This window comes from Bos taurus, chromosome X, assembly GCF_002263795.3.
Source record: "Bos taurus isolate L1 Dominette 01449 registration number 42190680 breed Hereford chromosome X, ARS-UCD2.0, whole genome shotgun sequence".
Classification (NCBI taxonomy): Eukaryota; Metazoa; Chordata; class Mammalia; order Artiodactyla; family Bovidae; genus Bos; species Bos taurus.
In genome coordinates, this window is record NC_037357.1 from 6,801,418 (window position 1) to 7,378,133 (window position 576,716).

At 38.2% G+C, this 576,716-nt stretch overlaps 1 non-coding gene across 1 annotated transcript; it reads right to left on the reverse strand.

Annotated features, from left to right (window-relative positions):
* Window positions 1-137,965: 137,965 nt before the first annotated feature.
* Window positions 137,966-138,024, reverse strand: MIR2285BJ-1 (microRNA mir-2285bj-1). The gene has a single exon (NR_162286.1). It is a non-coding gene; the product is annotated as a microRNA mir-2285bj-1 (primary transcript).
* Between the last annotated feature and the right edge of the window lie 438,692 nt (window positions 138,025-576,716).

Genomic DNA, 576,716 nt, shown 5'->3' on the forward strand with positions numbered 1-576,716 from the left:
TTTATATAAATGGAATCATACACTATTGGTCTTTTGTGACTCACTTCTTTCACATAGCAAATTGTTTTCAAGGTTGAGCCACATTGTAACATACATCAGCTCTTCATTTGTATTGCCAAATAATCGGCTATATCGTATTTTAGGTGTCTCACATTTTGGATATTATGAATAATAATAATACTGTAAATATTTGCACACAAGGTTTTGTATGTACATGTTTTCATATACCAAGGAGTTAAATTGCTAGATTATACAGCTACACCATTTACAGAGAGTGAGTAATGCATGCTCAGTCACATCAGGCACTTTGCGATCTCATGGACTAGAGCCTGCCAGGCCCCTCTGTCCATGGAATTTTCCAGACAAGAATACTGGGATGGGTTGCCATTACTTCGTCCAGGGGCTTTTCCCAACCTAGAAATCAAACCTGCATCTCATGCAAATTCTTTACTACTGAGCCACTGGGGAAAGCACCATTTTACAGTCCAACTAACAATTAGTGCATATTCCAATTTCTTCACATTCCAACTAACCTTTATTAGTGTCTATTTTATTACAGCCATCCTGCATGCATGCTGAGTCACTTCAGTCATGTCCGAATCTTTTTGACCCTTTGGATTGTAGCCCGCCAGGCTCCTCTGTCCATGGGATTCTCCAGTCAAGAATACTGGAGTGGGTTGCCATGCCCTCCTCCAGAGATCTTCCCAACTCAGGGATCAAACCTGTGTCTCCTGCGGCTCACACACTGCAGGCAGATTCTTTACTGCTGAGCCACCAGGGAAGCCCTACCATCATACTAGTGAATGTGAATTGATATCTCATTGTGGTTTTGATTTGCATTTCTATAATAATTAGTGATATTCAGAATCTTTTCATGCTCTTATTGGCCGTTTATTTGTCTTTGGAGAAATGTTTATCAGATAATTTGCCCTTTAAAAAGTAGGCCATTTATCATTTCATTATTGAGTTCTAAGCATTTTGTATATATTCTGGGTAGAAATCCTTATTGAGATATAGTATTTGAAGATATTTTTTTCCTATTCTGTGACTTGTGTTTTCATGTTCTTGATAATATTATTTACAGCAAACTTGTTTTTCACTTCTTATAGTCTAATTTATTTGTTTGTGGCCTGTGCTTTTTGTGTCATGTCTTATAAATTATTGAAGTGAAGTGAAGTGAAAGTTGCTCAGTTGTGTCCGACTCTTTGGGATTCCATGGCCTATATAGTCCATGGAATTCTCTAGGCCAGAATACTGGAATGGGTAGCCTATCCCTTCTCCAGTGGATCTTCCCAACCCAGAAATCAAACCGGGTGGGTCTCCTGCATTGCAGCCGGATTCTTTACCAACTGAACTATGAGGGAAGCCCGTAGCTTCCTTTTGCCTAACCCCAAATCATTACAATTTACTCCCATATTTTCTTTTACAAGTTTTATTGTTTTAGCACTCATGTCTAATTCTAAAATCCACTTTGAGTTAATTTTTTTGCAGTGTGAGGAGATCTACCCACTGGTGAGGGGACTTCCCTGAGTTCAAGAACTCTTTTAATGTTCCCTCCTTGTGGCAAATGTTCCATCCCCATTCTGCTCTTTTTCTTTTGTCCTACCCAGTGACATAGAGGTTCTCTTGCTATTTTGGAAGTCTGAGGTTATATGCCAACAATCAGTAAGATGTTCTGTGAAAACTGTTCCACCTTTTGATGTATTTATGGAAGGCGGTGAGCTCCACCTCCTACTCCTCCTCCATCTTCTTGACCCTCTCTCAAAAAGACTCAGTCTTGAAGACTTCCCTGATGGTCCAGTGGTTAAGATTCTGCACTACCAATGCAGGGGGTATAGGTTCAATCTCTAGTCTGGGAACTAAGATCCCACATGCCATGTCAAAAGTATGGCCAAAAAGACTCAGAGTCTGAATATGCTAAGCAACTGTGAGTCTCCAAGAGGATGATATGGTATGCATCCTGTGTCAATTGTGTTTGTTCAGTTAACCATTATTTTCATTTTTATGGTTTGTGTTTCATTTTCTTTTTTCACTGAACATTTCTCAAGACTTACGTTGCTGAGAATACCCTTTGGAAAACACTAATTTCATGTATTTCTTTTTAAGCAAGAAATTTACCTGGCTCTGTGCAATGCCTGATTTGACAGTTTAATCTGGGAACTATGGCATTTTCAAAGATTACATGATTGCCTAATTCTATATATCCAGAGTATATATAAACATCTGGGGAAGCTCAGGATGTTGATAAAATACTAGCTGCCAAACAGGGTTTATGGAGAAACTTCAAAGCCCCAATTTGGATTTCCAAATGTCAGATATAAGGAAACACCATGATAATGAGCCCCAGACCCTGTTGTTGGGTAAAGGGACCTATAGAAATTTTCAGCTAATGTACAGGCCAGGTCATTCTGAAGACTAACATATTACAGAAGAGTTTATCTCCATATGGACACCACAGTAGTATCCTTCCCTAAACTTATTTTAAGAACCCAAGAAACTACATAGTTTCAAATCCTTACTCTGCCCTTTCCAGATGCTGGGACCATTGGCCAATGCTTTATCCTTCTTACTTGAACCTCAATTTGCTCATCTATAAAATGGGGATAATAATAGTTATTAGGATTTCTTAGATGTTCAAAGATAGTCTAGGAAATTTCAAATACTTGGTACATAGCATAGGTACCACATGTTACCCCAGCATTTCAGCCCCTTTAAATGTATTTAATGATGTTTTATACTAAACATTTATCTTGGCAATATGCATGTAACAAATTCTTAGCAACTAATAAGGTTTAGAGCTTATCAAGGATTAATAAGTATTCTTTTAATTGAAGGGAAAGATACAAATGGAAAGAAATTATTGTTTAATATCAACAGTATGCCAGAAGTTCTAAGTAAATTATTTTTCTGGAGTTAAGTCATCACAACATTTCTGTCAGCACTATTATCCCTATTTAATAAATGATAAATAAAAGGTTCAAAAAATTGACTTAATACTTGTTACTCAGCTACTAGGAAATAAATCCAAGATATAAGTCTGTCTGATACAGTATCTTAACATTCCTTCTCATATTCCAGACTGTTATTTAACAAATTTGGAGACTTTCCCTAAACCCAGATTATACTTTTTTTGGATAGGGTATTATTCATGTAATGCTGTTATTAAAAATGCAAAACTCTAATAGCATGTTGCACATATTGCTATGGAATCCTTGGATATTCTTCATAAACAATCAATACAATATTTCTAAATATGTTAATACCATGGAAAATAAGATTTCTAAAAATAGAATGGGATAATGCAAATACATGGAATCTTACGGATATACTAAATGAAATATACTTTAACACAAATTTAGAATATTAAATACCACAGTAAATGGAAAAGTATGAAAAGATACAGCCTGGATTTGCCTTCTTCTAGGTAAAAAAAAAAAAAAAATTGAAAACTTTCAATTGGGAAAAAGATTAAGATGACACAGTTAAGGTCACGGGGCTCACCTCTCCCAACAAACACATCAAAATGCATCTAAATGTGGAACAATTCTCAATGAAAACTACCTGGAAACTGGCAGAAGGACTCCTGTGTATGCAAGAAAATAAGAAAGATACACGTGTACTCAGGGAGCAAGGTAAGAAAAGTGATGAGGATGGGATGTATGTCCCTGGGAGGGAATTCAGAAAAAGGGAAAATATGTGGGTGGATACCTGTCCTGGGAAGTGAATGCTTACAGCCATGGATTTGATGCCCCAGTGCTGGGCTCCAAGATGGGAGGGACCAGCCGCCCCACTGTCGCTGGTAACAGGAGGGTGCCAGGAGGCCTGTACTTGGCTCCAGATGAGGGCACACACATCAGATTGCCCCTGAGGAAAGGAGGAGAGAGGTCTACACTAGCAGCCACCAGGTTTTCCTTGACCAGTGGTCAAGGTATGTGCCCCAGATTGATCTGAGCAATCATCACAGCCTTGCTCATGCCTTATTATAGTGCATCACTGGATCAGCTGTGACCATGAGTTGAAAGAAGACTCAGCCCAGGAAGAAGAGGTAACCTGGTCACAGGGCTGAACCTGGCTGGGACGACAACTGCCATCATTGGTACTCACTCAGGCAGTGCATTAGAAGTAGCCCCGATCCCTGATAGCCAATGCTCCATCACAGCTCACCTCCCAATACATGCCAAGCATCCACACAGGCCTCATCATTTTTACAGTATGGCAACATAGTAGGGTGGCAGAGCCTGGAGGTCGAGATTGGCTATGAGGGACAAAGGGGACTTGTACCCATGACTGCTTCTGAATGGAAATAATAATAATAGTAGTACCTACCTATCAGGAGTACATGTGTGCTCAGTTGCTCCAGTAATGTCCAACTCTTTGTGAGCCCATGGCCCCCTGCCAGGGGCCCCTGTCCATGGCATTTCCAGGCAAGAATAAGGGAGTGGGTTACCATGCCCTCCTCCAGGGGACCTCCCCAACCCAGGGATCGAACCCACATCTCTTATGTCTCCTGCATTGGCAGGTGGGTTCTTTACCACTAGTGCCACTTGGGAAACCATGCTTCTGAGTGGAGCAAGGGAAAAACATTCTGGTGTCTGCATAGGCAGCACATAAGAGGCAGCTTGGACCTCTGTTGCTGACATAGGCTGAGAGCCCACACGGGCCCCACTTGTTCAGCACTCCATGCACTGGGGAAGCCTCCTGGTTCAGGGAAACGGGAAAACGCACTTCAAGGAAACAGAGCCTGCTTGTCCCTGATGCTCAGGGTTTCTGGTCCAGCAACTTAAGATCAGGCCCCATCCCTCCTAGGGTTGTGACAGCCACTGGGAAGGGCAGTTCATCTTCTCACAAGGCTCTAGTTCCACACCCTGGGGAAAGACATGATTTGCACTTCCATCAAATCCAGCTCACCCACCAAAGGCAGGAGACACACACAGTCTGTATAGGGACACTCGTTCATAAGAACACCTGTTCAAGACCACAGTAGGTAACAGTTCACCTAAACTCACAGGGGCAGAGAAAGTTAAGCAACACAAAAAGACAGGAAATACTTTCAATTGAAAGAGCAAGAGAAAACTACTGAAAAAAAATAAAAAACAGAAATAAATGATTGACCAGATAAAGAATTTAGAGCATTTGTTTTAAGAATGTTAAGTGAATTAGGGAAAAGATTATATGAACACAGTGAGAATTTTTACAAAGAATTGAAAAAGATTCAATCAGAAATGAGCAATAGCTGAAAATTAAAACAAAACTCATGTTAGAATTTATGAATAGCATACTAAGTTACACGGAAGAATACAAAAGTGTTATGGAAGATAGAATTATGGAAATCACACATTTAGAATAGCAAAAAGAAAAGCACATTTTGAAAAATGAAAGTAGTATAAGATCTCTGGAATAATAGTAAACAAACATTTGTATTATAGGGGGCCTAGAAGGAGAAGAGAGAGACTGGAGGATCAAAAAAAGTATTTGAATAAATTTTGACTGAAAACTTCCCAAATCTGAAGAAGAAAACATGTATCTAGCCACAAGAGGTACATGGAGTCCCAAACAAGATGAACCCAAATATACCCACACTAAGACTTACATACTGTAATTGAAATGGCAAAAGTCAAAGAGAGATTCTAAAGGCAGTAAGACTCATATACAAGGGAATCATAAGGCCATCAGCTGATTTCTCTGTAGTAACTTTGCAGGCCAGAAGAAAGCAGAATGACATATCCAAAGTCCCAAAAGGGAAAAGGATAGCCTAACACCATGATTACCATTTAGAATAGGAGAAGTAAAGAATTTCTCAGACAAGCAAAAACAGAAAGAATTCATCAGTACTATATTGATTCTTAAGGAAATGTTAAATATGGTCTTCTCTAAGTGTAAAAGAAGTAAGAAGCTATATTGTTGTTCAGTTGCTGAGTTGTGTCCAACTCTTTGTGACCCCAGACACTGCAGCACACCAGGCTTCACTATCTCCTGGTGTTTGCTCAGATTCATGTCCACTGAGTTGATGATGCCACCCAACCATCTCATCCTTTGCCACCCCCTTCTCCTTTTGCCTTAAACAACCTCAGCTATGCAGGTGAAACACCCTAATGGAAGAAAATGAAAAGGAACTAAAGAGCCTTTTGATGAGGGTAAAAGAGAAGGGTGAAAGCTGGCTTAAAACCCAACATTCAAAAACAAGATCATGGCATCTGGTCTCATCATCTCATGACAAATAGAAGGGGAAAGAGTGGAAACAGTAGCAGATTTTCTTTTTTTTTTTTTTTGACTTCAAAATCACTGCAGACGGTAACTGCAGCCTTGAAATTAAAAGATGCTTGCTCCTTGAAAGGAAACCTATGACAGACCTAGACAGCATTTTAAAAAGCAGAGACATCACTTTGCTGACAAAGCTCTGTATACTCAAAGCTACGGTTTTTCAAGTAGTCATGTATGAATGTGAGAGTTGGACCATAAAGAAGGCTGAGCACCAAAGAATTCATGCTTTTGAACTGTGGTGCTGGAGAAGACTCTTGAGAGTCCCTTGGACTGCAAGGAGATCCAACCAGTCAGTCCTGAAGGAGAGCAACCCTAAATATTCATTGAAAAGACTGATGCTGAAGCTGAAACTCCAGTACTTTGGCCACCTGATGCAAAGAGCCAACTCACTGAAAAAGACCCTGATGGTGGGGAAGACTGAGGGCAGGAGAAGAAGGGGATGACAGAAGATGAGATGATTAGATAGCATCACCAACTCAATGGACATGAATTTGAGCAATCTCTAGAAGATTGTGGAGGACAGAGGAGGCTGGCATGCTGCAGTCCATAGGGTTGCAAAGAGTTGGACATGACTTAGTGACAGAACAACAAAGGTATAAACTTTCTGAATGAAAGGCCTATACTGTGAAAATTTGAAAACATTGATGAAGGATATTGAAGATGATGCAAAAAATAAAAGATATTATGTGGTCTTGGATTATAAGAATTAGTATTTTTTTAAAAAGCCATGCTACTGAAAGCAATCTACAGATTTAATGCAATATTTATCAAAAATATTCATGACATTTTTCACAGGAGTTGAACAAATTAGCCTAAAATTCATATGTAACCACAAAAGACCCCAAATCTCCAAAGTAATCTTCAGAAAAAAGCACAAAACTGGAGGTATCACTCCCCCCAGATTTCAGACTATATATACTACAAAGCTACAGTAATCAAAACAACATGATACTGGTTGGTGAACACATGGAAGTTTGGGGAGAGTGGCATAATTGCAAAGAGCATGGAAGCTTCATGTCCCATCCCACATACTTTTTTCTCTGCATCTCTTCCATCTGACTGTCTCTGAGTTATCCTTGGGCAATAAACCTGTAATCTACTTTGGGAGGTGAGAGAAGATAGTGGAGTAAAAGAACTTGGGTTCACCTCCTCTCATGAAAGCACCAAAATCACAACTAACTGCTCAACAACCATTGACAGAAAAGACTAGAACCTACCAAAAAAGATACCCTACAATCAAGGACAAAGAAGCCCCAGTGATATGATAGGAAGGGCACATTCATGATACAGTCAAATCTGTCAAGCTATGAACTGGAAAATAATTATATTGCAGATGTTTTCCCAGAATAGTGAAAGTTCTGAGCCCCACATCAGGCTTCCCAGTCTGGGGTTTGGCATCAAGAGGAGCCACCAGAGCATATGGTTTTGAGGGCCAGCAGGGCTTGATCACAAATACACCACAGTAATGGGGACACAGAAACTCCACTTGTAGAGTGCTCACACAAGGTCTTGTGTGCACCAGGACCCAGGTGAAAAAGCAATGAATTCATAAGGAGCCTGGGCCAGACTTATCCGATAGTCTTGGTGAGTCTCCTGAGAAGGGGGGCGGCATTACTGGTGAGCACTCACTGACATGAGCTCTCCTCATGGCCATTTTGACAGCAAGTCCTGGCCCCTACCAACAGCCTATAAGCTCCAGTGTAAGGACACCTCAGGCCAATTAACCAACAGGGTGGGAATATAGCCTCACCCATCAGCACCTAGGCTTTCAATAGAAACAAACCAGTTCTTCTCCACAACAATGCCCGACTACATGTTGCACAATCAATGCTTCAAAATAAATTGGCCTTTGCAGTTTTGCCTCATATGCTATATTCACCTGACCTCTTGCCAACTCACAACCACTTCTTCAAGCATCTCAATTTTTTGCAGGAAAAATGCTTCCACAACCAGCAGAAGGCAGAAAACGGTTTCCAAGAGTTCACTGAATCCCAGAGCATGGATTTTTAAGCTACAGGAATAAACAAACTTATTTCTTGTTGGCAAAAATGTGTTGATTGTAATGGTTCCTATTTTGATTAATAAAAATGTGTTTGAGCCTGGTTATAATGATTTAAAATTCACAGTCTGAAACTACAGTTACATATTGCACCTAGAATAAAGACTTTCTAACAACGTTCTCAAGAAATGACAGTCATTTCAGTTATTTCAAGATACGTGAACTAAATGATAAATATAAAATGCATCAAATCAGCACTAAACCAGTGTTGTGTGCAGTAAACTTGTTCACAATTAAAATGCATAGCAGCCAATCTTTTGAAAATGCTTGCTTTCAGAACATTAATTAATCAGTCACTAAACTTCATGATATTTCCCATGAAAACACTCAATTTAAAAAACAAAATATTCACATTTCTTTCCTATAGATGAAAAGCATGGGTTTTAGTTATGAATTAATTAACCTAGTAGCAAATTTCTTACAACAGAAAATGTCTCTGATGTGGTAACTTTTCTTTCTACAATTTTGGCAGGCAACATGTTATATATTTTCTTTAAAATATGAAATACAATGAGAAGATATTTTATGGACAATCCATAACCTCTGCATACTGCAGTTTGGTTCCTTTTTCTGATTATGATAGATCATTGCTTTTTAAAATCATGGGAAAGATACACCAAGTCTCTTTCCAAATTAGTACATGGAGTATCTCTGCATTCAGTTTTGCAATGTTTCAAGAATACTCCTTGCTATTTTAAAAAGTAAAATCAGCAGATTTGAGGTAACAGATGTCAGAAATTATCAAGGCCATTACAGGCTAATTATTTACCAAAACATCATCTTAAAGGCAAAGTATTCAGAAATAATTATGGCTTTCTATATTACTCATTGCAGCCATTAGAAATTTCTTTGGAGCCCAAGGACTAAAGTTTTTTTTTTTTTTTTTTTTCCCTAATCCCTCCTCCTGCCCTACTTAGCGCTGAGTCAGACAGTGAGACACCCTGCTTTCAGCAGCATAGATGAACACTTAGAAAATTCTGTTCACTTATTATATCTAATATCCCTTATTTTACTGATAACTGTTGAACAATCTATGCAAGTATTATGATAAAAACCAATATACACCAAAATTTCATTAGTTTCTCCCTCAAAATTTAGAAAACTTCTGTATTTCACATTTTCCCTAAACACATATGTAATCCTGTTAGGTGTATATGATCATTATTACAATTTAAATTTACTGACTTCAAGATTCTAATGGTTAAAAATTAATAGTCTCTATTTTTTAGGCACCATGGCCTAGAGGCAAAAGGTCAGACCTATATGGAAGAAACAGCAAGCTCTTACCTTATGGCCAAAAAGGTATCTCAATTCCAAGAGTTATGGTCTATTTTATACCATCATACATATATTCCATCTCCAGTGCAGATTCATTTGATTGACCACCTGGAGTTCCATGCTGAAAAATAATATTCAGCTGTGTCACTGTTCATTAGGAAAGGCTATCATGATTAATTTGTATCTGATATGGATACAGGAGGGGGTAGCAAACTTTCTTGTGCAGGTAATTTACCATCCCTGCAATAGTAAACATGTTCCCACTTGACAGTTCCCTTGTCACAGAATGAAGGGAGCCATTAGTGTAAACAAGGGAATAGTCAAGAGGGGAGGGCAAAAAGAAGAAAAAAATTTAGGAAAAACAAAAATTATGTTTTGTCATTCAGAGAAAAAAAAAATGCTTAGCTGTTGAATGTATAGTGTATGCTTTTCAACCAGTTGATTTTCAGCTAGGGTAATTGTGTGTGTGTGTGTGTGTATATATAAATTACACCTATATGTGTGTGTATGTATATGTATACATATACATACACACACACACACATATATACACACATATATAAAAGTAACCAGTCAGTAACTTCTTTAAAATATTTCACATTACTTATATGCAATGTCACATAGACTTCATAGACTGGGACCTGGGGACTGGAGTCGACAAGAAGAGAGACGCAGGGGACCCAAGTCTCTAGTGAAACAAGGGTACTTTATTTGCAGAAATGCATGCTTATATATCTTCAATAAAATGATTAATCAGCCATTAAAAAGAATGAAATTCCACCAGTTGCAACAAAATGGATAGTCCTTTAAGTAAAAGATCACTGAAGAGAGTCACTAAAGGGAATCCAAGCGGGTGCTCTTTCCCATGATCTCAGTCCTGAGAACTGCATGCAGCTCTGCTCGTTCCTGTTTTCCAGGAACTGATAAGGAACAGAGAGTCTGTAAGAAATGGCACACAAAGGAAGAAAACATATTGGATCCCTTAAAGTTGAATGTCCCCTGACAATGCAGTATTGCCCATATTAAAAAACATATCTGGTACTGTTTTAAAAATTAGAAATATATACTAGACTGCTGTGAGCTCTGAGCATACTGGTTTATTTCTACAGAAAGCAGAGCTTGGTTTGTGGTTAACAACCTGTCTCCCTAAGGTAAAAATTCACACTAGAGATTATCCAAATTGATTGGCCACAGTTTAGTGAACATATGTCCTCCTGAAAAGCTGCTTTTTCTCCTTCCCTAACATATCCAAAGGAGCACAAAAATAGATGGCAGGAGAAGGGATATACAACAGATTTTATTATCACTGGTCAGACAGTAACAGCTGTCACATGAAGCTAGGCTTGCCAAACAGAAAAAAGAAAAAAAATATATATATATATATTTCCCCCCCTGTGACTACAGATGATACATGATTTCTCTATGAAAACCAAACTTTTGTTTATTTTAGATATAGTTCTATAAAGTCCACATAATCACCTTTTCTTTCTATTCTGCATTTTATTGCTAGTCCTTAGCCAGCAGAATAAGGCAAGAAAAATAAAATAGTAAGGATTGATAAAAGAAATAAGTAAAACTATCATTATTTGCAATTGATAATGTCTTATATAGGAACTATAAAAGAATCTAGAGATAAAATACTAGAATTAATGTTTATCAACATTGCTTGATTTAAAATCAATATCTAAAATCAATTGCTTTCTATATCCTAGCAAATCTCACTGGAAAATGAGATTTCTTTTTGTTTATTTGCCTTGTTTATTTTATTTTATTTTTTACTTTACAATATTGTATTGGTTTTGTCATACATCAACATGAATCCGCCACAGGTGTACACCCAGAGGGATGGTATGGGGAGGGAGGTGGGAGGGGGGGGTCAGGATTGGGAACACGTGTACACCTGTGGTGGAAAATGAAATTTTTAAGAGATATATATTTTGATGCTGCAGTAAATTTCAATACCTATGAGTAAACCTCCTAAGAGCTATATAAAGCTTTTATGGATAAAATTAGAAAAAAAAAATTGAGAAATATTAAGATATGACTAAATAGATCATTATGCTATATTTGTTAAATATATAGCAAAGTTAAATAATAGCAAAACAGTGTTGATGCCAATCTCAATCAAAATCCCAAGAGAATATTTTGTGGGCTTCACAAATATTTTTGCAAATTCATGTGGATATGCAGTGTGTTTTAAAAAAATATGTATTAGTTGAAGAGAAACAACTAGCTTGATAATTTTTTTAAAATTATAAAATTAGAATAATTAGCTCGGTTTGGTTGTAATAGACTGAGGTGTCCACCACGATCTCTCCATTCATATACTGAAGCCTAGTGCCCAATATGATTGTAAAAGACAGTGGGACCTTTGGGAGTTGACTAGATCATGACAATAGAGCCCTCATAAAAGGAATTATTGCCTTTGTAAAAGACTCCAGAGAGCTCCCTTCCCCCTTCTGTTATATAAGAACACAGAGAGAAGACGGCTGGCTGTCTATGAACAAGGAAGCAAGCTCTCATCAGACAAATTTTCTGGCACCATGTTTCCAGAACTATGAGTAATAAACATTGTTTGTTTATAAGCCATCCAGTCTATGGTATTTTGTTATAGCAGCCCATTGGATTAAGACAGTGTTATTAGCATAAGCAGTAAGTGAAAGAAAAATGAAAGTCACTCAACCATGTCAGACTCTTTGGGACTCCATGGACTGTAGCCTGCCAGGCTCCTTTGTCCATGGAATTCTTCAGGCAAGAATACTGGAATGGGAACCTTTCCCTTCTCCAGGGGATCTTCCCAACACAGGGATTGAACCCAGGTCTCCCACATTGGAGTCAGGTTCTTTACCATCTGAGCCACCAGGGCAGCCCAAAAATACTGGAGTAAGTGGCCTATCCCTTCTCCAGGGGATCTTCCCGATCCAGGAATCAACCAGGGTCTCCTGCATTGCAGGCAGATTCTTCACCAGCTCAGCTACCAGGGAAGCCGGCATAAGTGGTAAAGGCATTGCAAGTTAAGAGGGAAAGAATTGGGTGAAATTAGCAAGATGGTGGAAGAGGAGATCGTCTGTCTACATCCTCTCACAGAAAAAAATACTTGACAGTCACCCATGGACAAAAGTGCCTATGTAGGAGCTTTGTGATCCAGGTTAGAGGTTACAGAACCAGTAGAATCCAAGACTGAGGAAGGCTGCTTTGAGAAGGCAGACTTGTGCAACAACGGTATGTTCACCAACCATGTTTCCAGCTGCAGATCAAAAGCAACCCCATCCCTTCTGTAGACTGAGATCTAGTATGACTTGTCCAGCATCCTGCCACCAGCCCCTTTCACCAAGGGATGTAGGAGGAACCAGGCCCTGGTAAAAAGCCTGACAACCTTGGATTCAAACGTGATCCCAGAAACATTCCCATAGCCTGGCTCCAGCTCTATTCTACTGCTGTCCCTGAGGCAGTCTTTCCCACCAGACTTAGGGACTTGACCGAAGCCACACCCATAGGCACCCCCAGTAACAACACTGCAGAACTCAAACCGACTGTGGCCCCTACTCCATCCCATGACCTGGTGCCAGCCTTGTTCTACCATGGTTCAGAGGCAGTAATGCCTCTCAACCAAGGACCAAGCAGAAGTCATGCTGAAAACCTAGCTGATAGCTGTCCCTGGTAACAGACCATTAACAACAGGAACAAAAACAACAAAATAGGTATAAATTTAACTTAAGCAGTGAAATGTATGTACACTGAAAAGGGTAAAACATAGATGAAAGAAAGAAGATACAAGTGGGTCGAAAAAATATCTCATGTTCATGAATTAGAATTAATATTGCTAAGATTCCATACCACCCAAAGAAATGTACACATTCTTATGCAATCCCTGTCAAAATCACAAAACAGCATTTTTTATACAAATGGGGAAAAAAAAATCCTAAGATTCAAAAGACCCCAAATAGTCAAAGCAATCTTGATCAAGAAGAGCAAGACAGGAGGCATCATACTTCCTGATTTTAAAATTTAATGCTGAAGTAACCAAAAACGATATATAAATATATTTCTTCAAAGTCACTCAGTCATGTCTGACTCTTTGCAACCCCATGGACTATAAAGTCCATGGAATTCTCCAGGCCAGAATACTGGAGTGAGTAGCCTATCCCTTCTCCAGTGGATCTTCCTGACCAGGAATCAAACCAGGGTCTCCCACATTGCAGGCAGATTCTTTACCAACTGAGCTATCAGGGAAGCCAATTTGGATACACACACACACACACACACACACACACACACATCAGAGGAACATTAGAGCCCAGAAATAAACTCACTCATTTGTGGTCAACTGATCTTGACTAGATGATGGGGCAAGAATACACAATTGTATTCTTAGGAAAAGAATAGTCTTTTCAATAAATAGTGCTGGGAAAACAGGATAACCACATGCAGAATTGTGAAAATGGACAACTATCTCACATCACACACAAAAATCAACTCAAACAGATTAAAGATTTACGCTTAAGTCCTGAAAACATAAAATTAATAAAAGAAAACATAGGAAAAGCTTCTTGAAATTGGCAAAAATTCTCTTGAACATGACACAGGCAACAAAAGCAAAAATAGACAAGTGGGATTTCATAAAGCTAAAAAGCTTCTATACACTAAAGGAAACAATCAACAGAGTGAAAAAATCTTCTAAAGTAAGCAAAATCAAAGTACAAATGACATATTAAGAAATGGGAAATGGATTGATATAAAATGCTCAATTAAAACCACAAAAAAAAAAGAAAAAGTGTAAGACAAAAATAAGGACAAACCACAAGGTCAACAAATATACGAAAATAAAATTCTGGTAGATATTAACCCCAATACAGAAATAATCACTTTTAACATCAATTAGAGGTTAAACCACTTTCATCAAAGAGACCATTAAAGTGGATAAAAAATAAGACACAATTATATGATGTCTACAAGAAAACAACGTTAAATATAAAGACACATACAGAGTAAGATTAAATAAGTATACACCCTGATGTCCCTTCATTGATCACTGCCTTGTCGTGGTGAAGGGACTTGTGTAACTCAATGAAGCTATGAGCCATGCTGTGCAGGGCCACCCAAGATGTACAGGCCATAGTGGAGAGTTCTGAAAAAAAAACTTAATACACTGGAAAAGGGAATGGCAAACCATCTCAGTATATTTGCCGTGAGAATCATATGAACTGTATAAAAAGGCAAAAAGATATGACACTGAAAGATGAGTCCCCAAAGTTGGAAGGTGTGCAAAATGCCACTGGGGAAGAGCAGAGGGCAGTTGCTAATAGCTTCCAAAAGAATGAAGTGGCTGGACCAAAGTGGAAACAATGATCAGCTGTGGACATGTCTGGTTATGGAAGTAAAATCCAAAGCTGTAAAGAACAGTATTGCATAGGAACCTGGAATGTTAGGTCCATGAATCAAGGTAAATTGGAGGTGGTCAAGCAGGAGATAGCAAGAGTAAACATCATCTTAGGAATCAGCAAGCTAAAATAGATGGGAATGGGTGAATTTAATTCAGATGACCATTATATCTACTACAGTGGGCAAGAATCCCTTAGAAGAAATGGAGTAACCCTCATAATCAACAAGAGTCTGAAATGCAGTACCTGGATGCAACCTCAGAAAGGATAGAATGATCTCAGTTGATTTCCAAGGCAAACCATTCAACGTCACAGTAATTCAAGTCTGTAGTCCAACTACTGATGGCAAAGAAGCTGAGGTTGATCAGTTCCATGAAGACCCAGAAGACCTCCTAGGACTAACACCAAAAAATATGTCCTGTTCATCATAGGCGGTTGGAATGCAAATGTAGGAGGTCAAGTAACAGGCAAGTTTGGCCTTGGAGTACAAAATGAAGCAAGGCAAAGGTTAACAGAATTCTGCCAAGAGAACACACTGGTTATAGCAAACACCCTTTTCCAAAAACACAAGATATAACTTTACACATGGATATCACCAAATAGTCAACACTAAAATCAGATTGATTACATTATTTGTAGCCGAAGATGGAGAAGCTCTATATAGTCAGTAAAAATAAGACCTGGTGCTGATTGTGGCTCAGATCACCACGTTTTCAGAGCAAAATTCAGGCTTAAACTAAAGAAAGTGGGAAAAAACACTAGGCCAGCCAGGTATGACTTAAATCAGATCCCCTACAAATATACCATGGAGGTGATGAATAGATTCAAGGGATTAGATATAGCAAACAAAGTTACTGAAGAACTATTGACAGAGGTCCGTTATATTGTATAGGAGACAGTAAACAATCCCCCCATCCCAAGAAAAGCAAAGCAAAAAGGCAAAGTGGTTGTCTGAGGAGGCTTTACAAATAGCTGAAGAAAGAAGAGAAGGAAAAAGCAAGAGAGAAAGGGAAAGGTACACCCAACTACATGCAGAGTTCTAGAGAATAGCAAGGATAAACAAGAAGGCCTTCTTCAATGAACAATGCAAAGAAATAGAGGAAAACAACAGAAGGGGAAATAGTAGAGATCTCTTCGATAAAATTGGAAATATTAAAGGAACATTTCATCCAAAGATGGGCACAATAAAGGACAGAAATGGTAGCAGAAGAGATCAAGAAGCGATGGCAAGAATACACATAAGTACTGTACAAAAAAGATCTTAATGACCTGGATAACCACAATGGTGTGGTCACTCACCCACAGCCAGACATTATGGAGTGTGAAGTCAAGTGGACCTTAGAATGCACTGCTGTCAATAAAGCTAGCAGAGGTGAAGGAATCCCAGAGAGCTATTTAAAATCTTAAAAGATGATGCTATCAAAGTGCTACACTCAATACGTCAGAAAATCTAGAAAGCCCAGCAGTGGCCACAGAACTGAAAGAGGTCAATCCTTATCCCAGTTCACAAGAAGGGCAGTACTAAAGGATGTTCAAATCACTGGGCAATTGCATGCATCTCCCATGCTAGTAAGATTATATTTAAAAATCGTGCATGTTAAGCTTTAGCATTGCATGAACCAAGAATTTCCAGTTGTCCAAGCTGGGTTCAGAAAAGGGAGAGGAACCAGAGATCAAATTGGGAACATTCACTGCATCATACAGAAAACAAGGGAATTCCAGAAAAACATCTACTTCTGTTTCATTTCCTTCCATCAGGAACCTTCTACAAGCCTCTGATCCTTATCCATCAGAGGGCATACAGAAGGAAAACCATAATCAGAGAAAACTACCAAACTGATCACATGGATCACAGCCTTGTGAATGAAACTATGAGCCATGCCATATAGGGCCACCCAAGGTCATGGTGGAGAGTTCTGACAAAACATGGTCCACTGCAGAAGGCAATGGCAAACCACTTCAGCAATCTTGCTTTGAGAATCCCATGAATAGTATGAAAAGGCAAAAAGATACGACAGTGAAAGATGCACTCCCCAGGTCGGTAGGTGCCCCATTTGCTAGTGGAAAGACTGACAAAATAGCGTAAGAAGATGCTGACCCAAAGTGGAAACAACACCCAGTTGTGGATGTGACTGGTGATGGATGTAAAGTCTGATGCTGTAAAGAACAATATTGCATTGGAAGCTGGAATGTTAAGTCCATGAATCAAGGTACATTGGAAGTCGTCAAAGCTAGGGGAGTTGATGGAATTCTAGCTAAGCTATTTCAAAATCTAAAAGATGATGCTGTGAAAGTGCTGACCTAAATATGCCAGCAAATTTGGAAAACTCAGCAGTAGCCACAGGACTGGAAAAGGTCAGTTTTCATGCCAATCCAAAAGAAAGCCAATGCCAAAGAATGTTCAAACTATTGTACAATTGCACTCATCTCACACACTAGCAAAGTAATGCTCAAAATTCTCCAAGCTAGGCTTCAATAGCACTTGAACCGAGAACTTTCAGATGCACAAACTGGATTTTGAAAAGGCAGAGGAACCAGAGATCAAATTGCCAACATCCATTGGATCATAGAAAAAGCAAGAAAATTCCAGAGAAACATCATTCTGCTTCATTGACTATGCTAAAGCCTTATGTGGATCACAACAAATTATGGAAAATTCTTCAAGATATGAGAATAACAGACCACCTTACCTGCCTCCTGAGAAACCTGTATGCAGGTCAAGAGTCAACCATTAGAACCAGACATGAAACAACAGAGTGGCTCAAAATTGGGAAGGGAGTACTATAGATAGTCACAGGGCTGCATATTTTCACCCTTCTTATTTAAATTATATGCAGAGAAAATTATGTGAAATGCCAAACCAGATGAAACACAAGCTGGAATCAAGATTCCCAGGAGAAATATCAAATAACCTCAGATATGCAGATGATACCACCCTTATGGCAGAAAGTGAAGAGTAGCTAAAGAGCCTCTTGGAAAGAGGAGAGTGAAAAAGCTGGCTTAAAACTCAACATTACAAAAACAAAGATCATGTCATCTGGTCCCATCACTTCATGGCAAGTAGATGGGGAAACAATGGAAACAGTGACAGACTTTATTTTCCTGGGCTCCAAAATCACCACAGATAGTGACTGTGGCCATGAAATTAAAAGACGCTTGCTCCTTAGAAGGAAAGCTATGACCAACCTAGACAGCATATTAAAAAGCAGAGACTTGACTTTTTTGACAAAGTCCATATAGTCAAAGCTATGGTTTTTTCCCAGCAATCATGTATGAATGTGAGAGTTAGACCATAAAGAAGGCTGAGCACCAAAAAATTGATGCTTTTGAACTGTGGTGTTGGAGAAGACTCCTGAGAGTCCCTTGGACTGCAAGGAGATCCAACCAATCAATCCTAAAGGAAATCAGTCCTGAATATTCATTGGAAGGACTGATGCTGAAGCTAAAGCTCCAGTACTTTGACCACCTGATGCAAGGAAGTGACTCATTGGAGAAGACCCTGATGCTGGGAAAGATTGAAGGCAGAAGAAGGGAATGACATAGGATGAGATATTTGGATGGGATCACCGACTTTATGGACATGAGTTTGAGCAAGCTCCAGTGGATGGTGAAAGCCAAGTAAGCCTGGCATGCTGCAGTCCATGGGATCATGAAGAGTCGGACACAACTTAGTGACTGAACAGCAACAAAAATACTATGATGACACTAGTCAAAAGAACGTGGCATCAATTCACTAAGATGTTGTATATAACCATTAACATATATGCAATTAAAAGCAGAGAATCTAAATATAGGAGGCATACACTGATGGAACTACAAGGAGAAACAAATAAATCTACTATTTTATTTGGAGACTTCAGCATTCTTCTATTAGAAATGGAGAGATCCAGTGGGAATAAAATCTGTAAGGTCATAGTTGAACTGAACAGCACCATCATCCAATTGGATTTAACTGATATCTGTAGACTAATTCATGTAACATCAACAGCTTGTTATTCTCAAGGTCAATGAAAGACTAACCAAGATATAACACTTTCTGGGCCATAAAACACACCTTAACAGATTTAAAAGTATAGAAATCCTGCAATTTTTGTTTTCAGAACACAATGGTGAGAAACCTTTTCTTTCCCACTAAGATTAGGAAAAAGGCAAGGAGGTTTCCGCTCACCACTTCTTTTCACATCATACTGGAATCTCAGCTAATAAGAAGAAACAAAAGGTACAAAATTTGGGAAATTAGAAATAACACTCTCTTTAAAAGGTAATATTGTTTATGTAGCAAAAATTCTGAAACTAATAAGCAATTATAGCAAGGTGTTACAGAATATGTTATTATATAAAAGCCAATCACTTTCTGTTATTGTCTTAATGTTGGTGTTCTCCCAAAACTCACAAATTCAAATTCTAACCCCTAAACCTAGACAGCGTGTTAAAAAGCAGAGACATCACTTTGCCGGCAAAGTTCTCTATAGTCAAAACTATGGTTTTTCCAGTAGTCATATACGGCTGTGACAGTTGGACCATAAAGAAGGCTGATCACCAAAGAACTGATGCTTTTGAATTGTGGTGCTAGATAAGATTCTTGGAAGTCCCTTGGACTGCAAGGAGATTGAGCCAGTCAATCATAAAGGAAATCAACCCTGAATATTCATTGGAAGGACTGATGCTGAAGCTGAACCTCCAATACTTTGGTTATCTGATGTAAAGAGCTGACTCACTGGAAAAGACGCTGATGCTCGGTGGGAGAGATGGAAGGCAAAAGGAGAAGGGGACAGCAGAGGATGAGATGGTTAGTTAGCATCACAAACTCAATGGACATGAATCTGAGCAAACTCTTAGAGGTAGTGGAGGACAGGTGAGCCTGGCATGCTGCAGTCCATGGGGTCACAAAGAGTCAGACACAACTTAGTGACTGAACAACAACAACAAGGTAATGGTATTAGGAGGTGGGGCATTTTGGAGGTGATCAGGTCATAAGAACAGAGCTCTCACAATGGGATTGGTTCCTTAGAAATGAGGCTCCAGAGAGCTTGCTTGTCTATTCTGCCATGTAAGACTACAACAAAAAAGTTTCAACCCAGAAGAGAGCCCTCACCTGACCATGCTGGCACCCTGATCTTGGACTTTCAGTATTCTGAACCATGCAAAATGAATTTCTGTTTTTCATAAGCCACTGAGTCTATGGTATCTTGCTATAGCAGTTCTACAACCTAACCTAACCCTAACCCTAAGACACTTTCCTATATACCAGCAATGAACAAATGGAATTTTAAATTACAAACATAATACCACTTACATTATTACCAAAAAATTAAAATAGTTTGGTGTACAACTAATAAAATGTGTACAAGAGCTATATGGTGAAAACAACAGAACACTTATGAATGAAATCAAAGAGAAAAATAAATGGAGAGATATTCCATGTTCATGGATAGAAAGACTCAAAATTGTAAAGATGTCAGTTCTTCCCAACTTAATCTATACATTCAATGCAATCCCAACACAATTTCAAGCAAGTATTTTGTGGATATTGACAAATGGATTCTAAAATTTATATGGAAAGGCAAAAGGTCCAGAATAATCAACATAATATTGAAAGAGAATATTGAAAGTTGACACTACCCAACATCAAGACTTAGTATAAACACTACAATATTCAATACAGTATAGTACTGGTGAGAGAATAGACAAATAGAACAGTGTAACAGAACAGAGAGCCCAAATAGACACCCATAAGTATAGTCAACTTGGATTTTCCCTGGTGGCTCAGACAGTAGAGAAACTACCTGCAATGAGGGAGACCCAGGATCAACCCCTGGGTCTGAAAGATCCCCTGGAGAAGGGGATGGCTACCCATTCCAGCATTCTTGTTTGGAGAATTCCATGGACAGAGGAACCTGGTGGGCTACAGTCCATGGGATTGCAAAGAGTCAGATAAGACTGAGCAACTAATGCTTTGACTTTTCCCATAGTCAAATGATCATTGACAAAGGATCAAAAGCAATACAGTACAGCTTTTTTTTTTGATAAAAGTTGCTGAAAAAACTGAATATCCATATGCAAAAAAAGAAAAGGATCTGGACAAAGACCTTAAAATTTTTATGAAAAATGAACTCAAAATGGATTATATACCTAAATATAAACCTTAAATTATTAAATTCCTAGAAAATAAATCAAGATGACCTTGTTTTTTAAACAACTCTTTAGTATAACCCCCAAAAATCTATAAAACAATAAATAATTAAGCTTCACTTAATTAAAATTAAAAATCTATGCCCTGCAAAAGACAGTGTCAGGAGAATGAAAGTCAAGAGATTGGAGAAAATTTTTGCAAAGACATAGCTGATAAAGAACTGCTATCCAAAATATACAATCTTGAAAACTCAACAATAATCACAACAATAAGAAAGCTATGGTACATAAACACAATGGAGTATTACTCAGCCATTAAAAAGAATTCATTTGAATCAGTTCTAAGGAGATGGATGAAACTGGAGCCTATTATACAGAGTGAAGTAAGCCAGAAAGAAAAACACCAATACAGTATACTAACACATATATATGGAATTTAGAAAGATGGTAACAATAACCCTGTATACGAGACAGCAAAAGAGACACTGATGTATAGAACAGTCTTATGGACTCTGTGGGAGAGGGAGAGGGTGGGAAGATTTGGGACAATGGCATTGAAACATGTATACTATCATGTATGAAACGAGTTGCCAGTCCAGGTTCGATGCACGATACTGGATGCTTGGGGCTGGTGCACTGGGATGACCCAGAGGGATGGTATGGGGAGGGAGGAGGGAGGAGGGTTCAGGATGGGGAACATGTATACCTGTGGCGGATTCATTTCGATATTTGGCAAAACCAATACAATATTGTAAAGTTTAAAAATAAAGTAAAATTTAAAAATAAATAAATAAAATAATACCTGTGGTGGATTCATTTTGATATTTGGCAAAACTAATACAATTATGTAAAGTTTAAAAATAAAATAAAATTAGAGAAAAAAATAAAATAAAATAAAATAAAAATAAATAAATAAAATAAAAAGAAAGAAAATGAGCAACCTGATTAAATAATGGGCCAAAGGCCTTGACAGACACCTCACCAAATAAGATATATGGATGATGACCATATGAAAAGATGCTCCACATCATATAATGGAAATGCAAATTAAAAACAATAATGACATGCCATTACATGCCTATCAGAAGGTCTAAAATGCCAGAAAAGTGACAACAGAAAATGTTCAAGAAGCTTAGGAGTAACAGGAACTCTCATACATTGCTAATTGAACTTTAAACTGGTACACACTTTGGAAGGCAGTTTGATAGTTTCTCACACAGGTAAACATAGTCTTATCACATGATCTAGCAATCATTCTGGTATTTAACCAAAGCAACAGAAAAAATGTCAACACACCTGGATATTTATAGGAGGTTTATTCATAGTTGCCAAAACTTGGAAGCAGCCTACATTTAGTGGATAAATAAATGTGATATATCTAGACAATGTAATATTATCCAGCACTAAAAATACATTATCTATTCAGCCTTGAGAAGACATGGAGGAAACTTAAATGTGTATTACTAAGAGGAAGAAGTCAATCTGAAAAAGTTATATACTGTAGGATTCCAACTATTTGACATTATAAGAAAAAGCAAAACTGTAGTAAAAAGATCAGTGATCTAAGGGGTTAAAAGGGAGGGAAGGATGAACAGTCAGGAGAGCAGAGGATTTTTAGGGCAAAGAAAGTCTTCTGTTAGATACTCTAATGGATAATAAAGGCCACTGTTCAAAATCTATAGAATATACTACACTAAGAGTAGACCCTAATGTAAATTATGGACCCTGGGTGATATGATGTATCAATGTATGTTCATCAGTCCTAACAAATGTGCCACTTTGGTAGGCATATTGATATTGAGACAGTTTATGAATATATGGGGGAAGGGTATATGTGGGAAATCTCTATACCTTCTACTCCAATTTGTTGTGAATCTTAAACTGCTCTAAAAAATTCTGCTGCATTCACTAATAGACAAACAAATACAATTTTTTTTCATTAAACTTTTTTTAATGGGTCTCAAATTCTGTGACAGATTTTTGGTCAAGTTGTTTTCATTAAAAAGTACTGATTTTAAAAACTAATAACTTAAACTGCCACACACAAAACATATGGTCCACAAAAACATTCTCCTTTCCTTCTGAAGGTTTTACGATGCATTGTTATCATTAACCAGTCTTTTACTAGTAAACTTAAATTGCCACTTGAGACAAACAGTTCTGAGACCGTTCTTCCACCACTGATTAAGACTGGGGTGGCAGGTATTGGGGATAATATTCATTTAGCCTTCTGAGCTTTCTGGGCATTTTTAAAGCAATTTTTGCTATGGAGGAGGTCCTAACTCTGATAATACTGATGTGAGACTCTTTGAAGAAACTGATACATGTAAATATGACCAGAGCAGGAAAAAAAAAAAAATCTTTCCCTAGAATATCATATAACCACACAGAGTTTTAATCTCTACCCCATCTTTCCTTTCTGTACCATATCTGGGCAAGCTGGTTAAAAAACCAAACCAAAAACATGGTGGCTCCCTTCTTCTGTGCCAGTAGGATATTCAAACCACACAAACCTCTGTCCATGTTCAGGAACCCACACAAAAGCCCAATTCCTCTAACCACAATAAAACCCCAAGCCAGATTACATTTTCTGCCTGTCAAGCAATGCATAGTTCTTCTTGGGAGCATAACATATTTACTATGTTCTCCCCAGAAAGCTTCATGTGAGAAATAACTTTTCATATCCTCTAAGTATATTTGTGGCATCATCAGTCTTGGCATTTAAACAAATTTGGGGGTTAGAGATCTGACATCATTCTGTGGTGACAATAATATGGATGAAGGAAATTTTATCTTTAGTATTTAAGAAATAAAGAAGGAATGATAGAATATCACCATACTGCAACTCATAATGAATGGGACTTATCACTGTTCTAATAACAACTAAAAATATAAATTATTTGCCTTCTGGTGGCAAACACACAAACATCTCTTAAAATAACCTTCCAAAATATTAACCTGAATCTGATAGTTTTGAGACTTAGTACAATTTATATGAAATACAGAACTGATTAAAACCTAAATGTTGCCATGGTGATGCAATTAACAAAATTCAGAATGTGAAAATTCTATAGGGCAAAAAAAAAAAATGCTTTCTTAAATAATTTTAAAGGAAATTGGAAGAATTGTTAGGAAAAAAAATCTGAAATCCCCTTTGGGTTCCTCTAAATCCACAATGAAATCGCCAAAAGTTTTCTTTTATTCAGTAGAATTTGAATGGCACAGAATAACCATGACTTTGATGGAAATGAGTGATTTATATGCCTTTGATGACAGTGTTAATCAAAATCAAGTGGAAAGATTGACCTACATGTTCATACCACAGCCTAGTTTTATGGGTTGGTTTACTTGCTTATTGTACTGGCCAAAAATATCCCTAATTGCTGTCACATCATGAAAAATATTTTCAGGATTAGGAAAAAATGGCTTTTCCTCATGAGATAACAAATTGGAGAATGCTATTCTGCCACAGATAGTCTCCGCTTTCCACTTCATTAGCCATGAAGGGCAACACTCTGCACTGAAATGGGAGATTCATTAGAATGGATAGTAATCTGTGAATCCATAATGCCTCTATAGAAAATGTATCCATACCCCAAATTAAACTGAGTATGCTCTTACTACATCTTGCAGCAGTATTTTGAGATATAAGGAGCATTTTAAATAAATTGTAAACTGTCTGTAATTCAGGATCTGTTATTTGAGACCTCCTTTAAAGAGATGGGATTGATTTGGTACATTTCAGTCCCATTGAAGTAAATTAAAACTATATCTGTGATAAAAGAAAAATGTAACACAGCCCTAAATGAAGTCTCGATTCATTACTGATATGACCAATTCACCAATCAGAATATAATGTTCTGATTTTAATCTTGTAACTAAGCTTCATACATTGTTCTTTCCTACACCCCTCCTTTTTTTATACATCAAATAATGGCATTCTCAGTACATGTATGTAAATATGTTACATTGAAGTATATAGAGGATAAGCTAAAATAACCCCTCCAATTTTTTTCTGAGCAACTTCTGTAGGTATTCCATTTTTAATTCCCTTTACCACAATACTATTTGAAAGCAACAATTCAAAGATAGCCACATCAAACTAAAATTGATCAGAGGTTTTTATGACATGGTAAGTTCTTCCATGATAAGGCCTGAATTCACACCAGGAAGAAGATCAGACATGCTTTATGCCAAGAACATAGAATAAAGATGACCAGGGCAAAAACCTAGATGTGTTTTGCCTAAGAGAAGTTGTCTCAATTACAGAAAAAAAGAACAATGAAGAACTGTGCAGAGTTACTCTGCACATTCAATCATAGCTACTTCAATTCCCTCAGATTATTTGATAATGGAATGAACTTCCATCACAAGTCCTTTGGAGTAAAATTTGAGATAAAGATTAAAATAGCATTATACAAGCATTATAATAAATTTTTAAATATTCATTGTCTAAAAAGGAAGAACCTGTACAAGCCTCGTTAACTAATAAAGGATGGAGACAAACAATTCTGGATCATAAAACAAGGCAAATGAAATAGTCTTTGACAAATAAAATGAATTTTTTAATAAAAATGCAATTTAAAAAAAGAAGCATGCTTTGGACAATATCAGTTTCTTTCCATCAATAAAACATCAGAAAAAATGAACTCCATGCACACCATGTGGTAAAATATGACATTATCTTATTAAAGGCTAATACAAAGGTTATAAAATATGCCTGCATAAACCTCAAGGGAGATAAGACACCAATAATGCTATAGCAGAATTTGAAACAATATTGAAATCATTGAGTAGTATCAATATGATGGAAAAAATAACAAGTGAGGTGGAGGACAAATATGAGTCTCTCTCAGAACTCAAAGGAAAAGGAATGAAAATGTTAACAAAAAGAACAGTAAATATAGAAGACGGGGAAAGAAGCTACAACTTACAGAAAAATATTATGAGGAAAAAAACCATAGCAAATAAAAATGACAAATGTTAAATGATACTTGATCAAGAAATATCTGCCTCTATAAATTGATATGTGATGTGCACCTGTCATTATGCTAGAAAATTTTAGATGAAGAAAAAATATATAAATACTCAGGTAAGGGAAGAGTGAAGTTACTTATAATGAAGGAAGTCAGGTTGATCTCAAACAGTTTTGCAGATTTTAAATGTAACAATAGAATGAAATGAGAGGCAGAATTTTGATGTTTATATCAAAAACTTATTTATAAGTTTATACCTCCTCTGAGGTATAAAACTGTTTATACCTCATCAACTGAGTAAACTTTTGGTATTTTTGGTAAACTTTCTACTTTTATACGTGAAACATATTCTCCAACTTACTCTTCTCTGAAAAAAAAGATATACCATAGAGAGCAAGATATATATAAAATAAAGCATTTGACAAAATTCAATATCCCTTTATGATAAAAAGCTCTCAACAAAATTGGGTATAGAAGGATATATCTCAACATAATAAAGGCCATATATGACAAACCCACAGCTAACATCATACTCAATGGTGAAATCCCTCTAAGGTCAGAAACAAGACAAAGGTGCTTACTTTCACCATTCTTACCCAACATTGTACCAAAAGTGCAAGCCAGAGCAATTAGGAAAGAAAAGTAAATAAAAGTCATCAAAATTGGGAAGGAAGAAATAAACTTGGCTCTGCTCATGACATCATCTTTTATATAGAACATCTAAAATATTCCACCAAAAAATCCTCAGACCTAATGAACTAATTCAGTAAGGTGGCAGGATTCAAAATTAAAACAACACACACATACACACATACACACACACGTATAGATGGCCAAAAAGTTTGTTTAGCTTTTTCTATAAGATGTCATGGAAAACCCTGAATGAACTTTTTGGCCAAGCTGATATATACACATATACACACAATGAATCATTATTCAGCAGTAAAAGAAAATGAAATCCTGTTTTGTGACAAACATAGATAGACCTAGAGAGCATTATGGTATGTAATATAAATCAGATTGAAAAAATAAATATATATGTTTTTACTTATATGTGGAATCTAAAAACATCTAATTACTGGAAACAATGTAGAATAGTGGTTGCTAGGCCCTTAGGAGTGGCAGAATAAGGAGATTTTGGTCAAAGGGTAAAAAATTTGAATTATAAAATAAGTAACTTCCAGAGATTTAATGTACAGCATGGTGACTGTAGTTAATAATGTACTGTATACTTGAAAGTTTCTATGAGAAGAGCTCTTTGATGTTCTCATCATAACAAAACAATACACAATAATTCTGTGAGGTGAAAGATGTGTTACTTAATCTTATTGTGGTAAACATTTTGTAATACATACATGTTTCAAATAATCACAATATACAGCTTAAACTTATATCATACAATGTTATATGTTAATTATATGTCAATAAGGCTGGGAACAAAAAAGAATCATGAAAATTCTGGAAATAAACAAAAATGCAAACCTGAAAAACTGTGTAAAACCAATAGCTGTAAGCAAGATTAGTAAATTAAATTTTCATGACCAAAATTCTTTTTGTTTTTCTAATTTTATTTTATTTTTAAACTTTACATAATTGTATTAGTTTTGCCAAATATCAAAATGAATCCGCCACAGGTATACATGTGTTCCCCATCCTGAACCCTCCTCCCTCCTCCCTCCCCATACCATCCCTCTGGGTCGTCCCAGTGCACTAGCCCCAAGCATCCAGTATCTTAAGAGAGGCTGAAAAACTAATATAGCAATAATAGATTAAAAGTGGGAAAAGAAGAAAAATATCAATAAAAGCTAATTTTTTTTTATCCTATGAAATAGGAATACATAGATACTGTTTAATTTTTGACATTGATAGGTAAGGTTTTGAAAACTTACTTGGACTTAAATTTCTCTTAAAAGAACAAACAGAATAATTGAATTCAAACACTCTATGCTCAGTTAAAAGTGAAAATGCTAGTTGCTCAGCCATGTCCAACTCTCTGTGACCCCATGGACTGTAACCCACCAGGCTTCTTTGTCTATGGAATCTTCCAGGCAAGAATACTGGAGTGGGGTAGCCATACCCTTCTCCAGGATATCTTCCTGACTCAGGGATCGAACCTGTGTCTCCTGCATTGCAGGCAGATTCTTTACCATCAGAGCCACCAGGTAAGCCCTTTGCTCAATTAAAGCAGAATATAAGTCTTTTACATAATTAAGCTTACAATTAGAGAAACAACAATTCCTTTGTCAGCATGGTAACAAAGAAAACAGAATTGTAGAAAATATGTTTAACTAAATTCAAAAACAAAAAGTTTTAAAAGCAAACTTGAAAATATAATTTGTGACAGTGATTGTAGATAGTTGAGCCTCCCTATTAAAATATAGAGACTCAAATAGGTATTAAAAAATTGTACTGCACAAGAACAAAACCTAAAACAAAGTGCCTCAAAATGCTTAAAATTCACAACTAAAAAAGACATCATAATATTAATGTCATAGAAAGTAGGGTTTATTATAAGAAGCATTAAATAAGACAAAGGGTCATTGTTTATTAATGAAGGATCAAAATACATGTATTAAAACACTATTTAAAAAATCTAAAGATGAAGTGGCAAAACAATAGAGGATGATTTAAATACATACTTTAAAATTAAAATATGACATTAAGAATTAAAATATAGAGGTATTGAAAAATATAATTATTTACACTGTACATGTAAAATTTTGACTAAGGGAATAAATATTCTTTTCAAGTACGTAATGGACATTCATGTATTTATCATAAATTTCAGAGACCAGAAGTTATACAACCTCCAGCTATCTACAAGCATCACTATAAAATGTGAATCCATGTCTAAAACACCAACAACTCATTCAATAAAATGTGTGATTTTTTGATCAATGGGTAAGTAAAAATTTCAATTACCAATTCACTGAATAATAATGGGGAGACTTCTTTCTCTTTCCCTTCCTTCCTTTCCCTTCACTCCCCTCTATTCTTTTCTGTTCCCTTCCTTTCTCTACACTTCTCTTTCTTTCCATTAACAATTCAGATTTAAAGCTACTACATGGGCAGAGCAGGATAGGCATAGATGTTGGTAGTTTGCGTAATGGGGTACATGGTAGACCAGTGCTGGGCATCAGATCATGAATTAAATGAACAGGATACCCCTATTGAGGAGTGACTTAGCATTGAGTGATAGTCCAAGTGAGATGAGATGGGCCATGGAGAGTTAGAGTCTAAGAATGGTGAGGAGGGTTTCCATGAGGTGGAGCAGCCAGATGTACAGTGCTAGAACCAGAAACAGTTAAGGATGCTATTCATACATAGGGCTGGCAATGTGTAGCACATGAGACTGGCAGGATGAGAGTGCCCCAGTATGGGTTACGGGGACCACACAGGATAAGAATGTCCATGGCCAGTTGGGGGAGGAGCAGCACAGGAGGGAGTGTTTTAATTTGAGACATCAGAGCCAGGGCACTGTGAGGAAAAATGAAAGTGTAGGATCTGCCTGTCTTGAGGAGACAACTACAACAGGGTGAGCATGATATTTGGATAGGGTAAACAAAAGGGGAAGAAAAGAGAGACTGGTTACTACAAGTAACAAATCAAATAAGTAAATATTTTAAGGATAATAAAAGCCAAGCTTCTCACCACTGGAGGAAATACTGAAAAATATGGGGAGTCAGAGAATTTCGATGAACTGTCTGATGTTGGATTGGAATTGGTGATGTGCGTGCATGCTCAGTTGTGTCTGACCATTTGTGGCCCTGTGGACTGTACCCCACCAGGCTCCTGTGTCCATAGAATTTTCCAGGCAAAAGTACAGGAGTGGGCTGCCATTTTCTTCTCCATGGAATTGGTGGTACATATGGACAACTATATATATATATGTGTGTGTGTGTATATATATATATATATTATATATACATTATATATGTGTGTATATATACACATTATATATGTATATATAATATATGTATGCATTATATATATATAATGTATATATACATTATATATAATATATATTATATTATATATAATATATATATACATTATATATACATTAATTATATGTTGTGTTTGTGTGTATATATATATATATGTGTGTGTGTGTGTATGTATTACATGTGTGTATATCCATATATTCCACAGTTCTGAATACTAAGAGAGCCAGGGGACAGCAACACCTAATAACAGTGAGCACACTTCATTCCCAGATCTTCCATGTAGTATCTTTTACTAAAAGAATTAAACATTTAAAGCAATTATACTTCAATTAAAAAAATTAAAAAGAAAGAATTTAAGGCTTCTTAGAGGAACAGCTGGTTCATTGGCTACAGAAGGTACAAATGTACCTGGAACATCTTCTTGCACCAGAAACAAAAGAAGTGCTCACAGAATAATGAAATTATACCAAAAAGACATAGAAATTAGATTGAATAAGTCCCCACTGGCCAAACTGAAGGCAATTTGAATATTGAAGTAAATAAGAGTAGTAATGGAATAAAATAGGAAACCATGTTTTCATTTAAATGTAAATGAATAAGTTGAAATTTGCTGATAAGCAGGTTATGTACATAATTTCAAAGTACCTCCCCATAAAATGACTATTAATTCCAGTGAGATAAATAATAATTTTAGAGTAGAACATCTTGGCAGATATCATCTTAATCAAATGATCAAAATGCACATTCAGTTCAGTTTAGTCGCTCAGTCGTGTCCAACTCTTTGTGACCCCATGAATCACAGCACGCCAGGCCTCCCTGCCCATCACCAACTCCCGGAGTTCACTCAAACTCATGTCCATCAAGTCGGTGATGCCATCCAGCCATCTCATCCTCTGTCGTCCCCTTCTCCTCCTCCCCCAAATCCCTCCTAGCATCAGGGTCTTTTCCAATGAGTAACTCTTCGCATGAGGTGGCCCAAGTACTGGAGTTTCAGCTTCAGCATCAGTCCTTCCAATGAACACCCAGGACTCCTTTAGGATGAACTGGTTGGATCTCCTTGCAGTCCAAGGGACTCTCAAGAGTCTTCTCCAACATCACAGTTCAAAAGCATCAATTCTTCGGCACTCAGCTTTCTTCACAGTCCAAATCTCACATCCATACATGACAACTGGAAAAACCATAGCCTTGACTAGACACACCTTTGTTGGCAAAGTAATATCTCTGCTTTTCAATATACTATCTAGGTTGGTCATAACTTTCCTTCCAAGGAGTAAGCGTCTTTTAATTTCATGGCTGTAATCACTATCTGCAGTGATCGTGGAGCCCCCCAAAAATAAAGTCTGACACTGTTTCCACTGTTTCCCCGTCTATTTCCCATGAAGTGATGGGACCAGATGCCATGATCTTAGTTTTCTGAATATTGAGCTTTAAGCCAACTTTTTCACTCTTCTCTTTCACTTTCATCAAGAGGCTTTTTAGTTCCTCTTCACTTTCTGCCATAAGGTTATTGATATTTCTTGCAGCAGTCTTTATTCCAGCTTGTGCTTCTTCCAGCCCAGCGTTTCTCATGATGTACTCTGCATATAAGTTAAATAAGCAGGGTGACAATATACAGCCTTGACATACTCGTTTTCCTATTTGGAACCAGTCTGTTGTTCACATTAGTAATGGAACAAATTAAAAGTATTCATCACCACATAGGATGTAGTCAGAAGGACTCAACATTACTTCTGAGGTATTCCTGCCAAGGATGGATATGCTGCATTGAGCCATTAAGAATGCTAGTGAAGCCCCAGTTAGGGGAGGGCATCCTACAAATAAATGGCCTGTGATATTCTTATGTTAAGGTCATTCATTCTGTCAGCCATAGAGATGTACCTTTCAGATCTCCCATGAAGTGGGCACCAGGCAAAAGATGTTCTATTAGCTGGCAATTTCCAATATATGCCAAAGTTTTGAGCTGAAGCTACGTACATGAAGCAGTATCCAGCCATTGACTGAGCAAAGAGGTGAAGAAAGGGTTTAAATTTTGGCCAGTACATGACTGTTGTATGGAGAATAAATGGATCTCATCATTGGGCTGGCAACACTCTGTCAGAAATACAACAAATATGAGACTCTTCCTACCCTATTCTTCCTTTCCTTTCTCTTTTTCATTGGTGTTAGATCTGAATTGTGGTAGGGAAACTTCCCCTTAATTCTCCTGATCTTTCTCCACTATTTTTTTACAGTATTTACCTCCTCTCCCCATAAATATGTTGCACTTCCAACTTAATATTGATGCCTGCTTCCCAGAAGATTTAATAATTATGTGCCAAAAGTGATCCAGAACACCAAGCCATTGAGTGGGAACTGGGGAATTTTGAGGCGCTGCTTGGATGGCAGGACCACATTCTGAATGGTATGTAGGCATGAATGTTATGAACAATTGTACATGAATAAATTAGACAATCTAGATGAAATGCACAAATTTCAAAATACAAACTACTAACTAACTCCAGAAAGAAAATACAAAGATATCACCAGAAATAAAACCATAGGCCAATATCCCTTATCAATAGATGAAATGAGCCTCAAACAAAAATAATACCAAATTATGATGATCAAGTGGAATTTATCATCCCAGAAATGCAGACTGATTCAACATATGAAAAATCAAAGAATGTAATACACATTAATCGAATGAAGGGAAAAGACCACATGCCCATCTTAATTGATACAGGAAGAGTAGTTGACAAAATTTAACATTATTTCATGATAAAACACTGAGTAAACTAGGAAAAGAAGGGAACTTTCTTAAATGAGAAAGGACATTTATGAAAAATCCCCAGGTAACATCATGCTCAGAACAACTTGTCTTGTTCTTGCTTACTTTCACTATTGCTATTTAAAACAGTACTAAAAATTCTAGCCAGAGCAATTAGGTGAGAAAAAGAAAAAAAAATCATTCATATTGGAAAGGAAGAAGTAAAACTATGTTTGTAGATAACAGCACTCTCTCCATAGGAAATCTTAAATAATGCACAAAAACCTGTTAGAGCTACTACTAATCAAATTCAGCAAAGTTCTCAGGTACAAGATAAATGTGAGAATCAGTTGTATTTCCATACTCTACCAATGTACAGTATCCAAAACAGAAATTAAGAAAACAATTCAAATCATAATGTGATCATAGAGAATAAAGTATTTAGTAATAAATTTAGCCAAGGATATGCAGACCTATACACCAAAAATTCCAAAACGTTGCTGAAGGAAAACAAATAGACCTAAATAAACAGAAAGAAATTCAGTTAATGGATTGGAAGATTTAATAGTGTCAAGATGGCAATGATCCCCAAAACAATATACAGATAATGATGTTGGTTACTTGACTCACACCATACACAAAAATTAATTCAAAATGGAACAAAGACTTAAAGATAATAGGTGAAATTATAAAACCTTAAGAAGAAAACATAGGATTAAACTTTATTTACATATATTTGAGAATGGATTTTTAAGTATCCTACAAATTATGGTTAACAAAAGAAAAAAGTTGGACTTAAACAAAATTGTAAAATGTTTGGTGTCAAAGGATATCATCAATAAATTGAAAATAAAACCTATATAATAAGAAAAATATTTTCAAATTATATGTCAGAAGGATTTACTATCCAGAATATTATAAAGAACTCCAACAGCACCATAGCAAAAAAGCACACAATCTGACTAAAAATAGGCAAAAAACTATTATTTCTCCAAAAAAAATATACAAATGATCAGCAAACACATGAAAAGATGCTCAACATTAGTAGCTATTGGGGAAATGCAAATCAAAACCACAATTAAATCCTATTTTCCATCCAGTAGGTTGTCTGCAGTAATTTAAAAAATGAAAAATAGCAAGTATTGGTGAGGATATAGAAAAATTGGAACAGTAATACATTCCCCATGATGCTATATTGTGGAAAAAAGTTGGATTTTTCCTCAAAATGTTAAGTATATATATAACATATAACATAGCAATTTCAATCCTGTGTATACACAGAATACTTGAAAGCAGATATTCAAACAAATACTTATACACAAATGTTAATAACAGTACTATTCACAATAGCTAAAAGGCAGAAATAACTCAAATGTTTATCAACTGATGAATGAATAAATGTGATACATACATAAATGGAATACTTTTCAACCACAAAAAGGACTAAAGTACAGATATGTGCCTATAGTATGGATGAGCCTGGAAAGCATTTTGCTAAGTGAAATAAGCTAGACAAAAAATGCCACTTACTGTATGATTCAATTTATATAAACTATCCAGGTAAGCAAATCCCTAAAAACAGAAAGCAGATCAGTGGTTTCCAGAACTTTGAGACTGAGAACAATGGGGAGTGACTGTTTGATGGGTTTAGGGGTTCCTTTGGGATAATGAAAACATTTTGCAACTAGAAATTTGTAATGATTGCACAATAGTATAAATGTACTAGATGTCATTAACTATAAATTTTATGTTATGTGTATTTTTACCATAATTTTTTAATAGCTTGATTCTATCTCACTTGTCCATTGAGAATTGGCAGCAGAGCTCTGTCATCATGGTTACTCTGAGACTCAAGCTGACAAAAACCTTATCTCAATATATGCTTCTAGAATAATCATAGCATGGAAAAGTAAACATTGTTTTATCTCAAGGAAAACAAAATAGAATTTGCAACCACTGATAAAACTTGAAATTTTAGGAGAAAATTATAATGTAGGGAAATTCAATCTTCCATGCCAAAGCCTTTGACTGTGTGGATCACAATAAACTGGAAAATTCTGAAAGAGATGGGAATACCAGACCACCTGACCTGCCTCTTGAAAAATCTGTATGCAAGTCAGGAAACGACAGTTAGAACTGGACATGGAACAACAGACTGGTTCCAAATAGGGAAAGGAGTATGTCAAGGCTGTGTATTGTCACCCTGCTTATTTAACTTCCATGCAGAGTACATCATGAGAAATGCTGGGCTGGAAGAAGCACAAGCTGGAATCAAGATTGCTGGGAGAAGTATCAATAACCTCTGATATGCGGATGACACCACCCTTATGGCAGAAAGTGAAGAAGAACAAAAGAGCATCTTGATGAAAGTGAAAGAGGAGAGTGAAAAAGTTGGCTTAAAGCTCAACATTTAGAAAACAAAGATCATGGCATCCGGTCCCATCACTTCACGTGAAATAGATGGGGAAACAGTGGAAGCAGTGACAGACTTTATTTTTTAGGGCTCCACAATCACTGCAGATAGTGATTGCAGACATGAAGTAAAAAGTTGCTTACTCCTTGGAAGAAAAGTTATGACCAACCTAGACAGCATATTAAAAAACAGAGACATTACTTTACCAACAAAGATCCATCGAGTCAAGGCTATGGTTTTTCCAGTAGTCATGTATGGATGTGAGAGTTGGACCATAAAGAAGGCTGATCAGCAAAGAATTGATGCTTTTAAATTGTGGTTCTGGAGAAGACTCTTGAGAGTACCCTGGACTGCAAGGAGATCCAACCAGTCCATCCTAAAGGAAATCAGTCCTGAATGTTCATTGGAAGGACTGATGTTGAAGCTGAAACTCCAATACTTTGGCCATCTGATGCAAAGAGCTGACTCATTTGAAAAGACACTGATGCTGGGAAAGTTTGAAGGTGGGAGGAGAAGGGGATGACAGAGGATGAGATAGTTGGATGGCATCACTGACTCAATGGACATGAGTGTGAGTAAACTCCAGGAGTTGGTGATGGACAGGGAGGCCTGGCATACTGCAGTCCATGGGGTTGCAAAGAGTCGGACACAACTGAGTAACTGAACTGAACTGAACTGATTATGAGCTTGACATGTTCCCAATGTAAGTTTCATGGTAATTTTAACTAATGTTATTTTTCTTATGTTATATAATGAAATGTGTCAACATTTGAAAAATCTACATAGGTCAATTCACCAATATTTTATAAATGATGTCATAACATCATGCCTGAGTAAATGACCTACTCAAAGGATAAAATAGGTTATCAGATTTTCACTTCAAAGACCTTGGACACCTAAAAAAGAAAGAAAGTGAAAGTTGCTCAGTCCTGTCTGACTCTTGCTACCCCCTACAGTCCATGGAATTTCCCAGGCCAGAATACTGGAGTAGGTAGCTATTCCCTTCTCCATGGGAACTTCCCAACCTAGGGATCAAACTCAAGTCTCCTGCATTGCAGGCAGATTCTTTACCAGCTGAGCCACCAGGGGAGCTGGGCACATAGAGATTAGGGACAAAAACCAGTGAACAGTGACTCAAAAGACAGCCACCACCTATTTCCAATATTGTGCTAGAAATCAGTTCTTTGGTGGAAAAGGAGCCTCTATCTGTAGAATGTTCCTATTTCTATTGTGTAAATACAGCTACTATGGCCAATTTCAAGCTATCAGTGTGACATCACTGAAAATTGGGAAGAAGTACTAAAAGTTGGCTCTTCTATGAGCACACAGTGTTACATTGGACAGCCTTACAAACTATGACATATCTTTCAACTTTTCTATCCTTTTTATTTCAGTAAAATCCTAGTTAAGTGTTTCTCTAACCATGCTTTTAATCCTTGGATCACCAGCATCTAACTGCAATTTTGTTAAAATGTAGAAGTCTGCGTACCATTCCATATTTATAGAGTGTACTTTAGAATTCATACTTTTAACATCTTCCAGGTATTTCTGATGTACACTAAAGTTTGCCATTCACTGTCTCAGATGCCCAGTTCCATTTAATTTCTATGAAAGTATATAGAACTGTGAACTGAAACAGCAACAGCCTAAGATTCAATCCTCCCAAACAGTATACATATCAGTTACTACTATGTTTCCAAAATGTCTATCTACATCAAAATTTAATGAAAACATGCAACTATCTATATAATCTCTGATTCAGACTTAGAATCAATCTCCCTGCATTAGTTTGCTAAGACTGGGTGTCTGAAAGAACAGAAATTTATTTTCTGACAGTCCAAGATTGATATATCATCAGTGTGGTTTAATCCTGAGGCCTCTCTTCTTGATTTGTAGATGGCTGTCTTTTCTCTTTGTTTTCATATGGTCTTCCCTTTGAGCATGTGTATGTTCTAATCTCCTCATAAGGAGACCAATTATATTGGATTAGGGCCCACCCAAATAACCTTATTTAACCTTAATTACTTCTTTAACAGCACTGTCTCTAAATACAGTCACATTCTAAAGTACTGGGGGATTAGAACTTCTCCTATAAATTGGTGGAGAAACACAGTTCATCTCATAAAATTCCTAAATAAGCTAAAAGTAAGAAACATATATAGGAATTTATACTGAGACATTAAATGTGACACATAGATACAAACCTTGGCATATTTAAGCATCTTAGCTTTAATATATCTGTCATCAACAAATGTTAGCATCCCTGTCACATTGAGCCATCAGCCTGCAGAATGTGTCTGGCCTGAATCTAAACACACAAATGTTTAGATTTCATGGAACAATTCATCTACTTATGAAGATGAAGGCTAATTCATAAACATCTTGTGGAGAACTGAAGGCAAGATGATATTTATTTTTTAGCTGATCAACTTTTTTGCATCATGACTTGGGCGAAAATCTGTCTTTGAAGCAGAATTGCAAACCTGTTCTTTCTCTTATGATACTAACTATAATAAGTACAAGTTGTACTCTGAATTTATAAGAAATTTTCCAAGAAAGGGATGATGCTGAAAGCTTTTAATTTTTTTCACATATCTTTGCAATGTATTCTTCAATTCTATCTGGTTATTCTATTTAAACCTTAGCATCTCCTGTTTGACTTCATAACATATATAAATTTCTGAATTATAATAATCACTTGAAAATATGATTCCAAATAATCTTCAAGTATGTTTTACCATTCATTTATATCTTCATTCAACATTAAACAAATATTTTATGTGCATCTGTCCTACATTTTGCATTTCCCTGGTGGCTCAGTGGTAAAGAATCTGCCTGCCAATGCAGGAGACGTGGGTTTGATCCCTAGGCTGGGAAAATCCTCTGGAGAAGGAAATGGCCACCCACTCCAGTATTCTTCCCTGGGAAATCCCATGGACAGAGGAGCCTGGTGGGCTACAGTCCATGGGGTAGCAAAAGAGTGAGACACCATTTAGCGACTAAACAACAACAAATGTTATATTTTCATTCTAAGATCTACAGGGTACAGATGTGAATAAGTGATGATCTTGTCCTCATGAAGCTCACAGTTTAATGAGACCCAAATAATGAAACATGTGCTATTATAAACATAGGATCACGATGTTATAGCAGAAGGGAGGAAAAATTGATTCACTTTGCCTGAAGGAATTGGGGAAAGTTTCACAGAGGGTATTATGATTTATCTACATCTTAAGGATGTATAAGAGGGGAGAAAATTCACTCCAATGAGGGCAAGTGGTTGTAAAACTCTTTGTTACTAGGGAAAATGCAAATGACTTTGTAAATTAATTGTGAATGATGGAGCGCAACATTGTAGACTAGATTCACGTCATTCAGTTGTATACTATCCTGAGGTGTTTAAATTTTATTCTAGCATCAAGGCAAGATTTTAGCTGTGATGTGACATGATTAGGTTTGTGTTCTAGATCACAAAACTGAGCCCCTGATTTTCCCCAACTCCAAATTTGTTTCTTACAGTCTTTCCCTATCTCAGTTAATTCCATCCTTCCAGATATACAAGGCTAGAATCCTTGAAGTTATGTTTGTATCACTTTTAATCTCATGCCCCACAATGAGAAATCTTCTAAGGAAACCTTCTAAGTTTTACGTTAAAAGTATATCCATAAGCTGAACACTTTTTACTCTCTTTCACTGCTACCAAGTCACCATCATGTATTGCCTGGGTTATTAAAATCACCTATTAACTTGTGCCCTGCTTCTACTTTATCCCACTGTTTAACAACCAGATTTGTTCTCAGTATAGAAGCCAGAGAAACTGGGTTAAAATATTTAGATCATGTTACTCTTTTGCTCAAATTTAACCACTGACTTCTACAGGGGAGCAAATTTGCCACCCTGAGATGTATCTCTTTGGCATAATGATTAATTTATGCTGATAAATTTCAAGGCCCAAACAACTAAGAAAGAACTTTCCCCACTAACTGCCTAAATGAATGTAGATAGAAGACCTGTTCCAGGAAGTGTTATCACCATAGATGAACTATGATGAACATACTATGAACTAGGTGTGGTGGATAGGTTCCTAGCAAAGTCTGTTTGTTAAAATTCCTCTCTCTGTCCCATTTTCTCTGCAGGCCCAGAAAACCTTTGTTTACCAAACATTTGCAAACATTTTACCAAACATTTTTCACAAATATTTTACCAAACATTTTTCTAACTCCATGTGAATTCTCTTCTTCCCCTCTGAAGTGCTAAATACCATTCCCAACATCCTCTTTTGTCTTTGGATCAAGATGGTGTTTAAGGTGAGGATTCCAGCCATTTGAGTGAATGTTTTCCTGGGTCTCTCCCATGTATCCGTGCTATTAATCTTTTGTGTGATTTTCTCCTGTTAACTTGTCTTATGTCAATTCAATTCCTAGACCAGCTATAAGAATCTAGAAGGGTAGAGGAAAATTTCTTGCTCCCTGAAACGTGCCATCTCACTTGTAGTAAAAGTCAAAGTCCTTTCAATGAACTGAAAATTTCTAAACAATCTGAGTCTCTTTTAGTTTTTTTAACCTCACTGGTAACTCTCCCTTCCTCCCCTATTTTCTCTTTCCCATATACATTGGCCTCCTTGCTGTTCCTAGAAAATGCCACACACATTCCCACTTTAGGGCCTTTGCAGTCGCTGTTTCTTCTCCCTGGAATGCTTGTCCCATTGAGTTTTCTCATTGGGTTTTCTCATTGAGTTGTCTCATGAGTCCTACCTGAGTTTTTCCATCACATCCTTTGTTGAAAAATGACGTCAGTAATATAAGCCCTAACTGTCTATTTGAAATTTCACTCCATCCTTCAATACTATTGTTCTTTCTTCCATCTTGAATATTTCTTCCCATGGCACTTATCACCTAATGGTATACTATATCATTTACTTGTTTATATCATTTATTATTTGTGTATTCCCAGTAGAGTATGATCTCCATGAGGTCAAAGATTTCTTTGTTTACTTTTACCTTTGCATGTAATTCCTAAAATGGCGCCTGGAATAGGAAGAGCTTAATAAATATTTTTAGAAAGTTAAGTGAAATTCTAGAGAACAGTGTGAATTAAGAAGAGTCAGTGAGAAAAATTTTTGTAGTCCACAATGTTTACCTTAATAACTATTTATTGTGCTAAACATCTACCATATATTTCACATTTTTCTAGTCTCTTTGAAGAGTAGGGATATTTGAGAAATCTCTGTATTAGATGAAATCTTAAGTTAGTTTCTGCCAAACAGCATGCCTATTACTTGCTCTTTCTTCTTGTCAGGATGTCTTACTTCCTATCATTGCAGTCACCATTTTCAAATCTAATCACATTCAATTTAACTTCTAGTTTTATCACTTTTGTTTCTTTTCTGTATACTCACTTCTGTTAGCCAATTCCCATTTTGGATTATACATTTTTATAACATGTTACATGGGTTTATCATTGGGAGAGGGAGGTATAGCACAACCACACATTTTGCTCTCTGTGCATGAAATGCATGACCAGATATATAGAGACAAATCAACAAAAAACTTAGATATGGCATGATTAATAACTGATCATAATGTGCATCTTATTTACATACTGATCTGTGGAATTACTTTCACTTTGTGGAATGAAGAGCTAGCAATGACGTTTATACTTTATGCAATTACTCATAGTTAATATAACATGGTAACAAATTCAAATTGTGTCATTTGGAGCTGGTGGTATTTAAACCATGAGTAACCAAAATACAAGCATATCAGATCTTTGCAAAGCAAGAGCTGTCCTTGTGTGTATATGTATTTGCATACACATGTGTTTGTGACTATATGTCTCTATTGTGTATTCCATAAAAGTACTATAGACGTACATGTGAAATATTATACCATTTTAATTGTTTTAAAGTTTATAAAAAGATCATTGTGCTGTATTAAGTTCTGTGAGATTTTTTCTGTTTACTTATGTCATATAACTGTATGAAATACACGAATCTGTTTCCAAGTTCTCTTTCCTAGTCTACTTTTTTTATCTATACCAAATATCACAGTTTTTTCAGGAATTTATATATCTAAATATTTTTATTTCAAACTTTTCAATTACATTATTAAAATTCCTATATTCCTTTATGAAGTCAATATTGAGTCTGTCCTATGGGCCAACTCTTTTTTTTCTAAGCACTGAGAATGCAGTTAATATATAAGCAAACTGTTTTTATGGAGCTTACAAATTTCACACATTCTTAATCACAATAGTTTCATATTAAGTTATGATATCTAATAAGGCAAGTGTCCTTTCCTTGTTTCCTTGACTCATTATTCTTACTTAGAAGTTTTAGAATTATTGAATTCTAAGGATGGACAGGGAAGCCTGGCATGCTGCAGTCCATGGGGTCACAAAGAGTCGGACATGAATGAGCGACTGAACTGAAGGAAAAAATATGGCTTATTTGACTTTGATGCAGAGTACATCATGTGAAATGCCTTCCTGGATGAATCACAAGTTGGAATCAAGATTGCTGGGAGAAATATGAACAGCCTCATATATGCAGATGATACTACCCTAATGGCAGGAAGCAAAGTGGAACTAAAGAGCCTCTTGATGAAAGTGAAAGAGATGGGTGAAAAAGCTGACTTAAAACTCAACATGCAAAAAACAAAGATCATAGCATCCAGTCCCATCACTTCATGGCATATAGATGGGGAAAAAAATGGAAACAGTGGCAGATTTTATTTCCTTGGGCTCTAAAATCACTACAGATGGTGACTGCATCCATGAAATTAAAAGACATTTTCTCATTGGAAGAAAAACTATGACAAACTTAGAGAGCATATTAAAAACAGAGATATCACTTTGCTGATAAAGGTCTGTCCATATAATCAAAGCTATGGTTTTTCCAGTAGTCATGTATGGATGTGAGTGTTGGACCATAAAGAAAGCTGAGCACCAAAGAACTGATGTGAAGAGCCAACTCATTGGTAAAGACCCTGATTCTGGGATAGATTGAGGGCTAGAGGAAAAGATAGTGACAGAGGATGAAATGGTTGGATGGTATCACCGACTCAATGAACATATGTTTGGGCAAACTCTGGGAGATACTGAAGGACAGGGAAGCCATGCAGTGCTGTAGTCCACTGAGTCACAAAGAGTCAGACACGACTTAGCAACTGAACAAGAAGAAGGAACAAAGCCTGTTGGTATTTTCATTCAAATGAACTGAATATGTAGCTCACTTTTAGGGAAATATGATGTTTACTATGGCGGTGGTAGTTTAGTGACTAAGTTGTATCTAACTCTTGTGACCCCATGGTCCAGTCTTTGTGATTTCCCAGGCAAGAATACTGAGTAGGTTGCTATTTCCTTCTCCAGGGAATCTTCCCCACCCAGGGATGAAACCCACAATTCCTGAATTGCAGGTGGTCTCCTGCATGGCAAGCAGATTCTTTAATGCTGAGCCAGCAGGTAAGCCCATGTTTACTATACTAATGCTTTTTCTATGCAAGCATAGTATATCTTTGTACTAACATTTGGATTTCTAAATCTATTCTTAAGACTATTTGATAATGTTTCCTTTAGAAATCATAAACACTCTTTTGCTGGATTTTTTTCCAGGTACTCTACATTCTGTGGCATTATTATAAAAGGTATTTTATTATTAATTACATTTTCTATGTGTTTTAAAATATATTTGAGTAATGTATATATTCTAGTAAAATTACCATATTTTTCAAATATATTATCAAAGTTATTCATAATAAATCATTGATTCCTTAAATAGGGTTATTTTAGTACAATGTTTTGTTGTTAATATCATCTAACTACAATATCTCAATTATTTGGGGCTACTATTGCCACCATTTTCTGTATTTAAGCATTATTTTGGTTTGAGATATATTATAGATTGCTAGATTAAATAGCACATGGAAATTAACTGAAAAAAACTGTAGTATTATGTCTTTGTGCTCTGTTTGCTTAGTCTTTAAATGTCTTCCTAAATGTGGTATCCTCCTACTAACATTAATTGATATACATTTAGGACATCTACATTATTATATTTAGCACAAGGTTATCTAATAGGAATGGATACATTTATTTTTAAAAAATCTTATTGACAATTTCAAAAGTTTTAGATGACTTATAAGAGCTGATTAGATCTTCATTATTTTTTATCATAATTGACTGATGGAAAGGTTTTATTAGCCATAGGAAAATTGTCATTTTTCTGTATTTCAGTTATGTTTGCATTATTAGTATTATCTTTAGCCTGAATATTTTATTTCATAATTCATTAACTGCATTGCACTGAAGACAAATGGGAGAGTATCATTGTCAACTCTCTGCACTATAAAGAAGGATGAAATGTGTTCCAGGCCAAGGGAATATCTGCAAAGTCCCTAAGTTGGAAAAGCATAAAGTTTGTTTTATGAAATAAGCAGAAATCAATGGGAAGAGAGTCAGGAGAAAGTGTTATCAGGAAAGGTGTTAAGAGCAAGTTTTTTCTCCTAATAGGAATATATTTATCCGCAGCGATCTCATATTAGTGTTTGGCAAAAACTCTAAAAGAGAGAATATTTTGATCTACAGCCTTACGAATTGTCCCCTTAATAATGCCAAGTATATCCCATTCTTTTGGAAAATTTGGAAACAAGGTACACAAATCTTATCTAGCTTAATACTCAGCATTCAGAAAACTAAGATCATAGCATCGCTTATTATCAAATAGATGGGGAAACAATGGAAACAGTGACAGACTTTATTTTGGGGGTTCCAAAATCACTGCAGATGCTGCTGGCAGCCATGAAATTAAAAGAAGCTTGCTCCTTGGAAGAAAAGCTATGACCAATCCAGACAGCATATTAAAAAGCAGAGACATTACTTTACCAACAAAGGTCCATCTAGTCAAAGCTATGGTTTTTCCAGTAGTCATGTATGGATGTGAGAGTTGGACTATAAAGAAAGCTGAGCAGTGAAGAATTGATGCTTTTGAACTGTGGTGTTGGAGAAGACTCTTGAGAGTCCCTTGGACAGCAAGGAGATCCAACCAGCCCATCCTAAAGGAAATCAGTCCTGAATATTCATTGGAAGGACTGATGTTGAAGCTGAAACTCCAATACTTTGGCCACCTGATGTGAAGAACTGACTCATTGGAAAAGACCCTGATGCTGGGAAAGATTGAGGGCAGGAGGAGAAGGGGGTGACAGAGGATGAGATGGTTGTATGGTATCACTGACAAGATGGACATGAGTTTGAGTAGGCTTCAGGAGTTGGTGATGGACAGGGAAGCCTGGTGCAATCCATGGGGTCACAAATAGTCAGACACGACTGAGCAACTGAACTGATCAACTTCTGTAACACAGAATATAAAATTTCTTCTCGTTCCTTTATTCCTTGAGATGCAAGTTAGCATATTAAATGGATATAATAATGCCTAGTCTGTAGAACCAAACAAGGGGAAGTAATTAGTCAAAGTAAATTTTCCTGCAGCAATCGTTACATGATAAGGAACCTAAAATGATCCACCAGAAATTTAAGTCTCCTCCATTCAAAACTTTTCTCAACAATGAAATCTGAAAAGAATGATTTTGGCATGAGCAATTTCTGGCAGTAGTTAATGTAGATTGAAGTAGAAGAAATAGAAAACATGAAACTTGAATGAAATATAGGTATAATCATCCAGGAAGGAAATGGCAACCCACTCCAGTGTTCTTGCCTGGAGAATCCCAGGGATGGGGGAGCCTGGTGGGCTGCCGTCTCTGGGGTCGCACAAAGTCAGACACGACTGAAGTGACGCAGCAGCAGCAGCATTAGGCTTGAAGCTATAAAGAAATAGCAAAAAATCAGATTTCTGACAGAATGGTAAACTACCATCAATTGTTGTTGTCTTCATACCAAGAAATAAACATAGAAACTCCAAAACCAACCAACAAACACCACCTCAGAATACCAGAGGTTGTTTAATAAATCTGTTAAATTAATACCACCTGTGACAAATCTGTAGCATGATAGAAGTTAACTGTGTTCTAAGCTGGGGAGAGGTAGCAGGGTGAGAAGTAGTTTATAATAGTTGAGGCTGGATTCGTGGTAAAAGATAGTTTTGTTTAGTTTTGCTTTTTAATGTCTGTCCTCTTTTTCTCTCCCACATATCCTTAGGCAAATAATTAGATGCCTTGTCATCATTCCAAGGATAAAATTAGTCTATAGGGAGGCAATACTTTCAATATGGTGGTTTAAAAGCTTGACAAATTCTCCCCACAAAAAAAAAAAAAATCAATTCAACTGGATAAAATCATGGGAAACAATCACTGCTGAGCTCTGTAAGTCATCAACAAAAACATAAAACAAATTAAGAAGTGTTGTTGTTTAGTCACTCAGTTGTGTCTGACTCTTTGTGACCTCATGAACTGAGGCCACTAGGCTCCACTATCCATGGGATTTCCCAGGCACAAAGACTGGAGTGGGTTGCCATTTCCTTCTCCAGGGGATCTTCCCAACCCAGGAATCAAATCCGGGTCTCCTGCATTGGCAGGCAGATTCTTTACCACTGAGCCACCTGAGAAGCCCATTGAGAAGTGTTTATGCAAGAAAAAATAACAAATCTTGGATAAGAATAGTGAATGGGAATATGTAGCATTCTTGCTCAGACATCCTCCTATATTCATCCCATAATTTAGTTGGCTCAATAGTTATACCAAAGCTCTCTGAGAGCAAACTTGCTAGGTTTCATGACTTACTGTGAATTTTCATCAGAAAAAAAAAAAATGCCAGAACACAGTGACATGACATATTCAAAAGAGCTAAAGGAATAAAATCATCAACCAAAATGTCTATACAGCAATATACTAAAAGGATTATACATCCTGAATGCATGGGAGTTTATTATAAGAATGGTGGGTTGGTTTAACACTCAAATATAAATCAAAATAATTCAACATATGAATAAACAAAAACCCTATATGAACATTCTCAACATATGCAGAAAAGATATTGACAGAATATAATGGCCATTCCAGATAAAAACTTAAAGCAAATTAGGAATAGAAGGGAACTTTCTCAACCTGATAAAGGCCCTGTAATGAAAACCTTTCATTTAATATCATATTTAATGGTGAAAATTAGAAAGTTTTCCCCTGAGTTCAGGAATAATACAAGGACACCTGCTCTCAACACTTCTATTTCACATTGTACTGGAGGTTCTAGACAGTGCAATTAAGCATAAAAAAGAAATGTCATACACTTGGAAAAGAAAATAAAACTGTCTTTATTTCTAGGTGACATGGTCAGTTATGTAAAAAATCAATAGAATTTACAGAAAAGCTATTGGATCTTAGCAAGGATGAAGGATAAAAGGTCATATACAAAAATTATTTGTTTTTTGTACACTAGCAAAGAACAAGTGGCTACTAAAATTTAAAACATACCATTTACAACTGTATAAAAGTAAATATTTAGTGATGAGTCTGATAAAAGACGTGAAATACATGTATACTAAAATGTGAAAAACATTGTTGAGATAAAGAAAGCTTAAATAAATGGAGATATACACCTTGTTTATGGTTTGGAAAACTTAATATTGTTAAGATGTTAATTCTCTCCCATCTATCTATCTATTCATTATAATTCCACACAAACTATCAACAGGATTTAATTGTAAAATAATGAAGAGCTGATTTTAAAATGTATACAGAAATGCAAGAAACTAGAATAGTGAAAAAAGAGTCGTGAAAAAGAAAAGTTTGAGAAATAACGTTATATCATTTAAAGATTTACTATGAAGTTATAGTTACCAATGTAGTATGATAGTTAATTAAATATCAACAAAAGGACCAGTGGAAGAGAGTATAGAGACAGACATACATATACTGTGGGCTTCCCCTTGTTAGTCAGCTGGTAAAGAATCCGCCTGCAATGCAGGGGACCTGGGTCTGACTCCTGGGTTGGGAAGATTTCCTGGAAAAGGGAAAGTCTACCCACTCCAGTATTCTGGCCGGGAGAATTCCATAGATGGTATAGTCCATGGGGTCGCAAAGAGTCGGGCACGACTGAGTGACTTTCACTTCACTTCATATATACTGAATTAATTTTTGACAAAGATACATAGACAATTCAGTGGAAATACTCATTTCAACAAATACTGCTAGAACACCTGAATAACAATATACAAAAACAAATTTCTATATATAACCCATATCATATACAAAAATTAACTAAGTGAATTATAGACCTAAATAAAACATTTAAATTATAATGTTTTTAGAAAAATTATAGAAGAAAATTTTAGTGGTTCTCAGGTAAAGATTTCTTAAACATGATATCTAAAGCACAAATTATCTAAGAAAAATAAAAAATTGTTCATTAAAATTTAGAAGTCTTATTCTGGAAAATATACCTATAACTCTGCATATAAGTTAAATAAGCAGGGTGACAATATACAGCCTTGACATACTCCTTTTCCTATTTGGAACCAGTCTGTTGGTCCATGTCCAGTCCTAACTGTTGCTTCCTGACCTGCATATAGGTTTCTCAAGAGGCAGGTCAGGTGGTCTGGTATTCCTATCTCAGTAAGAATTTTCCACAGTTGATTGTGATCCACACAGTCAAAGGCTTTGGCATAGTCAATAAGGCAGAAATAAATGTTTTTCTGGAACTCTCTTGCTTTTTCGATGATCCAGCAGATGTTGGCAATTTGATCTCTTGTTCCTCTGTCTTTTCTAAAACCAGCTTGAACATCTGGAAGTTCACGCTTCATGTATTGCTGAAGCCTGGCTTGGAGAATTTTGAGCATTACTTTACTAGCATGTGAGATGAGTGCAATTGTTCGGTAGTTTGAGCATTCTTTGGCATTGCCTTTCTTTGGGATTGGAATGAAAACTGACCTTTTCCAGTCCTGTGGCCACTGCTGAGTTTTCCAAATTCATTGGCATATTGAGTGAAGCACTTGCACAGCATCATCTTCCAGGATTTGAAATAGCTCAACTGGAATTCCATCACCTCCACTAGCTTTGTTTGTAGTGATGCTTTCTAAGGCCCATTTGACTTCACATTCCAGGATGTCTGGCTCTAGGTCACTGATCACACCATCATGATTATCTTGGTCGTGAAGATCTTTTTTGTACAGTTCTGTGTATTCTTGCCACCTCTTCTTAATACCTTCTGCTTCTGTTAGGTCCATACCATTTCTGTCCTTTATCGAGCCCAGCTTTGCATGACATGTTCCCTTGGTATCTCTAATTTTCTTGAAGAGATCTCTAGTCTTTCCCATTCTGTTGTTTTCCTCTATTTCTTTGCATTGATCGCTGAGGAAAGCTTTCTCATCTCTCCTTGCTATTCTTTGGAAGTCTTCATTCAGATGCTTATATTTCCTTTTCTCCTGTGCTTTTCACTTCTCTTCCTTTCACAGCTATTTGTAAGGCCTCCCCAGACCGCCATTTTGCTTTTTTGCATTTCTTTTCCATGGGGATGGTCTTGATCCCTGTCTCCTATACAATGTCACAAACCTCCATCCATAGTTCATCAGGCACTCTATCTATCAGATCTAGTCCCTTAAATCTATTTCTCACTTCCATTGTATAATCATAAGGAATTTTATTTAGGTCATACATGAATGGCTAGTGGTTTTCCCTACGTTCTTCAATTTAAGTCTGAATTTGGCAATACGGAGTTCATGATCTGAACCACAGTCAGCTCCCGGTCTTGTTTTTGCTGACTGTATAGAGTTTCTCTATCTTTGGATGCAAAGAATATAATCAATCTGATTTTGGTTTTGACCATCTGGTGATGTCCATGTGTGGAGTCTTCAGAAAACCACAACTCAGTAAATAAAAGGACAAAAGATTAGAACAGAATCTTTTGAAAAGAAGATATCTGGATGACAAATAAGCATATGAAATGTCACTAGTCATTTGGAAATGCAAACTAAAACTACAGTGAGATAGCTGTAAACACCTATTAAAATGGCTAAAATTGAAAAGACTGATAATACCCACTGTTAAGCAGGATCCCAACTAAACAGAGTTCTCATATACTGTTCATGAGAAAGTAAACAACAACCACCTTGGAAACCACATACAGGGTTTCTTGGACAGAGTAACAAGGAAACTTACAATACCATATGTAAAATAGATAGCCAAGGGGAATTTGCTGTATGACTCAGGGAACTCAAACAGGGGCTCTGTAACAACCTAGAGGGGTGGGATAGGAGGGAAGTTCAAGAGGGAGGGGACATATGTATACCTACAGCTGATTCATATTGATGTTTGGCAGAAACCAACAAAATTCTGTAAAGCAATTATCCCTCAATTTAAAAAATAAATAAATTAAAACAAAACAAAAAGTTAAACATATATCTATCCTCTTATCAAAGCATTCTACTCCAAGGCATTTACATAAGGCATATATTCCAAATGAAGCATGTGTCCATACAAACATGTTCAAATGTCCATAGCAGTTTTATTTATAATAATCAAGTGCAAAACAATGCACATGTTCATGAATGGATAAAAATGAAAAAATGGGTATATGGATAAACATATAATGGAATATATCATATAAAGGAATAATACTCCACAATAAAGAAGAATGAACTAGTGATACATGAATCACAAATGAATTACACTAAAGAAGCCAGACCAAAAATGGTATAAAATATATGATTTCATTTATATAAAATTCTATAAACTAACCTATAGTGACAGAAAGCATATCAGTGTTAGTCTGAGAAGGTCAGAAATGAGAAGGGGAAGGAGACAGGAAAACCACTTCAGCATTCTTGCATGGAGAGTTGCATGGACAAGGAGCCTGGTGGGCTACAGTCAATAGGGTCACAGTTGGACAGGACTGAAGTGATTTAGTATGCACACATGCAGGAGATAGGAGTTACAAAAGGATTTAAAGAAACTTTCAGGGTTCACATATGGGTTGACTATCATGACTGTGGTGAAATAAAAAGGGAAGTTCATACAGATGATAGATAATAGATGGATACATAGACTCATTTTAAACATGTGCAGTTGACTGTGTGCCCATTATAATTCAATAATGTTATAAAAATGTCATGAGAAAATAACACAAACTATATTCAAAGGTGACATCCAGATGTATTCAAGTTCCAATTGAGAAAAGTATAAAATGGTCTGAAACACTTTAGAAATATATATATTTTGTCTTTAAGATTAACTTCTTTAACAAGATACAAAACTGAGATATCATAAAGCAAAATTATAATCTAACTGACCATAAAAAAATTGTTTTTAATTTTAGTAAGGAACTTGTCAGAGGAAATTAATAGGTGAAAAAAATGAGGAAATTCAACAATAGAAGGATAGTGAGAAAACCCCCCAAAACTTGGAGAGTAAAAAATAAAACACTTAGAAATAACATGTGGGTCAAAGAAGGAATCTCAAGACAAATTTTAAGATATTTTGAACTAAATGACCAGTTTTCGTTCCAATCCCAAAGAAGGCAATGCCAAAGAATGTTCAAACTACCACACAATTATTCTCATTTAACATGCTAGTAAGGTAATGTTCAATACCTTCAAGCTAGGCGTCAACACTATGTGAACTAAGAAATTTCAGATGTACAAGCTGGATTTAGAAAAGGCAGAGGAACCCAAGATCAAATTGCCCACATATGTTGATCATAGAAAAAGCAAGGGGATGCCAAAAAAACATCTGCTTCATTGACTATGCAAAAGTCTTTGATTGTATATATCACAATAATCTGTAGAAAATTCTTAAAGAAACAGGAATACCAGACCACCTTACCTGTCCCCTGAGAAACCTGTATGTAGGTCAAGAAGCAACAGTTAGAACCTTACATGGAACAACAGACTGGTTCAAAATTGGGAAAGTCTGTATATTGTCACCCTGCTTATTTAACTTCTATGCAGATTACATCATGTGAAATGCCAGGCTGGATCAATTACAGGCTGGAATCAAGATTGCTGGGAAAAATATCAATAACCTCAGATATGCAGATGATACTACTCTAATGGCATAAAATGAAGAGGAACTAAAGAGCCTCTTGAGGGTGAGAGAAGAAAGTGAAAAAACTGACTTAAAACTCAGCATTCAAAAGCCATGATCATGGCAACTGGTTCCATCAATCATAGAAAACAGATGGGGAAAAGTTAGGAACAGTACCAGATTTTGTTTTCTTGGGCTCCAACATCACTGCACACAGTGACTGCAGCCATGAAATTAAAAGATGCTTGCTCCTTGGAAGGAAAGTTATGACAAAGGTTTATGACAGCATATTAAAAAGCAGAGACATCACATTGCCAACAAAGGTCTGTGTAGTCAAAGTTATGGTTTTTCCAGTAGTCATGTGTGGATGCAGATTTGGACAATAAAGAAGGCTGAGGGCCAAAGAATTGATGCCTTTGAATTGTGGTGCTAGAGAAGACGCTTGAGAGTCCCTTGGACTGCAAAGAGATCAAGCTAGTCAATCCTAAAGATCGCCCTGAATATTATGTGCAGCAAAAGCAGTAGTTTTGGGGAAACTTTTAACATGAAATGCATCTGTTAGAAAAGAATAAAGACTGAAAATCAATCATCTAAACTTCTACTTTAGGATAACTAAAAACAAGCAAACCAAATTAAATCCAGCTTCTAGCTAATGCAATAAAAAGGAAAGGAAATTAGATGTTCTAATTATTAAGGAAGAAATAAAGGTTATTTTTTGTTTTTTGTTTTTACAGATGACATGATATTTTAAGAGAAAACACAAAAAACCTACTAGAACTAACAACAACCTTATACAGGTTCCTGGAGAAGGCAATGGCAACCCACTCCAGTATTCTTACCTGGAGAATCCCATGGATGGAGGAGCCTGGTAGGCTGCAGTCCATGGGGTCACGAAGAGTTGGACACGACTGAGCGACTTCACTTTCACTTTTATGCGTTGGAGAAGGAAATGGCAACCTACTCCTGTGTTCTTGCCTGGAGAATCCCAGGGACAGCGGAGCCTGGTGGGCTGCCGCCTATGGGGTCACACAGAGTCGGACATGACTGAAGCAACTTAGCAGCAGCAGCAGCATACAGTTTCCATGACACAAGTTAATATAAAATAGCCAATTGCTTTCCTTTATGCTAGCAATGAACAAGTGGAATTTGAAACTTAAAAATAATACCATTTATGTTAGTATCCAGAAATTTAAATACTTAAGTATAAGTCTAAAAATATATAAGACCTATATAAGGAAAACTATAAAACTCTAATGAAAGGAATCAAAGAACTATAAAAACAGAGAAATATTCTATGTGCATGGATAAGAAGCCTCATTATCATCAGGATATCAGTTCTTCCCACCTTTATCTTTAGATTCAATGCAATCTCAATGAAAATAAGAGCGAATTGTCATTTTGGATATTGACAAACAGACTCTAAAATTTATGTGTAGTGGCAAAAGACCCAGAATAGACAATATAATACTGAAGAAGAAAAACAGTTTGAAGAATAACACTACCTGACTTCAAGGCTTACTATAAAGCTACAGTAATCAAAACATTATGGCAGACTCACAGATACAGAAAACAAACTTGAGGTTACCACCGAGTAGAGGGAATGGGAAAGGGACAAATCATGGGTATAGGATTAACAGATACACACTATTATACATAAAATGTATACACAACAAAGTATTACTGTTTATTACAGGGAATTATACCCAATATCTTGTAATAACCTGTAACAGAGTATACATTACAAAAATAGTGAAACAATATGCTATATACTTGAAATAAACACAATATCATAAATTAACTATATTTCAGTTTAAAAAAGATAATGTGTTATTAGTGAAAGAATAGACATATAGATCAATGAAGAGAACTCAAAAATAGACTCATAAATATGCTCAATTGATCTCAAGAAAGGAGTAAAGGCATTGCACTGGAGAAAAGATAGTCTTTTCAATAAGTGAGGCTGAAATAACTAGACAGCCATATGCAAAAAAAGGAATTTAGGCATAGATTTTACATTTTTTGCAAATATTAACTCAAAATGGATAACAGACCTAAATATAAAGTACAAAAATATAAAATTTCTAGAATATAACATAGGATAAATTCTAGATGACCTGAGATTTGATGATGACTCTAATATACAACACCAAGTTATACTCTATGAAAGAAAGAAAGAGCCAGTGTATTGAAATTTAATAATTCTGTTCTGCAAAAGACACTGTCCAGAGAACAAGAAATTAGTTCACAGACTGGGAGAAAATATTTGCAAAGATACATTGACAATGGACCCATCCATAACACAGAAAGAACTTAACAGTAAGAAAACAACCTGATTGGGGGCAGTCCTAAGATGGCGGAGGAATAGGACAGGGAGACCACTTTCTCCCACACAAATTCATCAAAAGACCATTTGAATGCTGAGCAACTTCCACAAAACAACTTATGAATGCTGGCAGAGGACACCAGGCACCGAGAAAGGCAGCCCATTCTCTTCAAAAGGAGGTAGGACAAAATATAAAAGACAAAAAGAGAGACAAAAGAGTTAGGGATGGAGACCCATCCAGGGAGGCAGTTGTGAAGGAGAGGTTTCCAAATACCAGGAAACACTCTCACTGGCGGGTCTGTGGGGAGTTTTAGAATCTCAGAGGGCAACATAAGTGGGAGGGAAAAAAAAAAAAAACCCACAGAATACATGCCTAACTGCAACTCCCTGTGGAGAAGTAGCCCAGACACTCACGTCTGCCACAGCAAGTGGGGGCTTACAGGGAGGCACGGGTTGCATGTTTAGGGTAAGGACCAGGCCTGAGTGCCCTGAGGAAAATCTGAGGGAGCTAATGTGAGATAGAAACCCAAACTGTAGGATAGCCAGAGAGAGGGGAAAAAAGAGAGAGAGAGAGAGAACATTTCTGCAAAAAGCTCTAACCTAAGGCATGGCCATTGGAGAAGGAAATGGCAACCCACTCCAGTGTTCTTGCCTGGAGAATCCCAGGGACAGGGGAGCCTGGTGGGCTGCCATCTATGGGGTCGCACAGAGTGGGACACAACTGAAGTGACTTAGCAGCAGCAGCAAGGCATAGCCAGGCCTGCTCACAGAACAAAGGATTGAGCTAATACCAGAGGAGAGCTAGCTGGCTGCGGACTGGCCCATCCCCTCATGGGAGGCAGAGAGGCAGGCGGACAACAGCCACAGCCGAAAGGCAAGGGGCAATCTCGGCCCCAGAGATGGCATCCTCCACCAAACTGTGAGCAGGCTCCCCAGTTGCTAACCAAGTCTTCCTGGGACCCTGGATGGTTGACATCTGCCAAGAGGGTCACAGCCAGAGATCAACTCTCCAGAGGAGACACACAGCACATCTGAGATGGCGCTCTTGCTGTGCACCCAGGAAAATGAGCAGCTGGGACCTGGGAGGTGATAAGATGCACAGACCACCTGGGACAGTGCACTTGCCAAGCACCTGGTTGCCTGAGCTGCTCAGATCTGGGAAGGGCACAAAACGCATGCCCAATCGACTCTGTCCCTTTGTGGAATACCCAAGAACCTGAACCTGAGCAGCTTAGACCTGGGAAGTGCACAAAACCCAGGGGCCATTTTGGACAGTTCCCCTGCAGAGCAACCTGGAGCCTGAGCAGTGTAGACTGGGAAAGCACACGCACTGTGAGCTGGGGCAAACCCATTGTGGTCCATACACTACGAGCACTCCCCACATATACATGCCAGTGATATTTGTTTGCAAGGTTCCTCCCTCCCCACAGCACAACTGAACAAGTGAGCCTAAATAAGTGACCACTTTTGCCCCCTTGTTTCAGGGCAGAAATTAGACACTGAAGACACTTGCAAACAGCAGAAGCCAAAAAACAAAGAACAGGGAACCACTCTGGGGGTGACAGCTGCAACAGATTAAAACCCTGTAGTTACCATTGACTAATCATTGAAAGGGGCCTATAGACCTTGAGAAGAAGTATAAGCTAGAACAAGGAACTATCTGAAACTGAACTGACCACACACTGCCCTCAACAGCTCCAGAGAAATTCCTAGATATATTTTACTATTATAATTTTTTTTTTATTTTTAAGTTCTTTATTACTCCTTTAATTTTCATTTTTATAACCTACTCAGTTCAGTTGCTCAGTTGTATCTGACTCTTTGTGATCCTATGGATCACAGCACACCAGGGCTCCCTGTCCATCACCAACTCCCAGGGTTTACCCAAACTCATGTCCAGTGACTCAGTGATGCCATCAAACCATCTCATCCTCTGTCTTTCCCTTCTCCCTCTGCCCTCAATCTTTCCCAGCATCAGGGTCTTTTCAAATGAGTCAGCTCTCTGCATCAGGTGGCCAAAGTATTGGAGTTTCAGCTTCAACAGCAGTCCTTCCAATGAACACTCAGGACTGATCTCCTTTAGGAAAGACTGGTTGGAACTCCTTGCAGTCCAAGGGACTCTCAAGGGTTTTCTCTAACACCACAGTTCAGAAGCATTAATTCTTTGGCACTCCATCTTACAAAAAAAAAAAAAAAAGACCCTATTTTTAAAGCAAATTTCACATATATTTTTTAATAATTTGGGGGATTTTATTTTGCATTTTTAATATTGTATTTTTGAGAGTCTAACCTCTACTCTAGAATTTTAATCTTTGCTTTTTGGTATTTGTTGTCAATTTTGTACATTTAAGAATCTAATTTTCAGTACCCATTTTTACTTAGGGGTGTGATTACTGGCTTGATTGCCTTCTCCCATTTTGACTCTCCTTTTTCTCCCCCAGGCCACCTCTATCTCCTCCCTCCCCCTTCTCTTCCCTACTTAACTCTATGAATCTTTGGGCTGTGAAGAACACTTAGGGAACTGATTACTAGCTAGATTGGTCTCTCTCCTTTTGACTTCACTCTTTTTTTTTTTTTACTTTTCTCTTCTCTTCCTGGTCATCTCTATCTCCTTCCTTCCTCTTCTCTTTGCTATGTAAGTCCATGAATCTCTGTGGGTGTTCCAGACTGTGGAGAACACATAGAAAATTAATTACTGGCTAGATTGCTCTCTCCCCTTTTCATCCCCCCTCTTCTCCTCCTGGGCATCTCTGTCTCTCTCCTTCCTTTTCTCTTCTCCATGTAACTCTGTGAACCTCTCTGGGTGTCCCTCATTGTGGATAATCTTCACCATTAACCTAGATGTTTTATCATCAGTGCTTTATGGATGGAGAGGTCTAGAAGTTACTGTAAGAATAAGACTGAAAGTCAGAGGCAGGATGCTTAAATCCAAAGCTTGAGAACACCAGAAAACTCCTGACTCCAGGGAACATTAATCGACAAGAGCTCATCCAAAAGCCTCCATACCTACACTGAAACCAAGCTCCACCCAAGAGCCAACAAGTTTCAGAGCAATATATACCATGCTAATTCTCCAGAAACACAGGAAAATAACCCTGAGCATTAATACACAAGCGGACAAAAGTCACACCAAACCCATAGACACCTCAAAACTCACTACTGGACACTTCATTGGACTCCAGAGACAAGAGATCCAGCTCCACCAACCAGAACACTGACACAAGCTTCCCTAACCAGGAAATCTTGACAAGCCACTCATACAAACCCACCCACAGGGAGGAACTTCCACAATAAAGAGGAACCTCCACAATAAAGAGGAAGCGCAAATTTCCAGCATACAGAAACTCCACCCCAAACAAAGGAATCTAAACAAAATGAAGAGGAAGATAAATATTCAGCAGGTAAAGGAACATGATAATGCCCACCAAACCAAACAAAAGAGGAGGGGATAGGGAGTCTACCTGAAAAAGAATTCAGAATAATGATAGTAAAGATGATCTAAAACCTTGAAAACAAAATGGAATTACAGATAAATAGACTGGAGACAAGGATTGAGAGGATGCAAGAAATGTTTAACAAGGTCCTAGAAGAAATAAAAAAGAGCCAATCAATTATGAATAAGGCAATAACTGAGATCAAAAGCACTCTGGAGGGAACCAACAGTAGAATAACTGAGGCAGAAGACAGGATAAGTGAGGTGGAAAATAGAAAGGTGGAAATAAATGAAGCAGAGAGGAAAAAAGAAACAAAAGAAATGAGGAAAACCTCAGAGACCTCTGGGACAATGTTAAATGCCCCAACATTCAAATCACAGGAATCCCAGAAGAAGACAAAAAGAAAGACCATGAAAAAATACTTGAGGAGATAATAGTTGAAAACGTCCCTAAAATGGGGAAGGAAATAGCCATCCAAGTCCAAAAAAACCAGAGAGTCCCAAACAGGATAAACCCAAGGCAAAACACCCCAAGACACATATTAATCAAATTAACAAAGATCAAACACAAACAGCAAATATTAAAAACAGCAAGGTAAAAGCAACAAATAACACACAAGGGGATTCTCATAAGGATAACAGTTGATCTTTCAATAGAAACTCTTCAGGACAGAAAGGAATGGCTGCTGCTGCTGCTAAGTCGCTTCAGTTGTGTCCGACTCTGTGCGACCCCATAGACGGCAGCCCACCAGGATTCTCTGTCCATGGGATTCTCCAGGCAAGAACACTGGAGTGGGTTGCCATTTCCTCCTCCAATTCATGAAAGTGAAAAGTGAAAGTGAAGTTGCTCAGTCATGTCCGACTCTTAGCGAACCCATGGACTGCAGTCTACCAGGCTCCTCCATCCATGGGATTTTCCAGGCCTGGATTTTCCAGAGTACTGGAGTGGGGTGCCATTGCCTTCTCCAAAAGGAATGGCAGGACCTATTCAAGTGATGAAAGAGAAAAACCTACAACCCAGATTACTATACACAGCAAGGATCTCATTCAAATATGAAGGAGAAATCAAAAGCTTTATAGACAAGCAAAAGCTGACAGAATTCAGTACCACCAAACCAGCTCTTCAACAGATACTAAAGGAACTTCTCTAGACAGGAAACACAGAAAAGGTTGACAAACTTGAACCCAAAACAACAAAGTAAATGGAAATGGGATAATACTTATCAATAATTACCTTAAATGTAAATGGGTTGAATGCCCCAATCAAAAGACAAAGACTGGCTGAATGGATACAAAAACAAGACCCCTATATATGCTGTCTACAAGAGACCCAGCTCAAAACAAGGAACACAAACAGATTATAAGTGAAAAGCTGGAAAAAGATATTTCATGCAAACGGAGACCAAAAGAAAGCACGAGTAGCAGTACTCATATCAGATAAAACAGACTTTGAAATAAAGTCACGAAAAGAGACAAAGAAGGACACTACATAATGATCAAAGGATCAATCCAAGAGAAGATATAACAATTGTAAATATATATGCACCCAACAAGGAGCACCACAATATGTAAGGCAAATGCTAACAAGTATGAAATGGGAAATTAGCAGTAACACAATAATAGTGGGAGACTTTAATACTCCACTCACAGCTATGGATAGATCAACTAAACATAAAATTAGCAAGGAAGCACAAATTTTAAATGATGCAATGGACCAGTTAGACCTAATTGATATGTATAGACATTTCACCACAAAACAATGAATTTCACCTATTTCCCAAGTGCGCACGGAATCTTCTCCAGAATAGATCACATCCTGGGCCATAAATCTAGCCTTGGTAAATTCAAAAAATTGAAATCATTTCAAGCATCTTTCTGATCACAATGCGGTAAGGTTAGAAGTCAACTACAGAAAAAAAAAAAAAAACTATTAAAAATACAAACATATGGAGACTAAACCACACGCTTATGAATAACCAACAAATCACAGAAGAAATAAAAAAGAAATCAAAATATGCATAGAAATAAATGACAATGAAAACACGACAACCCAAAACATATGGGATTCAGTAAAAGCAGTGCTAAGGGGAAGGTTCACAGCAATACAAGCTTACCCCAAGAAACAAGAGAAAAATCGAATAAATAACTTAACTCTACACCTAAAGCAACTAAGAAAAAAAAAGAAGAAGAAGAAATGAAGAAGCCCAGGGTGAGTAGAAGGAAAGAAATCATAAAAATTAGGCCAGAAATAAATGAAAAAGAAACAAAGGAGACTATAGGAACAATCAACAAAACTAAAAGCTGGTTTTTGAGAAGATAAATAAAATGGACAAACCATTAGTAAGACTTATCAAGAAAAAAGGGAGAAGAATCAAATCAACAGAATTAGAAATGAAAAAGGAGAAATCACAACAGACAACACAGAAATACAAAGGATCATAAGAGACTACTATCAGCAACTATATGCCAATAAAACAGACAACTTGAAAGAAATGGACAAATTCTTAGAAAAGTATACTTTCTAAAACTGAACCAGAAAGAAATAGAAAATCTTAAGAGATCCATTACAAGCATGGAACTTGAAACTGTAATCAGAAATCTCCAAACAAATAAAATCACAGGACCAGATGGCTAAATTCACCAAAAATTTAGAGAAGAGCTAACACCTATCCTACTCAAACTCTTCCAGAAAATTGCAGAGGAAGGTAAGTTGCCAAACTCATTCTATGAGGCCACCATCACCCAAATACCAAAACCAGACAAAGATGCCACATAGAAAGAAACAACAGGCCAATAACACTGATGAACATAGATGCAAAAATCCTCAACGAAATTCTACCAAACAGAATCCAACAACATATTAAAAAGATCATACATCATGACTAAGTGGGCTTTATGCCAGGGATGCAAGGATTCTTCAATATTTGCAAATCAAGCAAAGTGATACACAACAGTAACAAATTGAAAGATAAAAACCATATGATTATCTCAAAAGATACAGAGAAAGCCTTTGACAAAATTCAACATCCATTTATGATAAAAAAAAAAAACCTCCAGAAAGCAGGCATAGAAGGAACATAGCTCAACATAATAAAAGCCATATATGATAAACCCAGAGCAAACATTATCCTCAATGGTGAAAAATTGAATACATTTCCCCTAAAGTCAGGAACAGGATAAGGGTGCCCACTCTCACCACTACTATTCAACATAGTTTTGTAAGTTTTAGCCATAGCAGTCAGAGAAGAAAAAGGAATAAAAGGAATCCAGATTGGAAAAGAAGAAGTAAAACTCTCACTGTTTGCAGGTGACATGATCCTCTACATAGAAAACCCTAAAGACACCACCAGGTAATTACTAATGCTAATCAATGAATACAGTAAAGTTGCAAGATATAAAATTAACACATAGAAATCCCTTGCATTCCTATACAGTAACAATGAGAAAACAGAAAGAGAAATTAAGGAAACAATTCCATTTGTCATTGCAATGAAAAGAATAAAATACCTAAGAATGTATCTACCTAAAGAAACTAAAGACCTATATATAGAAAACTATAAAACACTTATGAAAGAAATCAAAGAGGACACTAATAGATGGATAAATATACCGTGTTCATGGATTGGAAGAATCAATATAGTGAAAATGAGTATACTACCCAAAGCAATCTATAGATTCAATGCAATCCCTATCAAGCTACCAATGGTATTTTTCACAGAGCTAGAACAAATAATTTCACAATTTGTATGGAAATACAAAAAACCTCGAATAGCCAAAGCTATCTTGAGAAAGAAGAATGGAACTGGAGGAATCAACCTGCCTGACTTCAGGCTCTATTACAAAGCCACAGTCATCAAGACTGTATGGTACGCACAAAGACAGAAATATAGATCAATGGAACAAAACAGAAAGCCCAGAGATAAATCCACGCACCTGTGGACACCTTATCTTTGACAAAGGAGGCAAAAATATACAATGGAGGAGAAAAGACAATCTCTTTAACAAGTGGTTCTGGGAAAACTGGTCAACCACTTGTAAAAAGAATGAAACTAGAACATTTTCTAACACCATACACAAAAATAAACTCAAAATGGATTAAAGATATAAAAGTAAGACCAGAAATTATAAAACTCCTAAAGGAAAACATAGGCAAAACACTCTCTGACATAAATCACAGCAGGATCCTCTATGACCCACCTCCCAGAATAATGGAAATAAAAGCAAAAATAAACAAATGGGACCTAATTAAACTTAAAAGCTTTTGCACAACAAAGGAAACTATAAGCAAGGTCTAAAGACAACCTTCAGAATGGGAGAAAATAATAGCAAACAAAGCAACTGACAAATAATTAATCTCCAAAATATATAAGCAGCTCCTGTAGTTCAATTCCAGAAAAATAAAGGACCCAATCAATAAATGGGCCAAAGAACTAAACAGACATTTCTCCAAAGAATACATATACAGATGGCTAACAAACACATAAAAAGGTGCTCAACATTACTCATTGTCAGAGAAATGCAAATCAAAACCACAACAAGGTACCATCTCACGCCTGTCAGGATGGCTGCTGTCCAAAGTCTACAAACAATAAAAGCTGGATAGGGTGTGCAGAAAAGGGAACCCTCTTACACTGTTGATGGGAATGCAAACTAGTACAGCCACTATGGAGAACAGTGTGAAGATTCCTTACAAAACTGGAAATAGTACTGCCATACGACCCAGAAATCCCACTGCTGGGCGTATACATCAAGGAAACCAGAATTGAAAGAGACACGTGTAACCCAATCTTCATCACAACACTGTTTACAATAGCCAGGACATTGAAGCAACCTAGATGACCATTGGCAGATGAATGGATAAGAAAGCTTTGGTACATATACACAATGGAATATTACTCAGCTATTAAAAAACAATGCATTTGAATCAGTTCTGATGAGTTTGATGAAACTGGAGCCTATTACACAGAGTGAAGTAAGCCAGAAAGAAAAACACCAATACAGTATACTAATGCATTTATATAGAATTTAGAAAGATGGTAATGATGACCCTATATGTGAGACAGTAAAAGAGACACAGATGTAAAGAACAGACTTTTGGACTCTGTGGTAGAAGGCAAGGGTGGGTTGATTTAAGAGAATAGCATCGAACCATGTATATTACAATATGTGAAGTAGATCTCCAGTCCAGGTTTGATGCATGAGACACGTTTTCAGGGCCGGAGCACTGGGATGACCCTGAGGGACGTGGAACACATGTACACCCATGGCTGATCCATGTCAATGTATGGCGAAAACCATTACAATATTTTAAAGTAATTAGTCTCCAATTAAAATAAATTAATTAATTTTTTAATAAAACAACCTAATTAATAAATGGGCCAGAACTTAATAGATATTTCATCAAAGAAGACATACAGATGGCCAATAAGCATATGAAAAGGTGCTTCAGAGGATATCATCAAGAAAAATGCAAATTAAAATAACAGTGAGCTACCATACCTATTAGAATGACTAAAGTCCAGAGTATTGTTTTTTGTTTTGTTTTTTTTAAATTGTGAAACACTAGGAACTCTCATTCATTTCTGGTGAGATTGTGAAATGGCACAGCCACTTTGGAAGTGTTTGGTTTTTTTTAATAAAACTAAACACACTCTTACTGTACCATCTAGCAATCATGCTCCTTCATATCTACCCAAAGGAGTTAAAAACTTATGTCCACAAAAGATCTGCAAGTGATTATCTATAGCAGCTTTTTTCATAATTGCCAAAACTTGGAATATTGTTAAGTGCTAAAAAGAAATGATCTATCAAGACATGAAAAAATGTAGAGGAACTTTAAATACACATTACTAAGTGAAAGAAGCCAAGTCTTAAAAGGCTACATACTGTATAATTCATTTTGGAAAAGTCAAAACTATGGAGACAATAGAAAGATCTATGGTTGCTCCAGTACTTTGGCCACCTGATGCAAAGAGCCAACTCATTGGGAAAGACCTTGATGCTGGGAAAGATTGAAGGCACAAGGAGAAGAGAATGACAGAGGGTGAGATGGTTGGATGGCATCACTGACTGGATGGACTTGAGTTTGAACAATCTCCAGGAGATGGTGAAGACAGGGAAGCATGCTGTCTGCATGCAATCTATGGGGCTGCAAAGAGTTGGACATGACTGAACAACAAGAAATGGTTGTCAAAGACTACCTGGGAGTAAGGGATGAATAGGTGAAGCACAAAGGATTCTTAGGGCAGTGAAACTACTCTGGATGATACTATATGGTGGATACATGCCATTATACACTTATCTGAGCCCATATAATACACAATACCAAGAATAAGCCCTAACATGAACTATTGACTTTGAGTGACAGTGATTTGTCAACGTACATTCATCAGTTGTAACAAATGTACCATTCCTGTGGGGAATGTTCATAATAGGAAAAGGTATGCATTTGTGGTAGCAGGGGGTATATGGAAAATCTCGGTATCCTATGCTCAGTACTACTGTGAGCCAAAACAGCTCTAAAAATAACTTCTATTAAAAAATTGGGAAGATAACTTTTTGATGGTAAAAGCTTACAAGGTATTATTATGTGTCTGATATATACAATCACAGAGAAGGCAATGGCACCCCACTCCAGTACTCTTGCCTGGAGAGTCCCATGGATGGAGGAGCCTGGTGGGCTGCAGTCCATGGGGTCGCTAGGAGTCGGACATGACTGAACGACTTTGCTTTCACTTTTTACTTTCATGCATTGGAGAAGGAAATGGCAACCCACTCCAGTGTTCTTGCCTGGAGAATCCCAGGGATGGGGGAGCCTGGTGGCTGCCGTCTATGGGGTCACACAGAGTCGGACACGACTGAAGTAACTTAGCATAGCATAGCATAGCATATACAATCAACTACTGTAAATCAATAATAAATATTTATATTATACAACAAATAACTTGGGAAAAAATATACATAAGCTAGTCATAAAAGCTTCCCTGCAGCTTCAGACAGTAAAGAATCTGCCTGCAGTGTGGGAGACCCAGGTTTGATCCCTGGGTTGGGAAGATCCTCTGGAGAAGGGAATGGCAACTCTCCCCAGTAGTCTCACCTGGAGAATTCCATGGACAGAGGAGCCTGGCAGGCTATAGTCCATGGAGTCTCAGAGTTGGACACAACTGAGCGATTAACAGTTTCACAATGAATGGTTAACAGACATGTAAAAGTTGATTTCAACTCCATTTTTCAGCAGACAATTACAAATTAAAATAGCAATGTACACTGGTTTAAAATGCTACAATAGTAATGGATGAGTGCCAGAAAGTTTGAGTAAACCAAATATTAGCAAATGAAAAAAAATATTTAACCTCATACCCAACTTGAGGGACATAGACTGATACCAATATTCTGCTGAGTAAATTGAATTAGTCAACATAAGCATACACAAAGTTTATCAATGAATCCCACTCTCAGATTAATATCCAAGACTAATCTATGCACTTACTCATAAAAGATCTCATGTAAAGATACACATCACTGCACTCCTTGTGGAAGTGCAATAATTTGCAACTTAGGTTTCCATTATTTGGGGAAGTAAGTAAAATTTAGTGCATACATACTTTAGAATAGTACTGCACATCAATCAATAATGACGACCTGAAGGTCAAATAGCAACATAATTGATCTTCAAAGTATATGTTGGTATCTGGCAATATGAAACACTCAAGAAGTGGCCATTGAACTGAATGTTTTCAGATTCATTTGTTGTGCTTATTTGTTGGTATGTTGGTATGTTGGTATGACATTGTTGGTATGTTGGTATGTTGTGCTTATTTGTTGGTATGTCATCTGTTGGTATGACATTAAAAAAATGAATCAGTATTTGTACATAAAACAACAGCAATAATCTGTTCATATTTATACAACACTAATATATCTGGTTTAAAGATGAGTAACGCAAAAAAAAAAAAAGCTACCACATAGTGTGGTATTTTGGGTGTTTTTTTTTTTTTTTTGGTTCTACATGATTCACCTAAACTAAATGATGGCTGTGAACAGAGCCCAGATTTTCTGACTATCAATGCCTGCTGAAAAATGTGTCAGATCAGTATATACTCTAATAGTGATTCCAACACTACAAAGTTAAAGAACTCCTTTTTTAAACCACTATTTATCTTCCTGAAATATGAGCATAACTGGTAATACATGAGAAAAGTGATCCACAGATAGTGATAAACTCTTCCTGATCTAGCAGAAGAGTTTTATACCTGGCTCAGGGCTTTGCAACTTAGAGGCTGCATGCTGTCCAGCTTTTAGGTTCTGTGAACCAACCATAAATATATGAGTTTTCTATTCCACTTGCATAACTGCCAAATTGTATCAACAACTTTCAAGTATAATTGCTATGATCTGTTAATGACCACAGACATCTGATTACACAGAACAAAAAGATTTAAATTTTTGTCATCTTATACTAATATTGGCTTCCCAGGTGGCTCAGTGTTAAAGAATCTGCCTGCCAATGCAGGTGACACAGTAGACCTGGGTTTGATCCCTGGGTCAGGAAGATTCCCTGGAGTAGGAAATGGCAAACCACTCTAGTAATCTTGACTGGAAAATTCCATAGACAGAAGAACCTGGAAGGCTACAATCCATGGGGTTACAAAGAGTTGGACACAACTGAGCATACACACACTATGCTAATATTAATAGTAAAGTGATGTTATACATATTTGTTTAAATGTTTTTTAACTTTTTATTTTGTACTGGGTGTCAAGAAGATCCCCTGGAGGAGGAAATGGCAACCCACTCCAGTATTCTTGCCTAAAGAATCCTATTGACAGAGGAGCCTGGTGGGCTACAGTTCAGAGGGTCACGGAGTCAGACACGACTGAACTGACTTAGCATGCATGCATGCATAGCTGATTAACAATGTTGTTATAGTTTCAGGTGAACAGCAAAGGGACTCAGAAATACATATACATATATCCATTTTCCCCCAAACTCCCCTCCCATCGAGGCTGCCACATAACATTGAGCAGAGTTCCATGTGCTAAACAGAGGCTGACTTATGACAGGAATCCATACCTAAAAGCTTCTTTATCTTCATAACAAGCCAATTATGAAGAAATTAAAAGATACTTGCTCCTTGGAAGAAAAGTTATGACAAAGCTATGCCATGCCATGCTTTGCTAAGTCACTTCAGTCATGTCCCAGTCTATGTGACCCTATGGATTGTAGCCTGCCAGGTTCCTCTGTCCATGGGATTCTCCAGGCAAGAATACTGGAGTGGATTACCATTCTCTTCTCCAGGGAATATTCCTGACCCAGGGATCAAACCTGCGCCTCTTACATCTAACCTCCATTGGCAAGTGAGTTCTTTACCACTAGCACCACCTGACAAACCTAGACAGCATATTAAAAAGCAAAGACATCACGTTGCCAAGAAAGGTCCATAAAGTCAAAGCTATGGTTTTTCCAGTAGTCATGTATGGATGTGAGAGTTGGACTGTAAAGAAGGCAGAGTGCCAAAGAATTGATGCTTCTGAACTGTAGTGCTGGAGAAGACTCTTGAGAGGCCCTTGGACAACAAGGAGATCAAACCAGTCAATCCTAAAGGAAATCAACCCTGAATACTCATTGGAAGGACCGATGCTGAAGCTGAAACTGAAGCTGAAGCTCCAATAGTTTGGCTACCTGATGTGAAGAGCCGACTCATTGGAAAAGACCCTGATACTGGGAAAGATTGTGGGCAGGAGGAGAAGGGGACAACAGAGGATAAGATGGTTGGATGGCATCACCGATTCAATGAATGGACATGAGTTTGAGCAAACTTCAGAAGATAGTGAAGGACAGGGAAGCCTGTATAAAATATCGTCTGGGAATTCCCTGGTGGTGTAATAGATAAGAATCTGCCTGCCAGTGCAGGAGAAATGACTTCAATCCCTGGTCCAGGAAGATTCTACATGCTGCAGAGCAACTAAGTCTGTGGGTCACAACTACTGAGCTCACACTCTAGGGTCTCTGAACTGCAGCTACTGACCCCACGTGGTACAACTACTAAAGTCCATATAGTTGGAGCCTGTGCTCCACAACAAGAGAAGCCAGTACAATGAGAAGCCCATGCATCACAATGAAGAGTAGCCCCCACCCGCTGCAACTAGAGAAGGCCCACATGCAGCAACGAAGACCCAGTACAACCATAAATAAATAAATAATACTAAAAAAAAAAAAAAATCATGTAACCATGCTTTCTATCTGAATTTTGAGTGTGAAGAAAGAGTAAAAGTAGAATTGGTCCTATATGTTTAAATCAGCTTCTGGTTTTCTTAGTCCTGCAAAATGCTTCAATATGGACAAATTTTCAATCTCATTCTGAGTTTTTCCTAAATCTGTTGCATGCTTATGGAACTCAATCTGTTCTTTAAAAAAAAAAAAAATTATTATGGTGTGATTGACATACACAAATGTGTACATATTTAATGTATACAACTTGATGCATTTGGAGATAAATATACATCCATGATGGAGAAGGCAATGGCACCCCATTCCAGCATTCTTGCCTGGAGAATCCCAGGAACAGTGGAGCCTGGTGGGCTGCCATCTATGGGGTTGCACAAAGTCAGACACAACTGAAGCAACTTAGCAGCAGCATACATCCATGAAATTCTCACCAGTCTATACTATAAGGATATATATCACCTTCAGATATATATATATATATATATATATATATATATATCACCTCCCACCCTCTTTATTATATTTTGTAGTAAGAACACAATGTATTAATAAGACCTACTCTCTTAGCAAAAGTTTAAATATACAATATAGTCTAAGAATTATATTGTATAGTATATCTCTCAGACTTGTTAATCTTATATAAAAGAAGTTTTGTACCCTGTGACTAATACACCTGTATATCTTTCTCCCACCATAACCTGACAACCACCATCTTACTCTCTGCTTCAGTGAGTATGGCTATTTTAGATTCTTCATATAAGTGGTATCATATAGTATTGTAATTCTGTGTCTGGCTTATTTCACTTATTATAATGGTCTCCAGGTTCATCCATGTTTTCACAAATGGCAGGATTTCCTTCTTTTATATGTTCCTATACACAGAAATCAGAGAAGGCAATGGCAACCCACTCCAGTACTCTTGCCTGGAGAATCCCATGGACGGAGGAGCCTGGTAGGCTACAGTCCATGGGGTCTCTAAGAGTTGGACATGACTGGGCGACTTCACTTTCACTTTTCACTTTCATGCATTGGAGAAGGAAATGACAACCCACTCCAGTATTCTTGCCTGGAGAATCCCAGGAACAGAGGAGCCTGTTGGGCTGCCGTTTATGGGGTCGCACAGAGTCAGACACGACTGACATGACTTAGCAGCAGCAGCAGCATACACAGAAACGATATTGGTGGATCACGTGGTAGTTTGTTTCTTAAGGAACTTTCATATCTTTTTCCATAGCATCTGTACCATTTTGCATTCCCACCAATAGGGTACAAGTGTTCCCTTATCTCTGCATCCTTACCAACAATTTTATCTTTTATTCTGTTGATAAGATTTTATCTTCTGCTTAGCCATGCTAATTGATAAGAGATGATATCACTGTGGTTTTGATTTTCAGTTCCCTGATGATTACTGATATTGCCTATCTTTTCATATACCTGTTGGCCATTTGGGTGTCTTCTTTGGAGAAATATGTATTCAGTTTCTTTGCCTATATTTTATCAGGTTATTATTGTTATTGATTTAAATGATTTCCTTATATATCTTATATATTAACCCTTTTTCTGATATGTGGTTTGTAAATATGTTCTCCCATTCTGTAGGCCTGCCTTTATTTTTTTTTCTGTGCAGAAGCTCTTCAGTTCAAGGTAGTTCCACTTTCCTTTTCCTCTTGTTGCTGTGTTTTTAGTGTCATATCCAAGAAATTATTGGCAAGACCAATGTCGAGAATCTTTTCCCCTGTTTTCTTCTAGAAGTTTTACAGTTTCAGGTCTTATGTTTAAATTTTTAATCTATATTGATTTATTTTCAATGTACGGTATAAAATAAATGCCAATTCCACTCTTTTGCATGTGATTATCCAGCTTTCCCAACATAATTTGTTGAAAAGACTATCTTTTCCCCATGGTATATACTTGGCCCTTTTCAAAGACCAGTTCACTCTACATAGGTAGGTTTATATCGGGGCTCTAGATTCAGTTAAATTGGTCTTGATGCCTATTTTTATGTTAGTACCACATTGCTTGAGGGAAGGAAATTGCAACCCACTCCAGTATTCTTGCCTGGAAAATCCCATGGACAGAGCAGCCTGACAGACTAGAGTTCATGGGGTCACAAAGAGTTGGGCATGACTAAGCAACTTCACTTCACTTCACCACATTGTTTTGATCACTGTAGATTTGTAATATATTTTAAAAGCAAGGTGTGTGGTGACTCCAACTTTGTTTTCTTGCTCAAAATTGCTTTGACTGTTTAAAGTCTTTTGTGATTCCATATGAATTTTAGAATTTTTTTTCTATTTCTATAAGAAGTGCCATTGGAATTTTGATGGGGATTGAACTTAATATTTATATCACTTTGGGTAGTATGACTTTTAACAATATTAATTTTTCCAGTTCATGGACATGAGGTGTCTTTCCATCTCTTTGTGTCTGCTTTCATTTCTTTCATTTGTGTTTTATAGTGTCAGTGTACAAGTCTTTCACTTCCTTGGTTAAATTTACTCCTAAGTATTTTATTCCTTTTTATGCTACTATAGATTTGATTGTTTTCTTAATTTTGTTTTCAGATAGTTTATTGCTGGTGTATAGAAATACAAATGATTTTTTATGTGTTGATTTTGTATCCTGCAACTTTACTGAATCAATTTATTAATCATATGTCTGTGCAAACACATGAAGTCTTTAGGATTTTCTACATAAAAGATCATGTCATTGACAGAGATAATGTTACTTGTTCCTTTCAATCTAGAACATCAATCTGTCCTTCTTATCTTCTGAATAATGTTGTTTTATTAGGTCATAGCTAAATATTTATCTGTTCCTATAAAGCTAATTTAATCCTCACAGCAACCCTAGGAGGGAAGTTCATTATCTCCACTTTACACTTGAAAAAGCTGAAGAATAGGAAAAATAACTTTCACAATGCATACAGTGAGTAATCGAAAATTCAGATTCAAATATAATCAATTGCCTCCAGAACCTGCTAAGTCAATGCACAATCAGGTATTATTATAAATTATAATTTCTACATTATAAACTTATCTTAATTAAAACATTTTGGTATTTGTACAGGACTTATCAAATTTATCAATCAAACAAAAAAGAAATCAGTAATAGACATTTATTTGTCAAAATACATGAAAGTTGAATTTGTAATAAATGTGACTTTAAATCAATACAGTGGTTCTGGGAAAACTATCCATATGGGACAAATTATGTTTATTTCTAAGACCAAGTATTCAAAACTTAAAATACAGATAGGTTAAAGTATTCAAAAACTTAAACTACAAATAGGTTAAAGACTCAAATATTTAAAATTTCATAAAATGAGTTAAATGCATATGACAGGTTTATCTCCTTTAATTACAGAAAGTATTCCTAAATAAGATGAGTCAGACTGATGAATCTAATTATATTAAATTTAAGACCTTATTTTTAACAAAAAAATAACAATAAGTTTAAAAAGACAAGTGATGGACCTGAAGAAAGTATTTGAGACATGCATAATGAACAAAAAAATTCTTATCAAGAAAAACTTACAAACTACCAACTGAGGAGACATGCAAATAACACAGGTAGTGGATATTTATAGAGGATGAAAACTGTCATAAAAGAATGCTCAGCTTTATCAGTAATCAGGGAAATGAAATTTCCAGGTCAAGAGATATAATTTTTAATCCATCAATTGGCAAAAGATAATATAATTTGATCATCTAAAACATTTAGCAAAAGTAGAAGAAACAGATTATGATATCTGACCCATTTCTAAAACCTGTCTAGGGAATTCCCTGGTGGTCCAGTGGTTGGAACTCCATACTTGCATTGTTGAGGGCTCTGGTTTGATTTCTGGTCAGGGAACTAGATTGCCACATGCTGCAAGGTGCAGTCAGAAGGAAAAAAAAAAAAAACTGTCTATACTATATCTTTAAAATTTTCCAAATTTGTTCACTTCTCTTCATTGGAGAAGGCAATGGCACCCCACTCCAGTACTCTTGCCTGGAAAATCCCATGGACAGAGGAGCCTGGTAGGCTGCAGACCATGGGGTAGCAAAGAGTCGGACACGACTGAGTGACTTCACTTTCACTTTTCCCTTTCATGCACTGGAGAAGGAAATGGCAACCCACTCCAGTGTTCTTGCTTGGAGAATCCCAGGGACGGGGGAGCCTGGTGGGCTGCCGTCTATGGGGTCGCACAGAGTCGGACACGACTGAAGCGACTTAGCAGCAGCAGCAGCAGCAGCAGCAGCAGCAGCAGCAGCAGGCTAAATTATCAACATATCTCACCAGGGTGTGCGCTACATAAAATCCTACAGACAAGTATCCTATTTGTTTCTCTTATATCTCAACAAGTCATTCACTATTTAGGATCCAAAGTAATCATTTTTAAAAACACATCAACATCACTCCCCTTCCTTAAAATCTTTGAATGACTTCATTTTATTTAGGGAAAAAAAAGTCAAACCCTTTCATCTGGTTTTCATGGTCCTATGGAATCTATAGCCTGTCTCCTTTCTCAACTTCATCTAATACTACTCTTATCGTTGCAGATTATGTCTCAAAAACACTGGATTATCTCTTTCTAGAACAAGCCAAGCTTGTCTCAATCTCAGGGTCTATGTATCTTCTGTTTCCTTTGTCAAGAATGATATCTTTTTTGTTCTTATTTGGTATCTGGCTCAAATGTCATTTCCTAAACTAGGTCTTCTCTAAATACTTTGTATAATATTAATCCCCATCACTGCTATCCATATTATATCACTATTTATTACTACTTAATGTAATACTAATTATATATTGATTTGCTTATTATATACTTTACCTATTAAAATAAAAATTTAATCATAAACATATTTCAGTCTTCTCTTTAGCAAACCTAGTACTTGAAATATCATAAAATTGAATATTTTTTCAAATGAATAAACTGTTGATGGGAACAGAATTTGATACATCCCCTTTAAAGACAAATTTTCCATGGGAATATGCATATTCTATCATGTAGAAATTCTGTTTCTCAGTATCTACCCAAGACAAGCATAAGTACAAAGAATATAGGTTCAAAATGCTTATTTCACCAATGTTCACAACAGTGAAGTATTTAAGGAAAATTTGAATTTTACTCAGGCAAAAAATAGCTAAAAAATATAACATGTGCAATAAATTTGTCTCAACTCTAGCCATTCCAGGCTCTTTTGTTGACTATAATGGCTACTCCATTTCTTCTAAGGGATTCTTGCCCACAATAGTAGATATAATGGTCATCTGAGTTAAATTCATCCATTCCAGTCCATTTTAGTTCACTGATTCCTAAAATGTCAATGTTCAGTCTTGCCATCTCCTGTTTGATCACTACCAATTTACCTTGATTCATGGACCTAACATTCCAGGTTCCTATGCAATATTGTTCTTTACAGCATCAGATATTACTCCATCACCAGTCACATCCACAGCTGGGTGATGTATTTGCTTTGGCTCCATCTCTTCATTCTTTCTGGAATTACTATGAACAAAGTTAGTGGAGGTAATGGAATTCCAATTGAGCTTTTTCAAATCCTAAAAGATGATGCTGTGAAATTGCTGCACTCAATATGCCAGCAAATTTGGAAAACTCAGCAGTGGTCACAGGACTGGGAAAGGTCAGTTTCAGCCAATCCCAAAGACAGGCAATGCCAAAGAATGCTCAAACTACCACACAGTGGCACTCATCTCACATGCTTGCAAAGTAATGCTCAAAATCTTCCAAGCCAGGCTTCAACATACATGAACCATGAACTTCCAGATGTTCAAGCTGGATTTAGAAAAGGCAGAGGAACCAGAGATTAATTTGCCAACATTTGTTGGATCATGGAAAAAGCAAGAGAGTTCCAGAAAAACATCTGTTTCTGCTTTATTGACTACGCCAAAGCCTTAGACTGTGTGGATCACAACAAACTGTGGAAAATTCTGAAAGATCTGGGAATACCAGACCACCTTACCTGCTTCCTGAGAAATCTGTATACAGGTCAAGAAGCAACAGTTAGAAATGGATGTGGACCAACAGACTGGTTCCAAATCAGGAAGGGAGTATGTCAAGGCTGTATATTGTCACCCTGCTTATTTAACTTATATGCAGAGTACATCATGAGAAATGGCGGACTGGATGAAACATAAGCTGGAATCAAGATTGCCGGGAGAAATAGCAATAACCTCAGATATGCAGATGACACCACCCTTAGGGCAGAAGGTAAAGAACTAAAGAGCCTCTTGATGAAACTGAAAGAAGAGAGTGAAAAAGTTGGCTTAAAACTCAACATTCAGAAAACGAAGATCATGGCATGTGGTCCCATCACTTCATGGGAAATAGATGGGAAAACAGTGGAAACAGTGAGAGACTTTATTTTTGGGGACTCCAGAATCACTGCAAATGGTGACTGTAGCCATGAAATTAAAAGATTCTTGCCCCTTGGAAGAAAAGCTATGACCAACCTAGACAGCATATTGAAAAACAGAAACATTACTTTACCAGCAAAGGTCCATCTAGTCAAAGTTATGGTTTTTCCAGTGGTCATGTATGGATGTGCGAGTTGGACTATAAAGAAAGCTGAGTGCTGAAGAATTGATGCTTTTGAACTGTGGTGTTGGAGAAGACTCTTGAGAGTCCCTTGGACTGCAAGGAGATCCAACCAGTCAATCCCAAAGTCAGTCAGTCCTGAATATTCATTGGAAGGACTGATCCTGAAGTTGAAACTCCAATACTTTGGCCACCTGATGCGAAGAACTCACTCATTGGAAAAAATACTGATGCTGGGGAAGATTGAAGGCAGGAGGAGAAGGGGATGACAGAGGATGAGATGGTTGGATGGCATCACCGACTCAATGGATATGAGTTTGAGTAAGCTTTGGGAGTTGGTGATGGACAGGGAAGCCTGGTGTGCTGTAGTCCATGGGCTCACAAAGAGTCAGACATGACTGAGTGACTGAACTGAACTAGCCTTTCCACTCTCATTCTAGTCAATAGAAAGGAGTATGGAACTGAGGAAGGATCTGTCCCCTCCCTTAAATGATACTTATTGAAAATCACATGTGGCACTTTTGTTTACATCCTATTGGCCAGAAGTTAATCATATGACCATACTTGACAGCAAGGGAGTCTGAAATGTGTCATCATTTTTCAGATGGACAATGCCCAGCTAATGACCAAAATTTGTCTTGTTAAGGGAAAAAGGGTGGTATGTTTGGGACAACAATTGACCATCTCTACCACATAACCATTTTAAAATAAGCCTGTGTATTGTGGTTTTCTATGCAACATAAGAAATTTGGGGCCTGGGGAAGAGGTGAGTACACAGGCTTATCGTATTTGAAAGCAAATGAAGAGTTCACTGAAGAACATCCATGATAAAGGGTGGTTTCAGGAGTGTGGGGGTGTGCAGCCTATATCATACAGTATCATGACATCAGAAGGACTCCCTAATTAGTTTAATGCTCTCATGTCACCATCATGAAACTCCTAACTTTTTAATAAAGGGCTATGCATTGTACTGGTACCCACAAATTAAGTAGCTGATCTTGTCCATGACACATATTTGCTCCTTAGAGTTTAGCTGGTATGGATGTGATTCAGAACTTGAATTTACTTCAGTTATTCACTTCACTTAGATTATAGAAATATCTTTTGTATAAAAATAATGTGAGTTAAGGGCCAAATATACTGAAGTAAAGAAACTTCAAATGACAGCATGAAGTTAATAACTGAAGCAGTACAAGCCCTGAGGGGATTTTGTAAGGGAGCAAAGAGCAAATACACAATGCCAGTAGAGTGAAAACAAATACATGACAGTGCTTAATGGACTTCTACCAAAACATCTTCCCTAAGAATAAAGCTGAAATTGCCTGTCTTAAAGCAGGCAATTACTCAAACGTAGAACCACAACTCTTCCCAGCCAGGAAATGAGTTTCCAAGTTTTCTTGCAAAAGAAACTTTGTAATATTTGTTTTTGTCAGATCTCTCACCCAAATCCTTTGCTTCCTTCTCTTTTATTTTGATGATCTTGTCATCAGGCTCTCCCTCCCTCCCATGCTGCATCTTAATTGAGCAGAGATGGCAGAGAAGACTATATACTTTGTAACTATACCTTTCACTTGATTGATGTTTCAGTTGCAAGTGATTGAGTGGATTTATTTCTTCTTCCTTACCTTTCATTACCTAATTTCTAGTTTTTGATTCTCTTGGGAAGAACCATACTTTATGAACTAGATTTGGGATTTAATCCAGAGTGACCTCAGAATTTTAAAACTAGAAGTTTACCTTTTAGTTAAAGATTGGGTAACTTTGATTAACTTGAATACTCTGAGTATCTAAAAATAGTTACTAGTTATAAACCTTTCTTTAAAAATTAGAAATGAAATTTTCAATAGATATATATGCTTATTTATAAGGAAATGACAGCCCACTCCAGTATTCTTGCCTGGAGAATTTCATGGACAAAAGGGCCTGGCAGGCTACAGTCCATGGGATCACAAAGAGTTGGACACAACTGAGCGACTAACACATATACGCTTATACAAACATTACTATTACAATAAACTAAACAATAATAAACGCATATTGAGGTAGACCTTGAGCTAAGTGTTCCTAAAACCCTAGGGTAAGTATTAGTACCATCCTTAATTTTCATATTAAGTAACTGAGACTCATGTAAAGATATCACATAGCATGCTTAAAACCATAATAAATTCCAAAATTCAAAAGAGAAATTCAGATACATACTTTTAAATACATAAAGGGAGAGGCTGTATCATTTCACCTTCAAATAGCGTATAGAATATTTTCTCCTCACATGACAGGTGCTCAAGTAATATATGTTGAATTGGGATCATACTGTACAAAAACTCTGGAGAAACCATTCACATTTTGCCAAGAGACGTGCAACGCAACAGCTATATGGAACACTGAATTTTAGGAGTAAGTCATAGAAGAAGGCCACCTGACACCTAAGAATATCAACCCACACTGTGGGTTAAGTAAATAAAAAATAAAGTTCTATTGTGTCTAAGGAAACACTGAGATTTATTTATCACAGCACCTATTTGTATGTTATCTATTATAGAATAATATATTTAATTTTTTATTCAATTGAGAGTAAACTCTGAGACTCAATACAGCTATAGTCAAAAGAAAACCAAGTATGTTATCTATTATAGAATAATATATTTAATTTTATTCAATTGAGAGTAAACTCTGAGACTCAGTAAAGCTATAGTCAAAAGAAAACCAAGTATGTTATCTATTATAGAATAATATATTTAATTTTATTCAATTGAGAGTAAACTCTGAGACTCAGTAAAGCTATAGTCAAAAGAAAACCAAAAGCCATAAATTAATTTATTAGAAGAAACATTGAAAATAGATGAGAGACTTCCCTGGTGGACCAGTGGTAAAGAATCTGTCTTGTAATGCGGGGGATATGGGTTGGATCCCTGGTTGGGGAACTAGGACCCCACATACCATGGAGCAACTAAACCTGCACACCATAAACACTGAGCTACCCCTGAAGCCAATGCACTCTGGAGCCCAGGATCCACAACTACTGAGCCCACATGACACAACCAGAAAACCCATGGGCCACATGGAAAAAATCCAACATGACACAATTATGACCTGACACCACCAAATTCTTTAAAAATATATTAAAAAAAAAGAAAATTGAAGAAATGACAAAAGCATCCATTTAAAGTAGGTAGAAACAGAACAACAAAATAAACCATTACAAATTGAAACAATAATAAAATGGAATAAGATGAAATAACAACCAAGATGCACAGTATTCATAAAGTACACCTCAGTGGCATTAAGTACATTCACATTGTTGTACAATCATCACCACCACCTTCCCAGGCTGAAATTTTGTACCCCTTCAACAACAACTCCGTATTGCCTCCTCCCCTAGGCCCTGACAACCACTATTCTTTGTCTATGAATAATACTGTTATGAACACAACTGTAAAACTGTGTTCCTACTTTCAGTTCTTTGGAATATATATCCAATAGTGGAACTACTGGGTGGTATGATAATTCTATGTAGCATAATTTGCTTTTAAAAGCCCAGTAAACAGTTAAAGCTCTAAGAAAAGTAGATAGAGGATAAAATTAATATAAGGGAGGAGAAGGGAAATATAATTATGTATATAGAGTATATTAAAATATTATATGAAATTTATACCAATATATTTGAGTTTAAAATTTTAAAGAAGTATATATAGAGATATAAAGGTACATACACACACAAGAAGACAGAAAATAGACCATAGAAGTAATTGAGTTGATGATTAGCCAGTAAAAATATAACAGTTTCAGACTTTCTTACAGGTGAATATTATTAAAACACTATGGAACATAAAGTTATCTGTATTTCAACATTCTGCTGATTATATAACAACAAGTATAGCCACCACCTCATACTCTAAATTGATAAAATCCTAATAACCAAATACAGTTCAAGCACATTTATATTCTACATATATTTTTCTTGACTCATTGTATAGGCTAAACTTTGTAAATATTAGAAAGACATAAAATAATTATTTATAATCAATATGACTGTTTCTTTAGAGCATTCAAGTAAACAAACTGAAAAAAAAATTAGACCTACAAGGAAATCAAGCAGTTATCCAAATAAAAATCTACATGTAAAAATTAATAATATTGCTTTATAATGTCAGTAACCATTTTGAAAATGTCATGAAAATGATCCCATTTCCAATTCTAACAAATACATAAAATATATTAGGAATTTTAACTTATACCAAAATAAATGAAAACAAGTACATGATTCGGGTTAAGAAGACACAATATTGTACACAGCTTATACAGTGTATATGAAAGATAATTTAAATGAAAATAGCTAAGAAGGAGGAAGGGAATTAAGAAGAAAGAAATTACCTGTGAAAGCAGACTGCTGCTGCTGCTAAGTCGCTTCAGTCGTGTCCGACTCTGTGCAACCTTATAGATGGCAGCCCACGAGGCTCCCCCGTCCCTGGGATTCTCCAGGCAGGAACACTGGAGTGGGTTGCCATTTCCTTCTCCAATGCATGAAAGTGAAAAGTGAAAGTGAAGTCGCTCAGTCATGTCCGACTCTTAGCGACCCCATGGACTGCAGCCTACCAAGCTCTTCTGTCCATGGGATTCTCCAGGCAAGAGTACTGGAGTGGGGTGCCATTGCCTTCTCCGGTGAAAACAGACTGCGTCAAGTTGTTAAAAAGAGTGATATAATAATGACTTAGATAATAGACCACAGTAAGAGATTCCATAAACAGATCAACATACGTCTGGAAAGTGAGTATACTGTAAAGGTACAAAGGAACTTGTCAATAACTATTGCTGGGGCTACTGCTATAAATTTATAGGGGGAAAAACAAATACACATATGCATTTCAAATGAACAGAACACCTAGACTTGAAATAATAAGTTAGAGATTGAAAAAATACAGAAACAACATTGATTTTAAAGTTTGTGAACAGGTTAGGGAAGGACTTCTTGAGATACAAAAGCAAAGAAACACAAATGAATCTTCTGACAGCTGTAGGAACTGCAGACATATTTATTCTCTCCTGGCTGGCATGGAAGCCATAACACAGCCTCTCTCCTGGCTGGCACAGTGGCAATAACAAAACCTCTCTCCTGGCTGCCACAACAGGTATAACATAACCATAACACAGCCATAACATAGCCATAACTTAACTTCATATAACATAGTTAATAAAGCAGAAATAGATGTTTTTCTGCAACTCTCTTCTGACAGTTCTTTCTATATGCAATTGTGGGGACAGAGCAAATGAGCCAAGGTGGCGTGTTCAGGCTCTCTCGCCGCATGTTTTGTAAATAATGACTATGTAACAGCTGAGATCATTTATAGCACTGCACATGTGCATCACAAGGAACTCGCTTGGACAGGGGCTACTGTGTGCACTACGCCTGTATGAGCTACACCATGAAAGCCCTGGTTGCTGTTTCATTGGGGCTACAGCTCCTCAAGTCTTCTTCCAGCCTCTTAGCTTATGCCTTGTGCACCCTGGGTTTGGCAAACAGTGTGAACAGTGATACAATTGGCATCATGAACAGGATCAGTGATACAGAAAGCAAAAATATTATTGTTCTAAAAAATCCATATGGAAAAATGAATGACAAATTCAGAGAAAATATTTGCAGATGTGTTTTATATAATAATAATGAATATCTTACAAATAAAGAAAACAGAGATAAACAACTACAGATTAGAGAAGAATCAGTATGAATGTTCAAGTCACAAGCATAAAAATGGTGGTGAAACAAATATGATTAATAATAATTCTCATATGATGAAAGCACAAAATAACATTGAGAAGAGTGTACTCTGGAATGGTAGCATGAGGTTTTGTTTTTGTTTTTGTTTTTTTACTCTATGGCTTAAAACTCAACATTCAAAAAACGAAGATCATGGCATCTGGTCCCATCATTTCACGGCAAATAGAAGGGGAAAAAAGTGGAAGCAGTAACAGATTTTCTTTTCTTGGGCTCCCAAATCACTCTGGACAGTGACTACAACCACAAAATTAAAAGATTTTGTTCCTTGGTAGGAAAACTATGAGAAATCTAGACAGCATCTTAAAAAACAGAGATATCATTTTGCCAACAAAGGTCAGTATAGTCAAAGCTATGGTTTATCCAGTAGTCATGTACAGATGTGAGAGTTGGACCATAAAGAAGGCTGAGCATCAAAGAATTGATGCTTTTGAATTGTGATATTGGAAATGACTCGAGAGTCCTTTGGACTTCAAAAAGATCTAACCAGTCAATCCTAAAGAAAATCAGCCCTGAATATTCATTGGAAGGACTGAATTGTTAAAAATTTCCTAAATTTGATTTTAAATGTACATATCCAAGAAGATCAACAAATTATAAGCAGAATAAAAACAAAGGCATCCACCCTCATAAGTCATTATCAAGATATGTAAAGACAAAGAGAAAATCTTGGCATTTTTTTTACTGAAGTATAGTGGATTTACAATAATATGTTTGTTTCAGATATACAGCATAGTGATTCAATATTTTTTACAGTTTGTATTCTTTTAAAAGTTATTAAAAGATAATGGCTGTAATTCCCTGTGCTTACACCCCTCCCTTCATGCTTCTCCTCATTGGTAACAGCTAGTTTGTTTTCTGCATCTATGAGTTTCTTTCTTTTTTGCTATTTACATTTATTTGTACTCTTTAAATTTGTACTTTTTAAATTTAAAAGAAGGAAATGGCAACCCACGCCAGATTCTTGCCTGGAGAATCCCATGGACAGAGGAACCTGGTGAGCCACAGTCCACAGGATCGCAAAGAGTCGGACACGACTGAAGCAACTTAGCACAAGCACACACGTACTCTTTTTCAGATTCCAAGTCTAAGGGATATAGACTAATTGTGCTGTCATTTTCCTTGATGTACAGAATGAATTCCTTAATAAAAGATGCAATTAGAAAGGAAAAATTCAATACCTGAAATATAAAACATCCTATAAGGGAAAAATAGCAGACTAATTGATATAGAAGAATATATACATCATCTGGAGATAGAATAATGGAAATCACCCAGTAGGTGGCAAAATAAATACAAATTTAAAATATTAAAACATTTAAAGAGATTTTAAGAACATTCAGTTGAGTTCAGTTCAGTTGCTCAGTCGTGTCCAACTCTTTGCGACCCCAAGAACTGCAGCACACCAGGCCCCCCTGTCTATCACCAACTCCTGGAGTCCACCCAAACCTATGTCCATTAAGTTGGTGATGCCATCCAACCATCTCCTTGCAGTCCAAGGGATTCTCAAGAGTCTTCTCCAACACCACAGTCCAAAAGCATCAATTCTTTAGCGTTCAGCTTTTTTATAGTCCAACTCTCACATCCATACATGACTATTGGAAAAACCATAGCCTTGACGAGACAGACCTTTGTTGACAAAGTAAAGTCTCTGCTTTTTAATATGGTGTCCAGGTTGGTCATAACTTTCTTTCCAAGGAGTAAGTGTCTTTTAATTTCATGGCTGCAATCACCATCTGCAGTGGTTTTGGAGCCCAGAAAAATAAAGTCTGACACTGTTTCCACTGTTTCCCCATCTATTTCCCAAGAAGTGATGGGAGAAGATGCCATGATCTTCATTTTCTGAATGTTGAGCTTTAAGCCAACTTTTTCACTCTCCTCTTTCACTTTCATCAAGAGGCTCTTTAGTTCTTCTTCACTTTCTGCCATAAGGGTGGTGTCATCTGCATATCTGAGGTTATTGATATTTCTCCTGGCAATCTTGATTCCAGCTTGTGCTTCTTCCAGACCAGCATTTCTCATGATGTACTCTGCATATAAGTTAAATAAGCAGGGTGACAATATACAGCCTTGACCTACTCCTTTTCCTATTTGGAACCAGTCTGTTGTTTCATGTCCAGTTGTAACTGTTGCTTCCTGACCTGCATACAGGTTTCTCAAGAGGCAGGTCAGGTCATCTGGTATCCTCATCTCTTCCAGAATTTTCCACAGTTTATTGTGATCCACACAGTCAAAGGCTTTGGCATAGTCAATAAAGCAGAAATAGATGTTTTTCTGGAACTCTCTTGCTTTTTCGATGGTCCAGTGGATGTTGGCAGTTTGATCTCTGGTTCCTCTGCCTTTTCTAAAACCAGCTTGAACATCTGGAAGTTCACAGTTCACATATTTCTGAAGCCTGGCTTGGAGATTTTGAGCATTACTTTACTAGCATGTGAGATAAGAACATTAAGAATACCAACTTTCATATTATAAAGCTACCGGAAGTAAATGAGAGAGAAGTGATTAAAAATGTATTTGAGGAAGTTGTAGCTACAAAGTACCCAAACCTGAAGAAAGAAACAGAAGCATGGAGTATTGAAAACAGGATGAACGTATACAGACCCAAACCAAAACACATAATGAAAATGGAAAAATTTAAAGAGAGAATTTAGAAGGCATCAGGAGAAATACCAAGAGTTATACACAAGGAAATCTCCATAAGACTATCAGTTGACTTTTTGGCAGAAACTTTTTAGGCCAGAAGGGAGTGGCATGATATATTCAAAGCACTAAAAGGGAAATACCAACAATCTAGGATACTTTACCCAGAAATATCATTTAGAATAGAAACAGAATAACTTCTCAGAGAAACAAAACCTTAAAGATGGTAATAATAACCCTGTGTACAAGACAGCAAAAGAGACACTGATGTATAGATTAGTCTTATGGACTCTGTGGGAGAGGGAGAGGGTGGGGAGATTTGGGAGAATGGCACTGAAACATGTAAAATATCATGTACAAAACGAGTCACCAGTCCAGGTTCGATGCACGATACTGGATGCTTGGGGCTGGTGCACTGGGACGACCCAGAGGGATGGTATGGGGAAGGAGGAGGGAGGAGGGTTCAGGATGGGGAACACATGTATACCTGTGGCGGATTCATTTCGATATTTGGCAAAACTAATACAATATTGTAAAGTTTAAAAATAAAATACAATTAAAAAAAAAAAGAATTCATGAATACTAAGCCTACGCTGAAAGAAATGTTAAAGAGAGTCTTCTATAAATGTAAAAGAAGTGAGAATCTTTAGGAAAGGGAAAATTCAACTTGGAAAACCAAACGTATAGTAAGGATTAAGGATCAACCACTTCAGTCAATACAAAGATTAAAAGACAAAAAATAAATAAACTGTAAAAGTAAATAAAACTACAATAAACAGTTAAGGAGTAAGCTTGAAATGTAAAATATGACATCAAAAACACAAAATGTGGGAGAAAAGAGTTAAAAATGTGATCATTTAGAATGTATTTGAACTTAAATCACTACTAGTTTAAAACAAGTTGAAGTAATTTTGGTTCAACATATATGAACCCATGGTAAACACACAACAAAAACCTCCAATAGAAACACAAAAGCTCAAAAGAAACAAACATAAGCATACTATAAATCATCCAACCACAAAAGTAAAAAACAAATGTAGAAACAAGCAGAGAAGAACTACAGAAATAATCAGAAAACAAATCATAAAATGGCAATAAGTACATGAAATTGAAAGTCACTCAGTGATGTCCAACTCTTTGCAACCCCATGGACTATACAGTCCATGGAATTCTCCAGGCCAGAATACTGGAGTGGGTAACCTTTCCCTTCTCCAGAGGATCTTCCCAACCCAGGAATCGAACCCAGGTCTCCCACATTCCAGGTGTATTCTTTACCAGCTGAGCCACAAGGGAATCCCAAGAATACTGGAGTGCATACCTATCAATTATTTTAAATGCCAATGAACTAAATGCTCCAATCAAAAGACATATTGACTGGATTTAAAAAAAAAAAAAGATCCACCTATCTGCTGTGTACAAGAGGCTCATTTCAGACCTAAAGACACACACAGACTGAAAGTGAGGGTATGGAAAGAATATTTCCTGTAAATGGAAGCTACAAGAAAGCAGAAGTAGCAGTACTCAGACAAAATAGACTTTAAATGAAAGAGAAAATCTTGGAAGCAGCAGGGGGTAAAATGACACTTTACCTACTAAGAAAACATAAAATATTAATAGCCAACTTTTCATTTTAAAAATATGGGGGCTAGAAGTCAGTGAGATTACATTCAATGTACTAAGAGAAAAATAAACTCTCAACCAAGAACCATATATCTAGCAAAACCATCTTTCAAAAATTAAGAGGAGGTAAAGTTGATCCTGCTGCTGCTAAGTCGCTTCAGTCGTGTCTGACTCTGTGCGACCCCATAGACGGCAGCCCACCAGGGTCCCCGTCCCTGGGATTCTCCAGGCAAGAACACTGGAGTGGGTTGCCATTTCCTTCTCCAATGCATGAAAGTGAAAAGTGAAAGTGAAGTCGCTCAGTCGTGTCCGACTCTTAGCGACCTCATGGACTGCAGCCTACCAGGCTCCTCCGTCCATGGGATTTTCCAGGCAAGAGTACTGGAGTGGGGTGCCATTGCCTTCTCTAGATAAACAAAAATTGACAGTTTTATGTTTGTTTTTTTGCTGGAAAACCCACTTCAGGCTGAAAGAAACATTAGACAGTAATTCAAATCCATTGAAAAAAACTGAGTGTCATTACAGGTCATTATTTAGGGAAAAATAAGACAATAAAATTATATATATCCTTCTTCTTCCTTCTCTCAACCAATTTAAACTTTAACTGTATAAAACAATTGTATACAATTGCATTACTGAGTACATAATTTATGTGAATATAATATCTTTGATAATAAAAACATAAAAGAGACAGGTAATTATGAACAAAGTTATACTGGACTAAGGAAATGACAACACATGGTGATATGAATCAACAGAGAAAAATAAAACAGAATTTAAACATTCTTTACAATTGCACATGGAACGTTCTCCAGGATAGACAACACATTAGGCCAAAAACAGGTCAAATAATTTGTGATTACTGAAATCAATGAAAGTATCTTTTCCAATCATAGTGGAATGAAACTAGAAATCAATAGCACAAGGCATATTAGTCAGGACTCCCATAATAATACTATATACTAACAGCAAAAATTCATTTTATCACAGTTCTGGTGGCTGGAATTTTGGGATCACAGTGCTAGCCTTGAAGATTCTGGTCAGTAGCCACTTCCTGACTCACAGATGGACTCTTTCTAGATGAGTCCTCACAAGACACACACAGAGAAAAAGCTCTCTGCTGTCTCTCTCTGCTGCTGCTGCTGCTGCTAAGTCACTTCAGTCGTGTCTGACTCTGTGCGACCCCATAGCCGGCAGCCTACCAGGCTCCCCTGTCCCTGGGATTCTCCAGGCAAGAACACTGGAATGGGTTGCGATTTCCTTCTCCAATGCGTGAAAGTGAAGTCGCTCAGTCGTGTCCGACTCTTCACGACCCTATGGACTGCAGCCTACCAGGCTTCTCCGTCCATGGGATTTTCCAGGCAAGAGTACTGGAATGGGCTGGCATCGCTTTCTCCGCTGACTCTCTCTAGAAGGGCATTAATCCCACCATGAATAACCTACTCTCGTTACTTTATATCTAATGATTTCCTCATCTCCAAATACAAACACATTGGTGGTTAGGAATTCAGATACAAATTTGGGGGAGACACTATTTAGTTTATAGTATTCCAACCCTGGCCCACAAAATTCATGACCTTCTTGCATGCAAAATGTCTTCATTCTGTGATATTCTGATTTAAAATAAAAACTATATTTTTGGTCTTCATCCCTGTTTCAGGCACAGAGATTCTAAAATCCTTGCAATTTCTTAAGTGATTAGAACCATATAGATATCTTTTGTTACATTAATTAGGTGGCTTTTAGACCCCACCTAAGGATGGGGGTGGTGTCATCTGCATATCTGAGGTTATTGATATTTCTCCCAGCAATCTTGATTCCAGCTTGTGCTTCATCCAGCCCAGTGTTTTTCATGATGTACTCTGCATATAAGTTAAATAAGCACAGAGAGAAGATGTACTCTGCATATAAGTTAAATAAGAGGAGAGTGAAAAAGTTGGCTTAAAGCTCAACATTCAGAAAACTAAAATCATGGCATCTGGTCCCATCATTTCATGGGAAATAGATGGATAAACAGTGGAAACAGTGACTGACTTTATTTTCTCAGGCTCCAAAATCACTGCAGATGGTGACTGCAGCCATGAAATTAAAAGACACTTACTCCTTGGAAGGAAGTTATGACCAACCTAGATAGCATATTCAAAAACAGAGACATTACTTTGCCAACAAAGGTCCGTCTAGTCAAGGCTATGGTTTTTCCAGTGGTCATGTATGGATGTGAGAGTTGGACTGTGAAGAAGGCTAAGCGCCAAAGAATTGATGCTTTTGAATTGTGGTGTTGGAGAAGACTCTTGAGAGTCCCTTGGACTGCAAGGAGATCCAACCAGTCAATCCTAAAGGAAATCAGTCCTGAATGTTCATTGCAATGACTGATGTTGAAGCTGAAATTCTAATACTTTGGCCACCTGATGTGAAGAACTGACTTACTGGAAAAGACCCTGATGCTGGGAAAGATTGAAGACAGGAGGAGAAGGGGATGACAGAGGATGAGATGGTTGGATGGCATCACCTACTCAATGGACATGAGTTTCAATAAACCCCGGGAGTTGGTGATGGACAGTGAGGCCTGGCATGCTGCAGTCCATGGGATCACAAAGAGTCAGACATGACCACGCGACTGAACTGAACCGAAGAATGGGGAATGGTTGCCAGGAGAACCAACTATGTGATTAGAAGGTTAGAATTTTCAGTCCCACCCCTGATTTTCCAGGAGGGGAGAAGGCCTTGAGGTTGAATCATTTGTTATTGGCCAATGATTTAGTCAGTCATGACTATGTAATGAACCCTCCTTAAAAACATAAAAAGACAGAATTTTGGCCCTGTTCAGAGAGCTTCTATGTGAGGGAATCAGAATGCTTCTGCATACCACACTGTCAGACCCCAAACTTCATAAGGACAGAGCTTTTCTGTTTAGGACCTCACCCTATTTAGCTGGTCATCTGGCTATTGATTCATGTCATTTAATATGTTTTTCAGTTGCTCAGTCACATCTGACTTTTTGCAACCCCATGAACTGCAGCACACCAGTCTTCCCTGTCCTTCACTCTCCCCAAGAGTTTACTCAAACTCATGTGCATTGAGTCGATGACACCATCCAACCATCTCATCCTCTGTCATCTCCTCCGCCTGCCTTCAATCTTTCCCAGCATCAGGGTCTTTCCCAATGAGTCAGCTCTTCACATCAGGTGGCCAAAGTATTGGAACTTCAGCATCAGTCTTTCTAATGAATATTCAGGGTTGCTTTGATACATTTTTATAATAAATTGGCAGTCTGGTGAGTAAATAGGTTTTGCTGAATTCCGTGAGACATTCTAGCAAATTAATTGAACTAAAAAAACGGGTTGTGTAGCTGTTTGGTTAGAAGTACAAATACCAACCTGGGCTGGTGACTGGCTTGTACAGTGGAGTGTGGTCTTGGGACTTAAGTCCTTTATCTGTAGAATCTGGTTCTATCTCTGCACAGATAGGGCTAAAATTGACTTGATTTCTTAGACATCATTTTGCCATCTGAGAATTATTTGCTTGTGTGGGGAAACTTCCACACAGACACATTGAAATGAAGCCTTGGAACACTTTTCTTATTCCATCTCAATAGCCAAAAAATAAATAGATAAACTCTTATAGCCAAAAACCAAACAAACAAAAAACTCTTAAATTGTTCCAGTATCAACTCAAAAGTCTAAAATCAATCTATCATGTAACTATCATCAAACCAGATATGCATGAAACTTCAGGTATGATTTATACTGCAGCAATATTCCTATGCAGGTATGAACCTGTGAAATGAGACAGATTATGTGCTTCCAAAATACAATGGAAGAATAGGCATATGATAAACATTCTTATCTCAGACAGAATTTGGAAGAAAGAAAGGTGTGATGGATTTCAAGCAAGTTCAAAACCTAGCAAAGTAAATTCCATTATATTGTAAGGTTCAAGAATAATCCTCTTTAGCTTGATCTTCCAACTTCTAAGTCCAGTGGGGTGGCAGCATCACTTGCACAACTCTGAAAAGGGATCTTGCACTCTAAAGTGCTTCCAGATTAGAGTCTTGTTGGGTAGTCCTGCCATCAAAGCTTCACTGGTGGTCCTGCCTTCCTGACTCTGCCTTACAGTCTCACTCCCAAGACTCAAGCCAGAGGCCATTATTCTGGCCTGTTCAAACTGAAGCAATGGTACTGATGATCCTTGAATCATCCATAGGATTATTCTTCTATCTTCTTAAGAATTAGTACATGTACACAGCTGAATAGTTCTATTGTTCCATCCTATCCAATCCAAGAAGACTGACACTTTGCTTCAATTCATTCTATCTCCATCCCCTTCAGTTCAAAAGGTCAGTGGTTCTGTTCAGATGATTTCTTAAGTTCTTTATTCAGCAATAGTCCAGTCTAACCCTTGGTGTTCTCTCCAGAATATGATTTCTCATTTTTTACAGTATGAAGAGGCAGAAAAATTTTCCAGATCTTCAAGTTCTGCTTACGTTTTTCTTACCAATTCCTTTCTCAATTCACCTTTCTCCTTTTGCATTTTACTATAAACATTCAAGAGGAATCAAATATATCCTCAGATAAATATCCAATTTCAATGCTTGCAAATTCTGTCTTCCACAAACACTTGAACACAATTAAGCCAAATTGTTTGCCATTTTATAACAAGGATCACCTTTCTTCCAAATGCCAATAACACGGTCCTCATTTCCATCTAATACCTTACAAGAATCACCCTTAATGTCCATATTTCTAGCACAGACTTCAAAACTCTTCCATCCTCTACCCATTACCCAGTCCAAAACTGCCTCCATGTGTTTAAGTATATTATGGCACCACTCCACTCTTGGTATCAAAATCTGTGTTAGTTTGGTTGACTGCCACAACAAATTCTATAGACAGAGTGGCTTTAAAAAGCAAAATTTATTTTATAACAGTTCTGAAGGGTGCATATACAAGATCAGACTGCCAGCAAAGTCAAGTTCTAATGAGAGTACTCATTCTGGGTTTTACCAGAATGGCCACCTACTCTTTTTGTCCTTACATGACAGAGAGAAAGAGAGCAAGCTTCCTGTTACCTCTTATGAGGGCACTGATCCCATAATAAGGGTCTCACCCTCATGAACTAATCTAAACCTAATTACCTTCCAAGGTCCCATGTCTAAATACCAGCACATTGAGGGCAAGGGTTTCAACATATGAATTGGTGGTGGTGGCGGGGGTGGGGGGGATGGATTAAGTCCAAAGGGCAAAAAAGACTGGAAAATCTGCAATTATGTGGAAATTATAAAGTATGCTCTTGAAATTCCAGTAGCTCAATAAGAAGTCAAAAGGGAAATTAGAAAGTATTTTGGGGAAAGTGAAAATGAAAGCAAAGCATTCCGAAACTTGCTAGTTGCAGTGAAAGCAGTGCTAAGAATACTTAGACATGTAAGTGTGTACATTTAAAAAGAAGAAAGATCTCAATTCAACAAGTAAATTTACAACTCAACAAAGTAGAAAAAGAAGAAACTAAACCAAAGCTAGCAGGAGGTAAATAATGTTAGAGGAGAGACCAATGAATAGAGAATAGAAAAAACTATAGACAAAAATCAGCAAAAATAAGAGTTGGTTTTTTGAAAAGGTGAAAAAAATTGACAAAACTTAGATAGATTAATATATATATTATATATAATATATATATATTATTATATTATATATATATATATAATCTATATATATAAAACTGGTCTCTACAATTTTTCAGTCTCTACGATTTTCATATATATATATTTTATATCAAAACCAGACAAAGAGACTATAAAAAAGTGAAGTTACACTCTAGTAGCCCTGATGCATTCTGAAGCAGAAATCTTCAACAAAACACTAGCAAACTAAGTTGTACGGCACATTAAACAGATTATGTACCATGATCAAATGGGATTTGTTTTGAAATACAAGGATGGTTTAATATATGAAAATCAATATAATATACTACATTAAGAAAATAAAGGCCAAAACAAAATGATAGTGTCAATTGGGGAAGAAAAAATATTTTAAATAATTCAAAACATTTTAATAGTAAAAACACTGAGCAAATCAGAAAAAGGAAAAAGAAAAAAGAAAAAGGCATAAACTACTTTAGCATAATAAAGGGCATTTATGAAAAGTCCATAGCACACTTTATACTCAATTAGTTCAGTTCAGTCGCTCAGACTCTTTATGACCCCATGGACTGCAGGTCAGACTTCCCTGTCCAAAACCAACTCCCGAAGCTTACTCAAATTCATGTCCATTGATTCGGTGATGCTATCCAACCATCTCATCCTCTTTCGTCCCCTTTTCCTCCTACCTTCAATTTTTCCCAGAATCAGGGTCTTTTCAAGTGCGTCAGTTCTTCACATTAGGTGGCCAAAGTATTGGAGTTTCAGCTTCAGGATCAGTCATTCCAATGAATATTAAGGACTGATTTCCTTTAGGAAGGACTGGTTGGATCTCCTTGTAGTCCAAAGGACTCTCAAGAGTCTTCTCCAACACCACAGTTCAAAAGTGTCAATTCTTCAGCACTCAGCTTTCTTTATAGTCCAGCTCTCACATACATACATGACTACTGGAAAAACCAAAGCTTTGACTAGACAGACCTTTGTTGACAAAGCAATGTCTCTGCTTTTGAATATGCTATCTAGGTTTGTCATAACTTTCCTTCCAAGGAGCAAGCATCTTAATTTCATGACTGCAGTCACCACCTACAGTGATTTTGGACACCAAGAAAATTAACTCTCTCACTGTTTCCATTGTTTCCCCATCTATTTGCCAAGAAGTGATGGGACAGGATGCCATGATCTTAGTTTTCTAAGATCATGTTGAGCTTTAAGACAACTTTTTCACTCTCCTCTTTCAAAAGGTTTCATCAAGAGGCTCTTTAGTTCTTCTTTGCTTTCTGCCATAAGGGTGGTGCCATCTGCATATCTGAGGTTTTATATTTCTCCCAGCAATCTTGCTTCCAGCTTGTGCTTCTTCCGGCCCAGTGTTTCACATGATGTACTCTGCATATAAGTTAAATAAGCACGGTGACAATATACAGCCTTGATGTAGTCCTTTCCCTATTTGGAACCAGTCTGTTGTTCCAAGTCCAGTTAAAACTGTTGCTTCTTGATCTGCATACAGATTTCTCAGGAGGAAGGTGAGGTGGTCTGATATTCCCATCTCTTTGAGAATTTTCCAGTTTGTTGTGATCTACACAGTCAAAGTCTTTGGCATAGTCAATAAAGCAGAAGTAGATGTTTCTGGAACTCTTTGGCTTTTTCAGTGATCCAACAGATGTTGGCAATTTGATTTCTGGTTCCTCTGCCTTTTGTAAATCCAGGTTGAAGATCTGGAAGTTCATGCTTCACGTACTGTTGAAGCCTGGCTTGGAGAATTTTGAGCATGACTTTGCTAGAGTGTGAGATGAGTGCCATTGTGTGGCAGTTTGATCATTCTTTTACATTGCTTTTCTTTGGGATTGGAAGGAAAATTGACCTTTTCCAGTACTGTGGCCACTGCTGAGTTTTCCAAATTTGCTGACATATTGAGTGCAGCACTTTCATAGCATCATCTTTGAGGATTTGAAATAGCTCAACTGGAATTCCCTCAACTCCACTAGCTTTGTTCGTACTGATGTTTCCCAAGGTCCATTTGACTTTACATTCCAGGATGTCTGGTTCTAGGTGAGTGATCAAACCATCATGATTATCTGGGTCATGAAGATCTTTTCTGTATAGTTCTGTGTATTCTTGCCACCTCTTCTTAATATCTTTTGCTTCTGTTAGGTCCATACCATTTCTGTCCTTTACTGTGCCCATCTTTGTATGAAATATTCCCTTGGTATCTCTAATTTTCTTGAAGAGATCTCTGGTCTTTCCCATTCTCTTGTTTTCCACTATTCCTTTGCATTGATCAATGAGGAAGGCTTTCTTATCTCTCCTTGCCATTCTTTGGAACTCTGCATTCAAATGGGTAGATCTTTCCTTTTCTCCTTTGCCTTTCACTTCTTTTCTTTTCACAGCTATATGTAAGGCCTCCTCAGACAGCCATTTTGCCTTTTTGCATTTCTTTTCCTTGAGGATGGTCTTGATCCCTGTCTTCTGTACAATGTCATGAACCTCCATCCATAGTTCTTCAGGCATTCTGTCTATCAGATCTAATCCCTTGAATCTATTTGTCACTTCCACTGTATAGTTAAGTAACTTGATTTAGGTCATAACTAAATGGTCTAGTGGTTTTCCCTACTTTCTTCAATTTAAGTCTTAATTTGACAATAAGGAATTCATGATCTGAGCCACAGTCAGCTCCCAGTCTTGTTTTTGCTGACTGTATTGAGCTTCTGATTCTTCGGCTGCAAAGAATATAATCAATCTGATATCAGTATTGACCAACTGGTGATGTCTATGTATAGATTCTCTTGTGTTGTTGGAAGAGGGTGTTTTCTATGACTAGTGCATTCTCTTGGAAAATCTCTGTTAGTCTTTGACCTGCTTCATTCTGTATTCCAAGGTGAAATTTGCCTGTTACTCCAGGTATTTCTTGACTTTGTACTTTTGCTTTCCAGTTCCCTGTGATGAAAAGGACATCTTTTTTGGGTGGTAGTTCTAGAAGGTCTTGTAGGTCATCATAGAACCATTCAACTTCAGCTTTTTCAGCATTACTCGTTAGGGCATAGGCTTGGGTTACTGTGATATTGAATGGTTTGCCTTGGAAATGAACAAAGATCATTCTATAGTTTCTGAGATTGCATCCAAGTATTGAATTTCAGACTCTTGTTGACTATGATGGCTACTCCATTTCTTCTAAGGGCCCACAGTAGTAGATATACTGGTTATCTGAGTTAAATTCACCCATTCCAGTCCATTTTATTACGCTGATTCCTAAAATGTCAACGTTCACTCTTGCCCTCTCCTGTTTGACCACTTCCAATTTGCCTTGATTCATAGACCTAACATTCCAGGTTCCTATGCAATATTGCTCTTTACAGCACCAGACTTTACTTCCATCACCAGTCACATCCAAAACTGGGTGTTTTTGTTTTTGTTTTTGTTTTTTGCTTTGGTTCCATCTCTTCATTCTTTCTGGAGTTATTTTTCCACTGATCTCCAGTAGCATGTTTGGTACCTACTGACCTGGGGAGTTCATCTTTCAGTGTCCTATCTTTTTGCCTTTTCATACTGTCCATGGGGTTCTCAAGGCAAGAATCCTGAAGTGGTTTACCATTCTCTTCTCCAGTGGACCACGTTTTGTCAGAACTCTCCACCATGATCCGTCCATTTTGGGTGGCCCTACACAGCATGGCACATAGTTTCACTGAGTTAGACAAGGCTGTGATCCATGTGATCAGATTGGTTAGTTTTCTGTGATTATGGTTTTCAGTCTCTCTGCCCTTGATAGAGAAGGATAAGAGGCTTATGGAGACTTCCTGATGGGAGAGACTGACTGAGGGGGAAACTGGGTCTTGTTCTGATGGGCAGGGCCAAGCTCAGTAAATCTTTAACTTAATTTTCTGTTGAAGGGTGGGGCTGTGCTCCCTCCCTCTTATTTGACCTGAGGCCAAACTATGGTGGAGGTAATGAAGATAATGGCGGCCTCCTTCAAAAGGTCCCATGCCTGCACTGCTCCACACAGTGCCCCCAACCCTGCAGCAGGCCACCACCAACGCACACCTCTGCCAGGGACTCCTGGACACTCACCGGCAAGTCTGGGTCAGTCTCTTTTGGGGTCACTGCTCCTTTCTCCTGGGTCCTGGTACACACAGGTTTTGTTTGTGCCCTCCAAGAGTCTGTTTCCCAGTCCTGCATAAATTCTGGCAGCTCTATAGTGGGATTAATGGCAACCTCCTCCAAGAGGGCTTATGCCATGTGCAGGTCTACTGCACCCAGAGCCCCTGCAGCAGTCCACTGCTGACCCATACCTTTGCAGGGGACACTCAAGTACAATTCTGTCTCAGTCTCTTTGGGATCTCTGGGTCCTGGTGCACACAAGGTTTGTTTGATTCCTCTGAGCGTCTATGGCGGGTATGGGGTTTCATTCTAAACGTGATTTCACCCCTCCTACCATCTTGCTGGGGCTTTTCCTTTGCCCTTAGACATGGAGTATCTCCTCAATGTCACCCCAGTGCTGCACAGACTCAATGGTGAAAGACTAAATACTTTTCCTCTAAGACCAGGAACAAAGCAATCATGCCACTTCTATTCATGATGCTATTGGATAGTATTTCCAATAGCAAACAGGTAAGACCAACCCAAATGTCCATTAATAGATAATGGAAAAGCAAACATTGTTTACATATGCTGTAAAATATCATGTAGCTTTAGAAATGAAGGATATCCTGCTACATGCAATAACATGGATAAAGCTGAAGGGAATTTTGGTAAGTGAAATAGGCTGGTCACAAAATGAAAATACTATATAATTTTATTCATATGAGGTATCTAATATAGTTAAATTAATAGAATCAAATAGTCAAATAATTATTCCCAGGAGCTGGATAAATGGTGAAAAAAGGAAATGCTGTTTAATGCAGATAAATTTTAGATTTGAAAATATATCTTCTTTATAAATATTATCAGTTCTTTCTTATCCTTTCCTATGATTTTCATGCATGTTTATCTTCAGATTTTATACTGTTCCTCTTTGACAATGACTGCATTTACCCTCATGGTTAACTATGTGAACTTTTTCCTAAGCTCTGCCTTCATGTTTTCCAAAACCACTGTGGTGTTATCCAAAGAGATCAGGGCTAACTTTGTTCTCTAGGCTGATTAATGACAAGTGCTAATGATACTAATGACTCAATTCTGTCATCACTTTGGTTTTTGAGTATACATAGCTTGAGGCAGCATCAAAAGGCAGGGAAGAACACAGGAAACAGACAGGCAAGTACAAAATGAGATTGATTTTTCCTTTATATCCAGATTCCACCTGGTCTTAAGTCAACTATGTCAATTCTTTTTAGATGCTTGAGCATCATTTGGAACAAAACATTGTTGGCATCTATGCTACCTATCCATGCTGGAATTCTTCCCCTAAGTCAGAATATTCAGGATATGTGCTGGTGGGGACAGCTTCCAAGACGGCTCAGTGGTAAAGAATCAGCCTGCCAATTCAGGAGACAGGGGTTAAATCCCTGGGTCAGAATATCCCCCAGAAGAGGACATTGCAACCCATTCCAGTATTTTGCTTGGCAAATCCCACGGGCAGAGGAGCCAGGGGTCCATGGAGTCGCAAAAAGTCAGACACATCTTAGCGGCTAAGATGTGTGAGGACAGACACTGAGAGTGACGCTTATCTTCTTTATGGATAGATGGTCCCTCACATAAAACTGCATCCCTAAGAGATTTCCACTTATTTATCTTCTTTTTTAGAATTTAATTTTCAGAACATTATCTATTACATCAGAATTGGGAATTAGTCTCATTTATAGCTCAAAAAATGAGTGAGAAGAATGTCTTATAACAAGGTATTTATATTAAAAATTGCTTACAACCCCTAGAGAGTTTCCATATTTATTACATTCTTCCAAAATAAGTAATTTTTGCAAATAATTGGTAAATGCTGGCACAGTGGTAAAGAATCTGCCTGCCAATGCTGTAAATGTGGGTTCAATCTCTGGGTCAGGAAGATTCCCTGGAGGAGGGCATGGCAACCCACTCCAGTATTCTTAACTGGAAAATTCCATGGACAGGGGAGCCTGGAGCACTAAAGTCCATGAGGTTGCAAAGATTTTGTCACAACTGAGTGACTGAGAACAATACACATCAAGAGAAGAGGCATATATAAGCTACTGAAATTTGGGGAGCAGGGTATTTTTATTTTCCTGACAAAGAAGCCTAACTATCTAAATCCAAGTCACCACTACTCTTTAGCAATGTAAGAGTCACATACCCCTCACAGAAGAGCAAACCCAACAGACATGGGAGCCTCAAGCTGTGCTTATCCAATCACCAATATAATAGAATACAGACATCACTACCATAGCACCTATCAACAATCATCTTGAGGGAAAAAGTCAGTAATATTCCTGCTTTTGAAGCGGCTTTGGAAACTCTAAAATCTTTATGAGTACAGATGCTTATGGCAACAGAGATGTACCAAACAAATCTGTTAGACTATATGCACAAACTGCTTTGGAAAAGCTTTGTTGTCCTGATTATTATTTAAGCAGTCTACATCTGTACTCCAAGCAATATCTAACTGAGATTTCACCTTGTATGTGAAAGCTCTAGCTGCAAAATGCCACAAAAATCTCTTGCTTTTTCTGTGTACTTACTTTCTCCCTAATAAGTGATAACCAATTGGGACATCCCTACAAACTGCTTTCATTTATTCTTCACCATTATGATGTGTATAAGTCTTGTTTCTTTAATCACATTGCAAGCTGGAAATCTGTTATATGAATTTTCCAAGTTCTGTTATATCCAACACAGAATCAAGAAATTAGTAGCAGTTTACAGGCCTTCAAAAAAATTCTCCCAATTTATTTTTTAAACTGACTCTCGAAACTGAGACAATACAACCTTCAGGAATAGTGAAAACTCCCCTAAGTGACTAATGTGTTACAATGGTGGGAGTTAGGCCCTAGAGGAAATAAATGAGGCTGATCATAATTGCCTAGAGCAGCTATTCTGGAACTTGGCTACCTACACATAACAGAGAGGGAGCTTTAAAAAGTACTGAGGACTGGCTCCCTCCCCCAGAGATACTGGATTAATTTGCTTTATATGCATGTTGAGCATTGGAATTTTTTAAAATGCTCTGTGTGGTTCCAATGTGTAGTCGAGGTTGAGACGCATCAGTCTACAGTTATATAGACTTTCACTTGCTCTTGAATATTCAATGTTTTTGTAACTGGAATTTTTCTCCTATGACCAAAACTCTAGTTTAGGGGAAATATTTTTTTGTAAGTATGTATTTTCTTTGATTAAAAAATGAAATTCCAATATAAGCAGACCGTGAGAACCTATCTTTCATGAGGAAAATAATGAAGATTTATAATCACCTAAAACTATGTTACAAACTGCATTTAACATTATGTAATACATGTTCTCAGAAACAACGTTTTTGTGGAGGACATCTAAATGAAAAATTCCTATTTAAGACATGATCACTACTTTTCTGAAAAATACAATATTAGCATCCTAATGATATAATAAACCACCCCAATGTTGTTTGTTTTTTTTTTTACCCAAAATAACCTAGCCTTGAAAGTTATAGAAAAATGTATCCTGCTATTTAAGTCACTGATTTCTTTCTACAATCCAAATTGCTTTTAGTCATCTACCCAACTGAAAGCAATGACTTTTCTTCTATTACCTTGCTACTATGTTGCTACAGGGAAACATGTTTCAAAAATTTTCCTTTGGTTTTCTCCTTTGAACATCTAATTAACTTCAGCAGAAAAATATCTCAATTTTCCAAAGGATCTCTTTCAATAAATTCGGATTTTCCAACAAACTGGGATTTATTTTGAAGTGAATTATTAAAGATTTTCACAGAGAGAACATTCCTTCTGTCTTTTTTTCAGTAATCTCTGCCTGGTAAGACTTCATACTGGAAAAGCGAAAGCTTAACTAATGATTTTATAATGTGAATTTAATAATTTTGATTTTATTTAATAATTTGAATATTAAATCTGGGTGATATTTTCACCAATATTGTTTACCTACAGGAAGTGGTAAAATTGATAATCAGCTAGAATAGCAGGTTAGAGTAGCAAGAACCATATACTCTAGTAGTGTGATAGGACTGGTTGAGCACAAACTGTAACATCTTTTTGAGTTTATTTATTCAAAGAAAGTTTTAGAGTTGTTTACTAATAGTCTTTCAGATAAAAACTACGAGAACTTAAAGTACTTAACACAAAATATCTGTTGCCTTGCTTGTAAAATGATGATGATAAACCCTACCTCACTTATTATAGACAAGATTAAATGAAATTTGTGAAATGGCTTCCAGCACACTGCTTGCTACATAGTTGATTCTTATTAAATATCAAAAAGGCAGGCATAAAACCTGATCCCCTTCCTTCAAAACTGAAGAAAATTTTTCTTAGAGAGATAAACTCACCCATTTCAAGTTTTGCACTTACTAAAGGGGTGGGCTTAGAACTGGAGGCCAATCAGTCAATAAATAATGAATGAGTTAAACTATTTACTTTCTTATATGAAAAACTTCATCCATGAAATTTATTTCCAAATTTAGATGAAATGCTCATTATTCACATTTGTGCCAGGACTGCCATGAATGTCCATTTACATTTTTACCTGTTCATAAGTAGGGTAAAATTTAAACAACAACAACAAAAGTTACTGCAAGTTTTGTCCCATTGCTTTCCTGTGGAAGCCTGCTTAATATTTTAACCTAAGTTTTACAAAGATATTCCACCCATAATTCATCCTTTCAAGCATAGTAAAAGAATTTAAGATTTTTCAAAATATATGTTTAATGCAAATAAATGACTCTTTCCTTCCATTTTCTCACATGAGCATTCCAGGTACACAAACATGAGACTGCGTGGAAGGGCCATACTGTTTAATTAACATTTCATTTTTCCTTTCTTTTGATTTATTTGTATTGCTTTAATATTCAAATAATTTCTGTATTCTTTGCTCTTAAAAACTGTTTTATTTCCATGATTATTAAATGAATTAAAAGAACAAAAAAGGAAGTCTTGTATGCTCACTATTCAATACTGAAATAAATGTAGAAAAAAAAATCAATAAGACATCTGGTTTCAATTTTGATATATAAGGAACTTGGAAGTAGCCCAATTCTTCCTAACAAGTAAAAAGCTGAACAAATTGAAAAATCAACAACTCCTCTTAGATCTATAAGTGAAGTAAGGGCACAGAACAAATCATGGCACCCAAAATTCGAGAGACAACAGGAAAATCCAGAGAATCACACTTGCCAGTGCAAAACCCACAAGCAGAGGTCCCTGTGGGAACAAGTGCTGGGATAGGAGAACATGAACTATAATTGAAAAATTGCTGGAGGCCCCGTGTAGGCAAGTCTGAGGGAAAAAAAACTCTAAGAAAATCCAGTCATTGGAGGAGGAGCACACTTTTATGAGTTTTACCTCTAGGAGCTTAATCAGGTTCTTGTAGCAAATATCAGTGAAAAATCCCCTCAGATTTCTGTCAGGAAAGGGGGGAAAGGAACCATAGCTATGAAGAAATAATATCTGAGCTTGAGGATATCTTGATAAAAAATTCCAAAACTGAAAAGGGGGAAAAAGACTGAAATAAACAGAACAGAATATCTAATAATATGGGGACACCTAATAAAGATCACCTACGAGGAGCTTGTGGAGGGCACGGGCGGCCTGGAGGAGGACACGGCCCTTCCCGAAGGTCTGCAGGGCTGTCGTGGGGGGCCCGCTGCAGGAGAGCCCAGCCTACCGCCTCCATCTGGAGAGCAGCCTCTGGGACCCCCAGGAAGCAAATTAAAGCACATGTAACCCGAAGCAATGGCACCCCACTCAAGTACTCTTGCCTGGAAAATCTCACGGATGGGGGAGCCTGGTGGACTGCAGTCCATGGGGTCGCGTAGAGTCGGACACGACTGAGCGACTTTACTTTCAGTTTTCACTTTCACACATTGGAGAAGGAAATGGCAACCCACTCCAGTGTTCTTGCCTGGAGAATCCCAGAGACGGGGGAGCCTGGTGGGCTGCCATCTATGGGGTCGCATAGAGTCGGACACAACTGAAGCGACTTAGCAGCACCAATAAAGCTGTAACCTACATGTAATGGAAATACCTGAAGAAGAAGAGAGAAAAGAACAGAAGATATATTTGAAACAATTATGAATGACAATTTCCTGAATTTAATGTCAGATATCAAATCAAAGTACCAGGAAACTCAAAAAACATCAAGAAGGAAAAAATGTTTACAAAACTACCCCAAGGCATATTCAAACTTCAGAAATTCAAAGAAAAAGAAAAAAATTCCAAAAGACGCCACATGGGGGGAAAAGCTATAAAGGAGCAAAGGTAACAATTATATCTGACTTGTACTCAGAAATCATGCAAGTAAGAAGAGACTGGAGTAAAATAGTGAAAGTGTTGAGAGAAGAAAAACAACACTGACCTAGAATTCTGTACTGCATGAAATTATCCTTCAAAAGCCAAAGAGAAATCAAGACATTCTCAAACAAACAAAAATTGAGGGAATTTGTTGCCAGTACACCTGCCTTGCAAGAAACGTTCAAAAAAATTTTAGAGAAAACAAAATGATATAGGTCTGAAACTTGGGCATTAATTAAGAAAAGCATCAGAGAAGGAAATTATTTAAAGTAAAATGAAAACTTTTTTTTCATTCATAATTGATTTGATAGATTACAGTTTGTTCAAAATAATAGCAAAAATGTATTTATGTGTGCTTATGGTATATGCTTATACACTATATATGAAATGATTGACAGTAATGATACAAGGCATGGAAAGGGAAATTTAGGATTATTTTGTTACTCTAAGGTAATCACATTACTTCACTCTGAACATCAAGACTCTAAATATACACATAGGAAATAGAGTGTTAGAGATGATAAAGAAAAAACAAGATCCAACTATGTAATGTCTACAGGAAACTTTAAATATAAAAACACATACAGATTGATAGCAAATGGATGATGAGTATGCTAAGATTAATCCAAAGAAAGTAGAAGTGGCTCTATTAATTTCAGACAGCACAAGTTATTAGGGATAAAGAGGGACATTACATAATGATAAATAAGTCATTTCTCTGAGAAGACATAACAATCCTTTAACATGTATGTGTGTAATAGTAGATATCAAAATACTTGAGGCAAAAATTTATAGAACTGGGAGAAATAAATAAATTCTCTATTATAGTTGGAAACTGTACATCCCTCTATCAGAAATGGAAAGATGAAGCAGACAGAATATTAGTAAAAACATTCAGTTCAGTTCTGCTCAGTCGCTCAGTCGTGTCTGACTCTGCGACCCCATGAATTGCAGCACGCCAGGCCTCTGTGTCCATCACCAACTCCCGGAGTTCACTCAGACTCACGTCCATTGATTTAGTGATGCCATCCAGCCATCTCATCCTCTGTCGTCCCCTTCTCCTCTTGCCCCCAATCCCTCCCAGCATCATAGTCTTTTCCAATTAGTCAACTCTTCGCATGAGGTGGCCAAAGTCCTGGAGTTTCAGTTTCAACATCGTTCCTTCCAAAGAAATCCCAGGGCTGATCTCCTTCAGAATGGACTGGTTGGGTCTCCTTGCAGTCCAAGGGACTCTCAAGAGTCTTCTCCAACACCACAGTTCAAAAGCATCAATTCTCTGGCGCTCAGCTTTCTTCACAGTCCAACTCTCACTCATGACTACTGGAAAAACCATAGCCTTGACTAGATGGACCTTTGTTGGCAAAGTAATGTTTCTGCTTTTAAATATGCTGTCTAGGTTGGTCATAACTTTCCTTCCAAGGAGTAAGCGTCTTTTAATTTCATGGCTGCAATCACCATCGGCAGTGACTTTGGAGCCCAAAAAAATAAAGTCTGACACTGTTTACACTGTTTCCCCATTTATTTCCCATGAAGTGATGGGACCAGATGCCATGATCTTAGTTTTCTGAATGTTGAGTAAGAACATAGTTGAATTCAAAAACATCATCAATCAACTGGATATAATTGGCATCTACAGAGTACATTAATAATAGCAGAATACATATTTTTCTCAACTCATAGGAATATTTACCATGATATGGCACATTCTGGGCTGTTAAATATACCTCAGACTATTTAAAAGAATAGAAGTCATACAATGTCTTCTCTCAGACCAATGATTAAGGAAATCAATAATAGAAAGATGGTTGGGAAAGCCCAAAATACTTGGAGCTTAAATCACTTCTACATAACACAAGAGTCACAAAAGATATTTTAAGAAAGCTGTCTCTCACACTGCTCAGCTGGACTCACCCTGGCACTCCTTCTGATTGTGAATAATTATAAATACAGCAGATACAAAAAAAAAAGAAAAGTAAAATAGTTTGAAGCAATTGAAAATGGAAACAATTTATCTGAATTTGTGAGATACAGTGAAAGTAGTGCTTACAGGGGGAGATATATAGCATTGAGTGAATATATTAGACAAAAAGAAAGATCTAAAATCAATTATCTAAGCGTCCACCTTAGAAACTAAAAAGAGAAGAGCAAATTACATATAAAGGAAAATTATGAACAAGTCTATGCCCACAAATTTGGTAACCTAGATGAAATGGACTTATTTCCTCAAAGACACAATCTGCCACAATTCATACAAAAAGAAATAGACAATCTGAACAGATCTATATTAAATAAACTGAATCAATAATTACTTTCCCGAACAGAAAGGAATAGGACAATGTAGGTTCACTGGTGAATTCTATCAAAACCTTCAGAGAAGAAATTATACCAATTCCATACAACATTTTCCAGAAGATGGAAGGCAGCAGGGAATAATTCCTAACTCATTCTATGAGGCCAAGATTAGCCCAAAACCAAAATCAGAAAAAGACATAAGAAATCTATAGACCAGGATCTCTCAAGAACAGAGGTGAAAAGTCATTTAAAAACTAGCACATCATATCTAACAATGTATTAAAAAATTGTATTTGAAGACCAAGTGAGACTTATCTCAGGCATGCAAGGTTGATTCAACATTTGAAAGCAATTAATATAAATTAATGAAAATGCAAAAAGATAGGACACTGAAAGATGAACTCCCCAGATCGATAGGTACCCAATATGCTACCGGAGAAGATTGAAGAAATAGCTCCAGAAAAGAATGAAGAGGCTGAGCCAAAGCAAAAACAATGTCCAGTTGTGGATGTCACTGGTGATGGAAGTAAAGTCTGATGCTGTAAAGAACAATATCTCATAGGAACCTGGAATGTTAGGTCCATAAATCAAGGTAAATTGGAAGTGGTTAAACAGGAGATAGCAAGAGTGAACACTGACATTTTAGGAATCAGTGAAATAAAATGGACCAGAATGGGCAAATTTAATTCAGATGACCATTATATCAACTACTGTGTGCAAGAATCCCTTAGAAGAAATGGAGCAGCCCTCATAGTCAAGAAAACAGTCTGAAATGCAGTTCCTGGATGCAGTCTCAAAAACGACAGAATGATCTCTGTTCATTTGCAAGGCAAACCTTTCAATGTCACAGTAATCCAAGTCCATGCCCCATTGAATAATACTGAAGAAGCTGAAGTTGAGTGGTTCTATGAAGAGGTACAAGAACTTCTGGAACTAACATCCCCAAAAGATGTCCTTTTCATTATAGGGGACTGAAATACAAAAGTAGGAAGCCAAGAGATATCTGGAGTAACAGGCAAGTTTGGGCTTGGAGTACAAAATGAAGCAGGGCAAAGGCTAACAGAGTTTTGTCAAGAGAATGCACTGGTCATAGCAAACACCCTCTTCCAACAACACAAGAGACAACTCTACACATGAACATCACCAGATGGTCAATACTGAAATCAGACTGATTATATTCTTTGCAGCCAAAGATGGAGAAGCTCTATACAGTCAGCAAAAACAAGACTGGGAGCTGACTGTGGCTCTCAGATCATGAACTACTTACTGAAAAATTAAGACTTCAACTGAGGAAAGTAAAAAGAAAACCATTAGACCATTCAGGTATGACCTAAATCAAATCCCTTACGATTATACAATGGAAGTGAAAAATAGATTGGAGGGATTAGATCTGATAGACAGAGTGCCTGAAGAACTATGGATGGAGGTTTGTGACATTGTACAGGAGGCAGGGATCAAGACCATCCCCAAGAAAAACAAATGCAAAAAGAAAAAATGGTTGTATAAGGAGGCCTTACAAATAGAAAAGAAGTGAAAAGGACAGTTGAAAAGGAGAGATACACCTATTTGAATGCAGAGTTCCAAAGAATAGCAAGGAGAGAAAAGAAAGCCTTCCTCAGCGATCAATGCAAAGAAATAGAGGAAAACAATAGAATGGGAAAGACTAGAGATCTCTTCAAGAAAATTAGAGATACCAAGGGAACATTTCATGAAAATATGGGCACAGGAAAGGACAGAAATGGTATGGACATATCGGACTAAGAAGATATTAAGAAGAGGTGGCAAGAACACACAGAAGAAGTATAAAAAAAGATCTTCATGACCCATATAATCACGATGGTGTGATCACTCACCTAAAACCAGACATCCTGGAGTGCAAAGTCAAGTGGGCCTTAGGAAGCATCACTATGAACAAAGCTAGGGGAGTTGATGGAATTCCAGTTGAGCTATTTCAAATCCTAAAAGATGATGCTGTGAAAGTGCTGCACTCATGCCAGCAAATTTGGAAAACACAGGAGTGACTGGAAAAAGTCAGTTTTCATTCCAATCCCAAAGAGAAGCAATGCCAAAGAATCTTGAAACTATTGCACAGTTGCACTCATCTCACACACTAGCAAATAAGGCTCAAAAATTTCCAAACTTCAACAGTACATGAACAGTAAACTTCCAGATGTTCAAGCTGGATTTAGAAAAGGCAGAGGAACCAGAGATCAAATTGCCAACATCCATTGGATCATTGAGAAAGAAAGAGAGTTTCAGAAAAGCATCTACTTCTGCTTTATTGACTATGCTAAAGCCTTCTGTGGATCACAACAAACTATGGAAAATTCTTCAAGAGATGTGAATACCAGACCACCTTACCTGCCTCCTGAGAAATCTGTGAGCAGGTCAAGAAGCAATACTTAGAAGCAGACATAGAACAATGGACAGGTTCCAAATTGGGACAGGAGTACGTCAAGACCGTATATCGTCACCCTGCTTAGTTAACTTCTATGCTGAGTACATCATGTGAAATGCCAGACTGTATGAGGCACAAACTAGAATCAAGATTGCCAGGAGAAATATCAATAAATTCAGATATGCAAGTGACACCACCATTATGGCAGAAAGTGAAGAGAAACTAAAGAGCCTCTTGATAAAAGTGAAAGAGGAGAGTGAAAAACTTGGCTTAAAACTCAACATTCAAAAAACGAAGATCATTGTACCTTGTCCCATCACTTCATGGCAAATAGATGGGGAAACAATGGAAACAGTGACAGACTATTTTTTGGGCTCCAAAATCACTCCAGATAGTGACCTCAGCCATGAAATTAAATGACACTTGCTCCTTGGAAGAAAAGTTATGACCAACCTAGACAGAATATTAGAAAGCAGAGACATTACTTTACTGACCATATAGTCAAAGCTATGTTTTCCCAGAAGTCATGTATGGATGTGAGAGTTGGACCATAAAGTAAGCTGAGCATTGAAGAATTGATGCTTTTGAACTGTGGTGTTGGAGAAGACTCAAGTGTCTCTTGGACTGCAAGGAGATAAACCAGTCAATCCTAAAGGAAATCAGTCTGAATATTCATTGGAAGCACGGATGGTGAAGCTGAAACTCCAATACTTTGGCCACCTGATGTGTAGAACTGAGTCATTAGAACACACCCTGAGTCTGGGAAAGATTGAAGGCAGGAGGAGAGAGGATGACAGAGAATGAAATGTTTGGATGGCATCACCAACTCAATGGACATGAATTTGAGCAAGCTCCGGGAGTTTGGTGATGGACAGGGAAGCCTGGTGTGCATGGAGTCACAAAGAGTTGGACACAATTGAGTGACTGAACTGAAGTGAATATAAATACATCATATTAACATTCTAATGAAAAGTTACATGCTTATATCAATAGATGCAGAAAAACATTTGATAAAATCTAATATCCACTCATGATAAAAATAATCTCAGTAAACTATAAATAGAGGGGAATCTCCTTACATTGATTTTTAAAAATCTACAAAAATTCTATAGCTGATAACATACTTGACAGTGTGAAACTTGAATCTTTCTAAGATCAGAAAGAAGGCAAAAAAAAAAAAAAAGAAACAAGGTAAGTATGTCCCCTCTCACCTCTTGTTTTCAACATCATACTAGAAGGCTAGCTAATCCAATGAGAAAAGGAAATAAAAAACATACACATTTGGAAGAAAGAAATAAAACTTTAGATGACATCACTGTTCATGCAGAAGGCAAAAAAAAAAAAAAAATCCTGGAACTAATAAACAATATAGCAAAGTTGCAGGATACAAAATTCAATTGTTTCCTTAAATATCAGCAATGATGGAATTTGAAATTAAAACACAATACCATTGACATTAACCTCCCCTCCAAAGTGAAATACCTAAGTATGAAACTAATGAAAGAATGTACAAGATATATATGAGAAAAACTATAAAACTGATGAAACAAATTGAAGAACTAATATGGAGATATTCCATGTTCATGGATAAAGGATCAGTAGTGTCAAAATGTCAGTTTTTTTTCCAACTTTACCTATTGATTCAATACAATTCCAATAAAGATATTGACAAGTTATTTTATGGATATTGACAAACTGATTCTTAAGTTGATATAGAGAGGCAAAAGACTCAGAACCGTCACCACAATATTGAAGGATAAATGGATCACAGACATAAATGTAACAACACATAAATATAGAAGGCCTCAAAAAATAAAACATAGGGAGAATTTTAGATGCTGAGGTTTGACATAACTTTCTGATACAATACCAAATGTATGATCTTTGAAAGAAATATTCCACAGGCTGTACTTAATTAAAAGTAAATGTTTTTTAGGTTCCTTTCATGTTTTGGCTGTTGTAAACAGTGCTGCAATGAACACTGGGGTGTATGCATCCTTTTGAACCAAGTTTTTCTCCAGATACATGTCCAGGAGTGGGATTTCTGGATATATGGTAGCTCTATTTTTAGTTTTTTAAAGGACTTCCATAAGTAAATCAAAGGATAAGTGGATAAAGAAGATGTTGTACATATATACAAGGAATAATATTCATCTATTTAACAGAAGTAAATAATGCCACTAGCAGCAACATGGATGGACATGGAGATTATCATACTAAGTGAAGTAGGCCAAAAAGATAAAGACAAATATCATATTATATCACTTATATGCAGAATATTAAAAAAAGATGCAAATGAACTTATTTACAAAACAGAAAAAGACTCACACACTTCAAGAATGAACTTATGGTTACCAGGGGGGAGAGTGGAGGAGGGATAGATCGGAAGTTTGGGATCGACATGTACACACTGCTATATATAAAATAAATGACCAACAAGGCCCCACTGTATACTACAGGGAACTCTGCTCAATATTCTGTAATAATCTAAAAAGGAAAATAATTTGAAAAAAGCAGATACATGCATAACTGAATCACTTTGCTATACACCTGAAATTAACACATTAATAATTAACTATACTCTAATATAATTTTTAAATAAGTGACTTGTACACAGTATTAACACAAAATACATATACCAAGAAAAATTATGAAACAACGTTTTTGAAGGAAAATATCCAAAAGACACAAAAGAAGATTTGAACAATTTATTTATTTATTTATTTTTATTTTAAATTTATTTATTTTAATTGGAGGCTAATTACTTTACAATATTGCATTGGTTTTGCCATACATCAACATGAATCTGCCACGGGTGTACACGTGCTCCCCATCCTGATTCCCCCTCCAACCTCCCTCCCCATACCATCCCTCTGGGTCATCCCAGTGCACCAGCCCTGAGCATCCTGTATCCTGCATCGAACCTGGACTGGCAATTCATTTCTTATGATATTATACATGTTTCAATGCCATTCTCCCAAATCATCCCACCAATTTAGATATATGATGTTTGTCACTGTTTGAATGATTCTCAAGAAACCTTGAATAGCTATTGCATATAATTGGTTGGGAATAAAATTTATTTTATCTTTTGGATTAGTCTACCAGAAACCATTATTTTTATCCCAATATAGCTATGATATTGTTTATTCATAGTTTTAAGTATATTTATGGAAAAGTTATAATAGTGGTTTTTTCAATATTTTCTTAAATATCATGGAACCATTATGCTCATTTATTTGCAAAATTAAGATCGATTTACACTTTTTAATCCTGCTTTTTTCTTAAAAGTTTATTTTGAGTGTGATTAAAAAACATTAAATACTCTTTGAAAATATTCACTGTATAAAACAGTCTTTGAAAATATTTACCAGGTTAAATATCAGCTTTTGAAATAGAGCTACCATAGGACTTCCCTGGTGGCTCAGATGGTAAAGCATCTGCCTATAATGCAGGAGACTTTGGTTCAATCCCTGGATCGGGAAGATCTCCTGGAGGAGGAAATGGCAACCTACTCCAGTATTCTTGCCTGGAAAATCCCATGGATGGAGGATCCTGGTAGGCTACAGTACATGGGGTTGCAAAGAGTCAGACATGACTGAGTGACTTAATTTTAAATATCAGCAGCCTATAAGGGTACCACAATGCACTTAACCATCTTTCTTTCTCATATAGCATTTTTTCCTCAACCAGGCCATAACTCCTACCAAGGCATTTCTATTGTCATAATCACTTTGAAAAAAGTAGTAGTATTAGTTGCTCAGTCATGTTCAACTCTTTGCAACCCCATGGACTATAGCCTGCCATGCTCCCCTGTCCATGGGATTCTCCAGGCAAGAATACTGGAGTGAGTTGCCATTCCCTTCTCCAGGGGATCTTCCCAACCCAGGTATCAAACCCAAGACTCCTGCACTGCAGGCAGATTCTTTACCTTCTGAGACACAAAGGAAGAACCCTAGTGACCTCTACTGTCGCCATATATAATAGTATCTTATCGTTAAGTCACTCAGTTGTGTCTGACTCTTTGCAGTCACATGGACTGCAGCACGCCAGGCTTCCCTGTCCTTCACTATTTCCCAGAGTTTCTCAAACTCATGTCCATTGAGTCAGTGACACCATCCAGTCACCTCATCCTGTCATCCCCTTCTCCTGCTGCCTTCTATCTTTCCCAGCATCAGGGTCTTTTCCAATGAGTCAGCTCTTTGCATCAGGTGGCTAAAGTATTGGACAAAGTATTGAGCAAAGTGGGCTTCCCTGATAGCTCAGCTGGTAGAGTCCACCTGCAATGCAGGAGACCCTGACAATTCCTGAGTCAGGAAGATCCACTGAAGAAGGGATAGGCTACTCACTCCAGTATTCTTGGGCTTCCCTTGTGGCTCAGCTGGTAAAGAATCTGCCTGCAATGCAAGAGACCTGTGTTCAATTCCTGGGTTGGGAAGATCCCCTGGAGAAGGGAAAGGCTACCCACTCCAGTATTCTGGCCTTGAGAATTCCATGGACTGCATAGTCCATGGGGTTGCAAAGAATCAGACACAACCGAGTGACTTTCACTTTCACTTTTTTCATTGGCCAAAGTGCTTCAGCTTCAGCATCAGTCCTTCCAATGAATACTCAGGGTTGATCTCCTTTAGGATTGACTGGTTTGATCTCCTTGCAGTTGGAGGGACTCTCAAGAGTCTTCTCCAACACTGCTTCAACTTTGTCAACCTAAAAACACCATTCTGTGAAGTTGCCAACTTGCTTCCTAACATCTATTTGCAAAATACATCTGGAATCTCTTCACTTCCATTAGTCTACATTACTGCCCTGTTCTAAGGCATTAATTTTCATCTAGACAACTGTAATAAGTTTTCAAAATAATTATTCTGCTTCTTATTTTGTTCCCTGCAAACTATTCTCCAAAAAGTAGCCAAAGTGAGCTTTTAAAATGTAATCAGTTTGCTATATTCTCTTCAAGTTCTTTCAATAGCTTCTCAACACATTTAGAATAAAGTTCACATTCCTTAGAGGTGTTGCAAGGTCCAATGTAAATCTTCCTCTCTTTTTAGTTGATTGCATAGAACCAGGTGTCTTTCTGTTGTTCATAAATTTTAAGTCTTTTTCTGTCTTGGACTTTTATTTCAACATAGAAACTCTTCCCTCAGATCTCAATTTAAATGCCATCACCTAACCATATAAAGTAGTCCCTAGTTTCTCTTCATCAACTCATGTTTTCTTCTTTATAGGACTTATCAGGACTTGGTTTGCTTTTCTCTTTTTTGTGTGTTTTTTCTTTTGTTTATTGTCTCCCTCCAATAAAATGCAAACTCTTTGAAAGATATGATTTTGTGTGTCTCATTTCTTCTGTATACGCTGGGTTTCAGACAGTATCTGGCATGTTGTAGCTACTGAACAAATAATTGTGACTGAATTTATGAATGAGTAAATTAATGATGTTTTGGTATTCTGAATTATCTTCAATTTTTATCATTGTGCTACCATTAACTTTTTATATATAAATATTTCCTATTTTTAAATGGTATACAATTTACGTGTCAAAAGGTATATGGATCTGAGAGCTAAAAACTGATTTCCAGAAATGTTGTAATGATTTTTACTTTTATAAGCAGTATATGAGAGTGTTCATTTCCACTAATAGTATTACCAATTTTTAATCCATTATCATTTCAGAAGCAAAATGTTGTACATTTGGTGATTTACTTTGCAGTTATTTGATTATTGAAAAGATTGAACAAGCACATTTATACTTTATAAACTTTTAATATAATTCAGTAAATTAGTTGGTTATATCCTTTGCTCATTTAATTTTACTTAGGTATACAAACAATTGGTTCAAGATAAATAAAGGAGTATGACAGGGCTGCTTACTGTTACCCTATTTGTTTAACCTGTACATTGAGCACATCATGAGAAATGCTGAGCTGGATGAGTTAGAAGCTAGAATCAAGATAGGCAGGAAAACATCAACAACCTCAGATACGTGGATGATATCATTCTAATGGCAGAAAAGGAAGAGGAACTAAAGAGCCTCTTGATGAGGGTGAAGGAGGCAAGTGAACAAGTCAGCTTAAGATTAAATATTAAAAAAAAAAAAAAAAACTAAGATCATGGGATCTAGCCCCATTACTACAATTTCACTGTGAGTCCTTGGGAAAGTTATTTGACTTCTCTGTGTCTTAGTTTACTCATATATAAAATGGTGACAGTAACAGTAGCTACCCCTAATGGGCTGTCATGAGAATTAAATGCGTCACTATGGATTTAAAAAAAAAATAAAAAGAAACTTACAACAGTTAAAAAAAATACTAGCCTTTGACCTATATCATATATGGTAAACAAAAATCAACTAAAATGGATTAAAGACTTAAGCATAAAACCTGAAAGTATAAAATTTGCAGAAGAAAGCATAGGGAAAAGCCTCTCTGGCATTGCCCTTTGGCTCCCAAAATAAAGTCAGCCACTGTTTCCACTCTTTCACCATCTATTTCCCATAAAGTGATGGGACCAGATGCCATGATCTTCATTTTCTGAATGTTGAGCTTTAAGCCAACTTTTTCACTCTCCTCTTTCACTTTCGTCAAGAGGCTTTTTAGTTCCTCTTCACTTTCTGCCATAAGGGTGGTGTCATCTGCATATCTGAGGTTATTGATATTTCTCCTGGCAATCTTGATTCCAACTTGTGCTTCTTCCAGCCCAGCGTTTCTCATGATGTACTCTGCATATAAGCTAAATAAGCAGGGTGACAATATACAGCCTTGACATACTCCTTTTCCTATTTGGAATCAGTCTGTTGTTCCATGTCCAGTTCTAACTGTTGCTTCCTGATGTGCATACAGATTTCTCAAGAGGCACGTCAGGTGGTCTGGTATTGCCATCTCTTTCAGAATTTTCCAGTTTATTGTGATCCACACAGTCAAAGGCTTTGGCATAGTCAATAAAGCAGAAATAGATGTTTTTCTGGAACTCTCCTGCTTTTTCGATGATCCAACGGATGTTGGCAGTTTGATCTCTGGTTCCTCTGCCTTTTCTAAAACCAGCTTGAACATCTGGAAGTTCATGGTTCACATTTTCCTGAAGCCTGGCTTGGAGAATTTTGAGCATTACTTTACTAGCGTGTGAGATGAGTGCAATTGTGGGTAGTTTGAGCATTCTTTGCCATTGCCTTTCTTACAGACTGGAATGAAAACTGACCTTTTCCAGTCCTGTGGCCACTGCTGAGTTTTCCAAATTTGCTGGCATATTGAGTGCATCACTTTCACAGCATCATCTTTTGTATATTGGTACAGTAATTATGGAAAACAATTATAGAAGTGAGTGAAATATTTAAAAATAGAACTACTATATGGAAAACAATTATAGAGGTTAGTCAAATATTTAAAAATAGAACTACCATATCGTCCAGCAATCTCACTTTTGGAAATATATCCAAAGAAACGAAATTACTGTCTCAAAGAGATGTGCTTATTCCCATGTTTAGTACAGCACTATTCAGAATAGCGAAGATATGGAAACAACCAAAATGTCTATGGACAGATGAATGGATAAAGAAAATGTGACGTATGTACACACAATTGAATATTATTCAGACTTTAAAAGAAGGAAAAAATCCTGGGATTTGTGACCTAGGGGACATTATACTAAGTATAATAAGCCAGTCAGAGAGGAACAAATACTGTATGATATTATTTACATGCAGGCTACTGATATAAGATGGTGGACTAAGCACACATCTCTTATATTTTTCTGAAGACTCATTGAAATTAGAGGGGGAAAAAGATTGTTAATGAAAACATGTGGGGGATCTCTTATTATTTTTAGATATCATTAGACAGAAGATCTTAATGAATTTCAAAAAATTTAAAATATAAATCACTTAGATCATATCAAAAAGAGTGTCCAACCTAAAAACTGACAAAAGACAAAAGTAGAGGTGGGTTTGTTTATTCCTTGGAGGCAAAACCACAAAGATGGTCCAAAATTAAATACAGTATTTTGAAAATTAAGAAAGATTAGCTAGAGGCCACAAGTAATGGTAAATTATTAAAGTTTTATCTACAGAAAATCAGTGAGAATTAACTTATGCCACAATTTCCTTTGTATGCTATATATAAACTCTCAGAATATAACTGGAGATTTTATCTATAAATAACTTTTACCTTTGGAAAACTAAAGCTCCTAGCACTGGTGTAGACAACTCATATAAAACAACCTTCCTGTCCTTGCCTTAGTGTTTGAGATATTAAATCTGTGTGTTCTGCCTGCTAGATTCATATACACACACACGGTAAAATAAATCCTGTCAGTTGACATGATCTGCTGATATTCAAAGAGCTTGGCATTAGCTCTCCCATTGGAGAAAACTGTTAGACAAAAGCAGACTCCATACATGCAAAGGAAACCTACTCAGTTACTTATATAAGAAAACCTGTTCCCTTATTCCTAAATATGAATTGGCAACAAAGAAATACTATATGATTTAAAAAAATCCAGTGGAACGAAAGAGAGCCAAAGCAAACAAGTGAAATTACTGACCATAGGGAAAATGAAAATATGTGAAGTTGCCCCAAACATACACACACAATTATAAATACTGTAAAAGTTTCAAGAAGATATTGCACACATAACACAGTGTGTTAAAGAAGAATCAGTGAATAACTCAGAATACTTTGAAATTAAGTACATTAAAAAAAAGGGGGTATGAAAGATGGAGTCAAGGGTGTTTCTCAGAATAAAAATGAAAGTATGCAAAGAGATAGAGCATATGAGAGTAGAGATAATATATACTTAGAATAAAGTCAGGAGGTTCAATATCTAGTAAGGGTGTCATAGAAGGATAATAAAAAAGAAGAAATAACAAATAATTAAAGAAAAATGAACAGATTTGAAGGTAGACATGTGCCTTCAAATTGGAGAGATCCACTGAATGCAAAGAAGTATGGATGAAATAAAAGCATACATAAACACAATATTGTTTCTGTTTTTTTACAGTGAATACAGTAGACTAAGTGCAAAGAAATGATCCTAAAAATTTCTTAAGGAGAAAAAAATATTCTGCTGCAAAGAAACAATTAGATCATCATATAATTCCTCAGCAGTGGCCACAGGACTGGAAAAGGTCCGTTTTCATTCCAATCCCAAAGAAAGGCAATGCCAAAGAATGCTCAAACTACCACACAATTGCACTCATCTCACACGCTAGTAAAGTAATGCTCAAAATTCTCCAAGCCAGGCTTCAGGAATATGTGAACCGTGAACTTCCTGATGTTCAAGCTGGTTTTAGAAAAGGCAGAGGAACCAGAGATCAAATTGCCAACATCTGCTGGATCATGGAAAAAGCAAGAGAGTTCCAGAAAAACATCTATTTCTGCTTTATTGACTATGCCAAAGCCTTTGACTGTGTGCATCACAATAAACTGTGGAAAATTCTGAAAGAGATGGGAATACCAGACCAACGCCTCTTGAGAAATTTGTATGCAGGTCAGGAAGCAACAGTTAGAACTGGACATGGAACAACAGACTCAATCCAAATAGGAAAAGGAGTATGTCAAGGCTGTATATTGTCACCCTGTTTATTTAACTTATATGCAGAGTACATCATGAGAAACGCTGGGCTGGAAGAAACACAAGCTGGAATCAAGATTGCCGGGAGAAATATCAATAACTTCAGATATGCAGATGACACCACCCTTATGGCACAAAGTGAAGAGGAACTAAAAAGCCTCTTGATGAAAGTGAAAGTGGAGAGTGAAAAAGTTGGCTTAAAGCTCAACATTCAGAAAACAAAGATCATGGCATCCGGTCCCACCACTTCATGGGAAATAGACGGGGAAAGAGTGGAAACAGTGTCAGACTTTATTTTTCTGGGCTCCAAAATCAGTACAGATGATGACTGCAGCCATGAAATTAAAAGACGCTTACTCCTTGGAAGGAAAGTTATGACCAACCTAAATAGCATATTCAAGAGCAGAGACATTACTTTGCCAACAAAGTTTCGACTAGTCAAGGCTATGGTTTTTCCTGTGGTCATGTATGGATGTGAGAGTTGGACTGTGAAGAAGGCTGAGCACCGAAGAATTGATGCTTTTGAACTGTGGTGTTGGAGAAGACTCTTGAGAGTCCCTTGGACTGCAAGGAGATCCAACCAGTCCGTTCTGAAGGAGATCAGCCCTGGGATTTCTTTGGAAGGAATGATGCTAAAGCTGAAACTCCAGTACTTTGGCTACCTCATGGGAAGAGTTGTCTCATTGGAAAAGACTCTGACACTGGGAGGGATTGGGGGCAGGAGGAGAAGGGGAAGACAGAGGATGAGATGGCTGGATGGCATCACTGACTTGATGGACGTGAGTCTCAGTGAACTCCGGGAGTTGGTGATGGACAGGGAGGCCTGGCGTGCTGCGATTCATGGGGTCGCAAGGAGTCGGACACAACTGAGTGACTGATCTGATCTGATCTGATGATTCCTCTGTGTAAAAACGGATTGCAGCAGATATTATAGCATGTTTTCAACATCTTTAGCAATGCTATACTGAATCATAAATTAACCATGAGAAATGAAGTCATTTTCAGACATTCAACTTCTCATAAAGTTTACTATTCACTTACCATGTATAAAATAACTGTGAATGTACTTTTGTAATAACAGTACAAATAATCTTAAAAAAAGAGAAATAGTGGTAATATTCCAAACTGGAAAATGAGATAATTAAAAAATACAGTTTTCAATAGAATCATAGGCACGAAATATGTAGGACTAAATAAAGTGAAAGACATGCAAGACTTCTATACTGAAAATTCAGAGCAAATTTTAGGAGATCTGATATAAATTAAGGGTAGATCATGCTCATGGATTAGAAGATTTAATATTTTTTTAAGCTGTCATTCTTCACAAATCAATCCATAGAAGCAAATTAAGAAGTGCATCATAATACCCACACAATTTATTTTAAAAATAAATTGATTTCAAAATGCATTTGAGATCAAACCAGTCAATCCTAAAGGAAATCAACTCTGAATATTCATGGAAAGGACTGATGCTGAAGCTGAAACTCCTATACTTTGGCCACTTGATGCAAGGAGCCAAGTCATTGGAAAAGACCCTGATGCTGGGAAAGATAGAAGGCAGGAGGAGAAGGGGGCAGCAGAGAATGAGATGATTAGATAGCATCACCAACTCAATGGACATGAATTTGCACAAACTCCAGGAGATAGTAGTGAAGAACAGGGAAGCCTGGTGTGCTGCATTCCATGGGGGTTGCAAAGAGTCAGATACGACTTTGCAACTGAACAAAATGTGTTTGAAAATGCAAAAAGCATAGAATTCCCAAAACTCTTAGCAAAGTATATGGTTGGATTACTTAAACTTGGAACTTCAAAACTTACAAAATTACAGTAATCAAAATAGAGTGATATTGGTATAAAGATAGACACCTTGATTGATAGAACAATTTATGGTAGTAGAATACTGTATATGTGAAACATTGAACTCTTTCTCACACTATATATAAATTTTAAATAAAAGTGGTTTATAAATCTGATTATTTTTATAAATCTAAATGGGTTTCCCTGGTGTCTCAGATGGTAAAGAATCTACCTGCAATGCAGGAGACCCAGGTTCAATCCCAGGGTTGGGAAGATCCCAACCTGGAGAAAGAAATGGCAATCCACTCTAAAATATTCTTGCTTGGAGAATTCCATGTACAGAGGAGCCTGATGGGCTACAGTTCATGGGGTCGCAAAGAGTTGGACATGACTGAGAGACTAACATTTTCATAAATCTAAATAGGGCTTCCCAGGTGGAGCAGTGGTAAAGAATCTGCCTGTCAGTGCAGGAGACACAAAGAGACGTAGGTTTGATCCGTGGGTCGGGAAGATCCCCTGGAGTATGATATGGCAACCCACTGCAATATTCTTGCCTGGAAAATTCCATGGACAGTGGAACCTGGTGGGCTACAGTCCACAAGGTTCAAAGAGTTGGACATGACTAAGTGTACATTCACACATATAAATCTAAACACAACATCTAAAACTAGAAAACTTTTAGGAGATAATATAGAGTATCTTTACCGCCTTGGGGTTAATAAAAAGGACTAACCGAAAAATCTATAATAAATTACATTTCAACAAAAATTTTGCTTATAATAATGTAAATGTATAGTCATGATAGTTATAAAATATTTATCTCACAAAGGACTTTATTCAGAATATATAAAAAGTTCTATATTAAATAATATAAAAAGCAATAAGTGAACAATAGTCTTGAAGAGACATTTCACCAAAGATATTGTGAAAGCACAATAAGTGTAGAGATACCTAAGGATTAATAATAAGCATGTTTTATGTGCTTCTTTGACATTCTTCTTTTTAGACATTCTTCTATATTTTATGAAGTGTCCAAATAATTTTCTGTTTTTAAAAGTTGGCATTTGTGTCTTATATGAAGTGAGTTTCTTATATCTTCTGAGTGTAAATCTTTTATCAGATGTTTTGAAAATATTTTCTCCCCATGGCTTATATTTTCATTTCTTTAACATCTTGCAAAGCACAGCAGTTTATAGTTTTGATGAATTCCAATTTATAATTATTTTCTTTTGAAATTGCTTTCTGTGCCTTCTCAGAAATATTTACTTAATCTCAACTAAGGAAGATTTTCTCCCATTTTTTTTTTTCAAGAAGCCTTAAAATTTTTGCTTTCACATGATCTTTTTATGTTAACCTTTGTGTATTTGTGTATGTATGAGGTAACGGTCAAGGTTCATGATTATTCAAGTGAATGTTCGAATATTCCAGCACCATTTGTTGAAGACTTCCCCTTACCTCACTGAATTTCCTTTGTTGCAAATCACTTGGCCGTACAGTGTGCAGGTCTATTTTGGAACTCTATTTTTTTTCCATCCAGCTATATATCTGGTCTTATATCAATACCGTGCTGCCTCAATTAATTTACTTTACTTTGGGAAGCAGTTAGGGGGAGTCCTCTAGTTTTAGTTGTCAGAATCATTTTTACTGTTTTGTTGACTTCTCTACATTTTTTTTTTATTCTAGTTGCCAATTTCTACCAAAATCTTTCTGTAGTAATATCAGGAAGATGGCAGAATAGGAAGTCCTTGGCATTATTTCCCTTCACAGAAAGCCTAGCATCTATCCACAGATAAGAACACCTTTGTGAAAACCCCAGAATCCATGGGTGAAGGTGAATCATCCCCTTGTGCCACATGAGAAAAAAAAAAAGGCAACAGCAACCAAAGAAACCCAGAAAAGCTGCATTAGAAGATAAGAGGAGCAGTTTCACTTTGACCATGTAACCCCTTCCCCAGGCCAACACAGAGCCACAGAGAGACACTTCCCTTCGGTCTATGGTTTTACCAGTGGCGAAAAGAGAACCTGAGGCACACATCCAGCTTCTCCAACTATTTGGGGCACCTCCTGGGAGACCACTTTGGTTTCACAGCACAGGGTAATCAGTAGGACTAGATGGCCAGGGGTCAAGTAGAAATAAAGAAAGGGACAGGGCTCAAGCAACCAGTGCAGGGATCTTGGCAGACCAGGTTCCTGATGGTAGCCACACAAGACCAGAGAGCTCAGCTCACTCACAGTGTTAAGCCAATGGTTCCATATGGCTAGGAAGCACAGTGATCATTAGTTCTTCCTGGCTTTGGTACCCAGCAGTCTGGCCCAGCCAGAGAGCCCATAATAATATGGCCCAGCTTGACTAAGCAAACACCACTGCCTAATGTGAGTGTAGCCTCTGGCCCCTCCTGACCAGGTAGGCCAGCCAACAATCTAGCCGAACTGTGCTGCATAGCCAGTGGCTTGCCGAATCACGAAGCCCAGTCTGCAGTCCCACTCAGCTGTGGAAAACAGCCTATGGCAGCACCCAATCATGAGACCCAGACTGAGGCATCATCCAGCCATGGAACTTGAGATCCCCTCCAGTGGTGTGGCCAACCCTGAAGAACAGCCACAATGCAGTCCAACCAGTGGGACTACCTGGCCAGGGAGCACATCCTGAAGCCCTGACCAATTGTGGAGAACAATCATTGGCACCACCCAGCCAAAGAGCCCAGCCAGTGACCCCTCCTAACCTCAGAACATGAGCTTCTCCTGATAGTACCAGGAAACAAGCTGCTCCTGCCTACAGATGCTACCACGTGACTCACCCATCCAGAGTTAGCCATGCTCACAGGTGACGGTGTTTCCTTGCTGAAGTGAGTCTGGAAAAGCTGGAAGAGGCAACTGCTTCCTCAAATGCTCAGGCTTTTCTAATAAAACAAGGATGTGACTATTAGTGTTATCTGGATAGGGAAGTAGCTGAGGACATCTGGCAGAGAAAATTGTGAGGTCATTTTTTACAATGCCAAATTGATTCCAGTAGGCTTCTCTCGTAGCTCAGTTGGTAAAGAATTTGCCTGCAATGCAGGAGATTTGGGTTCAATTCCTGGATCGGGAAGATCCTCTGGAGAAGCAAATGGCAACTCACTCCAGTATTCTTGCCTGGGAAATCCCATGAACAGAGGATCCTGGGGGGCTACAGTCCATGGGGTTGCAAAGAGTCAGACATGACTTAGAGACTAAACCACCCTACAGATATTTATATGGAAATGTTCAGCAGGCAATGGGAAAAGAGAGCTAATGGCACAAGAGAGATTTTAAGCCTGGAGACAAAATTTGAGATCCAAAACTATTAATACTTAAAGATGGATTCACTCTGGAGAGTTGAAACTATGTGAAGGATTGTGAATGCCAAGGGAGAAATTTTAGAATGAGTAAAAACAGAAAAATTTGAAGCAAACAAATATTAGAAAGAAGGATTTGCAGACTTGCAGTTCCAAAAGTTGATTAGAAGAACTATTTAACATGGGTATCAGTTAAGTCCAAGGGATTTTACAGAACTACTAAAGAGATTTTATTTTCATCAAAATAAGAAGTATCTTTCAAAATATTTTGTTTTAAACTCTTAGATTTATATAATTGTTTCAACTTTCAACCAATTATATACTTAATCTCATATGAAATTAACCTCACCGTTATTCCATTCTGATTCCTTCTCAGCAAACCTGTTGGTACTCCACAATCCACTGTTCTTTTTCCTTTGACCCAATTATTTGTCCAATAACTGTCTCATGACTTTCTGCTGTCTACTATTGATCCTAATTGATTCCTCTTTTCTCTTTTTAGCTGTCTCTAGGCTATGTCAGAATTCATTATACATTTATAACCTTATTTGAGATTTTAGGAAAGTATCATCCTACTTATTCAACCATATCTCCTATTGTTTCTCAATCTGAATATTTTGTTTCTAGCAAGGCAATTTGCCACTACTGGCTTAACAGTATCTTGTGCAAATTGGAGAAGCTTTTCTTTTATTCATTATTGTTCCCTCTGCTGAGAACACACTATTCTTTTTTTCTTCATTTTTAAATCCACCCTACAATTATGGTTTAAGTCCAACCACATTTATGAAGCATTTTCCTTACTACATTAGCCCATCCTGATGTTGTTCAGTCACCCAGTCATGTCTTATTCTGCAAACCCATGGACTGTAGCATACCAGGGCTCTCTGTCCTTCACCATCTCCCAGTGTTTGCCCAAGTTCATGTCCATTGAATCAGTGATGCCATCTAGCCATCTTATCCTCCGATGGACTCTTCTCCTTCTTTCCTCAATCCTTCCCAGCATCAGGGACTTATTTTCAATGAGGCAGCTGTTCTGATCCTGATCTTACCTTTTCTTAATTTGTTGCTTTAGCAACCAGTTTTCACAAATTAATCATGTATTGTCTCATTTTCTATGTAATCATTCTATGTGTTCATTGTCTGAACAAGTTAAGCAAATTTTTGTAATTTGCTTAACCCATCGTGAAGTAATAAACACATTTGTTGTTAAACATTTTTTAAGAAAAAGGTAATAAATGTATTTAGATTTTTAAAGTAGAAATTATTTCCATCATTTTAAAACATTTTTTTCCAATTTTTTTAGCTTGATAGATTCTTGTTCTTCCTTTATTCAATGGTAAAACTCCCTTCTCAATGAAGTATTTCTAGATCACCCAAGTACACATTGATCTTTCTTTGAGAAGTGAAAGTGTTAGTCGTTCAGTCACGTCTGACTCTTTGTAATCCCATGGACTGTAGCCCGCTTCTGCCCATGGAATTTGCCATGCAAGAGTACTGTAGTGGGTGATGATCAATAATTAGAATGTATTTTCCAGGGTGCATTCTAGTTGTTTTACATTCATCATGCTTGCATCATGCTGACAGTCTAATTAATAAGATAATCCTTGCCCTCACTTTGCTCACAATCTAGTTCAGGAATTAAACAGATCCATCAGTTTTAATTACAGCTTCATATGTGTGTTTTGGAGGTTGGGAGGCAGAGCTGAATGGATATGCTATGACTGAACTGTACGTAAATAAGTGATTTTCAAACTGCCAAGTGAAACACTAGTATTCTAGCATGAAAGTGTTTGATATTAATCCTCTCTGGAAATTAGGAAGCAGGAAAATCAACTTGATGGAAGAAGCATATTTATTACATCTTGACCTTCATTTGGAGCCTGTAATATGCTTTTTGGTTGAAATAAAGCTCTTGAAAAAGAATCAAGCTATGTTATTTAATATCACTGTTAAGTCCTTGAAGTAGCTTCATACAAGTTGATGTACTTGATTGAAATCTGTTTTAGTTTTTTTTTTTAATTACAGAATGAGATGATTTGTGAGAGAAAGAAGAGAAAAACACAGTCATCAATAATGTGGCACCCTCAGGCACAATGAAGACATTTTAGGTTTTGAAATGGTATTTTTAACCAACTAAGACAAACTGTCATCAGTAACTATGGAATTTAATTTGCAAATAGCTCAAGTTGTCTCTTTGACAGTTGCTTGTGCATGAGCATATAGTCAATCCATGTGCCCTCTCCTTCTCTGGCATAAAAAGGCTGTGAGATGACATGTTATAGGTGACTCTCACTAAAAAAATCATCCTCTCTTTGAAATCGTTTTCATGTTTCTGTGACGTCTTTTGGGAAGCCTATGATGTGGGGATAGGATGAGCTTATATATCCATACATAGAGAATATACCTCTTGTATCATCCTTGTGTATTTGTCATTCTTTAATTCATCCAATGTCCCAACATTCATCCATTCATTTTTCATTCAATCATTGTTAGCAACTTCTACATATCGGAAATCATTTTAGGCATGGATAATGCAAAACTGAATTAGACATGTTCCAAACTCTCAAGAAAATGACTCTTTGGAAGAGGAATGTTATATATGCAACCTTAAAATTATAATAATTTCTCGGCTTATGAGTACAAACTAAGGCCAACAAAATGAATGCAATGTGTTATCTTACTAACTCATCCTTCTTTAATTTTGGGACAAATCACTCTAAAATTCATTCTGTTCTCTAGTATCTCAGAAAAATCCATGGGAGGGACTATTTGTATATCCAAGTCAGTCCCGGCCAATGCTTGTGTTCTTGCCAACAATATATCCTAAATTATAAATCCCACTACTCCTCAGGCTTTTCTAGACCTCATAATTTGCCCTAAACTATGATCAGAGTTTTAGTTCATTGATTCCTAAAATGTCAATGTTCACTCACCATCTTCTGATTGACTGGGATAACCATGATGGTGTCGTCACTCACCTAGAGCCAGTTAACCTGGAATGTGAAGTCAAGTGGGCCTTAGGAAGCATCACTACAAACAAAGCTAGGAGAGGTGATGGAATTCCAGCTGTGCTATTTAAAACCTCAAAAGATGATGCTGCACTCATCATCTTTTAAAGTGCTGCACTCAATATGTCACCAAATTTGGAAAATTCAGCAGTGGTCACAGGACAGGAAAAGGTCAGTATTCATTCCAATCCCAAAGAAAGGCAACGCCAAAGAATGTTCAAATTACTGTACAATTACACACATTTTACATGCAAGCAAGATTATGCTCAGAATCCTGCAAGCTAGGCTTCAGCAGTACATGAACTGAGAACTTCCAGATCACAACCTGGATTTAGAAAAGGCAGAGGAACCAGAGACAACACTGTCAATATCTGTTGGACTATAGAGAAAGCAAGATAATTCCAGAAAAATATCTACTTCTGCTTCATTGACTACTCTGAAGCCTTTGACTGTGTGGATCATGACGAACCGTGGAAAATTCTTCAAGAGATGGGAACACCAGACTACCTTACCTGCCTCCTGAGAAAATTGTATGCGGGTCAGGAAGCAACAGTTAGAACTGGACATGGAACAATGGACTGGTTCCAAATTGGGAAAGGAATACATCAGGGCTGTATATTGTCACCCTGCTTATTTAACTTATATGCAGGGTACATCATGCAAAATGCCAGGCTGGATGAAGCACAAGCTGGAATCAAGATTGCTGGAAGAAATATCAATAACCTCAGATATGCAGATGACACCACTGTTATGGCAGAAAGTGAAGGGGAACTAAAGAGCCTCTTAATGAAGGTGGCAGAAGAGAGTAAAAAAGCTAACTTAAAACTCAATAATTAAACAGATAAATATACTATTTAACTCCACATACATGACAACCATATCCCCATTCTAGTCAATCCAGGGCATCTTCCATAAATATAACCATATAAGCATAATAATGTATTAAAATTGCTTGATAGAAATAAAAAGAAAAAAAATTGCTTGATAGAGAACAAAATGGAATGGAGATGATATAAATTCTATGGTATGTAATGAAATATAACAGAATGTCAACATAGAGGAACTGATCTGGAAGATGCATGTTGAATGACTTCAGTAGAACATGAACAGAAGTGAAAGACAGCATGTTACAGGTAGATGAAGCAATATGAGCAAAGGCATAAGTTATTGAAAAAGTATGTTTATGTTCAGTCATCTGTGAGATGTTCATTATAGACAGAGCAAAAGAGAGGATGACAAGACTTTAGATGTGTTGAGTTTGAGATAACTGTGGAGCATCTGGAAGCAGAAAAGGAATAGGCAGCTGAAGCTTAGGATATATGCCTTGGCTGGATATAAAGATTATTAGTCATAAGCATTTTGGCAATTGACAGCATGGGACTGAATACTCAGGAAGAACATTTGGATAAATAAAAAAGTGTGGTAATGATGAAACCCTGCCAAAATTTAACATTTCAGGAGAAATGTGTTAGTGCCAATTTGATTGCAAAGACAGGGTCCCTCTCAAAGTTAACAAGAAGGGGAGAGGTTTTTGTTATAAGGATACAGAGATAATGCAGAACTAAGGACTAAAAAGAGGCTTCCCAGGTAGCTCAGTGGTAAAGAATCCACCTGCCAATACAAGAGATGCAGGAGATGTGGGTTCAACCCTTGGGCCAGGAAGATGCCCTGGAGAAGGAAAAGGAAACCTGCTCTAGTATTCTTGCCTGGGAAATCCCATGAACAAAGGAGCCTACTGGGCTACAGTCCATGGGGTCACAGAGTCAGACACAACTAAACGACTGAGCACACAGACAAAAATTTAGCCAAACATCATAAGGGATGATAACTGAAAAGCTATTAGGAACTACGGTTTCTTTTATCTGCTCTCCCAGGATTCATTCATATCTCCTGAATTTTCTGCTTTCACACATACATGGAATATATACAGTACCCAAATACTGAATTTAGATCACTTCCAAATTCGAGTATCCAACAAAAACTCAAGTTTCAACTTAAAGCAATGCCTCATTGGCTTGTTTCAGATCAAACTTCCTGCTGTGACTGATAGATGAAACACACATACACATATATTTACATATAGAAATATTTGTTTGAAAACAATGGAGAGATACCAAGGCCATGATCACTTGCATAACTAAGCTTCTAGAGAACAAGAAAGTCCACAGAGGAGAATCCAACATGTCCATATGCTTTTCTACTGATTTGCTGATTTGAAAGTGGCAGCTAATCAACTGAGAAGCTGATCAGACATTTCAGGTATGTTTTGGGGTTGCAGGGCAAGCATTGGAGTCCAGGGATCACCAAAGAGGAAGAACAATAGAAAACACTTCAGGCTTTCAAATGAGACCCTGATAAATGCACATTACATTAAAGGATAATCTACAACAAAGGCTAATGTTCACAAAGACTAGAAGCTAAGTTTTAATTACCCCCATCCCTGATTGGATTAAGCTGATTTACCCTCAAATGCCTGTGAGAAGCAAGTGTAAGTCATTTCTTGTGCAAGATAATATCAAGTAGAATCCCAAAGGATGTTTACAAACAAGTATATACAGTGTCTAATTATCTGTCAAAATAAAAAGTTCTAAAATTTATAATAAAATGAGCAAATACAATAGAAAACAATAGAAACAGACTGACAGATGATCCAGATATGATATTGAAACTATCACGAAAAGGCTTTAAATTATGTTTCCAGACACTGTGGCCTATAGAATAAATCTAGTCTGCTGTCTGATTTAGTAAATACATTTTATTGGAAAATATCTGTGCTCATTGGTTTGCATAGTGTCTATAGTCATTTTCATGCTAAAATGGCACAGCTAAGTAACTGCAACAGAGATCGTATGCCCATCGAAGTTGAAAAGATTTAATATACAGCCCTCTAAAATAAAAGTTTGCCAATCACTGTTTTAAATTTTTGATTAAAATATCCAAGAAATTAAGTATAAAGACTGAAAGTTGGCAATGTAAATTGATACAGCCACTATGAACAGTATGGAGACTCCTTGAAAAACTAGGAATACAACTACCATGTGACCCAGAAATCCCAATACTGAACATATGCCCTAAGAAAACCATAATCGAAAAAGACAAATGTACCCCAATGATCATTGCAACATTATTTACAATAGCTAAGACATGGAAGCAACCTAGCTGTCCATCAGCAGATGAAAGGATAAAGAAGCTGTGGTTCATATATACAATAGAATATTACTCAGCCATAAAAAGAACACATTTGATTCAGTTTAGTTAGGTGGATGAACCTAGAGCCTGTTATACAGAGGGAAGTAAGTCAGAAAAACAAATATCGTATACTAATGCATATATATATACGGTGAAGGCAATGGTACCCCACTCCAGTACTCTTGCCTGGAAAATCCCATGGATGGAGGACCCTGGTGGGCTGCAGTCCATGGGGTCGCTAAGAGTCAGACACGACTGAGCGATCTCACTTTAACTTTTCACTTTCATGCATTGGAGAAGGAAATGGCGACCCACTCCAGTGTTCTTGCCTGGAGAATCCCAGGGACAGGGGAGCCTGGTGGGCTGCCGTCTATGGGGTCGCACAGAGTTGGACACGACTGAAGCGACTTAGCAGTAGCAGCAGCAGCAGCAATGCATATATATGGAATCTAGAAAAATGGTACTGATGAACCTATTGGCAGGGCAGGAATAGAGACACAGACACAGAGAACAGACTTTGGACACAGCAGGGGAAGGAGAGGGTGAGATGAATTGAGGGAATAGCACTGACATATATGTGTAAAATAGATAGCTAGTGGGAAGGAGCTCAACATGGTGCTCTGTTATGACCTAGAGGGGTGGAATGGGGTGGAGGATTGGGGGAAGGTTCAGGAGGGAGGGAACATATGTGTGCTTGTGGTTGATTTACATTGTTGTATGGCAGAGGCCAACACAATACTGTAAAGCAATTATCCTCCAATTAAAAATCTTAAAAAAAACGACTGAAATTATTTGCAGTTCTCTGCAAACATGAAAAATACAGGAATAGGAAATTCAAAACTGAAAAAAATACAATAAAATTAAATATCAATGAATAGGTTTAATAGATTCAACACAACTGAAGATATAATTAGATTAACTTGAAGATAGCACATAAGACAATATATAGACTGAGACATGGAGAACAAAAGCATGGAGAAAAGCTTGAAATACAATGAAAAAGAGTGAAAAAAATCAATCATTTATATTGCTTACATCAGATAAAGATTAAAGAGAGATGAAGCACAAGCAGTAGTTGAAGAAATAACAACTAAAAAATTTCTCAGTTAGTAGTGACTTGTGGATGTACATCAGTGAGAGTAGTCAGGGGAGCTGACATTCCCCCACCAGGCTGAGTAGGCTGTGTGTTCACTGCTGTTTCCTTCTATATAGTAAATGTAGTTTGCTTGCATCTTTAATACAAAACATTTAAAAATGAGAGTATAGATTTTTTAAAATATCCCAAGTATATAGATAGCTTTGGGTTCATTTCTAATTTTATTGCATCATGATCTACAAATGTGTCCTGCCTGACTTCTGCTTTGAGCAAAAAAGTTGCACATCTTGTGGCTAGATTACATGCAAAAGTTTCAGCAGTGTATCAAAGGTATGAATAGAATATTCGATTTTCCTTTGAGCATACAGTTTATATAAATATAAAAAAATATTTTTTAGTTACAGTATTCAAAGAACTCTATATATTGGCTTACAATTCAAATGTGGATTTGTCTATTTTTCATTTCTATTGTTTTTTGCTTTCTATACTAAAAAGGTTTGTTAAACGATATATAGAGATCACAATTATACAGGCCTGGTGTAGCATTTATCAATATGAAGAAGGTCTCTTTCCTCCTTAAATATATTTTAAATTCCAGTTTGCTTCATATTAACATGGTGACAACTGATTTTATTGTTACTATTTTCTTGGCATGTGTGTACTTATTTCTGAATTGTCAGTTATTTTCATATTTTTGTATTTAGTTGTGTTTCTTTCCATCACCACGTAGATGTACTTTTGGAAGTAAAGTCTGTGCCCAAGTCTTTTAAAAGGATAATAATATAGATGGTGAATAGATATACAGATGTATAGATGGGAGAATAGATACATTTATTTTTGTATTTGCTTACTGGTTTTCTTTTTCCCTTCTCCTATATTTTGTTATATTGATTGTGATTTCACTGTTCCTTTTCTTTTCTAAATATGTAAATATATATTGCTTTATGTGAAATATTTAGGCTTTCCTTCAAAGAAACTAAGATCTCCAGGGGATCTTCCCAACCCAGGGATCAAACCCAGATCTCCCACATTGCAGGCAGATTCTTTACCAGCCGAGCCACCAGGGAAGCCCAAGAATACTGGAGTGGGTAGCCTATCCATTCTCCAGCAGACCTTTCTGACCCAGGAATTGAACCAGGGTCTCCTGCATTGCAGGCGGATTCTTTACCGCTGAGCCACTGGGGAAGCCCCATATATATTGGTTTATATGAAATAAATATTTAGGCTTTCTTTCAAATAAACTAAAAGTTACCAAAAAATTGAAATAAAGTAAAATGAAAACATCAAAATAAATAATAAAATATTAAAAATAGTTTTAAAATTATAACTGAATGCTCAACACAAATATTAATCATAGATGTTATTTTCAAATTGACTAAAGAAACTAACTTCCAATCCAGAATTCTACACCTGAGGAAAATATCCTTTGCGAATGAAGACAATTAATTTTCAGACTAATAAAACCAAGAGAACACATCAGCAGACCTGGACTAAAGGAAATGTTAAAGTGAGCTCTTCAAGCAGAAAAAAAATATTATTCCGAAGTGTGGAAAAACAAGAAGTAATAAAAAGCAAAGATAAGAGTAAATATGTGGGCAAATATAAATAGATACTGATTATAAGATATATATTATGTTATATATGGCATGTATGATATATATGTTATATGTGGCATATACACAGCATATATAATATATATGCATTAAAGTACACCAAATAGCACATGAGGAAAACTAATTTATAATGCTCTAAGATCCTTTCATTATCTCAAAAATAGTAAATATACTAACATATTATACTAAAGTAAGCTAAGGATGCATACTGTAATCTCCTGGGTACCATTAAAAGAATAGGAAAAGAATGTATAAGCTGTACTCTAATAAAAGAGTAAAATGAAACAATGAAATGATTAATTCAAAATGCTTATTTTTACCATTAGAAAATCAACAGTAATAAGATAAATGAATCCAAATATACTAGTACTTACATTAAATTTAAGTGAATTATATACTCCAATTAAAATACAAATATTATCAATTCTTATTAAAATACTGAGAAGAAACTATGGACACTTTATCAGTCTCACAATAACATTGTTTTGTATGGACACTTTATCAGTCTCACAATAACATTGTTTTGTGTCTCTCTGGTTTCAAATATTATCTGTGTTGAAACACTCTCCACTTATATATTTTGGATGAAATATCAAACTTTTCAACAGAGGATCTGGCTTATTGCACAGGATTCAGATCATGTAATTTCAAACTACAACTAGTTTCTCTCCATACAAAATCCTTGAACAACAGGAATTGAGAGGTTCTGTGCAGAAAAATTGTTCTCCTTTTACCCTTCCATACAATAAGCTACACTTTCTCCTTGAAGCACTTCTAGAAATGTCCTGCATAAGTGAACAATCTTGGAAACAATTTTCTGTGCCTCTTGATGGTTTGTTTAGAATTAATGAGCAGCATTATAACACATTAAATAGCATTGCTTTACATTTTTACTTGTCTTGGTTTCCCATTTTTCCTTAAAAATCATTGTTCTAAATTAAACCCAAAATTGGTAAATGCAAATGAAAGAGACAAATTCCTGGGAAAACACCATTTAAAGAAACCAACAGAAGAATAAATAAATGTTCTGAATATACAACTAAAATAAAGAAATTTAATCCAGATTTTAAAACCTTCTTATGAAAACAACTCTAGGCTCACAGGAATTATAAAGTTAATGTTACACAAACTGTTAGAAGAGAAAAAAAGGGATTACTACTCACTTCATTTTAGGAGACCAGTTTAACTTTGTTATAGAATACGAAAAAGATATCACAGGTAAATAAAATTACAAGCCTACCTTTTTTATTTGTGTGTGTGCAAAACTCAAAATATTATCAAACTGAATCTAGGGATATATAGAAAGTGTAATATGTCATCTATTTGCATCTATTACAAAAATATAAAGTTGAGTTAACATCCAAAATGAATCAAATATTCATTTGGCTATTGTAACCAGTACTGCAACAAACACTGGGATGTGTATATCTTTTCAAACCATGTTTTTCTCTGGATATATGCCCAGGAGTGGGATTGCTGGATCATATGATAGCTCTATTTTTAGTTTATTAAGAGTTTATTTTAAGGAAACTCCATACTGTTTTCGATAGTGGCTGGATCAATTTACATTCTCACCAACAAATGAATGAATAAAGAAGATGTGGTACATATATACAATGGAATATTACTCAGCCATTAAAAAGAACGAAATAATGCTGTTTGCAGCAATATGGATGGACCTAGATATTATCATACTAAACAAAGTCAGAGAAAGACAAATATCATATTATATCTCTTATATGTGGAATCTTTAAAAATGATACAAATGAACCTATTTATAAAACAGAAACAGACTCACAGACATTGAAAATGAACTTATGGTTACCAGAGGGAAGGGTAGGGTAAAGGAATATATTGGGAGTTTGGGATGGATATGTACACACTGCTATATTTAAAACAGACAGTCAACAAGGTCCTACTGCAAAAAAATTTAAAAAAATAAATTTTAAAAAAGAATCAGTCACTTCTCACACAAACAGAAATCAAAAATGTATCTCAAAAGATGCATTTAAAAAGTAATTGATAAAATTCAATGTTTAGTAATGTCCATTAGCAAAGTGAAATAGTAAGGAACTGTATTAATCTGATAAGAATATTACAGAAACTTACACTAACATTATACTTAATTTTGAAATGTCCAAAGCTCTCCTGTTGAGATCAGCAATGATGCAAGAAAACCAGATATAAATACCTCCATTCAAAATTGTACTAAAGTTCTTAGCCAATGCAGTAAGGCATTGAGAAACAAAAGCTGTAGAGACCAAAATAGGAAGAAATAAAACTACCATTACTTGCAGAAAACATGAGTACATACACAAAAGAATCCAAAGAAATTTACAAGTAAGTACCAGATTTAATCAGTGAATTTGGCAATATCTTTAAGATACATTTTCAATACAAGAAAAACCTACTGGTTTTTATATAACAGCAACAGGTAATGAGAAAACAACAATTTTAAAACAATACCATTTATGATAATATCAAGGAACCAAATAACTAAGAATAAGTCCAATAAAAATGATAAAGACCTCTGCACAGAAAACTCTAAAACATCATTGAGGAAAAAACTTAAAAACAATAAGTGGAGCAACAAATTGTATTCATGAATTTGAATATACTCTATATTGTAAAGATATTAATTCTTCCAAAATTCATATACAGATTCAATGCTTTCTTTATAAAAACTACAGTAGAATTCTGGTGGAATTTGACACTCTCATTCTAAATTATTTATGGAAATGCAAAGTGTATAGGCAAGAAAATCATAAAAAAGAATAAAGATGATAGAATCAAATTACAAAATATTAAGGCTTATTATAAGCTTATCGGAGAAGGCAAAGGCACCCCACTCCAGTACTCTTGCCTGGAAAATTCCATGGACGGAGGAGCCTGGTAGGCTGCAGTCCATAAGGTCGCTAAGAGTCGGACACGACTAAGCGACTTCACTTTCAGTTTTCACTTTCATACATTGGAGAGGGAAATGGCAACCCACTCCAGTATTCTTGCCTGGAGAATCCCAGGGACGGGGGAGCCTGGTGGGCTGCCGTCTATGGGGTCGCACAGAGTTGGACACGACTGAAGTGACTTAGCAGCAGTAGCAGCATAAGCTTATAGTCTCTTAGACACTGTGGTGTAAGCACCAATGACAAATGGAACAGAAGGGAAATCCAGAAATAATCTTTCACTCATCAGGGTACATGTTTAGTGACAAAAGTGACATAAGAGACCATGGGGAAATGATGGTCTTTGGAATAAATGGTGTGAGATTATTAGATAGCCATGTGAAAAAAATTAAATGACTCTTAGTTCATATTACATGTAAAAGTCAACCCCAGGTTGATTGAAGATTATTTTACTAAGGTAAAATAATTGAATTTTTGGAAGTTGTCATAGGAGAATATCTTCATGATTTGGGAACAAGAAAGGGCTCATAAAGAGGACATTAATTGTCTCTAAAAATTAAAATTTGATTAACTGAACTACATTAAAATTGAAGACTCACATTAATTAAAATGTACAGTAAAGAAAGGGAAAAGTCAAACCACACAAAGGGAGAAGACAGTTGTAATATGTATAATCAACAAAGAACTCATACCTAGAATATTAAAAGAATTCCATAAGTCTTTATGAAATAAAAGATAAGTCAATAGAAAAATGAGAAAAAAAAATTTGTACAAAATGATGGACAAATGAAAAGATTAATTTATTTGTAATCAGAGAAATTTAAAACCATAATGATCAATACCATTAGGCTTACAGAGGAAAGGATAAAATGAAACCATCTGGCAATATAAAGTGTTAGTAATGGTACAGACAAACTAAAAATTCAGCTATAATGAATGCTGATGGGACTGCATCTACTCTGGAAAACTCTTTATCAACATCTCTTAAACCTGAACATATAGATAGCCCCATAATTATACTCCTAAATATGTATAAAATTAAATTGTGTATGTATGTGTACAAATAGATATGTACCTGAATGTCCAGAGAAGCAGTCTTCATTATAGCTCCAAACTGGGAGCAATACAAAAGTCAACAGCAGAATGGATACATTTTGGCATATTTATCATAGAGTAGAACAACTATGTATCAACGAAAATTAAAGAAGTTCAGTTACAGAACAACATAATATTAAGTGAAACAGGGCAAACACCAAACAGGTATTTATTTAGTTATAGAAAATTCGAAAATAAACAAAACCAATCTGTAATGTTAGAAACTGAAATGGCACTTATCTTTGGAGGAGGGGCAATGAACTCTGACTGGCAGTGGGTAAAAAGACACCTTTTGGGTTGTTGCTAATGTTTCATTACATGAATGTAAAAATTCATCAAGTAAACACTGAGGGAGTGCACACTATTCTTCACACATGTAACTATGATTTGAAAAGCTATTCATTCTCAAGAAAAGAGGTTTTAATTGGCTTACATTTACCCATATGGGCTTCCCTGGTAGCTCAGATGGTAAAGGATCTGCCTGTAATGCAGGGAATGCTGGTTTGATTCCTGGGTCAGGAAGATCCACTGGAGAAGGAATAGGCTACCCACTCCAGTATTCTTGAGCTTCCCTGGTGGCTCAGCTGGTAAAGAATCTGCCTGCAACGTTGGAGACCTGGGATCGATCCCTGAGTTGGGAAGATCACCTGGAGAAGGGAAAGGCTACCCATTCCACTATTCTGGCCTGGAGAATTCGATGGACTGTATAGTCCAAGGGATGGCAAAGAGTCAGACATGACTGAGCAAGTTTCACTTTCAACCCTGATTCAGTCAGCTGAGGTCACTGTGTTGGAATCACATAACCTGTACCTCATTTATCAGGGGCTGTGGGATGACACACTTTAACAAGGGGGTGTAGATGGGGATCTGAATGAGGGGAAATGGCTTGGGTCTGTCTTACAGGTAACCCAAGAAGGACCAGCTACAAATAAGCACCAAAAACAAAAACCTGAAAAATATATTGAGGAGTTATAATAATATCAGCAGAAATAGGATGGAAAAAAAATTATTTGAAAATACAAATGGTACCTCATAGTGGTCTTGATTTGCATTTCTCTGATAATGAGTGATGTTGAGCATCTTTTCATGTGTTTGTTAGCCATCTGTATGTCTTCTTTGGAGAAATGTCTATTTAGTTTTTTGGCCCATTTTTTGATTGGGTCATTTATTTTTCTGGAATTGAGCTGAAGGAGTTGCTTGTATATTTTTGAGATTAGTTGTTTGTCAGTTGCTTCATTTGCTATTATTTTCTCCCATTCTGAAGGCTGTCTTTTCACCTGGCTAATAGTTTCCTTTGATGTGCAGAAGCTTTTAAGGTTAATTAGGTCCCATTTGTTTATTTTTGCTTTTTTTTAAATTTTATTTTATTTTTAAACTTTACATAATTGTATTAGTTTTGCCAAATATCAAAATGAATCCGCCACAGGTATACATGTGTTCCCCATCGTGAACCCTCCTCCCTCCTCCCTCCCCATACCATCCCTCTGGGTCTTCCCAGTGCACTAGCCCCAAGTATCCAGTATTGTGTATTGAACCTGGACTGGCAACTTGTTTCTTACATGATATTTTACATGTTTCAATGTCATTCTCCCAAATCTTCCCACCCTCTCCCTCTCCCACAGAGCTCATAAGACTGTTCTATACATCAGTGTCTCTTTTGCTGTCTCGTACACTGGGTTATTGTTACCATCTTTCTAAATTCCATATATTTGCATTAGTATACTGTATTTATGTTTTTCCTTCTGGCTTCTGGGAGGTGGGTCATAGAGGATCCTGCTGTGATGTATGTCAGAGAGTGTTTTGCCTATGTTCTGTTCTAGGAGTTTTATAGTTTCTGGTCTTATGTTTAGATCTTTAATCCATTTTGAGTTTATTTTTGTGTATGGTGTTAGAAAGTGTTCTAGTTTCATTCTTTTACAAGTGGTTGACCAGTTTTCCCAGCACCACTTGTTAAAGAGATTGTCTTTAATCCATTGTATATTCTTGCCTCCTTTGTCAAAGATAAGGTGTCCATATGTGCGTGGATTTATCTCTGGGCTTTCTATTTTGTTCCATTGATCTATATTTCTGTCTTTGTGCCAGTACCATACTGTCTTGATAACTGTGGCTTTGTAGTAGAGCCTGAAGTCAGGTAGGTTGATTCCTCCAGTTCCACTGTGAGGTACCATTTCACACCAGTCAGAATGGCTGCAATCCAAAAGTCTACAAGCAATAAATGCTGGAGAGGGTGTGGAGAAAAGGGAACCCTCTTACACTGTTGGTGGGAATGCAAACTAGTACAGCCACTATGGAGAACAGTGTGGAGATTCCTTAAAAAACTGGAAATAGAACTGCCTTATGATCCAGCAATCCCACTGCTGGGCATACACACTGAGGAAACCAGAAGGGAAAGAGACACGTGTACCCCAATGTTCATCGCAGCACTGTTTATAATAGCCAGGACATGGAAGCAACCTAGATGTCCATCAGCAGATGAATGGATAAGAAAGCAGTGGTACATATACACAATGGAGTATTACTCAGCCATTAAAAAGAATACATTTGAATCAGTTCTAATGAAGTGGATGAAACTGGAGCCTATTATACAGAGTGAAGTAAGCCAGAAGGAAAAACACCAATACAGTATACTAATGCATATATATGGAATTTAGAAAGATGATAACAATAACCCTGTGTACGAGACAGCAAAAGTGACGCTGATGTATGGAACAGTCTATGGAATCTGTGGGAGAGGGAGAGGGTGGGAAGATTTGGGAGAATGGCATTGAAACATGTAAAATATCATGTATGAAAAGAGATGCCAGTCCAGGTTCAATGCACGATACTGGATGCTTGGGGCTAGTGCACTGGGACGACCCAGAGGGATGGTATGGGGAGGGAGGAGGGAGGAGGGTTCAGGATGGGGAACACATGTATACCTGTGGCGGATTCATTTTGATATTTGGCAAAACTAATACAATTATGTAAAGTTTAAAAATAAAATAAAATTTAAAAAAAAGAAAATACAAATGGATAGTGTTTCAAAAATAAGAATGTACTGAATAGAGTGCCACGAGATCAAATAAAGTAATTGAAAGGAATAAGTCAAATACAGGTCACCGTGACCTTTATTGAAGAAGGAAATGGGAACCCATTGACCTTCGTGATGAAAGTTTCAGTGGTGTCAGAGGGGCAAAAGCCTGATTGCAAGCAAAAGCCTGATTGTGGTAAGGTGAAAAATAAATGAGAGCCCTTGAGAATCTCATAAAGGCTATGGACTTCCTTGCCAGAAAGATGCACATGCACACATACTCATAAAAATTTTTCCCTTGTTCCAATGGGTCCATGTACCTTTTCTAACCATTTATCCATCCCACTTGCAGAAAGCATATTGTACAGTATTATAATGAGGATCTTGTTTATGAAGAAGTGAAACAGCAGTAACCAGTGCAGGAAAAAATATTGGTAAAGGTTTGAGGTTTTAATGTGCTTTGTTTTAATGAGAGACTTTGAGCACAGTTATAAATTTTCAAGAGAGAGTAAACAAAAAAGAAGAGGTTGTAAACACACAAAGCAGAGAAAATAACTAAAGGATCAAGGTTACTATCATGGAGAAGATAGGAAGTGATAAAAATAAGACCAAAGGAAGAGGCAATAAACAGAAAGATCAGCTCTTCTTCTTAGACTGGAAGAAATGATTAGATGGCAAGTATGGATATAAATAAATTTCTAGGATATGGGAGCAGGAAATTATTTAACTTCATTGTGATTTGCTTCAGGTTTTTTTTTTTTTTAATGAAGAAAGAAAAGGTATCATGTATAGAATGGTGGACAAGAAGATAGCAATTGAAGAGATTTAAGACTCCAATTATTTCAATGGTATTTGAACCAAATATTTTCACTGAGCAAATGATTTGAGAACCACATTTCAGGCAAAACTAAAACATACTCCTTGCCTTGGAAGAACTCACTGTATAAATTAATAATAGAACACAATTCCTTACATGATATAGTGGCTAACTATAACACCAAGAGGTGAAGGATTGTAAAGCTTGACCTCAGCTCAATAGAAAGGAGTATCTATCATAAAAAAGGGAATAACACATATCTGCCAACTCTTTCACATGAGCAGCAATTTGTTGCCTGCAGAGTCCTAAAAACACATGCTAACTTATAATCTAATGAGGTGATTAGTTCAAGTATTATCTCAATGTTATTTCAATTTTAGTCACTTTGAAATAACTTCCATAATTGTATATCTTTTGTAAAGTAGGATTCCCTGCTTTGTCCTAAATGTACCTCTTTCCAATCAAAAGAACCCTCTAGTTCTAGTACTCTTTGTCTTGATTCTACAGATTTTAAACCAACATCTGAATCATACTCAGCCTTTACAAACTGAAGAATTTTCACTTGCTGTCCTGTATATAATCCTTACAGTCCTTTTTATGGATGATTTATATAATAATAATTTTGTGATTCTAAAAACAAGTAAGTACTAAATCAGATGCATGTGAGATAATGCATGGGCAGAATTTAGCACTTAATAAACATAGGCCATTCTAATTATAAATTTTATTAAAAACTTTTGCTTCTTTGCTATTGTTTTTCTTTCCAGTGCTCCTTCCTCTTTATTTCATTTCAGTCGCTCAGTTGTGTCCAACTCTTTGCTACCCTGTGGACTGCAGCAAGCCAGGTTTCCAAGTCCATCACCAACTCCCAGAGCTTGCTTAAACTCGTATCCATAGAGTCAGTGATGCCATCCAACCATTTCATCCTCTGTCGTCCCCTTCTCCTCCTGCCCTCCACCTTTCAGGGTCTTTTCTTTTTTTATATATATTTTATTTTATTTTTTAACTTTACAATATTGTATTGGTTTTGCCATATATCAACATGAATCCACCACAGGTCTTTTCTAATGAGTCAGTTCTTTGCATCAAGTGGCCAAAGTATTGGAGCTTCAGCATCAATCCTTCCAATGAATATTCAGGTCTGATTTCCTTAGGATTGACGGTTTGATTTCCTTGCAGTCCAAGGGACTCTCAAGAGTCTTCTCCAACACTTCTTCAGTGCCCAGCTTTCTTTACAGTCCAACTCTCACATCCATACATGACTACTGGAAAAATCATAGCTTTGACTAGATGGACATTTGTTAGCAAAGTAATGTCTCTGCTTTTTTAGTATGCTGTCTAGGTTGGTCATAGCTTTTCTTCCAAGGAGCAAGTGTGTTTTAATTTCATGGCTGCAGTCACCATCTGTAGTGATTTTGGAGCCCATGAAAATAAAGCCTGTCACTGTTTCCATTGTTTCCCCATCTATTTGCCATGAAGTGATGAGACTGGTTGCCATGATATTATTTTTTTCTTTGAATTCCTTTGCTGTAGGTATTCTAGCAGATTTCTCTAACCAGTGCTTTAGTTGTCCACCTTTCCATGATTGCATTCAGGGTTTAAAGATATCCTGTACTAGAGTAGGATGCTTCCAAATAACCCCCAAAATAAACCACATGCTTTCAAAATACAGTTATTCTATCTAGTAAGAGTGTCATCCTAAAACTGGAATGGGGTATCACAGTACAAAAAAAAAAAAGGGTTCAAATCTTGAGTCTGGTGTCCTAGATTCTAATTCCTAATCTAATATTAATGCTTTGTGTACTTGGGCAAGTCACCTAATCAATTCAAGTTGGTTTCATCAATAACAATATACACTTAAGAAATTGAAAGGATTTACAATGTGTCAAGATAGTCTCCAAAATTGAGCACCAAAGTCTTAGACATGGAAAACTGAATAAAATCCTCCAAATAAGAGTTAAGAGTCACCTGGGTTCTAATTTAAGTTCTACCATTAATTATCTGGATTTTTGAGAAATCAAAAGCTCTTTGGGTCACAATTTTATCATGCATATAATATGGAAATTGGAAGAAAACATGTGAAAAGTTAAAGGAATCAACAGGAGGAAACCTCAGAAGACAAGTATGGGGTTGGCCAAAAAGTTCATTCAGGGTTGTCATAACATCTGATGTAAATACCTGAACAAACTTTTTGGCCAATCCAAGAGATAAACGGAAGCAGCCCACTGCCCAAGACTCACTGATACTATGAAGTTCTCAAGAGATGGATGGCAGTTTAACAAATTGGCATCATTATTTTATACAGCACTGGTAAAAGCACTGTTAAAAGAACCAGATGTTTATATAAGCCTGAGCATGTTCAGTGCATTATCTTTCTAGAGACATTATTAAGGGAGTGAAAATCTAATCAGAAGCCTTTTGGAGAATGTGTGGTTAGTTGAATGATTTCAATATTTGGTGGCATTGAAGTAAAACAGACTGATGAGCTCTGTCCACAAAATACAAATGCTTACTACGGTTAATATCTTTCATTAAGTCTTTCTTTGACCTAAGAACAAAGGTTTCTATAAAGTGACTTCATTTTAGTCTCTGGTCCATAATGTGTTTTTTAATAGTCATATCTCTCAGAGAGCAATCTGATTTCAAATTTTTGTAAAGCCCCACACTAATTTTACCCTTTATTACAAGGATATGAAAAACATGTCCTCACAGAATTGCTGTAATTTTCATGTAAGATAATGGACTTTGTAGCACTTAATCTTGTTTAAGGCAATTGTTATAATAATGTTATGTATTTTGTTATTTGTACAGAAGGAAAAAAGCAAAATAGGAGATAATATTCTTTCCCTAAAAGAGCTTAATAGTTTGGAAAAAGATAGATTTTCATGCATAAATTAACATATTAACAATTACTGATAATATTTACTGAGTTCTCAGCACTTTCCAGACACTGTGCTAAGTACTTTATATTTCATCTTCAACAACTGTCTGAGAAAGGTACTTTTATTATTCTTATTTTACAGAAGAAAAATAAACCTAAATAGGTTAAGTAATCTTCATAAGGTCACAAGGCTAGTTAAATGATAGAGCAAAGATTTTAACCTAAATAATCTGATTCTAGGAAAGAGTCAAAGCTTGTATTTGGGGGTCAGGGAAAATTTCTGTTTAACATAAAATAGTGGTATTAAATTATTGGCCTGTTAACTATTGTGAAGAAGAAAATGACAACCCTAGATTTTGCCCTGCAAGGTTGTAAAGTCATTGGTATTTGCATTTTTTAAACACAAAATGGTAAAGCTATTTCTAACAAAAATGTTTTTTAAAAGAAAGAAGTTACAACTTTAATTTCAGGACAGATTCTAGTTAGTTTGCTCTATGACAGTTATGCTATTTTTACCTTTCAAAACTTACTAACTTTAAGTTACTGATTACAAGGAACAAAATACTTGCTGATAGCTTCAGACAAGTGCCCACATGTGTCCTAAATGTTTACACTTAATGAATTTGGAAACTGTCATCTGTCTTCATATGACTAAAATGTGTTTTCCTTGTGATAATGTTACTTGTTATAGCTAAATAATATTTGAATAATTTAAATTACTTTTTTCCAATCAAATTTTCAGAGGGACCACTGCCAGGAAGATTTTTTTTTTTAAACCGGTGAATGTTATGAGGGAAACATATTATATTCCTTCATCCTTGGGCCACCTTAGAAGAATAACCATAAACTCTGTAACCAAGAGGATAGAAATTGCAATAGATTTATTCCTGTTTCAGTCTCTATTCAACTATAAAATCTGTTTTAGGGCAGAGCCATTTCAGGTCTATTTTTCTGCTTCCTGAAACATCTAATGGAGCACTAGGTGCAGGAGAAGAAGTGGAGAGCAACAGAGAATGAGGTGGTTGGATGGCATCATTGACTCAATGGACATGAGTTTGAGCAAACTCCAGGAGATAATGAAGGACAGGGAAGCCTGGTGTGATGCAGTCATAGGGTTGCAAAAGTTGGACAAGACTGAGTGACTGAACAACAAGAAGGTGCATAGTAACAATTCAATACATATATACTGCATATAAGAACGGAGATAGAATAGTGGGGTTTTTGTAATTACTTTACCTGTTGGTCTCCCCACTTGCAAAGAGAAAAATTAACTTCTCTGTCATTGCTATTTTGTTGTATATTTTATACATGTGAAAATGAACTGAGGTACAATCAACACCCATCTAGTCAAGGCTATTGTTTTTCCAGTGGTCATGTATGGATGTGAAAGTTGGACTGTGAAGAAAGCTGAGCACCGAAGAATGGATGCTTTTGAACTGTGGTGTTGGAGAAGACTCTTGAGAGTCCCTTGGACTGCAAGGAGATCCAACCAGTCCATTCTGAAGGAGATCAGCCCTGGGATTTCTTTGGAAAGAATGATGCTAAAGCTGAAACTCCAGTACTTTGGCCACCTCATGTGAAGAGTTGACTCATTGGAAAAGACTCTGATGCTGGGAGGGATTGGGGGCAGGAGGAGAAGGGGATGACAGAGGATGAGATGGCTGGATGGCATCACCGACTCAATAGACGTGAATCTGAGTGAACTCCAGGAGTTGGTGATGGACAGTGAGGCCTGGGGTGCTGTGATTCATGGGGTCACAAAGAGACGGACACAACTGAGTGACTGAACTGAACTGAACTGGACTGAAGCTCTAGAAAGTCCCTTTCTATGTCCCCCTCTCTCTTGCTACACATCTCATGCCTCCACATGCCCACTGGACCTTCAATGCAGAATCCTTCTTATAATCTTTTTTCTTAATTCCCAGTGTTGTAGTGATATTGGAAATATTTCAAATTCCATGAATATACCAGTGGAGATTTTGGTTCAAGTCTTGGTCTTTATCCATTTCCTAGATCCACAGCTTCTTATATTCCCAAGTAGAATGTCAACCATAAGCTTCTTAGTATCTTTTCAAGTGCGAGGGGCCCCACTTCAGCTCTTGGCTATAGGCAGTATGACTGGCTGTGGTATCCATTTCTAATCTGTAGGATTTAATGTTTCATCATCCTGCAGGAGCCCAGCTCTCACAGGTCTGTGGAGTAACCTCACTCTACTTTGTGTTTCTATTCCATTTCTGCTCATGAGGATATTTATTTTACTGTCAAGCACAATTATGTTTTTCATTTCTGTCTGCATGTTATCTTTGCTATTTGATGAAGGAAGACTGTATCACAGAATAAACTTGTGGAGCTTTTTAAAGCAGATGTTCTTTATTTACTCTTCAACCTGTTTCTAGCTGATTTCCATCCCCATCATTTCACTGGAAATGCCCTTATCAAGGTAGCTGAAGGCTTTTATGCTGAACAAAGCAATAAACAACATTCTGTCTTCATAACCTCTCAGCAACAATCAGAAAAATTTGCCATTCTTTCCTTCTTATAAAGAATGGTAAAATTTGTTATAAGGAAGGACCAAATGGTAGTTTTCACCTTATATATGTCTGATTTTCTACCATCTCACTAGCTACACTTCTGTTTGGCTCCTCCTTCTCTGCTAGACTTCTGTCATGTCAGTTCCTTAAGACATATTCTGGGTTTTCTTCTCTTTCCTATCTACATTCTCTTTAAATGTTTTGAATAATTTACATAGTATAAATTACTAATTATATGGAAATTAGTTCATAAATATGTATCTCCAAGCCTATATATTTCTCCTGGGTTCAAGATGGATACATAGAATACCTTATTTTAATATCTATGTCTCACAGATATCTCAAAGAGGATGTTAACACTAAACTTTTGATATCCCCCCAAACTTGTTCCTTTCCCAGACTTATTTGTCTCAGAAAAATCAGTGTTCAATTACTTACTTAAATCAGAAAATTTGGAGTCATCTTTGTTTCTATCCTTTTTATCATAATCCACACACATACATACAGATACATGTACATACATATAAACTACCAGAAAATCCTGGTAATACAACCTCCAAAATATTTCTGAATCTATCTACTTTTCTCCATACCCACTTTCAGACTTTAGTACAGGCTCATCTCTTGTCTGGGTTGCCATGATAGTCAAATGAGTCTCCCATTTCTATTCCCACCAGCCCAGAACAATCCATTTGTATACTTTGTGTACAAAGTAGCCATGGTGATCTTTTTTAATGTAGCAATATAAATCTTCAATGGCTTTGAAATTCACTAAGAATAAAACGTAAACTCCTTACCATGACCTACAAACATTGAATGATTTTGCCCCTAAGTCTCCAGTTTTACTTAGCACCACTCCCTCCCTCATTCATTATGTCCTGCATACAATGGCCTTCTTTAAATTCCTAAGAGAAAAATTCCTCAGGGCTTTGGCCCTTGCTCTGTATCTTCCTTCAGGGTTTTTTTTTTTTTTTTTTTTTTAAACAAGTTATTTACAGGACTGCTTCTTCTTGTCATTGTGGTCTCAATTCATATGTCATGTCTACACAGAGCCCCTTCACAACCTTTGGAAATAATGCCCCTACATCATTCTCTGATAAAAGTCTCTGTTTACTCCCTAGCACTTATTAAAGGTTGCTATTATGGAGTTTGGATATTTATTTATTTAGAGAATATTACAAGCTTTCCTTAATTTCTATTGAACCCATATTGATCACTAGCACTAAAAATCTAACAACCCCTCTAGTTTGAAAGCAAAACAGTTAGGTTAGTGATCTGCTACATATCACTCAGATGGAAAAAGATAAGCCTATGGGCAAATACAAGCCCATGTTCATATTCTAAGAAAAGAACTATTCTCTTTCCCAGGAAGTCTTTCCTGACAAATCTCCCAGGAAAATGGGAGTATCTCCTTACACTCAGGCCAAAAGACCATCCTCTTTACATTCCTTTTATCAAGGACTATGTTCTACAGAGAAGACTCTTCTCATTAAAAATTTTCAAGCCACTGAACATTAGTGTCTTCATTAACAAATGTAGCATGCATAGCTAGATTAACCATTACTCACTAAGTTTGTTTGGGAAAAATGCCCTTTGGACTCAAGACTATGCTTATATAACTGCTATTTACACACCCCTCAACTGACATGTCTAAGAACCAAGCTCAAGTGTCTTTTGTCCCTCTAGTATAGATCCTAATGAAAGCTTAATGGTACTTAACCTACTCAATGACTTCCCAGTGTTTTGAGTAGTGTGATTCAAGTACCTGGCACACAGGGCTTAAAAGTCAGTTAGTATCAGCTTGTGAGTTGTGCAAGAGATACAGAACAAAGGTATACATATGGACACTTTGACTTTAATTGTGCTTTGAATAACATTTCAATGACAATTAAATGTTGCAGCTGTTTGTAATCAACTTAGTACTGAGATCTCTTGAGAATGTAGGCTATGTAACTGCTGCTGAATTTTATATTCAGGCTGGTCTAAATCAGATTGGGTTCTTTTAAAATGAATATGTTCTCTAAAGGTAAAATATGAATAAAAAGGTTTACTCAAACACAAGCAATCTTGTGATTTGGGAACAACGTTATTCCTTCTCCCTCATCTTTCTGTTTGAATAAACAAGCTACTTAAGACAAGATTCCATGTAGCTAAAAACGATATTACTAAAGTGCTATCTGTAGTATGCTCAGTTTCTCAATTGAAGAGATGACTTAACTGAGTCAAATATGTTTTCTCAACTGATCTTTCCTATCATGAAAAGCTAGCATTTGCCAAATACACTGGGGGAAAAGAGACTGGGATAAACAAAAATCTATAAATGAAAGCTGTGACTCAGCCTATATGTGACTAAGGCCTCCCCAGCTCACTGAAAGAAAGAATACTGTGCTCACTCAATAGAAGCTTCCAAAGCATGTATGGTCTGAAGGCAAATATTTAAATTTTCTGAAAATGTCAGATATGGCATCTGTATAATTTACTGGTACTTGGAGTCTCAGCAAAAATGGAGTACATAAACCCCTATTCTGTCTGGTAGTGAGCCTCTGCAGAAGTTATAAATAAGATTTACATTTCAGTATAACTCTACCTTTTTAATGGACACTCAATTCTTCCCTTTGGTACATAGTAGCTCATATCTGATGGGCTTCCCAGGTGGCTCAGTGGCAAAGAATCTGCCTGCCAAGCAGGAGATGCAGTTGATCCCTGGGTTGGGAAGATCCCCTGGAAAAGGAAATGACAACCCACTCCATTATTCTTGCCTGGGAAACCCCATGAACAGAGGAGCCTGGTGGGCTACAGTCCATGACCAGAGAGTCAGACGCGACTTAGTAACTAAAAACAGTTACAACAACAAAGTTCATGTCTCTCTAGGATTTCTCATTCCAGTCTTCAAAAACTTCTCTCAGTTCCTTGTGTTTTTTATCTTTCATGTTGTCTATAAAAGTGTTCCTTTTCTATGCCACATTCACTATCAGCTAGAGGGCTTCTGAGGAAAATTTGTTGTTTATTTACATTTTCTGTTCTTTAAGCCAAAAGAATGAATAAAGACAACAATTCTAGATCCCTACAGACTAGTCAAAGATGTGTAACTAAATCATTAGATGATGTCAATTCTATTCATAGGAAAGTGTTTATTGAGCCTTTACTAATTTCATGTAAAAGTATATATAAAAATGAAGCATTTAGGTTCTTGTGATTCTATAAATTTTTCTCATATGTAATCAAAAGTGGAACAACAGGAGATGTAATATAGATTTTTAATGATAAAATATGATTTTCAGACCACGTAATCAGAGAAGTGTTAATAAGGGGTAAGGCATTTGACCCAGATTTTGAAGGATGAACAGTATTTCAGTGTCTGGAGACTGTAGGTAGAAGATATCCAAGGTGAGACAAAGGATATAAAAGATAGAAATGCATAAAGCTTTAAGTCTTAGGAAATGATGAACAGTTCAATTTGACTGGAGCATACTGTAGTTATATGAGGAATGATGGGCAAAAAGGATCTGGAACACCAGGATAAAGAGTTAAGACATTATTTATGTAATATTATTGAGGAAAAGGCTTAATACAGCTTCAGGATTGTGCTAAGTTATTATTACATTACCTTTTAAAGCAATAAAACAATTTTGGAGCAAATATTGTTATTACTCTAAGGGAATGAAACATACCACCTCAAAATCTCTATTTGCATGTGGATTATTTGGAGCTGAAAGCAATCAAGGGCCCAAAGAGTCAGGTATAAAGTTCTACCTTTCCCCTAAGTGCCTAGAAGAATTTAGATAGAGGGCCTGTTCCTAGAATAGAACTATCACTAGAGATATCCACCAAGTATATGTGCTAGGTGTGGTGGGCAGCAATAGGACCTAGAGATCAGAGTCCACTTCTCTTCAGGCCTAGCAAACATTTGTTTACCAGAAATTTGCTTTTCCATCTCCATGTGAATTGCCTTCCTCCTTTTTGAGGTCCCAAACCCCAAACCACCCCTAATCCTCTTTCGTCCTTTAGTGTTTAGATGAAGATGGTATTTTAAAAGTGAGGGTTTCAGACATGTGGATGAGTTATCAGTTTTCCTGGGTCTCTCTCATCTATCCATGCTATTAGCCTTTTCTGTGATTTTTCTCTGTTAACTGTCTTATGTCAATTTAATTATTAGATGAGCCAGAAGAATCTAGAAGAGTAGAGGAAAATTTCTTCCTCCCCAGGATTACCATTTAGAATATATTATGGTAATACATATAATAATACATATATAAATATTACCATTTAGTAATGAAAGCTAAGAGAGGCAAAGTAGCTTCTACAGCATTACATATCTATGGGAGGCAAAAACTGAACTCAAATCAGGTCTATTTGACTCCAAAGCTGGAGTTCTTTATGATGATACTCTAAAACTTCAGAAGATTAGTGCACCCTTATCACAAACATAAGACTAAAGTGAAGAAAATAAAATAAATTTATTTTGGAAAGTATTATGGTTGACTCTTGAACAATTTGGGGGTTAAGGGGTGCCAACTTACTGTGCAAATACTGGTGAGTAACATTATACATGGCTGGCACTCTGTATCCACAATTCTGCATCTGCCCAATTCAACAAAGTGAATTGTATAGTACAATTTATGCTGTTTATTTATTGAAAAGAATTGCATATAAATATAAGCACATAGTTCTAGAGGCTAAAAAAGGAGTAACATGAGAGTGAGAATCTCCTTAAGGCACAGTCTTTTTTTTTTTTTTAAGGCACAGTTTTATTGAAACCTTAGAAATTAATGAACTTTTCCTCTAAGGAAACCACACCCCCTCTACTTCTCAGAGACTGAAGGTCCTGAAGAGATCCTTTCCTGGCTCTGGCTCAGGGAGGAGAAGAGTGATCATCCAGAGAAACAAAAAATCTCCATAACAAAGACCTGCTTTCCTAAGGAAAAGATTTTCTCACCAAAGGGCAATGTAGGAGAAAGCAATACCACTGAAAAAACACTTGGTGAAGAGATAACTGCTCAATAAAATACTGAGAATGAATCAAAAGAGAAGGCTGTCCTTCTGCAACACTTGACCACTACACCAACAAGGCTTAGAGGAAAATTTGTAGCATTAAAAGAATATATTAGAAAATAAAAATATCTCAACTGAAAAGCCCAACATCCCACCTTAGAAAACTAGAGAACAAAAGCAATTTAAACCCAAAGAAAGTAGGAAAACAAAATTATAAAAATTAGAGCAGCAATAAAATTAAATTGAAAATAGGAAAACAATAAAAAAGAATGAAACCAAACTCAGGTTTTTTAAATCAATAAAGTTGATAAAATTCTAGCCAAGCTAATTAAGAATAAAAAGGAATAGATATAGTTACAACTTTAAAAAAGGTTATCACCATTGATCCCATGGACATTAAAAGGATAATAAAAAAATACTATGAATAACTCCATGATCATAAATTTGATCATTTAGATGAAATGGATGAATTCTTTAAAAGATACAAAGTATCACCTAAACACCAACAGTCAATTAATCTACAATGAAGGAGATAAAAATATACAATAGAGAAAAGACATCTCTTCAATAATTGGTGCTGGGAAAGCTGAACAGCTACATGTAAATCAATGAAATTAGAATACTCCCTCACATCATTTATAAAAAATAAACTAAAAATGGTTTCAATACCTAAGTATAAGACATGACAACATAAAATTCTTAGACGAGAACACAAACTAATCATTCTCTGATATAAATTTTAGCAAGATTTTCTTAGGTCGGTATCCCAAGGCAAAAAAGTAAAAGCAAAAATAAACAAATGGGACTAATCAAAATTAAAAGTGTTTTACACAGCAAACAAAACTATCAACAAAACAAAAAGACAACCTATGGAATGGAAGAAAATAATAGCAAATGATGCGACTGCCAAGCTGTTAATATATATAAGCAGCTCATATAACTCAATGTCAAAAAAACAACCCAATCCAAAAATGAGTACAAGACTAATATAGACATTTCTTCAAAGAAGACATACAGATGGCCAAAAGGCACATGAAAAGATGTTCAATATTGCTACCTATTAGAGAAATGTAAATCAAAACCACCATAAGGGATCACTTCACACCAGTCAGAATGACCATCATCAAAAAGTATACAAATAATAAATGCTGGAGAGGATGTAGAGAAAAGAGAACCTTCCTACATTGTAGGTGGGAATGTCAATTGGTATAACCATTATGTAGAATAGCATGGAGGCGTCTTAAAAAAACTAAAAATAGAGTTACCATATGATCCAACAATCCTATTCTTGGGTATATATCCAGAAAAGATGAAAACTCTTAATTTGAAACAATACATGCACCTCAATGTTCATAGCAGCACTCTTTACAATAACAAAAAATGGAAGCAACCTAAATGTCAATCAACAGAAGAATGGATAAAGAAGATGTGGCTAAATGGATAAAGGAGATATATATACATAGAGAGAAAGATATAGATATAGATATATAGATATAGATATCTATAATGGAGTACTACTCAGCCATAAAAAAGACTGGAAATATTGCCTTTTGTAGCAACATTTATGGATTTAGAAAATCTTACACTTTAGTGAAGTAAGTCAGAGTAAGACAAATTATATGACAGCATTTATATGTGGAATCTAAAAAACAATACAAATTAATCTATATATGAAACACAAATGGATTCACACACATAGAAACCAAACTTCAGTTACAAAAGGCCAGTATTACTTTAATACCAAAACCAGACTAAACACATTATAAGAAAGGAAAATCATAGGCTAGCATCTGCTATGATCAGAGTTACAAAACTCAACAAAATATTAGCCAATCAAATCCAATAATGAATAAAGATAATTTATATATCATGAACAAGTAGAATGTATTTCAGGCAAGACTAAAAGAAAGTGTACATAAACACTATATACAAGCAGTATATTTTAGTTGGTAAAGTTATTTCCCATGGGAGTACAGGTTAACAATTATGATGAAAGTGTTAATCACTCAGCCGAGTCCAACTCTTTCCGACCCCATGGACTGTAGCCTGCCAGGCTCCCCTGTCCAGGAATTTTCCAGGCAAGAATACTGGAGTGGGTTACCATTCCCTTCTCCAGGGGATCTTCCCAACCCAGGGATTGAACCCAGGTCTCCTGCATTGCACACAGATTCTTTACCGTCTGAGCCACCAGGGAAGCCCAACAATTCTGATAGTAATATTCACATACTGTAATCAATTCAGTAAGTAGATGATGAATGGTACAAACTAAATTTCTCATTGTTGCAGTGGGAAGCTACAGATAAGCAATGGGAGACTAGTATGATCTATGTGACAATGAATTAGAGCTGGTGCTATAAGTATAAACTTGTGCTTAGCTTACTTAGTATAACTATAGATGGATGATATGAATAAATATTTGTGTTAGTATACATACATATATTTTCTAATTTTGTCCACTAAGAGGGCCTAGTAGCAAGGAGCATACTTAGCATCCAGATCTTGGCTCCAATTAAAGGAAGCAGGGGTTCTTGAAGAGATGGCAGATTCCAGGACTAGGACAGTGAATATAACAGATGAGGGTGGTAAAATGTGCCTAAAAGTAAGGACATGGCTAAAATAAATACACATATACATATGAGACTGTACCCAAAAGGACATACACAAGAGCCAATGGAAAGACCTCCATATGGCCAAAACAGGAAAAATTTGCCTAATAAAATAAGGCAGTATTATAATATAACCCGGAGAAGGCGATCACACCCCACCCCAGTACTCTTGCCTGGAAAATCCCATGGATGGAGGAGCCTGGTAGGCTGCAGTCCATGGGGTTGCTAAGAGTCAGACATGACTGAGCAACTTCACTTTCACTTTTCACTTTCATGCATTGGAGAAGGAAATGGCAACCCACTCCAGTATTCTTGACTGGAGAATCCCGGGGACAGGGGAGCCTGGTGCATTGCCGTGTATGGGGCAGCACAGAGTCGGACACGACTGAAGCGACTTAGGAGCAGCAGCAGCATAATATAACCCAAAGTACTTATGAAACAAATATCCACAAGTCTATATCATTATAAATATGGAGCAAATACATTATCACTTATTATTAGAGAAATGCAAATCAAAAGCACAATGATGTACCACCTCGTGTCTATCAGAATGGCCATCATTATAAAGTCTATAAACAAGTACTGAAGGAGGGTGTGGAGGAAAGGGAACCATCCTATACTGTTGGTGGAAATGTAAATTTGTTCAGCCACTATGGAGAACAGTATGGAGGTTCTTCCAAAACTAAAAGGAGTTTTGCCATATGATCTAGAGGGCCTTCCCAAGCAGCTCAGCTGGTAAACAATCCACCTGCAGTGCAGGAGACCCCCGTTTGATTCCCAGCTTGGAAAGTTCCCTTGGAGAAGGGGTAGGCTACCAACTCCAGTATTCTTGGGCTTCCCTGGTGACTCATACAGTAAAGAATCTGCCTGCCACGTGGGAAACCTGGGTTCGATCCCTGGATTGGGAAGATCCCCTGGAGGAAGGCATGGTAACCCACTCCAGTATTCTTGCCTGGAGAATCCACATGGACAGAGGAACCTGGTGGGCTACAGTCCATAGGGTCACAAAGAGTCAGACATGACTGAGCAAGTAAGCACAGCACAGCACATAATCTAGCAATCCCACTTCTGGACATATATCCAGAGAAAAGTACAATTCAAAAAGATACATTCACCACAGTATTCATAGCAGCACTATTTACAAAGCCAAGACATGGAAACAACCCAAATATTCATCAAAAGAGAAATGGATAAAGAAGATGTGGTATATTTATACAATAGAATATTACTCAGCCATAAAAAAGAATGAAATAATGCCATTTGCAGCAACAGGGATGGACCTAGAAATTATTATGCTAAGTGAAATTAGTCAGAAAGAGAAAGACAAATACCATATGATATAACTTATATGTGGAATCCAAAATACAACAAAAATGAGTATATGTATATGTGTATATATGTATGTATGTATGTATGTATATATATGAAACAGACCCACAGACACAGAGAACAGAATGGTGGTTGTTAAGTAGGGTGGGGTTTGGGGGAGGGGTGGACTGGGAGTTTGGGATTAACAAATGCAAACTATTATATACAGGCTGGATAAACAACAAAGCCCTACTATGTAGCACAGGGAACTATATTCAGTATCCTGTGATAAACCAGAATGGAAAAGAATATGAAAAAGAATTTGTATATGCATAATTGAATCACTTTGCTATTAGCATAAATTACACATTATAAATCAACTACATCAATACTTCAATAAAATTTAAAATGTAATAAATAAATAAAGGGAAAAAACAGATATATCACATGTGCAGAAGTCATCCTAGTAATTTATGCAGATAGCTTAGCTGGTAAAGAATCTGCCTGCAGTGTGGGAGACCAGGGTTGAATCCCTGGGTTGGAAAGATCCCCTGGAGAAGGGAAAGGCTACCCACTCCAGTATTCTGGCCTGGAGAATTCCATGGACTGTATAGTCCACGGGGTCGCAAAGAGTCAGACACAACTGAGTGACCATCAGTTTCACTTTTCACTTTTGCCTTTAAGGAACTGAAACGCAACTCCCTACTCCCTAAATGTAATCTATGCATAAAGACAGCCTTCCAAACAATATAGCATGGAAAAGGAGAAAAAAAAGAGTAACTTTATAGTAGACAAAACTGATAAGCACTACCTTAGTCAGGTGATCAAGTTCAATATCAGTAGTCACAGATCATGCTGATAGTATCTTCTATTGATATGATGCTATAAGAAGGCACTTTTACTTTTGTGTTCTTCTTCCCCAAATACTGTTACCCCGATCTAAGCAGAGGGAAAACATCAGAAAATCTCAACCGAGGGACAAACTATAAAACATTTGACCAGTACTCTTCAAAACTGTCAAGATCATCAAAAAGAAGCAAAGTATGAGAAACTGTCACAGTCTACAGGAGCTTCAGTGGCATGATGACCAAATGTACTGTATTATCATGGATGGGATCCTGAAATAGAAAAATTGACATTAAGTAAAAAAATTAATGATATTTGAGTAAAATGTGGCCAGTTTTTGATAATAGTGTTCCAATATTGTTTATTAATTTTAAGAAATTGATCATATGTGAGACATTAATAATTAGGGAAACTGGAAGTGCAGATAATGTGCATTCTAAGTATTATTTTCAATTTTTTCTCTAAGTTGAAAACTCTTATAAAATTAAATATATATATATATATATAAATATATATATATATATATATATATATATATATATATATATATATATATATATATAAATGTGTGACAACACATTCTGATAGTGATGCTGTGGGGTAATAAAGACTCATACCTATGCCTCCACATTCTATCTACCAAAAACATATATGTGTTTATCATTAAAACTATCAATCCCAGTTCTAGGACTTCACCTAGGACACTTGGACTGTTTCCATATCTTGGCTATTGTGAATAATGATGCACTGAACATGGGGGTACATATATATTTTCAAATTAGCGCTTTTGTTTTCTTCAGGTAATTACCCAGAAGTGGAACTGTTGGATCATACGGTAGTTCTATTTTTAATTTTTGAGGACCTCCTATACTATTTTCCACTGTGGCCACACCGATTTACAATTTCACAACAGTGCATGAGGGTTTTCTTTTCTTCATATCCTAGTCAACACTTGTTATTTCTTGTCTTTATTATTATAGCCATTCTAACAGGTGTGAAGTGATATGCCATAGTGTTTTGGCTTGCATTTCTTGATTAGTAATGTTGAACATCTTTTCGTGTATCTGTTGGCTATCTCTGTGTCTTTGGGCAAATGTCTATTCAGATCTACTGCTCATTTTCTTAATCAGGATGATTGTCTTTTTGCTCTTAAGTTGTATGAGTTTTTTAATACATTTTGAATATTAACCCCTTACCAGATACACAATTTACAAATATTTTCTCATTCAATAGGTAGCCTTTTCATTTTATAAATGATTTCCTTTGTTGTACATATGCTCTGTAGTTTGATGTAGTCCTGTTTGTTCATTTTTGCTTTTGTTGCCTTTGTTTTTAATGTTAAATCAAAAAAATAATCATTACCAAGACTGATGTCAAGGAGCTTGAGGCTTATGTTTTCTCCTAGAAGTTTTATGGTATCAGGTCTTACATTCAAGTCTTCAAACTGTTTTGAGTTACTTTTTGTGTATGGCATAAAGTAATGGTCCAGTTTCGTTATTTTGCATATGACTGTGCAGTTTTTCCAACACAATTTATTGAAGAAGCTCTCTTTTCCCATTGTATATTCTTTGTTCCTTCGTCATAAATTAATTGACCATATATGAGTGGATTTAGGGATTACCTATTCTGTTCCATTGATCTATATATCTTCTTTTTTAGTTTCAGTTCCGTACTGAAGTAGTATAGCTACTTTGAGTAGTATAGCTCCATAATATACTTTAAAGTCAGGAATAGTAATACCTGCAGCTTTGTTCTTCTTTCTCAAGATGTCTTTGGCTATTTGGGGACGTTTATGATTCCATAAAAAAAAATCTTAAAATTGTTCTATTTATGTGGAAAATGCCAATGGGATTTTGATAAGGATTGTATTGAATCTGTATAACGCTTTGGGGAGTGTGGATTTTTTTTTTTTTTTGACAGTGCCATAATCTTTTTATAATGTAATCTCACAAGTCACATCCCACCATTTCTGCCCTATTCTAAATACCTGCCTGCCAGTCTTTAGCTGGATGTTATGTAGCTACTAAGTAAAAAGTAAAAGTAAAAATTCACTCAGTCATGTTCGACTCTTTGCGACCCCGTGGACTATAGCCTATCAGGCTCCTCCGTCCATGGAATTCTCCAGGTAAGGATACTGGAGTGGGTTGCTATTTCCTTCTCCAGGGGAGACGTTACTGCTGCTGCTAAGTCACTTCAGTCATGTCCAACTCTGTGCAACCCCATAGACGGGAGCCCACCAGGCTCCCCTGTCCCTGGGATTCTACAGGCAAGAACACTGGAGTGGGTTGCCAATTCCTTCTCCAATGCATGAAAGTGAAAAGTTAAAGTGAAGTCGCTCAGTTGTGTCTGACTCTTAGCGACCCCATGGACTGCAGCCTACTAGGCTCCTCCATCCATGGGATTTTCCAGGCAAGAGTACTGGAGTGGGGTGCCATTGCCTTCTCCAGAGTGTGGACTTTTTAACATTAATTTTTCTAATCTGTGAGCACAGAATATCTCTCCATTTATTTGTGTATTCTTCAATTTCTTTCTTCGACGACTTGGCGGTTTTCAGAATATGGTCTTTCACTTTCTTGGTTAAGTTTAACCCTAGATATTTTATTCATTTTGATGCAATTCTAAATAGGATTATATTCTTAATTTCCTTTCTAATACTTCATTGCTCATGTATAGAAATACAACAGATTTCTGTATATTGATTTTGAAACCTACAAATTTACTGAACTCATTTATTAGTTTGAAAAGTTTTGGTGGACTTTTTGTTGACTCTTTTCTTATGCATTGGCATCTCTCCAAATGTAGCCTCCTTAGTTAAGAAATCATTTCTTATATACAATTTATATTTTCGATCACATTTATTACACTGTTGTGGACATAACATATATATAGCAGAAGACTAAAAATATGTAAACAACTATAGTTTCAACTTAGACCTTTTGATAGCCCTACTCCTGGATTTTGCTTAGTCCTTCCACCATTTTTAAAGCAGATCAGAGAGGGACATGAGTTCCTATATAGGGATTGTTTGATTCCCAAGGGAGTTCATAGAGAAGAAAGAACTTCACAGCTACCCCTGTATTTTCTAACAGTGAATGAATTATCTGAGACAGATATTTCATGGGACAGCTTTCCCTAGTCCATGGGAGGATAAAGACCTTTTTGTTAATGTTATCCTAAGAATAATAAAATTAGGAAAGGAAGCCACCTTTCAAAAATTCAAAATTTCATTCCAATTTGGATTACTCACTATTTTGAATTATCCACATCACCACCCGCTCCCCATCACTATTCAAGAGTATCAAAGCATAGCTATACCTTAAGTGCCAAGCACTCATTCCAGGTTGTGGACTAGAGACAGCAAGTGCTCTTATCAGAAGAGGACATTTTTGAACTACTGCTTTTCTCCAGCCTCCCAGGTTTAATTCCAACCTAACAGCTGCACTGAAGTCCATAAAATATTTACATTGTTTCTTAGTAAATTATATACATTATTTACTATATCATCTATTAAATATTTACCACCTTTCCAAGTATGCCATGTACTGCACTCCACTGATCTTGTTTCTCTTAGCACTAAAACAGAAAGGGCCTAGCCCTGTGCAAGCCTGGAGAAAGTGACTGTGATAGAGAATGCTGAGGAGGGAAAAATGTAGAGAGAAGCAGAAGGCAGCTATTTGTAAAAGGGCTCTGTGTTATATAGTCACTATCTTCTCAATTTTCTCTTCCTCTAGCTGAGATAATAATTTCTCTCACTTAGAGAAGATGCTTATTTTTCTAATAAGTTATACATATATAATTTATAAAAATATAAACAATTTATATATTGTATATATAACAATTTATATTATATATATATAATCTGGGGGAAAAACGGAAACAGTGTCAGACTTTATTTTTGACTTTATTTTCTTGGGCTCCAAAATCACCAAGGACAGTGACTGCAGCCATGAAATTAAAAGATGCTTGCTCCTTGGAAGAAAAGCTATGACAAACCTAGGTAGTGTATTAAAAAGGCATAAACATCACTTTGTCGACAAAGGTCCATCTAGTCAAAGCTATGGTTTTTCCAGTAGTCATGTACGGATGTGAGAACGGGACCATAAGAAGGATAAGTGCCGAAGAATTGATGGTTTCAAACTATGGTGCTGGAGAAGACTCTTGAGAGTCCCTTTTGACAGCAAGGAGGTCAAATCAGTCAATCCTAAGGAAATCCACCCTGAATATTTATTGGAAGGACTGATGCTGAAGCTCCAACACTTTGGCCACCTGATGTGAAGAGCTGACTCACTGGAAAAGACCCAGATGCTCAGAAAGATTGAAGGCAGGTGGAGAAGGGGACGACAGAGAATGAGATGGTTGGATTGCATCACCAACTCAATGGACACGAGTTTGAGAAAACTCTGGGAAATGGTGATGGAGAGGGAAGCCCAGCATGCTGCAGTCCATGTGGTCACAAAGAGTTGGACATGACTTAGCGACTGAACAACAATATATAAAATCTAATTGAAACTATTCTGGAAATAGGCTATATTATCCTCAGGAGTCATGCTGTAGTGGACAGATATGTAAAATTTCTGTTAGCAAGACTTATGTTGATATCAGGAGTCAAGTCACCAGCCCACTATATTCAGAATTCTTCCCTACTAGAAATAGTGACATGTATTCAACTCTCCCTAAGCAATGTGATGCTTCACTCTCGTGGAATAAGGAGATCTATTAAGAGATGTGTTGTCAATAGGAGATATAGATATATCTTGTCATCAGCAAAAGATGCCAAACTATGAAACAATTTCATGCTCTGAGAAATATTTTTTTTAAAAAAAGAACAAATTGCTTCCTACCTGAAAACTTTAACTTGCTCATTGTTCTTTAAATTGTTTATTGTCCCCAAAGTAAGCATCTTAGAAATTGCTAATTATCTACCAATTAATTATGCACTCTCCTATCCATTGAAATTAACATAATCTTCATTTTCAGTGGGACACACTGACATCCAACTAAAAGACTATATCTTCCAGCCTTTCTTGCACTTGAGAGTGGCATGTGATTAAGTTCTCAGCAACGACGGGTAAATGGAAACGTGACATGGAACTTTCAAATGTCTCTCTGTAAGTGATAGAACACATGGTTCTCTTTCTTTCTTCCTCCATCCTATTGCTTTAAATCTGTGACAGTGAAGTCATGTCTGACTCTTGTGACCCCATGGACTGTAGCCTACCAGGTTCCTCCATCCATGGGATTTTCCAGGCAAGAATACTGGAGTGGGTTGACATGTACTTCTCCAGGAGATCTTCCCAACCCAGGGATTGAAGCCAGGTCTCCTGCATTGTAGGCAGATGCCTTACCGTCTGAGCCACCAAGGAAGTCCAGATTATGACTAAAGAATAAGTAGCCCTCTTGAACCATAATGATGAAGGACATACCATAGGAACCAAACACCAAATAGCTAGACAAGTCTGGGTCTTTGAAAACCATGGAACTGCTATAACAGCCCTTAACTACCAAACTCAGCACTTTTATTCCATGATAAATAACTGAACTGTGTCATGGTTAAGCCACTCTGTTTTAGGTTTCAACTATATGTTGCCAGATTTAATGTATATTAACACAGCTAGGTTCATGCGCTATTCTCACAACCATTCCAACCTACAGGCATTGCATACATTTATGTATGTCTGTTTGCTATCAAAACTTTCTGCGAGCAATTACTTACATCTTAGTGGTACAAATGTAGCACTGTGGATTACTTCAGTCATAGTTAACTGTCCTCTCTGAATGAATTATCTTTGTTACTCCTCATCATAAGTCAGAGGATAGCCTTCTACAGTAAATATGAACATCCTAAATTGTTTTCCCTACAACTAAATTGGACTGGCTTAAAATGAGTTAGTGCTAATATGCTAAAACATATTATTGATGTCTACATCCTTGGAGCTGTCAAGGCTTTGCTAGTTAATTTTCATTTCTTGGATTGAGTAGTTATTTGCAATTGCTGTGTAGATATAAATGCATCAACATATCTGACTTATACACAAAGTCTCATTTGTTTCACATATAAAATTGTTTGAAAATTTCCTTAAACTACACTTCAGGTCAACAAACATTTTTTGAATGCTCATCATAAAAGGCAAACTAATCTGAGATTCAACAAGTCCAAAGCTCATAGATATCATTTCAAAAGGGAGAGGAGGAGTGCAGACTGTTTTGGGTGAAGCATTTGAAATAAAATTTTCCTTAAATGAATGGGTGCTATAATTGCATTCTTGCCTTAAATGTAGTAATCTATGGCATCAATGCTTCATTTTTAAAATCTAGATTTTCCATTTTGCTTTGCTGACACACATTGAATCACCTCATATTGCAGCTGGGATTTCCTGAAATCTCTACTCTCTAACATTAATCTCCAAAGTGCATTGCAGGTGTTCTTATAGAAAGGATATTCCTTTAAATTGTCTTGAATAGATCATAAAAGCTTTTGATTGAAACTGATCGTTTTATAAACCCTTTATAAGACTTTATTTCTACACCAGCAACTTCTCCAGAAAAAATTAGGTGAATGGCAATGACCTTGACTATTTCAATATTTAAGGTGAAAAGGTCTATTTTATATCATAAATAATCTAGATGATTGCCTGAATTCTCCTCTTTATAAGGCTAGACAAAGCAAAAGTTTTCTTAAGGCTATATTCCCAAATGGTACTGTTCTGTAGTTAAACCAAATGCTGGAATATGAAACAAAAGGATAGGCAAGAATATTAGCAATGGATGGCATTGTTTTTAGGGTTTTAGGTTCAAGGGAATCTTATCTGGTTTTGTTTAGCCTAATTTCTCCCTTTAGACTGAGTAAGTCAGCTCTGTGCTCCCTTCATGTTTGGTCTTTGTGTTTTTGCTTAAGCCGCTTTTGTGATCTGCTAATATACAGGTTTGATAGTACCCCATAGACTTCTTGAGAATGGGGATGAGGAACCAAAACATTGGATGATGATGGTAGGGATTACAAATCCACCTTATATATGTAAGCACTGTTCTATTCTAGAACCCTTAATTGCATAAGATAATAAGCTAATTATTAAGAATAAGCAATTTTGAACCAACTCTAACACCCAATCCAGTATGAACTATATAGATGATTTGTTCTATTCCCAGCCTGAACTCTATTTTTGTTAGTTTTTAAAAAATGAAGTTTGAAACTGTGAATTGCTTTATTTTAAACCCAATGGAACTGTTTAAATTAGAGCAAAAGCCTATATATTATTGATGTTCCCTGAACCAAAATAAGACTGAACTATCTATGGATTCCCTAAAGTAAGCTGCCATTTCATGTGATTCAAGTTGCTAATTGTGAGAGGATTTAGGGAATTATTCAGATTTCAAGAGGTATTTATCAAAAAGAGTCTCAAAAATTTAACGTCTAAAATGCACCTGAATGGTCATACTCAAGATGAATAACCTGTTTCTTTTTATATCCCGAGTTGTTGTGACTCTGTAGTTCCCCTTCTCTGCACCAGTGTACTTTCAATTGAATCTATTTACAGTGTTTTGGAGAGGATCAGAACAGAGAGAGTAAAGGTCCAAGGTTTTAATGAAGATCTTGTTCAGATTGACCTTTTACTGATATTTTTCATGCTTGAGATTAAAAAGGAGAAAAAGCAAAGGACAACTCTTTCATAACACTATTTTCCTTCAATTCCATCCCATTTAGAAATCTTCTCAGTTCACTAAATTTAGGCAATTTTAAATCTATTTCCTAAATTGGCATTTAGGAATTAAGTATTTATATGCAAAAGAATTTTTAAAAAGAGAACAGGAACAAAATTAAATAAAATCCAAGCTTGTCAGTTCATTCAATAGGAACAAACTGATTTGGGGAAAAATGAAATCAAATGATATTTAAAAGTATAGGAACTAGTCAATTTCACCAAAGAAATAAACCATCTCTGAGATTTAACCAATTCTACAGGCTTCCTTGGGGGCTAAGTTCTTTGTGCACATCAATGAAAGAATCAGTATTTGAGACACACAGTAAATTTTTGGCAGACATTCAAAAAGGCACCAAATGGTCTCTGTTTTTACTGTGATCAACTGTGAGGTGAAAACTTACCACTTACACCACTTCTACTGTAACCTAATTCATTTTCTTTGAACACAGTACAGAAAAAGTCTTAGTGGCCTATGGCCCATGGAATTTTTCTTAAAATAAAGCCAACAATGTGAAGTTTCTATGGTTGGAACATCTTCTCAGTCTGAAAGTATACTTGATATTTCAACTGTAGTTTGAAATTTAATGTATCTGTAATTTAAAATTTAGTATATCTGGTCTGTAGAAGAATGTCAACCTAATTTAAGTCCCAGTTCTGCCACTAATGAGCTATGTGGCCTTGGTCAAGTAATTTCTCCTTTATGGCCCTTATTTTTATCACCCATAAAGGAAAAAAAATTAAACTGGTTCCAAATGTCCCTTCCATCTTTAAGGGTCTACAAAGACAAATAATTTTTCACTGTATAAAATCTGGTAGGATTTAGATTTGGATTTAAAATGTCTGCCCCTCCTTCTCCCAACTAATTTTTTACTATGAACCACAATTTTGCAAAAGGACTTAGCTACCGAACCATAAAGAAGGGTTCGGTAAAACCATAAAGTTTTACATACCCAAGGAGTAGGCACCTGCCTTCATAGGTCAAGATGCTCTAAGGCCCTCTACAGTGCAATGATCCTACAAAACATCATATACCTGCATTTCTTTGTCATATGCTACTTTTGCTTTGCTGCTGCTAAGTCACTTCAGTCATGTCCGACTCTGTGTGACCCCGTAGACGGCAGGCCACCAGGCTCCCCCGTCCCTGGGATTCTCCAGGCAAGAACACTGGAATGGATTGCTATTTCCTTCTCCAGTGCATGAAAGTGAAAAGTGAAAGTGAAGTCGCTCAGTCGTGTCCGACCCTCAGCGACCACATGGACTGAAGCCTTCCAGGCTCCTCTGTCCATGGGATTTTCCAGGCAGTACTGGAATGCAACCTAATTCAAAGGGATAGAGCTGTAAAGTATGAGATCATTTATTGAAAACAAGCATAGTTTCAATTAGGGCTTGCACCCATGATAAAGGATAATACTTGGTTATTACACAAAATTATGGACTCCATGACAGAACAATTGTCATAAAAGAGGTTAAAAGTCTGCTTGTGAAGGTCAGTGTGGTCATTGGACTAGCAGATATTGTGTATACTTCTAGACAAGGGAAGTCTCTGCAAACTACATTTGATATCAGACAATGGAGGAATTCCAACAATGTGGGGAAAAACAGGTGAGAGTGTTTAGGTCGATCAAATATTCATAATTGATAAAATGCAATACAAAATCACTGGAGCACCAAAATCTTGATGAAAAGTGTCATTATTCCTTAATCCAAGATTTTTAGTTCATTTTATATATATATATACATATGTGTGTGTGTGTGTGTGTGTGTATGTGTAGAGAGAGAGAGAGAGTGAGAGAGATTCAATGTTGGCTTCAGTTTTTATAGATATTTATGAGATAATAGAACTCAATTAATAGAAATCTATGTAATACATCCCTCATTACCATTGTACCTCTATTCTGTCTAAAATAGGTAAGTTGATATCAAAAAAAAGTCTCAGTTCAAATACATTTTTAGATTATGTAGTTCCCTTGTAGGGAAGTTGTTGGAGTCTTTAATTTCTTACTAACATTCTATTATTAGGACCATATTCTTACTAATACTTATTAGTCCTCTTCTTATTAGCACTAATGTGCCTCATTTCTTACTAAGACTCTATTGTTTTCCCAGTATAACATAAAGGTATTGATATTTCCTTGTTCCTATGTTCCCTAAGTGTTTGGTGGGCTAGGTTCCCCGACTAGGTAAGACCAAGAATTGATTTCAACTGACGGACACTAACAGAAATTTTTAATTTTCATGAGAAGCCAAAGTTAGGCAAATATACGCCAACTGTTCTATAGTTTCGCAAATAGAAAAACAATCGACCAAATTAAAGTGTGCACAGTGCTATGAGTTCAACATAAACCCACTCAGTGATCTAAAATATGGTTTTTCCAATTCATCCTCATTTCCTGTTGGTTTCAGTGCCAGATGTTTTAGAATTTCAAGCATCTTTACATCATCCAAATAGCTGCATAAGTAATTAAGGCGTGTGTGTGTGTATGTGCACACACACATATGTGTGTGTGTATGTGCACACACACACGCATATGCATCTTGAAAGGATTCTTCTCTTTCATTTCCTACATTTAAGTCTGAGAATATAGAATTTGAAAGCAATAGAAAGGAGTTTTGTTTGAATTCAGGTAAAGCTGGGTTTGAATTTACCTGTCAATACTCATCTGTGTGAACTCAATTAGATTACCAAATGTGGTGCCTCAGTTTTTTCATCTATAAAAGGGGGATAATAATTGTCCTAACTTCATAGGGTTGAATGAGAATGAAAATAAATGTAAAGCATGTAGCACAGTGCTTTCAATAAAAGAAAGAAAATAATAAATAGTAATTATGATATCAAAGACCTTCGAAGTTTTGGAAGGTTTTTGGAGAGATTCCACAAATAAGCAGAAAATACAAAAAATTTCATTTTCTTTATGGATTCATTTTCTACTGAAATTTATATTACCAGAACATATTGACTGGGAAAGCTAATGTACTACTTATAAACATGATCTATGCAATCACACAGTTTGGAGTTGAAATCCTGGCTCTTTCAGCTGATAAACTTGGACAAGTTATCTAATATCCCTGAGCTCTCAGATTTTTGCCTAAAACAAAGTGGTTATAATAGCTCCTACCTCACTGGGTTATGAGCACTAAATGAGTGTTAAATTCATATTAAGCCATTCAGAACAGTGCATGATGTATACAATAGATAGCAGCTGTCATTATTGTCTGGAGAAGGCAATGGCACCCCACTCCAGTACTCTTGCCGGGAAAATCCCATGGATGGAGGAGCCTGGTAGGCTGCAGTCCATGGGGTTGCTCAAGAGTCGGACACGACTGAGTGACTTCACTTTCACTTTTCACTTTCCTGCACTGGGGAAGGAAATGGCAACCCACTCCAGCGTTCTTGCCTGGAGAATCCCAGGGACAGGGGAGCCTGGTGGGCTGCCATCTATGGGGTTGCACAGAGTCGGACATGACTGAATTGACTTAGCAGTCGTTATTGTCACGGTGTTGCTCAACAGATTACATAATAGCAATGGTAGAAGAAACTTAAGAGATCATGTGATCCATGATTTGGAAACTATCCTTTTACAAATCTGAAGTAGTCCCCCAAAAGGGAAGTGACCAGACCAAGGTCAATCATTTAATTAATGGCAAAACTGTGTGTCAAATCTAGGTCCCTTGCCCCCTCATTAGTACTATTTCTACTCTACTGGAGATGCTTGTAGAAATAGTAATATGAGAAAGATTTCCCAAGCAGCCTTCATGGGTTGCCATGCTCCTACTACTTCGGAATTTTTAAAATGTTATATCATCTTTATTATTTACTGTCTCTAGAGGTGAAATTATGCCATGTTTTTCATCCTAACTGTCAGCTAAATACTCCAATTTTCCAGGTGGATACTCCGGTCAGAGGCCATTTCTAAAGCTTTCAACCTCACAATTGTGATCATTGGTTTTATCCTCCCCACCCCCCTATCCCTTGCTGTAACATCAACAACAAACAATTGTGTTTTGGGATACAGCCTTAGATTTAACATGCATTTATTATCAGTTCTCATATAACCATTTTTTGGTTTCCCTCACCCTCTATCTCTTTCTCTTTAGCTCCTTTCATTTTGTAGAGTTCAAAATAAGATCTATGGCCTTAAAAGTCATCTTCATTAATTCTATAAAGAGCAGGCTTCAGAAACTATTTGACCAGATTCGCCAAACTGCACCTTCAATTGTTTGGTTTTAGATTGAAAAAAATCAGATTCAATAGACACAAAGATAAAACAGAACTTAAATGGTGAGAAAAAAAGTAAAGTTTCTCCTAGAATCTTAGAGTTGGAAGAATTCTTAGAAGTCATTAGATCTACTTCTTACTCAGTAAATAATATTTTCCCCCTTCCCATGTAACAGTCATTGAACTTCATATGTTAAGAATCATAGGAGCAGAAATTGGTCAAGATGGTGGAGTGGGAAGATATGGAAATTGCCTCCTGTCACAAATGTATAAAAAATATATGTACAAGTGGAACAATTTTCACTCAAAACTAACTGGAAACTGGCAGAATGAACACTGTACAACAAGGATTGTAAGAAAGATCCACACATAATCCAGTAGGAAGGAAGGAAAAGTGATCTGAGTGAAGTGAGGGAAACAATTGCTGGAACCTGCAAAGTAGTGTATCAAAGTTCAAAGATGGCTCAGATATCTGTCTGCTACTGAAATGAGCTGAGAGTCCACATGGTATTGCCTTGCTTCAGCATTCCCCTTTTCTGGAGCAAGGATCCTTGTGTGGAGAGAGGGGAAAACACACACTTAAAGGGAAGAGAGCTAGCTTGAGTCTGACCCTCAGGGCTTCTGTTCCAGCAACTGGGGATCAGACCCAGCCCCTAATTGGGTGGTGACAACCACTGAACAGAGAGGCAGTCCCACCTCAAACACAGCAACAGCTCTTTCCCTTCATCTCTAGCGATATCCCCTGTCATGGTGATACCTGCAAGCAGACCCTGAGAAAAGATATGACTTGCATCAACATCAAATATAATCTCCCACTAAAGGCATTGGAAACACAGTCTACATAGAGAAGTACCAACATGACAGAAACCCTTCAAGACCACAATAGGTAACTGTTTCACCTAAATTCATAGAAGCAGAGAAAGCTAAGCAAATGAAAGGCAGAAGAATTGGCCTCAAAATAGCAAGAGAAAAAAAAACTTGAAAAAATAAATAATGAAAAATAATTTATCAGACTAAGTATTCAAAGCATTAGTAATAAGAATGTTAACTGAACTGGGGAAAAGAAGAGATGAACACAAGGAGAATTTTTATAAGAAACTAGAAAATAAAAAAGATCCAATCAGAAATTAATAATTCAGGAGTGAAAAAAACACACTCATAGTAATGACTACAAGACTAAACGGTACAGAAGACCACATAAGTGATCTTGGAGACCACATAAGTGATTGAAATCATTCAATCAGAAGAGCAAAAAGAAAAACAAGTTTAAGAAATGAGAACAGTTTATGAGATCTCTGGAACAACAATAAGCATAACAACATTTACATTATATGGGTCTCAGAAGGAGAAACAGAGAAGAGATTGAAAATGTATTTGAGGAAATGATAAATGAAAACTTCCCAAACTTGAAAAAGGAAACACATATCCAGGTACAAAAAGCATGTGTATGCATGCTAGTTCACTTCAGTCGGGTCCAACTCTTTGTGATCCTATGGACTATAGCCCACCAGTCTTCTCTGTCCATGGGATTCTCCAGGCACGAATACTGGAGTGGGTTGCCATGCCCTCCTTCAGGGGATCTTCCCAACCCAGGGATGAAACCTGCATCTCTTACATCTCCTGCATTGACAGGCAGGTTCTTTACTACTAGTGCCACCTGGGAAGCCCACACAAAGCATAGAGGGTCCCAAACAAGATGAACACAAACACACCCACACAAAAATATATCATAATGAAAACGGCTAAATTTAAAGTGGAATTGTAAAGGCAGCAAGAGAAAAACAGAGTCACAGATAAGGGAACCCCCATAAGGTTATTAGATGATTTTTCTGCAGAAGTCAGAAGGGACTGGCATGTTATATTCAAAGTGCTGAAAGAGAAAAATGTGCTAGGACACTCTACTAATAAAGACTATCATTTAGAGTCAAAGAACAGATAAATAACTTTTCAGAGAAGCAAAAACTAAGAGTTGATCAATACTAAATCTACTGTAAAGGAAATGTTAAAGAATCTCCTCTAACTGGAAAAGAAGTAAGAAGTAGAAATGGGGAAAATCCTGCTAGAAAAGACAAATGTAATAGTAAAGACTGAGGATCCACCCTAATAAAGCTTCACAAAAATTAAAAGACAAATTGAAAAAGAAACTATAAATAAAATGGTTAAGAGATAAACACAAAGATGTAACATACGACATCAAAAACACAAAATATGGAAGAGGGGAGTAAAAAATGAAATTTTAGAATGCTTCTGGCTTTAAGTGGCTATCAGTTTAAAACGAGTACATATAATTGTGCGTCAACAAATGAACATTATGGTAAACACAAATAAAAAGCCTAAAATAAATACACAAAAGCTGAAAAAGAAAGGAACACAAGCATAATACCAAAGAAAACCAACAAACCACGAGAGGAAAGAACAAAGAAGAATTAAACAGAAGAAATACAAAGAATACAGAAAAGAAGCAATAAAATGGCGATATGTGTATGCCTATCAATAATTACTTTAAATGTCAATGGACTAAATTCTTCAATCAAAAGACATATGATGGCTGATTGGATAGAAAACCAAGATCCACCTACAAGAGACTCACTTCAGAGTGAAGACACACACAGACTGAAAGTAAGGGGATGAAAAAGATATTTCATATAAATGGAAACAATAAGAAAGCAGGAGTAGCAATACTCATATGAAACAAAATAGACTTTAAAATAAAGATAACAAAAGACAAAGATAGGCACTATATAATGATAAAGAGATCAATACCAGAAGAGGATATTATACCTGTTTATACATTACAACTGGGGGATTTTTGCAGAAACTAGTATCTGTGGCCAGCAATTTGTTATGTAAGTGAATATTGAAACATCTCCAGTCAATAATGAGCAGGTAACAAAAGACAGATTAATATGTTTCCAGTTAATAAGTTGTTAATATACATGTACCCAATATAGGAGAAGCTAAAATATGAAACAAATACTAACAGACATAAAGGGAGAAATGCAGAATAATACAATAACAATAGGGGCTTTTAACCCTCCACTACATGAAAGGACAGAACATCCAGACAGAAAATCAACAAGGCAGCAGTGGTCTTAAATGACACAATAGACCAGTTGCACCTTAGAGGTATATACAGATCACGACATCCAAAAACAACAGAACACACATTCTTTCCAAGTGCACACAGGAGAGCTCTCCAGGATACATCAAGTACTAGGCCACAAAACAAGCCTCAACAAATTTAAGAGGGGAGAAATTACACCAAGCATTTTTCTGACCACAACAGTACTGGCACAAAAACAGAAATAGAGACGGATGAAACAAGATAGAGAACCCAGAGATAAACCCACACACCTATGGGTACTTTATTTTTGACAAAGGAGGCAAAATATACAATTGGGCAAAGACAGTCTCTTCAATAAGTGGCTCTGGGAAAACTGGACAGCTACATGCAAAAGAATGAAATTAGATCACTACCTAATGCCATACACAAAGATAAACTCAAAATGGATTTAAGACCTAAATGTAAGACCAGAAACTAATAAGCTCTTAGAGAAGAACATAGGCAGAACACTTGATGACATAAATCAAAGCAAGATCTTCCATGACCCACCTCCTAGAGTAATGGAAGTAAAAACAAAAATAAACAAGTGGGACCTAATTAAACTTAAAACCTTTTGCACAGCAAAGGAAACTGCAAACAAGGTGAAAAGACAACCCTCAGAATGGGAGAAAATAACAGCAAAGGAAACAACTGATAAAGAATTAATTTTCAAAATATACAAGCAGCTCATACAACTCAATACCAGAAAAGCAAACAACTCAATCAAAAAGTGGGAAAGGGACCTGAAGAGACATTTCTCCAAAGAAGACATACAGATGGCTAATAAGCCCATGAAAAGATGCTCAACATCACTCATTATTAGAGAAATGCAAATCAAAACTACAGTGAGATACCACCTCACACTGGTCAGAATGGCCACCATCAAAAAGTCTACAAACAACAAATGCTGGAGAGGGCATGGAGAAAAGAGAATGCTCTTGCATTACTGGTGGGGATGTAAACTGATACAGCCACTATGGAAGACAGTATGAAGACTCCTTAAAAAGCTAGGAATAAAATGACCATTTGACCCAGCAATCCCACTCCTAGGCATATATCCTGAGGAAATCAAAATGAAAAAAGACACATGTACACCAATGTTCATTGCAACACTATTTACAATAGTGAGAACATGGAAGCAACTTAGATGTCCATCGACAGATGAATGGATAAAGAAGCTGTGGTACATATATACAATGGAATACTACTCAGCCATAAAAAGAACACATGAATCTGTTCTAATGAGGTGGACAAAACTAGAGCCTATTATACAGAGTGAAGTAAGTCAGAAAGAGAAATATAAATATGGCACATATATATGGAATCTGAAGAGATGGCATTGATGAATTTACTTTCAGGGCAGCAATGGAGAAACAGACATAGAGAACAGACCTATGGACATGGTGGGAGGAGAGGAGGGATAAGGGGAGATGTATGGAGAGAGTAACATAGAAATTTACAATACCATATGCAAAATAGATAGCCAATGGGAATTTGCTGTATGACCCAGGGAACTCAAACAGGGGCTCTGTGACAGGCTGAAGGGTAGGATGGGAGGGAGATGGAAGGGAGGTCCGGAAGGGAGAGGACATGGGTGTACCTATGGGTGATTCTTGTTAATGTATGACATAAAACCACAAAATTCTGTAAAGCAATTATCCTTCAATTTAATTTTTTTAAGTACTTAAAAAAAATAAAGAAAAATGGGAATAGCACAAACACGTGGATACTAACCAATGTGCTATTGAAAAACTGAGTCAATAATGAAATCAAAGAGGAAATCAGGAAATACCACCAGGCAAAGGAAAATGGAAACCTAAGTTTGTAACAATACGGCCTTCCTCAAGAAACAAGAAAAATCTCAAATGGACAACCAAACCTACCACCTAAAAGAATTATGAAAAGAAGACCAGGAAAAGCCCAAAGTCAGCAGAAGGAAGGAAATAACAACAATCAGAGAGGAAATAAATAAAAGAGATAAAAAACAGTAGGAAAGATCAATGAAACCAAGAGTTGTTTTTCTGAAAAGATAAACAAAATTGATAAACCTTTAGCCAGGTTTTTTATCAAGAAGAAAACAGAGAGAACCCAAATAAGCAAAATAAGAAATGAAAAAAAGAGAAATAACAACCAATACCACAGAGATACAAAAAAATCATTACAGAAAACTATGAATAGCATTATGTCAACAAATTGGACAACCTAGAAGAAACAAATTCTAGAAACATACAACCTGCCAAGACTGAATAAAGAAGAAACAATTTAATAGACATATCAGTAGAAGTGAAATTGAACTTGTAATAAAATAAAACTCCAAGCAATTAAAAGTCCAGGACTAGATGCCTTCACAGAAAAATTCTACAAAACACATACAGAAGAATACATAAATGTCTCAAACTATTTTTAAAAATTGAAGAGAATGGAGTACTCCAAAATTCATTCAACAAGCTTACCATTAACCTGAAAACAAAACCAAAGATAATATAAAAAAAGTGAGAAAATTATAGGCCAATATTTTTGATGAAGATAGGTATAGGAATTCTCAACAAAATACTAGGAAAGTGAATCTAACAATATGTAAAAAAGATCATACATCACAATGAATTTGGATTTATTCCAGAGTCACAAGTATGATTCAACATTCCAAATCAATCAATGTGATACACTGCATTAACCATGGGAACAATATAATTCACATGATCATCTCAATAGATGCAGAAAAAGCACTTGACAAATTTAACATCCATTCATGATGAAAACTCTCATCAAAGCGGGTATAGAGAGAACAAATCTCAACACAATAAAAGTTGTTTACAACAAATCCACAGTCAGCATCATATTCAACTGTGAAAAGCTGAAAGCCTTTTCTCTAAATTTAGGAAGAAGACAAGGATGTTCCCCTCGCCCCTCCCCCACTTGCCACTCCTATTTAACACAGTATTGGAAGTCCTAATACAAATAAGAAAAATAAGTGAAAGGTATACAAATTTGAAGGAAAGAGGTAAAACTGTCACTATTTGCAGATGACATGATACTTTAAATAGAAAATCCTGAATTCTCCATCCAAAAACCATTAGAACTAATGAATGAATTCAGCACATTCTCAGGACACAAAACTAATATATAGAAATCTCTTGCTTTTCTACACACTAATAATGAACTATCAGAAAGAGAAATCAAAAATATCCTGCTTAAAGTATTAATAGCATCAAAAAGAATAAAATACCTAGGTATAAACTTAACCAAGGAAGAAAAGAACTGTCTTTGGAAAACTAAAACTTTAATGAAGTTAACTGAACATGATTCAGAGAAATGGAAAGGTATCCCATGCTTTGGAATTGGAAGAATTCGTATTGTTAAAATCGCCATATAAAATTGCCATACTACCCAAAGCAATCTACAGATTTAATGCAATCCCTATCAAAATACACATGACATTTTTCACATAAGTAAAACAAATAACCCTAAAATTCACATGGAACCACAAAAGACTCCAAATTGCCAAAGCAATCTAGAGAAAAAGAAGAAAGCTGAAAGTATAAAACTCTCAGATTTCATACTACTCTGTGAAGTTACAGTAATGAAAACAGAATATTACTGGTACAAAAACAGACACAAGTATCAATGGCATAGAATAGAGAGCCCAGGAATAAACCCATGAACCTATGGGTATCTGCAACAAAGTAGGCAAGAATATACAATGGAATAAAGATAGTCTCTTCAAGTGATGCTAGGAAAACGGACAGTCACATATAAAACCGTGAAATTAGAGCATTCTCTCATACCATATACAGAAATAAAGTGAAAATCATTTACAGAACCTAAATGTAAAATGTGGAAACATAAAAGTCTTTTAAGAGAACACAGAACACTCTTTGATATAAATTGTAGGAACATTTTTCTTGGATCAGTTCCCCAAGGCAAAAGAAATAAAAGCAATCATGGACAAATGGGACTCAATCAGTTTTATAAAAGATTTGCAGAGCAAAAGAAACCATCAGCAAAACAAAAAGACAACCTACAGAATGACAGAAAATATTTGCAAATGATTTGACAAACATTTTGTCAAATATTTTGATAAAACAAAACAATATCAAAACTAACCCTATCAAAAAATGGACAGAAGACCAGAATAGAAATTTTTCCAATAAAAAGACATACAGGTGAATAATAGCAACATGAAAAAAATCTCAGCATCACTAATTATTAGAGAAGTGCAAATAAAAACCAAAATGAGATGTCACCTTACATTGGTCAGAATGGCTATCATCAAAAAGTCTACAAATAACAAACAAATGGCAAGGCTGTTGAACAAAGGGCAACTTTTACACTGTTGTTGAGAATGGAAAGCAGTATGGAGGGTCCTCAAAAAACTAGAAATAGAACTACTCTTTAATACATCAATTACAGTACTGGATATTTATCTGGAAAAGCAAAAATATAATATCAAAAAGATACATGTGCCCCATTGTTCATAGCAGCACTATTTACAACAGCTAACATATGAAAGCAATCTAAGTGCCTATCAACACAAAAATGGATAAAGAAGAAGTGTCACTCACACTCACACACTCACCACACAGACACACACACCCCTCACAGGAAAATAACTCAGCCATAAAAACAAAATTCTTGGCATTTGCATAAATATGGATGAACCTAGAGAATATTATGCATAGTGAAATATTTGACAGAGAAAGACAAATACGATGTATCACTTATATGAGGAATATAAAAAATATACCTTAAAAAATACTACCAATGAATGTATGTAGCAAAACAGATACAGACTTCCAGATATAGAAAACAAACTAGTGGTTACCAGTGGGTAGAGAAAAGGGGAAACAGGAAAGATAGGGTTATTGGGTTGAGAGATACCAACTACTACACATAAAATAGATAAGCAACAAGAATATATTATATAGCACAAGGGATTGTAATTATTATGCCATTATAATGTCATAACTTTTAATGGACTATCATCTGTGGGAAAAAAAACACTAAATAATTATGATGTACACCTGAATCTAATATATATTTATTTACAATATATATTATAAATATTGTAAATCAACTATACTTCAAAAATTAATTAATTAATTAACTCTAGAGACTTCCCTAATAGATATCATGGCTTCTTTGCAGCAAATTAGACATATATTATAAGGAAATGTAATATATGACAGATTCAGCACTGAGATATGTGAGCAAAAGATGAACTATTCAATAGTTGGTGCTCTGGAAGTTGGTATCCATATTTTTTTTAAAAAATGATAATGGATTCCTATTTCACATTTCACACAAAAAACTGTTCTAAATTGATTTAAAAATTAAGTATAAAAGTAAAAATCTTTTACATGGCAAAATACAAAAATATCTTTACAATTGCAGAATAGGAAAGGATTTCATTAACAAAAGCAACAGCAAAAACTAAACAAAAGATTTGGGGGATCTGACTCCATTAACACTAATGTCTGGAACACTGACAACACCAAATGCTGGTGAGGATGTGGAGCAACAGGAACTCTCATTTCTCACATTTTTGAATGGCTCTCACTTTTGAAAAAAAAAAAGCTCACCTTATATTCCCATAAAGTGAAAGCCACTCAGTCATGTCCAACCCTTTGCAACCCCATGGACTATACAGTCCATGGAACTCTCCAGGCCAGAATATTGGAATGGGTAGCCTTGCCCTTCTCCAGGGGATGTTCCCAACCTAAGGATCAAACCCAGGTCTCCAGCTTTACCAGCTAAGCCACAAGGGAAGCCCAAGAATACTGGAGTACGTAGCCTATCCCTTCTCCAGTGGATCTTCCCAACCCAGGAATCAAACAGGGTCTTCTGCATTGCAGGTGGATTGTTTACCAACTGAGCTATGAGGGAAGCCCTTTGGAAAAGGCAAAACTATGAAGACAGTAAAAGGATAGGTGGTTACCAAGGGTAGAAGGAGAGGAGAAATGAGTGGATGGAGAACAGAAGATTTTTCAGGGCAGTGTAATGAAACCATAATGATGGATACATGTCATTATACATTTCTCCAAACCCACAGTATATAGTGAACTGTAATGTAAACATAGACTTTAGAGGATTATGTGTCTGTGTAGAATAATCAGCTATAACAAATGTACCCCGCTGGTGGTGGACATTAATAATGAGGGAGGTTATACATGTATGGGGACAGGAAGTATACAGGAAATTTTTTTGCCTTCTCGATTTTGCTGTGAATCTAAAACTGCTCTAAAAAAGTAACATCTTAATACAAAAAATTAAACAGTGAAATTTAAAAAGAATCCTAGCAGTAAGGATTTTAGCAATTATGTTGATCATTTGCTAGATAAGAAGATAGAGGGCAAGAGGAAAAAGTTCACTCCTCTATCCTTCCAGGAAATTCCTCTAGATTAAAAAAACAGGCAAAACACTGATCTTCAATTGAATTTTTCTTTGAGGATTTAAGAAGCATAATAAATGGTTTGGGTTTCCTGCATTTCATGAATTGATTGTCTTTCTGCAACATCTACTAAGACTATTAAGCTCTAGGACAAGATGGTAACAGAGTAGGGGTGAATTCAGATGTTGATAAGATGGAAGGGAAGGAAAAGGAGGAATATTTAAAGGCATAAACTTTGAAAATTTTCCAAAGGAAAACAACAATTAGGATAAATGTTTTGTTCCAATCACTTCTCTTGGTTAGCTATTACTTCATAGCAGTTCTATCCTGGAACTTGCTGTGATTATAAAAAATGTTTTATCTCTGTGTTATCCAATATGGTAGTCATTAGCTATGTGTGGTTTATTAACACCTGAAATATGGCTAGTTTGATAGAAGAACTGAATTGCTAACTTTAATTAATTTAAATAGTCACATGTGGCTACTGGCTACCATGTTGGAAAGAACAGCTCTGGAGCCTAACAGTAACAATTTTTTCATTCAGCTGGATAGTCCTCCCTGTTTTATTTCAAGAAATAAATATTTCTTCTCCTGAAGAAGAAATATATCTTTTACTGACACATTTTATGATGTGGAGAAAAAATTCCAAATGCTATCTCTGAGTTACCAAAATATCTTAAACAAGATATTTTCCTCTCTGACAATAGTTCACCTATTCTCATGCCTACAATATAAATTGTAGTATAAGTTGCATGATAGTATGATGTAAATTCATGTCTAAATGCAAGACTTACGTTAAGCTTACTGTGCCTTTTCTTGCAATATTTCTTTCCTGTGGTACAGACTCTATCTGATCTATCTCATGGAACTGTTGTGAACATCTACAGAGATAACTGATATACAATATTTTATATAAAGTGCTGTGAAAAGGTAAAGAGGGATTATCCACATTTGATAGATGAGGAAACCAAAGCCCAGTAGGTGAAATAAAAGGCCAGACTGATCTAGAAGTGGCAAAGCCTGAATGAGAACACAGTTCTCCTGAAGTGTTTCTTCTAAGGGAGGATTTACAACTTATGATTTCATGTCTTGCAATAAACAGTGGTGCAGTACATCCCATCCCTGTGCCAGAGCCAAGAGCAGAGTGGGGAGAAAGGATGATGCTTACAAGTTATCAAAATAACATAGTTCAAATGATTATTGTAATTTTTAGTTGCTGGTTTGGGTCTCACAGAATTATAGTTCAATTAGAGAATTTCATTGCCTACTAATATAAATTGTTCTAATGCCACTTTGAAACTTTTTCTATAACCAAATTCCTGATGCTGTTTTATGTCAGATAAATACTTGTGTTGCCCCATCATATTTGTGTCTAAAATCTGGTGTCAAAAGTTACCCAGAATATCACAGATCCCATACCCCATTGTTAAAGTGGTTGAGCAAATTCTTCAGTTCAGTTCACTTGCTCAGTCATGTCTGACTCTTTGTGACCCCATGGACTGCAGTATGCCAGGCTTCCCTGTCCATCACCAATTCACAGAGCTTGCTCAAATTCATGTCCACAGACTCGGTGATGCCATCCAACCATCTTATCCTCTGTCTTCCCCTTCTCCTCTTGCATTCAATCTTTCCCAGCATCAGGGTCTTTTCCAATGAGTCAGTTCTTTGCATCAGGTGGCCAAAATATTACAGCTTCAGCATCAGTCTTTCCAAGGAATATTCAGGACTGATTTCCTTTAGGATTGACTGGTTTGATCTCTTTGCAGTCCAAGGCACTCTCAAGAGTCTTCTCCAACACCACAGTTCAAAAGCATCAATTCTTTGGTGCTCAGCTTTCTTTACAGTCCAACTCTCACATGCATACATGACTACTGAAAAAACCATAGCTTTGACTATATGAACCTTTGTCAGAACAAATTCTTAAACAGGTGTCTTTTTTCAGGATTGTGTCTTTTCTGCTCAGATACAATTCAAGCCAAATGAATGCATACTTCTATGAGTAAACAATGGGGAAGCACATCTTGGAATTAATCCATTATGCACACATGGCCTTGCTGTCAACCAAAGTTCCCTTCCCTCCTCATCCCCACCACCATTTTAAAAACCAAGTTGAAACTCTGCAAAACTCCCAGATGTAGCTCTTGGGTATTTTCTTTAGTCCATAAACTTGGTTAAGTGGTCTGGAACAAACAAATTCAGTCCAAGTGGAAAATTTTAGGGAGTCTCTTCAATGAGTCTTGATTTATCGCATACTGCTTTGCTCTAGCAAGATGGCAAGAACTACCTTAGGCTTTAAAAGATTTTTTGCCTTCTATTGCTGAAGGATCGTGAGCAGATAATTGTGCTATTTTGAGGGAAAATTGTTGACAACAGAGTAAGTCCTCAAACATTCCCTTTCCTAACTGGTCCCATTTGTCTTCACTAGGATGCATTTTTGTACCTTTTAACACACCTTAATTTGTTGTTTATTAAAAAAAAACAAAAACAAAAAACTATATTCTGTGGGCTTGCCATGCCATTGTGTAATTGACTTTCTCTGTCATCAGCCAGGCAATATATTTTATTGCAGTATTTCTGAAAAGGATGTTTTGTTGGACATTCACATCAAAATCACCTGAGGAAGGGAATTTGTGAAATGCAGATTCTTGAACCATACCCCAGATCATTATGCACAATACAGTTTAAGAGCCATTGCTTTAGTGAAAGCCTGTTCTTCACAGAGCAATCTTCTAGATCTTGAGCAAATGAAAAGAACAATAGAAAAGCATAATTCCTTAGATACCTGAGAAGTAATAGTCACATGACCATGACTTAAAACCACCAATTTTCAAATTGAAACTAATTTACAGCAGAAACCAAATAACCAGAAGAAAGTGAGAGAAATTGTAGCAGAGAAAATCATTTTTATCTAAAACAAGTGTATAATATCTCTATACAGTTAAGCCAATTTATTGCTATCCAAATGATCATAAAAATTTCAGACCCAGAGTACTATGCTGAAATAGAAGGCAAATCTTCATGGTTGTACAGCATTACTAATTTCATAAATTAAAGAAAATATTACCAGGTACCAACTATGCAAAAAGTACCAAGTTTGCCACTGTGGTTCTAGACTGAGTCCTAAGAAGGTGTCAATGAGAAAAGGTTTATGTTTTATGCTTAATATTTACCTGAAAATAGAGTACCATCAACCTAAACATTTGCCTATTAACTCTGTTTTTCAGGAACTGTTATTCCAATAGGGCCAGGACAGGCAAGATTAATATATTAGTGCGTGTTTCTGTGTGTCTCTGTGTGTGTATCCATGCATGTTAATATATGGTTAATATATGCCTGAATCTTAATAAGATACTAAATGCATTCTTAAACATCATCCTATGGAGTTTGCATAAGTCTGATTTCTGATAGTTCAGAAGGAAATAAACCCAATGATTACAATGTTCTATATGGTTGTGAAGCAACAGATGTAAAATCAGTTTACCTCTCATCATTTCAAGTGTTTATAAACAGGAATAATTTTCAAAGAAGTTAACATGTGCCTACATATACATGTTATAAATAAAATCCAGTTTGTTTCTTAAAATTAAACATATTTACTCTGTCTTGTAATTTTGAATGCTTGATTTACAAGGTGCAGGAAAAATAATCAAGCCTACTTCAATCCAGAATAAGACTCAGTGCAGCTTGGACAAGAAAATAAGATGCCTATCTCCATATCTGGAAGTATAATAGTCCCCCTAATCCACTGTTTTGCTTTCTGTGGTTTCAGTTAGCTGTAGTCAATCATGGTTTGAAAATATTAAATGGAAAATACCATAAATAAACAATTCATAAGTTTTAAATTGTATGCCATTCTGTGTAGTGTGCTGAAATCTCATGCTGCCCTGTTCCATCTTGCCTGAATGTCAATTATCTCTTCATTCAGTGTATCCTGCCCATTATTCACTTGTTATTCATCTCCCCTATGAGATCAAGTGTCATGGTATCACAGTGCTTGTATTCAAGTCACCCTTATTTTACTTAATAGTGGTCTCGGGGTGATGCTGGCAATTCAGATACGTCAAAGAGAAGCTATAAAGTGCTTTCTTTAAGTGAAATGATGAAAGTTCTTTAGTTGATAAGGAAAGGAAAAAATCATATTCTGAAGTGCCTAAGTGAAAGTGAAAGTCCCTCAGTTGAGTCTGACTTTTGCGACCCCATGGATAATACAGGACATGGAATTCTTCAGGCCAGAATACTGGAGTGGTGTGGAGAGAATTTCCGTTCTCCAGGGGATCTTCCCAACCCAGGGACTGAACCCAGGTCTCCCGCATTGCAGGTGGATTCTTTACCAGCTGAGTCAAAAGGGGAAGTAGCTAAGATCTACAGTAAGAACAAATTTTCTATCCAAGAAATTGTGAAGAAGGAAAATAAATTCTTGCTAGTTTTGCTATCATACCTCAAACTGCAAAAGTTATGTCCATAGTGCATGATAAATGCTTTGTTAACATGGAAAAAAAAGGTTTAAGCATGTACAACAAGATATTTTGACACAGAGAGACCACACTTACATAAGCTTTGTTATAGTATATTATAATTGATCTATTTTAATAGTTATTGTTGTTCATCTCTTACTGTGTTTAATTTATAAATTAAATTTTGTTATAAGTATGCATTATAGAAAAAACAGATACATAGGGTTCAGTAGTATTTGAGGTTTCAGGTATCCACTGAGGATGGATAAGAGGGGATTACTGTGTCCATGCTTATGGGTATCTTTATGCACTACTTATTTTCAATAGAGTCAGAGTAGAGTGCTCGCCAAGGGTGACATGGAAAACGACATTATTCTACCTAGCAATGATCCTCCAGTCTGGTTGGGAAGATAAAATAATTCTTATGGCAAAAATATGATGCTTACAGGGCCAACTATAAGCAAATAGAAATTCATAGAATGTGTATCATATGTAACTCCTCGAGAAAGCGCTGATAAGTGTCTGAAGAGGTAAGCCCTACCAGAAACATAGTAACTATAGACCAAGTACCGAGGATACAGTACTGAACAAGTTAAATATAAGTTCTGCCTTCACAGACTTTAGTGAAGAAGATAGACACTAAATAAATAAAATAGGTGTGGAGAATATCACAAACAGGAAGTACAGGGTCTACACTGGTTCTAACCCAGTTTTGAGGCCAGGGAAGGCCTCCCTGAGGAATTGAAGGCCCTAAGGCACAAGTGAGTATAACGTGTCCAAGGAACTGACAGCAAAGTAGTCAGGCTGGAGCAAAGAGTTCGAGGCAGAAATAGAAAGAAAGAAAAAAAAAAGTGGCCACAGAGGCACAGGAATTGAAGTGTGAAGGCGATTTAAGTTTAACATTGCATCTAAAAGTGAATACTAAATCTGCAAACTGGGATTAAATAGAGTTTTTCTTATTCACAACTTAGAATTAAATGCAGATGTCAAGGTTTTTCTTTTCATCCTCTTTTATTCTAATAGGTTATTTGTGCAAGAGAAACCAGATCCATCAGTTATGCATCAAAGAACTACATATGAAAGAACTGTGGACATTAAGTGATCTCTAGATTTTTTGACAACTTCAATTTTAACATGATTTCAAGCTGATCTGAAAGTTGTTTCAGGTTCAGCCAGATTGTTTCGTCATTATATCATTACTATTATTTGAATTATAAAATTTCCAAATTTTCAGAACTAGGTTGCAAATATGATCAAATAAAATCATTTAAAGATTTAATGAATAAAATATTAGTGTTTTAAGACATACTGTAATGCAACATCAGTCGTGTTTCGAGATCATTTATCAAAGACTTGAGAGCTCAACTCTAAAGTCATACATGCTAACATCATCACGTACAACTGACAAAAGCCATCTCAGCAAAAGCAGGTTTGACTGCAAACATGTTTAGTGACTTGCAAGAGATACAGCTAAATTCTATAAAACTTGCTGTGTGCTAAAAACTGTTGGTGGGGAGGGAGGAAGGATGTTTTTAGCAGAGGTTTTACAGATTTATGTGCTTCAAAGATAGGTAAACAAGACTACTAGGGCCTGAGTTGTTTCTCATAGAATAAATTCTGATTAGATCAACAATTGGGACCAAATTGAGAAATAATTCTGTTTTTTAGCTACAGACTGTGGTATAAGGCATCAAAAACTAAAAGTTTCAAAGTCAATTGGATTAGCAGGAATAAGTATTATAATTCAAACATGTGACCCTTGGATAATCCAATGCTGTATTGTATTGTGCGTCTTTGGCACATGTCATATTAAAAGATACTATAGAGCAAAGTATTGAAAAACTGCTAGCATTTGTTGAATGCAAGTCATAATCATTTCACTTATTTGTTTCTAATAATGATTAGTGTACATACCCTTTTTAATATGACTTATGACTATTTCTTTAGCATTTCTTAGGAACATAGATTAATCTGACTATAGCTCTTCTGTGATAATAATTTAGATGACCTAAGCCACATAGCCAGCTGGAACTTTACCATTTTTGTCATTAGAGAAGGTGGGGGCACCTGTAGTTTAGTGGTATAACAACTATGAGAAGGGAACTTGGTTCATATGAATGCACATTAGGCATAAGAAAATGGGAGAACTGGCTCTGATTTGGTTAAGGTTTGGTATTGCTGCTGTTGCTGCTGCTAAATTGCTTCAGTCGTGTCCGGCTCTGTGTGACCCCATAGCCAGCAGCCCTCCAGGCTCCCCTGTCCCTGGGATTCTCCAGGCAAAAATACTGGAGTGAGTTGCCATTTCCTTCTCCAATACATGAGAAGTGAAAAGTGAAAGTGAAGTCACTCAGTCCTGTCTGACTCCTAGAGACCCCATGGACTGCAGCCTACAAGGCTCCTCCATCCATGGGATTTTCCAGGCAAGAGTACTGGAGTGGGGTGCCATTGCCTAATATAAACAGTAAGTCACAGCAGCTGTATAGCAAATAAGACAAAGATGGTCGACAGCAATGCCATGATTCTGGTGCATTATTTCATACTCAGTAAACTTGAGTGAGTTACTAGAGGGCAAAAATAAGTATGACTCCCTCAGGGCAATTCCAGTGCAAAACAAGGAATGTAAAGCATATAGATAACAAACAAATCCTGGCCCCCAGAAGCTGGTGGGTTGAGGTTATTAAGATCAAGGTACTTCTCACCATAGTCAGAGCTGCTAAGGTTGACGCAAACAAGGCACAGGATGTGGGGGAAGACATCAGGGACTCTAGCTATAGGGATATGTGCAAGAGATAGGCCATGATGCTGTAAATACCAACCATACCCAAAGTGACACATAAAAAGTGATACTTTACATCCAATTTGCCAGGCTTTTTGTCTTCTGACCTTAACCACGCTGAACAAACCATTTAGAACAGATCAGAAATCAATTTGTCCTTGGACAAAAGGGAAAGATACCTTATTGGGCACAGAAACTATTCAATAGAAGCATTACATATTGGACAGGGACTAGTGAATCTGTCAAATAATCAGATCCTCTCTCTTCAGTAGCCTGAATACGAGCCATACACTTTAGAACTTTTAACCATTCACTGGCATGTCTGTGCCTTTTCTCGTTCTGTCTCCTTAAGTTCAAACACCTTTAAATCTTTTTCCCTACTGGCAAAATCCTAACCCTTTAAGGCTTATTTCAAAATATTAACTCCTCTGTGAAGCCTTCCTGGGCCATCAGGTAGGTTTAGTCCCATGCTCCTTTGTTTGCTTTTCTAACTTCTTCTGCAGTCTCTCAATTCCTTGAAGGCAGTATTGATTTCTTTTTTTTTTTTTTAAATTTTATTTTATTTTTAAACTTTACATAATTGTATTAGTTTTGCCAAACATCAAAATGAATCCACCACAGGTATACATGTGTTCCCCATCCTGAACCCTCCTCCCTCCTCCCTCCCCATACCATCCCTCTGGGTCGTCCCAGTGCACTAGCCCCAAGCATCCAGTATCGTGCATCGAACCTGGACTGGCAACTCGTTTCTTACATGATATTTTACATGTTACAATGTCATTCTCCCAAATCTTCCCACCCTCTCCCTCTCCCACAGAGTCCATAAGACTGTTCTATACATCAGTGTCTCTTTTGCTGTCTCGTACACAGGGTTATTGTTACCATCTTTCTAAATTCCATATATATGCGTTAGAATACTGTATTTATGTTTTTCCTTCTGGCTTACTTCACTCTGTATAATAGGCTCCAGTTTCATCCACCTCATTAGAACTGATTCAAATGTATTCTTTTGAATGGCTGAGTAATACTCCATTGTGTATATGTACCACAGCTTTCTTATCCATTCATCTGCTGATGGACATCTAGGTTGCTATGATTTCTTATCTATTCTTATTCCCCAACACTTCACACAGCATTAAATATATTAATACCACTGAGGGCAAACTTTTAAAAAAATATTCTATGTACCAGAAACTGTTATAAACACTTGAAATATATTAACCCATTTAATCTTCATAACAACTCTATCATATAGTTCTTATTATTATAGACAACCTTTTACACATATTCTCCAATTGTTTCTACTGTGTTTCTTTTCCTCTTCCTTCTACCCCTAGACTCGTGCATTCCCCTAAAATGCCAATCCTAGGGACCTTAGTATTCTCTTCACATTCTTTTGGATTTGACATGTGTCATCCATGGGTAACAAGAGTTATTTCTCATTTCAAAGTGATTGGACTGGTGGAAAGTTTTCTCCTTTGTGTGCAAAACTGGCTAAGTGAGTTATTTTCTTTTCCCTCTTCAAAAGAAGATGAGAGTGAGTGAATCTCCTTGTCTTGAAAAACCAATGGGTTGTCCTGATGGGTATATATATCTTGCTAAGGTCTGGCTGACTTTCATAGCCTGAATGTATATGTGTAGTAATTTTTTTCTACAATTTTGCAGGTAGAAGCAAGATAGTAGAATTTTACTGTTGTCTAGAAAAAGCAATAAACCCTTCTCCAAACTTCAGAAGCTAGCACAGTAAAAGGAACTCTACACCAATAGGATAGTTTTCCTTCATAATAACAAAGCAGCACACAAAGTAAACCAAAGTGTATTAACACAAAAAGGAATTCAGTTATCTTTGAAACCGAACTCTGGAAATTACTTACTTAAAAAAGTTCTGCAGATATGGCTTGAAGTCTACAGACAAATCATTGATCAACATGTATTTTCCTCTTCCCTCACAGCTTGGATACAAACCTAGAGAAAACCCAAAGCAACAAACTTATGAAATATTCCATGCAGAACCAGAAAAGTCTAACTATACCAGCTACTATATTGACTTTCCTACTTAGCCTAGAAAATTGTGTTTAATAGTCTCTATTTTTTCTTCGACTTCGCTCCAGTGAGTATAGAGCTGTTTACCTAAAGACCACAGGGTCTAGTAACATAGAAAGCAAATTGTTATTAAGCAGGTTGAAGGTCATTTGGGGAACAATGAAAGTTTCTCATTGAGTCTCTCACAGCCATCACCTATCAAAATATATCTTTTACACAGAATCCTCTGCCACAGTAAATATTGGTGGTGCATATTCTAGAATAGAAATTACAATAGTGTCACTTCTTTACTTTGCTGAGTAATTTGCAATGCATAGTGAAGTGAGTAAAGTCGCTCAGTAGTGTCCAGCTCTTTGCGACCCCATGGACACCAGGCTCCTCCATCCATGGGATTTTCTAGGCAAGAGTACTGGAGTGGGGTGCCATTTCCTTCTCCAATGCATAGGGATCCTTTTAATATAACTCCCAACAAAAACCTCCCGAAGGGGACTCAAAGCTATTCTGACAAAGCAGTAGCTACTGCTAGTGGTGCAGGGGGTGAGGCGTGGTGGAAAATCCAGAAGTACTTCAAATATTCGGCCACTAAGAAAAAAGAAAGGAAAGCAATGTTCAGAGCTAAACTTTTCATTTTATTTAGTGGCTCAAACTTCAGAAACTTCATAGACCATAATCCATTAAAATAGCACATATTATATCAAGTTTCAATTGCTAAACTTTCCATTGAAGGCTTGGGGTAAAAAGATTGTATCTTGCCAATTTCCATAAAGCTGATTTGTAAAACTGAAAAAAAGAAATCCATGAGCCAATCATAGATACTCACTATTCCTAATCTGTGTTCTCATATTTCTTATCCCTACCTCTGTAACCCATTAAAAATCTTGACCTAAATACTTGGCCTCTTTCAAAGAAATTACCATGTATTTCAAGGTTTTACTTCTATTGTTATTTCTCAGTCCAGTTGAAGATGAAAGACAATGGTTCTGTCAGCTCAAGTATTTATCAGTCATCTACCTTCTCAAATGCATTGTGTGTTATCATGAAAACTGCTATTTTTCTGGACTTTGTGAGGGGAAATTTAGACAATCTTTTAAAAAATATATAACATACCAAGCTGGAATTCAGACTATATATTTATATATATGACTATTTGAATGGATATTAGTGTTTTCTGTTAAAGTGAAGACATAGCATTTACAATTACTTTCATCATCTTTTCTACTCCTAATATCTTTCAGCGAGGACAATTTCAGTCAAGTTCAGCACTCTCTAAAAAATCAGATACAATGTGATGCTTCACAAATTAGGAGCCATGTATAAGTCCTGAGGCACAGGTTTAAGTAAGGGATTTCAACGATGACATATTAAGTAGAATCTCGCCACATTTCCTCCTGTGGGTTCTGTTATTACTCCATATTCTTAAGCTTAGAGCAGGGATTATTCTGCCTCATTGGCTTTAATCTACATTAGTCCTTATTATAAACCTAAATTCTCCCACAGGTTGCAGTGATCCTCTGAGGTGATAAAAATTCTCTCAAAGCTTTTCCAGCAAAATGCATCTTTATACTATTTAGCCTCAGTGAACTCCTATTAATCCTCCAATACATATCTCATATTATCACCCAGTGAAGTCTTCTCTGGTTGTTCCATGCATACTTCCTCTCCTGGGCTCTAAAACGACTCTCTGTCTCTCTCTCCATATACATTAGAGTATATAGTTCAGTGCTTGTCACAAATTTTCAACCAAGTATTTAAGGAAATAAAGAACAATGAAATTGAACCTCTAGTGAATCTGTATGAACAGGAACAAAGTGGCTTTATATCTATATGACATTTCAATTTCTTATAATTTTAAAATATTTTTAAAATTATTATTAATAAAATCAAAGATTAAAAATATTTCTAATATTTAGCCTGTGGTTTTGTGTTCCCTTTGCAAAACTACTGTATGCATGCCACTTGAAAAGGACCTTTTCAGATCCCCAACTAATGACCAGAAAAATGTATTTGTATAAGGTACAAATATTCTGTAAAAGACAAAACAATATTCAAAGGAAAAAATTTAGCATTAAACACATATAACAGAAAAGATCCCAAATCAATGATATTAGATTCCACCTTAACCTAACAACAACAAAAAAGAGCAAATTAACCCCCAAGTAAACCAAAGAAAATAAAGATGAAGAAATCAATGAATTAGAAAACAGAAATGAAGAAAATCCATGAAACTGAACTTGGATGTTTTGAGATCAATAAAACTGATAACCATCTAGCAAAGTAATCAGAAAAAAGAAAGAACACAAATAACCAGTAATGAGAGAGGTGACATGACTACAGATTTTGCAGATAGTAAAATAATAAGAAAATATTATGAAGAACTATATGGCAATAAACTTTAAATTTTAGACAAAATGGATGAATTCCTTGAAAAACAAAAGCCAGAAATGATAACTCTTGAAAAAATAGAAAATCTGAATAGTCTCCTATCTATTAATGAAATTGAATTTATAGTTAAAAATCTTCTGACAAGAAAAATCCAAAGCCCTACATGGCTTCAGTTGTGAATTCTACCAAATATTTTTAATAGATATAACATCAGTTTTATAGAAACTCTTCCAAGTAATAAAAGAAGAAAAAATATCTCCCAACTCATTCTATGAAGCCAGAAATACCCTAAAACCAAAACCAGGTAAAAACATTACCAGAAAACTATAGACCAATAATCCTCATGAATACAAATGCAAAAATATTTTTTAAGTTAGCAAATTTGATGAAAAAATATTTTAAAAGAGTAACATGACATACTCTAGAGAAGCTTGTACAGTACAGTTAGTACAACAATGCTAGGTTGGCTTAACATTCAAAACCAATCAGTATAATTCACTATATTAACAGATAGGGGAAAAACATGATTACCTCAATACACCCATAAACAAAATTTGTCAAAAACCATCTACTCCTAATAAAATGCTCTCAACAAAACCAAGAATAAACGGGAACTTCCTCAACCTAATAAAGATCACCAATGAAAAACATGCAGCTAACATCCATCACACTTATTTGTGAAAAACTGAATGCTTTTCATTTAAGACTAGGAATACAGCAAATATGTTGGCTTACAACACTTCTATTGAACAGTCTATTGAATGTTCTAGAGCATACAATGAAAAAAGATGAAGACTGCAAAGGAAGAAGTAAAATTATCCTTATTCTCATATAACATGATCATCAATGCAGACAACCTTTGTGTCCTACACGAAAGCTTCTAGAACTAATAAGTGAGTTTAGTATATTTGTAGGATACAAGATCAATATTAAAAAGTCAACTATATTTCTGTATACTAATGATGAAAAATAGGAAAGTGAAACTGGAAATGTCCTATTTGTAATAACACTAAACATATGAAATAATTAGGTATAGATTTGACATGGAATTATTGTACACCTAAAAGTACAAAACATTGCTGAGATAAAGATGTGAATGAGTGGACGACTTAACATTGTTAAAATGTCAATTCTCCTCAAATTGATGTGTAAATTCAGTGTGATCAAAATCAAAATCCCAACAAGAAACTGACAAACTCATTTTCAACTTTATACAGAAACATGAAAGATATAGGATAACAAACCAATTTGAAAAAGAACAAAATAACATTACTTAATTTCCAGATGTTTTATAAACCTACAGTAATCAAGATTATGTAATTGTGGCATGGAAATAGACCTATTTATCTTTTTATTCTTAGCTTTAAGCACATTGCCTGGTAACAGCTCAATGAATGTTACCTGAACAGACTAGATACTCTGATACTCTGTCTCCTCTTACATATGTAACACTGAATGACATCCATGAACTAATTTTAATGATATTGGAGCTATGGATATAATACTGGAGGATTTATTTTCCTCCTTGGGCTTATCTCCACTCCATTATTTTCTTCATTTACCCATCTGCAATGCTTTTAGATACTTCGTCCCAATTCAGACATGGAAAAAAATCTCAGGTTATCTTAGGTTCAACTCTCTTCTTTGACTTAATGGCAGTGTAGTTTGGGGTGATATACTTGATTTCTCTGGGCCTCAATTTCTTCATTATAATATAGAGATAATGATTTGGGAAGTTGTATGTGAAGTTCATGAGTTGAGACAAAGTCATGAGCCATAGTGAACAGTCAACACATGCTAATCCCCACCCCCCGCCCCACCAGGGAAATTTTTCCATCCAGTGCTTCATCTCTTCTGGACTCTGTGAGTGCCACAGATTAACAAACAAGTATCTAATATTTAAATAACTTTTCCCAGAGAATCAAATACTTGTTTAGAGTTATAGAGTGGGAAAATAAAACATAGCAGATTTTTGTAATATATGAGGTTAGGCAGGGGAGAATATAGATGAGAGCATTTTTTTTTTTACTTTAGACTTACTGTATTTAGACATGTTCATTCTATCTATGCTCAAAGCTGTCTTTGCTCTTAAGGTTCTGTTTCTTCCCTATAACTCTTTGCCCCGAAACACCTCTTTTTCTCCTATTAGTGCAGCCCAGAAAGAAAAGGAAAGTGAAGTCACTCAGTCATGTCCGATTCTTTTTGACCCCATGGACTCTACCCCACAAGGCTCCTCTGTCCATGAAATCTTCTAGGCAAGAGTACTGGAGTGGGTTGCCATTTCCTTCTCCAGGGGATCTTCCCAATCCAGGGATAGAACCCAGGTCTCCCACATTGAAGAGCAACTCTTTACTGTCTGAGCCACCAGGTAGAGCCCAGACTTGAACAGTATTACACTTGCATAGAAATATATTTGCTGTACTATTTCTGCTGCAAATAAATGACTTTTCCTGAGTCTAATGTTGACTTTCCTGACACACACAGGTGTTCCATCCTTGAGTTTATCTTTCACTTTATCGGGAGGAAGGAAGGAAGGATGGGAGGGAGGGAGGAAGGAAGGAAGACAGATTTTTTCTGTTCACTAGCAAGTTCAGGAGATACCATATGGAGTAGTATGAAATGTCTTAAGGGACTTTTAAAAAAAATTACCAAAAAATGAGTGGATAAGAGGATCCTTTGGCAACACCCCAACCCTAGAACTATGTTTACGTTCATAAAATGGCAAACAGCTGGGGGCAATTATTGCAAATAAAATGACTTGACCATTTACTATCTACCCATACTGACTAAGCGCTACATGTGTAATGATCCATTTGATCTCCACAACACCTTTGAGCATTAGGTACTGTTATCATTCTCATTTGACAGAAGAGAAAACAGAAAATGAGGGGCCTAAGGGTTAAGATAGATACATGACATCACATCTAGGATGCAGCAGGTCAAGGAATTGACTTAGTTAAGAATCCATATTTTTAACCCCTATAGTTGAACAATACATTACAGTATTATTTCAATTAATAAGAACTCTAATAACTGAGCCACTTAGGTAAATGTCTCTTCTTTTAGAAGAAAAGAGGCACATTGTAAAATTAAAGATCATTTTGCAGGCCTTGTTTAAGCCAGAATTTCTAGAATATGAGCCTCTTGTCCTGCAAGATCCTTAATCAACAAAGATTTAGTGGTTATGAGACTTTACTTACTAAAGGAATACAACAGGCTTTGATACTTTAGAAAAATATTCAGTAAAAACAGGTAAAACACACTTTTGTTCTTATTTCTAACCATCAGATCACCAGAATATTCAATTAACCAGTAGCACCCTTTCTATGGGCTTCTCAGGTGGCTCAGTGGTAAAGAATCCACCTGCAAGGCAGGAGATGTGGGTTCAATCCTGGGGTCAGGTAGATCCCCTGGAGAAGGAAATGGCAACCCACTCCAGTATTCTTCCCTGGGAAATCCCATAGACAGAGGAGCCTGGCAGGTTGCAGTCTATGAGGTTGCGAAGAGTTGGACACAACTGAGCAACTAAAACAACACTTTATATGCAGTCTGACATTTTCCTGACATTTCTACCTAACTAGATGTTAGGTGTCAGGTAGGCAAAAGATCTGGCTATCTAACTGAATATTTTCTAATACAGCTGACAACTTTCCTTCAGAATAAGGTAAAATATATGTGCTATTTAATGAAACATACATGATGTATTTATAATGAAATAATATGCAAATGAAATAAAACCCTTATGGAGATAATGGACAGAATAGTCACTACTGAATAGGGGCTCTTGCTTGCTAATGCATCCTGCAATTTCTGATATTTAATTCTCATAAACAGAAAAGTGAGATTATTACTTATCTATTGATCAAAATTCTGAAGCTCAAATCAAAATTTAAAAATATTCAGAGGAAGTTTCCATAAGAGAATTACTCAATGTGATGTAAAACATAGTTTAATAAACGTGCACTGTAATAATGTCGCTGGTGATACTTGGGTACTGAAGTGTGAACAAGCACTAAAATTGGGCTGCTGCTGCTGCTGCTAAGACGCTTCAGTCGTGTCTGACTCTGTGCGACCCCATAGACAGCAGCCCACCAGGCTCCCCCGTCCCTGGGATTCTCCAGGCCAGAACACTGGAGTGGGTTGCCATTTCCTTCTCCAATGCATGAAAGTGAAAAGTGAAAGTGAAGTCGCTCAGTCGTGTCTGACTCCTAGAGACCCCATGGACTGCAGCCTACCAGGCTCCTCCGTCCATGGATTTTCCAGGCAAGAGTACTGGAGTGGGTGCCATTGCCTTCTCTGAAAATTGGGCTATTAAAGTCCAAAGGCTTGATGAGATGATTCACAACTGGCATTGGAACTAATAAGAAAACTTGAAATGCACACACTTGCCTTTTCAAGACCCTTACTATCAAGCAAAAGACAGCCCAGCTGGTGACAAAATAGCTGATGTGTAGTCTAGAAAATGGCTTTGCAAAAATATCAGACAAGATGCTTTTTGTAACTCACACATATACAAACAAAAACACATGTAGTTCAACTACAGAATCATCACACAAAATAGCGTCTAATATAATGAGATAAATCTGCTACGACATTAAGAAGTTGGGCTTGGGAAATTCTCATATATGCTCATCTCTCCACAGTCTAGTATGTCTTAGAAAACCACTGGGCCACATTTTTCATAGCAGGTATCAATTGTTAACATGTGTTAGTATTATATTTCAAGCTTACTCTCCTTTCAGCTTTGTTTTCCCCCATATTGCTTTTATTTTATCCCAAAGTGGTAGTTTGCATAAAGATTCAGGGAAAAAATAATCCAGCTTCATTTTTCTTAAGGTTGGTAGTTTAGTTGCCAAGTCGTGTCTGACTCTTGAGACCCCAAGGACTGTAGCCTGCCAGAGATCTTCTGTCCATGGAATTTCTCAGACAAGAATACTGGACTGGGTTGCCATGCCCTCCTCCAGGGGATCTTCGTGACCCAGGGATCAAACCTGGATCTCTTATGTCTCCTACATTGATTCATCTTGTAAAGTATGTTTTTTCTGGAGATACACCTTCTTTTGGTTTAAGCTAGGAATCCAGGGGTTCATAAAGGATAGTATCTGCTGGGAAGTTTGACTAGATACCTGTGCAGTGACTTTTCAACAATGAGATAATACTAGAGATACATACCAATGATCCCTGATAGCACCCAATTACCAAGTCAAATTACCAAGGCTTCCTGTCCATGCACAAAGGTGGGGAGTGGGGGAGTGGTGGGAAGTCAAGGGAACTCACAGGCCTCAAATCAAATACCTAATTGCCACTGAGGATGGTACCTACAATAAAAGACAACTTAAGGTGACTTTCAAACTTTACTGTCAAATTCAAGTTATTTTGAAATCTATTACTGAGTTATACTAACCCAAGCCAAATATTCCCTCTCCTTTAAGCTACTGTCACAGCTTCGCACTTGAACTATTATTTGTCTTGGTCCCCTACAGTCCATTCTTCTTGAGACAGGAAAATAAGAGCACAGCCATTCTGGAAAAGGACCAGGGAATGGCCTTGGGCAAAACAGGTCTTGCAAATTAAAAAATCAAAGGCCCCAGGGACCTGAGTCCCAGAGACAAAAACCAGGCTTGCATGAACTAAAAAATAATAATAATAATAACTTTAACTCCAGGTGGCTCAAGTGGTAATGAACCCACTGCAATGCAGGAGACACTGGAGATCCAGGTTAGATTCCTGGGTTGGGAAGATCCCTGGAGTAGGAAATGAAACCCTCTCCAGTATTCTTGCCTGAGAAATCCCATGGACAGAGGAGCCCGGCAGGCTACAGTCCACGGGATCACAAAGAGTCAGACACGACTGAAGTGACTGAGCATGCAGGCACGCTCTGTTACACTAATGAGTATACTTAGTTGCTACAAGCCAAGCAGCTCAACTATAAATTTTAACCTCATCTGTTCCTGTGTTTTCTTGCATAAAATTGTCATGCATTCTTTTTCTGTCACAGAAGCACTTCCTGACAGCCATCATGGAGCCATCTGCTGTTGATCAAAGAAGTCTGCTGATTTCTGGAAATTATCAGTGATCATGAGACAAACCCTCCCTTTTGTTGGAAAAACATCTTGCCCCTTCTACTAGAGAGCTGGCACTTTTTTCCTGCCTTCTCCCTGATGCACAAAGTCTTCTAATAGAAAGCTTTGCTTGCCTAAGAGTCTTGTGGAAGCAATATTCATTTCCATGCTATTCTTGTCCAAGAATCTGGAAAGGGCCAGGTAACATTCCCACATCATTAGCCACAAATAGAGCAACTTCCTGGATTATGTAACAGAAATAAGTTCAAAGCGGCACTCTTGATTTTTACCTCCCTACAACCTGTCCCTGCCACTACTATGCAATTGCTAATACCAGAAATCTGAGTGTCATAGGTTATTACCCAACATCTAGTCCATTAGTACGGAGAAGGCAATGGCACCCCACTCCAGTACTCTTGCCTGGAAAATCCCATGGATGGAGGAGCCTGGTGGGCTGCAGTCCATGGGGTCGCTAAGAGTTGGACACGACTGAGCGACTTCACTTTCACTTTTCACTTTCCTGCATTGGAGAAGGAAATGGCAACCCACTCCAGTGTTCTTGCCTGGAGAATCCCAGGGATGGGGGAGCCTGGTGGGCTGCCGTCTATGGGGTCACACAGAGTCGGACATGACTGAAGCAACTTAGCAGTAGCAGCAGCAGCAGCAGCAGTCCATTAGTAAGTCAAGGGGATTTTTGTTTTTGTTGTTCAGTTGCTAAGGTGTGTCTGACTCTTAGTGAACCCATGGACTGCAGTGTGCCAGGGTTCCCTGTCCTTCACCATCTCCCTGAATTTGCTCAAACTTATGTCCATTGAGTTGGTGATGCCATACAACCATCTCATCCTCTGTTGCCCATTTCTCCTCCTGCCCTCAATCTTTCACAGCATCAGGGTTTTTACTCCAAAATATATCCAGAATTTATCCATGGCTCTCCTCCACCACTATCATTCTAATCTAGGACACTATCATTTTTCATCTTAACTACTACTGTGATAGTTTCTGAACTGGTCTCACTGCTCCATTTGCTCTGTAGCCACTGATAGTTTTTGAACTTACCTTATTGTGCTCTCATGATTGCAATCATTCAAAGACTAGTCATTTCTATTACAAAGAAACCTAAATTTCTCCTCTTCATCTTTAGGTCCCTGCATGTTCTGGCCCTTATTTACCTACCCAAATTAATTTCACCTCTCCCACTACTACACTTACTCAGCCTCTCACCCTCCTACTTGTCAAGTTCCAGCCACATTAAAAACTCCTCCGTTCTTAGAACAACAAGCATCCAATATATTTCAGGGACTTGCAAAGTCTCTCCATGTATCACTGACATGTTCATCTCTCAACTCTTTGCATTACTGGGTTTTTAAAATCTAACTGGTCTCAGTTTATCTGATGTCTTCTCAGAGATTTCCCTGACTACTCTGAGTATTATTCTCTGCTACTGATAATTTATTTTGAAGCACATGTCACTGGTCACTATTAAAACTTTACATTCAACTTTAGTGAAAATTTGATTAACATTTGTCCCGTCCAACTCCCATCCGTGCACACCAGAATATAATTGCCATGGCTCTTTGACTTCCCGTTTTATCCACAGGTTTAGTCCAAAGCCTAGAACAGAGTAGGTCTTCAATTAATATACATTGAACTAAATACACTGCCAATATGTTCAGTTTACCAGAAGGAAAATGTACCATGGTAAATCCAAGGGGAAAGGGAGATGGAGAATAGAAGTTTCAGACAAGTCACCTCTGTGAATTCATCTAGCTGAACTTCTAGAATTCTCTCCTCTAAGAGAGCACATCTTATCAACTTGTTAGGGTACTAATCTCTCGGACCCACCAGATTCTGTTATTTCTAGGTAATTCAACAGCCTTTTGAACTATGGTGTTGGAGAAAACTCTTTAGGGTCCCTTGGACTGCAAGGAGATGAAATCAGTCAATCATAAAGGAAATCAGTCCTGAATATTCTTTGGAAGGACTGATGCTGAAGCTGAAACTCCAATACTTTGACCACCTGATGCAAAGAGCCGACTCATTGGAAAAGACCCTGATGCTGGGAAAGACTAAAAGCAGGAGGAGAAGGGGGCAACAGAGGATGAGACAGTTGGATGGCATCTCTGACTCGATGGACTTGAGTTTGAGCAAGCTCTGGGGGTTGGTGATGGACAGGGAAGCCTGGCATGCTGCAGTCCATGAGGTAACAAAGAGTCGGACATGACTGAGTGACTGAACGGAACTGAACTCTCAATCAAGTTGTTTTTTAGAGAAAAACTGACAAAGCAGCAATGGCATATACTTCTTTTCTAGTGCACATGAATCATTAACCAATGTAGGTCATATTCTGGCCTACATGCAACCATGGGGTTGCAAAGAGTTAGACACAGCATAGAAGCTAAACAACAACAGAAGGGAATTCAGAAAGGAAGACCTATCTGTATCACTAAACACCCCCAAATAGAATATTTTCAAATATATTTTTTGTTACTTTTAGAGTCTACATTAATTGATTAGAGATCTTTTTATAGATAAGAATTATTTATAATAATACATGAAACATGATGGATATTTGAATGAGATAGGCAGAAGTCAGGTCACAGTGTGATTTATATGCTGTACTCAAAGCTTATATTTTCCCTGAAAGTTATAGGTCATCACTGAAAGATTTCAAGTAGAGAAATGATCAGATCAAATTTTAGATCATGTTTTATAAAAAGTTCAGTTTGGAAACAGTGAGAAAAGTGAATTAGAGAGAGAAGAAGAGCAGCAAGGAGTGTAATTGGAGGCCATTGTCCTATTATTGCTGAAAAATTAGTAATAATTAAAATTGTGTTGTTTTCCTCTATTTCTTTGCATTGATCGCTGAGGAGGGCTTTCTTATCTCTCCTTGCTATTCTTTGGAACTCTGCATTCAAATGGGTTTAATTCTTTTCTCCTTTGCTTTTCACTTCTCTTCTTCTCACAGCTATTTGTAAGGGCTCCTCAGACAACCATTTTGCTTTTTTGCATTTCTTTTCCATGGGGATGGTCTTGATCCCTGTCTCCTATACAATGTCATGAACCTCCGTCCATAGTTCAACAGGTACTCTGTCTATCAGATCCAGTCCCTTAAATCTATTTCTCACTTCCACTGTATAATTGATTTAGGTCATACCTGAATGGTCTAGTGGTTTTCCCTACTTTCTTCAATTTAAGTCTGAATTTGGCAATAAGGAGTTCAGATCTGAGCCACACTCAGCTCCTGGTCTTGTTTTTGCTGACTGTATAGAGCTGCTCCATCTTTGGCTGCAAAGAATATAATCAATCTGATTTTGGTGTTGACCATTGGTGATGTCCATGTGTAGAGTCTTCTCTTGTGTTGTTGGAAGAGGGTGCTTGTTATGACAAGTGTATTCTCGTGGCAAAACTCTATTAGCCTTTGCCCTGCTTCATTCCATACTCCAAGGCCAAATTTGCCTGTTATTCCAGGTGTTTCTTGACTTCCTACTTTTGCATTCCAGTCCCCTATAATGAAAAGGACATCTTTTTTGGGTGTTAGTTCTAAAAGGTCTTGTAGGTCTTCATGGAACTGTTCAACTTCAGCTTCTTCAGTGTTACTGGTTGGGACATAGGCTTGTATCACCGTGATACTGAATGGTTTTCCTTGGAAATGAACAGAGATCATTCTGTCATTTTTGAGATTGCATCCAAGTACTGCATTTTGGACTCGTTCATTGACCATGATGGCTACTCCATTTCTTCTAAGGGATTCCTGCACACAGTAATAGATATAATGGCCATCTGAGTTAAATTCACCCATTCCAGTCTGTTTTAGTTCGCTGATTCCTAAAATGTTGACATTCACTCTTACCATCTCCTGTTTGACCACTTCCAATTTGCCTTGATTGAGGGACCTAACATTCCAGGTACCTATGCAATATTGCTCTTTACAGCATCGGACCTTGCTTCTATCACCAGTCACATCCACAACTGGGTATTGTTCTTGCTTTGGCTTCATCCCTTCATTCTTTCTGGAGTTATTTCTCCACTGATCTCCTGTAGCATATTGGGCACCTACTCACCTGGGAGTTCCTCTTTCAGTATCCTATCATTTTGCCTTTCAACTGTTCATGGGGTTCTCAAGGCAAGAATACTGAAGTGGTTTGCCATTCCCTTTTCTCCAGTGGACCACATTCTGTCAGACCTCTCCACCATGACCCGTCCAACTAAAGATCTCTTCAAGAAAATTAGAGATACCAAGGGAACATTTCATACAAATATGGGCTCGATAAAGGACAGAAATGGTACAAAGCTAACAGAAACAGAAGATATTAAGAAGAGATGGCAAGAATACACAGAAGAACTGTACCAAAAAGATCTTCATGACCCAGATAATCATGATGGTGTGATCATTCACCTAGAGCCAGACATCCTGGAATGTGAAGTCTAGTGGGCCTTAGAAAGCATCACTACGAACAAAGCTAGTGGAGGTGATGGAATTCCAGTTGAGCTATTTCAAATCCTAAAAGATGATGCTGTGAAAGTGATGCACTCAATATGCCAGCAAATTTGGAAAACTCAGCAGTGGCCACAGGACTGGAAAAGGTCAGTTTTCATTCCAATCCCAAAGAAAGGCAATGTCAAAGAATGGTCAAACTACTGCACAATTGCACTCATCTCACACGCTAGTAAAGTAATGCTCAAAATTCTCCAAGCCAGGCTTCAGCAATATGTGAACCATGAACTTCCAGATGTTCAAGCTGGTTTTAGAAAAGGCAGGGGAACCAGAGATCAAATTGCCAACATCCGCTGGATCATCGAAAAAGCAATAGAGTTCCAGAAAAATATCTATTTCTGCTTTATTGACTATGCCAAAGCCTTTGACTGTGTGGATCACAATAAACTGTGGAAAATTCTTCAAGAGATGGGAATACCAGACTACCTGACCTGCCTCTGGGGAAACCTACATGCAGGTCAGGAAGCAACAGTTAGAACTGGACATGGAACAGACTGGTACCAAATAGGAAAAGGAGTATGTCAAGGCTGTATATTGTCACCCTGCTTATTTAACTTATATGTAGAGTACATCATGAGAAACGCTGGGCTGGATGAAGCACAAGCTGGAATCAAGATTGCCGGGAGAAATATCAATAACTTCAGATATGCAGATGACACCACCCTTATGGCACAAAGTGAAGAGGAACTAAAAAGCCTCTTGATGAAAGTGAAAGTGGAGAGTGAAAAAGTTGGCTTAAAGCTCAACATTCAGAAAATGAAGATCATGGCATCCGGTCCCATCACTTCATGGGAAATAGGTGGGAAACAGTGGAAACAGTGTCAGATTTTATTTTGGGGGGCTCCAAAATCACTGCAGATTGTGACTGCAGCCATGAAATTAAAAGACGCTTACTCCTTGGAAGGAAAGTTATGACCAACCTAGATAACATATTCAAAAGCAGAGACATTACTTTGCCAACAAAAGTCCATCTAGTCAAGGCTATCATTTTTCTAGTGGTCATGTATGGATGTGAGAATTGGACTGTGAAGAAAGCTGAGCACGGAAGAATTGATGCTTTTGAACTGTTGTGCTAGAGGAGACTCTTGTGAGTCCCCTTGGACTGCAAGGAGATCCAACCAGTCCATCCTAAAGGAGACCAGTCCTAGGTGTTCATTGGAAGGACTGATGCTGAGGCTGAAACTCCAATACTTTGGCCACCTCATGCGAAGAGTTGACACACTGGAAAATACCCTGATGCTGGGAGGGATTGAGGGCAGGAGGAAAAGGGGATGACAGAGGATGAGATGGCTGCATGGCATCATCAACTCGATGGATGTGAGTCTGTGTGATCTCCAGGAGTTGTTGATGGACAGGGAGGCCTGGCGTGCTACAATTCATGGGGTCGCAAAGAGTCAGACATGACCAAGCAACTGAACTGACTGAAAATTGTGTTAGTAGGAATGGAAGTGAGGGGATATATTTGATATTTAGGAATCAAGTGAAACTCCATGTAAGGAAGTTGGATGGGGAAATGAGAAAAGGGGACAAGACAACATATCTTGGTTTCACATTTGGGAAAATAGCTCAATGGCAGGTTCATTTCTCCATATGTGAGGACAAGAGGAAGAGGAGTAGGTGTGGGAAGGAAGATCATTTTTGATATATCTAATCTGTGATGCCTGTGAACTGTAACAGAGAAAATAGTACTTGCTATTTGAATTGTATTATAATTTTGCCTTTCTAACTTTCCCCCATGTAATTATGGGATTATACCTTCCCACAAAGGCCAATACAAAGCCAGTCACTGAACAGGTGCTCCGAGATAGTTGACTTCATTTAATTTGCATACATCCTACCTCAGGCCACCCGCAATGGCCACCTGGGCAAGGAGGATGTGGAGGAAGAGGGTGTTTATCTAGCCTGACAGAGCAGGGCTGTAGTTTGCAAATTATTCCCACTGTCAGCTAAGTTCCTTGAGCTGCTAAGCAGATGCCTGGAGAGAAGGTGGGCCTAAACCATTTGCAGAGGCGGCTTGGTTGTCATGACTGCGAATGCTGCAGCAACGCTGCCTTTCCTAAACTCCCTCACTTATTTCCTTCTCTGGAACTGTGCTATGGCCAAGACACATCTGTGGTCCTGAAAGAAAAATGAGTCGAGTAGAGATGAAGGAACTAGCTATTTCTTCACTGGAAATTTAAATAATAGGCAAAGCAGCTCTTCAATGCTGTAGCCAATTACAGCGCAGCCCAATCAGCTGCCATTTGTTGGAGTAAATGGACTATTTAGGGTGTATTTTAAAATAGGGCTTGCATCTCCTAAGATGATTTTTACCGTACAATAGTGCCATATTGTTGCTGTATTTAAAGCACTCATTTTGAGTGTGCAGGGCCTGTAACAGCAACTTGGGAAAAACTTTTCCACTTACCACTTTATCCTACATCCTCCATATGGAAGAATGCCCATTTTGCTATCTAAACAGGCAAATGGATTCATCCACAAGCCGTTAACCTGGTTTTTCCACTTTACGCTCGATTAGAAATATGTTGTCTAGGTCAGCATCATCCCCACAGCCATTCCAGTGTTCTTGACACTGAACGGGGTCTGTCTACAAAAAACAGATAGATGTACATTAATGGTTTGGCCTTTGAGACCCAAGAGATGGCTTTGGTGACTCAATGCAAAACTGCAAAGAATGTGAACCATAGCAGAAGACAAACAATGTCTATTTTGGACTTGTTGGACATTTTCATTTACCTAGGCAGGATTGAGTCCTATTTATAGAATCCTAAAGGCTACAACATTCAGAAAATGAAGATCATGGCATCTGGTCCCATTACTTCATGGGAAATAAATGGGGAAACAGTGTAAACAGTGTCAGACTTTATTTTGGGGGGCTCCAAAGTCACTGCAGATGGTGACTGCAGCCATGAAATTAAAAGATGCTTACTCCTTGGAATAAAAGTTATGACCAACCTAGATAGCATATTGAAAAGCAGAGACATTACTTTGCCAACAAAGGTCCGTCTAGTCAAGGCTATGGTTTTTCCAGTAGTCATGTATGGATGTGAGAGTTGGACTGTGAAGAAAGCTGAGTGCCAAAGAATTGATGCTTTTGAACTGTGGTGTTGGAGAAGACTCTTGAGAGTCCCTTGGATTGCAAGGAGATCCAACCAGTCCATCCTAAAGGGCACCAGTCCTAGGTGTTCATTGGAAGGACTGATGCTGAGGCTGAAAATCCCAATACTTTGGCCACCTCATGCGAAGAGTTGACTCACTGGAAAATACCCTGATGCTGGGAGGGATTGAGGGCAGGAGGAAAAGGGAACGACAGAGGATGAGATGGCTGCATGGCATCATCGACTCGATAGATGTGAGTCTGTGTGATCTCCGGGAGTTGGTGATGGACAAGGAGGCCTGGCGTGCTGCAATTCATGGGGTTGCAAAGAGTCAGACACAACTGTGCGACAGAACTGAACTGAACTGAAAGGCTATAGATCAGGTTGTGAGCCTTGGGGGGGATGTGCAGAGACTTAAATCCTAGCCCTGTTTCTGATGCTAAATGGGAAACCTTGGACAAGTCCCTTTATCTCTCTAAATCTCAGTTTTCCCACCTGGAAAATTATGAGGCTAGAAATGATGGTCCCCATGTTTCTCCTGGAAGGATCATAGATTCTGTCCAAATCCTATGCTAAGGCAGATGCCTACATCTATTGACTTAGTGTTTTATTTTCTATAAGGAGGATGGGAGGTGGAAAGAAAAAACCTACCCCTTACTTCTGCCCCACCATATCCCTAACCCTATAAGGTTGTCAGTCTGTTTAATTGCCAGACCTCTTACTTCTGTCTCATTGAGCCTATGTCCCTAGTATGTATTCCTATTAGGGAGAATGGTGCATGGGGCCACACGTATACTATTTTCTATTGCACTCTTTCTAAAAGGAGACAAAATCAGAGGCTATCTATAAATGAAAATGGGAGTTCTGGGGGCCAGACTTCCTTAAAAGCTAAAAGGAATCAGCTGGTTTGAAGTGCCTTACTCTTCAGTGCCTTCCTGCACTCCAAATGAGAAAATCACTCAATATAGAGGTTCGAGGGTTTGCCTTGAATTTAAATAACAGCATTCAGGTTCATACTAACACTCTAAAACATCAATATTTTTGATGCATGCTTTAAAAAATTCATATACAGCTTTTAAACATATTTTGAAGGAATAGCTCTAGTAGTGACAATATGCATTCAATTATTTGCTTGTAGAATACCTAAATATTAAGTCTTGACAAGTTTTTATTAAGTCAATAATCTTTTGACATTTAGGGAATCAGATGTTTAAGCTGTTTTAAAAGATAACGCTACATTGCTTTCTCCTCTATTTTAGTTATCCAGACCCAAGAACATTAGCCCAGAGTGTTCTAATTGCTTAGCTTCCAGAGCTGCTATGGCAGCCAATCAGTGTTATGGTTCAGAAAATAAAATGCTCTTATGTCTTTGGAAAGGCAATTTCAAATGTTTTCATGGTATAATTTTTTTGCACTATATTTTCTTCATGTTATTTTAGATAACAATTTGATTTAAATAATACCGCCTGCTGTAGAGTACAACATGGATTTTGAATGCCAGAGTGCTCAACTCTCTGGATTAATTCCCTTATTCCAGGGTAATCCACTCCCTGCCTCTTTAGAGAACACTTTGAAATATCTTCATTTAGCTTTCTATTGAAGAAGGAGGAGGGAAATGGGGTGAAGGGAGAATTCAGAGAAAGAGAGCTCCTTTACAAAAAAAGGTTGTTGGAGGGGGAGAAAAAAAACAGAAGATTTAAACTGTAATATGAAATGGAAGTGCTCTGAAAATAAGAGGCAAAGCATTTCAATTTTCTTCTGGTCTATAGAAAATTGACCAAAATATAAAATGCCGTTATTTGAGTCTAGGCAGGAAGGAAGATTATCAAAAGTACTGCTTGTAGGTATACATTTATTAGTAAGAAATTGACCTGCTATATTCAGATGAAAACTTGTAGCTCTACTGGAGAAGGGACTTCAGATACATGCTAATCATTTGCCTGAGCCCTTGAAAGAATTCCCAAGGCACCTCTTTTCCCAAGAGTTTGAAACAGACATCAAATTCTCTCTAGCTCATAATTACAGGAGCCAGCCAACTGCTTAACTTCAGTGCCCTGGCCACACATTAATGACTATTTAACAGATATATCTTTTAAAGAACATAAAATATCCAGGAGACCATAGACACAACACAAGTCTCATCTACAAAAATCTTAGTTTGGGGCCCTTGAGATTAGGACAGTGGTGAAGGGATTCATGGGTGCTAATGGCTCTAACCAAGAGAGCAATCTGATTGGAAAAAGCATCCAGCTAAAAAAAGGAGAGGACTCCTCTTTCTTCCTTCCCAGGTTATTTTGGATTCAGATTCCATTGGAACCCCTATTGATGAGAGCTCTGATATTAATTAACTTGAGATGCTGGGTACACAATTAACTTGAGATGCTGGATACTCCTTTCATCTTATTCTAAAATTTGTATCATAATTTCTGAATGCTCACTATGCTGTTCTGTGCCACGACTTCAAGCAGTTAATGTTTTGTAAACTTAAATGCAGCAAAGGAGTTGCTAATAGAAGAAATCTGAGGTTTCAGATTCAAGCATTATACAAAAATAAATCTGTGTCCTTAAATTCTTTCTTTGGCGAGCTTGAATGTTGGTATTTGGAATTTCCTAAAAATGAGACCCATCAGTTCTAGCTGCAAGGAAATATCTGAACCTGGTATCTCTCACTAATATGAAATAACTCTATCATGCCTGAATTTGTGTCATAAATTGTGCATTTATAAATCTCTAAAGATGGTATTTCTTATATTGATGTGTGGACTGGGGGACTTGGGAGGGTTACTAGAAAGATTTCCTGCCACCCTTCATATTCAGTTCTTATTCTGCCTATATGTGATAGCAGCTTTGTTGCAGGCCAAGTAGTTTCTGAAAATGACAAGTCCATGATAAATTCTATTTGCCAAGCTGAATTATAGAGTGTGGACTGGGGTATATGATGGGTCTAAGCTCTTGATTGATTTTCCACTACATACACTATTTCTCCCTGATTTCTTTTCCATGGAATTTATTAAATGGAGGAATCCCAGATGCTTTTGCTTTTTCTCCTATTTAATTTTCTGTTTTTATTCCTAGAAGCCAACAAATGGCTCTAGGATATAGGTTCTAGAAGTTTTTAACTTCATCCCCTTTCCAGGAAAATAAGAAGGAAAACAAGAAGAGAAATAATAAGAAAAAGAAAGAACATAGCTGTATTTTCTAAGAAAACAAATCCATTCATATTTGTATTATGTGTATAATTCTGAATCCTTCTCTGGTCTAAGACACAAGCACATAAATTTTATTGTGGGTACTAAGGATATTTCATCTTTTCAGTTGTTTGAACTGAGCATAGTTAATGATTTCCATGTATTTATTTTGAAGTTCTGCCACTCAAAAAGCATATGACAATATGGAATGAAAATTAATACAAGAAAAGAAAAATCACAGATGTGAACCTGCTCTTATATCATCATTTATTCCCCAGGTTTCCCTAATCTACCAGCCATCATTTTCTTTCCCACTGTATTCTTTACCCTTCCTCCTTCCTCATATGTACCTTACTACTTCTTCCAATCTTGACCCGTGTCTTGCAAGCAGTTCATATATCTTGAATATTTTTGTCTAAATATTACAGATAATCTGGATATGGTATACATTTTGGGAATTATTTCTCTACAGGGAAATCTGATGCACCTCCATCTGGAAGGGGAATTTTCACATAGGCTTTTATATGTCATAAGACAGTTAATGCTCTTACATATGCCTAAAGTCTCTAAAGTAAATGAATCTATTTCCAATCAGAAATACAGAATAATAACCTGTCAGTTCTCATTTTTTTAAGGTATGACCTCCAAATTATGTATCATCCAGTTGAGAGAAGTAATTTTCAGGAAAGTTATAGAGAGGTACTATTTAGTCCTTCCTTTCCTCTACAGACTTGTACTGGTCATTTGCTATTTGCTCCATTGCTTTCATTCTCCCATCCTAACAGGGATTTTGCAGTCATAAGATTTGAGTTGGGCTGACTGTACTTCTAGATACATCTTTAAGAGGACCTGAATTGACTTAAGCCAATTAGTGTATCCTCTCCCTCTAGAGATATTATTTTTGGCCCAGTGATGAACATATGAAAACACTGAACTATTTATATTTCAAGAAACACTTGCTGAGGGTTTCTGAAAAAGAAAATTTCCTCGTACTTCAATGGGAGATACATATAAAAAAGTTCTCTCTCACACCCTAAATGTGAACTAAGAAGCTTATAAACCAAGGAGCTATAGGCAATAATCTTTAGATATAGAACAAGTTAGTTTTAGAATGAAGGTGACATCATGGAATGAAAAGTAAAAAGTCAGAAATAAAAGGGATAGCCCCTGCTGTTGACCTGCAAGATCAATCCTTGCTTGAAGCATAACCTATCTCAAGAATTTAAGATATGTATAGATAATACATCTTTATTTTTAAATCAGTGAGACCTATGCTATTCTTATGGTTGTTTGTACTTCTAACTGAAAACAAAATAACTGAAACAGTACTCTAAGGTGAACTATGGGAAAAAACTTGAAACAGAAACATGGTAACTATACAAGCATTGGTCATACACAATCACCTTCACTGAGATTAATTTTAATTTTATGAACACAACCTTTATCAAGGATTTTTATTTTTAAAATATAATAATAGGAAGATCCTTCTACATTCTCTATATAATTGTCGCCCAAAGACATAGCTTATTGTATTATTCATTCATCTTTATATTGGGCCCCACATGCTGCTTCTGCTGCTGCTGCTGCTGCTAAGTCGCTTCAGTCCAGTCCAACTCTGTGCGACCCCGGATACGGCAGCCCACCAGGCTCCCCCGTCCCTGGGATTCTCCAGGCAAGAACACTGGAGTGGGTTGCCATTTCCTTCTCCAATGCATGAAAGTGAAAAGTGAAAGTGAAGTCTCTCAGTCGTGTCTGACTCTTAGTGACCCCATGGACTGCAGCCTACCAGGCTCCTCTGTCCTTGGGATTTTCTAGGCAAGAGTGCTGGAGTGGGGTGCCATTGCCTTCTTTGGGCCCCACATGAGGGTTCTTTTAAAACTTAACAACATGATAATCCATATTTTTTGAAAGATTCTTATATAATCTCTTGTCTCATAATATGAACTATGTCATTCATCAGATTCTTCTTTGTATACTGACTAATAAGAAGATCTGAGACAAATAAGAGTAATGTTGTAGCATCTTAATAGTGTTCCCGGCTTCCAACTTTGATCTACTTTATATTATACTCAGTGTAGCAGCCTGAGTTGTCTATTTAAAATATAATTCAAATCATGTCACCCCTCTGTTCAAAGCTCTCCAATGGGGGCTTCACTTGTGTTTAGTGTGCAAAAAATAAAACAACAAAAATCTCAAGAGAATAATACTGAGGAAAGGCTGAATAATTACAACATAATAATGGTTTTTGAGCCTGTCAAAGAGCTGAAGTCTTAAGGCAGGAGACCTGAGAGAACATTCTCTCTGTGGTACAGGCATACAAGAGATAACTGAATTCCATTTGGGAACTACATGAAACAGCATCTCCTTCCTTGGACTTTTTCCCGTAAAAACCAAAATCCCAAAGCCACTTGGGAGGGGCAGAGAAACACTCTTGTTTAAAGGGTTTAAGCAAAGACTAATTCCTTTGAGAGAAACATAGCCACTAAACACTCTTTCTCTGAAGTAAGGGTAGGAAACATTTCTACTTCAAGAACACAGGAAAAGATATGCTATTTCTGGGAAATGAAATGAACAAAAGCTTTATGCCCCTGAGGGTCCAGTATCCAGGATCTTATACCAAAACAAGACAGAGGGGAAGAAATTCTTTCCTACTCAAAATCTTCCATAGATATAAAGCAGAATTTAGCTGACACAAGCAGGTGGGGAAGCAGTGCTGAGGAACTTGGACTCCCAAAGTCCAGATGCTCAGGTCATGCTAAGGACGTGGGCCAGACCTGGAGAATTCAGAGAAACCCCTGTCCCATGACAGGACTAGAATTGACTAATGAGCAACAAAAGACTTCCAGCTTCCTTTTACAGGTGGACGGAAAAGTGCTTGGAGAGAGTTCTTTTCTTTGGAACAGAGGGTAGAGCATGAACATTGAGGAAATCCTCCAGAAGTCCAGTCCTCACTCTTAACACAAGGTACAAGAAGTACACTGCTATTTGACGCCTATGATTTGCTGAACGTAAAGACAGAAACAAGTAAGCCAAATGTAGCTCAATTGCTGACTATATTGACCCAACATCTTATCAAGAAAAGTTTATTTTTTCAATGAAGAGATATGACCCTTGTTAGATTCAGATAATTTATTACTTACATGCAGCAACTGAAGAGCAGTCAAAGCTGCCAGCTCCCTGTCTTCCTTGTTACAGTACAATCATAATACAAAAAGTTCAGATGACTGCAAAACAAATGATGAGATATAGTCTGTGCCATGGCAAACATAATTTGTTTTATATACTATATTTATATAGTAGCTCTTCCTGAAGAGGGCAAGACTGAAAGCTTAATACCTCATCACAATCTGGGAGTCGATGAAAAACAGTCTCATAACAACCTCCTAAAAAGATAGCAGGCAAGTGGGAAATTGCCTAGTAGCAGCTATTCACACGGGTTTTCTTGCTCTCATGTTTCAAAAGACTCACAGAGCATCTGGCAAAGAACTAGAGCAGTTCTGTAGTTAAATCCTGGCTATGAGGCTTAGGTAAATAAGTGCAAGATCATCAGTGCACTAGCACAGAGCTGTTCCCCTATAGGCATGCATGCGTGACCCAGGGCTCAAAACATCTCATGTGTCTCCTGCATTGTCGGGTAAATTCTTTACCACTGAGCCACCTGGGACCCCATTCCCCTATCAGATCAGATCAGATCAGTCGCTCAGTCGTGTCCAACTCGTTGCGACCCCATGAATCGCAGCACGCCAGGCCTCCCGGTCCATCAACAACTCCCAGAGTTCACTGAGACCCACGTCCATCTAGTCAGTGATGCCATCCAGCCATCTCATCCTCTGTCGTCCCCTTCTCCTCCTGCCCCCAATCCCTCCAAGCATCAGAGACTTTTCCAATGAGTCAACTCTTTGCATGAGGTGGCCAAAGTATTGGAGTTTCAGCTTTAGCATCATTCCTTCCAAAGAAATCCCAGGGCTGATCTCATTCAGAATGGACTGGTTGGATCTCCTTGCAGTCCAAGGGACTCTCAAGAGTCTTCTCCAACACCGCAGTTCAAAAGCATCAATTCTTCAGTGCTCAGCCTTCTTCACAGTCCAACTCTCACATCCATACATGACCACTGGAAAAACCATAGCCTTGACTAGACGGACCTTTGTTGGCAAAGTAATGTCTCTGCTTTTGAATATGCTATCTAGGTTGGTCAAAAATTTTCTTCCAAGGAGTAAGTGTCTTTTAATTTCATGGCTGCAATCACCATCTGCAGTGACTTTAGAGCCCAAAAAAATAAAATCTGACACTGTCTTCCCTGTTTCCCCATCTATTTCCCATGAAGTGATGGGACCGGATGTCATGATCTTTGTTTTCTGAATGTTGAGCTTTAAGCCAACTTTTTCACTCTCCTCTTTTACTTTCATCAAGAGGCTTTTTAGTTCCTTTTCACTTTGTGCCATAAGGGTGGTGTCATCTGCATATCTGAGGTTATTGATATTTCTCCTGGCAATCTTGATTCCAGCTTGTGTTTCTTCCAGTCCAGCATTTCTCATGATGTACTCTGCATATAAGTTAAATAAATAGGGTGACAATATACAGCCATGACAAACTCCTTTTCCTATTTGGAACCAGTCTGATGTTCCATGTCCAGTTCTAACTGTTGCTTCCTGACCTGCATACAAATTTCTCAAAAGGCAGATCAGGTGGTCTGGTATTCCCATCTCTTTCAGAATTTTCCACAGTTTATTGTGATCCACACAGTCAAAGGCTTTGGCATAGTCAATAAAGCAGAAATAGATGTTTTTCTGGAACTCTCTTGCTTTTTCCATGATCCAGCAGATGTTGGCAATTTGATCTCCGGTTCCTCTGCCTTTTCTAAAACCAACTTAAACATCTGGAAGTTCACGGTTCATGTATTGCTGAAGCCTGGCTTAGAGAATTTTGAACATTACTTTACTAGCCTGTGCTGCTGCTAAGTCACTTCAGTCATGTCTGACTCTGTGCGACCCCATAGTCGGCATCCCACCAGGTTCCCCCTTCCCTGGGTTTCCCCAGGCAAGAACACTGGAGTGGTTTGCCATTTCCTTCTCCAATGCATGAACACGAAAAGTGAAAGTGAAGTCACTCAGTCATGCCCAACTCTTAGTGACCCCATGGACTGCAGCCCACCAGGCTCCTCCACCCATGGGGTTTTCCAGGCAAGAGTACTGGAATGGGTTGCCATTGCCTTCTCCACTAGCGTGTGAGATGAGTGCAATTGTGTGGTAGTTTGAGCATTCTTTGGCATTGCCTTTCTTTGGGATTGGAACAAAAACTACCCTTTTCCAGTCCTGTGGCCACTGCTGAGTTTTCCAAATTTGCTGACATACTGAGTGCAGCACTTTCACAGCATCATCTTTTAGGATTTGAAATAGCTCAACTGGAACTCCATCATCTCCACTAGCTTTGTTCATAGCGATGCTTCCTAAGGCCCACTTGATTTCACATTCTAGGATGTCTGGCTCTAGGTCAGTGATCACACCATTGTGATTATCTGGGTCATGAGGATCTTTTTTGTACAGTTCTTCTGTGTATTCTTGCCATCTCTTCTTAATATCTTCTGTTTCTGTTAGGTCCCTACCATTTCTGTCTTTATTGAGCCCATCTTTACATAAAATGTTCCCCTTGTATCTCTAATTTTCTTGAAGAGATCTCTAGTCTTTCCCATTCAGTTGTTTTCCTCTATTTCTTTGCATTGATCACCGAGGAAGGCTTTCTTACCTCTCCTTGCTGTTCTTTGGAACTCTACATTCAAATGGGTACATCTTTCCTTTTCTCCTTTGCTTTTTGCTTCCTTTTTCTCCTTTGCTTTTTGCTTATTTGTAAGGCCTCCTCAGACAGCCATTTTGCTTTTTTGCATTTCTTTTTCTTGGGGATGGTCTTGATTCCTGTCTCCTATACAATGTCACAAACTTCTGTCCATAGTTCATCTGGCACTCTGTCTATCAGATCTAGTACAGACTTCAAAAATATGTTTACCAAAGTAGAAATGTGGGGGGAGGGATAAATTAGGTTGGAATTAACACATACATGTCACTACATATAAAATACATAGTCAACAAGCACCTACTATATAGTACAAAGAATTCTGTTCAATATTCTATAAGAACCTTTATGGGAAATGAGTCTGGAAAAGAATTGATACATGTATATGTATAATTAAGTCAATCTGTTATACATCTGAAACTAACAAAACAGTTTAAATCAACTATATCCCAATACAAAATAAAAATTGAATTTAAAAAATGCTAAAATGTTAAATGTAATACATAGGGTAACTACTAAGGGAAAAAAGAAAAAAAAATACAAAAAAAAGAAATTAGAAAAGATCAAAATAGTACACTAGGGGAAAAAAATCACAAAATAAGTCAGTAATAGATGAATTGAACAAAATATGTAAATGTTCCATAGAAAAATAGCAAAATTATGGAAGCATGTCTTTTCTTGTTAATAATTATTTTAAATACAAAAAGATAAAACAATCCGTGTAAAAGGCAGAGATTGACAGAATGGATGAGAAACATTATTAAACTATATCCTGTGTACAAGAAACTCACTTTAAACCCAAAGACACATGTGGACTGAAATGAAAGGAGGGGAAAAATAATTGCCATGCAAACAGTAATCAAAAGAAACCTAAAGAGGCTTTACTAATGTTAGACAAAATTGATTTTAAGTAAAAACTATTATGAGAGACAAAAAAGTTTATTACATATTGATAAATGATTTAATTCACCAAAAAAACATGGCAACTGTAAACAGATGCACCAAAGAACAAGTACTTAAATGTGATAAAACTAACATAATTATAGGGAGCTATATAGTTCTACAATGATAGTTGAGAATTCAGTACCACATTCTCAATAATGGACAGAACAACCACACAGAAGATCAATCAGAAAATAAAGAACTTCAACAATACTACAAACCAATTAGACCAAACATATATAGCACACTCTACCCAATATCAGTAGAATACACAATTTATCAAATGTGTATGGGACATTCTCCAGGAGACTGTTAGGTCACAAAACAAGTCATTAAATTTTGAAATATTGAAATCATATAAAGTATCTACCCTGACTACAATGAAATGAAATAAAAAATCAATAACAGAAGGAAAACTGGATATTCAAAATATATGGAAATTAAACACCACACTCTTAAACAAAAAATAGGTCAAGGAAAAATTACAAATAAAATATAAATTATTTTGAGATGAATAAAAATAAAACATAACATATAAGGATTTAGCAAAACCATCACTCAGAGGAAGTTTTAGAGCTCTAAATGCTTACATTAAAAAAGAAGAGTGATGCACCCAACACAGGAGCACCGCAGTATGTAAGACAAATGCTAACAAGTATGAAAGGAGAAATTAACAATAACAAAATAATAGTGGGAGACTTTAATACCACTCACACCTATGGATAGATCAACTAAACAGAAAATTAACAAGGAAACACAAACTTTAAACGATACAATAGACCAGTTATACCTAATTGATATCTATAGGATATTTCATCCCAAAACAATGAATTTCACCTTTTTCTCAAGCGCACATGGAACCTTCTCCAGGATAGATCACATCCTGGGCCATAAAGCTAGCCTTGGTAAATTCAAAAAAATAGAAATCATTCCAAGCATCTTTTCTGACCACAATGCAGTAAGATTAGATCTCAATTACAGGAGAAAAACTATTAAAAATTTCAACATATGGAGGCTGAACAACACGCTGCTGAATAACCAACAAATCACAGAAGAAATCAAAATAGAAATCAAAATTTGCATAGAAATGAATGAAAATGAAAACACAACAACCCAAAACCTGTGGGACATGGTAAAAGCAGTCCTAAGGGGAAAGTTCATAGCAATACAGGCACACCTCAAGAAACAAGAAAAAAGTCAAATAAATAACCTAACTCTACACCTAAAGCAACTAGAAAAGGAAGAAATGAAGAACCCAAGGGTTAGTAGAAGGAAAGAAATCTTAAAAATTAGAGCAGAAATAAATGCAAAAGAAACAAAAGAGACCATAGCAAAAATCAACAAAACCAAAAGCTGGTTCTTTGAAAGGATAAATAAAATTGACAAACCATTAGCCAGACTCATCAAGAAACAAAGGGAGAAAAATCAAATCAATAAAATTAGAAATGAAAATGGAGAGATCACAACAGACAACACAGAAATACAAAGGATCATAAGAGACTATTATCAACAATTATGCCAATAAAATGGACAACGTGGAAGAAATGGACAAATTCTTAGAAAACTACAACTTTCCAAAACTCGACCAGGAAGAAATAGAAAATCTTAACAGACCCATCACAAGCACGGAAATTGAAACTGTAATCAAAAATCTTCCAGCAAACAAAAGCCCAGGTCCAGACGGCTTCACAGCTGAATTCTACCAAAAATTTAGAGAAGAGCTAACACCTATCCTGCTCAAACTCTTCCAGAAAATTCCAGAGGAAGGTAAACTTCCAAACTCATTCTATGAGGCCACCATCACCCTAATACCAAAACCTGACAAAGATGCCACAAAAAAAGAAAACTACAGGCCAATATCACTGATGAACATAGATGCAAAAATCCTTAACAAAATTCTAGCAATCAGAATCCAACAACACATTAAAAAGATCATACACCATGACCAAGTGGGCTTATCCCAGGGATGCAAGGATTCTTCAATATCCGCAAATCAATCAATGTAATACACCGCATTCACAAATTGAAAAATAAAAACCATATGATTATCTCAATAGATGCAGAGAAAGCCTTTGACAAAATTCAACAACCATTTATGATAAAAACTCTCCAGAAAGCAGGAATAGAAGGAACATACCTCAACATAATAAAAGCTATATATGATAAACCCACAGCAAACATTATCCTCAATGGTGAAAAATTGAAAGCATTTCCTCTAAAGTCAGGAACAAGACAAGGGTGCCCACTTTCACCACTACTATTCAACATAGTTTTGGGAGTTTTGGCCACAGCAATCAGAGCAGAAAAAGAAATAAAAGGAATCCAAATTGGAAAAGAATAAGTAAAACTCTCACTATTTGCAGATGACATGATCCTCTACATAGAAAATCCTAAAGACTCCACCAGAAAATTACTAGAGCTAATCAATGACTATAGTAAAGTTGCAGGATATAAAATCAACACACAGAAATCCCTTGCATTCCTATACACTAATAATGAGAAAACAGAAAGAGAAATTAAGGAAACAATTCCATTCATCATTGCAATGGAAAGAATAAAATACTTAGGAATATATCTACCTAAAGAAACTAAAGACCTATATATAGAAAACTATAAAACACTGGTGAAAGAAATCAAAGAGGACACTAATAGATGGAGAAATATACCATGTTCATGGATTTGAAGAATCAATATAGTGAAAATGAGTATACTACCCAAAGCAATTTATAGATTCAATGCAATCCCTATCAAGCTACCAACGGTATTCTTCACAGAGCTAGAACAAATAATTTCACAATTTGTATGGAAATACAAAAAACCTTGAATAGCCAAAGCGATCTTGAGAAAGAAGAATGGAACTGGAGGAATCAACCTACCTGACTTCAGGCTCTACTACAAAGCCACAGTTATCAAGACAGTATGGTACTGGCACAAAGACAGAAATATCGATCAACGGAACAAAATAGAAAGCCCAGAGATAAATCCACGCACCTGTGGACACCTTATCTTTGACAAAGGAGGCAAGAATATACAATGGATTAAAGACAATCTCTTTAACAAGTGGTGCTGGGAAATCTGGTCAACCACTTGTAAAAGAATGAAACTAGAACACTTTCTAACACCATACACAAAAATAAACTCAAAATGGATTAAAGATCTAAACGTAAGACCAGAAACTATAAAACACCTAGAGGAGAACATAGGCAAAACACTCTCTGACATACATCACAGCAGGATCCTCTATGACCCACCTCCCAGAATATTGGAAATAAAAGCAAAATTAAACAAATGGGACCTAATTAACCTTAAAAGCTTCTGCACATCAAAGGAAACTATTAGCAAGGTGAAAAGACAGCCTTCAGAATGGGAGAAAATAATAGCAAATGAAGCAACTGACAAACAACTAATCTCAAAAATATACAAGCAACTCCTACAGCTCAACTCCAGAAAAATAAATGACCCAATCAAAAAATGGGCCAAAGAACTAAATAGACATTTCTCCAAAGAAGACATACAGATGGCTAACAAACACATGAAAAGATGCTCAACATCACTCATTATCAGAGAAATGCAAATCAAAACCACTATGAGGTACCATTTCACACCAGTCAGAATGGCTGCGATCCAAAAGTCTACAAATAATAAATGCTGGAGAGGGTATGGAGAAAAGGGAACCCTCTTACACTGTTGGTGGGAATGCAAACTAGTACAGCCACTATGGAGAACAGTGTGGAGATTCCTTAAAAAACTGGAAATAGAACTGCCTTATGATCCAGCAATCCCACTGCTGGGCATACACACTGAGGAAACCAGAAGGGAAAGAGACACATGTACCCCAATGTTCATCGCAGCACTGTTTATAATAGCCAGGACATGGAAGCAACCTAGATGTCCATCAGCAGATGAATGGATAAGAAAGCAGTGGTACATATACACAATGGAGTATTACTCAGCCATTAAAAAGAATACATTTCAATCAGTTCTAATGAGGTGGATGAAACTGGAGCCTATTATACAGAGTGAAGTAAGCCAGAAGGAAAAACACCAATACAGTATACTAATGCATATATATGGAATTTAGAAAGATGGTAACAATAACCCTGTGTACGAGACAGCAAAAGATACACTGATGTATAGAACAGTCTTTGGGACTCTGTGGGAGAGGGAGAGGGTGGGAAGATTTGGGAGAATGGCATTGAAACAAGTAAAATATCATATGTGAAACGAGATGCCAGTCCAGGTTCGATGCACGATACTGGATGCTTGGGGCTAGTGCACTGGGACGACCCAGAGGGATGGTATGGGGAGGGAGGAGGGAGGAGGGTTCAGGATGGGGAACACATGTATACCTGTGGTGGATTCATTTTGATATTTGGCAAAACTAATACAATTATGTAAAGTTTAAAAATAAAAAAAAAAAAAACAAAGAAGAGTGGCTTCCCTGGTGGCTCAGTGGTAAAGATTCTGCCTGCCAATGCAGGAGACAGGGGTTAGATCCCTGTTCTGGGAGGATCTCACATCCCACGGAGCAACTAAGCTTGTGCACCACAACTAGATGAGCCTCTGGTCTAAAGCCCAGGAGCCACAACCATTGAGCCCATGTACCTCAACTATTGAAATCCACACACCCTACAGACTGTGTTCCACAACAAGAGAAACCACCGCAATGTAAAGCTGGCACACTGCAACTAAAGAGTAGCCTCCACTCACCACAACTAGAGAAAAGCTTGTGTAGCAACACAGACTCAGCACAGCCAAAAACAAATAAATATTTGTTTTAAAAGAAGAAAGACTCCAAATCAATATTCTAAATTTACACCTTAAGGATCTATAAAAATTAGAGCAAATGCAATTCAAAAGTAGAAGAGGTAGAAAATAATGAGGAATAGAGAAATGATATAGAGAACAGAAAAAAAAAAAAACAATAAAATCAACAAAACCAAAATTTAGTTCTTTGAAAAGGTCAATCGAGTTGATATATACTTCAGTACACTATCAAAGAAAAATAGAGAAAAGATAGGAATAAGCAAAATCAAAAATGAAAGAAGAAAATTATAAAAGAATACTAAGAACAAATGTATGTAGAGAAATTAGATAATTTAGATGAGATGGATGAATTTCTAGAAACACTCAAAATATCTAAATAACTCAAGAAAAAATATAAAATATGAATAGACCCATAATTAAAGAGAATGAATCTATAATAAAAAAAATTTCCCAACAAAGAACAGACCTGAACCAAATGGTTTTACTGAAACATTCTACCAAATTTGTAAGGAAGAACTGAGTTCTTTAAAACAACAGAAGAGGAGGAAAACTTCCTAATTCATTCTATGAAGTCATTATTAACATGTTATCAAAGTCAGACAAATATATCACAGTAAAGATAATTACAGACCAATATCCCTCATGAATACAGATGCAAAATCCTCAACAAAATACTAGCAAATCAAATTATTAAGAAGTGGAATTGATTCCAGGAAAGCAAGAGTGGTTCGACATAAGGAAATCAATTCATACACCAAATAACAGATTGAAGCAAAAAAAAAAAGACATTGTATCATCAATTGATATATCAAAGGCATTTGACAAAATTCAACATTGTTCAGTAATAGGGTCTCTCAGAAAATCACTAATAGAAAGGTACTTCCTCAATATGATAAATAGCATTTATGGAAAAAACACAAGAAATAACATACTCAGTGATAAAAGACTGAAAGCCTTCTCCCAAAGATCAGAAACAAGATATGGATGCCCACTTTTACCACTACAATTAGTCATTGTGCTGGAAGTTTTAGAGCAATTAGAGAGAAAGAAAAAAAAAAAAAAAAGGTAGAAAAGAAGTAAAACTATATGTCCAGGTAACACAGACTTTAATATAGAAAACCCCAGATAATTGACACTAGAGTTAATGAAATAAGTGCACAAATTTGCAAGTTCCAAAATCAACACCCCAAATTCAGGTTTGTCTCTATATACTATCAACAAATAATCTTAAGATGTAGTTTAGAAGGTAATTTCCTTCATTATCATCTAAAAGCATAAAATACCCAGGAACAAATTTAACAAAAGAAGTGAAAGACATATATGCTGAAACTACAAAACACAGCTAAAAGAAATTAAAGAAGACCTAATTCAGTGGAAGATATCCTGTGTTTGAGGATTGGAAATATTGTTAACATTCCAGTACTATCCCAAGTAATCTACAGGTTGAACACTAGCCTTCTCAAAATTCTAGCAGATTTATTTTTCTTTTCCAGAAAAGGTGATCCTAAAATTCATGCAGAATTACAAGGGGTCCTAATAACTGGAACAATTTGCAAAAAGAAAAATGGAGGACTCAAACTTCCTGATTTTAAAATTTATTACAAAACTGTAGCAATCAAAATGGTTCTATGCTAGCATAAGAATACAAACCATTAGAACAGAATTGAGTCAATAAATAAACCTAATATGCCTGTAGCCAACTGATTTTTGATAAGGGTTCCAAGTCCATCCAGCAGAGAAAGAATAGTATTTTCAACACATAGTGCTAGGATAACTGGATTTCCACAAGCAAAAATTAAAGTTGGATCCCTAACTCACAAAATATATAAAATTAAATCAAGATGGGCCATATTCACAAATATAAGACCTAAACCATACAACTCTTGGAGAAAATTTTGGAGTAAATCTTCATGACCTTGGATTCTTAGCTCTGACACTAAAAGCATGAGTAATAAAATAGATAAAATAGACTTCACAAAAATTCTAAACTTTTGGACTTCCCCTGGTGATCCAGTGGTTAAGACTCCACTCTTCCAATGCAGAGGGCATGGGTTTAATCTCTTGCCAGGGAACTAGGGTCCCACATGTGTCACAGCCAACAAAAATTAAAACTGTTGTGCATCAAAGGACATTATCAAGAAAAGTGAAAATACAACCTATAAAATGGAAGAAATATTTGAAACTCCTACATTTGATATTGATACTATATAAAGGACTCTCACAACTCAACAACAAAATGACAAACAACCCAATTTAAAAAATGGTCAAAGGATTTGAATAGACATTTCTCTGAAGAAGATATCCAAATGTACTGAAAACACATGAAAAACGGCACAACATCATTAGTCATTAGGTAAATGCAAAGAAAAAACCCAATGAGATACAACAACATACCTAATAGGATAGCTTTAGGACAAGGAAAACAGAAAATAATAAGTGCTGCTGAGGAAGTGAAGAAATTGGAACCCTTATATATTAGAAGAGTGAATGTTAAAAAACAACAAACAAAGAAAACTGTGAAGTGGTTTGGTGGTTCCTCAAAAACTTAAACAAAATCATCATATGAGTCAGCATTTCCATTCCTAAGTGAATACCCAAAATAATTCAAACAGGAACCAAAGTGATATTTGTATGCCAATGTACGTTGCAGCATTATTCACAATAGCCAAAAGGTAGAAAGAATTCAAATGTGCAGATGAATGGATAACCAAAAATGTACTATTTACATACAATTGACTATTATTCAGCCATAAAAAGGATTGAAGCTCTGATACAAGCTATTAACTTGGTTGAATCATGAAAATATTATGATAAATGAAATTACTCAGACACAAAAGGAAAAATATCATATGATTCCAGTTTCATGATACGTCTAGGATCAGAAAATTCATAGAGACAAAAAGTAAATTTGAGCTTACCATGAGCTAAGAGGGAAGGGGGAAGGAAATGGACAGTTATGGCTTAACTGTGGGGAGTTTGTGGGGAGGATAGCAAGAAAATTGCCCAACACTTGGAAACTAAACGACACACTTATAAGTAACACAAGGGTCAAAAAGGAAGGCTCAAAAAAAGTAAAGAGAAACTACATTGAACCACATGAAAATAAATTTTGTGGGGAAGAGCTGAAGCCAGCCTGAGAGGAAAATTTACAGCACTAAATTCATATTTTGGAAAAAAAATAAAACATCTCAAATAAATAGTGTAGTAATATAATCCCACCCAAAGAATCTAGAAAAGCAAGAGCAATATAATATCAAAGCAATAAGAATGAAGGAAATAATAAAGATAAGAGTAGAATAAATGAAATTAAAAGGATGAAAGCAATAGAGAAAGTCAAAGAGAAAGAGCTGATTCTTTGAAAAGATCAATAAAATTGACAAACCTCTAGCAAGAAAGACAAAAATAAAATAACTCATGGTCAAAGTGGAAACACAAGAGATGCTAGAATGTTTTTAGAATTAAATGGAAATAAATCACAACATATTAAACTTTGTGGGACACAGCTAAAGCATTACTGAAAATAAACTTATAGAATTAAATGCTGTATTAGTAAAGAAGGCTTAAAATGAATAAGCTAATATTCTCCCTTAAGAAATTATGAAAAGAAGAATAATTCAACATCAGGCATATTGAATGAAGAAAATAAGGAAGGTAAGGGCAGAAATAAATAAAATTTAAAATAGAGAAAATCAATGAAATTAAATGTTGATTATTTTAAAAGATACAATTCTAACCAAAAGTGATGTAGGCAAAAGAAAGAACAAAGAGAAATTACCAATATCAGAAAACAAAAAGCAGACATCACTACACATGCTCCAGGAAGTAAAAGCATAATAAGTAAATATTAAGAAAAACTCTATGCCAGAGTTTTAATAATTTAATAATTTAAATAAGATGGAAATAATCCTGTTAAGTCACAAATTATCAAAAGTCACTGAAGCAGAAGTTGATTACCTGAACAAACATATTTAGTAAACAAATAAAATTTTTACTTAAAATCTTTTGCACAGAGAGAATTCCAGGCCTAAATGAGTTCACTGGCAAATTCTATTAGACAACATTTGAGGAAAAACCACCTCTGATATGAAAATAATTCTTACACAAAATTGAGATAGAGTAACATTTCCAAATCATTTTATGAAGCCCAAATTACTCTGATATCAAATGTGACAAAGATGTTTCAAGAAAAGGTAGCTAGACATCAACATCGCTTATGAACTGTGAAGCAAAAAATACTTAACAATATATTAACAAATCAAATTCAGCAGCACATAAGTGTGCGTGCTAAGTTACTTCAGCCACAACAACCAAAGTTCAATCCAGAGGAAGGCCCTAACTCTCTTCAACCCTGTGAAGGCTGAGAAAGATGAAGAAGCTGCAGAAGAAAGTTTGAAGCTAGCAGAGGTTGTTTCATGAGATTTAAGGAAAGAAGCTATCTCCATCACAGTGCAAGGTGAAGCAGCAAGTTATCTAGACCATCTAGCTAAAATAATGAAGGTGAGTACACTAAACAAAAGATTTCCATTGCAGATTAAGTGGTCTTGTATTAGAAGAAAACGCCAGCCAGGACTTCCATAGCCACATAACTACAGAGAAGAAGTCCATGCTGGCTTTAATGCTTCAAAGGGCAGGCTGACTCTCTGCTGCTGCTGCTCCTGCTGCTGCTGCTGCTCCTGCTGCTAAGTTGCTTCAGTCATGTTCGAGTCTGTGCTACCCCATAGACACCAGCCCACCAGGCTCCCCCATCCCTGGGATTCTCCAGGCAAGAACACTGGAGTGGGTTGCCATTTCCTTCTCCAATGCATGAAAGTGAAAAGTGAAAGTGAAGTCGCTCAGTCGTGTCCGACTCCTAGCGACCCCATGGACTGCAGCCTACCAGGCTCCTCTGTCCATGGGATTTTCCAGGCAAGAGTACTGGAGTGGAGTGCCGTTGCCTTCTCCAGGCTGACTCTCTAGTAAGGTACTAATGCAGCTGATGGTTTGATGATGAAGTCAGTGGCTCATCTACAAATCTGAAAATCCCAGTGCCCTTCATAATTATTTTAAATTCACTTTGCCTGTGCTCTATAAATGGAATAACAAAGCCCAGATGATAGCACAATCTGTTTATAACATGGTTTACTGAATAGTTTAAGCCCATCACTGAGACTTGCTGCTCAGAGAAAAAGATTCCTTTCAAAATATTACTGCTCATTGACAATGCACATATCACCCAAGTGCTCTGATGGAGATGTACAATAAAACTCATTCTGTGTTCACGCCTGCTAACACAATATCCATTCTGTAGCCCATGGATCAAGTCAACTTCCAACACATATTATTTAAGAAATATTTGTCATGAGGCTATAGCTGCCTTAGATAGTGATTCCTCTGATAGAACTGGGAAAAGTAAATTGAATATCTTCTGGAAAGGTTCCATCATTCTAGATGTCATTAAGAACATTCATGATTTATGGGAAGAGTTCAAAATACCAACATTCACAGGAGTTTGGAAGAAATTGTTTCCAACCCTTATGGATGACATTGAGGGGTTCAAGACTTCCATGGAGTAAGTCATTTCAGATGTGACAGAAATAGCAAGAGAACTAGAATTAGAAGTGGAGACTGAAGATGTAACTGAAATTGCTGCAGTCTCACAACACAACTTGAATGGATAGGAAGTTGCTTATTATGAATAAGCAAAGGAAGGGGTTTTTGAGATGGAATCTGCTCCTGGTGAAGACTGTGAGAATGAAAATAAAGGATTTAGAGCAGTAAGTAAACTTAGGTAATAAAGCAGCAACAATATCTGAGAGGACTGATTCTAATATTAAAAGAAGTAAAATTCTATCATGGTAAAATGCTATCAATCTACTATGTGTAAAATGCTAGCAAACAGTATTGCATGTGACAGATGAAACATTTGTGAAAGGAAGAGTCAGTTGATATGGAAAACTTCATTGTTGTCTTATTTTAAGAAATTGCCACAGCCACCCCAAACTTCAGCAGCCACCACCCTGACCAGTCATCAGCCATGTACACCAAGGCAAGATCCTCCATCAGCAAAAAGATTATGACATGCTGAAGGTTAGAATTTTTAGCAATAAAATTTTTAAATTAAGATTTGTACATAGTTTTTAAGACACAATGTTATTGCACACTTAATAAGGTTTAGTACAGTACAAACAGAACTTTTATATGCACTGGCAAACCAAAGTTGCTTTATTGTTATATTAGCTTTATTGCAGTTGTCTGGAATCAAGGTTGCAATATATCCAAGGTATATATGTATATAAAAATGACCAATTAGGATATAGTACATGAATACCAGGTTGCTTCAATACTGGAAAATCAACAAGTGAAATTACTTAGAAAACAGAAACAGACTCACAGGCTTAGAAAACAAACTTATGGCTACCAGTGGGGAAGGATGGGAGGAAGAGATAGTTAGGGAATTAAGGATGGATATGTACACACTGCTATATTTAAAATGGATAACCAACAAGGACCTACTGTACAGCACAGGGAACACTGCTCAATGTTGGGTGGCAGCCTGGATGGGAGGGGCGTTTGGGGGAGAATGGATACATGTATATGTATGGTTGAGTCCCTTCACTGTCCACCTGAAACTACCACTATATTAGTTGTTAATCGGCTATACCCCAATACAAAATAAGAAGTTGGACCAAAAAAAAAAAGAAAGAAAATCTTTCTACATGATTCAGACTATCAACAAGCAAAAATAAAAAGTATATATGAGAATTTCAGTAGATGTAGAAAAAAAATGGACAAAACTGAACATCTATTCAAAAATTTTCAGAAAACTAGGAAGGTATAGAAATGTTCTCAGCCTTTAAAAAGGCATGTATGCTATGCTATGCTATGCTATGCTATGCTAAGTCACTTCAGTCGTGTCCGACTCTGTGCGACCCCATAGACAGCAGCCCACCAGGCTCCCCCATCCCTGGGATTCTCCAGGCAAGAACACTGGAGTGGGTTGCCATTTCCTTCTCCAATGCATGAAAGTGAAAAGTGAAAGTGAAGTCGCTCAGTTGTGTCCAACTCTTAGTGACCCCATGGATTGCAGCCTACCAGGCTCCTCCGTCCATGGGATTTTCCAAGCAAGATTGAACTTCATGCAAAAAGACTGAAAATTTTGTCCTTCAGATCAGAAACAAGACTCTCACCACTTGTACCTGACATTATACTGTAGATCCTAACCCATGCAATCAGGTAGGAAAAAAGGGATATAAAAGACATCTATATTTGAAAATCAGAAATTAAACTGCCTTTAATCTCAGATGACATGATTATTTATTTAGAAAATGACAAAGTCTTCCAACAAAAGCTATCATATCTGAGAGGAAAGATTTTGAAACTGTAGGATGCAAGGTCAATGTACCAAAATCAATCTAAATTCTCTATACCAGCAATGAAAGCTGTAAATGAAAATGAAGAAAACAGTATACATTTATAATACTAGCAAACTATGAACTGTTTATAAATCAGTTCAGTTCAGTTGCTCAGTCGTGTCCGACTCTTTGCGACCCCATGAATTGCAGCACGCCAGGCCTCCCTGTCCATCACCAACTCCCGGAGTTCACTCAAACTCACGTCCATCGAGTCGGTGATGCCATCCAGCCATCTCATCCTCTGTCATCCCCTTCTCCTCCTGCCCCCAATCCCTTCCATCATCAGAGGCTTTTCCAATGAGTTAACTCTTCACATGAGGTGGCCAAAGTACTGGAGTTTCAGCTTTAGCATCAGTCCTTCCAAAGAACAGCCAGGGCAGATCTCCTTTAGAATGGACTGGTTGGATCTCCTTGCAGTCCAAGGGACTCTCAAGAATCTTCTCCAACACCACAGTTCAAAAGCATTAATTCTTCGGCATTCAGCTTTCTTCACATCAATTCTTCAACATTCAGCTTTCTTCACAGTCCAACTCTCACATCCATACACAACCACTGGAAAAACCATAGCCTTGACTAGACGGACCTTTGTTGGCAAAGTAATGTCTCTGTTTTTCAATATGATATCTAGGTTGGTCATAACTTTCCTTCCAAGGAGTAAGCGTCTTTTAATTTCATGGCTGCATTCACCATCTGAAGTGATTTTGGAGCCTCGAAAAATAAAGTCTGACAGTGTTTCCACTGTTTCCCCATCTATTTCCCATGAAGTGATGGGACCAGATGCCATGATCTTCGTTTTCTGAATGTTGAGCTTTAAGCCAACTTTTTCACTCTCCTCTTTCACTTTCATCAAGAGGCTTTTTAGTTCCTCTTCACTTTAGTCAATCTAATCACACTAGGACTACAACCTTTCCTATCTCAATGAAACTAAGCCATGCCCTGTGGGGCCACCCAAGACAGGCGGGTCATGGTGGAGAGGTCTGACAGAATGTGGTCCACTGGAGAAAGGAATGGCAAACCACTTCAGTATTCTTGCCTTGAGAACCCCATGAACAGTATGAAAAGGCAAAATGATAGGATACTGAAAGAGGAACTCCCCAGGTCAGTAGGTGCCCAATATGCTACTGGAGATCAGTGGAGAAATAACTCCAGAAAGAATGAAGGGTTGGAGCCAAAGCAAAAACAATACCCAGTTGTGGATGTGACTGGTGATAGAAGCAAGGTCCAATGCTGTAAAAAGCAATATTGCATACGAACCTGGAATGTTAGGTCCATGAATCAAGGCAAATTGGATGTGGTCAAACAGGAGATGGCAAGAGTGAATGTTGACATTCTAGGAATCAGCGAATTAAAATGGACTGGAATGGGTGAATTTAACTCAGATGACCATTTATAAATAAATAAATACTAATAAATACTCTAATAAGAGCAATGCTTAGACGTTAAAATATCCAAAACATTTCTGTGAGAAATATAAAGTCCTATATTAGTGGAGATAAACACTGAAGTCATAGATTAGAAAAAAATATGTTAAGATGTCAATTCTTCTCAAATGGATCTCTAGAATGCAAGTATAACCAATCAAAATTCCAATACACTTTTTCCATTAAAAAATTATGACAATAATTACAAACTTTATACAGAAAATCAAAGAACCTGTTATAGCCCAAACAACTTTGAAAAAGAACTAATTCAAGAACTCTTACAACTTAGAGACTATCATTAGTAAGTCCATGTGACACTGAGAAAAGTAGAGATATATGGATCTATAGAACAGGATAGAAAATCTAGAAATAGACACACACACATATATATTCAATTGATTTTTTGACAAATGTACCAAGATAATTCAATGGAGAAAGAATAGTCTGTTTAAAACATAGCATTGGAAAATTTATGTATCAATAAATAAATAATAGAGCCTTGATCACAGCATATATAAAATTTAAATAAAAGTATATTATAAACAAAATATAAAACATAAAACTATAAATTTAAAAGAAAGCTTAGAAAAATATTTCTAATCTTGACTACGTTTCATAGATAATGCACGAGAAATCAAACTATAAAAAATTTTGTTAGCAATAATCAAAAGTTAAAAATTCTGCTCTTCAAAAGGCAATTTTGTAAAAATGAAAAGGCAAGCCTCAGACAAGGAGAAAATATTTTCAAATATCAGATTAAGGACTTATATCCAAAATATAAAAAGAACACCTACAACTCAACAATAATGAGGCAAATAACAATTTAAAATGAGCAAAATTTGAACAGATAATTCATGAAAGAAGAGATACAGATAGCATGTAAACATACGAAAAGATGGTGAATATCACAAACAATTAAAGAAAAGTAAGTTATAAGCATTACACACTTAACAGCTTATCTAATATTTAAAAACTGTAAACACCAAGAGCTGACAAGGATGAACAACAAATTGAGCTCTTATACATTACTAAGGATGGAAATTATACATGAATTTTAGATAGGATTTTGGCACTTTCTTCCAAAATTAAACATATCATATGACCTGCTGCTTCAATCCTAGCAATTTACCCAATAGAAATATAAACGCGTCCAACACAAAGACCTCTACACAAATGTTCATAGCAGCTTCATAATAACTAAAAACTGGAAACAATCCAAATCTTTGACAACTGGTAATCAGCTAAAGAAAAACTGTGAAAATTATTTAACAATAAAGAAGAATGAACTACTAAAACACACAGTAGCACAGAAGAATCTAAAAAGCAGTATTTTACATCAATAATTATGAGAAATTAGACATAAAATTGTATATGTATATATATTTCTATACAACTATAAATATATATTCACATACATATTGTTTTGTATATACATACACACATGCAGTTCTATCCTGGAAAAGGTGAAATTATTGAGTCAGAAATCAGATTAGTCTTTGCCATGGACTGGGAGCTGAGCTCCAGATTTCATTTAAAATAAAAGCCAGTGTCCTTACAGGACTTATGCAATCTGACATCTCCATTACCTCTCTGACCTCATCTTCTACTCTTCTGTCATCACTCACTTTATCTCAGCCACACCGGCCTCTTCACTATATTCCTCAAACATACTAAGTACAATGCCACTTTAAGGCTTTTGTATTGGTTATATCCTCCTTCTAGAACATTTTCTCCCCAAGATATCTGTTGGTTAACTTCCTTAAATCGACACTCAAATTTCACCTTCAAAAGGAGGCCTCCTTGACCACCCTGTTTAATATTGACTCCTTTCCATACACTCCGGATACCTGTCATCTTCTAACATTAAGTGTGGGCTTCTCAGGTGGCTTAGTGTTAAAGAATCTGTCTTCAGTGCAAGAGGCACGGGTTCAATCCCTGGGTTGGGAAGATCCCCCTGGAGAAGGAAATGGCAACCCATTCTAGTATTCTTGTCTGGGAAATCCCATGGACAGAGGAGCCAGGCAGGCTACAGTCCATGGGTGTCTCAAAAGAATTGGACATAACTTAGCCATTAAACATCAATGATATATGAATTAACTTACTGAAGTTGTTTATTTTTATCTCCTCCTCTAGAATGAACATCATGAGGGTGAAGATCTTTGCCTGATTTGTCTGCTGGTTTGGCCCAAGCACATAAAACAGTGGAGTTTGGGGTCTAGTAGGCTGAGATATTTCTTAAATAAATGAATAGTACAAAAAAAAAAAAGAAAATCAATAGCTGTATTAGTTGTGAGATGGCCTTTTTATGGCCTGGAATTTTTATTGCAATTTGTTCATCTTAATTTAATGAACTATGTAACCTATGGAAGTTGCCTATATATATATATATATATATATATATATATATATATATATATACACTCATATTTACAGTTATATTTCTATGGACATTTGAATGCCTTTTGAAAAAGAGCCTAGGTCTAATACACAGGGAAAATGGCAAATAAACTACTTTTGTAAATTTGCTTCCTGATTCATTTCTTGCAATAAACTTTCCTTAACTATTTCCATCACACCCTGATTATGCTTTTGCTTGTATCTCTTCATCAGCCCATTATAAGCTTCAGTTAATTTCAGTCACTCAGTCGTGTCCTACTCTTTGCGAACCCATTGACTGCAGTACACCAAGCCTCCCTGTCCATCATCAACTCACAGAGTTTACTCAAGCTCATGTCCATTGAGTCAGTGATGCCAACCAACCATCTCATTTTTTTAATTTATTTATTCTAATTGGAGGCTAATTGCTTTACAATATTGTAGTCATGTTTGGCATACGTCAGCATGAATCAGTCATGGTATACATGTGTTCCCCATCCTGAACCCCCCTCCAACCTTCCTCCCCATCCCATCCCTCAGGGTCAGCCCATTGCACCAACCCTGAGCACCCTGTCTCATGCATAGAACGTTGACTGTTGATCTACTTCACATATGATAATATACATGTTTCCAAGCTATTCTCTCAAATAAAACCACCCTCACCAATGACAACAGAGTACAAAAGTCTGTTCTTTACATCTGTGTCACTTTTCCTGCCTTGCATATAGGGTCATCGTTACCATCTTTCTAAATTTCAAATATATGCATTAATATACTGTATTAGTGTTTTTCTTTCTGACTTACTTCACTCTGTAAGAGGCTCCAGTATCATCCACCTCATTCAGTTCAGTTCAGTTCAGTTGCTCAGTCGTGTCTGACTCTTTGTGACCCCATTAATAGCAGCATGCCAGGCCTCCCTGTCCATCACCAACTCCCGGAGTTCACCCAGACTCACGTCCATCGAGTCAGTGATACCATCCAGCCATCTCATCCTCTGTCGTCCCCTTCTCCTCCTGCCCCCAATCCCTCCCAGCATCAGAGTCTTTCCAATGAGTCAACTCTTCACATGAGGTGGCCAAAGTACTGGAGTTTCAGCTTTAGCATCATTCCTTCCAAAGAAATCCCAGGGCAGATCTCCTTCAAATGGACTGCTTGGATCTCCTTGCAGTCCCAGGGACTCTCAAGAGTCTTCTCCAACACCACAGTTCAAAAGAATCAATTCTTCGGCGCTCAGCCTTCTTCACAGTCCAACTCTCACATCCAAACATGACCACTGGAAAAACCACAGCCTTGACTAGATGGACCTTTGTTGGCAAAGTAATGTCTCTGCTTTTGAATATGCTATCTAGGTTGGTCATAACTTTCTTTCCAAGGAGTAAGCGTCTTTTAATTTCATGGCTGCAGTCACCATCTGCAGTCATTTTGGAGCCCCAAAAAATAAAGTCTGACACTGTTTCCACTGTTTCCCCATCTATTTCCCAGAAAGTGATGGGACCGGATGCCATGATCTTTGTTTTCTGAATGTTGAGCTTTAAGCCAATTTTTTCACTCTCCGCTTTCACTTTCATCAAGAGGCTTTTGAGTTCCTCTTCACTTTCTGCCATAAGGGTGGTGTCATTTGCATATCTGAGGTTATTGATAAATTCTCCCAGCAATCTTGATTCCAGCTTGTGCTTCTTCCAGACCAGCGTTTCTCATGATGTACATTGCATATAAGTTAAATAAGCAGGGTGACAATATACGGCCTTGACGTACTCCTTTTCCTATTTGGAAACAGTCTGATGTTCCATGTCCAGTTCTAACTGTTGCTTCCTGACCTGCATACAAATTTCTCAAAAGGCAGATCAGGTGGTCTGGTATTCCCATCTCTTTCAGAATTTTCCACAGTTTATTGTGATCCACACAGTCAAAGGCTTTGGCATAGTCAATAAAGCAGAAACAGATGTTTTTCTGGAACTCTCTTGCTTTTTCCATGATCCAGCAGATGTTGGCAATTTGATCTCTGGTTCCTCTGCCTTTTCTAAAACCAGCTTGAACATCAGGAAGTTCACGGTTCACATATTGCTGAAGCCTGGCTTGGAGAATTTTGAGCATTACTTTACTAGCGTGTGAGATGAGTGCAATTGTGCAGTAGTTTGAGCATTCTTTGGCATTGCCTTTCTTTGGGATTGAAATGAAAACTGACCTTTTCCAGTTTTGTGGCCACTGCTGAGTTTTCCAAATTTGCTGGCATATTGAGTGCATCACTTTCACAGCATCATCTTTCAGGATTTGGAATAGCTCAACTGGAATTCCATCACCTCCACTACCTTTGTTTGTAGTGATGCTTTCTAAGGCCCACTTGACTTCACATTCCTGTATGTCTGGCTCTAGGTCAGTGATCACACCATCGTGATTATGTGGGTTGTGAAGATCTTTGTTGTACAGTTCTTCTGTGTATTCTTGCCATCTCTTCTTAATATCTTCTGCTTCTGTTAGGTCCATACCATTTCTGTGCTTTATCGAGCCCAATTTTGCATGAAATGTTCCCTTGGTATCTCTAATTTTCTTGAAGAGATCTCTAGTTTTTCCCATTCTGTTGTTTTCCTCTATTTCTTTGCATTGATTGATGAGGAAGGCTTTCTTATCTCTTCTTGCTATTCTTTGGAACTCTGCATTCAGCTGCTTATATCTTTCTTTTTCTCCTTTGCTTTTTGCTTCTCTTCTTTTCACAGCTATTTGTAAGGCCTCCATAGGCAGCCATTTTGCTTTTTTGTATTTCTTTTCCATGGGGATGGTCTTGATCCCTGTCTCCTGTACAATGTCACAAACCTCATTCCATAGTTCATCAAGCACTCTGTCTATCAGATCTAGGCCCTTAAATCTATTTCTCACTCCAGTGTATAATAATAAGGGATTTGATTTAGGTCATACCTGAATGGTCTAGTGGTTTTCCCTACTTTCTTCAATTTAAGTCTGAATTTGGCAATAAGGAGTTCATGATCTGAGCCACAGTCAGCTCCTGGTCTTATTTTTCCTGACTGTATAGAGCTTCTCCATCTTTGGCTGCAAAGAATATAATCAATCTGATTTCGGTGTTGACCATCTGGTGATGTTCATGTATAGAGTCTTCTCTTGTGTTGTTGGAAGAGGATGTTTGTTATTACCAGTGCATTTTCTTCGCAAAACTCTATTAGTCTGCCCTGCTTCATTCCGTATTCCAAGGCCAAATTTGCCTGTTACTCCAGGTGTTTCCTGACTTCCTACTTTTGCATTCCAGTCCCCTATACTGAAAAGGACATCTTTTTTGGGTGTTAGTTCTAAAAGGTCTTGTAGGTATTCATAGAACCATTCAACTTCAGCTTCTTCATCGTTATTGGTTGGGACATAGACTTGGATTACTGTGATATTGAATGGTTGGCCTTGGAAATGAACAGAGATCATACTGTCATTTTTGACATTGCATCCAAGTACTGCATTTCAGACTCTTTTGTTGACCATGATGGCTACTCCATTTCTTCTGAGGGATTCCTGCCCGCAGTAGTAGATAGAATGGTCATCTGAGTTAAATTTACCCATTCCAGTCCATTTTAGTTCGCTGATTCCTAGAATGTCAACATTCACTCTTGCCATCTTTTGTTTGACCGCTTCCAATTTGTCTTGATTCATGGACCTAACATTCCAGGTTCCTATGCAATATTGCTCTTTACAGCATCGGACCAATTACCGAGGTGGGTAATTGCTTCTATCAACAGTCACATCCACAGCTGGGTATTCTTTTTGCTTTGGCTCCATCCCTTCATTCTTTCTGGAGTTATTTCTCCACTGGTCTCCAGTAGCATATTGGGCACCTACTGACCTGGGGAGTTCCTCTTTCAGTATCCTATCATTTTGCCTTTTCATACTGTTCATGGGGTTCTCAAGGCAAGAATACTGAAGTGGTTTGCCATTCCCTTCTCCAGTGGATCCACCTCATTAGAACTGATTCAAATGCATTCTTTTTAAAAGCTGAGTAATATTCCATAGTGTTTATGTACCAAAGCTTTCTTATCCATTCATCTTCCAATGGACATCGTGGTTGCTTCTATGTCCTAGTTATTGCAAACAGTGCTGCAATGAACACTGGAGTACACGTGTCTCTTTCAATTCTGATTTCCTTGGTGTATATGCCCAGCAGTGGGATTGCTGGGTCGTATGGCAGTTCTATTTCTGATTTTTTAAGGAATCTCCACACTGTTCTCCATAGTGGCTATACTAGTTTGCATTCCCACCAACAGTGTAAGAGGATTCCCTTTTCTCCACAGCCTCTCCAGAATTTATTGCTTGTAGACTTTTGGATAGCAGCCATTCTGACTGGCGTAAGATGGTACCACATTGTGCTTTTGATTTGCATTTCTCTGACAATGAGTGATGTTGAGCATCTTTTCATGTGTTTGTTAGCCATCTGTATGTCTTCTTAGGAGAAATATCTGTTTAGTTATTTGGCCCATTTTTTGACTGGGTTGTTTATTTTTCTGGAATTGAGCTGCATGAGCTGCTTATATATTTTGGAGATTAATTCTTTGTCAGTTGCTTCAGTTGCTGTTATATTCTCCCATTCTGAAGGTCATCTTTTCACCTTACTTATAGTTTCCTTCATTGTGCAAAAGCTTTTAATTAGGTCCCATTTGTTTATTTTTGCTTTTATTTTCATTACCTGAGGTGGGTCATAGAGGAACCTGCTGTGATTTTTGTCAGAGAGTGTTTTTCCTATGTTTTCCTCTAGGAGTTTTATAGTTTCTGGTCACACATTTAGATCTTTAATCCATTCTGAGTTTATTTTTGCAGAGTACATCATGAGAAACGCTGGGCTGGAAGAAGCACAAGCTGAAATCAAGATTGTCAGGAGAAATATCAATAACCTCAGATATGCAAATGACACCACCCTTATGGCAGAAAGTGAAGACGAACTAAAAAGCCTCTTGATGAAAGTGAAAGAGGAGAGTGAAAAAGTTGGCTTAAAGCTCAACATTCAGAAAACGAAGATCATGGCATCTGGTCCCATCACTTCATGGGAAATAGATGGGGAAACAATGGAAACAGTATCAGACTTTATTTTTCTAGGCTCCAAAATGACTGCAGATGATGACTGCAGCCATGAAATTAAAAGACGCTTACTCCTTGGAAGGAAAGTTATGACCAACCTAGATAGCATATTCAAAAGCAGAGACATTACTTTGCCAACAAAGGTCCGTCTAGTCAAGGCTATGGTTTTTCCAGTGGTCATGTATGGATGTGAGAGTTGGACTGTGAAGAAATCTGAGCACCAAAGAATTATTGCTTTTGAACTGTGGTGTTGGAGAAGACTCCTGAGAGTCCCTTGGACTGCAAGGAGATCCAACCAGTCCATTCTAAAGGGGATCAGTCCTGGGTGATCTTTGGAAGGAAGGATGCTAAAGCTGAAACTCCAGTACTTTGGCCACCTCGTGCAAAAAGTTGACTCATTGGAAATTACTCTGATGCTGGGAGAGATTGGGGGCAGAAGGAGACAGACAATGAGATGGCTGGATGGAATCACTGACTCGATGGACACTAGTTTGAGTGAACTCTGGGAGTTGGTGATGGACAGGGAGGCCTGGCGTGCGGCAATTCATGGGGTCGCAAAGAGTTGGACACAACTCAGCGGCTGAACTGAACTGACCTGATGGTATTAGAAAGTGTTCTAGTTTCATTTTTTTTACAAATGGTTGACCAGTTTTCCCAGCACCACTTGTTAAAGAGATTGTCTTTTCTCCATTGTATATTTTTGCCTCCTTTGTCAAAGATAAAGTGTCCATAGGTGCGTGGACCTATCTATCTCTGGGCTTTCTATTTTGTTCCATTGATCTATATTTCTGTCTTTGTGCAAGTACCATATTGTCTTGATGACTGTAGCTTTGTAATATAGTCTGAAGTCAGGCACGTTGATTCCCCCAGGTCCATTCTTCTTTCTCAAGATTGCTTTGGCCATTCGAGGTTTGTTTTATTTTTTTTTTTTCTATACAAATTGTGAAATTTTTTGTTCTAGTTCTCTGAAAAATACTGCTGGTATCTTGATAGGGATTGTGCTGAATCTATAGATTGCTTTGGGTAGTATACTCATTTTCACTATATTGATTCTTCAGATCCATGAACATGGTATATTTCTCCATCTATTTGTGTTCTCTTTGATTTCTTTCATCAGTATTTTATAGTTTTCTATATATAGGTCTTTTGTTTCTTTAGGTAGATTTACTCCTAAGTATTTTATTCTTTTCGTTGCAATGGTGAATGGAATTGTTTCCTTAATGTCTCTTTCTGTTTTCTCATTGTTAGTATATAGGAATGCAAGGGATTTCTGTGTGTTAATTTTACATCCTGAAATTTACTATATTCGTTCATGAGCTCTACTAATTTTCTGGTGGAGTCTTTAGGGTTTTCTATGTAGAGGATCATGTCATCTGCAAACAGTGAGAGTTTTACTTCTTTTCCATCTGGATTCCTTTTATTTATTTTTCTTCTCTGATTGCTGTGGCTAAAACTTCCAAAACTATGTTGAATAGTAGTGGTGAGAGTGGGCACCCTTGTCTTGTTCCTGACTTTAGGGGAAATGATTTCAATTTTTCTCCATTGAGGATAATGTTTGCTGTGGGTTTATCATCTATGGCTTTTTTTATGTTGAGGTATCTTCCTTCTATTCCTGCTTTCTGGAGGGTTTTTATCATGAATGGATGTTGAATTTTGTCAAAGGCTTTCTCTGCATCTATTGAGATAATCATATGTGTTTATTTTTCAATTTGTTAATGTGGTGTATCACATTGATTAATTTGTGAATATTGAAGAACCTTTACATTCCTGGGACAAAGCCCACTTGATCATGATGTATGATCTTTTTAATATGTTGTTGGATTCTGTTTGCTAGAATTTTGTTAAGGATTTTTGCATCTATGTTCATCAATGATATTGGCCTGCAGTTTTCTTTTTTTGTGGCATCTTTGTCTGGTTTTGGTATTACAGTGATGGTGGCCTCATAGAATGAGTTTGGAAGTTTAACTTCTGCAACTTTTCAAGAATTTGAGTAGGATAGGTGTTAGCTCTTCTCTAAATTTTTGGTAGAATTCAGCTGTGAAGCCATCTGGTCCTGGGCTTTTGTTTGCTGGAAGATTTCTGATTACAGTTTCGATTTCCGTGCTTGTGAAGGGTCTGTTAAGGTCTTCTACTTTGTCCTGGTTTCATTTTTGAAGGTTATCTAAGAATTTGTCCATTTCTTCCTGTTGTCCATTTTATTGGCATAGGGTTGATGATAGTAGTCTCTTATTATCCTTTGTATTTCAGTGGTGTTTCATCCAACCATCTCAAGCTTTATTGTCACCTTCTCCTCCCGCCTTCATTCTTTCTCAGCATAAGGGTCTGTTCAAATGAGTAAGTTCTTCGCATCAGGTGGCCAAAGTATTGGACTTTCAGCTTCAGCCTCAATCTGTCCAATGAATATTCAGGACTGATCTCCTTTAGGATGGACTGGTTGGATCTCCTTGCAGTCCAAGGGACTCTCAAGAGTCTTCTCCAACACCACAGTTCAAAAGCATCAATTCTTTGGAGTTCAGCCTTTTTTATAGTACAACTCTCACATCCATACATGACTATTGAAAAAAACCATAGCTTTGACTAAATGGACCTTTGTTGGCAAAGTAATGTCTCTGCTTTTTAATAAGCTGTCTAGGTTGGTCATAACTTTTCTTCTAAGGAGCAAGTGTCTTTTAATTTCAAGGCTGCAGTCACCATCTGCAGTGATTTTGGAGCCCACTAAATAGTCTGTCACTGTTTCCAATGCTTCCCCATCTATTTGCCATGAAGTGATGGGGTCAGATGCCATGATCTTAGTTTTCTGAATGTTGAGCTTTAAGCCAACTTTTTCACTCTCCTCTTTCACTTTCATCAAGGGGTCTTTAGTTCTTCTTCACTTTCTGCCATAAGGGTGGTGTCATCTGTATATCTGAGGTTATTGATATTTCTCCTGACAATCTTGATTCCAGCTTGTGCTTCATCCAGTTCAGCATTTCTCATGATGTACTCTGCATAGAAGTTAAATAAGCTGGGTGATGATACACAGCCTTGACATACTCCTTTCCCAATTTGGAACCAGTCTGTTGTTCCATATCCAGTTCCAACTGTTGCTTCTTGACGTGCATTCAAATTTCTCAGGAGGTAGGTCAGGTGGTCCGGTATTCTGGTTTATTGAAGAATTTTCCACAGTTTGCTGTGATCCATACAGTCATGGCTTTGGCATAGTCAATAAAGCAGAAATCGATGTTTTTCTGGAACTCTTGCTTTTTTGATGATCCCACAGATGTTTTCTATTTGATCTTTGGTTCCTCTGCCTTTTCTAAATCCAGCTCGCACATATGGAAGTTCACCATTCATGTACTGTTCAGACTGGCTTGGAGAATTTTGAGCATTACTTTTCTAGCACGTGGGATGAGTGCCATTGCGTGGTAGTTTGAGCATTTTTTTGGCATTGCCTTTCTTTGGGATTGGAATGAAAACTGACCTTTTCCAGTCCTGTGGCCACTGCTGAGTTTTCCAAATTTGCTGGCATGTTGAGTGCAGCACTTTCACAGCATCATCTTTTAGGATTTGAAATAGTTCAACTGGAATTCCATCACTTCTACTAGCTTTGTTTGTAGTGATGCTCCCTAAGGCCCACTTGACTTCACATTCCAGGATGTCTGGCTCTAGGTCAGTGATTACACCATCATGATTATCTGGGTCATGAAGATATTTTTTGTACAGTTCTTCTGTGTATTCTTGACACCACTTCTTAATATCTTCTGCTTCTGTTAGGCCCATACCAATTCTGTCCTTTATTGTGCCCATCTTTGCATGAAATATTCCCTTTGTATCTCTAATTTTCTTGAATATATCTCTAGTCTTTCCCATTCTGTTGTTTTCCTCTATTTCTTTGCATTGATCACTGAGGAAGGCTTTCTTATCTCTCCATGCTATTCTTTGGAACTCTGCATTCAGATGCTTATATCTTTCTTTTTCTCCTTTGCATTTCACTTCTCTTATTTTCATAGCTGTTTGTAAGGATTCCTCAGACAACCATTTTGCCTTTTTGCATTTCTTTTTCTTGGAAATGATCTTGATCCCTGCCTCCTGTTCAGTGTTATGAACCTCTGTCCAGAGTTCCTCAGACACTCTGTCTATCAGATCTAATCCCTTAAATCTATTTGTCACTTCAACTGTATAGCCATAAGGGATTTGATTTAGGTCATACCTGAGTGGTCTAGTGGTTTTCCCTACTTTCTTCAATTTAAGTCTGAATTTGGCAATAAGGAGTTCATTATCTGTGCCACAGTCAGCTCTCAGTCTTGTTTTTGCTGACTGTATAGAACTTCTCTATCTTTGGCTGCAAAGAACATAATCAATCTGATTTCAGTACTGACCATCTAGTGATGTCCATTTGTAGAGTCTTCTCTTGTGTTGTTGAAAGAGGGTGTTTGCTATGACCAGTGTGTTCTCTTGGCAAAACTCTGTTAGCCTTTGCCCTGCTTCATTCTGTACTCCAAGGCCAAATTTTCCCATTATTCCAGGTATTTCTTGACTTCCTACTTTTGCATTCCAGTCCCTACAATGAAAAGGACATCTTTTTTGGCTATTAGCTCTAGAAGGTCTTGTAGGTCTTCAAAGAACTGATCAACTTCAGCTTCTTCAGTGTTACTGGTTGGGGCATAGGCTTGGATCACCATGATATTGAATGGTTTGCTTGGAAACAAACAGAGATCATTCTGTCACTTTTGAAATTGTAACCAAGAACTGCATTTTAGACTCTTTTTTTGACTATGATGGCTACTCCATTTCTTCTAAGGGAGTCTTGCCCACAGTAGTAGATATAATGTTCATCTGAGTTAAATTCACCCATTCTAGTCCATTTTAGTTTGCTGATTCCTAAACTGTCGATATTCACTCTTCCCATCTCCTGTTTGACCACTTCCAATTTGCCTTGATTCATGGACCTCATATTCCAGGTTCCTATGCAATATTGTTCTTTACAGCCTCAGACTTTACTTCCATTACCAGTCACATCCACAACTGGGTGGTGTTGTCGCTTTGTCTCCATCTCTTCATTCTTTCTGGAGTTAGTTCTCCACTAATCTCCAGTAGCATATCAGGCACCTACAGACCTGGGGAGTTCATCTTTCAGTGTCCTCTTTTTGCCTTCTCATACTGTTCATGGGGTTCTCAAGGCAAGAATACTGAAGTGGTTTGCCATTCTCTTCTCCAGTGGACCACGTTTTATCAGAACTCTCCATCATGACCTGTCTGTCTTGGACGGCCCTACATGGCATGGTTCATAGTTTCATTGAGTTAGACAAGGCTGTGCTCCATGTGATCAGATTGGTTAGTTTTCTGTGTTTGTGGTTTTCAGTCTGTCTTCCCTCTTATGGAAAAGGGTAAGAGGCTTATGGATGCTTCCTGATGGGAGAGACTGACTGAGGGGGAAAATGGGTCTTGTTCTGATGGGCTGGGCCATGCTCAGTAAGTCTTTAACCCAATTTTATGTTGAAAGGTAGAGCTGTGTTCCCTCCCTGTTGTTTGACGTGACGCTAAAGTATGGTGAAGGTTAACCTCCCTCAAAATTTCCCATGCAGGCACTGCTACACTTAGTTCCCCTAGCCCTACAGCAGGTCACCGCTGACCCAAGCCTCTGCCAGAGGCTCCTGGACACTCACGGGTAAGTGTGTGTACTGCTGCTGCTACTGCTGCTGCTAAGTCGCTTCAGTCGTGTCCAACTCTGTGTGACCCCATAGATGGCAGCCCACAAGGCTCCCGTCCCTGGGATTCTCCAGGCAAGAACAATGGAGTGGGCTGCCATTTCCTTTTCCAATGCATGAAAGTGAAAAGTGAAAGTGAAGTCGCTCAGTCGTGCCTGACTCTTAGCGATCCCATGGACTGCAGCCTACCAGGCTACTCCATCCATGGGATTTTCCAGGCAAGAGTACTGTAGTGGGTCACCAATGCCTTCTCTGAGTCTGTGTACTAGTTTACTCAATTGCTTAAGTTGTCTAGTTCACTAACTGCCAAGCATGACTGGTAATCATGGTCACAGAGCAAACTCTTAGGAAGTATAGATGTCTGTGTTCTACCTCAAGCACACTGACCAATGATCATTAGGCAGTGAAACCTGAAATCTGTATTTTTAAATATTTATCTATATGATTTGAATGATCATCCAGATTTAGGACAAAGTTCCATAAATGATTCCTGAAAATGAGTCATACTCTACAGCCAGATAAGTTCCTAAAATGCTATAATGAGGTCTTCTGTGTATACCACCAGAGGGATCATATAGTAGGATCTTTAATATGGGAGAGCTAGATGATCAAAACTAATTAACCTTATCCATGATGTTTTATCTCATGGCAAGAGTAAATCCTCCAATTCTTATTGACCGAAAAATGTCATAGTCCCTGATAGCCTGCCCACTGGGCTCAGAGCTTGAAACCCTAACCTCTAAACTGTCTTGATCAAACTTCTCCTTTTAAACAGTGATTAAATGAGGTTTTTGTTTATTATGCAGATCAAATTTGCAGATGATCCAAACATAGAATCTTATCATATACTGAATGACATATGAGATCCAAAAATCCCCAAACATTATAAAATATTCAGCCAGAACTCAAACAGTGCAGTTTTACAGGCACTACTTGTATTTATTACATCATACTCCAATCTACATTTAGGAGTCTCTTCTGAAAATAATAATAATTAGGAAAAATTGTATGTATAAAGATGTTTAATTACAGTGCTTTTAAAATATGCAAATAAATAATTGTTATTCTAATTATTAAAGAATGTTCAAAGGTACAGAAGAACAATCAAATATCATGGACAAACATTCCATGTAGAAACAGCTAATATTAACATGCTGATGTACTGACTTTTAACTCATAGCTTTATATGTTTTTTTTTTTTAACAAAACTATAATTATACATACATAAAATCTTATATTCTGTTTTTCTCACCTAGCATTGATTGTCTATTTAATGTGATGGAAGATGCTAACAATCATTAAAACTTGTTTTTTAAAAGTTTTTTCGGTGACCGTAACATATTGCTGCAAATAAAAGACATATGCTTGACACTTTTGAAACATTTTAAGGTCATGGAAACATTCTTGATATAATGCTAAGTAAAAAATCAGAACATAGAAATATTTATACATGTCTTAGTCCATTCAGGCTGCTATGACAAAATACACAGACTGAGTATCTTATACCCAATATACCTTTATTGCTTATGGTTCTAGAGGTTGGAAGTCCAAAATCAGGGTGCCAGCATGGTCAGAGAGCCTGTTTCCAGGATGCAGATTTCTTATTGAATCCTCACCAGAGGAAAAGAGTGAGGGGTCTCTCTGTAGTCTTTTACATAAGAATGTTAATCACATTCATGAAGTCTCTACTCTCATGACCCAAGGACCTCCCAAAGGCCCCATCCTCCTAATACCAATGCATTGAGCACCAGGATGTAGATGGGAGGGAGGCAATACATGTATACCTATGGCTGATTCATGTTCAGGTTTGATAGAAAACAACAAAATTCTGTAAAGCAATTATCCTTCAATAAAAAATAAATTAATTTAAAAAGAATTAAGAATTAAATATCAAAAGTAGAAGGAAATATACCAAAAATCAATAATTATAATGCATATAAAATAACATTATATACCCATGCACTGATGGTCACATTATCTTTGATAAAGATAAATAAAGGAGATAAAGATAAAGGAGGCAAGAATATACAATGGAGAAAAGACAGTCTCTTCAATAAGTGGTGCTGGGAAAACTGCACAGCTACGTGTAAAAGAATGAAATTAGAACACTACCTACTACCATACACAAAAATAAACTCTAATTGGAACAAGGAATTAAATGTAAGGCCACACACTGTATAACTCTTAGAGGAAAACATAGGAAAAACACTCTGACAAAAAGATCTTTTTTGACCCACCTTCAGAGTAATGAAAATAAAACAAAAATAAACAAATTGGGCCTAATTAAACTTGAAAGCTTTTGCACAGCAAAGGAAACTATAAACAAAAGGAAAAGACAACCAACAGAATGGGAGAAATTATCCACAAATGAAGTGACCCGCAAGAGATTAATCTCCAAAATACATTATACTAACAGCACATGTAGCTCAAAACAACAACAACAACCCCATCAGAAAATGGGGAGAAGATCTAAATAGCCATTTCTCCAAAGAAGACATACAGATGGCCAAGAAGAACATGCGTAGATGTTCAACGTCGTTAATTATTAGAGAAAAGCCAATCAAAACGACAGTGAGGTATCACCACACACCAATCAGAATGGCCATGATTAAAAAGTCTATAAACAATAAACGCTGGAGAGAATGTGGAGAAAAGCTAACTCTCCTACACAATTGGTGGGAATGTAAATTGGTACAACCACTATGGAAAATAGTATGGAGTTAAAAAACTGAAAATAAAACTACCATATGATCCAGCAACACTATTCCTGGCATATATCAGAAGAAAACCATAATTTGAAAAGATACATGCTCCCCAATGTTCACTGCAGCACTATCTACAATTTCCAGGATGTGGAAGCAAAGTAAACGTCCATCAACAGGGTAATGGATAAAGAAGATATAGTACATATATTCAGTGGAATGTTAATCATAAAAAAGAATGACATGATGCCATTTTCAGCAACACAGATGGACTTAGAAATTATCATAATAAGTGAAGTAAGTCAGAGAAAGACAAATAACCTATGATATCACTTACACGTGGAATCTAAAGCAATGTTACAAAATAACTTATCTATACAACATAAACAGACACATGGACTTAGAAAACAAATTGAGGTTACCAAAAGGGAGTGTGAGGGAGAGATAAACTGGGAGACAAGGACTGACATATACACAGTACTATATATAAAATATTTATTTCCTAAAGGAAATTAACCCTGAATACTCATTGGAAGGACTAATGCTGAAGCCGAAGCTCTATTACTTGGCCACCTGAAGCGAAGAGCAAACTCATTGGAAAAGATCCTGATGCTGGGAAACCCTGAAGGCCAAAGAAGAAGATGGTGGCAGAGTATGAGATGGTTGGATGGCATCACCGATTCAATGCACATGAACCGGGGCAAACTCCGGAAGATAGTGAGAGACAGGGAGGCCTGCTGTGCTACAGTCCATGGAGTTGCAAAGAATCGGAACTGACTTAGTGACTGAACCAAACAGCAACAACATATAAAATAGATAACCAACAATGATCTACTGCATAGCACAGGGAACTCTATTCATTCTGTAATAGCCTACATGGGGAAAGAATTTGAAAAGGAATGGATATATGTATGTATAACTGAATCACTTTGCTATACACCTGAAACTAAGACAAAATTGTAAATCAACTATACTCCAATATAAAATAAACAAGTTAAATAAATATATTTAGATTACATGGTTTCCTTTGTATATGTTCTGCACTTACACGCTGTATTGAATAGCATCCATTGCTCACACTATTTTTAGGTATTCAGAAAAAGTAATTTTGTAATAGTCCAAAGCAAATCAAAGTGGATAGGGACTTATGTGAAAATGTGAACTAGCTATCCAGGCAACTACAGTAACAGAAACATAGGGTCTTATTCATGCTCACAATAGTCTGACACATTTCTGTAATGGCTGGTCAACAAGATTAAATTGCATTTGGTTCTGGATTCTGTATTTTAAAGAGTACTGACAAACTAGAAAGCACTCAGAAAATGTTTACCAGAGTAGCTAGGGGTAAATCTATTTTTTTTGGGGGGGGGGTACCCAAAACAGTTAGAAGAGCCAATGATGCCAATCAGGACAAAATTAAGAGGGAAATTCATTTTCAAATAGTCAAAGACTGTCTTAGACAAGAGGCAATTTCTGTCACCCCAAAACAAAAATAAGATAGTACTGAAATTGAAGTTAGAGAAACAAATTTCACTACAAAGTTCCCTAAATTATGAGAAAAAAATTTCTGTCTCAACTTGAGACAGAAACTATATAGTCACCTGTCAGGATCACGTAGATTCTTGCTTTAAGTTGCAAGGTAGATTGGATAACCTAAATTTTTAATTTCAACCTTGAGATTCTCTAACTTTAAGATTATCTGATTACCTTCACTTAGGAAAACATACTTTTCTATACCATTTATTATCATGCAGAACATGACAAAGTCAAATTTGACTTATTTATATAGCATTTAAATCTGCTTTTTAGGCTAAGAAGTATAATGTTGTATGATAAAAAATGTGTATACTGATACTATGAAAGAGTTTCCAAAACAGAAAAAATTAAGTTAAAAATGTTTTTAAATTTTATAATGAAAAGCTCTGGAGAGTCATTCAGATAATGGTATTTCAATTAGTGTAAGAGATATTTATTATGATACTGATCACATGATATTAATAATGTTCTATACATGTCATAAAATATGAATTATAGACAAAATTCAAATTGCAATAACATGACCCTGGTATCAAAGGCCATCATAGCTCTCATAATTCATAGAGGGAGAATATAATTATGATTTAAGAATTAAATGTCACTCAAACCTTTTTATTATGATAAAATATGTATAATTATACTTCATGAAAAGCATTCAATCTAATGAAACATTAGAGAATATAAAGCAAAACAAGGGTTCTAGCAATGAGAACTTGAGTTATTTATCAATTTGGCACAAAACTTCTGTGCCCAGATCAGAACTGTGTCTGTTTTGTCAATGTGTAGACCAGATGACAGGTTTGTTTTGAGTCATTTCACTTGAACTATCTAAGAACGTTAACGAATACCAACAGATACCTAGGCAATCATAAGATGGATGGACGTAGCCATGTTAGGCATTGGGAAAACAGCAGCCCTGATATCCTGACTATGCTGAGTTGGAGACAGTAAACCATTAACAATTAACTAAATTCCTAATATTTGCCATCTAGACCTTAAGGATGATACAAAGGTGTTATCCCTGCAATTAAGTACTTTACATGTTCATCAACACTGTAAGGATGTGGAGGAAAAGAAATGTTTGTGCACTGTTGCTGGGAATGCAACTTGGTAGAGCCACAATGAAAATGAGTATGGAGGGTCCTCAAGAAATTAAAAATTGAACTACCACACAATACAGCAATACCACTTCTGAGTATTTATGTGAATAAATTGAAAACACTAATCTGAAAAGATATACACACTCCAATGTTCATTGGAGCATTATTTACAACCAAGAAATGAAATCAACCTAAGTGTCCAGTGACAGATGAATATATAAAGATGTGGGAAAAAGACAATCTGATATGCATATATACATGTGTGTGTGTAGGCATATATGTATGTGTGTGTATATACATATATATATGATGGAATATTATTTGAACATAAAAAAGAGTGAAATCTTGGCATTTGCAGCAACATGGATGGACCTAGAAGGGGTTATCCTTCTAGAGAAAGACAAATACTTCATGATGTCACTTATATGTGGAATCTAAAAAATAATACCAATGAATGTATACAGCAAACAGATAGAGTCACATATATAAAAAACAAACTAGTGGTCACCAGAGGGTACAGGGAAGAGGGAAGGGACAAAATAGGGGTGGGGGACTAAGAGACACAAACTAATACACATAAAACAGATAAGCAACAGGGATGTATTATACAGCACAGGGGATTAGAGCCATTATTTTGTAATAGCTTTAAATGAAAATGACTAATGGAATCTAAAAGACAAAATAAATGATCACATAAGACAGAAAAGGACTCACAGATACAGTAAACAGACTAGTGGCTGCCACCCTGGGGGAGTGTGGGGGAATAGGCAAAATAAGTGAAGGAGATTAAGAGGCACGAACTACTAGTCATAAAATCACTAAGGCACAGAGATGTAGTGTACAACACAGGGAATAGTCAATAACAGTGTAATAGCTTTCTATTGCGCATAATCTAAAATATCAAATCATTCTATATGTATCTGAAACTAAGATATTTTAAATCAACTATACTTCAATTTAAAAATGTATGTACAAATACATAACACAAGGTACAAGGTGATAAAAAACCATAAAAGAGGGGGATGTTAAAGTGTTTGGGGAGTTCAGAGGAATGAAATACTGCTTTTAGAAAGGAAGACTATGCAGGAAATAATATTTGAGTGAAATATAAAAAAAGTATTTAGAATTCAGATAAAGAGTTTGGAGAACAAGAAAGGAAGATATTTTATTAACAGAAGAGGGAGAATAGCACACATATGTGTGTGTATGCACACACACATAACTGTTTAGGAGTTGAAAGCATATTTAGTGATCATGCTGCATGGCTGAAGTGAATGGCTAAAAGGAGTATATTGAAAGATAAGACTAGAAAGATTAATCGAGAGCTGACTCTGGGGGAGAAGAGTCCGAGAGTGCATCACTAAACAGACTGAAAACTGTTCAGGACCGAGGGGCTTCACAGGGATTAGACAAGTAGTGAAATAGGATGGCTCACCTCTCAGGAACAGCTTCACTATATGTCTAACAGGAGGGGCGGTTGGGCAAAAATTGTTTCATAGGCTTCCAAGTACTTCTGATTGGCTGCAGGTTCTATCTAAGTACAGCCTTAAATTTCGAGGGAGCTCAGGAACTAATTAGAGTATACCTAAGCTCTGCATTGAGAAGAAATCTAGTTTGCTTCCTTCTCTCAAGACCCCACCACTTTTACTTGATATTGCCATGTACAATGATTATTGAGTGGAACAATATGTGTGAGCTCAGGGAAAGGAAAATAAGAGCATCAGATTAAATATGATGGCTATAAGGGAAAACTTCAGTCAAACACAATAACTTACTATATGGTTTTGAATAATGTACTTTGTCTTATCCATATTTGTTTCCTTTAATGAATATTAGTAGCTGACAACTGCCTATATTTCAATTCAGGACACAAAGGAAGGTTGAGATCTAACTTTACAAAACTCAATTATCGAACATGTAGTCAGTTTCTGCTTGAACATTTGACATACGTTGATAATACCCCTCACCAGAGATGTTGGAACTGAAGTGGTAATAGGTATAAAGGCAGCTTCAGAGATAACATCGGCAATAAATAATATTAATATAGTTACAAGGAAAGGAGGTTGATTACATTTAACAGATACTTATTAAGCACTTAGCTTCCTGCCTAGTATAGATTTTAAGGTATGGGAATCAATGGGATGTTTATAAAGTGACCATATAATTTATAGTTGAATACAGAATACTTTTGAGGGAAAAGAGGGTCTCAGTTAAATTATAATGAAATAGCAAGTGCTCCCTGGTGGATCAGACAGTAAAGAATCTGCCTCCAATGTGAGAGACCTGGGTTTGATCCCTGGGTCAGGAAGATACCCAGGAGAAAGGAATGGAAACCAATTCCAGTGTTCTTGCCTGGAGAATCCCATGGACAGAGGAGCCTTGAGGGCTACAGTTCACAGGGTTGCAAACAGTCAAACACGACTGAGTGACTAACACACGACACACAAACAAGAGCTATACTGAGAAAACTGAGACGTATGGTCATTCTTGATTTTTAGAATATGGCTTGTAGCTTGATGGAGTTGGCATGTCAAAAACTCTTAGGATAAAAAGGGGCATGAGACCAAACCCAAAACAATGGGAGTTGGAAAAAAAAATGTTTTGAGAACTATAATCATTGAGAAAGTAAGATTTGAAGTTTGAGTAGATGATACATTTTTGAGTAGGCCTAGACATCAAGGTTGGAGAAGGCAATGGCACCCATTCCAGTACTCTTGCCTGGAAAATCCCATGGACGGAGGAGCCTGGTGGGCTACAGTCCATGGGGTCACTAAGAGTTGGACACGACTGAGCGACTTCACTTTCACTTTTCACTTTCATGCATGGGAGAAGGAAATGGCAACCCACTCCAGTGTTTTTCCCTGGAGAATCCCAGGGACGGGGCGGGGGGGGGGGGCCCTGGTGGGCTGCCGTCTATGGGGTCGCACAGACTCAGACACGACTGAAGAGACTTAGCAGCAGCAGCAGCAGCAGCAGCAGCAGCAGACATCAGGTAAAGGAGACATAGAAGCTTTAAGAAGTCTAATTAACAGTGGAAAGGTAGAAGTGAAGTGGATGTGAGAGGGAGCTGGAGGAAGTACACCTGACCTGAGTCTATGCTTGTTTTAGTGGAATGGATATCTTAATAGAATTCTTTAAAGGATGACTCCATTGACTCCCCTTGAAAAGCAGTCTCAAAAGATAATACTCCTTACCTCTCCTGTAAGAAGTGATTTCCCTCTTTAGAAAACCAACTCCAATTATGGATTTCATGCATGTCAGGCTCAACAGGCAGAGATGTGATTGCATCAGAAAGTGCTATGCAGCTATGCAGTGTGTGCACTTTAAAATTACTAGGAGAATAATAGTTTGCAATCTTTATGTAAATCAGTCAGCTTTTCTGCCTTTATCATTCCCTCCCAGCATGGCAGGAAAAGTGCAAACCTCATCCCTTCGGAAAGAAAATGACTGATGAAATATTAATAAAGATTACTAACAAAGTAAGCACTATGACTAAGGTTGTAGATAGCTGTGGGATCTAAATGGTGAACAAATTTATTCAGCAACAGGGCAAGTTATTCAGATGTTCTAAAGCAGATGACACCACCTCTATAAACTACAGGGGGCATTGGGGCTGAGGCAGCATGGGAGTGTAGGAGGAGGGGACATTTGAAAGAAGGGAGTTAGTTATTTGCATTAAATAGTAGGCAAAAAGGGGGATTTCAATGAAAAGCTCATAGCACATACATAGAGTAGCATGGAGGTTTTCACTTCCCCTCAAAATTGTTACATTTCCCTGGTCTTGCCATTTTGACCAAAGAGGTCATACATGTTCCTCAACACCAGGTTGCAGTGCTGAGGCTTTCAGATCATATGCACATGTGACTGGCTAAAGTGGATTTTTTTAATTAAAAAAATCAAATAGTGAGACTTGGACATTTTCAGTGACAGGTGAAACAATGCATTAATAAATCCGAGCCAATTTTACCCATTTTCATGGATTTTTGTTTTAGATTGTCTTATCTTGGTTTTCTATAACAAAATGCAGTTGTGTGTGTGTGTGTGTGTGTGGTAGTAGCTCAGTTGTGTCCAACTCTTTGCGGCCTCACGTGCTGTAGCCCACCAGGCCCCTCTGCTCATGGGATTCTCCAGGCAAGAATACTGGAATGGGTTGCCATTCTCTTCCCCAGGGGATATTCCTGACCCAGGGACTGAACCAAGGTCTCCCACATTGCAGGCAGATTCTTTACCATCTGAGCCACCAGTTACTAGGTACCTTAAATGACAGGCATTTATTTTCTCACAGCTTGGGAGGCTGGAAGTCTGAGATCAGGGTAGCAGCACAGTCAGGCTCTGGTGAGAGCCCTCTTAATGACTTGCAGACAGCTACTTTCTCACTGTGTACTCACAGTCTTTTCTCGGTGCATGTGTGTGGATAAAAGGAGCTCTGATATCTCTTCCCCTTCTTATAAGGACACTGGTTTCATTATGGGGTCCCAACTCTCAAGACCTCATTAAACCTAATCACCTCCCAAAGGTCCCATCCCTGATATCATCATATTGCTGGTTATGGCTTCAACATATAAATTGGGGCACACAAACACTCAGTCCATAACAGAGACTTAGCTGGTGACACTCTTGGTGAAATGCCAGAAGGGAACCATTGTCTCTTACATGTAGAATCCACACATGTCCCATCTTTCACAACCTTCTCTTAACTCAAGGGTAATTTATCCTGCCTAGGCAGAGAGAGACTGAGATTGAAAGAGAGAGAGAGAAAGGAAGGGAAGAGTGTGAGAGAGCAAACAAGTGAGCTAGCTCTAAGCAGGGTAGCAATCATGTTCAAAAAGCTGGGCACTTATATTTCATAAGTATACCCAGAGCAGCCACTGCATGTCCTGTCTGGTAACAAAGGCTTAGGGGTGAGGGAGGGCTACCTATGCAACCGTGGTATCTCAGTCCATTTGGGCTGCCATAACAAAATACCAGATTGGTGGCTTATAAACAACAGAAATTTATTTCTCACAACTCTGTAGTCTGGGAAGCCCAAGATCATGGCACTGGCAGATTTTCTGTGTGGTGAGAGCCCACTTCCTGCTTCAAACAGCATCTTATTGCTATGTTCTCATGTGGCAGGAGGTGTGAGGGAGGTCTCTGGGTCTCTTTTATAAGGTACTAATCCAATTCTTGTGGTTTAATAACCTCCAAAAAGTCCCATCGACTAATGTCATCACACTGGGTATTAGGTTTCAACATATGAATTTTGGTGGAGGATAAACATTCAGTCTATAGCACATAGTATTCAAGCTGTGCTTCCTTCCTTCTTTACTTCTAGGAAAGTTATCTCATTTTCATTATTCCAACTCCACTGTATAATAAATAGAACATGAACCAATGGAGAGATTCTTCCAATGAGTACATTTCAACATAATTAGGGAAATAAAATGGGAGAGTATATATTAATCAGGAGATATACCCCCTGAGGCCTTCAGTGCCTTAGTCAAGGTCAACGAATGAGCTGCCAAAAAATCTAAAGAATAATCCAGGTTGCCTGAGTCCTAGCAGAGTTCCTGTCTTCAAAAGCATACTGCTGAGATTCCTGCATGGTCCACTGGTTAGGACTCTGTGCTCCCAATTCAGGGGGCACAGGTTCGATCCCTGGTTGGGGAACTAGATCCCACATGCTGCAACTAAGATCCAGCACAGTCAAATAAAAATAAATAAATAAGTAAATAAATAAAGCATACTGCTGACCTGAAAACTTAAGAGACTCCTAAGACCTCCTTTGATAGGTATTCTCCTATAGGCTAGAAAGGTTACTAAGGTCATTTTTATAAAGGAAAGGGAATTAAAGAATGATATGACTGCTGCAATTTCCCAAAGATTTATAGTTCAGTAATATCTGTCACAGGGAAGAACTCATAGAACAAGGGACACAGGGGAGAATCCACTGGGTAGAGTGAGGCCATCCTGAATTCAAATTTTTCGAAGGAAAAAGAGAACTTCAATAATTACATAAAGGATGTTAGAGGATTGTTTGGGGTACTGTTATATAGTACCAGTAGATTAAGAAAGCCAAAATAATAGGCATTCTTCAAGACTCTGAGAGTTTAATAAGGAGGGAGACCCAAGGTATCAAGTACACATCCAAAAGACCAGCTGAGCTTCATTGTAAAATAATTAACTGCTATTAGTAAACACACTAAATAGATATGCTTAGAATTCTATTGCTTTTACATAAAACCACAAACCTTCCAGAGAACCTTTCATTCAATTAAACTATTGACTTGGGTTGGGACCCTGTTAGGCTATGCAGTTCATATACATTGGCAAAATTCAAGCACTGTTTTTCTTTTATCGACAAACACTAAAGACTAATGAATTAAGGGGCGCACCAGTTCAAACAAACAGGAAGAATGTCAACATCAGAGGTTTAAATATGATTCTAATTGATGAATTTAGTAATTTTTTTCCTCAGTTAAAGATATTAAGTCAAGCCTGGCATTTATAAAATAATAAGATAGAGGTATACAAAATATAAAACTTATTTTCAACACACACAAGAACATTAGACTTCCAGCAACTTCAACCTGGAACCTAGAAATAGAGAAACAAACAAACCAAAAAAAAAAAAAAAGAAAGAAACCTGAAGTAATTCACATGCTGCTGCTGCTGCTGCTAAGTCACTTCAGTCGTCTCCGACTCTGTGCGACCCCATAGACCGCAGCCCACCAGGCCCCCCCGTCCCTGGGATTCTCCAGGCAAGAACACTAGAGTGGGTTGCCATTTCCTTCTCCAATGCATGAAAGTGCAAAGTCAAAGTCAAGTCACTCAGTCATGTCAAACTCTTTGAGACCCCATGGACTGCAGCCTACCAGGCTCCTCCGCCCATGGGATTTTCCAGGCAAGAGTACTGGAGTGGGGTGCCATTGCCTTTTCCGAAGTAGTTCACATAAATCCCATGAATTAAAATTAAGTAAAGCCCAAGTATTTTGGCCCATATAATAAGTATTTCGTCCTTTGCTCAGATTCATATATGAATACATCTAGATTGATATATAGATGTCAATGTATCTTTGTATAAAAAAAAATAAGCTCATCTCATTCGCCAATCTATAGAAGATTAGAAGCAGCAAATCAGAAGCTACAAGCAAGCAAAGAAAGTTGTCATTTCAGGCTGACATATCACAATGAAAACTGACATACATTCTTGTAGCAAACAAGAGGATAAAACTTCTAAGACTATATCCAAGCAATTTAAAATACTGAAATGTGGAGCTCTTTGGAGTATGGATGACCTGTCTCAATAAATACCAAGGGCATGATGTGCATGTCCTGATATTTAATGGTTATATTGATCTGTTTCTTCAGTCATCAAGCAAATTTTTTATATTATGTTGATTTTATTACCTTGGATGTGAATTTACATAAAATATATTTCATTTCTTGCTGCCTTTCTAAACATTTCAGTTCTTAAAATACAAATCTAAGGTTTTTATTTTTTCTATTTTTTAACTTTACAATATTGTATTGGTTTTGCCATATATCACCATGAATCCGCCACAGGTATACATGTAAGGTTTTTAAAATTAACATGTTTAGAATACCTCTGTTGATGATGCTAGATTAAAAGAAAATTACCATGTGTATCTGTGTGTAAGAGAAGAAATATGGATTCTTAGTATGAGGAAAGAAACATTAATATAATTTGGGTGCCTGGATAAACACAATCAGGGCAATTCCTAGGTTGTGAGGTAAGGGAGCCTGGGTAAATATTTTCTGTGAGGCCCCTGACTACATAATCAAGATAATTTTAAAACATATTATAAAATCAGTGGGCCCATAGAGGTTTATGAAGAAGATTTAGAATATTGGGTAAAAAATATTTAAAGTCATGGATAAAGAAGATATACTTTTGTATGTGTTTATTATACCAAAAAAAAAAAAAATACAATGCAGATGAAGCATCTTAGTCATGCCCAGGAACTATTTCTCTCTGCTCAGGTCCCAAAACAATCTCTTTGCCTATTTTATTATTAAATGTGCCATTCCTGGATAACTTTATATTTCTCACCACACACACACAAAAAATACTGGTATTAGTCACAGTAACATGGCCCTTCACAACCAGTTTATTATAAAGTAATAAGGACCTCTTGCTTCTGCAGTTTCCTAATGCCATTTATTTAATGCTGGTTATACCATAACTCATGACACTACATCATCCACCCTGCCTCTTCTAAATACTGGTGTAAAGTGACTCTTTAAATTTGTTACTGTTCTCTATATATGATGACCACAAATACAAGTCTTCTCTGGGGTATGCAGAGAAATGTGAGCAAGAATTGCTTTGCTGGTCATATTAAATTCATCATTTAAATTGTTATAGTATAAATATAGAAATACATCTTTCAATCATGGATTCTTTTGAACTCTTCAGGCCATAATCACCACCAATAAAATCCATCAGAAAATCCTTAAAAGTCTCCCTCCAAAATATATCCAAAATCGAACCACTCTTCTCTATCTCAATTTCTACAATCCTAATCCAAGCCACCATCTCTTTTCACTTAGGATTCAGGCACTCAGTAACCCATAACAGATTTCCTCAATTCTCATTCATATTCTGTCTTATACAGCAGTCTGAGTTATGTTCTTGAAAGAGATCAGGCCACATCCTTGCTTAAAACAATGTAGTGGCTTCCCATCATAATCGGAATGAAATTCAGATTCTTAACACTGTACAAAAGAAAGGCGCTCATGATCTGCTCTTGCCTACTTCCCTAACTTAATTTCCCACCTACCCCTTGCACACTATGCTCCCTAAATATTTATTGTACAGACTACCATAGGGCCCTTGTACTCTCTACAAATCAATCTCTAACATAATCCCGTTTCTTTTCTTCATAGCACTCATAACTTACTGAAATTATCTTACTTATTAAGCTGTTTACTGTTTGTTTCCTTTCTTTTCCACTAGATGTAAGGCCCTTGAAAGCAGGAATGTTATCTGGCATGCCCACTGTGGTATTCACTTGAAATAGTGAATACCACTTTAATTAGATCCAAAGACTGAGGCCAGTTATTCCTCCTGAGGCTTAAAATCTACTTAGAGAAAGATGGAATACATTAAGGGTAAGGCAATAGAGTCCTCGTTTAGGAACTGATTATTTGAAATAGACTGAAAGTGATAAAAGATGTCAGAAAAGACTAAGATTAGTATAGCCAAGAGTCTTAAAGGTAGATATTACAGAGGAGCTAGATTAAGTGCCTTCATCTCAAAGATCCCAGACAAATCTACAAGTTAAAAGTAGTATATAAATGTGTGGAATCATTATTTTGTATCCGGACAAAATTTACTCTGTATCAATAACTCAAGCAAAAACCTCCCAGATTTTGATTCTTGCTATATAGCATTTCTAATCAGTGCCGATCAATGTTTCCTGGGCAGAGGTGGGGGGATCATAATTCAAGTACTTATATTCTAAACTTTATCAATTTGCAAAAAAAGACCACTTCAAAAATAGATTTTCATCTTCCCACCGGACTCTCAGAAGTGACTGTGAACTACGGAGTGACCCTCGATAACTTCAGTGTCCAATATGCTACAATTAAAATGTGCTCTTAATTATATTCAGATTTGTGAGAGAGGGCCATGAAATTTTAGAGAGAAAATGATGCTGTCATTAACATGCAAACCAGTCCTGTAGTTTGTACCAGTCTGTGCAAAAGACGTGTGCTGCAAATGCATAGAGAATGAGCCATCAGTTGGATTGTGTGGGCTGCTCACAACAGGAGACAGAGTTGTAAAGATCTAAGGGAACTTTTTATAAGTCTGATCAGGCAAGAAAGATCATAGAAGCAATAGAATAAATTGATCTGGTGTCCATGCTGCCAGAAACAAAGACCAAGGACAAGGTCAGAAAACATGAGAAAGAAGAGAGAGAGAAAAAAAAAAAAAAAGATTCCTGGGCTCAGATTCAAATTGACAGAAGCAATGACAATGGGAGAAGATGTATACTTGCACTAAGAAAGCTGAGAATTATGATTTTTCTTGTGATTTGGCTCAGAACATATCAATGTTTCTCATGAGGTATTTATGCTGGGTTGTACATTCATATGAATTATGTATGCTGAAAATTTCTAATCTTAGGTGGTGGGAACAATGATTAACTCATGGTCCTGAAACAAGAAACAGACCTATTCTTAAAGCCTTCAGGCTGTTTGGGGTGATGACTTTGGGATGAAGGGTGCCATCTCACCAGACCAAGACTTGTCTGACTTCCCAAACTAGGACAGCACATGTACTGAGGTATTTTTAAACAAATATATTGAAGTGTTTAATATGATTTCAAATAGTATAATAAGCACTCATCACTTTTATAAAGAAGAAAATACTAAATGTCACTAATCTCATCACCTGGAGATAAGCACTGACAATTGGTATATTTCCTTTCATTTTCTTTTTGTTCCTGGTTTCTTCTTGCTCCTGGTTGTTTTTTGTATGTGTGTGTGTGCCCTGTATCATCCAATCTGGAACACTTTTGTGTTATATCTCTTCTGATATTTGAAGTAATATAAGTCTGAATCTCATCCCACAAATTTCAATCAGTCCTTTTGTTCTCTTAGACAGTTCTTTCCTCAATATTCCTCAGAATTCTTATTCTGAGGGCATAATACTTTCATTGACTACTTGATCCATACTGCATACAATGAAAGGCAGGTAATTTTCCAAATGGAAAACAAATTGCTATTAAAAAAAAATAGATGAATACTGAGTGGCCCGTGGGTGGTCAGAACAAATGTGTACTATATTTCCATGGGTTCTCAAGCATTGTATTTTGGGGGTATCACACAGCCTTCATCTGAAGAACTGAAGTGAATCATACAAATAAAACAAATCCTAAGCACATTTTAGCCTCTCCTTTTGCCTCTTTTGGGAATACATCTTTAAGCATATTTTTTTCCTCCTGATTTTAATTATTTTCTTAAACTACAATTTAAAAATAAACTAGGGCTTGAGCTAGTCTCACTTCAGATGCCTTTTTGAATCATTAACCACCTTATTTTGCGTTTGTTTTTGACCATTCATTCATTTCCATGGTGATTTAGAATAGCAGCTGAAAGGAAGAAGAAAACAGATTAAAAAAAAAAACAAAACTGTCCTCTTAAGCAAGAATAGGAGTGAGGACAGAAAGCAGGGAAGTAGACTTACATAAGTATCATTCAGGATATGTAATCCATTATGTTGATAACAATCAAGGCACTTTACTGGCTGCTGCTTCTACTTATGCTAATGATGCCACTATTGAATTGCTATGTTTTGAGGGAAGTAAAATGGTGTATGTTGGACAAGTGCCAGATCTTCAGTGTGATGGATTGTGGATGCATTATAGACTTCAGGCGGGATTTAGAGCATCTTCACATTTAGAGTATATACCCAGCTGGTGACCATCTCATGTTAATACTTTGGAGTTTGGGGTGTACCAAATCCAACCAGGCTAGAGCAAAATTGTGAAATCGGTAACATATCATTGCAGAGTCCCCTATCTTTGCTTCCATATAGCTACCCTACCTTGTGGTATGCCAAAGAACTTAATAATGTGCTCATAATTAGTGGGGTTCCTTAGTACAGTATTGGAACTAAATATGTCCCACACTCTTGAATTTTCATCATTTGTCCCCTTACAAACATTTCTATCCAGATTTCATTCTCTGTGATTCCCAAAGCAAATGGAGGATATTTCCATAAAAACAGAGAAATGCTACATGGCAACATTTTGATAGGGGTGTTTAATATCTAGCCCAATCATCTTCAACTATTTCTTAATCTCAAAATACTCAAAGAACATTTTATGGATTCGCTAGTACTATGAATGTGGACTGCCAGGTTTAATTGAAAAATTTGTAATAATTTTTATGGACTTGGAAATTTTTCTGATGGAAAAATAACACATGATCTTTGTAAAAGGAAAAGGGAGTGGAATGCATAAAGTATAAGGAAAAAGATTATTTATATCTCATCACCTGAAAGTAGCCAATGTTGGCATATATTCTTCAAAACTACATTGCTTGGATTAAGAAGCATCTGAAACTCACATGAATGCTGTAGAGAGTAAGTAACTGAATAATACAATTAAACCATCTAGCATGATGCTTGTCACACAGAAGACTTTATATAAAAACAAACAATAATCTTTCAATTTCACATTTTATGTCTCATTTGATTCCCCATGCCATTGCCCTATTGTAAATGATATCCACAATGTCACAAACAATGTTTGTGTCATCACAAAATTTATATGCTGAAATTCTTATCCCCACTGTGATGGCATTTTAGGAGGTGGGGTCTTTGAGAGGTGACTGGGCCATGAGAGCAGAGCCCTCATGAATGGGATTAGTGCCCTTTTAAGAGAGACCCCACAGAGCTCTGTGGTCCTTTCCTCCATCTGAGGACACAGTGAGAAAAGAGCATCTATAAACCAGTAAGCAGGCTCTCTCCAGACACTGAATCTGCCAGCCCCTTGATCTTGGACTTCCCAGCCTACAGAACTGAGAAATAAATGTTTTTGGTTCAAACTAGCCAGTCTATGGTGGTTTTGTTATAGCACTCCGAATGGGCTAAGACAAGCAGTATATTAGAATTATTTTTCTCAAGATAATTCTTACTAAGAATAGAGATTTCCAGGCCCTGAGTACCTGAAAATTTTCTAGTCAGTAGATCTGAATAGAAAACTGGCATATTATATTTGCCGATAGTTTGACACGTTAATCGGGTGCACGGATTTGAGAAGCTATGCTTCATGGATACCACTCAATGAGCATACAAAGGGCATGCCCCAAACCTTCTCCTGAGCATACTGATAAAAATTCAAAACATCTCACTGCAAGATAGGTGATTCTAAGCCATCTTGATGCACAGCCCTGAGAATCTTTGTCCTCCACCACTATGATGTCTTTCTGTTGTATGCTTATGCCCTAGTATGTGCTGTATTATCTTCCATCCACAAGTTTCAGTTCATGCTTTTCACTAGCAGCTTCAGGAGAGCACATTTACATTCTTGATATCTTTTGTGTCACCTCACATTACTTAGCATAATGTGTTGCACCCAGCCACAGATCAGTCAATATTATTGACTCACCAAATGATGAATTTGAAGCAACCAATCAATACTACATTAGTCCTAAGAGAAAAGAATATGGAATGCACTTGTTTTGAACAACCTCCATTTGCCCATTGTTGCTTGAACAACCATTTCCCTCTGGGCAGAGTGAGGAACAGCTCCCTCTATCTTCTATCCAATTCATCCTTCTCCAGCCCCTCCTGACTATAGTCCATAAGTCTCTGGCGGACATTTTTTTAAAAAATGAATACAGCATGAGTTATTGCCAAAATTCACAGAAATGTGCCTAAAACCTAATCTGGCCTGTTCTTGGTGGCTCTGGTTAATTCACCACAATTCTTTTACTACTCTCTTCTAGAAGCTTGGAAATGACGAAATATCAGAACTTCCTTAAGCTGCCAATTCTTTTACTAGAGTTGTTATCAGTGTGATGGTCAAACTGCCTAGAGTAAAATGTTCACTCTTATCATTGTCGAACTTGGGGCAAGGTTCTTACCTTCTCTATGGGTTGGTTTTCTCATCTATTAAAAAAAATATGGGGGCACACTATCAGTATCCATCCCACAGTGTTTTGTGAGAATTATATTTTATAATGCTCATAAAGAAATTAGCACCATGACTGACACACGATAATCACTCTGCAAATGTTAAGAGAGGACAAAGTTATTAATAACAGTGTCAGAACTCTGAGAAGAAATAGGCCAGTGTCAGGACCACGGGAACCAAGAACTCATGCACGGCTGTTCTGACAACAGAGGTCAGGATGGGGAGCAGGTACTAAATCTGAGGCACTGAGCACTGAAAGGGGAACCTGATAAAAAAGTGAGGGCCTGGATTTGCCATGAGTTTCTTACATACTTTCAGCATGGACCCACTGGTGCAAGCTGTAAGTGATTACTCCAGCTATGTGAAAGTGTTTCCTTCCCAGGATGTTTTGTAAGAAATTCTGGATTGCTGGTGTTTAACTGATTAAAAAACACTGACCTGATTTGATTTTTTTACTCCCAAAGTAGCAAACTGTACATTAAGTGGCTAATTAGCTTGCCCTGTGTGGATGTAAAAGGAGAGAAGGCAGCTACAATAAAACAATAGTGGCAGAACCACAGCTTGAATCTTCCCCACCACTGGGGTCAATGCCACTTTGTAGCATCTCTGTTGACAACAGCTCTGTTATAGTCTGAAATGAGTAATGTCAACCATGGATCCTCCAGGTTGTATCCCTACACTCTCGAGAGCACATAGATCCCCACTTTCATCTTTGAAAGCATTGTGAAGAAGGATGTGTTAAGTGACCTTATTGTGGTCATGATTTCACAAAATACACATGTATCAAATCATCACATTGTACACCTTAAATTTATACAATGTTATATGTCAATTATACCTCAATAAATTTGGAAGCAAAGAACTGTATAGTAGGTAGTGCATGGGCCTCTCAGCCCCAAGGAGCACTTTTCCCCTCAGGCTGGAACAGAACCTACTTTTCTGTGGGAATTTGAGAACTTACATTTTCTCCCTTTTTTACTCAGGAAGCAAAAATATTGAAGAATACTGTAAATGTTGGAAACAACATTGCAGTGTGAATCTCTTGCCCTGTACAGCAGACTTTTGTGACCCTGATCACCCACTGTTGTCCATGCTACAGTTCCAGAATCACAGCCCAGGAAGCATTCTGGACAATTTTATTATCTTTCCACTAGGCAGAACATTTTCTCTGTGACTGTCTTGCTGCCCCAGTCATGTGGATTAGACTAGACTCTCTTCACCTCTCTGCAGGAACAGGCACTGGGAATCTTGTAGCTCCATTAATAATTTATCCTCATCCTATTTCTCTCCCACTCCTTTCCTCACTGCTGCCAACATACACTAAAAATTTTCTCCATGATGTTACTTATGCTATTTCCTCCCCCAGAGATGCACTCCCTCCTCCTCACTGCCTCTTCAAATTCTACTCATCTTTCAACACCCAGCTCAACTTCTACCTCACTAATTAAGCCTCTTCTGCAGTGCTAGCACACATTCGCACATTGCTCTTAATTTCTTCTGAGTTGACATGATAGTGTAAGTCAGTCATTAAGTCAAGTGTTCATTTTTTAAGAAAATGCCTATATGTTACTAGTGGTAACATTTTATATACAAACACAATTCTGGAGTTTGGGGCATGAGCTAAAATATCTGGAAGGGAACTTTATATTCAATACGTCTTTTATATTTCCTATAGCACTTTTCACAGATTCTCTAAACATATAAAGACTTTCACCTCCCTGAAAGTGAAAGTATGCTGAAATTGAAAGTTGCTCAGTCATGTCTGACTCTTTGTGACCCCATGGACTATACAGTCCTTGGAATTCTCCAGGCCAGAATACTGGAGTGGGTAGCCTATCCCTCCACCAGTGGATCTTCCTGACCCAGGAATTGAACCTGGGTCTCCTGCATTGCAGGTGGATTCTTTACCAGCTGAGCTACTAATAGTCAGATTATCTTTGTCCAGTACCTATTAATCTTTGTCTCCTATAAGATTTCTTCTCCTAATAAATATCTAATATTCATTTTATCTCTAATTTTTAAAAAGACAAAAAGCATAAGAGAAGAGGTAATATCACATTTAAGATAAAAGAAAAAATATAAAAGAAAATCAAGTTGCAAACATTCTCTTACTGAAATTAAAAGACGCTTGCTCCTTGGAAGAAAAGCTATGACAAACCTAGACAACATATTAAAAAGCAGAGACATCACTTTGCAGACAAAAGTCCATATAGGCAAAGGTATGGTTTTTCCAGTAGTCATGTATGGATGTGAGAGGTGGACTATAAAGAAAGCTGAGTGCCAAAGAATTGATGCTTTTGAACTGTGATGTTGGATAAGACTCTTGAGAGTCACTTGAACTGCAAGGAGATCCAACCAGTCAATCCTAAAGGAAATCAGTCCTGAATATTTATTGGAAGGACTGATGCTAAAGCTGAAACTCCAATACTTTGGCTACCTGATGCAAAGAGGCGACTCATTGGAAAAAAAAAAAAACCCTGATGCTGGAAAGGTTGAGGGCAAGAGGAGAAGAGGATGGCACAGGATGAGATGGTTGGATGGCAATACCGACTCAATGGACATGAGTTTGAGCAAACTCTGGGAGATAGTGAAGGACAGGGAAGCCTGGCACGCTGCAGTCCATGGGGTCTCAGAGAGTCAGATACGGTTTAGCAACTGAATAACAGCAAACTCATTTTCTTTCCAATTTTTAAAAAGAAGAAAAGTATAAGAGAAGAGAGGAGCCAGTATTACATTTAAGACAAAATAATACAAAAATAAAAAAAAAAGTTTTAAACATTCCTTATTACTTCTTTGCCAGCAAAACTGATTCTAGACCAGACTTACCAGTCTTACTATTGAACCCTAACCAGAGCAGAACCTGCTGTTCTGATTATGTTTGGCTCAGCAAATGAGATAAAAAGTCATGAATTAGCATCTATTGGGAACTTTCCAGACTCTAAATATTCTATGTGAATTTACTTCTTTAAGCAACAATCCAATGAGGAGAATTTTATTCCCATTTTACAGACAAAGAAAGAGAGACCCAGGTGTAACTTACTCTTATTTGCAGTAAATATTTTGCAGAGCCACAATTCAAAACCTGCTCTGGTTTTATTCCAGTCTCCATATTCATAATTATGCTGTGTTCTTTCTTTCTCTGGGCTGGCTGAGGGCTTGACTAGATGGATTTACTTTCTGTATATAATCAGGGCTAGGGAAAGCAAGATCTTAACACAGTTATGTGATGCCTATGTATTTATTAATACTGCTACTTTAATACAGCAGAAAAAGCTACTGTTCATGAGGCATCACATATGGCATAAAAATTATGGACTTAGAAGTCAGATAAGCTGGTTCACTAACTCTGCCACTAATTAACTGTGTGATTTAACCTCTTTTAGCTTCAGAATATTTTTTCCCATCTGAAAAAATGAGGGAAATGAACTAGGTTATCTGTATTCTAATATTCTATGATTTAAATATCAAAATTATTACTCTAAAATAAAAGAGACAGTTGCATAAGGATCTGCAATTAAACCAAAGAAAAAAATCTGGCTCAATAGATTTAAATATATGTGTTAAGCTAAATTTAGTGTTCCAGCACTCACAGAAAATTTTGTCTTGCAAGTTAATACAGAAATTGGTGTGAATGGTAAAGTTTTCCTGTCTTAAAGAGGAAAATATCTCATTATCCTATCACCAAAACAAAGTCCGCAGTGAAAAAGGCCAGAAATGTTATAGGAATCCACATTCACAACTTGAGTAAATGAGGCTATGGTATAGAAAGTAGAGTAACTCCACCGGTCTCAGAAGTTTGAGCTGAGACTGCATCATGAATAAAATATGAGGTCATAATACACACTCTAGTGTTTCAGCCTTCCTCAGCCTTCCAATAGAAGAAAAGCATTTTGTCTAAACCTCTCTGTGTTGATTCTGGTTGTTTATTTATGCTTATTGTGTCTGAACATTTAGACTCTTGGGGAACAAGTTCTTTAGGAAGAAAAAAGTAATTTATAGCCAGGTTTATAGTCAGATGTCTTAAAATATGATTCAATGTGACTTCTTTTGTAGTTTGATACCACAGTAAACCTAAATCACACTGCTTTCTTAGTGACAAAAATATTAAGTCACAATGTTTTGTTAACTGCTGACCTAATATTTGATGGGGATGAAATGAAGATTGAGGTTCCATAGACAGGAAGAATAACTTTCTCTGCATTTGATTCATGGTTGATTAGAAGTTGGTATAACTACTCAATACCTTTCATTTTCAAGGATCTGAGTTTGAAATTTGTGAATGACAGAAGACTTTAATTGGGCAATTTCATAAAATGTGAATACTACCTAACATTCAAAGGCATATGGAAAGGGAGCCCAGCAGACTTATTTAAATACAAGTTTTGGATATGTTTAAGGGTGATGTGTTTATCATTGTGTGTGTATGCATGAATATAAAAGTAAAAGAGAAAAGGAAGAAGGAGAAGAGGAAAAAGAGAGGGAACCACAAAAATACCATCTACTAGATTCCGTTGCAAAGCATGTTCAATATCAGATTCAGCTTTGGGGCTGTGGCAGATAATTTTTTTTAATCCCATAGTCAATTACTTGACTTCTTTCTAATATATTTTGTTCACTAAAATTTTCCTAGGCCCAGGAAATAAATTACAATAGGTCTAAGTCAGTTACGGCAATCCAGTTCCCCTTTCCCAGTGAATGGACTAGTTGGGGACATATGATGCAATTCTGACTAATAGAATACACAAGAGAGTCTGCTGGGAGCTTCAAGAAAAGATTTTCCTCCTCTAGAATCTATCAGCAAGCTTAGATCTATCATGATTCATCTCCTGACCGGGCATATTTTAGCTTTAGCAAAATCCAGCCTTTTGTTTCCATGTGTTCCTTTCTGCTTTGAACATTCAGTCACCTAGTGACCACAAGGGAAGGACAAAAAAGAATTCCAGAGATGCCTGCCCAGTGCCCTGACATCATTTGCTCTGTTGAATTAATCCTATCATCAACTTCCTCAGGATTTCCGCTCTAGAGAACACTAAATGTTCTTATGGTCAAAACCACTGTTAATCTGTTTTTCTGTTACTTGTGCCATGCATGCATGCTAAGTTGCTCCAGTTGTGTGCGGGTCTCTGTAACCCCATGGACTGTAGCCCGCCAGACTCCTCTGTCCATGGGGATTCTCCAGGCAAGAATACTGGAGTGGGTTGTCATGCTCTTCTCCAGGGGGTCTTTTTGACCCAGAGATTGAACCCATGTATGTTATGTCTCCTGCTGGAACCACTTCTAAATAGTTGAAATAAAATCAAACAGCCAGAGTCTCTTATACTGGAGAACACATAAACTTCCAAATCTGGCTCTGTTTCCTAACTTATCTCAAACTTCAGTTCAGTTCAGTCATTCAGTCGTGTCCAACTCTTTACGATCCCATGGACTGTAGCACGCTGGGCCTCCCTGTCCATCACCAACTCCCACAGTTTACTCAAACTCATGTCCATTAAGTCGGTGATGCCATCCAACCATCTCATCCTCTGTCATCCCCTTCTCCTCCTGCTTTCAATCTTTCCCAGCATCAGGGTCTTTTCTAACAAGTCAGTTATTCTCATCAGGTGGCTGAAGTATTGGAATTTCAGCTTCAGCATCAGTCCTTCCAATGGATATTCAGGACTGATTTCCTTTAGGATGGACTGGTTGGATCTCCTTGATCCAACTCTCAAGAGTCTACCCAGACTCTTCAAGAGTCTTCTCCAAGAGTCTTCTCCAACATCACAGTTCAAAAGCATCAGTTCTTCAATGCTCAGCATTCTTTATATTCCAACTCTCACATCCATACATGACTACTGGAAAAACCATAGCTTTGACTAGATGGACCTTTGTTGGCAACGTAATCTCTCTGCTTTTTAATATGCTGTATAGGTTGGTCATAACTTTTCTTCCAAGGAGCAAGCATCTTTTAGTTTCATGGCTGCAATAACCATCTGCATTGATTTTGGAGCCCCCCAAAATAAAGCCTGTCACTGTTTCCCCATTACCATGAAGTGATGGGACCAGATGTCATGATCTTAGTTTTCTGAATGTTGAGCTTTAAGTCAACTTTTTCACTCTCTTCTTTCATTTTCATTAAGAGTCTCTTTAGTTCTTCTTCATTTTCTGCCATAAGGGTGGTGTCATCTGCATATCTGAGGTTATCAATATTTCTCCTGGCAATCTTGATCCCAGCTTGTGCTTCATTCATCCTGCCATTTCACATGATGTACTCTGCATATAAGTTAAATAAGCAGGGTGACAATATACAGCCTTGATGTATTTCTTTCCCTATTTGGAACCAGCCTGTTGTTCCATGTCCAGTTCTATCTGTTGCTTCCTGACCTGCATACAGATTTCTCAAACTTCAACTTGGCCTTAAAGTGTTCCTACTCTTTTTTTCCCCCCTACTCTTGATCATGTCGTCCTCTGTCTTTCCAGACCAGCCCCAAGTACTGATCAGACACAGTGGCACTTGACTATACAGAGAGGTGTGTTTTTATTTCTGTCTTTAAAATCTATGTCACATTTCCAAAAAGACTGTGGACACACTGTGGCAATGTTTGGCTTTTATACCCAACACAGTGTCTAGTTAAGAGAGTAAAGTTTCTACTTGTTGAATTGACTTATAGTCCTTTTCTCTGTCTTATTCATGCTACAGATGCTGAAACTCAATTTTTTCCTTCAAGATGGCTGCTAGTGGGAACATGATCTTTTCCATCAGGTTCTAGAGAGAGAGTCTTCCACTCCTTTTCCCATTCCCTTTCATGTAAATAGATGTTAAATGAATAAGAGCATCACAACTGAAAGTATTTTTATCATCTCAGGCCTCTGATTTTCCAAAGTGAATGTGTCATTTTTGTACCTCATGTTATTTTTGTATGTAAGAGCCCAAGCAGCTTTAAAATGTCATCAAAGAAGGGGTATATCAGTGGATATTTTTGTGATCCAAACAATGGTAGAACAACAATGCCAAGTCAATTTAAAAGTCTTGAATAAACTCAATGTTACTATTATAAAAATAATAGCAGAGCCCTGAGGATTATGAAGACAACATTTTGAGTAGCTGTTTGTACTTTTCCTTGGTGTTAGGCCATAGGTTAATTAAGCAATCATGCAAGTAAAAATAAGTAAAATAAGAAATACATACACAGCTTCTACAGATCACAACACTCTCAAGAGTCAAACAAAAGATGAAGTTAGAATTGAGCGTTTAGTCTCCTGGTTGACTCATACAAATTTTATTTCCTAAAAAACATCCAAGTTTTACAACTACATAGTGAAAGAAAGTGTTAGTTGCTCGGTCATGTATTACTGCTTTGTGACCCCATGAACTATAGCCTGCTAGGTTCCTCTGTCCATGGGATTTTTCCAGGCAAAAATACTGGAGTGGGTTGCCATTCCCTTCTCCAGGGGATATATCTTCCCAACCCAGAGATTGAACCTGGGTCTCCTGCATTGCAAGCAGATTCTTTACCATCTGAACTACCAGGGAATCCTGGTTTTGCAACTATATAGATGACCCAAATATATATCTTCAATTGAAACACTGAATTCCTGGCTTCCCACATAAGTACATCTTCTGGTTTTCTATTTCTATTACTATAAATCAGGTACAAGTTTCTCCTCCAAATCATCAGCAAACTCAAGTGGACTCATTTGAAAAATGATGTATCATCCTCACCAATAGATGGCTTGAGTCCATGACTTCTAAAGGCCTTCATTTTACTTGTGATTCTTTCCTATCCATTCCATTCCTTTCACTGTGGTCATTATATTTTATGTGAAAGAGTCAAAGATAATGTCTTTCTTTGAGCAATTCTAAGATGAATGTCAGGGAAAAACAGGCAATTAGAATTTTAGCACCTGCACAATTCAATTCCAAAGCACTTTAAACAACAGTGCTAAATTCACTATACAAAAGCAAATGTTTATCTTAAATATGGTTTAATCCTCTTTTCCAGGAAGCTTACATAACAAAAAATACAGCTGGAGGCTATAGTGACCCATTTATAACCATAGTTGGATTTGTTACCAGGGAACCTGTCAAAATCAGCTTAGTTTGTTTGAATGGCTCATTCTGGCTCTCTGTGCCTTTCTTCTCATTTGATTTTAGGATCTCAAACTGGTTTAGTGATGCCAGCTAGGGGAAATGGTTTTCTTTGACTCTGCCAACTCGGCAGGACTAGAATAAATGGAATAAATGGCTATCCACATATTGCAGTGTTTCAGGGGTTGTTCATTTGTTTCTTCCTCTCCACAGTGTTCTCTTTACCAGGAGGGATGGCTTTAGATTCTCTCCCCAAACTTGTCGCTCTGGGATAAAACAAATCATATGATAGGCTACATATGATATGCAAACAGGGCTTCCTTAATGGCTCAGATGGTAAACAACCTGCCTGCAATGCAGAATACCCAGGTTTGATCCCTGGGTCAGGAAGATTCCCTGGAAGGGAACAGCTACCAACTCCAGTGTTCCTGCCTGGAGAATTCCATGGACAGAGGAGCCTGGTGGGCTACAGTCCATGGGATTGCAAAGAGTCAAACATGACTTATATCTTTCTTTTAGGGAATAAGACAATGTGCTAGACTGATTATATGTGACTAGGAGAAAGGGAAAGAGGGCAAGTTAGTGTAAAATAATCAAATGCCAGTAACCAAGCAAATGTAAGTAGCCACATTTTGCCCCCTGCTTAGAAGGAGGAAAGGGTGGAGTCAAATTAGCCATGGCAAATACTGCTTTCATCTTTGTTCTTCAAAATTGGTATCCTTACACTCCTTGCTCGTGATTCATTCTCTTATTTATTAAACAGGGCCTCCAGTGACAACCTGCTATATTAGTTTTCTATTGCTGGCTATAAATTATCACAAATTTATAGGCTAAAAACAACTTTCATTTTATAGCCCTGTTCTGTATGTCAGAGGTTCAGGCAGATTTGACCAGGTTCTCTATTCTGGGCCTCATAAGGCTGAAATCAAGGTGTATTGATCTGAATGGGCTCTTTCCTCAGATGTATGGGGAAAAACTCACCTCCAGGTTCATTTAGATTGTTAACAGAATCCAGTCCCTTGTGGCTGTGGACTACAGTTTCCATTTTCTTGAAGCCTCGCATGGGATGGTGATCCTCTCACATGCTCCTCTCCATTTCAAAACCAGCAGCAACATGTACTTGGAACCTCTGGCTTCCTCTTCAGCTATCAGCTTGAAAAGAGTATGTTTATAAAAGGAGACATCATGTTATTAGGTTAGACATCCATATAATCTCCCTTTTGCTATATAATTTGCAAAGCATACAAATTGGTACATCCTAAATGAGCCAGGGGGCAACATCAGGAAACTCTCAGATATTGCTAATGAGAATGCTATAGAATATGGTAGCTTTGGAAAACCAAGAAACTGGAAAAACTTGGTGGTTTCCTACAAAGCCAAACATAAACTTATCATTTGATTCAGAAATCATATCCCTAGGTATTTACTCACCTGATTTGAAAACTTATATCCAGAGAAAACCTCTACACGAATGTTTCCAGCAGGTTTATTAGTAATTACCAAATTCTGAAAGAAACCAAGATGTGCTCCGATAGGTAAATAATAAGCAAACTGTGACTTTCCTGGTGGCTCAGACGGTAAAGCGTCTGCCTACAATGCAGGAGACCTGGGTTCGATCCCTGGGTCAGGAAGATCCTCTGGAGAAGAAAATGGCAACCCACTCCAATACTCTTGCCTGGAAAATCCCATGGGCCCATACAATGGAATTCTACTTAGTGATAAGCAGGAATGTACTATCAATCCACACAACAATATGAATGGACATTAAATGTATATTGCCAAGTGAAAGAAGCCTGTCTGAAGAGGCCTCATACTGTTTAACTTCATTTACATGACATTCTGGACAGTGAACACATCAGTGGTCCTCAGGGGTTTATGCAGGAATGACAGTCAATAACATGGTAAAACTATTCTGAATAGTCCTTTAATGGTAGATGTATGGCACTATGCATTTGTCAAAACCCATAGAATTTTACAACACAAAAAGTGAACCTTAATGTAGACAAATCTTAAAAAGAATTTAAGAGGGTAGGAATACAAGGAAGGACTCACACTCTGATCAGAGAATCTAACTGTATTATAAATATGATATAACTTCACTGAAGGGGGTGGGGGGGGCAAAGTGCTGACCTAAGTTACTTTGAAAATGAATAAAGTATGTAAGACTAAAAGCAAACGGGGGGGGGGGGAGGGGGTGGGGGTGGGAGGAGGTCCTAAGATGGCAGAGGAATAGGATGGGGAGAAAACTTTCTCCCCCACAAATTCATTGAAAGAACATTTGAATGCTGAGCAAACTCCACAAAACAACTTCTGAATGCTGGCAGAGGACACCAGGCACCCAGAAAGGCAGCCTATTGTCTTTCAATGGAGGTAGGAAAAAATATAAAAGATAAAAAGAGAGACAAAAGAGTTAGGGACGGAGACCCATCCCAGGAGGGAGTTGTAAAAGAAGAGGTTTCCAAACATCAGGAAACCCTTTCACCGGCAGGTCTGTGGGGAGTTTTGGAATCTCAGAGGGCAATATAACCGGAAGGAAAAATAAATAAATAAATAAATAAAACCCACAGATTACATGCCTAATGGCAACTCCATTATTGGAGTAGTAGCCCAGACTCCGCCCAGTCTGGGCAGAGAAGTAGCCCAGACACTTGCATCCACCACCAGCAACTGGGGGCTGAACAGGGAGGCATGGGCTGCATTGCTTAGGGTAAGGACCAGGCCTGAATGCCCTGAGGGCAATCTGAGGGAGCTAATGTGAGATAGCAACCCAAACTGTGGGATAGCCAGAGAGAGAGAAGAAAAAGAGAGAGAAACAGAGAAATTTCCCACAAAAAGCCCTAACCTAAGGCACTGCCAGGCCACTCACAGAACAAAGGACTGAGTGAATACCAGAGGAGAGCTGGCCAGCAGCGGACCGGCCCATCCCCCACCAGAGGCAGGGAAGCAGGCAGGCAACAGCCAGAGTTGGAAAGCAGCAATCTCGGCCCCAGAGATGGCATCCTCTACCAAACTGTGAGCAGACTCCCAGTTGCTAACCAAGTCTTCATGGGATCCTAGATGGTTGACATCCGCCAGGAAGGTCACAGCCAGAGATTAGCTCCCCAGAAGAGACACACAGCACACCTGAGATGGCGCTCCTGCTGCATACTCAGGAAACCTAGCGGCTGGGACCGGGGAGGCAGTAAGACACACCGCACCTGGGGAGTGTGTGCTCACCAAGCACCTGGTCGCCTAAGCTGCTTGGACCTGTAAAGGGCACAAAATGCAGGCCCAACTGAGTCTGCACCTTTGTGGAGTACCCAAGAACCTGAACCTGAGCTGCTTAGACCTGGGAAGTGCACGCAACCCAGGGCCCACTTTAGACAGTTCCCCTGCAGAGCAACCTGGAGCCTGAGCAGTGTAGACTAGGAAAGCACACACACCATGAGCAGGGGCAAACCCAGTGTGACCAAGACACTGTGAGCACTCCCCACACATGCCAGTGGTATTTGTTTGCAGTGTTCCTCCCTCCCCACAGCAGGATTGAACAAGTGAGCCTAAATAAGTGACCACCTTTGCCCCCTTGTGTCAGGGTGGAAATTAGACACTGAAGAGACTTGCAAACAGAAGAAGCCAAAATAAACAGAGGGAACTGCTTTGGAAGTGACAGGTGCAACAGATTAAAACCTTGTAGTTAGCACCGACTACATTGGAAGGGGCCTATAGATCTTGAGAAGTATAAGCTGGAACAAGAAACTATCTGAAACTGAACTGGCCCCACACTGCCAGCAACAGCTCCAGAGAGAGTCCTAGATATGTTTTTACTATTATCATTTAATTTTTTTTTAAATTTTAAGTCCTCTATCACTCCTTTAATTTTCATTTTTAACCTACTATTACCTTGCAAAAAAAAGACCCTATTTTTAAAGCAAACTTCATATATATTTTTTATATTTTTTGTGATTTTGTTTTGTTTTCTTAATATTGTATTTCTGAGAGTCCAACCTCTATGCTAGATTTTTAATCTTTGCTTTTGGGTATTTGTTATCAGTTTTGTACCTTTAAGAATTAAATCTGCAGTACCCCTTTTTACTTAGGAGTGTGATTACTGGCTTGATTGCCCTCTCCCCCTTCTGACTCTCCTTTTTCTCCCCTAGGCACCTCTATCTCCTCCCTCCCCCTTCTCTTGTCTGCCCAACTCTGTGAATCTCTTTGGGTATTCTGGGCTGTGGAGAACACTTAGGGAACTGATTACTGGCTAGATCTGTCTCTAACTCCTTTTGACCACCCCCACTTCTCCTCCTGGTCACCTCTATCTCTACCTCACTCTTCTCTTCTCTATGCAACTCCATTAACCTTTCTGGGTGTTCCAGACTGTGGAGAGCACATAGGGATTTGATAACCGGCTAGATTGCTCTCACCCCTTTTGATTCCCCCTCTTCTCCTCCTGGTCACCTCTATCTCCCTCCTTCCTCTTCTCTTCTCCATGTAACTCAGCAAACCTTTCTGGGTGAAGACACAAATAGATGGAGAAATATACCATATTCATGGATTGGAAGAATCAATATAGTGAAAATGAGTATACTACCCAAAGCAATCTATAGATTCAATGCAATCTGTATCAAGCTACCAATGGTATTTTTCAGAGAACTAGAACAAATAATTTCACAATTTGTATGGAAATACAAAAAAACCTCGAATAGCCAAAGCAATCTTGAGAAAGAAGAATGGAACTGGAGGAATCAACCTGCCTGACTTCAGACTATACTGCAAACCTACAGTCATCAAGACAGTATGTTACTGGCAAAAAGACAGAAATATAGATCACTGGAACAAAATAGAAAGCCCAGAGATAAATCCATACACCTATGGACACCTTATCTTTGACAAAGGAGGCAAGAATATACAATGGAGAAAAGACAATCTCTTTAACAAGTGGTGCTGGGAAAACTGCTCAACCACTTGTAAAAGAATGAAACCAGAACACTTTCTAATACCACACACAAAAATAAACTCAAAATGGATTAAAGATCTAAAAGTTTAAGACCAGAAACTATAAAACTCCTAGAGGAAAACAGGCAAAACACTCTCTGACATACATCACAGCAGGATCCTCTATGACCCACCTCCCAGAGTAATGGAAATAAAAGCAAAAATAAACAAATGGGACCTAATGAAACTTAAAAGCTTTTGCACAATGAAGGAAACTATAAGCAAGGTGAAAAGACAGCCTGCAGAATGAGAGAAAATAATAGCAACCAAAGCAACGGACAAAGAATTAATCTCAAAAATATACAGGCAACTCCTGCAGCTCAATTCCAGAAAAATAAACGACCCAGTCAAAAAATGGGCCAAAGAACAAAACAGATATTTCTCCTAAGAAGACATACAGATGGCTAACAAATGCATGAAAAGATGCTCAACATCATTCATTATCAGAGAAATGCAAATCACAACCACAGTGAGGTACCATCTCATGCCAGTCAGAATGGCTGCTATCCAAAAGTCTACAAGCAATAAATGCTCGAGAGGGTGTGGGAAAAGGGAACCCTCTTACACTCTTGGTGGGAATGCAATCTAGTACAGCCACTATGGAAAACAGTGTGGAGATTCCTTAAAAACTAGAAATAGAACTGCCATATGACCTAGCAATCCCACTGCTGGGCATATACACCAAGGAAACCAGAATTGAAAGAGACACGTGTACCCCAATGCTCATCACAGCAGTGTTTATAATCGCCAGGACATGGAAGCAACATAGATGTCCATTGGAAGATGAATGGATAAGAAAGCTGTGGTACATATACACAATGGAGTATTACTCAGCCATTAAAAAGAAAACATTTGAATCAGTTCTAATGAGGTGGATGATACCGGAGCCTATTATACAGAGTGAAGTAAGCCAGAAAGAAAAACACCAATACAGTATACTAACACATATATATGGAATTTAGAAAGATGGTAACGATGACCCTGTATGCGAGACAGAAAAAGAGACACAAATGTATAGAACAGTCTTTTGGACTCTGTGGGAGAAGACAAGGATGGGATGATTTGAGAGAATAGCATTGAAGCATATATATTATCATATGTGAAACAGATCACCAGTCCAGGATCAATGCATGAGACAGGGTGCTAAGGGCTGGTGCACTGGGCTGACCCTGAGGGATGGGATGGAGAGGGAGGTGGGAGGGGGTTCAGGATGGGGAACACATGTACACCCATGGCTGATCCATGTCAATATATGGCAAAAACGATTACAATATTGTAAAGTAATTAGCCTCCAATTAAAATATTTTTAAAAAAGAAAAGGGAACTGTATATGACCACTGTTCTCTACTCAGTATAGCTTTATCCCCTGTGAGTAAAGACTAGCAATTTTGATAGTGTTATACTGCAGATTGAATGATTAGGTAAAAGGATGGTGGGTAGCAAGAACTAGATTCCTCACTGTTGTAGGAGTTTCCAGATAAGCAATAGGAAGAGGCTAGAATGATGTATGTGGTAATGAATTAGAGTTAGAGATATCGATATGAAATCACATGTAGTGTGATTTTAATACAGATAAAGAAAAGTACACATAGAAATATTTATACTTACGTGTATATATACAGCATGGTGTACACACATTTATTTCCTTGCAATGGTAGCAAAGAGGACCTATAAGCAATTAACCTCAGTAGCAACGAGCATAGCTAGCATCAAGACTTTGGTTTCCGTGGAAGTAAGTAAAGACCAACCAAATGAGAACTGGCAGAGGTTATTTATTCAGAGCTTGCTAGGGAGTCGACCCCATCACTTGCCTTTTGGCAGAGGCTCAAAGGCGGGCAGAGGAGTAGGAATGATTTATAGTAGAAAAAGGGAAAGCTTCAGCTGTGCCCTAACTGGAGGCTGTTGTCATGGGGAAGATATATACAGGCAGCCTAACCAGAAGTATATGTGATTAGTTAACTGTGCATAACCACAGTTTGTTCTCTCTGGATGTTTCTAAGCTGGAAACATGGAAAAAAATTACAGAAGTTGTCAGTTATTAACTGAGCCCTGGCCATTTTTAAGCTCATCTTTACAGGGGTTATTATGGCTTCCTGAGCTGGTTTCTAGAGATAGTGGTCTGACTTCCTACAAGTCTAACTTGTAGATAGGCTGGCTTCTGGGCTGGTTACTATAGATAATACGCTGTTTGGGGGGGCTTGCTGGGACAGGTCAGAGTTCCATTTTTATATATGGTGTGGTATCATATCTTGGTATATGCTTATTCGCTCAGTGTCCAACTCTTTGCAACCCCCTGGACTGCAGCCCACCAGGCTCCTCTGTCCATGGGATTATCCAGGCAAGAATACTGGAGTGGGTTCCCATGTCCTCCTCCAGGGGACCTTCCCAAGCCAGGATTGAACCCATGTCTCCTGTGTCTCCTGCATTAGCAGGCAGGTTCTTTACCTGCTGAGCCATTTGGGAAGCCCATCTCTTCATATACTAAGTCATTAATTTTCAATACCAGTCTGTAATAAAAAGAATTAAAACTCCTTGGGCTGACAACTGATTACAGGACTGGGGCAAGAAATACAGAAAACAAACCTGGAGCATATTCTAGTGCTAGAAACTAAGGGAATGCTGAGGAGGATGAAGAGAAGGAGGAGGACGATGAAGATGATAATAATCCCATAATGATGGTAATGTGTCAAAGGGACACAGCCAAGTGTAGCAGTGTCCAATGGCTAAAGCTGAAATAATTTGAGCAAAATATTTGATAAAAATAAGTATTAAAATAGATATCCATATGACTTCATGCTAATCATAAGAAGAAAAATGGACAAATGCCAATTAAACAAATTCTACAAAATACCTGACTGATATTCCTCAAAACTGGGCAGGTCACCAAAAACAAGAAAAGTCTGAGAAACTGTCACAACCAAGAAGACCTTAAGGAGACCTGATAACTAAATGCAATGTGAGATCCTGGATAGGAGCCTGTCTTGAGAAAAGGGACATTAGATAAAATCTAAGAAATCTAAGGACTTTAGTTAATAATAATGCATCAGTGTTGGTTTTATGAGTAATGATAAACATACTATACTAATGTAAGATGTTAACAATTAAGGGATACTGGGCGTGGGATATATGAGAACTCTCTGTACTGTATTTACAATTTTTCTGTAAGTTGAAAGCTATTCTAAAATAAAAAGTTTATTTAAAGCACACACTGTGGGCTATATTGAGAGGATAAACAAAATAGCTTGCTGCGCTCTAGAGTGCTACCTCTGATATAACATGATCCCTGAGGAAGCAGGAACTTGGTTGGATTTCTCCAGGGTCAGCAGGAGCTTAGATACTATAGAGTGGGTCTACTGAATACCTGAGGCAGGGGAGATGAATAAAGCCCTTTGGGAGGGACCCCACTCACTGCTGAGGTGAGACTGAGCAGTACACAGAGTGGGAGAGGGTGGGGAAATGAGATTTTTTTAGTACAATAGTGCATAGCAGTCTAGCAGACTACTTCTAAAGCAGTTCAGATGTGACCAGAAGCTGCCTTTGGAGCCTTATGGAGTAGATTTTGTGTGTCCTGGTCAATGTGGAATTGTACCTTGCAAGGGACTATATCTGACAGATAGCACTTGGAGCTTTGCAAACAAAATTTTTAAATATTAGTTTTTTAGTTAAAATGCCACAGAATAAAAGAAGATGGATTGAGGGAGACCGTTCTCAGCCTATGCAGCCACAGTGTCCCCTTTGAGGGTGTAGCTCAGTGGTAGAGCTCATGCTTAGTATGTGCGAGGCCCCATGTTCAATACCCAGCATCTCCAACTGGAACTTCTGTGGAGGAGGAAACAGCAACTCACTTCAGTATTCTTGCCTGGAGAATCCCATGGACAGAGGAGCCTGGTGGGTTATTAAGAGTCGGACATGACTGAAGCGACTTAACATAACATTCCCACATTGGCATTAACTGTATGCATATGTATATAAAATACATACACATGTGTGTATATATATATATATACATGTATATATATATATACACACATATAAAAATATACACACATGTATATATATATACACACACACACACATATATATATAATCAAGTATATATATATATATATAATCAAGACTATATATATGGGTATATAGAATCAAGAGAGAGGTGTGTGTGTGTGTGTGTATACACAGAGATATCTATCTATCTAGATAGATAGATAGATAGATATACATCTTTGCCTTGATTAATAATTTGAGAATAAAAATGATAACGCAGGATAAATTATTTTTGTGAACTAGAAAGAATGCACAGTTCTTAGGAAATTTTTTTTTCCCAAGATACACCCAGGATAACTGCCTAGTGGAGAAACAGATACAGTGAGGGGAAGGAGGAGAGACCTGGTAGAAGAAAATTAATCAACTTCACCTTTGGGGGATTAAGTCCTCCTTAGAGAAATCAGTCTCATAAAACACGGTCCAGGGGAAAGCCCAGCATAAACCTCTGGTCTGATCTTTTCATTTGCACTCTGGGCTGATAGCCAGATTGTTTTAAATCAATTGACTATGGATTGAAGTGGGATTGGGCTTGTGGATTGGTGGAGACCAATAGGAAGGGTTTTATTATTCCATAACTCAGAGCACCTTTGTACAGTGCTTTATGATTATCTTTTTTTTGGGAAAAAGTCCATTTCATATACATTATTTCACTTTGATTTTGAAATTTACATTTGTAAGACATAGAAAAAAACTTTTATGACATTCATTACATAAAGGAAAACTGAGAAGGGAGAGATTTAGTAATTAGTCTAAGGTAACACAAACAGCAAGTTATGAACATAGACTTTAACTCAGGTTTCCTTGACGCTCCAGCCCAGAACTCTGCTATGCTGCTTTTTATACATGTCCTAGGGCCTGAATCTAACTGGTTTCACCCACATTCCAAGCTATCTTAAAGTTTCAGAGAAGATTTTGGGTGAATACATAATACAGCCAGCAGTGATCCTTTATGTAATTGGAGCTGAAATAGAGAAATCATCTAGGCTATAGGTTGGAAATGACACCTGATTGTTTCCTCCTGTCAGTGCTTCCTGTTACTTGAAGAAGCTCATAGCATCTCTGTCTATTGAGACCACTTTGGGGGCACTGGCTGACAATTTGTCACAAGGACCTGGGTATGATGCACTTTCAACCAGAAATGTCAGTGAGAGCTGCAGCATAAGCTAAGTCAGCTCTCAGATTCCAAACCAGGAGATGTGGCATGAGAAAGACTTCACCAAACCAGGATAATCAGTTCAGTGTTTGAGTATGTAATCAATTAGACACCAGTGATCTGGCTTTGAGAACATTCATGGATTTTGGTTTAATGTATCCCTATCATTTAAACGGACATTTTGTATCATGGAAAGTCAGGGTAAGGAGATAGTGAGGGGAGGCACAGCCCCTGTAACTGGAGGGAGCACAAATCACTGGAGAACTCTTGTCAAATGAGGGTAATGATGGCTGAATACAATAAGAGAGAAGGACATCAACTCCAGCACTTAGAGCAAAACAACATTTTTAAAAAATATCCAAGTCTGAAGTGACTGATTTTATCACTATTGTTATGTATTATTTAGTTCCAGATATTACAAATGTCTAATGTGGCTATCCAACAGCAAGGTTGACTAACCACCCAAATGATTTCAAAAGGAAATAGTTGAACAGCAACATTTAAGGGGTTTTCAGTTTTTAACCATTTCGGCATCATTTAAGATATCCAGTGTGGTAATACTTAAAAATTCATGTGATTCTGGCTTGTGGAATTACTGGTGATTTTTAAAAATCTTCTTTTGGCTATTTGTGTTTTATAATTTTGGTCAATGAAAATATATTACTTATGTAACTTTTTTAAATGTAAAAAATAATGTAACCACCTTTTTGAATTATAGATCAGAAGATTTAGAAAAACTTAAAGGTTCTCAAGAGATCCTCTGCTTCATCCCTGTCTTCTAGAGTGTCAAGTCAAATTTACTAAAGAGGTGGCCCTTGGGCTTACAAAGGATTTCATTGCTTAAAACACTTTTATTTTTTTTAATCAATGAGGCAATGAAGACCTAGGGCAGATAAATACTTTGCTCCCAGGCACATATATACTTGGTGGCAGAGACTAAGATGGATCACTAAAATGTGACACCACTGCCACTTCCTCTTTTTCCTATCTTCCTGCCTTGGCAAAACATTTACTGCCAACTTCCTATTACACCACCTTCTTCAGGGTCCATGTTTGAGTGTTAGGTAGTTAGAATAGGAAACAGGAGTCCAAAATGGTGGTGGCTAAAAGACAAGGAAGGGGAAAGCCCATGAAAATAGAACAAAGGAAGGTCCGAGGACCGGAAGATTTCAGGTAGAACAAGCAGCACTTCTGGCTAGCCCAATTTGCATAGGGCAGGCCCAGGGGGAGGCAAAAACATATAAAAAGAGGAGCCAAAGGGCTCTCTCTCTCTCTCTCTCCCTCTCTCCCTCTCTCCCTCTCTCCCTCTCTCTCTCTCTCCCTCTCTCCCTCTCTCCCTCTCTCCCTCTCCTGCAGGCTGGGACATTCTTCTCTTCGAGTCTTTGGGTCAATATGCCCTCATGCCTCGAGGATGGATTTTCCTGCTTTTATCTAAATAAAATAGAGCTGTAACATGTAGCTATAACACTGATTTGTCTAAGAGCTATAACATTGTCCATTTGAGACCTGAGACCTATAACACGGTCTGTCCAAGACCCGAGAGCTGTGACACGCCGAGGGCTTTAATGTCCGTCACTCCAAATCTTTGTAGTGATGAGACAGAACTGAGGAGCATACACTCACCTGACGTGAGGAAATATGCTATAGAAAGTGAAAATACTATAGCCCTTGGAACACACTGTTTAGAAAAGTTTCTATGTATCAGCCACTCAGCCATATCTGTATACACAAGCAGCTTATATCACATGCAGATACAAAGGCATCATGTCACACACACACACACAAATACTGACTGAAAGATTGCTCTCATTATTCTGTCACAATATCTGAAATTTCCATCCTGTTATGCTTGAAGAGCCATAGATGCAATATTCAGTCATCCATAAGAAATTTATTGAGAACAAACCATATGATAGGAATTACTAGGATATGAAGATTCAGATATGAACAGACTTTGGCTCTTCCCCTTGAGGAACTGACATAGTAACTGAAGAAAAGCAAGTAAAAAGACTATTAAACATCATAATAGAGAAATAAGTCCTACAAGGACGCAGAGTCAAAGAACCTAACTCTTCGGAGGATACTCACAGAAGGCTTCTTGGGGAAGTGACATCTAAATTATATTTTAGTGGATAAATAAGCAGGTAGAGTGGAGAAAGTTGGGAGAGGCATCCTTAACAAAGGAAAAATGTAAAGGCTCAGATGCACTAGAACACATGGTTCAATGAAGTGCCAAAAGTAGTTCACCACAGCTAAGGAAAGGCATGACATAATGTAATAATGACAGATATCTGAGGATGGAAAGGTAAAGAGGAATCAAGTTAGAAAAGGCCTTCTGGACCATGTTAAAGAGTCTGCACTCTCTAAAACTGTCTGTAGTCACTGAATGATTTTAAACAGAATGATGCATTAGAATTGGGTTCACAGTATTACACGCTATCTGAAAGCGTCTTCATGTTAGCATATGTGATTTCTAATGAAGAGCTAGTCACTAAGGGAATGAGAACAGAATTAGGGACAGTGGCAGGTCCAGGTCCCTTACACTGAATACTAACCAAAATTGAGTAATGGGAAATCCCTTTTATCTTTGGACTTTGGAATATACAGGCTCCTGTCTTTGGAATAGAACTCATTCCTCCTATAGGTATATACTCCCTGTGTCCTGTCACTGAAACTGAGCAGGACCCTATGCGGATTCTGGGCAAAAAAGTTTTTCTGTGTCTCCCATTTCTTTTTTTGAGTGAAATAAGCTTCATCTGGCCTCCAGGACCTTCCCTGAGATCCAAATGGCAGGTTCAAACAGTTGCTAATTAGAGAAGGGAAGGACAATCAAGAAACAATAGTGGAGCCTTGGAGCAGGGTTCTGGTTCCTCCTCTAGAGATATACATAATGATAACTTTCAGCTCTTTTGCAGAACTAAAACCCACAGGAAATGGAAGGTGTTAACTACTTGATGAAGCATTCTTCCCAGAGGGATTTTCCAGACAAGAATACTGGAGTGTGTTGCCTTTTCTTCCTCTAAGGGATCTTCCCAATGCAGAGATCGAACCTGGCACTCCTGCATTGAAGGCAGAGAGAAGACCACAGTTCAAAAGCTAGTCACATCCAAAGGTTTCCTGGGTTGGAGGAATATAGGCCCAGAAGGCGCCCTGATTCTTATTCAATAACCCTGAAAATAAAACTCCTCACAACTCCCTGTCCAGGGTTGGGACACACAGTTTTGACATTAACCTTCTGTGTCTCCCTTTGCATGGCAAAGCAATGAAGCTGCTCTGTTTCCGAGATTTAATTCCATACTGGTATATAAAAGCCAAATTTTGGCTATACCACCTTCTTTCTCTATTTTGAGTTCCCATAACAAGAAACTAGGACCTCATACAAGAGAACTTACCCAGACATATTTATTACTATATTAAAGAGTAGACCACTCATAATGCCAGCTTCACTGTACCTCAGATTACACTGATCCCATCAGCTGCTTTCTCAGTTACACATTGGATTAATCACCTAGAAAGCCAGCCACTCTTAGTAAAAACATTCTCTCCCATACAGAGCTTAAATATATCCCATGAGACTGAGTAGAGCCCCATTTCAACATAGATGTTTAAAATATGTGTTTACTCTTCAACCTTTACATCTAATTATTAGGCAGCAGGGCATAACCAGCAATAGAACCTCTGCTAGCCCCCTCTCAGCCATTGACACAGCCAGCCATTGGGCCATAGTCAGGTTGACAATAATATCATGTACATTAATATTTAATTCTGATTTCCATCTGGAAGAGCTATAAAAACTGCAGAGGGTTAACAATTGTAGGAAGGAATAAAAGAGCTCAGTTTCCAAATATACTAAAAGTGGCCCTGATTTGGGGAAAATGGTGTGCCAATGTTCAGGAAAATTACAGATGAATTATTTGGGTGTGGGCATTTTCTACCTAAATTAGCTATGGAAGACTGTGGCATAAACAGAATATTTTATATATTGCTTGCAATAGCTTGCTACCACTTATTCACATTTTAAGGAAAAGATCTCCATCTTCTAATAAAATGTATCAGACAAGCAGTGAATGGTAATTATGTGTTTGAAAATAACTGGATTAGTGCCTCTTTTGAGATGCCATGGCAGAACTTGTACCTAGAACCAACTCTTTCACTACCTCAATAAGTGATGTTGTGGCAATTCCTTAAAATCTCCATATACTGTTTTCCTTCACCTATGAAATTTTGAAATTATTTAAAGAGATAATAAATATTAAAATGTCAGATGCACACATACACACACATGTTGATGAAGGTCTGATTATGAGTGAATCATTGAATGAATCATAAAACTTGAGAGTTGCAAGAGATCTTAATGCTCATAAATTCAACCCACTCCTTTTACAGATAAGAAACTTGAATCCATAGAGGGAGAATGACTTGCCCAATGCCAATTTTCTACTAAGAACCACCTCTCACTCAGTTTGACTCCCACTCACCACTTCATGTTTTTTAGCAAAGGGATAGGTAAGACAAAACTGGTAGGAGAAAAATGAGGCAGAGAGAACAAACCCTTGGAGCCTGGACAACAGAGAAGAGTGCTAGCAATGCGAAATTACGTTGGCACTCAGTGTTCTACTTAATGATATAGTTAAAGGAACTTGAGATGTTCAGAACTTTAACCCAGACCATTGTTAAGCCCTCCCTAAAATAGTTACATGCAACAAGGAACTGTGACAATGGAAGGCACAGTCACATTTGCGGGGACTTTGGCCACAAACTCCTCTGCAGAAAACTCTAATGAATTGAGCTAGACCACATAGAATGCTCACTTTGACACGATAGCTAAGCTTTTAACCAAATCAGACCATGTGTTCTGCTCTGTAGAATCTGGCCACTTCCTAACATTTGCACTGCTACCACCCTGGTCGTAGCCACTATCACCTCATACAAGAGTTACTGCCATAGCCTCTTAACTGATATCCTTGCTGCCATTCTTGCCTTTACAATCTATTCTCCAAAATAGTCAGTGATTCTGTTAAAATGTACATCAGATTATCTTGTGTTCCTACTTAAAATCCCTCTAACTCATCTCAGTGGCATTGAAGGCCTATCACATAGTCTCCTTCCCTGTTATCTCTCTGCCTCATCTCCTGCCTCTCTCCATCTCAATCAACCACAATGGCTTCCACGTTGTTTCTTGAACTATGCCAAACATGTTGGCTCCTCGTGACCTTTTCATCTGTTGTTTCCCTTGTCTGGAATGCTTCTTCTCCAGACATGTGAGTACTTCACAAGGATTTCTATTCAAATGCCACTTAAAATGCATTTGAATCTTGATCTCTATAAAAATAGTAATATCCACCCACCCTTTCAGATATTAGGGCTCCTTTATTCTGCTGTATTATTCTCCATTTCTCTTCGTACCATCTCTCTGCCTTCCCCACTAGAATGCAAGTGTCATAAGGCCAGAGACTTCAGTGTTTTATTTTTATTTGCTTGATTTTTTTCACTAATGTATATTAATGCTTAAAGCAAGGTCTAGCATATAGTAGACACACAATAAATACTTGTTGAACATGTTAATTATTGAATAGGCACTATAGAATGCCACCTATGTTTATGTGACAGGCACGGTGCTGAGTACTTTGTATTCTTTGTCTCACTTAACTCTTACACATACAGAAATGACTAGGAAAATACTGTTGGTTATCTCACTTCTGGATGAGAAACCTAAGAGGTTAAGTAATTTGCCTTAGGTTGCTAGTTGTATCACACCCAGGATTCATTAAAATCCAAGTGATGAAACCAAGTCCCCCTAAAACTGATACCAGGCAGGACCCTGTAGGGCTCCTGGGTGCAAAAGCCTTTCTGTGTTCCCCATTTCTTGATGACAGGAAATGGGCTTCATTCAGCCTCCATGACCTTCCCTGAGTTCCAAGGGGCAGGTTTAAATAGTTATTTATTAGGGAAGGGAGGTGGAGAAGGCAATGGCACCCCACTCCAGTACTCTTGCCTGCGAAATCCCATAGGCCGAGGAGCCTGGTAGGCTGCAGTCCATGGGGTCGCTAAGAGTCAGACACAACTGAGAGACTTCACTTTCACTTTTCCTTTCATGCATTGAAGAAGGAAATGGCAACCCAATCCAGTGTTCTTGCCTGGAGAATCAGAGGGATGGAGGAGCCAGGTGGGCTGCCATCTCTGGGGTCGCACAGAGTCAGACACAACTGAAGCAGCTTAGCAGCAGCAGCAGCAGAAACAGCAGGAAAGGAAGGGGATGTGGAGACAAGAGAGAAACAGTCAAGCAACAATAGTATAGTCTTGGAGCAAAGTCCTGGTTCCACATCAAGGAGTGTGCACAACAGTATCTTTGAGCTCTTCTGAAGATGCAGAGTCTGTAGATACTGAAACCCCTACCAGGTGGGAGAAGTTAACTGTCTGCTGTCCAGACCAGTTGGAACCACACAGTGTATGATGCTGACTCCCACTTACCTCACCACCAACCAATCAGAAGAATGTCCACGAGCTGATCACACTCTCTTTGAACCATTACTATAAAACTTCTCACTACCCCTGCCAGGTCAGGGCAAACAGTTTTGAGGGCATTAGCCCACTGTGGTCCCCTTTGCAGAAAATCTATCCTTTTCTACTTCACCTGAAAATTGTCTCTGAGATTTAATTTGCTGTTGGGGTACACAGGCCAGATTTGGCTTCAAAACCAAGTTTCTCTGCCAAGTTTATGATTAGCCTCTCTATCCAAAATGTTATTCCCTTTCTTGTCTAACACCTGCTCCCCTTGAGATTGAGAAATATCCAAAAAAAAAGGGAGAGAGCTGAAACTTAGCAGAACCCTTTAGGGCCTTCCCAGGCATGATAGCCTTTCTGTGTTCCCATTCCTTGTTTGTAAGAAAAAGGTGTGCATCTTCCTAGACCTTCCCTGAGTTACTGAGAGAAGACTCAAGCAATTACTAACCAGGGAAGTGAGAGAACACATAAAGAAACAATAGCGCTGTGAAAGAGCAAGCCCTAGTTCCTCTTCAAAGGTTATTCTTAACAATCTGGTACATATCTCTGAGTCCTTGTACAGGAACTAAGACCCCTGCCCAGCTGGAGGATGGTAACTTCAGGCTGAGCACGAGCACAAGGACCCCAGACTGGTTGAAACCAGAAGGCTGATTATCGAGATTCCTAGAACCCCATCCTGTTACCTCACTACCAACCAATCTGTGGAAGGTTATACAACCTGCAGTCCTCCTCCCAAATTTTGCCTATAAAAACTCCTCCCTGAAAGCCATCAGGGAATTTGGGTCTCTTGAGCCCAAGCTGCCTATTCATCTTGCATGTCCCTTGCAATAAATTTTTCTCTGTTCAAACTCCAACATCTCAGTTTGTTTGGCCTCACTGTGCATCCAGCACATGAACTTGAGTTCAACAAGACAAGTAGAGCTGATTCCCAAAGCCCATTAACTTAACTACCACAAAATACTGCCTTCTTAGTTCCAATCTGAATCTGGATTTGCTTGCCCTTTCTCTCTTATTTCTCAACCTGTTTTATGGGAATACTTGACATTGTATGTATGTCACTATCCAGCAAAGAGTCTCTCCCTGCCTATTGAATATCATCCATCCAGTAAGAGATGGGATTCCAAGGACATATTCAGTTTCAACAAGTGACCCTGAATGATGAGTTGGCATGGAAAAGGGCACAAGTTCTGGAAATGTGCCATACACAGAGGCCTGCCCAGCAGACTGGTCCCATGTGATTTTAGTGCTTATTTGAAGCTCAGTATAGCAGAGAGCATTCGAATGTCCTGGGAGTTGGAACACAAACAGCCACAGAAAACACTGAGTCTTGGTCATAAATTTCAAATCCTCATGTCAAGCTTTCACATCATTGAACACAATTCTTGTATCAGTCCGCGTGTGCCTGTTGACAATAATATTTTCTTTAGGAAGAAAACAGGTGAGAAATGATCTAATCCAGACAAGTTACCCATAAACTCTAGGAAGAAAATGTACATTTGTGTTTGGAGCTTTATTAAAAGCATAAGAGGTCATAAAATGAATGCTGCACACAATAATGATAATTACATATTTATTGATCAGCTCTTGACCATTTTCAAATTGACTTTATCTATATTATATTAGCTTAAACTTTTAACAGCTGCCTGAGGAAGGCAGATGAAGAAACCAAGCTCCTGGGTGTGATGGCAAGTAAGTGGCACAACCTGAACTAGTACTCAGATCTTCTAACTTCTCTATATCACTCAACGTTCCTAGTAATTTCTTTGTGGAAATTTTTCGTTAATTATATCGAGGCCTATTGAAGTTTGATAATCACCATGTGCTACCAAAGTCTTCTCAACAGACATGACATAGGTACACTCTTAACTAGAGCCATAGAAGTAGTACTGCAAAGCTCCTTGCCCCCAGTTTTTGCTGAGACTTCCCTGGTGGTTCAGACGGTAAAGCATCTGTCTACATTGCGGGAGATCTGGGTTCGATCCCTGGGTCGGGAAGTTCCGTGGAGAAGGAAAAGGCAACCCACTCCAGTACTCTTGCCTAGAAAATCCCATGGACGGAGGAGCCTGGTGTCCATGGGGTCGCAAAGAGTCGGACACAACTGAGCGACTTCACTTTCACTTTCAGTCTGATCTAACACCTTTTGTATCCTTATTTAGTTTAGTCACTGGAAGAGTACTGCACGAAAGAGAGTAACTCCATATTATAAACTGATATAATCAGTTAGCTTCAGTATCCTTCCACTATCTTAAAGAATGGGCCCTTGGACAGATTCACTTTTAATGGGAAAAAGAACATGAAAAGGGGGAAGAGACGGATCAGCTTTGAATAGAGAGACCCAAAGAGCCCAGGTAGCCAGAGAATAATATGGGAACACACAATATCTGGAACAGGAAAGAATGTGTGATGGGATGAGGGCTGAGTGGAGTGAAAAATGTGAGGGGTGGAAAGGAAAGAGTTTAGAAGTTTAAGACTCACCCATTTAGGGGCTTCCCTGGTGGCTCAGTGGTAATGAATCCATGAGCCCATGCAGGAGACATGGTTCGATTCCTGGTCTGGGAAAATCCCACATGCCATAGAGCAACTAAGTCCATGCATCACAACTAGTGAGCCTGTGCTCTAGAGCCCAGGAATCGCAATTACTGAGGCCCACACACCTAGAGCTTCTGCTCCACAACAAGAGAAGTGACCACAATAAGAAATCCATGTGCTGCAACTAGAGAAAAGCCTGCACAACAACAAAGATCCAGCACAACCAAAAATAAAGAAATAAAACTATATATAAAAGACTGACTCATTTTGATTTGGGCTACCTTGATGGAAAAAAAGTTCTATCTAATGCAAAATAGATTAAAATGAGTCTGTGGAGAAAAAAAATACTGTTTGCAAATATCACAAAAAAGAAAAGAAGCAAAAAAGTCTTAACTGTTCAATGTACTCCAGTATGTTCTCCAGAGAAGATGGAACTGGTTTTCTAGAAAGCTAATGAGCTACTAAATGGAAGGTATGAACTGCAAGTGATGCCCATCAGGAATGTTGATGGGGAACTGTGCTGCATGCTATGCTGGGTTTTTTTGTTCCATGCCTGAAATAGAATAATGCGTGTGTGTGTGTGTGTGTGTGTGTGTGTGTGTGTAAATAATAAGTTTCTAAGAAAGCACTAAAACCTTGAGGGTTACAAGTGATAAAAAATTATTATAGGCAGTTATCATCTTTAATTTTTTAAATGTTCCATGATAGTAACCAGAATTTGGTCAATAAATACTGTAAGTGAAGTGAAAAAACAAGAACTGTTTATTGATATCCACATAAAGGAATATCTTTAGAACATTTTGAATAATGCATATCTACTGTATAATATTTTAGCTCTACTCTTGCAATACATATGGACTTCTATTCTGAAATGAAATATATTTACCAATGAGTTAGGAGAGGATGCTAAGAGAAATGATACCAGGAAACACAGTAATCACAAAACCTTCTTCTAGTTATCCATCATGTCCAAATGTCTTTGAAATGGGAATCTTTTGAAGACATGTATTGTTCTCTTTAGTTTCAAAGAGAAAGAACTTCAGTGAAGTTTTTCATAAGGCTGGTTTTCACAAAGAACACCTGTGAGAACTGGGCTACCACCTAGCTTCCTTTCATATGCCAATTTCAATTCTTTTGTGGTGGCCACCTGTGGTACTGCAAAGAAGAAATCTAAGGCTATTTCCAGGCTCAGCCAGAAAGAATCCCATGATTTATTTATCATGTCCAGGGCTGAAGAAAAAGGGAAGTGGTACTATAAGTTTCAAATATTTGCCATTTGTCTTCTCTAGAGATTATTTTATCCTCTTAATCATGATGACTCAAATTTGGGTAGCTTCTGCTAATTGGTGATGATAATTGCAGACAGAGTAATACAGCCTACTCTTTCACTTTCCTCAGTGGTGCATAAGTGAGAGGTGTGAAAGAGAAATCATTTCCCTAAAAGATAAAACAATCTGATGTCTAGGTTTCACACTCCTTAAGGAAAAATATGACTGGGGCAATATTAAAATAATTTTTAAATATATGTACAAGGTGATTTGTCAGTATTAATTTTTAATAAGCTACATTGATATTTCTTAATGAAACCTTGATTCTTGTCTGGATTTTTAAAAATATTCTAAATTCTTTCTCCTAATGTGCTTTTTAGGCTTTGTAAAGAGGCTTCTGGGCCTGGTTATTCATTGGGAGCAAAAGCAAACAGTTTGTAAGTTTGATGCTAAAGTTCCACATCCACCAACTCCCATTGCCATTATTGAGTACCCTGAGGCTCGCTTGACTCTTCACACTGTCCTTAGGTATTAGCTTTTATTATTGTGATTTTCAGTAAATTCTTAAACTGTTTTTTCCATTTTTCCATTCCTTACTTTGCTCTGTATGGGTCCTTGAAGCTGAAGCAAGTCTCTTACACTCAACATATAGTAAGGTCTCGGCTTTTTGTGACTTTTTTTTTTTTTTAATTTATTCAGGCACTCTATGGCTTTTGAATGAAAAATACCCATTTATATTGAAAATAATTATTTCTAGGCAAAGACTTACTGTTGCAATCTTGTTAATTATTTTCTGGTTGTTTTATAGTTCCTTTGTTGTTATCTTCCTCTCTTGCTGCTCTTCCTTTGTGAATTGATGATTTCCTCTATACATGGACATCACCAGATGGTCAACACTGAAATCAGATTGATTATATTCTTTGCAGCCAAAGATGGAGAAGCTTTATACAGACAGCAAAAACAAGACCAGGAGCTGACTGTGGCTCAGATCATGAACTCCTTATTGCCAAATTCAGACTTAAATTGAAGAAAGTAGGGAAAACCACTAGACCATTCAGGTATGACCTATATCAAATCCCTTATGATTATACAGTGGAAGTGAGAAATAGATTTAAGGGCCTAGATCTGATAGACAGAGTGCCTGATGAACTATGGAATGAGGTTCGTGACATTGTACAGGAGACAGGGATCAAGACCATCCCCATGGAAAACAAATGCAAAAAAGCAAATTGGCTGTCTGGGGAGACCTTACAAATAGCTGTGAAAAGAAGAGAAGTGAAAAGCAAAGGAGAAAAATAAAGATATAAACATCTGAATGCAGAGTTCCAAAGAATAGCAAGAAGAGATAAGAAGCCTTCTTCAGCAATCAATGCAAAGAAATAGAGGAAAACAACAGAATGGGAAAGACTAGGGATCTCTTCAAGAAAATCAGAGATACCAAGGGAACATTTCATGCAAAGATGGGCTTGATAAAGGACAGAAATGGTATGGACCTAACAGAAGCAGAAGATATTAAGAAGAGATGGCAAGAATACACAGAAGAACTGTACAAAAAAGATCTTCACGACCCAGATAATCATGATGGTGTGATCACTGACCTAGAGCCAGACATCCTGGAATGTGAAGTCAAGTGGGCCTTAGAAAGCATCACTACAAACAAAGCTAGTGGAGGTGATAGAATTCCAGTTGAGCTATTCCAAATCCTGAAAGATGATGCTGTGAAAGTGATGCACTCAATATGCCAGCAAGTTTGGAAAACTCAGCAGTGGCCACAGGACTGGAAAACCTCAGTTTTCATTTCAATCCCAAAGAAAGGCAATGCCAAAGAATGCTTAAAATACCGCACAATTGCACTCATCTCACACGCTAGTAAAGTAATGCTCAAAATTCTCCAAGCCAGGCTTCAGCAATATGTGAACCGTGAACTTCCTGATGTTCAAGCTGGTTTTAGAAAAGGCAGAGGAACCAGAGATCAAATTACCAACATCCGCTGGATCATGGAAAAAGCAAGAGAGTTCCAGAAAAGCATCTATTTCTGCTTTATTGACTAAACCAAAGCCTTTGACTGTGTGGATCATAATAAACTGTGGAAAATTCTGAAAGAGATGGGAATACCAGACCACCTGATCTGCCTCTTGAGAAATCTGTATGCAGGTCAGGAAGCAGCAGTTAGACCTGGACATGGAACAACAGACTGGTTACAAATAGGAAAAGGAGTTCGTCAAGGCTGTATATTGTCACCCTGTTTATTTAACTTATATGCAGACTACATCATGAGAAACGCTGGACTGGAAGAAACACAAGCTGGAATCAAGATTGCCCGGAGAAATATCAATACCCTCAGATATGCAGATGACACCACCCTTATGGCAGAAAGTGAAGAGGAACTAAAAAGCCTCTTGATGAAAGTGAAAGAAGAGAGTGAAAAAGTTGGCTTAAAGCTCAACATTCAGAAAACGAAGATCATGGCATCTGGTCCCATCACTTCATGGGAAATAGATGGGGAAACAGTGGACACAGTGTCAGACTTCATTTTTCTGGGCTCCAAAATCACTGCAGATGGTGACTGCAGCCATGAAATTAAAAGACGCTTACTCCTTGGAATAAACTTTATGACCAACCTAGATAGCATATTCAAAAGCAGAGACATTACTTTGCCAACAAAGGTCCGTCTAGTCAAGGCTATGGCTTTTCCTGTGGTCATGTATGGATGTGAGAGTTGGACTGTGAAGAAGGCTGAGCGCCGAAGAATTGATTCTTTTGAACTGTGGTGTTGGAGAAGATTCTTGAGTGTCCCTTGGACTGCAAGGAGATCCAAGCAGTCCATTTGAAGGAGATCTGCCCTGGGATTTCTTTGGAAGGAATGATGCTAAAGCTGAAACTCCAGTACTTTGGCCACCTCATGCGAAGAGTTGACTCATTGGAAAAGACACTCTGATGCTGGGAGGGATTGGGGGCAGGAGGAGAAGGGGACGACAGAGGATGAGATGGCTGGATGGCATCACTGATTCGGTGGACCTGAGTCTCAGTGAACTCCGGGAGTTTTTGATGGACGGGGAGGCCTGGCGTGCTGCGATTCATGGGGTCGCAAAGAGTCAGACTCGACTGGGCAACTGATCTGATCTGATCTATAGTGGTAGACTTTGATTCTGCTCTATCTTGGGTGCATTTACTATAGATTTTTGTTCTGTGGTTATCCTGAGGCTGATTTTGAAACTTCTCATAAATATAAGTGCATTTTTACCTAATAACAACTTTAACTTTGACTGCATACAAAAGTCTACCCTTTTATTCCCCTCTCCCACTTTTATATTTTTGATCTCACAATTTACATGTTTTTATATTGTGTATCCAATAACATAGTATAGCTATAGCTATTTCTGATACTTTTGTCCTTCATCCTTGATAAGAGTTAATTGGATAATAGACCATCAGATTAGATTACTCTGAATCTGAATATATATTTGCCTTTATTGGTGTGTTGTTTATTTTCATGTTTCAATGTTACTAGTTAGTGTCCTTTAGTTTCAGCTTGAACTACTTACAGCATTTTAAGGCAAGCCTAGTGGTGATAAATTCCCTCAAGTTCTGTTTGGGAAAATCTTTATCTAACCTTCATTTCTGAAGGACAGCTTTGCTGGGTAAAGTACTCTTGAGTGGCACTTTCTTTCAGCTGTTGGAAAAGATCATCCCATTTTCTGCTAGTCTGCAAGTCTCTGCTGAGAAATCTACTGATAACCTTATGGGGTTTCCCTTGTATAAAAGAATTTTTTTCTTGCTGCTTTTATAATTCTCTTTGTTTTTACATAGTTTTATTATGATCATCTTGGAGAAGATGAATTGGGATTAACATTTTGTGGTGACATATTAGCTTTGTAAACTTAGATGTTCAAATCTCTCCTCAGTTTTGAGAAGTTCTCAGCCATTATTTCTTTAAATCATCTTTCTATGTCTTTGTCCTTCTCTTCTTTTAGAACTCCAATGACAGACCCTGGGGTCTTCTATTCTGCTATCTTGGTGACATCACTCTCCTGATACAAGTTTTAACTCATATTTGAAGGTCTAATTGAACACTGTCTTGTCCAGGAAGAGCCAAGAAAACTCTTCACAATATTCATCTCTACTATCTTTCTGCAGTATAGATACCTATGTACAATTCTAAGATACAGGTGGGCACTTCTGGTTGAAAGTACCAAGAGACTTTGCAAAATAATTGTCCATGCACACTCTCTCTTTTCATTCTCTCTAGAATCTAGTTCAGTAGGACTTTCTCCATCTTTACTTTGCCAAAACTGATCTTAATAAGGTTCCCATTGAATTATGCCTCACTAAATCCAAAGGTTAATTTTTATGTATTATTTTACCCAATCTACCATTCTCCTATTCCAGGGAAAAAATGTTTTATAAAAGTATAGTTGATTTACAATGTTGTGCTTTTTTTTTCTGGTGTACAGCAAAGTGATTCAGTTTTATATATTTCTTTTTCATTACAGATTATAAGATATTGCAAGTCCCTTGTGCTATACGTAGGGACTTCCCTAGTGGCTCAGATGGCAAAGCATCTGTCTACAATCCCTGGGTGGTCCTTGCTATTTATCTATTTTATATATAGTACCTGCTAATCCCAAACTCCTAATTTATCCCTCCCTTCCCTTTACCCTTTGGTAACCAAAAGTTTCTTTTCTATGTCTGAGTCTGTTTCTGTTTTGTAAATAAGTTCATTTACATATTTTAGGTTCCACATGTAAATAATTCATGATATGTTTTCCTCTGTCTGATTTATTCCACTTAGAATGATAATCTCTAGGTCTATCCATGTTGCTGTAAATGGCATTACTTCATTCTTTTTTGTGGCTGAGGAATATTGCATTGTATATATGTATATGTGTGTATATACATATATATATGCATATGTGTGTGTATATATATATATATATATTCATCTGTCAATGGACATTTAGATTGCTTCCATATATTGGTTATTATAAATTGTGCTGCTATGAAAATTGGGGTATGCATGTATCTTTTTGAATTAGAGTTTTCTCTAGATACATGCCCAAGAGTGGGATTGCAGGATCATATGGTAGCTCTATTTTAGTGTTTTAAGGAATCTCCATAGTGGCTGCAGAAATTTATATCCCCACCAACAGTGTAGAAGAGTTCCTTTTTCTCCATACCCTCTCCAGAACTTATTGTTTCTAGACTTTTTAATGATGGCCATTCTGAGTGGTGTGAGGTGGTACCTCATTGTAGTTTTGATTTGCTTTTCTCTAATAATTAGTGATGTTGAACATCTTTTCATGTGTTTGTTGGCCATCTATAATAAATTATTTTTTACTTTGTTTCTAATACCACATTCTCCTATTTCAGTGACCACTCATGTTCAATTCCCTTTGACAGTTTTTCCTTGTGGCAGAGACCAGCAAGATGTTCATTAAACCCATTTCCTCTATATCTTTGGTACACAATTCCAGTACATTCCCTGTTCCCCCTGCCCCCTGCACAGTTCATTATAGGCACATGACTGCTAATAGGAAGTGAGTACAAGATATATTCTCATATTTCAAACCTAGCCTATAAAGTTCTCCCACTTACAATCCTCAAAAATTCATTCCTATTTTACCAGTCTGATGAAATATGATGACATTTAATTCTGTAATTGTGACCAACTGGGAAGACAGACAATTAAGGGTAATAGAAACATGAGTTAGATCACTGAGGAAAAGCTGCCCCACTCCAATCAGTCAAATCAATAGCACTCCTTTAGAATTTACTTAAAGATATAAATTTTTGTTTTCTTAAGACATTTAGCATGTGCTTGTCAGAACAAGTTATATTTACTTACCTAATGTGTACTTTATTTTTCTGACCCCTTAATGTTACATTGCCCCAAGCACTAGTCCATGTACCTTTTATCTTTTCTATAAATATTTTTCTCCTTTGATGAACTCATTCAGACTATACGCTAATGATTCACAAATTTACATCTCTAGCCTAGACTTCTTCCCTAAAACCAGACCTATATAAATGAATGTTTACCTGACATCTCTATTTGAATTTAATTCTGAATGCATCCAAAACTGAAGTCAAGATCATCCCCACAAAACCTGTTCCTCATACACTTTCCTATCTCAGTTATTGATCCTCTTATCTTATCCATATTAAAGGCCAATATCCTCACAATGTCCTTTGAGGATACTTAATTCGATCTTTGATATTTTTTCCTATATTGCCTGCCTTGCCTGCTCTTCTACAACCACACTAACCTCCTCACTGTTCCCTGGACATACATCAGAGATCAGATCAGATCAGTCGTTCAGTCGTGTCCGACTCTTTGCGACCCCATGAATCGCAGCACGCCAGGCCTCCCTGTCCATCAACAACTCCTGGACTTCACTCAGACTCACGCCCAACGAGTCAGTGATGCCATCCAGCCATCTCATCCTCTGTCGTCCCCTTGTCCTCTTGTCTCCAATCCCTCCCAGCATCAGAGTCTTTTCCAATGAGTCAACTCTTCGCATGAGGTGGCCAAAGTACTGGAGTTTCAGCTTTAGCATCATTCCTTCCAAAGAAATCCCAGGGCTGATCTCCTTCAGAATGGACTGGTTGGATCTCCTTGCAGTCCAAGGGACTCTCAAGAGTCTTCTCCAACACCACAGTTCAAAAGCATCAATTCTTCGGTACTCAGCCTTCTTCACAGTCCAACTCTCATATCCATACATGACCACAGGAAAAGCCATAGCCTTGACTAGATGGACCTTTGTTGGCAAAGTAATGTCTCTGCTTTTGAATATGCTATCTAGGTTGGTCATAACTTTTATTCCAAGGAGTAAGCGTCTTTTAATTTCATGGCTGCAGTCACCATCTGCAGTGATTTTGGAGCCCAGAAAAATGAAGTCTGACACTGTGTCCACTGTTTCCCCATCTATTTCCCATGAAGTGATGGGACCAGATGCCATGATCTTCGTTTTCTGAATGTTGAGTTTTAAGCCAACATTTTCACTCTCTTCTTTCACTTTCATCAAGAGGCTTTTTAGTTCCTCTTCACTTTCTGCCATAAGGGTGGTGTCATCTGCATATCTGAGGGTATTGATATTTCTCCGGGCAATCTTGATTCCAGCTTGTGTTTCTTCCAGTCCAGCGTTTCTCATGATGTATTCTGCATATAAGTTAAATAAGTAGGGTGACAATATACAGCCTTGACGAACTCCTTTTCCTATTTGTAACCTGTTGTTCCATGTCCAGGTCTAACTGCTGCTTCCTGACCTGCATACAGATTTCTCAAGAGGCAGATCAGGTGGTCTGGTATTCCCATCTCTTTCAGAATTTTCCACAGTTTATTGTGATCCACACAGTCAAAGGCTTTGGCATAGTCAATAAAGCAGAAATAGATGCTTTTCTGGAACTCTCTTGCTTTTTCCATGATCCAGCAGATGTTGGCAATTTGATCTCTGGTTCCTCTGCCTTTTCTAAAACCAGCTTGAACATCAGGAACTTCACAGATCACATATTGCTGAAGCCTGGCTTGGAGAATTTTGAGCATTACTTTACTAGCGTGTGAGATGAGTGCAATTGTGCGGTAGTTTGAGCATTCTTTGGCATTGCCTTTCTTTGGGATTGGAATGAAAACTTAGCTTTTCCAGTCCTGTGGCCACTGCTGAGTTTTCCAAATTTGCTGGCATATTGAGTGCATCACTTTCACAGCATCATCTTTCAGGATTTGGAATAGCTCAACTGGAATTCCATCACCTCTACTATCTTTGTTCGTAGTGATGCTTTCTAAGGCCCACTTGACTTCACATTCCAGGATGTCTGGCTCTAGGTCAGTGATCACACCATCGTGATTATCTGGGTCGTGAAGATCTTTGTTGTACAGTTCTTCTGTGTATTCTTGCCATCTCTTCTTAATATCTTCTGCTTCTGTTAGGTCCATACCATTTCTGTCCTTTATCGAGCCCAGCTTTGCATGAAATGTTCCCTTGGTATCTCTGATTTTCTTGAAGAGATCCCTAGTCTTTCTCATTCTGTTGTTTTCCTCTATTTCTTTGCATTGATCGCTGAAGAAGGCTTTCTTATCTCTTCTTGCTATGCTTTGGAACTCTGCATTCAGATGTTTATATCTTTATTTTTCTCCTTTGCTTTTCACTTCTCTTCTTTTCACGGCTATTTGTAAGGCCTCCCCAGACAGCCATTTTGCTTTTTTCCATTTCCTTTCCATGAGGATGGTCTTGATCCCTGTCTCCTGTACAATGTCACAAACCTCATTCCATAGTTCATCAGGCACTCTATCTATCAGATCTAGGCCCTTAAATCTATTTCTCACTTCCACTGTATAATCATAAGGGATGTGATATAGGTCATACCTGAATGGTCTAGTGGTTTTCCCTACTTTCTTCAATTTAAGTCTGAATTTGGCAATAAGGAGTTCATGGTCTGAGCCACACTCAGCTCCTGGTCTTGTTTTTGCTGACTGTATAGAGCTTCTCCATCTTTGGCTGCAAAGAATATAATCAATCTGATTTTGGTGTTGACCATCTGGTGATGTCCATGTGTAGTCTCTTCTCTTTTGTTGTTGGAGGAGGGTGTTTGTTATGACCAGTGCCTTTTCTTGGCAAAACTCTATTAGTCTTTGCCCTTCTTCATTCCATATTCCAAGGCCAAATTTGCCTGTTACTCCAGGTGTTTCTTGACTTCCTACCTTTGCATTCCAGTCCCCTATAATGAAAAGAACATCTTTTTTGGGTGTTAGTTGTAAAAGGTCTTGTAGGTCTTCATAGAACTGTTTAATTTCAGCTTTTTTAGCGTTACTGGTTGGGGCATAGACTTGGATTACTGTGATATTGAAGTAATATCACAGTATTAGTTGATATACTTGATACCCAAGTAAGATGGTAGGTGTTGCAAGAGGGCATCAGAGGGCAAACACACTGAAACCATACTCACAGAAAACTAGTCAATCTAATCACACTAGGACAACAGCCTTGTCTAAACTCAATGAAACTAAGCCATGCCCGTGGGGCAACCCATGATGGGCGGGTCATGGTGGAGAGATCTGACAGAATGTGGTCCACTGGAGAAGGGAATGGCAAACCACTTCAGTATTCTTGCCTTGAGAACCCCATGAACAGTATGAAAAGGCAAAATGATAGGATACTGAAAGAGAAACTCCCCAGGTCAGTAGGTGTCCAATATGCTAGTGGAGATCAGTGGAGAAATAACTCCAGAAAGAATGAAGGGATGGAGCCAAAGCAAAAAGAATACCCAGCTGTGGATGTGACTGGTGATAGAAACAAGGTCAGATGCTGTAAAGAGCAATATTGCATAGGAACCTGGAATGTCAGGTCCATGAATCAAGGCAAATTGGAAGTGGTCAAACAAGAGATGGCAAGAGTGAATGTTGACATTCTAGGAATCAGAGAACTGAAATGGACTGGAATGGATGAATTTAACTCAGATGACCATTATATCTACTACTGTGGGCAGGAATCCCTCAGAAGAAATGGAGTAGCCATCATGGTCAACAAAAGAGTCCAAAATGCAGTACTTGGATGCAATCTCAAAAACGACAGAATGATCTCTGTTCGTTTCCAAGGCAAACCATTCAATATCACAGTAATCCAAGTATATGCCCCAACCAGTAACACTGAAGAAGCTGAAGTTGAACAGTTCTATGGACATATTTACTACACTCCTATTTCAAGTCCCTTTGTACTTCCTATTCTCATTGCCTAAATTTCATTACCAAGATATCAGGACAGTTCATCTCCTCAGCTCCCTTAGGTCTTAACTCAAATGAAGCCTTCTCAGGTCAATCCTCATCACCCTAGGTAAAAGTAATAAACCTTCCAACCCACCCTACACATATTCTCTGATTTTTCTCCGTATCATTTATCAGCAACTAATGTACTATATATTTTACTTATTATTTTGTTGTTATGTCCAGCAAACTAGAAAGTAAACTCCACGAGAAGAGGATGCTTATTCAGTGCTATACTCCCAGCACAAGCACATAGGAAGTACACAGTAAATATGAGTTAAATGGATGCATTTTACATCACTGCTCACTTAAACTGTCTTGATTAGAATCAAGCAGATCTCCTTCCACTATCAATAGATCTCTGTAGTAAATGACAAGGCATGAAACTATCCACCCTAGTGTAAGTTGACTGTTTCTATGACAGATAAGAATCCCCAGCCACTCACCAAAGTGGCAATAAACAGCTAGTTCCCATGCCACTGGAGTTGTTGTTCATCATATAGCTGCACTATTGTGCTATTCAGGTTGTGGCTGAAAGGTTTGTCCCCAGGGTCCCTTGGCCTGGCAGAATCCATCTCTACTGACTTCTGTTCAATATCCTGCCAGCTATTTGAGCCTCTGTTACTATAGTAGAAGCTGATAAATAACTATTATCTCCCTAGCATTAGAGGGTTTTTTACCCCTTCCTCCCCGGTTTGTACCTGCTTCATTTTTATAGCAAACTCTTGCAAAGGAGGAGATTCTCTATTTTGTTTCTTTATTTGTTCTCAGTTTCATTACCTGTATCCCTATTGCTCTGAAATATGTAAGTCACTTGTCTGCATCTACTTACAGAGATTTGATCACTTTCTCTCTATTTGTGGTCTACTTTCCCTTTGAGCTATGGGCTATCAGCATATATTATCACTTTCTTGAGTGTCAAATAATCTGAGTCAACCTTTTTTATGAAACAGAATGATTTTATGATATTTAGTTTGACTACATGTTGGTGTTGTAACATTTAGAAGTCACCTTTTTCAACACATTCCTTTTCCAGATGGGAAATCTGAGTCCCGGAGAATCTGAGTGACAATAGTTACTTAGCATTTTCAAGGTGCTTTCACAAATATTTGTTTCAATAACTCCATGGGGCAGTACCTATTACTCCTATTTTACACATAAGAAAACTGGACATTGGGGCTCTGAAAAATTGAGTGACTTCCAAATGTCTCACACACAGCAGAGGCAGGACTCCTCATCCTATGATCTGTCCATTATACCCTATTGCTTCCTAGACATACCACAGAAAAAAAGAAGTGCTAACCTCTTTGTGGGATGCAAAACAGGGAGAAAGAAGAGCTGTACAGGGAATATGCTGACCCACAGTTAAATTTATTATTTTTGGAAAGAACAGTCTACTTCTACATCTTTGTTACTGCTCTTCTGGCAGGTGGTATAGTGCTGATAAGTTGCTGAAGGCATAAATGACACAAAGCTTCATTTAGACTCAAAGCAATATGGGTGAGTCCATTGCTCCTTAAAGGGTATCTTATCCTTATAGAGCTTCAGTACTGCCACTTGGAAGACACAAGTAGTGGCCGAATTTATGCTTAGTAAGTCTTTATGGGTAAGTAGTACACATTAGATTAGCTGACTCTGCTCTCTGAATTCTTAGGTCAAAATAAATATATCATAACCCCTCACTCAATTTTTCTTTCTATTCCTCAGATGTTTTATTGTTAATACTAAGAGGCAGCAAGTTGAAGTTGTAAAGTATGTCTGTATGTGTTTACTAAGATGCTGAACTCTGGCATAGCTTGAGTTCAGGTATAGTCTTCCCAGCCAGTATGTTGTTCTACTCATACACAAAACACTCCTTCAGCACAGAGCCTCCAACAACTTGGTAAGAACACTTGAAGTGCTGTGAACAGTGGTTAAGGTCTCTATTGACCTCTATTCAGCCAAGTGGATATAATGCAACCCAATTTCCTTTTTTTATAACTTTTATATACCATTTGGGGACATATGAAACATGCCATTGTTCAACTATGTATTTATTCAAGGTACAATATTTGCCCTGGGATGTGTAAATCAAGCAGTTATCTTACAGAGTTAAATGAATTCTATATTTTGCCTTTCTAAGCAATCAGTTCAGTTCAGTCATTTCTGATTCTTCCGGACCCCATATGAACCACAGCACCAGGCCTCCCTGTCGATCACCAACTCCCAAAGTTCACCTAAACTCATGTCCATTGAGTCGGTGCTGCCATCCAACCATATCATCCTCTGTTATCCCCTTCTTCTCCTGCCCTCAATCTTTCCCAGCATCAAGGTCTTTTCCAATGAGTCAACTCTTCACATCAGGTGGCCAAAGTATTGGAGTTTCAGCCTCAACATCAGTCTTTCTAATGAACACTCAAGACTGATCTCATTTAGGATGGACTGGTTGGATCTCCTTGCAGTCCAAGGGACTCTCAAGAGTCTTCTCCAACACCACAGTTCAAAAGCATCAATTCTTCGGCACTCACCTTTCTTCACAGTCCAACTCTCACATCCATACATGACTACTGAAAAAACCATAGCCTTGACTAGACAGACCTTTGTTGGCAAAGTAATGTCTCTGCTTTTTAATATGCTGTCTAGGTTGGTCATAACTTTCCTTCCAAAGAGTAAGCGTCTTTTAATTTCATGGCTGCAGTCACCATCTGCAGTGATTTTGGAGCCACAAAAAATAAATTCAGCCACTGTTTCCCCATCTATTTGCCATGAAGTGATGGGACCAGATGCCATGATCTTAGTTTTCTGAATGTTGAGCTTTAAGCCAACTTTTCCACTCTCCTCTTTCACTTTCATCAAGAGGTTCTTTAGTTCTTCTTCACTTTCTGCCTTAAGGGTGGTGTCATCTGTATATCTGAGGTTATTGATATTTCTCCTGGCAGTCTTGATTCCAGCTTGTGCTTCTTCCAGCCAGCATTTCTCATGATGTACTCTGCATATAAGTGAAATAAGCAGGGTGACAATATACCACCTTGACATACTCCTTTTCCTATTTGGAACCAGTCTGTTGTTCCATGTCCAGTTCTAACTGTTGCTTCCTGACCTGTATACAGGTTTCTCAAGAGGCAGGTCAGGTGGTCTGGTATTCCCATCTCATGAAGAATTTTCCACAGTTTATTGTGATCCACACAGTCAAAGGCTTTGGCATAGTCAATAAAGCAGAAATAGATGTTTTTCTGGAACTCACTTGCTTTTTTGATGATCTAGCAGATGTTGGCAATTTGATCTCTTGTTTCTCTGCCACCTTGAACATCTGAAAGTTCATGGTTCACATATTGCTGAGCCTGGCTTGGAGAATTTTGAGCATTACTTTACTAGCGTGTGAGATGAATGTAATTGTGCAGTAGTTTGAGAATTCTTTGGCATTGACTCAATGCCTTTCGGAGAAGGCACTGGCAACCCTCTCCAGTACCCTTGTCTGGAGAATCCCATGGCTGGAGGAGCCTGATAGACTGTAGTTCATGAGGTCACTAAGAGTTGGACATGACTGAGCAACTTCACTTTCACTTTTCCTTTTCATACATTGGAGAAGGAAATGGCAACCCACTCCAGTGTTCTTGCCTGGAGAATCCCAGGGACAGGGGAGCCTGGTGGCTGCCATCTGTGGGGTCGCATAGAGTCAGACACGACTGAAGTGACTTCGCAGCAGCAGCAGCAATGCCTTTAGCTTATTCAGCATTTCCACCTGTGAACAAACGTAATCAACACACATCTTATCTAGAGGCAGTGGGTAAAAAACAAGGAGATAACAAGACTTTGGTGCTAGCTCTGTCTTATACTAAGGTATTTTATACTCAGTTATCCCTTAGGAACATTCTGTATAATGAGACTAATGCCCACCCCCCACAAAGTGTTTAACTTTATCATCCTTAACCAAACATAAGGTATTTTTATTTAATTCCCATTTTTCTAAATTAAAAACATAAATAGAACTAACCACAATGATGAACTCACTTGTTATTCTTCCCTTCTGAAGCAATGACTAACATTAGATATTTAGTGAAAATTTTATCTATCATGCTGTTTGCAGCACATCTGGAGATAGAAAAAGTCAGGGCCACAGAAGCCAAAAAGTTTGGGTAACTTATCACAGAAAATTTCCATGAAAAAAAAGGGTAACTGTTCAGGTATACATCATATATTCAGCTATTGATTTGTGAAAACAACTTTCTAATAGACCCTCCTGCCCATCATTCCATTCTCCACACTATTACTCAACCAATCATCTAAAAGTGTAAAAATGAAAAAAAATGTAAATTACCGTTGCTTAAATTGTTCAGTGAATTCATATAGCACTTTGGATTTGGATAAATCCAAATTTCTTAATATGATTGAAATAAACCTGCATGATCTGAAACCTGACTGATTTTCCAGCCTCAACTAATACCTTTCCCCAACAACACTAAATATATTACAGCTTCATCATACATTGCACCCTCTGCTTGAAACACTATTCCTAGAAAACCTCCACTCCCTCCATGTCCTCTTCACCTACTCACGCATCCTGTTTCTCCCCTTACCTTGATATTAATAGTTAACACTCATCCTTCAAGTCTCAGCTTAGATGCTCTTTTCAAAACTCTCTCAACTATGTCAGGTAGCTCTATAATATATTTTTATGACATCCTATAAAGCCCATATCACAATGTATTGCAACTGATTGATTTAAACTTCTAGTCTATTTTGCCAAATTATGAACTCCTTAAATTCAGAGAATGTTTTTCATTCCCTATCATAAGCACTTTAACACAGTAGCTATAAGTACAGCTCTGAAATAACTTCCTGGTTCCACCAGTTTGACCATGGGCAGATTATTTTACCTGTCAGTATTTCAGTTTTTTCATTTACAAAGTGGATCACATTTTGTGAGAACTCTCCACCATTTTGTCAGAGTTCTGAAAAAATGTGGTCCATTGGAGAAAAGAATGGCAAACCACTTCAGTATTCTTGCCTTGAGAACTCCATGAACAGTATGAAAAGGCAAAAGGATAGTGCACTGAAAGATGAAACCCCCAAGTCAGTAGGTACCCAATATGCTACAGAAGAGTGGAGGACTAACTCCAGAAAGAATGAAGAGATGGAGCCAAAGCAAAAACAACACCCAGTTGTGGTTGTGACTGGTGATGGAAGTAAAGTCTGATGGTGTAAACAACATTGCATAGTAAACTGGAATGTCAGGTCCATGAATCAAGGCAAATTGGAAATGGTCAAACAGGAGATGGCAAGAGTGAACATTGACATTCTAGGAATCAGCTAACTAAAATGGACTGGAATGGGTGAATTTAATTCAGATGACCATTATATCTACTCCTTAGAAGAAATGGAGCAGCCCTTATGATAAACAAAAGAGTCCAAAATGCAGTACTTGGACACAATCTCAAAAATGACAGAATGATCTCTGTTCATTTCCAAGGCAAACCATTCAATACCACAGTAATGCAAGTCTATGCCCCAACCAACAGTGCTGAAGAAGCTGAAGTTGAACAGTTCTATGAAGACCCACAAGACTTTCTAGAACTAACACCCAAAAAAGATGTCCTTTTCATTATAGGGGACTGGAATGTAAAAGTAGGAATCAAGAGATACCTGGAGTAACAGGCAAATTTGGCCTCAGAATATAAAATGAAGCAGGGTAAAGACTAACAGAGTCTTGTCAAGAAAATCCACTGGTCATAGCAAATACCCTCTTCCAACAACACAAGAGAAGACTCTACACATGAACATCACCAGATGGTCAATAGCAAAATCAGATTGATTATATTCTTTGTAGTCAAGGATGGGGAAGTTCTATACAGTCAGCAAAAACAAGACCAGGAGCTGACTGTGACTCAGATTATGAACTCCTGGTTACAAACTTCAGACTTAAATTGAATAAAATAGGGAAAACCACTAGACCATTCAGGTATGATCTAAATCAAATCCCTTACAGTGGCAGTGACAAATAGATTCAAGAGATTAGATCTGATAAACAGAGTGCCTGAAAAACTATGGACAGAGGTTCATGACATTGTAGAGGAGACAGTGATCAAGACCATCCCCAAGAAAAAGAAATGCAAAAGGGCAAAATGGTTGTCTGAGTAGGCCTTACAAATAGCTGAGAAAAGAAGTGAAAGGCAAAGGAGAAAAGGAAAGATATTCATTTGAATACAGAGTTCCAAAGAATAGCAAGGAGAGATAAGAGAGCCTTCCTCAATGATCAATTCAAAGAAATAGAGGAAAACAACAGAATGGGAAAGACTAGAGATTTCTTCAAGAAAAATAGAGATACCAAGGGAATATTTCATGTAAAGATGGGCACAATAAAGGACAGAAATTGTATGGACATATCAGGAGCAGTAGATATTAAGAAGAAGTGGCAAGAATACACAGAAGAACTGTACAAAAAAGATCTTCATGACCCAGATAATCACAATGGTGTGATCACTCACCTAAAGGCAACCATCCTAGAATGCAAAGTCAAGTGGGCCTTAGGAAGCATCACTACGAACAAAGCTAGTGGAGGTGATGGAATTCAAGTTGAGCTATTTCAAATCCTAAAAGATTATGTTGTGAAAGTGCTGCACTCAATATGCCAGCAAATTTGGAATACTCAGCAGTGGCCACAGGACTGGAAAAGGTCAGTTTTCATTCCAACCCCAAAGAAAGGCAATGCCAAAGAATGTTCAAACTACTGGGCAACTACACTCATCTCACACGCTAGTAAAGTAATGCCCCAAATTCTCCAAGCCAGGTTTCAACAGTAGGTGAATCATGAACTTCTAGATGTTCAAGCTGGATTTCGAAAGGGCAGAGGACCTCATGCGAAGAGTTAACTCATTGGAAAAGACTCTGATGCTGGGAGGGATTGGGGGCAGGAGGAAAAGGGGACGACAGAGGATGAGATGGCTGGATGGCATCACCAACTCGATGGATGTGAGTTTGAGTGAACTCCAGGAGATGGTGATGGACAGGGAGGCCTGGCGTGCTGCGATTCATGGGGTCGCAAAGAGTCAGACACGACTGAGCGACTGAACTGAACTGAACTGAGGAACCAGAGATCAAATTGCAAACATCCGTTGGATCATCAAAAAAGCAAGAGAGTTCTAGAAAAACACCTACTTCTGCTTTATTGACTACGCCAAAACATTTGACTGTGTGGATCACAACAAATTGTGGGAAATTCTGAAAGAGATGGGAATACAAGACCACCTCACCTGCATCCTGAGAAATCTGTATGCAGGTCAAGAAGCAACAGCTAGAACTAGACATGGAACAACAGACTGGTTCCAAATTGGAAAAGAAGCATGTCAAGGCTGTATATTGTCACCCTGTTTATTTAACTTATATGCAGAAAACTTCCTGTGAATGATGGGCTGGATGAAGCACAAGCTGGAATCAAGATTGCTGGGAGAAATATCAATAAGCTCACATATGCAGATGACACCACCCTTATGGCAGAAAGCAAAGAAGAACTAAAGAGCCTCTTGATGAAAGTGAAAGAGGAGAGTGAAAAAGTTGGCTTAAAGCTCAACATTCAGAAAACTAAGATCATGGCATCCAATCCCATTACTTCATGGCAAATAGATGTGGGAACAATGGAAACAGTTAGAGACTTTATTTTTGGGGGCTCCAAAATCACTGCAGATGGTGACTCTAGCCATCAAATTAAAAGTGCTTGCTCCTTGGAAGAAAAGCTATGAACAACCTGGGCTGCACATTAAAAAGCAGAGACACTGTTTTGCCAACAAAAGTCCATCTAGTCAAAGCTATGGTTTTTCCAGTAGTCATAGATGGATGTGAAAGTTGGACCATAAAGAAGGCTGAGTGCTAAAGGATCGATGCTTTTGAACTGTGGTGTTGGAGAAGACTCTTGAGAGACCCTCAGACTGCAAGGAGATCAAACCAGTCAATCCTAAAGGCAATCAGTACTGAATATTCATTGGAAGGACTGATGCTAAAGCTGAAACTCCAAATCTTTGGCCACCTGATGTGAAGAACTGACTCATTGGAACAGACCCTGATGCTAGGAAAGATTGAAGTGGGAGGAGAAAGGGTTGACAGAGGATGAAGTGGTTGGATGGCATCACTGACTTGATGGACATGAGTTTGAGTAAGCTCTGGGTGTTGGTGATGGACAGGGAAGCCTGGTGTGCTGCAGTCCATGGGGTCACAAAGTGTCGGATGCAACTGAGGGACTAAATTGATTTATAAAGTGAGATAATAATAAAAATGGCTGTCTCAAATGGTTGCTGATGTGATTAACAGTTAATACATGCAATGTACTTAAAAGAGGGTTAGGGATTCCCTGGTGGCTGTAATGGTAAAGAATCATCTACAATGCAGGAACCAGAGTTTGATCCCTGAGTCTGAAAAATGGCCTGGAGAAAGGAATGGCTACCCACTGCAGTATTCTTGCCTGGAGAATTCCATGAGCAGAAGAGCCTGGCAGGCTACAGTCTGTGCATTCGCAAAGAGTCAGACACAACTGAGTGATAAACACAGGCACATAGCAAGTGCTCAATACACATGAATTACTATTTGTTTTTATTTACAGTGCCTAACAGGATGCCTGGAACATAGCACATGCTCAATAAATGCCTGATGAATGAGTGAATAAGGAGTAGAATCAGGTAGGTCTTATTGCCAACCAGCAAGCTTTGTAAGGGTTGGACACAATGTATTCCCCTCACAGTTGTAACGTGTAATGCCTAACACAGTTTCAAGCATCATGTTCTTCCTCAGTCCCTATGAGCGATACGAACTCATGAGATGAGGAAATCTGAAGTGATATATATGTTTATTACAGCTACTTAAAATTGTATTTAAAACTTCAATAAACACACTTCTAAAATCAAAAAGAAATGTAGAACCCAAATCTTTCCCTGTAAATCATTGTACTAGATATTTTATTATCATTAGAGATGGACTCACTTTGTAATTAGGGCTTTCCAGGTGGTACATTGGTCAAGAACACGCCTGGCAATGCAGGAGATGCAAGAGACCTGGGTTCGATCCCTGGATTGGGAAGATTCCCTGGAAAAGGAAATGACAACCTGCTCCAGTACTCTTGCCTGGAAAATTCCATGGCCAGAGGAGCCTGGCAGGCCACATTCCACAGGGTCACAATGAGTCGGACATGATTGAACATGTACACATACACACGTCGTAGTTGGTTCTCAGTGAAACTAACCAGCAGTGTGACTCATACAAAAATAAAAGGGAAGAAAAGAAAGGAGAGAAGCCTTCAGGAAATTCCTTTCTACCTTTAGAAACATTAAAAGCCATTACTGTCAAAGTGCTACATTTAAGTGAATACCCTCACCGATTAGAACAAGTTAATCCTGATGGAAAATGGCCTTGAAAATTGGTTTTGAACTTCCCAACTGAGCCAGTTGTGCCCAGGGGAGGAGGAAGCATCCTTGTTCTTGCCTGCACAAACATATGCTGGAAAGACACACAATCCTTGACACGGCCTAGTGGGGTTTGCATCCTAGTACAACAACTTTTAACCATATATCCTGAGCGAGTTATTTGACTTCTTTATAATTCTGTGCTTTCATCTGCAAAATGATAATGAGATTAAAAATCACACTACATATTTGCTGTATTAAATATGATCATGTATATAGAGTTCATAGCATAGTGCCTGGCATGTGGTAGGTACTCAAGAGATGGTAGATTTTTCCTTTATCATTCTGAGCTTTAACCCTTGACATCTCAATTTGTTGACTGGATCATCTGAACAGAAATACAGCAGTCATTTCCCAAATGTAAACACATACTACCTTGGTGACCCTTTGCAAGAGAGTTTGTATAAGTAGCATAGAGTCTCTTACAATCACTATATTTGAGTAGAATATTAGAGCCCTGGCCATTCAATTTTCTAGCTCTGTGACCTTGGTCAAATTACTTATAACCTCATTGTGCTTCATTTCGTCTTTCATAGAATGGAAATAGTAGTAGTATTTATTTTCTAGGATTATTGTGAATAAATGAAATTGTTTATTACAGCCTTAATAAGAAACCCAACACATTGTACAAACAAATGTTAGGAATGATAATAACATGATAGGCTCATCCCTAGCCCTTGAAATCTACTTGATATTCCTTTGTTGTAATGAATTAAAGATTCATACGAAACTATAATCTTGAGAAGGATATATTGAGTACAAAAGTGCTGTTCCATTTATTAAGCACCTACTGTATCCACAGTACTCTTCTTAGTGCTTTATAGATATCACTTTTACTTTCAGAGCAACACCATGTGGTAAACATGGTTATTCTCATTTTAAAAAACACATCAACTGAGATCAAGATGGAAGAATAGGAGGACGCAGAGCTCACATCCTGGAAGCTATGAAAATTGTACTGATGAATCTATTTGCAGGGCAGGAATAGAGATGCAGACATAGAGAATGAACTTGTGGACACAGAGGGGGAAGAGGATGGTGGGAATAATTGGCAGAGTAGCACTGACATATATACACTATCATGTGTAAAATAGAGAGCTAGCGGGAAGCTGCTGTTAAACACAGGGAGTCCAGCTCAGTGCTCTTGTGATGACTTACAGAAGTGGGATGTGGAGGAGGGAGGAGCCTCAAGAGGGAAGGGATATATTGCATGCTCGGTCACTTCAGTTGTGTCTGACTCTTTTGCAACCCCATGGACTGTAGTCCTCCAGGCTCCTCTGTCCATGGGATTCTTCAGGCAAGAATACCGGAGTGGGTTGCCATCTCACTCCAGCAGATCTTCCTGACTCCTGCAGCTTGGCAGGCAGATTCTTTATCACTGGGTCACCTGAGGGAGGGGATATATGTATACCTATAGCTGATTCACATTGATGTACAGCAAAAACCAAGACAACATTGCAAAGCAATTATATTCCAATAAAGATACATCTACGAAGGATACCTACTAAACAGTGGCAGAAGGTCACATGCAACCAAAATTGCAAAAAAAGTACATCATGTAACTGGGTAGCATGAAAGGAAAAAAAAAAAAAAAAGGAATCAAGATGGGCCCTGTGCCCCTGGGAAGGAGCTATGGAGAAGGAAAGGTTCTTTCACCCAGGAAACCCCTTTCACCAGCTGGGAGATCAGCCAGGACAAAAGGGAGCTTCGGAGGCTCAGAGGAGAGTGCAGCAGCTGGACTGTGTCAGGAAAAGCATAGATATACCAGTACAGAGGGTCCGGGTTGACCCCCTGGTACATCTGCTGGTACACGTCAGGGATGGGTGCTGCAACTCTGGTTTCAGAGGACAGAGCCTGGAAGAGGACTGGGGCTGGAAGAGCGGAGACATCCTGAATGGGACTGGTGTGTGGACCAAGCTGCAACCAGGCAGGGGGAGAGGGGTGTGCGCAAGAAGGAGCCTGGGTCAGCCATAGAAGCCTCACTGTTAATGTGTGTATTAATATTTGAAGGCAGGGGCAGGGACTGCCATAGCAGTCTCATGATTGGCCTGCTCACAGTAAGTTTAAAACTCTGTGAGCCTGCAAGCCTGCCCACCTGCAGAGGTAGGGCTGAAATCCGTGCCAATCCCAGGGGCTGCACAACTTTAGAAACAGGATAAAATCTGAGCCAAGTCCCAGACACTGTGTGACCCACGAATTTCTACACTGCAGGCAGCTTCGTAAACTCAGCATCTGTGGAATATCCAAGTGCATTACTGGTGTTTCCATGGCTGGGGCAGGAAAATGACCCAAATGAAAAGATATACTGTGTTTATGGATATGAAGAATCAATATTGTTAAAATGGCCATTCTACTCAAAGCAATCTACAGACTTAATGTGATCCCTATCAAATTAGTACTCTCTTAAGTGGCACAGTGGTTAAAAAATCTGCCTGCCAATGCAGGAGATCCAAGAGACATGGGTTTGATCCCTCCAGGGAAGATCCCCTGGAGGAGGAAATGGCAACCCACTCAAATATTCTTGCCTAGAACATTCCATGGACAGAGGAGCCTGGTGGGAGTCCATGCAGTTGCAAAGAGCTGGACATGACTGAGCACACACTCACACACACTCTATCAGATTAACCCGGACGTTTTTTCACAGAACTAGAGCAAGTTATCTTAAAATTTATATGGGACCATGAAAGACCCAGAATTTCAAAAGCATCCTGAGGGGAAAAGAACAAAGATGGAGGCATAACCCTCCCAGACTTCAGACAATATTACATAGTGACAGTAATCAATACAGTATGGTATTGGCACAAAAGCAGACATATGGATCAATGGAACAGAGTACAGAGCTCAGAAATAAACTCAAACTCCTACAGTCAATTAATCTTCCACAAAGGAGACAAAATTATACAATGGAAAAAAGACAGTCTCTTCAAGTAGTGCTGGGAAACCTGGACAGCTACATGTAAATCAATGAAGTTAGAACACACCCTCTCACCATACACCAAAATAAACTTAAAATGGCTCAAAAAGATTTAAATATATGGCAAGAAACTATAAAAGTCCCAGAAGAAAACATTCTCTGACATAAATCACAGCAATGTTTTCTTAGGTCAGTTTCCCAAAGCAACACATGTATACCTGTGGCAGATTCATTTTGATATATGGCAAAACCAATACAATATTGAAAAGTTAAATAAAATAAAATTTAAAAAAAGAAATAAACCAAAAATAAACAAATGGGACCTAACCAAACTTATAAGCTTTTGCATAGCAAAGGAAACCATAAACAAAATGAAAAAATATCATAAAGCCTGTGAGAAAATATTTGCAAATGATATGATGGACAAGGGTTTAATTTCTAAAATATACAAACAGCTCATATAACTCAACAACAACAACTCCCAAACAACTCAATTAAAAAATAGGCAGAAAACCTAAACAGACATTTCACCAAAGAAGTCACACAGATGGCCAACAGGCATATGAAAAGATACTCAACATTGCTAATTATTAGAGAAATACAAATCAAAATTACAATGAGATACCACCTCACCCTGGTCAGAATGGTCATCATTTAAAAGTTTATAAATAACATATGTTAGAGTGTGGAGAAAAGGAAACCCTCCTATACTGTTTACGGGAATGTAAATTGGTGCAGCTACTATGAAAAAGAATACAGAGGTTTCTTAAAAAAAAAAAAAAAAAAACAGAATAGAGTTATACTATATGATCCAACAATCCCACTCCAGGGCATATATATATATATATATATATATATATATATGTATGTATGTATGTATGTATATATTGGGAGAGCACTGTAATTTGAAAAGAGCCATGCACCCAATTTTCACTGAAGCACTATTTACAATAGCCAAGAAATGGAAGTAAGCTAAATATCCATTGACAAGAATGAATAAAGATGTGGTAGAAGTATATAATGGAATATTACTCAGTCATAAAGAAGAAGAATGTAATACCATTTGCAGCAACATGGATGGACCTAGAGGTTGTCACACTAAGTACGCCAGAAAGAGAAAGACAAGTATCATGGTATCTCATTTATTAAATTGAGAAAATGACACAAATGTACTTAAAGTTATGGTTGCCAAAGGGGAAAGAGGAGGGGGAGGAATAAATTAGGAGTTTGAGATTAGCAGATACAAAATACTGTATATATTAAATAAAAAACTAAACAGCAAGTACCTACTATATAGCATAGGGCAACAACTTGTAATAAATAATAAAGAAAAAGAATCTCTATTATATATATCTTATTATGGCTTCCCTGGTAACTCAGCTGGTAGAGTCTGCCTGCAATTCAGGAGACCCTGGTTTGATTCCTGGGTTGGGAAGATCCCCTGGAAAAAGGATAGGCTACCCATTCCAGTATTCTTGCCTGGAGAATCCCCATGGACAGAGGAGTCTGCTGGGCTACACTCCATGGGGTCTCAAAGAGTTGGACATGACTGAGTGACTAAGCACAGCACAGCATGTATATATGTATGTGTGTATGTACATATATATATATATATATAAATTTATATAGAGTATATATATAGAGTATTTATATATATTATTTATATATATTGAGTGTTTATATATATATACACACACACACACACACACACCTACACACACACACACACACATACTCAATCACTTTGCTGTGCACCAGAAACAAACACAACATTGTAAATCAGTTATACTTCACTTTTAAAGAAAGCTGAGGAAAAGAAGCCACACCAAGTAAGATATTTTAAGAAAGCTATCCAAGACCACATATATAAAGAAGTGAACTAAGAAAAAGGCAGAATTGTGATGAGCCCAGTTCTGTCTGACACCAAAGCCTAAATTCTTTTCATCACATCTTTAATCTGTCATTATGAATTTGTTTACTAGATTAGATAGCTGTCATCAGAATGAGAGAGCCCCTTGGAGGATGAGACAGAGGACAAAGTTCAAGAAGGAAGGAGAACAAAAGAAAACTGCTCAAACATGGCTTGGCCTCAGGCCAGTCCTCCCAAAGGCTCTATAGTCTCTGGCACTTTTTCTAGCTGTTTCAAGGTCCACTGGTTTTCCCTGTGTTTTTTGCCCTAGGTTTATACTGATTTCCCAACTTATAAAAACTCATTCTAATCTCAGTATTTTAATTTCCATAGCAGTATGTGAAATGTTGGGCTTCTTTCTTGCTCTGCCCCCCTTGTTTTTTAAAAAAATCATATAGACTATAGACCTTCCTTTCACCTTTTTATTACCCAGCAGTTTATGTTTTTCCCACTATTGACCTGACTCCCAGTGTTTGCACTGCTGATGATAATTGCACATCTCTCTCAAGTAGATATTAGCAGGGAAAACAGCATCACACAGGGGCTGAGGATACTGTTTAAACACAGTTTATGGACAATCTGCTTCTGTTTTTGTTTTGTCACTATTTCATCTGCTTTTCTATCAGTGATGTTACCACTGAGGAAGTTGTTTCATTCACATTTGTTTTTTGTTCACTGGAATTCTAAGTCCAATTCTCCCTTCTTGCATTCTAGATGTGTAGGCTGATTTGGGACATCATGGTTGTAGCCAGACAGAAAACTGCAAAGTTATCCATACTAAATAGATCTACAACAGAGAAGGTGCCAGAGCAAGGAAGTAACTCAGGAATTCACCATCAAGGAAACCTAAGTACTTCTGAAAATTCTAGAGCCCTAGAAACAGAATAGTGGACTTACTAAGGTACTTAGGAGGTACTTCAAACCCATTTGAGAATCTGAAAATTCACAAACAATGATGTGCTATTCCATAGCACTTTCAGGAGAAAAGAAAACAAGACAGACACATTTCAAGTCTGCACAATTGTAGATTGTGTCATACAGCCAAATCTTTCTTAGACCACTCTTGCAGCCCTCCCTAATAGCCCCCAATAGCCTCCACCGCACGTTTATTTCAAGTACAATTCAGACAAAGAAGAAAGTTCTGTTTATTTTTAGATCTTCAAATTTGTCCTTCCTCCCTCACCCATGGATCCCATTCGGTTAAGCTGAGTTAACAAATAGGGGGATTAAAGAGACTAGGTGAGGGAACTGCTTTCAAGTCTTGAGGAAAATAGTAAATCAGACTGAGCATTTGCAATCTGGCATATCTAGATGCATAGATCAGACTTGAGAAAGAATCAATAAGGAAGACAAAGCTATCGATAGATTGTACTCACTGGGGCCCTGTTTACATTACTACACTGACTTGATGGACATGAGTTTGAGCAAGCTCCAGTGGTTGATGACGTACAGGGAAGCCTGGCGTCCTGCAGTCCATGGGGTCGCAAAGAGTCAGACACGACTAAGCAACTGAACTGAACTGAACCAAGTGTAATGATATCTTCGTTTGAATTTATGCCCCTTTCCTCTATTACAGCTGGTCATGACTATCAATTTTTAAAGTGTGGATTTTGCTAACACAAGTGAATTGTATAGTTTCATTTCCTGAAACATCTAACCTTAATCAATCTTTTCAAAGAATAGTAGATCTAAGGAAGGTAGATAGTATATGAGTAAAGTCTATAGAAATGGTTATTCTACACGAAAGAACTATAAACAGGACCCTAATGGATCCTAAATTTGCTAATAGTTTTCCCCATTTGTGGACATTGGTCAAGTTCATCTTTTAGCCAAGAGAGCTTTTCAATGAAAAGCCCCAGATTAAAAACAAACAGATCCTTCTGGCTGAATCAGCAGTCAACTTTTTCAAGGATATAGCTAATCTCTTCTCTAGTGTAAACTGGAAACTTGCCACTACATCCACTCCCCAACTTCCTGCTTTCCTCTCCTTTGTCCAGAGCCAAACCCATTTTTTTGCCAACTTTACATCCCTACTGTGAATCATGAGTGAAGTGAAAGTCACTGCTGTGTCTGACTCTTTGCAACCCCATGGACTATGCAGTCCATGGAATTCTCCAGGCCAGAATACTGGAGTGGGTAGCCTTTCCCTTCTCCAGGGGATCTTCCCAAACCGGGGATTGAACCCAGGTCTTCTGCATTGCAGGCGACTCTTTACCAGCTGAGCCACCAGGAAAGCCCAAGAATACTGAAGTGGGTAGCCTATCCCTTCTCCAGCAAATCTTCCCAACCCAGGAATTGAACTGGGGTCTCCTGCATTGCAGGCAGATTCTTTACCAATTGAGCTATCAGGGAAGCCCCTGAATCATGAAGATGAGGAGAACTGTTCCTATTTAGAGACTGTGGCCCATACCTATTTGCCTCTGCCTATAAGGAAGTTTCAAGAGGCAACAGGGTTGCTCTTAGAGTTAAAAAAAAAAAAAAAGAGTTGAATGGGTAAAGTTAGTCTACAAATACCTACGTGTGCCCTCTGTTTTAGTTTATTCCACATTAGCATCTCCATATTCAACCAAATGAAATTTAGTGCACTTTTTCAGAGTACTAAGATGATGGAAACTCAAATGTATTATGAAGTGGCAACTTGAAAACTATTAAAGAAACATGAGCAAACAGTTTATATCTCTTCTATAAAGTGACTTTGCAAAAAACTTAAGGAGAATTAAGTATGTACATTTTTATTCTTTACATGTTTTACTTTTTAATTTTAAGAAATTTAAGTATTTTATTCCCCCTCCATGATCCATTCTTGAATGCTCTTCTCACTAAATGACAGAGTACAAGTGAGGTTGCCACTGCTATTGTAACATATACTAATTTAGGAAAGTGAAATAGCTTTCCATCCAGCCATGTCTAGGCCAACTTAAACCTTACTGATACCACTATTCAATAGCTGTATGATATGAGCATGATGGATCCCAATTCTAAAACCTTTTATCACCTATCAAGATCCATTTGAAAAGATTCTTTAATAATACCATCTTTCAACTCTTCTGTGAATGTAAAATATTTCAAAACAAAAATAGAAAAGAAAAATTGAACTAGAATATTTTTATTACATTCTAGATGTTAGTCTAAGTTGTATGAGAAAGCAGTTTTATTTGTTATGGTCCAGACTGATGAACAGAAAGAGAGGGTGGGAGCACATCCTGGTAACTGTAGTATCTGGTACAGAGGTAGTGGGTAAGTGGGGTAGCAAGGTAACAGCTCTCCATATAAATGATCATCAAGTATCAAGAGGAGCAAGAATTCTCTTTTTCAGACTCATGGAGTGGATTTGCCAGATATCAGACAAAAGAGTAAGACATGGGTAGATTCTATAAGCACTCTGTATGTTACTAGCATCAACTAAGAGCTTTATGTTAGTTTTTTTAATCACTGCTATAATAAAGTACCACTAATGTGGCTTAAAACAACAACCACTAATTACCTGACTATTCTCTAGGACACGAGGCAACATAAGTTTGGCCAGGTATTTGGCATAGGGTCTTACAAGGCCCAAATCAAGGTGCTGGCCGGTGACTTTACTAGAGGTTCTAGGGGGAAATCTGCTTCCAGAATCATCCATATTATTGGCAGAATTCAGTTCCATGCAACTAGAGGACTGAATTCAGATTTCCTTGCTTGCTCTCAGCTGGGGGTTGTTCTCAGTTTCTAGAGTTCATGTATATTTCCTGGCCCATGGCTCCTTTCATCTTCAAAGCCAGCAATGGTGTTGGGCGTAGAAAAGTTCTTATGACTCATGTATTTCTGACTTCTTCTTCTGCTTTTAAGGGCTCATGTGATTATACTGTCCCGTTCCATCTACTCCCAGATAATCCATGATAATCTCCCTATTTTAAAATCAACTGAAAGGTAACAACTATGACAAAGTCCATTTTGCTATATAAGGGAATGTGTAAGATATATACCCAGTCTTGGAAATTGAGTAGAATCTTTGTGGGGCAACTATAGTCTTCCCACTTACATGCATCCTAAATTCGACTGTGCAGCCTCTGTCAGCATCAACTCTTCACTCTAACACCTCACACACATCATCTTAATACATCAGAAGTAAATGCAAGCAATAGAATTCTGCCACACTCCATTTCCCATAATGCTACGGTATTCAGAAGGCAAACATGACATATCAGTTGAGCTAATTATCTTAAATCATGAAAGACTCTAAGAATATATTGAAATATAAATGACTATACCAATGGCTTTTTTCATACAGCTCTTGAAACAATGCTTCTGTGGATGTAGAAAAGGACACTTTCAAATAAAACCTCTGTAGTACTCTCAAAACTGGGCATATTAATAAGAGAGAACAGTCTTTGAGCTAAAATCCTGTGCCATCAAAGGTGAGGGAAGGAGATATATTGGGTAGGCCAAAAAGTTCATTCAGTTTTCTGTACCATCATATGAAAACCCAAACAAACTTTTTGGCCAACCCAATACACTGTTTAGCATTTCCCATAAACCTAAACACAAGTAAAAGACCTTCTTTACAGGAAAATTCAAAGATCAGGAACCCACCCTGGAAGAGGACTAGGCTAAAAATAAATCCATTATATCCATTTGTCAAAAGAAACAAGTGAAAAAGCTCCAATGTCTCCTTATGAAATACCTCTGTAATTGATTTTTTCCTTCAGTTTTTATGAACTGACTACAGAACACGACAAGGAAAGCCTGCCAACTGAATAAAAAAGTATTATAAACCATACACAAAACACACACACACACACACAAATCACAGCACTGTCCCCTCCGGGCATGTTCCAAAATCTAATCCCAATGATAATCTGATCCACACAGCTCAGCCACGTAATTTCTTCATTTTGAAATGTAAATTGATTCAGTGAATCATTTAAATTTTCTTTAACTGATTATTAATATTGCAGTAAAGGGCTTAAGAATATGAAATTAAAATTCTTTTAACTCTCCTGTAAAGCAGCAATGTGTTCATTTGTAAGGATTTTCCTATCAGCAACTTCGATTGGCCTGTCCATGTGTATTTGGAAGAACTCTTCACTTAATGACTATTAAGTAATGTGGTTTGTCAGGGAAAAGGGACTTCATTACCATTGCAAATGATTCACTTGCAGGAAAACACTGTCCGCTCCATTTCCACAGCTGTTTTGTCTTAAATACCTACCCATTAATGCTCTATCTCAATAGACATGTTTACTTAACTCAAAGAAACAATCGTTATCTTAGAGGATTAAGGAGTATTTTCTTGGCTTTCATGGGAATATTAGTTTTTCCCTCTTTGTGTGTGATTTTCATTCACACTTCAGGTTCCTCTATGTTGCTTTCTTTACGCCCAAATTCAGAAAGGACTGCTTGCCGTGCTGTATGCCATTTTACTCACAGTTAATATTTCTTCTCCCACTAACACTTTCTGAACCTTCATATTTAAAGACAATGAATTTGCTATGCTTGTACTCTATAAATAGAGATGGTGTCTTAATTATACTTTCAAATTGCAGCGTCTGTTTCCAGCTGTGCATATGAATGTTTGTGATCAGGATGTATGCTCCAGTATGTTTATTTTTAATCCCAAATTATACCCTTCACAAGCCAAAACGAAATGTGAGATGATCAACTTTTATTTGCAGACACGTGTCAACTGCTTGTTAATAGTTCCATTCTTGAACCTTTCTCAATATAGCTCTGAGAGTTTCCCCTTGCCTGTAGTCTGAGGGAACACATAGCCTGAAAGGTTTCTCACTGAAAGGTGGGTGTGCCTACTGTACTTCCCAAGGCTTAGCAAGTGAGGCGCCTCAGCCTTGGCAGCTGTGGAGCATCTCCATGTACTTCTCTGGATCTTCTCTGAAGAGTCATGATAGATTTTGAGAAAGCTACACTATTTAAGGAGATTGCAATTTGAAAACTGAGCCAGATGCACTCCCTCAGGCTATTCATAAGATTATCAGTAAGATGGGATAGAGCATGGCTTTAAAACATCTTCTAATGTGGCTTACAACTAATTAAGAAAACACACACACACACAGAGAAAACCCTACAATATAGCATCCGATGCAAGAGTATGCTTAAGACACCCACGGTATTAGCTTATTCATTTCCTATTCTCTAACTAGTCAGTCACCCACAGAGGCTCAGACCTATTTTTTTCTCCACCTTGTATGCTATTCTGACTTAAGTGAAAGAAAGGAAGTTGCTCAGTCATGTCAGACTCTTTGCGATCCTATGGACTGTAGACCACCAGTCTTCTCTGTCCATGGGATTTTCCAGGCAAGAATACTGGAGTGGGTTGTCATTTTCTTCTCCAGGGGATCTTTCCAACCCAGGGATTAAACTCAGGTCTCCCACATTGTGGGCAGGCTCTTTACCATCTAAGCCACCAGGGAATCCCATTTTGACCAAAGAAAGTATGTTTTGCATAATTTGACAATCTAAGGCTTTCAGCATTCTACTTGGGAGGACTTACAGAAGATAATAATTGGAACATGTAAGACTTTATGAATGGTCCCACAGAGAGCAAAAAGAAAAAAAGCAGTGGGTTTTTATACTGAAAGACCAGTAAGCAAAGATGGTAAAACTATTTGTGATTATAAAGGGTATGGCCTTAGAAACAACCTATTGCCAATATTATCTACATCTGATATAAGACTACTGGGCCTTATTTGTGGACACACAGTAATTTATAAGAATCAATAGATAGCTTTTTTTGCTAAATCAATATCAACTCAGTTTCTAGTTGCAAATATATACTGATTTTTTTTTATGAGGAGGAAGTTTTAGCAGGTTAGTGGATGATTATAAGTAGAGGCTTCTAACACTGAAGAGTTAAAAGCAACCTCAGTAGCAAAATTAAGTTTACATAGATACCATTATTACTGTTTACATTAATAAATCTCTTTTTCGTTTGACAAATTCATGTCCCTTATAAGATCTGAATTTGCCCTTATATTAATAAAATCAGTCATATTATAAAGAAGCATGTGAAATTTACAGACATTGAACTTTATTTTATTTGAAAATCCAAGATTTTGAGTATGCGAGAATGATACTTACTGAAAGTAATGCCTACATAGCAGTTCAAAACTGTTTCAAAGAGTCAAGGGGGTGAGGGAGAGATGGACAGTGATTTGTGTTCAAATCCAACTATAGCTTTGTAATAGACACTTAAAATTTAACATTTCCGAAACTGAATACTCAATTTCCTTCCCTTCCAACCCCCCATGCCCAGTATTCAGTATTCCCCATACAAGTGAAATGACATTACCTTGAGCAAAGTCTAGCCTTTATAGACTTCGCTCTCCCCTCACACATCTCACCATTTAATTCATCACCAAGTCCTGCTTGTGAAAGGGTTAGCTGTTTCATGCGTATCCGACTCTTTGCGAACCCATGGAACGTAGCCTACCAGGCTCCTCTGTCCATGGGATTCTTCAGGCAAGAATACTAGAATGGGTTGCCATGCCCTCCTCCAGGGGACTGTTCCAACCCAGGGGTCAAATCTGGGCCTCCTGCATTGGCAGACCTGAAGTCTTGCTTACTCTAATATAAACTGAGTCTGACCATTTGTCTGAATGTCTACCATCCAGCCCAAGCTGGATAATGAAGAACAGGCAATGGCAACAGTGACTCAGCTAAATAAGGTGCAGAACAATCATTGCACAGAATAAAAAATTTTTTTTTTCCAACAAGAGTCAACAAATGGTTTTGAAACAACTCGGTAGCCATCTGAAAATTAAAGTTGGATTCCTATTTCATATCCCATCAAAAAACAAATTCCAGGTGGATCAAAGATTTATATTTATGAAATTAGGTAATAAAAATCACTAGGAAAAAAAATCATGGGGAAACTGTTTTAAATCATAGAGTAAGAACTGACTCATTTGAAAAGACCCTGATGCTGGGAAAGATTGAGGGCAGGAGAAGGGGATGACGGAGGATCAGAAGCTTGGATGGCATCACCAGTACAATGGACATGGGTTTGGGTGGACTCCAGGAGTTGGTGATGGACAGGGAGGCCTGGCATGCTGAGGTTCATGGGGGTCACAAAGAGTTGGACACGACTGAGCGACTGAACTGAAAGACCTAAGTTTGACCAAAAACCCAGAAGGAAAAACCTAAAAGCCCACATTTGAAAATCTGATCAGTTAAGTCACTTAGTCATGTCCAACTCTTTGTGACCCCATGGACTGCATCATGCCAGGCCTCCCTGTCCATCACCAATTCTCAGAGTTTAACCAAACTCATGACCACTGAGTCAGTGATGCCATCCAACCATCTCATCCTCTGTCATCCCCTTCTCCTCCCACCTTCAATCTTTCCCAGCATCAGGGTCTTTTCAAATGAGTCAGTTCTTCACATCAGGTGGCCAAAGTACTGGAGTTTCAGTGTCAACATCATTCCTTCCAATGAACACTCAAGACTGATCTCCTTGCAGTCCAAGGGACTCTCAAGAGTCTTCTCCAACACCACAGTTCAAAAGCATCAATTCATCTGCACTGAGCTTTCATTATAGTCCAACTCTCACATCCATATATGACTACTGGAAAAACCATAGTTTTGACTAGATGGACCTTTTTTGGCAAAGTAGTGTCTCTGCTTTTCAATATGTTATCTAGGTTGGTCATAAATTTCCTTCCAAAGAGTAAGCATCTTTTAATTTCATGGCTGCAATCACCATCTGCAGTGATTTTGGAGCCCCCCAAAATAAAGTCTGACACTGTTTCCACTGTTTCCCCATCTATTTCCTATGAAGTGATGGGACCAGATGCCATGATCTTCGTTTTCTGAATGTTGAGTTTTCAGCCAACTTTTTCAATCTCCTCTTTCACTTTCATCAAGAGGCTTTTTAGTTCCTCTTCATTTTCTGCCATAAGGGTGGTGTCATCTGCATATGTGAGGTTATTGATGCTTCTCCCAGCAATCTTGATTCCAGCTTGTGCTTCTTCCAGACCAGCGTTTCTCACAATGTACTCTGGATATAAGTTAAATATGCACAGTGACAATATACAGCCTTGATGTACTCCTTTTCCTATTTGGAACCAGTCTCTTGTTCCATGTCCAGTTCTAACTGTTGCTTCCTGACCTGCATATAGGTTTCTCAAGAGGCAGGTCAGGTGGTCTGGTATTCCCATCTCTTTCAGAATTTTCCACAGTTTATTGTGATCCACACAGTCAAAGGCTTTGGCATAGTCAATAAAGCAGAAATAGATGCTTTTCTGGAACTCTCTTGCTTTTTCCATGATCCAGCAGATGTTGGCAATTTGATCTCTGGTTCCTCTGCCTTTTCTAAAACCAGCTTGAACATCAGGAAGTTCACGGTTCACATATTGCTGAAGCCTGGCTTGGAGAATTTTGAGCATTACTTTACTAGCGTGTGAGATGAGTGCAATGTGCAGTAGTTTGAGCATTCTTTGGCATTGCCTTTCTTTGGGATCGGAATGAAAACTGACCTTCTCCAGGCCTGTGGCCACTGCTGAGTTTTCCAGATTTGCTGGCATATTGAGTGCAGCACTTTCACAGCATCATCTTCCAGGATTTGAAATAGCTCAACTGGAATTCTGTCACCTCCACTAGCTTTGTTCATAGTGGTGCTTTCTAAGGCCCACTTGACTTCACATTCCAGGATGTCTGGCTCTAGGTGAGTGATCACACCATCGTGATTGTCTTGGTCATGAAGATCTTTTTTGTACAGTTCTTCTGTGTATTCTTGCCACCTCTTCTTAATATCTTCTGCTTCTGTGAGGTCCATACCATTTCTGTCCTTTATCGAGCCCAGCTTTGCATGAAATGTTCCCTTGGTATCTCTAATTTTCTTGAAGAGGTCTCTAGTCTTTCCCATTCTGTTGTTTTCCTCTATTTCTTTGCATTGATCGCTGAGGAAGGCTTTCTTATCTCTTCTTGCTATTCTTTGGAACTCTGCATTCAGATGCTTATATCTTTCCTTTTCTCCTTTGCTTTTTGCTTCTCTTCTTTCCACAGCTATTTGTAAGGCCTCCCCAGACAGCCATTTTGCTTTTTTGCATTTCTTTTCCATGGGGATGGTCTTGATCCCTGTCTCCTGTACAATGTCACAAACCTCATTCCATAGTTCATCAGGCACTCTATCTATCAGATCTAGGCCCTTAAATCTATTTCTCACTTCCACTGTATAATCATAAGGGATTTGATTTAGGTCATACCTGAATGGTCTAGTGGTTTTCCCTACTTTCTAATGGCTGACAATTTGATCTTCTACTCTTCCCAATTAAATTTTATTGTTAAACATAAGCTTTGAACCAAAGGCAATAATTAAAAATTGTTTACACTAGAGAGGAAGGAGTGGTACTCTGTCCTTCCTTACCTGCCACCATCTCAAGCCAAATTATGGTGAGGTACAATCAAGAGTTTAACATGTATCACCTTGAATTTGAGCGTTGTAAGGACTGTTGCTGATGTAGGCCTAGAAAATATGTAAAGTCAAAATACCGTGGCTAGAGAGTCTTAGTGGAGTACAAAGAGGAAGGACTGCATCGAAAGTGATATGTATTTTCACCAATGGCAGGGAAAGGCTGCACTTTCTTCTGGGTCGTATGTGAAGCCCACAGAAGGTAGCCAGCTGTGAGCTATACTGTAAAAGGCTAAATACTAAAGAAGGCTCCCTACCAGATGTAAGGTGACCTCAGTTAGGATACTGGAGGTATCCTGCTAAAGCCATAACTGGATCTCCCCAGTTGGAGAATATCAGAGAAAATCACAAATGTACCCAAAGAGAAGAAGAATTAGCATTTTGGATACTGGTCACTCACAGAGAGCATTCCTATCAGATGACATCACTACTAGTCAAGTAAGTCCTTTTTGGTTCCTTACAAGTGCTTTCCTCTACAATTCCAACCTTAGAGGAATGAGAGTCAGCATGGTAATTTGAGGTTGAAGGAGGAGGAAAATAAGGAGGGACTACCATGCTCATCCCTTTCCCCTTTACTTCACTGCCTATGCATTCTCTCTCTTCATCTGTTGACTGGTCTTAAAAGTTGGAATTACCAGGGATTCTGTCCCAGACTTCCTGGTCTTTACTTACTACAGTTGCATAGGATCTCATCTACTTCCACAGTTTCTGCTAAGATGTTTATTTTATAACACTACTCTCTGAATTTACTTTGTTTTATGTATCATCTATCCTTCTCTACTAGGATATAAACTTAATGGCAGGGACTCTGCTGAGTCTCAAATACCTAGCAAAGTGTCCAGCATATGGATAAGAAGGTACTTTATCAGTTATTAATTGGACTATGATAAACTGGGGTACAGAACTAAACAAGGCTTGGCCCTTGCCCTTCAAGAATTCACTACCTAGCAGAGAAAGCTGTATATGAACAGATTAACTGGATCAAATATTTGAGCCAGCTAATGCCCAACATGTTTTTGGGAAGAGGGTGACTAACTCTGCATGGGGCCAGTCATGGGAGGCTACAATGAAGAGTTCTTTGTTAGCTGTATCTTAGCGGAGGAATACAAAGTTTATCAGGTAGGAAAATGAAAAAAAGGGGAAAAGCAGGAGCAAAGGCATGAAGATGTGAAAACAAAGGACACAATCACATCCTTAAAATAGTTCACAGTAGTTGAAAAGATGGAAGCAACAACCTGAGGACGAGTAGAGCCAGTGAAGCTAAACTCTGAGGTTTCAGCCACTCATTCTATAGTAGGCCATAAAATAAGCCACTACACGTGAGCCCGAAGGCTCACTCACTCTAGTCGCAAAATTCTATCCCTACCATTTTTCACTCTGGGCCAAACTTGTTGGGCTAGTTACCCGCTTCAGTCTGTAGCTTCCCCACTTCTGGCCTAGAGTGGAGACAGCTGCCACTCCATGAAAGCTGAATCTACACAGTGGGCTTGGACTGGCCAGCTCATTAAAGGACCCTGTGGAGCTTCCTGCATGGCTGTCCTTGAAATTCAAACCACCTATGTATTTCTCCCTGGGGAAAATGCCACTCAGACTCCACTGGCCAACCTTATCAGGGCCAGGGATAGAGAGAGAGCAAGCGAGCAATAGAGTGAGCGAGGAAGCAAGAGCAAGCAAGCGAGCAAGAGTGTGTTCATGAATGTCTTGGATAAAGCTATCTGAAATTGTTAATTCTCTTTTCAAGTATGTTTCTTTCTACCATTAACTGTGACTACCCGGGAAGTCCTTCCCTCTTGACAAGTCCCCATAATATCACAATCTCATGATAGCAGTCTTGGAAGGAAGAGAACAGGTGAATGTCAGGGAGTTACGGAAACAACTCAGATTACATTTCTCAACTTAAAAATGCTCCTTCCCGACTTTCCCATTGTGGTAGATCATGCTACCACAACCTAACTTTACATACCATAGAGGAAACCCTTAACACAATACATAGGAAAATGGTCTACCATATTAAAACCTGGTTGTTACACTGGTTTCCTGTGATTTTTCCAATAATTCCTTTACTTTTTTTGTTCCTCAGCTGCTGCTTCTAAAAAATGGGAATAAAAGCACTGCTGCTGCTGCTGCTAAGTCGCTTCAGTCATGTCCAACTCTGTGCGACCCCATAGATGGCAGCCCACCAGGCTCTGCTGTCCCTGGGATTCTCCAGGCAAGAACACTGGAGTGGGTTGCCATTTCCTTCTCCAATCCATGAAAGTGAAAAGTGAAAGTGAAATCTTTCTTAGTACACAGTCATGGTATTGTGCTCATTGGGAGTCTATAAGACACTCCAGAGACTGAAATTTATTTTGACACTTCAGGGATAGAAACTTTGGATGTGTTACTACTACAGGTTCTATTAAACATTAACCCTTATTTTAGATTATCCTTCCTTCTCCAAATAGTCAATCATTTGACCTTTCTATTTAAATATTACACTCCTCAAATGAATTGAGCTGGATACATTGCATTCTTTTAATATGTTTATTCACATTCACTTCTGTACTTTAGCTGAAAAAAAAATGGGTCATTTCCCAGTAGACAATCATAATAAAAATAGTCCATCTTCAAATAACAAGTACATTCAGATACCAAGACAATATTAGTTTTCAAAGGAAACCCAATTATGGCCTTTATAGGTGTAAAGTTTCTGATTTACTCATATTTTAATGTAGGTATAGTTCTTTAAACTGCCATAGTAAAGTATTGTTAATAACACACATAATATTGTTGCCTTGGCATGGGGTTAGTATGAAAATATGTCTTATATTCTCCAGGCTTAGAGGAAGACATTTAATAAGATGATATGAGCTGAAAACCACAGTAGCTTTACCCTGGTGTACAGAGGCAGGCTGTTTGTTTATTGGCAAGATTCAGGTGCAACTGAGGGCCTCTTTTTTCATTAGCAACTTAATTTTGGTCACATTCGCCCTATGAATACACAGGATATTCTTCATTAATTAGGATGTAATTGTAAAGTCACCATAGTTATCTAACAAATGTGTTAATTAGACCCTCTCTAAATTACAGTGATTACATTTACTTCCTTTGGTGACATGTTCTTAGATGTAAATGGACTCTCACACCCATGCCTGGCTCTCTTTGTGAAAGAGTATACAAACACGGCTACTTTCACATTCTTTCTGCCCCACTCCATGTGGACACAAACCTCCTTGGGGTGGGCACTAGGATTTATTGAAACTGTGAAATGAAAGGGCTCATGGCTTAGGACTCATAAAATACCCTGTCAGCCAATGTAACCCTAACAAATAGCATTCTAAGCCTCTTTATTTTCTGACAAGGAAGCATAGCCACTAAATAACCCCTTCCCATTCACTCGGAAGTACAGGGCAATAGGATGGCCAGGTGTATAAATAAGCTTGTCTTTGACTGAGAACACCTCACTGTGCAAGCCTGCTTCCTCTGCCCCAACTCGCCCTCTCTAAAATGTTGCATAATCTCATTCTATCCTTGGTCACCCACTGTGAGCCTTTCTTTCCCAATTACCCAGTGTTCCAAGCCATTCCTTCTCTTTCCTGTTGTCTCAAAGGGCTAGTCTGATGGGCAATACCAATTATCACTCCATTGCCACAACACATTTCTCCTTTCCTAGGGTCTTCTGTGTCTTAACTCAAAGGAATGATGCTAATTACAGTAATCACATGTGCTTATGGTAAACACAACCACAACCCAGGAAGCTGCCTGCTTGTTATATGCGAAAATTACTATGGGCTCTCTCATTTTCTCTGCATCCCTGAAGAGACTTTCTTTCTCTACCTTCTTTGGTTATAAAATGATGTTCATGAGTTCCAACCCAAAGTTGAGAAGCAGTTATTAGGGAATAGCTGGAAGAGTTCTCAGAGACCATCTGAACTAGAAATGGCATACTTGTTCTATTGATACTGGCTGTCTGTTGAATAACTGCTAGAACTCTGAGGTGCGTCGTGGGTTCAGTGGTAAAGAACATCATGATTTATAAGCACTCTCTACCACTGGTGTGAAAATGGGACACGGCAGCCTGCGTGTCAGGTGTTTTGTGTATCTGTGCATTTTATACCAGAAGTATCTCAACAAACCTGCCATGTTTCTCCACGATGAGGCATGACATGAGGAGATTTTAACACTTTGTAACTGAGAGATAGGTGGTACCTACAGACGAGTTGGAAGTTACTTTTCTCTTCTCCTCAAAATTGTGTTTCCAAGCACTTCAGAATTTCTAACAGTATCTCTAGTTGGGCAATTGTTACACCTCGGCAGTTTTGAGACAGCAGCCAAAACCTATATTTATGGAATTGCCATCATTAAAATCACTTTTCCCATGAAGGCAGTGAAGATCTTACAACCAAATGTAACTATGGTTCACACACAGCAGAACACAGAAAGTTCTCATCAGCCACCACCATTGACACTGGTGGTAGTATCAGGTTAGCGTCTATCATCTACTGCAAGGCAAGACCAGGCAATAGAGAGGGCAGGGCATTTTGCTGTAGAATAAGAATAAAATAGAAAGGTTATAGTTTGGGCACAGCCCAGGAAATAAAGAAGCTAGGATGGAAGAGCTGGCTTGAGAGTTCCAGGCATCAGAGACACTGACACAAAGATGGAAATTCAGACATCCCAATGTCAAGTATTTTCTCCTCTACAGGTTGACTGTTTTGACATAGATAACACTCTGTACTACATGTGTATGAGAGACAGACTCTATCCATATAGGTAAAACAGTCCTAAAAGCAAGCATGAGTGGCCAAACCACAATACACTTTAAAGAGTGACTATAATTAAGAACTTACAGATGGTAAGAAAGAAATGAATACAAACTGACAGAAAAAGATGAAAGTAAACCCTTTCACTAGGCAAATAGTCCCACTTTCACTACCTTTTCTTTCTTCTGGCTGCCACACCTAGAACTTCATTCCCAATAAATTTCTCCTAGGTTACACTCCTTCCAATGAACAAATATCTGTTCAGTATTCACTGTTCTAAAAACAATTCATGTATACTGAGATGCAAATAATTGACGGTGGCCTAGTAATACGTGGCTTAAGCCAATGTTCCACCCAAACTGGACAAGTCTAAGGAGAAGGCAACTAGAAACAAAAGTCAACAAGAATTTCAAAATGAGGGGCGAACCTAGTAGCCAGATAACAGAGATTGAAAATAAAGAGAACTGTAAATAAGAAACTGAAAGCCAAGTTCATAAAGGGCAAAAGCAAAGGTCTTCAGTAAAGATAAGTGTCCCTGGGGGTCTGACGATAACCAGATCACCCGGAGAAAACTCTCCACACAGTGAAACCACAGAGACACAAGGGTGAAAAATTAACCACAAGCGTTAGCGGTGGTGGCAGACGGAGACAGAAAAATGGGCAGGTAATAAGGGGTGATGTCTTCCACCCAGGCACAGAATCTCCATGGAAAAAAGCCTCAGTCTCTAAGGGCCCTCTTCAGTCCTTTCTCTCCTTCCTCATGACTGCTTTACAGAGTTAAAGTAAGTCTTTTAGAAGCCCTATGTACTGGAAAGATGATGCGGCTTTCTCTTCCATGCAAGTCCAAATAAAAAGTACGAAATCATTAAATAAGCAGAAGTAAGGCCAACAAAGTTCTGATTGTCATGATGACTAATTCAATGCTTTTTAAAAAACATCAAATATTAAAATTTTCCTTAAAAATATTTTTGGTGTCATATGAATGTACTTAGTTGCCTTATAAGGTAACTGAGGCCTCCTCATCTCTATTTCTTGTCAGTTATCTGCCCCCTTATTTCTCCTCTCCTACAGGAGCATGAAACAGCTTCTGGATGCCATGGGCTCTGTTTTCCCCACGTGGGAGGGATGGGGGGAGGAGAGGGAGAAGGGAGAGGGTTGAAAAAGTAGGAAGTGTTCAAGCCTAACAGAGCTGCTCCGTATTACACAGTATTAGCTACAGCTTCTCCCATACTCGTTTGTGTGGTCAATCTAGTTCAAAATATGTGGCCGCTGTGTCTCTGGAGTACAGCTTTCAGGGGTTAAGAATGCTTCAAGGGAGGTCACAAGCATGTTAACCACGGTTAGCAGCCATGCTGAGAAGATCATCAATCAGAAGGCATACTACCCCACCTCCATAAATAAAAACAAACAAACATAGCCAAATTCAGCTTCTGGGCTACGCTCTCTGAAGCTAGGCAAGCCTGGGTTCATGTGTCTAGGGCGATGGTACCAAGGGCAGTAGCACGTACCCAGGTGCCTTTTCTTTTCGCTATAATTAAACTGGAAACGTGCTTTTAAAAACTAAGATTATAAGTAATTTCTAGGGCTCGTAGTAGACTGAATTTTTTTTCTGCTCTAGTTACCCTATACTAAAATATTGGTTAAGAACATGGGGTTTGGAATCAGTCAGACTTTGGTTTGGAAAACATGGGTAAATTATTTTCAATTCTTGTATCTCAATTCCTTTATCTTTTCTAGGAGCTTAACCTCTTCTGGCATGTGCCTTCTTAGTACAGTAGGCCCTTGAACAACATGGGTTTGCAACATGAGTCCATTTATATGTGGGATTTTTTTCAGTAAATGCTATAGAACTACATGATCTGGTGTTGGTTGAATCAGTGGTGCGAAACCACAGATATGGAAGAACCTCATATACAAAGGGGTTACAAGTGATACACACATTTTCCACTATACAGAGAGCTGGTGCCCCTGATGCCTGTGTTGTTTGTTCAAGGCTGAACTGTAGTTTCTATCATCTTGTACCTAACCAGTTGATCAAACCAGAAACCCAGGAGTACTAGTCAACTCAGGCTGCCATAACAAAATATTGATACTACAGGCTGGGTGACTTAGATATTTATATCTCACAGTTCTGGAGGCTAGAAGCCTGCGATCAAGGTGCCAGCAGCTTTGGTTTCTCCTGAAGCCACTTACCTTGTCTTGCACAGGCCACCTCTCTCTGTGTCCTTGCCTGCTTGCCCTCTGTGTTCACACATCCATTGTAGTGCTACCTTTTCTTATAACGAGACCAGTCCTATTGGATCAGGACCCCACCTTTATGACTTCAATTAACCTTAATTAACTCCTTAAAGTGGCCTTACCTTCAAATATAGTCAGTTTGGGGTTTAGGGCTTAAACCTATGGATTTGGGGGACACGGTACAGCTCATAACAGAGTAATTACTGACATTTATTCCACAAATTTAATATATCACCAAATTTTATCCTTTGAAACCAATTAAATTTTTCCCAAGTAAATAAAATTCTGGAGAAGGCAATGGCAAGCCACTCCAGTACTCTTGCCTGGAAAATCCCATGGAAGGAGCCTGGTAGGCTGCAGTCCATGGAGTCGCTAAGAGTCAGACACGACTGAGTGACTTCACTTTCACTTTCCACTTTCATGCATTGGAGAAGGAAATGGCAACCCACTCCAGTGTTCTTGCCTGGAGAATCCCAGGGATGGGGGAGCCTAGTGGGCTGCCGTCTCTGGGGTCGCACAGAGTCGGACACAACTGACGCAACTTAGCAGCAACAGCAGCAGCAGCAAATCAAATTCACTCCACATCTACCACAACCAGTTGGTCTAAGCTGTCATGATCACCCTTTACCTGATTGAATATAATCATCTCCTAAGTGGTCTCCATGCAACCACTCTTTCTCCTCTAATATATCTAGCAATCAGCCAGAGTGATTGCTTGTGTGTTTTTAAGCTTGTGTTTTGCACAGCTGATCCTCCCTTTTAAAATATTTCACTGGCATTTCATGGCCCCAGATCCTTAACACACTTGACACATGACCTGGCCCTTTCTTAACTTTCTAACCTCAATGTACACCATGCTCATGCTTATGCTTTCTGTTCCCACCACACTGGCCGACTTTCATTTATTCCACAAATTTAATATATTAAATTAGTTTTCCAGAAGCCCCAAGCACCCTCCCCTACAAGGTTTTCCACATGCTGGTGCCCACTCTCACTCCCTCAATGTAGTCTTCCTTGATCTTTATGACTAGGACAATTCCTATAATTAAACATTCTTGTAGCCATTTTGAAGACTTGTCACAGTTGCTATTTTAATTTATTTATGAGATTATTTGATTGTTATCTGCTTCTCCCACTAGACTGTAAGCTCCTTCAAAGTATTACTGTGAAGATTGAAGGAGATAATGAATACAAAATACTTTCTTCAGGGTCTGGTACTTAGGGAGAGCTAAATTGATTTTAGCTTTTATCACAATTATAGGAGTGGTGTGGGGGATTCTCAACCATTGCATATATTCTATTAGTTAAACTTAGCTTTCAACCTATATTCATCACCTGGTTTTAATCTTTTTGAAATGCTACCACAGTATCTAGTACATGGTTAACTCTCAGTAATTGTTTGCTAGTGAAACTGTCGGTAATCATTAGTTAATTCCATTTGAACTGTAACCTGCCATCATTAATCTTGGTCTTATTGTGTCATAAAAGAAGGCATGCCTTCCAAAAGTCTCGTAGCGTAAACAATAAGATGTTTGCTCAAGTTCTTTCCTAGGAACTTGAAATCAGCTGCGTCTAGTTAGAGCTAAGCAGGTTAAGCCTGGATAAGACCACCAACCCTCCAACTGAGCATCTGTCAGTGTCTGCTTGGTTACCCTTTCAATGTGTAGAGGCCTATAGCTTAGTTGGGCCTGAGCAGAAACATGATTAAGCACCTTTTCCCAGTCATCTTTCCCCACACTCCCCACAAAGCACCGTGCTTCTTTATTCCTTATTCCATAAACACCTCCAGCCCCCTACCTTCTGAGAGGCAGATTTGAGATTTTCCTCTTACCTTCATGATTGGCTGCCTTGTGAATAAACCCTCTCTTTTCTGCAAACCTCAATGTTTCAGCACTTTTGCCTGCTACGCGTTACGCAAAATGAACCTGGTTCGGTAACACTAGTATTGTTTTAATGCATTCTCTGAGTCTCTTCTGTGTCAAGCTCTATCTTGGTCACTGACTAGTTCTGTGACCTTAGGCAATTTGCCTAATTTCCCTGATGATAATGAAGCCTGTTTGAGGGAGCTGCTATAAAAATTAGCCAAAACACTGACCTGGAAAGAATGGGTGCTGAGATATATTATCGCCCCTCTCTTTTATCCTAGGTAGAGAATTCTTCGGAGAAGGTAATGGCACCCACTCCAGTACTCTTGCCTGGCAAATCCCATGGACATGGGAGCCTTGTGGGCTGCCATCTCTGGGGTCGCACAGAGTCAGACACGACTGAAGCGACGCAGCAGCAGCAGCAGCAGCAGCAGCAGAGGATTCTTGCCTTCTTTCTGGTAGATCTGGAAAGCAAGAGGTATCTTAGAAAGAATATTTTATACACAAATAAAATCATTGCATTTACTTAATAAAAGAGCTGATTTCAGACTCACTTTGGGAATCGACACAATTCTATCTTCCTCAAGTGCCAGGAGAATATTCATAAATATACTTTTCCCTTCAATGATGTGTCTAGAAGGAATGCCAACATATGCTGTTTATTCCCTGGTGGAAACACTCAGGTCCAAATGCATTCACCTCCATTTCCAGCTTGCCTTTGTCTTTTCTATGGTTGACAGCTGGACCTTCAACACAGGCTGCAGATGGGCCTACTTTAAGACAATCTACCCCCAAAAAATCAAATTTCAAAACATCAATTTGGGAGTAATTATTCTGATTACTGGATTTTGTCTTGACAAAAAGATCACCCACAGTGTAACTTTACACAGTGATCTCCCCCAGTAAATTGAAGTATTCATTCACAGATTGACTGAAAGAGAGGACTTGGGAGAAAGAGTAGCTAGCTGAGAAGGAAGAGAAAATTTACTTGAGTTGCAGCTGTAGGAACTGTTTCAATGATAAAACAATTGTATGTAAAAAGTAAGCACCTTTGACATTATGAGCTTGTGGAGGAATGATTTACAAACTCTACATCTGTGGATATTTTCCAGGAGTCATTTCACTTCTGAAACAAGAATGCTGATCTAAAGCATCTCGACTCTACACGCCCTCTTAGAATCAAAGAAAATCAGAGCTGAGAGAGACCCCATACAGACATATACACAAATACTGGAATTAAACCACATTGGAATTAGAAATTCACCTAGATTTTACTCTGCTTGAGGGCATTATTGCAACATGGCAAGTGCTGAAAGGTGGGATGTGTGTTGCTCCAAAGGAGAAGGAAAATGGACAAATTGTGTAATCACTCAGCTCTCAGCTGTATACATATTTCCTGACTTTCTCTTCACTGAGGGAGCATGAAAAGAGTGCAGTAGCTAGGACCACAAGTGACGAATATTAGAATTCTCACACATTGTTTACTAGCTATGGGACCTTGAGTAAGTTAACTTCGTGACCTCAGTTTCCTCATATTTAAAGTAGGTATATAAATAGTATGTATAAAATTTGTTACAAGGATTAAATCTATATAAAGTACTTCGTGTACTACCTAGAATATTGCAGGTACTCAATGATAGATTTTTTATTAGTATTAGATAGCCTATGTGTATTCAGTTCAGTTGCTCAGTTGTGTCCACCTCTTTGTGATCCCAAGGACTGCAGCATGCCAGGCTTCCCTATCTATCACCAATCCCTGGAGCTTACTCAAATTCAGGTCCATTAAGTTGGTGATGCCATCAACCATCTCATCCTCTGTCATCCCCTTCTCCTCCCACCTTCAATCTTTCCCAGCATCAGGGTCTTTTCCAATGAGTCAGCTCTTTGCATCAGGTAGCCAAAGTATTGGAGTTTCAGCTTCAGCATAGGTACTTCAAATGAATATTCAGGACTGATTTCCTTTAGGATGGACTGATTGAATATCCTTGCAGTCCAAGGGACTCTCAAGAGTCTTCTCCAACACCACAGTTCAAAAGCATCAATTCACTGGGGCTGAGCTTTCTTTATAGTCCAACTCACACATACATACATGACTACTGGAAAAACCATAGCTTTGACTAGATGGAACTTTGTTGGCAAAGTAATGTCTCTGCTTTTTAATATGCTGTCTAGGTTGGTCAGAGCTTTTCTTCCAAGGAGCAAGTGTTTTTTAATTTCATGTCTGCAGTCACCATCTGCAGTGATTTTGGAGCCCAAGAAAATAAAGTCTGCCACTGTTTCCATTGTTTCCCTATCTATTTGCCATGAAGTGATGGGACCAGATGCCATGATCTTAGTTTTCTGAATGTTGAGCTTTAAGCCAACTTTTTCACTCTCTTCTTTCACTTTCATCAAGAGGCTCTATAGTTCTTAGCTTTCTGTCATAAGGATTGTGTCATCTGCATATCTGAGTTTATTGATATTTCTCCCAGCAATCTTGATTCCAGCTTGTGCTTCATCTAGCTTGGCATTTTGCATAATGTACTCTGCATATAAGTTAAATAAGAGTGTGACAATATACAGCCTTGATGTACTCCTTTCCTGATTTGGAACCAGTCGGTTGTTCCATGTCAAGTTCTAACTGTTGCTTCCTGACCTGCATACAGATTTCTTAAGAGGCAGGGCAGGTGATCCAGTATTCCTGTATCTTGAAGAATTTTCCACAGTTTGTTGTGATCCACACAGTCAAAGGCTTTGGCCTAGTCAATAAAGCAGAAGTAGATGTTTTTCTGGAACTCTCTTGCTTTTTCGATGATCCAATGGATGTTGGCAATTTGATCTCTGTTCTTCTGCCTTTTCTTTTTTTTTTTTTTAATTTAATTTTATTTTTTAAACCCTCTGCCTTTTCTAAATGCAGCTTGAACATCTAGAAGTTCACAGTTCACCAACTGTTGAAGCCTGGCTTGGAGAATTTTGGGCATTACTTTCCTAGCACGTGAGATGAGTGCAACTGTGTGGTAGTTTGAACATTTTTGGCATTGCTTTTCTTTGGGATTGGAATGAAAATTGACCTTTTTTCCCGTCCTGTGGCCAACAGTGAGTCTTCCAAATTTGCTGGCATATTGAGCGCAGCACTTTCACAGCATCATCTTTTAGGATTAGGAATAGCTCAACTGGAATTCCATCCCCTCCATTAGCTTAATTCATAGTGATGCTTCCTAAGGCCCACTTGACCTTGTATTTCAGGATATCTGGCTCTAGGTGAGTAATCACACCATTGTGATCAGACTATGTGTATTATAAATATTAAATACTAACTTCCTGAGTGTGGCCAGAGTCACTCCACAAGTTAAATGCAATGTATCTCCATAAAAGTTCTCCAACAGTGAGAGTCAGTCTTAGAGAGGGAACTGATCACAGTAAAAAATTTTTCTGCCTTGTGAAAGTTCATTTAGGAAATCAAAAGGAAAATGAATGGTAGTTACACAAAGGGAATGTTAAAAAGTGGGAAAAGTATATTGATTTTGTCAAACGGAGTAGAAGACATTATACAAAAGGTCTGTGGAAGAATGGGAAATGATTTACCCATTGAGAAAGAATATTTAATAATATGAAAAGGCATTAATGATAGATAATTAAGTAAAACAGAGCAAGCAATGAAATAGTATGCACAATATGATCTATCCCACATACACAGACACACATTTTATTTAATTTGGAAAAGACAAACTAAATCTTTTAAATAACTATATCTGAATGCATGGATTGTGACTTAAATTTTTTTTAATCTGTATTTTAGAAGTTTGTCTGAACAGAGAAATTATCTGTTTGGTTGTTTGACTTCTGACTCCTCAAGAATCTGCCAAGTTCTCATTAAGGATGGAAATGAGAAAAGATTAAATGCTAATTAGATGACTCCTATGTATCAGGTAAATGTATACATAAAAATATACATTATACACATAAATACACACACACACATACACACACACATATAATTGTGTATATCTGTGAGTGTATGTATATATACATACATATGCACAAATACATATATATAAATTAAAGTACACAATAATTTTTCAAATTTTGACTACTATTCTGATTTTAAATACGTCAAGAATTTAAGTGAAAGGACAGTGACTGCATCTCAAATTTCATATGGTAATTTTGGAGTCTAGCCCCAAATTCAGCAAACATTAATTGATCTGACAGCAGAAATAAACTAATCAGTTTCTATATATTATTTGAAACTTATTGTGGTATAACCGAGCCCATACTTACTCTCCATATATGGAATATATATAAAAGTCTGTTATAATTTTAACTGAGATCTTCTTCCCTTTTTAAAAATTACTGTCTAATGCTGGGCATACACTCCGAGGAAACCAGAATTGAAAGAGACACATGTACCCCAATGTTCATTGCAGCACTGTTTACAATAGCCAGGACATGGAAGCAACCTAGATGTCCATCGGCAGATGAATGGATAAGGAAGTTGTGGTACATGTACACAATGGGATATTACTCAGCTATAAAAAAGAATGCATTTGAGTCAGTTCTAATGAGGTGGATGAAACTAGAACCTATTACACAGAGTGAAGTAAGCCAGAAAGAGAAATGCCAATACAGTATATTAACGCATATATATGGGATTTAGAAAGATGGTAACGATGACCCTAAATGCAAGACAGCAAAAGAGACACAGATATAAAGAACAGACTCTTGGAGTATGTGGGAGAAGGCGAGGGTGGGACGATATTAGAGAATGGCATTGAAACATGTATATTACCATATGTAAAATAGATGACCAGTGCAAATTTGATGCATGAAGCAGGGCACCCAAAGCTGTTACTCTGGAAAAACCCAGAGGGATGGGATGGGGAGGGAGGTGGGAGGGGGTTCAGGATGGTGGGACATATGTACACCCATGGCTGATTCATGTCGATGTATGGCAAAAAACAAAATATTGTAAAGTAATTAGCCTCCAATTAAAATTAATTAATTAAAAATTACTATCTACAGTTATTTTTTAATTTCTTATTTTTAAAATTGAAGTATGGTTGATTTACAGTACCATATTAGACTTAGGTGTACAACATAGTGGTTCAATATTTGTTTTCATTTTTTTTAATATTTTTATTTATTATACTCCATTTAAAGTTATTACAGATTAACAATAACACACAACCTTCAGAACAACTCACAAACTTAGTGAACTGGGGGGTAGGATGAGATGGAAAGTATAGATTGGGAGTTTGGGATTGACATATACACACTGTTATATTTAAAATAGATAACCAACAAGGATCTATTGTTAAAAAATAATATAAAATAAATAAATAAAAAGTTATTGAAAAATAATGGCTATAATTCCCTGTGCTATGTGCTATATGATACACCCTTGTTGCTTACTTTTTAGAATTTAAACAAAGTAGATTGTATTTCTTAATCCCATATCCCTATCTCTCATCTCCCCCTTTTGCCTACTCCGTTGTTAATCATTAGTTTGTTCTCTGTATTTATTTGTTTCTATTTCTATATATACACTGTTTATTTCTTAGATTTCACATATAAATGATAACATAAGAATTTTGTCTTCTCTGTCTACTTATTTCCCCAAGCATAATGCTCTCTAGATTCATTCACATTGTTGCAAATGGCAGAATTTCATTCTTTTTATAGCTTAGTGATATTCCATTGTGTGTGTGTGTGTGTGTGAGTGTACACAAACATACCACATCTTTTTTTTATTTTATTTTTAAACTTTACAATATTGTATTAGTTTTGCCAAATATCGAAGTGAATCTGCCACAGGTATACCTGTGTTCCCCATCCTGAACCCTCCTCCCTCCTGCCTCCTCATACCCTCCCTCTGGGTCGTCCCAGTGCACCAGCCCCAAGCATCCAGTATCGTGCATCAAACCTGGACTGGCGACTCATGTCATACATGATATTACACATGTTTCAATGCCATTCTCCCAAATCTCCCCACCCTCTCCCTCTCCCACAGAGTCCATAAGACTGATCTATTCATCAGTGTCTCTTTTGCTGTCTCGTACACAGGGTTATTGTTACCATCTTTCTAAATTCCATATATATGCGTTAGTATACTGTATTGGTGTTTAAAACTGGAAATAGAACTGCCTTATGATCCAACTTACCACATCTTTATCCATTCATCTGATGGGCCCTTAGGTTGCTTCCGTATCATGGTTACTATAAATAATGCTGCTCTGAACATTGGCATGAATATATCTTTTTTAATTAATGGTTTCATTTTCTTCAAATATATATCCAGCAGTGGAATTGATGGATCATATAATAGAAGTCCTATTTTTAGTTTTTCTGAGGAATCTCCATAGCGTTTTTCACAATGGCTGTACCAAATTACAATCCCAACAGTGTCCAAGTGTTCTCTTTTCTCCACATCCTTGCCAATATTTGTCATTTTTAGACTTTCTGATGACAGTCATCTTGACAGGTGTGAGATGATATCTCATTGTGGTGAACATAGGGGTGCATGTATCTTTTCGAATTATAGTTTTGTCCAGATATATGCCCAGGAGTGGGATCCCTGGGTCATACGGTAGTTCTGTTTTTTTAAGGAACTGTCATACTGCTCTCCACTTACATTCCCACCAACAGCATAGGAGGGTTTCCTTTCCTCTATACCCTCTCCAGCATTAATTGTTTATAGATTTTTTGATGACCCATTCTGATCAGTATGAGGTGATACCTTACTGTACTTCTGATTTGCATTTCTCTAATAATTAGTGATACTGAGCATTTTTTTCACGTGCCTGTTGGCTATCTGCATGTCTTCTTTGGAAAAATGTCTATTCAGGTCTTCTTTCCATTTTTAAATTGGGTTGGGTTCCTTGGGGGTATTTTGTATATTGAATTATATGAACTGTTACAAATTTTAGATACTAACTCATTTGTTGTATCATTTGCAAATATTTTCTCCCAATCACTAAGTTGTCTTTTCATTTTGTGGATGATTTCCTTTGCTGTACAAGTCTTTTAAGTTTAATTGGTGGTGGTGGTTTAGTCACTAAGTTGTGTCCAACTCTTGCGACCCCATGGACTGTAGCCTGCCAGCCTCCTCTGTCCATGGGGATTTTCTAGGCAAGAATACTGAAGTGGGTTGCCAGTTCCTTCTCCAGGGTATCTTCCTGACCCAGGAATCGAACCCACGTCTCCTGCATTGCAGGCAGATTCTTTACCAACTGAGCTATGAGAGAAGCCGTTATTTTTCCTTTTATTTCTATTGCCATAGGAGACAAAAAAAAAAAATTTGTATGATTTATCTCAAAGTGTATTATGCCTGATTTTCTTCTATTTTTAGGTCAAGTTTAAAAAACTTAAGAGTTACATGGAGAAAATGTAATATAAATGAGAATAGAGTGGAATTTGACATTGCTTGGCCTGTATCTCCCAGAGACAAACTTCTACATCATTTTGGATATGAGTAAGACAAAAGTCTGTTTGACAGGCACACACTGCTATATTTAAAATGGTTAACCAACAAGATCCTACCGTATAGCACAGGGAACTCTGCTCAATGTTTTTTTGGCAGCCTGGATGAGAGGGGAGTTTGGGGGAGAATGGATACAGGTATGGCTGAGTCCCTTCACTGTCCACCTGAAACTATCACAAAATTGCTAATCAGTTATACTCCAATATAAAACAAGTCTTAAAAAATGCCTTAGGATTCTATGCCAGGTGTTCTAAAAAAAAAAAAAACAAAACAGTTTGTTTGTGTTTGCCCAATGAATCTTTACTTTAATTCATGTTACCAGTTAAGCTATTTCAAATCCTGAAAGATGATGCTGTGAAAGTGCTGCACTCAATATGCCAGCAAATTTGGAAAACTCAACAGTGGCCACAGGACTGGAAAATGTCAGTTTTCATTCCAATCCCAAAGAAAGGCAATGCCAAAGAATGCTCAAACTACCCCACAACTGCACTCATTTCACATGCTGGTAAAGTAATGCTCAAAATTCTTTAAGCCAGGCTTCAGCAATACGTGAACCATGAACTTTCAGATGTTCAAGCTGGTTTTAGAAAAGGCAGAGGAACCAGAGATCAAACTGCCAACATCCACTGGATCATCGAAAAAGCCAGAGAATTCCAGAAACACATCTATTTCTGCTTTATTGAGTATGCCAAAGCCTTTGACTGTGTGGATCACAATAAATTCTGGAATTCTGAAAGAGATGGGAATACCAGACCACCTGACCTGCCTCTTGAGAAACCTATATCCAGGTCAGGAAGCAACAGTTAGAACTGGACATGGAACAACAGACAGGTTCCAAATAGGAAAAGGAGTACATCAAGGCTGTATATTGTCACCCTGCATATTTAACTTATATCCAGAGTATATCATGAGAAACGCTGGGCTGGAAGAAGAACAAGCTGGAATCAAGATTGCTGGGAGAAATATCAATAACCTCAGATATGCAGATGACACCACCCTTATGGCAGAAAGTGAAGAGGAACTCAAAAGCCTCTTGATGAAAGTGAAAGAGGAGAGTGAAAAAGTTGGTGTAAAGCTCAACATTCAGAAAACGAAGATCATGGCATCCGTTCCCATTGCTTCATGGAAATAGATGGAGAAACAGTGGAAAGTGGCAGACGTTATTTTTTGGGCTCCAAAATCACTGCAGATGGTGATTGCAGCCATGAAATTAAAAGTCGCTTACTCCTTGGAAGGAAGGTTATGACCAATCTAGATAGCATATAGAAAAGCAGAGACATTACTTTGCCAGCAAAGGTCCATCTAGTCAAGGCTATGGTTTTTCCAGTGGTCATGTATGGATGTGAGAGTTGGACTGTGAAGAAAGCTGAGTGCTGAAGAATTGATGCTTTTGAACTGTGGTGTTGGAGAAGACTCTTGAGAGTCCCTTGTACTGCAAGGAGATCCAACCAGTCCATTCTAAAGGAGATCCGTCCTGGGTGTTGTTTGGAAGGAATGATGCTAAAGCTGCAACTCCAGTACTTTGGCCACCTCATGAGAAGCATTGACTCACTGGAAAAGACTCTTGATGCTGGGAGGGACTAGGGGCAGGAGGAGAAGGGGACCATAGAGGATGAGATGGCTGGATGGCATCACCGACTCGATGGACGTGAGTTTGAGTGAACTCCGGAGGTTGGTGATGGACAGGGAGGCCTGGTGTGCTGCAATTCATTGGGTCGCAAAGAGTCGGACACGACTGAATGACTGAACTGAACTGAACTGATGTTACCAAGACAGACTATTGTGATTCTTAATTTGGCTCAATTATTTGTCAAAATATAATGTCATTTAGTCTAACAAATGATCTGCCTGATCTTTTAAGAAATCGTCTATTTAACTAAAGTGACAGTGTAAGTGTTAACTGCTCAGTTGTGTCCCACTCTTTGCCACCCCGTAGACAGTAGCTCACCAGGCTCCTCTGTCCATGGGATTCTTCAGGCAAGAATACTGGAGTGGATTGCCATTCCCTTCTCCAGGGCATCTTCCTGATCCAGGGGTTGAACCCAGGTCTCCTGCATTGCAAGAAGATTCTTTACCATCTGAGCTACCAGGGAAATCAATCAGAATTCATAATTGATCATAAAAAGTTGATTATGATAAAGCCAGTCAAGCAGGAGGACATTCAGGCTGTCAGCAAATAAAAATCCCAGATCTAGAATATAGCTTGTACTACAGAGATCTAAACCTACCATTAAGAAAAATCATGTCTCTGAAATAGAATTTACCACAATAAGAGCCCAACCACAAACTGTCCCAGCAGCCAGGCACTATAACTACTGAATTTCAATTCATTCACATGAATGCTCTGCTCTGGGGCATATACAAAGAAATGACAGGTTTCCTGCCCTCACAGACTCTGCATGCCAAACAGACATTACTTTTAGCATTTACTGTTATTTGTGAAAATAGACTGTTTTGCCTCTTCTCTTTGAATCCCTTCCCTTTCCACATCCCTAACACCATAGTACAGAAATATAGATTTGCTCCATGTATGCATTCATGTAATTCCCGTTCTTCAAAGCCTTCATTGGTTCCCTTTTGCCTTCGAGAAATATCTACATGTCCATAAGCATGACATGCAAGGCCCTTCATGATTTGTCCTTTATCTCTGACTCAAGGCTTATGTGCCCTTCACCCAGCATTAACAAACTCCTTAGTTTCCCAAGTTTGCTTCATCATTCTTGCAAATGTGTTTTCCTCTTTTTGGAAAGCCATATTTAGTTATAATTTCCTAACTCATTCTCCTTTTAATTATGAAAAGCAAAAACATTACAGAGAATAACATAGAAAATGCCTATGAATGTTAAAATTGGAATATATCTTTTTAAAAGAAGTGCTCTTTTATGTTTGTGTTCCTTTAAACTGTTCCTCTCAGACTAAAGGCAGTCACATAAATTTCAGGTGTATTTTTTCCATTCAAGACTTTATACATGTATTACATACATTTGTGTCCATAAGATTAGTTATAGAATTGTTTTGTGTGATTTAAAGTTTATGCAACTAGTATAATTTGCACATGTAACTCTGCAACTAATTTTTTCACTCAGTGATGACATTTTTAACTTCAATTCAAAAAATAATTAGATATTATTACTCAATATGGCATGATTCATCTACTCCCCTACTGATAAATATTTTAGATCTTTTCCAAATGTTTGTGTTACTATCAGTGCTGTAATAAACATTCTTATACACCTCACCTTATATACATTTACAAGAGATTTTTCAGGGCATTGAGAAATGAAAATCCATGTTTTAAATGCTATTCAAATGCAACTTTATTCTATGTTTCCTAAGCAATTGTAATAATTTATATTTCCACAAATATATCTAAATGTCCCTCTTTCCCTGTACTTTTTTCACACTTGATATTACCAGGCAGATCTTTTAATTTTAAACTAATGTTCAATATTATGAATATATTGCAATCTATTTACCCCTTCCCATTGATGGACATTTGATAGGTTCCAGCCATTTATGAATAAGGCTGCTGTGAAGATTCATGATAATACTTTGGGTAAACAGGTTTTTGTTTATCCTGTGCAAATACCTAGGAGTAAAATTGCTGAGCCAGTTCTATGTTCAGAAGTGTGGAATAGACAAACATTCCTCTGTTTTTTTCCATTACCTACAACTAAAAACCTTGGACATTTATTATATTTTTAAAAAGCACAAGAAGTCTATAAAAGGTGGGATAAAGAAGACAGCCCAGCTAGTTATCTCAGAACACAAGTAAAAACAAGAGCTGTAGAGCTCCCTGGATATGATTTTTGATTCATAGATCCTGATATGGACTTGAAGAAACCAGCAAGATGTAGTGTCAACAAGCACAAATAAAAAGGGTCATCCCTCTCCACCAAAAGCCTCCTCTCTCTAGCCAAAGGACCAGGAAAGGAGTGCCCTAGATGGAAAACTGCCAGGCAATAACCACTCTACTCTAGCCAAATACCACAGAGTAAGCTGTGGTCACACCTCTGCTAACATCAGCAAAATTTGAGTGGAAGCCTAGTAATTCCCCCCTTAACAGTGTTAGTAGAAAACCAAGAAAGATCCCCTCCTTGAGATTCAAGTGGGGAATCTGGACTTGTAACTACATTTTATGGTAATAAGGTGGCATCTACTTGTCCTATGCCAGAACAGTATCAGAAAAATCCAACTAAAGCAAAAGAATATGAAAAAGAATGCCTATATTTGTATAACATATTCTAGGAATCAGCAAACTAAAATGGACTGGATTGGGTGAATTTAACTCAAATGACCATTTTATCTACTACTGCGGGCAGGAATCCCTTAGAAGAAATGGAGTACCATCTTGGTCAAAAAAAGAGTCTGAAATGCAGTACTTAGATGCAATCTCAAAAAAGACGGAATGATCTCTGTTCATTTCCAAGGCAAACCATTCAATATTACAGTAATCCAAGTCTATGCCCCAACCAGTAACACGGAAGAAGCTGAAGATGAACGGTTCTATGAAGACCTACAAGACCTTTTACAACTAACATCCAAAAAAGATGTCCTTTTTATTATAGGGGACTGGAATGCAAAGGTAGGAAGTCAAGAAACACCTGGAGTAACAGGCAAATTTGACCTTGGAATATGGAATGAAGCAGGGCAAAGACTAATAGAGTTTTGCCAAGAGAATACACTGGTCATAGCAAACACCCTCTTCCAACAACACAAGAGAAGACTCTGCACATGGACATCACTAAATGGTCAACACCAAAATCAGACTGATTATATTCTTTGCAGCCAAAGATGGAGAAGCTCTATACAGTCAGCAAAAACAAGACCGGGAGCTGACTGCAGCTCAGATCATGAGCTCCTTATTGCCAGATTCAGACTTAAATTGAAGAAAGTAGGGAAAACCACTAGACCATTTAGGTATGACCTAAATCAAATCCCTTATGATTATACAGTGGAAGTGAGAAATAGATTTAAGGGACTATATCTGATAGACACAGTGCCTGATGAACTATGAACAGAGGTTCATGACACTGTACAGGAGACAGGGATCAAGACCATCCCCATGGAAAAGAAATGCAAAAAAGCAAAATGGCTGTCTGAGGAGGCCTTACAAATAGCTGTGAAAAGAAGAGAAGCAAAAAGCAAAAGGGAAAAGGAAAGATGTAAGCATCTGAATGCAGAGTTCCAAAGAACAGCAGGAAGATATAAGAAAGCCTTCCTCAGCGATCAATGCAAAGAAATAGAGGAAAACAACTGAATGGGAAAGACTAGAGACCTCTTCAAGAAAATTAGAGATACCAAGGGAACATTTCATGCAAAGCTGGGCTCGATAAAGGACAGAAATGGTATGGACCTAACAGAAGCAGAAGATATTAAGAAGAGGTGGCAAGAATACACAGAAGAACTGTACAAAAAAGATCTTCATGACCAAGACAATCACAATGGTGTGATCACTCACCTAGAGCCAGACATCCTGGAATGTGAAGTCAAGTGGGCCTTAGAAAGCATCACTATGAACAAAGCTAGTGGAGGTGATGGAATTCCAGTTGAGCTATTTCAAATCCTGAAAGATGATGCTGTGAAAGTGCTGCACTCAATATGCCAGCAAATTTGGAATACTCAGCAGTGGCCACAGGACTGGAAAAGGTCAGTTTTCATTCCAGTCTGTAAGAAAGGCAATGCCCAAGAATGCTCTAATTACTGCACAATTGCACTCATCTCACACGCTAGTAAAGTAATGCTCAAAATTCCCAAGCCAGGCTTCAGCAATATGTGAACCGTGAACTTCCAGATGTTCAAGCTGGTTTTAGAAAAAGCAGAGGAACCAGAGATCAAATTGCCAACATCCACTGGATCATCAAAAAAGCAAGAGAGTTCCAGAAAAACATCTATTTCTGCTTTATTGACTATGCCAAAGCCTTTGACTGTGTGGATCACAATAAACTGTGGAAAATTCTGAAAGAGATGGGAATACCAGACCACCTGACCTGCCTCTTTAGAAACCTGTATGAAGGTCAGGAAGCAACTGTTAGAAGTGGAGGTGGAACAACAGACTGGTTCCAAATAGGAAAAGGAGTACATCAAGGCTGTATATTGTCACCCTGCATATTTAACTCATGTGCAGAGTACATCATGAGAAATGCTGGGCTGGAAGAAGCACAAGCTGGAGTCAAGATTGCTGGGAGAAATATCAATAACCTCAGATATGCAGATGACACCACCCTAATGGCAGAAAGTGAAGAGGAACTAAAAAGCCTCTTGGTGAAAGTCAAAGAGAAGAGTTAAAATGTTGGCTTAAAGCTCAACATTCAGAAAACGAAGATCATGGCATCTGGTCCCATCACTTCATGGGAAATAGATGGGGAAATAGGGGAAACAGTGTCAGACTTTATTTTTTGGTGCTCCAAAATCACTGCAGATGGTGACTGCAGCTATGAAATTAAAAGACGCTTAGTCCTTGGAGGGAAAGTTATGACCAACCTAGATAGCATACTGAAAAGCAGAGACATTACTTTGCCAACAGAGGTCCGTCAAGTCAAGGCTATGGTTTTTCCAGTGGTCATGTATGAATGTGAGAGTTGGACTGTGAAGTAAGCCGAGTGCTGAAGAATTGATGCTTTTGAACTGTGGTATTGGAGAAGATCTTGAGAGTCCCTTGTACTGCAAGGAGATCCAACCAATCCATTCTAAAGGAGATCAGTCCTGGGTGTTCTTTGGAAGGAATGATGCTAAAGCTGCAACTCCAGTACTTTGGCCACTGCATGAGAAGAGTTGACTCATTGGAAAAGGCTCTGATGCTGGGAGGGATTGGAGGCAGGAGGAGAAGGGGATGACAGAGGATGAGATGGCTGGATGGCATCACCGACTCGATGGACTTGAGTCTGAGTGAACTCCGGGTGTTGGTGATGGACAGGGAGGCCTGGCATGCTACAATTCATGGTGTCACAGAGTCGGACATGATTGAGCAACTGAACTGAACTGATTTGTATAACTGAGTCACTCTGCTGTACAACAGAGATTGGCATATTGCAAATCAACTATAATTGAGATAAAAATAAAATAGTGTGATATTTCTAAACCTCAGAATTTCATAAAGTTCAGTTGTTAGTGCCTTTTTAAAAAAGAAAAAAAATTTAAATACTGTGTTCTCAAATACCTATATTTCAATAAAAATCACCCAAAATACCAAGAACCAAGAATATTGAGTTGAATGAAAAAAAGATAATTAATAGATATAAATACTGAAATGACAGAAATGTTAGAATTCTCTGAGATAGATTCTAAAGCAGCCCTAACAAAAACGTTTTGTCAAATAATTACAAATATGTTTGAAGTAGATAAAAAAAATGGAGAGTTTAATCAATACTCTGTAATGACCTACATGGTTAAATAATCTAAAAAAAGAGTGGATATATGTATATGTATAACTAATTCACTTTGCTGTACAGTAGAAAGTAATACAACATTGTAAATCAATTACATACTCTAATAAAAATATTTTAGAAAATGAAGAGTCTCAGTGAAGTAATAGAAAGTATCAGTAAGCAAAAAAAAAAAATATAAAGCAGAACCTAATGGAAATTTTAGAAGTGAAAAATGAAATAACGAGTTCAGTGGATGGGCTCTATAGCAAACGGAGGAGACAAAATAAAGAATGATTGAATTGGAAAGTAGAATAACAACAAAAAAATTTTTTTTAAGTGAACAGAGCCTCAGAGACCTGGGAAACTATTTTTTTTTAAAAGACCTAGTGACCAAAAACCTGGCAAATTTACCAAGAGATAAAAACCCACAAATTTAAGAAGCTGACCAACAATTAGTATAAATCCAAAGAAATGTACACCAAAGCAGATCATATTAAAATCTGAAGGCAAAAACTAAGAAAAAATCTGGAAAACAGCCAGAGAAAAATGACACCTTGCCTATAATGAATTCAAATGACAGAATATTTCTCAACAGAGACCAGGGATGCAACCAGTGGTGCAAGACTAGTTCAATATTCAAAATCAATCTATTCCACAATATTAACAACCTAAAGAAGAAAAACCAGATGATCATATCAATGTGGAAAAAAGCATATGAGAAAATTCAATATACGTTCATGATTTAAAAAAAAAACAAAACAGCAAAGAGCAATAGAGATAAAATTTCCTGAATCTGATAAAAAAACATCTATGAAAAACCCACAGCTAACATTATGCTTAATGGTAAATGATGGATTACTTTCCTCCTAAGACAGAATAAGGTAAGGCTATTAACCTTCATCACTCTTATTCAAAACAGTACTAGAAATTGTAGACATGCAACAAGGCAAGAAAAATAAATAAAAGGCACATAGATCAGAAAAGAAAGAAAACAATCCCTATTTACTGATGACAGTTTATCTAGACAGAAAACCCCAATGAATCTATTTTTAAAAAACTTCCAGATTTAATGAGTGAGTTCAGTAAGGCTGGAGATTCAAAATCAACTTACAGAAATGAATTTTATTTCAATATACTAGCAATAAATGTGTGGACATCAAAATTAAAATGTAATATCATTTATAATTGCAATAAAATGCAAAATATTATGTGTATGTATGGCTGAGTCCCTTTTTTGCTCAGCTGAAACCATCACAACATTGTGAATCAGCTATACTCCAAAACAAAATAAAAAGTTTAAAAAAATAGAAAAAAAATAAATACTTAGGTGTAAATCTAACAAAATATCTACTGGACTTGTATTCTGAAAACTACACAATGCTGATAAAAGCAATAAAAGAGTATCTAAATAAATGAAGAGAAAAACTGTGTTCATGGATCAGAAGACTCAACGATGTCAATCTTCCCAAATTGATAAATAGGTTTGATGCCATTCTTATCATAATTCCAGTAAGAATTTTTGTAGGTACAGACTAGATAATTCTAAACTTTATATAGAAAGTGAAAATAAGTAGAATGGCTCAAAGAATAGAGTAGGAGTAATCAGTCTATTGGATCTCAAGACTTACAATGTAGCTGTACTAATCAAGACTCTGGTATTGACAGAGAGATAGGGACACAGATCAGTAGAGCATAATAGACACAGAAATATATTCAAAGAAATATGTCCAAATTTTGACAAAAGTGAAAAAGCATTTCAATGGCAGAAATTTAAGCTCTTCAACAAATGGTGCTAGAATAACTGAACATCTACGAAAGTGAACGTGAAAGTGAAGTCGCTCAGTTGTGTCTGACTCTCTGTGACCCCATGGACTGTAGCCTACCAGGCTCCTCTGTCCATGGGATTTTCCAGGCAAGAGTATGGAGTGGGTTGCCATTGCCTTCTCCAGGGGATCTTCCTGACCCAGGGATTGAACCTGCGTCTCCCTCATTGTAGGCACATGCTTTACCATCTGAGCTACCAGGGAAGTCCTACATCTATAGGCACAAGTAAATATAGGCATAGGACTCACACCTTATACAAAAATCAACTCAGAACACAACTTAAATTTAAAATATAAAACTATTAAAAATTCATGGAAAAAAAAGATAAAATTTTAAAGATCTCATGCTAGGCAAAGAAGTTTTAGAACTGTCATCAAGAGCATAATCCAAAAAAGGGAAAGATGATGAATTGTACTTCATCAAAATTTAAAACTTTTGCCCTGTGAAAGATTCTACTAGGAGAATGAACATACAAGCTACAGACTTGGAGACTATATTAACAAACCATATATCCAACAAAGGACTAGTATCTAAATTATATAAAGAACTAAAAATTCAACAGTAAAAATAAATCAAATTAGAAAATGAGAAAAAAGCATGAACACGCATTTCAGTGAAGAGGATATATATGCACATACCAAATAATCACATGAAAAGATGTTTAACATCATTAGTCAACAGAGAGATGCAAATTAAAACTACAACATGATCACCACTGCTGCTGCTGCTGCTAAGTTGCTTCAGTCGTGTCCGACTCTGTGTGACCCCATAGACGGCAGCCCACCAGGCTCACCTGTCCCTGGGATTCTCCAGGCAAGAACACTGGAGTGGGTTGCCATTTCCTTCTCCAATGCATAAAAGTGAAAAGTGAAAGTGAAGTCGCTCAGTTGTGTCTGACTCTTGGAGACCCCATGGACTGCAGCCTACCAGGCTCCTCCGTCCATGGGATTTTCCAGGCAAGAGTACTGGAGTGGGTTGCCATTGCCTTCTCCGAACATGATCACTACACACCTATAAAGAATGGATAAAATTTTAAAAAGATATAACATCAAATGCTGGCAAGGGTATAGAGAAACTGGGCCCATTATTGGTAGAAATGTATTTAGAATGACATGTTCACTCTGGAAAATAGCTTTTACAGTTTCTTAAAAATCTAAACATGCAACCTACCAATTCTACTCCTGGGCATTTATCCCAGATAAAAGATGACTTGTATTCATACAAAAACCTGTATACAAATGTTTATAGAATCTTTATTCAGAATAGCCTCAAACTAGCAGTAACGCACATGACACCCAATTGGTTACTGTTTACACAAACTGTGGTATATTCAGAATACTACTCTGCATTAAAAAGGAGTGAATTGTGAATCATTCTCAAGAGAGAAGTGCTTAGATGAGTGGGGATCCCAATCCCAAAAGGCTATATCTGTGTGTGTATGTTAGTCGCTCAGTCGTGTCCCAGTCTTTTGCGACCCCATGGGCTATAGTCCAACAGGCTCCTGGGTCCATGGGATTCTCCAGACAAGAATACTGGAGAGGGTTGCCATTTTATTCTCCCATATATACTGTGTGATTTCATGCTAATATGAACAAATTAAAGAAATGGAAAATATATTAGTGGATGCCATGGATAAAAAAGGGGTGAATGCATGAACCCCCAACCTGCTGAGAAACAACATCAAAGGCTTCATATTGCTCAGAAATTAGACTTCATTCAAATGGTCTATGCAAGTCACTAACCCCATAAAGAATAAAATAACAATAAATGAAGTTTCCCAAATGGGAGAGTACAGCAATTTTTCAGACTTACTATAATACACTGCCTAAATACCCAACCTTCCAAAAACAAAAATAACAAAATACATGAAGAAACTTAATATGAGAATCACTTTATAATGAAAATAAGCTCATCATTTTTGCAAGGATCAGCTTCTTGAAACAAAATGGATTTCCAAAAAACATGTAGGTACCTATATAAGAAATAACAAGAATCTGACTGTGCTGGGATTGGAAAAGGCTATTAAGAGAGCCTAGTAACTTCAAATGCCAATTATATTAACATGGCAAAAACAAATTATCTTCTGGTGGCAACTCCAAAGGCTTTTTACTTTAGGTCAGTGATTCCCAAACTTTGCTGCACACTGGAATCACCTGACTCCCACCTCCAGCTATAATGATTTCATTGATATGGGATACAACTTGGACATAGGCATTTTAAAACCTTCCCATCTGATTCTAATGTGCAACAAAGTTTGGGAACCACTATTTTATGTTGTTGTTATTATTTAGGACAATAGTAATACCTATCTTTTCATGTATCTACTGCAGGCCAGGGATATAGAACAATTCTTTGTTATACTTAGTATTAAAAAGCCCATTTTATAGATGAAGAAAATGAGCTCAAAGTCATTAAACCACTTTACCAAGGTCATATCCATAAGAAGCACCAGATTCAGGATTCAAAATAAAGCATATTTAATTTGATAGTGTACAATGCATAATGCACGATATTTAGGTGGTAACAGTGCAGTAACCATGTCACTGAAAAGTTGTTTGGCTATCATATCATTGATATGATTGAATGATACTTAAATGCACCAGGGAGCTTGTTATTTCTAACAACCCTTTAGTAAATACACATTCATCTTTAATATTACTCTTTGGAACATGGCTTAGCAAGAGTAGCTCTTATAAAGGAGCCTTCAGCATTTAAAAAAATAAAAATGATTCAGTAGATGTGGTACAAACACCAAAACAAGTAATTTTTCTTAGGCTGCATTAATAAAAGTATGATATCTAGACTGTGGGAGGTGATTAACTGGGAATTGTTATAATTACAACATGCTAAAGTACTATGTAAGGTTTCTGGGCTGTACCATTCTTCTTTTGTATTACAATAAAACATTACAGGCAACAAAACCATATTTAAAATGCTAAAGGACATATATGTTTCAAAATTTCAAAAAATTTCGGGATTTAGAAGGATAATACAGCGCCATACATTGTATGGTATTTAGCATATCCTAAGGGGTATGGGACAGTGCACCCTAATCAAACACAGTAATAATTCCGAAGCAAAATCAATGAATATGACTACATTGCACTAATGAACACACACACACACACAAAAACAGCTTTACATCACTTCAGACTTTGCTGAATAATAAACAATTTTTTTTCAAATTAAATCAGGCTTAATGACTAAATGGGGTTTCCCTAGTGGCTCAGATGGTAAAGAATCCACCTGCAATACAGGATACCTGGATTTGATCCCCAAGTCAGAAATATCCCCTGGAGAAGGGCATGACTACCTACTCCAGTATTCTTGCCTGGAGAATCCATGGACAGAGGAGACTTGTGGGCTATAGTCTACAGCGTCACAAACAGACAAACACAACTGAGCCACTAAACACCTTCATTTTCACAATTACTAAATGATATGAAAAATTATGAAAAATCTTTCCTCACAGTTAGTTGGGTTCTGAATTATATATAAGGCATCCTGGAACTGTATATGCCCTTAGGAATAAAAATTTAAGCAATATAGAAGAACACAAAGGGAAAAAAGAAGGCTTTCTGATTCTTCACTCCTAGTCTTAGTTACACAGTTCAGTTCAGCCGCTCAGTCGTGTCCGATTCTGCGACCCCATGGACTACAGCATGCCAGGCCTCCCTGTCCATCGCCAGTTTCTGGAATTTACTCAAACTCATGTCCATTGAGTCTGTGATGCCATCCAACCATCTCACCCTCTGTCATCCCCTTCTCCTCCTGCCTTCAATCTTTCCCAGCATCAGGGTCTTTTCAAATGAGTCAGCTCTTCACATCAGGTGGCCAAAGTATTGGAATTTCAGCTTCAGCATCAGTCCTTCCAATGAATATGCATGACTAATTTCCCTTAGGATGGACTGGTTGAATCTCCTTGCAGTCTAAGGGACTCTCAAGAGTCTTCTACAACATCACAGTTCAAAAACATCAATTCATCAGCACTAAGCATTCTTTATAGTCCAACGCTCACATCCATACATGACCACTGGAAAAACAATAGCTTTGATTAGCTAAAAAGTAAGGAAGTGCCTAAAAAACATCTATTTCTGCTTTACTCACTATGCCAAAGCCTTTGACTGTGTGGATCACAACATACTCTGGAAAATTCTTACTGAGGTGGGAATATCAGACCACCTGACCTGCCTTGAGAAACCTGTATGCAGGTCAGGAAGCAATAGTTAGAACTGGACATGGAACAACAGACTGGTTCCAAATAGGAAAAGGAGTACATCAAGGCTGTATATTGTCACCCTGCATATTTAACTTATATGCAGAGTACATCATGAGAAACGCTGGTCTGGAGGAACCACAAGCTGGAATCAAGATTGCTGGGAGAAATATCAATCACCTCAGATATGCAGATGACACCACCCTTATGGCAGAAAGTGAAGAGGAACTAAAAAGCCTCTTGATGAAAGTGAAAGAAGAGAGTGAAAAAGTTGGCTTAAAGCTCAACATTCAGAAAACTAAGATCATGCCATCCGGTCGCATCACTTCATGGCAAATAGATGGGGAAACAGTGGAAACAGTGGCTGACTTTATTTTTTGTGGCTCCAAAATCACTGCACATGGTGACTTCAGCCATGAAATTAAAAGACACTTACTCCTTGGAAGGAAAGTTATGACCAACTTACATAGCATATTAAAAAGCAGAGACATTACTTTGCCAACAAAGGTCCATCTAGTCAAGGCTATGGCTTTTCCACTAGTCATGTATGGATGTGAGAGTTGGACTATACAGAAAGCTGAGTGCCGAAGAATTGATGCTGTTGAACCATGGTGTTGGAGAAGACTCTTGAGAGTCCCTTGGACTGCAAGGAGATCTAACCAGTCCACCCTAAAGGAGATCAGTCCTGGGTGTTCATTGGAAGGACTGACGTTGAAGCTGAAACTTCAATACTTTGGCCACTTGATGCGAAGAGCTGACTCATTTGAAAAGACCCTGATGCTGGGAAAGATTGAAGGTGGGAGGAGAAGAGGACAACAGAGGATCAGATGGTTGGATAGCATTATTGACTCAATGGACATGGGTTTGGGTAGACTCTGGCAGTTGGTGATGGATAGGGAGGCCTGGCGTGCTGTGTTTCATGGAGTCACAAAGAGTCGGACACGACTGAACAACTCAGCTGAACTGAACTGTGCATGCACTAGTCCCTCGTCCTCCTTGTGCCTTGCCTAAACCCAACAGAGCAATTACTGAGTTCTAATATATAATTATGCAATATCCTTTCCTAATAGCTGCGATTATGAGGAGACAGTTAACCTGAGAGTATTTCCCTGAATCTTTTTGATACTGCAGATAATCGCAGTAAGCCAACCTAGTACCTCCCTTGGAAGTAAGAATATCTCTTTCTTCCCCCACCCAAAATTAAGCTGGTTTACAAAATTATTTTTCCCCAACACAGAGGGCTATGCACAGCCAAACTCAGTAAGATAAACAGGATGTTTCCCCACACTGTTGGTGGCTTCTTTTTGAATGCCAGCATTTTGTACCCATAATACCAGTAATTCCTGCAAGCACACATATTTTACTTGTATGTAGGCTGGAAAGACATGTCTGTTAATAAATAAGACCTCAGTGTAGGCCTTTTATTGGATTAATTTTGTAGTGAATGTTTCCAATAGATATTGAGCACTGATTTTTTTTTTTTGTTAATGGAGATAATAACTGCCAGGGAGAGAAGATATGGGGGTAGAGGGAGTGGGCACAGGGGAGGGACAGAACCTTCAGTATACTGTCCTGGCTCATGTTGAGATTCAGATTGGCTCATGACAAAGATTTCTCTCCAGGCATCAATGAGTCAGCTGACAAGCTCGCAATCACTCCCACAGCCTCTTAAACTCTGTCTTTAAATAAAATATTTCTTAAACCCCACACCTCTTCCTCTCATGTCAATTGTAGAAAAATAAATGTTACATTAGATCCCATCACATACTTTCAATTAAAGAGGCTTTGGAGCATGTTGGTGTAATTTAAATGCAGGCGTTTCCATTTTTGAAGCTGGGGAAATGATACAGTTTGCTCCTTTGATGCCTAATGAACAGCCTGAGTCATTAAGCAGGTGAATAAAGACGGGGGGGGGGGGGGGCAATGGATGGGCCTCCTCCTCTCCATCCTTTTTTAATTTTAAATTGGGATTCAAACTAATGCCTCATTTCAGGGAGCATTTCTGCCAGTGACAGTACATTTCTCACACCTCCTGCCTGAGTCTCCAACCGACAGGGAGAAAGTTTGCCAAGTCACAGTGAACATCTACACCATTACCTTGTCCCATATCTAGATTTTCACTCTCCATGACATCAAAAGAAGGTTACAAAAGGTCACTAAGAAGAAAAAAAAAGAAAGAAAATTGGATTCAGAAAAGGAGATAAGGGTAGAGAAAATCCAGCGACTGACAACGTCTGTTTAGGGCACGGATGGTGCTAGGCTTCAGGGGTATATGGCTTGGTTGGTTTAGAAAGAATCATAAATATACACAAACATCTGAAGCCTGAAATAATGGTTTTTCATGGATTCAAGAGGAAAATCCAGAGATGTTTTATTTTAAAGGACCCTCTAGAAATTTCGTCCCCTGCCCCTACTTCCCTTAACTATGCTTCAGACAGTAACATTCTTTTCTCATGACTAAGAGAAGATATCAGAGGCAGAAGAGCCCAAGATGAAGCAACAGTTAGCTTGAATTCTAGCAAAAGTGGTCATGCTGCCTAAAGAGGGAGATAATATAGAGGAGAATAATAAAGTGAAAGCATTCTTAACTGTTGGAGAGGGAGGTGGCAACCCACTCCAGTATTCTTGCCTGGAGAATCCTATGGACAGAGGAGCCTGATGGACTGCTGTCCATGAGGTCGCAGAGAGTCAGACACAACTGAAGTGACTTAGCATGCATGCATTCATTCTTAACTGTAAACTTTCCTATAGAGTAGCTAATAGTGCCCGCTGGTGGGAGAGAGGTAGAGGAATCCCTAAGGGAGGTCCAAAAGAGACTAAATGTGAGAAGACACAATCAGCAGTGTTGCCTTAAACAAGCTGAACGGAGACCAACCATCTCTGCAGAATGGACCTTTCCATGGTCAATATTATTGACACGGACTAAGCACCCTTCTGTATATGGATATCTAGGTTTTCTTTGTCACTATTCCTATCAAAATCTTAGAAATTAGCCAAGCATCATCTTGTCATAGCTCAAAACCGGAGGATGCAGAAACAGTCCAGATATATGCCAGTAAGCATATTAACAAAAACATCCCACTTATTACCATACATACTGAGGCACAAAATTTTTTCAAGCATTTCCACAGCATTTTTGGCCTGAGTATATTTAAAGGACTGGATGTTAGGAAACCAAAGTCAAGTGTAAGACAAAATGAGCTACATCATTAGCAGGTCCCCAGTGCAAAATTAAAACATGAGACCCTTTTTCAAAAATTATTTTAAAAATTCAAGACAGTGACAGCAAAGCCCTAAGTCAACACTGGGATTCTTCTGAGCATAGAGCCTGGTTGACTGCACAGGACTCATGCCCATAAAGTGGATTCTGATGTGATATATGGGTTTTCAAAGGAGATGATGCTTCTGGCCAAGTCAATATATTAGGTATTCATTTTTTCCTCAGATTACTTACTTGCAATGAATTAGTGTGGATGGACATGAACTTGAGCAAACTCCAGGAGATAGTGGAGAACAGAGGAGCCTGGCATGCTGCAGCTCCTGAGGTTGCAAAGAGTCAGACACGACTTAGCAACTGAACAAGTGTGGAAGGGCCATGAAAAGGAGCAAACTATGAAGAAAAGAAAACACATTACATTGTTATTGGATTTTTAATATTTGATTTTATTGTTTTGTTATTATTCTTGATTTCTTAAATGAGGTTTCCCTGGAGAGGGTAGTGAGAAGATCAAGTATTTTTGACATGAGTTAAGTCTGAAGTCAGGTACTTGGCCCACAGCCCCTCTCCTGGTAGAAAGTGGGTGGCATAAAGGGGAGAAGCTCCACTTTTGCATATCTTGAAGATTATTTACTCTACTGCATTAGCAATCCTAGATTCAACTACCATTACACTGTGCAGTACTCAAATAATTTATAGCCTTCCTGTGGCATACTGAATAATTCATACCATTGTTTCTCTCAGGAAAAAAACTATGGCCTTGAGATACTGAGGCTGCTACTAGTTCCTATGAAATCTTGGATTAACAGTAAAGGCTTTGGTTATTTTTCTGATAGGAAGCTCCCCAGTCCCAAATAGAGTTTCATATGGCCTGGAAACATGAAACACTCTGGTTCTGCCATAAAGACATGGTGTGCTATGTTCTAGGGATAAATAGGTCTGTTGCTTAAAAGGGTAAGGTCACAGCTGTGTCCATTAACTTTGCTTTTATATAATCACAGAATGAACACAAACCTGGTTTGGATTGAGCCCTGACCTGGGCAAGCCATCTTAAAACTTTAACACTAGGCTTCCCTGGTGGCTCAGTGGTAAAGAATCTGTCTGCCAATGCAGGGGACATGGGTTCAAGCCCTGGTCCAGGAAGATCCCACACGCCATGGAGCAATTAAGCCCATGCCCTACAACTACTGAGGCTGTGCTCTAGAGCTTGGGAGCCACAACCTCTGAGCTCGTGTGTCAAAACTACTGAATGCCACACACTCTAGAGCCCATGCTCTTCAACGAGAGAAAGCACCCCAATAAGACAGTGCCACCACAACTAGAGAGTAGCCCCCACTCTCTGCAACTAGAGAAAAACCCATGCAGCAACAAAGACAGCACAGCCAAACATAAATAAAATTAGATATAAAAAAGGCTCTAACACTAACCATAGTAACACTTAAATAAGAAAGGATATCATACACTCTATTTTATCTACTACCCAGACCTCTTTCCTGAGCTTCACATTCATCCATCTGTCTGTAGAATATCTTCACCTGCATTTTCCCAGGGAAACCTTATACTCAACAGGTTTAGTATTAGATTTCACTCTCATTTCAGTCCCCTAACCCATCCCTACATCAGCTCTCAACCTATTTATCCTGCTTCCATTCAGTTGCAAATCTTAGTTCTAGGAGTTAGTCTTGATTCTTCCGTTCCTCATTGCCAGTCCCTCAGTGATAAGGTAAGTCTCATAGGAAAATTTAAGTATTAGGGGATAAGTAATGTAAGATGTTACTCAGAAGCATGACAATATTGACCGGAACAGTGTTTCCAGAATAGGTTGTCAATCCATTTGGTGTGAGGTATGGGTAGATGAACAGGAGAATTATAATCACTGAAGTACTGAACCAAGTGGAGGTCAAGAACCAATGGCAATAAAAGCAAATAACAGGATATAGCATCAAAATCAGAACTAGGTTCAAATGCCAACAACATGACTGACTAATGTGTTTTCCTTTCCTTGTTTGTAAAATAGGATAGAGGTCAGCAAAGTTTTTTTGTATTGTTTTTGTAAAGGGCTAGGTAGCAAATATTTTAGACTTTGCAGACCGTATAATCACTGTAGCTACTATTCAACTCTAGCATGTAAGTAGTCATAAGGTCGATATATAAATGTTTGGCTGTGACTGTGCTCCAATAAGATTTTATTTACAAAAACAGGTGGCAGGTCATTTTTGACCCACTGGTGATATCTTGGTGACTCCTGGAATGGCCTATGCTATAGTAAAATTTTAACCCTCCAATCTTAGAGATGTAACATAATAACAGTTTATTTCTTATTCATATTATGCTCAAGATAAATGAGGTAATACTATCTAGAACACATGGCCTCTGGGTGACACAGAAGGCAAAGAGAGAGCTGAAGAATCCCATTAATACAGGAAATAGCTTACAAATTTTTAGCCCATATCTCATTAGCCAAAATGCAATCTCATGGCTCAAATCTATCGAAAGACAGGCTAGATAATATAGAGGCATATGTGAATATTTCATACTGTTCATGGGGTTCTCATTGGAAAAGACCCTGATGCAGGGAAAGATTGAGGGCAGGAGGAGAAGGTGGCAACAGAGGATGAGATGGTTGGATGGCATCATTGACTCAATGAACATGAGTTTGAGTAAACTTAAGATAGTGAAGGACAGGGAAGCCTGGTATGCTACAGTCCATGAGATTGCAAAGAGTTAGACCCAACTGAGCAACTATACAGCAACAAATATGAATATTTGGTGAGCAATTCACAGTCATTGCTGTATGAGGCAACAATAATTTCTGTTCCATATACTTGTTAGGATAAAATATGTGTAAAATATTTAGCACAGTGCTGCTTAAGCAGCACTCAATAAATATTCAAATTCTCCCAACCCCTTCCTTCAGATCCTTTCATTTTTTGGCATGCCATAAAATGCACTTCACACTCAGATGGAGCTATTATTGGATTAACATATGTAAACCTTTTCTGATTCTGTTTCCCCTACTCTTCCCTCTTTGTTATTTTCCATCTAACTAATACACACTCATTTATCTTTCATATTCCTTCTCAAAAGTGATCTTTCTTTCCTTTAACTTTCCCAAGCAGAGTGACTTAGACTCCTTCTCTTGCATCACCATACTTAGTATATATTATGAGTAGAGTAATGCGCATGTTGTAATGTCCTTAATTATCCATGTACACATTCTCCACCAGACTATGAACTTCATGAGGATACAGCAATGTCATATTCTTATTCAGCATTTACCATAGTCTTATATATACCTGACAGTCAATAAGTGTTAATTAAACTCAATTGATTAATCTTAATAGTAGGAATTTCAGGCCCTAGGTAACTTTTGAGACAGACTGGGAGCTTTTCATGTTTGTGCCAGCTAGAGCTCAAATGTCATATTGGTAGCTCCACAGAATGAGACTTGGCACCGAAAAAGCACTTAATAAAAGTTTACTAAAACCTACAGAAAAGAGAGAGGCAGAAAAGGTGGTTACTTGTCATTGCTGCTGCTGCTGCTGCTAAGTCGCTTCAGTCGTGTCCGACTCTGTGTGACCCCATAGACGGTGGCCCACCAGGCTCCCCCGTCCCTGGGATTCTCCAGGCAAGAACACTGGAGTGGGTTTCCATTTCCTTCTCCAATGCATGAAAGGGAAAAGTGAAAGTGAAGTCGCTCAATCGTGTCCGACTCTTCGCGACCCCATAGTCGAGAGCCTACCAGGCTCCTCCGTCCATGGGATTTTCCAGGCAAGAGTACTGGAGTGGGGTGCCATTGCCTTCTCCATACTTGTCACTATGTATACTCAAAAAATCTTAAAAAAAAATTTTTTTTAATGAAATTCAGTCCATTGAGGAGACGAGTTGACTAAATTCAGGCAAAGCAATTGGTGCTACAGAGCATATTCACTGTCATTTCAGAATGGGCCCATCAGGAATTCTTGTAAAGATGCATTGAGCCAGCTGTTTGTAGCCCAGGACTCAGTGACCCTGACACCTGGGACTTTTCTCACTGCTGCATTTTAAGCATTTCTGTTGAGAGACTCCCAGAGCAGCATAAGCATCATCAATCTTCCTACACCTCTCATCTCAGTGAAAATGAACAAAAAGAAACTGATTAAAAAAACCAAACAAGCCTACACAGCATAGTCAGACTTTGGTTTCTCAGTTCACCTTTTCTGAAGCTCTATCAAATAATGCCTTTCCTTTCAATCATTAATTGTATTCAGTACTTCTCTATCATCATCATTATTATTTTAAAAAACAAGTGGTAATCATAGCTGCCATTTATTGGTAGATTCAGTGTACCAGGAAATTTCTATGAACTCCACTAAGCATTCTGGAAGATTAAAATACCTCTCCTGGACTGGAGACTCTTGTTTAGGCTTACTGTTCTATATGGCTCACAGGGAAAATCACCACCTTATTCAAAAACTGAAAATAGTATTGTTTGTTTTGTGCATCTTAGGGCTACACCCTCACTGATAACAAAGCCTGCAATAAGTAGGAGGCAGTATAAATCCCATGGGCGGAGGAGCCTGGTAGTCTGCAGTCCATGGGGTCACTAAGAGTCAGACACGACTGAGCAACTCTGCTTTAACTTTTCACTTTCATGCACTGGTGAAGGAAATGGCAACCCACTCTAGTGTTCTTGCTTGGAGAATCCCAGGGACAGGGGAGCCTGGTGGGCTGCCGTCTATGGGGTCGCAGAGTCAGACACGACTGAAGCGACTTAGCAGCAGCAGCAGCAGCAGTATATAGTACAGGCTATTGTATTCAGATCTTAGTTCTGACACTTAACAATTATATGGGCTAAACCCATATACTTGATTTCTCTGTTTCCTTGTGTATAAAGTGGAAACAATACTAATGCCTATTTCAGGGAGTTATTATAAAGGTTAAACAAGATAACATTCGTAAAAGCACTTAAAGTTTCAGGTATATAATGATCACTCAATAAATAGAAGATATTAGTAATATTATTTTGAGAGAGTGGATAATATAGGCTAGAGATGATGGTGAAGAAGTGGAGCAGTGTCTTCTGAAGGTAAGGTGCAGACATAGGTTTTAGGAAAAGCATCAGTATATCTGGTGGTGAGAACCATGAAGGAATCAGAGAGGAAACACTGGTAGATAACATAGTAAGCATTAATATTTAGATGAGTAATTTTGGAGACATTTGTTAAGCCATATCTAAATAGAGCCCAGAGATGATCTGGGAATGGGAAAGTTGATTGTTTTCATTCCAGGAGGAATAATAAAAGAGGGTTCAAAGCCTCACTGGATGAGGCTCAACTCATTCAGGTAAAGGAAAGAAGAAACCAATGTAAAAAGAAAAAATAGCTCTGGTTTAAAAACGGTGATATTTTTGATGACCTGGGTGAAACTTGAGAGCATTATGGCAAGTGAAAAAAGTAGTAAGACAAATACTCTAGGATTTTACTTATTTGTGAAATCTAAAGCAACAACAACAACAACTGAAGTTATAGATAACAGAGAACAGGTTGATGATTTCCAGAGTGGTGAGGAGCAAAATGGATGGAGGGGGTCAAAAGGTGCAAGCCTCCAGTTACAAAATAAGTCACGGGGATGTAATGTACATCATGGTGAATATAGTTAATAATACTGTGTTCTATATTTGACAGTTGCTAAGAGATTAGATCTTAAAAGTTCTCATAAGAAAAAAACTGGAACAATGTGTGGTGATGAATGTTAACTAGACTTACTATGGTGATCATTTTATAACATACATAAATATTGAACCTGAAACTAATGTAATGTTACATGTCAATTACATCTCAATTTAAAAATTAATAGATACATAGATAAATAATATTTATGATACTGCAGAATGGGATTCCCATCACTCTCTTTACTTCTCCCTCTCTAAGCCCTTGAGAACTCAAGGAATGTGAGTTCTTGCTTTCTCCGTTAAGTGTACTAATAAGAATTCTTCAACTTATTATGGAAAATATTAAATCTCATGAACATAGAATACTATAATAAACCTCCATGTACCCATCCATTTTCTTTAAAAAAAAACTATTTATTTAAAATATTTATCTTTTTAAAATTTATTTATTTTAATTGGAGGCTTATTACAGTATTGTAGTGGTTTTTGCTATACATTGACATGAATCAGCCATGAGTGTACATGTATTCCCCATCCTGAAACCCCCACCCTCCTCCCTCCCCATCCCATCCCTCTGGGTCATCCCAGTGCACTAGACCCAAGCACTCTGTCTCATGTATCGAACCTGGGCTGGTGATCTGTTTCACATATGATAATATACATGTCTCAGTGCTATTCTCTCAGATCATCCCACCCTCGCCTTCTCCCACAGAGTCCAAAAGACTGTTCTATACATCTGTGTCTCTTTTAGCTGTCTCGCATATAGGGTTATCATTACCATCTTTCTAAATTCCATATATATGCATTAGTATACTGCATTGGTGTTTTTCTTTCTGGCTTACTTCACACTGTATAATAGGCTCCAGTTTCATCCACCTCATTAGAACTGATTCAGTGTATTCTTTTTAATGGCTGAGTAATATTCCATTGTGTATATGTACCAAAACTTTCTTATCCATTCTTATGCTGATGGACATCTAGGTTGCTTCCATGTCCTGGTTATTATAAACAGTGCTGCAATGAGCATTGGAGTACATGTGTCTCTTTCAGATCTGGTTTCTTCAGTGGGTATGCCCAGCAGTCAGATTGGTAGGTCATATGACAATTTTATTTCTAGTTTTTTAAGGAATTTCCACACTGTTCTCCATAGTGGCTGTACTAGCTTGCATTCCCACCAAAAGTGTAAGAGGGTTCCCTTTTCTCCACACCCCGTCCAGCATTTATTGTTTGCACTAGTAGCCATTCTAACTGGCATGAGATGGTACCTCATTGTGGTTTTCATTTGCATTTCTCTGATAATGAGTGATGTTGAGCATCTTTTCATGCGTTTGTTTGCCATCTGTAAGTCTTCTTTGCAGAAATGTCTGTTTGGTTCTTTGGCCCATTTTTTGATTGGGTCATTTATTTTTCTGGAATTGAGCTGCAGGAGCTGCTTATATATTTTAGAGATTAATTCTTTGTCAGTTGCTTCATTTGCTATTATTTTCTGCCATTCTGAAGGCTGTCTTTTCACTTTGCTTATAGTTTCCTTCATTGTGCAAAAGGTTTTAAGTTTAATTAGGTCCCATTTGTTTATTTTTTATCTTATTTTATTTTTAAACTTTACATAATTGTATTAGTTTTGCCAAATATCAAAATGAATCCATCACAGGTATACATGTGCTCCCCATCCTGAACCCTCCTCCCTCCTCCCTCCCCATACCATCCCTCTGGGTCGTCCCAGTGCACTAGCCCCAAGCATCCAGTATCGTGCATTGAACCTGGACTGGCATCTCGTTTCATACACGATATTTTACATGTTTCAATGCCATTCTCCCAAATCTTCCCACCCTCTCCCTCTCCCACAGAGTCCATAAGACTGTTCCATACATCAGTGTCTCTTTTGCTGTCTCGAACACAGGGTTATTGTTATCATCTTTCTAAATTCCATATATATGCGTTAGTATACTGTATTGGTGTTTTTCCTTCTGGCTTACTTCACTCTGTATAATAGGCTCCAGTTTCATCCACCTCATTAGAACTGATTCAAATGAATTCTTTTTAATGGCTGAGTAATACTCCATTGTGTATATGTACCACAGCTTTCTTATCCATTCATCTGCTGATGGACATCTAGGTTGCTTCCATGTCCTGGCTATTATAAACAGTGCTGCGATGAATATTGGGGTACATGTGTCTCTTTCCCTTCTGGTTTCCTCAGTGTGTATGCCAAGCAGTGGGATTGCTGGCTCATAAGGCAGTTCTATTTCCAGTTTTTTAAGGAATCTCCACACTGTTCTCCATAGTGGCTGTACTAGTTTGCATTCCCACCAACAGTGTAAGAGGGTTCCCTTTTCTCCACACCCTCTCCAGCATTTATTATTTGTAGACTTTTGGATCGCAGCCATTCTGACTGGCGTGAAATGGTACCTCATAGTGGTCTTGATTTGCATTTCTCTGATAATGAGTGATGTTGAGCATCTTTTCATGTGTTTGTTAGCCATCTGTATGTCTTCTTTGGAGAAATGTCTATTTAGTTCTTTGGCCCATTTTTTGATTGGGTCATTTATTTTTCTGGAGTTGAGCTGTAGGAGTTGCTTGTATATTTTTGAGATTAGTTGTTTGTCAGTTGCTTCATTTGCTATTATTTTCTCCCATTCTGAAGGCTGTCTTTTCACCTTGCTGATAGTTTCCTTTGATGTGCAGAAGCTTTTAAGGTTAATTAGGTCCCATTTGTTTATTTTTGCTTTTATTTCCGATATTCTGGAACTAATCAATGACTATAGTAAAGTTGCAGGATATAAAATCAACACACAGAAATCCCTTGCATTCCTATACACTAATAATGAGAAAACAGAAAGAGAAATTAAGGAAACAATTCCATTCACCATTGCAATGAAAAGAATAAAATACTTAGGAATATATCTACCTAAAGAAACTAAAGACCTATATATAGAAAACTATAAAACACTGGTGAAAGAAATCAAAGAGGACACTAACAGATGGAGAAGTATACCATGTTCATGGATCGGAAGCATAAACATAGTGAAAATGAGTATACTACCCAAAGCAATTTATAGATTCAATGCAATCCCTATCAAGCTACCAACAGTATTCTTCACAGAGCTAGAACAAATAATTTCACAATTTGTATGGAAATACAAAAAACCTCAAATAGCCAAAGCTATCTTGAGAAAGAAGAATGGAACTGGAGGAATCAACCTACCTGACTTCAGGCTCTACTACAAAGCCATAGTTATCAAGACAGTATGGTACTGGCACAAAGACAGAAATATAGATCAATGGAACAAAATAGAAAGCCCAGAGATAAATCCACGCACATATGGACACCTTATCTTTGACAAAGGAGGCAAGAATATACAATGGATTAATGACAATCTCTTTAACAAGTGGTGCTGGGAAAACTGGTCAACCACTTGTAAAAGAATGAAACTAGAACACTTTCTAACACCATACACAAAAATAAACTCAAAATGGATTAAAGATCTAAACATAAGACCAGAAACTATAAAACTCCTAGAGGAGAACATAGGCAAAACACTCTCTGACATACATCACAGCAGGATCCTCTATGACCCATTTGTTTATTTTTGCCTTTATTTCCATTACTCTGGGAGGTGGGTCATAGAGGATCCTGCTGCGATTTATGTCAGAGAGTGCCTTATGTTTCCCTCTAGGAGTTTTATAGTTTCTGGTCTTAGGTTTAGATCTTTAATCCATTTTGAGTTTATTTTTGTGTATGGTGTTAGAAAGCATTCTAGATTTGTTCTTTTACAAGTGGTTGACCAGTTTTCCCAGCACCACTTCTTAAAGAAATTGTCTTTTCTCCATTGTGTATTCTTGCCTCCTTTGTCAAAGATAAGGTGTCCATAGGTGCGTGGACCTATCAGTCTCTGGGCTTTCTATTTTGTTCCATTGATCTATATTTCTGTCTTTGTGCCAGTACTGTACTGTCTTGATAACTGTAGCTATGTAGTATAGCCTGAAGTCATGCAGATTGATTCCTCCAGTTGATTTTTTTCTTTCTCAAGATTGCTTTTGCTCTTTGAGTTTTTTTTTTTTTCTTTCTGTATTTCCATATACATTGTGAAATTATTTGACTAGTTCTATGAAAAATACCGTTGTTAGCTTGATAGGGATTGCATTGAGTCTATAGATTGCTTTGGGTAGTATACTCATTTTCACTATATTGATTCTTCTGGTCCATGTACATGGTATATTTCTCCATCTATTTATGTCCTCTTTGATTTCTTTCATCAGTGTTTTATAGTTTTCTATATATAGGTCTCTTGTTTCTTTAGGTAGATATATTCCTAAGTACTTTATTTTTTTTGTTGTTGCAATGGTAAATGGAATTTTTTCCTTAATTTCTCTTTCTGTTTTCTCATTGTTAGTATATAGGAATGCAAGGGATTTCTGTGTGTTGATTTTATATCCTGAAACTTTACTATATTCTTTGATTAGCTCTAGTAATTTTCTTACCCATCTATTTTCAATAATTATCAATTCATGGACAACCTCATTTAACCTTTGCCCCACTCACTTCCCCCAAAACATGCCCTGGATTATTTTGTGGAAAATCCCACACATCAGATAGTTTAATGATTAAATATTTCATTATGAATCTCAAAAAAAAAAAAAAAAACAATCTTTTTAAAAAAACATAACTAAAACACTCTTGTCCCTCAGAAAGTAATAATTTTATCAGATATTTTGTCAGTGTTCAGGGATCTCTGGTTGTATCATTATTTTTTAAAATATAAGACTTTTTCTCCACCTTGTTTTTTTTTTCATTTGACATTTCATCATAGACATAATCCCATAGTACTATACAAAGATATTTAAAAGAGCCCTTTATATATAAAAGGGCATTTAGTCTTTTCCATGTGAAAAGAAAGCTATCTTAGTAAGACAGGTATTTGCTTGTTTTCCTGATGCACCACTGGCAAGAATCTGAGAGAACCAGATGCTTCCCACACTAGCCACAGAGGAGCCATCCCATAATGAAGTACTGAGTAATGTACTTCCTACTCTTGACCTGGATGGAAAAGGCAGAGGGACAGGAAAAAGGGAGGAAGACTAAAGAGACAAGCCAATCTCAGTACTCAGTACTCAATATAGAGCTAAAATTTGACCAGCTGGGAAGAGAAAAGGAATGTCCACCATTCTCCAGCTACCATTCTATAATTGTGGCCATCTAGTATTAAGTTCACTTTCTGTCTGTTAGTGGACTGCATGTGCAGGCCCCACAAGATACTGTTGGACGTGATGGGTCGACATTTACGTAGGCTTCTCTGGCACTAAATGTGATGTGTGAACATCACTTTATTTGTCTGGATCTCATCTATAAATTTTGAGGCTGTTATATAATCACAAATGTTCCTTGAAAACACTACCATTCTATGTTTTCTTTCAAAATAATTAAAATTTTAAAAATTGAAATCATGAGAATTATTTGTGGATATTTAAAGAAAAAGAATCAGGGCTTTGCTCTATGCAGGGAGAATTTCACTTTTTGAAATCAAGAACAGTAGATTTAAATTAAACATAAAGCAGACTGCTAAAAACAATCTGGCTACAAAAATAAATAAGTAAATAATTATTCAAAAGTGTGGACATATTTTGTTGGGATTTATGGTAGGCAGTTTAAGTCTTAGGTAAGACTAAATCCTGGGCTTCCGTTGTGGCTCAGCTGGTAAAGAATCTGCCTGCAATGTGAGAGACCTGGGTTTGATCCCTGGGTTGGGAAGATCTCCTGGAGAAGGGAAAAGCTACCCACTCCAGTATTCTGGACTGTATAGCCCATGGGGTTGCAGAGTCAGACACAAATCAGTGTCTTTCCCTTTACTAAGACTAAATCCTAAGTTTCATAAGTAGCCTATGGAAAGTTACTTGACTACTCTGGGCCTCTGCCTTGTCATCTATAAAATGGACTTCAAACTTTTTTTTTTAGTTTACTAAGAAAATCTATTGCTAGGTCTGAGTTTCCAAAAAAATGTGATAAATTATAATATTGATAATGGCTGTCGAACAAACAGAGTGACTCCAGTCACAATGCCCTCTGTAACCTCTTAAGAAAGGTCTTTATCAAGTTACTTGATTGGTCTTTTATTGTCTTGTGCCCTCCTCTTAAAATGAACTGCTATTCATTTTGGTTTTATTGAAGCAGAGGAGTTTCTTGACTGGGTGTCTGCCATCTCTTTGACCAAAGCCAGTGCTCTACTCTACGTTCAGCTTCTCTGTGAAGTTAAAAATTTAAGAAACAAAAACAGTTGAATGTTCAGAGACAGAATCCATTGAATGTATAAAATGTGTTACCTACCTAATATCTTCTCAGACTAACTAGTGCCTTCTTTGAGAAAGAGAAATGGAACCATAATCTCTACTTTGAAACTACATGATTTTTCTGCAAATGAAAGCCATAAGCACAAAGTTGCAACTTTACAACACTTCTGAGATGCACATATGAAGGTCTAAATTTATAGTGTGCCCCCTTGGTTGTGAGGAGTCAGAGTAGAGGGAGGTGGAATGAGTTTGGCAACACTCATGTGACTCAAGACTGTGAGATGTTTATAGGAATCCAACCTCTGCTGAAAGGAAGTGAATGCTTAAATAAAGACTTGGCTTTAAATTCCAGTTCTAAAATTTTCAGTTTCTTTGTGTAAAATTCAACAATAATCCCTATCTCACCTGGCTGATATAAAGATTCACAGTAAATTCTCAATGAATGTTCCTTCATACATATTCATCCTTTTAGCATAGGACAAGGAAGTGAGAAGATGGCTCAGCAGCTAAAGAACCCGCTTGCAATTCAGGAAACACAGGAGATGTGGGTTCAATCCCTGGGTCAGGAAGATCCCCTGGAGAAGGAAATGACAACCACTCCAGTATTCTTGCCTGGGAAATCCCATGAGGATCCTGTGGGCAGTCCATAGGGTTGCAAAGAGTTGGTCACAATTGAATGACTAAGTACAGCACAGAGAGAAATTCCAGGGGCCTAGCGCTGATTCATTACAGGTTGGATGTTGTTAATGGGCCACCATTTTAAATAGTGGGATGGGGGGCTTCCAACAATAAAGAAGACATGGTTGGTTCTTACAAGAGGTCATACGTAAATTCTTCCCAAAGAATACTATGGGGATAGGAAAGTGGCAACCATTACCTATGTATAAATGGAATCTAATTGTGACTAAACAACAAAATCACGAGAAAACATTAGCAAACCCAAATAGCTGCACATTTTACAATGTAACTGGCCTGTACTCATAAAACAGATCAAGGTCAAGAACGTCAAGGACTGAGGAAGTGTTCCCAATTAAAGCAGCCTAAAGAGACAGGGCACCTAAATGCAATGTGTGACCTTGGGACAGATTCTGGGCTGTGAAAAATAACTATTAATACAATAACATTATAGAAATTACTGACAAAATTTAATTATGGACTCTGAATTAGATAATAGAATTTTAACAAAGTTAAATTTCCTGATACTTTTAATTATACTGCAGTTATGTAAAATAGGGCTTCCCTGGTGGTTCAGCTGGTAAAGGATCCACCTGCAATGCAGGAGACCTGGGTTCAATCCCTGGGTTGGGAAGATTCCCTGGAGGAGGGCATGGCTACACTCTAGTAGTCTGGCCTAGAGAATTCCATGGACTATATAGTCCAAGGGATCACAAAGAGTCAGACACAACTGAGCGACTTTCATGTCACTATGTAAAATAATGTGTAGTTCTTAAGAAATACATACTAAAGAATTTATGGGTAAAGGGGAACAACATCTGCAACATAATCTGAAATATGAGGGGGGACTGGTAAAGTAAACAGAGCAAAATGTAAATTAATTGGTCAATATGAGTAAAGTATGAATCATTGCAACTTTTCTCTAGATTTGAAATTAAATAAAAATATTGAAATGGGGTAAGAGACAAAAAGAGAACAGTACAGAGCTATAACAAAGAGTACATAACAGGTATACTTGACATCTTGGGTGAAAAAGGAGGGTAAGAGAAGACTCAACAGAGGAACTGACATAAGCTGTGATATGAAGAATAAATTATTTTTTCAGGTGAAATAGTATAGTGAGAGGACAATGTTACAAAGGGAGCAGCTTGTATATAGTCCTGGAGTCAAGTAGGAAGAGCATGATGGATTTGAGTAACTGAATATACGGGGGCGGGGGGGGGGGGGGTGGACAATGATGATCAACAAAAGTGAAAATGTAGGCTGGATCCAGATCATATTGGGACTTTGGGGTAATGAATATTTGAGAGGAGGCTTGGATGGAACTGTGGTCCTAACAACATAGGCACTTCCACTTGCACCAGGAGGGGGATAGATCAGGAGCCCCACAAGCATCCAGGGGAAGCACTCTCTTACCTACCAGGCCACATACTCCTCTCCTTTCCACAAAGATACCAGGCAGCTTGGCAGCACTAGCAGAGGGATTCTGCCACACCACCACCCAGCTGGCAGTAGTTTTTTCCCTGTGGACCAGAGAATTTATTCTACTACAGAAAAACACTGGACAGCCAGGTGGCACTGGCAGTGGAAACCCCACCATAATAAGTGGACTAGCTCATGAAGCAGTCCTGGTTCCTGAGAGGCCTAAGACTACCATCCACTCGTGAAAAGTTGAAGTGAAAGTGTTAGTCACTAAGACATATCTGACTCTTTGTGACCTCATGGACTGTAACCTGCCAGCCCCCTCTGTCAATGGGATTCTCCAGGCAAGAATATTGAAGTAGATTGCCATTTCCTTCTCCATGGGATCTTCCCGACCCAGGGATTGAACCCACGTCTTCTGCATTGCAGGCAGATTCTTTACCACTGAAGGTCTCTTTATCCCTGAAGGCTGGATACTCCCTTCACCCACCTAGAGAGGCATTTTCTGCCCTCTCAGACAATATCAACAGGGATCAGTGTGAGCCCCAGTGAAATCAGACTAAACAAACCAAAGGTGCATGCTCAGTTGTTCAGCTGTGTCTGACTCTTTGTGACCCCATACACTGTAGCTCACCTGTCTCCTCTGTCCATGGGATTTTTCAGAAAGAATCCTGGAGTGGATTGCCATGCCCTCCTCCAGAGGATCTTCCTGACCCAGGGATCGAACCTGCATCTCCTGCATCACAGGCTGATTCTTTACCACTGAGACACCTGGACAAATTACATTATAAAGTGTCAGAAAATTAAATTGTCATTGGATGTACAGCCCTCAAAAGTAGAATAGGGGTTGTATTGAATCTATAGATTGCTTTGGATAGTATACTCATTTTCACTATATTGATTCTTCTGATCCATGAACATGGTATATTTCTCCATCTATTAGTGTCCTCTTTGATTTCTTTCATCAGTGTTTTATAGTTTTCTATATATAGGTCTTTAGTTTCTTTAGGTAGATATATTCCTAAGTATTTTATTCTTTTCATTGCAATGGTGAATGGAATTGTTTCCTTAATTTCTCTATTTTCTCATTATTAGTGTATAGGAATGCAAGGGATTTCTGTGTGTTGATTTTATATCCTGCAACTTTACTATATTCATTGATTAGCTCTAGTAATTTTCTGGTGGAGTCTTTAGGGTTTTCTATGTAGAGGATCACGTCATCTGCAAACAGTGAGAGTTTTACTTCTTCTTTTCCAATTTGGATTCCTTTTATTTCTTTTTCTGCTCTGATTGCTCTGGCCAAAACTATGTTGAATAGTAGCGGTGAGAGATTGAATGCAATCCCTATCAAGCTACCAACGGTATTTTTCACAGAGCTAAAACAAATAATTTCACAATTTGTATGGAAATACAAAAAAACCTCAAATAGCCAAAGCAATCTTGAGAAAGAAGAATGGAACTGGAGGCATCAACCTGCCTGACTTCAGGTTCTGCTACAAAGCCACAGTCATCCAGACAGTATGATACTGGCACAAAGACAGAAATATAGATCAAGGGAACAAAATAGGAAGTCCAAAGATAAACCCACGCACCTATGGACACCTTATCTTTGACAAAGGAGGTAAGAATATAAAAGGGAGAAAAGGCAATCTCTTTAACAAGTGGTGCTGGGAAAACTGGTCAACCACTTGTAAAAGAATGAAACTAGAACACTTTCTAACACCATACACAAAAATAAACTCAAAATGGATTAAAGATCTAAACATAAGACCAGAAACTATAAAACTCTTAGAGGAGAACATAGGCAAAACACTCTCCGACATACATCAGAGAAGGATCCTCTATGACCCACCTCCCAGAATATTGGAAATAAAAGCAAAAATAAACAAATGAGATCTAATTAAAATCAAAAGCTTCTGCACAACAAAAGAAACTATAAGCAAGGTAAAAAGACAGCCTTCAGAATGGGAGAAAATAATAGCAAAACAACTGACAAACAACTAATCTCAAAAATATACAAGCAACTCCTACAGCTCAATTCCAGAAAAATAAACGACTCAATCAATAAATGGGCCAAAGAACTAAATAGACATTTCTCCAAAGAAGACATACAGATGGCTAACAAACACATGAAAAGGTGGTCAACATCACTCATTATCAGAGAAATGCAAATCAAAACCACTATGAGGTACCACTTCACACCAGTCAGAATGGCTGCGATCCAAAAGTCTACAAGCAATAAATGCTGGAGAGCGTGTGGAGAAAATGGAACCCTCTTACACTGTTGGTGGGAATGCAAACTAGTACAGCCACTATGGAGAACAGTGTGGACATTCCTTTAAAAACTGGAAATAGAACTGTCATATGACCCAGCAATCCCACTGCTGGGCATACACACCAAGTAAATCAGAATTGAAAAAGACACATGTACCCCAATGTTCATCGCAGCACTGTTTATAATAGCCAGGACATGGAAGCAACCTAGATGTCCATCAGCATAAGAATGGATAAGAAAGTTTTTGTACATATACACAATAGAGTATTATTCAGCCATTAAAACGAATACATTTGAATCAGTTCTAATGAGGTGGATGAAACTGGAGCCTATTATACAGAGTGAAGTAAGCCAGAAAGAAAAATACCAATACAGTATACTAAGGCATATATATGGAATTTAGAAAGATGGTAATGACAACCCTGTATGCGAGGCAGCAAAAGAGACAGATGTATAGAACAGTTTTTTGGACTCTACAGGGGGGGTGTGATTTGGGAGAATGGCATTAAGACATATATAATATCATATAAGAAATGAATCACCAGTCCAGGTTCGATACAGGATACAGGAAGCTTGGGGCTGGTGCAATGGGATGACCCAGAGGGATGGTACAGGGAGGGAGGTGGGAGGGGGGTTCAGGATGGGAAACACGTGTATACCCGTGGCAGATGCATGTTGATGTATGGCAAAACCAATACAATATTGTAAAGTAAAATAATAATAATAATTTAAAAAAAAGTAGAATAGGACCTGTGTGCTAAAACTAAACAGAGTGACTGCCTGCTACAATAAGAAATTCAAATATTACCCAGAGTCTTCTATTATATAGTCAAAATGTCCAAGATACAATAGAAAATGACCCCTCATACCACGAACCAAGAAAAGCATAAACTGAGTGAGAAAAGAAACTGAGTTTATCAATATCAAGAAGAACCAGATGTTAGAATTATCTGGCAAGGATTTTTCTTTTGAAGTATTATTTATTTATTTATTTTAATTAAATTTATTTATTTTTTAAATTTACTTATTTATTTATTTTTATTATTATTATTTTTCACTTTACAATATTGTATTGGTTTTTCCATACATCAACATGCATCTGCCACAGGTGTACACATGTTCCCCATCCTGAACCCCCCTCCCACCTCCCTCCTTGTACCATCCCTCTGGGTCATCCCAGTGCACCAGCCCCAAGCTTCCTGTATCCTGCATCGAACCTGGACTGGCGATTCATTTCTTATATGATATTATACATGTTTCAATGCCATTCTCCCAAATCATCCCCTCTTCCCTCTCCCATAGAGTCCAAAAGACTGTTCTATACATCTGTGTCTCTTTTGCTGCCTCGCATACAGGGTTGTCATTACCATCTTTCTAAATTCCATATATATGCGTTAGTATACTGTACTGGTGTTTTTCTTTCTGGCTTACTTCACTCTGTATAATAGGCTCCAGTTTCATCCACTTCATTAGAACCGATTCAAACGTATTCTTTTTAATGGCTGAGTAATACTCCCTTGTGTATATGTACCACAGCTTTCTTATCCATTCATCTGCTGATGGACATCTAGGTTGCTTCCATGTCCTGGCTATTATAAACAGTGGCAAGGATTTTTAAAGCATCCATTTTCTAAACAAATATCAAAATAAAAAATCTCAGCAAGGAAATGGAATTTGTAATAGAAATAATACAAAAAAGGAAAAGTACAGTGACTGAAATAAAAACCCATTGGTTTGACTCAATAGTAGAGTGAAGATGATCCAGGATAAAATTATTGAACTTATAGTCAGAATTTACCCAGTCTAATCTACAGAAAGAAAATAGATTAGAAAAAAGAAGAAAAATAAGAGATCTTTAGGGTTTCAACAAACAATGACCAAATATTCAAAGTTCCTATTATCAGAGTTCCAGAAGGAACAAATAGAGTTAAAAGTTTATCTGAAGAAATAATGACTGGAAACTTTTTGAATTTGGCACAATTGCTAAGCCTTCAGATTCAAGAAACTGAATGAATCTCAAACAAAAGAAATCCATGCCAAAACACATAAGTTAAACTTCTGGAAAGTCATGACACAATGTGATTGTAAATTTTATATGCTATTTTGCTTCAGAATCAAGATACAATGGGTAGTGGGGATAGTGCTGAAGTGAAGAGTACATGTGGCCATCTAAAGGGGTAGTTCCTGTTCAGCTCTAGTCAGTTGTATCAATATATGGTGAACTCAGACCTAATTTCTTTATCTGAGAAACCATAACCTTAAGTGAAAGCAACTAATTATTTACATTTTAAGTCAGTATGCCAGCTTTGTAGCAAGAGAAATTGGTGACTTGGGAACTAGACCTGAGTTTAAATCTTTACCATACAATCTTGGCCAAAGCCATAAACTCTCTGAGTCTCTAGGTCTTCATCTATAAAACATTTTAGTAAAAAATCTGACTCTATTTTTTGGAAGTTTGAGTGTGGACAGCTTTGAGGCCTCACCCTTCCCTTTTCCCCTTCTGTCCCATATCTAGAAAAGCTAACAAGAAAGTAAATTGTGGTCCCTCCTTTAATGCCTTATACAAGCCCCTGCCTATGAGTAGAAATCCTCCCATGAGCCCACCCCTAACCACAATAAAAATCCTGAGCCAGGGCTTCCCTGGTGGCTCAGTGGTGAAGAATCTGCCTGACAATGCAGGACATATGGTTTTGATCCCTGGTCTGGGAAGATCCCTGGGCTTCCCTGGTGGCTTAGACAGTAAAGAATCTGCCTGCAGTGCAGGAGACCTGGGTTTGATTCCTGGGTTGGGAAGATCCCTGGAGAAGGGGATGGCAACCCACTCCAGTATTCTTGCCTGGAGAATTCCATGGACAGAGGTGCCTGGTTACAGTCTCCATGGCTACAGTCTATGGGGTCACAAAGAGTCAGATATGACTGAGCAACTAATACACACACTGGGAAGATCCCACATGCTGAGGAGCAGCCACATGCGCTACAACTATTGAGCCTGGGCTCTAGAGCCCAGGAAACACAAGCGTTGCAACTACTGAAGCCTGTGTGCTCTAGAGACCATGCTCAGCAACAAGAAAAGCAATTGCCATGAGAAGCCCACGCACCCCAACTAGAGAGTAGCCCCACTCCACGCAATTAGAGAAAGCCCATATAGTAATGAAGATCCAGCACAGCCAAAAATAAATAAATTTTTAAAATTTAAAAATAACATCTCAAGTGAGTCTCCTTCTTCTGTTATCTCAAGTGATTTTCAAACCAGCTTGGAGAGCCTGCCTTGTTGTTCCCAGAAACCTTATTATGTGACTAATAAACCTTTTAATAACCTCTTGGGTTGTGTGTGTGATTATCAGTCTCTACATCTAGACAAAATTTTGAGTGAAGTTCTACCCTGTGTTTGTAGGGCACCCCAACAAGTGGAGGTAATATTTATACTGTAAAGTTCCTGTGAGGAATAAATAATGTCTGAAAGATCCCCTGGTCAACAATATGTGCTCAACAAATAGCAGCTACCATGGTGACAAGTATTAGTGAATAGAAGTTTCCGTAGAGCTTCTTTCCCTTTTTCAAAAAACATGCCCTTTCTTTTATTCAAGAACAGGTGAGCATTTCAAAGGGTGTCAGGCCTAGGGACTGGCTAGAAGCAAGACCAGACACTAGTGATTATAACTGGTATGGCCTGCTTGCAAGTTGTTTTACATGTTTCCAATATATGCCCTCAAATTTGTTCTGCTATACTCATTCAGAATACCTAAAGAAATCTTGAAACAAAACTGACCCACAGATGGGTTTTATTTGGCCTGTACAGTGTTTTAAAACTATTTTTGTATTAGTTGCCAGTATTTTAAAATCAGGAGATGTCATATGAAAATCTGGATTTCTGGCTCTCTTGAAACTTTGGAAGAGCTTACATAAATCTACTCATAGTCCTGCTTCTACTTTTAAATGGAATGTGAACTCTCCATTCCACTTGAGTCCTCACCATAATATTTCTATCACTAAGGCCCAGTGTCAAATGTCATTTATCATTATAATTTAACAATTGGTTTTTCTAATAATTGAGAAGTATTTTTCTATACCACTTTATAACAAAAAATAAGAAATGAAAGATACTAATAAGAATGTTACATTTTTCAAGAAAAATAAAAAAGCAGTTAAACCCAGGCTGCTATACTCAATGATATTGATATAATCTTCCTTATGGTTCCACATAACTATCATGAGGATGTCTGTTTTACTTCTTGGTTTACAGATGAAGATCCTCAAATTCTCTGAGGAAGTTTCATAAAAAATTTTAATTATTACACATTGAAATGGCAGTAGGTATCTATAAGCCAAAATCACTGGTTCAGTTCAGTTCAGTTCAGTCGCTCAGTCATGTCTGACTCTTTGTGACCCCATGAATTGCAGCACGCCAGGCCTCCCTGTCCATCACCAACACCCGGAGTTCACTCAGACTCACGTCCATCGAGTCAGTGATGCCATCCAGCCATCTCATCCTCTGTCGTCCCCTTCTCCTCCTGCCCCCAATCCCTCCCAGCATCAGAGTCTTTTCCAATGAGTCAACTCTTCGCATGAGGTGGCCAAAGTACTGGAGTTTCAGCTTTACCATCATTCCTTCCAAAGAAATCCCAGGGCTGATCTCCTTCAGAATGGACTGGTTGGATCTCCTTGCAGTCCAAGGGACTCTCAAGAGTCTTCTCCAACACCACAGTTCAAAAGCATCAATTCTTCGGCGCTCATCCTTCTTCACAGTGCAACTCTCACATTCATACATGACCACTGGAAAAACCATAGCCTTGACTAGACGGACCTTTGTTGGCAAAGTAATGTCTCTGCTTTTGAATGTGCTATCTAGGTTGGACATAACTTTCCTTCCAAGGAGTAAGCGTCTTTTAATTTCATGGCAGAGTCAATGAAATATTTCTGTTTTTAATGAGAGTTATCAGAGAAGCTCGAAGTTACTTCCTATATGTGATTAGATTATAATTCAAATAGAAGATCTCATGGGGCACTAGTGAAGTAAGACTTTCTTCCAACATGTACTTAATAACTGTACATATCAACTGTTTTGAGACATTTCAAGGGAATAAGAGGTAAATTATTTTTATTGTTCATTGTTCCTGATTTATGATTTAATTTTACTTAATCCACTTCTCAACACCCTAACATATATTCACTATATTTTACTGATTTACTTTTTATCAAATTTTGGACTAAAGGAAGTTTTGTATAAAAAAAATCAGAGATTTTAAGATTCTTGGATTTCTGGTCCAGGGGATATAAATTGTCCAAGTGCTGCAGAGAAGTCCCAGGGCAAGACCTGTCCAAAATATGACTTCCAACAGTGTGCTATGATGGATGGAATCCTGTATCTCAGTATTTTAGATTAAAACATAGAAGTTACCTACAAAATGTAAACCTAATAAGGTTAGGAATCATTGGTCATCCTTTCAGAATCATACATCTAAGCCAATATGACCTAGAACCTGTTAGATAGCAATTTTAATGTGAATTATAGACAGAGCCAAAAAATATGATTTTTTAAAATCTAACATCCTACAGTTAAGAAAAAGCATAAAAGTTATTTAGTCCAGCTTCTTCCAAACATATTACTGATTCTATTTCAAAATTTCAAAACAAACTAACAAAAAAAGCCATATTTAAAATAATTTCCATTTAGAGTTTACTCCTGTTTTTATTTTTTATTTACATATAGTTGACTTATAATCATAACATTATGTTAGTTTCAGGTGTACAACATGATAATTTGATATTTTTATAGATTACACTCCAAAGTTATTATAAAATATCAACTATATTCCCTATGATGTACATTACATCCTTATAACATTTATTTTATAACTAGTAATCTGCACCTCTTAATCCCTTATCCCTATTTTGCCACTCCCTCCATCCCTCTACCCTATGGTAACCACTAGTTTGTTCTCTACCTATGAGTCTGTTCCTGTTTTGTTTAATTTTGCATATTCCACATGTAAGTCAAAAGATCCAATGTTTGTCTTTTATTCAACAAGCCTTATAGCTTCCAGGTCCATCCATGTTTTAACAAATGGCAAAATTTCATTCTTTATTATGGCTAATATTCCTTTGGATGTGAGTGTGTGAGTGTGTGTGTGAGAGAGAGAAAGAGAGAGAGATCTTTATCCATTCATCTGTTGATGGACACAGGTTGTTTTCATATCTTGGCAACTGTAAATAATGCTACTATGAACATTATGGTGCATGTATCTTTTTGAAATAGTGTTTTTGTTCTCTTTGGATAAATATCCAGGAAAGGAATTGCTGGAGCATATGGTATTTCTATTTTTTTTTTATTTTTTTAAGAAACATCCATAATGTTTTTCATAGTGGTTCTGCCAATTGACATTCTCACTGATAGTGCACCAGGGTTCCTTTTTCTTCAAATCCTCACCAACACTTCTTATTTCTTGTGTTTTTGATGATATCCATCCTAGTGGATGTGAGGTGTATCCCATTGTGGCTTTGATTTGCATTTCTCTGATGATTAGTGATGGTGAGCATCTTTTCATGTGCCTGGTACCCATTTATATGTCTTTTGGGGAAAATGTCTATTCAGATCCTCTGCCTATTTCTTAATTCAGTTGCTTGTTTTGTTGGTTTAATTTTTCTGATATTAAGTTGTATGGAAACTTTATATAGTTTATAGTAACCCTTAATTGGACAAATCATTTGCGAGTAACTTCTCCCATTCGGCAGGTTGCTTTTTTGTTTTGTTGATGCCTTCTTTCGCTGTGCTAAAGCTTCTAAGTCAATAAATGGTGTCAGGAAAACTGGACAGCTACTTATGAAAGAATGAAACAAGGACATTTTCTCACACTATATATAAAATTTAAATCATAATGTATTCAAGACCTAAATATAAGACCTGAAACCATAAAAGTCATAGAAGATAACATAGGCAGTGCACTCTTCAACATTTGTCTTACCATTTTTTTTTTTTTGATCTGCCTCCTCAGGCAAGGGAAATAAAAGCAAAAATAAACAAATGAACAACTATACTCCTATATTTTTAAATAAGCATGACGTTAAACTGACTAGAGGTAGCTGCTAGACTCATATTTATAGCAGAAAAGAGTACCTTTCTCCCATTTTGATTTTCCTTATGATTAATTTTCAAAGTATAGGGAGAGACCTTTTCTCAAGAAGCTTCTTAGAGAACAAGTTTGAGTCAAGTGCAAGTCAAATAATCGGGAAAACAAAGGAAGCAAATTTAGTATTTTGAAATCCTGGCTATTAACAGTTTTTGATTCTTTACTGGCCTTATTAGTGGTGATAATTATTCCTTCAGGAACAAATCTGAGGATTGAGCAAGACTGCAGAGATTAGGAAATGGGAAATTACTCACAGCGATCATTATTTCATCACAATTAACCAAAAACTAATGGCTTTGGTTTTTAAATAGCACTTGAGTTTTTCTATTGTAATTTCCTACTTAATAAGGAATAGTGTGAAAGCATACCTGTGAGTTATGACTTCAGCCTACAGGAAATGCTCACACACATCCACAGAGTGAGAGCCTTGAGCTGACCATGGAGTGTCCTGCCAAGAGCCACTGACAGCATTTTCCAACAGACCTCTCTGGGTCATGCCACCAATTACATGCTTTGCATAAATCTCATGTTGCTTAAACCTTCTAGATAATCAGAATAAAATGACAAATCTCTTTCCATTAATTAAATGCATTACCAAAATGTGGCATTAGGAATGCAATATATTTTCTCTCTTTTCCTTTTACAAGACACAACAAGGTAAGAGAATTAAAAGAAGGAAATTGGCATGTGAAAATGAATTTACCCACTGAGTGAATTTAAATAAATCAATCTTTGGACTCAATTTTCATTTGCTGTGTGAACAAGTTGTTATTGACAAAAAAAGATAAATGACAATTGCTAACACACCCCCAAACTATTTTCAGTGATGAGATTTTCAAATTTGTCAATGAGTAAACAATTTCTATGTCCACCTATAAAATAATCTGTGAAGTTATTAATGTCTGATCTCTATATAAGGATTTACCAAAGATTAATTCATTAGTAAGTAATAACAAATCAATTGGGATTTGATGAGAAGGATAGCCAATTCAAGTGTATGTGTAAATTTCTTACATTTTTCATATTAATGGTATTTATTTTCAGTTATAAGTCATTTTGTGTTTTGCAGCCTTTAAAAACACAAGCTTATCAAATAAATATAAGCCTAACTTACTGTCTTTCTCCTAGAAAAAATTTTTATACACATGTTACATTGAAACCATAATATTTGGCTCAGAAAAAATCTGTGGGCTGCTGCTGCTGCTGCTGCTGCTGCTGCGTCGCTTCAGTCGTGTCTGACTCTGTGCGACCCCATAGACGGCAGCCCACCAGGCTCTGCTGTCCCTGGGATTCTCCAGACAAGAACACTGGAGTGGGTTGCCATCTCCTTCTCCAGTGCATGAAAGTGAAAAGTGAAAGTGAAGTCGCTCAGTCGTGTCCGACTCTTTGCAACCCCATGGACTGCAGCCTACCAGGCTCCTCTGTCCATGGGGTTTTCCAGGCAAGAGTACTGCAGCTAAATGGTTGCTATACATCAAAGACCAAGGTCCTTAGATGGGGTGGGTGAACATGGGCAGATATTTCAATCTCTCCAGATCCCTTCAGTTCACCATCTTTAAAATGAGCAAAGAATCTCTAAGGCCCCTCCAATTTGAATATTTTTAAGGTCTTTACCCTATAAATCGAACATGCCTTAGTCACTAGCTAATGTCCCATAATGGCAAATCAGTTTTGATTGCACTAATCTTTGAAATGCTTAACCAAATAGCTTTTAAAATCACCAACTGGCCTTGAAACTAAGTGATAAGTTTAATTTACATTATCAGTTTTATGGGCCTTTGAAAAAAATACCACGTGGGGTTGCATGTATATGACAAAACCAAAACAATCTGGTTGCAAACGAGGGAAAGAATGGAGCACTTTGAAGATGATCAAACTATTCTGAAAGAAAATTAAGTCACAACCATAGTTAAGGTAGTCATCTCACTCTTAATTCCCCTTAAGGTTATGTTCTTAAATTTGTTATCCTATTGGCTGGGGCTGGAACTGATGGGCGTGGCCAATGGCACAAGGGAATGCTCCTATAAACAGAATAACTGGCTTTGAGAACAGAGCTATTAACCTTGAGCATCTTTAATTGCTCACCAATTAAGAATAAGCACCCTTAAACTCCCAACGATTAACCTTTATTACCCCAAGTTGCTCCCACAGGCTCAGCTGCTTGCTTTAAGACAAAAGAGCGGAATGACAGACTTTAATACTGTTAACATTTTCATAGTGTATCTTAGTTCCATTGATATAAAAAAAATTATTAGCCCTTAAAAATATGTTGGTTGCAACAGTGAAGAAAAATGTCCAAAGACATCTAAAATGTTTGAATCAGGATTCTGAGCAAAACTAGCTTCAGAGGAAGCCATCTCTTGGCTAGTATAACTAGAAAAGCAATAGACCAAGAGTCAGGAGACCTAGATTTTACAACCAATTCAGTACAAAGAGAATGAATAAGGAGGCCGTGAAATTCTCTGGGCCTCAGTTTCCTCAGATAAAATTGAAAACAGTTGTATTGGATAATCCCTAATGTCCTCTTGAGCTATAATATTCTGAGTCTAATCTATGCTTCTGTGATGAGCTAACAGGCACTAATTCAGACAAGCCATTATATCTGGGTACAGAATGATGAAGATAGGTATGCTCAATTACTCTTCTGATTACATTTGGACATTAGCCAATTCCAGGAATATAAGCTGAGATGTATATCCCCAGAAGTTAAAGCACAGGATTCTAGGAACATAACAGCAATGCAGGTTTTTAGTATTTCAGAGGCCCTCACAGAATTTCTAACATTTGTTGTCCTTTTATAGGTTTGAATTTACAGATCAAAAACTTTTGAGGCCGTTTCTCTGTGGCTACTATGCATGCAATTTAGTAAGATGTTACAAGGCAGAGCTTGGTACCAGAGAATTTCATGGGCTTCCCATAGAGAAGTAAGGATTAAGGCCTCCTGCTGCTAGGGAAAAGACAAATGTATCCCAGATGATATTATAACCTTCTGCCCAATAATCATTTTTTCTATAATATATAAAAACATTTATCATAGTAAAGTGTTTAAAAATTACTATACAGATTTTTTAAAAAAATATTTAATCTAACCCAGAGGCAGAAGCACTTCAAAAGGCTATTTGGGTATGAAGGGATAAACCTAAAATAGGCCTACACCTAGTGACAGTACATATACACAATGGAGTATTACTCAGCCATTAAAAAGAATACATTGACTCAGTTCTAATGAGGTCGATGAAACTGGAGCCTATTATACAGAGTGAAGTAAGCCAGAAAGAAAAACACCAATACAGTATACCAACGCATATATATGGAATTTAGAAAGATGGTAACAATAACCCTGTATACAAGACAGCAAAAGAGACACTGATGTCTAGAACAGTCTTTTGGACTCTGTGGGAGAGGGAGAGGGTGGGATGATTTGGGAGAATGGCATTGAAACATGTATAATATCATATATGAAACGAGTCGCCAGTTCAGGTTCGATGCACAATACTGGATGCTTGGGGCTGGTGCACTGGGACGACCCAGAGGGATGGTATGGGGAGGGAGGAGGGAGGAGGGTTCAGGATGGGGAACACATGTATACCTGTGGCGGATTCATTATGATATATGGCAAAACCAATACAATATTGTAAAGTTAAAAAATAAAATAAAAAAAAGAATGCTATACTCTATATATGGAGAAGGCAATGGCACCCCACTCCACTACTCTTGCTTGGAAAATCCCATGGACGGAAGAGCCTGGTAGGCTGCAGTCCATGTGGTCGCTAAGAGTCGGACACGACTGAGTGACTTCCCTTTCACTTTTCACTTTCATGCTTTGGAGAAGGAAATGGCAACCCACTCCAGTGTTCTTGCCTGGAGAATCCCAGGGACAGGGGAGCCTGGTGGGCTGCCGTCTATGGGGTCGCACAGAGTCGGACACGACTGAAGTGACTTAGCATAGCATAGCATAGCGTACTCTATATAAAATAAACAAGGAACCACTGTATAGCACAGAAAACTACATTCAATATTTTATAATAATCTATAATGGAAAAGAATCTGAAAAGAATCTAAATCAACTATATTTCAATTTTTAAGAGTCCTAAATTGTTCTATATCAGAAAATGGAAAATATTCTTTTTTTTTAAATATTCTTAATATATTTATTCTTGGGAGGAAAAGGTGAAAAGCTAAAGAGAACAGGGTAAGTAGAAGGAACAAGAAACAAGGTGGGAGGCTGAAGCTCTAGTTTATTTGAAATAGCTAAGGAACTCTTTTAAGAAAAGGATTATCAGTAATTCAATTGAAAATCCCTTGCATTGCTTCAGTGAGATGCCCCTCATCCCTACAACCCTTCAGAAAATTTTGGTACAAAGACCTTATATAAGCATTATCTGTATGAAAATCTAAGAAAAGGACTGAGCTTCAAATCTGAGCCAGCATGCAGCTGGCTTAAGAAAGAAATGCAAGATATAGAGTAAAAAACAAAATATAGAGAGAAACCAGAAATCAGGGGCTAGAAAAGAAAAAGAGAAACTAACCATTAATTTTTTTTTTAATATTCAAGCATCCCTTTTCATATTCTGGTAGTCTAACCTTAACCTTACTTTGGAGGAATTGTGTCTCCCCAGTGTCTAGTGGAACATTCGATTTAGTCACATTATCCCACTCAACATGGACACAGGGGTGTTTGGTGAACCAGGCTGGATCAATCACAATTTCCCTTTCTTTATACTACAGCTTCTAATCCAAGGGGTGGACCACAAAACACCAGTTACTTTCTTTCTAATTGAGAAACCTCAGGTGGCAAATAGAACTAACCTTGCCTAGATTTTTTTTTTTTTTTTACTGTGGCAAAATATAAATAACATGTAATTTACCATTTTAACCATTTTTGCGTTTAGCCTTCAGTGAAATTAAGTACCTTCACATGGTTGTGGAACCAATACCACAATCCATATCCAGAACATTTTGAACATCCCAGATGGAAACTCCTTACTCATTAAACAATTAACTCCATTCTCCCTCTACCCAGGCCCTAGTAACCACTACTGTACTTTCTGTCTCTGAATTTTATTAATCTAGGTACCTAAGTGGTATCATACAATATTTGGTCTTTTGCGTTTGGCTTATTTAACTCAGCAAAATGTATTCAAGATCCATCCATGTTGTAACATATAACAGAATTTCATCCCTTTTTCTTTTAACCATAACATTTATTGTTTTAATCATTTTAAGTATACCCTTCAGAGATATTAAATACATTCACATTGTTGCACAATCACCAACACCATCAACCTGCAAAAAATGTTCATCTTCCCAAACAGAAGCTCCAAATCTATTAAAAACTATCTCCCTCATTTTCTCTTCCCCCCTCTCCAAGTAACAGTAATTATATTTTTTGCATCTATACTTGACTCTGTACTCTGCTTAGCACTCAGTTGTGTCCAACTCTTTGCAGCCCCATGGACTGTAACCTGCCTGGTTCCTCTGTCCATGGGGATTCTCCAGGCAAGAATACTGGAGTGGGTTGTCAGGCCTTCCGCTGGGAGATCTTCCTAACCCAGTGATAGAACCCAAGTCTCCTACATTGCAGGCAGATTCTTTACCATCTGAGCCACCAGGGAAGCCCACAATTACTGGCGTAGGTAGCTTATCCCTTTGCCAGGGGATCTTCCTGACCTAGGAATCGAACTGGGGTCTCCTGCAATGCAGGTGAATTCTTTACCAGCTGAACTACCAGGGAAGATCTTAACTATTGTAGGTACCTCATATAAAAGAAATCATACAATGTTTACCCTTTCATGACTGTCTAATTTCACTTGGCATAATGTTCTCAAGGCTCATCCACATTGTAGTATGTATCATAATTTCCTTCCTTTTAAAGACTAAATAATACTGCACCATATGAAAGTGAAAGTGTTAGTCTATCAGCTGAGTCTGACTCTTTGCAACACCATGAACTGTACCCCACCAGGCTCCTTTGTCCATGGAATTCTCCAGGCAAGAACACTGGAGTGGGTTGCAATTCCCTTCTCCAAGGGATATTCCTGACCCAGGGATCGAACTCAGGTCTCCTGCATTGCAGGGGAATTCTTTACCATCTGAGCTACCCAGAAAGCCCATTGTATTCATTGATATATACATTTAGTTTATCCATCCATCCATCCATCAACAAACCCTCAGGTTGCACAAAATGATTTTTCTTCATTCTGTTAATGTTATATTGATTGATTTTCATATGTTTGCACCATCCTTGTATTCTAGGAATATATCTTACTTGTCTTGCTGTATAATCTTCTTAATATACTGCTGAATTTAGTTTATTAGTAGTTTGTTGAGGATTCTTCCATCAATGTTCAAAAGGGGTTGTAAGTAGTCTGTAATGTTCTTGTAGTGTCTCTGATTTTGATAGTCAGGATACTATTAGCCTCATAGAATGGGTGAGAAAGTCTTCTCACTTCTTTAATTGTGTGAAAGAGTTTCAGAAATATATAATTATTTTTAAATTTTTGGTAGAATTAAAAAATGAATCCATCTGGTCAAGGCAAGCCTTTGTTTGGAGGTTTTGATCAATCTCCTTACAAGTTATAGGTATGTTTAGATTTTTTGATTCCTTCATAATTCAGTCTTTGTAGATTATGTGTTTCTAAGAATTGTCCATTTCATCAAAATTATCCAATTTGTTGGAGTACAACTGTTCATAGTACTTCTCATCCTTTTTATTTTTGTATAATCAGTAGTAATGCCCCTACTTTAATTTCTAATTTTAGTAATGTCTTCTCTCTTTATTCTTAGTCAATCTAGGTAATTTTTTTTATAAAATAATATATCAAGTATCTATTTAAAAATAATTATTAAAGATTTTCAATTTTGCCAATCTTTCCAAAGAAGCAACTCTTGGTTTTGTTTATTTCTCTATTTTTTAATTAAGTATTTATTTTTACTATACTTTTTATTATTCCCTTCCCTCTGTTGCTGTAGACCTTTGACTGCTTTCCAGATTTCCTATAAGGTTATTTTAGCCATCTTTGGTGGTTTCTTTTCTTTGTCTTGTTTTCTTTAATGTTTCTGTGGGGAAATGAAGGCAGGCACTTCCTAGTCTACGACTGTGCTGATGTCATTCAGCCTTTTCCTAGATCTGGCAAAGTAATATCTCTGCTTTTTAATACACCAACTAGGTTTGCCATAACTATTCTTCCAAGGAGCAAGTGTCTTTTAAATTTGTGGCCACAGTCACCATCTGCAGTGATTTTGGAGCCCAAGAAAATGAAATCTGACACTCTTTCCACATTTTCCCCATCTATTTGCCATGAAGTGATGGGACCAGATGCCATGATCTTCGTTTTCTGAATGTTGAATTTTAAGCAGGATTTTTCCCTCTCATCTTTCACCCTCATCAAGAGGCTCTTTAGTTCTTCACTTTCTGCCATAAGGGTGGTGTCATCTGCATATCTGAAGTTATTTATAGTTCTCACAGCAGTCTTGATTCCAGCTGGTGATTCATCCAGCCTAACACTTCTAATGATGTACTCTGCATATAAGTTAAATAAGCTGGGTGACAATACACAGCCTTGATGTACTCCTTCCCCAAATTTGAACCAGTCATTGTTCCATTTCCAGTTCTAACTGCTGCTTCTTATCCTGCATACAGGTGTCTCAGGAGGCAGGTAATGTGGTCTGGTATTCCCATCTCATTAAGAATTTCCCAACATGTACCCCAAAGTTCATTGCAGCACTATTTACAATAGCTAACAGTAGCCTAGATGTCTATCGACAGATGAATGGATAAAGAAGCTGTGGTAGATATATACAACGGAATATTACTCAGACATAAAAAGGGACACAGTTGAGTCAGTTCTAATGAGGTGGATGAACCTAGAGCCTATTATACAGAGTGAAGTAAGTCAGAAAGAGAAAGATTTATATCATATACTAACGCATATATATGGAACCTAGGAAGATGGTACTGATGAATTTATTTGCAGGCAGCAATGGAGAAATAGACATAGAGAATAGACTTATGAACATGGCAGGGGAGAAGGAGAGGGTGAGATGTATGGAGAGAATATCATGGAAACTTATATTACTGTATTTAAAATAGGTAACCAATGGGAATTTGCTGTATAACTCAGGGAGCTCAAACAGGGGCTCTGTAACAGCTTACAGGGGTGGGATGGGGAGAGAGATGGGAGGGTGGTTGAAGAGGGAGGGGACATCTGTATAGCTGTGACTGATTCATGTTTATATTTGGCAGAAAACAAAAAAAAATATGTAAAGCAATTATCTTTCAATTAAAAATAAATATATTTTTAAAGGGAAAAATACTACAAATATACAAGATGGAAAAAAAAAAAGAATATTCCACAGTTTGTTGTGATCCACACAGTCAAAGGTTTTAGCTTAGTTGATAAAGCAGAAGTAGTTTTTTTTTTTGGAATTCCCTTGATTTTTCTATCATCCAGCATATGTTGGCAAAGTGATCTATGGTTCCTCTGCCCTTTCTAAATACAAGTTGTATCTCTGGAAGTTTTCGATCCACGTATTGCTGAAGTCTAGGTTGAAGGATGTTGAGCATAATCTTGATGGAATGTGAAATAAGTGCAGTTCAGTTCATTTGCTCAGTCATGTCCAACTCTTTGCAACACCATGGACTGAAGCATGCCAGGCTTCCCTGTCCATCACCAACTCCCAGAGTTTACTCAAACTCATGTCCATTGAGTCAGTGATGCCATCCAACCATCTCATCCTCTGTCGTCCCCTTCTCCTCCTGCCTTCAATCTTTCCGTATATCAGGGTCTTTCCCAATGAGTCAGTTCTTTGCATCAGGTGGCCAAAGGATTGAAATTTCAGCTTCAGCATCAGTCCTTCCAATGAATATTCAGGATCGATTGCCTTTAGGATAGATTGGATGGATCTCCTTGCAGTCCAAGGGACTCTCAAGAGTCTTCTCAAACACCACAGTTCAACAGCATCAATTCTTCAACACTCAGCTTTCTTTTCTGTCCAACTCTCACATCCATACATAACTACTGGAAAAAACATAGCTTTGACTAGATGGACCTTTGTTGGCAAAGCAATGTCTCTGCTTTTAAATATGCTATCTAGGTTGGTCACTGCTTTCTTCCAAGGAGTAAGCGTCTTTTAATTTCATGGCTGCAGTCACCATCTGCAGTGATTTTGGAGCCTCAAAAATAAACTCTGCCATGGTTTCCATTGTTTCCCCATCTGTTTGCCATGGAGTGATGGGACCAGATGCCATGATGTTAGTTTTTTGAACGTTGAGTTCTAAGACAACTTTTTCACTCTCCTCTTTCACTTTCATCAAGAGGCTCTTTAGTTCTTCTTCACTTTCTGCCATAACGGTGGTGCCATCTGCATATCTGAGGTTATTGATATTTCTCCCGGCAATCTTGATCCCAGCTTGTGCTTTATCCAGCCCGGCATTTCACATGATGTACTCTGCCTATAAGTTAAATAAGCAGGATGACAATATACAGCCTTGACGTACTCCTTTCCCGATTTGGAACCAGTCTGTTGTTCCATGTCCAGTTCTAACTGTTGCATACAGATTTCTCAGGAGGCAGGTGAGGTGGTCTGGTATTCCCATCACTTGAAGAATTTTCCACGGTTTGTTGTGATCCACACAGTCAAAGGCTTTGGCGTAGTCAATAAAGCAGAAGTAGATGTTTTTCTGGAACTCTCTTGCTTTTTTGATGACCCAATGGATGTTAGCAATTTAATCTCTGGTTCCTCTGCCTTTTCTAAAACCAACTTGAACATCTGGAATTTCATGGCCCACGAAATGTTAAAGCAATTGTATGATAATTTGAACATTCTTTGGCATTGTCTTTCTTTGGGATTGGAATGAAAACTGACCTTTTTGCGCTGCTGAGTTTTCGAAATTTGCTGGCATAATGAGTGCAGCACTTGAACAGCATCACCTTTTAGGATTCAAAATAGCTCAGCTAGAATTCCATCATCTCCACTAGCTTTGTTAATAGTAATACTTTCTAAGGCCCACTTGACTTCAAACTCCTGGATATCTGGCTCTAGATGAGTGACCACACCATCCTGGTTATCTGGGTCATTAAGAATTTTTTTTTTTCTCCTACAGATCTTCTGTGTATTCTTGCCACCTTTTCTTAATCTCTTCTGCCTCTGTTAGGTTCTTGCCATTTTTGTCCTTTATTGTGCCTATTTTTGCATGAAATATTCCCTTAATATTTTCAATTTTCTTACAGAGATCTCTTGTTGTTCAGTCACCCTGTCGTGTCCAACTCTTTGTGACCCCATAGACTGCAGCATGTTAGGCTTCCCTGTCCCTCAGCATCTCCCAGAGTTTGCCCAAGTTCATGTTCATTGCATAGGTGATGTCATCCAGCTTTCTCATCCTCTGAGGCCCCCTTCTCCTTCTGTCCTCAATCTTTCCCAGCATCAGGGACTTTTCCAATGAGTCATCTATTCACATTAGATGACCAAAATACTGGAGTTTCAGCTTCATCATCTGTCCTTCAGTGAATATTCAGGGTTGATCTCCCTTAAGATTGACTGGTTTGATCTCCTTACTGTCCAAGGGACTTTCAGAAGTCTTCAGCACCACAATTCAGAGGCATCAGTTCTTTGGTATTCTGCCTTCTTTCTGGTCCAACTCTCACAACTGTACATGACCACTGGGAAGACCATTGCCTTGACTATACAGACCTTTGTCAGCAGAGTAATGCCTCTGCTTTTCAACACACTGTTTAGGTTTGTCATCGCTTTCCTGCCAAGAAGAGATCATCACATTTCATGGATGCAGTCAACGTCTGCAGTGATTTTAGAGCCCAAGAAGAGGAAATCTGTCACTACTTCCACCTTTTCCCCTTCTATTTGCCATTCAGTAATGAGACCAGATGCCATGATCTTAGTTTTTTTTTTTTTTTAATATTTAGTCTTAAGCCTGCTTTTTTACTCTCCTCCTTCACCCTCATCAAGAAGCTCTTTAGTTCCTCTTCAATTTCTGCCATTAGAGTGGTATCATCTGCATATCTGAGGTTTTGATGTTTCTCACACCTACCTTGATTCCAGCCTGTAACTCATCCAGCCCAGCATTTCTCATGATGTGCTCAGCATATAAGTTAAAAAAACAGGGTGACAGCAGACAGCCCTGTTGTACTCCTTTCTCGATCTTGAACCAATCAGTTGTTCCATACAGGTTTCTAACTCTTGCTTCTTGACCCACATACAGGTTTCTCAGGAGACAGGTAAGATGGTCTGGTATTCCCATCTCTCCAAGAGCTTTCCACAGTTTGTCATGATCCACACAGTTAAAGGCTTTAGCATAGTCGATGAAACAGAGATAGATGTTATTCTGAAATTCCCTTGCTTTCTCTATAGTCCAGCGGATGTGGGCAATTTGATGTCTAGTTCCTCTTCCTTTTTTAAACCCAGCTTGGACATCTGGACGTTCTTGTTTGGCATAATACTGAAGCCTAGCATGAAAAATTTTAAGTATGACCTTACTAGCATGGGAGATCAGTGCAACTGTCTGGTGGTTAGCACATTCTTTGGTACTACCCTTCTTGGGAATTGGGATAAGTACTGACCTTTTCCAGTCCTGTGCCCACTGCTGGGTCTTCCAGATTTGCTGACATAATGAATGAAAAACCTTGATGGCATCCTTTAGGGATTTGAATAGGTCTACTGGAATTTCATCGCATCTGCTAGCTTTATTAACAGAAGTGCTTCTTAAGGCCCACTTGACTTCACACCCCAGAATGTCTGCCCCTGGGTAACTAACCACACCATCATAGTAATCCAGTTCATTAAGATCTTTTTTTATACAGTTCTTCCATGTATTCTTTCTCCTTTCATGGATCATTGCCTTGTCATGGTAAAGGGGCTTGCATAACTCAATGAAACTATGAGCCATGCTGTGCAGGGCCACCCAAGATGGACAGGTCATAGCAGAGAGTTCTGACAAAACATGATTCGCTGGAAGAGGGAGTGACAAACCACCCCACTATATCTGCCGTGAGAACCTCATGAACTGTATAAAAAGACAAAAGAGATCTCTAGATCAAGATTTAAGGCCCTTCTTAAAGTTTTAAAATTCTAACACTTCTATTTTATAAATATAACAGAGAAGAAGAATGACAAAAAATTATTCAAGGCTTCTTTCAATTAAGGAGGACTATTTTTTTGTTAGCTAGACTCCTAGGCCACTGTGGTACAGATCAGGTTAATGAATGAATGGAGTAAAACCAGATTGATTAGTTTATCAAACTGATTAAATGAGCTGAGAATTTCTTATGGAAGAGAAAAGTATAAACATAAAAGAGGAAATCAGGGTATATATTAGGGAAAAGACTTAAAGCAAGCTTCTCCTAGTTAAAAGCTTGAGGTATTTATGAAGGAATGTGGAGGGGATTATGGTCATCTGTCTTGCTGAGATGAATGGTGTGTGTGTGTGTGTGTGTAGATGGCTGGAGAGGACGTTAAAGGTTTTACTGATTGTTATAACTAAAACGCTCTTTAGAATATTCTGAGGAGCTTCAGTAAAGATGGGTTGGATGTTAGACAAGTGTTCTTCGGCATGAAAAATCATATGAATCCCCAGGTTGCAAGCAGTTTGACTTTATACAGGTTGTATAACCAAGTAGGATGCTTCTAATTTTCAGTCCTACATATACAGAATTATCAATTTCTCCCTTTATTTTCTGGAAATTTCTGCATCAGTTTACACATTCTGTTATAAGCAACTGAAAAGCCACACTCTTCTAGAATATTAGAAGTATTTGTTATCTAATGGATCTTTAAGTCCAGAGAAAAGGCAGAGACAAAAGGATTGTCTGCTTTGGTGTATCAGTAATGTCTTAAGGCACCTGATTTCCTTCTGCTTCCATAGTCTCAATGTGACACTAAAGCTGTTTCCCATCATTGGTGGAATACTGCTGTACTACTAGAGATTTTCAATTCACATACAGTGCCACTCAAGAGAAAAAAAAAAGTGTTTCTGCTTAGTATTCCAAGAAAGAATATGGAGATTCATTCTGAATAGCCCAGTTAGATGACATGTCAAGCCCAGAACCAATGACTGGGCCAAGCCAGGATAATGAAATATGCTAAGCTACTCCTAAAGCTGGCAGTCAACTTCTTCCCCTCAAAGTACATCAAGGGGAAAGGATGATGAATAAAAATGCAGACACAGTAAGCAAAGTAGAATGAGTGCAGATGCTGGGTAGGCAAGTACCAATGTCTACTACAGTTATAGCTCATACTCAAGTTTGTCTTATGTCTTCAACAAGGTCATATGATTTGCAAATTCATCAATTAATTTTTCATTCTTTTACTCAATGTCTGAAGTCAACAGGAAATACTTATTCTTTTTTAAGCCCGTAAATTAATGACTAAATGTTTACCATTCTAAAAAAAATCAACATGGTAATGTACTACAGTAACATTTTTTAGAGTCAGAATCCTGAATTAAATTTACAGATCTGTATTTTCTTAACTCTGTAGCTTTGGGTGACCCACTAAACCTCTCTGGTTTACCAGGTTCTTATTTGTTCATCATTAAGATCACCAGAATTATCTTTCTTCAGAACAGAAGACTGTCAACACTTTGCTATCAGACACCTAGTAATAGAGGTTGACATTTTGGCTAAAAAGAACTAGATGCCTATTGATGAAATTGTCACTAAAATATATTCTATATCCCAGTGTTAGAATACTAGTCCCTCCCCCTTTTTTTCTATTTTCATGTGGTATGATCACCAGAAGAGTATTTTGTCTTCCTTCCTGCTTCATTCCTTTTACTATACTCCATGGATAAGGAAAGTATTACATTGTTGGTGGACAACAGTCATTTCTTCTTTTTTGATTATGAAGAATTAATCTACTAAAGGTTAAAAAATAAACTCATGAATCAAAGAAAACGTAGAATAGGGAACTCCAAAGGCCTATCCTTCTACGGAAACAGAAAAATAAGCAAACGAATTCTCAAAGTGAATTTCCATGGAAGCTTTTCAAAGTAGTTCAAGGTTTACAGCATATAAGCAAATGCTGGATCTAGAAAAAGATGACTTAAACATAGCAGGAGAGCACTGTGGCTTTTTAACATACCCTCATTCCACGTTCCTCTCCAATCTGACAACAATTCTGAAGACAGCATTACTAATTCCCTATATATGTTCCTGATTCTGGAGAAAACAGAATAGAACTTGCCCTAAGAGGACTGTGTTCTTGTTTTGGTGCGTCTGGGAACTTCTGAAGGGCTGATGTGCCTTTGCTTTGTCTAATTCAGAACTTTCTCAGCATAGAAAAGAGGCTCAGTAGAGGGTATTTCTCAAATACCCTTCAAATTCTTTTGAAGAGCAAAAGAACAAGCCACTGCTACTTCCATTGAATTATCATCAAGTGTTATTACCTTCACAATTTTTCTTTTCCCCAGGTTTCTTCCTTTCCTATAAATTTGCAATACTATAGAAACTGACAAAGGATCCCTGAAAATGGTCATTTAGCAACATGAGCAAACAAAATGGATTTTATCTCATTTTCACTCTATGGATACCTGAGGCAAAATATTACAATTGGGGTAAATTGTAGACACACAGAAAGTCTGGGAATAAAACCTAGAGAGAGATACATTGAAGAATAAGGGTTTTGAAAACCTCTTACAAAAACCAAGAAATTGAGAAAGCCAGAGGCATAGGCAGGACAAGATGCATGCTGAGAAAAGACCTGATAAGAACATATGTTTGGTAAAATGTGTATGTAAACTCAAGTGATCCTGAGATTTTCTTCATAGTAAATTTTTTAATTACTGATTCAATCTCTTGTTATATGTTTATTAGAATTTTCTATTTATTCTTGCATCAGGTTCAGTAATTTGAGTTTCTCTAGGAATTTGTCAAACTCATCTATGTTATTAAATTTACTATATCAATTTTTGTGGTATTTCCCCATATTACTTCTAAAATTTTTCTGTAAGTTCCATAGTAATGTCCTTTCATTTCTTTTTTCAGTAGTTCAAGTCTTCTCTTTTTTTATTATTGATTGGTGTTGCTAATGTTTTGTCAATATTGTTGATCGTTTCAAAAAAAAGGAATTTTCAGTGTTGCTGATTTCTCTATTTTTTTCTATTCTCTATTTCACTTATTTCTGTTATAATCATTATTATTTTCTTCCTTCTGCTTTGAGTTTATTTTGCTCATATTTTAGCTCCTTAAATTGTAAAACTATGCTATTGATTTTGTATCTTACCATTCTTTTTTTTAATATATGTGTTTACAACTATAAATTGCCCTCTAAGCACTGCTTTCATCACATCTTATAAGTTTTGATATGCTGTGTTTTCATTTTCATTTATTTCAGTGTTGCCCTATTTTCCTTGTGATTTTCTTCTTTAACCATTGGTTATTTATGAGTGTATTTTTAAAAATTTACACACATTTGTGAATTTATCAGATTTCTTTTATTGAGTTCTAATTTCATTCCTTTGCTTTTGAAGAACATGGCTCATATGATTTAATTCCTTAACATGTGGTCTATCTTCAAGAATATTCCATGTGCAGGGGAATTCCCTGTTTAGTGGTTAGGACTCAAAGCCTTGGCTGCTGACGGGCCAGGTTTGATCCCTGTTCAGGGAACTAGGATCCCATAAACCACGTGGTGTGGTCAATAATAATAATAATAATAATAAAAGTATGTTCCATATGCACTTGATTATAAATTCTGTTTTTGTTAGGCAGAGTGATCTTTAGAAGTCTGTTTAGGACTGCTTAGTTCATTGTGTCATACAAGACTTCTATTTGCTTATGATCTGCCTCACTGTCCTATCCATTATTGAAAATGGGGCACTGAAATCCCCAAGTATTATAAATAATCTATTTTTCCCTTCAGTTCTTGCTAGTTTTGTTTCATGTATTTGAGTGCTTTGCTGTTAGGTGCCTACATGTTTATAATTGTTATATCTTTTTATGGATGTTTTTATCACTCTAAAATATTCTCCATTATTTCTATTAACAGCTTTTTTCTAAAGTCCATTTTGTCACTCCTGCTCTCTTCTGGCTAATGTTTGCATGGTGCGTGTTTTTCAATTCTTTTTTTTTGTTGTGGGGGGTGTTTTGGAATCTAAAGTGTATTTTTCCTAGAGAGCATATGGTTGAATCATGGTTTTTGCCCATTCTTTCAATGTCTATCTTTCAATTGAAGTTTTAATCCATATTTATGGAATGAGTATGTACTTTAGGGGGCTTCCCAAGTGGTGCTAGTGGTAAAAAATCCACTCTGTGCAGGAGATGCAAGATACCTGGATTCAATCCTTGGGTGAGGAAGATCCCCTGGAGCAGAAAATAACAACCCACTCCAGTATTCTTGCCTGGGAAATTCCAAGGACAGAAGAGCCTGGCAGATTAAAATTCGAGGGGTCACAAAGAGTTGGACATGACTGAATACACACACACACATACACACACGTAATGAGTATGATGTACTGATGAGTTAGCATTTATATTTTCCATTTTGCTACTTGTTTTCTATATGTTTGTTTTTTATATGTCTTTTATTTGTTAACTTTTATTTCTCTTTTCCTCTATCACCATCTTTTGTGATGAATAGATATTTTCTAGTATGCAATTTTAATTTCCTTCTTCAAGTATATACATTTTTTTGCTTTCTTACTTAGTGGTTTTTCTAGGAATTATAATTAGCATGTTAATAATACCAACCTAGGTCAAATTAATACCAACTTAATATCAATTGTATAGAAAAACTTTACTTCTATCCTTTGTATGGTTATTGTCATACAAATTATATCTTTATGCATTGTGAATCCATTAACACAGATTTATAATTGTTTCTTTACATAGTTGTATGTTAAATTAGAAGAAAAAGCGAGGTCTAAAAAAAATCCATCATATTATCACTTATATTTACCCTTTCTACTGGTATTCATGTAGATTTGAGTTACTCTCTAGTGCCACTTTATTTCAGCCTAAAGGACTTACAATAGTATTTCTTATAGACTAGGTTTTCTAGCCAAGAATTCTGTTTTGTTTACCTGAGAATGTATTAAATTCTTTAGTTTTGAAGGACTGTTTTGCTTAACATAAATCTTTCAGTTATAGTTTCTTAGTTTGAGCCCTTTGAAAATGTATTATCCCACTGCCTCCTGATGTACATGGTTTATAATAAAAATTAGTTATTAACTTTACTGAGGGTCCTCTTTATGGATTAACTTGCTTCTATCGATGCTGTCAAGATTCTGTCTCTGTCTTTCGACAGTATGATTATGCTATGTCTAGGTATGGGTCTCTGAGTTTATTCTTCTGTAAGTTCATTGAGCTCCTTGGATGTATATATTAATGTTTCGCCTCACATTTGGGAAGCTTTTGGTGATTTTTCTTTCAAATATTCTTCCTATACTTTCCATTCTCTCATCTCCATTTAGACTTATTATGCATGGCTGGTATACTTTATGGTGTCCCACAGGTCACTTAGGCACTCTTTATTTGTATTCATTAGTATTTCTTTCTATTCTTCCGACTGGCTAAATCCAATGGTTTCTTCTGTCTTCTCAAATACGCTATTGAGCTTCTATAGTGAATTTCTTATTTCAGCTTTTGTTACATTTCAACTCTGAAAATTCTGTTAGGTTCTCTTTTTTTTTTTTTTTTTTAATTATTTATTTATTTTTTTTTTATTTTTTTTTATTTTTAAAATTAAAAAAATTTCAGGTATACACGTGCTCCCCATCCTGAACCCTCCTCCCTCCCCCCTCCCCATACCATCCCCCTGGGCCGTCCCAGCGCACCAGCCCCAAGCATCCAGCATCGTGCACTGAACCTGGACTGGCATCTCGTTTCATACATGACATTTCACATGTTTCAATGCCATTCTCCCAAATCTTCCCACCCTCTCCCTCTCCCACAGAGTCCATAAGACTGTTCTATACATCAGTGTCTCTTTTGCTGTCTCGTATACAGGGTTATCATTACCATCTTTCTAAATTCCATATATATGCGTTAGTATACTGTATTGGTGTTTTTCCTTCTGGCTTACTTCACTCTGTATAATAGGCTCCAGTTTCATCCACCTCATTAGAACTGATTCAAATGTATTCTTTTTAATGGCTGAGTAATACTCCATTGTGTATATGTACCACAGCTTTCTTATCCATTCATCTGCTGATGGACATCTAGGTTGCTTCCATGTCCTGGCTATTATAAACAGTGCTGCAATGAACATTGGGGTACATGTGTCTCTTTCCCTTCTGGTTTCCTCAGTGTGTATGCCAAGCAGTGGGATTGCTGGCTCATAAGGCAGTTCTATTTCCAGTTTTTTAAGGAATCTCCACACTGTTCTCCATAGTGGCTGTACTAGTTTGCATTCCCACCAACAGTGTAAGAGGGTTCCCTTTTCTCCACACCCTCTCCAGCATTTATTATTTGTAGACTTTTGGATCGCAGCCATTCTGACTGGCGTGAAATGGTACCTCATAGTGGTTTTGATTTGCATTTCTCTGATAAGGAGTGATGTTGAGCATCTTTTCATGTGTTTGTTAGCCATCTGTATGTCTTCTTTGGAGAAATGTCTATTTAGATCTTTTTTCTTAATTTATATCTCCTTATTGGTGTTCTCTATTTGGTGAGATATTGCTTTCATATCTTCCTTTATCCTTTAAACATGATTTCTTGTAATCCTTTGAACATATTTTAAACTGCTGATTTAAAATGTTTCTGCAGTCATTCCAAGATTTGATAGTTTCTATTGACTGCTTTCTTCCCTGTGTACAGGCTATTCTTTTCTTGTTTCCTTGAATGTCTTGTAATTTTTGTTGAAAACGGGACATTTTTAATATTACAATGTGACAACTCTGAAAATTAGATTTTGTACCTTCCCAAGGGTTTTGTTGTATTAGCTGTTTTTTTGCTGTTATTTATTTTACTTTGAATTTTCTGAATTAGATCTGTAAATTCAATATTCTTTTTCATATGTGGCTACTGATATTTCTGCCTGGCTATCGATGTGGTCAAATAATGAGTATACAGAGATATCTTTAAAAGCCTGTCTCTTACTCTTTGTTGAGGGCCTCTGTGTGCATATTTGGCCTCATTTCTAAAATTCATCCACAAAATTCACCTTAGCCTTCACTTCCTGCTTATGTAGAGCCTTGAGATTAGCCAGATGAGAGATTAGGGCCTTCTCACTTCTTTCCTAGGCATGTTAACATTAACAACCCTACACATGCTTGTGAACTTCTAGATTCCCAAGAATATGTCAGAGGTTTTCAAAACCTCACTGTAGAGGTATGTTCCTTCTATTCCTGCTTTCTGGAGAGTTCTTATCATAAATGGATGTTGAATTTTGTCAAAGGCTTTCTCTGCATCTACTGAGATAATCATATGGTTTTTATTTTTCCATTTGTTAATCTGGTGTATTACATTGATTGATTTGCGGATATTGAAGAATCCTTGCATCCCTGGGATAAAGCCCACTTGGTCATGGTGTATGATCTTTTTAATGTGTTGTTGGATTCTGATTGCTAGAATTTTGTTAAGGATTTTTGCATCTATGTTCATCAGTGATTTTGGACTGTAGTTTTCTTTTTTTGTGGCATCTTTGTCAGGTTTTGGTATTAGGGTGATGGTGGCCTCATAGAATGAGTTTGGAAGTTTACCTTCCTCTGGAATTTTCTGGAAGAGTTTGAGCAGGATAGGTGTTAGCTCTTCTCTAAATTTTTGGTAGAATTCAGCTGTGAAGCTGTCTGGACCTGGGCTTTTGTTTGCTGGAAGATTTTTGATTACAGTTTCAATTTCCGTGCTTGTGATGGGTCTGTTAAGATTTTCTATTTCTTCCTGGTCGAGTTTTGGAAAGTTGTACTTTTCTAAGAATTTGTCCATTTCTTCCATGTTGTCCATTTTATTGGCATATAATTGTTGATAGTAGTCTCTTATGATCCTTTGTATTTCTGTGTTGTCTGTTGTGATCTCTCCATTTTCATTTCTAATTTTATTGATTTGATTTTTCTCCCTTTGTTTCTTGATGAGTCTGGCTAATGGTTTGTCAATTTTATTTATCCTTTCAAAGAACCAGCTTTTGGCTTTGTTGATTTTTGCTATGGTCTCTTTTGTTTCTTTTGCATTTATTTCTGCCCTAATTTTTAAGATTTCTTTCCTTCTACTAACCCTGGGGTTCTTCATTTCTTCCTTTTCTAGTTGCTTTAGGTATAGGGTTAGGTTATTTATTTGACTTTTTTCTTGTTTCTTGAGGTATGCCTGTATTGCTATGAACTTTCCCCTTAGGACTGCTTTTAAAGTGTCCCACAGGTTCTGGGTTGTTGTGTTTTCATTTTCATTAGTTTCTATGCAAATTCTGATTTTTTTTTTTTTTGATTTCTTCTGTGATTTGTTGGTTATTCAGCAGCGTGTTGTTCAGTCTCCATATGTTGGAATTTTTAATAGTTTTTCTCCTGTAATTGAGATCTAATCTTACTGCATTGTGGTCAGAAAAGATGCTTGGAATGATTTCTATTTTTTTGAATTTACCAAGGCTAGATTTATGGCCCAGGATGTGATCTATCCTGGAGAAGGTTCCATGTGCGCTTGAGAAAAAGGTGAAATTCATTGTTTTGGGATGAAATGTCCTATAGATATCAATTACGTCTAACTGGTCTATTGTATCATTTAAAGTTTGTGTTTCCTTGTTAATTTTCTGTTTAGTTGATCTATCCATAGGTGTGAGTGGGGTATTAAAGTCTCCCACTATTATTGTGTTATTGTTAATTTCTCCTTTCATACTTGCTAGCATTTGTCTTACATATTGCAGTGCTCCCGTGTTGGGTGCATATATATTTATAATTATTATATCTTCTTCTTGGATTGATCCTTTGATCATTATGTAATGACCATCTTTGTCTCTTTTCACAGCCTTTGTTTTAAAGTCTATTTTATCTGATATAAGTATTGCTACTCCTGCTTTCTTTTGGTCCCTATTTGTATGGAAAATCTTTTTCCAGCCCTTCACTTTCAGTCTGTAAGTGTCCCCTGTTTTGAGGTAGGTCTCTTGTAGACAACATATGTAGGGGTCTTGTTTTTGTATCCATTCAGCCAGTCTTTGTCTTTTGGTTGGGGCATTCAACCCATTTAAGTTTAAGGTAATTACTGATAAGTATGATCCCGTTGCCATTTACTTTATTGTTTTGGGTTTGAGTTTATACACCGTTTTTGTGTTTCCTGTCTAGAGAATATCCTTTAGTATTTGTTGGAGAGCTGGTTTGACAAACCCACAGCAAACATTATCCTCAATGGTGAAAAATTGAAAGCATTTCCTCTAAAGTCAGGAACAAGACAAGGGTGCCCACTTTCACCATTACTATTCAACATAGATTTGGAAGTTTTGGCCACAGCAATCAGAGCAGAAAAAGAAATAAAAGGGATCCAAATTGGAAAAGAAGAAGTAAAACTCTCACTATTTGCAGATGACATGATCCTCTACATAGAAAACCCTAAAGACTCCACCAGAAAATTACTAGAACTAATCAATGATTATAGTAAAGTTGCAGGATATAAAATCAACACACAGAAATCCCTTGCATTCCTATACACTAATAATGAGAAAACTGAAAGGGAAGTTAAGGAAACAATTCCATTCACCATTGCAACGGAAAGAATAAAATACTTAGGAATATATCTACCTAAAGAAACTAAAGACCTATATATAGAAAACTATAAAACACTGGTGAAAGAAATCAAAGAGGACACTAATAGATGGAGAAATATACCATGTTCATGGATCAGAAGAATCAATATAGTGAAAATGAGTATACTACCCAAAGCAATTTATAGATTTAGTGCAATCCCTATCAAGCTACCAACGGTATTCTTCACAGAGCTAGAACAAATAATTTCACAATTTGTATGGAAATACAAAAAACCTCGAATAGCCAAAGCTATCTTGAGAAAGATGAATGGAACTGGAGGAATCAACCTACCTGACTTCAGGCTCTATTACAAAGCCACAGTTATCAAGACAGTATGGTACTGGCACAAAGACAGAAATATTGATCAATGGAACAAAATAGAAAGCCCAGTTATAAATCCACGCACATATGGACACCTTATCTTTGACAAAGGAAGCAAGACTATACAATGGATTAAAGACAATCTCTTTAACAAGTGGTGCTGGGAAAACTGGTCAACTACTTGTAAAAGAATGAAACTAGAACACTTTCTAACACCATACACAAAAATAAACTCAAAATGGATTAAAGATCTAAACATAAGACCAGAAACTATAAAACTCCTAGAGGAGAACATAGGCAAAACACTCTCTGACATACATCACAGCAGGATCCTCTATGACCCACCTCCCAGAATATTGGAAATAAAAGCAAAAATAAACAAATGGGACCTAATTAAACTTAAAACCTTCTGCACAACAAAGGAAACTATTAGCAAGGTGAAAAGGCAGCCTCCAGAATGGGAGAAAATAATAGCAAATGAAGCAACTGACAAACAACTAATCTCAAAAATACACAAGCAACTCCTACAGCTCAACTCCAGAAAAATAAATGACCCAATCAAAAAATGGGCCAAAGAACTAAATAGACATTTCTCCAAAGAAGACATACAGATGGCTAACAAACACATGAAAAGATGCTCAACATCACTCATTATCAGAGAAATGCAAATCAAAACCACTATGAGGTACCATTTCACACCAGTCAGAATGGCTGCGATCCAAAAGTCTACAAGCAATAAATGCTGGAGAGCGTGTAGAGAAAAGGCAATTCTCTTACACTGTTGGTGGGAATGCAAACTAGTACAGCCACTATGGAGAACAGTGTGGAGATTCCTTTAAAAACTGGAAATAGAACTGCCTTATGATCCAGCAATCCCACTGCTGGGCATACACACTGAGGAAACCAGAAGGGAAAGAGACACGTGTACCCCAATGTTCATTGCAGCACTGTTTATAATAACCAGGACATGGAAGCAACCTAGATGTCCATCAGCAGATGAATGGATAAGAAAGCTGTGGTACATATACACAATGGAGTATTACTCAGCCATTAAAAAGAATACATTTGAATCAGTTCTAATGAGATGGATGAAACTGGAACCTATTATACAGAGTGAAGTAAGCCAGAAGGAAAAACACCAATACAGTATACTAACGCATATATATGGAATTTAGAAAGATGCTAACAATAACCCTGTGTACAAGACAGCAAAAGAGACACTGATGTATAGATCAGTCTTATGGACTCTGTGGGAGAGGGAGAAGGTGGGGAGATTTGGGAGAATGGCACTGAAACATGTATAATATCATGTATGAAATGAGTCACCAGTCCAGGTTCGATGCACGATACTGGATGCTTGGGGCTGGTGCACTGGGACGACCCAGAGGGAGGGTATGGGGAGGGAGGAAGGAGGAGGGTTCAGGATGGGGAACACAGGTATACCTGTGGTGGATTCATTTTGATATTTGGCAAAACTAATACAACATTGTAAAGTTTAAAAATAAAATAAAATTTAAAAAAATAAATAAATAAAAAGAAAAAAAAAAACATACTGACCATGAAAAAAAAAAATAAGCTAAAATAGCTCCCAGAAAGAGAAAGGCCATCTTAAGTGTCAAAATATTGAAACTGTTCTAGTCATAAGAATATGGAATACAGGGAAGACACAGAAAAGTGATGAGATTCAATGAAGCAGTTCTGGAAGGACTGGAGAAGAAAAGGATTTAAAAAATCAGAAGCAATCTTTGGGCACTACACAAGGAAGACGAAAAGAAACATGGGAGAAAGATTCATGGTCCTGCAAGACAAGAGAAAACCAAAAACTCAAAGGACACACAAATATTACTTGGGCCAAATCATACTGGGCCCAATTATACCTATTCTGTACACTGTAGAATGTTTGACAGTATCCTTGGCCTCTACCTAGAAGATGTTGTTAGCACACCACCCCCCAGTTATGACAAGCAAAAATGTCTCCAGACATTGCAAAATGTCCCCTAGGATATGAAATCACATCCAGGTGAGAACCACTGACCTAGATCAAAGATTTGTTGAATTGCTGATTGGTTTGTTTGTTACTTGTCCTTAAATGTATGCTTTTTTTTGTAGTAAATCATTAAGAGGAAAAATAAAATTAAGGGAGGAAAAGAAAAAAAAATAACCAGTGGAACAGAATGAGTCCAAAAATAGACTTCTATGATTACATGAGATACAATGGGGAGTTTTTTTTTTTATTTGGTTCTAGGTTAATTAGACATCCATATGGAAAAATATATATATATTCTGTTAGCTACTTCAAATAAACCTGAAAATAAAATCAAGATGAACTGCAGACCTATATATATGTCTAAAATAATAAAGATTTTAGAGGAAAATAAACAAACAAAAAAAAAAACCTCACTGTAAGATATCTCATTTCTCAATTTTTCCATTTAAGCTTTTTGAGGCACTAGTGGTAAAGAACATGCCTGCCAATGCAGGTAGATGTAAGAGACACGGGTTCAATCCATGGGTCAGGAAGATCCCCTGCAGGAGGGCATGGCAAACTATGCCAATATTCTTGCCTGGAGAATCCCATGGACAGAGGAGCCTGGTGGGCTATAGTCCATAGGTTCACAGAGAGTCAGAAACAACTGAAGCAGCTTGGCACACATGCACATTTTTGATCCAACTGTTATCCACTACCTCAGCCAGCCATGATGTTCAAAAATTGCTTCTGATTATTTTCATAAACATGCCTGGGAAATAGACTGTTTTCATAGGGAGAGGTTTGAGTCTGAGTCAGATCAAAGTCAGCCTAGTGAGTAGTGTCATCCAAAGAGTCACCAAACAATTGAAATAAAGTCATTTCATTGGAAATGAGGATTTGGAGGAGCTCTGATCTTATTATGCTACATAGGCAATTAAGCTGCTAGTTTTCACTGTAATTGAAAGGCATTGGTTTTCAAAGCTACCACAGAATTGGAAAAGATGGGATGAGAATAGGACAAATTAAAATAACATTCCTTGGTGGTTCAGATAGTAAAGAATCCACCTGTAAGGCAGAAGATGCAGGTTTGATCTCTGGGACAGGAATATGCCCTAGAGAAGGGAATGGCTACCAACTCCAGTATTCTTGCCTGGAGAATCCCATGGACAGAGGAGCCTGGCAGGCTACAGTCCATTGGGTCGCAAAGATTCAGACATGGAATGAGTGACTAACACATTCACTTTTCAAAATTCATTGTTCTCTTGCAGATTCAGCCATTTTATTGAGTAAATGCTTACTGAATAGTTGCCTATTCACTTGCCTTTGAATAGTTCCTAGAGTTTAATAAAAGTTGATTTGCACAATTTTTGTCAGTGTTTCTATTGATTTTATGGAGGAGAGAATTTTTGGAGGTCTTCATTCTACCACTTTTGCTGATGTCATTCAAAATTTAGATATCAGAAATACATATCCCTTGGTCATGTACACACTGCTATATCTAAAACAAATAACCAACAATGACCTACTGTATAGCATATGGAACTCTGCTCAATGTTATGTGGCAATCTGGATGGGAGGGGGGGGGTTGTGGTAGAATGGATACATGTATACATATGGCTGAGTCCTTTGTTGTTCACCTGAAATTATCACATCATCATTAATAGGCTATAGCCCAATACAAAACAAAAGGTTTTTAAAAAAAGAAAGAAAAAGAAAGAAAGAAAGAAAAAATTATCTCTACCTAGCTTTTAGCATTTAGTTATTGTTTCATTTGAACATCAAAAAAATAAAAACACAAATTTTGTTTTGAAAAAGAAATACCTATCCTTGATGGAGATGTATGCCACCTCTGTAAAGTCCCATTTATTTTTTAATTATTGTGATTTCAAGCCCTGTAGATCTGAGTATTTTCAGTCATCCTAGTTAGCAAAACTAGAAGTAACAGCCTACTTTCCTTAATATTTATTACATGCTTCATTAACTGTAAGGCCAATGACTAGAAGTAGCTAAAGAAAGAAAGAATGAGTGGTGAAAATAAATAACAAGTATCTAAGTACTTCTTGAGCCTACAAAAGTAGGCATCTATACAATTGAATGTCTCCCAAAGCACTTGCTGCCCATAGTCATCCACCAGCTCAGACAGTAAAAAATCTGCCTGCAATGGAGGAGACCTGGGTTCAATCTCTGGGTCAAGAAGATCACCTGCAGAAGGGAATGGCAACCCTCTCCAGTATTCTTGCCTGGAGAATCCCATGGAGAGAGGAGCCTGGTAGGTTATAGTCCATGGGGTTGCAAAGAGTCAGGCATTACTGAGCAACTAACACACATACATACAAAATGAAAAGATAACCTATAGAATGGGAGAAAATGTCTGTAAATGATGAGATCAATGAGGGCTTAATTTCAAAAATATAAAAACAGCTCATACAACTCAACAACAAAACAAATAAACAACTCTACTCCAAAATGGGCAGAAGACCTAAATAGACTTTTCTCTAAAAAAGATACGCTAATAGGCACATGAAAAGATACTCAACAAATTGAAACTATAATGAGATACGACCTCACACCAGTCAGAATGGTCAGCATTAATAAGTCTACAAATAACAAATGGTGGAGAATATATGGAGAAAAGGTAATCCTCCTACAATGTACAACCCTCCTACAAGCCACTGTGGAAAACAGTATAGAGGCTCCTCAGAAAGCTAAAAATAGAATTACTATATGATCCTGCAACCCCATTCCTGGTTATATATCTGACTATTCACAGTAGCCAAGACATGGGAACAACCTTTATATCCATCAATAGATGAATGGATAAAGAAGATGTGGTACATATACAGAATGGAATATTACTCAGCCATTAAAAGAATGAAATAATGCCATTTGCAGAAACATGGATGCAACTAGAGATTATCATACTAAGTTAACTAAATCAGAAAAAGAAAGACAAATACCATATGATTTTCACTTATATGTGGAACCTAAAATATGACACAAATGAATCTATCTATGAAACAGAATCACAGACATAGTGAACAGACTGGTGGTTGCCATGGAGGGAGTGGGGAGAAATAGAGTATATGGTTGGGGTTAGCAAGCTATCATATATGGAATGTATCAACAACAAGGTCTTACTATGTACCACAGGGAAATATATTCAATATCCCGCAATAAACCACAATGGAAAAGAATATTAAAAAGGATGTATCAATATGTATAACTAAATCACTTTGTTGTACAGCAGCAATTAACACAACATTGTAAATCAACCATATTTCAATAAAAAAAATAGTTACAGAAGGGAAGTAAGAAAATCTGTACAGACATTAGTGATAATAGAGAATGATAGACAAATTCATTGACAGAAAAAACTCTGCTACCTGTGCCTTTTAACATTCAGGATGATTAACAGCATTCCCATGTATTTCCTTTCTCTAAGCTACTTCAGCAAAGTGGTATATCTTTGAATACGCTTTCAGCAGATTATGTATGGCTAGTCAAAGACACAAAACCTTAGTAAGCCAAGGCATAATACCATCTTCTTAAGCACTGATTTTCTTTCTCCCTTTCTTTCTGTCTTACTTTCCCTCAGGTTCTTGGATGATAGCTGAGAAGCTGCAATTACACTGAGTAAGCTGCTTCTACTCAACCAGTTGAAGCAATCTTAAAATCGGCACAATGGTACATCAGCACCAAATGGTGCTTGAACTAAATCTCCTAGCTCACTTCCTACTCAGAAATAGCGGGAGGAGTGCATTAATAAGGAAATATTTCAATCATCACTGATGAAATGTTTCTGCCTACAGATACAGTGGCCTTAGAGGGCTAACGTTTATAACAGTGAACAAGTGACAGTTTCATCCCAGGCAGTCCCAGTTAACAAGAATGGTCTGGACAAGCATTTGCTTATATTTAATGAGATGTCAGCCATTACTCATGCCATTTGAAAGCCATGAGTAAGTGATAATGTTACACGTTTCAGAGGGTGGACCCATGCTCCTGTAAAACTTATTTATGAACACATATAATAAATAATTTAACTTGATTTAAGAAATTATTTTCCTTTCCATTTGAAGTACAAACAGAACTCAGGCTAAAGAACTTTCTAATTGGCTTTTTCTTTGCTTTGAGTTATTAGAGCCTGTTTGGTTTATATTTAATTAATGAATCTGTTATTTTTCAATATACTTACTTGGTGGGTGAAGCAATAAAGAGAATACTAGCAAGCAAAGAGAATAGAGTCAAATGAGTATAATCCACAACACGAACACCACATAAGTAAACTTTCTAGAGCTGACTGTACTTGAAATGCCCTTATAAAAAGCCACCACTTTGAATAGCTCTTGCTTTTCTCTTCAAACAAGAAAGAATTCAAGAAGGGGCTCAAGGAGATTGGAAGAGAAATGTGTGTTGACAGATGGGCGAGCCTTCCAGTGCTCTGCTGCCAGGTAAAATGAGTCCACTGGAGTTGCAATCCGTTTCTTCCACAGCTGAGAGGCGGCTGGAGGCACATTTCACTACTTGTTAGTGCAGACCCAGTCCATTTGGAAACTGTCACGGGAAATAACAATTTGAAGTTTAATAATTCATTCGTTGCTAAAGCCAATATTTTGGAATGGTATGTGAGGCATCCCACATTTAATAGCAAGAGTTTGAGCTATTGCTGGCAAGGTCATAACAACTTATTGGGCTTTGAGGCTTGAAATCTAATAGCACAAAAAAAGATGACTTTTTATATACACATGACAGCTCATACAAAATTCTGCTCTTTCAGTTTTCCAAAAATGTAAAAACTTCCTTTTAAGAATTAACAATGTGTTAGTGAAAACGCATAGGGTTTATGAACTATTCCTTTCCTAGATCATACTTGCAGAAAGAGTTAAAATTACTCACGTGATGAAGATGAAAAGAGAGAGGAAGAAAATTAAAATATTCACTGTGCCAAGCACTTTTTACATATTTATCATTTAATTCTCAAAACAAACTTGTGATGTTGGTTATTGCTCCCATTCTACACGTAAAGAAAATGAGGTTACAAAAACAACCTCTTTTGATGTATTTTGTATTCAATCACAACATACAATTTACAGCATTTGAACTACTGTAGGATACAAGATACAGTTATATTTGTTTCTAGACTACTGCTTGGGTAAGGACTAACGTCAGCCCCTGTACTAGACAGTGGTTTGATTGAGTTGCAAAAAATGAAATAACTAGTGGATTAACTGGATTTTTATGCACTGGAGAAGGAAATGGCAACCCACTCCAGTGTTCTTGCCTGGAGAATCCCAGGGACGGGAGAGCCTGGCGGGCTGCCGTCTATGGGGTCACACAGAGTCAGACACGACTGAAGTGACTTAGCAGCAGCAGCAAAGGCAGGTTGGTCTAATTCCAAAGTCTATATAACTTTCTTCATATCATGCTGTTCCTCAACAGTATAGGCTTATATTACCTAAGATTAATGGTCATTGGGAAAGTTTTGATGGTTAATGAATACAATTTTTTAAAAGATAAAAGAGAAGAATATCACTTCAATTCATGGAGGAATGCTAAACATCTGCCCTTATGAATGTATCCTTTTCTATTATTTTATTTATTTATTTTTGGCTGTGCTAGGTCTTTGTTGCTGTTCAGGCTTTTCTCTAGTCCCTGTGCACAGGCTTCTTATTGTAGTGGCTTCTCTTGTTAATCACAGACTCTAGGTGCATGGGCTTCAGTAATTGCAGCACATGGGCTCAATAGGTGCAGTTCACAGACTCAGTAGTTGTGCTGCACAATCTTAGTTGTTCTGCGGCATGTGAGATTTTCCCAGCTCTGGGATTGAACCCATGTATCCTGCATTGGCAGGCAGATTCTTCACCACTGAGCCACCAGGGAAGCCCTGTATCCTTGTATTTTGTATTAGAACAGGTAAAAATGGTTTGTTAAGAAAGAGGAGCAAGCATTCGAACCCCTGGGAACCAAGTATGTGTCTCTAAAAAGAGAAAAGAATTTTGGGGAAATCTAGAGCTCCCTCAAACTATTTTGTAATTTTGCTTAGGACTGACTGCATTTGAAGAAATGCCAAGAAGCAGAACTTCTGCAGTCTGATGATCCAACATACAGTTTTATTTTTCTAGATTAACATATGATGGCTAGCAGCAAATCGGGGTAATGAATTTGTTCCCATGGCTATTTTAATGTGATCAGTGTCAATTTAATAGCAACTTTCCCATTGGATTAGCATATACAAAGCACCCAAAAACCAAATGCAGGTGAGCAACCCACAGGGCTGCTGATGGCATTATGCCAACATGGACTAAAACGAATGAACACAGTTACCATTCACTTAGCAATAGTAGCCTTAACTATACAAGTTAGAGTAGATGGTTATTCAAATGCCATGATATGAGCCATTCTTCTCCCCCAAATATCTTATTGCTCATATTCCCCCCACATCATAGTGCCTGGAATTCTTCCACTGAAAATATAGTCTTTGGGTTAAATATTACCCCTTCTAAGGGCTTCCCTGGTGGCTTAGTTGGTAAAGAATCTGCCTGCAATGCGGGAGAGCCAAGTTCAATCCGTGAGTTGGGAAGATCCCCTGGAGAAGGAAATGGCAACCCACTCCAGTAGTCTTGCCTGGAGAATTCCATGAACAAAGGAGCCTGGTGGGCTATAGTCCATAGGGTTGCAAAGAGTAGGATACAAGTGAAGCGATATAGCATGCAGATATCCATTTAGAAATTAAAACATTTCCAGAAGAATAACATTTGAAATTCCTTATTACAATTCATCATATACTTTTCTTCTGTGATAAGATAACAGAGTCCCACATATTGGAATGGGATAATGGTTTGCTATAGGACATCAAAGAAAAATCTTAACTACCTTTTATTTTGACTATAGGCACTGAGCCAAATTAAAAAAAAAAATCAACAAAATGAAACAAACAAAAATGCCTCACTTGGCCCTTTATTTTGCCCCTTCTCTAATAGCAAGCAACCTCTATAGCTATGGATAGAAAATCAGACAAATAATTTTGACACTCTAGTGCCATGGCCAATGTAGAAAGAGGCATGAATTACAGTGTTGATAAAAGTTCTGTCATAACTGTCACTTGGAAAAGGCTCTCAAATACATATTTGGGGAGAGAATTAAGATCCATGGCACAACTAAAGGATACAATATTTGACACTAACTATAAAGGTAAAAAGGTTTTTCCAAGGAAGAAGAAAGAAGTGTGGACTGGAGCAACCAGGGAAACTTACTGAAAGAAGGAAGACCTGAGCTGACTTTTTTCATCCCCAAACCCAGAATGCAATATAGGAGTGATAGTTATTTCATAGGACCAAGCAGAGTTAGTGAAATGGTTTCATCTCTTGTGCTAATTCCAAAAAATAGATAGTGGCTGCTGGTTGCCTAAAGCACTATGCTGAGAAGGATGCCAAAAACTGCTTCCAGGCTTGGCAAAAAAGAGCTCCATAATCAATTAAGTGATACTTGCCATGGCTACAAGCATCTTACCTGGGTATGGAAGCAATAGCTCTCTAAGGACAATTTTGAGCTGATACTGATAAAATCAAACATCAGAACCCCACCTAGGCTAATCTAAATCAATAGAATATATTCTCCACCACTGGGAAATTCTTATTTCCTACAGTTACAGAATTTTATTTTATTTTTTTAATTTAAATTTATTTATTTTAATTGGAGGCTAATTACGTTACAATATTGTATTGGTTCTGCCACACATCAACATGAATCCACCACGGGCATACACATGTTCCCCATCCTGAATCACTCTCCCTCCTCCCTCCCCATACCATCCCTCTGGGTCATCCTAGTGCACCAGCCCCAAGCATCCTGTATCCTGCATCGAACCTGGACTGGCGATTCGTTTCTTATATGATATTATACATGTTTCATTGCCATTCTCCCAAATCATCCCACCCTCTCCCTCTCCCACAGAGTCCAAAAGACTGTTCTATAAATCTGTGTCTCTTTTGCTATTTAGCATAAAGGGTTATCATTGCCATCTTTCTAAAGTCCATATATATGCGTTCAGTTCAGTTGAGTCGCTCAGTCGTGTCCGACTCTTTGCGACCCCATGAATCACAGCATGCCAGGCTTCCTTGTCCATCACCATCTCCCAGAGTTCACTCAGACTCAGGTCCATCGAGTTGGTGATGCCATCCAACCATCTCATCCTCTGTCGTTCCCTTCTCCTCCTGCCCCCAATCCCTCCCAGCATCAGAGTCTTTTCCAATGAGTCAACTCTTTACATGAGGTGGCCAAAGTACTGGAGTTTTAGATTTAGCATCATTCCTTCCAAAGAAATCCCAGGGCTGATATCCTTCAGAATGGACTGGTTGGATCTCCTTGCAGTCCAAGGGACTCTCAAGAGTCTTCTCCAACACCACAGTTCAAAAGCATCAATTCTTTGGCGCTCAGCCTTCTTCACAGTCCAACTCTCACATCCATACATGACCACAGGAAAAACCATAGCCTTGACTAGACGGACCTTTGTTGGCAAAGTAATGTCTCTGCTTTTCAATATGCTATCTAGGTTGGACATAACTTTTCTTCCAAGGAGTAAGCGTCTTTTAATTTCATGGCTGCAGTCACCATCTGCAGTGATTTTGGAGCCCCCCAAAATAAAGTCTGACACTGTTTCCACTGTTTCCCCATCTATTTCCCATGAAGTGATGGGACCAGATGCCATGATCTTCATTTTCTGAATGTTGAGCTTTAAGCCAACTTTTTCACTCTCCTCTTTCACTCTAATTAAGAGGCTTTTTAGTTCCTCTTCACTTTCTGCCATAAGGGTGGTTTATACTGTATTGGACATCACCAGATGGTCAACACTGAAATCAGACTGATTATATTCTTTGCAACCAAAGATAGAGAAGCTCTATACAATCAGCAAAAATAAGACCGGGAGCTGACTGTGGCTCAGATCTGAACTCATTATTGCCAAATTCAGACTTAAATTGAAGAAAGTAGGGAAAACCACTAGACTATTCAGGTATGACCTAAATGAAATCCCTTATGATTATACAGTGGAAGTGAGAAATAGATTAAGGGACTAGATCTGATAGACAGAATACTTGATGAACTATGGACAGAGGTTTGTGATATTGTACAGGAGACAAGGATCAAGACCATACCCATGGAAAAGAAATGAAAAAAAGCCACAGTCAGCTCCCAGTCTTATTTTTGCTGACTGTATAGAGCTTATATATATATATATTTTTTTTAATATATATATTTTAAATATATATATTTTAAATATATATATTTAATAATTTTTGTGACTTTTTTTTTCTTTTCTTTAATATTGTATTTTTGAAAATCCAACCTCTACTCTAGATTTTTAATCTTTGCTTTTTGGTATTTGTTATCAATTTTGTACCTTTAAGAACCCAATCTTCATTACCCATTTTTTACTTGGGAGCAAGATCACTGGCCTGACTTATCTCTCCCCCTTTGGACTCTCCTTTTTCTCTACCAGGTCGCCTCTATCTCCTCCCTCCATATATATATATGGAGTTTGCTTTAAAAAATAAGTTCTCTCTTTTTTTTTTTTGCAAAGTAATAGTAGGTTATAAAAATGAAAATTAAAGGAGTAATAGAGGACTTAAAAATTAAAAAAAATATTAAAAAAAAAAGAATGATAGTAAAAATATATCTAGGATTTTCTCTGGTGGTGTTGTGGGCAGTGCGGAGTCAGTTCATTTTCAGATAATTCCTTGGTCCGGATTATATTTCTCAAGCTCTATAGGCCCCTTCCTACATAGTTGGTACTAACTACAGGGTTTTAATCTACTGCATCTGTCACTTCCAAGGCAGTTCCCTCTGTTTTAGCTTCTTCTGTTTGCTGGTCTCTTCAGTGTCTGATTTCCACCCTGACACAAGGGATGGTGGTGGACACTTTTTTAGGCTCACTTGTTCAGTCGCGCTGTGGGGAGGGAGGGACGCTGCAAACAAATAACACTGGCGTGTGCTCGCAGTGTCTCAGCCACAGTGGGCCTGCCCCCGCTCATAGCGCGTGCACCCTTCCTGCCCACACTGCTCAGGCTCTAGGTTGCTCCTCTGGGAACCATCTGAGGCCGGCCCTGGGCTGCATGCACCTCCCAGGTCTAAGCCGCTCTGGTTCAGGCACTCAGGTAGTCCTCAGATGCGCAGACTCGGTTGGGCCTGCATTTTGTGCCCTTCCCAGATCCGAGCAGCTCAGGTGATGAGGTGTTTGGTGAGCATGGTCACTGCGACTTATCACCTCCCCTGTCCCTGCCACTTGGTTTTCTCAGGTGTACAACAAGCGTGCCTTCTCAGGCGGATGTTGATCGTCCAGAACCCCATTCTCAGTTAGCAAAGAAGCCTGCTTGCAGTTTGGTAGATAATGTATCTCTGGGGCTGTTATTGCCCCCTTCCGGCTCTGGCTGCCTGTCACCGGAGGGGGATGGTCTGCAGCCAGCTAGCTCTGTTCAGTCCTTTGTTCTGTGAGCGGGCCTGGTGGTGTCTTAGGTTAGGGCTTTTCTCATGGTAGCTATCCCACAGTCTGGTTTGCTAGCCCAAGTCAGTTCCCTCAGACTGCCCTTGTGGCATTCAGGCCCGGTCCTTACTCTAAACAATGCAGCCCACACCTCCCTGCCCAGCCCCTGCTTGCTAGTGGCGGGTGCAGGGATCTGTGCTGCTTCTTCACTGGGGGAGTTACCATTGAGCACATAATCTGTGGGGTTTAATTATTAATTTATTTTTCCTCCCAGTTATGTTGCCCTCTGTGGTTCCCAGGCTCGCCACAGACTCGGCAGTGAGAGTGTTTCCTGGTGTTTGGAAACTTCTCTCTTTTTTTAAGACTCCCTTCCCGGGATGGAGCTCCGTCCCTCCCTCTTTTGTCTCTTTTTTTGTCTTTTATATTTTTTCCTACCTCCTTTCGAAGACACTGGGCTGCTTTTCTGGGTGCCTGATGTCCTCTGCCGGCATTCAGAAGTTGTTTTGTGGGATTTACTCAGCGTTTAAATGTTCTTTTGATGAATTTGTGGGGGAGAAAGTGGTTTCCCTGTCCTATTCCTCCACCATCTTAAGACCGCCCCAGTTACAGAATTTTAAATGGGGGAATTTCCATAACCATCTCTCAGCATTACCTCTTTTAATAGGTAGGCAGGTGCCACTCTGCAACATGGAAAATTTTAATTTTTGGTTTAGTTGAGTTCAAGCCAGGTTTAATGGTTTAAAAAATAATTAACATGGGCTCAGATAAAAAAATATATATGCGGTGAGAATGTTAAAACACAGGCTGTTTAAATGTCTGAGAACTAAAAGGATCTACCTCCATTTGGTGCCAATTTCTGGCTCCACACCAGATGGGCCTACTAATGGCTGTGGTTTTTTGGGTTCTAAGAGGAATTGGAGGGACAGAAAAGTTTCATCTTAATGCTTTTCCTCACTACCTTCAGCATGACTCTTCTCATAATTACATCTCCTCAAAAATCAGAGCACTTTGTCTTTTTCAGTATACCCTTGGTATTTATGAATTTAAATTATATTTAAATATATTATGTTGAGTGAGTTTTGCTTTAATCCCCAACAAATTGTCATGTTTCCCTTTAAGAGAACACTTTGCATTCTGTTGTCATAGCAACAAAATGTGCTAGTAGGCTGAAAAGCTGACATTTCCCCCTGATTTTTATTATTCATGATGCAGATACCATTTCCCCCCATTACCTCCATCAGCACTAAAGGGTCTCTCCATTTAAATGTAAATTGACCATAAAAAGATAAAAGGTTCCAATTTTACTGGCCATGAAAGGTGACTGTCTTTGCCATGTTTTTTGTTTTTTTTTTTTCTTTCTTTCTTCTATGCTTCTGATTCAATACTTCTATAAAGGAGATGCTCTTTAAAAGTTGAAGGGACATTTTCTATTCCACCGAAATCTGGAACCTTTCTTATGTACATAATGTGCAAAAAGAGAAGAAAATTGTTCTTACCAACAGAAGGTATAACCCTGGCTAATAATTATACGTATCAGTTTACACTATTCAAAATATTTGCACAAACATCTTAACCAGTTATCTCTTGTGATCTCTAAACCAGCTCAAAATGCAATGCCTTCTCAATAATATTCAAAACAAAGGCACACACAACTAGCCTGTTTCTGATTTAGAAATGATACATTCACACATCCTTCAGGAGGAATTCATAAAAAGGTAGTTTTTTATGCATATAAATCTCTTTGAGACCAGAGAAGGCAGACTTCCGTTTAACTTCATCCAACCACTCTTCCTCATTACCCATTCAGCATGTTTCCTTCTTTCCAGAATACAGGATCCAAAGAAGATGCAAACATTAGCCCATTCTATAGTTGAACAGTATGAAACCACGGAAGCAAATACATTCAGTGAACTTTGTTTACTGTGTCCATTTACATTTTTATATTTCATAAAGGTAAACAAAGAATAATATTTTTTCTTTGCAGTATTTATGGAAACTAATGGATAGGGCTAAGAACTGGATCGGAACATGAACATATATTTACTGAAAAACTAAATCACCGTATGAATTTGGAAAAATGATTTCTTAAAAGCATGGGAAGAATTTCCCACAGTTAACCCCAATTCTAAGCCATTAGAATGTTAAACTATTATACGTGCATTTCAGTAGAGTGATCCTACAACTAATCAGAAGGCTATGAGTAAGGAATAGAAATTACCTTCATTTCTCCTAATTATGCTGAAAACAGTTAATCACTCAGTCATGCCCAACTCTTTGTGACCCCATGGACTATAGATCACCAGGTTCCTCTATCCATAGAATTCTCCAGGCATATATTGTAGTGGGTTGCTATTTCCTCTTCCAGGGGATCTTCCTGACCCAGGGATCGAACCGAGGTCTCCTGAATTGCAGGCAAACGCTTGAGCAACTGAGTTACCAGAAGACTTTTCTAAATTCACAAGTGCATGTTCTTGCCTTCAGTTCAGTCACTCAGTCTTGTCCAACTCTTTGCAACCCAATGAATTGCAGCACACCAAGCCTCCCTGTCCATCACCAACTCTCGGATTTACCCAAACTCATGTCCATCGAGTCAGTAATGCCATTCACCCAACTCATCCTCTGTCTTCCTGTTCTCCTCCTGCCCCCAATCCCTCCCAGCATCAGGGTCTTTTCCAATGACTCAACTCTTCTCATGAGGTGGCCAAAGTATTGGAGTTTCAGCTTCAGCATCAGTCCTTCCAATGAACGCCCAGGACTCATCTCCTTTAAGGATGGACTGGTTGGATCTCCTTGCAGTCCAAGGGACTCTCAAGAGTCTTCTCCATCACCACAGTTCAAAAGCATCAATTCTTCGGCACTCCACTTTCTTCACATTCCAACTCTCACATCCATACATGACCACAGGAAAAACCATAGCCTTGACTAGACAGACCTTTGTTGGCAAAGTAATGTCTCTGCTTTTGAATATGCTATCTAGGTTGGACATAACTTTCCTTGCAAGGAGTAAGCGTCTTTTAATTTCATGGCTGCAATCACCATCTGCAGTGATTTTGGAGCCCAAAAAAATAAAGTCTGACACTGTTTCCACTCTTTCCCCATCTATTTCCCATGAAGTGATTGGACCAGATGCCATGATCTTCGTTTTCTGAATGTTGAGTTTTCAGCCAACTTTTTCACTCTCCTCTTTCACTTTCATCAAGAGGCTTTTTAGTTCCTCTTCACTTTCTGCCATAAGGGTGGTATCATCTGCATATGTGAGGTTATTGATGCTTCTCCCAACAATCTTGATTCCAGCTTGTGCTTCTTCCAGCCCAGCGTTTCTCATGATGTACTTTGCATATAAGTTAAATAAGCATGTTGACAATATACAGCCTTGACGTACTCCTTTTCCTATTTGGAACCAGTCTCTTGTTCCATGTCCAGTTTTAACTGTTGTTTCCTGACCTGCATATAGTTTTCTCAAGAGACAGATCAAGTGTTCTGGTATTCCCATCTCTTTCAGAATTTTCCACAGTTTATTGTGATCCACACAGTCAAAGGCTTTGGCATAGTCAATAAAGCAGGAATACATGTTTTTTTCTGGAACTCTCTTGCTTTCTCGACGATCCAGCGGATGTTGGCAATTTGACCTCTGGTTCCTCTGCCTTTTCTAAAACCAGCTTGAACATCAGGAAGTTCACGGTTCACATATTGCTGAAGCCTGGCTTGGAGAATTTTGCGCATTGCTTTACTAGTGTGTGAGATGAGTGCAATTGTGCAGTAGTTTGAGCATTCTTTGGCATTGCCTTTCTTTGGGATTGGAATGAAAACTGAGCTTTTCCAGTCCTGTGGTCACTGCTGAGTTTTCCAAACTTGCTGGCATATTGAGTGCAGCACTTTCACAGCATCATCTTTCACGATTTGAAACAGCTCAACTGGAATTCCATCACCTCCACTAGCTTTGTTCGTAGTGATGCTTTCTAAGGCCCACTTGACTTCACATTCCAGGATGTCTGGCTCTAGGTCAGTGATCACACCATCGTGATTATCTGGGTCATGAAGATCTTTTTTGTACAGTTCTTCTGTGTATTCTTGCCACTTCTTAATATCTTCTGCTTCTGTTAGGTCCATACCATTTCTGTCCTTTATCGAGCCCATCTTTGCATGAAATGTTCCCTTGGTATCTCTAATTTTCTTGAAGAGATCTCTAGCCTTTCCCATTCTGTTGTTTTCCTTTATTTCTTTGCATTGATCTCTGAGGAAGGCTTTCTTATCTCTCCTTGCTATTCTTTGGAAATCTACTATCAGATGCTTATATCTTTCCTTTTCTCCTTTGCTTTTTGCTTCTCTTCTTTTCACAGCTATTTGTAAGGCCTCCTCAGACAGCCATTTTGCTTTTTTGCATTAGTAAGTTCTTGCCTTATTAAGTAGTAATTTGTTTGAAAATAATTGTTTATTTCTTTGGTCTTTTTCTTGATGATGATAATGATGGTTGTGTAGGACCTCAAATTTTATACTGGGAGCATCAATAAATACTCTAGATTGGCAACGTGGTATGGTAATATATTCAAGCAATAAAATCAGACACACTTGATTTTGAGTCATTGCCATGCCACTGACTATGGCTATGTAATCCTGGGAAGACAAATTTTACCTCCTTGAGCTTTAGCTTCCTCACCAGCAAAATGTGTTTTATATCAGTATTAATTTCATCTATCCTATAAACACTAAATAAGATAATTTTTATTCAGTTCAGTTCAGTCACTAAGCAGTGTCTGACTCTTTGTGACCCCAAGGACTGCAGCAGGCCAGGCTTCCCTCTCCATCACCAATTCCTGGAGTTTACTCAAACTCATGTCCATCAAGTCAGTGATACCATCCATCTATCTCACCCTCTGTCATCCCCTTTTCCTCCCACCTTCAATCTTTCCCAGCATCAGGGTCTTTTCCAATGAGTCAGTTCTTCTGATCAGGTGGCCAAATATTGGAGTTTCAACTTCAGCATCAGTCCTTCCAATGTATACTCAGGACTGATCTCCTTTAGGACAGACAGAGTGGATCTCCTTGCAGCCCAAGAGACTCTCAACAGTCTTCTCCAAAACCACAGTTCAAAAGCATCAATTCTTCAACATTCAGCTTTCTTTTTAGTCCAACTCTCACATCCATACATGACCACAGGAAAAACCATAGCCTTGACTAGACAGACCTTTGTTGGCAAAGTAATGTCTCTGCTTTTGAATATGCTGTCTAGGTTGGTCACAACTTTTCCTCCAAGGAGCAAGCATCTTTTAATTTCATGGGTGCAGTCACCATCTGCAGTGATTTTGGAGCCCAAAAAAATAAATTCTGACACTGTTTCCACTGTTTCCCCATCTATTTCCTATGAAGTGATGGGACCAGATGCCATGATCTAAGTTTTCTGAATGATGAATTTTAAGCCAACTTTTTCACTCTCCACTTTCACTTTCATCAAGAGGCTCTTTAGTTCTTCTTCACTTTCTGCCATAATAGTGGTGTCGTCTGCATATCTGAGGTTATTGATGTTTCTCCTGGCAATCTTGATTCCAGCTTGTGTTTCATCCAGCCGAGCACTTTGCATGATGTACTCTGCATGTAAGTTAAATAAGCAGGATGACAATATACAGCCTTAACGTACTCCTTTCCCAATTTGGAACCAGTCTGTTGTTCCATGTCTAATTCTAACTGTTGCTTCTTGACCTGCATACAGATTTCTCAAGAGGCAGGTCAGGTGGTCTGGTGTTCCCATCTCTTTCAGAATTTTCCACAGTTTGTTGTGATCCACACAGTCAAAGGCTTTGACATAGTCAATAAAGCAGAAGTAGATGCTTTTCTGGAATTCTCTTGCTTTTTTGATGCTCTAATGGATGTTGGCAATTTGATCTCTGGTTCCTCTGCCTTTGCAAATCTAGCTTGAACATCTGGAAGTTCACAGTTCATGTACTGCTGAAGTCTGGCTTGGAGAATTTTGAGCTTTACTTTTCTAGCATGTGAGATGAGTGTAATCATGTGGTAATTTGAACATTCTGTGGCATTGCCTTTCTTTGGGATTGGAATGAAAACTGACCTTTTCCAGTCCCGTAGCCTCTGCTGAATTTCCCAAATTTGCTGGCATGTTGAGTGCAGCACTTCCACAGCATCATCTTCCAGGATTTGAAATAGCTCAACTGCAATTCCATCACCTCCACTAGCTTTGTTTGTAGTGATGCTTTCTAAGGCCCACTTGACTTCACATTCCAGGATGTCTGGCTCTAGGTCAGTGATCACACCATCGTGATTATCTGGGTCATGAAGATTTTTTTGTATAGTTCTTCTGTATATTTTTGCCACCTCTTCTTAATATCTTCTGCTTAAGTTAGGTCCATACCATTTCCGTCCTTTATTGTGCCCATCTTTGCATGAAATGTTCCCTTGGTATCTCTAATTTTCTTTAAGAGATCTCTAGTCTTTCCCTTTCTATTGTTTTCCTCTATTTCTTTGCATTGATCACTGAGGAAGGCTTTATTTTCTCTCCTTCCTATTTAGCCAAATATCTGGCATACAGTGTTTATTGAATGTCAGCTAATGTTATTACTGTAGGAAAAGTAAGTAAGTGTGGACATCCCATGGAAAACTGCCATTTCAACCAAGTCCTTGATTTACATTTATTTATTGATATTTATCCCTTTGATTTTCTCAAAAAAATAAGGATAGAGAGGCCATTAAGGGAACCAAATCATCATATCTGTTAGTGAATGATTTTCACCACAACCAAAATATCTTTATATAATCAAAAGTAGAAGGTCATGTAAGAGTCACCTAGTTAGGTACTATTGCAAATAAATGCAGTAATCCTGATCTTAAAAATTACCAATAACAAATTCTTTCAAGAAGATTTTTCTTGGATCTAACTGGAAACCCTCTGGCTAATATTTAAAATAATTTCACCTTTCCTCTTCTTTGATGATGAAGAATTGCTGATCTCTATGATTGTCTTAATAACCCTAAACAGAGTCAGAGTTTAATCACAGAATTATGGGCATCATATTTGGAAATGGTATTAAAGATTTTCAAGCCTAAACCATTCATCTTAAAGATGAAAAGAAAGCTGAGGCTGTCATAAGAACTTACATGCCAAAAGTCTTGAAGTTAGTGAATGGTGGACTCGGCCAGCAACACAAGCCTCCTGGCTCCCAACCCATTCTGTAAAGTATTGGCTTTGTGACATTCCTAGTTGTCTTAGTTTGGGCTCTCCTGATAGGGGATCCTGAAACAAGAACAAGAGTACAGATAGTTTATGTGGGAAGTAATCCTAGGAAGGACAAGTAAGTAAGAGGGGACAAAGAAAAGGAAGAGAAGCCAGTAGTGTGTTATTGAGTTGGTTACGTTGTCTACAACTGGGGTCCAATACCCTGTGGAGACTTTGTGGGAAATCATTTAGAAACCACTTCAGAAATTTTACCTCTGAAATATTGGATACTATAGTAGTGAAAGTCGCTGAGTCATGTCTGACTCTTTGAGACCCCCATGGACTGGTCCTTGGAATTCTCCAGGCCAGAAAACTGGAGTGTGTAGACTTTCCCTTCTGCAGAGTATCTTCCCAACCCAGGAATTGAACACAGGTCTCCCATGCTACAGGCTGATTCTTTACCAGCTGAACCACAACGGAATATTGGATAGCTGGAACATTTATCCACTGACCTCCTATCTTATATTTGTTGAGGTTTAGTTTCAAGTGCTTTTGGAGAAGGCAATGGCACCCCACTCCAGTACTCTTGCCTGGAAAATCCCATGGGTGGAGGAGCCTGGTAGGCTGCAGTCCATGGGGTCGTGAAGAGTTGGACACGACTGAGTGACTTCACTTTCACTTTTCACTTTCATGTATTGCAGAAGGAAATGGCAACCCACGCCAGTGTTCTTGCCTGGAGAATCCCAGGGACAGTGGAGCCTGGTGGGCTGCCGTCTATGGGGTTGCACAGAGTCAGACAGACTGAAGCGACTTAGCAGCAGCAGCAGTCTCAACTGCTTTAACACTATCACTTTCCCAGGATACACCTTTGTATGAGTTGAGTAGCTTTCTAAAAATCTGGAGACAGCGCTGAAATGCACAAGCAGAGAGGCACTGTGGAGTGCATGAGAAGGGATGAACTGTCCACTACAGCTGTGCTGAAATTGAATGTGCTCCAGGGATGTTAAATGGGACAATACAGGTGTTGGCTACACTGTTCACCAATATCTAGTTATCTTTCCTTTCTGAATAGAGAAGGGAAAGACTGCATTTGTCAGCTTTTATTCAATAGGGTGGAGCCATGTGAAAATAAAATATGAGCAGTAATCCCCTATTGCTTCTGGTTTGAGGCAATTAAATACTCATGTGCAAGCCTTCAGCACCTCTCTTTCCCTGGCACAGCACCATGAAGAATGCCTTGATATGGCAAGGCCAAAAGACCAAAGCACCTTGGACTCAAGAGCCATCATATGGGGAACAGCTATCTATAGGACCCATCTAGGACCCACAGTAGACTCTGTGAAAACAAGAAATAAACTTTTGTTGCATTAAGCCACTGATACCTGGGATCCTGCCTGCGACTGCAACATACTTAGCCTGTCCTAACTCATAAAGACTCTGCTATCTGTTAAGTCATATATATTAAGATATTTCTGAGGTTTTAAGAATGTGACATAGTGAACCTTCTCATGTTCTCTAAACTATTCTCTGTTATGATCATCAATAGATTTGTCCAGACACTGGTCAAGAGTAGGGCTGAAATCTGTGATCAGAGTAAACAGTAAAGTTTATGTGGAGACTGGATAAATACTGCGAATCTAACTATCATAATACTCTAACAATTAAGGTAACCAGCTTCAGTCAAACTATAGATTGACTGATAAAACTGCTCTGCTGTGGTTGCAATTACCTATACCCAATGCCAACACTTCAACATAGTGACAAAAAAAAACACTCCAACACTGGTTCATTTGTCTATCCATCAACAAAAATAGTCTGCTTTTTTAACATCATGATAGCTACGCCTTTAAAGCCACTTCCCACATTAGAACCTTTAGCACATCTCTATTAGCCAAGATTCAAGCTGTTTAAAGACATCGTTAGGTTTACAGAGATGCTATAGTTATTACCCCACAGGTTTCCTTTACATCATTTTCCTTTTTCCTTCTATTGAAGAACAACACTTCTAAGTATTGAGAGCCACACCTTCAAGGTTTTCTACTCACAGCAGAAAAGCCTAAAACTCCTGGTCCTAAATTCATCTCTTTATAACGCCTGTGTATTTATCCACATGCTTTGCCATGATGGTTTCTGTCCTTAATGTGGTATATGACTCTGATAAAACCCCTGAATTTACTTTTTTTTTCATAGGCCAGGTTTTGTTTACCTCTCTCTCTCAGACCTGATTTTGACTTTTCTACTTCTACTCAGCATAACAACAATGCAGCAAATTCTACTCATGACACAGAGATAGGACACTCACGGAGCATTTTACATCCATCAGAGCATCTGGAATCTTCCTAGGTGGCTGGATATTTCACCCTGTTCCAGTAGTTTTGGTGCTTGAGGCAGTTTGGGTGAAGAAGTATCAATGCACATTTGCAAATGGCATGCAAAAGCATCCCAGAGTTCCAAACTGGAAGATGAATGTGTCAGGATGCATTTCTTTCTTCTCCCATTTACTCTCAGGAGTAAAATAGTACATTTATTATAGTCCTTTATGCACATGAACATGACCATTCCCACGGGGCAAGGTAAAGGAAGAATGTCTGCTCGTGGCTTAGAATTCCTTCAAAATGATTCAGCACATTTGGGCCTAATGGTGGCATTTAAGCCATGCTCTTTCTTATTCTGTAATTAAATTAACTTTAATTAGTTTCTCTCCCACCCTACCCCCAATGCTTCATATAATTGCTGTGCTTTGAGTTTCCGTTTATTCTAAAAATCTGAGTCACCTCTTAAAGGAACTACTAACATGGTTGTTAACACTGAGAGACACTGTAAAATGAATAAGTGGCAGGGGTCAGGAAGAGAGAGGAAGAGGAACTGAAGTTATTTGTGTTGAATTATGCTTGAATTTCTCATTTATTCACTGGATGTCTATTATATGTGACACAGAGTTCTAGGCATAGTCAGTAACATGGAGTCATATGAAGAGCATACACTCGTACTTCTCCAGGAAAAGACAATTCAATTTATATATACTGGAGCAACAGGAAAGAACTCCAAAAACTTTCCAAATTTCCATTCAAACTGGGTCTTGAAGGAAAAACAGTATTTCATCAGGTCTAGATGGGATGGCAGTGAAATGTTTCAGGCAAAGAGAATAAAAAGCGTGAGCAAAAGTATCAATGTGGCAAAATGAAAGTAAATACTTTAGGTTGCCTGGGGCATATGATCCATGAAGGGCAGTAGTAGTCAACAAGACTACAAAGGCAGACTTGGAGCCACATCCCAAAGGGTCTTGAATGACAGCCTGAGGAGTTCTGACACAATTCAGTACCTTATGAGGAATCACTGATCATTTTTAAACTGGAAAGTCACATGATAACACTGTGCTTTAGGAAGATTAACCTGGAAGCAGCATATATAATGAATTAGAAGTGAGAAGAAAAGTGTATGTGTTAGAAGAGGGGGGATTACTGTAAACTATAGTGGAGGCTTCCCAGGTGGCGCTAGTGGTAAAGAACCCGTCTGCCAATGCAGGAGACACAAGAAACACAAGTTCAATCCCTGGGTCAGGAAGATCCCCTGGAGAAGGAAATGGCAACCCACTCCAGTATTCTTGCCTGGAGAATCCCATGGACAGAGGAGCCTGGCAGGCTGTAGGTCATGGGGTCGCAAAGAGTCAGACATGACTGAAGTGACTTAGCGTGCATGCAAAGTGGAGGCATGTCACACACACAGATACATATGCACACGCACACTTTTAACCTAACATGTTAAATGATGTACATTCAATAGAAATAGGAAAATAACATTTTTTAAAATTTGTGAATTTTTTTGCCAACCATGTTACTCAAGAAATTTAGACTCTGGAGTGATCATGGGATGGGAACATGAATAAGCCCTTTCCTTAGCAGCTCTCTGATTTCTTCTGGGACTCTTATTGTGAGCATCTCACCATGCTGAGTATGATTCTATAATTATTGAAAATATATGCATTTATTTGGGCATAACATTGCTCCTACAGTCAAACCAACTACTTTCTCTAGTGCTCAAAAGAGGTCAGCCATTTCAACCATAGAGCAACTATTGGCTGCACTGGATTATAACATGATATTAGTTTCCAAAGTGATATGTTCCTAACAGAGCTTTCAAGTGTTTGTTGTATGTACTGACTTTTATAACCTAAATCCTAAAATTTGTGATTCTAATATCTTGTGATTACCTAAGTGATATGTAACAGGGCCCCCAAGTGAGCCTGGTAATACTGGGAATTGAAAGGGAGAGATCAAAATGATTCCTATATGAGAAACACAATCTATAATAGATATGCAACTGATTGATAACTCATAAATTTGAGGCCTGTGCAACATAGAGAAATGTGGAATTTTGTAGATTCCATAGCAGATTCCACAGCAGATTGGGGAGGGGACAGATAATGGCTTAAATTTTGAACAAACTGAGTTTGCAAAGCTTAATGAGTCACCCAGATTTCTAATAGAAAGTTGTAACTGTGGACCTGAACTTTGGTCTGTGGTTCCCAAACTTTGTTGCATATTGTAATTACTTGAAGCAGCTCTTAAAAATGCTGTTTGGTTATTATTATTTAATTAGTACTGTGTACAATCTTGGCACTGAGGGTTTTATAAGCTTTCTAGGTATTTTAATGAATAGGAACCACTACCATAGGCAGAAAAATAGGAGTTAAAGATGAAAACTTATCACTAATACACAGAAAAATGATGACAGAAGCTATGCGAATGTTGGCAATTGCTTAGCAGGTATAATAAGAGAATAAAAAAGACAAAGACTTTGAGGATTCCTGTCCCCTTATTGACTATGAGAAAGTAATAAATTATAGACAGCTGGGGTTAAGGATATAGCCTCTGGCCACAGACAAACTAACAATACCAAAGTAATATCTATATCCTCTCTCAATTGATAATTATAATAACTTAGATGTGCCAAGCATTATACATATTACTTTATATCATCATCATCACCATCATAAGCATCATCATCATCAATATTATCCAAAAGTCATTGAGTGATTAATATATGACAACTTACACACATTATTTCATTTAATCTTCACAGAATTCCTATAAGGTCCCAATTTTATAAATAATAAAAATGAGGCTTAGAGAGATTAAGTAACTTGCCCAAAGTCATTTATTGGCAGAAGCAGGCCTTGAGTCCATAAATACCTGACTACAGAGCCTGAGATATGCATTCATTATATTCTTAACAGTCCAGGTAATTACTTTTAGTAATAATAGAAAACAAATTGACATTAAATTTACAAAGCCCTTTTACATCCCTCTTTTCACTTGATTCATTCAGAGAGGGTGTTATTGGCCTAGTTTTACAGATGAGAAAACTGACATAAAGGTTATATGACATCCTTAAAGTCACACAGTTTTATTGGTGAAGCCTTATTTAGACTGGGATAGAATCATAGAGTTTGAAAAATTTTTTCCTGCAAGACTTCCATGACCCACTGCCTCTCCCTGACTAGATCAAATGTCTGTCTTCTGTTTCCCTAAAGCGCTCTTTTGCCTTATTAAAGTACTTACCATACTGCATTGTAATTGGTTGCTCATCTGTCTCCCTTATTAGTCTATGAGCTTAGTGAGGGCAAGAATCTTGCTTTTGTTATTTATTCTTATGTCCAAAGCCTTAAAACTATATCTGGCACCCAGTAAGTACTCAATAAACATTGGTTGAAACAAGTCAAATTCATTAAGCCCTGTCTAGGTGATATGCAGTGAATGCATAGATGAGGCCAACAGTCCCTGTCCTCTATGTGGACAACCTTTGAACTGATGGTATCATTTACTCTATGCATTAGAGTTTTCAAAAAACATTTCATGGGAGAAGAATAAGGCTTTTGTGTGTTTTTTAAGGCCCAGGACAGTGCAATTGAATAGCACAAAAGTTTAAGCAAAGGGCCAGTATGAAGCCAAAGTTTCCCAAGTGAGAAAGTGAGAACCTGACTACGTTCTCCATCAACTACTGTTGCTCAGAGCACAAAGGGAAAGGAACGTGGTGTTGAATTGGGCTTACTGTGAACTGAGCCTGAAATGGACTATGGAGGGCTTTATATTTGTGAGTTTGCCTAAATCTTTGATGTGAATTCATTTTCTAATAATTTGATTCTTTATCCTCAAAGTGGAGGGCATATTTATAGGAACATGAGATAATGAAAGTATTATTCAGTTTGCCTCCAGTTTGTATTGCATTCAGTTCAGTTCAATTGCTCAGCCATGTCTGACTCTTTGTGACCTCATGGACTGCAGCACGCCAGGATTCCCTGTCCATCACCAACTCCTGAAGCTTGCTCAAACTCATGTCCATCAAGTCAGTGATGCCATCCAACCATCTCATCCTCTGCCGTTCTCTTCTCCTCCCGCCTTCAATCTTTCCCAGCATCAGGGTATTTTCCAGTGAATCAGTTCTTCACGTCAGGTGGCCAAAGTATTGAAGCTTCAGCTTCAGCATCAGTCCTTCCAATGAATAGTCAGAACTGATTTCCTTTAGGATTGACTGGTTTGATCTCCTTGCTGTTGAAGGGACTCTCAGGACTCTTCTCCAACACCACAGTTCAAAAGCATCAATTCTTCAGTGCTTAGCTGTCTTTATGGTCTAACTCTCACATCCATACATGTCTACTGGAAAAACCATAGCTTTGATTATATGGAACTTTGTTGGCAAAGTAATGTCTCTGCTTTTTAATATGCTGTCTAGGTTGGCCATAGCTTTTCTTCTAACGAGCAAGAATCTTTTAATTTCATGACTGCAGAAACTATCTGCAGTGATTTTGGAGCCCACGAAAATAGTCTGTCACTGGTTCCATTGTTTCCCCATCTATTTGCCATGAAGTAATGGGACTGGATGCCATGATCTTAGTTTTTTTGAATGCTGAGATTTAAGCCAACTTTTTCACTCTCCTCTTTCACTTTCATCAAGAGGCTCTTTAGTTCCTCTTTGCTTTCTGCAATAGGGTGTTATCATCTGCATATCTGAGGTTATTAATATTTCTCCTGGCCATCTTGATCCCAGCTTATGCTTCATCCAGCCTGGCATTTCTCATGATGTACTCTGAATATGTTAAATAAGCAGGGTAACAATATACATCCTTGGCATACTCCTTTTCCAATTGGGAACCAGTCTGTTGTTCCATGTCCAGTTCTAACTGTTGCTTCTTGACCTGCATACAGATTTCTCAGGAGGCAGGTGAGTTGGTCTGGTATTCCCATCTCTTGAAGAATTTTCCGGTTTCTTGTGATCCACAGGGTCAAAGGCTTTAGCATAGTCAATGAAGCAGATTTTTTTTCTGGAATTCTCTTGCTTTTTCTATGACCCAACAGATGTTGGCAATTTGATCTCTGGTTCCTCTGCCTTTTCTAAACCCAGCTCGAACATCTGGAAGTTCTCAGTTCATGTACTGTTAAAGCCTCACTTGGAGAATTTTGAGCATTACTTTGCTAGCGTGTGAGATAAGTGCAATTGTGCAGTAGTTTGAACATTCTTTGGCATTGCCTTTCTTTGGAATTGGAATGAAAACTGACCTTTTCTGGTCCTGTGGCCACTGCTGAGTTTTCCAAATTTGCTGGCATATTGAGTGCAGCACTTTCACAGCATCATCTTTTAGGATTTGAAATAGCACAGCTGGAATTCTATCAACTCCACTCCATTTGTTCATAGTGATGCTTCCTAAGGCCTACTTGAATTCACACTCCAGGATGTCTGGCTCAGGATGAGTGATCACATCATCATGGTTATCTAGGTCATTAAGATCTTTTTTGTATGGTTCTTCTGTGTATTCTTGCCACCTCTCCTTAATATCTTCTGCTTCTGTTAGGTCCATACTGTTTCTGTCCTTAATTCCCATTTTTGCATGAAATGTATTGTGTTGCATAGGGCAGACAAATGGTAGACAACATGGACCCTGGCCTTGAGCAGATTCCAAGTGAGAGAGATTGGTTTGACATGAAGTCAACTAAACCAGCCATTGAAGGATGATATGGGAATGACTGCATAAACGTGACAACTGTATATATAAATGCAGTAGGAGAAAGTTAAAGTATCAGAAAGATCAGACAGGGGACTGGGTTTTCTGTGTATGTGGGCAGAATCACAGGGGAAGGGAATAGATTGAGCCAGAGACATGACATGAACTGGGACTTACTGAAGCTAAGGCATGCAGAATCATGCACCCTGAATCTTCCTGCCATCATTTCTTTTAAGGATACGCTCAGGAAAAAGTGCAGAAGAGGTCTACTATAGCTTCAGTTGGGAAAATTAATAAGTTTTAGCATCAGGGGAAAATTAATAAAATTAATGAAATGGTAGGCGAGGGCGTTGGCACTGTGTGCTTGTGAAACAAGATTTCAGAAATAGTTCAAGATCTGTGACTTGCTTTGCTGGCTCTAAAAAATGTCTCTGAATGTCTAATCCTATACTTTGTTGCCAGAACACCCACCAGTCTGCAGTGGGTTTGGTTATGCTAAGCAAAGGAAGAAACTGAACTCCTGGAAATTCTGCATGAACCATTTTCAATACTGAAATTTTACATGTCATGAAAGATATTTTTTAAAAAACAGGAATTTTTGCTTCTGTTTTTCAGTTTTTGCAAAACAGGCCAATTCAGGGAACAAAAGATCAAGAAGACAGGAAGGAACATAAAGATTTGGGACATAGACTTCAAAGGACCCAAAGTAGGAAGTCAGACAGATGACTCATCATGTCAAGGTTTTCATAGATAATTATAAATGGGGGCAACCTTCTGTGTAATCTGAAGTACCCTGCAGAAGGTACTTGGTCCAGGAACCTAGGAACTAAAGTACTTGCTACCCGCCCCCACCCCCCACCCCCGCCTTAAAGCAAGTGTAAAATTACTAGCAGGCAAAATGCAAATTGCCAAAGGCATTTTTCACAACCATATAAGGACAGTTTGGGGGCCTCCTACTTTCCCTTTGCTAGAGAACAAGAAACAGTCCTCTCCAGTCTATCTCAGCCACCATTTCCAATCAAAGTTTAGACCGACCTCATTGTCACAAGAATCTGCATCTTCCTTGAAATCACTAATTCAGACATCCTACTCTTCACCACAACTTCCTGTCTTTTCAGTTCACTTATTCATACAACTGGTAGAAATAGGTCTTTTATTTCATTAAAATCTCCACTGACCCCTTCATTTTCTTTCCCTCTCTTTCTCTCTCTGTTCCCTCCTACTTAACTTTCTCCCTATTCATTGATATATCTGATGGCTCAGCATTATGATCAGCCTTTTTTTTTTTTCTGTTCTACTCTTTTTTTCTCTCTTTTTATTATTATTATTATATTTTTTTTTTACTTTACAATATTGTATTGGTTTTGCCATACATCAACATGAATCTGCCACAGGTGTATAAGAAACGAATCCCCAGTCCAGGGTCGATGTATGATCAGCCTTTTGAAAATGCTACTAATGCTCTTTTCTTTCCCTTCTTCATTTATACCACCTGTAAAATTCAACACTAGAAGAAGCATAACACTCCCATGATCTGTGACTACAGCTAAAAGATAGAGAAAATGCCAGACCCAAGAAAATTGGGCATTGCTTATAAATTTATGATAAACTTAACATTAAACACTGCAAATATCTATGTTTCTCTAAGTTTCTCTCTCTCTTTTGCAAGGATTAGCTTTTGTTTTTCCTTCTAACACACCAAACTCACCTTCTCCCACTGTTAACCTGTCTCTCTTAGATAAGGATAATCTTGCCTCATATCTCATATAGAAAATAGCCTTCAAACAGGCATTATTCTGTCTTGCATATGTGTTCATCTTCTCTTTTAATTATAATGGAACCTGGTAGTGCAGTTGGGCAGTCTAAGGCACTGGATTAATTATGGAAAAGTAACTTTCGTGCTTACAAAGACTAGCTGCTGTGCATGTACTCTGCTTCCCACCTTGACCTTTATAATCAGTGTTCAAAGATGCTTTATTTACCCACATCTAAGATAAAATTCTTTATTGATCCCATATTTTTATCTGTTATTGATCTCTGTCTATTCTCCACAAAATCAGTCTACCCCAAAGAGCTATCTGAACACTCACTCCACTTCCTCACTTCCCATTCACTTTTCCATGACTTCAATCTTCATCACTACAAAATAGCTTTTGCTTAAGTAGTCCCTATTGACTTCCATATTGCTAAATCTAGTAGACACTTTTCAGTTCCCATCTTCCTTGATATTTTGCATTGATATTTGGCTGAATTGACTACTGTCTACATTTGAAACTCCCTAGTTTCCTTCCAACTTGTGGCTCTTCCTTCTCAGATTCTTTTTTTCTGTTGTTATAAGCTATCTTCTGGGCTCCAAATGTATATAGAATATTTACATGTTACTCAGCATTTGATTTCTCAAAGGTGTCTTGTACTCAACATGTCTAGAACTAGACTCAATCTTCCCGCCACACCAAAAGAAATCTACTTCTTTCCCAATGTTCCCCATTTCTGTAAATAGTACTACTTATATCTCATTAACTAAAAAGAAAGTACAAAAGCCTTAATAAGGCCCTGAATTACCAACCACTAAAAACCTCTCCAATCAAATCTCTGGCTAGCCAGCTTTCCTATCCAAGAAGATCCAGCCTTACCACCTTTCTTTCAGTTCTTCAAATAACATATCTCGAGGCCTTGATTCCTTTTATTTGGAATGCTTTTTTAAAAGAAAAAATAATTCTTATTTATTTTTAAACACTGAGCTTCAACATTTCTTATTCAGAGTTGATTTTCCTAATATCTACTTTAAATTAGATCACCTCAGAATTTGTTAATATAAATTTATTTGTGTAATATCTATATCACCTTAATACTGTTTCCTCCATGAATGTAGAGACTATTTTTTAATCATCACTGTATGCACAGCAGCTACTGAAATGCTATTATATTTTTGGTAACTAAAAATAATTAATGAAAGAAAGAATGAATGAATAATAAACATTAAGTGGAATAAACACTAAGTGGAATTCTTAGGGTTAAGAAAAGGATGTCCTTTACTGTCCCAATTATTTGATGCACCTCTAAAAGTTTTGGCCAACTCAAGAAGCACAATAAAAGATATTTTAATAGTTCAAAAAGAAGTACCAAATTCTCAGTATTTCCTCACTGCCCACCTAGAAAAACAGTGATATTCCACTGAAAAATTAATAGAACCCTTAAGGTGGTTTAATAAGATAACTAGTTTCAAACTAAATATATAAAGTAAATATTTTTTTTCTACCAGAAATAGCCATTTAGAAGTAGACTGCAGAAAAAAACAATCATTTCAAATATAAAAGAAAAAATTTAACAATTAGGTATAAATAACTTCAGGTTACAAATGTCAAAGCAAAGGTGACTCTGATGCTCTCCTATAAAACCAACTGAAAAATAATAAGGATGGAAAATAGAAAAAAAATTACATTCTCAATAAAAGTAAAATGCAAATGCAGCCTTAGGTCACAATATATGAATAAGATTGTCTAGTGCAGAGAACATGCAACCTGGTTGAATGGGAAAACCAAAAGTAGAACACAAGTCACAGTAGATCTTTGGTAACATGGAACATTCTATAAAACGAAATATACCACTTTATGTGTTTTATTGGTAGTCACTCAGTCGTATCTGACTCTTTGTGACACCATGGACTATAGAACACCAGGTTCCTCTGTCCATGGAATTTTCCAGGCAAGAATAGTGGAGTGGATTGCCATGCCCTTCTCCAGCAGATCTTCCCAACCCAGGGATCGAACCCAGGTCTCCCACATTGCAGGCAGATTCTTTACTGTTTGAGCACCTTATAGTCCAAATCCACAGTTTCTTAAAGATAGCCGATATTTCCCTGAGCTCTCTTAAACCTGTGGAATGGCAGAAGAATGAGGGCTAAATGAGGAAATGCACAGACACAGATGGGGTTGGGGGAAAAGGTTATTGGCAGTCAGCTCTGCAATACAATTACACAGAAAACCTATAACACATAGGCTTCATTGCTAGCCAGTCAATCTTCCAGGGATTCTCAACTGGGTGTGGTACAATCCTCCACTCCCTAGAGCAGAATTTCTTAACCTCAATACTACTAATACTTCAGACCACATAATTCCTTGTTGTGGGAACTGTCCTGTGCACTCTAGGATGTTTACTAGCATCCTTGGCCTCCCCAGTTAGGATAATAAAAAATGTCTCTAGATATTGCTGAATGTTGAAAATAATCACTGCCAAAGGACACAGGTAAATGTGCAATGGTTTTTTAGAGTGTCACAATAACTGGATAGGGTTAGGGGCTGTTGGCATTTAATGTGTGAGACTGATTAAGTGACTAACTGATTGATTTAAACATTTTATCCTTTCTCTCTACCCCATCCAAAAGGTTGAGAGTGACCCCTTTTCCAATCCAAATTTCCAAACATAGTGAGGGCCTAAGCTGGTGGTAGAAAATAAATTGAATGTAAAAGTTTTTATTTAGATTATGAAATGAGATGCCAGTCCAGGTTCAATGCACAATACTGGATGCTTGGGGCTAGTGCACTGGGATGACCCAGAGGGATGGTATGGGGAGGGAGGAGGGAGGAGGGTTCAGGATGGGGAACACATGTATACCTGTGGTGGATTCATTTTCATATTTGGCAAAACTAATACAATTATGTAAAGTTTAAAAATAAAAAAATAAAAAAAAGCACCTATCTTCAAAATCAAAGAAAGAATCCAATAGACATCCACACAAAGTAATAACTTATAAATGGGAATAAGAATTTAGGCTTGTCTCAAGCTTCCTACTAAAATATAGTAGAACAATATTGAGAGAATCCTCAGAGAAAGGGAATGTGACTCAAGAATGTTATGCCCATGTAAGCTATTTTTCAAATATAAAGGTAACTGAAAAACATTTTTAACATGCAAGAACTCAGGAAATGGAGTAGTCATGAGAAATTCAAGGTAAACAATAGTTTGAACTATAGAAGAAATAAGTCCTTATATACATAAAATTAGTGAACAAACCCTAAAACTGTTAACAGTGGCAGGTGATAGGAGGCGGCAAGCATTACTAGCTGCCTATGGATATCTTATCTCTATTTCTTTCTTATGAGCAAAAGTACATTTTTATTTGGGGAAGCAATGTATCCAGTAGAGAGCATACACTTTCCTAGAGCTCCCTTCAGTTTTGGCTAGACATAAGGGCCTAATTCTGGCAAACTAGATATAAGTAAAATTTGCTAGATGTTGCTTACAAGAAAAAATTTTTAAGGGGACAGACTTAGTTGACTGCCATGTTCTTTTATCTTTGATCCTGCCTAGAACATGAACTTGAGGCTGGAGGTTTAATATCATGAGTTGACAGGTATAAAAATGCATATCTACATGCTTCATGCAGAAAGGTAGAAAAATAAAAGAAGCCTGGACCCATGATTGCTTCTCTGAGTCACACTAGCTCCAGAATACCTACTACTCAAGTTCTTACAGCATAGAATGAACAAGATCTTGTGTGCTTAAGCCAAAATTAGTAAGATGTCTCATTTTATATAAGGAAGAAAATTGAATTCTAAAATCACACTAGAAGACTAGAGATATGGCACATGAAAAAGCTATACTTCTCATTGCATGTATTTTTGTACTATTAATGGGTTTTGCCATGGGACTATCTTTTTTTTTTATTTATTTTTAAAGTTTTACAAAAAATTTTGGCAACAATACATGACATGTGGGATCTTAGTTACCTGATCAGGGATTGAACTCATGCCCCCTGCAGGGGAAGTGCCAAGTCTTAACTGATGGACCACCAGGGAAGTGTCTGAATATCCTGCTTAGACTTATTTTTTTAATCTAGAAGATAGGAACTCAAAATAGTAACAAATTTTAGTAATAAACAGTAATGTCAAATATATATAACAAACATGTGCAACTTTACTGAAGTACATAAAAGAATATATTCACAAAAGATGAGATGAAAACTTGTATGGAAACACAAAGACCGCAAATAGCTGAAGCAATATGGAGAAAGGAAAACAGAGTTGGAGTAATTAGGCTCTGAATTCAGACTATACTACAAAGCTATCAAAACCCCATAGTGTACTGGTACAAAAACAGAAATATAGATCAGTGGAAAAGGACAGAAAGTTCAGAGATAAACCCATGCACCTATGGTCAACTATTCTATGAGAAAGGAGGCAAGAACATACAATGGAGAAAAGACAGTCTCTTCAATATGGTGGTGGGAAAACTGGATAGTTACATGTAAAAGAATGAAATTAGAACACTCCATAACACCATACACAAAAATAAATTCAAAATGGATTAAAAACCTAAATGTAAGGCCACATACTATAAAACTCTTAGAAAAAAACAGGCAGAACACTCTTTGTCATAAATCTCAGCAAGATCTTTTTTGACCCACTTCCTAGGGTAATGAAAATAAACAAATGAAATCTAATTAAACTTAAAAGCTTTTGTAGAGCAAAGGGAAGAACAAATAAAACAAAAAGACAATCCTCAGATTTGGAGAAAATATTTGCAAATGAAGTAACTGAAAAAGGATTGATCTCCAAAATATACAAACAGCTCATGCAGCTCAACATCAAAAAAGCAAACAACAAAATCAATAAATGGGCCAAGTATCTAAATAGACATATCTTCAAAGATACACAGATGGCCACAAAACATATGAAAAGATGTTTAACATCACTAATTATTATTGTTGTTGTTTTTCATTGCTAAGCTGTGTCTGACCCTTGGTTATTAGTTTTATTAGTAAAAAGTATTATCTGATTATTACTATTATTGTAGTTTTATTCCATCACTCTATTATTTTTTCTAATACTTAGAGAAAAACAAATTAAAACTAAAATCACATAGCACCTCACACTAGTTGAGAGGGTAGCAGGCAGGAAGGCCAGGGGGTCTTCAAACGGAGGAAATAGGCTGCAAGTGTCAGACATTTTTTCTCTCTCTGTTAAGAGGCAGGAGGAAACAAACTAGTGTTACATTTTTTCCCCCTTTTCTAAACAAATTTAAAAGGAGGTTTCTCTTAAAATTCTGTGTTGCCATAATGACACCTGGTTCCACCTGAACTTAACTTTTCTCAAACCTTGAGCTAATCAATGCATTTTTCTTATGGAAATGTTTCACTTAAGCTATGTTAATGTACTATGCATTTACCCCAGTCTCTGTCTTCAACTCAGTTCCCCCTAAAGGCTCTGAACTGACTTGACAAACCAGTGTGTTATACTCATACATCCTTCTCCTAATCTATGTTAATGAAACTATATATCTGTATGGAAATCTGCCTTTCTTCAAGATTCTTGTCAATTGTTTTATGGCCCAGGATGACTCACCTGGTGCCAATACTATCTCAAAATGCATGCTGTGGGTGAGGGGCCTGGTGCCATTCTCTGAGTTTTGAACATTTCCTTCCTTTAATTAGCAGACTGCTGCTGCTGCTGCTGCTAAGTCGCTTCAGTCGTGTCCGACTCTGTGCGACCCCATAGACGGCAGCCCACCAGGCTCCCCTGTCCCTGGAATTCTCCAAGCAAGAATACTGGAGTGGGTTGCCATTTCCTTCTCCAATGCATGAAAGTGAAAAGTGAAAGTGAAGTCGCTCAGTCGTGTTGCACTCTTGGCGACCCCATGGACTGCAGCCTACCAGGCTCCTCTGTCCATGGGATTTTCCAGGCAAGAGTACTGGAGTGGGGCGCCATTGTCTTCTCCGTAGTAGACTGCTAGTAGCTATATAACATCCAGCTAAAGACTAGCAGGGGGGTACTCTTTCTGCCCTCTTCTGATGTCTATGTCAGAAGCTTTCTCTATCTCTTTTATACTTTAATAAAACTTTATTACATAAAAGCTCTGAGTGATCAAGCCTCGTCTCTGGCCCTGGATTGAATCCTTCTCCTCCGGAGGCCAAGAATCCTGACATCTTTCATGGTTTAGCAACAACCTTTCATAATTAGAATGGCCCTCATCAAAAAATCTACAAACAACAATTGTTGGAAAGGGTGTGGAGAAAAGAGAACCTTCCTATACTGTTGATAGGACTGTAAATTGGTATAGCCACTATAGAGAATAGAGAATAGTATGGGAGTTCCTTAAAAAACTGAAAAAAGAACTACCATATGATCCAGCAATCCCACTCCTAGCATATACCCAGAGAAAACCATAGTTCAAAAAGGTCCATGCACCCCAATAATCACTGCAGCCATTTACAATAGCCAGGGCATGGAAGCAGCCTAAAGATCCATCAACAGAGGAACAGATGAAGAAGATGTGGTACATATATACAATGGAATATTACTCAGTCGTAAAAAAGGACAAAATAATGCCATTTTCAGCAACATAGATGGACCTAGAGATTATCATACTGAGTGAAGTCAGACACAGAAAGACAAATATCATATGATACCACTTTTATGTGTAATCTAAAAAAAGGTATAAGTGAACTTAGTTACAAAAAGAAGTAGGTTAATAGATGTAGAAAACAGATTTATGGTTACCAGGGGATAAGGGGGCAGATGGATAAATTGGGCGATTGGGATTGACATATACACATTACTATATATAAAATAGATAACTAATAAGAGCCTACTATACAGCACAGGGAAATCTACTCAATACTCTGTAATGGACTACATAGAAAAAGGATCTAAAAAAGAATGGATATGTATATGTATAACTGATTCACTTTGCTGTATACCTGAAACTAACACAACATTGTAAATAAACTATATCCCAATTAAAATGATAAATAAACAAAACAGAAGAGAGGATCAACAAATCAAAGGCTCAGTTTTTGGAAAGACTAGTAAAATATGGAAACCATGTAGCAAATATAATCATTTTTAAAAGAGAGAGAAAAGGCATGCTAAAAATATAAGGAATGAGAAGCTGGGATATAATTAGAGATATACTGGAAACAAAAAATTCATATGGAAATTCCAAGACCAATTTTATGCCAATAAATTTGAAAATGTATAAAATGAATTTTCTGAAAAATAATTACCAAACTGACTTAAGAAATAAGAGAGTAAAACTTGGATATATGTATATAACAGGTAAAGAAACTGAATACAAAATTTTAAATATACACACAAAATCATAAGGACAATTCATTTGATTTTCATTTCACAGACAATTTTTACCTAAATTTCACAGAACAAATATTTTCTTTCGATGCCCTTTAAAAACAGTTGTTATATACTAATTTTTCTAGAGCTTTGGTTCTTAAACATGGTTTCACATTAAGATTACCTGGGGAGCATACCTGAATTCTTCACCTCCAGAGATCCTGATTTATTGTTATAAGCACAAACTCCTGAGCATCATTATTCTATACACACACAAAAAAACAGTAATTCCCCAAATAATCCAAATGTACACCTAGGAATCACTGAACTAGTAAATAAAACAATAAATAAGTAAATTTCACTAAGTCACTGTTTGAGGCAAAAATAAACATAATGTAAAATCCCAACTTGGACAGTACTAGAAGAAACTCAATCTCATTTATAATACAGGTGCACAAATTTTAAATAAACTATTGGCAAACCAAATCAAACATGCATTAAAAGTACATGATGACAAGGTGTGGCTTAATCCAGGAATCAGAGATCTTTCAATACTAGAAAATCTAGCACTATTAATCATTATTTTAACACATCAAAGGGGGAAAAACATATAATGTAGATATAGAATTTTTTTTTTTTTAATTTTATTTTATTTTTAAACTTTACATAATTGTATTAGTTTTGCCAAACATCAAAATGAATCCACCACAGGTATACATGTGTTCCCCATCCTGAACCCTCCTCCCTCCTCCCTCCCCATACCATCCCTCTGGGTCGTCCCAGTGCACTAGCCCCAAGCATCCAGTATTTTTTAAGAAAATACAAAGCCCACTCAAGAATGAAACAACTTTTAGCAAACTACAAATATATGGGATCTTCCTTAACAAGTCTAAACCAACAGCATGCATGTTAGTTACTGGGAAAATAATGAAAATACAGTATTCCTTTAAAGTTGAGAAAATGGTAAGAATGAACCTAAGCTTCTATTAAGCTTGTAACAAAATCCTTATCTGGTTCAAAAAGACAAGGAAATATAAAAAGACAAGGAAAATAAATTAAAAGCTTCAGAATGATCATGAAGAACTTCAAATGCTATCATTCATGGGAAACAATGCTATTAAAGATAGAGAGTTGTATCATGCTCATTAGTTGGGAGAAAATATTTTAAAGGTCACAATTTTGTTCCCAAGTTAATCAGTAAAGTCAGTGGAATTCCAAGTTAAGTTCCAAAATGATATTTCACAGAAATGGACAGGGTGATTCTGAAATTCATTTGATGACAACAAAGGCCTAAAAGAAAATCAAGAAAACATCAAAGAATGATTTTTAAAGAGAGAGAACTTTTGCTACCATATGTCAAGAGTCATCATCAAGCTATAGTAATGAACACAGTGGTTGTTGAATCAAGGATACGCAAATAAAATAGTGGAACAGAAAATTATTGTTCAGTATCTAAGTCACGTCCAACTCTGTGACCCCATAGACTGCAGCACACCAGGCTTCCCTGTCCTTCACCATCTCCCAGAGCTTGCTCAAATTCATGCTCATTGAGTCAGTGATGCCATCCAACCATCTCATCCTCTGTCGTCCAACTAGAAAAGACTGATATTAATATCTATATGGCAAACTGATATTCAGTTCAGTTCAGTACAGTCGCTCAGTTGTGTCCAACTCTGAGACCCCATGAATCGCAGCACGCCAGGCCTCCCTGTCCATCACCAACTCCCAGAGTTCACTCAGACTCACGTCCATCGAGTCAGTGATGCTATCCATCCATCTCATCCTCTGTCATCCCCTTCTCCTCCTGCCCCCAATCCCTCCCAGCATCAGAGTCTTTTCCAATGAGTCAACGCTTTGCATGAGGTGGCCAAAGTACTGGAGTTTCAGCTTTAGCATCATTCCTTCCAAAGAAATCCCAGGGCTGATCTCCTTCAGAATGGACTGGTTGGATCTCCTTGCAGTCCAAGGGACTCTCAAGAGTCTTCTCCAATACCACAGTTCAAAAGCATCAATTTTTTGGCGCTCAGCTTTCTTCACAGTCCAACTCTCACATCCATACATGACCACTGGAAAACCCATAGCCTTGACTAGACAGACCTCTAGCATCTTTTAATTTCGTGGCTGCAGTCACCATCTGCAGTGATTTTGGAGCCCAAAAAAATAAAGTCTGACGCTGTTTCCATTGTTTCCCCATCTATCTGCCATGAAGTGATGGGACGAGATGCCATGATCTTAGTTTTCTGAATGTTGAGCTTTAAGCCAACTTTTTCACTCTCCTCTTTAGGTTGGTACAAAAGTAATTTCAGTTTTTGAATCATTGAAATTTGTCATTTGATATTGGATTACATTCTTAATAAATGTGGTTATGCTGTACATCATTTTAATGTGCATTTCTCATTTATGTTATTTTGCTAATGACTTATTACTTGATATTTATTTTATGTTTATTTTAGACTATGGAAATGATGTTAGACAAAAAGAAAATTCAAGCTATTTTCTTATTTGAGTTCAAAATGGGTCATAAAGCAGCAGAGACAACTTGCAACATCAACAATGCATTTGGCCCCAGAATTGATAACGAATATACACTGCAGTGGTAGTTCAAGAAGTTTTGCAAAGACAAGAGCCTTGACCATGAGGAGTGCAGTGGCCAGCCATTGGAAGTTGACAATGACCAACTGAGAGTCATCATCAAAGCTGATCCTCTTACAATTACGCAAGAAGTTGTTGAAGAACTCAACATAGACCATTCTACAGTCACTTGGCATCTGAAGCAAATTGGAAAGGTGAAAAAGCTCAATCGGGGGTCTCTCATGAGCTGACAGCAAATCAAAAATATCATCATTTTGAAGTGCCAGCTTCTCTCACTCTATGCAACAATGAACCATTTCTCAATCAGATTGTGACATGTGACAAAAAGTGGACTTTATATGACAACTAGCTATAACCTGCTCAGTGGTTGGACCGAGAAGAAGTTTCAAAGCACTTCCCAAAGCCAAATTCACACCAAAAAAAAAGGTCATGGTCACTGTTTGATCTACTACAGCTTTCTGAATCCCAGCAAAACCATTACATCTGAGAAGTATGCTCAGCAAATCTCTGAGATGCATCAAAAACTGCAACACCTGCAGCCAGCATTGGTCAACAGAAAGGGCCCAATTCTTCTCCCAACTGCACATGGCACAAACCAATGCTTCAACAGTTGAATGAATTGGGCTATGAAGTTTTGCCTCATCCACCATATTCACCCGACCTCTTGACGACCGATTATCATTTCTTCAAGCATCTCAAAAACTTGCTGCAGAGAAAACACTTCCAAACCAGGAGGAGACAGAAAATGCTTTCCGGGGTTCATAGAATTCCAAAGCACGGATGTTTATGCTATGGGAGTAAACTTATTTCTCATTGGCAAAAATATGTTGATTGTAACAGTCCCTATTTTGACTAATAAAGATGTGTTTGAGCCTAGTTGTAATGATTTAAAATTCATGGTCTGAAACCACAATTATGTTTGCACCAACCTAATATATGACAGAAATTGCATTACTACTCAGTGTGGGCAGAATGCCCTATTCAAAAATTGGAGCTGTGACAGCTTGTTATTTATTTGGAATAAGTCAGTGAGAATCCTACCCACATCATACAGAAAAATAATTCCATGTAAATCAAGTATCTAAATTTGAAAATAGAAACTTAAAAAAATTTTAGAGCATGGAAAATATTTTCAAATCACTGAATTAGGATATTATTTTTGAACAAAATATAAAATAATATAAGCCTTAAAGTCAACAATTGATAAATATGAAGTGTGAGTTGCTCAGTCGTGTCCAACTTTTTGCAACCCCATGGACTGTAGCCCACCAGGCTCCTCTGTCCATGGAATTTTCAAGGCAAGAATACTGTGGTGAATAGTTATTCCCTTCTCCAGGAGATTTTGCTGATCCAGGGATCAAACACAGGTCTCTTACTGCAGGTAGACTCTTTACCATCTGAGCCACTAGGGAAGATCCAGTTCATAAACATGGTACATGAAAATTAAAAACCTGTGTATGTCATAAAATCTCATAAACCTAAAAGAAATGTTAGGTCTGGAATAGATATTTACTACATGTATAATACACAAAGGATATGGGTCAAGAATATATAGAGAATCCCAACAAATCCATAATTTTTAAAAGGCCAACAATGCAATAAAAATGCATAAGTGATGTGAACAGGCAATTTACAAAAAGAACTCCAATTTTATACAACTGTATATGATAAGGTAGTAAAACTGTGTAACCTAGAAATTCATAGGCATCCATCTGGGTAAATCCTAAAAGTATCATGTTGTATGATGAAAGTCAGTTGGAAATGATTCTATTCAGGTCAAATTTTAAATCCCACTAAACAATATTTCATAGTATGTATAGTTGTAAATAAATGTAGAAAAATACAAAAGCATGCAGGACAATTATATCCAAAAATTTAAGCAGAGATAGGGAGATGAAAAATATGAAGGAGAGTCTTTAGCTATAGCTGTAACTGCTTCTCTTTACAAAAAATAGTTAAGCATGACAAAATGCTAGCATCTGTTAAATCTGAATGGTTTATTCATTGGTGCTTGTTATATTAAATTAATGTATTTTTCTTATGGTTGAAATATATCATAATTTAAAGTATATTAAGAAATTTAAACCTTAAATTATGGTGAAAAAATACAAGTGAATATTTATCTGCTCATGGAAGAAGGGAAAGTTTTTAAATATAAAAGAAAAAATAAATCATAAAGGAAAAGGTTGATAAATATGACTAATTGAAATATAAAAACTATATAATAAAACACTTCAAATTTTAATTACAAAGTAGAGAACATATTTGTAATATGTATGTGTATGCAATACATATACTTGGTATTGTTAATGTAAAAACCACTCAAAATCAATTTGCTCGTCAAATGTGAATATTGATAAATAGAATACTTAACAGTTGATGAGTATACAGTGAAATTGGCCCTTTTATCAACTGCTAGTGAGACTTTAAAATGGTTGCTCTTTCAGGTTAGCAATAGACAATAATAAAAAGAGCACTAATTGTTCATACTAAAAATATACATTAATCTGAAAAAACTTATGATCTCTAAGGGGTGAGATGTCATAAATGAGTTACGGGTTCTATTTTATACACTTTATTTTTAAGTGCCTGGTTTTTATTACTTTTATAATTTAAAATCACAATTACTTTTCAATTTAAAATATTAGAAAAACTGAGCTCTATCTTTTAGCTTCTAATTTTATTTCTCAGGACATCGTCCTAGGGAAATAGACATGTGTACAAAACTTAACATTATAGTTTATCCTTGTAAATTTTATAATACCAAAACATAGACACAACCTAAATATTTAACATTAGAGTAATAATTAAGCACATTATGGTACCTAAACGTAATGGAGCAATATGCTGATATCTTTAAACTATGTTTTAAAAAACTTCACCATAAAATGCTTACTGTATGATTGTAAGAAAAAAGAAAGGATAACTCAGTCATGCCTTTGAGTGTCCAGTTAATGGAAAAAAGCTTTGTAATGCAATCTAAATTGAGAAAGGGATGAATGGTTTTTACTACAAGACCAGTTATGCAGGCAAGGGAGCAACTCCCCTCCTATGTAGATCCAATGAAGGATTTGGGAAGGAAAAAAATTCTCCCTCTGTAAGATGTGCTTTTTTTAATTTTTATTTTGCTCTCCCAAGAATATAAAAATATCAAATAGCAGATTGCAACCCAGTGTGGAGGATCACCCTGACATTCTTCCTCCCTCCTTCCCTCCTCCAGTTTTAGGACTCATCACTCACCACTCTCTCTCTCTCTACCCAGCAGAACAGTTCTCACTGACAACCCACGTTGGAGACAAACAATTTACAAGGAGAGAGACAGAGATTTACAGTGACCTGGGACTTGCAAATACCTAACAGAAGACTAACAGACTCGGAAGAAACAAAGAAGTGGGGACTTCAGCAGGAAGGAACAAAGTTAAAAGGACAAATGAACTGAGGAAAAGAGGAAAAGAAAAGGTATTGCCTTTCTCATAGCTAGAGGAAAAAAAATCCCCCAACCACCTGAAAGTGGGGCCAACACAATCTCAGTCAGTGAGCAGGACGAGAGGGAGAAAAATCAAGGTCTCCCCTACTCATGTAGCATGTACTGTCTACCACTACCCGCCGGATAGTTTGGACTAACCACCAGAGGCCTTGAGCAAACTGTAGCTTCAACTCGTCTGCCAAATTTTTATGATGTTCACTTTTGTGGGTCACAAGATATTAACTGCTACCAGGAGGGGAATGTTTACTCTCATCCCCACGATAAGAAATGGTCTACACAGCTTTGGGGAGATATGCCAAAAAGGCAATAACTCAGCCAGAAAATTTATACTTGATCATCAGCTCGGCAGAGAATATCTAAAGATATCATATGAGTCCCAAAGCCAGGAGCATACCATAGAGCACATTTACACATAAATATATATTACATATTTTCTATGCATAAAAAAGAGCAAGAGGAAAGGCACTAAAATATTATCAATGTTTTCCAGGGATTACAAGTGATTTTTATTTCCTTATAAAGCACAGTGTTTTAAAGTATTAATTGATGCTTGTTTTCCTTCTTGATAATTCCTTTTTATCCTACAGTACATTCTGCAATTAAAATTAGATATCGGCATTGAAGCTTATTATCCTGGGGATGGGAGAACAAAAAATGAGCCAACATAATGAGTCAATATGTTTTACAGTTGAGTATCAAAATAAAAGTGTAAAGTGCTCTGAAGAAATGTGGACAGAGGTAACATTGTACAAGAAGCAGTGACCAAAACCATTCTTTAACTAGGAAGACACTTTAAAAGTCAAAGAAACTTTGATTTGCTAGAGTGAGGCACCTGAGAGGAAAAAAAATAATATTTTCAAACTCTAAAACTTTGCCTTTTCATAACAAGAGCAAAGACTAGAGGACCCAGGGTTGATATCATAAACCATCCAGTAGAGAAGAATTTGTAATGACATTAGAGCAATTTTCCACCCACAAAAACAGGAGAGAAGAATCCTTTCTGTACTGGGAGAGACATTTGGAGAGGAAGACTCCAGCTGCTCATGTGGGACAGTGCTTCCTGATCCTCTACCCAGGTCAAAATCCACTGAAATGCGGATGAAGATTTAAAGAAAAAAATTCAAAGATTCAGTTCAGTTCAGTTCAGTCACTGAGTCGTGTCTGACTCTGCAACACCATGGACTGAAGCATGCCAGGCTTCCCAGTTCATCACCAACACTCAGAGTTTACACAAACTCATGTCCATTGAGTTGGTGATGCCATCCAGCCATCTCATCCTTTAGCGTCCCCTTCTCCTCCTGCCGTCTATCTTTCCCAGCACCAGGGTCTTTTCAAATGAGTCAGTTATTTGAATCAGGTGGCCAAAGTATTGGAGTTTCAGCTTCAGCATCAGTCCTTCCAATGAATAGTCAGGACTGCTTCAATCTCCATGCAGTCCAAGGGACTCGCAAGAGTCTTCTCCAACACCACAGTTCAAAAGCATCAATTCTTTTGTGCTCAGCTTTCTTTATACTCCAACTCTCACATCCATACATGACCACAGGAAAAACCATAGCTTTGACTAGATGGCCCTTTGTTGGCAAAGTAATGTCTCTACTTTTGAATATGCTGTCTAGGTTGGTCATAGTTTTTCTTACAAGGAGCAAGCATCTTTTAATTTCATGGCTACAGTCACCATCTTCAGTGATTTGGGAGCCCCTTAAAAAATAAAGTCTGTCATTGTTTCCATTGTTTCTCCATCTATTTGCCATGGAGTGATGGGACCAGATGCCATGATCTTCATTTTTTGAGTGTTGAGTTTCAAGCCAGCTTTTTCACTCTCCTCTTTCACTTTCATCAAGAGGCTCTTTAGTTCTTCTTTGCTTTCTGCCATAAGAGTGGTGTCATCTGCATATCTGAGGTTATTGATATTTCTCCCAGCAATCTTGATTCCAGCTTGTGCTTCATCCAGCCCAGCATTTTACATGATGTACTCTGCATATAAGTTAAATAAGCAGGGTGACAATATACATCTTTCGCATATTCCTTTCCTGATTTGGAACAAGTCTGTTGTTCCATGTCCAGTTCTAACTGTTGCTTCTTGACCTGCACACAGATTTCTCAGGAGGCAGGTCAGGTGGTCTGGTATTCCCATCTCTTGAAAAATTTTCCACAGTTTGTTGTGATCCACACAGTCAATGGCTTTGGCATAGTCAATAAAGCAGAAATAGATGTTTTTATGGAACTCTCTTGCTTTTTCGATGATCCAACAGATGTTGGCAATTTTATCTCTATTCCTCTGCCTTTTCTAAATCCAGCTTGAACATCTGGAAGTTCACAATTCACCAACTGTTGAAGCATGGCTTGGTGAATTTTGAGCATTACTTTGCTAGCATGTGAGATGAGCACAATTGTGTGGTAGTTTGAACAGTCTTTGGCATTGCCTTTCTTTGGGATTGGAATGAAAACTGACCTTTTCCGGTCCTGTGGCCACTGTTGACTTTTCCAAATTTGCTGGTATATTGAGTGTGGCACTTTCACAGCATCATCTTTTAGGATTTGAAATAGCTCAACTGGAATTTCATCACTCTCACAAGCTTTGTTTGTAGTGGTGCTTCCTAAGGCCCACTTGATTTTGCATTCCAGGATGTCTGGCTTTAGGTGAGTGATCACATCATCGTGATTCTCTAGGTCATGAAGACCATTTTGTATAGTTCTTCAGTGTATTCTTGCCACCTCTTCTTAATATCTTCTGCTTCTGTTACATCTATACCATTTCTGTCCTTTATTGTGCCCATTTTTGCATGAAATGTTCCCTTGGTATCTCTAATTTTCTTGAAGAGATCTCTAGTCTTTGAATTCTAAATATTCCCCGCTTATCAACTTCATCTTTTGGAGGAGGTGGCCTCTAAGATTGCCCCCAGGTGACCAATACAGTGGCTGCATTGGAGTAGAAATGGTAGTGAAGTATGTTTATGAAGAGAGGAATTTGACCCATTGCCATTTCCTCTGAAATCTTCCTTGGCTTCTGAGGCAAATGTAGGAAATAGAAAGGGTTTCTGTGTGCCTAATGGAGCATGGAAAATGACTAAGAATTGAGAAATGGTATGTCTGCCAGGGTGTCATCATAGCACAGGGACAGGGAACTGAGTAACAAGATGTAGATGGGACAGTCAAGTCTGAAGCTAGTGAACTTGACTGAGTCTCAGCAACTGGACTTGTCTACATGAGCTATAAATGGAGTTCAGTCAGTCTGAGATTATGGCCAGGCTTCAGATTCCCCAACTCGTCCTACCTCCAAATCATTACTGTGCATTGCCCACATTAAAGGAATTATACAAGTAAGCACATCAGGGCTGAATGCAATATAAGCGGATATATAAGACCAGTCTAGACAAGCTACATACACTTTAGCCAAGGACAATAAGAATAGAGAGCTGACTCTCACATCCAAAGGAAATGACAATTTGGAAGAAGGAAGAGTTGAGTAAGAAGACTCATAAAGGACTGAATTTGAAATGAGAAATACTTAAGATACCTTATAGTGTAGGATTAAGTCTACTGCAGAAAGTTGACATGCAAGTTAAAAGCTAGGTGAATTTCAGTAGAGAAATCAAGAATGTTATATTCTTATAAAAAGATTTGAGTTTGTGACTGTAATTTTCTACTTGCTATGTTTTTCTTTAAACTTTCTAAAATTTCCCATATATACCACATATTTACATTTATTCTTTCAAATAGGAACAAAATAAATATTCAAATAAAGCTATCAAAATTTTCAAAGATTCAGATTATGTTGCTTTTGACAGTCTTGGACTGGTAGGAGTCTGACCTTGTATCTAGGGACAATAGAAAAGATGGTGTCCTATTATGGGAAATTATAAAAGTTAGAAACTGGTGGGGACTTGCTAAATATATTTTCAATTGACACACATTAAAGCTGTTGTTGTTTAGTTGCTAAGTCATGTCGTGTCTCACTCTTTTGAGACTTTATGGACTGTAGCCCACCAGGCTCCTCTGTCCATGGGATTCTCCAGGCAAGAATACTGGAGTGGGTCGCCATTTCCTTCTACAAGGGATCTTCCCCACCCAGGGTTTGAACCCATGTCTCTTGCATTGGCAGGTGGATGCTTTATTACTGAGCCACCAGGGAAGCCCATTAAAACTGTTGGAAGCTGTTAAAGTCTACAAGTAAGTATCTGGACAGAAAGAAAGAATCTTTTGTGCTAAGAAAAAGTAGAAAATTCTGTACTTAAAATAGGAGAAAATGTGACATTTGATAAACAACTTGGTAAATGTATAAGCATAGTGCTATGGGAGCAAATGCAGAGGACCCATTAGTTCCTTTGAAAGTTCATAAATCTCTTGAAAGTTGAATCTGCAAACCTAAACATATAAAGTGATGACAGCAAATACTGATATTTCCTTTTCTTTGACAAATTCCCATAACAGGTATATGAGCTGATGTCAAGGCAAAGAGGACATAATAAGGGATGCTTTTTGCTGTCTCAGAATATTTGACATTACAAATACACTTTTTCCTGTCATTATTGGACTCAATCCAGGAGTTGTAAACTCATAGCACTCTGGTTAACTCGTAGCACTCTGGTTGACCTAGCCCACAGGCATGTTTTTTCTGGTTCACAATTTTCTTTAGAATAAATTTAAATGTTTTTTGGTTCATTATACTCACTCCGGTTCACCACTGACCACACTGGTCTCTTTTAGGAAAATCAACATCATGCAATGGTTAAGAATAGAAATCCTGAGAGTCAGAGTACTTGAGTTGAAATTCAAGGTCTGCCACTTACAAATTATGTGACTTTGGGAAAAATGACTTAACCTCTTTGTCCCTTGCCGGTCTCATCAAAAAGTAGAAATAGTACTAGTAGAGTCGTAGTGAGAATTAAATAGCTTAATATTTGTAAAGCATTTAAAATAATGCTCACACAGAAAGCACTGTATAAATATTTGTTAAAAAAATAAATACGGACTCATCTCCACCCTGATTATGTTTCCTCCCTTGCCCCTGCAAGATTTTGGATTTGTGTTGTTGTTGTTCAGTAGCTTAGTCATATCCAACTCTTTGCAACCCCATGGACTGCAGCAGTCCAGGCTTTGCTGTCCTTCACCATCTCCCAGAGCTTGCTCAAACTCATGTCCACTGAGTCGGTAATGCCATCCAACCATCTCGTCCTCTGTTGTCTCCTTCTCCTCCTGCCTTCAACCTTTCTCAGCATCAGGGTCTTTTCTAATGAGTTAGCTCTTCACATCAGGTGCCCAAAACATTGGAGCTTCAGCTTCAGCATCAGTCTTTCCAATGAATATTCAGGGTTGATTTCCTTTAGGCTTGACTGGTTTGATTTCCTTGCAGTCCTAGGGCCTCACAAGAGTCTTCTCCAATACCACAGTTCAAAAGCATAAATTCTTCAGTGTTCAGTCTTCTTTATGGTTCAACTATCACGTCCATACATGACTACTGGAAAAACCATAGCTTTGACTATATGGACCTTTGTTGGCAAAGTAATGTCTCTGCTTTTTAATATGTTGTCTAGGTTTATCATAGCTTTTCTTCCAGGGAGCAAGAATCTTTTAATTTCATGGTTGCAGTCACCATGTGCAGTGATTTTGGGTTTGTACCTCTGGCTTAATTTATCTCCAAGAAAGCTCTTACCTTGGCCCTTCATGTAAGCAATCTGAGTGTCCCACACTACATGGTGTGAAATGAGGAATTCCAAGAGTTCTTTTCCACATATCTCACCTGTATGGACAACACAGCTGACTCATTACCATCATCATAAAAAAAAATCTTCTGAGCTATTTAAAGAGCAGAGATATGAAGGGATGTTAGAGGTACTCTCTGTTTAAAGGGGATTATTAACCAGAAAGACTGGAATTGTACATGAAAAGTAAGTGCAGTGGAAGATTACATATGCTAAATGCTAAATGACAGAAGCCTACTGGATAAAGCTGTGATCATAGATGGATCAGGTGGACCAGGTAGATTCTACAGAGGGTATGAGGCTTGGGCTAGTTTTTGAAGGAGGAGTAAGGCTTATATCTGCCTGGGTATTAGAGGAAGGCATTCTGAACAAGATATATGTGATCAAAATACAGAGGTGAGAACATGTCTGGAAGCTTGAGAAATTACACACACCTTTGAGTAAGGAGTAGGTTATGTGCCAGAAAATATAGATGATGGAGTTGGGCCAATAGATGAGGACTGGAATGTAGAAAGCACTGAATGCCAGTGAATAAGCCAAGATTTTATCTTGAAAACAGTAGAAAGTCAATGAATATTTCGGAGCTGGGAGAGGTGCTGGGAAAGAAAGACTTATTTTTGCAAATAAATAAAGATTAATCTGTTAGCAAGGTGTAAGATGGAGGAGAGTCAGTGGATAGCAAAGAAGTTAGGATACCAGAAAGGAAACATAAAGACTGGCTGGGAGACTGTTTCAGTAAACTGTTTGAGATTGAGTTGATGGTCTGGACCAGGGTAGGGCCATAAACCTGGAAAAGGTAGTCAGCAAGCTAAAGACATCATTAAGGAAATGAAACCTCTCAATTATTTTGTCCAATTAACTTCTATTCATCCATCAAAATGAAGAGTAAGCTCTTCATGAACTCTATTTTACGCATATTTGTCCATACTATAGTATACCAAAACACTCTGTTAACATGTCAATTTCTTCTTCACCTAAAAACTCCTTCTGGTTATGCGGTTTGTCTGATTTTGTTTCTCTAGAACTTAGCACAGTGCCTGGCATATATTAAAGTTTTAAAAAGTGTAAAACTGAATCAAAGAATCAATAGGACATGTTTCAATGCCATTCTCCCAAATCATCCCACCCTCTCCCTCTCCCACACTGAAACATGTATAATATCACATATGAAATGAGTCGCCAGTCCAGGTTCGATGCACGATACTGGATGCTCGGGGCTGGTGCACTGGGATGACCCAGAGGGATGGTACGGGGAGAGAGGAGGGAGGAGGGAGGAGGGTTCAGGATGGGGAACACGTGTATACCTGTGGTGGATTCATGTTGATATATGGCAAAACCAATACAATATTGTAAAGTTAAAAAATAAAATAAAAAGACCATTAAAAAAAAATCAATAAGACAAAGTAGCTTTTAATGAACAGGGAGAAAAAGAGTTATTGAGACTGCTTGGTACTTGGAAGATGAAAAAAAAAGTGACATGAATTCTAGAAGAAAATTAGATTTGGGAGGAAAGGGAAAATTTTTTCCAAGAATGGAGTGAAAGCTTTGAAAATCTAACATGCTCTTTCTCTCCCTCTGTCTGTCTACCTCATCCCTCCCCCCACTTGCAACAATGAAAGTTATTAGCTAGAAAGAGTAACAATGCTATATATTTAATAAATTGGTACACAATTATTATAATCTATAAGGAATAGAGCCTCATTGGGAAATGGGACACAAGCAATCAGTTTGAGCTTAGAGAATAAATACAGCATCTGAGTGATTTGGTGTATGAAATGGTGGTGGGGGAGGGGTTTCAGGAAAACTGAGATGGGATGGTTAAAGAACTGGGGTTGTGGGGCTTCCCATGTGATTAGGATTCTATGCTTCCACTGCTGGGGACCTGGGTTTGATCCCTAGTCAAGGAACTAAGATCCTGCAAGCTATGTGGTATGACTATAAAGAAAAGAAAAGGAAAAAAAAAAAGAACTGGGTTGGGGGGGGCTCTAAAAGAATAATGTATTCATTGGCCAATAACACAGTCAGATTAATGTCACCATGACTATCAGCTTTGGGTCTGACCTTCCTCTGTCCCTGAAAAGATGAAGCCACATACTATTAAAGGAAATATAAGGGACATTTCAAATATAGTCATGTTACTTTTGCATTAACCAGCCTTCTATTATCCACAGTCATCCACCACCACAGGCCCAGGGACACTGCTTATCTCAAGGACTATCTTTTGATTGGTTAAAAAAATACAGAAAATCATCTCTCATCTCTTAGAGGTAGATAGATTTCCAAGTTAAAGGAGCTTGGGAAACTTGGCAATTTCCTACTAGCAAGGTATGACCATTTCAGGGAACTGTTTGAGGTATCTGCTCCCTTTTATCCTGAGAGAATGATACAGCTACAGTCTAATTCCCTGACAATATCAATATGGCCCAAATGAGTCATCACCATCAGTGAGGCATGGACTTTGCACAGGGTAGGGGCATACTTTGATGCTTAATAAATGTTTCTGGAGTTCAAGAGAGCTGTACTTGCAGTGGTAATGATGAAATTGCCCAGATCTAGCTACATGTGACCAAAGGCACCCAGTTGAGACATTTCTGGTCAAAGTTTAGGTACACCCAGGGGCCAGGAAATGAAGGAAGTAAACTTAGCAAAACTGAAGAGGTGGCGTGGGAAACAAGAGACTGCATGGGCTTTAGAGTAAGCGATACCTGAATTTGAGTCCTGGCTGTACCACTTCTTAGCTATATAAGGTTGGGCAAGTTTAATAACGTCTATGAGCACCACTGGGCTTCTCTGGTAGTTCAGTGGTAAAGAATCCACCTGCCAATGCAGGAGATGTGAGTTCGATCCCTGGGTCAGGATGATCCCCTGGAGAAGGAAATGGCAATCCACTCCACTCCAGTATTTTGCCCCTGAGAATCCCATGGACAGAGGAACCTGGCGGGCCACAGTCCATGGGGTTGCAAAGAGTCGGACATGACTGAAGTGACTGAGCACGCAAAGATATCCATGTTCTAATCTCTGGAACCTGTAGATGTGTTACCTTACATAGCAAAGGGGATTTTTCAGATGTAATTAAATTGAAGATCCTAAGATGGAGAGATTATCCTGCATTATTTAGGTGGGCCCAATGTAACTACAGGGGTCTTTATAAGAGGAAAGCAAGAGAGTCAAAGGCAGAAAAAAAGAGATGTAGTAATGGAAGCAGAGGTCAAAGTGATACGCTTTGAAGACAGAGAAGAGGGGCATAAGCCCAGGAATGTGGGTGGTCTCTACAAGCTGAAAAAGAGAAGGAAATGGATTCTCCTCTAGAGCCTTCAAAAAGAACACAGCGCCATAGACACCTTGATTTTAAGACTTCTTGCCAAGTTGCTTCAGTCGTGTCTGACTCTCTGCAACCTCATGGACTATGGCCCGCCAGGTTACTCTGTCCATAGGATTCTCGAGGGCAAAATACTGGAGTAGGTTGCCATTTGCTCTTCCAGGGAATCTTTCCAATCCAGGAATCGAACTCAAGTCTCCTGCAGCTCCTGAACTGACAGGCAGGTTCTTTACCACAAGTGCCACCCGAGAAGCCTAAGACATCTTACATCCAGAATATAAAAGAATACATTTGTGTGGACTTAAGTCCCTAAGTTTATGGTATTTTATTACAGCAGTGATAGGAAACTAATAAATCTAGATTTGGCGAAAAGAATTGTATACTGTCATCATCTCCAAAAAAAATCACCTGTAAGGCTGTATCACTAAATATCTCCATAACTTGCCACCACACCAACCACTGCCCATACAATGGCAAAAATAAAACCAAGAACCAAAAACATTTGTTTTTGTTCTAAGCCCTGTTCTAAGAAATGTCACCAGTAACATTTCTTAGAACAGGGCCATAGAATGGCTACACAGACCCCAAGAAGAAGTTTGTCTTGCTGTTTTTGACCTTAATCACTTTGGGGCTGAAAGTGATAGCAAAGAAGAATGGTCATTATTCCTTTTACTCTATAAGGAAAAATGGCTTGCTTCACCCACCTGTGCGTAAGAGGTGGCTCGAAGTGAGTGATGAGCAGGCACTATTCTTGGAGATAATGCAAGCCTTCTGGCTCCCACTCAATAGAATCCAACTGTGCCTGATGCTGAGGTGACATGGGCAGCACTTCAACTCTACAAGTGTGCCATTTGTATGGCTTTGTGTGAGACAGAGACACAGGATACCTGAGCTGCTGTGGCAGCATACTTGGGTAAGTCGCTTGCTATGGTCCCAGGTCCAGTGCATAATTTTAGGGAAAAATGAGACATTTTTGAATGTTCACTTTCACTAGATTAGAAAGATGCTACTTTCAATTTTACAAAAACCACTGAAGCATTTTGCTCAATACTGAACCCACGCTGACTTATTTTTGCAAAAGACTACCTTACCATGTAATACATTTTAACTGTGCAAAGGATAGCGGGGAGTTCTGTTCCTTCTTTCATTATTTTGTGTTTTTTAAAACACAGCACTCAATGTAGAAATCACTGTGGACACACAGTTTACCTTCTCCTGACAGTACCAATATATTCAGCTTTATTTTTTTTTTAAAGAAGCAAGCTTCTGTCAATTGGAAATAAAGTCTTAACCATTAAATTATTGGGAAAAAAAATACCAAATATAACTGAGAAGACCAAACTTTGAATTTTCCTTACATCTTATGTATGGAAATTCCAGAAGCCTAGGAGTCAGAAGCATATAACTTTTATCGAACTAATGAGATCTCCGTACTAACTTCTCCCTTTGAGGCAAATGACCAAAATTAGAAGTGACACTTATATCCCAGAGCTTGGTGCAATGCCTAACATTCATGCATGCATTTATTCATCCATCCTTACATTCATTCAACAAATACTGATTGAGCACATTCTTTTGCAAGTGCCTGATAATGGGAATACAGCAGTGAGCAAGAAAGGTCCTTGCCCTCATGAACTTAAAGTCTAGCAAATGGTACGTGTCTGATAAATGAAACAAATTTATTCATTTACCTATAGTTGAAAAGCTAATTTCTAAAGAATGCCCTAATTTCTGTGTGCACACACAAGCATGTGTGCAATCATAATAGTGTTTAGAACTAAAGAGAAGAAGCAGACACCTGGGTGGGGATGTATTTCACATGCCTACTCTTCTAATCTCCTACACCTGTGCCACTGACAGCTCTAGTTGTAAATGTAACCCCTGATGGTAACCCCTGATAATAATCCTGAGATCTTTAATGATGACTATATTCTGATTAAGGCAGGAAAGTGAACACAGATTTTTTTTTTTTTTGACAAGAGTTGGGAGAAAAAGTCGTTCTAAGTAGCCTTAAATTGAATCCTCTCAGAGTCAGTATGGAGTATTAGTTTCCAAAGAACAGGGGATATGGAGTCAGAACTCCTGGATTTGAATCTTGGCTGTCATATGAATTTGGGCACCTCCCTAAGCCCCAGCTTAACATCTAAAATGGAGACAATAATAATGGTTTAGCAGGGTTCTGAGAATTAAATAAAACAATGCATATAGATCATTTACCACAAGGCCCAATACATAGCTCTCAGTAAAAATAACAGTAGTAGTAGTTGCTGTTGTAATTGTGTTGGTGTTGTTATGCTGATTTCACACCATTTCAGTTAGCTAAGAATTTACTATAACCTAGCCACCTAATGGGCTTTCTAATGCTTTATGAGAACATGTCACAGAAAAGAAAATCTGACTTTGGTTCTTCTTCCTGAGCCATTCATCCCTTCCATGGTGTCTTCTTCCACTCTTTAGTCATCCCTTCCATGGTGTCTTCTTCCACTCTTTAGTCCTAAACACTATCACAAACTCACACACACACACACACACACACACACATGAATTAGGCCAGAGGTGGAAAGTCAGCCATGATGGATTCATAGTTGCTGTCTGGGATAATTTGCTGAGAAGGATCCTGAGATTGCACTGAGAATCAACGCTTAAATGTAGCATGATTAATGAGTAATGTCTGTCATGGGCTTAGATTATTAATAGCAAGTGATAGCTTACATGTGATATAGTTGGCATCTATGCCCTTAAGTCTTCTGGAAAGAAAGGATAGATCATTAGCACTTCAGTATGATTTTTAGTCTGTCTATTTTCTTTTATTCTTGGAGCATAAATGTGCTTTTTGAGTTTTAGTGGTTATTGTAGAATTAAAAAAAAAAAAGTCTTAGCTTCCAATTAAATAAATTCCCAACATTAGGAAGCAAATAAGAGATTTGGTTGGGACACCAGCATTGCTTTTCTGAAATTGTATCACATGAAAAAACAACCTGCTTTACTCTTGCTTAAGCTGCAGCTTAATTTTTGTGATTCCATAAATTCGACTTAGACAAATGAACAAACTATCAAAATAGATACCATTGTATATTCATACAATGAAATACTAATCAGCAATTTCAAATGAAGGAATTACTGAGACACAAAACAATATGAATAAATTTTGCAGATATTTTGCTAAGAGAAAAAAATGCCAGACACAAAAGAATACATACTATATAATTCTATTTTTATATACATGAATTTCTAAAACATGAAAACCTGCTCCATGTGGCAGTTCCAAACTTCAATGTACAACAAAATCACCTGAAAAGCTTGTTAAAATCAGGGTTTCTGATTCAGCTGGTTTAGGGTGGTGCCTAAGAATTTGCATTTTGAGCAAGTTCCCAGGTGATTCTGAAGCTGTTAGTCCTGGGTCCACACTTTAAAAATCACAGATATACTGTGATAGAAGTTGGAACAGTGGTTACCTTGCTGGGGAGGGGGGCGGGGTTTGCTGGTGTTAACTTGAAAAAGGCATAAAAGAACTTTCTGAGATGATGGAAATGTTCTATATCTTGACCTGGGTAATGATCACATAAGTATATACATAGGTAAAATACTACCCAGTGTATCTTTTGGATTTGTATCTTTTACTGCATGTAAGTTGTACTTTTCATTAGAGGGAAGAACATGAGCTTTAGAATCAAACAAATGAAGTTTAATTTCCCAGCTCTACCACTTACCAATTCTGTGAATATTAGCAAATTATTTCATTTACCTAAGCCTTACTATTTTCATATATAAAATAGGGTCCATGATAATACTGCCTGAAAAGGTTATGAGAATTCGATAAGATGCTTAATGTAAGGTGCTGAGTAGAATGCTTGGCATAAATTCTATAAATATTTGCTCTTGTTTTTAGACAAGAGTCTAAGTTATAAGAATCAAATAGTTTCTCTCTCCCCCTCCCTCACTCCCTCTCTCTCTTTTACACACACACACACACACACACACACACACACACACACACCCTATCCCTCCTCTCCATTTGCACTAGTGTTTTTCCTCTTAGAAAAGTTCTTATTCTTTAACTTCACCTTGACTAGTAAAGTTTCTACTGAAACAAAACTATTTCTCCATAATAACACCAGCATGTTCTGGCCTAGAACCACCTGGCTCCCTGCTCAGCAAATGAGCAGCTGTATCAATTGAGACAGGTGCTCCTTGGTGTTCACCATGGGCACAGAGTGTTACCTGAATGTTACTGAGAGTCCCTGGACTAGGTAAACCACCCATGAAATCCAATTCAACTTGGGGAAATAGGTTATAAATATGACTTGATGAAGACATCTCTCTGAGGAAATAATCCTGGCAGTGGTTAGCCCCAAGGACACTAACTGAAGGAAAACATGTCTAGGTCACAGAATCAAGCTCTGTGCCCCCATTTGCAGAGTTGCTGCAATTCACAGCCTCCATATTTCCTGTTTTTTAGGCTCCTCCAACATTGCCAGTTCTTGAAATCCATTCTAATAGGGATGTTTATCTGATTAATTCATTGCTGCTGCCTCTCATCTCATGACATCAGGTAAGCCACAGCATTTATTTTGATTTCAGAATTACTGACTGAGCCCATTCTCTGTGTCAACCACAGTGTTGCCTAATACAGATACAGATCCAACATGTACCTGGCCCCTATCTTTTTTTTTTTTAATGTATTCTTTTTTTTTATTTTATTTTATTTTTAAACTTTACATAATTGCACTAGTTTTGCCAAATATCAAAATGAATCCGCCACAGGCATACATGTGTTCCCCATCCTGAACCCTCCTCCCTCCTCCCTCCCCACACCATCCCTCTGGGTCGTCCCAGTGCACCAGGCCCAAGCATCCAGTATCGCGCATCGAACCTGGACTGGCAACTCGTTTCTTACATGATATTCTACATGTTTCAATGTCACTCTCCCAAATCTTCCCACCCTCTCCCTCTCCCACAGAGTCCATAAGACTGTTCTATACATCAGTGTCTCTTTTGCTATCTCGTACACCAGGTTATTGTTACCATCTTTCTAAATCCCATATATATGCCTTAGTATACTGTATTTATGTTTTTCCTTCTGGCTTACTTCACTCTGTATAATAGGCTCCAGTTTCATCCACCTCATTAGAACTGATTCAAATGTATTCTTTTTAATGGCTGAGTAATACTCCATTGTGTATATGTACCACAGCTTTCTTATCCATTCATCTGCTGATGGACATCTAGGTTGCTTCCACGTCCTGGCTATTATAAACAGTGCAATCACAGCACTGTTTATAATAGCCTGGCCCCTATCTTTGAGCATTCTATGAAGGGGATAAGAAAGCCACGTAAGTAGACAATGATAGGTAAAGCAAGGGATGGGTGTGTGAATGTGTGTGTGTGTGTGTGTGTGTGTGTGTGTGTATAGGTAACACTGAAGAGAAGAACTTTAATCTATACTGAAAGGCAGGGAGTTATGGAGGAGTGCTAAGAAATGCTTCCTGGGAGAAATCACCTTTTATGATCTATAGAATCAGAGCAAGTAGGCTAAAAGCAGATGTGTATTTCAGCATAAAGGAAGAAGAAGAAACAAAGACTCCTGGATGTTTGGATGTGGATGGGAAAGGAAGCTTAAGCACCAGGTTTTATGTGCAGGCTGGTAGGAAATATCTCAGAAGAGAATTAAGGAATGATGAGCCTGGTTGGGCCTAGACACAAGCATGGATCTTGCCATATTGTCCAGTGTCAGAGCTTATCTAGAGCAGAGTTGAATTAAGTAAGACTCTTCTCTGATACACCCTGTTGTGTGCTTCTACTACACATGACTCAACCTGCAACTTAATCCGCAAATTAACTGATGTTACTATTGAACTGGGAAGGACTTTGAAAACAGCCCCATGACACTTAGCTCAGAAAGCTATCGATACATATGAGTCCTGCTTTTCCCCACCCCATCTCCACCTAACTGAGGGAAAAAAAATAACCATTTATAAATGGGGGGGGGGTTGAAGAGCCAAGAATAGGTGCAATAAAATATGTTGCTTTTGAAGATTGATTTTGTGCTTATTTGTGGGGAGTAAGCAGCTTCGCTTTTATTGTGAAGCCCTACAATTGATTAGACAGAGTGAAGACTCATCATTTTTTCCCAGTGTTTTTATTAAAATGAATAAGCCATTTTGTTTTTCACAAGATTATTATGCAATTGCACAGCACATTTTTTCCACCCCTTTGTTTTATAAGGTTTTTCCTGCAGGCAGGTCTGTTATATAATCCTAACCCTGGCCCCACATAATTGATCATGTCAGCGAGGTACTAACTCATCATCCTCCAAGCAAGCACGTGAAATGCCATCCCTGAAAACTGGGGCCTGTTCTCAAGATTCTATTAGGAGTGCCATCATTCATCCTCTGGCCATGACAGTGATACCCTTTGAAAAGTCATGTCTGGGCAGATCAAACATTTTCTCCTCCCCACCCGTATTCAGGAGGAAAAAGGCTGACTAAATTCCTCCAATAACTTATGTGGAGGGAAAGTGGTAATTAATAGAAAAACACAAACACAAGCATCAGGAAGTAAAATTATTGTACATTTGTGTGTGGGTATATGTGTGTGTTTACAGAGAGGGGGAGGGAGAAAGCAAACCCTACATGAAAGCCTCTAAATCCTTTACCAAAATCACAAGGCAGAGGGACCCCTTTAGCAAGGTGATGTATTTTACTTTAAAGAAAAGTAACATCCAACCACATATGCATTATTTTGGCCACCAAAATAGCAGTGTGACCCTTGATCAAGTTAGTTAAGTTTTCTGGGCTTCAGTTTTTCATCTATTAAAAAAAAGTGGAGACAGAGCATAGAAAGGCCCTTCCAGTTGTGGCTTCATATAACTTTAGATTGGACTTGCTGCTGCTGCTAAGTCGCTTCAGTCATGTCCAACTCTGTGTGACCCCATAGACAGCAGCCCACCAGGCTCTGCCATCCCTAGGATTCTCCAAGCAAGAACACTGGAGTGGGTTTCCATTTCCTTCTCCATTGCGTGAAAGTGAAAAGTGAAAGTGAAGTCACTCAGTCGCAACCAACTTGTAGCGACCCCATGGACTGTTGCCCACCAGGCTCTTCCATCCATGGGATTTTCTAGGCAAGAGTACTAGAGTGGCTTGCCATTGCCTTCTCCGTTAGATTGGACTTACTCAGTATTAAAAGAGAGAGATGAGGCTGAGGCACAAAATACCTACAGTGGCTCTCCTGTAGCATAGGCCAACAGAACCACTTACGTTACCATAGTTGGGTTCAAGGCTGCTGCAATGCCCAAGCCCAGCTTTGCAGAGTAACATATACACGAGGGTCTGGGTTGGTTTCCAGGTTTTGTTTTATTCTTAGTCATAAGTTGTTAAAGTATCCGTACCAACTGCACCACTGAACATGTTCTTGACCACAGAAGAATCAGGTGAGAAGGTGAGCTACAGGTTCAACTCCAAGTGCTTCTCTCTGAGTCCTAGAGCCTACAATGAACACTTTCTCCTAGATATGAATACCTCCTATAGCATTCATTCTCTGTAGTGCTCATTTGTATTATATTATTTCATGTGTATTTCCAAACCTATATGTGTTTATGTATCTGCATGTGAGAGACACAGAAAAGCAGAAAAAATACCCAGAGAGCGTGTGTATATCACCCCAGTCAGTCTCTAAACATTTTGAGAACATGGACTATGTCACTGATGTCTTTCATCTGAGTGGCACTATGGAATAGTGTTTAAGCATGCTGGCTCTGAAGCAAGTTTCTCTGACTTCAAAGTCCAGCTCCACTAATCACGAGATGTAGGAGATTCAATAAGGTTCCTAATGTCTCTGAGCCTCAGTTTCCTGATCTGTAAAATGGGGATGATATCATTTCTACCTCTGCTATAAGAATAAATGTTTATGTCCCCTCCCCTCAAATTTATATGTTAAAATCCTAATCCCCACTGTGATGATATTAGGAGGTGCGGCCTTTGGCAGGTGATTAGGTCATGACGGGGGAGTCCTCATGAATAGGATTACTGCCCTTATAAAAGGGACTCTAGAGAGCCTCCTCACTCCTTCCACCCTATGAGGACAGAGCAAGAAGATAGCTGTCTATGCACCAGGAAGTAGGCCCTCACTAGACACTGAATCTGCTGGTGTATTTGCTCCTGGACTTCTCAGCCTCCAGAACTGTGAGAAAGAAATGTCTACTATTTATAAGCCACCCAGTATGTTGTGCTTTTATTACAGCAGCCCAAACAGACTACAACAACCTCACAAGGATCTTGTGAAGATGATATGACTTAATATATGTAAAGCACTTAGATCATTGCCAGGCACATAGTAAGCATGGAACAAATGTTAGCTACTATCATTATCATTATTTGAAAACTCTGAGAAAATGCAAACCAAGCAATCATGGACTAGAAATGACTTAGCCAATCTGTCACATATATTTGTTTTATTATTTCATGATTTATTTAAAAGACTGCAACACGTTCATCTAAAGAATTTCAAACAATGCAGACATCTAACAAATAAACAGGGAAAGTAACATTTCAAGACTCCGCTCAACCAACAGCACTCCCATCCCAACTACCCAGGGGCAACTCTTATCTTTCCAGATATTTTCCAATATAAATCTAGGTACATACCACCTCTAAAATTCTACAAAATTACTTTGATATTATGCTGTAAACACTGTACTGAAACTTACTTTTAAATTTCAACAATGAATCAATGATACTTCCATATTCTTGCATCCAATACACATCATTTTTAAATGGCTGCATAATATTTGATCATGCGAATGTGCTATAATGTTTAACCATTTTCCAACAGATGAGCAGTCAGGGTATTACAAGTAAATCTACAATAACCATCCTTTGATCATGTCTCCAAAAACATATGGGGATATTTCTCTGGGATATATACATAGAAGCAGAATTGCTCAGCTGATGTAAAGACCCATTTCAATATTTTAGAGAAACCACAAAACCGTCTTCCAAAGGGTTGTACCTATTTGCATTCCCACCAGCAGTGTATACAAGTGCATTTTCCCTACATCCTCTCCAACACTAAAGACTGTTTATTTTTGTCTGTTTGAATAGCTGCAATGTTATGCTGCTATTTAAGTGGGTATTTTTCCCTGATTACTATTAACAGACCACATTGAAAATCTTGCCCAAGTAAGCAGCCACTATCTTTGTAAACAGGGATGGTTCTGGTATCGTAGGAGAGTGCTGAAGAGCCTCCTGCCGTATTGATAGTGACAACAGGGCCAATGCCAACTGGACTGGGTGTCCCATACATACTGCCATCATCTTTTGATGGCTATCTCTTTCTTCCAGGCACAGCTACAAATTTGCTCCCTGAGACACTGTGAACAAACCCTTTGTAGAGATTATATAAACTTTGTCTACAGAATTGCATCATGATTTCAGTATGGCTTTATCGTCAGTAGGATTGATTTTCATGAGCTGTGGCTTCTGTCCTTCTATATTTTAGCCTCCCTTTTCTACTCTAGCATCACTCTTCAACACAAGGGGAACACTGGAACTAGCATTTTTAAGCATCTATTATATGTCAGGAGTGCCAAAGAAATGATGTTTTCAAACTGTGGTGCTTGAGAGTCCCTTGGACAGCACAGAGATCAAACCAGTCAATCCTAAAGGAAATCAACCCTGACTATTCATGGGAAGGGTTGATACTGATGCTGATGCTGAAGCCCCAATACTTTGGCCGCCGGATGCAAAGAGCCAACATATTGGCTAAAGCCCTGATGCTGGGAAAGATTGAAGGCAAGAGGAGAAGTGGGTGGCAGAGGATGGAATGGTTACATAGCATGACCAACTCAATGGACATGAACTTGAACAAACTCTGAGAAAGAGTGGAGGACAGAGGAGCCTGGCGTGCTTCGGCCCATGGGGTTGCAAAGAGTCAGACACAACTTAGCAGTGGAACAGCAACAACAACATATGCCAGGAACTATATTAGGCACTTACATATTTTATTATCCTGAAGCCCCACAATAACTATGAAGCTGGGCAAATGCTGTTATCCTCATTTTATAGATGAGAAAACTGAAACCGAGGCACTGAGATGTTAAGTATCTTGCCCAAGGCTGTCTGTGTCCATGCTCTTTCCACTGCACCACAGTGCCTTTCAATTTTCTGGAAGCATTCATATTTCTGAATTGCTAGAGTTTTTATTTAAGAACAACTGGATAGAATCTTTTGTAAAGTGAATCCATCAACCAATTAATTCCCATGTGGAGCAAAATGCTATTCTGCGTTTCTGAAGTTAGAAAGATATTCCAAAGCATTTTCTCTTTTCACTACAAGGTTTTAGGTTTATTTAGTGAACTTTCTTTGAACTTTGTTCTGGATCCTGAGCATTCAATTATGGTCACTTGTCTCACTGTTTAGGATGCAAGTATCAGTGAGCTCAGGAGGGAAATAATCAATACTAAACAAACAACATTTGTTGGCAGCTCAGAAATTTTGGCCCTGTTGAGATGGAGGTGCTCAGAGTCAGTGTGTGGACTGAAGGGTGGTAAAATCCATTTGAGCTCTTGCCCACCTCTGCCTCTCCCCCAGGAGATGGAAATACCATCTCCTTCAGTTACCCAAAACCCAAGCATCAGCTTTGCCTACACTCCTGCTATCCCATCACGTTCCAGAAGACACATTCATGTTTCAGATCTAACCTTTGAATAAAATTATATGACTGACACTTCCTCAGACTTCACATTTGTGGGTAAATTACAACTAAGGAATTGATGATATACCCTGGTGGCTCAGATGGTAAAGAATCTGTCTGCAATGCAGGAGACCCAGTTTCTATCCCTTTTTTGGGAAGACCCGCTGGAGAAGGGAATGGCAACCCACTACAGTATTCCTGCCTGGAGAATTCCATGGACAGAGGAGCCTGGCAGGCTACAGTCTGTGGGGTCACAAAGAGTTGGATCTGACTGAGTGACTAACACTTTCTTTCAAGGAACTGATGGCACTTGACATCTCTCTCAAATGATACTGACGTCCTAACAATAAACTCCCAAAGATATCATGACTTAGCCCACAAGCAGAAACTTGTTTAAGCTACCATAGTTTCCTCTATTATGACTGAGAATACACACAAATAAAGAGACACGGATAGGCAAAACATTTATCTAAGTCTCCTTCTGTTCTATGGTATACATATACCACCAGAGGCCCGTTCTGTCCCCAAAACACGCAGCACCCAGGAGTACAGATTCTTGATCTTGACAATCACATTCACTTATATGATGAATTACGATGAATATCTTTCTAAAACAAAAGTAGCCAACTCCTCTAGTACTGTACCCTTGTGTGTTAAGCTCTTTCAATGGTTGGATTTCAAATTCCTCTCTGAATCTTACATTCTCGACCTATTCAGTTCAGTTCAGTTGCTCAGTTATGTCTAACTTTTGCAACCCTATGAACCACAGCACACCAGTCCTCCCTGTCCATCACCAAATCCCGAAGCTTACCCATACTCATGTCCATCAGGTCAGTGATGCCATCCAGCCATCTCATTCTCTGTCGTCCTCTTCTCCTCCTTCCCCCAATCCCTCCCAGCATCAGGGTATTTTCCAATGAGTCAACTCTTCGCATGAGGTGGCCAAAGTATTGGAGTTTCAGTTTCAGCATCATTCCTTCCAATGAACACCCAGGAACGATCTCCTTTAGGATGGACTGGTTGGATCTCCTTGCAGTTCAAGGGACTCTCAAGAGTCTTCTCCAACACCACAGTTCAAAAACATCAATTCTTCAGCACTCAGCTTTCTTCACGGTCCAACTCTCACATCCATACATGACCACTGGAAAAACCGTAGCCTTGACTACATGGACCTTTGCTGGCAAAGTAATGTCTCTGCTTTTGAATATGCTATCTAGGTTGGTCATAACTTTCCTTCCAAGGAGTAAGTGTCTTTTAATTTCATGGCTGCAATCACCATCTGAAGTGATTTTGGAGCCCAGAAAAATAAAGTCAGCCACTGTTTCCCCATCTATTTCCCATGAAGTGATGGGACCAGATGCCATGATCATAGTTTTCTGAATGTTGAGCTTTAAGCCAACTTTTTCACTCTCCTCTTTCACTTTTATCAAGAGGCTTTTTAGTTCCTCTTCACTTTCTGCCATAAGGGTAGTGTCATCTGCATATCTGAGGTTATTGACCTATTAAGATAGTCTTATTGAGACTACTATTCAATGAGCATAGTATTTGATGTGAAAAAGATTATATTAATAAGTGTATAGGCACATTGGCCTTGGCAATTTGTTTCTCTAGACTATTACATATTTTTGTCCAACTATATAGGAATCCATATTTAAAGTCTAACATAGAAAGGAACATGAATGGTTGACTTGGCAGAATATTTTAACAATCCTCAAATTATACTACCTAGGTATTGATCTACTTCACCCAAGGATGTGGCCAGCCCTGGTTTAATTAACCTGACAAAAAGAGAGGTATCAGAGGGTATAGTTTCTGAAGTCAGGCATGTCAGATTCCAATCCCGATTCAACCAGTTATTAGGGATATAACCCTGAAAAGGCCATGCAGTCTCTTTGGTACTCAGCTATCTCATTCATAAAATGAATGAGAATAATAATAGTGTTTACCTCATAGGGTAGCCTGTGAGGATTAAATTTTAAAAGACCATATATTTAAAGTACCTGAAATGGAGTAAGCATTCGCTATTCATTGGATAATGATAATCACAATATGAATTATAACAAGAGATATTTCCCCACATTGTCTGTTCTCTGGGCTGGGGATCCAAGGTTGCACGAGCCACAGACCTGCTCTCGAGTAGTTAATCACCTGTATGCTCACACCTCAGACTGCTAAAAAAGACCTAGTAATTACAGCTCCCCGTCTGTAGATGCTATTAGCCCCTCCCACCATAACAAACTGGCCCTTCTCCTTCAGATCATAAATGCTGGAGCCTAGTAAGCCAGATGGGAGAGAGAAGCCTCATGCCCAGAGTCATCTTTAAGAGAGCTACCTTTGACCTTTACCTAGTATTTGCTAAAGAGAATCCCCAGAAAGCTGTTCAAAATCTCTCTAGTTTTCTAAGATGAGGAAGACACTTCTATCTCAAGCTGAGTACTAAGAGGCTCCCTAGGGGTCATTAACTACTTTCCCCAGTTTACATAAGAGCTGATTTTGTGGCAGGGGGTACAGTCCAGGTACGGTCACCCTTGGACATCAACCACCTTCTCTCAGCAATGAAACTACAAACAACAGAGATGTATGGAGCCTCATAGGCTGAGCATGAGATTATTACAGTAGAGCCTCCTTATTTTGATAAATGAGGAAAGAGAGGCCAAAACAGAAAAGTTGACCTTGTTCATGGAATCACTGGCAAAACTGGGCATAGTATTCTGATGTCCTGGTTCACAGTCAAACCCTTGAGGAGTCCAACTCCAAACTAACATGTTATGTTGATTTTTTTCAGGCCTGACCATAGGCAACTACAAGGCTTTGCTTGGCAGACCTCAGGGGGGAGAAGCTGTTCTTCCCATACTAGACTTCATTCCCAGGCACTGCACTGCAGTTTACCAGGAAGAGTTCCAGTCACAGACTCAGGCCACTCACTTTGGGCCAGCCATGCTCATATACGTACTTGCATTTGTTCAGTGGAGGCGCTTCTCCCACATCTCCACTGAGATCTTCTTATTAAGGGTCTTGACTGGAGCACTGTGCTTTGTCTCATTACTTTTGCACTCCTAGCCCCTCCTCCTCTCCTTATCTCCAGTCCACAGGTCATAAAGAGGAAGGAAACTTTTGTTCAGCACTTCTTAACAGTAACCCGCTCTAATCTTCATCTAACCTCATCTAACCCTCATTTGCACTTCATCCCCCTGACTCTTACCTGGTGCCTTTCCATAGGGGAAAATGGAACACTAGAAACTTGGCTCCACTTGTTGCCTCTTGCTTGCAATTTTACAGTAAGTAAATACAGGCTTGATTATGACTTTTAGTTTATCTCATTGTCCTGATTGACCACCCTGACATCTGGCAGCTAGAGTCCTCTTTGTAATTCACTGTGTGGTTCTCCTGCTTCAGAATGCCAAGAGTTATTTTGAATGAAGCCTAGTATGCTGTATTTAAAAGTAACTTCATGCAGTGTGGAGTCTGGGAGATCTATAAATTAAATATTCCTGCATGATCTTATTAATCCATAGATACCATATTTTAGTGGTTCTCAAACTTTAAATAGCATTAGAAATATATGGAGACCTTTTTAAGATGCATATCATTGGGCTCTAAACCTACCCATTTTGATTCAGTAGGTTTGGGACAGGGATCATGAATCTACATTTGGAACGAAGACTATAGTTGAAGAAACACTGCATTAACAGAAAGAGCCTTCAAAATACAACTCTATATGGAAAAAAAGTAACCTATTCCTCTGTATACACACAGAGAGAGACACAAACACACACAAGGAACACAAATTTTCCACCTTGAAATAGCCAGATGGGTTGAATAGATTCCCAACTGCCTTTTAAACCAGATATTTGATATGTGTCAGGCAATCACTGGAGTTTATTGTAACTGTATGCTTTAATAAAATATAAAGCACTATCAGACACAATCTGGGATTTTTAGCAATAATTTTTACAAGGGAAATCTCAATGTGTGGCATTCTGAGCTAAGCAGAATCAATTCAAGCCTACTCGATGCCCTATTTCAGAGGCAAAAACTGTTTCTGTATACAAAAAAAAAAATGGCTGGCAACCTGAAATAAGAGCAGGAATATGCCCAATTGAGCCAAATCTCTTGGACACAGAACTAATGGGAGACCTTAATTAGAAGCCACTAAGGTCCACAGCATTAACCTGATACTACAAAGGGAATCATGGACCACTCTTCTGATTTCTTTTGAATACCACACCTCATCGCCAATTACATATGTAGAGATCTGTGGATGTTACTCTTCTGCTTTAAATTTCCATCAGTTCCCACAGAGTAAAGTCTTTGCCTTTGATACTCGTGAAACTTCATTTTAAATATTCTCTCCCACCATTTTCACCACATACACACTACCAATTTTGAAGTTCTTACAATCCCCAGGCATTCTATGATCTTTCACAGTTCTGTGCTTTTGTTAATCCTGTATCCCTGCATAGAATGGCTTTCTTATGAATCTTTGTTGTGAACCTTATGAATTCTTACTCATTCTTCCAGTTCCACCTTTAATGTCACCTCTTTAATTAAGTCTTCTCTGGCGTCTCTGGAATTCTCTCCTCAGGCTCAGCGGAGACTTCATGACTACAGCAGAAGCCACTTGAAGGATATGTGTAATTCTGTCATACTAAACAAATAATAGGCTCTAGGCAGGCAGAAATATTATCTTTTTTCCATATGCCCTATTGACTGTTGAAAATAACACTGGCACTAAAGTAATTGTCTTTTCTCTAAGCACATTCTCCCTTCTAAATTTCCTATTATAAACTATGACATCACCATCCACTCAATCTCTCAAGCTCAAAAGCACAGACTTTACTCTTTGATTCTTCCTTCTCCCTCTATTCCACCCACATCTGCTTAATTTCTAAATTCTACAGCTTCTACCTTAGAATTCTTTCTCAAATGTATCATTATCTTCCCAGCCCCACTACCATCATCTCTTGACCAGATTATTACAACAGATTCCTAAATAGTTTTTCTGCTTTTTAATCCATGTCCAGGCTGCAAGCAGAGTTTAAAAAAAAAAAAAAATACAGGATTGATCTTGTTAGTCACCGATTCAAAACCCACATATGGCTTCCCATCACCTTCACTATACAGGCCAAAAATGTTACCATAGCATACAATGACCCTTCACAGTCACTGGGCTCGTTTCCAGTCTCATCTTTTGCTATGACTCCCTGAAATGTTCATACCAGATAAACCCATTTTATAGAGACCATGGGGCACACATGCAATTTCATCCAACTGTGCTTCTGCATATATGATTTTTTTAATACCTTAACCATTTTCCATGCTTTCTGCCAAAATCTTACTGATCCCTCAATACTCAGCCCATATTCCACCAACTTATGAAATGTCAAGTCCCATCATACTCCACGAAGCTGGGTTAGTTCATAGTAACCAGTTCTTTGGTCCCTCAGTCATGCTTTGACACTTATAATGTGATAGTTATCTGGTTATCCATTTGTATTCTTCATTAGTCTATGAGCTGCTCCAGGGTAGTGATCTGCCTTCATTCATCCATATTATTATAGTTAGTACCTATCAGAGCATCTAACCAAAAGTCATTCTAAAACATCCGCTTAATGTCTACTAACTGTATTTTTCACATCTCTCAATGCAGAAGTGGGCACAAAAGTTCTGTAAATGCTTGCTAAGAAAATAATTCCTCTGACAGGTTCCAAGAAGCACCCACTTCATTCTAAATTCCTCTTAACAGCAAATAAAGTTATAACACATTTTCCAATTATTTGTTTAGCCAGAAATTGTTACTGAACATTAAAAATTGTTTTATGTTTGTTTTGTAATCAAGGCCATGACTGTGTACATAAAGCAGAGTTATTATTTAAATAAAGTCAAGCAACCAAGGGGCTTCCCAGATGGCTCAGAGGTAAAGAATCCACCTGCAATGCAGGAGACATAGGAGACACGGGTTCAGTCCCTAGGTCAGGAAAATCCCCTGGAGGAGGAAATAGCAACCCACTCCAGTATTCTTGCCTGAAGAATCCCATGGACAGAGGAGGCTGGTGGGCTACAGTCCATAGGGTTACAAAGAGTCAGACATGAATGAGCACGCATGCAGACTTTAAGCAACCAAATGAAAATGAAAATAAATCAGTTATAATTTATAGATTTGGCATGTTTCTGTCCCCCCGCCCCAAGGAAATAATAGTAACAGGCATGGTTTTCCTGGTAATCTGCCCCTCCCATTTAACCCAGACCAACCAGTGAAAATAATAATTCATTATTATGGAATTGTATGTGCTGTTTCTTATGCATTGACTCATTTGATTTTTATAATAACCCTGAGAAGCTGGCAGGGAGATTTTGCCATATTTCTTTGTCTATAAGATATCATAAATTATAAGATGAACTACCGATTTAATTATAACTTTTCTCACCAAAAAATAAATGTCATCTTAGATGAATCATGAGACCTTTTCTGATTTCAAAAACTTTAATCTATGAAATCAAACTTTTGTCTTAGACCTGAGGACATGTGGCATCTTTTTGAAAATGAGAATAACACCCATGTCCCATAGTTATTATGTAGGAAAGCCAGGGAGTAACTTGAACCTTTTGATAGGTATGTCAGTTCTCTTTCAATTCTACTGAATTTTCCTAATGTCTATTCAATAGAATAATAATCTTGTAGGAATGTTAATGAAAGAGAAAAGACGTCTCTGCTTAACTCAATTGGAGAAATTGAGTTAAAAATAAATGGGGTTCTTTACTGTGTGAACTTCTCATAGCTTTTACTATGGTAATTAATATATATACTAAGATAGGACAATACTATACAGCATCACACAAGATTACTTGACCATAGAACCTTTTTCTCACTCTTAAAGTATCTTATGTAACTAATGCTTTAGACAATACAGTTTGGAAAAACTATACTAAACCAATAGAGACTGTCATCAACCTTCAAAAGGCATAAACCACAACTAACAATCTGTTTACAGTCAACTTCAAAGATCATATATATGGTAAAGCAATAAGCAGTAGATCCTGTTGCCTAACTCTGGATCCAATTTAGCTCTTAACAGTGATGAAGTGAGAAGTTCCCTTCAAGAAAACCTGAGGAAGCAGCCGTCAACATAGTCACATCGACCAAAGCAGAACTATCCTGACATATTGTCATATAACAAATACACCTGGAATCAATTAGGATTCTGTAAACTCAGCCTCCCACCAAGAATATAATATTTGCCTACCCTTTGAGACCAAGACCCAGTTTCCCCCTCAGTCAGTCTCTCCCATCAGGAAGCTTCCAAAGCCTCTAATCCTTCTCCACTAGAGGGCAGACAGACGTAAAACCACAATCACAGAAAACTAATCAATCTGATCACATGAACCATAGCCTTGTCTAACTCAATGAAACTATGAGCCATGCCATGTAGGGCCACCCAAGATGGATGGGTCGTGGTGGAGAGTTCTGACAAAACGTGGTCCACTGGAGAAGGGAATGGCAAACCAGTTCAGTATTCTTGCCTTGAGAACTCCATGAACAGTATGAAAAGGCAAAAAGATAGGACACTGAAAGATGAACTCCCCAGATCGGTAGGTGCCCAAAATGTTACTGGAGATTAGTATAGAACTAACTCCAGAAAGAATGAAGGGATGGAGCCAAAGCAACAAAAACACCCAGTTGTGGATGTGACTGGTGATGGAAGTAAAGTCTGATGCTGTAAAGAGGAATATTGCAAAGGAACCTAGAATGTTAGGTCCATGAATCAAGGCAAATTGGAAACGGTCAAACAGAAGAAGGCAAGAGTGAACATCAACATTTTAGGAATCAGTGAACTAAAATGGACTGGAATGGGTGAATTTAACTCAGATGACCATTATATCTACTACTGTGGGCAAGAATCCCTTAGAAGAAATGGAGTAGCCCTCATAGTCAACAAGAGAGTCCCAAATGCAGTCCTTGGATGCAGTCTCAAAAACGACAGAATGGCCTCTGTTCATTTCCAAGGCAAACCATTCAATATCACAGTAATCTAAGTCTGTGCCCCAACCAGTAATGCTGAAGAAGCTGAAGTTGATCAGTTCTATGAAGACCTACAAGAACTTCCAGAACTAACACCCAAAAAAGATGTCCTTTTCATTATAGGGAACTGGAATGCAAAAGCAGGAAGTTAAGAAACACCTGGAGTAACAGGCAAATTTGACCAAGTACAGAATGAAGCAGGGCAAAGGCTAATAGAGTTTTGCCAAGAGAACACACTCATCATAGCAAACACCCTCTTCCAACAACAGAAGAGAAGACTACACATGGACATCACCAGATGGTCAATACCGATATCAGATTGATTATACTCTTTGTGACCAAAGATGGATAAGCTCTATACAGTCAGCAAAAACAAGACTGGGAGCTGACTGTGGCTCAGATCATGAACTCCTTATTGCCAGATTCAGACTTAAATTGAAAAAAAAAATAGGGAAAACCACTAGACCATTCAGGTATGACCTAAATCAAATCCTTTATGATTATACACTAGAAGTGATAAATAGATTCAAAGGATTATACTGATAGAGTGCCTGAAGAACTATGGATGGAGGTTCATGACATTGTACAGGAGACAGGGATCAAGACCATTCCCAAGAAAAAGAAATGCAAAAAGGCAAAATGGTTTTCTGAGGAGGGCTTACAAATAGCTGAGAAAAGAAGAGAAGAGAAGAGAAAGGCAAAGAAGAAAAAGAAAGATATACCCATTTGAATGCAGAGTGCCAAAGAATAGCAAGGAGAGAAAAGAAAGGCTTCCTCAGTGATCAATGCAAGGAAATAGAGGAAAATAATAGAATGGGAAAAACCAGAGATCTCTTCAAGAACATTAGAGATACGAAGGGAACATTTCATGCAAAGATGGGCACAGTAAAAGACAGAAATGGTATGGACCTAATAGAAGCAGAAGATATCAAGAAGAGGTGGCAAGAATACACAGAACTGTCCGAAAAAAGATCTTCATGAGCCAGATAATCACGAAGGTGTGATCACTCACCAACAGCCAGACATTCTAGAATGCAAAGTCAAGTGGGCCTTAGGAAGCATCACTACAAACAAAGCTAGTGGAGGTGATGGAATTCCAGTTTAGCTATTTCAAATCCTAAAAGATGATGCTGTGAAAGTGCTGCACTCATTATGCCAGCAAATTTGGAAAACTCAGCAGTCGCCACAGGACTGGATCACTTTTCATTCCAATTCCAAAGAAAGGCAATGCCACAGAATGTTCAATCTACCACACTATTGCACTCATTTCACACGCTAGTAAAGTAAGGCTCAAAATTCCCAAGCCAGGCTTCAACAGTTCGTGAATAGTGAACATCCAGATGTTCAAGTTGGGTTTTGAAAAGGCAGAGGAACCAGAGATCAAATTGCCAACATCCATTGGGTCATCAAAAAAGCAAGAGAGTTCCAGAAAAACATCTACTTTTTCTTTATTGACTATGCCAAAGCCTTTGACTGTGTGGATCACAATAAACTGTGGAAAATTCTTCAAGAGATGGGAATACCAGACCACCTGACCCACCTTCTGAGTAATCTGTATGCAGGTCAAGAAGCAACAGTTAGAAATGGACATGGAACAACAGACTGGTTCCAAATCAGGAAAGGAGTACGTCAAGGCTGTATATTGTCACTCCACTTATTTATATTATATGCAAAGTATATCATGAGAAACACTGGGCTGGATGAAGCACAAGCTGGAATCAAGATTGCCGGAAGAAATATCAATAACCTCAGATATGCAGATGACACTACCCTTATGGCAGAAAGTAAAGAAGAACTAAAAAGCATCTTGATGAAAGTGAAAGAGGAGAGTGAAAAACTTGGCTTAAAACTCAACATTCAGAAAACTAAGATCATGCCATCTGGTCCCATCACTTCATGGCAAATAGGCAAAATAGATGGGGAAACAGTGGAAACAGTGACTGACTTTATTTTTTTAGGCTCCAAAATCACTGAAGATGGTGACCATAGCCATGAAATTGAAAGATGCTTGCTCCTTGGAAGAAAAGTTGTGACAAATCTAGACAGCATATTAAAAAGCAGAGGAATTACTTTGCCAACAAAGGTCCATCTAGTCAAGGCTATGGTTTTTCCAGTAGTCACGTATGGATGTGAGAGTTGGACTGTGAAGAAAGCTGAGTGCCGAAGAATTGATGCTCTTGAACTGTGGTGTTGGAGATTCTCTTAAGAGTCCCTTGGACTGCAAGGATATTGAACCAGTCCATCCTAAAGGAAATCAGTCCTGACTATTCATTGGAAGGACTGATGCTGAAGCTGAAACTCCAATACTTTGGCCATCTGATGTGAAGAACTGACTCATTGGAAAAGACCCTGATGCTGGGCAAGATTGAAGGCGAGAGGAGAAGGGGAAGACGAGGATGAGATTGTTGGATAGCATCACCGACTCAATGGACATGAGTTTGAGTAAACTCTGGGAGTTGGTGATGGACAGTGAAGTCTGGTGTGCTGCAGTCCATGGGGTCCCAAAGAGTTGGACACACCGGAATGACCAAACTGAACTGAACCCTTTGAGACAACAATATCCTTGAAAATTTTCTGACAGATTTTTTCCCATTGTTTCTCAATAACAATTACAGAAATGTCTTAGTTAGCTAGAAACTTTCATTCACTCATTCAACAAACAATCTCCATGAGCCTAGCATTGATCAGGCCACACCTGAACACTAGGGATACAACAGTAAGAAGGACAGATCCATCCCTACTCTCATGAGGCCCACTGTCTAGTCTATGAAAGATCGATATGCTAAATACAATCTAATAAACAAGAGAGTCAAACCGGAACAGGCAGAGTGATTCATTGCATAATTCATGTCCTCAGAAGTCTCAGTCTGAAATATCCTAATCATGAATGCCACAGTAGAGCTAAGGGCTTCACCTGATGGGCTGACTGGCCCAGCACTGCTGTTCACCTTGTCAGCAAAGTGCTGCTCTTACCAATGCCACCCAATTGCAAAGACAAATCAAAATATTCACCACGGCCAGAATGTTATCTTCACTTATGGTAAAGAGCAAACATTTTAAAATATATTTGCAGAAATCCACTTGTCAGGTCCCAATGAACAATCGTTGATTTCAAAGATCTTGGCATTTTCTCCCAATTTAATAATCCAATGGGCTCACCATAAGAAAATTAGAGACAGAAAATACCTGCTAGACTGCTACCAATCTGTCTCCCTGCCAGTGCCAAAAAGCAACAGAAGCACTGGGTCCCTCACAGCATTAAAGCATTAAACAGTATTCTGTCGCCTGGAGCTTTCTTTCCCTCTTGTCATTCATATGCCACTTGATATGTTTCTCCATTCTTATGCAGAAGGACCCATTACTCTAATAACTGACTTCATTGATTCAACATTTTATATCCTTTTCACCCTTAAATGATCTGCTATAATTTTTTAGATATCTATAAACCAAGTGAACTCTCTCTCTCATTTCTATGAATTACTGTTTTTGCTCCTATCTCCATGTTATTTGCATTCTCGCTTTTACCACCAGTTTTCATCTCTGATTCCAAAACTTTGAAGATGCAATTTTAAAGGAGGATTATGGGCTAATGTATATATTTGTCAAAAAGGGCAGAGGGCAGTTGTCTGCGGGGTAAACTGAAAGTAATGTTTTCTTGTGCTTCTTATTTTCATCTGATGAAGCCATTCTAACTCAACACAGCAGGTTATGTTGAGTGTTTCTTGCTGGGAGTAATGGCAAGGGCTGGGCTTATCTAGTGATTCATGAGCTTCCTTAAATTCCAAGCTGAACATTGCTTAGGTTTATGAGGATGGGTTTTACATAGGGATGACATGGATCAGAACAAACTCATCCATTTACAGTTACCTGAGACAACTGAATTATGAGGTCCTGTAACTAAGGTCTTTATTTACCATAATGTTGTATAATATGGTATATGATAAAAATAATAGTAGTAGGTCTTATTAGTACCTTATTATATCATATTATATCTTATTAGAGGAAGTTCTAGTGGGCTTGCATGCATGCATGCGAAGTCACTTCAGTCGTATCCGAATCTTTGCGACCCTATGGATTGTAGCCCACCAGGCTCCTCTGTCCATGGATTCTCCAGGCAAGAATACTGCAGTGGGTTGCCATGCCCTCCTCCAGGGGATCTTCCTGACCCAGGGATCAAATCCATGTCTCTTATGTCTCCTGCGTTGGCAGGTGGGTTCTTTACTACTAGTACTACCTGGGAAGCCCTTTAGTGGGCTTAGTCTTTGCCAAGCACTGTTCCAAACACTTCATATCTATCAACTTATTTATGTCCCACAAATGCATACTATTTCAAAATCCAAATTTTATAGGTGGAGAAACTGAGCTACAGGGATATTTACCCATAATCACAGTTAATAAATGATGGAGCTTGGCTTGTGTCGGCGTTAACTGTTTCCAATTCACTTCTCTCCTTCCCTTCCCCTGTTATGTTCTTCATCACAGGCAACAACATTCCCAAGTACCCCAGTCCTCTGGCTTCTGATCAGGTTTGGGCAATGGGAGGAACTGATAGTAGAAAGAAGCTTGTATGGACGGAGGTGGGGAAAAGCCAGTCTCTCTTGGTCTCTCTGTCTTTTCTTGGTCTCTCTGTCTCTTTTCCCCCATTCTTCCTGTAGTATCTCTGGAAGCAGCTGTGTTTTCTTTACATACAGGTAGACAACTTTCCCTCAATAGTCCCTAGCCTATCTGAATAGCCTCTGCCTGGATTTTAACCTCAACCAGACAGCCTGGCTTCAAGGTTCTGGTCATACCACCTCTTCCCACTACCCATCTAGCCCTAGAAGTAGAAGCAGCTTTCTGTTGTTACTAATCTCTTAGTGACCTTGCCGTCTCATGTTTGATTTCTTAACAAGTCTATTACTCATTTAACCAATCCTTTATGGTAAATTCCTTTTAGTGGAAAGATCTAGAATAATTTTTTATTTCTTGTCAAGACACTAACAGACAACGCTTTGAACTCAGTCTAGCCCGAGTCCATGCACTTGAACACTATGCTACTTTACCCTTCCATAGAAGAGTTTCATTCATTCCATAGAGTTTTCCAAAGCATCTAAAAGATGAATAATTCAACCTGGAAGCTGATTTCTTCAAATTCTGCTTTGTCACAAGTAACCCGAAACTACTCTCAGGGCCCCATGCTAGACTATAAGCTCTGTGAAGACAGCAACTGTGCATGTCTTGTCCATCGATGTATCCCCAGCATACTACACAATGCTGGGCACACAGTAGGTGTGCAATACACATTTGTTGCATCACCATCTGAAATCCACTTCCTTTTGTTCTTATGTAAATTTAAGAATTAAGTCTGTCTCATAATATTTACTCAGCATTTTATATCTATATCTATCTCTCTCTCTCTCTCTCTACACACACACACACACACACGCACACAAAATATGTATGAATAGCAAAAATGGGTTTAGGAATCAACTTATCTGGGTTCAAAGCCAAGCTCTATCATTCCCTACTAAATGAATTTGGGCATGTTGCTTAATTTTTATGACCTGCTAAAATAAGGACAATGTTGGGATCTATCTCATAGAATTCAATGAGATAATAAATGTAAAGAGTCTAGAACAGGCCTGGAACATGGTAATTACTCATTAAATGGAAGCAAATGCTGCTGTTACTGTTGTTGTTACTATTATTGTTACTATTGCTGCTGCCATTATTATGTATCACATTCCCTTTATGAAATGAAGGCTTGTGTTGGAACATTTCCTCAGGAGGCAGAGACTATTTTTAAATTCTTTCTGCCAGTAAGACGTTTCAGCCTTTGCTTTCTCCATGCCTCCCTGCTGTACAACCTGAAAGTCTTTAAAACTGGAGTCCATTAAGTCCTTGAGCCTTACTGCCAGTGGAGACAACTGAATCATTTTACTTGTCCTAAGCCTGACACCATCCCACCATCCATACTATGGCATACTCCATGGGTTTCACCTTCCTGCTAGGTTTAGCTGGTATAGATAACTGGGATTCTGCTTCTGTTTCCAGTTGTCAGTACACCTCTCTGGTGGCTTTAGAGCCTGAATCTCTGACTCTGTGATTACCCTTTACTGACAGGGATATGATTTTCATGTTTTGCTTTTGACCAAATGGACCTTGCATAATCACAGTGCTGCCATATTTCTCGATAAAGAGATAACCATTGTTTGGAAACTTCTGCTAATGAGCATCCACATACCATCTAATCATATTAGATGACCCTCCTCCTTGGAAATAAATGTTAATTAGGCCTGACCTTCCTACACTACTATGGACTTTATGGCATTGCTAGCTCACTCTTTAGAAGCTATTACTAAACTGATTTAGTTCCACAGGCCTGATCATGTTCTCCCTGGATTATTTTGCTCCCTCACTAGTCCTCTAAAGTCCCAGTGGGTTTCTTTTTAATTTATTTATTTATTTTAATTGGAGGCTAATTACAATATTGTAGTGGTTTTTGCCATACATTGACATGAATCAGCCATAGGTGTACATTTGTTCCCCATCCTGAACCCTCTCCCACCTCCCTCTCCATCCCATCCCTCAGGGTCATCCCAGTGCACCAGCCCTGAGCACTCTGTCTCATGCAACAAACCTGGGCTGGCAATCTGTTTCACATATGATAATATACATGTTTTAATGCTATTCTCTCAAATCATCCCACCCTCGCCTTTTCCTACAGAGTCCAAAAGTCTGTTCCTTACATCTGTGTCTCTTTTGCCTTCTCACATATAGGGTCATGGTTACCATCATTCTAAATTCCATATATATACATTAGTATACTGTATTGGTGTTTTTCTTTCTGGCTTACTTCACTCTGTATAATAGGCTCCAGTTTCATCCACCTCATTAGAACTGATTCAAATGCATTCTTCTTCATAGCTGAGTATTGTGTATATGTACCACAGCTTTCTTATCCATTCATCTGCTGATGGACATCTAGGTTGCTTCCATGTCCTGACTATTGTAAACAGTGCTGTGATGAACATTGGGGTACACGTGTCTCTTTCCATTCTGGTTTCCTCGGTGTGTATGCCCAACAGTGGGATTCCTGGGTCGTATGGCAGTTCTATTTCTAGTTTTTTAAGGAATCGCCACACTGTTCTCCATAGTGGCTATACTAGCTTGCATTCCCACCAACAGTGTAAGAGGGTTCCCTTTTCTCCACACCCTCTCCAGCATTTATTGTTTGTAGACTTTTGGATCACAGCCATTCTGACTGGCATGAGATGGTACCTCATTGTGGTTTTGATTTGCATTTCTCTGATAATGAGTGATGCTTAGCATCTTTTCATGTGTTAGCCATCTGTATGTCTTCTTTGGAGAAATGTCTGTTTCATTCTTTGGCCCATTTTTTGATTGGGTCGTTTATTTTTCTGAAATTGAGCTGCACGAGCTGCTTGTATATTTTGGAGATTAATTCTTTGTCAGTTGCTTCAGTTGCTATTATTTTCTCCCATTCTGAAGGCTGTCTTTTCACCTTGCTTATAGTTTCCTTCATTGTGCAAAAGCTTTTAATTTTAATTAGGTTCCATTTGTTTATTTTTGCTTTTATTTCCATTACTCTGGGAGGTGGGACATAGAGGATCCTGCTGTGATTTATGTCAGAGAATGTTTTCCCTATGTTTTCCTCTAAGGAGTTTTATAGTTTCTGGTCTTACCTTTAGATCTTTAATCCATTTTGAACTTATTTTTGTGTATAGTGTTAGAAAGTGTTCCAGTTTGATTCTTTTACAAGTGGTTGACCAGTTTTCCCAGCACCACTTGTTAAAGAGATTGTCTTTTATCCATTGTATATTTTTGCCTCTTTTGTCAAAGATAAGATGTCCATAGGTGCATGGATTTCTCTCTGGGCTTTCTATTTTGTTCTGTTGATCAATATTTCTGTCTTTGTGCCAGTACCATACTGTCTTGATGAGTGTAGCTTTGTAGTATAGTCTGAAGTCATGTTTCTTGATGAGTCTGGCTAATGGTTTGTCTATTTTATTTATCTTCTCAAAGAACCAGCTTTTAGCTTTGTTGATTTTTGCTATGGTCTCCTTTGTTTCTTTTTCATTTATTTCTGCCCTAATTTTTATGATTTCCTTCCTTCTACTTACCCTGGGGTTCTTCATTTCTTCTTTTTCTAGTTGCTTTAGGTGTAGAGCTAGGTTATTTATTTGATTTTTCTCTTGTTTATTGAGGTAAGCTTGTGTTGCTATGAACCTTCCCCTTAGCACTGCTTTTACTGAATCCCGTAGGTTTGGGGTTGTTGTGTTTTCATTGTCATTCATTTCTATGCATATTTTGATTTCTTTTTTTATTTCTTCTATGATTTGTTGGTTATTCAGAAGTGTATTGTTTAGCCTCCATATGTTTGTATTTTTAATATTTTTTTTCCTGTAGTTGACATCTAGTCTTACCGCATTGTGATCAGAAAAGATGCTTGGAATGACTTCAATTTTTTTGAATTTACCAAGGCTAGATTTATGGGCCAGGATGTGATCTATCCTGGAGAAGATTCCACGTGCACTTGAGATAAAGGTGAAATTCATTGTTTGGGGGTAAAATGTCCTATAGATATCAATTAGGTCTAACTGGTCCATTGTATCACTTTAAGTTTGTGTTTCCTTGCTAATTTTCTGTTTAGTTGTCTATCCATAGGTGTGAATGGGGTATTAAAGTTTCCCAATATTATTGTGTTACTGTTAATTTCCCCTTTCATACTTGTTAGCATTTGCCTTACATATTGTGATGCTCCTATGTTGGGTGCATATATATTTATAATTGTTATATCTTCTTTTTGGATTGATCCTTTGATCATTATGTATTGTCCCTCTTTGTCTCTTTTCACAGCCTTTATTTCAAAGTCTATTTTATCTGATATGAGTATTGCTACTCCTGCTTTCTTTTGGTCTCCATTTGCATGAAATATCTTTCAGCCCTTCACTTTCAGTCTGTATGTGTCCCTTGTTTTGAGGTGGGTCTCTTGTAGGCAGCATTTATAGGGGTCTTGTTTCTGTATCCATTCAGCCAGTCTTTGTCTTTTGGTTGGGGCATTCAACCCATTTACATTTAAGGTAATTATTGATAAGTATGATCCCGTTGCCATTTACTTTATTGTTTTGGGTTCAAGTTTATACACCCTTTCTGTGTTTCCTGTCTAGAGGAGATCCTTTAGAATTTGTGGGAGAGCTGGTTTGGTGGTGCTGAATTCTCTCAGCTTTTGCTTGCCTGTAAGGCTTTTGATTTCTCCTTCATATTTGAATGAGATCCTTGCTGGGTACAGTAATCTGGGTTGTAGGTTTTTCTCTTTCATCACTTTAAGTATGTCCTGCCATTCCTTCTGGCTTGAAGAGTTTCTATTGGAAGATCAGCTGCTATCCTTATGGGTATCCCCTTCTGTGTTATTTGTTGTTTTTCCCTTGCTGCTTTTAATATTTGTTCTTTGTGCTTGATCTTCGTTAATTTGATTAATATGTGTCTTGGGGTGTTTTGCCTTGGGTTTATCCTGTTTGGGACCCTCTGGGTTTTTTGAACTTGGGTGGCTATTTTCTTCCCCATTTTAGGGAAGTTTTCACCTACTGTCTCCTAAAGTGTTTTCTCATGGCCTTTCTGTCTTCTTCTGAGACTCCTATGATTCAAATGTTGGGGTGTTTGACATTGTCCCAGAAGTCTCTGAAATTGTCCTCATTTCTTTTAATTCTTTTTTTCTTTTTTCCTCTCTGCTTCATTTCCAACATTCTATCTTCCACCTCACTTATCCTATCTTCTGCCTCAGTTATTCTACTGTTAGTTCTCTCCAAAGTGCTTTTGATCTCAGCTATTGCATTATTCATTATTGATTGACTCTTTTTTATTCCTTCTAGGTCCTTATTAAGCATTTCTTGCATCTTCTCAGTCCTTGTCTCCAGACTATTTTTCTGTAACTCCATTTTGTTTTCAAGATTTTGGATCATTTTTACTATCATTATTCTGAATTATTTTTCAGGTAGACTCCCTATCTCCTCCTCTTTTCTTTGGTTTGGTGGGCATTTATCATGTTCCTTTACCTGCTGAATATTTCTCTGCCTTTTCATCTTGTTTAGATTGCTGTGTTTGGGGTGGCCTCTCTGTATGCTGGAAGTTTGTGGTTCCTCTTTATTATGGAGGTTCCTCCCTGTGGGTGGGGTTGGACAAGTGGCTTGTCAAGGTTTCCTGGTTGGAAGCTTTTGTCAGTGTTCTCATGGGTGGAGCTGGATCTCTTCTCTCTGGAGTGCAATGAAGAGTCCAGTAATGAGTTTTGAGGTGTCTGTGGGTTTGGTTTGACTTTTGGCCACCTGTATTTTAATGCTTAGGGTTATGTTCCTGCATTGTTGGAGAATTAGCTTGGTATGTTTTGCTCTGAAACTTGTTGTCTCTTGGGTGGAGCTTGGTTTCAGTGTAGGTATGGAGGCTTTTGGATGAGCTCTTGTCTATTAATGTTCCCTGGAATCAGGAGTTTTCTGGAGTTCTCAAGTTTTGGGTTTAAGCCTCCTGCCTCTGGTTTTCAGTCTTATTCTTACAGTAGCCTCAAGACTTCTCCATCCATACCTCACTGATGATAAATCATCTCCTTTTGAAGACAATGGGCTGCCTTTCTACGTGCCTGGTGTCCTCCGCCAGTGTTCAGAAGTTGTTTTGTGGAAATTGGTCTGCATTCAAATGATCTTTTGATGAATTTGTGGGGGAGAAAGTGGTCTCCCCATCCTATTCCTCTGCTATCTTAGGACCACCACCCCTCAGTGGGTTTTGTAGCCTCACTTATAAGAATTATAACAGTATTCATCCTGGAATTATATGCAATTAGTACACCCCACATATTTTACAAATGAGAATGCTGGATCTATTGGACCCAAAATTTGCTCATTTGGTAATTTTCCTGCATTCCTAATTCTTTGACTCATTTAACAAATATTTATTGAGCACCTCCTATGTGAAGTCTATTAGGAATAGGTGATACAGTGGTGAAAAAAACAAATCTAGAACCTCAAGGAGCTTACATTCTGCTGGGTTGAGGCTCACCAGGAAAACCTTCCACAAGATTCTCAGGCCCTCTCTTATTCTGTCTTTTGCTACTGCTGCTAAGTCACTTCAGTCGTGTCCGACTCTGTGTGACCCCATAGATGGCAGCCTGCCAGGCTCCTCTGTCCCTGGGATTCTCCAGGCAAGAATACTGGAGTGGGTTGCCATTTCCTTTTCCAATGCATGCATGCATGCTAAGTCACTTCAGTCGTGTCTGACTCTGTGCAACCCCATGGACAGCAGCCCACCAGGCTCCTCTGTATTCTCTCTAGTGTTCTAGAAAATTATTTCAAAGATCATTTATTACTAATCTACTGGCTCCCACAATGATTCCCTTGCAAATAAATCTTGTTGTGATGCTAACATCAGGAGTAAAACTGACGAACACCCTTACCATCCACACACCCACAAACCCATACCCACACACTAAGTTATCAGTAATAAGAAAAAAAAATTTCCACTGAAAGCTATGCTGCAAAGCATCAAAGTATCTATAGATTTGGTTCTATTTTAGAATGGGAGGACTAACGACCAAGTTAATTAGGCTCATCAAGTCAGACATTTGATGACATTCTGTAAGTTAGGAAAATAAAATGAGTGTGATATAAGATCAGCCTTCAGATTAGCAGTTGCCCTGTCTATGCTACAAAGTGTCAAAGTATCTATAGATTTGGTTCTATTTCAGAATGGGAGGACTAATGATCAAGTTAATTGGGCTCATCAAGTCAGACATTTGATGACATTCTGTAAGTTAGGAAAATAAGAAGAGTGTGATATAAGATCGGCCTTCAGATTAGCAGTTGCCCTGTCTAATCGAGCTCACAATTATTCCAAATGTCCAATCCAATCAGAGTTATGAGAAAGACCAGAAAAATCTTCCAAGAGGCAAAGACCCCATCACTTCCTCTTGTTTGCATCTGTCATTGTCAACAAGTAATTAATCACCAGGTTCCACCTCAGTGCTACAGGAATTTTTCTAATGATTTATTATATGAATAAATAAGGAGAAAAGTCTCCAATGACATGATATGCATAATGTGTATTTTAATTGGAAGGCAATTTAGATATTTATTTAGGCCATGTTCATGTGCAAGTTATTTCTAATGATGGAAAGCTGCTTTGGTGGAACTAATTATAATGAATTACTAGTGACAGTTGCAAACATTAGGTGTTCAGTGGAAGTGATCAATAGACCAAAAGCCAAGCTTAAACATAGTTGCAAATGCTTTATATGAATTTCTTACGGAATTAAAAAGGGACCCCCTTTATGTTGTTATATGAGAGTATGAGTCCTCTAAACCAGGTGCAATAAGATCTTCTCAACATTCATAAAGCTGCCTTAATATACAGATGTATGTGGACCAGGAATGGGATTCTGTCCTGTCCCACAGTGCAGTTAATACTCCAAAGAATTGGGGGTGTTAAGGCAATGTTGAAATATACCAAATAAACTTGACTTTTCTTAGAAATCAATTTTATCTTGGTACAATAAGTGCTAGGCTTGATGGAAACCAGTTAGATGAAAACTTAATTTCACAAATTTTTCATTTATTCTCACTTTCTTTGTCAGTGAGAAAAGAAAACAGGTCAATTTCCATATGAGCACAAATCAAATCCAACAGAAATGTACTTAGAATCATGCAAAGGCCATTGAAATATGGGCTGGACAAGTTGAGCCCTTGCTGTCCAAAATAATCTTGCTCAAATGAAGCCATTTTTCTGCTTCAGACCATATCATCACAGCTCCTGGTTGTGTGCACTGTAAAATGTTCCAGGGTCAGTAGGACCTCCCACTTTTGCTTGATATTTTGAAAGCATGGACCACACTGAAAACAGGCCATGCACAGAAATGCTGGTTCCTAGACTGCCAGCAAATGTCCTGGGTATAGTTTTAAATGGTGTGTTTTCTTAATTTAAAAACTGCAAAAGGCATAGCAAATAATTCAAACATTCTCCTATCACCACTCGGTTTGTGAATAACGCATCAAAGATATAAATGAAGCCACCCATGTATCTCTTCCTGCTCCTTTTCCCTCTCTCCCTCCCCAGAAGTAAACACTATCACAAACTTGGTGTTTACTATTTCCATGCATGTTTTATACTACTCTGTGAACAAATGTATCTATAACAACATAAAATATTGTTTTGTGCTTGATGGTATCACACTGTATTTTTCCATAAATTCTATTCTTTTATTCACTCAACATTGTGGCTTGTAAGATTCATCCACATTGATGTGCATAGCTCTAATTGAAACATCTGTACTTCTGTTTGTACTCCATTGTATTCATATACCCCAAGTTTATCATCTTTTCTCCATAGATGCACATTCTGGTTATTTCTACATTTTTGTTATTACAAACAAGGTTGCTGTGAGCATGTTTACTAACATCCATGTTCGAGAGTTTCTCCAAGGTATACATTTAGGCATGGGATTTTGACTGTAGGGTATATGCACATGTCCAGCTTTACCAAATAATGCCAAATTGTTTTCCAGAGTTAATGTACCACGACTAGCACTGCCCACCAGCAATGTAAAAGGGTTTCAACTGCATATTTTTCAAAAGTTCCTTTTTTCCTCAGAAAGTTATTCCTTTGGAAAAAGAATTTACAATATGGTCCCAAGCCAGTCAGCTGGATTAGCCGGTGTTCACTTGGGGACACAAATGGATCATTTGAAGTTCCTACTTCTCATTTCAGCCAATCTCAGGACAAAATGGTAAAGTACATGCCATGCATCTTTGGTAAGTTCTACAGCCCTTTCTGCACTTGCAGCTCCCAGTGATTTGATGTCTCTCATTGAGTACAGCCATAGCATTACCAGCCACCACATTATGCTCTAGCCAGTTCCCATTCTCATTACATCTTGCCTGTCAATCTCTGACTCATTCATTTATTCATTCAATGAATATATACCGAGTGCTTAATGTTTGTTGCTGCTGCTACTGCTGCTAAGTCTCTTCAGTCGTGTCCAACTCTGTACGACCCCATAGATGGCAGCCCAACAGGCTCCCCTGTCCCTGGGATTCTCCAGGCAAGAACACTGGAGTGGGTTGCCATTTCCTTCTCCAATGCATGAAAGTGAAAAGTGAAAGGGAAGTCACTCAGTCGTGCCCAACTCTTAGTGACCCCACGGACTGCAGCCCACCAGGCTCCTCCATCCATGGGATTTTCCAGGCAAGAGTACTGGAGTGGGGTGCCATTGCCTTCTCCATAATGTTTGTTAGACTCTATATAATGGGATTTAAAATAGAAGGGAAGGGTCAGAGTGGACAAGACTGGGACCTCTTCTGCCTCATGTTCTAACCCACTTCTTTTTGTCAGAAAATCTGAAAATTAAAGCAAGATAAGAAAAGAACAAGTATTAATTGAACACCTGCTATGAGCTAGTGTGTCTGTGGGTGAAAATGACTTGTTCACTGTAGTATATAATATACTTGTACAGTAGCAATGGCTGTTACCAATTATCCAAAAGAAAGTGAGTAGAAATTGAGCTATCATTTATTGAGCATCAATGTGTTCCAGGCACAAAGATGTTATATCTTTTAAATTCTACAATAGTACTCTGATGTAATAGTGTTATTATTTGCAATTTGCAACAGGGAAACTGAACCACAGAGAAAATCAGTGATCTGCCCAAGAGGCTGATCTAAGATTCAAATCCGGATCTTACCCCACTAGTTCAAGGCCTCTTATGGCTGATGGCAGGAATTTTAAATATCATGAACCAGACAAGGAAAACAGTTTCCCATTCCAAGCCACTATATGCAGGCTAGACAGACAGGATGCAATTTTCTGATGTGATTTTTGCCAAGAAAACATCAAAGGAATCTTTAATCACTGTGAGTGAGCTAAGGTCCCATTGTCTGTTATAGATGGTGCCTCCCTCAGGACAAGGTCGTGGCATGCAAGTCTGATTCACTGCCTAGTCTCATTTCATGTCATAAGAGCTAAACACTATTATCTCTGAGTTCAGGTTCCTTCCACAAGAAATTTCCCTAACGTCTTCTAATGAAGGGTAAAGGCCAAGGTGGAAGTAGCTGTGAGGCCATAGGCAGTGTCTGAATCCTCTTTTCAATGTACGGGACTTCTCTGGATTCAGCAACCCCAAGGAAAACTGGATGAGAGAAATAATGACACTACAGAGTCAATCCCAGAAGATCAAAGAATAGCATCTGGCAGCAACCCAGTTACCACTGAGAATCTGGAGGTCAGATCTCAGTTTAGAAGTCACCTCTTCAGGGACGTCTTCACTCACCACCCAGGCTCAGGCTTGTTGACCATCTTGTATGGCTTCACAGAACACTGTGCTTCCCAGACCACAACACTGACTATCACTGTATGTTTAGTTACCCGCTTCTCTTCCATCAGAATGGTGAGATCCATAAGATAAGGAACCATATTCATCATTTCACTTTTACATTTGCAGTGACTAACATAGTGCTCAGATGCTCTGTCATGTCTGACTCTTTGTTACACCATAGACTGTCGCCCGCCAGGCTCCTCTGTCCATGGAATTCTCCAGGCAAGAATACTGGAGTGGGTTGCCATGCCCTCCTCCAGGGGATCTTCCCAACCCAGGGACTGAAGCCACGTCTCTTATGTCTCTTGCTTGGTCAGTGGATTCTTTACCACTAGTGTACCTGGGAAGCCCCGACTAACACAGTGGCTGGTACAAAACAGGTACTCAGTGGGTGTTTGATCAATAAATTAATGAATATATACATGAAATTAGGCCTAAAAAATTCATTCTCCTTTCTTACAGGAAGAGACTCAGAAGTGGTCTCACAGAAGCATTACAAGACATGGGAAGGCAGGACCCCCAGACCCACAAAACATCCATAACACTTAATCAGCATTTGCCCTGTGCCAGGTGCTGTTCTAAGTGATCTTATATTTATTGATTCATTTAACCCTTACAAAAATCCTATGAGTTGACTGCTATTATTATCCCTATTTAAGGAAATTGAGACAAGAGAGGTTGAATATCCAACCCAAGGGCACTCAGCTAGGAAGTACTGGAACTGCGATTTGTACCCAAACAATATAGACTTCACGTATGCTCCCTTCATCATAGCCTGGGTAAACCATGAAAGTATAAAGGTCTTTCTTTATCTTTTGCCCCCAGATAAAGTGCTGATAACTAAAAGCTACTGTCTTTTCTTCCGTGTAGGCACCAAAATCTTTATGAGACCAGACTGTGTATTCCTTGAAAAATTTAACCCTGTCTCATTGACCTATACTCCTAGCCCTAATATGTTTTGGCTGTTCTGAAAATGTGCCATGCTAAGTTGACAAGAAGACTAGTAGTTGAATCAGACTATCATTGTTTCTTGGGTAAATTATCTTAGATTAGGCTCTGGTGCTAGAAAAAACTGGGTTTGAATACCAGCTCTAACATTTACTAACAAAAAGATATTACACCAATATTCAAACCCTCTAAATATCAGTTTCTCATCTGCAAAGAGCTACTAATAGTATCAATCTCAAAAAATGTTCTGAGCGCCAAATATAATAAACCATGTAAAATGCTTAGTGCAGTGCTTGGCACAGAGGGGATGTTCAACAAATGTCAGTGTTATCAGTGTTATCTATTCATTTTCTTCCTCAGCAAAAGGGGATTCTTACTACACATCTCCCAGGATTGTTGTGAGGACTAAAGGAGATAGGGAGAGTATTCCTGGCAATTGGTTATCTCCCGCTATTCTGTCCCTCTTGATCTCATTTTCTCTTCCTTCACTGGGATTTCAGCTGGAGACTTACCTCTAAACTAAAACTACTTTTTAAAAGGTCACCTATAACTTCCAAAATGTCAATTCTAATGTTCTTTTCTCAAGTTTCATCCTACTTGCCCTGTCTGCTACATTTTTTTCATTATTGACCGCTCCTCTGTCTTATATTTCTCCCCTCTAGTTCACTGTAAAATTGCATTCTGTTGCTGCTGCTTCATAGAGAGATATCTCTTATACTAGAAGCTCCTCTCTGCCAACCCCTTCAGCAGGCACTTGCCAATGTTCTAGTCCTGGCACGCGCCACTTCCCACTGAGCCCACTCTTGCTGGGCAATCACATCTACTCCTGTAACTACAAGAGCTCATTCTGTGTGGACGAGCCCCAGATTTATGACTCTGACCTTAACCTAAACTGAGCATGAGTCCTTCATCTCTATTTCTTGCTGGATGTCAAGTCTGGCAATCTCTTCTTTTCTCCTCCCTAAACCAATACTTCCTCCTATGTTTTTGTTTGTTTTCAATTAATTGTCTTACCACTCTCCTAGGCCATCAGAGCTTAAAACTCTAGTAATCTCTTTCTTTTGTAGCCCTTATTATTTCTTGTTCAAACTAGAATAATAATTATCACATAAGCCTCACTGATTCCATCCTCAAACTGCTCTACTCCATCCTTCAGCTGACCCCAGTTTCATAGACCTAATAATAAAGCCACTCCCAGGTCCCAGAGAATACATAGACTTAACAGTGACAAAATTAACATTTCAAATATCTTAACTCAGCAATCTTGCCTTCAAAGTCCTTTACCAATTCAACCCCATTCTAAACTTAATATTATTCCCCTTGGCATTTCCCAAAGCTGATATAACTTCACCACAGAAGTTTATGCTTAAGTCATACTCTCTGCTTGGACTGTCCGGCACAAGTCCCCCTTCTTTCAGAGACATCCATGTTTCAAAAGCACTCTCATACATTATGGGCTTCCCACGTGGTGCTAGTGGTAAAGAATTCACCTGCTAATGCAGGAGACACAGGAGATGCTGGTTCAATCCCTGGGTCGGGAAGATCCCCTGGAGGAGGAAATGGCAACCCACTCCAGTATTCTTGCCTGGAGAATCCCATGGACAAAAGGAGCCTGGTGGGCTACAGTCCATAGGGTCGGTCGCAAAGAGTTAGACACAACTGAGCAAGCTCATCTTTTAAGCTCCTCTAATATTCTATCTCAACCACATGGCCATCTTAAAAGGCCTCAGTGAAAATTCCTGTCTTTTCCTTATAATCCAATAGTACCTATTTTTCACCATTGTTATGGAGCTTTCTATAGTGCAACTTATATTTATTTAGATTCAGATCTTTCTCATGGACTGGATTATGTTATTTGAGGATAAACACAATGCTCTGTTTTATTGTCCATAGAATCCAACATCAGATCAGATCAGATCAATCACTCAGTCGTGTCCGACTCCTTGCGACCCCATGAATCACAGAACGCCAGGCCTCCCTGTCCATCACCAACTCCCGGAGTTCACTGAGACTCACGTCCATCGAGTCAGTGATGCCATCCAGCCATCTCATCCTCTGTCGTCCCCTTCTCCTCCTGCACTCAATCTTTCCCAGCATCAGGGTCTTTTCAAATGAGTCAACTCTTCGCATGAGGTGGCCAAAGTATTGGAGTTTCAGCTTCAGCATCAGTCCTTCCAATGAACATTCAGGACTGATTTCCCTTAGGATGGACTGGTAGGATCTCCCTGCAGTCCAAGGGACTCTCAAGAGTCTTCTCCATCACCACAGTTCAAAAGCATCAGTTCTTCAGCGCTCAGCCTTCTTCACAGTCCAACTCTCACATCCATACATGACCACAGGAAAAATCATAGCCTTGACTAGATGGACCTTTGTTGGCAAAGTAATGTCTCTGCTTTTGAATATGCTATCTAGGTTGGTCATAACTTTCCTTCCAAGGAGTAAACGTCTTTTAATTTCATGGCTGCCGTCACCATCTGCAGTGATTTTGGAGCCCAGAAAAATAAAGTCTGACACTGTTTCCACTGTTTCCCCATCTATTTCTCATGAAGTGATGGGACCGGATGCCATGATCTTAGTTTTCTGAATGTTGAGCTTTAAGCCAACATTTTCACTCTCCTCTTTCCCTTTCATCAAGAGGCTTTTTAGTTCCTCTTCACTTTCTGCCATAAGGGTGGTGTCATCTGCATATCTGAGGTTATTGATATTTCTCCCAGCAATCTTGATTCCAGCTTGTGTTTCTTCCAATCCAGCGTTTCTCATGATGTACTCTGCATATAAGTTAAATAAGCAGGGTGACAATATACAGCCTCGACGTACTCCTTTTCCTATTTGGAACCAGTCTGTTGTTCCATGTCCAATTCTAACTGTTGCTTCCTGACCTGCATACAAATTTCTAAAGAGGCAGATCAGGTGGTCTGGTATTCCCATCTCTTTCAGAATTTTCCACAGTTTATTGTGATCCACACAGTCAAAGGCTTTGGCATAGTCAATAAAGCAGAAATAGATGCTTTTCTGGAACTCTCTTGCTTTTTCCATGATCCAGCGGATGTTGGCAATTTGATCTCTGGTTCCTCTGCGTTTTCTAAAACCAGCTTGAACATCAGGAAATTCACGGTTCACATATTGCTGAAGCCTGGCTTGGAGAATTTTGCGCATTGCTTTACTAGCGTGTGAGATGAGTGCAATTGTGTGGTAGTTTGAGCATTCTTTGGCATTGCCTTTCTTCGGGATTGGAATGAAAACTGAGCTTTTCCAGTCCTGTGGCCACTGCTGAGTTTTCCAAATTTGCTGGCATATTGAGTGCAGCACTTTCACACCATCATCTTTCAGGATTTGGAATAGCTCAACTGGAATTCTATCACCTCCACTAGCTTTGTTCGTAGTGATGCTTTCTAAGGCCCACTTGACTTCACATTCCAGGATGTCTGGCTCTAGGTCAGTGATCACACCATCGTGATTATCTGGGTGGTGAAGATCTTTTTTGTACAGTTCTTCTGTGTATTCTTGCCATCTCTTCTTAATATCTTCTGCTTTTGTTAGGTCCATACCATTTCTGTAGGGTTTTACATATAGTATGAACTCAGTAAGAATTGTGTTTGTGTGTGTGTTTGTAGGTTTTAGTAGAATTGAGTCTTATATAATCTGAACTTCCATGAATTCTGCAATCCTTCTCATCAAGGAAACCCAGACCTCATGTGCTCTATAAATGAGTAGACTTCAGAAACCTACCTGAGCTCCAGAACCCACCCAGTGAAAGGTGTGGGCAAGGGACTGAACCCATAAGCCTCTACCTCACTATTAGCAGCCTATAAATATCAAGTAATTCAGTCACATAATTTGACAATTTGGAGAAGCCATTAGTTGAGATAATCTTAGAATTCCAAGGGGCCTAACTCATTGCAGCCTTAGACAAATGTATTAACAGTGTCTGTATATAAAGCACAGAGGGCAGCCTGTCATCATGGGCTTACCATCATTTATTTACCCATCAAATTTACAGTGATACCATTATACTAAGCATTAATAATTCTCAGCATAATAACAGTGATAACAGCAGGTAGTTTTTCAAAACTATTACCCATGTTTCAGTAACACATCCTGAATGTTGCACTTAAAGCAGTCTCCTGAGTAGAGATGGAAATGGAAATATTCTGATAATAATAGTTTATAGTAATAATAGTTTAGAGCTCTAGCTTGAAGTTAGCTGTGTATGTCTTTTCTTTTTGAGTCTCTGGGTAACACCATTTATGGAATCTCATTTTTCAAAAGTACTGGACTAAGCTGATCTCACTTGATAATGCTGTAGTCATAGAGTGGCTACAGTCCAAGCAGCGTCTAAAAATCATAGAGCCTCAGAAATGTCACTGGCCCCCAAAATACCAAACAAAAATGTATGACAGAACTTTACCTATTAAAAGAGTCTGCTCTATACCAATAAACCAATTAAGATTGGACAATTCACAAGAAGTACTGAGGTTCAGTGGATAAAAACAACACATCTAGAGTCTGCCAAAGCTGGGTTTGAAACCTTGGCTTGGCCACTTCTGTTTGGCAAGTCACTCAATATCCCTGATCTTAAGCTTCCCGGAAGATGGAACTAGTACACCCATCTCATCTTGTTGGGGGAAGGGGAGGGGACTGTGACATAATATACATATGGCTCTCTGACATATGAGAAGCACATGCTGCATGATAGTTAGTATTCTCATTTTGAGTTGGTCTGCAGTGTAAATAAACCCAAAGATGTGAACCCTGACCTCCATATGGCTCAGTTCATACAGTCTTAGTTTTATCTAACAAACTTCTTCCCCTGAGCCAGTCTGAAGTCCCTGCTACTTTGGAACTCAGAGTGTAGAGGGCCTTGGTGAGAGATGGCTACAGCATGCATGGTATAATAAATGCTATGATACTGTGTACATACTACAGGAGTGCTTAGAGAAGGTTTCTTGGAGGAGATGGGACCTATGTTTAGAGTACCTATCTCCATGATGGACAAAAGGAAAAAGATGCTTTTGCCAGAGGAGACACATGAGCAAAGATTAGCTTGTTTTTCTCTTGTAACAAATTGTACTACCAATCCTGCTCAGTGCCTTGTGATTCCTGTAGACAGAGAAAGAATAGCTGAATCAGGAGAAACTCATCCTGTTCCTGGGAGAATAACTTAGACGCTTCACCCTTCTGACAGGAGGAGGAGCTTGTGGGCATGATCTCTGTGTAACTAGGATAGCAAATTATTTACATAGGGTTCTCAAAGTCCTTCCAGATGCCAATAAACATAGAACTTCATGGGAAAAAAAGACACAAGCCACATTAGCTGGGCTTAGTAAATTGACATTTTCAACTTACTAAAGATTAGCTCTAGGAGATTTTAGCATTCATGGAGATTTGGGCTGCCTGGAGAAATGACTCTGTGGGTCTGAATCAGGAGAATGACCAGCTGTCATCTGCATCAAAGAGCCTTTTCAACCTGTGTGAGGGGATTACAGATGTGCTGACATACTGACCATCTACAACACTGAGCAGACCAGGAGGGCTTGGGGCAGCCAGAGCCCTGGACTTTTCAACTCTGGCAGTGAGAAGCCCTTTCCTTTCACTCCATGAGAAAATAGTATCATTATTTATGCCATGACAAGAAAATAATGGAGAAACTCTGCTATAGGGTTCCTTCTCTAAAGGAACTTCTCAAAAGCAATGCCAGCCTGAACTATATTGGTGCTAGAGCTAAGGGCATCATCATCATTGTCACCAGTGGTATTTCTATTATTAAAACTGATGCATTCTCTATTCTGAAAGAGTCACTTAGCTTCCCCCAAACATCTTGCTCTGCTCCTAGGGTAGCGTGATGATCAGAATGAATGTCATGGGATTACGATTCATAAAATAGAGAAGAAAATCCGTCTTAGTCACAAGTCATTGTGGGACACAACTAATTTCAGAAAATGAGCATTTATTTAAAGTGGGTATTAACCTGTCACCATATGAAGAAGCTCTAAATAAGTCAGTGCATGTATGTGGAGGCAACATGGAGCAGTAGTCTCCCACTACCCAAGAGCAAATAAATACTCTGGCTAGGAAGAGAATGATGAAAACAGAGGCAAGAAATCATGAAATCCCTTTTCACTGCCCTTTCTCTTCTACTTAAAACAAAAACCAACTGATCAACCTTTCTACGTGTCATGGTTTGGGCTTTTTTTTTTTTTTTTTTTTTTTTTGCCAAATGTTTATAGCAAGGGCCATTTGGGGAATGTTTCAGATGGGTCAACTTACTCTAGATTTGCAGCTCTGCTGTCAATCTAGGGCAGACTCCCAGCAGAAACCTCCTCATTGGCTGTCAGTTAGTTACTTTTATGCACAGCCTTTTCTTTCAAACCCTTTCCACTCCAGTAACACGGCCTCTCTACAACAGCCCCCACACACGTTGGAAGTGTAGGTGTGGGAATGGGAGTAGGAGGGCTGGGAACCACACTGAAGTGGTGCTCCGACAGTTGTGAATAGTCTCAAAATGTTTTCACTGTGAACGTGCTTCAGTCATGTTAAGACAGTCAAAACAGTTTGACAAGTTTCTGTTTGACTCTGGTCTCAGCTACTGTGTTCATGACCTGATTAGCTAGAGCCTAGTAGGGATTGACAGGAGTGGCAAATCCACCGAGACAGCTCTCTGCAAAGGGAATTTATGGCTGTGTAATACTGTGATTAACCCTAAGCACCCACAAGCTGTTACCTAGAACACAACTCTTTCTTCAGAGCCAAGGAAAGCAGAAGAATGAAGTCAAATATTTTCTGCATGTAAATATGTCCACCCTTCAAACACATTTGCTTGTCTTTGAATATGAGTTTATCATTGCCAATTGGAATCTGGAGCTGAATTTGAATCTTGGCTCTGCCACCAAATAGCTGTGTGACCCTGAGTGAGGTACCTAACCTCTCTGAGTCTCATACCCTTATATGTAAAAATCTGACCACTGACCCCCACCTCCCAGGATGATTGTGTTCACATGTGAAAACAGCACAGTGCCTAGTTCACAGTTGGCAATCAATACATGTAGACTTCCTTCCTTTCCTTGACTAAAATATTTGAATTATGACTTGTCACCATTACTAGCACAAGACATACAATATAGAGAAGTCACTTGAGGTCCAAACTTCATGTTCTTTGCAGTATGCCAAAATGATACCACAAATCTTAAAAGTTCTCTCTGCCAACAAGCCAATGCCGATTTTCTCAGCAGGATGCAATCTGTCACCACATCCGTCATCCATAGGAAGTTACCTCTAGGACTTAAATACTTTTTGGAGGCTCTGGTGCATTGATCTCTGAAGATGAGATATCTGAGCAGAATTCTTTTACACTATCTTTGCACATGCAGCACTTAGCCTTCTTAAAGGTCTTCCCTCCACTGCTACTGACTAACTGATCCTCTGGCACCTTAGTGCCAACAAATGCCTTTGCTCTTGAAATACCTTAGACTTCCAAATCATATTGCTGGGGGAGCTGGATTGCTGAGAAAGGAAATAGGGTATGACAGGAAATTAAATTGAGCCCATATTTCCTCATTATTGGGATTGTTATCTTTAAGGTTGAGATGCCAATAAACCCTGAGACCGAATTAAGCCCCTCTTCTCTCTCTTAGACTTGCTTTTGCTTATCTCATTTAAGTACTTACCTTATTGTACTGTTATTAACCTTTGAGATCCTTTAGGTCAGGAACTCTGCCTTGAAGTTTGTCATAAACCCAGCAACTAATATAATGCCTGGCATGTTATAAGTGCTCAGCTAATATTTGTTGAGTGAAAGCATAAATGAATGAGTGTTGGCAAAACAAGTTATAAATGCTTTCTCCAAGAGCTTCATAGGCTCATCCTCCATTTCCCAATCTTTTCCCAAAAGTACAGAATCAAATATGGGGAAATAAAGCTTTCTCTTCCCTGAAAAAAATAAAGTAACTATGACAAGAGCCCTAACAAGCCAACTATGCTTACTGACTCCCAGGTAAATATATACAGTCCATTATTTAGCATCAGGGAAAAAAAATAACTGAAACCCATATGCTTGGCACTCCCAAGTGTGTGCCATTTTACATTTACAGCCTCCCCTCTCACTGTTCCTCAGCCTAAACATACATTGCAAATGTGCTATCCTCTCTAGGTCTGATGTGCAATGCCAAGCCCACTAAGAATGAATGATTCCCCCCCAGCTACTGAGCCTGCAATCCTCAGCTGAATGGCAATATGATGAATCTGATAGCAGAGGTCTAAGAGGCAGGCTATCCGCATAGGACTGTTAAGAGCTTCAAATGAGATTATTGTATACAAGGCATCCAGCACCGTCTTGGCACATAAGTGCTTGATATATGCACATTGAGTGGCCTTAATCCCTCAAATCGTTCCTCAGTGCATCTTCAAAGATCCAAAACAGACTCACATATCACATTTCTTTCTCCATGGTTCTTCTTTGTTGTTATTCCAATCCACAAAAACAGGTAACTAGACAAGCCACAATTGTATAAAATGCCAGCTCATCCACTTTTTTCCAGCCCCTCCCCAGGGCCCTTCTTTTGTTAACCAATGAAGTATTTTCTTTTGAAGAGTTCACTGCCCTTCCTACCAGAGACTTTGCAGTTTTCAACAATCTATTATAGTTTTACTTGTCTTAAAAGGAGCCAGAATTCCATTTATTTTCTTAAGAATGTTTAAAACTAATACAATTATGTAAAGTTTAAAAATAAAATAAAATGTAAAAAAAAAAATAAAATCATATTGAAACAAAACAGTTGATTTGAACAAAGCTATACACAGCCTTTCCTTGCATACCATGTGTCGTTGCTTCTAACCATACCCACTCCACCTGAATTCATAATGAAGATGTCTCTGCCAATACCAATTTGCACTTACTTTCCCTTCTCTTGGCCTCTACTGGTTCTTGCTATACAATGCCCACAGCTAAGTCCCAGATTCCAATTGCATAGTTTCTTGGAGATGTCAAGTTTCCTCAGATTGCATGCCTGCTAAGTCACCAGTCGTGTCCAATTCTTTGCAATCCTATGGACGGTAGCCCACCAGGCTTCTCTGTTCATGGGATTTCCAAGGCAAGAATACTGGAGTGGGTTGCCATTTCCTTCTCCAGGGGATCTTCCCTACCTGGGGATCAAACCCACATCATCTGTGGCTCCTGCACTGCAAGGGGCATTCTTTACCACTGAGCCTCCAGTGCTTGTTTTTCTTCTGCTTTAGAATTTCAATACTAACATATTGCCTTAGGATAGTTCTTGGACCAAGTAAGGGTTTCTTACATCATGTTGAACAAGCACATGATCTTTAGGTTTGATCTGTGAAATGGGTGGGGCTTGTAGTCTATCCTCACTGTAGCTGCTTCCCTCCTATCTGGGGCTTTGAGCCCAAGGAAACACCCTCCATGTTGTTCTACCAGGCTACACAGAACTGGGACAATACAGCTCTCTTAGATGGTTTTCTTTCCAATATGGAGGTTCAGCAAGAAAGGCAAAGAAATAGCCACTCTGTCCCACTGAGTTTTCTTGTTCTCCTGCATGCAAAAGACATAATTTAATCAGCTAAATATTCTAATATATCCAGCACCTGACAACAGTAAAATAGGAAAATGTATTGCCTTAATGGGAAAAGGGGGGATTTTTAGTTAACATGGAAAAATAACTTAGTAGCCAATGAAATATATTTGGGCTATGAAGAGAAACAAGTGCATCTGTACTAAAGGGATAATGGGAAAAAACACATTAGAAAGCACCATTTAAAATTAGACTAGTACTGGATACCATTTCATAGTCAAACTAAGAGAAGGGGACTATTTAATAAGGACATTAGTTTTTCCCTGTGTGATTCTCCTACATACTATCAGAGCTTACTGAAGAACTGGGGAATGCCACAAAAGGGTGCCTCCTATCTGACAGTGCTCTAAAAGTTTCTGGGGAAGTCTGATGATGTGTTGGAACTTTCCAAAGATAAAACTACTACAGTAAGGCAAAGAGGATCCAAGGAATTTTGAAAACTGCTTAGTAAAGGAGAAGTAAAACAAACAAAAAAACCATTATCTCATTTACAACTCATAATAACTCTATGAGATACGTACTATTATTACTTTAGAGATGAGGAAACTGAAGTTAAGAAAATCAAGGGTGACTAGAATTATAAGAAAATGTTATATTACTTAATTTTCTCCATTCATTCTATTAAAGTACAAAGTAGAATCAGAGAGGGAAGGTGTTTTTAATAAAGCCACACAGCTGCTAAGTAGCAGGGACAAGACCTGAATGCCTCTGACTCTTCTTCTGGTGGTCTACAACGATTTCAAACTCCCTTTCTCTCTCGCTCAAATCCAAACCTTCCACCTCACATTTGTCCCTTTACTTTTATCTCCAACTTGTCTGTGGAATGTAACTTAATATTGTATCTTGTATTCATCCATTTTTTTTTCAAATAGTATATATTGAGTGTCAGGGCTGCATTAGGCACCGGGCCCTAAAAGAGAGAATAAAATAGATAAAACAGAATTCTAGTTCTGGTGGCATTTATAGTCTAGTGAACAACACAGACATTAAAGAAATTAAGTGTGTGGATGTGTGATGGCATGCTCAGCTGTGTCTGACTCTTTTCAACCCTATAGACTGTAGCCCACCAGGCTCTTCTGTCCATGGAATTTTCCAGGTAAGAATACTGGAATGGGTTGCCATTTCCTACTCCATATGTAAGTAGATAACAGGGGCAATAATTTGATTTGAATGGCATATGTTCAGGAAGGGCTTTTCAGAGAAAATAACTATTAAAGCAGAAATCATAAATATAAGTATAACTTGGTCAATCAGAGTCTTGTATTATTACTTTGAGGCCTAATGAGTTTAATGGTTTTATTCAGTAAAATTTAGTGTTTAGCCATTTAAATATATGGCAGAAGTCATTTCATTTTCAACCATCTAGTATAGAATTGTGAGCAATCAGATGCTTCATAAAAGTGTTCTGATGGTAATTATGGAAAAAGAGTAAAAGTCAGTCTCAGAGAGCTTGGGTGATTACTCAAACATTAATAATTAGCTTCACTTAAAGATTCATCAGCAAAGAGTTTACAGACTGCCTTTAAAGTCAGGACATGACTTGAACAAAGGCACTAAAACTCCCCATCACAAATTCCAAGTGAAATGATCAAACAGGTCTGCCTAATGAGATTATCAATAATTTCAGTTCCCTTATCATGGATTTCTGCTGATTGTATCACAGTGCTAATTTAAACTTATAAATGTTAGCCATTCAGGTTAAGGTAGGATAAGACCATAACAGCACACAGCTAAACAGAGAGTGCAAAGGGAATTTACTCACATGACTGACATATGCTAAGATGAGATAAATTCTTCTCAATTCAAAAATGAAAGAAGTGGACTTAAAACCAATACAAGATCAAAGAAATTCTGCTCCAGAACAAAAAGAAAGGGGGAAAAGTGAAGCAAGTGGTGGAAGAACAGTATACTTTTGAAAAAGATTTACTATATAAAACAGAAGTTAATTTAAAATAATATCTGCTTTGTGTAGAATAAAATGCAAAGAAATTTAAACTGGACTCTTATTGCTGATTGATTAAATGACAAATCAATTAGATTTTAAAAGGAAATTGGTTCAAAGATCATAAGGAAGCAAATAATCCTATAACAGATTTTTAATTGTATTATAAGATTTTGCTTTGGCATTTAATAAAGTATCTATGGACTTCCCTGGTGGCTCAGATGGTAAAGAATCTGCCTACAATGCAGGGGAGCCAGGTTCAATCCCTGGGTCGGGAAGATCCCCTAGAGAAGGAAATGGCAACCCACTCCAGCATTCACGTCTGGAGAATCCCATGGACAGAGGAGTCTGGCAGGCTACAGTCCATAGGGTCACACAGAGCCAGACATGACTGAAGCAACTTAACATGTAGCATGTAAATTACCTACTCTTAAATATTATCTCATATTACTTCCATAGAACTATGCAAAGAAAAAAAAAACTAAATAGAGATACTTTCTTGGCTAGCAAGAAAGGGAAAAGGAGAGAACCTAGACATTTTTTTACTGTACCTTATTTTGTTTTTACTTTGGAACAATGTAAATATTTTATGTAACTATAAAACAAAATTAAATGTAAAAAGCAATTGTTAAGAAAGTGAAACAAACTTAATTATTTATCAAATTGTTGGCATAACTACAAAAATCATTATTTCAAGGGACTTTAAAACACAATGCAGATGGTCCCCAACTTACAATGGTTCAACTTATAATTTTTCAACTTTTCAGTTGTGCAAAAGCAAAATGTATTCAGTAGAAACTGTACTTCAAAGTTTGAATTTGGATCTTTTCCCAGGCTAGCAATATGCAATATGATACTCTGTCATGATGCTGGGCAAGCTGCAGCTCCCAGTCAGCCATGTGATCACGAGGTTAAACAACTGATACACTTAGAATAATTCTGAACCCACATAACCATTCTGGTTTTCACTTTCAGCACAGTATTCAATAAATTACATGAGATAGTTCAACACCTTATTATAAAATAGGTTTTGTGTTAAATGATTTTGCCCAACTATAGGCTAATTGAAGTGTTCTGAGAACATTAAAGTAGGCTAAATGCATATTCAGTTTATGATATTTTCAACTTGCAATGGGCTTATCAAAATGTAACCCCTATTATAAGTTAAGCAAGATCTGTAGTTTCATTGTACATTCCTAATGGGATATGCTCTAAGGACAAATATTTTTTTAGTCTGTAGAGGATTCTCACATTGCTCTTAGTCATTACTTTGTCAGTAACAATATCAATCGGTTTCAGCAATCACTTTATTAGTAATATATTGTTTTGAAGGTATACACACCAAAGAAGCAATTATATTAGTGTAATAAGGACCTAATTAAGGTGGTGGAATTCCAGCTGAGCTTTTCAAATCTTAAAAGATGATGCTGCTAAAGTGCTACACTCAATGTGCCAGCAAATTTGGAAAACTCAAAAGTAGCCACAGGACTGGAAAAGGTCAGTTTTCATTCTAATCCTAAAGACAGGCAATGCCAAAGAATGTTCAACTTACTGTGCAATTGCACTCATTTCACATGCCAGCAAGATTATGCTCAAAATTCTTCAAGCTAGGCTTCAACAGTATGTGAACCAAGAGCTTCCAGATGTACAAGCTGGTTTTAGAAAAGGCAGCAGAACCAGAGATCAAATTCCCAACATCCACTTTTATACATTATAGAAAAAGCAAGAGAATTCCAAAAAATATCTACTTCTGCTTCACTGACTATGCTAAAACCTTTGACTGTGTAGATCACAACAAACTTTGGAATATTCTTAATGAGATGGAAATAACAGACCACATTGCCTGTCTTCTGAAAAAACCTGTAGGCAGGACAAGCAGCAACAGTTAGAACCAGACAAGGAACAACAGACTTTCCAAATCAGGAAAGGAGTACATCAAGGCTGTATACTGTCACCCTGCCTATTTAACTTATATGCAGAGTACATCATGTAAGATGCTAGGTTGGATAAAGCACAAGCTGGAATCAAGATTGCTGAAAGAAATATCAACAACCTCAGATAGGCAGATGATACCACTCTAATGGCAGAAAGTGAAGAAGAACTAAAGAGCCTTTTGATGAAGGTGAAAGAGGAGAGTGAAAATGCTGGCTTAAAGCTCAATATTCAAAAAATGAAGATCATGACATCTGATCCTATCACTTCATGGCAAATCGATGGGAAAAATGTGGAAACAGTATCAGATTTCATTTTCTTGGGCTTCAAAATCAATGTGGATGGTGATCACAACCACGAATTTAAAAGATGCTTGCTCCTTGGAAGAATAGCTATGACAAACCTAGAGCATGTATTAAAAAGTAGAGACATCACCTTGCTGACAAAGGTACATATTTTTCATACAGGATAAAAAGAAGCATGGAATTAAAAGAAATTAAGTAAAACTCATAAATTTGAGCTGAAAATATGAGAGTAAAATCATGATATATTATTTTAGCTTGGTGCACTGAAAAGTTTTAGAAAATGATGGCTGTGTTCTGAGAACTGGAGATACAGCAGAAGTCAAGATAAGATGGCCCCTGAGATGCCCAGAGCAGAGCTGAGTGAGGAAAGCATACAAATAAAAATGCATGTACATTTCAGCAGTTCAGTAGGTGGCATTCAGTCGGGTGGATAACTACCATGATAAGCAGAATTTCACTATAATGCAAGGTAAATGGAAATGGGAAAACAAGAATAAATTAAAGTTGCTCTATATAAAGGATGGAAAACATAGGAATAGTTGCTATACCTAAAGAAGATATGGAACAAATAGAAAAGCAAGAGGCAAAAAAAAAAAAAAATCTTGTAATACTGTTAAAAAATCTGTCATAGGATTATTTGCTCCCTACAAAAATTAAAAAATGTACATACCTTTGACCCAGCACTGGAACCATTAGAATGTATGAAAATGAGATATTATTAATTCTTATTTTATAATAAGAGTAATAAATACACAAGATTTATTGAGAGTTTTTAATATGGCAGGCAGTGTGTAAAGCACTTTGTATACATGATCTCTTTTCATTTCCTTGACAACTCATGTGGTTGTTAATATTTTCAGTTCTGTTTTACAACTGAAGAATATGTGGGTTAGAGAAGTTAAGGGACTTGCCAAGATCACAAAGCCAGTGAGCATCAAATCCAGGATTCAGATGCATTGTACCTCTATAGCCTGAGCTCTTGCACTATCTCCTATTGTTGAAAATAATATAGTGGTTAATAAATTATGATATATCCATATGAAAGAATGCCATACAGACATTAAAATCACAGTGCATCATATTTAGTGACAGGAATATGCTCATAATTTACTAAGTGAAAAAATGTTTTACATTTTATAGCACGTGTTCACATATTTTAAAATGTATACTATCCTAAGGGTATAAGAATAAAAAATTGTCTATGTCTGTGACAGCAGAGGACAATGAAAAAGGCAGAGACAAAAAGTAAGCTTGCTCTGTCCACCTTTCTCAATACAGCAGGCTTCTGCTTCTAATAGAATGCAGGCAGTTGAGGTAATGTCTACTGTGAGCAGGCAGCTGATCACATTGGTGGGGGCTTTCCTGGGATCCCTGCATAGCCATGGTTCTTGAAGCAGTCTACGACATTCTTTACCATGGTCCTTCCAAGGATTATGAAAGCTTTTAATGCCCTGAATCACTCTTTCCATGTACCTTTCTATATACATAAAATACCCCAAAAGGCTTCTGCTTTTTTGAAAGGACATTGATTGATACAGGATTTAGTATTAGGAGATGGTGATGCATGCCTGCTAAGAGATGCCAAAGGCAATACCATCTCTTGAAAGGAATTGTACAGTGTTGTGTGTGCTAACATTCAGTTTTTCTTTAAGCTCTTCATTAGCAGTACCTCTGTGCTTCCATAAAAGAGCTCTGCATGAACATCTGTACAGGAAAAAATTACTAGCACTAATCAACCCTATGAACTTCACAAAATTCACTCAGCAGACCTGTACCTAAATAGAGATGTTGAATTTGAGTATCTTTAGGACCCTCCTTGGGGAACACTGGTCTTTGTCTACTGAGCTCTGCAGTAAACATATCTGACTTGTTTCTTACAAAAAAATTTTCACTGTTATTATTATTTATAGACAATCTTATTAAAATAGAATTAAATTGAAGATAAGATTAAGCAGAATTCAAACTAACTTGAATGCCTAGAATAAAGGGCCAAAAGGGAACAGCAGTGAGAGAACGTAATAATAATAATACCTTGGATTTATATAGCTCTCATCCTCCCACAAGCACAATGTGAATGTGAACAGCATATATAAGTGGATGAAGAAGTAAATGCAGTTTAGGTTTTTCAAGTCTGGATTTAAAAAGCTGTGGCAGAAGAGACTAGCAAATGGAGAATCAAGATCGTAAGACCAATTTGGAAAAGCTTCTCACGGAAACACATATTTTAAAATTTGTGTTTGCTATCCTGTTAAAGGGGGAGTATTTTCAATTAAAGTCAAGACTTGTATGTCAAAGACAAGGGAATAACAATAAAAGAACAAAAGAATGAATATATCAGTGACTACCCCTCATAACTGACAATTAAAGTATTACCTTGTCCATGAAATATTCCTCCACTGCTCCAGCTACAAATGATCTCAACTCCCAAAAGGGTTTTGCACAGGTTTCATGTGCTGTGCACTTACTGCATTCTACCTTGTTTTGGAAATATTTATGCACATTCCTGTCTCTTTCACCAGACCACTAGTTCCCAAATTTACTGTTCTTAGAATCACAGTAGGCATTAAAATCTAGACTTGGGGACCTTATTCTCAGAGACCTTTATTCAGTGAGTCTTGAGTGGGCCCTGGAACTGGCATTTTTCATATGCACTTCTGGTAATCCAGTGTGTGTAGTTCATGCCCAGACTGTGACTTATTTGAGGACAAGGACCTTGTTTCATATTATATACATCTGGATTTCATTGCAGCTTTTTATACAAGGCTATGCACATAATAAATATCCCAATAAGTATTCATAAAATCAATGAATGTACATGAAGTAACTAAATGCATCAGGTTATCTATTTAAAGGATAAAAGAAGTATAGTGTTCAAGTACAGTGAAGTTCAGGGAAAGGTAATCTTATGGGCTAAAATGACTGAAGAACTCCTAGAGGTGAAAAGTCAAAGTGTGAGTCTCTCAGTCATGCCTGATTCTTTGTGACCTCATGGACTGTAGCCCACCAGGCTCCTCTGTTAATGGAATTCTCCAGGCAAGAATCCTGGAGTGGGTAGCCATTCCCTTCCCCAGAGGATCTTCCGAAACCAGGGACTGAACCCAAGTCTCCTGCACTGCAGGCAGATTCTTTACTTTCTGAGCCACCAAGGAAGCCCCATCCTATAGGCAAGTATTCCTTAAATTGGTCTCTGAAAACAAGGTATTTAGAAGAAGAAAGTGGTGGTGGGAAGCAAGGAAAGCCATAGAAAGAGTAAGCAAGCATTGATACAAATGTAGGACTATATGGGCTATGTTTAAAGAATGGTTATTAGAAATTATTGTCTATATGTCTTCCTTTTTCAATGTCAGAAGTATAATTTCCCTTTAATTTAATGCATGATCAACAGATTTTGACTCCACTCTGCTCTCATAAGAATTAGTGACTTCCCTTTTTATACCATGACTCTCAAGTATCTTCAATTAAAAAATTCCAACTCTATACATAGACCTTCACAATCTAGCCCTTTCTCACATTATCTTCCTGAACATACACATACACACACACAAACATGTGTGTGCATACCCTTTTTCCAATTTTACTCAACTGCCTGCTGTTCTTAAAGATGTAGTATCTCTATGCCTTTCTCCCTCCTATACTGTATCTTCTAGCCAGAGCATCAGTTCAGTTCAGTTCAGTGGCTCAGTCATGTCGGCCTCTTTGCCAGAGCATCTCTTCACCTCAAAACAAACAACAGATATCACATATTCTGAGACCAATTCTTTGACTACACATGAAGGTCTCTCCTAGCACTGAATTAAAGTACCTCCTCAATGCTACCATAGTTTCCTGTACAAGCCTAGTCACATATTTACTCTTGGCTTTTTCTGCAAATGTATTATCCTCCACAAACAGTCAGAAAAGAGAAGATAGAATATGTAGTCTGGGAAATATTCTCTGTGGCTGGCAGCCTCTGAGATGGCCCCCAATAATCCCTAAGTCCTGGTATTCACATTCTTGTGGGATTCCCTGCCCTTGAGTGTGGGGGGAAATGATTGTCTCATTGTAACTAGTAGTTATGAGAGTCTACTTTCAAAGTGAAGTGAAAGTCGCTCAGTCATGTCCAACTCTTAGCCACCCCATGGACTATACAGTCCATGGAATTCTCTAGGCCAGAATACTGGAGTAGGTTGCCTTTCCTTTCTCCAGGGGATCTTCCCAACCCAGGAATCAAACCCAGGTCTCCCACATTGCAAGCAGATTCTTTACCAGCTGAGCCACAAGGGAAGGCTACAAAAGGACCATGGCTTCCATCTTAGACACTCTCTAGGAAGCTCTCTGTCCCTCATGTCTCTCCTTCTCCCTCCCTTCCCCTTCCCCTCCCTCTCTCCCCATCTCCCTCTCTCATCACCATCAGTTGCTATGTTTCAATAACACTCAGATCCATGTAACAAGGAACCAAAGCCTGTCAACCATGACATGAATGAGATGGAAGGTGATCTTCTCAGTCCAGTACAGTTACATGAGTGTGATTAGAAGCAAGTTCTCCAGCTAAGCAAAGCAAATTGTCCAAGCTAAGACTTGCTTTGACTGCTACTGCTTTCACCAATGACTTGGCTAGACTCTCATGAGACCTGGATTGAGAAGTATCCAGCTAGGCTCTGCCCAGGTTTCCTGCCCTCAGAATCTGAGAGTTAAGAAATCTTTGCTGTTTTAAGCAGCTAAGTTTGGGGAAATGTATTCTAAAGGAATAGATAACTTTTACATTCTCCTTTGTTTCATGCAAACTATTCTGGGTGCACTCTGGGAGACAGAATATGAAGTTTGGTTTCCTTCTTTCTTCATGGCCAAATATGAACACTGTATGTTTATTCATAAGCCCAAATATGAAGTTTGGGCTTCCCTGGTGGCTCAGCTGGTCAAGTATACACTTGCAATGTAGGAGACCTGGGTTCGATCCCTGGGTTGGGAAGATCCCCTGGAGAAGGGAAAGGCTACCCACTCCAGTATTCTGGCCTGGAGAATTCCATGGACTGTATATAGTCCATGGGGTTGCAAAGAGTCAGACACAACTGAGTGACTTTCACTTCCTTCTTTCTTAATTTTTTTAAGACTTTGTTGACATATAATTCACAAGCAATTCAATTCACACCTAAACGTGTACTATTCAACGATTGTCAGTATATTCAGAGTTGTGCCACCATCACCGCAATTTTAGAACACGTTTGTTCATTTGCAGTATGTCCTTAGAATGATTTCCAGGATCCTTACATTTTTAGAAAGTAGTATCCACCAGTTTCTCTGAGGAGCAGGTCAAAAGAACTTCTAACTGTTGTGCCAGAAGTAGAACCCCCCTTCCCTCTGTGCAGATAATGAGGACCTACCTCTACCTGGAGTGGTCTCAGGGTGAAAGATGCCAGATAAACTAGGTACGACTTTCTGAGATTTCTCTCCTGAGATATATTAATTTTTGCACAAGTCTAAAAAAAGCTACAAAGAAGAATTAAGGCCTTCTACAACAAAGATGTGAGAAACACCCTGGTAGTTGGGGAGAGGAGATCTGACTCTTTTTAGGCTGGAAAGGCTGTGCTTAAAGTACTTGCTTAATCACTTGGGGAAAAATAAAGAACTGTTATTTCTTTCCCGGTAACAAAAACAATTCCCAGACTTCTCAGGCACCACTAGAAGTGGTGCTCAAAATTTCCAGACCCACGGCCTTTAATAGTTTAACATTAAATGAGCTTAGCAACTTGGAAATGCAGACTGCAATTCCAGGAATGTTTACTGACCACCTACTATGTGTAAAGAATTATCATTAGTAAAAAAAAAATAATAAGTAAAAAGAAAAAATTTTTAAGGAATTATCATTAAACATTCTGTGATTATAAAAAAATCAATGAGATGGGGATCTTGTGAGTAGTGAGAGAGAAAATGAATATTCCTAAAACAGCAAGAAAAATTGTTTAAAAACAGTATTAAGTTTAAGCAATGTACTACTCTATAAATAGCATGATAGGTGTGAAAAGTATGTTCCAAGCATGGCAGTGTAGCAAGGAAAGTTATCTAAGAGAAGGCATGTTCTGGTATGGATCTTGAAAGAGGTGACATGGATTAAAGTTTATAAGGTTAAATACACAGACAGTTAAATAATCTAATCCTAACTTATCTCTCTGCATTCATATTTATTTGCAGAACAGCAAATACATACAATGCTGTATTATAGAATAGTAAGTTAGATATATTTTAGAATTTTGAAAAGAGAGTAAATGAAATGATGGTTGCTTTATCATTAAGCCACTAGCAGTTGTTCAAGTAAACACAGTTGTGTATACAATCATCCAGTCTTCTTGTCCTGATTATTTACAAACCAACACCTTTAGTATGTTAATTTTGTTTAATGACACTTGCCAGACATTTAATTATTGGATGTTACGCAGAATGTGTAGACATTTTTTAATTGTGAAAGCTTAAAACTCTGTCATCCTGTCAACAACCACATTTACAATATGTCCCTTTTTTAAAGTCAGAAGCTATGGATCCACCTCAATTTAATGCATGATCAACAGGTTTTCACAGCTAACAAATAAACAAACTGGAACACATACTGTAATTGCCTAACACCATCCCAACAATATTATGAGATTTCAACAGGCCCAATTTATTGCACAGTGAATTTGTGAAAATGATAAAAGATAAAAGATTTTATTTTTGTAACATTGAAAGAGAGAAAATAGGTTAGCTCTGTCCCTGTTTTCATTAAATCTAAACAATTATCTGAATTGTGAGAAATTTAACCAATTTGTCTGTAATGACAGTCAGAATTCATGCTAGACTTCTTTCTCTCCAATGTTCACACCCTCCACTCCCCTAGTATGAGCGACCTTACATTATGCTGCTGCTAAGTCATTTCAGTCATGTCCCCAGAGACGGCAGCCCACCAGGCTCCCCCATCCCTGAGATTCTCCAGGCAAGAACACTGGAGTGGGTTGCCATTTCCTTCTCCAATGCATGAAAGTGAAAAGTGAAAGTGAAGTCGCTCAGTCGTGTCCGACTCTTCGCGACCCCATGGGCTGCAGCCTACCAGGCTCCTCCGTCCATGGGATTTTCCAGGCAAGAGTACTGGAGTGGGGTGCCATTGCCTTCTCCAACCTTCCATTATAGTACAGTGTTAAAGAGTGGGAGGTATGGGGTCATACAGATCCAAGTTCATATCACAGATCTGCCACATAGTCACTGTGTAGTCTTAGGCAAGTTATTTAACCTTTCTCCATTGTAGTCTCCCCGTCTGTAAAACGGGAATGTTAAAATTTACTTAATGGTTTAAATGGATTGAGTTAATATATATTAAGAATATAATGTTTGTGTACAGTGGTCAAGCACACAGTTAATGCTCAACAAATACATGAGGTATCTGAGAAATATTTAGTGACTAGATTGAATAAATCTAACTGCCCATAGAGATATCTTAGCTCATAAAATAATTCGGGTGTAAGTATTTCCTTTGGCTTCCCAGGGGTAAAGAATCTGCCTGCAATGCAGGAAACACAGGTTCAATCCCTGGGTCAGGAAAATCCCCTGGAGAAAGAAATGGCAACCCACTCCAGTATTCTTACCTGGGAAATCCCATGGACAGAGGAGCCTGGAGGGCTATAGTCCACGGGGTTGCAGAAGAGTCAGACACATCTGAGCAACTAAACAACAAGTATTTCCTTTAGACTGGAGTGATTTATATGTGAGTGTTAAGGACTGAATGTGTACCCCAAAATTTATATATTAAAACCCTACCTCACAATATGATGGCATTAGAAGGTGGGGCCTTTGAGAGGTGGGGCTTCCCTGGTGGCTCGGATGGTAAAGAGCCTGCCTGTGATGCGGAAGACCTGGGTTCAATCCCTGGGTTGGGAAGATCCCCTGGAGGAGAGCATGGCTACCTACTCCAGTATTCCTGCCTGGAGAATCCCATGAACAGAGGAGCCTGGCGGGCTGCAGTCCATGTGTCACAAAGAGTCAAACACTATCGAGCAAGTAACTTTCACTTTCACATTTGGGGAGGTGATCAGAATTAGATGAACTCATGAAAGTGGATCCTTCATGAATGGGATTAATGTCCTTTTAAGAGTCTCAGTAGAGCTTGCTTCTTCCTTCGGCTGTCCGAAACAGTCAGTCAGAAGTCTTTAACCTAGAAGAAGGTTCTCACCAAACTCGATGCTGGCACCCTGATTTTGGATTTCCAGCTTCCAGAACTGTGAAAAATAAATTTCTGTTGTTTATAAGCCAGCCAGTCTACAACACTTAGTTATAGCAGCCCACACACAGTGGGTGACAACTATGGAATCTATTCAGTCAGGGCAACCTACAGGGCTTCACAACCAATTACTCAGAGATGGCCACAATGTGATCATTCCAATACTCCTGCATCTCACTCTCTTTATGACCCACTAGCGTTTGTAATGTAAACTAAAAAGTCCCTCCAGGTGGCCCCCATCATAGCTGGCAAGGCCATCATCATCTGATCTTCATCCTCTGCTCATGGAACCCCTCCCTGCTACAGGCTTGAAATTGTTCTTGAGGTAATAGGTTGGAGTTTCCAAAACTAAAGGGTTTTCTAAACATTTTTAATCTTGAGATAAAATTCACATAAAATTCATCACTTTAAAGTGTACAACACAGTGTTTTAAGTATATTCAAAATATTGTGCAACCACCACCAAGATCCAATTTCAGACCATTTTCATTACCCTATAAAGAAACTTTGTACCCATTAAGCTCTCGCTTTTAATTTTCCACCCACTCAAACCCTGGTAACCACTAACTTGCTTTCCATCTCTATGGATTTACCCATTCTGAATATTATATATAAATGGAATCATGCTGCCTTAGTCCATTCAAGCTGCTATACCAAAGTACCACAGACTGGGTAGCTTATAAACAACAAATATGTACCTCTAAAAGGTCTGGGGACTAGCAAATCCAAGATCAAGGTGCAACCAAGGTCACATTCTGCTGAGATCCCTCTTCCTGGCTCATAGGCAGCACCTTTCGCTGTGTCCTCACATGAGGAAAGTGACCAGGGGTCCCTCTGGAGCCTCTTATAAAGCATTAATCCCATTCAGCAGAGTCCCACCCTCATGATGTAAGCATCTCCCAAAGGCCCCACGTCCTAATGGCATCATTTTGGAGGTTAGGATTTCAGCATATGAATTTTCAGTTTAGTTCAGTTCAGTCGCTCAGTCATGTCCAATTCTTTGCGACCCCATGAATCGCAGCACACCAGGCCTCCCTGTCCATCACCAACTCCCGGAGTTCACTCAGACTCACGTCCATCGAGTCAGTGATGCCATCCAGCCATCTCATCCTCTGTTGTCCCCTTCTCCTCTTGCCCCCAATCGCTCCCAGCATCAGAGCCTTTTCCAATGAGTCAACTCTTCGCATGAGGTGGCCAAAGCACTGGAGTTTCAGCTTTAGCATCATTCCTTCCAAAGAACACCCAGGGCTGATCTCCTTTAGAATAGACTGGTTGGATCTCCTTGCAGTCCAAGGGATTCTCAAGTCTTCTCCAACACCACAGTTCAAAGGCATCAATTCTTCAGCGCTCAGCTTTCTTCACAGTCCAACTCTCACAAGCATACATGACTCCTGGAAAAACCATAGCCTTGACTAGACGGACCTTTGTTGGCAAAGTAGTGTCTCTGTTTTTCAATATGCTATCTAGGTTGGTCATAACCTTTCTTCCAAGGAGTAAGCATCTTTTAATTTCATGGCTGTAGTCACCATCTGCAGTGATTTTGGAGCCCAAAAAAATAAAGTCTGACACTGTTTCCCATATATTTCCCATGAAGTGATGGGACCAGATGCCATGATCTTCGTTTATAAATAGCACATAGCACATGTGTGATTTTTGTGTCTGACTTATTTTATTCAGCATGTTTTCAAAGGTTCATTAATGTTGTGGCATGTATTAGGACTTCATTCTTTTATGGCTGAATAAATAGTGCATCAAATGGATTACATGTATAAATAATTGGATCATTTATACTTTGGGCTATTATGAATAATTCCGCTGTGACCATTCATATACAGGTTTTTGTTTGAACATGTTTTCAATTCTCTAGGTATATGCCTAGGTGCAGAATTTCTGAGCCACATGGCAATTCTATATTTAACATTTTGAGGAACTACTACACTGTTTTCCATAATGCCCTCACTAATTTACATTCCCACCAGCAATGTGTGAGGGTTCCAATCTCTCCACATCCTCACCAAAACCTGTTATTTTCCTTTTAAAAAAAAAAAAAATCTGGCCACCTTAGTGTGAATTCATATCTCACTGAGGCTTTTTTTTTTAATTCACATTACCCTGGTGACTAATGATATTAAGTGTCTTCTTATGGGCTTGTTGGCAACTTCCATACCTTCTTTGGCAGAGAAGGCAATGGCACCCCACTCCAGTACTCTTGCCTGGGAAACCCCATGGACGTGGGAGCCTGGTAGGCTGCAGTCCATGGGGTCGCTAAGAGTCAGACACGACTGAGCGACTTCCCTTTCACTTTTCACTTGCATGCATTGGAGAAAGAAATGGCAACCCACTCCAGTGTTCTTGTCTGGAGAATCCCAGGGATGGGGGAGCCTGGTGGGCTGCTGTCTATGGGGTCGCACAGAGTCGGACATGACTGAAGTGACTTAGCAGCAGCATACCTTCTTTGGAGATGCAGCTATTCAATTGTTTTCTCCATTAAAACTGGATTTATCTTTTTGTTGAGTTCTTTGTATATTGTGGATACTAGATCCTTATCAGATACATGATTTTCATTCTGCAAGTTGCCTTTTTATTATCTTGATACTGTCCTTTGATGTACAATTCTTTTTTTTAAATTTTGGTGAAGTCATATTTATGTATTTCTCTTTAGCTGCTTGTGCTTTTGGTGCCATGTTTAAGAAAATATTGACTAATAAAAACTCATGGAGATTCATACCTATATTTCTTCCCGAGTTTTTTTTAATATAAATTTATTCATTTTAATTGGAGGTTAATTACTTTACAATATTGTATTGGTTAGATTTTTGACCCAGTTTGAGTTAATTTTTATATGGTATAATACAGGATTCTAAATTCATTGTTTTGTATATGGATATCCAGTTTTCCCTGGAGAAGGAAACAGCAACCCACTCCAATATTCTTGCCTGGAGAATCCCGTGGACAGAGGAGCCTGGCAGGCTACAGTCCATGGGGTTGCAAGAGTCGGACATGACTTAGTGACTAAACCATCAACACCACCCAGTTTTCCCAGGACCATTTACTGAAAAGCCTATTCTTACTCCCCTGTATGGTTTGAAGGTCTTGTCAAAGATCAGTTGACTATCCATGTATGAGTTTATTTCTGACTTCTCAATTCTATTCCATTATATTTATCTTATGCCAGGACCACAGAGTTGTGATTACTATATTAATTATTGAAGTTGAGAAATGTGAATCCTCTCACTTTGTTCTTTTCTCTTATGATTGCTTTTACAGTTTTGTATCCCAAGATTTGTATGGATTTTAGGATAAACTTCTCAATTTATGTACAAAAAAGGCAATAGAAAATTTCACAGGGATTGCACTGAACCTATAGATAAATTTGAAGAGTGTTGCCATCTTCCTATCCATGAATGGTTGTTTTGTAGTTTTCAATATTTCAGTCTTGCACATACCTCATTGAAGTTATTCCTAAGTATTTTATTCTTTTAGATGCAATCATGCTGAACTTATTAACTAAAAGTTTTTTTGTGTGGTTTCATTAAGATTTTCTATATAAAAGTTCATAACAACTGCAAATAGACATAGTTTTACTTCATTTCTGATCTGGATGCCTTTTCTTTCTTTCTCTTGCCTAACTGCCCTGGCTAGAACTTCTAGTACAATGTTGAATACACATGGTACAATCAGATATTAACAGGAAGGCTTTCCGTCTTTTTCCACTATGTATGATGTTAATTGTGGATATTTCATAGATGTTTTTTATCATTTTAAGGACGTTCCCTTCTATTCCTAGTTTATTGGGTTTATTATCAAGAGATACTGGATTTTGTCAAGTGATTTTTCTGCATCTAATGAGATACTCATGTTGTGTTTTTCCTTCATTCTGTCAATATAGTGCATTATATTGATTGAACTTTATATGTTGAACCCACCTTGCACTTTTAGAATAGAGATTTAGCATAAATTTTATTTGGTCATGGTAGGTAATTCTTAAGATTTGGTTTTCTAGTATTTTGTTGAAAATTTGTGCATTCATATCCAGGAGAGAGATTGCTCTATAGTTTTCTTTCCTCATAATATCTTTGTCTGGATTTGGTATCAGAATAATATTGGCCTCATAGAATTAGTTTAAAAATGTTCCTTTTTCTGTGTTTTTGGAGAGTCTGTGAATGATTGATGTTAATTCTTTAAACATTCGGTGGAATTCAGCAGTAAAGCCATCTGGTCCTGGGCTTTGTTGTTATTATTGTTGGGAGGTTTTTTATCACTAACTCAATCTCTTTACTTGTGATCATGCTATTCAGATTTCTACTTCTGTCAGTTTTGGTAGTTTGTGTGTCATAAGAAAATTTTCCACTTCATTGAGGTTATCAAATTTGTTGGCATACAATTATTCCTAGTATTGTCTTATAATCATTTTATTTCTACAAGAGCAGTAGAAATGACCCCACATTCCTTCCTGATATTAATAATGTGAGTATTGTACTTTTTCTTAGTGAATCTAGCTAAAGTTTTTTCAATTTTGTTAATCTTTTTAAAGAACCAACTTTGAGGCTTGTTGATTTTTCTATTGTTTTTATTATAAATTTCATTTAAATTTGATCTAATCTTTATTATTTTCTTTTCTCTATAGAGACAGAAAGTAGATCAGTAGTTGCTGAGTAGTGGGTGGGATTGGGGAATGACTTCAAATGAGTATGAGGGATCTTTTTAGAGTAATAAAAATACTCTAAAATTGGATTATGGTAATATATGCACAATTTTGCACACTTACTAATAATTATTGAAATGTAGACTTAAAATGGGTATATCATACATTTTACAATATGCAAAGTTGTTTTTTAAAAATTCCCAGTTCTGTCACTTAGTAGTTAGGTTATCATGGTGAAAATATTTAATTTCTATGAGCTTCAATTTCCTTGTTAGATGAGAATAATAGTTTCCACTTCAAGAAGCTTATCTTGAGAGTTAGACATCATATACATCATGTATATAGCATTAGAAATGATGTTTACAAAGTAACACAGCTCTCAATATGTCATAGATTTTCAACAAACATAAGTTACCTTTCCACTTGTTAAATGGTGGTGGTGATACTGATGAAGAAGGGAATCTGACTCTGCTGAAGCAGATCTCTTAGGCATATACAACCCACATTCAGCCCAGAGTTAGTTGGGAGAACACTAGAGTAGAACCAAACTGGTACTTTAAAAAATGGTTGATAAAGTGTGTCCTGATAAGCACTTAGATTTTTAAAAATTACTTATATTATAAAATAATTTTGAGGTAAAACTTAGTCTTTAAAAGAAGAGCATGTTTTATTTTACTTAGCAAGTTCACAGTTTGGTTGAAGTTTCTAGTTTGGGGGAAGGAAAAATGTTTTGGCTTGGGCCTGATGCCACAGATCCTAAATTGTGGAGGATAATGAAGCCCTCAAATTTTTTATCTTGAGAGTACTTTCAAAACTTAAATTCCCCCCAAATTGCTATTTGGGGGCTAGGGCTTAGATTAAATTTTTCACTAAAACAGTCTCTACTCACTGTTCAAAGTCTACAAAGGGTAGGAGATGGTGGACTGTTGCAGAAGTCTGAGGTGGACTGAGCCGCATGGGCTTCCCTGGTGGCTCAGATGGTAAAGCGTCTGCCTGCAATGCAGGAGACCTGGGTTTAATCCCTGGGTCAGGAAGATCCCTTGGAGAAGGAAATGGCAACCCATTCCAGTACTCTTGCCTGGAAAATCCCATGGACAGAGGAGCCTGGTAGGCTACAATCCATGGGGTCGCAAAGAGTCACACATGACTGAGTGACTTCACTTTCTCCTCTGAGCAGTTTGAAAGCTAGACCATTACACTCAGCCTGAGAAGTGACCTTTCTTTGGAAATACCTGATACAGAAGAATGCCAAGTACCATCTCAGTACCTGGAAAAGTAGCCAAACTTGATGAGTCTATGTTGATGTAGTTCTAAATGGCTTCCCACTTGGGGGTTGTTCCACTCCTCACAGAACTACAGAGACATACGGTAAAGGTAAAAGAGAGATAGAAGGCAGGTCCGCATACTAGAATGGCATTTTCTCAACAACTGCTTGGAAAATCTGACCACCATCTGAATTCCCTCTATCCTGGGGCTAAGCAATAGGGGAACAAAATAAGACATACATTCTCATAAAGTCTGAAAGTTGAGAGAGAGGAGGTATAGAAAGACCTGACACTGTGTGGCAACACAGGAAGTATATTTTCAGGATGTCTTCCATTTCCACACTAAATCTTTCCTCAAGGACTTGCCTCTTTGCTTAGCTTGACAGTCAGTCATAGATGTACTACTAAACAGCTGCAACTTTGAGCACATAACTTGAACCTCTTTGGGTTTCAGTTGCTTCATATGTAAGGTGAGGGGGTGGGAAATAATAAAATTTATCTTACAGAGTCCTTACAAGGATTCAAAGAAGGAATACAGCAACTGGAGAATATCTAGTTCAGAGCCTGACACATAAAATATGCTTAAATTCCTAGTTCAAAGTCCATCTGATTGACTTTTGTCACTTGAAATGATAATCAGCACTGTTTGATGTGTTTTCCCCTTCATGCAGCACGCATGCATTTTAAGTCTTTCACTGTCTCCAGTTAGAAGATTTGTTAATTACTAATGAATATTTCAGGAAAGATAGAGAGCAATGAAAAAGATTTTTCGTGGATGGTTGAGAAAGTAAAGGGTCTTTCCACTTTCTTTGGCCATCAAAAGAAATACTAATCATCCCCAGGTGATGTGTCAGGACCAGAGTTCTAAGTCCTTGCAAAGATGTGACTCTATGTTACCACTATAAGGGATTAAAGACTTATGATCAACAATTCTATCTATCATGGGACAAAGTGAGAAAGGGAAGTGAAAACTGGAGCCTAGGTCAATAGTATAGGTGGGATGTGGGGGTAGAGAGAGGGACAATCATTGTAGGGAGAGGAAATCACATAAGACATGTAACAACACGAGGCTATGATATGGATGTTTCTGATTTCCAGCCCATGGTATTTGGAACAGTTTAGCTCGTGAACCGTTTATTTAAAAGATGAATCAATATGAGGTAGCTCTATTTGCTTATATATGCCCCTAAGCCTTTCAGGTCTAACAAATCTTGAAAGACTGAATGAGTTGGCAAAAAAAGAATGAGTATTTGGTAATTTGAGTGTAATTCCTAGGGCCTTCCTAGAACCATCTGTGAGGTGAGTCTTGGCAAAGGAGCAAATTAAATAATTGTGTCATTAAGCAACATGCATATTCATGCAGACGCTGTTGTTTACAGTTTTTTCTGTCATGGCTAAATAAAACACAGCACCATTTACGTGCAAATCACCACATAATGATTGTACCAGACTTCTAAATGACTGGAGGGGGTATTATTGGGTACTGGCTTTCCAGGTCCCTGGGAAGTATGGTGAGCCATCCAATAAAAGTCAGTTGGTCTGCTCCGTCAGACAAAGAAACAAAGGAGAGCAAGACTGTGAGCCCAGGGAGGCAGAGCATCTACAAGTCACAAGGGCCTGGACAAAAATGAATCAGAGGCCAAGGCACAGAAAGAATCTCCTGCTGAGAAGAATGTGACACTAGTGAAGAAGACTGGTGTTACTGAGTGTCTACAATGTAGCAGGGGCTGTGCTAAGAGTTTTAACAAATTACCTCAAGGAATCTTCTTAATAACCAGTATTGCATTCTCATGTTACAGATGAAGAAACTGAGACTCATCAAGGCTTGCCTTGGTGATACTAGCTAATAAATTAGTTCTCTCTAAATCCAAAGTCCTTCTACCACAGCATGTTATCTCCACACAAAGAGGATAAAAATATTTGGGAAAATGGCCAGGCAAACAGTACACAGTAAGTCCACAGGGAATAAGTAAAGGCTGGAGTAAAGTAAGGTGAGGCACAAGGGGAAAAATAGGAGAATCTAGGGGGGAAAGTAGCACAAACAACAAAAGAACAACCATAAATTGTCTTTATATCTTTCACCTCAGGTAAGAACCAATCCTGAGTGAGACTGGCCTGGAACCTTGAAAAAGACAAAGAGGACAAGTAAGCCTGAGTGCTCAGCACCACTGGCTGGCCAACTGGACCCTGCATTCAAAGCTTTCTCAGTCAGAGACTCTTCCCTGATAGACCCTTCACGTGGATATTAGCACAACTGGCTTCTTCAGCCTTTCAAACTAGTGAGAAGCTTGTGTAAATTTTAAACTGCAGAGAAATGCCATTGTGTGAACTCTGTGTTTGTTCCTCTGCTGGCCCACTGAACATTAATGTTTGCAGAAAAAGCTGTTTACAGCTGCTTACTCTGCTCTTCTAAGCAAAGAGCACTAGAAGACTAGTATTTGTACTAGGAAGGCACCATATTGAGACCCTAAGGAGAAGAGCCTCAGAGCTTCTCTTTTTCCAGAAATCTGGCGTGCTTTTTGAGAGCAGTTGCTGAGGGGGCAAAGAAGGGTAGCCCAAGATAACACTAAAAGATAAAACTTACCATGAAGTTTTGTGTGAACCTATTTGGTATGGGTTGGGAATTCTTGAATTATAGGAATTGGCCAGATAAAGTCTTTTCTGTTTACTAGCATGGCTGACCACACATGTAAGTGACCTGATTCTAGGAATTTGCTCACAGAAACATAGAATTCCTTCCCCAAGATTCAATCCATGCTATTGAAAAGTATTTTTGATCCCTGTTAAAATGTAAACATCTTTGGGCATGGTAACTTTTTATCTGTTAACTGTTATCAGCTGTACTTCTCTGGACTTTTTCATCTAGAACAGGCTCAGCAAACTTTTCCTGTAAAGGATCAGATAGTAAATATTCTGGTTTTTCCATGTCTACTCAACTCTGCAGCCATAAGAAAAAAAAAAAAACAGCCATAGATACTAAACAAGTGTGGCAGTATTCTGGGCTGATTCGTGTCAATATATGGCAAAAACCACCACAATAGTGTAAAGTTATTATCTTCCAATTAAAATAAAGTAATTAATTATTTTAAAAAGTGTGGCAGTATTCCAATAAAACTTTACCATTAAAAAGAAAAGAACTGGCTAGCCAAATTCTGCCAATCTCTGATCTAGACAAAAGTTCTCTGAGCAAGAAGGCTAAGATCCCTCATCAGTGGAGGCAGGAGAAATGTGAGAGATTGCTCTATAGGGCAACTAAGTGGGTTAAAGATGACATAGGCCATTATGAGTTCTTCAAATAATTAAAATCTAAAGGAAGATTCTATCTAGACAATGTGGATTGGCATACAAAAGGATACAAGAATGTACATTTTCTGGGGAAAAAAAATGGTCCTTGTCTTTTATCAAATTTTCAGAAACACTGATGACACCATATAGGATGGAATCCCATAGCATAAACGGGAACATCTTGTCCTGAAAACCTACCTTCCCAAGACCCACCCACATCTACCAGTGAAGTTTAGTGACTACTATTATGTCCACTCACATATATTTCAGCAATCATCCTAAAGAAACATATGTTTCACTACCGCCTCTTTTTGGTAGCTATTTACTTACATTAATTGCAAAAAAAAAAAAAAGGGAAATATTCATCACTAAAAGGTTGAGTCTAGGATTCTACCTATTCTTAACCTGATCCTGGCTAATGAAAATAAAATGATGTACTTACAGTTAACAAGCCAATTAATGCTCTACCAGACACTGTGCTTATCTTTCATTATTTTATTGTGGGCATAAATCGATTCTATACACAGAGATACAATCATCAGAATCAGTCTTTTTTTTTTTAATTTTATCTTATTTTTAAACTTTACATAACTGCACTAGTTTTGCCAAACATCAAAATGAATCCATCACAGGCATACATGTGCTCCCCATCCTGAACCCTCCTCCCTCCTCCCTCCTCCCTCCCCACACCATCCCTCCGGGTCGTCCCAGTGCACCAGCCCCAAGCATCCAGTATCATGCATTGAACCTGGACTGGCATCTCGTTTCATACATGATATTTTACATGTTTCAATGCCATTCTCCCAAATCTTCCCACCCTCTCCCTCTCCCACAGATTCCATAGACTGTTCCATACATCAGCGTCACTTTTGCTGTCTCGTACACAGGGTTATTGTTATCATCTTTCTAAATTCCATATATATGCGTTAGTATACTGTATTGGTGTTTTTCCTTCTGGCTTACTTCATTCTGTATAATAGGCTCCAGTTTCATCCACCTCATTAGAACTGATTCAAATGTATTCTTTTTAATGGCTGAGTAATACTCCATTGTGTGTATGTACCACAGCTTTCTTATCCATTCATCTGCTGATGGACATCTAGGTTGCTTCCATGTCCTGGCTATTATAAACAGTGCTGCGATGACCTAATTAACCTTAAAAGCTTCTGCACATCAAAGGAAACTATCAGCAAGGTGAAAAGACAGCCTTCAGAATGTGAGAAAATAATAGCAAATGAAGCAACTGACAAACAACTAATCTCAAAAATATACAAGCAACTCCTCCAGCTCAATTCCAGAAAAATAAATGACCCAATCAAAAAATGGGCCAAAGAACTAAATAGACATTTCTCCAAAGAAGACATACAGATGGCTAACAAACACATGAAAAGATGCTCAACATCACTCATTATCAGAGAAATGCAAATCAAGACCACTATGAGGTACCATTTCACACCAGTCAGAATGGCTACGATCCAAAAGCCTACAAATAATAAATGTTGGAGAGGGTGTGGAGGAAAGGGAACCCTCTTACACTGTTGGTGGGAATGCAAACTAGTACAGCCACTATGGAGAACAGTGTGGAGATTCCTTAAAAAACTGGAAACAGAATCAGTCTTATTCAAAGTGAACAGAAGTAATGGAGTGCACTGGTAGGTTGAGGCTATGATTTGGGGGCATAAAAAGGCAATCTTTGGGTTCTGGTGTTAGATCACGCAAAGAGCTTGGAAATTGTCACTCCTGTCCTTGAAACAATAAAAAGCTGGACAAAAAAAAAAAAGTCATTAACCTTTCTTGGACCCATGATCTAGACACACAGTAAAATTCAGAGTGACATAGTCCTTGAGTTTACCTACCTGGAACAAAAACCACTGAAATCCACAAGCTTACAGGGACATTTAAATGATCATTTTGACAAATTTCTGAAGGCTAAATGCAAACTACCTTGAAAATGAGAAACTCCTGGGGGCTGCAGTCTTAGGAAAGCTCCTCACGTGTATGTGGGATTTCACTCCAGGAAGTCACCAGGTTCTCACAGTGAGGACAGGAAAACGATCTCCTTGTGGCCATGGCTGATAATTACTAATAAATCATTAATATAATTTTAAATGTTTAAAAAAAGAAGTATAAGTGATATGGTAAGAAAGGAGATGAAATGAAACCACATAAAATAATTAAAACCAGGAAAAGCAGAAAAAGAGATTAAAAAAGAAATAGCAAACATGAACTTACTAGAAAACAGTTGCAAAGATCATAACTATAATCTAACTACACAAATCCTTAATTTAATTTTGAATGCTTTAAATATACCAGCTAACAATATGGTATGGAGTGGAGGGAAGCTCTGTAAATACTCTTGTAACTTTTCTGTATACCTAAAACTATTCTAAAATTAAAAGTTTATTATTAAATATTAATTTAAAAATGCAAACTTCATTCCCAAATATATCTTCTTGGCCCACTACCATAGAATTTGAAGTGCCACCATAAAGACCCATCACCTCTAATTCTTATTTTGTAAACGCATCAGGGTATCATATTAAGCCTTATGGTTATCTTGATCAACACTCGAGACTGGTGTTTTTCTCTCACCACTTTTTTAACTCACTAAGGAGAGGACTGAAAGAACTAGGCTTTTCACTGAGAAGGGACGGTTACAATGGACCTGGCATGGCCAGGAAGGCAGAGAGGAGTTGGGTGCCCCAGCAGGGGTTACCAATCCTGAGGGCCCAGGACCTGTGTTTGTGAAACCTACGGAATCAACAAGGTAAGCAGGCATATTGAAGCAGTTCAAACCTGCATGTGAAGAGGAGGACCTTCTGGCTCCTGCTGACTTTTATCTCAAGGGCCTTAGCTTGGTATAACAGTACTTCTTCTAGCGGCACTCTCTCAAAGCAGTTCACAACACCTCAAATTAAAAGCCGACCCTCCCTGGTGATTTATTACTTTAGAACTCCACACAATTGTTGAGGGAATTTCAGGAGCACTTGAATGCCTATTTTGTCACAAGTTACAGGAAGGCTGAGAAGAAATGGTTAAAGGAGTGGCTAATTATGTGGTTTTGGAAAAGACTCTTGAGAGTCCCTTGGACTGCAAGGAGATCCAACCAGTCCATCCTAAAGGAGATCAGTCCTGGGTGTTCATTGGAAGGACTGATGCTGAGGCTGAAACTCCAGTACTTTGGCCACCTCATGTGAAGAGTTGACTCATTTGAAAAGACCCTGATGCTAGGAAAGACTGAGGGCAGGAGGAGAAGGGGACAACAGAGGATGAGATGGTTGGGTGGCATCACTGACTCGATGGATGTGAGTCTGAGTGAACTCTGGGAGTTGGTGATGGACAGGGAGGCCTGGTGTGCTGCGATTCATGGGGTCGTGAAGAGTCAGACACGACTGAGTGACTGAACTGAACTGAATTATGGACAGGAATACAAACTCAGTGGTTTTGCCTCCCAGACATGTTTCGACTGGTGGCTGGGTTCAGCTCAGCAGAGGTGAAATCTCACTTAGCCAAATCAACATGCCTGTGAAAATATCCAGGGGATGAGCGTGAGAAAATCAAATTTTTATCAAGCAAACACTATTTGCTCCTTGGATTTGCTATCACTTCAGGAATGTTTTAAATTCATCTCTCCTAGATCTTCAATGTGCTATGATCCACTAACATAAGCTCTCTGCCTCCTTCTCTAGTTTATCTGCAACAAGTTATATGTAATTCTGTAAATAAATAATTAAAAACAGTAGGAAAGCCTCTTATTTAATGGTTTGCCACCATGAGTCCTTCTCCTTAAACCAAGAATTCTTCTGCCTGTGTCAATTATCCCTCCTTTATGCATCTGCAGGCCTTGGTTTTCTGAAGCAGAGCATGTCTGTTGTTCCACGGGTTTTTCACAGAGGAATGGTTTACAGGCAGAGCTGGACAAAGAGAAACAGCTTGCTCCAACCGTTTCCAGATCTAGATCATCATCAGAATCACATGGAAAGCTAGTTAATATACAGATTTCCAGGTCATGCCAATCACCTGGAGGTAAGGCATAAGGATGAGTATGCTAAAAGCATTTTAATTCTAGCTATAATTTAATAAAGACACCCTCCCACCCCCATCCAGTGTTTCCAATGATTAAAAAGATTTGAAAACACATGTTTACTTTGCAACCCCATGGACTGTAGCCCTCCAGGCTTCTCTGTCCATGGGATTTCCGAGGCAAGAATCCTGGATTGGGTTGACATTTCCTCCTCCAAGGGATCTTCCTGATCCATGGATCAAACCCAAGTCTCCTGCATTGGCAGTCAGATTCTTTACCAATGAGACACCAGGTAAGACCCATTTTGAAAGCACTGGTCTAATCCAAATTCCAACTAAAGGTTAACATTCAGGACAACAGAGCCACATTGAGCAACTACATTTGATTGGAATACATCTGAGGAGCGCAGTACCATGTGATAGAGGAGATCTAAGTAAAAACTGGTTTATTAAATCCTATTCATTTATGTTTATAGTCTGCTATCAGTACAAGGAATGTATTTACTTCTGTTCAAGCAAATCAACCTTCCTAGTTCTTAATTCAGTCTTACCTCATCCACTAGAAACCATTCGAGAAACGTCCCATTTCTTCACCTTGATCTACCATACAGCATGGGGTCAGTACCAGAATTTAAACACCGATTCATAATTTACCAACTATAAACAGCAACATTCACAGGGAAGCTTCCAGAATTTTCTAGAGTACATGACTCTCTAAATTTGGTTGGGCAAATACCCAAGAGGCCAAATCACCAGGCAAAGTATTCTGGTGGTTGAGCTATAGCAATCCTTTCATTCTCAACCAGAGGAGCTCAGCAGATTCTTCTACCCTATACAATTGTCTCCAAATGTAACTTCCAAGTATAGACCTTAGAACATCATTTTCTAATATATACTATACTGAACACTGCACTTGGAAATCAGAAGACTTTCAGTTAGTTGATCTTAGATAAATCATTTTTTTCTCTCTGAACCTTAGTTTTCATATCTATAAAATAATGGAACTAAACTGAACAAGCTTTTGGAATTATAACTCTAATTTTTCACTGAACTGAGTAGGACCATTTGTAGTATGAGTTCTGGACTTCTCAGGGCTCTAATTATATGTGAGGAATCTGAGAAGGAACTCCAAGAGTTACTTGCTTAGTATTAAATTCAGCCCCAAAGAACTACAGCTTTCATCCCAGCCAGTGCTGGGCCAGTGAGCTACCCAATCACAAGTCAAGGGAACCAGAGAAAACAGTCTGTTACAATGCTGCTCTTAGTCTGAGAGGACCAGTCAGGAAACCCTTGACTTTCAGGATAACTGAGTTCCATGAATGCCAAAGAAAATGGTATAAAGGTTGTTATCCCAATTCTAAATCTCCAAAGTAAGATAAAATCCTGAGTCTTTCCATCTGGACAAGGTTTGTTCAACCTTAGCACCTGGTGGTAGCAATGAAGACAGAGACGCATGCCTTTTGTATAGCCCCTTACAGGGTGGTGCTACTGGCAAAGAGGCCACCTGCCAGTTCAGCAGTCATAAAGAGACACAGGTTCAGTCCTTGGGTCAGGAAGATCCTCTGGAGTAGGAAATGGCAACCCACTCCAGTATTCTTGCCTGGAAAATCCCATGGACAGAGGAGGCTGGCAGGCTACAGTCTATGAGGTTGCAAAGAGTCAGACATGACCAAAGCGACTTAGCATTAAACTCCAAAGACCAAATTAACATGGTCAGTGGTTAGCAGGCATATTCTAGCTCTTTGGAAAGACATCTTTTTCTCTCCTTCATATTTGGGTCCTTATTCTCCTTGGTCTCAACTGTATGATTGCTTTGCTATCTGGATCTTTGCTGCCAGTTTCCCATCTGCCTTCTGACTGGGATCATCATTTCTGTTGAAAAAAATCCTCTTTCTGGCCAAACCACAGGCACGAATTTGTTTGGTTTCAGGTTGTAATTTTTTCCTTTTTTTTTCTTTCTTTCTTTCTTCCTTTTTTCTCTGGTGTGGGTTGGCAGGAGGAAGCGAAGGTATTATTTTGGTCCCCAAAGCATAGCTCAAGTTTCACACTATAAAGCTAACCAGTCTCATAAAACATCATGACAACATCCTCGCCTCTTCTACTGAAAGCCCATAAATAACAGAGGAGGCCATGGGAAGCCCATTTCCCCTCAAAGCATACAAGTATCCTTTTATAATAGTGTTTTTAGAGGTTAGGACCCATACCCAAATATATCACACCTCTGAATGACGTGGTTAGGTTGGAGAGCCATGCTTTGATGGGTGGTGACAGAAACTACTTTCATAGCACACTGTCCTTTATTTGAAAAAAGGAATTTCCCATCACCAAATGAGGCTACATTTCCAGGAAGCCATAAAGTTGCTGACTACCCGCAATGTCAGCACAAACTCACCATATCTGTATTACCAAAATGGATGGACTATTTTTCTCACTGTTTGAGTCACCATTGCCATAATTATAAAAGTCTGCAAAAAAAAAAAAAAAAAAAAACACTCTGGTACTTAAGGTTCTACTGGTTGTAATGTACATGTAAAAATCTAATGGAATAGGGGAGGGGGAGAGGGAGAGAGAAGGACAGAATGACTCTGAAAATAAACTTTTCTCAGGTACAGATCTTCTAATACACTAGATCCCTTCTGCATTCTAAGGACCCAGAGTACAGGTCATAATCTGAAATAGGAAATGGATACCCTGTGGAAGATGCCTCAGTTCTCAGACTAATAGGGTAAGATGTGAATTAACCAACACAACCACTTATCCAACTCCTTGTACACAGAGCCCTCCAATCTTCTCTCCTGGGATCATTTAGTCCCATGCTTCGGTTGCAATGCTTTTCCAACCTCTGGAGTCAATTGGTACTCTAGTCAGAGAGAATATAAGAAACTCATAATTGGTATGAGATCCTGGCTGCAGATACTCCTCCAAAATAAAACCGTTTTTGTTTGTTTATTCTTTACAATCATCAAGTTCTGTCTTATTTTTTGCTCCAATAACTGCCCCCCTTTGTACATGAATGTGTGCTTAATGTATTGGGGTTGGCCAAAACCAGCCTCTGGGAACCGGTGAAGCTCTGGGAGTTGGTGATGGACAGGGAAGCCTGGGGTGCTGCCGTCCATGGGGTCACAAAGAGTCAGACATGACTGAGTGACTGAACTGAAAACCAACCTGGAAAAACCTGAATGAACTTTTTGGCCCACCCAATGTTTGAGGAACAGCAAGCTGGTTGTTGTGGCCAAAATGGTGTGAACTAAGGGAGAACAGCAAAAGGATGAGATAAGGAACTAGAGGCCCAATTACAGTCCATTGTGAGGACTCTGGATTTTGCTAAAATGAGATGGGAAGTCATCAGCTTTTGAGCTGAGAATTGATAGGAGGAGACATATTTTAACACCATGATTCTGGATATAATATGGAAAGTAGATTGAGTAGGGCATGGGGGAGAGCCAGGAGGCCAGTAAGAAGATTATTGGTCTAGTCCAGGTGAGAGGGAATGGTGGCTCAGACCAAGGAGATAGCTTCAGGAAGGTTGTCAGAGGTCATCATCTCTGATGGTTCAGTTCAGTCGCTCAGTCATGTCCGACTCTTCATGACCCCATGAATCACAGCACACCAGGCCTCTCTGTCCATCACCAACTCCTGGAGTTCACTCAGACTCACATCCATTGAGTCAGTGATGCCATCCAGCCATCTCATCCTCTGTTGTCCCCTTCTCCTCCTGCCCCCAATCCCTCCCAGCATCAGAGTCTTTTCCAATGAGTCAACTCTTTGCATGAGGTGGCCAAAGTACTGGAGTTTCAGCTTCAGCATCATTCCTTCCAAAGAAATCCCAGGGCTGATCTCCTTCAGAATGGACTGGCTGGATCTCCTTGCAGTCCAAGGGACTCTCTGGAGTCTTCTCCAACACCACAGTTCAAAAGCATCAATTCTTCAGCGCTCAGCCTTCTTCACAGGCCAACTCTCACATCCATACATGACCACAGGAAAAACCATAGCCTTGACTAGACGAACCTTTGTTGGCAAAGTAATGTCTCTGCTTTTCAATATGCTATTTAGGTTGGTCATAACTTTCCTTCCAAGGAGTAAGCGTCTTTTAATTTCATGGCTGCAGTCACCGTCTGCAGTGATTTTGGAGCCCAAAAAAATAAAGTCTGACATTGTTTCCACTGTTTCCCCATCTATTTCCCATGAAGTGATGGGGCTGGATGCCATGATCTTTGTTTTCTGAATGTTGAGCTTTAAGCCAGCTTTTTCACTCTCCACTTTCACTTTCATCAAGAGGCGTTTTAGTTCTTCTTCACTTTCTACCATAAGGGTGGTGTCATCTGCATATCTGAGGTTATTGATATTTCTCTCGGCAATCTTGATTCCAGCTTATGTTTCTTCCAGTCTAGTGTTTCTCATGATGTACTCTGCATATAAGTTAAATAAGCAGGGTGACAATATACAGCCTTGACGTACTCCTTTTCCTATTTGGAACCAGGTTAGCACACCAGAATCCCTGAGCCTGCCTTTGCCGATGTTACTGCTGCATAGATTTGGAGACGCCATCCTCCATTGCTGCTGTCTCCCAGCCCAGCCAAGTAGCTGGATCATTAGCTGAGGCTGGATTAGCTGAGGGCAATGTGACTCAGGCCAGTTCTAGACACTTCAGGATTGGCACCTGTTCTGTGCCTGACGATTGATAGTGTCTGTATATGCTTTTTCAGCCAGGAATTTACAAGTGAACTTGCCCTCATAACCAAAGACACTACCCCATGAGACATTAGATTGGCCCACAGAAACTCAAGACTCTACCCTCACTCCCAGCAGCACAGCTGAGTGTCCTTGCCTTCAACAGCTCTGTGTAAAGAAGCTGTACTGCTATAATACTGTTTTGAGTGCTAGTTATGCCACAAAGCATTGTGCAGATTTCTCAACATGGATTATTTCATTGAAACCTTTCAACAAGCCTATGAGACAGCTTCTCTCATTACTCACTTGTGATGCTTAGTTTTATGTGTTAACCTGACTAGGTTATAGTACCCAGCTAGTCACTCAGATGCTAATCTAGGTGTTACCGTAAAGGTGTTTTCTAGATGTGGTTAACATAAACAGTTTAAGGAGGCCTGTGCCTCATCCAACCAGTTGGAAGGCCTTAAAAGCAAAACTGAGCTTTTCCAGAGAAGAAAAAATTCTGCCTCAAAACTGCAGCATCAACTCCTGCCTGAATTTCTAGCCTGCCAGCCTGTTCTACAGATTTCCGGCATGCCAGCCCCCACAATCAAGTGAACCGATTCCTTGAAATATATATATCCTACCGGTTCTGTTTCTCTGGAGAACACTGACTGATAGACCATTTTGACAGATGAATAATGAGATTCAAAGTAGTTAAGTTGCTCAAGGTCACAACAGCTACTAAGTGCAAAGGAGCAGATGCAAGGAAACTGACTCCAAACCCCACATCCCATCTCCTGCTTCCTCTAAAATATCTACATCCATTTTTTTTTAATTGAGGCTAAGAAATCTCATAGGAGTACTTCAAAGGTCTGTGTACTTATTATAATATTAATAGCTTATTATTATTAGATACTTGTTACACTTATTATTATTGCTATCATTTACCAAGTCATTGCTTAATGTCAAGCATTGTGATGAGCATTTTCTATGCATTGTTTATCTTATGAAATCCTGATAACAACTATACAAGGTAGTTAATATTATCATCATTTTATAGATGGTAAATGTGAAGATCAGAGATGTTATGTAATTTGTCCAAAGTCACACAGCTAGTAAAAGGCAGCATTGAGATTCAATATCATTGCTCTGGCCTGACTTCTGAACTAGTGTGAGTAGAACCAGTGATTGCCCAGCCCTAGATTCTTAGGAGCCATCGTTAACCCACTGAATCAGTTTATTACTTTTATAGGGCCATGTCTCTGCTTGTTTAGGGTCCTTGGTTCCTGACCCAATTCCAGAATCAATTAAACTTCTAGAACAGTCTTTAGAGGTACTGGATCTATCATTTATACTCTGCATTACTGGATTCTATCCTAGGTAGGCACGATTTATGAGGTCAATAGATCTTATAAAGAGGCATTAAGGAATAGATAGGCCAAGTTTTCTGACTCATGGAATAAGCTTTGAAGTCAGAATACTTAGGTTCAGATCTCTGACCATGAGTATGGTGGTTTAGTTGCTAAGTTGTGCCTGACTCTTGCAACCCCATGGACTGTAGCCTGCCAGGCTCCTCTGTCCATGGAATTTTCCAGGCAAGAATACTGGAGTGGGTTGCCATTTGCTTCTCCAGGGGATCTTCCTGACCCAGGAATCAAACCCAGGTATCCTGCATTGCAGGCAGATTCTTTACCAACTGAGCTATGAGGGAAGTGACCTTGAGTATATCAGCTAACTTTTCTGAACCTTAGTTCATTCATTTGTAAAATGAAAATAATTGTTATGGGGTTGTTTTGAGAATTAAAAAGGTAATGTGAGGAAAACATTAGGCTGGAGTATAGACTTACCAAAAGTGAGGTATATACAATTATAGAACCATCAGCCCTGGCTGTTGGGGCCGGAAGCTGAGCTGAGCACCTAAGCAGGCACCCTGGGATTTCTGACTGGGCTCCAAACTGGAACAAACTGCTCAAGAACAAACACAGCCAGGTCTTTATAATTCACTGGGTAGACCTTATGCTCAGTAAGCAGTATCTTAAAACCAAATAGGCTCAAATCAGATTTAGAGAAAAGAAAAATGATGTGTTCTAACCAACATTCTTATACCTTTAGCACTGTGTGTAAGAGATACCATTTCACCTTTAGTTCCATTCAGCTCTGATTTTGTGAGCTCCTACTCTGTGTCAGAGCCTGTGCTAGGTATTGGGGTATAGGAAGAATGAGGCATCATCTTGTTCTCAATCAGTTCCGAGTCTAATGGGTTCATGGGAGTGGAAGAGTGAAAACAGACAAGAGTATTTTACATAGCCAATGTTTATGTAACACTTACTTTATGCCAGGTTCTCTTTTAAAGTCTTGTATCAACATAGTGAAGTAGCTATACTTATTATTCCTATTTAACAGATGAGGCAACTGAGACATAGCAACATAGAGTAACTCATCCAAGGTTACTTTGCTAATAAATGACAGAGTCAGGATTGGGATAGACCTCACTATACTACTGTACTCAAACAAGATTTCCTTGTTACTTGTCAGGATACCTCCTGGAGATGACTGGAAGAGCCTTGCAAGGCTCCAGAGACTCTAGAGGACTGGTGAATGTTAATATCCTCTAAAAAGTGGCAAATTCCTTAAAAGCAAAGCAGAGAATAACCAGAACATCAAACAATGAGTTTTACTGCCTGCAATGTGGAAGACCTGGGTTTGATCCCTGGGTCGGGAAGATCCCCTGGAGAAGGAAATGGCAACCCACTCCAGCACTCTTGCCTGGAAAATCCCATGGACAGAGGAGCCTGATAGGCTACAGTCCATGGGGTCGCAAAGAGTCGGACATGACTGAGCGACTTCACTCACTCACACATAGAACAGCAAAAATATGAGAGGTTCTCTTTATTAGTTATATTTTACTATATTAATAATTACCCCAAAACTCAGGAGCTTAAAATAATAAACACTTATTATCTCTCAGTTTCTGTAGGTCAGGAGTTTGTACCTAGCTTAGCTAGGTGCCTCTGGTTCGAGGTATTTTATGAGGTCACAATCAAACTGTCAGCCAGGGTTGCAACCTCATCTGAAGGCTCAAATGAGGGAGGATCTACTTCAGAGCTCACTTATATGGTTGCTGCCAGGACTCAGTTCCTCACAGTCTCAAGGGCTCAAGTCACAGGGCTCAAGGGTTCAGGTCAGAGAGCTTAAGTCTTCACTGGATGTCTACCTCAGTTCCATCCTGGGCCTCTCCTATAGGTCAACTCACGACATGGCAGTGGTCTTCCTTCAGGGTGAGTAAACAGAGAGAGAGGGAGAGAGGAAGCTCCCAAGACAGAATTACCATTTTTTTTATAATCCAGTCTAGGAAGTGACATCCCTTTACCTCTGTCATGTCCTGTTTGTTAGAAGACAGTAAATAATTTCAGCTTATACTAAGAGGGAGAAGATTACACAGGAAGTGAGTACCAAGAGCTGGGGAATGGGGAGGGGGCATCTTAGAAGCTATCTAGCACAGTCTTTAGTATCATCCAAAGGCAGGAAACTTGGCATCAGCTCTCCCAATAGTTCATTCGTCTGGCTTGTTGCCTTCGAGTACTAGAGTATCCTGCACCATTTCAGAAGAAATCCTTGTACTGAAAATCAGACACTAAATCTAATCATACAGCCTATATTAAGATTTTACTTGCACTTCTACGGTTTTCATTAGTTTCGTTTGTACCCTTACTTCTAACCTTTGCCAGATAGGGGTTTTTTAAGTGCTATAAAACTAGACTGTTCCATCCTTGACTTGTCACCATGTCTGTTTCATTCTTCAAAAGACACCTCTTGACTCAGCTCCAGGGAAACTTCCCTAATGAATCTTGCCTGGAATAAGGGGATTTTCTTGCCTGAGACCCAAGTCAGTTCCTTTAAGACATGAATATAGGCTAATAGCAGCAGGTTATGTGTGGAATTTGGAATAGACAGGTTGATGACAATTTTTCCCTGCCTCACACAGAAGCAGGTATACCCACAAGCTTTTAAACATTTATTATATGTAATTAACACTTATGGAAACTAGGTTACACTCACTGGCAAAAAGAACAAAGTGGTATGGGTTCTCCCCTAAGACAAGTGCTTACTTCAGTGCTTCTTGCTTATTATTTCCAACAGTTCCAATTTTCTGGACTCTGGGCCTACATGGATCTCTTTTACACTTTCTGTCCTAGCCAGCCTAACAAGTATTGACCTCTGAGCTATCTGATACTGCTGCCTTTGGTTAACTAAGTTTGCCTATCAGCACAGTCAACCTGATATTTCTTAAGAGAGTTTGTTCCTCCAAGCTGAAACTTTTTGCTGGTTCTGCTTAATCTAACAAAACCAGGAGTTCTGGTCCCTCCTACCCACCCTTTATCCTGCTGCCACCTATTTCATACTATAAAAACTATCCTCCTTCATCTTGAGCAAATTCTGTGCCATTATAAGGAAATTTGTGCCTTTAGGCACATACTTCTTGTTGAAACCTCACCCAAGCCTGTTCTAATCTAGGCTTTATATCAAACTTGAAAATATTGCTTTCAAATCCCTATGTGGTGTGCCTAGTCACCAGTCATGACCAACTCTTTGTGACCCCATGGACTGTAGCCCGCCAGGCTCCTCTGTCCATGGGGATTTTTCAGGCAGGAACACTAGTGTGGGTTGCCATGCCCTCCTCCAGGGGATCTTCCTGACCCAGGGATTGTACTCATGTCTCCCGCATTGCAGGCAGATTCTTTGCCGTCTGAGCCACCAGAGAAGCCCTCAAGTCCCTATATCTACCATCAAATGTACCTGTTTCCTGGCCAGTGCCCTCAGAACACTCTACCTGATAAAACATGCTGAGTTGTTGATTATTGGGAATGCCTTGATGAATTGCCCTATATAGAAGGATTCCCACTTTAGTTACTGAAGGAAAAAAAAAATGCCAGAGCACAAAGTAAATAGTTATAGTAGAATTTCTGACTCTCTTGCAGAACAGTGAAATTATTATTTTGGATATAATGAAATATATAATGAAATATACAAAAGGCAGGGGAACCAGAAATCAAATTCCCAACATCCACTGGATCATGGAAAAAGCAAGGGAATTCCAGAAAAAACATCTACTTCCGCTTCATTGACTACAAGAAAGCCTTTGACAGTGTGGATCACAACAAACCGTGGAATATTCTTAAAGAGGTGGGAATACCAGACCACCTACCTGTCTCCTGAGAAATCTGTATGCAGGTCAAGAAGCAGCAGTTAGAACCAAACATGGAACAACAGATTGGTTCCAAATTGGGAAAGGAGTACATCAAAGCTGTACACTGTCACCGTGCTTATTTAACTTATATGCAGAGTACATCATGCAAAATGCCAGACTGGATGAAACACAAGCTGGAATCAAGATTGTCAGGAGAAACATCAATAACCTCAGATATGCAGATGACACCACCCTTATGGCAGAAAGTGAAGAAGAATGAAAGAAGTTCTTGATGAAGGTGAAGAGGAAAGTGAGAAATGTGGCTTAAAACTCAACATTCAAAACACTAAGATCATGGCATCTGGTCCCATCACTTCATGGCAAATACATGGGGGAAAAGTGGAAGCAAAGACAGAATTTATTTTCTTGGTCTCCAGAATCACTGCAGATGGTGACTGTAGCCATGAAATTAAAAGACACTTACTCCTTGGAAGAAAAGCTATAACAAACCCAAACAGCATATTATAGAGCAGAGACATCACTTTGTCAACAAAGGTCCATATAGTCAAAGCTATGGCTTTCCCAGTAGTCATGTATGGATGTGAGAATTGGACCACAAAGAAGGCTGCATGCCAGAGAATTGATGCTTTCAAACTCTGGTGCTGCAGAAGACTCTTGAGATCCCTTGGACAGCCAAGAGATTAAACCAGTCAATTCTAAAGAAAATCAACCCTGAACATTCATTAGAAGGACTGATGCTGAAGCTCCAATACTTTGGCCACCTGATGTGAAGAGCTGACTCACTGGAAAAGACCCTGTTGCTACAAAAGATTGAGGGCAGGAGGAGAAGAGGGTGACAGAGAGAGATGGTTGGATGGCATCACTGACTCAATGGACATGAGTTTGAGCAAACTCCAGGAGATAGTGAAGGACAGGGAATTCTGGCATGTTGCAGTTCATGGGCTTGCAAAGAGTCGGACACAACAAGTGAACAACAACAATAATGAAATAATAGCATCCTTCAAGTTATACTATCGGTGCCCTCCTGCTCTACTTTATGGAAAGCGCAAGTCCTTCTAGAATGTTTATAAGCTAGAAAGAAATTCCTTAAAAAGACATCTATCTCAACACTAATGTGATGAAGCTGTTTTTAACCTACATACCTCTAAATATTTGGACATATTCTTAGGAAATCAGGAGTTTCTCTGAAGTCCTAATTTGTTTGAAAAATAAATGGACAATAGTATACTGCATGGAAATGTGTACAACTTTACCAATTTTCCAGGCCAACATCTTCTGACTGCTTCCCCTTTTAAACCTTTGAAAGTATAATTACTACCAGCTATCTAGTTCCTATTGAACATAAGATTATCCAAAAGAAACATCTCCATTGTAGAGAAAAATCAAGCACCACTTTTATATAGCATTGTTTCCAAGGTACAGTGTATTCCAAGTTATGAAAATTTTCTTGATAAATGAACTTGTGGGAGTTAACTCATTTGCAAGTTAGGAGCTGCTTATGTTATATATGTGGCATTTTCCTCAGTTTTTAAACACTATGCTAGAGAAGATCCTGTGGTTCTTGGCTAATCAGAAGAAATCAAAATGTTTTCTATGGTGATATTTTCTTCATCTCACCAACACATAGTGAGAGACAGAGACCATCAGCTCCCAGACTGGATACAAGGATACTTGGGGCATTACAAAAATACCTTGGTAAGTTAAGGCATATTGAACTGTCTCCATTTCTTTTGCCTCCCACATGTACATGTGCACAGTTTCCAAGAGGATCCATAAATAAACAAAATCTACCTGAAAACTTAAAACAAATGGCATTATTAATATCATTCTCTTATAAAAGGGAAGAAACAAACCAAAGTCCTGATCAAAAAAGTGTAGTCAGAGATCACTCATAGGAGGGGTCTTAATGGCAAACTGATCCCCATTTCCTTTCCTTTATGTCTGGAAGACAGAGACTGAGCTCCTTATATGACTTACATGGCCCTTCACAGTCAGGCCCCAGTGTAGCTTCTGGGATTTTCTCTGTTTCTTGCTACACATAAACTTTCCATACCAGTCAAGTGTCCCTTCATAGTCCCTGAATATCAGTTCCTATGTACTTTTGCTTGCATCATCTCCCCCGCCTGCCTGGCTGAAACAACTTGTCTTTAATGACAGGAGGAAGTCAGGTATATTGAAAGGAGAGTGAGTTCTGGAGTGTGACAGGCCAAAGGTTCAGATCCTGGCTGTGCCATTTAACAGTCATGTGCCTTTAGGCAAAGTATCTTAATTTCTCTAAATCTCTGTTCCCTAACCCGAAAAGTGAAGATGATAATGTTGCCTACCTTGTAGGAATATCATGTGGGTTAAATAAGATAATGCATGAAAGGCACCTAGCCCACAGTAGGGCTCCAATAAATAGGATACGTTGTCATCATGATTATCCTTTTTCATTTTTTAAGTCAAAGTTCAACCACCAGCCAAGCTCAAAGGGTTATCCCCTTTCTCTGAGCTCCATGATCTTACTGCATCTGTATCACCTATCTAGTATTTTAATAGTATTTGTTTTATCGTGGGTGCAAATATCTTATCTAGCCAAGTACACTGAAAGCTCTTTTAGGGCTAGGATTGTGTCAGCCTTCTCTCTGTTCTCCCAGATAATCTTTTATACAGAGGAAAAGTACCACCAAAAACAGACTTCCCTGTAGCTCATACGGTAAAGAATCTGCCTGCAATATAGGAGACCCAGGTTCAATACCTGGGTCGAGAAGATCCCCTGGAGAAGGGAATGGCAACCAACTCCAGTATTTTTGCCTGGAGAATCCCATGGACACAGGAGCCTGGTAGGCTACAGTCCGTGGGGTTGCAATGAGTCAGACACAACTGAGCGACTAACACTACTACTAAAATACCCCAGATATTTGTTGCTTGTCTTATAGATGCAGAGTCAGTAAGCATAATTGGAAGAATGATGGCCTAGGGTTTGAAAGATAATAAAATCAAATAATAATGCCACTTGCAGCTAACATTTCTCTGAACACATAGTTACTAAAAATAATATACAGTAAGTATTTTCTATATGGTAAACACTCTTCCAGGCACTTGACAAACATGTCTTTTCAGTCTTACAACAACACTGTGATACAGGTATTATTAGCTCCATTTTACAGATGAGGAAACTGAGTCTCTCAGAAGTTAAGGAACTTTGGAGGAATAACATAGCTTGTAAATGGAGGAGGCAGAATCTAGATTATTTGACTCTGGATTTCATATTGCCTTACTAAAGGGCAGATGCTATTCTAAGCACTTTATGAATTATCAAAGGTAACCAGATGGTACCTTGTTAATGTGAAAAAATATATCTAATAGGAAGATTTTTAGCATTCATGGTTGAAAACATGGAGTTCTGGTACCCCAGACCATTCCCACAGTCGTCCACTGCTGTAACTCTTGATCATTCTTGGATTGAGGAGACAGTCTATGTGAGAAAAGAGGGGGGGGGTGATCAAGAAGCAGCAGACAGATGGGCAGATGGCTGGAGGAGTGGATGGCCATGTGGGAGAGTACCAGAGCTGGTGCCTGCTGTGTCCCAGGGAGGCTCAGTGTCCATCAAGGAAAGAAAACGACTGGGAAACGCTTCACAGTACAACACATCACACGGAATAAGAGTCTATTCATCCACTTGGAGCAAGAAAAAAGTAACAGTGCCCACTTCCTGTGTGGGTGTTCTTGGCCTTTTCCAGCAAGGTGTGCGTTTAAAAAAAGATTAGTACAATAGGGCACGAACAGTCCTATTGAAAACAGCCGCCTGCATAGACTTGGCAGATTTATACTGTGGAACAGTTCCGTCTGACATTTAAAATGTGGCAAAACTACTTAAATTCAATTTAAAAATAAGTTTTCTATAGCCCCTCATTTTCTTCTTATAAACATGAGTTCAATGAAGATGGCATCATGAGCTTTACAGGATGCCCCTCAGAATGAATGCTTGTCAGAGACAAGAATACACGGCACTAAGGAATGACAAGCTGATTAGGCAGCAATGATTCCCAGGCTCATGCCTGAGAAGAAGACTCTGGAGAAAGAACTCTGGTGGGTGGAATTTGGACTATGGTTTGGACTGGGATGCAGCTCCAAACCACTGCAGCCAAGTTCACAAAAGGAACATGCACAAATGTCTTAAGCAACGAATGGTAAAGAGGAAAGGGAACAGGGGAAGACTTTCTCTGTAATATCATGCAGGGACCAATGACTTGGACCTGCATCCTGATTTCCTTGCAGTAGTTGAATTTGGTTAGAAAAAGGGGACTGTGAAATTCCGGTGGAATAGGTCATATAGCAGAGCTATTAGATTGTTTTTGTTGCACAGTGTAAAGATGAAGTGCTTCTTGAGGAACTCAATAGAAATAGATTCAGTAAATCTGAGAAGCCTAGAAATCTGCAATGGGACAAATGCCTTATTCTGACACAGATATTGTGAGTACCCCACTATGAGAAAAACTTTCTTGTGATGGTGACCTTCCCTCATCATCTTGTTCTCCCCCTTGGCTGACTTCCTCTGCTCTTCCTAAAATACTGTGTTCATAGACTGATAAAATCTAGAGTTGGAATAAACCTTAAAGATCACTGAAATGCCTTTCACACTCCATGTAGGCATCCCCACCACAGCTTGTCTCACAGGTAGGTCTCCAGCCTCTGCACCTGATCACATTGTTGAATGGCTCTCACTTTAAAAAACAAAAAAGCTCACCTTGTACTCCCATAATGTGAAAGCCCATAAAGTGAAAGTCGTTCAGTCATGTCCAACCCTTTGCAACCCCATGGACTATACAGTTCATGGAATTCTCCAGGCCAGAATACTGTAGTGAGTAGCCTTTCTCTTCTCCAGGGAATCTTCCCAACCCAGGGATGGAACCCAGGTCTCCCACACTGCAGGCAGACTCTTTACCTGCTGAGCCACAAGGAAAGCCGAAGGTCTCTACAAAAGTCCAGATTTCATTCAACATGAGAGTCATCCAAGGATAATGAAAAGATCACTAGATCTTAAGTCAGAATTTTAGCTCCTGACCTCTACTTTCTAGTTGGGTGATCTTAAGCAAATCTTACTTGATCTATCTGCAGCTCAGTTGCCTTTTCTGTAGAAAGTGCTAATGCAAAATTCAGTGCAGTGTTAACAGTTAAGAATATGCACTGGAGCCCAGACTGAGGGGAATTAAAACTTGGCTCAACTAGTTGCTAGATGTGTGATGTTGGACATGTTACTTATCCCCTCTATGTCTCAGGTCAGTCACTTGCAAGGTATACATGGTAATAAGAAAACAAACTTATGTAGTGAAATGTAAATAAGTTTATATGTACAAAGAGGTTCACATACAGTAAGCACAGTGTAAGTGTTAGCTATTACTGCTGCTGCTAAGTCACTTCGGTCATGTCCGACTCTGTGTGACCCCATAGACGGCAGCCCACCAACCTGCCCCGTCCCTGGGATTCTCCAGGCAAGAACACTGGAGTGGTTTGCCATTTCCTTCTCCAATGCATGAAAGTGAAAAGTGAAAGGGAAGTCGCTCAGTCGTGTCTGACTCTTCGCAACCCCATGGACTGCAGCCCACCAGGCTCCTCCGTCCATGGGATTTTCCAGGCAAAAGTACTGGAGTGAGGTGCCATCGCCTTCTCTGAAAGTAGCTATTACTGCTGCTGCTGCCAGGCAAGAGTACTGGAGTGGGGTGCCATTGCCTTCTCCAGTAGCTATTACTACTTTCTACTAAATTGGGATAAAATTATTGCAAGAACTATCTCATCAGACTGGTATAAAATTAAAAATCATGTGAAATAATATATGATAAATAGCTCAATAAACCATAAATGCCACATAAATGTTATCAGATTTAGTTGGAATCTGTTCTAAAAGTAACTTCAGACTACAGAAGATAACTCTAATATCTATTCAACATAATAATATCTGAAGATACCTCATCTTGAACTCCCAGGCATAGTAGCTTCAGTGTTTTCAACAGTTCCTTACATCACATAGCTTTATGGCCTCTTCATCACCTTGGTCAAATTTTATGGATCCACTAAATTTCATTATTTATTTTTATTCATCAAATATTTTGTCAACACCTACTACATTCTAAGTACTACGCTGCATCTTGGAGTTATACCACTGACTGAAACATAGTTCCTACCCTCAAAAAATGTTGTCAGTGGTCAAAATGCTTCGTAAAGTAGAACATCAAAACGAAATGTTACCAAAGGACTCACTGGGCCAACAAACCACTCCTATTTTGTGTAGTACATATTTATCAATGTAGACTAAGGCTCTATTAGCCTGGCTGATCAATGTTGATTCATATTGAACATATAGTCAAATAACCCTCTAGGATTTACACATTAAAACTCCTGTTGGACCACATCTTCAGTACTCTACATTTATATGGTTGATTGTAAACCCAAGAGTTAAGACTTGAAATTTGTATGTATTAAATGAGCTATTATGGGAAGGCGCCAAGATGGCGGAGGAGTAGGACGGGGAAAACACTTTCTCCCCCACAAATTTATCAAAAGAGCATTTAAACGTCGAGTAAATTCCACAAAACAACTTCTGAATGCCGGCAGAGGACATCAGGCACCCAGAAAAGCAACCCAACTCCTCGAAAGGAGGTAGGAAAAAATATTAAAGACAATAAAAGAGACAAAAGAGGGAGGGACGGAGTTCCGTCCCGGGAAGGGAGTCTTAAAAAGAGAGAAGTTTCCAAACACCAGGAAACCTTCTCACTGCCGAATCTGTGCCGAGCTTTGGAAGCACAGAGGACAACATAACAGGGAGAAAAAATAAATAAACAATTAAAACTCGCAGATTGCGAACCCTACGGTAACTCCTCCAGCGGAGAAGCAGCGCAGACGCCTGCATCCGCCATTAGCAAGCGGGGGCTGGGCAGGGAGGCGCGGCACAGGCTGCATCGCTGAGAGTCAGAATCTGGCCTGAATACCCTGAGCACTATCTGAGCGAAATAATTTGGGCTAGCAAACCAGACTGTGGGATATCTACCTCGCGAAAAGCCAGCCCTAACCTAAGACACCGCCAGCCCGCGCACGGAACAAAGGACTAAACAGAGGTAGCCGGCTGCAAACCTTCCCCCTCCGGTGACAGGCAGCTAGAGCCGGAAGGGGGCAATCGCAGCCCCAGAGAGACATTATCTATAAAACTGGCTTCTTTGCTAACTAAAACTTATTGGGGGTCTGGACGGTCAATATCTGCCTGAGAAGGTGCGCCGGTTTTACACCCAGATAACCAAGTGGCGGGGAGGCGATAAGTCGCAGCATTGGCGCTCACCAAACACCTCATCACCTGAGCTGCTCGGACCTGGGAAGAGCACAAAACGCAGCCCCAACTGAGTCTGCGCCTCTGAGGACTACCTGAGTGCCTGAACCTGAGCGGCTTGGACCTGGGAGGTGCATGCAACCCAGGCCCAGCCTCGGATTGTTCCCGGCGGAACAACCTAGAACCTGAGCAGTGTGGGCAGGGAGGCTACACACGCTGTGAGCGGGGGCAGACCCAGTGTGGCTGAGGCACTGCAAGCGCACGCCAGTGTCATTTGTTTGCAGCATCCCTCCCTCCCTCCCCATAGCGTGACTGAACAAAGAGAAGAAATACAGCTCCATCCACCAGAACACCGACACAAGCTTCCCTAACCAGGAAACCTTGACAAGCCACCTCTACATACCCACACACAGCGAGGAAACGCCACAATAAAGAGAACTCCACAAACTGCCAGAATACAGAAAGGACTCCCAAACTCAGCAATTTAAACAAGATGAAGAGACAGAGGAATACCCAGCAGATAAAGGAACAGGATAAATGCCCACCAAACCAAACAAAAGAGGAAGAGATAGGGAATCTACCTGATAAAGAATTCCAAATAATGATAGTGAAATTGATCCAAAATCTTGAAATTAAAATGGAATCACAGATAAATAGCCTGGAGACAAGGATTGAGAAGATGCAAGAAAGGTTTAATAAGGACCTAGAAGAAATAAAAAAGAGTCAATATATAATGAATAAGGCAATAAATGAAATTAAAAACACTCTGGAGCCAACAAATAGTAGAATAACAGAGGCAGAAGATAGGATTAGTGAATTAGAAGATAGAATGGTAGAAATAAATGAATCAGAGAGGATAAAAGAAAAACGAATTAAAAGAAATGAGGACAATCTCAGAGACCTCCAGGACAATATTAAACGCTACAACATTCGAATCATAGGAGTTCCAGAAGAAGAAGACAAAAAGAAAGACCATGAGAAAATACTTGAGGAGATAATAGTTGAAAACTTCCCTAAAATGGGGAAGGAAATAATCACCCAAGTCCAAGAAACCCAGAGAGTCCCAAACAGCATAAACCCAAGGAGAAACACCCCAAGACACATATTAATCAAATTAACAAAGATCAAACACAAAGAACAAATATTAAAAGCAGCAAGGGAAAAACAACAAATAACACACAAGGGAATTCCCATAAGGATAACAGCTGATCTTTCAATAGAAACTCTTCAAGCCAGGAGGGAATGGCAAGACATACTTAAAATGATGAAAGAAAATAACCTACAGCCCAGATTATTGTACCCAGCAAGGATCTCATTCAAGTATGAAGGAGAAATCAAAAGCTTTTCAGACAAGCAAAAGCTGAGAGAATTCTGCACCACCAAACCAGCTCTCCAACAAATACTAAAGGATATTCTCTAGACAGGAAACACAAAAATGGTGTATAAACTCGAACCCAAAACAATAAAGTAAATGGCAACGGGATCATACTTATCAGTAATTACCTTAAACGTAAATGGGTTGAATGCCCCAACCAAAAGACAAAGACTGGCTGAATGGATACAAAAACAAGACCCCTACATATGTTGTCTACAAGAGACCCACCTCAAAACAGGGGACACATACAGACTGAAAGTAAAGGGCTGGAAAAAGATTTTCCATGCAAATTGGGACCAAAAGAAAGCAGGAGTCACAATACTCGTATCAGATAAATTAGACTTTAAAACAAAGGCTGTGAAAAGAGACAAAGAAGGTCACTACATAATGATCAAAGGATCAATCCAAGAAGAAGATATAACAATTATAAATACATATCCACCCAACATGGGAGCACCGCAGTATGTAAGACAAATCCTAACAAGTATGAAAGGAGAAATTAACAATAACACAATAATAGTGGGAGACTTTAATACCCCACTCACACTTATGGATAGATCAACTAAACAGAAAATTAACAAGAAAAAAAAAAAACATGTATCTATAAAGCTCACTAAAGCAAAAGCACAGTAAAATGAGGTATGGCAATAAAAGGCGTTAAATTTATCAAAAAAAAAATAATAAAGTGCTGAAAAATTAAAGCTGTAAATGAGCTATTATTATTTTCACTCCATCCCTCTATTTAAAACTATAAAAATGTTAATATTTACATAGTTAATAGGCATGCCATCTATACATTCAGTCATTTCATTGATAAAAATGATGAATGGAATACCATTAGAAATTTCTTTTCTGATTGACATAAATTCATTAGCATGCTTGCATTAGAGTTATTCAACCATGTATGGAAACTGCTAATACTATTTCTATACAACTCACATTCCAGGCACCCAAATAATAGTAGCTAATACTTATTGATCAATTACTAGATACTGCTCTAATGTCCTTAGACACTGTTCCAAAAGTTTTACATGTATAAACACGTCCTGCCCTCTCAACAATGCTATTAAATAAGTGCTACTTCTTTTAATTTTATAGATCAGAAAACTGGAGAACTGAGAGATAATGTCAAATGCCTGAGAACCCACATCTAATAAGTGGTAAAGCTATGATTTTAAATCTCAAGTCTAGTGCTAGAGCCCACATACCATCACTGTGATATTCCTGTTCTTACTGTTCAACAAATGAAATGGGATTAACTAAGCGTAACTTAACCCTCAGTGAAGGCATGCTGAGAGCCCCCATGATCACCACTGCCTTTTCTCAGCATTCGCAACTGATTTCTTTATGAATCTATTAGAGATTTCCACTAAGGATTGATGTCAACATCACAGGATTAAAATTTCTAGAATCGGAGGTCCTCCTTTTAAAACAAATCAGATTACCATTACTTTTGTAATTGCATTTGGTCAGAGACCCCTCTCATTGGATTAGTATGGTGTCTCTCTGACCTATGACTGCATAGTTTGCTTGCATATCCTAATTAAAAGTCAACTTCCAGAATTTCATTAAATATTTAATGAGTGTCCTTGGCAGAAAGGCAGAAAGCCTAACTGAAATCACAAAAATGGCTCTTTAAACCCATTCAGTGAGAAAGAAAATGAAGCAGAACACAAGAAAGTTTATATTCCAAGCAGACACTGGTAATTATCACATTGGACCACGCATCTGTCTAGCCACCTTCTGTTCACAAGATGAAATTAAAACTGTTGGTGTGCTGGCTTGCTATTCCTGTTAGTTACAGTCCCCTCTTATGTGTCTCCAGGTAGGGATGCTCTGCATTGCTGTTTCATTTCACTGCCATTTTGAGAGAGTAGAATGACCCTTCTGTTTTTATTTCTTTGTCCCTAATAGGGTCTGTTACCAGATCGCCCCCAGAAAAAGCTATTTATTGCTGTCTCTTTTATTGTTTTTCATCTCTCTGCCAACTTTCTGTGGAGAAACTCTGAGCACTTGATTGGGTGGGGGGTGGAAAACTGGGAAGATAGGAAATAAATTGCTGGCTTTTATTTGTGGATATGCACTGTGTCGGCTTTTTGGCAAAAATTGTTCAAGTTCCTATCAATTTTATGGGAAAATATTAACTCCCAAAACTGAAAGAGGAAATCCTCAAAAAATTTTAGATCTTCAGTTTTCAACATGTGTACTGTAGAACATGAAATCAGAGTTGATTTTCTAAAGTGTGTTTGGGAGGAGGAAGTTGAACTCTCAAACTAGTTTGGGGACATTTTTATAATGTTTTTTATATAAGTGAATATTATTTATGATTTCAATCAATTTAAGTAATTCCCAACATTTACAATTTCCATCATTATTCACAACTGTTTATTGAGCACCACAGTTTATTCAGGTACTCTTGCAGGATCTGCATATAGAATGGTGAATCAGCAGATATGGTCCCTGCCCTCAGGAAGCTAACATTTCAGCTGGGGAGACAGAAAATATTCAACTCAGTGAATAAATAAATGAGATCACCTTGCTGCTGTTGTTGTTTAGTCACTAAGTAGGTCCCACTCTCTTGAAACCCCATGGACTGTAATCCACCAGGCTCCTCTCTCCATGGGATTTTTCAAGCAAGAATACTGAAGTGGGTCGCCGTTCCCTTCTCCAGGGGATCTTCCTGACTCAGGGACCAAATCTGCTTCTCCTGCATTTGCAGGCAGATTCTTTAATAATACATGTTTTTAATAAGACATCGGGGTGAGGTTGAACATGGCAAGAAGATGTATTGGAACTACCTTAGAACCACGAGGGAAGGACTCTCCAAGGAGGTGATATTTGATCTGAAACTTATGGCTCTTCCATTGGGATAGGAGGGGAAGAGTTAGCAACAGAGATGGGTGAATACTGGAAATTCCCTAAGACTAGAAAATGTTTGGGCTTCCCTGCTTGCTCAGTGGGCTTCCCTCATGGCTCAGTCGGTAAAAAATCTGCCTGCAATGCAGGAGACCTGGGTTCAATTCCTCAGTTGGGGAGATCCCCTGGAGAAGAAAATGACAACCCACTCCAGTATTCTTGCCTGGAGAATCCCATGGACAGAGGAGCCTGGCAGGCTACAGTCCATGGGAGCCTGGCAGGCTACAGTCCATGGGAGCCTGGCAGGCTACAGTCCATGGTGACTCAGTGGTAGCCTGGTGAGCTACAGTCCATGGGGTTGCAAAAGAGCCAGACATGACTTAGCGACTTAACAACAACAAGAAAGTTTGATGTGTTCATGAAACAGCAAAGAAGCTGATGTGGCTGTAGCAGAGTGTTAAGGGCAAGAAGGGTACCAGATGATGCTCAAAGGAAGGCAGGGCCAGCTCATGTACAGCTTTGTGAACTATGGTAGGGATTAAATGATTTTGAGCAAGAAAGTGGCTTAACTCAGTTTACATCAAGACTTTGAGAAGTCCCATCTTAAAGAAATCTGCTTAGAATTTTTAATCCAGGAGTTCCCAAGCACATTTGATCACTGAAGACTTTATCCCTATAGAATACATTTTAACATCTTGCATAATACTATCCCATAGCATACCAGTTTAGGAAACACTTGAGATAAATCTGTGAGTGAAATAGCTATTTTGCAGCAATTGAATGTTTGAGGATGTACTGAGAAAAGAGACATACGGATGAATACAGACAGACAGATGATGTGAAATAGACATTTTTGCCCTAGTTTTATGCAGGATACTGAGTAGATCATAGAGTTGGGATGAAAGAGGTTAGAGTTCTTTTATTCTTACAAAATAGCCACATTTTCTTTTCTCAAACAATGAAACTACTTGTTATCAGGAAGACTTCTATTTTACCTGTCTTCTCTCACAGAGGATTTTGCTCATAGAGGATTCTAAAAAAAAGCACTTGGACCTAGAGCAATGTTTGTGTGGTTTGCTTTAAAAAAACAAATCAGTAATGCCCATTATTTCTTACAATATGCATCTTTCAGGATTGGTGAGGAGAAATGGAGAAGTGAGTAAGAAGAGACAGCTGAGTAGTAGGTAAGAGAAAGGGGATATTCAAGTTGAATGTGTGGAGCTCACAACATGATGGATGTCAGGGTCTTTGCACAAGCAATGTTATTTCCTCCTTGTCATTTGAAGGATGGTTACAAGATGAAGGAATAATGGGAAAGTGATGGGAGACAGTCTAGTAGAGTGGTTAAAAGCATGGTCTTTGAAGTCAGGCTTGGTTTCCAGACCCAGATCTACCCGTTACTAGCTATGTTGCTTTGGACAAGTTATTTAACCTCTCTGAGACTTGGGTTCATCATCTAGAAAATGAAGATGATAATGGTATCCAGTTCATAAGAATGTTGAAGGTATTAAATTAGATTATATATGTAAAGAGCTGAGTGCAGTACCTGGTACAGTACATATGAAAAAATGTTTCTGTTGTCAAACTTATTAATGTCTGGGCCTTTGGGAGAGAGGACAATGGAAATGCAGTTCAATATTATCTGATGGAAGTTTCTGTAATAATGGCAATATCTGTGATCTGAACTATAATAGCTTAGCCACTAGCCACATGGGAACATTGAGCACTTGAAATTTTTCTAGTGCAAGTGAGGAACTAAAATATTAGTCCCATTTAAGTTGATTAAAATTTAAATTTAAGTAGCTATGTGTATCTATTGGCTATCATACTAGACAGTGCAGCTCTAGGTGCTCAGAATTTTGAGAAAGAGATACTATTTGAAATGCCTCTGGATTTGGAAGGGGAAGGCACAAAGAGAAAAAAAAAATAGGGTAGATTGTAAAGGGGAGACAAAGCAAAGGACTGAAGCTTCCAAAAGAATTAAGATGAGAATATAAGAAATGCCATTCTTGGTTCTATCACCCAGTCAAATAGGAATTTTCTAAGATGTTAACTATGACACCCCCTAACAAAGCTGAGAACTAGACCCACTACATCTATACCTTTCCCCGTGGATCTAAAAAATCAAATCTTTTTCTCAGCCCTTCTTGACCCTTTTTCTATTTTCAGCCTGCCTCATTTCCTAAGGTAATAGGTTCCATATGTTTACCACCTGCTGGATAAAGTGGTATTTCTACTTTATTGCTTTCAAGCTACCTCCTCTAGCTCCAAGTAATAGTACTTGTCTTTGATGAGTTCCAAGTGCATTAAAGATAGCCCCAAATAACCCAACAACCAGTGAACATGTCAGTTCTTCTCCTGAGACTCTTGGCTCATATAACCGCATTTGGTCCTCAGGGTCAGATAGGGCACTCTGCAGTGTCCTGGTGTGTCCTAACCTGCCTTAGCACTTAAAACTCCTCTGATGACGGTTTTCTATTGGGTAAAATCTTTGCTTTTAGAAACCCATTAAAATGCAAGTGTGTCATACTTGAATCCAAAACAACCACTTAACACCTTTGACTTACATCTTTTCCGCATCAAATTCTAAGGACCTGGACCTATGTGAGTTGGGATTTGGAAAGAACATATGAGGAAAGGCCCTGACCTTGGAGGGTCTGCTGCCTTGCATGGGGTACCACAGAAGAATAAATGCAAAAGTACAAGACACAAGAGACAACAGAGGAAGAACATCAAATAACACCAATTTTTCCAGTAGTCATCTACAGATGGGAGAGCTGACCATAAAGAAGGCTGAGAGCCAAAGAACTGATGCGTTGGAACTGTGGTGCTGGAGAAGACTCTTGAGAGTCCCTTGGATAGCAAGGAGATCAAACCAGTCAATCCTAGAGGAAATCAACCCTGAATATTCATGGAAAGGACTGATGCTGAAGCTCCAATACCACTTGATGTGATGAGCCAACTCATTGGAAAAGACCCTGATGCTGGTAAAGAATGAAGGCAGGAGAAGGAGACAACAGAGGATGAGACGGTTAGATAGCGTCACTGACTCAATGGACATGAGTTTGAGCAAACTTCGGGAGATGGTGAAGGACAGGGAAGCCTGGTGTGCTGCAGTTCACGGGGTTGCAAAGAGTCGGACATGACTTAGCAACTGAACAACAATAAATGTAAGTTTTGACCCCTTCCACAATGAGGCTCTCTTTCTTACTCCATTGTATCACAACAGTAAACCAAGTTACAGGGTTCAGAAGCTACCAGATGAAGTTGTTCCAACTCCCTCCACAAAAAAACTGATTGAAATAATTCACTTGTTAGCAACAGTAAAAACTAATGTTTCTTTGATCTGATCATCTTTCTGAGAATTTTATTTGGCCTTTGAGTACTTTTCAGGAAATCTTCTTTATGAGGATATTTTAATTGACTCCAGAAAGCCCTCAGTTTGGCCTTTTTTGACTCCATTCTCCCTGAATCTGTCAGTAAAATAACAATACATAGTTTTGCCTCAGATCTACATCTGGTTAATGATACTGGTCCAGTACAAACTGAATTCAAAGATAATCAGTATCAAGTAATGACATTGTTTATGGGACACTAAGTTTTCCATTAAATTTAACAAATAATTCTTAAGTATCTACTATGTAGGGCTATGAGGGACACAAGGACAAATTTTTAAAGAAATTCATGTCTTCAAGAAGCATATGAGATGGAATATTATCTTTCTCTTCTCTAGGTCATTCATTATTTATCACATTTTAATTTTGTATCTACTATGCCAAAAACTTTGCTAGGAATTGGGTGTTAATAGGGAACTAGACAGATATTCCCTGTCCTCAGGGAGCTTTGTATTCAGCAAACATTTGTGATTTATTTTGACTTGAGACTCAGCTCATCTTAGAGTACCTAATATGAAAGACCAGTTACTTGAGCATTTGTCTCGTGTCTCCTTTAGGAAAGGCATGAAAGGTAGAGATGGTATTTATAATAACACAGGGTTGGAGAGTTTTTTGAATGAAGAAAAGGAGTAATCAAATATGAACTCTCAGAAGCTTAACCTGGCATCCTGTATGTTGGATCTCCTGCTAGGAGATGAGAAAGTCAGGAGTCAGGGAGAATGTTATGTTTCTGTAAAGTCCAAACAAAAAGCAATGAGGTCAGTTATTAGGAGAGTGTCAATGGGCATATAAAGGTAAATGACTTGGTAAATGACTAGTTTTAGGTTGGAGAAATTGAACAGCATGGCAAAGCTGGGGTAGAAAAATGAATTAATCATATTTTGCACATTAGTTAGAGATTAAAGATTTATAAAAAAAAATGTGTTTAAAATTCTGGGGGTTCTCTGGAGAGTTCATCATTTCAGAAAGGACTCAGCAACATTAAAAAGAAATCAGGAGTTCATTTAATCCTTATCATCTATGGGCATGCTGCTGCTGCTGCTGCTAAGTCACTTCAATCGTGTCCAACTCTGTGCGACCCCAGAGACGGCAGCCCACCAGGCTCCCCTGTCCCTGGGATTCTCCAGGCAAGAACACTGGAGTGGGTTGCCATTTCCTTCTCCAATGCACGAAAGTGAAAAGTGAAAGTGAAGTCGCTCAGTTGTGTCTGACTCCTAGCGACCCCATGGACTGCAGCCTACCAGGCGCCTCCGTCCATGGGATTTGCCAGGCAAGAGTACTGGAGTGGGGTGCCATTGCCTTCTCCGATCTATGGACATAACTATGTTCAATTCAACACGTGCTTATTGAGTATCATCCACTATGTCCTAAGTACCCTTCAAGGCACTGGGAATAAAATAGTAAAGGGACATAGGAGTGCTTCCTGCCACTAAAATCTTATAGTCTTTTGATGTAAATAATAATAAAATAGCCATTAATTCAATATATACTTAATGAGTGTGTACAGACTCTAAATGCTGAAAATACAATGAGAAAAACAAATAAAAATCTCTACCCTGATGGAGCTCATATTTCAGTAGAGGAGACTGACTCCTCCAAAGTAAACAAATATTTCAGATAATGATAATTGCTATTAAGAATGGAACCAGGTAACAGGATATAGTGGCAGAGATGATGAGGTTTACTTTAGATGGGGTGGCAGGAGAGGGCTCTTTGGTTGTAGGTTGGTTGTTAAGTGGCTCAGTCATGTCCCACTCTTTGTGACTCCATGCGCTATAGCCCGCCAGGCTCCTCTGTCTATGGAATTCTCCAGACAAGAATCCTGGAGTGGGTTGCCATTTCCTTTTCTAGGGGATTTCTTGACCCAAGGATTGAACCCATGTCTCCTGCACTGGCAGGTGGATTCTTCACCACTGTGCTACCAGGGAAGCCCAAGGGCTCTTTGAGGAGGGAGCAGATTGTGCAAAATATCCAGGGTAAGAGAATTCCATGTAGAGGAAAGAGCATTCCAAGGTTCTCAGAAGGCAAATCGTGTGGCAGTTTCAAGGGTCAGGAACAAGGGTCAGTGTGGCTGTAGCAGAATGAGCAGAAGGAAGAGAGGTAAGAAGGGGTAGGCTTATGGAAGGTTCTATATATAGGTCATGGTAAGGAAGTTGGTTTCACTCTCAGTGTATCAAGAGCTTTAAGAAGAAAGCAACGTGATTTAGTTTACATTTTTAAAAGGATCACTCTGGCTGCTGTGCTGAGAATAAACTTCAGAGCAGCAGGAGTAGAAGCAGGGAGACCTGTTAGGAGCCTATAAATACACATATATATCTGTAAGTCTTTTGTCTTTTATGGTAAAACAATGTTTCTCCCTTATGAAAAAACATTTCTCCTTATAAAATATTTCCCCATCACTCATCCCTTTTTATTCCAGTGCAGAGAAATAAAACAAATTCTTCAATGTAAATGGTAGGAAATTATATTAAATTTTGGCTATTTAGGAAATTTATTCATTCATTAAACAAATATGTACTGATTGGCTACTAAGTGCCATGCACTCTGCTAGACCCTGGAGACACAAATCTGAACAAAACAGCAATAATAACTTCCCTCATGGAGTTTTTTTATCTTGTGTGAGATCAGCTCATAACTATGAGCTGATTATATACAGACATTCAAATTGGGAAAGGAGTACAACAAGGCTATATATTGTAACCCTGTTTATTTAAATTATATTCAGAGTAAATCATGCAAAATGCCAGGTTGGATGAAGCACAAGATGGAATTAAGATTGCCAGGAGAAATATCAATAACCTCAGATATGCAGATGACAACACCCTTATGGCAGAAAGTGAAGAGGAACTGAAGAGCCTCTTGATGAAAGTAAAAGAGGAGAGTGATAAAGCTGCCTTAAAGCTCAACATTTAAAAAGCTAAGATCATGACATCTAGTCCCATCACTTCATGGCAAATAGATGGGGAAACAATGGAAACAGTGAAAGGTTTTATTTTGGGGGGCTCCAAAATCACTGCATATGGTCACTGAAGCCATGAAATTAAAAGATTCTTGTTCCTTGGAAGAAAAGTTATGACCAACCTAGACAGCATATTAAAAGCAGAAACATTATTTTGCCAACAAAGGTCTGTCTAGTCAAAGCTATGATTTTTCCAGTAGTCATGTATGGATGTGAGAGTTGGAGTATAAAGAAAGCTGAGTGCTGAAGAATTGATGCTTTTGAACTGTGGCGTTGGAGAAGACTCTTGAGAGTCCCTTGGACTGCATGGAGATCCAAGCAGTCCATCCTAAAGGAAATCAGTCCTGAGTCTTCATTGGAAAGACTGATGCTGAAGCTGAAGCTCCAATACTTTGACCACCTGATGCAAAGAACTTAGTCAGTGGAAAAGATCCTGATGCTGGGAAAGATTGAGGGTAGGAGGAGAAGGGAATGACAGAGGATGAGATGGTTAGATGGCATCACCGACCTGATGGACATGAGTTTGAGCAAGCTACAAGGGATGGTGATGGACAGGGAAGCCTGGAGTTCTGCAGTCAATGGGATCACAAAGAATCAGACATGACTGAGCAACTGAACTGATGTGGTCATATGCATTGCCATTAAGTGTAGGACACATGTGAAAGGGGAAAACCTGTTTAGGAAAGACCTTAACTCAGAGTTTTCAATCTATCATTAGACATGGATTGTCAAGTTTTAATCATAACCGCACTTCCAATCGCAGGGAAAGAATGAAGTATAACTTTGTTGTTCACTCATTAAGTCATGTCCAGCTTTTTGTGACGCCATGAGCTGCAGCACATCAGGCTTCCCTGTCCTTAACTATCTCCCAGAGTTTGCTCAAACTCATGTCCATTAAATCAGTAATGCCATCCAACCATCTCATCCTCTGTTGTCCCCTTCTTCTCCTGCCCTCAAATCTTTCCCAGCATCAGGGTCTTTTCCAATGAGTTGACTCTTCACATCAGGTGACCAAATATTGGAGCTTCAGCCCCAGTCCTTCCCATGACTATTTAGGGTTTATTTCCTTTAGGATTGACTGGTTTGATCTCCTTGCTGTCCAAGAGACTTTCAAGAGTCCTCTCCAGCTCCACAGTTTGAAAGTATCAATTCTTTGACGCTCAGCCTTCTTTATGTTCCAACTCTCACATCCATACATGACTACTGGAAAGTATAGCTGACTATGTTAAAACAAGGAAGTAGCCCCCCAAAAGAAACTACAATGCCATAGAGAGCCTCCTCAGTACACAGCACACAACTGGAGGTTCTGCAGGAAAACACTAATCAAGCAAGGAGTCTGTCCTAAAGAAGCTACAATGTCATGTTATCCAAGAGGCCTTTCCTGATCGTCCCTACCATTCCTAGTCCTGGTAAGACAACCTCCTCTAGCATCTGTCCACCTGCTGTTTATGACTCCGTGACCCTATAGTCCATGGCCATTGTTTTTTAACTTATCTTTCTTCCCTGAGTTTTTTTTTTAACTCATCTTTCTTCCCTGACTAGACAATGAATCCCATAAAACCAGTGGGATTAGTCAGCCTGCTCACTGAGGTGTGCCCACATTTTAATTAAAGATGGCACATGAGGGGTGCTCAATAAATGATGAATAAACAATACGAGGTGAAAAGTACTAAGTGCCATGAGTGATGTATAGATAAGTTGCTATGAACATTCACTGGATGGAGTGGGCACTTCTAATCAAGGTAAGTTAGAGAATGGTTGGTAGAGGATTTTTTTTTTTCCAGACAAAGTAAAATTTTTAATTTGACTTTTATAAAGTTTTAGCAAGTATCTTGACAGCTTGGATTTTTTTTTAATTATAAAAGTTAAGGAAAAAATTGGGAAACATCAGTGAAACCTTAGTATATTAATATTTAAAAAAATATTTTAAATGATATAGTTACTCTCCTTTTTTTGCACTTCTATTTGTATATATGTTAATTTTGTTTTGTTTTTAATTTTTGGTTTCACATTGCCACAAGTGGGATCTTGGCTCCCTAACTAGGTTCAAACCAATGCCCCCTGCACTGGTAGCATGGAGTCTTTTAACCACAGGACCACCAGGGAGTTCCTAGATGAATATTTTAATGAAATGTTTGAAATGGCTTTTATAAATTATATTTGTTCAAGTACTATTATGTTCTTTTGAAACATATTATTAATTTTTGCTTTTGAGATCAGATAGCTCTTTACATGTTTCTCTATTCTTTTTTTTCCTGTTTTATTTATTTATTTACTTTTAATTTTATTTTTAAACTTTACATAATTGTATTAGTTTTGCCAAATATCAAAATGAATCCGCCACAGGTATACATGTGTTCCCCATCCTGAACCCTCCTCCCTCCTTCCTCCCCATACCATCCCTCTGGGTCGTCCCAGTGCACTAGCCCCAAGCATCCAGTATCGTGCATGGAACCTAGAGGATTATTTTTGTGCTGGTCTATGAAGATCAAACAAGATTGGTTGTGGGTATGAAGGAAGACATCCCATGTGAATAGTGCAAACAAAGGCATGGAAATGGAACACCCCATTTAAAAATTGTTAAACTAAAAGGAGAATAGCATGGTTAAACACAGAAAACATGAGAGGAAGTGGTGGGAGGCAATATTGGAAAGGTAGCTTAAGGACTGAAGTGTAAAGGGCCTTGATTGTCAGACTCAGGGATTTGATCATCTGAAATCTAGTCCAACCCACTACAACATTCAGGATTTGAAATCAGAAGATCTGGATTCTGGGTCTAGTTTTGCCATTTGTCAGCTATGTAACTTAAGGAAAACTATTAGAAACTCTGGTGGTCTGGGACTTCCCTGGTAGTTCAGTGGTTAAGACTCCAAGTTCCCACTTCAGGAGGTGCAGATTTGATACTTGGTTGGGAAGCTAAGGTCCCGCATGCCACGCAACATGGTCCAGAACAAAAGACCCGGATAATCTGAGCCTGTGAATCACTGACATAATATTCAGAAATGGGAAACACAGCAAGGAAAAGGAGGAAGGTAGTTCACTTTTATATCTGTGAAATTTGAGGGTACCATATGATATCCAAGTAGAGATGTTCAGTGAACAGTAGAGATATTTGGGGGATTTAAAACCAGTAGAGGGAGGTTAGAAATATTGATTTAGTAGACAGAAAAACAGAACTGACAGTTGAACTCATGATTTTTAAATAAAGAGAAATAGTAATCAAAGTCAACACCTGAAGAAGGATTTTGTTAAAAAATGCTTTTGATCAATTTAGATTCAGTTCAAGAAATACATTTGAAGAGCAAAGAAATCTCAGACTATCTCTTTACTATTAGCCTTCTGCTGCTGAATACTCTTGTAGCCATGGAAATAATAGTTTCCTAAACCAACTCCAGACATACGTGACCTTTTAGGCCACTCAAACCTCTGTTTCCTCTCACCATAGAAGCCGAACATCTCTAATCAGAATTTACCAGATTATATAAAAGAATTTTTTTCTCACTGTCATCTGAAGCTCATCTATGCTTTTTGAATCCCATTATAAATTAGTTTCATCTAAAAAAAAAACTTCTTTAAGATACTCTTAGAAAGTAGCAATGTTCTCCCTGTAATTCCAATCATACCAGGGAGTTCATCTTATCAGAAATAGCTGAATAATGTTGGGACTCTCAAACCCCTTCCTTAATTCTATTCTCTAAACTCTCAGGAAGATCATGGCATGTAAGTTTAAAGTGTAACCTTCAATTCATCTAGTCTCTCCCTGCTCCTGAGGGTGGGCAGGTAGGTGCTAAGTAATACTTCCCAGATACCACGTGAACTTCAGGCTTATGTAAGTGGGATCCTGATTCCGCATTGAACAGTTGCCAACCTTTTTTCACTTAGGTACTGAATTTTATCTCAGTACTTTCAGCTACAGCCTGAAGACCTGCTTCAACCCTGAAAGATGCCTCAAACTAGAGCCTTGTCTCCTGACTCTAAGTGTCATTAACTCCTGTACTGTTGCCAAGTTCCACCAAAGAGATCATCATTATGCTGACCACCAGTGGACCCAAATTGCATTGCATGAGATAACTTTGACTTTTGGGTCCCGTCCCAGAGTGCAGGTCTACAGGTGGGTAATTCATCTTAGGCCTTGACATTGCCACATCCCAAGCTGCTTCTCTTTCCCCACTAGTCTGGGGATGTACCATGCACACCTAGCAACTGAGCCACTAGAAATCTGTCAACAAATGTGTGGATGATTCAGTGAAAATCCATTCCCCACTATTGGAAGAACAATGTATGTGCCACCTGTATTTTCCATAGTTTATGAGGCTAAGCCAAAATGCATCTTAATTGAAAAATCACTGGTGATCAGCAATACATACTTCATATAGGAGCCTACAGTGAGGACTTCATCCCTCACATATACACACAAGAACGTGGAAATGAGGGCAATAAAGATTATCTTCAGAATTCATAAGAAAACACATAATAAATTAGAAAAATAATTAGCAAAATCATTTTCAAGAAACTGAATTTTTATAGGCCAGTAGGGTTAGACCTTAACCTGATTAAGTTTATTAATATAGCTACAGGCATAATTTGTCTGTAAGAAGTGGAGCTGATCAGACAGAAAGGGAAATATGATAATCGATGAACAAATATTGACCTTTGACACTGCCCATCCAAACACTGTCCAGGGGACAAAATACCTTAGCCAAAGAATTTTGCATTCTAATTACATTAGCAAGACTCTCCATCTCTATTATGATAATGAATATAGAAAGTTGAAACAAGTGTATTATTCCAATTGCAAGACCTCACTTTACTTGAGATACTTTAGTCTATCTTAGTTGTATGTGATTAAATACGCATTTCATGTAACTCACCTTGACCTGATTCAGAGCTCATCAGGTTTCATGTTTAGATGCCTTGCTAAAGGTCCCACAATTGTGATTTGACTTTCCATATTCATCTGCCTAGAAGGAGACAATATGTTGGCCATAAAGACTTCATAGATTTCAGTTCTGTGAAATTTCTCATTGTGATTTAATACATTGGTACTCTGATTCTGATTTTGCTTCCCATGTAAATTGTCCTGAAGGCAGAGAATTTCTGGTCATGCCAAAACAAGTATATTGATCTATAACACTCATTTTGTTCATCATTCATTAATATACTGACATCCTAGTATTATCATTACTCTTACGAGAATGTCAGTATGGATTTGCCTCTGAGTGATGGATCCACTCTAAATAAAAATAACCTCTAAGTTGGTGTTTAATTGAAAATGTGTTTTATTCACACTATTTGTATCAAATAGTATTAGAATTAACTGCAAATAACAAAAAATAGAAGCAAAATAGAAGCATATTTCTCTCTCAATGTAGGAAATTAAGGGCCAGTATGGTGGCTCCAGGATTGTCAAGAACTCAGATTACAAATCTACCTTATTGTTCCATAATTCTCAACTTTAGGCTTCTACCTCATGATTCAAAATGCCTATGGCAGCTTTACCATCACAGAGGACTTGACAGCCTTATCTCTGTCCTTATTCCTTCTGGCTGGAATTTGGGTATGATGGTAGAATTTCTCACATGGGACATCTCCCAGCAAATGCCAGCCCTTTTGTATGATTGCTTTTCACTTGTACATTTCTGGACTGTGCAAAGGGTTTAAATTCAAATTCCAAGGCCACCTGAGGGCAAGCCCATGATTACAAATTCTCAGAAAAGATATTTTCCTCTGCCAAAACATTTTTTCTTTGCCTGAGACAACCTCCCTTGCCATCTTCTCCTAAGGAGAAAAATTTTCCTAGTACAGACTTTCACTGCACATAAAACACTCTAAGAGACCTAGTTTTACATGGAGGTCTCAGTCTCAGTTCTGACACTGTGCATGGGTGTTAAAACACAGACCTTGGATACAAATATCCAAATTTCCAACATCCCCAGGGAAACCAGTGCTAACTCATGAGTATCACTCTAGTTTATAGTTTCCTCTTTGTGTTTAACCCCTGGAAATATCTTTCTGTCTTGAAGACTCAACTATGCCTTAAGAACTATGTTTGTTCTATTCGCCAAAATGTAAACTCCACAAGGTCAGGAATGTGGGTCTGTTGTTTTACTTCTGCAGCACTTAGAACACTGCCTGGAACACGGGAAACGTGTTCAATAATATTTGGTGAGTAAGTTAATTTGAGCCAGCATGTCCAGCGTTGCATCTAGGAGTGGGGTGAGAGGTTCCAGATTATCTAAAATATGGTATTTCTAGAATGAAAGTCAGATCCATCCATCCAGAGCCCTTCCCAGAGTTTCCAGATTATCTAAAATATGATATTTCTAGAATGAAAGTCAGATCCATCCATCCAGAGCCCTTCCCACTGTACTATGCTCTCATTCATGTTTACAGTTGCAGTGAGATTTTCAGAGTGTGTTTCCAATGTCAGCGTATGGCAACTCTAGACAGAGGGAACTAATCTTCTTCAGAGTCATCTTAACCACCACATTCAATTAAGAAACTGGATTCTCCAATTGCATAGGTATAGTGCAACCAGACTGTGCCTCTAGGTAAATTCCAATTCAGCACCTGCCGAGAAGAGCTTGCCCGAAGCTTCCTCAGAAAGTTCTCAATATACACTCTCTGTCACCAACAAAGCTCCATATTACCATGAGAAATAATAGACACATCTACTGAACACTTACTATGTGCCAGGTACTCCTGCATATGCTTTAAATTTACTCATTCACAGATGTAGATGTAGACACTGCCCAAAGATGGTAAATAACTTGCCAGAGGCTGCAGAGGTAATGGCAAGAGCAGGGGTTTTTCTAGTCATATTGGCTCCAAAGTACATGAGCTGAGCAATTATTTTATGCTGCCCCACATTTACTTACATTAACTAGTCTCATCCCCTAGCCCATTCTAACGGGAACTTTAATACTCAGTGGTAAAATAAAATTACAGAGCCCAATTACAGGCCAATGTTTTTCATGAAGCCAGAAGTCACAGTCTGTAGTATGACCTGTCATCTGCATTGTCACAATAGGCTTTCTCAGAACAACTGTGAAGGTGCAAACAATGGCTAAAGTACCCCTTTTTCTTTTTCTTTTTTTTTTTTTTGCTGTCCAGCATACAGAATCACTTAGATTTGTATTGAATGAAGAAATGGAAAAGTACCATATTAGCTCTTCAAAACTGGGAGGGAGGATGCAGTGTGAATACATACAGAGTATCTAACACGCAAATGCCTCACTCAAAAAACAAGAAAATCTCTTTTTTTTACTACAGGACTCCTTTTGGGTGCTGCAGACAGGAAAAATGATTTAGTCTGATACCCATCAATGAATATATTAGACTGGCTTCAACTAGCAGCTGCAGAAGAAGATTTACAGAACAGTTAGTTTTAAGTTGGAAAATCGCTAAAATATCCAGGCAACGTATCAACCTTGCTCTGAGTTTACTAAACCCAATAAATGGAACTGTTTAAGAACATTAAGAATGATGCATGAATAATGCAAATCAATTCAACTTTATTACTTTTTCCGTACTGTTTTCTTAATGGCCCAACTTTCAGCTGCACGTTCATACTACTATCTGTGGGTGCATTTCAGCAGTTAATTCTATGGTAATTACAGATATTAAGGATTCAGCACACTGAGGAAATATCTCAGTGTGAGACAGCCTACATGAAACACAATTAGAAGATACTATATATAAACACTGATCACATTTTTCAGAAGAAACAATCAGTGAAATAAGATAGACATAGGCTGTAGAGAAAAGAAAAATGCTAATATCAAGAAAATCTTGCTATCTTCTAGGTACTGTATTTACTATATGGATTTTATTATATAGGCTTATTATAATTAATATACACAAAAACCCTGGGATATAGTTGCTATTGCTATTCCCATTTTATAGGTGAGGACACTGAGATACAGAATGGTAAAGCGACTTTCCTAAGGTCATACGATTAATAAGTGCTAAAACTGATACTTGAACTCAACTCATACACTAGAGTATGCTCTTAGCCATTCTCCTATACTACCTCACACAGCAAAAGATGTAAACATTAAAACAGAATTCAGCAAACTTTTATTAAGTGCTTGCTATGTGTCTCCCACTATGATAAGCACCGAGACTGTCAGAAGCAGCATAGAATTGAGAATGGGTGCAAATGGTTTGCAGATATCTAGGAGATTAGAAAGGCTCCAAGATGTCTCAATAGAAGTTTCTAAAAAGGTCATAGAAAAATGGGAAAATGACATTTATTGTATCGTCAGCCCTTGTTGGGCTCTGCTCCAGCAGCAAGATGTCATCTTAAAGTCTGTCAACATGGCATGCAATGAGTGCAGCAAAAAAAAAAAAAAGAAGAATATCTGGACAGATTCTAAAAATCCTTAAGATTCCCATGGGGGTTCTCATGATTGAGGAGCATTTCAGACCATATATTCAAGAAATGGTCATTTACATTTTATTTTCATCAATGTCGTCCCCTTTGGAATCACTCAGTCCATAAGTATGTATGAGCATCTACCAATGTACCAGACATTATGAGAAGTATAGTAATGTACAAATCACAGTGCTGGACTCCCCTGGTGGTCCACTGGTTGAGAGTCTGCCTGCCAATGGAGGGGACACGGGTTCAATCTCTGGTCTGGGAACACCCCACATGCTGCGAGGCAACTAAGCCCGTGCACCACAACTACTGAGCCTGTGCTCTGCAACCAAAGAAGCCATCCTAATGAGAAGCCTCTGCCCCACCACTAGAGAGTAGCCCCCTCGTGGCAACTAGAGAAAGCACGCCTGCAGCAACTAAGACCGAGTGCAGCCAAAAATAAAATGAAATCATCTTAACAAAAAAGACACAGTGCTCATCAACAAAAAATGTACACTCTAGTGAATAGACAATGAACTCACATGAAACAATTACTAGAAAAGCCATTCATGATAAAAAGGCTTACTTATTCAGTACAAACAAATGCTTAACAGAGTCAGGAAAGGGAAAGAAACTGAGTTGCTTTGTTCAGAAAACACTTCATGGAGACTAAAACCCAAGTGAGGCTTTGTTTTTGTTTTGTTTTTTTTGTGGGAGATTATTTTTGCTTTGGAATGATGCTAAAACTGAAACTCCAGTACTTTGGCCACCTCATGCAAAGAGTTGATTCATTGGAAAAGACCCTGATGCTGGGAGGGATTCGGGGCAGGAGGAGAAGGGGACGACAGAGGATGAGGTGGCTGGATGGCATCACTAACTCGATGGTCGTGAGTCTGAGTGAACTCCGGGATTTGGTGATGGACAGGGAGGCCTGGCGTGCTGTGATTCATGGGGTCGCAAAGAGTCGGACACGACTGAGCGACTGATCTGATCTGATCTCTGATTTTTGCTTTTATTTTTATAAAAGCAAATAACACTATGTGCCACGGATTTTTCCAAACACTTTGCATGTGTTAACCCATTTAATCCTCACAGTAGCTACCTGAAGTAGGTGAGAATTCTGAAACATCAGGAGTGTAGCTCACCCAAAATCACAAAACTATTAGATGTCAGGGCCAATTTGAAGCCCGGCATTCTAGCTCTCCTGGAGTCTTACTGAAATGTAGTGGGAAACAACGTTGCTCTTTAGTAACTGATAAAACATGCAGGTGAAACCCAACAAGAGTAGGAGATTTGAGTGGAGTCACATGATTGTCCATAACTGTAGCTCTTCTTAGCCCAAGTTTCATGCCACAATTCTTAAGCTGGTGCTGTCTGCTGACGGCCTGTTGGGAGGTTGGTGAGATCACACATGTTTATAAACTGGAAAAAGCTATGCAAATATTAGTTCCATTATTTGACTCTTGGTCTACTATGTTTACTTTTTGGAAATTTTATGAATTTGTCATATCTACCTTCACTGTAATCTCTTCAGATCCCTATTACAAAAAAAGTAAAGTATATACAATTACTAATTTTTTTTAATTGGAGGATAATTGCTTTACAATAGTGTGTTGGTTTCTTCCATACATCAATATCAGGTGGGATCTCAGCCAGGGTGGAATATACTTAAAAACAATCCACTTTGAGACAGAAGGCGTTCACTGATAGGTGATATCAGTTCATTTTTTTTATTGACATTTATGTGAAAAGCATCAGGATAAATCTTTTTTTAATTTAAATTTATTTATTTTAATTGGAGGCTAATTACTTTACAATATTGTATTGGTTCTGCCACACATCAAGTGAGGCTTTGAAGGATTGAGGACTTGGGAGGAGGACAGGAGCGAGGCCACCCTTAGTCTGAAGGCACAGTCTGACACAGGCTGTGTGTAGGAGCGGCATGATACAGGGACCTGAACAGAAACCAGAGCCATGCCAGACGAGGGCCCCAGATCAACCAATGTGCTCTAAGAAGTAAATGTGTTAACTAACAGTATTAATGAAACTAGAGAGCACAGTAACCAAAAACCAGACATGGAGGCAAATGTTGGGAACCAGAGAGTGCCAACATCTACCAGGACCCGGGCTATGTATTAATATTCTGTGGCCAGACTATGTTTGAATTCTACTTTGCCACATACTCTCTAGGTCAGCTTATATAACTCTTCTGAGCCCATTTTCTCATCTGTAAAGTGGGGATTAAAAAAAAACAAAAACAAAAAACACCATATGGTATGTTATTGGGGAATTAAGACCATATTTATAAAAGAGTTTTAATACTGTAAAGTTCTATATGAGTGTTAGTTATCATTAGCTAATATTATATGTATACCTGCTGTTATATGTAGACAGAACCAAGTCTTGGGGGATTTTTTTGGTCAGGGAAGTTGACAATGATTCTCAAGGTGAGATGTGGGCAACTGTCTATGGGAGTAAATTAGAACTTCTGGGGGCTTGCTTGTTTGTTCATTTGCTCCTTCTCCTTTAGAATCTGATAACTTTCTTTCTTCCATAAACATCCACATGATGATCGCTATAACAGGGAAGCACTTTACTGATAAGCTGATAAGAGCCTGTCATATTCTGGTATGTTGTCACAGTAGAAAGGTTAAAATCCCATTAATCTAGGGACTTACTTCAGTATTTTGAGTATGAGGTAATAAATGGCAGCAGTAGCAAAGGAAAGAAACACATTTGAAAGATATTGTGAGAGAAGATGAAAAAAATGTGGGAGACCTAGATTTAATTCCTGGGTTGGGAAGATCCCCTGGAGAAGGGAGTGGCAATCCACTCCAGTATGCTTGCCTGGAAAATCCCATGGACAGAGGCTACAGTCCATGGGGTTGCAAAGAGCTGGACACGACTGAGCGACTAACACTTTGAGTACTAAATACACGATATTTTACTCTTGAGGAAAAATGATCAAGAAGCAGAATTTAAACCTAGTTCTGATTGACTCCAAAGAAAGAGAAAACTCTTTCCTCAGATCAGATGTGAAAGAAAAAAGAAGGAACAATGGTCTATGGAGATTTTTAAACTGAAAGACTGAAGAGAACAGAAAGGGAGAAGTTTAGATTCACTCAGGGATTCACTCTGTGAGGCACAAACCATGTTTTTGCCCTTTCAGCCTCCATCAATAGTGCTTAGGGTTGATTGCTTAGTAGCAAAGTTAACTCTGTGCTAAGTCACGCATGGGCTTCCCTGTTCCTCAGATGGTAAAGAATCTGCCTGCAATGCAGGAGACCTGGATTCAGTCCCTGGGTCATGAAGATCCCCTGGAGAAAGGAATGGTTACCCACTCCAGTACTCTTGCCTGGAGAATCCCATGGACAGAGGAGCCTGGAAGGCTACAGTCCATGGGGTCGCAGAGTCAGACACGACTTGGTGACTGAATAACAATGACACAGTCAGGCATATCCTTTTTACCTGAAAGTGCACGTTTTGGGGATAACCTGATAGGGCAAAAAAATGCCACCTCAGATCCTTGAGAATCTACCATATAGGCAACCAACAGATTTATTAATACAAAATTAATGAACCAAATGCAAAATATCTGAAAACTCGGTTTATAATGCATGTGGTTTTTGCAGAACATTCTTTGATTTTGTTTGGCTCTATAGTCCTGAGTTGAGTTTGGATAAAGATATGAAGGGTCTCTTGTGGTTCTGGTTGGAATTTAATTGATGAATGTTCATTTTTACTTTATGTTTGTTGTTTTACTTTCTGCCCTAGGTTCATAAAACTGGGAAAGAAAGGTAAAACAGAATCAAGATTCAAATGATTCAATAGGATACAACAAGTACCCCCAAATCAAAAGAGTTAAACTCAAGGAGATTATGTACATTTGACCCATGAACAATATGGGTTTAAACTGTATGGGTCCACTTACACATGGATTTTTCTCAATAAGTACTATAGTACCACACAATCTATGGTTAGCTGAATCCATGGATGTAGAACTGTGGATGTGGAAGAATCACAGGTGTAGAGGAACCATGTGTGGGAAGGCCATTTATAAGTCATATGCAGATTTATGGCTGCTCAGAGGGTCAGTGCCCCTAACTTGCTCATTGTTCAAGGGTCAACTATGTGTTTTAAAAATCAAGTGAACAAAGGCAAACTGAGAGGAGACTTTCCAGAGACTCACATACAAAGAGAATGGAAGTCTACGTTGGCCACAAGTCAATATGAGCCCAAATTATGGCCTGATTGCTTAAAACCGTAAAGAAATCTTGGGTTGTTTACTAAAAACTATTTGTTGTGCACCGATCATGTATTAGGCACTATATCCTGGGTGTGGGCAATAAGGAAGTACATCATCAGGAAAGAATTTTAAAACCATAATAACACTGATTTTAGTAGTTCTTTTTTATTATTAAAATGAGCTAGCAATTCTAGTAATTCAGAATTATTTGCTGCTGCTGCTGCTAAGTCGCTTCAGTCGTGTCCGACTCTGTGTGACCCCATAGACGGCAGCCCACCAGGCTCCCCCGTCCCTGGGATTCTCCAGGCAAGAACACTGGAGTGGGTTGCCATTTCCTTCTCCAATACATGAAAGTAAAACGTGAAAGTGAAGTCGCTCAGTCGTGTCCGACTCCTAGTGACCCCATGGACTGCAGCCTACCAGGCTCCTCCATCCATGGGATTTTCCAGGCAAGAGTACTGGAGTGGAGTGCCATTGCCTTCTCTGCAGAATTATTTCATTCTATACAATTTAGAATTATAATTTCTCTCCCTGCATGTATCACTCCTACAAATCTTCCTCCTGCCTCAAACCCTGGGTACACTTCAGGAATCCAGATTTGTGTGACTGTAAAATTAATGTTTCTTTCATTAGAGCCATGTCTTTCAAACTTTTTTAACCACAGGCCTCAGTAAGAAATATTGGGTTGGCCAAAAAGTCCATTTGAGTTTTTCCATAAGATCCAAACAAGCTTTTTGGCCAACCCAATATATTTTACATATGACCCAGTACACACACACACACACACACACACACACACATGTATACACAACACATATATGATAGGTATTGTAGACACCCATACATATACACACAGAGAGAGATTATGATCCCATAATAGATATAAAAATTTCATAAAATAATACCATCACTGTGGGAAAAACACTCTAATATTTTCTACTCTATTTCACTGAAAAAAGAAAGAAAAGTGAAAGAAAAAAAATTGCATCTTTTCCTACTAAATTTATTTCACAGCTTATTATGTAACCCACAGTTGGAAAATAGGGCACTACAGTGTAGTATACCATTCTTTCTTTTAGATACAGGTGGACAAAAAGCAGGATGGCAGAGAGACATCAGCTTGGGTTTAATCATTGACCATAGGAATTCTCAAAGTAGAAAACTGCCGAACTGAATATGCACACCCTGCCTCTGTATTGTTTCTTGTCTATATTATGCTTCAAATAGCTTTTACTTACCTAACCCCAAAACCTTGGGGGGAAAAGTTGGGTTTTTTGTTTTGGTTTGGTTTTTTACAGCCTACCTACAGTATTCAAGTCATATTCTGATACAATTCAAGTCTACAGTGACATGGTTAGCTTTTGAGGAAGAAGCAAAAATCTTAATTTGCTTTTCTTTGAGGAAGAAAAAAATCTTTGAAATTTATTCAGGGCAGGAGCCAGGCAATGGAGAAAGAATTTATACTGTAATCCTCAAAGGAGTAGAACATGAATTGAATTAATGTTTCTTCAGGATATGGGATTCTCTTCTTATGAATAAAATCTTTTGAGATCAGGTAGGAAGTTGTAACCATTTTTCTCTTTTATTACTTTTTCTGATATGTTGCTTTGAGTATTTGGTTTTATACTGGCAGTAAGGGATGACCAACAAACCAGCCTGACTGTGTAATACCATTTTTCTGAGCTGATTCTATTCTGCAGGGTCTTTTCTAGTGTGGACAGCTGAATGAAACAGATCTAGTTAGCTTCAAGAAACTAACAAGTTTAGTGTGATCCAGTTCTTTCATTTAATTCATCATGGAATAGTTTAGTAATAGTTGTTACTAAATAGTTTTGTAATAGCAATTTAGTTCAATCATGTAATAGTTTCCCTTGACCATCTTAGAGGTTCATAGACCCCTTTGTATGTTCATGGTCCCTAATTAAATAGAGCTTAAAAATGCAGCCCATTCTAAGTACGTTTCTTTATGAAACTATGAAATGTGACTGGTTAATTCAGTCAAAATGATCAAATAATTCAAAATGAATCAAAATGAAAAGTGGACTAAACTTAACCAGGGTTGGATAAAATGGGTGTAAATGGACAAACCTCTGTGACTGCTTTGCTTGATTTGCAGTCATGTCAGAAAGACTGCAGAGAAGGCAATGGCACCCCACTCCAGTACTCTTGCCTGGAAAATCCCATGGACTGAGGAGCCCGGTAGGCTGCAGTCCATGGGGTCGCTAAGAGTCGGACACAACTGAGCAACTTCACTTTCACTTTTCACTTTCATGCATTGGAGAAGGAAACGGCAACCCACTCCAGTGTTCTTGCCTGGAGAATCCCAGGGACCGGGGAGCCTGGTGGGCTGCCGTCTATGGGGTCACACAGAGTCGGACACGACTGAAGCGACTTAGCAGTGGCAGCAGCAGCAGCAAAAGGACTGCCTCTTTGGTCCCACTGGTAAAGTTTCCTTAATTCTCTTAACTAGCTTATATAGCTCCTACCTGGGATAGATTAATTCAAATTACTTCTTTGGATGGTTTTGAACTGAGGAAAGTTTGAGCTAGTTAATAAGAACTAAGGTGAATAGTGTTTGATTAAAATGACTAACTTACCTGAAGTCTTCCCAGATGGCTCAGTGGTAAAGAATCTGCCTGCCAATGCAGGAGACACAGGGGATGAGGGTTCGATCTCTCGGTCGGGAAGATCCCCTGGAAGAGGAAATGGCAACTCACTCCAGTATTCTTGCCTGGAGAATCCCATGGACAGAGGAGCCTGGCGGGCTACAGTCCATGGGATAGGGAAAAAAACATAGTCAGACATGACTAAACACACACGCACATGCACAGCTTGCCTGAACTACTTGGTTTTTTGCACTATAACCAGTCAGCAATTTGACCAAATCAGTATTTGTCTAAATTGATTAGTCCATTCAGCCCAAAGTTGAAATAATGATGGCAGGGAGGAAAACCTGAAAACAAATTTTTTACTTAATTCTTCTAATTACACACAATCATTTTTAAGAAAAGAGTTAAATATCTGTATTAGACAGGATTCTCAAGAGAAACAAAACCAAACAGAAACTATGAACCAATAGGATTCTCAAGAGAAACAAAACAAATATTAAAAAATTTATACACACACTCATGCAGTCATGGAGGCTGAGAAATCCTAAGATCTGCAGTCAATAAGCTGGAGATCTAGGAGAGCCATTGTGTAGTTCCAGTCTGAGTCCAACGGCTTGAGAACCAGGACAGTGAGTGACAGAAGCTCCAGTGTAAAAGTGGTCAGGCTCAAGACCAAAGGAAGGCCAATGTTTCAGTGTGAGTTCAAAGGCTGGAAAAGACCAATGTTCCACATCAAGTAGTCAGCCTAGAGGCCCTCTTACCCAGCCTTTTTTTTGTATTCAGATCTGCAATTGATTGGATGAGGCTAACCCACATCAGAGGAGAAGGCAATGGCACCCCACTCCAGTACTCTTGCCTGGAAAATCCCATGGACAGAGAAGCCTGGTGGGCTGCAGCCCATGGGGTCACTAAGAGTCGGACACGACTAAGCAACTTTACTTTCACTTTTTACTTTCATGCATGGGAGAAGGAAATGGCAACCACTCCAGTGTTCTTGCTTGAAGACTCCCAGGGACAGGGGAGCCTGGTGGGCTGCCGTCTATGGGGTCGCACAGAGTCGGACATGACTGAAGCAACTAAGCAGCAGCAGCAGCAGCAACCCACATCAGGGAGGGTAATCTGCTTTACTTGGCCTACTTATTCAAACATTAATCACATCCTCACAGAGATACCCAGAATAATGTTTGGCCAAATGTCTGGGTATTCCATGGCCCAGTCAAGTTGACACATAAATTAACCATCATTCTCCCTGATTGTTCCTGTGCTGGTTGACTTTTAAGGGAAGCCCACGATACTATCTCCTTAAAGGTTTTCTTTACACGATATGAGTTGGCTTCACTTATAGCTGGAGTCAATGACAGTCTACATGCTTTGGTATATGGAATATCAGGATGCCCCTCAAACAAAAGATAACTCCCAACTCTAACCTAAGAGGATTCCTGAAACTTCTCCATTAGAGTTATTCCTTTGGAATAAAGCACAGTGGTTCACATGCACTAAAATGCAAATAGCCGTGAAAGGCAAACACAGTAGCTTCTTGTCAGTATGGACATAGATTAATTTGTGTTGTTTTCAATTGATTTAAAAGAGGTCCCTTTGTAAATGGGAAATGGAAAAGGAAAATCTGAAGACAGAATATCTAGGTTCTGAGAACAGCAACAGTGTGCATGTGTGTGGGAGTGGTTGGTCCTGAAGCACCTTAAGGGCCACTGGGGGCGCTCAGCAATGGGGAAGAAATACACAAAACATGGAAATAGAACCCAAAGGACAAGTGGGAAGGCATCAAAGACCTGTACTATTTTATCATTTTTTTCTGAACCTGTTTTGATTGTATGCTAGATGGATCAAAAATGGCCAAGCCATCCAGTCAATATTTCCCATGGTTCATTCCCATGGTCTGGTGAAAGGAAAAGGCTGAGAAACAGTTTGGGGCTGCAACGGAATCAATCTGGGTACTCGCATGTAAATCATCTCTTCTTTCCTAGACCCAGTCTGCGACTTCCAGCAACCTTGTCACCTCATCCATCCTCCCTCCACTGTCACACATGTCCCTAAGGCTCAGTTGTGCTTGTGAGGCCTTGATGTAAACATCTCAGACTTTGTGCCTAAGAACCAAAAGATTCCCTATGGTCAACATAGACAGAGTCCTAGTTTGGGAAGGCATATTCACGATGGGAAGGGCACACAGTGAAATTGTCCAAAGCTGCTAAACCCATGGAACATTAGGGAAGCAGGAGGAGGCTGTTCCACCGGATCTATTTCATATTCTCTTAATTAATCACTGTCCAAACTCCAGCATTGCACAAGACCTAGCAAATCTTACCCAGAAGACCTACCGCCAGTAAAAATTAATTGTTCTTTCTGTCTTTCTACTGGCCAGTTTAGAATGTTTTGCAGGTGGTCAAATGATATTAATTATCTGCAACAAAGCAGAGGATGTTCCCAAATGAACCTAAAGGTAGAACATAGCCTAATATATTATGCAGAATGAATTCCTAGCAAGCACTAATGGTCTTTATAACTGCAGTATCAGAGGCTGTATAGGTAAATGCAGCAATTAGTTTGTGCTCAGTGGGAGGAACCCCAGCATGCAGAGTGAAAAGTATTTGTATCCTTTTCATTCAAAAATGAGAAGAGCGAAAATTGGAACAGTGAATGAGCAGAGTGACCACAATGAGCCATTCTGTGAATGCACTTCAAAATCATCTTGAGGATCACAGATAGACTGTGGAAAAATATTGTAGTAGCACCTGTGGGTATCACCCTCATGAAATGCAAAAATTAATCAGTAAGATCAAACTTATACATTGGCACAATACTCTGGGCAAGACTCTCCCTTAGTTGAGTACAGAGTCAGTGCTTGGTGAATGGTTAATTGGGAGAAGAGGAATCATCACCATTGTAGAAGCCACCTCCTATTCCCATCATGCTTTTTTGCTAAGTAACAACAGCCCTGATATCCAGGAATAAATCTGACACTTAGGCATCAGTCTTGTTAGAATCCAGCCTGGTGCTCAGGACTCAGGACATGTTGTTCTCCTGTTGAGTATAAACAAGCTCACAGAATGCCACATAAGACAAGGTCACTCTGTGACCACAATAAAGAGAAAAAACTTCCTAATTTTCATCTAAAAACAACAAAAAAAAGAGCATTTCCCAAATCACAAAATACCTAATATCTTTCTCTCCTGGCTAATGTAAGTGGCCATTGCTTCTCAGTTACAGCTTTACCCTCACTCTAGTCTTCCCTCTCTGTAAAGATTTATTGAGGTACCACTGTCAGTACTGTCCCCACTTCCTGACAGCACCCACCAAAGAGATTCCTTGCTTCTTTGGACCCTGCTCCAAATCACCCAACCAAAGCCCAAACCCTAGAATATGTCCTTTGTAATGCTCTCTCATAGAGACACCCTTTGGTTCCCCGTGGTTTGTTTTCCCCCTCATTGCAAGGAGTATTAAACCCAACTTATTCAATTAGAGGTGTGTTTCAAGTGATCTTTGGGTGAACAACACGACACTACCTTTACAAAGAAGTGGGAGCTTGGTGGAGGGCAGAGGTTGGTAGGGTGGCTAGAGCAACAAACTCTGATCTCCCTATCTTTAGCTCTTGCCTCTTTGTAATTTCCAAATCAACAAGAACCTACACAAAATTGAAATTAATATCAAAACTGTAATAAATGCCTTGGTCATTCTCCCTTGGAAACTCCCAGCAGATAAGACCTTTTGGCGAAGTTTGCAGCCATTAGTTTACAGGCTATATAAGTCAGTGTTCACTTTCCAGGGGACTTTGGCTACTTCAGCTCTTGTACTAAAGTCAGTTACTCACTATATACAGCAAATCCATCCCACTAAGTATCATTTTGCATAGTGGTTTCAAAGTTATCCTTTGGTGAAAAGTGAAACTGTTAGTCGCTCAGTCATGTCTGACCCTGTGACCCCATGGACTGTAGCCCACCAGATTCCTCTGTCCATGGCATTCTTCAGGCAAGAATACTGAAGTGGGTTGCCATTCCCTTCTCCAGGGGATCTTCCAAACACAGGGATCAAACCCAGGTCTCCGGCATTACAGGCAGATGCTTTACTGTCTGAGCCACCAGGGAAACAGCTATCTTCTGTTAAGATATGCCAAAGAGACATTCCTTGAGTTATTTTCTATAAATCATCCCATTTTTACTGAGCTACCATTACTAACAAAGCACAATTTTAGGTACTGGGAACACAATGATAAATAATACAGAATCTGTGTCATCATAAAGTTTACATTCTAGTGGGAGAGACTGAAAATAGACAAGTAAATAAGTAATTCAAGAACCACCTCCTCATTTTTCTTGACAACCCAGCCCAATTCAACTATTCTTCCTCCAGACTTCTATATTAATGACTGTGTCACAAAGTTTTGTGTTTGATTATCCATTATCTTAGAACTGTTAAAGGAACAAGGTATGTTTTTAAAAAAATAATAATAAGAGAAGTTTCTGTGATGCATAGCTATTAATTTTCAGCATCATGTGGAAGAAGGAGTATACTTGGGATGAGTGATGTCAAGGAAAATAACTTGGTGACTACTTCAGGAAAGCAGATTTGAGCCCAACATAAGCAACTACCTTCTAAAAGTCAGCTGTCTGAATACCAAGTAGATGACCTCCAGAATTCATTAGATGCCTACTGATATGAGTATTCAAACAGATATCAAGCAAACTCTTGACTGATATGATTTAGGGATATTCAAATATCAGAATGTAGGTTGAGTTAAAAGCTTTTTGAGGTCCCTTAAGTTTCTCAAAATCAATGATTTGTGCATTGTTCTCTATGAATACAAGGCACCACTTCCCTCCATTATACTGAAGCTAAGTGTGAACAAGAATCTCACCTTTCTTATTATTATTTTATTCCTCAGATCCCTACTGTGTATAACACAGTTCTAGGTCTACAAAACGAGCATTAGTAATTACTTCCTCGCTTTATTATTCCCACTAGAAGAAGGCCACTGCTAACTGGACCATGACCCTCTGGGATTTCCAGCAGCAGTGAGCAAGATCTGAGTTGAAACTACAATGCTGAATACATTAAGCCACACTCCTTCATCTATTTTTCTTTTAAGATCATATTCTTAAGGACTAAGGGTTCCAAGATAATAGGCCATGTAGACTAACCGCCATATTCACACAAGTTGCCAAACTCTCCAAGCATTCCTACCTTATTCACCAACCATAATCTTGAACCTGGCAGTGGACAGTCTTTTTGTTCTTTTCTATGCCTCATTTTCACCATCCTATATTCCTATTTTGTCATTTCTCCTCCTTATTCCACCAGAATAAATAAAGAGGCCGGCATGGTAGTTAGATTGATATTAACCCAAAGTGGCAGAGGACAACATTTGCACTAGGCTAGGTCCTTCTCTGGGCTCAGCAAGCAGCTGAGTATATCTACCTAGCTGATTGATGAGGTGCTCATTAATTAGCATCTTAAGGCTAACGCTGGGGGAAACCATGGCCTGTGAACAAAGCTTGTGATTCATGACTCCCTCCTTTTAATTTTATTGCTATTATCTCACAGGAGACCACTGTAGTAAGCTCGTTAAGCACTGAAAAGCCATTTGAGGAGGTAGATTTAAGAGTCAGTTATGAAGGGAAACCTAAAACTTGCTTGAGAAACAAATTATGATTAACTGAATGCAAACCTGAAGCCAAACACAAGTCAGGACACAATTAAATGCAGCTGTGTTCCTTTCCTTCCGTCTCAGAGCACCAGCTACAATCACTCGGCTTCCGTCTTATTTATTGACCTGTAATAAAACCTTGTTGGATGGGCATAATGGGAATTTGCAGAGTTGAGGGACTGTATGGTGTCTTGGTATACGGATGATAATCATCTTTATTTATCTATGACCCTGAAGTCAAACCTACCCTAAGATAACCACCAAAGAGACTATTAGCTTCTGTCCTGCCTTGAAATCTCAATAGCAATAAAGAGTACCTTCCGACACTTGATCAGTCCTCAAAATGATCCTCTTGCACTGTGCTTTATCTAGCCTTATATTTTATGAGGGTTGATATTGTCTGGGTGTTCAATCCTTGAGTTGAATGAGCCAAGGAGAGATTTTTTTTTTTTTTTTCCTGTTTCCAGTTTGACTTGTTGAGAGTGACTCAAGCAATTCAGTTGAAGTTGGGTGGCTTAGAATATTTTGCTAAGCATTACTTTATTGAATAACAAAGGCTGTGTCTACATGAACAAATCAGGCTGACCAAGTTCAGAATGCTGACTGGTTGATTTCAACTAACCAAAGGCAGTGAGTAGAAAGTAGCAGAGATCATTTTAATAAATGCTAAATGTCCAATTTGACTGAATCATTGAACTTAATCAATGTATGATTAGGTGATTTACAAGCAAAGCTAGTGTCTGCTTTATTACTTGATTTTCAATTAAAAGATGCAGAAAGGAATAAACTGAGGTGATCTTACTATAGCATTAACCACAATATTGGGCACACTAAAGGCATTCAGTAAATAATTCTTTACTGGTTACTCTGTCAGCATACCTTTTTAAAACAATAGCCTAACCCCTGACGGTCAGTCCAAACCCCACTCTAGCAGCTTCTGGGGAGTGGGAGGCTTGTTCATATTTCTCCTCTGCCCATGGGGTTCTCCAGGCAAGAATACTGGAATAGGTAGCCATTCCCTTCTCCAGGGGAACTTCCCAACCCTGGGATCAAACCAGGTCTCTCGCATTGCAGGTGGGTTCTTTACCATCTGAGCCACCAGGGAAGCCTTCTAAGGATAGAACCAAAGTAAAATGGGTTTTTGTCAGCATCAGGGTAAGGGACAATGCTTGTTTTTCTAGAAACATTTCATTATCTCCGCCTGGGTTTAGCATTTTGTAATGTCTGTACTTTTTTGTTAGCCTATTAGACTTCATGAAGAAGCAAATGAAAAGATCAAGAATTTTCTTTAGAAAAAAAAAAAAAAACCTACAGAACATAATAATAATGTTTCACTTCAGCAGTGTCATAGTTTACCAGGCTTTTAATGTAACTTTCACAGAATGAAGAAAGGTCAGACTTCTATCCCTAAATCACCTTCATGATAATGGCAGTTTTTGTTCTTCCCAACCATTGTAGATCAGTCCTAGCCATCCAGAGGGCAATGTTTTTATTATTTAGTACTTGGGTATGATTTAAATTGACTTCTCTGGTGGCTCAATGGTAAAGAATCCACCTGCCAAGCAGGAGACCTGGGTTCAATCCCTGGGTGGAGACGATGTCCTAGAGAGGGAAATGGCAACCCACTTCAGCATTCTTGCCTGGAAAATCCCACAGACATGGGAGCCTGACGCGTGACAGTCCATGGAGTAACAATGACTTGGACACAACTTAGTGACTAAACAGCAACAACAGTGATTTAAATGTCTTTTTCCCTAACTCTAATGCTGTTTTCCAGATATTCCCCAAACTTCAGATAACATGATTATGGAAGAAAAGAAATTTGGACTGCAGTTCCTTCATTTTATCTCTCATTGCAGAAAGTCCTAAAAAATAATCCCACCATACTGACCTCTGCATACAGAACATATTTAAACAAAAGGAAAAATTGGGAGTCAGAAATATACAAAAATTGTTTAAAAGTATAAAAGCATCTATAAATAAACTATTTTTAGGATGTCACATATATATACTATCCACTCCAGGGAAGGCATCAATTTAAGCCACTTATATTTATCACATCTCAAGACGCCCCAATGAAGAAGCTGAGTGGATGACTTCACATGTCAGTAGTTCTCGAACTTGTGGATGAATATTACCCAGTAGGTATGTTAAACTGCATATTCCCAGGTCTTGCCCTCAAATATTCTGAATCAGCTAGAGTCTGTTAACCCACGTTTAAATATGGCCCTCCAAGTGAGTTCAGCACAGTTGGTCAGTAGACCACCCTTGAGAAATATCAGCAAACATACTGTATGTAATTAAAATATTCTAAAAAGGTCACTGACCTTTCACTGAGCCTAGAAATGTTGTCATTTGAAACTGAAAATGTCAGATCAGATCCTCTTGGTTTAGCACAGCAGACATTATGGCAAAGTATGTAAGATTCTTTGCATGTGACAGCAGATCTGGGGAAAGGAGCGTTGGATGCCTGGAAGGAAAATGCAATAAATCTCTTAATTTGTTGCTTAGACCCTGTTCTGTTCTTTCCAATGCACTGCATGATCCCTGAAGGCATGGTCACATCTAAGAAAAAGTTTTCAAAGGCAATGCTTCATAGTGCATTCTCTAGACAGAATGAGAACATGTCAGAATTACAGAGGTTCAAAGGTATGGTGGGGTCCAACCTAATTCTTTGATCTCTGTCCCTATTCTCCAATGGGCTGCTCTTTGGGCGTCTATCCCCTTTGTCCAAGAATTTGGTCCTTTTTGTCTCACTTTGATAATTTCACTTCTTGATCACTGCCTTGATAACCTTGTTGGCCCTAGCTACTTTCCAGCCCTGGCTTGCAATAGCATGATTTAGCTGCTGTCCAAGAACTTGCTTGATCACTGACCTACCTAATTTACCAGCTACCGATCTTACACCACTCTGCCTAATCCTCCAGTTGCTCTGGCATCACATTATACTCGATTTTTTTCTTTAATTAACACCTTGTAGAAATTCCATAGGGTTGAATTTCCCTCTATGGGTAATTGAGATAAAGTAAGAGGCCTTGGTTCTCATGGAAAATAGGGTTCCAGGAGCAACAAAGGCTATTCTTCCATCCCTGATTTTTTGAGCCTACCTATGGCCCTGGGTCAGGGAGATACCCTGGAGAAGGAAATGGCAACCCACTCCAGTAGTCTTGCCTGGGAAATCCTACGGACAGAGGAGCCTGGCAGGTTACAGTCAATGGGGTTGCAAAAGATTCAGACACAACTTAGCGACTAAACAACAATTGCTCCTGATAGATGGTTTCATGACATCCCGTTGGTCAGACCCTGAGGCTGCTGCCCCAACACTTTGGACCATAGCTTTAAAATCACCTCTGCAAAGGATTCCTACCTTCTCTGTTGTTGTTGTTACATCTGACTCTTTTTGCTACCTTTTTAAAGCTCCACATTTTCCTTCGATGCTATTTGCATGCTCCTAAGATTTAAAATGGTCAATCACTCCCTACTCCTTGAAATATTTTCTTGCCTTGGTGTCTATCAGGTTTTTTGGTGTTTTTTGTTTTTGTTTTTTTTTTTTTGTTTTGTTTTGTTTTTTTGTTTTGTTTTGTTTTGGTAAAAATTAAGTTTCCCCAATTGAAACAGAGGTAGGAATGAGGGTCCCTGAACCATGTTCCCTGAACTTCACACTTGCCTTCCCTTTCCCATAATGGCCTTCTGGTGTGCTGAGTCACTCAGTCATGTCCAACTCTTTGCAACCCCATGGACTGTAGCCTGAAAGGCCCCTCTCTCCATGGAATTTTCCAGGCAAGAATACTGGAGTGGATTGCCATTGCCTCCTTAGTGGATCTTTCTGACCCAGGAATTGAACCCATGTTGGCCCCATCTCCTGCATTGCAGGCAAATTCTTTACCACTGAGCCCCATGGAAGCCTGGTGGTAAATCAATATAATTCCTGAGGTCTCTAGAAGTTTGCAAAGTACAAAAGATGAGAAAAATGTTCTAAGAACAATTCTAGGTGTTGGTGAAACATATAGAGTATTTGCATTTTAGATCACTCAGGGATAAATTTAATTCTGTCACAATAATCAGATGACTGTCACTAATCAGGCATGCATGTGTTTTATACACACAAATGTGTGCATCAAGTTAGGAAGCTTATGTTTCCACTGGGAGAAGTGAATAATAATAACAATAAGAATAGGGCCTAACATTTATAGGGTAAAGGCTATGGGTCAGGTACCATAGTGAGTGCTTTACCTTCTATGCATAAATTATTGTTCACAGCCACCATGTAAGATAAGAAACTATTCCCATTTTCCAGCTGATGAAACGGGCTGGAGGGGTTAAGCAGTTTGCCCCTCTATGTGACAGATTTGCACACAAGCCTCACTGACCCTAAAGCCTTTTCTGTTTCCAACACACTATGCAGCACTGAAATATGGGCTCAATAGAATGTCTAAAAGCATTTCAAGCATTCCTTGAAATTCTGTATTCATCATCAATAGAAACAATACAGCAGTAAAGCAAGGAGATTTGAAAATAAAAGCAGAGCCAAGTAGCTTTGGGAAACACACTCATAACAAGTTGGGTGTTTCAAAGCAAAGGAGTCCAATGTGCTGCAAATCTTTTCAATATTGAACCACTCAAATGCTCTCTCTAATCAGCAGCAGTGCAGACATTTAGGGTTTCACTTTTGATATGAATGTGAAAACTCTGGGTCTGGTATCTCAACACAGCTGTTCCAAGGCCCCTAGGGAAGGGCACGGAAAAAGACGGCAGTGTGGGCATAGTGGAGATTTTGCCAGATGGTTCCTCTCCACATTAGACTCTCCTCAGCATATTTTATTTATTTAACCCTATCCTGTCTGGTCCCTCACAGAAAACAGTTTTCCTCTAAAGGCATATTTTCCCCAGATCTTTGTGGAACTTGACATTTTAATAGGCACCATAGTGTATTCGAATTTCATAAATAATAGGTCAGCTTTTTTACACTCTCAGTCATTTAACAGCTTTCCCAGCAGGATATTTCTTTCATGCGGTCTACCTCTTATTTATTTATGTAATTTTTCAACCTGAGATTTAAGCTCTCAGGCTCTCTCCCTCTCTCTGCCTCCTTCCCACCCCACTCCTGTTTGTTCTACATGTTCCTAGCTTCTGTGGAATCTTCTGCTTTCCAACCTTCCAAGGACTTGCTTTTTTCCCCTTTCTAGCTTGTCTGCCCTCTCTGTTTGCCTTATCTGGAAGGTTCCACTTACTTTAACATTCCCTCTGTGTAGGAAGTTTAATTGCCTGTATGAATCTGACTCCTAGTCAGGTCCACACTTTGCTTCAATACTTAAATGTTTCCATTGCAGAGCGTTCCCACTAACCCCTCCCCCCAGCTGCATTCTTAACCATCAATTTCTGAGCCCTACCCTGGAGCGCTGTGTGCCTTTGTGCTAATCCTATACTCTTGTGATTTTCAAACCACTAGAAGTCTTGCAGGTTCTAATGAGTTAATCCAAGACAACCATAGAATCTGGGGGAGATTCAGGGTACATGACTCTGGGATGCACACCAATGAGAGCTGTAACCAGCAAAGCTCCATTTTTATATTTTTAAAATTTTGTTTCAGAGAAAATTTCATTTGAAACAAATAATCTACTAAAACATCTGATATATATATATATATATATAATATATATATATTACCATTATATATGATATACATATATGGATATATATATATCCTTTACCATTAGCCTATACTTAGTAACTCTTCCATTAATTTATGACTCAATCTACAAGTCTGGGGCTGACAGGTAACAAGCTACACATTAGTCTGTAAACAAGATAGAATATTAGTTCAAAACAGAAGATGGATTTGAGCTCCACACTGTCAACATGTGATACTGTTCAATTTCGATTCATGTCAAAGAAAGAAACATAAGTATAGGTTTGAGAATTCCAATAAATGTTGTATCATTGGGCAGAGGGTAAGCTTCAGATACCTCTACAGGAAATAATATGAATGCAATAATAACATTAAAGATTTATTTCTGTAACCAGCTAAGGCACTAAAGTTTGAAATATTACAGAAAGGGAGTGTGAGCGGCAATAGCATCCTTGCCACACTGCAACTTAAATCCCCTTTAACAAGAATAGCTTCTTCTTGAAGCCTGACAAAAAGGAAGATGTTGACATGGATGCCAATGTAGTCACTACGGCTTCTTAATTGATTTCCTAGAAAGCAAAGTCAGGGGGACACAGCTTCAGGGAATAAAACATATATGGCATTTGGCTACATGAGTCTGCTGCTGCTGCTAAGTCACTTCAGTCATGTCTGACTCTATGTGACCCCATAGATGGCAGCCCACCAGGCTCCCCCGTCCCTGGGATTCTCCAGGCAAGAACACTGGAGTGGGTTGCCATTTTCTTCTCCAATGCATGAAAGTGAAAAGTGAAAGTGAAGTTGCTCAGTCGTGTCTGACCCTCAGCGACCCCATGGACTGCAGCCTTCCAGGCTCCTCCGTCCATGGGATTTTCCAGGCAAGAGTACTAGAGTGGGGTGCCATTGCCTTCTCCGTACATGAGTCTGAGATAACTGGATATGACTCTCGCTATATAACGTTTTCCTGTGAATATTCCAGGGGGCTTCAGCCCTGAGTCTATGCCCCAACCACTGATGCCAAAGAACGTAAAGTTGAACAGTTCTATGATGACCTACAAGACCTTCTAGAACTAACACCCAAAAATGATGTCCTTTTCATTATAAGGGACTGGAATGCAAAAGTAGGAAGTCAAGAGATACCGGGAATAACAGGCAAGCTAGCCTTGGAGTACAAAATGAAGCAAGGCAAAGGCTAACAGAGTTTTGCCAAGAGAATGCACTGGTCATAGCAAACACCCTCTTCCAGCAACACAAGACAAGACTACACATGGACATCACCAGATGGTCAATACTGATATCAGATTGATTGTACTCTTTGTGGCCAAAGATGGAGAAGCTCTAGACAGTTAGCAAAAACAAGACAGGGAGCTGACTGTGGCTCAGATCATAAACACCTTATTGCAAAATTCAGACTTAATTGAAGAAAGTAGGGAAAACTACTAGGCCATTCAGGTATGACCTAAATCAAATCCCTTCTGATTATACAGTAGAAGTAACAAAACATTCAAGGAATTAGATCTTCTAGACAAAGTGCCTGAAGAACTATAGACAAAGTTCATGACATTGTACAGGAGGCAGTGATCAAGACCATCCCCAAGAAAAAGAAATGCAAAAAGGCAAAATGGTTGTCTGAGGAGGCCTTACAAATAGCTGAGAAAAGAAGAGAAGCAAAAGGCAAAGGAGAAAAGGAAAGATATACCCATCTGAAGGCAGAGTTCCAAAGAATAGCAAGGAGAAATAAGAAAGCCTTCCTCAGCAGTCAATGCAAAGAAATAGAGGAAAACAATAGAATGGGAAAGCCTAGAGATCTCTTCAAAACAGAGATACCAAGGGAATATTTCATGCAAAGATGGGCACAATAAAGGACAGAAATGGTATGAACCTAACAGAAGCAGAAGATGTTAAGAAGAGATGGCAAGAATACACAGAAGAACTATACAAAAAAGATCTTCATGACCCAGATAACCACGATGATGTGATCACTCACCTAGAGCCAGACATCCTGGAACACAAAGTCAACTGGGCCTTAGGAAGCATCGCTACGAACAAAGCGAGTGGAGGTGATGGAATTCCAGTTGAGCTATTTCAAGTCCTAAAAGATGATGCCATGAAAGTGCTGCACTCAATATGCCAGCAAATTTTCAAAACTCAGCAGTGGCCACAGGACTGGAAAAGTCAGTTTTCATTCCAATCCCAAAGAAAGGCAATTACATAGAATATTCAAACTACTCCAAAATTGCACTCATCTCACATGCTAGCAAAGTAATGCTCAAAATTCTCCAAGTGAGGCTTCAACAGTATGTGAATTGAGAACTAGCCAGAGGAACCAGAGATCATAATTCCAACATCCACTGGATCATCAAAAAAGCAAGAGAGTGTTTCAGAAAAAAACATCTACTTCTGCTTTATTGACTACGCCAAAGCCTTTGACTGTGTGGATCACAACAAACTATGAGAAATTCTTCAAGAGATGGGAATACCAGACCACCTTACCTGCCTCCTGAGAAATCTGTATGCAGGTCAAGAAGCAACAGGTAGAACCGGACATGGAACAACAGCCTGGTTCCAAATTGGGAAAGGAGTATGTCAAGGCTATATATTGTCAACCTGCTTATTTAATTTCTATGCAGAGTACATCATGTGAAATGTTGGGCTGGATGAAGCACAAGCTGGAATCAAGATAGCTGGGAGAACTATCAGTAACCTCAGATATGCAGATGACACCACTCTTATGGCAGACAGCAAAGAGGAACTGAAGGCCTCTTGAAAGTGAAAGAGGAGAGTGAAAAAGCTGCCTTAAAACTCAACATTCAGAAAGCTAAAATCAAGGCATCCAGTCCCACCACTTCATGGCAAATAAATGAGGAAACAATGGAAACAGTGACAGATTTTATTTTCTTGGGCTCCAAAATCACTGGAGATGGTGACTGCAGCCATAAAATTAAAAGATGATTGCTCCTTGGAAGAAGTTATGACCAACCTAGCTGCTGCTGCTAAGTTGCTTCAGTCGTGTCCGACTCTATGTGACCCAATAGACGGCAGCCCACAAGGCTCCCCCGTCCCTCGGATTCTCCAGGCAAGAACACTGGAGTGGGTTGCCATTTCCTTCTCCAATGCATGAAAGTGAAAAGTGAAAGTGACGTCGCTCAGTCGTATCCAACTCTTCGCGACCCCATGGACTGCAGCCTACCAGGCTCCTCCATCCACGGGATTTTCCAGGCAAGAGTACTGGAGTGGGGTGCCATTGCCTTCTCTGAGTAACCAACCTAGACAGCATATTAAAAAGTAGAGACATTACTTTGCTGACAAAAGTCTGTCTAGTCAAGCTATGGTTTTTCCAGTAGTCATGGATGAATGTGAGAGTTGTGCCATAAATAAAGCTGAGGGCCAAGGAATTGATGCTTTTGAACTGTGGAGCTGGAGAAGACTCTTGAGAGTCCCTTGGACTGCAAGGAGATCAATCCAATCAATCCTAAAGGAAATCAACCCTGAATATTCATTAGGACTGATGCTAAAGCTGAAGCTCCAATACCTTGGCCATCTGATGTGAAGAACTGACTCACTGGAAAAGATCCCGATGCTGAGAAAGATTGAGGGCAGGAGGAGAAGAGGACAAAAGAGGATGAGATGGTTGGATGGCATCACTGACTCGATGGACATGTATTTGAGCAAGCTCCAGGAGTTGGCGATGGACAGGGAGGCCTGCCATGCTGCAGTCTGTGGGGTCACAAAGAGTCGGACATGACCGAGTGACTGAACTAAACTGAACCCTGAGTATCTAAAGTGGATGTCACCAAGGAGAGGATCCACTGAATACACAGGTGTGGTGTTGCCACAGGTGTTAGTGAATTTGATTCTCCTCCAAGAGAAACCAGTGGGAATGAAGGAATTTATCTAACTGCATAAAGCATAGCTTCTTTCAGTCTAGTACGTAGGAACTCTTTTATTTAACCTCACATTCAAACAGTTTTATCTATGCAGTACAGTACACATAGTAGTTGATTTGCCTGCACCTTCCCAAAGCCCTTCTCAGAGTCTGTTGTCACAGCTCCTGCTGAGGATGACCCTTCTTCCAAGCACCGTCACTGCTTATACCTAGGATGGAAAATTGATCACAACCTGGGTTCAAGATCCAGCTCTCCCTCATTACTCTATGACATTAAATAAGCTGCTTAAGCTTATTTAACCTCATCCATAAGAACTTCATTTGCCTCATCTACAAGATGATGATGATAAATACATCACATCATTAGAGTAGAATTTAAATGAAATAATGTGGGGGAAATGCTATACAAATATCAGTTATAATTAATTTATTGATCTTTTGCTAGAGAGAAAAAATTCATTTCATCACTTTGAGGAAACTGACTTGGCTGATATTTTTATTGAAGTGGAACATATACGTCTCTGGTTTTTGTTAAACTGAACTGAATAGGATACATCCACAAAAATAAAATATCTTCAATGGTTACAACTATGTGCCTCTCAAACTCAAATGCCCCCAGGACCTTGGTAAAGGACACTGATATGTGAATTGGGTCAACAAGAATATAATCATGCAACAATAATGGTGGGCCCTCTACCAAACCATAGAGTGTTAAAATTCTGAATATATGTCTCTGAATATACACACACATTCTCTGTCTCTCTCATCCCAATATCCAGGCTATCAGTTCAGTCAGTATCAGTTCAGTCACCCAGTCGTGTCCAACTCTTTGCGACCCCATGAACTGCAGCACGCCAGGCCTCCCTGTCCATCACCAACTCCCGGAGTCCACCCAAACCCATGTACATTGAGTCGGTGATGCCATCCAATGATCTCATCCTCTGCCATCCCCTACTCCTCCTGCCCTCAATCTTTCCCAGCATCAGGGTCTTTTCAAATGAGTCAGCTCTTCACATCAGGTGGCCAAAGTATTGGAGTTTCAGCTTCAACATCAGTCCTTCCAATGAACACCCAGGACTAATCTCCTTTAAGATGGACTGATTGGATCTCCTTGCAGTCCAAGGAACTCTCAAGAGTCTTCTCCAACACCACAGTTCAAAAGCATCGATTCTTAAGCTCTCAGCTTTCTTTATAGTCCAACTCTCACATCCATACATGACCACTGGAAAAACCATAGCCTTGACTAGATGGACCTTTGTTGGCAAAGTAATGTGTCTGCTTTTGAATATGCTATCTAGGTTGGTCATAACTTTCCTTCCAAGGAGTAAGCGTCTTTTAATTTCATGGCTGCAATCACCATCTGCAGTGATTTGGAGCCCCCAAAAATAAAGTCTGACACTGTTTCCATTGTTTCCCCGTCTATTTGCCATGAAGTGATGGGACCAGATGCCATGATCTTAGTTTTCTGAATGTAGAACTTTAAGCCAACTTTTTCACTCTCCTCTCTCACTTTCATCAAGAGGCTCTTTAGTTCTTCTTCACTTTCTGCCATCTGCATATCTGATGTTATTAATATTTCTCCTGGCAATCTTGATTCCAGCTTGTGCTTCCTCCAGCCCAGCATTTCTCATGATGAGTTACACCATTTTCAAGCTCTGCTAAGGAGGCTGAGTGGAAATCAGTTTAACTGTTCTATCTTTTCACCTTTATCTTTGCATCCTCAAGACACACTCCTGCCTGAAGCCAAAAGAATTAAATGGTACTGTAAATACATGATATTCTCTCAGGAAATTTTTCTTAGTTTACCTTCTACCTCATTGGCAGCTTATTCTTGGTATCTTTTGCTGGCCTCACCTCCTCTTCCCAACTTCCAGATGAGGTGTCTCACGGCTCAGTTCTGAAGCTCCAATACTTTGGCCACCTAATGGAAGAGCCAGCTCATTGGAAAAGGCCCGGATACTGGGAAAGATTGAAGGC